Source organism: Balaenoptera physalus, assembly GCF_965194825.1.
Source record: "Balaenoptera physalus genome assembly, chromosome: 3".
Classification (NCBI taxonomy): Eukaryota; Metazoa; Chordata; class Mammalia; order Artiodactyla; family Balaenopteridae; genus Balaenoptera; species Balaenoptera physalus.
Genome location: NC_138890.1, coordinates 62,009,619 through 62,429,042, shown reverse-complemented (window position 1 = coordinate 62,429,042; position 419,424 = coordinate 62,009,619). Strand labels below are relative to the sequence as shown.

At 38.4% G+C, this 419,424-nt stretch overlaps 9 protein-coding genes, 3 long non-coding RNA genes and 2 pseudogenes across 46 annotated transcripts; 8 read left to right on the top strand and 6 right to left on the bottom strand.

The window, feature by feature from the left end:
- The first annotated feature begins 1,991 nt into the window (after positions 1 to 1,991).
- LOC309657353 (neuropeptide Y receptor type 6-like) lies at positions 1,992 to 8,749 on the top strand. Its single transcript, XM_082454674.1, has one exon. The coding sequence runs from the start codon at positions 1,999 to 2,001 to the stop codon at positions 2,764 to 2,766; it is 768 nt and encodes a 255-aa protein (XP_082310800.1). The 5' UTR covers positions 1,992 to 1,998; the 3' UTR covers positions 2,767 to 8,749.
- A 342-nt stretch (positions 8,750 to 9,091) lies between these two features.
- LOC309657356 (mitochondrial fission factor pseudogene) lies at positions 9,092 to 10,144 on the top strand (annotated as a pseudogene). Its single transcript has one exon. The product of its transcript is annotated as a mitochondrial fission factor pseudogene (transcript).
- Positions 10,145 to 18,648: 8,504 nt separating this feature from the next.
- LOC309657342 (sorting nexin-5 pseudogene) lies at positions 18,649 to 66,991 on the top strand (annotated as a pseudogene). Its single transcript, XR_014268310.1, has 4 exons — positions 18,649 to 39,723; positions 61,115 to 61,697; positions 62,377 to 66,404; positions 66,498 to 66,991. The product of XR_014268310.1 is annotated as a sorting nexin-5 pseudogene (transcript).
- On the bottom strand, positions 44,393 to 64,080 carry LOC309657369. Its single transcript, XR_014261774.1, has 2 exons — positions 63,947 to 64,080; positions 44,393 to 46,113 (listed from the first exon to the last, which is right to left on the bottom strand). It is a non-coding gene; the product is annotated as an uncharacterized lncRNA (long non-coding RNA).
- Positions 66,992 to 70,849: 3,858 nt separating the features above from the next.
- Positions 70,850 to 87,291, top strand: MYOT (myotilin). Of its 3 annotated transcripts, none has more exons than XM_082454621.1 (10): positions 70,850 to 70,997; positions 73,722 to 74,282; positions 78,218 to 78,392; positions 79,267 to 79,371; positions 81,712 to 81,758; positions 82,689 to 82,821; positions 83,860 to 84,067; positions 85,652 to 85,817; positions 86,305 to 86,438; positions 86,664 to 87,291. In XM_082454621.1, the coding sequence occupies exons 2-10, from the start codon at positions 73,927 to 73,929 to the stop codon at positions 86,834 to 86,836; spliced, it is 1,497 nt and encodes a 498-aa protein (XP_082310747.1). In that variant the 5' UTR covers positions 70,850 to 70,997; positions 73,722 to 73,926; the 3' UTR covers positions 86,837 to 87,291. The 3 variants fall into 3 exon arrangements, with proteins under 3 accessions (XP_082310747.1, XP_082310746.1, XP_082310748.1); XM_082454620.1 differs by having other exon boundaries at positions 81,709 to 81,758; XM_082454622.1 differs by lacking the exon at positions 86,305 to 86,438 and having other exon boundaries at positions 81,709 to 81,758; positions 86,664 to 86,839.
- A 148-nt stretch (positions 87,292 to 87,439) lies between these two features.
- Positions 87,440 to 127,815, top strand: PKD2L2 (polycystin 2 like 2, transient receptor potential cation channel). Of its 2 annotated transcripts, XM_082454609.1 has the most exons (14): positions 87,440 to 89,722; positions 91,332 to 91,465; positions 92,944 to 93,200; positions 95,523 to 95,744; positions 104,828 to 105,056; positions 106,382 to 106,552; positions 106,857 to 107,038; positions 113,127 to 113,247; positions 114,292 to 114,393; positions 115,858 to 115,922; positions 116,518 to 116,572; positions 123,928 to 124,040; positions 124,474 to 124,581; positions 125,665 to 127,815. In XM_082454609.1, exons 1-13 carry the CDS (start codon positions 89,662 to 89,664, stop codon positions 124,568 to 124,570), a joined length of 1,809 nt encoding a protein of 602 aa, XP_082310735.1. In that variant the 5' UTR covers positions 87,440 to 89,661; the 3' UTR covers positions 124,571 to 124,581; positions 125,665 to 127,815. The 2 variants fall into 2 exon arrangements, with proteins under 2 accessions (XP_082310735.1, XP_082310736.1); XM_082454610.1 differs by lacking the exons at positions 104,828 to 105,056; positions 106,382 to 106,552; positions 106,857 to 107,038.
- On the bottom strand, positions 125,808 to 242,933 carry FAM13B (family with sequence similarity 13 member B). Of its 18 annotated transcripts, none has more exons than XM_082454554.1 (25): positions 242,619 to 242,933; positions 226,882 to 227,048; positions 225,287 to 225,478; positions 224,638 to 224,850; positions 220,027 to 220,204; positions 219,578 to 219,719; positions 214,101 to 214,199; positions 212,118 to 212,278; positions 198,064 to 198,105; positions 197,168 to 197,323; positions 195,276 to 195,408; positions 147,455 to 147,519; positions 145,246 to 145,294; positions 144,638 to 144,785; positions 141,813 to 141,878; positions 140,193 to 140,403; positions 139,428 to 139,557; positions 138,165 to 138,246; positions 136,297 to 136,526; positions 134,014 to 134,097; positions 133,689 to 133,784; positions 131,174 to 131,257; positions 130,917 to 131,080; positions 130,275 to 130,376; positions 125,808 to 128,255 (listed from the first exon to the last, which is right to left on the bottom strand). In XM_082454554.1, exons 3-25 carry the CDS (start codon positions 225,441 to 225,443, stop codon positions 128,132 to 128,134), a joined length of 2,916 nt encoding a protein of 971 aa, XP_082310680.1. In that variant the 5' UTR covers positions 225,444 to 225,478; positions 226,882 to 227,048; positions 242,619 to 242,933; the 3' UTR covers positions 125,808 to 128,131. The 18 variants fall into 18 exon arrangements, with proteins under 18 accessions (XP_082310680.1, XP_082310690.1, XP_082310694.1 ...); XM_082454564.1 differs by having other exon boundaries at positions 214,101 to 214,196; XM_082454568.1 differs by lacking the exon at positions 133,689 to 133,784.
- On the bottom strand, positions 161,162 to 169,902 carry LOC309657370. The gene is made up of 2 exons (XR_014261775.1): positions 168,334 to 169,902; positions 161,162 to 166,900 (listed from the first exon to the last, which is right to left on the bottom strand). It is a non-coding gene; the product is annotated as an uncharacterized lncRNA (long non-coding RNA).
- Positions 180,612 to 189,153, top strand: LOC309657374. Its single transcript, XR_014261778.1, has 2 exons — positions 180,612 to 183,833; positions 188,678 to 189,153. It is a non-coding gene; the product is annotated as an uncharacterized lncRNA (long non-coding RNA).
- A 43,790-nt stretch (positions 242,934 to 286,723) lies between the features above and the next one.
- Positions 286,724 to 299,470, top strand: WNT8A (Wnt family member 8A; the record flags this gene model as incomplete). Its single annotated transcript, XM_082454698.1, has 5 exons — positions 286,724 to 286,891; positions 287,122 to 287,260; positions 288,394 to 288,519; positions 289,385 to 289,527; positions 290,693 to 299,470. The coding sequence occupies 5 exons, from the start codon at positions 286,724 to 286,726 to the stop codon at positions 291,239 to 291,241; spliced, it is 1,125 nt and encodes a 374-aa protein (XP_082310824.1). The 3' UTR covers positions 291,242 to 299,470.
- A 9,304-nt stretch (positions 299,471 to 308,774) lies between these two features.
- On the bottom strand, positions 308,775 to 356,225 carry LOC309657346 (nucleoside diphosphate kinase homolog 5). Of its 5 annotated transcripts, none has more exons than XM_082454657.1 (8): positions 354,496 to 356,225; positions 353,373 to 353,642; positions 352,580 to 352,737; positions 349,717 to 349,806; positions 349,550 to 349,618; positions 348,138 to 348,315; positions 346,755 to 347,569; positions 339,766 to 339,903 (listed from the first exon to the last, which is right to left on the bottom strand). In XM_082454657.1, the coding sequence occupies exons 1-7, from the start codon at positions 354,799 to 354,801 to the stop codon at positions 347,519 to 347,521; spliced, it is 1,122 nt and encodes a 373-aa protein (XP_082310783.1). In that variant the 5' UTR covers positions 354,802 to 356,225; the 3' UTR covers positions 339,766 to 339,903; positions 346,755 to 347,518. The 5 variants fall into 5 exon arrangements, with proteins under 5 accessions (XP_082310786.1, XP_082310787.1, XP_082310783.1 ...); XM_082454658.1 differs by having other exon boundaries at positions 353,373 to 353,610; XM_082454659.1 differs by having other exon boundaries at positions 353,373 to 353,607.
- Positions 356,226 to 356,329: 104 nt separating this feature from the next.
- Positions 356,330 to 376,198, bottom strand: BRD8 (bromodomain containing 8). Of its 9 annotated transcripts, none has more exons than XM_082454572.1 (22): positions 376,073 to 376,197; positions 374,900 to 374,996; positions 370,283 to 370,364; positions 368,911 to 368,960; positions 368,554 to 368,676; positions 368,360 to 368,440; positions 367,875 to 367,939; positions 367,083 to 367,219; positions 366,324 to 366,542; positions 365,790 to 365,934; positions 364,734 to 364,943; positions 364,061 to 364,341; positions 363,256 to 363,708; positions 362,853 to 362,946; positions 362,604 to 362,650; positions 361,617 to 361,831; positions 361,329 to 361,421; positions 361,064 to 361,132; positions 360,514 to 360,691; positions 359,414 to 359,518; positions 358,891 to 358,935; positions 356,330 to 357,267 (listed from the first exon to the last, which is right to left on the bottom strand). In XM_082454572.1, exons 1-22 carry the CDS (start codon positions 376,089 to 376,091, stop codon positions 357,208 to 357,210), a joined length of 2,868 nt encoding a protein of 955 aa, XP_082310698.1. In that variant the 5' UTR covers positions 376,092 to 376,197; the 3' UTR covers positions 356,330 to 357,207. The 9 variants fall into 9 exon arrangements, 8 of the variants coding, with proteins under 8 accessions (XP_082310698.1, XP_082310699.1, XP_082310702.1 ...); XM_082454573.1 differs by having other exon boundaries at positions 370,295 to 370,364; XR_014261769.1 differs by lacking the exon at positions 358,891 to 358,935 and having other exon boundaries at positions 359,303 to 359,518.
- A 69-nt stretch (positions 376,199 to 376,267) lies between these two features.
- KIF20A (kinesin family member 20A) lies at positions 376,268 to 384,826 on the top strand. Its single transcript, XM_082454598.1, has 19 exons — positions 376,268 to 376,644; positions 377,106 to 377,291; positions 378,419 to 378,508; positions 378,611 to 378,730; positions 379,309 to 379,447; positions 379,551 to 379,738; positions 379,825 to 379,954; positions 380,136 to 380,330; positions 380,441 to 380,552; positions 380,658 to 380,726; positions 380,946 to 381,089; positions 381,231 to 381,396; positions 381,505 to 381,669; positions 381,799 to 381,938; positions 382,081 to 382,183; positions 382,502 to 382,700; positions 382,947 to 383,038; positions 383,263 to 383,400; positions 384,026 to 384,826. The coding sequence occupies exons 2-19, from the start codon at positions 377,127 to 377,129 to the stop codon at positions 384,341 to 384,343; spliced, it is 2,673 nt and encodes an 890-aa protein (XP_082310724.1). The 5' UTR covers positions 376,268 to 376,644; positions 377,106 to 377,126; the 3' UTR covers positions 384,344 to 384,826.
- Positions 384,827 to 385,191: 365 nt separating this feature from the next.
- On the bottom strand, positions 385,192 to 408,313 carry CDC23 (cell division cycle 23). The gene is made up of 16 exons (XM_082454611.1): positions 406,501 to 408,313; positions 406,343 to 406,415; positions 403,385 to 403,522; positions 402,387 to 402,429; positions 401,756 to 401,861; positions 401,529 to 401,661; positions 399,783 to 399,960; positions 399,600 to 399,697; positions 399,377 to 399,458; positions 389,002 to 389,155; positions 388,762 to 388,881; positions 388,366 to 388,441; positions 387,973 to 388,034; positions 387,194 to 387,272; positions 386,997 to 387,116; positions 385,192 to 386,198 (listed from the first exon to the last, which is right to left on the bottom strand). The coding sequence occupies exons 1-16, from the start codon at positions 406,659 to 406,661 to the stop codon at positions 386,028 to 386,030; spliced, it is 1,794 nt and encodes a 597-aa protein (XP_082310737.1). The 5' UTR covers positions 406,662 to 408,313; the 3' UTR covers positions 385,192 to 386,027.
- Between the last annotated feature and the right edge of the window lie 11,111 nt (positions 408,314 to 419,424).

Here is a 419,424-nt window from a genome sequence, read left to right as displayed (position 1 = left end):
TGTCTCCTGACAGGAAGTATAGTGCTCATGCTAGCATACCCATATGTATCTGTACATCTGTACACTGCCTATTTCCTTTTCATCCCTTTCCTCCTCCAAGTGAAGCTTGTTTGGTGGCAAGTAAACAATCAAAGTTTTCTATTTCTCATTTATAGTTCTAGTCCACTGACTGTCATAAAAGGCTTAAATCTATCTTGACATTTCCCTTCAGCCAATATCTGTGAACTCTAATTATGTTGAACCCCTGAATCATCCAAGCCCTAAACTGCATCTCAAATACCTCTGTTTACAAATTTTGCTATTTCTACTCATCACCACAGCACATCTGAACCATAGATCAGTTCCTTGTGTCCTTCTTTATCTTTTATCAATGCCATTTATGTTGTTTTCTTCAAATTCCTAAATAATAAACCAAGATAAGGGGTATTTTTTTCCTTTGCTCTCTTTCAACATGTCCTCTTTGGGCCAGAAATGTCACCACCTGGAATGGCAGGGCATTCACCATGTCTGTTGTGCATCCTGGTATGAATAACTCCACTGAATTTGACCACCCTAAGCCATGCTGAGCCATAGGATCAAGGACCCCCTTTCCTCTAGAAGTCAGAAAAAGAAGAGACCCAAAGGAAAAGAAAACTGAGGGAATGCTTTCTAAATAAAGTTAATTCTGAGTAATAGCTCACTAGGCACTAGCTACCTTTGCTTGATCTCTAGAATCTGAGCCATGTACCCAGAAACTGCTTGTGCCAAGTCTGGCTTCAACCCCAGAGAATGGAAGAAAGAAAAAGAGGGGAAGCCATATGCTGTTCCATAGCGGGCATGATCTGGGAGTCTAGCCCCCAGACTTAAGGCTATAGACTAGCTCTGGGGAGTGGAACTGACAAATTTTATTCAGCACACATATACTGAACACATACTATATGCTCTACGTTGGGCGTGAGCAACAAATTCAGTTGCGTGATCTCATTTAGTCCTCACAACAACACAGAAATACATTGTTTATCCCCATTTTACAGCTTTAAAAAACTGAGCCATAAGGGTAATTAACTTATGTCAAAGTCATACAGACACCAAACAGTGATGCTCCAAGTGGAGCCCAACTCCAAACATAGTACTCTGGCCTCCACAGCACACATATACAAAAAAGACAGAAGGTGATAGGGATGGAAAGATACCTTTGAGCTACCTTATGTAGTTAACAGAATGCTGTGGCATTCCCTTTCTCATTATCTCTAAAGATTATACTGTTGGGACAAATAAAGCACCCTGAGATGAAAGGAAGGCAAGGATACAGAGACTCTCTGGATATCTCTCTATGTACTCTCAGGGACATTGTTCCACCTATAGAATTGTCCAGGTTGTTAAGAACTTGCATTAATTTTCTGGGTTCTGTTTAATTTTTTAGGATCTCAAGAGCTTACTCAAGTCATTCATGTATTTCCATCAAGCAGACAAAGAGGAAGACTAAACCCTACCAATCACTCATTGAAAGACTCAGAGCAAAGTTCTTTCCAAGAACTGATGGCCAAAATATCCAGCCATAATACAAGTAAGCTTAGAAAAGCTCTTCTTACAACTCTGACATGATGGAACTTTTCCTAAACCATCCAGCATCTAATAAAACCAGTATAAAGAGCAACAACTCTGCATTTTTCTACTTTGAGTCCTGTAGACCCCATTTCCCTAGCCTTGCTCCTATTACTCATAGTCTATACTGTGATCTTAATCATGGACTTTTTTGGAAACCTCTCTCTCATTATTATCATCTTTAAGAAGCAGAGAGAAGCTCAGAATGTCACCAACATACTGTACACCAATCTCTCCCTCTCTGACATCTTGGTATGTGTCATGTACATCCCTTTTACTATCATCTACACTCTGATGGATCACTGGACATTTGGGGATATCATGTGCAAACGCACCTCCTATGTGCATAGTGTCTCCATATGCACATAGGAGGTGTCTCTATGTCCATACCTCCTATGTGCATAGTGTCTCCATATGCACAGTGTCTCTGTGTCCATATTCTCACTTGTGTTAACTGCTGTTGAAAGATATCAGCTGATTGTGAACCCTCGGGGCTGGAAACGCAGTGTAGCTCACGCCTACTGGGGTATCACATTGATTTGGCTATTTTCCCTTCTGTTGTCTATTCCCTTCTTCCTGTCCTACCACCTCATCCATGAGCCCTTCCAAAACCTCTCTCTTCCCACTGACCTCTACACCCAGCAGGTGGCCTGTGTAGAGAACTGGCCCTCCAAAATGAACTGGCTCCTCTTTACAACCTCCCTGTTTATGCTGCAATATTGTGTCCCTCTGAGCTCCACCCTCATCTGCTACCTGAAGATTGTTATCTGCCTCCGCAGGAGAAATGGGAAAGTAGACAAGAAGAGGGAAAGTGAGAGCTGGGTCAGGGAGAACAAGAGGATCAACACGATGTTGATTTCTACTGCGGTAACCTTTGGGGTCTGCTGGCTTCCCTTGAACATCTTCAAGGTCATCTTTGACTGGTATCATGAGGTCCTGATGAGCTGCCACCATGACCTGGTATTTGTATTTTGCCACTTGATTGCTATGGTTTCTACATGTATACATCCTCTGTTTTATGGCTTTCTCAACAAAAATTTCCAGAAGGACCTGGTGTTGCTTATTCACCACTGCTGGTGCTTTGCACCTCGGGAAAGATATCAAAATATTGCCATCTCCAGTATGCACACAGATGAATCCAAGGGATCATTAAGATTAGCTCATACATCAAGAAGTATATAAAAACTGCTAACACTTAATGCTAAAGCCCTTCTTATGTGAGAGATGGAGAGGTAATGGCTGGGGATAAGGCAAGATGCAGAAGAAGCCAGAACTAAAAAAATTTCTTAAAAAGCAACTTTATGCTAACCAGTTTTGCTTTAGGCCAGACCTATCTGTCTCATATATCCACCCAATACAAACACACACACACACACACACACACACACGTGTGTGTGCACGTGCACACATCACTCTTTTCTCTTAGAAGAAGAATAACTCACACACCTAGCTGCCATCATTTGTGACAAAGAATGACAGTGAGAAAGCAAGAGAGTCAAGGAACACTGATGGCTGGGGAACAAAATTCCCAGATATTGTTATTCAATAGAATATCCACAAGAGTTATTACTAATGACGTGCCCACTGAAAACAATACTATATATATCTCCTTAGTGCTGAAGCAATTCCACTTTCAGATATAGAAATTGTAACTTTCAACCATGTAACTATTCAACTAATTAGCAATGTCAGAAAGACCCCTATTATAATTTACTAATTAGCTAACTGAGTTTGGATTGGAAGTGGAAGGAATGGTTTTAACTTAACATTTAAACTAAGTATTGTAATTATAATTAATTCACATGCCTGAGTCAGATTCTCTAGTTTACGACAACAGTACATTTTCTTCACTAACAATGCTATTAGTGCCACTAGAACTGGTCACAAACTCTTTAGCACTCCAATTATGCTCAAATCACATAAACTAACTTATTAATGGCCAATGTAGATAGAGCTTTCATTACAAAATGACTTTTTATCTCTAATTCTTTATGTATATTAAGTAGGGCTTATTATGACTCTATCATTGGGTCTGATGAACTTCATCAGTAACACTCTTAAAGTTAGCTCCAGATTTTTTAAAACCTCTTGCATATCTTATGACTTAAACATTTAAAAAATATCCCTCATCCCTACAGAGTCACTTAAATAGAGAATCAGCTAGATTGTCTTCAAAAAGGATACTAAGCTACTGTTCAAATTAGCTCAATGACTTTTACTAAATGATGACAGGCTTTATCTCTTCCTCGGATACATCTCCCTATTAAACTGGGGCTGCAGCTTATTTGTATGTTAAAAATGTAACCATATTTTCTTCTTTCTTTTGAATAAAAGGTAATGTTTCTCTAAATACCTGTGATTTTTCAATTGTGTGTGTAGGTTTTTTTCCACATTAATCTCCATATTTTCCCCTCCTGAAAAATCTTTTCTCTCTCTCCCCTTCCCCCCTCTGTCTCTGTTTCTCCCTCCTCTCTCCTTCCCTCCATCTAGCTTTTCCTTCTCTTCAGGATTTCTATTCTCTCTGATATATCATTTTGGGGAAAATGAACAAAAAAAGCACTGCAGGATACCCAACAGAAATAAAACGTAACAGTATCACAGTATTAGCTGCAAATAAAAGCTCTTATCTAAAAACCAACTTCAAATGGTGTCAGTTTAGAATCCTAAAGGTACAGCTGCATCCCCTTAGCCCAGAAAACAGCTCCCCCTAGATACTATTTCTATCTCTTCTGACAGACAGTGGTTAATATATACTATAACTAAGATCCAATGCGATATTTTACTTACTTGGTAAAGATAGAATGATTCTAGTTTCCATTACTAAACAGATTTAGACCAAGCCACTGAAAGCAGGAAAGGGCTTTCATCAAACTCTGATACCATCCTCTCCCCTCACCCAAACACAAACACCTGGGCTCCTCTAACCCTGGCACCCCACCCCGAGCATTCACAAGAGATCTCCAATCTGTTCCTAAATATTATAGTGCTCTTTCTGGCTCCATGATAAGAACTATTTCCTTCTCCAATAAAACTGTTCTGTCTTTTCTTCTGAACTTTTCTTGAGCTTTAATGAAACAAAAATCACGAACGACATAACTATCAATTATAGTCTTTTGCATTGCCATTTGCAGCAACATGGATGGACCTGGAGATTATCATACTAAGTGAAGTAAGTCAGAAAGAGAAAGACAAATATCATATGATATCACTTACATGCAGAATCTTAAAAAAATGATACAAATGAACTTATTTACAAAACAAACACTCACAGGCTTAGAGAACGAATTTATGATTACTGGGGGAAATGGGGGGGGAGGGATAAATTGGGAGTTTGGGATTGACATGTACACACTACTATATTTAAAATAGATAGCCAACAAGGGCCTACTGTATAGCACAGGGAACTTGGCAAAATATTCTGTAATAACCTAAGTGGGAGAAGAATTTGAAAAAGAATGGATACTTGTTTGGGTATAACTGAATCACTTTACTATACACCTGTAACTAATACATCATTGCTAATCAACTATACTAAAATATGGAATAATTTTTTTAATTAAAAAAAATAGTAGTCTTTCTTGGGTTTATTTTTTCCTCAAAAAAGTAGTGAATTAACTGTAGTTTTAATGCATGCTTTTACCTGTAAGGGATTTTCATTCTTTTTTTTCTTTTAACATCTTTATTGGAGTATAATTGCTTTACAATGGTGTGTTAGTTTCTGCTTTATAACAAAGTGAATCAGTTATACATATACATATGTTCCCATATCTCTTCCCTCTTGCATCTCCCTCCCTCCTACACCCTCCCTATCCCACCCCTCTAGATGGGCACAAACCACTGAGCTGATCTCCCTGTGCTATGCGGCTGCTTCCCACTAGCTATCTATTTTACGTTTGGTAGTGTATATATGTCCATGCCACTCTCTCACTTGGTCACAGCTTACCCTTCCCCTTCCCCATATCCTCAAGTCCATTCTCTAGTAGGTCTGTGTCTTTATTCCCGTCTTGCCACTAGGTTCTTCATGACCTTTTTTTTTTTTTTCTTAGATTCCATATATATGTGTTAGCATACGATATTTGTTTTTCTCTTTCTGACTTAGTTCACTCTGTATGACAGACTCTAGGTCCATCCACCTCACTACACATAACTCAATTTCGTTTCTTTTTATGGCTGAGTAATATTCCATTGTATATATGTGCCACATCTTCTTTATCCATTCATCTGTTGATGGACATTTAGGATGCTTCCATGTCCTGGCTATTGTAAATAGAGCTGCAATGAACATTTTGGTACATGACTCTTTTTGAATTATGGTTTTCTCAGAGTATATGCCCAGTAGTGGGATTGCTGGGTCGGATGGTAGTTCTATTTGTAGTTTTTTAAGGAACCTCCATACTGTTCTCCATAGTGGCTGTATCAATTTACATTCCCACCAACAGTGCAAGAGGGTTCCCTTTCCTCCACACCCCCTCCAGCATTTATTGTTTCTAGATTTTTTGATGATGGCCATTCTGACCGGTGTGAGATGATGTCTCATTGTAGTTTTGATTTGCATTTCTCTAATGATTAATGATGTTGAGCATTTTTTCATGTGTTTGTTGGCAATCTGTATATTTTCTTTGGAGAAATGTCTATTTAGGTCTTCTGCCCATTTTTGGATTGGGTTGTTTGTTTTTTTGTTATTGAGCTACATGAGCTGCTTGTAAATTTTGGATATTAATCCTTTGTCAGTTGCTTCGTTTGCAAATATTTTCTCCCATTCTGAGGGTTGTCTTTTGGTCTTGTTTATGGTTTCCTTTGCTGTGCAAAAGCTTTTAAGTTTCATTAGGTCCCATTTGTTGGGATTTTCATTCTGACAGATGGGAGAGCACAGGTCTATAAGTAGCTACTTAGGAAGGTATAATGAGAATATAAACCAAGCGTCGTGCTTACCCAGTGGAGGTAAAATGCATTTTTGAGAGTAAACAAGGAAAGATTTCAGGGAAGTCTACCATACTGTTTCTGCAGCATTTGTGGATGGTGCACACCAATTGGTCTACTACTGAACCACCTGGTGAATGAAATAAGGCCTCATTTTCTCACTTGCCTCTCCCCCAGTTGCCAGGTGGGCCTGTATTCTCCCTGCTAGGGATCTATCTGAGACTGGAACTTGACGATGTTTGCCTGATAGCCATGCAAACACAGTTCCCACTAGCCAGTGCTCCAAATATCTGTTCCTCTGTCTCCTGACCTCAAATCATTTTGGATTGAGAGTAATTTCTCTTATCTTTAAAAGTTTCCAGAAAAGATGACTATTAGTGGGATGTACATGTCTGCCTACTGAACCAGAGCTGAATGAGAAAATGCTAATACATCCTGCAATGAGTTCCCTCAGTTTTCTCTCTGACCATTTCTAAAGATCCCCCAGATAATTTCTAACAGAGAATCAACAACATAAATGATCCAACATAACGAATACCCAAATGTGGTTTAAATACGTATGGTGCATATTTTTCTACAATGGAAATGTAATATTCTGAAAAAGGTGTAAATAACTTGACAGAGCAACAAGCATGAGGCCTCATTTTTGCGTGTGTGTGAGTATTTTCTCCCATTCTGTAGGTTGCCTTTTCATTTTGTTGCTTTTAGTATTTCTTTTTTTAAAAATTGTCATTACTTGAATTGGGAAATTGGAATTGACATATATACACTATTGATACTATGTATAAAACAGATAACTAATGAGAACCTACCTATAGCACAGAGAACTCTACTCAATGCTTTTTTGGTGACCTAAATAGGAAGAAAATCCCATCCCAAAAAAGAGGGGATATATGTATACGTACAGCTGATTCACTTTACTGTACAGTAGAAACCAACACAACATTGTAAAGCAACTATACGCCAATAAAAACTTTAAAAACAAGCAACAATAAAACCCACTTTAGCTTCAAAATAATAAATAAACAGTCACTACTTTATTTGTTTATTTATTTATTTATTTTTAATTTTTTGGCTGCACCACAGGGCACGTGGGATCTCAGTTCCCCGACCAGGGATCAAACCCACGCCCCCTGCTTTGGAAGGCGGAGTCTTAACCACTGGACCGCCAGGGAAGTCCCATATTTTACTTTTTTAATTTAACTTTTATTTTATATTGGAGTATAGTTGATTTACAGAGGCTTCAATTTAAAGAAACTGTTCCTCACACTGTGCTAAGGAGGAAGAGTATATAATTCGTCAGCCCAGTAAAAAAGTCAACCTCTCTTCCTGTAAACTTTGTTTTTTGTAGAATAATAAATCAAGATAAATGTATTAAGTCCTCACTACGTCTTCTTTAGCAGTGTATTAGGTTCAGAATAAGTATGACACAGCTTTAAGAGTTTACAGTCTAGTTGAGGCTTTAAAGAGTTTACAATACACCAGAGGGGTAATTCAATGTCTTGGTTTTGAAGGCTTTCCTTCTGGCTAGGTTGAAAGCTGCCAAAAGGAAAGTTAAGAGTAAATGAAGGCAGAGTTGGTATCAAAGGAGGACTCACTTTTTCTTTATACCCATAAGTGAGAATATACTGGGGAAGAAAAGAGGAAGTATTCTAGAAGAGGGGTCAAGGAGGAGTATTTAACACTGATAAGCCCAGGAATTCCTAAAATCCTCCCTGAAGTCACCTAGGCAATAAACGTGCTCATGCAGTAAACTGGAGAAATGAGATGACGAGTGTTTCCAGGGGGTTAAGGAAGGCAAGGCAGGTCTGTTTCCCCTGTTACTGTGTCCAAATCAAACTCCTTGTCGATGCTGGGATAGTATTTGCCCTGCGGAAGAAGTGAAAGGATGTGTGATGCCAGTGACAGGAACACATCCATCTTCCATCTGGTCACCGACTGTTTCCTGTGATCCTCTGTTTTAGGTAGAGAAATCTGTTCTTCTCAACTAGACTGTGAACTTTCAGAGACGTTAACCTACATCTTTTATTCCTTCTATACCAGCCCCACACTACCCACTCAGAGTATTTAAGATAGGACTAGGCAAGGAAAAGCATTTAATACAGATTTTAAAAGTTATTTCTTAAAATACAAGCTAGGCAGTCATTACCCACAAATTATTGAATGCCTGAATGTTCTCAAACCTATGTTTTATTAATTATCCAATGAGAGTATAAAGACATAAGCCTAATTACACAGATTATAGTAATGTCAATAAACTACCAAAACCAGAGTGCTTTGGGACTCGGCTTAAACGTTTCTCAAAAATCTTCTCTAGGTCTTTCCCCGCCCGCTGCGGGCCTCTCTGGCCGGTGATTTGCCCGGGCGCCTCTGTGCACTCGGCCAACGGCCTCTGACAGCACCCACCCGAGCGCCCCAGGAGCTGGCGAGCGGCGGTCCTCGCCAGGGACTTTCAGCAGGCCCAGGGGGACAAAAGTGGCTCCAAATCCAGCACATGCATATTGAAGCAAGTTAAAGGATTTAATATGAAGCACAGAAACAGATAATGCCAAAAAGCAAGCAGTAGTTGGTACACATTTCTGGAAAAGCAGTTTCCGTGTTGTTTTGTACAACTCCAAAAAAATTCAGATCTGTAGGGGAATTATTGTGTAAAGTAAACTGAACTACAGGGAGGCAGTATTTTAATAGCTATTATAAATGTGTATTTACTGTATTAAAAATGAGTAAAAGAACAAGCAATGACACATCACTAGGAAGAGTGAGTGGGGCAGCATTTCCTTCTCCCAGTGCTGCTGAGATGGCGGAAATTAGTCGAATTCAATATGAAATGGAATACACCGAAGGTATTAGTCAGCGAATGAGGGTCCCGGAAAAATTAAAGGTAGCACCACCAAATGCTGACCTGGAACAAGGATTCCAAGAAGGAGTTTCAAATGCTAGTGTGATTATGCAGGTTCCAGAGAGAATTGTTGTAGCAGGAAATAATGAAGACATTCCATTTTCAAGACCAGCAGATCTTGACCTTATACAGTCAACTCCCTTCAAACCTCTGGCACTAAAAACACCACCTCGTGTACTTACGCTAAGTGAAAGACCACTAGATTTTCTGGATTTAGAAAAACCTCCTCCAACCCCTCAAAATGAAGAAATCCGTGCAGTTGGCAGGCTAAAAAGAGAGCGCTCTATGAGTGAAAATGCTGTTCGCCAAAATGGACAGCTGGTCAGGACTGACTCCATACCTGTGTTGCATGGTGGGTCTGCTGCCGCCACCTCTAACCCTCATCGTGACAACGCCAGGTATGGCATTTCAAATATAGATACAACGATTGAAGGAACCTCAGATGACATGACTGTTGTAGATGCAGCTTCATTAAGACGACAGATAATCAAACTAAATAGACGTCTATAACTTCTGGAAGAGGAGAACAAAGAACGTGCTAAAAGAGAAATGGTCATGTATTCAATTACTGTAGCCTTCTGGCTGCTTAATAGCTGGCTCTGGTTTCGCCGCTAGAGGTAACCTCAACTCTCAAAAATATTGTCTCAACAGCTGGAAATATAAAGAATTTGCAAACTTAAAAAAAAAAAAATCTTCTCTAATCTCCCAGGGCTGTTACGATCCCCCTGCTCTCGTAGTACCCCGTGTATAGATAGATACCATGCATAACGATGAAGGCCTGTTTACATCCACAAGACACGAACTCCTTGAAGGCAGAGACTGGGTCTTATTCACTGCAGTGGTTCCAGCACCAAGCATAGCATCTGGCACAAAGTTGGAGTTCAATCAATATTTGCAAACTGTAGATGTAGAATAAATCTAGCGATAACAAATCTTTGCTTGGAAGTGGTGTGTGGATCTGAATAGTAAGTGGGGCCTGTACTCCCTGAACTCAGTACTTAAAGAAACAGAATGTCAAACTTCTATCTGAAATATAAGAGCCAAGGCTCAGGAAATCTGCATGAGCCAGAGAACAAACAGAAACACCTTGGTTCTAGGGGAACCTCAAGGGTAAGGTGGATTTTTAAGGCTCACATGTTATTTGCAGATACAAGTTGTGCCAGTAAAAGTCAGCTAACTGGGGAGGTCCTGAGAGTGGAAGAAAATGCCCTACTAACTTCCACTTAACGAAGTTGGCAAAGTTCTTCGAGCAAACAGCTTTTAGAAATGAAAGGCCAGTCTTCCAGGGCAACCAGCCTCTAGGAGATTGGGACTCATTATGACTCTACTAGAAGAAAAATCAGACTCTCTATAAAAGGCCAAGGCAGGGCAGAACTTTGTCTTTTTCAGTGAGCCAAATTCTTCTTCTCCACCCAAAAGCAACAGTTACTGTGTTACTGATTTGGAGGCAGTCTTCCTCATCCCAGGATCCCAGAAGATGCCCTCTGCTTTTTTACAGCAGTAGGAGTCCCTGACTTCTAGACACTGTCACCAGACAATTGTATCCTGAGGATTCAAGTTTTACACCTTTCTATTCCCTGCAGTTTCTCAATTCAAAAACAAAGACAAATATTTTAATGTGTACATGGGTGTGCATGTTTATCCCCGGCTGATAGGACTTTTGTGTGACCTATCTTTACTTCTTTCTTCCTTGTTCCATCTTGCCTTCTAACCTCCCTTCCTCTCTCTTTCTTTCCTTTCCTTTTTTTTTAAATAAATTTATTTATTTAGGCTGCGTTGGGTCTTCGTTGCTGTGCGCGGGCTTTCTCTAGTTGTGGCAAGTGGGGGCTACTCTTCATTGCGGTGCGGTGCACGGGCTTCTCACTATGGTGGCTTCTCTTGCTGTGGCTCGTGGGCTCTAGGCACGTGGGCTCAGTAGTTGTGGCGCACGGGCTTAGTTGCTCCACGGCATGTGGGATCTTCCCGGACCAGGGCTGGAACCCGTGTCCCCTGCATTGGCAGGCGGATTCTTAACCACTGTGTCACCAGGGTAAGTCCCCCTCTCTCTTTCTTTTGGCCTATTTGCTTATCTGTATTTTCTAATATTCTACTAGGAACATACATTATTTGTATAATTTTTTCAAATGGGTGAGAAAAGGTAAAAACTTTTTTTTAATTATAAATTTATTTATTTATTTATTTTTGGCTGCATGGGGTCTTCATTGCGCACGCGGGCTTTCTCTAGTTGCAGTGGGCTGGGGCTAATCTTTGTTGCGGTCTGCAGGCTTCTCATTGCGGTGGCTTCTCTTGTTGCAGAGCACGGGCTCTAGGTGCACGGGCTTCAGTAGTTGTGGCACGAGGGCTCAGCAGTTGTGGTTCATGGGCTCTAGAGCACAGGCTCAGTAGTTGTGGTGCACGGGCTTAACTGCTCCACGGCATGTGGGATCTTCCCAGGTCAGGGCTCAAACCCGTGTCCCCTGCATTGGCAAGTGGATTCTTAACCACTGAGCCATCAGGGAAGCCCTGGGTCCCTATTCTTGAGGAATGCACTGTAAGCCAGACAATTACAACATGGTTAAGAGTTTAGAAAGAGGCAGAGTGGGACTATGCCTTTTCATCAGAATCTAATTCCCCAGCTCCCCCAAGAAACTGAGAGGGAGAGAGGGTACATGATCACTGACAAAAAGACTATACAGATTGGAAAATTTGCAAAGCTGTAGCTGAAGCCTGGCATCCCTGACTGGCACTGACCAGCAGCTCTGTCTCCTATACCATTAGGCCCTGCCAGTGTTCAGATGAAAATTTTCCAGGGGAATGGGTGTCTGAATGGTGCCCATGCACCTTACTACCCAGAATAAGCATGCTCTCAGCATATCAAACTGATGAGGAACTTCAGCAGTAGCATCACAGGCTCCTAGAGAGAGACAGGTACAAGCTAATCATGCCTGCCATAGCCATGGAACATTTCATGCAAGTTTTCAGGCAAAGCCCCTCCATACTCATATGTCTTCTAAAAAATACTCTCTCTCTCTCTCTGATTCCAGGGAATTGAGAAAGAAAGTACAAAACCAGGATTTCAGCTGCTTCTGGAAGAGCCAGGAGCTCTCAGAAACAGATGTTAAATCTAATTTTGGAGCCTAATAAAAATGTTGGATATCTAGCTTGTTAGAATGAGTCTGGGATATGGCTCATAAGTCAATGATTCAGTGGAACCTAAACCTACAGTATTGTGTGGAGGGACTTCAATTCCTCCACAGAGCAACTGGTGGGGAACAGCTCACAGATATCAGATGTTCACTCATCCTCCTGAGAGGCCACAAGGAGCAGCTACTTGCTCATTCATTCAGACCTACAATAAAATTGTCTCTGATGTTGGTAGGACATGGACTGTCAAATAATGCCCCTGGAAGCCAGGAGTCCTGGGACTCTTATCCCAGCTCCTCCAAGGACTTATTTTGTAGCCCTGAGCATGTCAGTTAACCCCTCTGTGCCTCAGTTCTGCCATCCATAGAAAGGGACTCCTGCTGCCTTCCTTTCTGGAAGAGATATAGAGATCACATTGGAATATTCACCCCCCTGTTTCAGAAGTTAACTGATGATATTGTTCCCAGGTCAGGAGGGATGGAAAGGAAAGTGGAAATACATTATCAAAGTATAGTGGAGAAAGCTCAAGTTTTGAGCCATCCAGCCCTGGGTTTGAATCCTGACCCAACCACTTACCAGCTGTGAGAAATGAGGCAAGCTTCTTTAACATCTCTGACCCTAGAGTTAAATATAATACATAAGACAGAGAATAATTCCTGTCTTATAGGACTGCTGTGAGGATTCAAGATAATATATGCATGGTGCCTGGCACAAGTAGGGACTGAAAATAGTAGAAATATTAAAATTTCTGACACCTACATAAGCCTGGAGGAGGTCACTCTTCTATAAATTTACCTGAGTCAGAACCAGCCCACAGATCAGAGAGTTGGGTTAAAAATCTATGGAGGAAAAAAAAAAAAATCTATGGAGGAATCTAACTTCCTAAAGATGATAGGAGAACAAAAGCAGACAATTTCACACTGCTGTCAGCATCCTTCCTCAACCCTCATCATATAGAAGGAAACTTTCCACCTTCACTCAGCCATGGCCTTGGTATCACTCTGACAAGAAATCTCTTGTCACCCCATGGGACCTGGCTTCATAACCTGACTACAGAATACTGCAGGGAAGGGAGACACAGGATGTTGCAGGAAGGGCTTGCAATTTTAAACATGTGGTTTGGGAAGGTTTCACTGAGGTGACATTTGAGAAAAGACCTGAAAGAAGTAAGGAAGTAAGACATGCAGACAGCTGAGGGAAGAGAGTCTAGGGAGAGGGTAGAACAAGTTGCAAGGGCCCTAAGGCAGGAGTATGTCTGGTGGATTCAAGGAACAGCAGGAAGACAGAAGCAGAGTGAGCGAGGAGAGAATAATAAGAGGATGGGGTCTGGGAAGGGAGAGCCTTCACATGTGGTCTCTGAAGTGACAGTCCTCCCTTAGGCCTCAGTTCTCTCTTCTAAAAAGTAGGCATAATGGTAATACTCAAGAATAGCATACTTGAAAGGGTAAAGTAAAAAGACAACATAGTAAACAATCTAATGGACTAGGAATCAGAAGACTTGGGTTTTAGGCCTATATCTACTCTAATTGGCTATGTGGGCTTGGGCAAGTCACTTCTCTAAGCCTGTTTTCTTATCTGTAAAATGGAACGATCTTGGTTAACACAGATTTTTCTAATCTGAAAAGTTATATTGTGCATAAAGTATTTTTCAACAAATGGCTGGAACAACTGGATATTCATATGCAAAAAAAAGAACAGTTATTCAATACCTCATTCCATATAAAAAGTCAAATTGATCACAGACCTAAATATAAAACTTAAAGTTATAAAACTTATAGAAGAAAACATAGGGTAAACAATTAAGAACTTGGGTTAGACAAAGATTTCTTAGATACAACACCAAAAACATGTTCCTTTAGAGAACAAATTGATAAGCTAGACTTCATCAAAATTTAAAACTTCTGTTCTTGAAAGGCACTGGTAAGAGAATGAAAAGACAAGCCAAACTGGGAGAAAATATTTGCAAAGCACATATCTGATATAAGACTTTCTGTCCAAAATATATAAAGAACTCTCAAAATTCAATAACAAGAGAACAAACAACCCAATTTTTTTAAATGGGCAAAAAAACTGAAGAGGGCTTCCCTGGTGGTGCAGTGGCTGAGAGTCTGCCTGCCAATGCAGGGGACACGGGTTCGAGCCCTGGTCCGGGAAGATTCCACATGCTGCCGAGCAACGAATTCTGTGCACCACAACTACTGAGCCCGTGCACGACAACTACTGAAGCCCTCATGCCTAGAGCCCATGCTCTGCAACAAGAGAAGCCACCACAATGAGAAGCCTGCACGCCGCATCTAGAGAAAGCCCGTGTGCAGCAACAAAGACCCAACGCAGCCAAAAATTAATTAATTAATTAATTAATTAATTATTTTTAAAAAGATAACTGAAAATAAAATTCAATATCCTTGAGTCTGGGATATTGAAAGCCCAGAACAAGATGATCAGCCACTATGTGTGCTTAAATGATCTTGTATTTTTAAGAAGGAAAGCTAAACTCACCCCTTGATCTTCCCAAGGTGGCCCTTCCATTCCAATTAAAACAGACATTTATTTTGTCCACAACATATGGTCACTACAGTCTCTGGGCCTTTGCCCCATGGTGCTCGTCTTCTGTTCTGAAAAGCAACCAGTTTTTTTTTATAATTAGTTTTTATTGTTTTTTTAAAATTTTTATTGGAGTATAGTTGCTTTACAATGTTGTATTAGTTTCTACTGTACAGCAAAGTGAATCAGCTATATATCCCCTCTTTTTTGGATTTACTTCCCATTTAGGTCACCACAGAGCACTGAGTAGAGTTCCCTGAGCTATACAGTAGGTTCTCATTAGTTATCTATTTTATACATAGTATCAATAGTGTATATATGTCAATCCCAATCTCCCAATTCGTCCCACCGCCCCCTTCCCCCTCTTGGTGTCCATATGTTTGTTCTCTACATCTGTGTCTCTATTTCTGTTTTGCAAATAAGATCATCTATACCATTTTTCTAGATTCCACATATATGCGTTAATATACAATATTTGTTTTTCACTTTCTGACTTACTTCACTCTATATCAGACTCTCTAGGTCCATCCACGTCTCTACAAATGACCCAATTTCATTCCTTTTTATGGCTGAGTAATATTCCACTGTATATATGTACCACATAAAAAGCAACCAGTTTTGATCCATAATTTCCTTCAAGGTCTAGTTCAAGGGTCACCTCCCCTAAAAAGCCTTTTCTCAGCAGACCTGACTCACATTGTGCCTCCCGTCCTCGGGGCCCCTCAGTGCCTGCACACAAAGTCATCTATTCCTGCTGCCCACCCCTTCTCTATTTCTACACATAGTACTCTGCTTCCAGGCTGCCAGCCTGTCCCTAACAAAACTGTGAGCACCTCACCAGCAGATTCAGGCCTTTTCATCTCTTGACTCTCCCTGAGTGTCTAGCATGGGGCCAGATCTACTTGCTAAGTAAAGAAAAGATAACCTAGAGAATTTCTATCAGCTAGAGAAGATTCAACCTTTAGAAATTACCCAAATTTCTCAAATCCTAATATATAACAGAATTGAGATTCCCTTTGTCCTATTAACCTTGCCAGAGCAAGGAAATTAAAAATTGGTATACAAGAAGGAAAAAGAAAATACTTATTATTTACCTTCTCATGAGTTCACATTCAGCATCTGTTTTCTTACAAAGTTCCAAACAGCATCACTGTTTACAATTACTAAGAGCCGCATTCATCAAGTAGATACACAATATTTTACTGATCATTTCTGAGGCTAGATGTTTAGATCGCTTTAAAGTATTATATGATATATGATATGATATTACATTACATTATATAAGAAATGACACTGTGATCAAATGACACTGCGATAAAACTTTGACTGTGTTTTGGATTATTTCCTTAGGATAGATTCCTAAAAGTGGATCTGTCAGGTCAAAAGTTGCGAACATTTTTATTATGCCTGATGTATACTATAAACCCATGACAAATTCTTAAATACCTTTTGGCTCTAGGATATTATAATTCTACTGCTAAGAAATGGAAGCCCCCAATGGTAAACATTTTTTAAGGCAGGCAGAATAGTAAAAGTCAAGAAAGCAAGACTCTGAAATCAGATTGCCTGAGTTCAAATCCCAGTTCTATCACTTGCTATCTACATAGACATAAACAAGTTACTGAATCCTTCTGAGACAATGTACATAAAGAACAGGGTCTGGCATGTAGTAAGGGCTCAATAAATGTTAATCATTATCATTGCTTTTAGATTACCAAAAGAAGATGAATCTATAATTCGAAAAACCAAGAATTATCCTCAAATAATACAGAGGAAATAAACATAAAACAAATGACAAAACAATACTCCTGTACCTAGAACATAAGTAAGCAGGTTCATTTACTGTGAATACTATTTACACTACTGTGGTTATTAATTACATATAAATAAAAATAAGTACCATTTTATTGAGTGCCTATTCTCTTTAAAAAACTTTACATACACTGTCTCATTTAATTTAATCACCACAACAACCCTGTATGGTGGTAGTATTAATAACAATGACAATGATAGCTAATAATTTCCAACTGCTGATTATGTGCCATGCATGGCTGTAGATAATAATTTATTAATCATTATAAAACCTATGAAGTAGGGCTTTTCATTTTACTATTTTCCTCATTTTACAGACAATATAATTGACGTACACAGAGGTTAAAGAACTTGTCCAAGGTTACATAGCTAATAAGGTAGATATTATTCTATCCACTTTATAGTTAAGAAAACTGAGACTTAGGGACTTCCCTGGTGGTACAGTGGCTAAGACTCTGCACTCCCAATGCAGGGGGCCTGGGTTCAATCCCTGGTCAGGGAAATAGATCCCACATGCTGCAACTAAGAGTTTGCATGCTGCAACTAAAGATACTGTATGCCACAACTAAAGATCCCCCATGCCACAACTAAAAGATCCCACATGCCACAATGAAGATCCCACATGCTGCAACTAAAGATCCCATATGCCACAAGGAAGATCCTGCACACGGCAACAAAGATCCCGAGTGCTGCAACTAAGACCCAGCATAGTCAAATAAATATTTTTTAAAAATGAAAAGAAAACAGAGATGGAAAGAAAATTGTCTATAAAGGTAAGTAACTGAGGCAGGCTTTGAACCAGTATCTGTCAGACTCTCAATCCACATTCTTTTATTCTACCACTCTGCCAACTTTATGTGGATTTTCTGTGTACAGAGAATGCCCTATATAGATAACAAATGTTTAAGGCTGGCTTCCCTCATCCTTGCCTTCTTTTTCCACAAGCCATGGGATACTGAGGATGGTCTCATTTTAACATGTACCTCTGAGAAGAATATAATTGGGAAGGCAAGCCCAACATGAAAGCCCATATACTGAAATGTGTCCTTTAAAATGATTCTTTCTTTCTCCCGAGGCATTATGTGTTGTAGTCCTTTGAGAATGCGTACCTGAGAGTTTCTAAGGCTTACCTTTCAGATACTTGGGGATTCCTAAACAGGTGCTTACAGCAACTCTTCTTCAAAAGATTTTTCAAACGGTTGCTACAGAAAGGTCTCATATTTCCCTCTGCCTCAGAAAGTCCTCAAAATTCTCACCACTTGGAGAAACAAAAGCTGCTTCAAGCCTCCCAAAACACCTGGAAAATACTCACATTTATAAAGAGACTGAACCCACAGGAAGAAACTGGGATTGAAGTCCTAACTCTTGAATAAGCTGATTGCTTCATCTTGGACAAACTATTTCCCTTCTCTGTGTCTCAGTTTCCTCTTCTGCAAGATGAGGCATTGGATTAGATGGTTTTCCAGGTCCACTAGAGCTCTGATTCAAGGACGAAAATTAACGTGAGTTTGGAGTCTATAGCAGTGCAATCCCAGGGGGGAACAATTGTATGAAAGTCCAAAGCCCAGATTTGCAACCATTAACAGAAACAGATTTGCAACCATTAACTGAAACCCACCAGGGCTGGTTTAACTTCAACAGGGAAGGAAAGTGCCCTGGGATTCTGATTTAAGAATGCAAGTCGGGCTTTCTTGAGACGCGCCTCGCTGGGAGAGTGTCAGGGGCACCGCGTCCCCGTGGCAGCCTGCAGTCGGCGGCTTCAGCTCGAGGCCCGCGTCGCCATGGCCACAGTTCCCAAGTTGCTGCAGCAGCAGGAGGAGGACCACAGCAAGCTGAGATCTGTATCAGTGGACCTGAATGTTGATCCCTTGCTTCAGATTGACATACCTTATGCACTCAGTGAGAGAGATAAAGTCAAATTTACAGTGCACACCAAGACCACGCTGCCCACGTTTCAGAGCCCAGAGTTTTCTGTTACAAGGCAACATGAAGATTTTGTGTGGCTACATGACACTCTTATTGAAACTACAGACTACGCTGGGCTTATTATTCCGCCCGCACCTGCAAAGCCTGACTTCAATGGCCCTTGAGAGAAGACGCAGAAACTGGGAGAGGGTGAAGGGTTTATGACCAAAGAAGAATTTGCCAAGATGAAGCAAGAGCTGGAAGCTGAGTATCTCGTGGTCTTCAAGAAGACTGTGTCTTCCCATGAAATCTCTCTTCAGCAGCTCTCCTCTTACCCTGTTCTCAGTAAAGATCGCAACTTTCACATTTTCCTGGAATATGATCAAGATCTAAGCATTAGGCGGAAAAATACCAAAGAGATGTTTGGTGGCTTTTTCAAAAGTGTGGTGAAAGCACTGATGAAGTCCTTTTTTCAGGAGTTATGGAGGTAGATGACTTCTCTGAACAAGAGAAGCATTTCCTCAGTAACTATTATGATAGGATCAAGGGTTCCTTTGCAAAGGCTGACAGAATGACCAGCACTCATAAAAATGTAGCAGACGGTTACATCCACACCGCAGCCTGCTTGCATAGCCTGGCTTTAGAAGAGCCCACGGTCATCAAAAAGTACCTACTGAAGGCGGCTGAGCTATCTGAAAAACTTAGGAAAGTAGAGAGTCGAGTCTCCTCAGACGAAGACTTAAAGCTGACAGAGCTCCTCCGATACTACATGCTCAACATAGAGGCTGCTAAGGATCTCTTATACAGACGCACCGAAGCCCTCATCAACTATGAGAATTCAAACAAGGCGCTGGATAAGGCGTGGTTAAAAAGCAAAGACGTCAAGCTGGCTGAGGCACACCAGCAGGAATGCTGCCAGAAATTTGAACAGCTTTCTGAATCTGCAAAAGAAGAGCTAATCAATTTCAAACAAAAGAGAGTGGCAGCATTTAGGAAGAATCTGATTGAAATGTCTGAACTGGAAATAAAGCATGCCAGAACGTCTCCCTCCTGCAGAGTTGCATCGACATGTTCAAGAACAACTGAACAAAGGATGTGAATGTGAAGAAAGCCAGCATCACTTGCACTCAGATCATTACCACGGAAGATTTATTGCCTTTGACTTTAATTTAAAATTATGTGAATAAATATTTTTATTTCTAAAGATTTTAACACTTACCCATGTTGGTTTAAAAATATTTCTACTGCATGCTACTTGGACACAACTAATCTTTATGCATTTAATACCTCAGAGTGGGTAGAACCTAAGTACTGGGTTCTCCTCTAATTTGTCTTTCGTAATTAAGAAAGGGTGCGGGAATCTCATGCCTTCTGGAGCCTGTGTAAGGAGTGGCCTGGCACATGTTGCCTCACTGTTCCATGTACCCATGCCCCTACAAACCGGTTACTTTAAGGTAGGTGCCGATTATAACAGATAAGTCAGCCACTTGTTACAGGTAAGAGACATTACATCTCTTCATTAGGTAATTTTCCCTTTCTTACTCTCCTGGTTCTTTAATCACCTTGAGTTGTTTGTACTATAACAAGAGCAAGAAAAATCTCATATCTTTGTATACATCCTTTTCAGCCCCATTTTTGTAGTAGGGGAGAGAAGCATCTTAAGGGTATAAGAACAAGTAATAAGGCCTAATTTAGAAGGTGGCCAGATCTACATTAAGAAAGATGTGACCCCCTCCCTAATGGGGGGGGGGCCGTATGTGTGTGTTTGGACTTTTTATAAAGTGTACAATAAAATAATAATTCATGCTCTTAAAAAAAAAAAAAAAAAAGCAAGTCCTGGGAATTCCCTGGTGGTCCAGTGGTTAGGACTCTGCGCTTCCACTACAGGAGGCACAGGTTCTATCCCTGGTCACCTGCAAGCCGCATGGCACTGCCAAAAAAAAAAACAGAATGTGAGTCCTTTGAGAAACTATTTAACATGGACTTGAAGGATTTGGTGGAGGAATGTAGGCAGTTGGTAAAGGAATAAATCTTCTTCAACTTTGCAGAAAAGAGCAAAGCAGCATCAAATCCCTTTCATATGTTTTTCCCTGTGCTAAAGACAGGAGCAAAGATAGGCTCCTGCTGCCACCTTGTGGCACATTGGACAGCTTAGAAGGAAGGGTTTACTCAATCTGGGTCCCCCCCAGTCTAAAATACCCTCAAGAAACCACATCTTCTTTCTCCCTTACAATTACACAGAGCTTGATTACTCACAAAACACTTTCAACCCTATGATCTCGTTTCATTCTCCCAGCAGCTATGTTGAGTGGCAGGAAGGAGTTATAATGCCATTTTACCAGACAGACTATGTGATTTACCTACCATCACGGTAACCGGCAGTCAGGACTTGAACACACATCCTGACTCTAAATGAGACAGTTCATTCATTACTATGTAGGAGTGCGGATGAAACAGGTTCAGGTATGCTCTAGGCCTAGGAATTTGAGAGAGGGAAGCTTGGGAAAAGGAAAGCTCAATTTCTTGTGCAGACACAACTGGTCACAGGCTACAGTCAGGCTGCATGTCTATAGAAAAAGACATCCAAATAAGCCTGGATTCCTGCCTTCCTTCCTGGTTTGCACATTCTTGGTTAACATCTCTAGCCACTCCAGCTGGCCTCCCTCCCTCTGCTCCCCAACCCCAGCCTATACATTGGGGCTCAAGACTTATAGCTAAATGCTGAACACCAAACAGATCCCAGGCAAGGGAGCCACAACATCCAGAAATCAGCAAGAACTACTGGGAGCACTGCTGTGTCCCTGGGTTAGAGCTCATAAGATTTGTGGCTCAGCCAAAATCTTCTTATAAGTTTTCATGGGAAGCCCAATTGGCTTGTCTCATAATGATGTCACACTCACTGAAACACAAGGGGCAATGCTGGGGTTACATGATTTACCAACGGGCATATAGGAATGGCCTAAAATTAATCTGAGTGTCCAATTACTCCAAGGCAACCATAACTTCTTTGATATGGAATTACAAAGCCCAGTGCCTAAACCTTCCACCACCATAGGCATTCCTTTTGGTTCATTCATTCAGTCATTCCCTAAGTGAGTAGAGCACATTCACCAAATGAGTAGGACACTGTTATAATCCCTTTGATTGAGATTTTGTTGCCTAGTGGTGAACAGAGGGAAATAAGGAAAGAACATAATTACAAATGCATGTGAGATATATATATTAAGTACTTGGGGGTTAGGAGGGAAAAATAAGATTCCTTCTGGTTTGGGTGTTAGGGGATTGGGGGCAATAAGTGGATAAAGAATGATTTCACAGATACAGAACACAAAACACTTTGCAGTCTGGCCTTTACAAACCTTCTCTGCCTTCTCTCCAGCTACTACTTTGTTCTTACCCTACCATATTCCGAACATAAATTTTCTTCAGTAATTTAAGGATTAAGAGTTTAGGCTTTGGAATCAGATAGATCTTGGTTCTAATCCCAGCTCTGACACATTATACAACCTTGGGCAAGGCTGGAACTTCCCCAAGCCTCAGTTTCCTGATCTGCAAAGTGGAGATTACAGTAATACTCATTTTAAAAGGTTTTTGTAAGAGTCAACTGATATCATGTATGCAAAGCACCTAGCTTTGTGCTAGATGCACAGTAAAAACATAGTAAATAGCAATCAATACTGTTAGCTATCTCTGTGCCTTTGATCTTGTTTTCTTTGCCTGAGATTCTCTTCATATTCTCAGACTGTTTTACCCCTATTTCTCTTTGAGAGCCATCACAAGAGTCTATTTTCTTGAGTGCCCAGGTTCTGCTAGCTGTCCCTCACTGAGTTCAGAACCTTTGTTCATACCTACCTGTGTTTATGTGATATCAACTTGTATTTGTTTATGTCTGTCTTTCACATCTGTGAGGCTCCAGAGGACAGCAACTGAGTCTTATTCATTATGCACTAGCACCTAAGCACAATACATGACTCATGGTACCACTAGAGAAATTACTGTTGAATAAATAAGATAATATTTGAACTGGATCTTAAGTAAGTAGGATTTATTATTTTTAGTATTTATTTATTTATTTGGTTGCACCAGGTCTTAGTTGCAGCAGGCAGGCTCCTTAGTTGCGGCTTGCGGGCTCCTTAGTTGCAGCTTGAGGGCGCCTTAGTTGCAGCACACAGGATCCTTAGTTGTGGCATGCAAACTCTTGGTTGCGGAATGCATGTGGGATCTAGTTCCCTGACCAGGGATTGAACCTGGGCCCCCTGCATTGGCAGCTCAGAGTCTTAACCACTGCGCCACCAGGGAAGTCCCCAATAAGTAGGATTTAAAGCATACTTCCAAATGGCCTTTTAAATGTGAATATTAACCTATTAATGTTGTACACTAAACCACTGGAACCCACTATATTGAATAGCAAGCATTAGCCTTAAGACGGGCTGACAGCATCATCCACCACAGTACAAACAGCAGAAGCAAGAAGAAATAAAATCCTGAAGGCTGTGGAACAAAAACCACAATCACAGAGAGTCAAACAAAATGAAACAGCAAAGGATTGTGTCCCAGATGAAGGAACAAGATAAAACCCCAGAAAAACAACTAATTGAAGTGGAGATAGGCAATCTTCCAGAAAAAGAATTCAGAATGATGATAGTGAAGATGATCCAGGATCTCAGAGAAAGAATGGAGGCAGGTGTCAGGAAGTTGCAAGAAATATTCAACAAAGACCTAGAAGAACTAAAGAACAAACAAACAGAGATGAAGAATACAATAACTGAAATGAAAACTACACTAGAAGGAATCAATAGCAGAGTAACTGAGGCAGAAGAACGGATAAGTGACGTGGAAGACAGAATGGTGGAAATCACTGCCACAGAACAGAATTAAGAAAAAAGAATGAAAAGAAATGAAGACAGCCTAAGAGACCTCTGGGACAACATTAAACACACCAACATTCGCAGTATAGGGGTCCCAGAAGGAGCATAGAGAGAGAAAGGACCTGAGAAAATATTTGAAGAGATAATGGCTGAAAACTTCCCTAAAATGGGAAAGGAAACAGCCACTCAAGTCCAGGAAGTGCAGAGAGTCCCAGGCAGGATAAACCCAAGGAGGAACGCGCCAAGACACACAGTAATCAAACTGACAAAAAATTAAAGACAAAGAAAAAATATTAAAAGCAACAAAGGAAAAATGACAAATAATATACAAGGGAACTCCCATAAGGTTATCAGCTGACTTCTCAGCAGAAACTCTGCAGGCCATAAGGAAGTGGCATGATATATTTAAAGTGATGAAAGGGAAGAACCTAGAACCAAGAATACTCTACCCAGCAAGGCTCTCATTCAGATTTGCTGGAGAAATCAAAAGCTTTACAGACAAGCAAAAGCTAAGAGAATTCAGCACCACCAGACCAGCTTTGCAACAAATGCTAAAGGAACTCCTCTATGTGGCGAAGAGACCAGCAACTTAAAACAATCTTGTACACATATAGACTGCTATATCAAAACCTCATGGGAACAGCAAACCCAAAAACTACAATAGATACACACACAAAAAAGAAAAAGCAAGCCAACCTCAACACTAAAGATGGTCATCAAACCACAAGAGAAGACAACAAAAGAGGAAGAGAAGACAAAGACCTATCAAAACAAACCCCAAACAATTAAGAAAATGGCAATAGGAACATTCACATCAATAATTACCTTAAAAGTAAATGGATTAAATGCTCCAACCAAAAGACACAGACTGTCTGAATGGATACAAAAACAAGACCTGTATATATGCTGCCTACAAGAGACCCAGTTCAGACCTAGGGACACATACAGACTGGAAGTGAGGGGATGGAAGAAGGTATTCCATGCAAATGGAAATCAAAAGAAAGCTGGAGTAGCAATACTCATATCAGACAAAATGGACTTTAAAATAAAGACTGTTATACAAAGAAGGAAACTACATAATGATCAAGGGATCAATCCAAGAAGAAGATATAACAATTGTAAATATCTATGTACCCAATGTAGGAGCACCTCAATATATAAGACAAATACTAACAGCCATAAAGGGAGAAATCAACAGTAACACAATAATAGTGGGGACTTTAACACCTCACTTTCATGAATGGACAGATCATCCAGATAGAAAATCAATAAGGAAACACAGGCCTGAAATGACACATTAAAGCAGATGGACTTAATTGATATTTATAGAGTATGTCATCCAAAAGCAGAAGAATACACATTCTTCTCAAATGCACATGGAATATTCTCCAGGACTGACCACATGCTGGGCCACAAAGTGAACTTCTGTAAATTTAAGAAAATTGAAATCATATTAATAATCTTTTCCAACCACAACACTATAAGATTAGAAATAAACTACAAGAAAAAAATGGTAAAAAACACAAACACATGGAGGCTAAACAATATGCTACTAAACAACCAATGGATCACTTAAGAAATCAAAGAGGGAATCAAAAAATACCTAGAGACAGGGACTTCCCTGGTGGCGCAGTGGATAAGACTCCACGCTCCCCATGCAGAGGGCCTGGGTTTGATCCCTGGTCAGGGAACTAGATCCCACATGCATGCTGCAACTAAGAATTCGCATGCCACAAATAAGGAGCCCACATTCTGCAACTAAGAAGCCAGCGAGCCACAACTAAGGAGCCAGCAAGCCGTAACTAAGGAGCTAGCCTGCCGCAACTAAGACCTGGCGCAAATAAATAAATATTTTTTAAAAAAAACCTAGAGACAAATGAAAATGAAAGCCCAACAATCCAAAACCTATGGGATGCAGCAAAAGCAGTTCTAACAGGAAATTTTATAGCGATACAGTCTTACCTCAGGAAACAAGAAAAATCTCAAACAACCTAACCTTACACCTAAAGCAACTAGAGAAAGAAGAACAAACAAAACCTAAAGTTAGTAGAAGGAAAGAACTCATAAAAATCAGAGCAGAAATAAATGAAATAGAGACAAAGAAAACAAGGGCAAAGATCAATGAAACTAAAAGCTGGTTCTTTGAAAAGATAAACAAAATTGATAAACTTTTAGCCAGACTCATCAAGAAAAAAAGGGAGAAGACTCAAATCAATAAAATTAGAAATGAAAAAGGAGAAGTGACAACTGACACCACAGAAATACAAAGGATCATAAGAGACTACTACAAACAACTATATGCCAATAAAATGGGCAATCTGGAAGAAATGGACAAATTCTTAGAAAGGTACAATCTCCCAAGATTGAACCAGGAAGAAATAGAAAATATGAACAGACCAATCACAAGCACTGAAACCGAAACTGTGATTAAAAATCTTCCAACAAACAAAAGTCCAGGACATGATGGCTTCACAGGCGAATTCTATCAAACATTTACATAAGAGCTAACACCTATCCTTCTGAAACTGTTCCAAAAAATGGCAGAGGAAGGAAAACTTTCAAACTCATTCTATGAGGCCACCATCACCCTAATACCCAAACCAGACAAAGATACCACAAAAAAAAGAAAATTATAGGTAAATATCACTGATGAACATAGACACAAAAATCCTCAACAAAATACTGGCAATCTGAATCCAACAATACATTAAAAGGATCATACACCATGGTCAAGTGGGATTTATCCCAGGAATACAAGGATTTTTCAATATCCGCAAATCAATCAGTGTGATACACCACATCAACAAACTGAAGAATAAAAACCATATGATCATCTCAATAGATGCAGAAAAAGCTTATGACAAAATTCAGCACCCATTTATGATAAAAACTCTCCAGAAAGTGGGCATAGAGGGAACATACCTCAACATAATAAAGGCCATATATGACAGACCTACAGTTAACATCATACTCAACAGTGACAAGCTGAAAGCATTTCCTTTAGAACCAGGAACAAGACAAGGATGTCCACCCTCACCACTTTTATTCAACGTAGTTTTGGAAGTCCTAGCTATGACAATCAGAGAAGAAAAAGAAATAAAAGAAATACAAGTTGGAAAAGAAGAAGTTAAACTGTCACTGTTTGCAGATGACATGATGCTATACATAGAAAATCCTAAAGATGCTACCAGAAAACTACTAGAGCTCACCAATGAATCTGATAAAGTTGCAGGTTACAAAATTAATTCAAAGAAATCTCTTTCATTCCTATACACTAACAATGAAAGGGCAGAAAGAGAAATTAAGGAAACAATCCCGTTCACCACTGCAACAAAAAGAATAAAATACCTAGGAATAAATTTACCTAAGGAGACAAAAGACCTGTACTCTGAAAACTATAAGACACTGATGAAAGAAATCAAAGATGACACAAACAGATGGAGAGATATACCATGTTCTTGGATGGGAAGAATCGGTATTGTGAAAATGACTATAATACCCAAAGCAATCTACAGATTCAATGCAATCCCTATCAAATTACCAATGGCATTTTTCACAGAACTAGAATAAAAAATCTTCAAATTTGTATGGAGACACGAAATAGCCAAAAGCAATCTTGACAAAGAAAAACGGAGCTGGAGGAATCAGATGCCCTGACTTCAGACTATACTGCAAAGCTATATTCATCAAAACAGTATGGTACTGGCATGAAAACAGAAATATAGATCAGTGGAACAGGATAGAAAGCCCAGAAATAAACCCATGAACCTACGGTCAATTAATCTACAACAAAAGAGGCCAGACTATACAATGGTGGAAAGACAGTCTTCAACAAATGGTGCTAGGAAAACTGGACAGCTACGTGTAAAAAAATGAAATTAGAACGTTCTTTAACACCATACACAAAAATAATTAGGATTAAAGACCTAAATGTGAGACCAAACACTATAAAACTCTTAGAGGAAAACACAGGCAGAACACTCTCTGACATGAATTGCAGCAATATTTTTTTCAATCCGTCTCCCAAAATAATGGAAATAAAGAGAAAAATAAACAAATGGAACCTAATTAAACTCAAAAGCTTTTGCACAGTAAAGGAAACCATAAACAAAATAAAAAGACAAGCCACAGATTGGGAGAAAATATTTGCAAATGATGTGACCGACAAGAGATTAGTCTCCAAAATTTACAAACAGCTCATGCAGCTTAACATCAAAACAAACAACCCAATCAAAAAATAAGCAGAAAGGGCTTCCCTGGTGGCACAGTGGTTGAGAATCTGCCTGCCAATGCAGGGGACACGGGTTCGAGCCCTGGTCTGGGGAGATCCCACATGCCACGGAGCAACTGGGCCCGTGAGCCACAATTACTGAGCCTGCGTGTCTGGAGCCTGTGACCTGCAACAAGAGAGGCCGCGACAGTGAAAGGCCCGCGCACCGTGATGAAGAGTGGCCCCCGCTTGCCGCAACTAGAGAAAGCCCTCGTACAGAAACGAAGACCCAACACAGCCAAAAATAAATAAATAAATAAATAAATTTATTAAAAAAAAATAAGCAGAAGACCTAAATAGACATTTCTCCAAAGAAGACATACAGATGGCCAGCAGGCACATGAAAAGATGTTCAACATTGCTAGTTATCAGAGAAATGCAAATCAAAACTACAATGAGATACCACCTCACAATAGTCAAAATGGCCATCATCAAAAAAATCCACAAACAATAAAATGCTGGAGAGGGTGTGGAGAGATGGGAACCCTCCTACACTGTTGGTGGGAGTGTAACTTGGTACAGCCACTATGGAGAACAGTATGAAGGTTCCTTAAAAAACTAAAAATAGAGCTACCATATGATCCTGCAATCCCACTCCTGGGCATATATCCAGAGAAAAACATGGTCCGAAAGGATACATGCACCCCAATGTTCATTGCAGCACTGTTTACAATAGCCAAGACATGGAAGCAACCTAAATGTCCATCGACAGAGGAATGGATTAAGAAGATGTGGTACATACATACAATGGAATATTACTCTGCCATTAAAAAGAATGAAATAATGCCATTTGCAGCAACATCAATGGACCTAGAGATTGTCATACTGAGTGAAGTTAAGTCAGAGAAAGAGAAATATCCCATGATATCACTTATAAGCAGAATCTAAAAAGAAATGATACAAATGAACTTAGTTACAAAACAGAAACAGACTCACAGACTTAGAGAACAAACTTATGGTTACTGGGGGGAAGAGTGGGGAGAAGGGATAGTTAGGGAGTTTGGGATTGACATGTACACACTACTATATTTAAAATGGATAACCAACAAGGACCTACTGTACAGCACAGGCAACTCTGCTCAATATTATGTAACAACTTAAATGGGAAAAGAATTTGAAAAAGAATAGATACATCTATATGTATAACTGAATCACTCAGCTGTACACCTGAAACTATCACAACATTGTTAATCAACTATACTCCAATATAAAATAGGTTAAAAAAGAAAAAAAATTTTAATAAAATAAAATAAAAAGATGGACTGACAGGACAAAAGTGGGTCAAAATTTCATTAGGGAAGGCTGGGATGGCTGCACAGATGAATAGATGGAGTCTGGAGCCCAGGTGGATGCTTAGGAAACAGGTGCAGGCCTTCCTTGGGTAACCAAGGGCACTTTGGGGGTCTTCAGTGGAGGAGGGGAAGGAATCCCTTCAAGAGTGGATAGGAGATTCAACAATAGAAAGAAGAGGAAGACAAAAGACAAGTATCTTTTTCCAGGATGACCCTAAGAGGAAGACAACACATTATGTTATACAGAAGATCACCATATAGTCTAAAAGGCTTAGTCTAAATTATAGCTTTCTGCCTGCTCATCATGAAACCATCACTTTATCTGCAGAGAAGCAGTCTTGTCTTTCATTACAACAGAATCAGAGGTCTCCAGGTCCTCTTAAGGTGCTTGGCAATTTTTCAGCCATCATTTTTTCAAATATTTTTCTGGTGTCCCTGCCCTTCTCTAATTCCAATTATATGTATGTTAGACCACTTGATATTGTCCCACAGTTCACTAATACTCTTTTTTTTTTTTTTCAGGCTTTTTTCTCTGTGCTTTATTTTGGATAGTTTCTATTGTTATGTCTTCAAGTATCTAACCTTTTCTTCTACTGTGTCAAATCTGCTGTTAATCCCATGCATGTACTTTTCATCTCTAGACTTGGGTCTTTTTTTATATCTTCCATTTCCTCTCATTATACTCATATTTTCCTCTACTTCTTGAACAAGTGAAGCATATTCATACTAGCTCTTTTAATATCTTGTCTACTAATTCTATGATCTCTCATTTCAGGATTCTGTTTCTATAAATTAAATTTTATATTTTGATTGTATGATCATGTTTCTTTTGCATGTCCAGTAATTTTTCACTGGATGCCAGACATTATGTCATTTCCCTTCCTTTACAGATCACAGTCCTGTGATGCCTGTTGTCCAATGTCTGAAAACTATTCTCTTCCGTATCCGGTTGGGTTTTTTAGTTGTTTAGAGTGAGAGGGTAAGTTCTCTTCTGGATACTCATCATTGCTGGAAATGGAAGGCCTTGCAAGCTCCAATAAATTAATGTATCTAGGCATTAAGCATCAATGATTCCTAACACAAAAAGAGAGATAACTAGACATTATGTGCATCCTAATGATACAATGTCATCTATAGTTTTGCAAAAAGGTATGTAACAAAACTGAATGTGATCAAGCCTCTAGATCCAACTACCAATTTATAGGAAATATAGAAGACAAAGGAACATCTTAAACTACACAAACTACAGGGATACAATCAACAAAATAAAAATTGCAGGAAGCTCTATAGGACAGTTTTTTCAACAATTTAAATTACAAGAAAATTAAAAAGGTGAGGGAAAGCTGTAGATTAAAAGAGACTTAAAAGATACATCAATCTACTGTAATGTGCAGACCTTATTTGGATCCTGATTCAAGCAAACAAACTGTAAGAAAAAATTATAACACTTCTGAGACAATTGGAAATGTGAACTCAGACTAGATAACTGATGGTGTTAAGGAATTATTATTAATTTTGGTTCACCTAAATTATTAAATATAGATTATGGTATTATGATTATGCTTTTTAAATGACTCATCTTTTAAAGAAACATTCTGGTATATTTACAGATGAAATAATATAATGTTTAGTATTTGCTTCAAATTAATATGGTAGAGGGCAGATGAGTGGAAGTACAGATGAAATAACATTGATCATGAATAGGTAACTGAAGAAGCTGAGTAATATATATGTTTAAAATTTTCTATTACAAAAGAATTACAATTGTTTTAAGGATCATAAAATTGAGACATGAGTTCTAAATCTGGCTCTGATGTCATTCTGCTCTGCACCTATGGACCAACCACTTCTCTCTAGGCTTTAGCTTTCTCTATAAAATATGAAATATAAAGCCCATTCCAATATACTTTCCATTATATCCACTTATGAGCTATGTGACATAGGAAAGTTACTTAATCTTTTTAAGTCTCAGTTTCCTTATCTGTAAAGAGTGATGAAAACAGTAGCTGGTTTTCATGACTACTGTGTGAGTTAAATTGGGTACTGTATGTTAAAGCCCTCATCATAGTGCTTGGCACAAAGTAAGCACTCAATAAATATTATCTATCATTATTATTACCATCTCTTGCTACATTAAGAAATACTACAGATGAAAGGACTCTATAGTTTATTACTCCCTTATCCCTTCCTTCTCCATATCGCCTTTCTTTAGGACAAAGGTAGGAAAATGTGAAACTTCCCCTCTAAAATCTTTGCAACAATGTGCCCACCAGCACAAGCCAGGAGAGAAAGAGCTTGGCTCTCCTCAGAGTCACTGCTCTGGGTCTGGAAAAACAGAGGCGTCACTTTCATCATTTTCAGAATATAGTATGCAGCTGTTCTTCTGGTATGCCACACATCCTGAGGTTGCTCCCAAGGGCTAAAAACAGAGCTCAGGCGATTAGCCCAGGGCAGCCAAGATCATTCTTTTTCAAGGTGGCCCCATTTCAAATATAATGAGCACTTTGTATGTACCCCCTTTTTAACCAAGAGTTGGTCTTCCCCACCAGACTGTGAGCTCCTTGAGGGCAGGACTGTGTCTAGTTTATCTTTATAGCTTATGCTCCTAACATAACACCTGGGACAGAGCAAGTACTCAACAAATATTTGCTGAATGAAGGAATTAACTGTTTATTCTTTTGTTTTATTTAGTGTGGGACAGGAATGGGAAAGAAACATTGATAGGCACACAAAGAACCAATTGTTGGAATAATCTTTCTAACAGTATTTGTCAGGGTGTACAAACTTGTTCACAACTTCTAATTCATTGCTTCTCCCTATTTCCCACTACTTCCCACTATGCATCTTTTATAACTTCCCTCCACTCCCATAAACTACCAAATACACCCTGAATATTCTTCATCCTGAGCCCATTTTCATACTATTCCCTCCATCTGTTAATATTTCTCTCTCTCCATCTCTCTCTCTCACTCTCATCTTAATATATGCATCCTTCAAGACCTGGCTCCAGTATCTCCCCTTCCAAGAAGCCTTTCTAAACCACTACAACTTAAAGGGATGTCTTCTTGATTTCCTATAACACTTTAGATTTAGCTTCAGGCACTCATAATATTACATCATACGCTGTGGTTAGTTGTAAAGGTTTCAAAACTTTTACAAGATTGAGGGAAAGAGTCATCTTTGAATTTCTTAGGCATCCAGCGTAGTGCTTTGTACACACCAGGCATCTGATGAGCATTTAGTGCATTTACTGGCTAAACTTTGCAGAGGAAGTAATATAATCATTCGACCCAATTTAAAGTATAAAACAAGTGAGCCTTTAAAAGTGTGTTTTGTCTATAAGATCTTTTTCCTTAAAAAGTTAACACATTGTTTTGGAAGTTTTGGTACCCTATTATTACCTGTTCTATTAGGCAATATCCTCTACTTTTAGAAACCAAAGGGAAAAGTGTCATAAAGCATATATATTTTTTTAATCAAGTGAATTTAAAAGAAAAATTCATATCATTAAAAAATAATAATTTCACATTTTCTTCAAATCCCAGGATGACAGCCTGGAGTATCAAAAACCCAAGATTGAGAATCATTAGACAACTGTATAAGCTTGGCTAGGCCCTTGGTTTTCCCAACTATCATCCCCAAACTACTTCTCAGCAAAGTTACAGGGCACAAAGGAAAGAAAAGCATTGAGAAACTGTAAAATACTAAATAACCGTAGGCTATTATGCTTCTCAAAGGTAAGGGTTAGGATAGAAACAAATCTCATTTCTTAAGATTAAGGGTGAGCTGAGGCTTCCTTGCTACTTGGATAGCTGCTTTATTATCTCTTCTAGATGATACACTCTACCACTGCCATCATATATTTACCACCTTGTTGCCTTTCCTTTTTGTTTTTCATTCCTAGATTAAAGATTAATATATATAAACCAATTACATTCCCCACCACCCCTATCCTCAGCAAACAACTTCATTGTGGCCTTATCGGTGCTGTTTCTTAAACTTATATTTTATTGCAGGAGCATACTTAGATTATCTAGTCTAACTTTTCCATTTTCCACATGAGGAATCCAAAATCTAGAAAGAGTATATGACTTGTTCAAGTTAGTGTCAAAATCCATAATAGAAACTCATTTTCTTAATTCCCAGTTCTCAAAATTACACCCAACAAATGTCTGGGCACACAGATGGCCATTAATAAATATTTTCTTGAACTGAAATGAATTATTGCTTTCTCTTTGTTTGACAAAACTACCTGGCCACCCTGTAGAATGTGGAAGGAAGAGGTGAAAGTGGTGTTCTGAATACTATGGCTTAAAAGGCAACTTGGTATAGACTGGAGTAGGCTGCCCAAGTTCTGATTTAGGCTCCACCACTGCCCATCTGTATGATCTCGGGAAAATTGCTTTACATTTCTTAGCCTCAGCTTCCTCATTTGCAAAATGAAGGTAATCACAGAAACTACCTCAAAGGGTTGTTTATTCATTCAATGACATTTGTTGAACACCTGCTCTGTAACAGATACTCTGTTAGATGGTGGAGATACAATGCACAAGAAAAAAAAGAATCTACCCTTAGGAGCTAATATTCTACTAGGATTACAGGATATAATGTACATAAAATGCCTAGTAGAGAGCCTGTTACCTAATAAATATTCAACAAATGTTAGTTGTTATTATCGTTATTATTAAAAACTGTACTATGTATCCACGTTTAAAAAGCAAATCAGCAAATAAATCTTACAAAGAGACAGCTCCAAGCAAGACTTTAATGCATGAAACAGCTCACACATTAGTGTTTCACAAGGACAGATATTATCACCATGGAAACATTTCTCTGAGTTCCTTAAGAGTACTTGCTTGACACTGTGGAAGGTTCAGGCATGGTCTGTGAAAACACCTTATAAAGAGCATCACTTAGGGAGTGGAGAAAATCCTAATTTTGTCCAAAAAAGATAACTTTTTCTATAGAATCATTTAATAAACTTAATGTATAAAATCTTAAATTAAGAAACATAAATTAAGGGATAATTATTTGTATTATAGTGGGAGTTATCAAAGATATCTTCTTAATAGCCAGCTTCCCTAGCATATTCAAAACATGATGTTACTGTTCAAAATTCTACATGATTAACAAGAACATGAAAAGACAGGCAACATCTTTGGTCATTAGGGAAATGCAAATCAAAATCACAATGAGATACCACTTCACACCCAGTAGGGTGGCAATACTTTTAAAAATGGAAAATAACAAGGGTCGTTGAGGATGCAGAGAAATTGGAACCCTCATACATTGCTGACGGGAATATATAATAAAAGAGTTGTCTCTGTGGAAAACAATTTGGTGGTTCCTCTCAAAAAGCTAAACAGAGAATTACCATATGATGTTGCAATTTTGCTCCATGATACATACCCAAAAGAATAAAAAACAGGTACTTAAACAAGTAGATGTTCATGCATGTTCACAGTAACACTATTCACAATAGCCAAAAGGTAGAAACAGCCCAGATGTCCATCAACAAACATATGGACAAACTGTGGTACATACATACAATGGAATATTATTCAGCCATAAAAAAGGAATGGATTACAGATATATGCTACAATATGGATAGATATTATGCTAAGTGAAAGAAGTCAGATACAAAAGGTCACATATTGTATGATTACATTTATATGAAACATCCAGAACAGATAAATCCACAGACACAGAATGCAGATGTGTGGATGCCAGGGGTAATGGGGAGGGAAGAGTAGGGAGAAACTGTTTAATAGATAAGGCATTCTACTTGGAGTGATGGAAACGTTTTGAAACTAGATAGAGGTGTGGTTGTACAATACTGTGAATGTACTAAATGCCACTGAATTGTTCATTTTTAATATTTATTTATTTATTTATTTATTTGGTTGGTTGGTTGGTTGCACCAGGTCTTAGTTGCGGCAGGCCGGCTCCTTAGTTGCAGCTCACTGGCTCCTTAGTTGTGGCACACAAGCTCCTTATTTCTGGCATGCGAACTCTTAGTTGCAGTATGCATGTGGGATCTAGTTCCCCAACCAGGGACCGAACCCAGGCCCCCTGCATTGGGAGCATGGAGTCTTAACCACTGTGCCACCAGGGAAGTCCCCTGAATTGTTCATTTTAAAACGGTTAGTTTAATAACAAACATTCTAAAAAAGAAAAAAAAGTTAGTTTTATGTTACATGAAATTCATCTCAGTGAGTTTTTAAGATGTTATCCACGTGGCCTATGAACACAAAAATGTGACCAAAAAAAATATTACAAGTGATGGCTTAGCCATCTCAGAAACCCACGTAAACAGGGCCTATATCTATTCACAGTGAAGGAAGAACAGAGAGCTCTTACTAAAATCCTAGTTCCTTCCTGTTAAAGGATAATTATTTAAGGTAAAATTATGACTGTCATATAAATATAAAACAAACACATGTCAATGTTTTATTTAACTAATTAATTAAAGACAGAATCAGAAGATGTTAAAAACTGGTTCTAGAGGTAGCCAGAAATGCTGAAATTAGTTTGTTAACAGATGCAAAACTAGCCTCTTGGAAGAGGTGGTCAACTGCACTTCCACAAAACAAAATTGGTTTGCTTTTTTATAAACAAGAATAATTTGCATTACCCTCAGTTTTCTACAACTTTATAGAGTTTAAAACAGTTCAAAGACACTGAAAGGTACAGATCACTACAGAATCAGATAACTTGGAAGAACATACTAGTCAATGCCTAGCATTCTAAAGGATTCTCAGTAATTTTTTTTTCAAATTTCACAATTTTTCCTGACATTCTTCTGGCATTCAAGGTAATTCACTACTTTGGCAAATGGCTTCTCTTCTTTGACTTGAGGTCCTTGTCTGTTTTAAGAAAGTTTTTTAAGGAGTAGTTGGCTTGGATGACCTGAAGCTTGCCTTGATCTTTGACAGCCTGGTAAGAACCAACTTCCAGGGGCCAGATGCTCAGTCACAGATCCCTACAGCTAACAGAGCCTTTTAAGCCATCAGCACTCATCATTACATCACATATATTACTTCCCTTCTGATGGGACATGCCATCCCTTGATGAGGGAGACCGTATTTCTAATGAATCATTCCAAAACAATTTGTCTTTTTGCACTGCTACTGGAAATAAGATTATACTGAATTCCCCCAGCTTCTGTCATGACCAAGAAGCATCATTTAATTTTTAAACAACTGACTGAAACTAGAGAGAGAAGTAGTCTGGAGCTATGAAAAAAAACAAAAGAAAGTAGTTGGCCTACATGAGATGCTCAAAAAATACTGGCTGAGTGGAATGGCTTTGGAAATTTTTATACCATGTATGTGGAGTTGTGATCAATTGCACTTAGTTTACTGTACTGTAGTAATGCTGTATTACTTACTTAGGGATTACTTACTCAGTGACACTAAGGACCACACTTAGGATACACTTAGTGTAAATGCAGCATGACATCTCTTTCTTCCTTTTGTTAGCTCTTTCATAGCACTCTCCAGCTGCTCAGTACTGGGCACACAGTAGGTCCTCAATCAAAGCTTGCTGCTAAATCATAATTTACGACAGAGTGGAAGTCTATATTTATCACATAAATTTTCAGCTTACTCATGATAACAAGAAGTTTCTCTATTTATTGCACCTACATTCTTTATATTTTAGGTGTATTGATCAATCCAGCACAATCAAAAGCACATCTACCAACAGCATGTAAAACAGAAGTCTTAAGCTTCAAAGAAAAAATGTGCTGTTCCACATACCTCTCCACAAAGATCTACAACCCTGCATAGATCCTCCACCAAAGTCAATGTTGATATTAATATGACATTTCTGAAATCGTAAAATTATAATCCTGACCCAAGCAACTGTGAGCTATCTCCTGTCTTCTGGATTGAGAGGAAGGGCAGCTTGAATTTCCTTGAAATGCCGATACCAAAATTCTTTACATTCCAGATAAAAATGCTTTGCTCACCATGAGACTTTGTCTTCTGCCCTGCCTTTTATCTCCTAGTTTCCATTTAGATTTGATGTATAACTATTAGTGGTTAACTCATGGTCACATATTTTTTGGTCTTCTGTTGCAAGGATGTGCACTCCCCAAGTGTCATTAATACAAAGTTGGGGCTGCACCAAATACAGTGGAATAGATAGACCCTTCCCCAGTCCTTCCAGTTGATACCCTAGCCTCTTTGCCGACAGCTGTCGTTCCAGTTTATGCCCCTCCTTGCCAGACAGCAGGGATCTACCTCAAACAAACCCAGCCCCGAGGGGCTCTTCCTGTGAGGACAACAGGAGAAGAAAAGCACACAGACAACGTGGAGGCTGTGAGTACCTTTGAAACCAAGGCTGCTGTCTGGGTTTTCTCATATCATAGTGATCCTACAGATGAGGAAAATCAAATATTTCTAATTCCTTGGGCTTAGGACAGGGAATACAATCCAGATGCTTTTAATTTATAGGAAGTCAGTACAGTGACTTCCCACCTCTACTCACAGGACCAAATATATTCACTCACTCACTCACAGTCATCAATATACACTTACCTAATGTCTATTATTAAAGCACTAAGAAAAATGCAAGAGGGGGTTCGAAGATATATTGGAATTCAGCATTTCCTGGCTCCAAACATCTGGAGCTGCTAAAGTCCCTGCACTTCCCAGCACTCCTCTTGGTCAGATGTACTTTCTGAGTGCCAAGGTGCAGGCATAGCATACTAGAGAAAGAGCAGCCCTTTCATTGTTTCAATGTTACCTGGTCCTTGACTCTACATCAGGGAAGCCAGGCAGAATTTGAAGAAAGGCCTGCAAAAATGCTGCTGGTGACTTTAAGACTGGAAATGACAACTTGCTGGGAAAGATGAAGAGAGGCTGTACTGATATAGCCAGAAGGAAAGGAAGAAGGTTGTGTGGAAGAAACAAACAAAAAAGAAAGAGTAATGAAAGGAGGACAGTGAATAGTTGGTCTCTACCAGGGATGCCACCTTTTATAGCTCAGCTCAAAAGGTCCAGAGCCAACACCTACCTGCAAAGGCTCCCTGGAGGCAGCTTAACTAAAATGTCTATAATGTACATTATGCTAAATGCAGGGAAATGGGTAGACACCCAATGACCATTACTGAATACCTATTTCATCTCTCCTTCCAGCCCACAGATTTAGTCAAAAACCTAAGGAAACCCAAGGAATTTGTTTTTGTGTACTCGGTCTGTGGTTGATTTTTTTCTCTCACTTCTCTGCCATATTTTCCAAGTTTTCTAAAATGAAAATGCATTTTTATAGAAACATTTAAATAAATTATTTTATAAAAATAGAACAAACCTCCAGACTTGGAGAGAGGGCCCTGGGTCAGATTGCACATTGCTTAGTGGACCAAGAAATTCCAGAGCTCCCAGGGCTCTTAACACCAATTGTTGTCAACATCTGAATCTGTTGGCTTTTCTAAGTCCAGCAGTTAATAAGAGGATAATAACATCTGCCTTCCTTAAAGACTTGTTCTGAAGGTCACAAGATAAATGTGTGAAAGCGTTTTGTGAGTATCAAGTACTGAATCAGTGTGACACAGTATTATTCCAGTGAAAGGCAACTTTCTATAAAATGAAAAGAGGGTAGGGATTAATACAACGAAGGTAGTGATTTATATGAATTTCCCCTCCATCTGAGTTCAAACGAAATCCACAGAGTAATTCTGACTGGCAAAGGCTCTCTGCTCAGGACATCCAAAGCAACAACAGAAACAGAAATTCAGCAATAAGAATATTTCTTTACTCCATGTCAGGTGACTTGGATGATTGTGAAGTCTTCAAGTCCTAGAAATGAATACCTGAGAGGTCTTACCACTTTTCTACCTCTGGTGGACTCTGACCACTTGGGGGAAACACTGAAACCCAACTGACATGGAAGAGACCTAGCAAAGTTATATTTGAAACTAGAAGAGATAGAGTGATTTCCCCTGAGATTGGCCCTTAGTTTGTTTCCAGTTCTCACCTGCATGTATTTAGCTCTCTCCCACAGGAGCTGGAGGCACTAATTAATTGAGTCTGACAAGAAGCAACATTAAGTACAGGGCTACAGACTTCTACTAACACTAGTCCAGGGCCAAATATGTTTCTCATTCTGGCTCCCATTTTCAGTGTGCATTAGAATAGATGATGTCAACACCAGCCGAGAAGACAAGTTATCTCAATACTCAACCCCTGGCAGGAGAATTTGTGCCCTGATTTATTTTTAGTGCTTTTCTACCTTAGTAATCCAGTCAGCTGAAGAAAAGCTAGCAACCAGACTGTTCTCTGAGCTCACCACCCTTATTTATCCCTTAGCAATTAGCAAGACATTTAGTCACCTGGGGGAGAATCTACTACGAGTTTGGGGTCCCATCGTTTGCAAATTTTTAGAGGCCACAGAGGATTATTATCCTAACCCAAGTGGAAATGTGGGCTTCACTATTTCATTGGTAGCAACTTTTTACTCAAAAGAGAAAGACAAAGAAAGAGAGGTTCCTAACAAAAACAGGTATGTATAGCCTATTGTTTTCATCAGCAGGGTGGAAGATGGGGTGAAAAGCAAGAATTGTGCTTTACCTTTTATGAAATGTTAGAACTTAAACTAGAGCACACATTATTCTCCTTATCTTAAGCTTCAAATTGGACTGTTGCTAGGAGTTCACAACGAATAATAAGTGCCTGTTCACCAAGATGCAGAAAGGGAAGCATCAAAAGATTAATCAATACTTTCCACATTTTTGCATTTGGATTTAACCCCAAATATTTAACTTTATTTCAATCTCATACAGCTTGTGAGGACAGATTTATCCAACACCAGCTGTCCTCATATTTAAAAGCTGCTCCACAAAGATAAAATTAGAATCAAGGGAGGATCATATTCCTCAGCAAGAATTCTGCTCTATGCCTCACTGATGCCCTGAGCGACAAATGACAAACCAAATACCAGCATTATTGTTGTTTTTCTTGGACATTTCCTAAGAAGCTACAGGGTGGTAGAAACAGTATACACTGCACAAAAAAGGCATGAGCCCTAAACTCACAGAATTGTACCCATGGGTATATATAAATTTATTCCCAAGGTTATTTCTCATCAAAGTGGGAGGAAGGCATGTACTGTTTTGACAGAGCAGGGAGTGAAGTCAACTATCACACATACCCCCGCCCCTTTTTTTTTCTGGAGCTTTCCACACCAGGAATTTTCCAAACTTGTATGAGGCTCAAATTAGACTGAAGTCTGGGTAAGATACTACTGTTCATTAAATCAAATAGAAAGACCAAATGTTATCACCTTGATATTAAATATTTGGTGTGACAATATATTGTGTAAAAAAAAAAAAAAGAAAGAAAAAGAATCTCAAGATTCTAAAAGACTGTTAAATATTTTCTTTGAATGAAGTCTAACTGTAAAAGTATAGCTGTAAAAATACATCGTTAATGTTCTATGTGCAGTTTGGAAGATCATATTTCTCAACAGGCATTTTACAAGAGCAGAAAGCAAAAGTGACCAATAAACACACAAAAGATGTACAACCTCATTCCAGATTAAAGAAATGCAAGTCTACAAAACAATGAGATGCCCAATTATGAGGATTACAAGGAAGTGATTCTCAAATAATTATTGAGAATGTACCATTTTAGAAAAGGGCAATGTGGCCATAACTATTAAACTTCAAAATGCATATGCTTTTTTCCGCTGTAATTCCACTGCTATATATATACTTTAAAAAGCATGCAAAGGTGTTATTTATAAAGATGCTCACTTAAGTACTGTTTTTAACAACCCAGATATTTTTCAATAGGGAACTGATTAACTATTATAAACCATATAAAAATTCTATGTAGGAATTTAGAAGAAAAAATTAGATTTTTATGTGCTATTATCAAATGATGACCCAGATATATTAAGTGGAAAGGCAAGGTGTAGAATAATATAAATAGTATGATTACATTTATGAAAAAAGAAAATTAAATTATATACATAGCTATATATATGTATGATTAAATATCAGAAAGAATAGTAAAAATTGTTAAAAATAGAAATTAGAGACTAGAAACGGTCAGCTTTTTTAATTTTTATTTTTTATTGAAGTACAGTTGATTTACAATGTTTCAGGTTTACAGCAAGGTGATTCAGTTTCTTTTTCAGATTCTTTTCCATTATAGGTCAGTATAAGATACTGAATATAGTTCCCTGTGCTATATAGTAGGTCCTTGTTGTTTATCTATTTTATATATAATAGTGTGTATCTGTTAATCCCAAATTCCAAATTTATCCCTCCCCCCACTTTCCCCCTTGATAACCATAAGTTTGTTTCCTATGTCTGTGAGTCTATTTCTGTTTTGTAAATAAATTCATTTGGATCATTATTTTATATTCCACATATAAGTGGTATCACCTGATATTTCTCTTTCTCTATCTGACTTACTTCACTTAGTATGATAATCTGTAGATCCATCCATGTTGCCGAAAACGGCATTATTTCATTCTTTTATAGCTGAGTAATATTTCATTGTGTGTGTGTGTGTGTGTGTGTGTGTGTGTGTGTGTGTGTGTGTGTGTGTGTATATAAAATCTTCTTTATCCATTCCTCTGTTGATAGACATTTAGGTTGCTTCCATGTCTTGGCTATTTTAAGTAGTGCTGCTATGAACACTGGAGTGCATGTATCTGTTCAAATTAGAGTTTTCATCTTTTCCAGATGTATGCCCAGGAGTGGCATTACTGGATCATACGGTAGTTCTATTTGTAGTTTAAGAAACCTCCATACGTTCTCCATAATGGCTGCACCAATTTACATTCCCACCAACAGTGTAGGAGGGTTCCCTTTTCTCCACACCCTCTCCAGAATTTATTATGTGTAGGCTTTTTGATGATGGCCATTCTGACTGGTGTGAGGTGATACCTTATTGTGGTTTTGATTTGCATTTCTCTAATAATTAGCAATGTTGAGCATCTTTTCATGTGCCTTTGGCCATCTGTGTATCTTCTTTGGAGAAATGTCTATTTAGATCTTCTGCCCATTTTTTGATTGGGTTGTTTGTTTTTTATATTGAGCTGTATGAGCTGTTGGTATATTTTGGATTATTAATCCCTTGTCAGTCACATCATTTGCAAATATTTTCTCCCATTCTGTAGGTTGTCTTTTCATTTTGTTATGGTTTCCTTCGCTGTGCCAAGGCTTATAAGTTTGATTAGGTCCCATTTGTTTATTTTTGGTTTTGTTTCCATTACTCTAGGAGATGGATCCAAAAAAAATATTGCTGAGATATATGTCAAAGAGCATCCTGCCTATGTTTTCCTCTAGAAGTTTTATAGTGTCCAGTCTTACATTTAGGTCTTTGATCCATTTTGAGTTTACTTTTGTATATGGTGTTAGAGAATGTTCTAACTTCATTCTTTTACATGTAGCTATCCTGTTTTCCCAGCACCAATTATTGAAGAGACTGTCTTTTCTTCCCTGTATATTCTTGCCTTCTTTGTCGTAGACTAATTGACCATATGTGTGTGGAATTTTTCTGGGCTATCCTGTTCCATTGATCTATGTGTCTGTTTTTGTGCCAGTGCCATACAGTTTTGATTACTGTGGCTTTTTAGTATAGTCTGAAGTCAGGGAGCATGATTCCTCCAGCTCCGTTCTTTCTCAAGATTGTTTCAGCTCTTCGGAGTCTTTTGTGCTTCTACACAAATTTAAAAAATTTTTTGCTCCAGTTCTGTGAAAAATGCCATTGGTAATTTGATAGGGATTGCACTGAATCTATAGACTGCCTTGGGTAGTATGGTCATTTTAACAATATTGATTCTTCCAATCCACAAACACGGTATATCTTTGCATCTGTTTGTATGGTCATCAATTTCTTTCATCAGCGTCTTATAGTTTTCAGAGTGCAGGTCTTCTGCCTCCTTAGGTAGGTTTATTCCTAGATATTTTACCCTTTTTGATGCAATGGTAAATGGGATTGTTTCCTTAATTTCTCTTTCTGATATCTCATTGTTAGAGTACAGAAATGCAACAGATTTCTGTATATTAATTTTGTATTCAGTAACTTCACCAAATTCATTGATGAGTAGTTTTCTGGTGGTGCCTTTAGGATTTTCTATGTATAGTATCATGTCATCTGCAAACAGTGACAGTTTTACTTCTTCCTTTTCAATTTGGATTCCTTTTATTTCCTTTTCTTCTCTGATTGCTGTGGCTAGGACTTCCAAAACTATGTTGAATAAAAGTGTCAAGAGTGGGAATCCTTGTCTTGTTCCTGATCTTAGAGGAAATTCTTTCAGCTTTCTACCACTGAGTATGATGTTAGCTCTGGGTTTGTCATATATGGTCTTTATTATGTTGAGGTAGGCCCTCTATGCCCAGTTTCTGGAGAGTTTCTATCATAAATAGATGTTGAATGTTCTCAAAAGCTTTTTCTGCATCTACTGGGATGATCATATGGTTTTTATTCTTCAGTTTGTTAATGTGCTGTATCCCATTGATTGATTTGCAGATATTGAGAAATCCTGACATCCCTGGGATAAATCCCACTTGATTATCGTGTACAATCCTTTTAATACATTGTTGGAATTGATTTGCTAGTATTTTGTTGAGGATTTTTGCATCTATGTTCATCAGTGATATTGGCCTGTAATTTTCTGTTTTTCTGATATCTTTGCCTGGTTTTGTTATCGGGGTGATGGCGGCCTCACAGAATGAGTTTGGAAGTGTTTCTTCCTCTGCAATTTTTTGGAACAGTGTCAGAAGGATAGGTGTTAACTCTTCTCTAAATGTTTGGTAGAATTCACCTGTAAAGCCATCTGATCCTGGACTTACATTTGTTGGGAATTTTTAAATTACTGATTCAATTCCAGTACTGGTAATTGGCTTGTTCATATATTTTCTATTTCTTCGTGGTTCATTCAGTCTTGGGAGATTGCACCTTTCTAAGAATTTGTCCATTTCTTCTAGATTGTCCATTTTATTGGCATATAGTTGCTCATAGCAGTCTTTTATGTTCCTTTGTATTTCTGTGCTGTCAGTTGTAACTTCTTTTTCATTTCTGATTTTATTCATTTGGGCCCTCTCCCTTTTTTTCCTAATGAGTTTCACTAAAGGTTTATCAGTTGTGTTTATATTTTAAAGAACCAGCTTTTAGTTTCATTGATCTTTTCTATCGTTTTTTTAGTCTCTATTTCATTTCTGCTCTGATTTTTTTTTTTTTTTTTTTTTTTTCCTGTGTTGGGTCTTCATTGCTGCGTGAGGGCTTTCTCTAGTTGCAGTGAGCAGGGGCTACTCTTCGTTGCGGTGCGTGGGCTTCAGTAGTTGTGGCTCGCAGGCTCCAGAGCGCAGGCTCAGTAGTTGTGGCACGTGGGCTTAGTTGCTCCGCAGCATGTGGGATCTTCCCGGACCAGGGCTCGAACCCGTGTCCCCTGCATTGGCAGGTGGATTCTTAACCACTGTGCTGCCAGGGAAGTCCCTCTGATCTTAATGAGTTCTTTCCTTCTAATAACTTTGGGTCTTGTTTGTTCTTCTTTCTCTAGTTGCTTTAGGAGGAAAGGGTCAACTTTTATTTTTCACTTTATACCTTTCGTACTCTGCATTTTTAGAATTTTTGCCCTAAGCATCTACAACTTTTACTTTTTTAAATGTTTTGGCACTCACAGGTTTGTTTCAATTTTCTGGAAGATTCAGTTGCATAGAACATCCCAGGTTCCTAAAAATACATTATGAATCAAAAGAATTAAATTATACTCAGGATAGTTTTAGTGCTGACTGTATTTTACGGTACTCTACTTCTCTAAAATTTGGTAATTCCTATAGCTTGGTAGAACTGGCCAGAATTCCAAGGGATTGGCAGGGATCTCTTGGAATCTGGGCAGAGAAAAGAGATTTATGATCCAAACAACTTCCAGCCCCCAACCCAGGGTCAGTCTTTAAGCAGGTAGCTTCCTTATTGCCAATCTTCTCCTCTCTCTTTTCTGCAATCTTCCTCATCTGGCATTACAGGCCAGGAGCTGAGTCTCTGCTACTTGATACCTAATACGAAACTTCTACCCCATATGTTCTATACATGATGACAAATAAATGGCCCTTAAGTCCTATCAGGTCACTCTATACCCAGTACAGACCTGCAATGATTCCTTAACCCTATCATCTAAAACCTTACCCTGGCATTCAAAGCTCTTGGGGATTTGATCCTAACCAATCTTTCCAACTTTCTGTCTCCTGTTAAATGACTTACTTGTATTTCCTATGCATGCCTCACATTTTAACCAATGTTAAGACACTTTGCCATGCTATTTGTCAAAGTGTGGTCTGTGGACCAACAGCATCAGCTTTATCTGGGAGCTTGTGAGAAAAGCATGATCTCAGGCCCCCACCCAGACCTACTCAATTAGAATCTGCATTTTAACGAGATTTTCAGGTGCTGCATATGCACATTAAATTTTGAGAACCACTGTAAAACTATTAAATGCTTTTCTTTTTTTTATTAGCTTTTTTTAAAATTTTATTTATTTATTTTTGGCTGTGTTGGGTCTTCGTTGCTGTGCGCAGGCTTTTTCTAGTTGTGGCGAGCAGGGGTTACTCTTCCTTGCGGTGCGCAGGCTTCTCATTGTGGTGGCTTTTCTTGTTGCGGAGCACAGGCTCTAGGAGCAGGGGCTTCAGTAGTTGTGGCACGTGGGCTCAGCAGTTGTGGCTCGTGGGCTCTAGAGCGCAGGCTCAGTAGTTGCGGCACACAGGCTTACTTGCTCTGCAGCATGTGGGATCTTCCTGGACCAGGGCTCGAACCCGTGTCCCCTGCATTAGCAGGCAGATTCTTAACCACTGCGCCACCAGGGAAGCCCTTGAGTGCTTTTCTGTGGTGCTTGAGGGACTGTTATCATCATTATTTATTTCCCTGTAGAATATGTAAGCACCTAGAAAGCAAAGGGTTATCCAAATTATGTGCCTAAGATATGCTGTCCAGGCCTCAAAAACAAAGGACTACACTGAGCAGATACTCACTAAATATCTATGGATTAACTAATTTGGTTTCAGATCTGCAGCTAAAAAGGTAACTAGAATCACCATCCTTCACTCTGCTGTCTGACAAACCAGACCCAACATAGACAACATATGCACACAAACACACAAGGACATAAACACACAGGGTCTTTTATGAACAGGATTTTTCACAGGAGAGGAAACTGCAAAAGAAAGGGATGTTAAAGCCTGACATGAATATCTAAATTGTTTTGGGATCAACTAGACAGTCACTGTAAGTCCCCTTTAAACTAAAACTGAGGGGCTAGATTTACTTGATGGACTCCAAGGTCATATGGGGCTCTAAGAGTCCATGATTCTATGATTCCAAGGGACATCACTTTTGTACTGTCCCAGAAGCTACTGTAGGGACCAGGGACAGCCCTGAGATTAAGTCTGACACTGCAAAGCCTGACTTCCTCTCTCAGTCCTCTCTAAACCCCAGCTTCTTTATTACCTCCTCGAAAAGCTCCTGCTCTACGTATGTGTCTACTATCATGACACTTCCATCTCCTGGCACTTCCAACTGCCCTTGCCTCCACGAGCTTGTCACTGTCACACTTCTCTCTCCTACTCTGTATTCAGTTTCTTGGTCTTTCACACAGTTCAACATTGCCAAGGTGACAATGAGCTAATTAAACTGTGCTAAAAGAAGGAAGTTAGGGAAGAAAGATGTCCTGATAAGCTGTCCTAATTACCCTTGCCCCCACCCCTTGTGTATTCTTTGGTAACTTTATTTTTTTTTAATTTATTTTTTATTGAAGTATAGTTGATTACAATGTTGTATTAATTACTGCAGTACAGCAAAGGACTCAGATATACATATATATACCTTCTTTTTCATATTCTTTTCCATAATGGTGAATCGCAGGATATTGAATATAGATCCCTATGCTATACAGTAGGACCTTGTTTATTCATTCTATATATACCAGTTTGTATCAGCTAATCCCAAACTCCAAATCCAACCCTCTCCCACCTCTCTCCGCCTTAGCAACCACCAGTCTATTCTCTATGTCCCTGATTCTGTTTCTGTTTCATAGATAGGTTCATTTGTGTCATATTTTAAATTCCACACATAAGTGATATAATATGGTATTTGTCTTTCTCTTTCTGACTTACTTCACTTAGTGTGATCATCTTTACTTGCATCCATGTTGCTGCAAATGGCATTATTTTGTTCCTTTTTATGGCTGAGTAGTATTCCACTGTATATATGTACCTCATCTTCTTTATCCATTGCATCTGTCGATGGACATTTAGGTTGTTTCCATGTCTTGGCTATTATGAATAGTGCTGCTATGAGGACAGGGGTGCATGTATCTTTTTTAATTATACTTTTGGGCTTCCCTGGTGGCGCAGTGGTTAAGAATCCGCCTGCCAGCGCAAGGGACACGGGTTCAATCCCTGGTCTGGGAAGATCTCACATGCTGTGGAGCAACTAAGCCCGTGCACCACAACTACTGAGCCTGCGCTCTAGAGCCCTCAAGCCACAACTACTGAAGCCCATGTGCCTAGAGCCTGTGCTCTGCAACAAGAGAAGCCACTGCAATGAGAAGCCCGCGCACCACAACAAAGAGTAGCCCCCGTTCGCCGCAACCAGAGAAAAGCCTGCGCACAGCAACAAAGACCCAATGCAGCCAAAAATAAAATAAATAAAAATAAAAATTATAGTTTTGTCTGGATATATGCCCAGGAGTGGGATTGCTGGAGCATATGGTAATTCTATTTTCAGTTTTCTGAGGAACCTCCATACTGTTTTCCACAGTGGCTGCACCAATTTACATTCCAACAGTGTAGGAGGGTTCCCTCTTCTCCACACCCTCTCCAGCATTTATTATTTGTACTTTTTAATGATGGCCATTCTGACCTGCATGAGGTGGTACCTCATTGTAGTTTTGATTTGCATTTCTCTAATAATTAGCAATGTTGAGTATCTTTTCATGTGCCTATTGGCCATCTGTATTTCTTCTTTGGAGAAATGTCTCTTTAAGTCTTCTGCCCATTTTTCGATTGGGTTGCTTGTTTTTTTGTTGTCGAGTTGTATGAGCTGTTAGTATATTTTGGAAATTAAGCCCTGTCAGTCGCACTGTTTGCAAATATTTTTGGTAACTTTCTTGAGAGAACTGAAGTGGGGTATCATTACACCATATTCTGTAGTGAGGGGGGCTGGACCTAGTAAGAATTTACCCTTTGGGACTCAATATTTTTATTTACTGAACACATTTTCAGTTCTGCCTCTCCCAAGCTCTCTGATACGGGTCTTTGGAGCTTTAACCCAAAGCTATTTCATATCCCCAAAATGGGATCAATATAGTCACCACACATCCCTCTCACACTTTGCAAACAGCTTTTTACACACTGTCCAGTTTGATTTAGCTCAACACCACATCTAATTTCTTACACATCTAAGCAATAAACAGAGACCACTGTCAGAATTAAGTTTCTGACCCAGTGTCCTGTATATGAGATTATTAATGGACATCTCTGTTCATATCCTTATAAGGTCCCTCCTAAACCCAAAGCTTTAGAGCTACAGTAAGCAAGACAGTGGGGTATTAGAAGAGGGATAGAAACACAGAACAGAAGACAGAATCAAGAAATAGATCCATACAAGAGTAACTAACTGAATTTTGACAAAGGCTAGGCTTTTCATTGGAATTTAGATCCCCTTTCCTCCTATTTCCTAAGGAGTACACAGGTCAAGAAGTATATTTCTTATAGTAGAGGTTAAAAGCCCTCTGCTCTAGATATGGACTGTGCAGATATTATTCCTGGCTTCACCACTTACCAGCTATGTGTGTTTGGGCAATTTGTATAACCTCTCTAAGCTTATGTTTCCTTATTTGTAAAATGAGAACAATAATATCTCTGTATCTTGGGGGTTTTATGGAAGTGAATGAGATAATGCATACAAAGTGGTTAGTACAGTGCTGGTGATTAACCTCATTTAAGTTTTTAAAATCAAGCTCAGAGAGGATTGTTGTACGTGATCTTTTTTTTTTTTTTTTTAATTTGCGAAGCCTGCTTAATGCTACAGATTCCCCTCTCTAGGACTCTTCTAGTTACACATAGCTCTAGCACATGCCACTGTCCATGTGCTGGGTAACCTGACTCCCAGCTAATGACAGTATGTGGTCTTAGCTGTCCTTGTGCACATAGCATTCCTCTTCACAATAACTCTGTATGTGTGTGAGGAGGACAAACAGAAATGGAACAGCCTCTTTTAAAAATTGAGCATGACCTTATAACATAAAAACTTATGTACTTAAGCCAGTAGCATCAGAAAGGACAAACATCCTCTTTCTATTTTAGGCTAAATATCAAAGGAAATAAAAATTCTAGGGTTAAATATCAGTCTCTTCTGAATTTAGCAGGATGTGAAAGACATTAGAAGGAATCTAATCTCTCCCACCTCTAAGATGACTTGACAACTGGCTTGTCTGCTTCAGAGTGTCACCACTGGAGAAGGTGTCATTTGTGTTAAAATAATGGCTCTTCCTGTTTAAAGACAAAGGCAGGACTGGAATGTCTTCATGGAGAAATCTGTGTCTTTGTCTGAAACAGTCTATCAGAGGATTGGTATAAAACAAGTCAGTACTGATGTGGCCTTGAGGGTGTGATAACTTTGGAGGGCTACGTCTAAAGGAAGAAAACACTATAAAGTGTGTGCAAGAAAGGGTTGCAGGGCTGAAGAGAGTTTGCAAAATACAAACTTTGTCAACTTGCCAAAAGTTGGATTGAAAGTTGCTGACTGTTTCCAAGACAGTAAGACTCTTAATTCTAGGCAATTTTTCTCCTAACATCTCTGACCAGCAGTCACTGGGGGTGCTAGAAAATGAGACCAGAAGTGTTGCAGATTATTCTCCTGGAGTCTAGGTCTCTGCCACCACTGCTCCTTTGCCCCAGAGCTGGTTCGGTTTCAGTATTTTATCCTCAAATAAGAAAAAAAAAATCTTAAGCCCAATCTTTCACTAAACTTGAAAGTTCTCTAACAAAACAAAGTACAAAGTGGTTTGCCATATAATTCAAACCAAACATCTGTTTATCTTAGTATTTGAGGCCTAAGGTCTGAATTTATTGTATAGAAGGACTCTACAAACTGAGTCTTTTAAAACTAGTTCCTGTACTGCCATAAATGAGGGTCCAAGAAATAACAACAAAACAAAGTGGGGAAAGTTTTTCTTTAAAAGAGAGAGAGATTCTTAGAACACTTGCTCTTAGAGCCCTAAGCCTGCATGTAAGAAATCCAATTACCCTGAGGTCACCATGCTGTGAAAAGCCCAAGTCATATGGAAAGGCCCTGGAGGAAGAGACATCACATGGAAAGAGAGAGAGAGAAGCCAAGTAGCACCAACGTGCCGCACTTGTGAGTGAAGAAACCATCTTGGATAATTGCACTCTCTAGGCCCAGCTGCCCCAGTTGAAAACACATGGATCGGAAATGAACTGCCCAGTTAATGCTTCTTGAATTCCTGACCTAAAACATCAAGTAACGGTAGAAAGATCATATGCCCCAAAGAGCCCCTCAGTGAGCAAGAGTTTCAAGATATGTCCCAGTTGTTTCCAAGCCAACTAGGATCTTAGCATCAGGGGGAGGAAGTAGTGACATTCCTAACTCAGGATCAGGCATCATATCCTTTGATGGAGAAGCAGTCTGAGAAAGGCCATGAACAATGTGGACCTTGACAATAGGAAAACAAGTATGGTATAGGTTCAGCCACAGAGATATGCAAATAGAAATCTGTATGCTAGTTAGAGTGTAATAGTTATCCTTTAAAACAGCTTTATATCAAAACACCGTTTAGCTACTGGAGAAACCATGAGAACCAGAACAGTGAGTATTTAACATGGAAAGACATAATTGATAATCTCCTTGGCACTGTATAAAATCAAGAAATTTGACTAAACATTAGGAAGAGGCAAAACATTGAATGTAATTAAGTAAAATTTCTAGTCATCTAGAAAATAGCAACCCACCCTTGACATTACTTTAACTGTGTTGAAAATAAAAAGAAGTGGTTTCTTTTTCTAAAAAGCAAGAGAGAGAGAATCCCTGGCAGTCCAGTGGTTAGGACTCGGCGCTTTCACTGCCATGGCCCAGGTTCAATCCTTGATTGGGGAACTAATATCCTGCAAGCCACATGGCATGGCCAAAATAAATAAGTAAATAAATAAAGATAAATAAAAAATAAAAAGCAATAGAGAGAGAACAAAAGACAGAGAAACGTGATCAAACGTGAAGGCAGTATGGTAAATGATCAAGAGATCTGGAAAAATAAAGACCTACTGTTGCTGGGAAATGGTCTAGATAAACCGGGGAAGAAATGATAAGGTGCATTTTTAGAATTTCCTGTGTACCAAAACGTCCTTAAGAACTTTTCAAAACCATCAGCAAATTATTCAGTCTACCCTCAGAATGGGAGAAAATATTTGCAAAGGAAGCAACGGACAAAGGATTAATCTCCAAAATATACAAGCAGCTCATACAGCTCAATATCAAAAAAAACAAACAACCCAATCCAAAAATGAGCAGAAGACCTAAATAGACATTTCTGCAAAGAAGATACACAGATGGCCAACAAACACATGAAAGGATGCTCAACATCATTAATCATTAGAGAAATGCAAATCAAAACTACAATGAGGTATCACCTCACACCGGTCAGAATGGCCATCATCAAAAAATCTACAAACAATAAATGCTGGAGAGGGTGTGGAGGAAAGGGAACCCTCTTGCACTGTTGGTGGGAATGTAAATTGATACAGCCACTATGGAGAACAGTATGGAGGTTCCTTAAAAAACTAAAAATAGAACTACCATACGACCCAGCAATTCCGCTACTGGGCATATACCCTGAGAAAACCATAATTCAAAAAGAGACATGTACCACAATGTTTATTGAAGCCCTATTTACAATAGCCAGGACATGGAAGCAACCTAAGTGTCCATCGACAGATGATGGATAAAGAAGACGTGGCACGTATAGACAATGGAATATTACTCAGCCATAAAAAGAAATGAAACTGAGTTATTTGTAGTGAAGTGGATGGACCTAGAGTTTGTCATACAGAGTAAAGTAAGTCAGAAGAGAAAAACAAATACCGTATGCTAACACGTATATATGGAATCTAAAAAAAAAAAAAATGGTTCTGATGAACCTAGGGGCAGGACAGAAATAAAGACACCGATGTAGAGAATGGACTTGAGGACACGGGGCTGGGGGAGGGGAAGCTGGGACGAAGTGAAAGAGTAGCACTGACATATATACACTACCAAATGTAAAATAGATAGCTAGTGGGAAGCAGGTGCATAGCACAGGGAGATCAGCTCTGTGCTTTGTGACCACCTAGAGGGGTGGGACAGGGAGGGTGGGAGGGAGATGCAAGAGGGAGGGGATATGGGGATATATCTATATATACAGCTGATTCACCTTATTATAGAGCAGAAACTAATACAACATTGTAAAGCAAGTATACGCCAAAAAAGACGTTAAAAATAAATAAATAAATAAATAAATAAATAAATAAGAGTGATGGAAAACATCAAACATACACACAATTCACAACTCCTTTTCTGACTTAACTCATGTACCTCCATCCTCAACTGTTTTTCCTCTCTCCTTGTGTTCTGTTAGGAATACTATAAAATGAAAAATAAATGTCTTCCACAATATCTGTTGCTTTGTGGACACTTCATATTAATTATCTTTCTGTGACTAAAGGTAACTTACTATGGCATTTATTATCAAATAGGAGATAAATATTTAAAATACATACTAAGTCATAAAATAGGCAAACAAAAAAAAATTGGAAAAGCAAACTCATCCATCAAATCAAATAACTTAAGTAACATTTAAAAAGAATGCACCAGGGACTTCCCTCGTAGCGCAGTGGTTAAGAATCCGCCTGCCAATGCAGGGGACATGGGGTCTATCCCTGGTCCGGGAAGATCCCACATGCCGCGGAGCAACTAAGTCAGTGCGCCACAACTACTGAGCCTGCGCTCTAGAGCCCACGAGCCACAACTACTGAGCCCACGTGCCACAACTACTGAAGCCCATGTGCCTAGAGCCCGTGCTCCACAAGAGAAGCCACCACAATGAGAAGCCCGCGCACCACAACGAAGAGTAGCCCCCGCTCCACGCAACTAGAGAAAGCCCACGCACAGCAACAAAGACCCAATGCAGCCAAAAATAAATAAATAAATTTATAAAAGTAAAAAAATAAAATTAAAAATAAAAAGAATGCACCAAATTTAGCTTATTGTGTGAATTTTCACTAAGTATTCTAAGGTGACATTTTGAAACATCTGAAATACTGTATGTTGCTAACCTGCCTTACCTCGCTCTCTTTCCCCAATTTTTGCCTAATATAGCTACTATCTGAGTCTTCTGTTGTTCACTTTTAAATAGACCTGATGTTCTATTTCTCAGACCACTGAACCTACATTACATCCATGAAGCTGGTATAACTCTGCAGACATCCTATTCAGGCAGTGTTATAAGGGCCTCACCATTGTTCATGATCTCTATGTATCCTGTCATCTTTCCAGGGTAAGACTGCCAAGGTCTTAGACTCTTCATTTGGTGGAGTCTAATTCTGTTCTCTCTTCAAAGAGCTAGGGTTACACTCAGCAAAAGGTTACCATTTACGTGAGACATGAAGCCTGCTAGCGTAACTCATCACCAAAGTAAAATCCCTATCTATTTTTTCTCTCAAGGACATCCCCAGTGCTACCTAAAGTCAAGAAGGAACACTTCAGGACAGGTCACATGTAGGGCCTACACATATTCTGAATCCACATTTTCATTTTGATACTCTAGAGGGTGGTATTATTTCATAGCAGTCAAGCAAAAGGGTTTTTTTTCTTTCTGAAAACCTCCTTTTCTATCCTCTAGAGGGAAATACATGAGAACCAAATGTAATGACTGCAGTGGCTTTAGCAAGAGAAGTCAATATTTAAGAGTGAGCTTTTTAAAGAAATATTCCTTTTCTGGAAGGAAGAGGGATGTTCTCATGTTTGGTTTGGTTTTATCACTAACCCAAATGAGTTCTGAAAGATTTGTTTTCATAAATAAATCACACTTTAAACTGTTTAAGTAATTCCTAAAGCACAGCTCATTTTTCAAACCTCTGCATTCTGGAGTGGCAGTTTAAGCCACAGACCTAAGTGTTGACTGGTTTTGCCTTTAGTGCCAATGTTCATCTTTCTTTCCCTTATGCTCTGATGGAATTTCATCTACTCCCGTTATTATGAAAATCAGAGATTTTAAAGCAGGATCAAATATTTTAAATATTTAAAAAGAAACCGTCTCACTTCTCATTAGATATAACTGAGACTCTAAAGGGTCTTGCCCAAGTCATGTAACTAATTAATGATAGATCTAGAATCAAAATCTAGATTTCCTCAGTCATGAATTAGTACTCTCTCTCCCATACTATCTGGCCTCTCTATATTTTTATCCATTTCTGTATCATCTTCAGACATAGACTATTCAACTCATGCTAACCAGTGGCATATCCCAAAGTAAGATTCAGGACATTTCCTGGTTCTATTAGTTATCACTGTCTCCTTTCATTGGCTGGATGATCATGGACAGAACATGGGAAATCCTGCCTGGTCTGTTCACCCCACTGATTAAATGACAACAAGGGCCCTCTGGTGCCTTGCACATAAAGTTTGATTGTTCATGCTTAGAACAGGAAGCATCTGGAATGTTAGGGGGCCTTACCTTCATAAGAACTGGATTTTCTCTTTTTTTTTCTCATTAGCCTGGGGGCATAGGACAATTTCAAGGTGGACAAAAACCTGAATCTCATCCACCACTGAAACTATTCTGCTGATGTTTTCTAGCTTCTCCTTCAAGATGTGCCAAGGAGCTTAAAGGAAATTCTAGCCTCTTGAACCAACTGACCTTAATATTTATTTAAAACGTATGTTTCTTCCAAGATGTTCCAAATGTTTCATATACACTTTTACTTAATTCTGCTCTTCCCGTAAGGGGAAGAATTTCATTTTTATTTTCCTGCCACAGCCAGAGTTTCCCTGCTGTTTATAGGGTTTCTTTCCGGGGTCTGATACTTAAAAGGTTAGAATCTCTAGAAGCCACAAACATTCTCAACTGATGTCTCAGCCAATATTGCTAACAAATTCATTCATTCAACCAATATTTATTGAGTATCTCCTATGTGCCTGGCACTATTCTAGGCACTAGGGATACAAGAGTAAACAAAACAGACTATGTCTCTGCCCTCAAGGAGCTAATATACAAAGTAAAAAGACTGTTCCATTACCCAGTGAATTCAGAACTGTAAAAATGCTCTATCCTGATAAAAGAAAAAATCACTACAGTTTTAACTACTCAGACTAATATCTGCAGTTTTACATTTATCTGGTAATATAGAGTCAATTTGCTAGAGGCCCATATGGATTGCACTAGAAAACAGGAGATTTTGATTCTAATCCTGACTCTTCTACCAACAGACCGCATGACCTTGAGCAAATACATAACCTCTATGACCCTTAGAGTTTGGTTCTCTGAAGATGTTAGACAAGATGTCCCATGTCTTCTCTTGGTCTGCAATTCTTTTTTGAATTTTTAAAAATATTTTTATTTATTTATTTGGCCACGCCGGGTCTTAGTTGCAGCATGCGGGATCTTCATTGCCATGTGTGGGATCTTCCTTGTGGCATGCGGGATCTTTAGTTGTGGCATGTGGGATCTTTAGTTGCAGCATGCAAACTCTTAGTTGCGGCATGTAGGATCTAGTTCCCTGACCAGGGATCGAACACAGGCCCCCTGCATTGGGAGCACGGAGTCTTAGCCACTGGACCACCAGGGAAGTCCCTGCAATTCTGTGATTGCTTAACTTCACCTAAGATGGCTGGTGTGGTGTGAGGACTTACTTCCAAGGTTAGAAGAGGAGGAATCTTTCTTTTCTTTTTTTTTAATTGATTTTTTTCATTGGAGTATAGTTGATTTACAGTGTTGTATTAGTTTCTGCTGCACAGCAAAGTGAATCAGTTATACATATACATATATCCACTCTTTTTTAGATTCTATTCCCATATAGGTCATTACAGAGTACTGAATAGAGTTCCCTGTGCTGCACAGTAGGTTCTTATTAGTTATCTATTTTATATACAGTAGCATGTATAGGTCAATCCCAATCTCCCAATTTATCCCTCCCCCACCTTTCCCCCTTGGTAACCATAAGTTTGTTTTCAACATCTGTGACTCAATTTCTGTTTTGTAAATAGGTTCATTTGTACCTTTTTCTAGATTCCACATATAAGTGATATCATATGATATCTGTCTTTGTCTGACTTAATTCACTCAGTATGACAATGTCTAGGTCCATTCATGTCACTGCATGAACGAAATAATGGCATTATTTCGTTCTTTTTTATGGCTGAGTAATATTCCATAGTATATGGAATATACCACATCTTCTTTATCCATTTCTCCATCAATGGACATTTAGGTTGATTCCATGTCCTGGCTGTTGTAAATAATGCTGCAATGAACACTGGGGTGCATGTATCCTTTCAAATTATGGTTTTCTCTGGATATATGCCCAGGAGTGGGATTGCTGGATCATATGGTAGCTCTATTTTTAGTTTTTTAAGGAATCTACATACTGTTCTCCATAGCAGCTGTACCAATTTACATTCCGACTAATGGTGTAGGAGGGTTCCCTTTTCTAGAAGAGGAGGAATCTTTCCATATCAACTGTTATTATTTGTGGGATGGGGTTGAGGGAAATGGCACAAACCAACACATACCTCCTAGGACAACTATTCACAGCATCTCCTTATGCAATAATCTATAAAATCAATCAGCTCCACGCCTACTATCTGGACTAGACACTTTGGGGATGGGAAACATACGAAAAGACCCCTGATCTTAAGGAACTTCCAGATGAAAGTATGCAATAGTAAATAATTAAAAACAGAAGTGTATTATAAGGAGTTCCCTGGTGGCCAAGTGGTTAGGATTCCGGGCTTTCACTGCCATGGCCCAGGTTCAATCCCTGGTTGGGGAACTGAGATCCCGCAAGCCACACAGTGCAGCCCCCCCAAAAAAGGTGTATTATAAGCGTTGTAAGTTCACAAGGAAGAAAAATCAAAGACAGCTAGATTAGAAACCTCTGAGGAAAGGTGGAACTTCCCCTGGATCTACCTATAACAATCACCATCACAGTAATAACAGCAGCTAACATTTACTGAGTGACTGATATGTGGCACAAATATGAGTTAAGTGCTTTTGTAGGCTATCTCATTTAATCCTCAAAACAACCCTAGAAATAAACACTATTATTGTGCCTGTTTTACAGATTGGGAAATTGAGGCTTAGAGGGAAACCTAATATACCTAATAAATCGCAAATCCAGGCAATCTGATCCCAGAGCATTCCATGCCATTGAATGGTTATGGAATGCTTTCCCCACATGAGGTAAAGAGAAAAGCACAGTACTGGCACACCAGTTAGTGTTCCATGAATGTTACTTCGTTTTTCTACCCATCCCCCACCACTATTCACCGGCTAACTCCCAACCCCAACTCACACACATACACACTTTGTCTTTTCCAATTTTAACATTCTTCAAAACCGAAGGTCCAAAAAAAAAAAAAAAAAAAAAAAAACCGAAGGTCCACCCTGGGCAGGAAGTTTTCCTATGCTGGTCAAGCTTCTGTCTCCTTTGAAGTCATAGCACTTATTTCCAACAGCCTGTGGGGTGATTACATGATGTCTTGTGATGTCACTGGCACTATTTAATGTCTTATGACTTTAGTGTTTCTGATGTCTTATGGTATTACTAAGATAGTACTTATATTATTATTATCATGCATCTTTTGCATTAGTGAGCTTTTCATATACTTTCATTGTACCAGTTAACTCTAAACTCCCTTGTGTTGCTCCTGGGGTCTTGGCATAGGAGACATCAGGAAGTATTCACTAATTCAAAAGTTTGAGGTGTTTGTGAAGTTTTCATTCATTACAAAGATGATCCAAGTCAAAGAAATACAGCTAACACTTCATGGTTTGATTCTACTCTGTTTAGAGAGTCCATAGTTATAAACTCTTTTTGTGCCCAGTTTTGGACATAAAGGTAATCTGTGCATGTTTGCAATCCCTTTAGCTCACAGAACTAAAGCTATCTTCTTCTGAACTACCAAAGAAAAATTCTATCTGTTCTTTGAAAATTAAAAAACAACCAACTAACCCTTTTTAAAAAAGCAGTTCCAGTTCACAGATTTTTTTTTTTTTTATATGTATTTATTTATTTATTTTGGCTGTTGCCAAGTCTTAGTTGCAGCACACGGGATCTTCGTTGTGGCATGCAGGATCTAGTTCTCCAACCAGGGATCAAACCCGGGCTCCCTGCATTGGGAGCGTGGAGTCTTACCCACTGGACCACCAGGGAAGTCCCCACAGATTTATTTTAATCTTACAAATGTATTATAAAATACTGTATGCTTAGAAAGGAGTAAACATAATATATAGGCAAAATTTAAATAATAATAAAATGTACACTCTGTAGCCATTATCCATCACAGGAAATAAAACATGAAATAGTAAATCTTTTATATCACCAAAATTTTAGTCTAAAGCAAACTAAGTCCAAAATGGTTATAAGGGGACTTCCCTGGCGGTCCAATGGTTAAGACTCCGCACTTCCAATGCAGGGGGCATGGGTTCAATCCCTGGTCAGGGAACTAAGATCCCACATGCTGCGCAGCGCAGCCAATAAATAAATAAATAAATAAATAAATAAATAAATTTTAAAAACAGTTATAAAGCTTCGAGATGATAAAGGGGTTTTTAAAGATTAAAAAAAGACACCAACTATTACGGGATTATACATTGAGATTAGAAGGAGATTAGATAAATCTAGTCCTAATGACAGTATCAAATACAAGACTTTTTAAGTTGGAACTACTTTATTTTCATTGACTACATAGCCTGGATTTTTGGAATAGTTACAACTTCATTCCATTTCCATAAACCAATGGCTTTCTGGAAATTACAGTATTCTGTTATTCAAACTAGTCTACATCTGCCAAGCTACCTCTTCTATCTGGAAATAAAAGTTCTTTGTGGGGTCATGTGATCTAAATGTTGGTTTGGGTAAATAAATCAGCATATATAAAATGAAAAAAAAAAAAAGCATCAGGTTACAGATTTAGGAAATCCTGACTCTAGTCTCTGTTGAATTATTGGCTTTCATGAAGTGAGCACTAGACTTTCAAGTAGCTAATACAGAAGGAAATACAACCAATATTAAGATCCATGGTATCTATGAGGAAAAACGAAACCAGTAGCACAGGAGAAGCCCAATTATTCCTGATTCTAAGAATTGAGATATATTTCTCTATTAAAGCATTAAAGAGATAATATGAACATTGACATCCCTTCCTTACAGTAAGCACAGCAATGTGTTTCAATGGGTTTCTTTTTTTTTAATTGAGTTATAGGTGATGTAGAATATTATATAAGTTATAGGTGTACAATATAGTGACTCACAATTTTTAAAGGTTATACTCCATTTATAGTTATTGTAAAACACTGGGTATATTCCCCATATTGTACAATATATACTTGTAGTTTATTTTATACATAACAGTTTGTATCTCTTAATCCCCTATTCCTATATTGCCTCTCCCCCCTTCCTCTCCTCACTGGTAACCACTAGTTTGTTCTCTATACCTGTGAGTTTGCTTCTTTTTTGTTATATTCACTAGTTTGTCGTAATTTTTAAATTCCACATATAAGTGATATCATACAGTATTTGTCTTTCTCTGACTTATTTCACTTAGCATAATATCCTCCAAGTCCATCCATGTTGTTGCAAATGGCAAAATTTCATTCCTTTTTATGGCTGAGTAGTATTCCATATATATATATATATATATATACACACCATATCTTCATTATCCATTCATCTATTATGGACACTTTGGTTGCTTCCATATCTTGGTAACTATAAATAATGCTGCTGTGAACACTGGGTTGCATGTATCTTTTCGAATTAGTGTTTTTGTTTTTTCCAAATACATATCCAGCAGTGGAATTCCTGGGTCATATGGTAGTTCTATTTTTAGTTTTTTGAGGAATTTCCATACTATTTTCCATAGTGTCTGCACCAATTCACATTCCCACCAACAGGGTATAAAGGTTTCCTTTTCTCCACATCCTCGCCAACATTTGTTGTTTGTGTTCTTTTTGATGATAGCCATTCTGACAGGTGTGAGGTGATATCTCATTGTGGTTTTGATTTGCATTTCCCTGATGATTAGCAATGTTGAGCATCTTTTCATATGCCTGTTGGCCATCTGCGTTTCCTCTTTGGAAAAGTATCTATTCAGATCTTCTGCCCATTTTTTAATCAAGTTGTTTTTTTGATGTTGAGTTGTATGAGCTGTTTATATATTTTGGATATTAACCCCTTATCGGTCATATCATTTGCAAATATTTTCTCCCATTCAGTAGGTTGTCTTTTCGTTTCTTCAACGGCTTCCTGGGCTGTGCAAAAGCTTTTAAGTTTAATTAGGTTCAATGGATTTCTTATAACAAATATGCTGAAGACTTGAAATCAAAATGCAAATTCAGAGACACTAACATATGCCCTCTGAAATGATGTTTTTGGGAAATAACTCAGCACTTCTTTTGGGTGCAAGCATCATAACTCCGTAAAGGTAAACATCTGGAATTTTTACACTGCAAACATTAAAGAAGTTCCATCCTTAGTCAAGAATTCAGATGTTCTGGATTGATCTGCCGTTTGTAATTAATTTGCTGGTCCTAGTGTGAATACAATATACTTGAACTAAATTTCATTAAATTTCCATCAGATTTAGATAGAATTTCATTTTTCTCTTTCTTTTAGGTAAGTACCCAGAGAAGTAAGAAAACATTTTCTCTCTGGGATTATGCTTGGAATATGCAACAGAAATGTCAGAGTAAGTACAAAATGTGAATGTGCATTTGTTGCATATGAATATAGGGAGAATTCTACTTTTAAAAAAATATACCAATTATCAACTTCCCGAAGTGCAAAGTGATTATTTGCTTTATAAGTTATTTCTTCTGCACAGTTTAAGTGTTTAGTGACAGCCCACTGATTACGGGACTAAGACAAAGGAAATTTAAAGCAAAACTACTAGGAGGCATAATCCACTAATACTTGCTCAAAAACAAAAATTACTTGAATTATTATGCAAATCAAAAAAAAAATAAGGCCTAAAGGTAAAAAATGTCAAACATTCAAATGTATTTTCAGTGAGGCACTTCTATCAAAGCCACCTCTAATCTTTCTTTAACTGGATTGTGTTTGGTTTTGTTTCCCCCACAGGATAAAGAAGAAAACCACTAGAGTTTCTCTGACCATCAGTTCCCCTGTTAATGAAACCTCCAATATCAGATCAAGTTATTCTACCTTAGTTCAACCACTGTGTATTGACCCCCAGAGGGTAGGTTCAGTTTTAAAAGCTTTCTGAGGGGTTCTGGTAATGGAGACACAGGCCCAGAGAGGAAGGAATCAATGCAACTTTCTTGAAAAGCACACATAGGGAGAGCCTCCAGCTGCATGACCTCAGAAAGAACAAGAAAGAAATCTATGGGTCTCAGAAATAACTCCACGGTAGTTCTGTGGGTTGGCCATTTGTCTGTGTGCCAGACCATAAGGGACAGTTGGTTTCTAGGAGCTCAGTACCATAATAGAATATTCCAACTATCCAAGGAATGAATTCCCTTTTAATTAAAAAAGGGGGAAATGCTTTTTCAAAAATCTAAAAGATACAACAAGAACAACTGTATGGAGAAAGGAAAAAAATCTAGTCAGTAAAATTTAGAAGTTATTTAAACCTTTAATACACAGTCTCTAAATACTCATTTCTCAAATGTAATCTCCCAGTGTTGTATTTCACCATCTCAGCTAATGGAATGCTGGAGGAGAGAGAAAAAAGGGTGGCATTGGAGCAGACATCCAAACTGACATTTAAATTAGGAGCATCAGCCTTTTCAGAAAGTAAACTTAGGGTGTGGTCGGTAACAGCTAAAAATGATCCAGTTAGTCCATGCCCACCATGCACCTAGGTTTTGGGGCCTTGACAATATGGATGATAGTGTCTCTTCTATTTCTTAAACCAGATGCAGAGTCCCTGCAGCAGCCTGTCGGGATCCACTTGTGTAGTAGCCCCTGTGTTTACCAAGGTAACCTATCCACACTGCATGACGCAGTTTGGATTTTATAGATAAATTGTGGGGATTATCAAAGGTGAACGAAGAATGAAAGAAAACTAGAAAAGGACCTCAGAGATTATAATTATTTTATATATGAGAAAACTGAGTCCCAGAAAGCATGAAATTATTGTTCAGTGTCACAGAGCAACTCATGGTTTATCCTACGCTCTTTAGATATTTGCTCTGTGTCAATCCTCCAGCTCTGGAAGGAAATGCTTAGACTGTCCTTTCCAAGCAGACAATGCTCTGCCTGACCTCAAGATTCATCAGATTATCTTAACTGGCCATAAGATGCCCTTCTGAAGTAGTCAACAAGCAAAGCCATATCTCCTTCCTGCTTGGGTCACAGTCAGAGATCAGGATTGAGAAGCCTCCTCTATCACTCACTGGAAACAGCAGGATTCAATCAGTTAGGTCAAACCAAGCTAAGGTTGATATCTTCTCTGGGCTCTCTGTTCCAAACCTAACAGAACTGGAACTATTGCCATTGCTGGCCCAAGGTATGAGAAGCATGGCAGGGACTTAACCAGATACAGGATGGGAGACACAGAAAACAATGTCATTAAGAGTAAGGAGCACTACTATCAATTCTGGAAGCCCGCTTTCAGCAGATGCCATCAGGCACAAGCGTCTATTATTTCCACAAGTCTCCTGCTGCATTCCTTCCCTGTAATATGCAGCCCTGGGCATCAGGCTCAAGGGCTGGGTTGGTGGTCATTATGTCTTAACTAGGTCTCACCTGACAGAAGGGCCTCTGATCCTCTCTCTCTCTGGTCTGAGGGCCAAGTTATAATCTGAAATGTAATTCTAGATTCTAGAGGACCCTGGAGCTGAGAATAGGAGAGGAGAGAGATTAGGATTTAAATTTAAGGGGTAAATTTACAACAAATGCCACTCGTTCATATGCATTATGAGACTATACTAGCTATTGTTAATAAACACTTCTTATATATCAGTATAACTCTTCATTCTTTAAAGAAAGTTTTCAGATTATTTCTATGAAATGAGCCTCAAAACTTCAAGTAGGCTGAGCATTTTACTAGCCCTATTTCACAAAGAACATGAGTTCTACAAAGGTTAAGAGTCTTCCAAGTTCCTATGATGAGCTTCAACCAGCTAGTGGCAAAGTTGTGATTTTGGCCCAATTCCTCTAAGTCATGATTCAGAATCCTTAACAAATTACAATACTGCCCATGCTGCTTGACCAATAATAAAGATTAAATCTGTGACTTCATAGGTACTCAATAAAATAACACAACAAAGTGAAGACTTTTCAAGTAACTGGTTTTCTGTCTTGAAAAATGGCTCTTGGGGAAGTGAAGAGCCAACTTTCTCATTAAACGCCATGAAACTGAGATAAAAACTTATACCTGACTGTAAAGCACACTATAAACACAAAAGATGCCCAGCAAGCTCTTTATTTTGATTAAGGTACAGTCAGTTGTCAATAATTATGATGAAAAGCATGCACACTTACTGCAATTGGCACCCCAAATCATTGTATATGGTGAAACAGTTTCTTCCATTCTGTGAATTCTGTGTTTATTCTTCAGCATCTTCAAGACATCTCTACAACCAGAGGTCAGTGTGTCGTGTTTGAATGCCGAGTCCAGGCCACAGCCACAGTTCAAGTTCACTGGTACAGAGAGAAAGAGCAGATAGCAGACTCAGATGACTTCCGAATTCTGAGAAAAAGTACAGTGATAAGCTTTTGAATTTACTTTTCATTCTGATTAACTTTGAAATCTAATTCATGTTTTAATGTTTAATAGCTGATTTGTTACAGGCTCAAAGATTGCTACTGCTAACCAATTACTTCAAATCCAAATGATTCCTCAACATAAACAACCAAAAAAGAAAAGAAAACAAAACAACTGTTTTGTTCTGATTAAACAATAGTTTTAATAGCTGTAAAAAGACTAGTTTGTTTTCAGAGATTAACCTTATCTTCCTAAACAGTTCTTGGTATACAAACAAGAAAAAAATGTGAGAATAAACATATTTTTTAAAGAGCAAAACAAATGAAAACTGGTGTATAACTTTCGAAATACTTTATTGTGTAAGTTTCCTACCAAATAATTAATTTAGGGAAAGGTAACAAGTATGATGATCTACCTCATGCTAAACACTGAGTTTATACTTTATAAACAATTTCTCATTTAATCCTCACATCAATATTTTGAGGTATGCGTTATCATCTGCATTTTATAAGCAAGAAAACTGAAATAAGAAATGCTAAACACCTTGCTGAAGGTCACAAAGCTAGTAAATGCTGCAGCCAAGGTTCAAGCCAAGGTATTTCTTGCATCAAGTGAAGAAAATATACTCACTTAAATATTAATTCAAAACAAGTGAACATTTGCACATCACATTTAGGAAGAAACGCCTCTATCACACAACATGGTATTTCCCTTAAAAATAACATTTATTGCATTTTCTGAAACTAAAGTAATACATATTTATTATAATAAATCTAGAAAAATATAAAATGTACAAGAAATTTAAAGTTACATTCTTACCACCCAGAGAAAACTATTAACCTTTTGTGTAGTTTTCTACAGTATTTTTATAATGGAATATTCAACTTTATTTTAATTAGAAAGAGTAAAAGAAAAGGATTTTCTCGGGAGAAAAAGGCCACCTCAGGATTAGTGTTTCAGCAACAGTTCACATTCAGAGAAGAGATATATCTGGTCTTACTTCCTATTAGAAATGAAGAACTAAGGCCCAAAGAAGTAAAGTAATTTTCACAAAGTCACAGAGCAATCTAGTGGTAGAATACGGCTAAAATACAGTTTTTTTTCTAGCACCTTGCCAAGTGTTCATTCCATTATGTACCTTTTCCGAGTTTCTAGAGAATTTACAGCCTGTGACTCAAGATTTCAGTCAACGTTGTATTTGCTTCAAGTTATTTCACACATGGCCCCTTCTCCCAATTAAGTTGTCATCATTTAAATTCTCTCTCTATTGTTTTATCTTTCAGAAGCTTGTTTATCATCCATTCCTGGTAAGCACAATTTTTCAACATCTTGATAATAAATAATTAAACCAAATTTAGCATCAGAAGACTTTGTCTCCTAAGCCACTTTTGCCTTCAGGAGCAGTTTTGAGGCTACCCTATGCCAACTCTTGAACTGATACAACAGAAGAAGCAAGATAACTGGGATTTATCAGTGTATTTATTCGTTTATTCATTCATTCAACATGTATTTACTAGACACAGGCTATGGCCAGGTTCCGTTCTTCACACTGAGGAGTCCCTGCCCTCAAAGGGCACAAATTCTTCCTCTAATTCCATTTGGCATATTATTTGTGCCTCATGAGCAACATAGAGAGGCAGTAAGGAGGTGTCCTGACATCATACATCCAAATTGTTGACTGTCCAAGAAGTATGTGTGGTGCCCATCACACAGTGGCCATCACTGTCTAACTACCATGGCAATAATAATCTTTAGGTCAGTTCAGAAAATCTTTCTATAGGACCTTTATGCTAAGCACTAAAGCTACAGAAATCTAGAATTCAAGAGATAAAGTATAATCCCTGTTTTTAAGAAGCTCATAGTGTAGTAGAGAAAACAGATGTGTCTAAGAAGTAGGTGTTAGGGACCATGCTGGGATTATTTTAGGTTGTATTTTTAAGATTTATCTTCATGAGCCCACTCAAAGACAAAAAAACTAATCAGATGGACTTTTTTAAATCTTAGGAATACAGTATTTATTCCCAGTACCTCTACTCTCCCTGACATCCTCCCACACTGTTTGTTATTTTGAGGGATCCAAATACTCTGGTCAAGTTGACTCTCTCCCCTTTCCAGAGGAAGTGTGCACCTTAATTATCGCAGAAGCATTTCCTGAAGATTCTGGGGAATTCAAGTGCATTGCAGAAAATGAGGCTGGGACTGCAGTCTCCACAGCAAGACTCTTTGTTTCTCCAGGTAACTCCTCAGGATCACCCTGCTCAAATTCAGCCCTGAGCCAAGAGGAAGATTCTGTTTCTATCTGAACTGGTGACTAATTATATTTTTCAGAAGGAAAAGAAGTGGAGAAATCAGAGAGTTCTCCAAAGCCACCCATGAGGAAATTTTCTCCAAAACTGGCCTCCTTTCCCTGGAGCAGTGACAGCTACAAAAAGGGCAAAAATCCAGACAATACTCCAATAAACCTTATGCCAACTATTCCTGAAACAGCCAGTCACAATGAACATGAGATCCAGGTTCCAAAGGAGGATTTCTGTACCATCAATGAAAATTCCTCTGAGCTACAACCACAATGGTAAGGGCAGACAGACCTAACATTCACTCATTCAACAAATGTTCTTGGCTCTGTATATAGAACAGTGAACATGACAAAGCTCCTACCCTCAGTGAACTTGCATTCTGAGATGACTCACTTTACCTGTGTCATTTCTCCCTTGCCCTCCATCATGCATTTCACCAGGGCTGAAATAGTTAAGTCATGTGCTTAGATCCACATTTAAGGGTTTGGTACAGAAACTTATTAAAAAAAAAAAAAACACCAACAATGCTGAAGTGGCAAAAGATTTTCAAGAATGGGATCTTTTCCCGAAACAGAATTCAATGTCCTATCTCAATACAAATTGGTAAAACATTTTGCGATACAGTTTTCTTCACGGTTAGTCTTAGAATACAGACACAATTGTCCTTGCATTTAGAGGACAAATTGTAAATGGAAAGATAATTCAGTAAGTGAATTTGCCAACCAGGCTATGTTTAAAAACAACATAATCCGCCACCATTCCCAGCCCCCAAAGACAAACCTCAAACGAAAATATTGATTTTTAAAAAACCTAAAAATTGATACTTGGAGACTCCAAGTCATTGGAGGGACTTCCCTGGTGGTCTGTTGGCTAAGACTCTGCACTCCCAATGCAGGGGGCCCGGGTTCAATCCCTGGTCAGGGAACTAGATCCCACATGCCACAACTAAGAGTTCGCATGCCTCAACTAAAGATTCCGCATGCCACAACTAAAAGATTCCCGCATGCCGCAAGTAAAAGATCCCGCGTGCCGCAACTAAGACCCAGCACTGCCAAATAAACAAACAAACAAATAAATAAACTTTTTTTTTTAATTACTGGAGACTACCAGACCTGGAACAGTGTGTGAAGTACATAGTAGGAATTCAATAAATAGTAGCTATTACTTCACTGCATTGGTTTTTTATCGAGATCAGTGTTATCTCCAATAACAGCCTATGACTGTGATTTCTCAGTTGGTCTCCTGGAACCCCTTTAGCTTATAGGATCACTAGTCACCTGGGCAGTAGCTACCCCTATAAATAAAGATTCCTCATGGGATCAAGGAAGAATGGGTGTGTAGAAAAATAAGTAAGACTGCAATTTATTGAACAAACATCTATTAAGCACACTGTATGTGTTTTGTCAGTTTCTGTGCCTTGGGAAAACAGCCAATACTCATATCCAAAATTTTTCTCCATGAGTACCTGTGTTTATCAGTGAGCCTTTAGGACTTAAAAAGGCCTTGAATTTGTAATATAATATCTTTCATATGAGACTACCATCTTTTTCATTAATAAAATCATTTGTGGGGACAATTATTGGGCAAAAGTTCCATGAACATTAACAAGTTTTTACTGAATGGCTACCATGAGCTACCTTATCCTAGACAAGATAAATAAGCAATAAAGAATCCCTCCCTCAGAAAAAAAACTTAACCTAGTTGAGGAGATACATTATACCACATAATAGTCCACTGTATGATTTCCTGTTTCATTTGAATCTCTCAGCAACCCTGATTTAGGTTAGTAAAACTGATACTATCTTTGTTTTTTCAGTTAATTATTAAAGCTCAGAGAGTTGAAGCAACTTGTCTAAGGTTACACAGCAAGTATGTAGTAGAGTGGGCACTCACACTCAGGTCTCCAAAATAGATAATAAAAAGGTTAATGTGTCTAGAAAGCTGTAGAAGATCAACCAAATTAATGTTATCATTTTTACTGTTTGACTCCAAACCCAGTGTCCATTATTATTTCTTGCTTGAAAAGAATAAGATTGAGTCAACTGCTACAACGGGACTCCCTTTTGCTATAGGTCTATGCAGAACGTCAGTAATCACAGTGATTAATGCATAACCTGAAAATGAATAAAACATTCTTCATTTTTTAGTCCTTTCATCTTCAATATGACATTTTCCTTCTCAGTTGAGACAGCAGAAATTAGCCTCATCACACACATCTGACCTCTGATTTTAGAAGCGGCTCACAGCACCATTTTTACAATCGCATATGTACTTCACATTTTAAAAAACAACAAGGGATGAATGAGTGACAGTTAAACAGCTACCCTTCCACTGATGATGAGAGAAGAAGGAATTCCCTGGACATGCAGCAAGAAACGTTTCAGTAGGAAAACATGTGAGATAGTAGGGAGTTACCTACATCTTGTGAGGCATTAGAATGATTTACCAGAGGCCCTTACTGATAATTTAGAACAGAAATGGAAAAGGCTGTCTCTGGGGGGCAGGCTGGAATATGGTCCACCCACCTGACATCTTAATATTTCGTTCAGTTTTAGGTTGATTTTTCTCAAATAAGCAACTAAACCATTCAAATAGCCATATTTGTGAGAAAACATAAAACACCACTCAAAAAAGCAAACCAAATATTAAAAAGTAGAAAAACAGATTCATGGTAAATTACTGAATACAGACCCTTAACTTTTGAGAATGGTGTTACAAGGGATCTTACTTCCCTTTCCTAAACTATCTCTTGATCCCCTAATTGTAGCAAGAACCTTAGCCTAGATGTACCATGGAGCTACCGCACTGTAACAAAAGTTGTACCTTACAAAAGCCTAGGGAAAAGAAGAGGCAAAGCTTAAAGGATAAAGAGTAAATAAAACTAAAATTCTTCCTCAACCATGGAACATTTAGAATCTGCCCTAGGCAAAACTGGGGATTTCAGTTTGTCCTGAGCATCTGCCCTACTTGCCTGGTAGGGTATATCTCAATCAAACCCTGTTCTTGGGAACAACTAAATATCAGTCACATACACCACATTTAAAGTGCTCAGAATAGGGCCATACTCAAAGTAAATGCTATATGTATCAGTTATTCTTGTTATTTTTATTGTCACTTGCACTTACATTTTAAGTCTCTCTAATTTAGATTGAAAGGCTTTGTCCCTATTAATGGAATCTGAAATATCAGTGAGCAGATGTGGAGAAATATTTTGGGTGATTCCTGAAATAAGACTTTGTAAGCGAACGCCTACTCAACAAGTCTAGTATGCTTTTTCCACTAAGTAACGGCTGTGTGCCCAGGTGGCAGTTGTCAAACTTTCTCTTAACACCAAAGGAAGGTACACCTACATGGTCAGCTGTGAAGAATTTTAAACAGCTCACATGTGCTCAAACATCTATTTGTTGGATCCTAACATACATGGTAATGATATCAAGACTGGAGTACCCATGAGGGAGGGGAATAAATAGATATGCTTTAAGCAATAATACCCTACCAAAGCTAAAGCCACTAAATAGGGATAATTCCACTTGATTAGCCTGATCCTCATGCCACCTACCCCTCTTCACCACCTCTTGTTGATTTGAAGGTTTCTTCCTCTGTAATTATTTACTTCCCTGCACAAAAATGGAAACTTATATGCTAAGATGGTCTCCTTGATGAAAAGAGAAAGGAAGCTGTGTAACTGCAAGGAGTAAGGGAAATAAAGAGAGCTAACAATACAGAGCCCTAACTGTAAACACTGCTTGTTTGGTAGTTTCTTAAGTGTTTCAAACTCTTTTAGAATGAAAGTATAAAGTCAAGGAGGCATATGCTATACAGACTCAGAGAACTTGCTAAAGAAACCAAATCGCGTTTTTCCACTTCCCCACCTTCCCAGTGACATAACACCATCATCATGCTCTCCTGCCTTTGCCCAGACACACTCCCTCTCTTGAAACAAACTGCTTGAACCCCACTCCATTCCCCCTCCCATTTGGCAAGAGAAAAAAAAAGGCCTTCAGATGAACAACTATCCAATACAAATCAATTTGGAGCCCATCCATCACTGGTCTTATTTCTGGAGAAGTCTTAGCAGTTAGAATGTCAGTCTTAGAATACTATTTCCCTTTTAGTCCTTTCTTCAACAGGGAAGATCAAAGCCCCCACCGCAAAAAAGAAAATAAGTTTTCTTTATACTTTTTCCCATTTCCCAATTCTTTGCTCTTCCCCCTATATGAGCTTGCTAAAGCTACAGTCAAAGTTCACATCTAAAATAAAGAGGCTTGCAAGAGAAGCTCATGTAATCCCACTCCTTAAATATCACTAAGACATCTGAGATATTGTTTAGATTGTGGACTCTTACTTTGACATGCCAGCATAGGTAGATGGACAGGCAAGCACATCAGATGTCACTGTTTGGCAGCTGATAAAAGTCAGTGGTGCTATAATACTAAGCACAGAGCCACTAGATTAGTCTGTGAGGGAAGGGGATGCCTCTTCCTTCCCTTTAGTAGTAGGTTAAACCGAGCAGGCACTCTCTGGAACTCGGGTAAGTCCCTTCTTTATTCCTGCTTCAGTTTTGGGTTTTGTTTTTGTTTTTTGTCCAAATCAGAACAGTATGTAAAAGGTGATCTTCAGATAAAAAGTTCAAAAGCCACAAGATCATAATGGCATTATACAAAGATTTGAAAAGAATGTGACCTGTTCATTCCACTGAAATTGGAAGGCATTACAGAAAGGGTAGAAGGAAAGATAGTTGTGTGTCATTATTTTTAAATCATCATTTTTCTTTGAAAGGTGACACTTGATCTAACTGTAATTGTGGTAATGTCTTACAGCTTCAAAATATCCTGTTTTTTGTGCAAGTCTGTGCTATATTAGAGATGAGGGGGAAAGTCAAGATTTTTCTAAATAGGAGACTTAATAGTACTTTATTCATAAAATCTTTGAAATTTATTTAACATTATTTGGAATAAAATGATACTGTCATATAATAGAGGCATTATAGAATTGAATTGTTGAACAGTAACTACAAACGTGAAGAAAAACCTTTCAGAGTTACCTGTGTGAACATCTGTGTAAAATTTTGTTGAGACATGAATAAAATGAAATATTTGAAAGAACATATTTTTAATTGAATTTTTTTTAAAGAACAGTAATTGTTAACTATGTAGGCTGATACCAAAATGTACAAGATAGTTGACCTTCTAAAAATATATGTAAAGAAAAATAGGGAATTTTCTGGAAAATATCTACTGGCTATTTGTTAAACAGTTTATTCCTTCCTTGGTATTTGAAATTAATCTGAATGATTTGCCTGCCCAAAAAGGAATTTAAAACCAAACACTGGATTCAATTCTGCAATGGAAAAAATAAACCCATAACTATAAAACTGCTTGCCTTGAAATAGAGTCTTTTTTCTTTTTTTTTTTAGAGTATCTAATTAAAGCCTCCTTCTGGATGTTTTTCTCCAATAATTTAAAGGCCTAATATAGTTAATTACTAAAATACACTCTAGTTGAATGTGCTTGTACTCATAAACTCAAAATTAAGAAATGTATGACTTTTTAAGTGCCTTTTTCAATAGAATCTTTCTCTTGGCTGTTTAGTTGCATTTTTTTTCTTTCCTAAAACTGCTAATTTTAATATAACTCTAAACTACATGCACAACCTGAGGATCAAGTTATTTGGTTTAGAAATTTTGCATTAAAAATGATACTTTCTTCAAGATAGGAAACTGAATAATTATAAGACTATGCTTCAATGATGACAAACAATTCGGTTAATTTTATTAGTTAAAAGTTTGATTTATCATTACCTCTGAGTTGGTTTATATTATATGAAACAAACTAAATGTATTTTGAACTAAATTACTTGATATTTTAAATAAAGACAGAATCACTATTACAGCAATTTATGCCGCTAGTTTTTGTGTGTAAAGTCTATATACAGTCCTGCCCAGATTTACCTTACTAATGGAAGAAATCAGAAGCAAATATAATTCTCTCACTTAGCTATACAGTAGAAACTAACACAACATTGTAAAACAACTATGCCCCAATTAAAAAAAAAAAAAGAAGCAAATATAATTCTTTAAGGTTGATTATAGTGACAAATGATTTATCAAAGGAAAAATGGGGAACTACTCTCGGAAGTCAGGAGTGCCAATGCAGGGCTAAGTAAGAAAAATGGCACCCTTCTTTTCTTGGGAAACTATAGGCTAGCTTCACAGTTGCCTTACTTCCCTTCTGTACATCCTGTTTGCCATTTCAAAAGGAAAAATAATATAGGAACTAAAGCAATTTCAAAATTAGTCTAAAATACATATTAAACATGTAAAAATAATTTAAAGTGAAACTAAATAACTAAGAGACCATAGAGACCAATAACTAGATAATACAATCTAAAAATAACAAAAAATTACAAAGGGCTCTGGAATACTGTCAGTAACATATATTATATACACACACAGAGACACACGAATACAGTCACTCCTTAATATCATCTAGTTTGGTACTATGGTCAATTGGGAATCAAAGGGAGAAAAAGAAGCAGTGAATTATAAGGTAAAACAAAATCCACTCAAGGTTGACAATAGTGAAGAACAGATGTTTGCTCTACTTTGTGAAACTGTAAAAGGGTGAAGGAGCAAATACGGACAGTAATGTTCTTTACAAAAGAAGCACATTGCTCCCCTTGATTCACCACATCATTCATCACAGATCACCAGGGCATGAATTAACTGGAGTATCAGAAGAGCTGTTCATCGGTTTTGATGAGCAAGGGGAAGAATTCAGACTGAATAGAAGCTGACATGTTATATATTTACCTGCTAATAATTTTAAATCATTAACTCTCTGTGGTTAATGAAACTGTAGCCTCTGGGCAAAAGCTAAACATGAAACCATAAAATTATCACACTGAGCAACATCACAGGTTTTCTTTTCATAAATAACCACTTGGCAAACTCAAACTCAAACTCTTCCTACATCTTGAAGCCCCTGGGCGTGCTTTAAGAATCACCCAGAGACAAACACTAATGAATTCTTTTTACTTATTCTCAAGGGGAAAGTCACTTGTGCAAAGACAACAGATAAAGGAATGGGAAGTCTAGAAGCCAGGAAAGTTCCACCTTGAGGTGACTTTGAAAGCACATAAGCTTTAAAAAAACAAGCAAAAAAAAAAAAGCACAGAAACTCTTATTAAAGATCTTAAATAAACAGTACTGTTTTTTATGCAAATACTGTAACTGAATCATCTTCTTCTTTTGAAGGAACAATATTCTTCAAGAGAAGGCCACTCCATCAAAGACACGAGCACAGTATTCCCAGGATCTCAACAACGAGGTGCAGACCAAGGTTGCTTCTGATTCACTGCAACCTTCTATAATTCCAGGCTTGCAGCCCCAGATTCGGGACCCCACCCTTCCAGGAGTAAATCATTATAAGTTGCCTTCAACTTCCATAAACCAGCTAAGCATGTTTAACTACGAACGTCCAAAACACTTCATCCAATCCCAAAACCCATGTGGCTCCAGACTGCAACCTCCTGGACCGGAAACCTCCAGCTACTCTAGCCAGACCAAACAGTCTTCTATTACCATCCAGCCCCGCCAGTGCAAAGAGCAAAGATTTTCTGCCTCCTCAACAGTGAGCTCTCACATCACTATGTCCTCCTCTGCTTTCCCTGCTTCTCCTCAGCAGCTTGCTGGCTCCAACCCAGGCCAAAGGGTAACAGCCACTTATAACCAGTCCCCAGCCAGCTTCCTCAGCTCCATATTACCATCACAGCCTGATTACAATAGCAGTAACATCCCTTCCACTGTGGACTCCAAGTAAGTGAATTTTTAAAATATATATAGAGAGAGAGAGAGACAGACAGATAGAACTGTGTATACCGTGAGCTTGTATCTGGGGGAGAAGGGGAGATAGGTTATGTACGTCATCTTCACTATCTAAAAAGTCTATGTGACATCAGAGTCTCATTCCATATTTCTCCTAGAACACCCTGAACCAGGGTACTGGCAATAAGTCATCTGACCCATTCTCCAGTGTCCAGGTTGAGCTGAACCCAAATCACCTATTACATAACACAATTACTTACCTACTATTTTCCATCTTCAAAAAAAATATTTCTAACATACTCAGGAACAGTGGACTATTCCCCCAGCTCTAAGTTAAGTTCCTCATGCTGTAAATTTAATTGCTCTGGTTCTGAGCTTAGCTGAGGTGAACACCTGTCTGCTCTTCTTCAGATAGGATTTCCTCTCACATAAGCAGAAGCTATTAAGTTTCTTCTCAGTCTTAGTCTTTTCTTCCTATCCATTTTCCCCTCTGATCCTGAACAACCACTTGGCTAAAAAGAAAATATGGGATTCAGACACTGAAGTATATGAATTTTCCCTATGATCAGAAGAAAGGACTGAATAGGTAAAGGCTCATGACCTTAAGGTTTCCTCTGGTAATTAAAACCACACTTTGTTCAAAGCCTTATGCAAGCATGTACTATTTCCACAGCCCTAAAACTGTCCTAGGAGAACCTGATATGAAGAAGGACAAAGTGGTTGTGCTTTTTTTAAAACATCAACTGAATACTTTGTGCTTATGCAAACTTTGGGCTATCAGTTTTCCTATTCCTTGGCTGGCTAGAATATCAGAGAATTAATCAGAGGCATCTGAAAAACTGTGTGATGGAATATATTTTGTTGGTTACAGGCTTATCAACAGATTTGCTGAAATGCTTGCTAATTTCTCTCAGTTTTCTCTAGAGGCTAATTTTTCTAGAGATTCCTATTGTTGGTGACAACTCTGGAAACCTAGGTGAACTCACCAGAGCAATTCAACTTGCAAAGAAACCTTTTCAATATTTTTAAAAATAAAAACCAGGAAAGCCAAAAACATTTGTTAGAATCCTATAGATACTAAGTTGAACCATTTGAAATGGCTGTTAAAAATTTTTGACCGACAAAAAAGGCATTCTCATAGGTTTGGCCTAATGATTTTAAAAGATGCCTTCAAGAATTAAGAGCCCGCTCTTTCTCTTCTATCTCAAATTCCCATTATACCCATTATCACATATTGTAGATTTTTCTTACTTACATTTTACCCATATAATCTTTTTCCATCTAGCTTTCAATTATTTCCAAATTTCCTGTAAAAGCATGTTTAAATCTAAAATAACTCTTTCTCACTAAAATATTCTTCTTAGTAAAGGCTTTAATCCTATTCCAAATTCCTGCCCAGAAAAGAAAGCCACCGAATAAATACTAGTGAGCCTCAACCATGTACCTAGCTCTCCGCACAGAACTAAGAGAGGAAGGAAGGAAAAAATAGAGAGGATAAGAAATAAAGCACAGAAGGACCCCAAACCAGAGATCAAAGATCCAGCTTTAGCTGCTCCATTTTCAGCAACCATAGATAACTCTTTTAATCTTCCCACAGCTACATGATACGAGTTCAGTGTCCAGCTGCACAGGTGGAAAGCTCTGGCCCTTTGAACATTTGTGCACAACTCCCTCATTTTTATGATGGGCTGAAGTTTGCCCTGTCTTCTATAATAATCCCTTGGATTCTGACCTAGAGAAGTTTGAAAGCTTTATTTAGCTTTTCATCAGTAGGAAACCCTTAAGCAAATGTTTTATTCAGTTGATCAAACCACAGACTAGAAATTTAGGGGAACTCTTTAATTTTCACTATTCCTTTCAAAAAGCTTGCTGTGTGACATTCCTCAAGTTTTCCTTACCTGCTCAGTGATTCAGTTTTCTGATCTGTAATAAAAGTAAGGATTTATGTGATTAATGATAGGGGGAAAAAAAAAACCTATAAAACACTGTGCAAGTATAATATTAGTTTCTAATTATGAACAGATATCAAGTCCTAACACTTAAACCATCTAAACTGGTAATAATGCAGGTATTCAGTGAATAAAAAGGTGACTGAGGTTACATATATATCAGTGATTCTCAGGCTTGGTTTTGATAGTCCTTCAGGATTTCTCAGATATATTACATCATATTATGACAGTCTGACAAAAGAATTATTTAATGCTAATTCACTTTACCAAACACATATGACTGGGTTTTTTTAGCTGAAAAAAAAAAAATGGGCTATTCTAACTTCATACAGTTGGAGAAATAGTAGATCTATAAAACCAAAGAAATTTTACCACTTTGACCTGGGAATTCAATCTGAAAACAAAACAAAAACATCTCACTATTTATTTAAACACTTGGTTTGGCTATTTGCTTCACTGAACAAATCAGATACAGACAATCCTGAATATCTGAAATACAAGGAGGGAAAATGTATATAATCAACTTTCAATACAAAGCATATTGAATACAATGGAAAATATTCATTCACTGAACTGATAGTGAGTATTACCTCACTATTTTGCAGGCTTTGTGTTAGTGGATACAAATAATACAACGGTGAGTAATAAAACATCTTTTTTTTCTTCAGTGTATTTACAATCTAGAGATTACTAACCAAGTCCCCAAAGCCTGCAAAAATTAAAACTCTGGCTCCACTCAGAGGAAATACATTTCCACTTAGCTTACAAGTTCTTTTAATGATCCTTGAGAATTTTTGAACAGGAACATGTCAGAGAACAGACCAAGGCTGCCTCATCTGGATATGTGGATTTATTATGATAATGGTAAAATATTCATTGAGGGCAGTGGCCAGTTTTCCCACATTAAATAGATATAAGCTAACACCTTCAGAGCCCTAAATAAACTAGGTAAACTCTGAATAAACCCTGTGAAAAGTGTGAGCTACCTAACAGATCTAAAAATATAGGACTCCCTAAATACCACCCCTGTCCTCTATCAGAATCAGCAGGGGAACACCAGGAGGGGGCAAGGACATCTTAGAAGAAAATTTAGGGTTGGAATTTGAAATAAGGATTTAAATCAAACTCTTCAACTGCCAATCAAATTTGCTTTCTTTTCCCCCAAACTCCTTTTTTTCTCAGTTTACATTTCTTTCTCCTTCCTCCTCTAATCATCCCTTTCTCTAAAAATCACTTATGCAATGCTGAAGAAACTGTTATTACTGCACAAGTTGTTATATCGTGCCATACTTGGATTGTCTAGAATATGAAATTAATAGGAAGTAGAAATTAAAATGTAAACTGTAGACTCCATTCAAAGCAAGAGAATATTCACTAAATACCAGTGGTTATGCTGATAAATGTTTAACAATCAGCTCTGGAGGAAAGAGCCATGATTTGTGGTATTTACCGATTTCCCTGGTGTAGATACTCCCACCACCACCAATTTCAAACTTTCAACATGAGATCACAGTGAGCTGGGAAGAGACACTAAAAATCAGTTCTCTTAAGCCCATATGAGTCAGCTCCAGCACATCACTGCTTACTATCCACCCATAAATCAAACTTAGGAAATTCAGTTGGAATATTGGAAGAGCTCTCAAGCTGCCAGTAACTATTCTTACTCTCACTTCTTTAGGGAAGATCTTCAAGGAAGGACATTCTCATGTCTAATCTAAATTGCTCCTCCTGCTACTTAATTTTCATTTGCCAAGATGAAAAGAAACAAAAACAAAAACAAAAAACAGCTAGTAACCATTCTTATAAAATCCTTCTTGACTGTTATTAGGGCAATTGGTGCTTTAATAACACCAGCAGTACTAAATGGTAAATTCAACCTACCTAAAGGTGACTGACAAAATGATGCCAATTCTATTTTACATACCACACCTTACTTTAAAGATCTTCTTTTTAAAAAATCTTTTTTTCTTTTTAAAGCTATCAACAACCCTCAGTTGGCCAACCTGTAAATGCTAAGCCATCCCAAAATGCAAATGCTAAGCCCACACCAAGGACTCCTGACCATGAAATACAAGGATCAAAAGAAGCTCTGATTCAAGATTTGGAGAGAAAGCTAAAATGCAAGGACAACCTTCTTCATAATGGAAACCAAGTGAGCAAGATGTCTATTTTGTATTAAAAAGAAAAAGCCAATAAAACTATAAAATCTAATCTCAATAAGAAAGTTGTTTCTGTCTCACAGATCTATGTCCATATAATCAGCAAGGGAGAGGAGTATCTAAAAACAGGGACTATCTGGATCCTATTCTGTATTTCTCTGCATGAAATCCCCTCTAGGAGTTCAGTAGTAAAAGAATGAAGCAAATGAAAAAAAAAAAAAAAACAATCTGAATGATTCAATTTTGTTTTAAGCATTACCATAAAAAATATGTCTGATGACCAAAAAACTAATGGGAAATGCTGTCAACCTGACTTCTTCATGTACTTTGGTATATAGTATTCATGGAAAAATAGCTATAATTCTTATTATGCACATTGTATTAGTCACTGATCTCTGAAACAGTACTACTATATGCCTTTAATCCAAATACATTTAACATACGAGTTGCACTGCTCTTAACCAGAAGTTAGTAAATCAAATATAGTGCTCACTTAATAAAAGTTATTTCTGAATCTGAGGACATATGGTACTATATTCAAAGACAGAGCCAACATGCAGAACAAGGAGGAAGACAAAGAATTTCCCTTTATTGGGGAGAGAGAGCCTTATTTAAGGGTGATTATGCTTGCCTTTACTAGGAGAAGAAAGAAAACAGAGATGAATATTCCAGATGAGGGAAGTGGCACTAGAACGAAAGGAAAATGCTTTGAATGAAAGAAAATGTTTTTTTAAAAACACAGTATCTATCATTCAAAGGCATAACTATACTTCTTTGGTATAATTCTTGGTGGTTTTAAGGTAAAGCTTTACAAATAACTTTTATTAAATCTCATTACTATCTCCTTTATCATTTATTTCTTTAAAGAGGCTAACATATGAGGAGAAGATGGCTCGCAGATTGCTAGGACCACAGAATGCAGCTGCTGTGTTTCAAGCTCAAAATGACAGTGAGGCACAAGATCCAGCACAGGTAAATTAAAATAATCTTTATCTAACTGGAGCACTTTTCTTTTGTGTGATTTTTAAATGTCTGCTTTTCTAAATGCTTATAAATAGCATTTGAAGCAAAAGTCAATTACTTCCATACTCCATTACGTATAAAAAGTAGAGGCCATGATGGGTTGAATATATACACAAAAATATTTAATTTTACCCCATTTTCTGGTGGTTCTAATATCTGCATATGAAATTTTATAAAGTCAAAGCACCAGAAGACTAATGGTGTCACTTTTCATCTGGACATTTAGGGGTCAGTTAAACCTAGGACTCTCCCTACAATATCTACATGGACAGAAAATTTATGAGTTGTAAATCTTTCACAGGACAAAAGTTAAAACTCTAAACCAAAGTAATTATAACCTTTTCTCATAAGCTGTTTATCATTTCAATGTTTTAAAATAAACTCATGTACTAATGAAACATCCAATTCCTTTTGTCATGTTCCTGTATCTTAAAATGATTCTTATTAAAAACAAATCAAAATAAACAACAAAAACCTTATGAGTAATGGCTCCAGGATTAACAACAGCATCCTTTCCAAGGGATTAACTTTATGCAGAACATAAAGTGAATATCCCACAGGCTTGTTCCTGATCAACTTCATTTTAACAAGTTAACCTCAAAGAGAAGTGTACAGCTGGAGAGGCAAAATGAACTGCTATTGTGCTTTCTATCTTCCTTCTGTAGTTACCTCTCATTCCTTCCTAAAAAGTCCACAAGAAACTGGAAGCCAAACCGAGCATTCAAGAATTCCAACCTTCTACAGTATAGGAAGATGAAAATAAGACTTTTGTTTCTGTTAAATGTGACTAGATCTACTGAAAAGGATAGAGCAGGGTCTCGCACAGCAAGTAACTAGAACCTGAGAACAGAATTTAAATCTCTTTTGGCTACTGAAGAGTTCACACACTCATTTATTCAACTAATTTATATGAAGTACCTGCTGTGTGTTGGGCTCTGGAGTTGGTACAGGAGATTACAGCAAGAATAAGACACAAATATATCTCTATTAGAAGAAATAACCCAAAGTAACATTAGATTGATGATGGTTTATGTTATAAATTCACAGTGTATGATTTCAAGGTCAAGGGTGTATTGTTTTTCTCATTCATTCTTTCAAAACTTTAAAATGAAGGTGAAGGTACCAAGAAAAGAGATAGCAGCAAAACGTATTATGAAATCAGAAAAGAAAAATCTTAACGTTTTTTGGTACACTTCAAACAGTCTACTTAAATAATACAAAATGTCATCAAATTACATATAACTGAAATATCACACCTATGAATATGAATACATACATGTTCAAACCACTACAGGAAAAAGTCAAAAACTTAATTTAGATATTATGAGTTTAAGTGGATTATTCTTATTTTTTACCAAAAAATTCATTGATCTTTTGACATTTGGCTTAGAGAAACTCAAAGCCTAGCCAAAAATTATTACAGAGTTGTAAGAATTTTGTTTTAGAATGACAAAATACATTAAAGTTCATCCCAAAATAAATTATTTGTACTGATCTGCTATGTTGTTTTTCATATATTTGGGTAAGGACTATATCTTCTACTTCTTTGTATCTCTCACTATACCAAGCACAATGAAATATATGGAATATGCACTAAATATTTAATCAGTTAATTCTATTATAAATTCATCAATTCCTGATTTTATCCTCAAATATGAATAATTTTCTGGTGCTCAGATATAAATTCTAAAAGATGGTTGCTTAAATTAAATACACCTTTATTAGGCAGGAAGTAAGTAATGTTGTTTTTCAAAGGCTTTTCATAACTCTACACATAGCTTCCACAGTGTCCATCAGGATTTTGTGCCATGAGCTAAAAAGAAAAGTATTTTCCAGTCTAATATGTGTTTACTGCTGTTGGTGCCACTTATGAGCAGTAGGCATAATACCCTGTATCTACTGCCAACACAAATGACTTCATGACTATTCCTGTTTTACCAAAGGACAATCTGTACTATGTGCTCCCATTTCAAATACACCAGGGGGACTCATCATCCTTTGTCATAAAATCATCATCTAAAAAACAAACCACCATCAATTCAAAGTCTAGTTAATTTTCATAAATCATATCTATTGAATAGTCTCAATTCTGGGGATTTCTTGCTAGAGTATTAGAAGGTTAGTGCACTATATTTTAAACGCTTAACAGCTAAATATATAGAACTATCCATGACAGTACAAATACAGCCACAACAGAAATGTTCCTTTCAACTACGACTACTAAATTCTGCTTCATTTCAAGCTAACAACAGCATGTTAACATTATCACTTTGTTTTAATTTCAAGCAGCACAATTCAGAACATGCACGACTGCAAGTTCCTACATCACAAGTAAGGTAAAAAAAATTTTTTTTAATTTTAAAGAAACATACATTTTGCTACCTAAAATGTTTTCAGCTTAAAAAAAATGTAGTATTTACAAAGCCCTCAAGCTTCTTACATACTTTTTATACAAAGCAATGTGACCAGAGGGGATAGCAGGTTGGAAGGGATAAATTAGGAGTTTGGGATTAACAGATACACATTACTATGTATAAAATAGATAAACAACAAGGACCTACCATATAGCACAGGGAACTATTTTCAATGTCTTGTAATAACCTATAATGGAAAAGAATCTGAAGAATCGATATATATATATGTTATATATATATATATAACTGAATCACTTTACTGTACATCTGAAGCTAACACAACATTGTAAATTAACTATACTGCAATAAAAAAATATGGTTATAAAAAAAGAAAATAATGTTTATACTGCTTTAGAACCAATTGAAAAAAACAATGTGCATTTTCTAATGTCAAAGATGACAATAAAAATTTTTATCTGTTAATTATCACAACTATCTCAGAGGAAATTTTTTTTAATGTTTTGGTGAAATAAGCCAGGACCATGTTTCCATGCTAAACAACTTTTTCATAACAATGGAAACCTGATGCTAATTATACAATCTTTGCATGTGACTAGAATTGTCCATGGGGTACTCTGCATTTTAATAGATCAGTTTCTTCATCAATTCATGGCACTGAAAAAAGAAAGATGTATAATTTGTACCAGATGTTTCTAAATTGCTACCACTTCTAATAGTCATCAAATATGCCACAGCTAAATACAGCTCTGCAGCCTCTCTCCATTGTTACTACACTATCAGATCAAACAGCATAGACTCTAGGGTTTCAAATTTGATGGCTAAACTATATTTGCATGAAAGGAAGAGCAATGACGACTCTTCTGCATAGTGATTATTAAAATATTTTTGTAGAAGTAGATCATCTTCAAGGGGAGATGTGAATGATCAGGATGCAATCCAGGAGAAATTTTACCCGCCTCGTTTCATTCAAGTGCCAGAGAACATGTCAATTGAAGAAGGAAGATTCTGCAGAATGGACTTCAAAGTAAGAGAAAAGTTCAAAAATACTGGAGAAAAATTAACAATGGGATACTAAGTTTTGAAAAATGTCCTCCTCCTCTTCATAGCTTTCTACACAGCTTGACAAGAAGTATGTATAGTGGATAAGAACACAAACTCTGGAGCTAAATTTACCTGGGTTAGAATCCTGGCCCTGCCACTTTACAGCTGTGTAACCTGAGACAAGTCACTTAACAACTCTATGCTTTTGTTTCTTTGGGAATAACAAATGTATCTACCTCATAAAGCTGTTTGAGGATTAACTAAGTAAACAGGTATAAGGTACTCACAATAGTGCCTACCACCTAATACTCTATATAAATGAAGCTTTCATAGCAATAGGATTTCTAAAGTAGAATGCCTCTTTAAGAAATTCAAGTCACCCTGCTCTCTCTTGGCCTAGAAGAATTCCTCAGGTTAAAATAACTTATTAGAAAGGCCTACATTTTTATTATCCTCATTTTGGAGAACTTTTTCTTATAAATGTTTTTTCAGATTCCTTATGAATGAAAGTCAGTGTATGGATTTAATTGTCAAGGCTTATACGAAAAACTTAACAAAATGCCATTTATACACCAGCACTACAGCTCAAGAATACTCAGTTTTGGAAAGGTTATTTGGAAAGGTTATCAGCAAGTCTCATATATATGGGCCTCTGGGACTTCATTCACACTTGCCATTAGCCAGAAAAGCCATATGACTTCCATATTCCTTGTGGAGACCAATATAAAATAACTTAACGTCCTTAATATAGTAATTAAGAGATTTTAACGAGCCTGGGGTTGTTTATGAAACAGCTAGACGTGTTTTGAGATAGTATGAAAATACTGTATTAATTTCAAGGGTTATAGTTTTTACTATTTTGTTCAAAATTATTGAAAGAAAATATCTTTTAAGCTCTTGTTTTGCATTTTCAATCACAAACGCATTCAGATACTGAATTGTTAAAATTCATAAATGGACAAATGGGTCCCAGTGATCTATAATTTAAAATTCTATCATCTCCTTGTGTTTCCATTTCTAGGTTAGTGGACTACCAGCTCCTGATGTGTCATGGTATCTAAATGGACGACCAGTTCAATCAGATGATTTTCACAAAATGATAGTGTCTGAAAAGGGTTTTCATTCACTCATCTTTGAAGTGGTCAGAGCTTCAGATGCAGGGGCTTATACATGTGTTGCCAAGAATAGAGCAGGAGAAGCCACCTTTACTGTGCAGCTGGACGTCCTGGGTAAGCTTTCAAAGAGATCCTACAGAGCTCCTTAAAATTTTGTAGAATCAAAAAAGAAAGTGTTAAAGAAGAAAAACCCCAAGGACTTTATATTTAAGGTTAATGTCTATACTATAAACCCAGTAGAACACCAATTTTTATGTAAAAGCCACAGTGGGCAGGGGTTGGTGTTCTTGAGGGAAACTCAGTGAAACTAGAATGACAGATCTACCACTAAAGCTTTTCTGGAAGAGAAATAAAGGTAAAATATCAGACAGACCAAAGAAGGTAGTATATTCTAGATATATTTCTAGATGTACAGTATTTGTAGATATGATTAAAGGGTCTTAAATGAAAATTTTTAGTCTAATAATTTATCTGGTCTACAGTCTAAAATAATCAATCTGACTCACATTTTCACAGAATTGTTATAATCACACATAGTTTAAAATTGAAGAGTAAATGTCAACTTTTAGCCTTAGACTATGCACTCTTTACCAGGAAACTAGTCTCTAATTATGACAATAAAAACATGCTTACTTGCTTTAGAAAACAAGTATGGTAAAACTCATATCTCAAATTTGTCTTTAGTAGGGCAGTTCTCATAAAACTAATCTCCTGTTTTAAAATATTACAATTCAAGTGCTCTAAATGTATCACATTTGCAATGACTTAAGCCACAATATACTGCATAAGTGATATTTTGCTATAATTCACTGCTTATTATATAAAAACTTGATCAAGTTCAAGGATGGGCAATCCTGAGTTTGTATTCTACCCAGATGAATGAACAATCTTTAAGATTATTCTATGATATAATAAGGGCCCTCAGACTAAGGGAAAAACTAGTGATCTGGGAATTTATACACACACACACACAAAATCCAAGTGATTAAGCTTAGGGCAAATCCTTTCTGTGCCAATAGCTCCAAAAATACTACAATGTTAGAGCTGAAAAAGACTTTGGCAGGCATCCGTCCAATCTCCTCGTTACTCCTTCAGAAAAGTTAGAGTTATAGTATTATAGTATCAGTTCCTGTTTTCCCTCAGGTATTTGAAGAAAACTAAAGACATAATAATTATTGGCATTTGTATATTATTTTATAGTTTACAAAGTGCGTCTTCATTCATTATCGCAATTGATCCTCACAATAATTTTGTGCTTTGGTGGGCACAGCAGTAACTATTTCTTGGGTGTCATTTTACAACAGATAAAATTTAGCCTCAGAGAAACTAAACAAAATTTTCCCCAATGTGGCATGGCTGGTGGGGCAAACAGAATTTGAACCCAAGTTGCTGGTACTCTTTCCACCACTCATGCTGCCTCCCTATAGCTGAGATGATCTCAACTTGACTTAAATTCTTCCAATGAAACATGATTATAAATTCAACACATCATTACATTACTGTTTTAGAACTATAAATAGTATACAATATACAACAGTATTGCATATTATTTTAACTAAAGCTGAAACATAAAGCTTCCAATCCTGTCGTTAGTACTTTTTTAAACTTTTATATCAGCATACAAACTTCATAATACTTTGGTTTGACTTAATATTTCTTATAATATTTCAAATACGTGATTTTTTTATTAATATGTAGCAAAAGAACATAGAAGAGCACCAATGTTCATCTACAAACCACAGAGTAAAAAAGTTTTTGAGGGAGACTCAGTGAAGCTAGAATGCCAAATCTCGGCTATACCGCCACCAAAGCTTTTCTGGAAAAGAAATAATGAAATGGTACAATTCAACACTGATCGAATAAGGTAGGATAAGTATTTCTAGACTTAACTATACTGTACTTGGGTGAATCCAGTTATACTTTGAAATGTATTATAAATGGCATGCATCTGTGACCTCAATTTGTCTAATTTTAAAAACATATAGATGAAATTAACACAATATTGTAAATCAACTATACTTCAACTTTTAAAATATATATATATAGAAATATAATAAGCCTTATTAAGCCAGATTCCACTAATCAGAAATTTAAGGGATAAAGTAGGCTAGGATTTACCTTTTTACTAACAATAGAAGAAGATGGCTCAAGGAAATAGATGATACAAACAAGACTGGGGGGATGTTTAATTCAAAAAAACCCATAGCTATTTGGCAGTGACTAGCTACAGACTCAGAATTTCCAAATGCTTTTTTTCTTCCTATTAGTCTGACTCTGTAGGTCACAGGCATCATAAATAAATTCTCACAGGAAGATTAATTCCTTTACTTTCAATTTTTGTTTCTTTCCAGTTTATATCATGATAACTCTGGAAGAGTTACTTTACTGATAAAAGATGTAAACAAGAAAGACGCTGGGTGGTATACTGTGTCTGCAGTTAATGAAGCTGGAGTGACCACATGTAACACGAGATTAGATGTTACAGGTATCTCACGCTGTTATACAGTGCTATGTCAAGTGCTATAAAGAACTTAACTGGAAAGATTTAATAAGAAACATAAATTCCAGCATAGCATAAATTCTGAAGGATTCTCCCCATACATAATCAGTTTTGATTTTTTTTTCTCCCCCTGTCCGATAATGACTACCTAGTGCAACCCATTTGTTTACAACAAGTTTTCTAAATTAACGTTTATTTGATCCATTTCAGCCCGTCCAAACCAAACTCCTCCAGCTCCTAAGCAGTTACGTGTCCGACCAACTTTCAGCAAATATTTAGCACTTAACGGGAAAGGTTTGGATGTGAAACAAGCTTTTAACCCTGAAGGAGAGTTTCAGCGTCTGGCAGCTCAATCTGGACTCTATGAAAGTGAAGAACTTTAATAACTCTACCAACATTAGAAAACACAACAACTACACTATTAGCAATATATTCAATTAAATTTTTGAAATAAATCCATAGCTGTATTAACAGATTATGGTTTTAATTAGGTAATACAACTAATATATATTTATAATGCGTTTATCCTTTGACTCTTGCACATTCTGTTTACCTCTCTGGTTTGTGAAGCCTACAGAAAATCTGGGTTTGTAATTGTAGATGAAGATCTTAAAAAATGTGGGATTTTAATATTTAAGTCATACACATTTTACAACTACAGGTTATAAATGAATATCAACGTTTTAAACACATTTAATGCGTAATAAGATTTACTGGTACTGCTTTCTAAATACTGTTTTACCCGTTTTCTCTGATAGGAATACTAACATGGTATAGATTATCTGAGTGTTCCTTAGTTTTATGTCAAAAGAGAATAAAATTTCAAATATTTAAAACAGACTGTCTCCTCTTCACAAAAGTCTAGATCTTTAAGATAAAACTGCTGGTTTGTATCTATTAAGCGACACACAGCAAAACCTATGAATAACAAGTTCCAAGAGACCAACAATATTATACTCTAGAACAGCTTGTCTTGGTGAAGCTCACTTACAGCTAATTCCTCCAGAGAGGGAACTAGACTTTTTATGGTTTGCACTTCGAAGGCAACCAGAATAACTTAAACCATGACAGAATCTCTCCTGAAATTGTGATTTTGTTTTAACCAAATAGGTTTCTAATTCTTCAAGATCTTTGAGTCTATTGAGCTCAATGGATTAAGAACAGACTGCAGAGTCATCTACCTAATTCTTATATTTAATGTAAATCTGAATACCTATATTTTGGGCTTTTTTCATCCTACATTTCTAGTTCAGATAACCTACTACTTTAGAAAACAATTTTGCCAGCTTCTGAGGGTCCAAGTACAGGAAAGGGCAAATCCTTGTATTAAACTATGCTTAAGCTAGGCCAGTAGCCCTTTCTTCTTCTCAGGTCTCATCTCCACTGGCTGCTGGCCTTTTGCTAGACCTCTCCTATTCCTTTTATCATTGGTAGTCTTTGACCCTCGCTGCTATGTGGCCTAGTTTTCCTTTTTACCTAACATGAAACAGCATTTATCAACATCACCCTACATCTCTTTCGGAGAAATAACAAAAGTGGCTTTATTTTTTACTTTCAAAACAGCTTGACGGGTTTCTTAGCTGGCTGCCCTGGGGCTTTCCACTGAATTCCTTTTTATTTTCCTTTTTACCAACCTGAGAATCCCCGCCCCCCCCCCCAACCTCTCATATTCTGGCGGGCTTATGGATGCCTTAATTTACAACCAAATTTGGCCTTTTCTATAGCTGGTTTACGAACCTTCTCACTTTTGCAAAGCTGCTGGGTCAGATGTGAGTCTGGGCTCCCAAAGACTACTGTTTTGACCTACGCTATTACATTATCACTGCAGAACTTTTTTTTTTTTTTTTTAATCTATTTCAACGTTCTCTTAAGCCATATTGGGTGGAAAAAGGGGTGGAAGCTATTTCTAGCAATAGCTCTCGATTACTAATAATCAGTGTCTGCAAGCTGCAGCGGCGGAGTGGGGCCTTGGTTACAAATTCGGGCTTTGGCGTCGAGCAAACCTTGCCCCAGCGGGCCTTTGGTAAGTAATTTATTCTCCTCAGTCTCTTCAGGTCTAAAACGAGGACAAAACACATACCTTTCAGGAAGGGGCGGTGTGAAGACTAAACAAGCCAAAAGATGTTAAAGAGTCAAGAATGGGTAGCCCATTATAATTAATTACTACGATTTTTATGATTAACCTCAGGCGTAAAGCCAGGTTTGCCCTAGAAGTCGGTCCTCCGCAGGAGACAAACACCACCATACGCCGGCCCGCCTCACGCAAAGCCTTTTCGTGAAGGCCTCGGTGCGCACGCGCGCTGGCATCTTCCAGCGCCGCTTGCTCCCGTCGTGGAGCCTGTGGGCTCGCGCAGGCGCATGAGCTAGGCGCGCACCGTATGAGTATCGCGCAGGCGCCGCCAGCCTGGCAGGCGAACGGGCATCGTCGTCCAAGTTTGCCATGGCTGAGGCGTCCCGGTGGCATCTAGGTGGTGAGGGGTGCCTCTAGGGAGTGGGTGGGGCAGAGCGGAAAGGGCAATTGCAAATATCCTGCAAGGAAGTCTGTAGCCCCACATGTATTCACGTGAGAGATGACCTCCAGAACGGTTAGCCGTTGCAGCCTCCGCTTGAGAAGCGGAGAGGGACTGTGGACCCATTTCACAGACAGGAAAAGTGAAGCCCTGAGGGAACATCTCGCCCCTTGCCGGAAGCCGGAGCTGGGCACTGCCACTTGCTGTATAGTGGCCTTCTCTAGGCCGGCCTTAGAAGGCCTTTGTTGCTCTAGGGAGTAGTGGCCTTGGCAGAACCCCAGGCTGAGTCCTTTTCCCCCCTCCAGCAGGAGCCAGCCATCCCAAGAAGCAGAGTTGACAGGTGGAGAAAACGATTAGGGACAGAGGAGGGGGTTTTGTTTGTTTTGTATTTTGCTTTTTCAGTTTAAAACAAGACTGGTGAGGAAACATCTGGGTTATAAAATTCATTATATACGGTCATAAAATGATTGCCCACTATCACCATGGGAAAATGTTAGTAATTAGTCCTTCTTCATAAAAGTGAGAGTAAAAACATAACCAGAAGCCATTGGAGCTTTCCTTCACACAGTGTAAACAGCTAAAAGCGCCTGTGTTTTTCCATCCCTATTATTTATATATATTATAAATTAAGGGAAGTTTTTGTTTTATATCTCACAGGAACTCCAAAACATAAGCTGCATTACAGAAAGGAAGTAGAAATGAGAACCACACTTCAGGAGTTCTTACTCTACCTTATTTTTTTAATAAACTTATGTATATGTAAGTACACAGATGTAGATGAAGACACTGTTTGAACTAAGAAATTTTGTGCAGATGAAAAACAAAACATACGGATTTTATAAAACCATAGGCTTTCAGACTACTGAAACCTCTCAAAAAATAGTGACACATTTTAAACATCTTAAATTCATTTAGGTTGACATTATTTCCAATTCTTAAGGGGCACAACTTTAGGTCACAGAAGTAATAAAAAGCTTTCATAGTCAACACTGATTGAATTAATTATTCCTTTCTGTTGGCAGTTCTGTCTTGAATATAATTATTCCCTTGAGTTGCCAATTCTTGATTTCTTTTAGAGCGATACAGATACATTAGCTTTGCTCTAGTTTCATAGGTCAAACTACAAATGAGGCCTAAGAAGTTAGTCTTGATGTCTGCTTTGTTCTTTTCCCTGGCCTGTTGCAGAGTTAATAGTAAAATATGCTAGTTCTGAGTCACAGAAGATATGAATTAATGCAGATCTTTAGGGAGGACCAGGAAAACATCTCAACCTACATTCCTCCTATCTGTGGGTCAATATCATTGACTTAATCAGTATTAAAGAGCATTTTGTCTTTACAGCACCCAACATATAGTAGATGCAAGCTCACTGACTGGACTTATGTTGGTACAGCATACATAGTGGCAATTATATATCGGTTAACTAATTAATTGGTATTGTAGGGGTGAGCTTGAGTCAGATCTGGATTAAAGAGACACCTTTAGCCAATCTTATAAATTAAGATATTTCAGACTGGTTTTTAACTGCTTATTATAGAACATTTGGGGAGTGGAAAAATATTTAAAGATCACTCATAATCCCATTATTCAGGGATTTTTTTTTAAAAATACCTTTTCATAATTAGGAAAAATTGGAAACAAATCTCCAACAGGATTTGTTTAATTTTTGGTATATACAGTGAAATACTATGCAATGTTAAAGAATAGCATAGGCTCATGTGTGCCATGGAATGATGTTGAAGATGTATTATTTCTAAAAATAAAGGCCTTCTAGCAAAAAAAAGACATATTTAGTCTATACCCTGCTCTAAAACCCACCCACCCACCCCTAGGAAGAGTGAGAAAGAATACTAGTTAATGTTCTTTTCAATCTTATCATGTGCCAAAACATAGTTTTAAATGCTCCACATGAATTATCTCACTTACTTCTCATAACAAAACTATGAGGTAGGAGATATTATCCCTATGGTGGGACTCAAACCATTATCTGTTTGATTTCAAAGTTCATAGCCTAAACTACTCACTATATTATGTTGCCTACTCTCAATATTGGAAAAAAAAGCCATCTTGCAGAATAGTAATGTGATCTCAGTTTTATAAAAATAAAGTTATTTTCTCTATAAGTGTGTATGCATTTAGAAAAATCTGAAGAATATATGCCAAACCTAATTCTAGCAGTGGGATTACAGGAAACTTCTTCCTGTTTTGTATATTTCTATTTTAGTTTTTTTATTATTGCTCTTATAATTAGAAAAATAAAATTGAATTTTCAAAACAAAATTGAGAACAAATTACAAGTACATTTTTAATCCTGACAAAAATTGAGCTTTTAAACGTAAATTTTTAAACAAAAAATTCTTCTCCTTAGTGACTTTTGGGATGGTAAACCCACATATGTATTACTTAAACAAAGTTATGTCATCTCTATTTTTGGACACGTCTGTGCATGGTGAAGAAAGAACCAACTTTAAGTCTATTCGCAGCATAACTGACTTTTGGAAGGTAAGATGTCATGTGACTGTGGATGAAGTAGCTTTAGGCATTGCATAAACAAGCCCTTGGCACACATAGTAGGCACTTGATACATATTTATTGAAGGAATGAATAAAAATAAATGTCATTTCTTTAAACTATTAGAATCAATCAACCACTAAGTGTTTATTGAGAACCTGTGTTCTCAGTGTGATAGAGTTCTTATAACTTTAAAAAAGTGATATTTATTTTTTTAACATTATCGTTGCATTTGGGAAATAGGAGATTTCTTATGTGGGAGTTAGGATCCAAAGTCAGTCTAAAATTGTATACAGTGAAAATTACCGTTAAAAATTCCTTAAATTGCCCATAAATTAAAATATATGTGATTTTGGTATACAGGCCTATACTCTTGTGCGTGTGTTTCAGTAAAGTACAGTATATAATAAAGAGTACATTTACAAAATATAATTTTATAGTGTTTTTAATTGCATAAGAGTATCATTCCTTTAGCATTGGAACAGACTTGTTTTTTCTGTTACACTTAGCAAGATGTTCACATTATGAGGAAAGAACAATTAAGGGAACAGCAGTTTCAGGTATCCCATGTCACAAACATTGGGACATACAAGGAAGAGGTAAGGAAGGCTTTCCAGAGGTGATCACAATTCAGCTGAGTTTCAAAGGATGAGTAACAGAAGACCATGCTAGAAAGAAAAAACGATATGTACTATAAGTAATTCATCACGTGGAACTATGTTTGGCATTATAGGCATATAGGAGATGAGGTGGAAAAGACCAAACTATGAATTGAACAGAGGTCTAATCATGAATGCCATGCTAGGAATTTGAAACTTATCAAGGAGACAATGTCATTTCCTGAGAGTGAGAGAAGTGTGAGATAAGGCAGATGATTAGAAGTCATTGGTTTAGGCCAAGTGAAATATGAAAGAATGATAGGAAATTTTCCCTGAGACAAGAAGTGGAGCCCAACTGCTTCTTTTTTACTGTGCTGTCTTGAGGTATGTATGTGGCCAAAGGCAAATAAGACAAAGGCAGGAAAGAAAAAAATGAACCCTAGGCTTAGGATCTCTTAGAAGGAGCACATAGGGACAGAGACAGAAGCAGTCACCACCGCCAGAGTTGGAGGGGAAAGGGGGGGACACAGATAACTTCGAGGTGAAGTCATGAATTGTGGCTATGACCACCAGTCCTGATACTCATGTATTGGGGGAGAGTTTTCAGTATACCCCTCGGAGAAGAAGGGTTATGGAACTAAATGAGTTAATACCTGTAAAGTGCTTAGAGCAGTACATAGTAAGTACTCAGGAAATGTTAACCATTTTCGTTATCATCATCAACATCATCATTTACCATTACCATTATTAATGGTGGCTTGGCTAAAATCACTGATTTTTATATTCTTATGGATAACATTATGAATGTAGATTCTGTTATACACGTGACATGAAATATTTTTCCCATAACATTTATTTTTCTATATGAAGTTTATGGAAGGACCCCTTTTGGAAGGCCTGTACTGGGACTCATGGTACAATAACAAGAATTTGTATGACTTAAAGAACAGCAGTCGCATCTACTATGAGAACATACTTTTAGGAGTCCCCAGAGTCCGTCAACTAAAAGTCCGCAACAACACATGCAAGGTCCATTCAGCCTTTCAGTCCTTGATGAATGAATGTTACGACAAATACACTTCTGAAAATGAAGATCTGTCTGATTTTGGCCTTAAATATGATACTGAGTAAGTAGTATAAAATTACACGTAACTTTTTCTAGCAGTTACCATTGTATCTTCAAACAATTGTGAGAACATATTTATTTTCCAAATAATACCAACAGGGGCCTGGCAGGTAAGGAGACTGTTTCAGTAATAGTATCAAAGGAAGACTCCGAGATGCAGTGTTTAGAAAAGGAAGAGTAAACCTGTTATTTTTTTGTTTACCAAAGGATGTAAAGTGTTTTTTTTCCAACTGTGGTAAATGAAGTGCTAAGTCATATTGGACACAGGGCAAAGTGCCCATTTTTGCTTTTACAAAACTCAATCAGCTTTTCTGGCTCTGGCAAGATGCCCTCAAACACATTCCAAATGCTTCTTGGGATCCCTAGGGAGTGTCTTTGGTGTACTCTGTTGCTTTCTCACTCTGGCTTACTTCAGTGATATCTTCTATTGTTGCCAATGTTGAAAAGGGGCAGTTATGTTTTACAGACACTGCATCTGATGATACCTGCCAAAGATCTTATGGCCATTGTTCTCCAAAGTGGCTGAGGCTAATGCTAGTATAGACTCACGTCTACACTTTATATTGAAAATGTAAAAGCCCAAAGCCACTGTCACTACCTCCCCTTAACACAGAAGCTGCTGGTATCATTGCTTTTAAGGTCATACGAAAATCATAGAGGCAAAAAATATATCTTTTTAAAAATTTGATATTTATCAAAGTGATGAAATATTTACAAAGTCCACCCTTTCCTACTCATAATTCCCACTCCAGAAGCAGCCACTTTTAGTTGTTTCTTCTTGTATATACTTCCTATTTCTGAATAATATGCTTATACTATTACTTGATTCTATAGTTTTATATATCTATTGTCTCTATCATGGAAAGTGTCTGTCATATATCCCTCTTATGCCACTCCCTCCACATACACACTCCCTGTTCCTCTTAGCCTGTAGTTATACTGTAATTTTTGTTAATCATTAGTCAATGTTTATTTTATAAATATGAACAGTGATTACATTTCCTTTCTTGAACAACTACCTCTGTACCCCTAGGATTGATCATTGCTTTGTGGGTTTTGTTGACTTATTTTTTCTTTCTATGACTTTTGGGTGTTCTTGAGGGCAACAAAGTGCTTGTATAATTCTTATAAACCTAATAAATTCATAAGTATGGTGACACATTCTCTTAAATATTATACTATTATAACAGTACTACACACTATTTCCCTTTCAATGAAAAATTACAAGATAAGTCAACTATTAATTAGACATTTAAATTTGATCTCAAGACTAATCTGTTAGGTATTCTAATATTCCAAATTTTCATAACAACTACAAATAATTTAAATACCAAAATTAACATTATGGATTTAGAATTTTAATACGTGTCATTTCCTGACAACCAAAATAAGAATCAATTTGTGCTTGTTTTTCTTTCTAAAATGTAACGTTCATTAATTAAAATCAGTATAAAAAATTGGAAGTAGGAGAGGGTTGGTGTAATAAATGTTCTTGTTTCAGTTTAACAATCATATGGAAAATGCTCAAACATACAACTATGGAATTTTCATTAAAAATGGGTATTTTATCTTAGTGTTGTCACTTTTTTCTTCTCTGCTGAAAACGAACATGGTATTACTAACAGAAAAACAAGTTTAACCAGAGCATCTTTGGATAATTGTTCAGATCTGTTTTAGGAGACTGAATAGGGACTGAAATGAAGAATCAGAGCTTTACTTTTTGATATTGCATAACTAAGTTAAAAGTAGAAAGAATGGAAACAAAATTTAGTTATACAGGTTTTACTTTGTGTACTTTCATTAAAATAAGATACCTATATAACAATATAGACATTGTAACAAAGTTTTTATTTATTGGGCATTTGTAAATGGTATATGATCATTAAAACACAGACTGTGAAGCATCTTTTTCCCCATACTGAGACAGATATTTCTGAATCAAAACCCTGGATATTTTTGTCCTACTCAAAGACTAAAGATCTCATAAGATAACAGAGACAACAGGTTAAAGAAAAAATCCGTCATTATCTTCTAGATTTCAAGTTCCCTGAGGCAACAGATGGATTAAAAAAATTTTTTTTTCTCATAGTATGTAGTCCAGTGTGTTGCCCACAATAAGCACTAAAAAATGAAAACATATTCAATCTTAATCCTTTTAGCTTAATCCTTAACTCACCATCTTGCTTCAAAGTTACTATAATGCTTACGAACTTAGTACTACTTTTTTTTTAACTACTACTTTGAACCAAAGGTTAACTTAAATTCTTAGATACTTCTCAGTCAGGCTTTCTCATCTCTCCATTATTCTTTTTATATCTAACAGATGGAAGTACTCTGCTCCTAGTATCAACTCCCCTTGGCATTGGGGATTTACTGGTGTTTACCAAAATGGTGGATATATTTTCACTTTATCAAAATCAAAATCTGAAACCCTAAACAAGTTCATTAATCTTCGAATGAACAGCTGGATCACAAGAAGCACTAGAGTTGTTTTTATTGATTTTTCAGTATACAATGTTAATGTAAATCTGTTTTGCATCATCAGGTGAGTTACTCAAAACCTCTTATTAATATACTGAATTTAAAAGACACCCAGAGCCCTCATTAGGGTTTCCAGTTTGTGCATGTTTGTACTGAGATTAAATCATAAGCTCCAAAATAAATATAATGTAATTCTTCCAATAATGATAAAGAAGAAAGAGCAACATCATATTCATTGTTTCACTGATTCAGGATATATTCCAGAACATGGAGAATTACATACAATAGGTTAGTTTTATATTGCTTAAGAATATGTAGTCTTATTTATTGTCATTCTGCAGTTGGACATATCTAACATTTAGTCCTAATGATTTCTTCCTTTAAATCAGATCATTCAAATCTGTTGATTTCCTTTCAGAATGAGCTTCTTTATTAAGTTACTCATTTTTGTCTCAAGAATGAACAATTTAAAATTCAAACAATATATAACAGTAGCCAGCATCCTAGAAATGATTACAGCCAATGGTGATTTGCAAAAATGGCCCCAGTTCTTCACATCTTTGCCATGTAAATTTGCAGTGCCCTGTCACCCAGGGCAGGGTGCACTGCCCGAGAACTTGATACTGGGTTCAACCAGGTGACTTTCTTTGGTCAATGGAATGTCAGCAGATATGATACAAGCAGAAGCTTGAAAAGGGTTTGTAAATTAAAACTTGCTCTCTTGCACTTCTGCTATTGCATGAGAAGGACATGCCTGGGCTAACCTGTTGGACCCAAGAAAAAGATGACAGACATCCCCTCTCACAAGGAGGAGGACAGAGAACCAACCAAAGAGAAAAAATTATTTCTGTAGGTCTGATTACCTTAGGTAATCTGCCTAACCTGGACCATGCTATTTGGCTTAGGCCTGGGTTCTAGAATCAAACACTGTCAAAGCAAATAGGATTACTGTGATTGAATCTGCCTGGGGATTGAATTGGCTTCTTCTAAGGGATCTGAGAATGGGTGAATGCCTGATACAATTAGGGTTCTGTTAGAAAGGAGGAATGGGATAATGAACGCTAGACAGGCAAACAATAGTGTCCACTAAGTCTCAGTGAGCCACTTTTTTCTCATGAGTCTTACATTTTTACTCTGGAATATGGAATTGGCATTTACTCTGATAGGGGAATTTTTCCCCCGTGCAACAGTGATGGTGAAACATGATCATGGCCTTTAAAATTTGTAAAAATGAAAACAAATGAATTACCATCAGCAGCCAATGGACATTTTACCTTTTATGTTAAAGTATTTTCTTTCAGGGAATCAGCTTCTTACCAACATTATTCACCCTTTCCGATAGTCCTGGTAGGGATAAAGTGAAGAATACAAATCACTTCTATGTCCTAAATAAGAGTAGAAACAGTGGGGTAATTGGCTTAAAGTCATATGAAGAACTCCTTGTAATACTAGATTAAGTCCATATTTTCTGTCTCTAGGTTTTGTGCTTATTCTATGTTACCTTTAATTTTTTTTCATATTTATTTATTTATTTGGCTCTGCTGGGTCTTAGTTGTGGCATGCAGACTCCTTAGTTGCAGCATGCATGTGGGATCTAGTTCCGCCACCAGGGATCGAACCCAGGCCCCCTGCATTGGGAGCGCAGAGTCTTACCCACTGGACCACCAGCGAAGTCCCATCTATGTTACCTTTTAAAATGTTATTTCTTAGAAACTTCAGCAGATTTTGAAACTTTTAACTGGTAGTATATCTAATCAGTAGTTGTATGGGAGCATACTGCTTACACTAAGACCTTATCCACTTATTTTCCCTTTGTACACATATCTGGCAAACTAAACTGAATACTCATCATTTTTTGCTTTTTGTTTACTAGTCTACACTTCAGATCAAAATACTGGGTTTCTTTCACTTCACTCACTTACCCAACATTGCGCGCATACTATGTGCAAGGTGAAAAAACAAATTCCTGTTTTCTATTTGTTAACTGGTTGTTTTGTTCTTGGTTTTGGTGGTTTTTTGCTTTTTGGGCCGCACCTTATTCCAGTACCAATAAGATTTGCTAATATCTTTAGGTAGGAATAATTACATCATGGCATTGTGATAGAGATGCTGGTTCCTTAAATTACTGTCAATTCTTAATTATCTGCAGTTCTGGAGAACACTAGAAATACAGTGAACCGCCTCAAAATCTTTTTATATTTAGTATTGGAATTAATTTTTATATTTCTATTTGCATATAGATCTTTGTATCCAACATCCAGTGCCTAAAGTTAAACAGAAAACATTTGCTTTAGTAAAATATGTTATCTTGACATTTAGAAGCAAGAAGTATCTCTGATAAGCTAAAGGGGGAGAGTGTATTTCCCTCCTCTGAAATAATAAAAAATTATGTATTTTGGGGGGGAGTCCTGACTAATAACAGTAACTAACTGTATAGCATGTTCTTGAACATCATCTTGTTCTCCTGTAGGGATAAATTAGTATCCCAATTATGAATGAGCAATCAAAACACAGAGTAAAATGAATGTCTAGCTAAAAATCACATCTTTCTTTCTCATTTACATTGGTCTTTGACCACTGGGAATTTTCAGAGTACCAAAAAAAAGTGGAGCATTAAAAAAGAAGTAATGGAGGAAGTGACGTCACGCCAAGGGCACCGGCTCCCAGAGGTGCAGGCAGGAGTTGGGGGGCTAGGGCTCTTTGGCACCTACGTTGAAACTAGTTTTGTGTGTCTGAGGTCTCAGCTGGGAGACTTGAAAACTGGGTCTGTGATCATCTGAAGGCTCATCCACTCACAAGTTGAGTGGTTGATACTGATGGATGCTGAGGAACTCCATGTGATATTTTCACATGGACTAGTTTGCACTTCCGAAGAGCATGGTAGATGGATTTCAAAGGGTGAAGACTAGAAGTAGATTTGCAATATTTTCCTTTGGCAGAACAGAATTCCATTAGAGCAACTTTCACTGTTAGAGAGAGGAGAGAGAGAAAAGCCTCGTTTGTTGACGTCACTTGGTTCATGAAGCCTTCACCTAGAAGTGAAGCTGCTGAACAAACCTTGAGAAGGATCATCTCCTGCTTCAATCTGCTGCTGAATAGGAACTAATCAGAGAGAGAGAGGCAGAAGATGGAGAGGAGGGCGTCCAAGGCTTTCCCGATCACAAATCTCACCTCCACTCCAACTCCCTTTATACTTTTCTTGCAAAAATAATAATAGAAATAAGGAGGTGGTGGTGTTTCCAAAAACAAAAATTGTAACCTTCAACCATCTGGGGAAGGCAAAAATCCCATCCACCGCAACTCTCAGTTCGAAAGTAAAGTTGTACCGCACACAATCAGGATGTTACTTAAGAGTGCTCTTAAAAGATCATATGGTGTGTGGCTGACAGGGTCATGGTGCTCCAGCCAGGTGTCAGGCCTGTGCCTCTGAGGTGGAAGAGCCGAGTTCAGGACACTGGTCCACCAGAGACCTCCTGGCTCCACGTAATCTCAAACGGCGAAAGCCCTCCCAGAGATCTCCATCTCAATGCTAAGACCCAGCTGCACTCAACAACCAGCAAGCTATAGTGCTGGACACCCTATGCCAAACAACTAGCAAGACAGGAACACAACCCCACCCATTAACAAAGAGGCTGCCTAAAATATAATAAGGTCACAGACACCCCAAAACACACCACCAGACACGGTCCTGCCCACTAGAAAGACAAGATCTAGCCTCATCCACCAGAACACAGGCACCAGTCCCCTCCACCAGGAAGCCTACACAACCCACTGAAACAACCTTAACCACTGGGGACAGACACCAAAAACAACGGGAACTACGAACTTGCATCCTGTGAAAAGGAGACCCCAAACACAGTAAGTTAAGCAAAAGGAGAAGACAGAGAAACACACAGCAGATGAAGGAGCAAGGCAAAAACCCACCAGACCTAACAAATGAAGAAGAAATAGGCAGTCTACCTGAAAAAGAATTCAGAGTGATGATAGTAAAGATGACCCAAAATCTTGGAAATAGAATGGAGAACATACAAGAAACGTTTAACAAGGACCTAGAAGAACTAACGAGCAAATAAACAATGATGAACAACACAATAACTGAAATTAAAAATTCTCCAGAAGGAATAAATAGCAGAATGAGGCAGAACGGATAAGTGACCTGGAATATAAAATAGTGGAAATAACTACCGCAGAGCAGAATAAAGAAAAAAGAATGAAAAGAACTGAGGACAGTCTCAAAGACCTCTGGGACAACATTAAATGCACCAACATTCAAATTATAGGGGTCCCAGAAGAAGAAGAGAAAAAGAAAGGAACTGAGAAAATATTTGAAGAGATTATAGTTGAAAACTTCCCTAATATGGGAAAGGAAATAGTCAATCAGGTCCAGGAAGCAGAGAGAGTCCCATACAGGATAAATCCAAGGAGAAACACGCCAAGACACATATTAATCAAACCATCAAAAATTAAATACAAAGAAAAAATATTAAAAGCAGCAAGGGAAAAATAACATACAAGGGAATCCCCATAAGGTTAACAGCTGATCTTTCAGCAGAAACTCTGCAAGCCAGAAGGGAGTGGCAGGACATATTTAAAGTGATGAAAGGGAAAAACCTACAACCAAGATTACTCTACCCAGCAAGGATCTCATTCAGATTCAACAGAGAAATTAAAACCTTTACAGACAAGCAAAAACTAAGAGAATTCAGCATCACCAAACCAGCTTTACAACAAATGCTAAAGGAACTTCTCTAGGCAAGAAACACAAGAGAAGGAAAAGACCTACAATAACAAAACAAAACAATTAAGAAAATGGTAATAGGAACATACATATCAATAACTACCTTAAATGTAAATGGATTAAATGCTCCAACCAAAAGATATAGACTGGCTGAATGGATATAAAAACAAGACCCATATATATGCTGTCTACAAGAGACCCACATCAGACCTAGAGACACATACAGACTGAAAGTGAGGGGATGGAAAAAGATATTCCATGTGAATGGAAATCCAAAGAAAGCTGAAGTAGCAATTCTCATATCAGACAAAATAGACTTTAAAATAAAGACTATTACAAGAGACAAAGAAGGACACTACATAATGATCAAGGGATCAAGCCAAGAAGAAGATATAACAATTGTAAATCTTTATGCACCCAACATAAGAGCACGTCAATACATAACGCAAATGCTAACAGCCATAAAAGGGGAAATTGACAGTAACACAATCATAGTAGGGGACTTTAACACCCCACTTTCACCTATGGACAGACCATCCAAAATGAAAATAAATAAGGAAATACAAGCTTTGAATGATACATTAAACAAGACAGACTTAATTGATATTTATAGGACATTCCATCCAAAAACAACAGGATACACTTTCTTCTCAAGGGATCATGGGACATTCTCCAGGATAGATCATATCTTGGGGCACAAATCAACCCTTGGTAAATTTAAGAAAATTGAAATTGTATCAAGTATCTTTTCCGACCACAATGTTATGAGACTAGATATCAATTACAGGAAAAAATCTGTAAAAAATACAAAAACATGGAAGATAAACAATACACTATTTAATAACCAAGAGATCACTGAAGAAATCAAAGAGGAAATAAAAAAATACCTAGAAACAAATGACAATGAAAACACGACGACCCAAAACCTATGGGATGCAGCAAAAGCAGTTCTAAGAGGGAAGTTTATAGCAATACAATCCTACCTCAAGAAACAAGAAACATCTCAAATAAACAACCTAACCTTACACCTAAAGCAATTAGAGAAAGAAGAACAAAAAAACCCCCAAAGTTAGCAGAGGAAAGAAATCATAAAGATCAGATCAGAAATAAATGAAAAAGAAATGAAGGGAACAATAGCAAAGATCAATAAAACTAAAAGCTGGTTCTTTGAGAAGATAAACAAAATTGATAAACCATTAGCCAGACTCATCAAGAAAAAAAGGGAGAAGACTCAAATCAATACAATTAGAAATGAAATAGGAGAAGTAACAACTGACACTGAAGAAATACAAAGGCTCATGAGAGATTACTACAGCAACTATATGCCAATAAAATGGACAACCTGGAAGAAAAGGACAAATTCTTAGAAAAGCACAACCTCCGAGACTGAACCAGGAAGAAATAGAAAATATACACAGACCAATCACAAGCCCTGAAACTCAGACTGTGATTAAAAATCTTCCAACAAACAAAAGCCCAGGACCAGATGGATTCACAGGCAAATTCTATCAAACACTTAGAGAAGAGCTAACACCTATCTTTCTCACACTCTTCCAAAATACAGCAGAGAGAGGAGCACTCCCAAACTCATTCTACGAGGCCACTATCACCCTAATACCAAAACCAGACAAAGATGTCACAAAGAAAGAAAACTACAGGCCAATATCACTGATGAACATAGATGCAAAAATCCTCAACAAAATAATAGCAAACAGAATCCAACAGCACATTAAAGGATCATACACCATGATCAAGTGTGGTTTATCCCAGGAATGCAAGGATTCTTCAATATATGCAAATCAATGAATGTGATAAACCATATTAACAAATTGAAGGAGAAAAACCATATGATCATCACAATAGATGCAGAAAAAGCTTTCAACAAAATCAACACCCCTTTATGATAAAAACTGTCCAGAAAGTAGGCATAGAGGGAACTTACCTCAACATAATAAAGGCCATATATGACAAACCCACAGCCAACATCATTCTCAATGGTGAAAAACTGAAACCATTTCCTCTAAGATCAGGAACAAGACAAGGTTGTCCACTGTCACCACTATTATTCAACATAGTTTTGGAAGTTTTAGCCATAGCAATCAGAGGAAAAAAAAAGAAATAAAAGGAATCCAAAACAGAAAAGAAGAAATAAAGCTGTCACTGTTTGCAGATGACATGATACTACACATAGAGAATCCTAAAGATGCTACTAGAAAACTACTAGAGCTAATCAACGAATTTCGCAAAGTAGCAGGATACAAAATTAATGCACAGAAATCTCTTGCATTCCTATACACTAATGATGAAAAATCTGAAAGAGAAATTAAGGAAACACTCCCATTTACCATTGCAACAAAAAGAATAAAATACCTAGGAATAAACCTACCTAAGGAGACAAAAGACCTGTATGCAGAAAACTATAAGACACTGATGAAAGAAATTAAAGATGATACAAATAGATGGAGAGATATACCATGTTCTTGGATTGGAAGAATCAACACTCTGAAAATAACTATACTACCCAAAGTAATCTACAGACTCAATGCAATCCCTATCAAACTACCAATGGCATTTTCACAGAACTAGAACAAAAAATTTCACAATTTGTATGGAAACACAAAAGACCCCGAATAGCCAAAGCAATCTTGAGAAAGAAAAACGGAGCTGGAGAAATCAGGTTCCTGGACTTCAGACTATACTACAAAGCTACAGTAATCAAGACAGTATGGTACTGGCACAAAAACAGAAATATAGATCAATGCAACTGGATAGAAAGCCCAGAAATAAACCCACACACATATGGTCACCTTATTTTGATAAAGGAGCAAAGAATATACAATGGAGAAAAGACAGCCTCTTCAATATTGGTGCTGGCAAAACTGGACAACTACATGTAAAAGAATGAAATTAGAACACTCCCTAACACCATACACAAAAATAAACTCAAAATGGATTCGAGACCTAAATGTAAGGCCAGACACTGTAAAACTCTTAGAGGAAAACATAGGCAGAACACTCTATGACATAAATCACAGCATGATCCTTTTTGACCCACCTCTTAGAGAGAAGGAAATAAGAACAAAAATAAATAAATGGGACCTAATGAAACTTAAAACCTTTTGCACAGCAAAGGAAAACATAAAACGAAAAGAGAACCCTCAGAATGGGAGAAAATATTTGCAAATGAAGCAACTGACAAAGGATTAATCTCCAAAATTTACAAGCAGCTCATGCAGCTCGATATCAAAAAAACAAAAACCCAATCCAAAAATGGGCAGAAGACCTAAATAGACATTTCTCCAAAGAAGATACACAGATTGCCAACAAACACATGAAAGGATACTCAACATCACTAATCATTAGAGAAATGCAAATCAAAACTACAATGAGGTATCACCTCATACCAGTCAGAATGGCCATCATCAAAAATCTACAAACAATAAATGCTGGAGAGGGTGTGGGGAAAGGGGAACCCTCTTGCACTGTTGATGGGAATGTAAATTGATACAGCCACTATGGAGAACAGTATGGAAATTCCTTAAAAAACTAAAAATAGAACTACCATATGACCCAGCAATTCCACTACTGGGCATATACCCTGAGAAAACCGTAATTCAAAAAGAGTCATGTACCACAATGTTCATTGCAGCTCTATTTAAAATAGCCAGGACATGGAAGCAACCTAACTGTCCATCGACAGACAAATGGATAAAGAAGATGTGGCACATATATACAATGGAATATTACTCAGCCATAAAAAGAAACGAAATTGAATTATTCAATTCAATTGAGGTAGATGGACCTAGAGTCTGTCATACAGAGTGAAGTAAGTCAGAAAGAGAAAAACAAATACCATATGCTGACACATACATATGGAATCTAAAAAAAAAAACAAAACTTGTTCTGAAGAACCTAGGGGCAGGACAGGAATAAGGACACAGACGTAGAGAATGGACTTGAGGACATGGGGAGGGGGAAGGGTAAGCTGGGACGAAGTGAGAGAGTGGCATGGACATATGTACACTACCAAATGTAAAATAGATAGCTAGTGGGAAGCAGCTGCATCGCACAGGGAGTTCAACCCGGTGCTTTGTGACCACCTAGAGGGGTGGGATAGGGAGGGTGGGAGGGAGACACCAGAGGGAGGGGAATTGGGGATATATGTATATGTATAGCTGATTCACTTTTTTATACAGCAGAAACTAACACAACATTGTAAAGCAATTACACTCCAATAAAGACGTTAAAAAAAAAAAGTAATGAATTGAGCCCATAACCCTGAGAAAACATATTTTGTACAAAATAACTGATTAAAGTACACAACATCACTGACTAGAAATTTCAATCGCGTTAGGTACTGAAATATAAATCCTTGAAATGCAGTGACTTTCACAAACCTCATTTTACAGATTGGTGGCAGAATTCCCTGCAACTGGAGGAATACTTACTTCATGGCAGTTTTACTCTGTGAAGCTCCTTAGATATGTTAGCTACTATGATTATTTTATTGCTTCCTGTGAAGTCACATTTTGTATTTTTCTTATTGTCTTCACAACACAAGAAGTCCAAAAAATAAAAGAATTTAAATCTGCCTACTTCAAAAGTAGTTGGAACTGGCTAGAATTACTACTTTTGGTGGTAAGTGTATATTCACAGATATGGTTGAAGGGAATCACATCTGAACCCACCAATGAGAGAGGTGTAAAAAGCACCTCCCTCATCCGGGACTTATTTTAAAAGCTGTAAGTATCAATCATAAAATGAACTGTCATAGTACATACTAATGTTGTGCCTCCAAAAGGGAGAAATCTTTTTTCTTCTCTCTGATTTGGTCCTTGGCAGGACTAGCATAAACCTAGAGGAATAAGTGATTCCATACGTATTATGATTTAGTGGGCACAGTAGGTCTCCCTACTCCCACTCAAAAAAATGTATTCCTCTCAGGGCCTCGTGTTGAAAATAATGATTCTTTAGGGCAAGGTCCTTTAAAATGTACTCTTGTATGTTGCCTAAATCTGCTTTCCTCTTTACACTGAATTTTTAAAGAATAGGCAAAAGACAAGCCTAGGCAGAATACTGAAGGGGGGATAAGGTTTGAGCAGCCAGAGCGTAGCTTGTAGTCACAGAGGATGCCACCAGGATTGGGGAAATGATCCTTGAAGAAACTCCAAAGACTGCCAGTTCTTATCACTGGAAAATACTGAAATAAACATAGAGGTGTGGGTAGGGCAGAACAAATCGTAAGAGCTTGGTTTTAGGAACAATGAACAAATATTCTGGCTTATACAACCTGATCTTTCACTCTTATTGGCCCTTAGTTATAGCCAATCCAGTATATATATATATTAGTTTCTCAAAACCAAATTGAAAGTTTCTCAGAAAGTGTGCCATCTACCTCTCCGGTAACCACAATAATGCTTAACATAGGGCATAGCATTAAATGTTTAACTGAGTATTTTAGGGAAGAGAAATCAAAGGAAAATTTTCATGACAGAAAACTCTGATATCTAAGATAATCTGTTCTAAAATTCTCTTCTAAAAGAGCTGTTAAAAAGCTCTAAAGGGGTTTATTTTTTTTTGGAGCTGTAAAAAATTTTTTCTTGTAGTGTTACATAGTGAAAAATATTAAACTCTTAGGTATCATGTAGTTATATGGAGCAGAAACTCTTTACAGTCTAGTCAGAATTATATAATCATTTTATTCATTTGTGTTTTATGACTCAAAGAAACAAAAAGTCATATAGATTAGAATAGCCATGCAGTCAGTATTTTGCTACTTTTATGATAATTATGCTACCTTAAACTTCTATAAATTGAGGCTTACTTTCATTTATGTAAAAGCCTGTCTTATCTCTCCCTACCTTTTTGTTGAACTTTTGATGAACTTTTTCATGTGTTTATTCATAGGCTGCAGGAGATTTAGAGGTAATCTCTAATTTAACCCTTCTTATTTTCCCATTTAGTTGTGTTTTGTGGCCGTTTTCTTCAACACATACTGTAATATACAAATTTTTCTCTTGCTTGGACAACTGTTAAAAAGTACTGAAAAATATTCAGACTTCTATTTTCTTGCATACTGGCACATTTATTACAACAATATAATTGCCATAACCATCTTCTTTGCATGGATAAAGGTATTTATATTTTATCAGATATAATAGATAAGATATATTTTATTATATTAGATAATAAAATGGGAACTTAAACTACAAAGTTATGAAAAAACAAAAGGATATTCTTAACTATACAGTAATTTTTTTTATACAGTAATTTTTAAAGTAGTTTGGATTTGTAATGATTGCCAGCGAATCCTCAAACACCCCGACTGTCATGAAGTATCTCTTTTAATTTCAAGCAGATTTCTTCTGAAATTAATTTACTCTAAGTCATTATAATCTTTAATATTCTCCTATTTCAATTAACTTTGTTCTTTTTCAGATATTCAAATTCATAAGCTTTAATAAGACAATGTCTCAGCTGTCATCAACCTTGTCCTGCTGTATCAAAGACATAGTAGGATTTGCCATCATGTTTTTTATAATATTCTTTGCTTACGCTCAGTTAGGATTTCTTGTTTTTGGATCACAAGTTGACGACTTTTCCACTTTTCAAAATTCCATGTAAGCTCTTAGCATAAATGTAATTATATTTTCCAGTTTATAACAAAAAAAATCATGAAAAGGCCTATAAATAGTGACATAAGCTTTCATAAATTAAAAAATGGTTTGATATTTTCACTGATGGCTAAATATCTGTCACACTCAAAGTACAGTTAGGCATTGAAAGATCCAAATGGATGGTGTTATCCACTTTTCAAGTGTTACCAGGTCAAGCTAGAAAAATATTTTTTTACTTTTCAATAGAAGTGAAAATTTTGCCTAAGATAAAAGAAATTGACTCCATGTCTCTGTAGTATTTATTCTCTGGGCAAAAGAAATCTTAAGTGTTTGCTTTAGAGGGCTCTATCTTTATAATCCTTTTATTGATATTGACCTGATTATCCTTTGATGATCTGGAAAAGCTGAATTTTAAAAATAGCTTTATACACATAAAACAATCAACAGATAACTAACTTATAGAACTGATTAGGTAGAATCCCTAGAAAAATATTAATTGTCTTTAAAAGTGAATATTTTAATAAATTTACTTTCATTTTTGAGTAGGTAAAACAAGTTCTGTCTGTGTAAAAAAATTATGATAGTCTAAAATATCAGTTCTCAAGATGTGTTCTGTGCAATCTAGACCAAGACTGTCTGGGGGAAATGGCTTCATTTTGCATCACTCTTGGAAATTCGTAGTGCATGGTGACATATGGCTCTGAGAAAAACTGCAATAACTTTCCCTTTAGTTAAGAATTCCTCAAACTTGTCCATGGCCCTTTTACTCAATTTGGGGTAAATTCTGGTCTGAAAAATTTCTTAGGTTGCCCTCTTTTCATCATCCACATGTAAATATTGTATTATCTAAGTACCAATTGCATGAAATTTAATAATATTTTTCTGAAATAACCCTTTACTAAATTAGTAGTGGAAAGAGGGGACTAGCAACCAAGAGGATATAATTCTACTTTCCAATTCTGCCACTAGCTATTTAACTTTTCTAGACCTTAATTTCTTTATCTGTAAATAAAGGGGCTGGACTAAATCACTCCCAAATGTCCTTTCCAACTTCAAATGACCTATAATTTGAGAAATCTAATTAGCTTATCCAGAGTGAATAATGTTTGCAGTTCCAACAACTTCTTGGTCCTTTCCTAGGATCTTAATTCAAGTGTTAATAATAAAACTAAGTAGTATTGGACATTAAATAGAAATGTAGTAATTTACAGAACCTTGGAAATTTGTCTTACCTTGGATAATGGGAGGAAAGAAAGTATAAGGCACAAAGTAAACAGATAGAAAATTTTGAAATGGATTAATGAGGGGACTTCTGCTTTTGGTAATGATGTGCTAGGTTATTCAAATCAACCTCTTCACAATTTAAAAAGCTGGATGAAATATAGGAAACATTTAAGAACTAACAAAAAAGTGAGTGGCCAAAATCGGAAAGCAAGAACCCAGAAAAGTAAACCCAGCATCCAAAGCTACTTCTGCCCTGAAGGCTTTTTTTTTTAAACTGATAAAGATTTTAAATTGTGTTATAACATAACATAAAATTTACCATCTTAACCATGTCTTTTTTTTTTAACCATTTCTAACTGTAGAGTGAAGTACATTCATATTGTTCAATCATCACCATCATTCATCTCCAGAAATCTTTTTATCTTGCAAAACTGAAACTCTATACTCATTAAACAGGAACTCTCCATTTCCCTCCCTACCCCTGCCCCTGGCAACCGTCATTCTACTTTTTGTCTCTCTGATTTTGATTACTCAAGGTACCTGGTGGAATCATACAGTATTTGTCCTTTTGTGACTGATTTATTCCACTTAGCATAATGTCTTCAAGATTCAACAATGTTGTAGGATATGTCAGAATTTCCTTTTTGAAGCTGAATAATATTCCATTGTATGTATATACCACATTTTGTTTATCCATTAATCTGTTAATGACACTTGGGTTGCTTCCACGTTTTAGCTATTATGAATAATGCTATGAGAACATGGTGTACAAATATCTCTTTGAGATCCTACTTTGAATTCTTTTGGGTATATACCCAGAAGTAGAATTGCTGGATCATATGGTAATTGTATTTTGAATTTTTGAGGAACTGCTATACTGTTTTCCACAATGGCTATTCCATTTTACCTTTCCACTAACGGTGCGTGTTTCAATTTCTCCACGTCCGTGTCAAAAATTGTTATTTTCTGGGTTTTTTTTTTTTTTTTTTTGATAGTAGCCATCCTAATGGATGTTAGGTGATATCTCATTGTGTTTTTGATTTGCATTTCCCTACTGATTAGCAATCTTGAGCATCTTTTCATGTGGTTATGCATATGTTGGTTCACTTGATGGTATCCCACAGGTCCCTTAGGCTCTGTTCACTTTTCTTTAAACTTTTTTCTTTCTGTTCCTCAGACTAAATAATTTCAATTGCCCTATCTTCAAGTTCACTGATTTTTTTTCTTCTGCCTATTCAAATCTACCTTTGAATCTCTCTAATGAATTTTCATTTCAGTTATTGTACTTTGCAGCTCTAGAATTTTTTTGGTTTCTTTTTAGGTTTTCTTTTTATTGATATTTCCATTTTGTTCATACATAGTTTTCTTGACTTACTCCATGTCTTCTTTTAGTTCTTTGAGGATCAGCCTGAGGTGTAAACTTAAGGTCTTCTCAGGTCTTTTCTGAGCCTGTGCCATTCCTTGGGCATTCATGGTGACTGTCTAATTTCCTCCATATATGCAGTTTTTTTTTTTAATGTCCTAGTCTTTTTTTTTTTTTTTTTTTTTTGGCTGTGTTGGTTCTTTGTTGCTGCACGTGGGCTTTCTCTAGTTGCGGTGAGCGGGGGCTACTCTTCCTTGTGGTGCATAGGCTTCTCATTGTGGTGGCTTCTCTTGTTGTGGAGCACAGGCTCTAGGCATGTGGGCTCCAGTAGTTGTGGCTCGCAGGCTCAGTAGTTGTGGCACACGGGCTAAGTTGCTCCACGGCATGTGGGATCTTCCTGAACCAGGGCACAAACCCATGTCCCCTGCATTGGCAGGCGGATTCTTAACCACTATGCCACCAGGGAAGCCCCATGAATGTCCTAGTCTTTAATATCTGGCTCCCAAAGGGGAAAAAGAGAAAAATGAAGAAGGAGGGAAGGGCATTGGGCCTCTCAATCCCAAGGACATTGCTTCAGCCGGAGAGGGAGGGGCTTGCAACAATGCAGGGAGATGCCTGCCTCTGTGATCAGAAGCAGCAACCAGCAATCAGAACACAGACCCTAATGTTTGGACAACACGGTCCTTCTTGTCCACCCTGGCTCCCACAAGCTGTGTGCAAGCTGCTCTAGAAATACATGCAGGGCTACCTGCCATGGGCTGGCGGGTAGGAGATGGGTAGCTGCTGCCAAACTAAAAGTTTAAATTGACCCAAATTGCCCAATCCTTTCCTGGAAGTTGTAAGCCTTCAACAGACTCCAGAGTTTCAAAACAGTTTCATCAGAGAGATTGTGCCACTGTGATTGTTGTCTAGGTGGTGAGACAGATTCCTAGTGCTTCTTACTCCATCTTCCCTAAAACCTCCACCATGAAGGCATTTTTGTTGATCCAGAAGAAATAGTTGAGAAATTGTGTTTCTAGTTACCTCTCAAGGAGGAGACAGAAGACAAACCCAAGGCCTGTGTGTGTGTGCTGGGGAGTGGGGTTGGGGGAGAGGAGGAGTGTCTGATAACCTCTCCACACATAAAGCAGGGATCTGAAGTGCTACAGCCTCAAGTTAAAAGTAAATCCCTCAGAGTGACTTGACTTGAAGTCTGGGTTTAATCACCTAGGTATCCAGGGAACCTCATGTCTTGAATTTGGATTAAGATGGTCCCAGGCTGGAATGCCCATATGCACCTGCAGACACACAGACAAAAATACCTCTCTGGAGAAAGATATTTCATCCTAAGCCCTTCAAGTATAATTTACTGCTCATGGTCAAAGATAACTTGGTACATAAGGAGGAAAAATTCATAAGCAAAAACCAGCAGATACAACAGACAACAGAAACAGACTCAAAGACTTCAAATATTGGAATAATCAATAAATACTTACTATATTTAGAGAAATAAAACACAAGTCAGAAAGTATCTTTAGAGAACAGGATAGTGTAAAAAGTGACATATTTGAAAAAGTATCAAATAGAATTCTAGAACTGAAAATTAAAGCAACTGAGATTAAAAGCTCAGTTGACAGGTTTGATAGCAAATGAGACATAGATGAAGAGAGAATGAGTAAAATGAAAAATAGGTGAGAAAAAATTTAAAAGTGGCATAGAGAGGCAAAATGTTCAGAAAATGACAAAAAGGGTAGAATGAGAAGGCCTAATATATGTTTAACCTGAATTACAGAAGACGACAGACAGTGGAATAGAGGCAATATTTGGAGAAGGCTTAGGAATACCTACCACCCAGTCATGCCTGCAAGTGAGAGACTGGGAAGTCAGATTAACCATAAATGGTACATTATTATGAAACAGTCTATAAGCTATTTTAATTCAACAAGAGAGAACTGTAGAAAGTTAACAGGGGTATCAAGAAGTTAAAAAACAGTGTTTTTATTCAATATAACCTGTATCCTGAAGAGTCATGGTGTTCCTTTTAGCTTGGGGAGGGGGAGGGGAAAGGGATAAACTAAGCACCAATTGGCTTAATTTGCTTAATTAAGAGGAGAAAAGTGACAATTACATTGCATTTGTAAGTCTCCAGTTCCTATGTGATTATGACCACTCAGTAATTGCTTAGGTTTTTGTTATTCACACTATTTACAGAGCAGAGGTATGTGGACACTTTCTGGAAAGGAGAAATGCTGACTTTAACTTATCTTACATAAACACAACTTAAGGATAAAAAAAATTAAGTTAAAAACACTAAAACAGAACCTCATATTCTCCTATGCCAGAGAGGAAAAAAAAATTTTTTTGATTTGCTGAGAAACCTTGGTCTCCTAATTCAGCATTTCTCCTTCTATCTTGTGTAGAAGAGCATTAGAATCCAGTATTAGAAGCTGGATAAATACTGTATGTATGATTTAGTCAGGTCTCAGGTACTGAGGATGAAATTCCAGAAAACTCTGAGTCCTAGGACTCCAAATAGCTAATTTCTTTGAATACATTTTCTTCCTTCATTGTACATAGTCCTATGCTCCCTTCATGTGATTGGCAAAAGCAACAAGGAACAAGAAACATTCCGCCCTTTGACTGACCAATCATGCAAAGTGTCTACATACTATTAAAAACTCCTTCCCAGGTCTCCCCTTAAAATAAAGAACTCATATATATATATCATATATATATATTATATATATATAATTTATAACATATCTATGGTGTGTATGGCAATACCATTGCAAATTAATGATGAGAAAACAAAATAAGACTTCAGGTTATGAAATCCTAATTCTACCTCTGCTACTACTATGCTCATTCAAAGCCTTAATTTCTTAATTTTTCCATCTTTAAAGTTAATAAAATGAAGATTTATAGTATTTTCAATGCTATTTCACTTCAAAGCCAAGCTTTTATACTTATTGGAGAAAATAAAATAAACCTTGGGGATCATATTTGAGGATCACTACCAGCACTTGTTTGAGACTTAGCAAGTGACAAATTGTTGCCATCCTTACTTCAGTAAAAGAGATGCAAAAATTAAGCATACCATTGATATTAGAAATTGTAGGGCTCTTGGGTCTATGTACAAGTTGAAAATCATTTATTGGAAAAGGTCAAAGTATTCTAAGTTTTATAAGGGCACAGGAATGGCTAAGGAGGCCACTGTCAAGACAAGCTGGTAAGCAGGCATCTCAAGGTTCAAATCTTGGAGGTGAACATTGGGTTCACATTGGTTGAATAAATTGAAGCCCATCATTTCCTGAACTATCTGTTCAGCTATTAAGTCTTGCCTTTCTTTAGGGGAATATTCTACATCCAGTTTTATAGAACTCTGTGCTAACAAAACTAAAGCCAGAGAACATATGCCATATGCAGCTAGGTACTTTCCTAGGCACGTTAGTAACCCCCATCTGTTGTCATGTATGTATGAAGAGATATAGTATTTTCTAATGTTTTTCTTTTTTCCCATAAAAGATTTGCACAATTTCGTATTATTCTTGGAGATTTTAATTTTGCTGGTATTCAGCAAGCCAGTCGTATCTTGGGACCCATTTACTTCATCACTTTCATCTTTTTCGTGTTCTTTGTCCTGCTGGTAAGAATGACCATATATGTTCCCCTTTTTTGCTTCCATTTTTCAGAATAAAAAATATAATTACTAATTTAGAAGAAATTATAGTATCACTGCTTAGCTGTCAGAACACTTTACATTTATTAAGAATGGTGTAGATTCCTAGTAATCCAGGGGGTCTAAATGTTTTCAAGCTGTCCAATGGAGAATGTGATCATAAAAGTTACCATCTGGGTGGTTACTGTGTGCCAAGAGTGTACTAAATCTTTTACACATATAACTTGAAAGTTCCAGGTCTCTCCAGCCTGGGACATTTCATACCAGTAGGTATGAATTAGGCCATTCATATTCTGCCCATATTGCGACAGCTTTTGGCCCTTATGGCTGAAAGCTCACACTCTTGTAATTTTTAGGAGTCCCCAGGATGGGTCTCTCACATGTGCTCAGGACAAATCTATTTGGCCTTCCTAATCAGGGAACCTTGCCTTTCTACTCAAGGCACTGCTACTGTCCTCCATGAAAACATTTTTTTGTCACATACAGCAGTTATCCCCTGATGGTGGGCAACAGTCCTCACAGTGACAGATCTGAGCCACCGTGAAAGGTGGAGAGGTGGGCTGGGACTAAGAATACCCTCTCCACAGTTCTGTTTGTGTTATCTGGACATTAATAGTTGTAAGAGCCCTAGTCAAATTGTGCATTTAAACAGCTCTATAGAAATTTAAAGAAAAAAAAGAAACACCCTTATGAACATGTATTATTCTAAGTTTTCTTCTGATATGTAACATTAATAAATTTATATATATATATATTATTAACCAACGTATATGCACTATTTTACATTCTGCTTTTCCCATTTACCATAAACATACTTGCCCTTATCCACACACTACACATTTCCCATTCTACTATATTATATATAGTCTGCATAGCCATATCTCTTATTGAGCACATGAGTTACTTTTAAAATTTAAATCTAATTTTACAAATCCCAGCACTTGTCAAAGTCATTAACAACATTTAAACTAAATTTTTATTGAAATACTTCATTTGAATATTTCTCCCCAGAACATGTTCTTGGCAATAATTAATGATACCTATTCTGAAGTGAAAGCTGACTATTCAATAGGCAGAAGGCCAGATTTTGAACTTGGTAAAATGATTAAAAAGGTATGTCAAATTCTTCTAATCAGAATTCTAAGACCAATCTTGTTCAGTTTATACTCTTGTAGTTTGAATAACACCTAAAACCCAAGTGGTAGTGCAGGGAGGGCATTTGGGGTTTTTTGTTTTGGTCCACGGTTACTTATACTTGTATTATTTCAGTACCAGGAGAAATGTTCTCCGGCTTCAAAAATGTGACCAAAATTATTTCAGAGTTCAATGTATCAAAAAGCTACTGAGCACTAAATGCAAAGCACTGACTCTTCCCTCCAAAAGTTTTCAATTTAGATGCTGGTAAATTCCTATACACAACCTGAACTCAGAACTCCACTTGCCTTACCTTCCTCACTTTCTGTAGTGGCAACACTCTCCTCAGTCACCCCTGGCTCAAAACCCTTGAACTTTTTCTTTGTCCCTTATATGGTCTGTTGCCAAGGCTTGTGTGTAAAGTTCACCTCTGTAGTTTTTGCTCACATTTGTGCAACTCAAGGACACTTTGAATTCTAACTGCCACCACTACATTAGGTACTCAGTACTTTTCACCAGGACTTCTGTATAGTAACATCTTCTTAACTGTTCTAGCCTCCTTCCTGTGCCAGCCCAGTTTTGATCATATCACTTCTCTGCTCAAAATTCTTCAGTTTCCCTGGGCTTGTCAAAATAAGTCCAAATTCTTTATTCAAACATTCAAGGGCCTTCTCTAGTCTCACAGTCTCAACCTATCTTTATTCACTATCATTGAACTAACTATACAAGTTTTACCTTCTATGCCTCCATTTACAGCACTGTATGCCCCAGCTGTTTTGAGCACAGTGCTGTTTACCATGCTTGCTCTCATTGTCTCCTCTGGGCCCCTGCTCATGTCATTCCCTGACTCCCCAGGAATATTCCCTCTGCTCTCTCGCTGACATTCTGTTCTCCCTGTCAGAGCAATCTTCCTTGTCCTCTCAATACCGACCTCACCGTGAACTGTAGCAGAGTCATGTGTGTACCATCTTGCCCATCTCTGTATACCCACAGCTCTAACCATAGCATTTCACACAGAAGAGGTCCTATAAGCTATGGGGTTAGTGGGGCTTAAGAACTCTGTCCAAGAACTTATCTGTAAAAGTAAACTATTAATATGTCCCCCAATGAACTTAACTGTGGGTTTTTTCATCTTTTATCTCTTGATTATGATGTTGGTTATGTGCATTAAAGTGTTAATATCATTAATGCAATAAATGTTAATAATATTTTTTAAAGATTTTTTTTCCAAGTTCAAGTGTGATGCCCTCCAGCTTTTTCACCAGCAGGCAGAAACCATAAGTAGTGACAAGGTGAAAGAAGATGATCATAGTATTTGCCTCTACATTTCTTTAGGGCAGCTGTCCCTAAAGTCAAGCATTCCCTATTTCTTTTACCTTGATCAAAAATTAACAATACAGAATATTATTTTTATGAACTTTTAAACTTTTAAATTATGCTCAGAGTTACCACAATGCTCTCGAAAAACTCAAACTAAAGAAACCTGAAACAGATGAAGACAAGAAAAGGTAAGATGAATTTTCTTCAATTTTTAACTTACCATTTTAAAGCTCTGTATTATGTTAGAAACTTACAGTGAGAGTAAGGTATTGATTGCAAAACAACCACCATTCAATGTGCTGATTCTAAATAAACTGTCAAAACATCCAGTAGCACCTCATAATTTCTGAGAGTGTCATGAAACTCTAAGCTAATTTAAAATTAATATAAGGCATGCCATGCCACTCAGAAAAAGGTTTAACAGAAAGCTGGACAGGATAGTAAAGTCCCTCTGAAAAAGTAGGAAATGATTTTAGTCTACATTAAGTGCATGCTTTTAGCTATCAAAGTAAAAAAAAATTTTAAACAAAATATTTAAGAATGTATTTACATTTATTGCATAATTTTAGTGTCAAAATCTGGCAGTGGAACATAATAGAAACATGTTTTTATAGCTAGAGATATGATATAGAGAACTTATTAATGACCACATTTTCCAAATAATTAGTGTTATCAGAAAGAACAGAAATTAATTCAGATCCTTAATACAGATCTGGTTATATTTTATACTGTCATTTTCCTTTTTACTGTCATATACCTCTGATTTTTATTTTATATTCTCAGTAGGAAAAGCAGAGATTTGGCTGAACAAGCCAGAAGAGAAGGCTTTGATGAAAAAGTAAGATTTTAATCTTCTCGTAAAGAAGTGATAGCTTTATTAGAAAAAGTTCTGATTTAAGAACTGAATGATTTGCTTTTTTCAGAGCAGTAGCTGCCACCTCCAAATTTCTCCCAGAATCTAGATCCTTTCTTATTTAGGACAAATTGTTTGGATTCCAGATGCTCCTTCTCTCTTATTGGTGCTCTTAGCCAGATACCCTCGTCCTACAGCTGTACCTTCACTGTGGGATTAGCACACAGGGTTTAGTGAGTATACTCTACTGAGATGATTATATAATTGTTCTCTTGTAATCATTAATGTGATGAATCACTTTAATGATTTTTCTTATATTTCAAAACTGTAACATATATTCAACAAATGACTAAACATATATGTGTTTAATAAATAATTATGAAGCAAACCTCCACAAACCACTACCACCCAAGTGAAAAAACAGAACATTGTTCTACTTCTGGATGCCTCCCACCCCCCAATATATTGAGAAAGAGGACAGCAGGGTCAAGAGATTGGAATAAGCCAACAAGTATGTATAATGGAGTGAGGTTTCTCATTATCAGACAACGGAATTGCAAAAATGGAAAGGCTGAAGGTTAAAATGAACCTTGTGGTGTTGGATTAGAATTGCAACCGTTTGTGTGTGTGTGCGCGCACGCGCGAATGTATCTTCTAACTCTGTCCACTGAGAAGGCTAGAGTGACATCCTAGTAGCAATGACACAACGAGCGTCCAGATCTTGGTTTCCAATTACCATTCTCCTCTAAAAGGAACCAGGGCTCCTTGGAAATACAGTTAATTCCAGGACTGGAAAGTATAGGTGCTTCATACTGTACTCCATATAGAATGATGCAGATCTGTTAAAAGGACACAGAAGTCAGCTTGAGTGGGGATCCTGCTGGCCAAGTGTGGGATTTTAAGCACTTAAGCACTTATTTAAGCACTTAATGAATATTAGTTTAAACCCACGGAATAAAATAGGATTCCATGAGTCCACACTGATCTAAACATATACATGAATAAAAGTCTGAGGAAGAATAGGACATTTCCATACCTCTCCACGAAATACTTATTAATTACAAAAAGAAAAGGAATAACATTACGGTGAAAAAGTCTGGAAAACAGAACCTTAATCAGTACTGGAACAAGTTGAAATTATATGCCACCTGATAGGACACCAAGAGAACACAGGATCCCTTCTGTAAAATTTCTGCCGAAGATGCATAACGCAACGAACCATCACACAATAAGAAACTGAGGGACATTCTATGAAATACTGGCCTATAGACTTCAGAAGTTTCAAGGTCATGAAAGTCAAGGTAAAACTGAGGAACTACACCAGACTGAGATTAAAAGATGGGTAAATACAATGCATAATCATGGACTGGATCCTTTTACAATAAAGGGCATCACTGGGACACTGGTAAATTTGAATGGGGGACTGAGGATTTAGATGGTAATAATCTATCAATATTAATTTTCTGATTCTGATGATTATACTGTGCTTATAAAGGAGAATGTCCTTGTATGCAGGAAATACACACTGAAGTATTCAGGGACAATAAGGCATTCATGTTGGCAACTTCAAATACTTCAGAGGATAAAAACTATTTGTATTGTTCTTATAACTTTTCTGTAAGTTTGAGATTCTTTTAAAAAAACAAAACTATAATTCAATAAACCATTTCTGAAATAAAAGACAATGTATATTGAAAGACATACTATGTACCTGGGAAAAATTACCTAAAATGAACATGAGACTTATCCAAGCAAAATTTGGATTTACTTACAAGGAAAAGAGAATTAGGTTAGCATAACACCATTCAACACCATAAATCAACAGAACAACACAATATACAATATAGCAAGGAAAGAAAATGTAAGCCAAGGCTTTTTTATATGCAGCAAAGCTGTGTTTCAAGTATAAAGGCTCTAACAGTTTTGAATATGTAAGAACTTGGGGAATACCACTGTATTCCTGAGGATTCTATGTGAGGATCATCTTCAGCCAAACAAGAGATGACTGAGAAATTTTAGAAAAAAGAAGGAAGAGAGAAGGTATAAAGTAGGAAAAGCTGACTGATTATTTCATATGTAATAGCTAAAAAGTTGAAGAATTATCATTTAGAGTTAACAGCCAAAAAGAAGAAACTTTAGCATATTTAAGAGTACAGTAGTAAATTAAAAAGATATTGTTTTATTAATTTTAAAACACATTTTCCACATTTTAATATCTCTGAAATCAAGATGTGCCTTATATTTGACAATGTGCCATATTTTAACTGGTGGCATTTTTTTTCCTAAGTGGTACATAAAATAATGGTGTAATGGTCTTACGACAGACTCCATCTCTCAGATACAACAAAATACAGTAATATGATTAAATATACTTGGGTATTAGAGGGAAAAGAAATGAGGAGGAAGAAATTATAACCTAATTTTTTTGTTGAACTTGTTTGGTTCTTGTTGAGGGAACCAAAACAAGAAAGAGATGACAGAGGATGTATAAAAAGATACATGAATAAAAACAGACCACTAAAACAAAAATACATACATTCCTAAAGGGAAGCAGTACCAAATCAAAAAAGAAAACTGAAAATATGCCACATGGTAAAAGACTGTAAATATACCTTAAAACAATATAACTGTGACCAGATATATCTGACATATCAGTAAAGACAAATAAGCTTAATTTACTTAAAAAGAAAAAGAAAATATTTTCAGATTGAATCATAGAGCAACACCCAATTCTATGATATAGCCTAAAATATATACCTAAAACAAAGTGATTTAGAAAAGTTAAGTATAAAAGCATGAGCCAAGGTATAAAAGGCAAGGAAAAGTTATCAGAGGACACAATATAAGTCAAGGTAGAATTCTAGAAAAAAGTTCTAAATGAGATGAAGGGCACTTTATAAGGCTAAGATCAATTTTAATAGTTATGATTATCTATGCAACAAATAATATGGCATAAACTTCCATAAAGTAAAGACTACTAGACTTATAAAAGGAAAAACATACAAGAATACACTAAAAGTAAAGAACAGATCAAGAAAAATGAAAGGATTAAAAATATATACATAATGAATAAAGTGATCTTACAATTATGTATTAAACTCTGTACTCCCAGAAGACACACCTGTTTTTCAAAACCCCTTCATGAAAATAGATATATTGGGCCATAAAGAAAACCTCAATAAATTGAAAATAAAATTTATCAAAACTGAGCCCAAAAGAGATTTTTAAAAGCTTAAACAAATCCATTCTGTAGAAGAAATAAAGTCATCAAAGAGCTACCTCTGAAATAAATCAGGCCCAGATGGTTTCATATGGAAATTTTACCAGATTTTTAAGGAATAAATAATTTCAAGCTATTTGAGCTGTTCCAGAGCAAAGAGAAAATTGAAAACTTCCAAATTATTTTTATAAAATAATTTTAGAATCACTATATAGTGATGCTAAAACCTAGTAAAGATTGTATCCTCCTCAAAAAAAAAAAAAAACAAAAACAGAAAAAGAAAATATCACTTATAGGGACTTTCCTGGTGGCGCAGTGGCTAAGAATCCGCCTGCCAATGCAAGGGACACGGGTTCAATCCCTGGTCTGGGAAGATCCCACATGCTGCGGAGCAACTAAGCCCGTGCGCCACAACTACTGAAGCCAGCGTGCCTAGAGCATGTGCTCCGCAACAAGAGAAGCCACCGCAATGAGAAGCCCGCGCACCACAACAAAGAGTAGTCCCCGCTCACTGCAACTAGAGAAAGCCCACGCGCAGCAATGAAGACCCAATGCAGCCAAAAATAAATAAATTAATTAATTTTAAAAAACAATCACTTATAAATCTTGAAGCAAAAATCCTAAATAAAATATTAGCAAACAGAATTCAACAGAACACAATACCATGATTCAGACAGGGTTTATTCAAAGAATGGGAAGATGATTCAAAACTGTATAATCAACTAATTACCATAATCCATTCTATTTATATATCAAAAAAAGGAAAATTATTATTTTCCATAGATGCTGGGTATTTGATAAGATTCAACATCCAACTTTGAGGGGGAAAACAAAATAGGAATCAATGCACTCTTCCTTGACATGATAAAAACAAATTTATCTCACCCCAAAGCTAGCACCTTACCTAATAGGGAAACATTGGACATGTCAAGGACAAGACAAGGATGTATTGGAGGGATCAGACAAAAGAGTTAAGCAAGAAAAATACATAAGAAGTACAAAAGTTGAAAAGGAAGAGGTAAAAACTACCTCTGTTTGAGATGTGACTCTCTTTCTCAGGTATACAATGAACTGAAAAATTATGACAAAAAGAGATTAAGTAGTAGGAAAAAATAATTTACATAGTCATGTCATATATGCAAACATCAACCAGCTCATTAAAAATTATAATAGAAGAAACTACAATAGCAACAAAATAGAAAATGCCCAGGGACTAATTTTAAAATGTTTAAAACCAAGATATGGAAAAATTTTAAACATTCCTTAAAGACAAAAATAAACCTGACCAAATGACATACTTATTACGTGTATGAGGACCTAGTCAGGAAAATGGAAACCATACTATATATTTCAAACAGAGAAAATTTATTACAGGGAATTGGTTACACAGGTATTGGAAGACAGAAAAAATAAAAACACTGAAGCAACTCATAAGTAATAACTGTAGGAGGATGCTACCACTCCCAGGGCTAAGGTTACAAAAGGTGGGTTTATTGGAACCTAAGATACTTAAGGGGCCTGAAGCTGTTGCTCAGACCTCTGAGGTCACCCCCATCCCACCCCTGCTGCTCCTGATACTTCTGAGGGAGTATGATGAAGCTGGTTCTGGGTATGACAAAAGAAGCTGGACAACTGAAGCCTGGAGCCAACTACCATTTGCAGAAGCAATGCTGATAGAAAGAAAACAAGAAGAACCTCCCCTCCATCGTCCAGTAAGGCAGAACCTAACAAATCTGGTAGCAAGACAGTCTAGGGAATGAGGTTTGCAAAGCCTGAGATCCAGCATAAAGAGCATAAGAGTTTAGGAGGGCAAATTTTGAGTTGAGAGATATTAGCTAAACGGTCAGCCGAATTCACCCCCTTTGGCTATTTAGTACACATCTATACTTCCATAAAATGACAATAACTATTTCTAGCTTCCATCTAATAAGACAGAACTATCCTCTATGAAAATGGAGGCCCTCTTATTCTCTCCCCAAAAGGGGAGAAGCAAAGTCCCAAGAGTAATTGTATCCATCTCTGGGTGATGTTAAGACCTTTTCTACTCGAATCACAATTCCTTAAGAACTTAATGTTTAAACTACAGAGTTTTAGACATGGAAGTGTTAAGAGGCACCCCTCAGAGAATTCCCTGGGTTCCAAACACAGCCCTCTCTGAACCCATTTTGTAGCAGCACCAATTTCCCCTTGGTAATTGGGATCAGTCGCCTCAATCACTTCTTAGCCTGCTGGTTCGGTAGCCTGAGGAATCCCAAATAGCCAGGTGGCGGTCTCAAACTCTTAAGTCAATTGTTGTGTCCCTTGGTGGAGGCACGCTGTCTATAAGGGTCTGTTTCTTTGGACCTTCTCTGTTACCAACCAGTCATCAGTTAGGAGCCAGTCAGAAAAACAGAAACACACTAGGTAGCTCAAAAAGAGGGGGTTTACTTCACAGAATTCATTTCTGAGGCATGAGAGAACCATTGCTCTCTGTAAGAACCATTGTGGAACAATGAATTAATCCAGAAACAATTATAAGCAGCAGCTACCACCTACAGGGAAGAGGTGGGTTGACTAGAACCTAGGAGCTTGAGCAAATGCCCCCACATAGTTGCTGCTCTATGAGGAAAGGTATTACTTTCCTGTGAATGTCAAGGAAGGCTTCATAGAAAAAGCGATGGTTGAGATGGGTTTTTTGAAGGATGCATCGTTTACCAGGCAGTCTATTCAATGCGTATTACTAATGCATCCACATTTTAATAGACCTGGTCATTTAAAAATATTTGTGGGGCCTACCACTTTTTTAACATCACATTAAAAGTACTGGTAAATATGTCAAAACATAGGTGCTGTAATGTGGCTGAAATAAAACTAGAAAAATTGAAAACCACCCTTTCCTACTTCGGATATGTTGGTTTAAAGACAAACACTTTCTGGGGGCTTCCCTGGTGGCGCAGTGGTTGAGAATCTGCCTGCTAATGCAGGGGACATGGGTTCGAGCCCTGGTCTGGGAAGATCCCACATGCCGCGAAGCAACTAGGCCCGTGAGCCACAGCTACTGAGCCTGCGCGTCTGGAGCCTGTGCTCCGCAACAAGAGAGGCCGCGATAGTGAGAGGCCCGCGCACTGCGATGAAGAGTGGCCCCCACTTGCCGCAACTAGAGAAAGCCCTCGCACAGAAACGAAGACCCAACACAGCCAAAAATAAATTAATTAATTAATGAAAAATTAAAAAAAAAAAAAAAGACAAACACTTTCTGATATATAGCACAGCTCCTCTGGCCAGAACAGCATCCATTTATCAGGTAAACAATGTATGAACTTGGGCATCACCATTCTCTCTGAGGAAGGTAATCAGAACCCTTATACAGGGATCCACTTCGCTACTTAGCTTTACTGTTGGAGCAGGGCAATAGCATACCGATTTATTGAGAAGTCTTTGCATCGTATCTGGGTGCACTGTCTCTTCTTTCACTCTTTTTCTAGGGCTGTTTCTATTTTCCATAACATAACAGAGCATTTTTTCTAAAGTTGGGAAAAAGGTATTTGGACACTAAAAGGAAAATGGGTGGGTAGCGAGCACAAAGCACAGAAAGGACTCTAGGATCAGAGAAGGATACAGCAAGAATCTTCTGGTATGAGGAGCTTATTCTGGGGTATGTGGACAGACTGGAGTACACGGATAGATGCAGTAATTATGAAGAGGAGATTGGGAACTGTTAGGATCTGGCTGAGAAGCAGCTGCGAGGGCAAATAATACCCACAAACGTACTTTGATGTACACTTGCTTCATTATAGAACAGAGGTACAGAAAAGAACATCCCAGTTTTGGCCAAGTGAAGAATGGAGAATATCAGCTGGAGATGCAGAGGGGAAGAGGCAGTGAAAAGGGAATAAGACGATATTCATAATTTAAAAATCCCCTAACTCTGCTAAACAGTTTTAACACCAAGTTCTCTGAGGTGACTCTGCTAATGCACAGACCCCAACATCAGGCAGGGCAAAAAGCCAGTGGGGCTCAAAATCACAGCCCTGGAGAGTCAAGTTTAAGATTCTCAACCCTGTGATGCTTGTGTGCCATGGGCCTGCAACAGAGAAAAATTTAAAGATTGCAGCTTATGCTTTTTCCTCTAACTTTACAGGAGATTCAAAGTGCAGAGCAGATGAAAAAATGGAAAGAGAGGCTTGAGAAAAAGTACTATTCTACAGAAATTCAAGATGACTACCAGCCTGTCACTCAACAAGAATTTCGAGAGTAAGCATTTGTTCTAACCAAGGTACTATGGGATATCGTGATATGGGGACTGGGGACATCCCACAATTTTCCTGAACCCAGAATCTCATTCTGTTGGGAAAATCCCCCCATTTTTTACCCAACTTTAAAATGACACAGAAAGCACAAAACTCCATTTGTTTAAATGTAAGGTGAAAGCAAGACCAACTGCTTTTGTCCTTACATCTCTAATAATAGGAACTGCCATTTATACTTGACACGCGTAGCAGATACTGTGCTCCACACAGCTTTAGAATATTAGATCCGTAACTGGCTATACTAGGCATGTTTTGGGAGCTTAAAATACTATCTTCCCACTCAAAGTATTTCACAATAGGTGCTAATAACCTGCTGTCTCTTTATGTACAAAAATGTTACTGACTCATTCTCTACTTCCTTCTAAATTATCCTCTAGCCTCTTTTTATACGCTGTGGAGCTGGAGAAAGAATTACACTACGTCAGTTTAAAACTAAACCGAGTGATGAGAAAGGTTTCAGCTCTACAATATTGAGGCAAGTGGAGGTGAGAATCTGTGATACAATCATGGAACATTTCTAATGATTTATTCCTGTACTGAATTATGTCCTAAATTTGTCCCCATTTTGGGTACATTTTAAAAGCACAAAACTAGCTACCATCAAACTATCATCAGGATCAATGATAATCATCAAGTGATTTCTAGGAATGGGACCCAATATATAATCCATGTGTATTACAACATGCCTCCACAGTATACACACACAGGTACACATGAAGACTTTTATAATGAGATTTATTATTAAATTCTTGGAATGTGAACGGAAAGTATTAAATAATATTGCTTTTAGTTCTTAGGGCAGGTCTCTAATTAATAGTTCAATAAGTCAGTAAAGAGTTTTCTCAATGTTACACAGAGTATTAGAACTGTTGGTATTCTCATCATGTGCCATGTTCCAACTTCTCTAGCCAAAGGTAAATTAATAAATGCTTAGGATTCTAGAAAACCATTATATAAGACCCCAAGTAAAATAATCTCACCTCCATTCTTCCCAGTTGGAAGTCTCCTGGAAAAAGGCAAAGTGTAGAAGAACAAACTTCCCAACCACCTATAGAAATTTCACTAATATCTTCAAACTAGAAATTCATCTAGACAGTTTCTAAAGTAACACATTTGAAGTTTCCCAAAAGTGCTTCCTTGACTACTTTAAAAGTAAACTATCCTTTAAAACATAAAATAAAAGAGCCAGGTAGGAGTATCAAGGTTATAAGAAGCCAAGTTATGTTTGAAAAGTGTAAATGAGGGTGTTGCAAAAGCCCTGTATGGATGGTTGGGAAGTTTTGGATGGCTGGCATTATGGAAATTGGAAGGAAACTCTTCTAATATAGGTTACATAAGCCCTCCTAGGACAGCCATATGTTATATGTTCTCTTAGCCCAAGTAACATCATTTGACCATAGATTTCCACACTGTGCTCAACAGTCCCTGGACTGTAAAACTCAAATAAAGGAATTGTTAAATATACCCACCTTCCTTAAGCCAAACTCTTCTCTTAGAGACTGTATGTCAAGTTTTCTTAATAAGATAATTCACTGCTGCTGACTATTCTCTCTGCATCTTCTCCCTAGATTTCCAAAGAGAATCAACAACATGGCCTTTCCTTGTCTTACCACTCCCTAGAGCTGTAGACAGTCACGTGGTTTAGTAACCTTGCTGTCTCCCCACATGTTTTCTGGTTGGGGTAATTCAAACAAAGCCTGAGAACATTAAGGCAAGAGAACACCTGAGGGTTTTATTTTTTCTTTTTAAACATCTAGTGAAAAAAACAAAAAACATTTACAATGACTTAGAACATTAAAGTTCTTTTATTACAAAAGTCTATACAATGAAGTGCCAAACACAGCAATGCAATTATACTTGTAGTCATATATATCTATATATTGTTTATATATAGATATACAGTTTTTACTTGTACCAAAGTAAAATTATCACAAACTGCCTAATTCTACCACTTACTACTGAACTATGACACACAATACTGTCACATAGCATAAGTGCTGCCATGCCACTTTTTATCTATTCTACTCACAGCCAAACATTAACAGTGAATAACCAACATCATGAAGCAGCTGTTTATTCTAAAATGAAACCAGTCAGGCCACTGACTTATAAAAATATGGTACTCATATAGATTTAGCATTATAAAGAAGGAATATATTATTTAAAACATTTAAATAGTGCATATGGACATTTTTGCATGTGGTATATAAAATAAAACATTCATATAAAACAATATACAGTGCACATTAAATAAGATGTTTGGATATACTCCTGTTGGAGACTGAAAGAAATTAACTAAATGTACACTGCATGATGAATTCAAATCAAAGTGATAACATCTTTTGGTGTTCTCAATTTCACGTTTCTAGGTGTACATTATGAATAACCTAGCTGTATCAAAAGGAAACCACACGAAAAGGGCTGGATTTAGTGCTTTATTCCCCAATGACACGTTCACTACCAAGGAACATTCCCTCCCCCCAAAAAAGGCATTGCACACACAGGTGAAATGTGAAGTACTAGAAATGCTACTTATTATCAAGCTACTTCATGTGCTATGTAACAGTGCCAGAAGTCTGAGGTTCATGCTTCCCTCACCTTATTAAAGGATGCTGCAAAAGTCCATTTTTGTATGGAACAAATTATGACTATTAGCTAGTTAAGAAAACCATGCATGAGTCACTGCATGCAAAACATGGGCACAAATTGAGATACTCATCAATCCAAAAACGCACCAGGAAAAAAATTAACACTTAGATTAAACCTGATCAGAATATGCTGTTAATGACTATCATATTGTTAGCACAAATAAAGTCACCATTCTGTGAAAATAATTAGCAGAATTATACCAGGAAAGAACCTGAAGAAAAGCCATGCAAAGCCACAGAAAAAAAGATATGCTTAGAGTGTATGACAAGGGGCATACCACAATACACCTGTAACCAGCTGCTTTAAACAGCATGTGATTGAGCAAAAGGTGATCCCTTTAGAGGATGTTTTCTCTATGGATTTTGCTGATTAAACAAGAAAAAAAAATGATGCAACCCCTTGAAGGTATATGTAAAAATGCAGTGGTATATAGCCCTTGTTAAGAATAGATTTACTTCAGGCATAATGATTCTTTTGCCAATTTAAGCCCATTTGATTGAACACACAAATCTGAGCACCATCAGAGTTTCTACATACTGACATGGCTATTTTCTCACATTATCTGGAGGTGGGTAGGGGGAAAAAATGCAGGATCTAATCCAGACAAATCACATCATCACCAACTGATAAACTGTAACTGAGGAAACAAACAGTAACTTAAGTCCCAAAGGCAGCATGTGATATAATTCAGTTCTGTGTGTGACGTGTGGTGTGTTTTCACTATACTAATAAGCAAGGTCACTTTTTGGTCTACCCGCTGTTATCTTCATCCAGGAGCTGTGTGACCACTGAATTGCAAAATTCTGCTAACATACTACCTGTGAGAAAGTGTCACTTTGGGAATTTAACAGAAATATGTTCCACAGTAGGACTTGAAATTTCAGTTGATTTTGGTTTTCTAAGAAAACACAGAACATAGTTGCATATGTGCACATTTATAGGCTTTTCTTTCAAATTTTCAGTCATTCTGTAAGAAAAAGGCAACTGAAGAAGAATTCAATGTGAAGATTTTCCTCTCAATTTTCTTGAGTAACGAAAAACAAAATAATAAAGTTGGTAATAACAAAAAGCTTCTATCTCCAAAGTTCTTAAAGTTGAAAAGATAAAATATTAGTCTTTTACTAACACGATGTATTTGTAGTACAAAACAATGAAGAAAAGTGGATGTTTGCTAAAGGTAGAGGGGACAGTCTGTGGTTAACATGGAACATCGCACTCCCTAGACAGGGTCTACTTACCCTCCCATCATTTCTCTAGTGGCACCACCAGCAAGTACAAAATGAGACTGTGAGTGCCTGACAAAATGAACTTAAGTACCAGCCAAGTACACATGATGATAGCTTCAGGGAATACAACTGATTTTATGATGTTTTCAAGGACCATATTTTATATGGATTTTGAAGAATCTTGTTTGCTGATAAGAACTTCAAGAAGCCTAAGCTTGGCTTTAATTTTCTTGTACTCCCTGTACTCCTCAAGCACTGGAACACGATCCTCTTTCTGGACATTCCTAGGGGAGAAAATAAAACCTAGAGATCACCTGGAAAATAAAGTCCCAGAAGTTGTCGTAATGAGAGACAGAATATTACCCAATACAAGCTCAAATAAAAAACTGCTCTGCAAGAAAAAAAAAGATTATTGGACTAATTCCCTTCATCCCAATGGAATATTCCTAAAACACTTCTAATTTTGACGTATTTCTCTATTGACAGATTAATTGATGATATTAGTATCAATGATGATTGTAGGTAACTACAGATAATCAAATATTTTAATAAGACATGCACTACTAGACTCTGTCAGGTCTGTGAGTGTATACTAAGTGCTAGAGGCTACGCTGAGTCATTTCATACATTCCATACATTACTTAACTCTGGCTTCAGTGAATTAAGATGTAAAAGTAAAACATCTTACTGGTAGCGAAAAAATCATTTTTCTCACTTTATATTACTGACCCAATGCAATTCAGTTTAATAACCAGGTAAAGCATCAAACTATCCTAATTATAAGCAAAGTTTTTTTCCAATAAGACAAAGAATTAGAAGGTACTTGGAAAACGCACTTGAGATTTTTTTAACCATATATGCCAACCTACACAGAAGACTCTCAAACACAGTAGTCCCTCCCCTTATCCGTGGGGACACATTCCAAGACCCCAAACCCTATATATACTATACATACATACCTATGATAAAGTTTAATTTATAAATTAGACACAGTAAAAGATGAACAATAACTAATAATAAAATAGAATAATTATAACAATACACTGTAATAAAAGTTATGTGAATGTGGGCTCTCTCAAAACATCTTATTGTACAAGTTTAAAGCCTTTTCCATACTAACTAAGCACTTTTCATGCACTGTGGCCATAACTTCTGCAGTTTGAGGTATGACAGCAAAACTAGTACGAATTTCTTTTTCCTCCTTCACAATTTCATGGATAGATTTGTTCTTATTATAGATTGGAGCACCTCAGCACATGATTTCTTTCCTAACCTCACTAAGCCAAGAACTTTCCCCTTTTCACCTGAAGTACTCTGTGGCTTCTCTTTGGCATATCTGAATTGCTAGCATCACTACTCTTGCGCTTTGGGGCATTAAGTAAAGTAAGGGTTACTTGAGCACAAGCACTGAGATACTGTGACGACTGATCTGACAAACAAGATGGATACTAACTGACTAAGGGGCAAGATATGCTGGACAAAGGGATGCTTCATGTCCTGGGTAGGCCGGCACGAGATTTCATCACACTACTCAGGACGGTGCACAATTTAAACTTTATGAATTGTTTATTTCTAGAACTTTCCATTTAATATTTCTGGACCACAGTTAACCATGGAGTAATTGAAACTGCAAAGAGAAACTGAATAGGGGGGGCTATTATAGAGTTACTGGCTTGGTAAGACCATGTGGTAACATGGAAAAACTTTTCTGAGGCCTGAGATAAATAATCCTCATTTCTGGCCAGAATCTGAATTAGAATGTATTTTTCTTACTTTTAAAAGAGTCCCCCTGGGTCCACTGTGCATTACCCAGTTAGATAAAGGCACTTGCCATATTGTATTATAGGAGTCACATGACTGCCACACTGATACACACCTTGGAAATATGTGCCCTAGAATGACCCAACATGCAGCCTAAGCAGCAATGGTCTCAGTATAAGAATCCAAACTAGTGAGGATACCACTCATATTTGGGACCCTTTCTAAAAGATCTCGTTTCACAAACACTTCCAAAAGGGTGAGGATACTGAATTAAGGAACATAAAATAACTGCCACTCAACCAAGCATTCTCTAGGACAATCCTGAAATATTTTGTCAGATGTTGTTTACTCCAGCTCTGACTTTTTCTTTCCATTAACAGCAGGGCTGCACAGTATAAAGGAATGATTTTTACTGTTATTTTCAATGCTAAGATCCTTATATGCACAATTTATTTCTATTCTTATATATTTCTTTATTTCAACATATGGGCACTTGTGAGTTTAAGAAGAAAGAAGATTCAATTTTGTGATGTTCAACAAACCTTCCATTTTGTTGATAAAATGCTTCTTCAAATTCCCGTAATGTTTTACGTAGTTTCTTTTTTTCAGCTCTGGCCTTCCAAAGCTGTTCCAGTAATTCGGGCCTAAAATTGAAATGGGAAGAAAACATTTGAAAGGGCACTTTTGATTCATTATGTTCTTAACAGTGTTTCTAACCCTGGCTGCAAAATCAAGCCAGCTGGGGAGCTTTTAGAATATACCAATGTCTTAAGTTTCACCTTGGAGCAACTAAATCAGAATAGCTGCTGGTAGGGCTCTGCATTAAGTACTTAAAACAAAAACAAAAACAAAACAACTTCCCACATGATCCTAAAGTAACGCCAGGGCTAAGACCTAGAACCAAAGGCCACATCAGGTAAAGAAGCTGAAAGAGCACAAACTAACAGACGACTCTCAGCTGGTTCCAGCACTTTGTCATACAGCAAACGTAGGATTTTAGTTTTTTTAATTTTTAAAACACACTAATTTTCAATAAAGAAAATGTGAATCACAACATGTATTTGTAAAGCACACTTTTTAAAATGGGTGTATTTCTTTTCTTTACTCAATTATTTAACACTGAATTTCTTTGCATATAAATTTTATTACATGAATAGGCTAAAATCACAAACCAGGATACATACATAGAAGCTGCTCGAGTACTTGACAATCGGAGATCTAGAGCCAGTTTTTCTTGATTTTCTTCCATATCAGATTCTGAGTTTTCCAATGAAGACTGTGCCTGTACAGCAGTTTTCAAGATATCAGTTAACTCAGAGGACAGACTAACACCATCTTCTTCTTCTTCCTAAAAATATATCCAAACAGAGAATCAAACATGCCATGATTTCAATTTTTCCTTTAGGAAAAAGATCAGAGAATAATTTCTCTTAAGGATTACCTTGATTTCTTCAAAAAAATGTGCAGTTTCTCCTTCTATGATTGGCTGTAACATCTGACCCCTTCGCTTGGTGGATGGAGATCCCTGTAACAATAAACATATAAGTGGGTTACATTTTAAGTATTTAAAATGTTCAATGAAGATTCACTTCACTATTACAGTTAAAATAAAGTTTAACAGATCTTAAACTTTATTTTCAAAATTCTAACCATACGCTTGAAAATTTTTTAGGAATTCCTTACTAAATTTATTTTTGCTTTTTTCTTGTTATGTATCCATAAGAGTGACAAATGATAATTTACATCTAGGTAATTCTAAAAGAGCTCATTCAATAAATGTTTTAAAATTCTAAATAATAATGTGTGACATATTATTTATTTAATTGGGAGCATTTTTCTTTTTAACCAAGCTGTCAACTTTTTTGGTCTGAGGACCCCTTTATACTCCTTTTTAAAAAATAACAGCTTCATTAAGATATAATTCATATACCATAGGGACTTCCCTGGTGGTTCAGTAGCTAAGACTCCGTGCTCCCAATGCAGGGGGCCCGGGTTCGATCTCTGATCAGGGAACTAGATCCCACATGCCGCAACTAAGAGTTTGCATGCTGCAACTAAAGATCCCGCATGCCGCAACTAGAAGATCCCGCATGCCACAACGTAGATCCCGCCCGTGTGCCGCAACTAAGACCCAGCACTGCTAGCTAAATAAATAAATAAATAAATAAATATTTTTAAAAAGATATAATTCATATACCATAAAATTCTTTTAAAGTGTACAATTTAGTGGGTTTTAGTATATGCACAAAGTTGTACAACCATCACCACTATCTGATTCTAGAACATTTCATCACCCCAAAAGGAAACCCTGTACTCATGAGCCCTCTCTCCCCAGCCCATGGCAAACAACAATCTACTTTCTGTCTCAATGGGCTGGTCTATTCTAGATATTTCATATAAATGGAATCATACAATATGTGGCCTTTTGTGTCTGGCTTTTTTCACTTAGCATAAATGTTTTCAAGGTTTATCCATGTTGTAGTGTGTACCAGTACTTCGTCCCTTTGCATGGCTGAATAATATTCCACTGTATGGATATACCTCATTATGTTTATCTATCAGTTGGCCGAACATCTGGACTGTTTTTACACTTTGGCTATTATGAACAATGCTACTCTGAAGACTTGTCTACAAATTTTTGTGCGGACATATGTTTTCAGTTCTCTTGGGTATATACCTAGGAAGAGAACTGCTAGGTCATATGGTAACTCTATGTTTAAACTTTTGAGGAACTGCTAGCACCATCTGTTGGAAAAACGATTCTTTCCTATTGTCTTGGCTTAACTTTTAGATTCCAAATTTCTCTTTATGACAGTCATATTTAGGCGTCCATAAGATCTAGAAATGCTTCCTATAGACTCAGTTTTTAAAAACAAATGTGTGGAATTCTAAGATGGTTTTCATAAATAAATTCAAAGACTATTTATACTATTACGGAATTATGAAAATGTCAGTGACACACAAAAAATACCTTGTAATCAAAAGATAAAATCTGTATTAAACTATCTTATGTGTGAAAAGATTATAAACTATACAGGATTCACTGTTCAAAGAAAACTGATTATATCTAAATACTGTTAAGAGACGGCCAACTAAAAAAACAGCCAGTTAAAAAAGAATGTTTATTTAAGGGCTAAATAAAAGGTGCTCAGAAGGCCACTGTGAACATTCTAATAATGAGTAGCCAGAGAGTCGAAGCCTAAAGGGAACCCTTACTCCAAGAGGCCATCAACATAAAAATGGCCTGCAAGCTTAAGCAAACCATAAGCTCCAGAGAATTAATTCCTAGGAGATGATGCAGAATGGGCACATGCTGTTTTCTATTTGAGCCTGAGAGACATCTAGAGCCATACCATCTAATGGTTAATTTGGGGATAGCACTTAATATGCACATAAGCATTTGAGTTTTCATTTTTTCTCAAAAAAAACGCACATATACATGAATAAGTATTATTTTAATAGACTTTTTTGTTAAAAAAGATGAACTTGAAAAAAATCAGTTTACATTATTGTGCAATTAAGTGAACATCATCATGATGGCCATCACAAAAGTAATGTATTTTCAAAGGCATGAATTTAAATGGAAAGAAATTAGGCAAGGGTCTGAAATACGAGTTTTTAATTCTACAAGTAGGTGACCCTGGGCACATCACTCCTGAGTTTCAGTTTCATCATCTGTGAAATGAGGCTACCATCCTCTCCACCTGTTGTGACTTAACTTCTCAGGACTTAATGACATAATCATAAGTAAAAATGCTTATAAGAGTGCCTGGGAGGTAATAGTAGGCATTTATTATTAATTTCCTATTCTTTTAAAGCAGTAACCTCACCTTACATACACAATTCTTGTTACCTTGGCTGTGTATTTCTCCAATATACCACCATAATAATAATTTTTTTTTAAAGAGTAGGTTTTGGTAAAATGAACTAGATAAATGTTCGCATGTTTTACTTACAAGGACAGGAGTGATGCTAGCTCTTGTCAGCATCTGTTTTACAAGTCTGTATCTATCATAAAGAGGTTTAACAATGTGCCTTTCTTCCCTGGTTACCTGAAGCAAGAAAAATGGAAATCACCTAGTCATCAGAAATCTAAAATTTCTAAAACATTGAGCAATATGACTTTCCCTGCAATTTTTAAAAAGTTATTTTAATTAAGTAGGCAATCTCCCAAATGTAGGAAACAATGCTCTATGAAACAGCTCTGAAGATGTGGGCCACAAAAGTGATTCATGTTCTTTAAGACAGAAAATCAAATCTTTTCAGCAAGAGAGACATTACCGGCCTTCCATGTTGACTTTCATAATAAAGAAGACTTTTCTGGAGAGAAGTTTTCTCTTCTACCAAATGATCTTTTGTCATTTTCTAGAATAAAAAAAACAAAAAACAAAAAAAAACCCTCCCATTAGCAGCATCATTCCCTTCCCCAGCACAATGTAAATAATTTGGTTGAAAGGGCAGCCCATTACCACTCTTGATTAGGTTAATAAGAACACATCTTTTGCTTATGGATTTGCAGGCAACATTTTTCAGTCTCTTGGAGAATCTGGTCTTCTAAAACTAGGTACCAACCGCCTTTGGTGGTTTGATTTATTATATTTTATCTGAATAAGTTATGAATACCAGAGCTTAGTACCTTGGGTAAGTTACTTAGCCTCTTTTTGTTCAACATCCTGATCTGTAAATGGGGATACTTCACCTACCTCGCAGAGCTTTAATGAGGACTAAATGAGTTAATACGTTGTAAAGGCATTTACACAGTGCCTACTCAGCACACAATAAACAAAATAAATGCCTATTTATTTAATTTTGCACATAATCTTTTATTAGCATTATAACTATAATATTGTTGTGTGTGGGCACATACACAAAACACGTGCACACACCAAGCACAGTTCTTAAACCTGGTGTTTCTCCTAAACTGTTAAAATCTAGCAGCAGTATAGTGGAAAGATCCTGAAAAAAGCTCAACAATGTCAATTTGTGACCCTAGACTTCTACTCTATGACTTCAGTTCCCCTTCATCTGGCACTTTCTTTCTACTGATAATAAGATACTCTTCTCCCATCTTTCAGTACTCTAATGGTAGTAGGCAGGAATCCCAAATTTATTTGCCCATAACTACTTCTCCCTTTGTTCCATAGCATGACCTTTTAACACACCAATGAACCAATGTTCCACAGAATACACTTTAACCCAAATAAACTCTCCAATTACTCCTAGGACTAATTAAAACTACCCTGTTTGTCATCAGAATGAAAATTAGAGGTACAAAAAAAAATTCAGTGGATACATACTTCCTATAACAAGCATTTTAGATTATGTACGTTCAGTAGAGGATAGCTAGGTGTAGACTCTGTAAAACATTGTGATTTCAACCTCAAGCTTGAACCTTAAACCTAGGAAAAGGAATCTGAATAAAGCTAATCCAATCAAAATCATTTATAGGAAAGGGGGTGAGGAGGAGAGGAGGCTGGTATAACATAAAAGCAAAACCAAGAAAAATTGGGGGAACTTCTCTGGTGGCACAGTGGTTAAGAACCCGTCTGCCAATGCAGGGGACACGGGTTCGATTCCTGGTCTGGGAAGATCCCACATGCCGCAGAGCAACTAAGCCCATGCACCACAACTACTGAGCCTATGCTCTAGAGCCCGTGAGCCACAACTACTGAGCCCGAGAAGCACAACCACTGAAGCCCAGGCGCCTAAAGTCCATGCTCCGCAACAAGAGAAGCCACCGCAATGAGAACCCTGTGCACTGCCACGAAGAGTAGCCCCCACTCGCCACAACTAGGGAAAGCCTGCACGTAGCAATGAAGACCCAACGCAGCCAAAAATAAATAAAGAATGAAAGAAAAACTGGGGAGGGGAGCAACTAGAATTTCTAATCCAGCTCTGTTTGAAGGGAGAAAGACTCCAATATTTCGATCATGAGGTGTACTCTGTTGTCAAGATAGGAATGCACATCAGGATTCATCACTGCCTAGACAAAAGTTCACCTGAGACCATCTACCTCTGTAGTCTCCCAGCAAATTTCATCTGATAAATGATCTTGGTTGCCAAGTGCTTTGACCAGGACTGCCCTAGGCATAGGCTATACTAAGTAATGGTTCTTCACAAAAATGCATTCAATTAGTCCTCATAACCACACTGTGTTAGTACTTTAATGGACATAATCGCAGTCACATGGCTGTTGAAGGGACTCAGCGGCAGAATGCACATAATATAACCAGTCAGGAACTGGCATAAGCTAAGAGTTTAATACGTACAACTACTAAGATACAAGGCCAAGACTGAAACTCAGGTATATTTCGTGCTCTTAACACACTCATCTTGCTAACTGCCTCCAATATAAGTGAACAGACCACATTCTAGTTTTTTTAGTTTTATTATTTCAACTCAGGCACTTCTGTTGTGCTGATAAAAACATGCTTCTATAACTACAAACCTGGAAAGTAAACTGAGGCCAGCAGACTACCTAGACATCTTTATGCCACTATTGTAATTATTTTATTTCAGGTATTCTAAAGGCTAGTCTGGGCAAAAACCATAGCTCAAGATTACTTTGATATCTTCTGGAAGACACCTCTCAACACGTTTTTCTTTCAGTCTTTTCAGAATAAGTTCAAGTGTTGCTTCCTTAGATGGCTTCTTCTCCTTCTGAATGACCCGGGATTCATCTTCATTCTCTTCATCTTCATGGTCTAGAGAAGAGCCAAAGCTTTTTGGAAGAGTGTTACTACGTGGACGTGTCTGAGGTACAAACTCTCCATCAGAGGTTTTGTGTTTTGCATCTACATTTCAGAACCAAGAGGGTAGATCAGTAATACTGATTTTAGCTAAAATGAAGCTAGGTCAAAAGAGATGCAAGAGATGCAAAAGCAAAGTATACATCTACAACACACAAAGTCACATGAAATACTTAAATTATATATATACACTGAGAGAACTATATGGTTTTTCTTTCAACCAATATTCATAGAAAGCCGACTAAAGTAAGATGCTCTGATGAGCATACAGTAGTAAACAAACAAACATGGTCTCTGTTGTCATGGAGCATGTATTCAGGAAGTAAAAAACAAAAACTAAGTAATCAGATTAATAAACAAAATAATTTCAATGAGTGCTAAGTGCTATAAAGAAGATAAAATAGAATGATGTCACAATGTTAAAGAACTGTGCTTTTTGGAAGAGCAACTCCTTTGGATGGAATTGACAAAGAAGGCCTTTCTGAGATGGTGACATCCTAGTTGAACATGGATTTAAAAGGAGTTAACCTAGCATAGAAGATTTAGGGGAAGAACATTTCTCCCCAGTTGAGGCAACAGCCAGGGCAAGGTCCCTAAACCACGACATATTTAAGGAACAGAAAATGAGGAAAAGTGATAAAATGGGCAAAGGGCAGAGTATAAACGGCCTTGAAAGCCTGGGTAAGGGGTCTGGACTTTATTCTAAGTGGAAAGGGAAGCCCACTGAAGAGCTATGAACAAGATAGTAACACAGTTTTTATAAAAGATAATTTTGGCTGCTATGCAGAGAATGCACTGTAGGACAGTAAGAGTGGAAGCAAATTGGGAAATTAGTTAGGAGGCTAATAATTTAATGACACTCATTAGTAATACATTCAAGGTAGTGATTCTCACTGATGGTTGGAAACTGGTGTTAAACGAGGAAATTTTTGACAGAATTTTAAGGGAAAATTCTAAAGAAGTAGTAGAACTTATTTAACCATAAGAATGTAAATAAACTCAATGACAATAGGGACCCTGTTTCTCTTGTTCACTGCTACAACCTCAGATGTCTTCAAGTACTTGGTATTTACAGACACTAAAATTTCTGTTGAATAAATTCAAATGAATAAACCAAAATGTGATGCTCCAGATTACAAACCCACACTTGGTACAGATAATTTTTTAGGTATTAACAATTATTAAAAAGCATGTTCACTAAACACCCACAAAGGAAATGTACCTTAGCAGGTGTTATACTAGACTGACACCCAGTAACATACGACCTAGTTTTTAATTCGAGACGACTTACAATTTAGTCTTTGTAGTATAAAAGGCTGATGATTATTCTTAGTCTTAGATGAAATACCCACCAAAAATTCTTAATACCTACCCAAACCCAAAACTGCTTAATATTTGAAATATGTTTCATATAAACTTCATAATACAATACCACCTGTGAATATATAATCTAGGGCACCCTTCAAAAGACTATTACTAATAAAAACACATGAAAGACATTTGGAAGAATGTAATATAGTATTGCAACTTTGACCATAACTACTAAAAGAACAAGAGAACTTTTATTTTGCCAGATAGTGTCCAAGATTTAAAATTATCAAAAATTCTAACTATAATTCTCAGATATTATTATAAAGAATATTTTAAAATGCAATTATATTAGAAAAATGGCACATTTTATACCTTTGATTTGCTTTCGCAGTTTGGTGAGCTCTGTCATCCATTTTAATACCTTTGGATTGGCTGCTATATCACTGTAGGAGGGCTGAAAAATTAAGAAAACAGAATCACTGATTCATCAACCCCCTACCTGCGCTAAGTCCCTCTCTGATAATTGCCTTTGCCCAAAGGAGCTGCCTGGCCCAAGGTTACAACCCTTCTTCCAGAGCAGCCTGCATCCATGACTGGTTATGTGGGATTAAAAAGGCCTGGCGCCCTCATCTCAATTCAGGTCAATCCTGAGCAGCCATCCTAGCTTAAGACCCCATGGAATCTCCTCTACTAAACCATGCTGGCCTCACTCCTTACAGCTGCAATTCTCCCTAAACACTCCCTTGGAAATCGCACGCCCTGAAATCTCTGTCTCAGAATGTTTCCCAGATGATCCAACCTAAAACAACTCTACCACTATAAATCTACTCATAGATAGACACTGTTCTTTCATAAAGATAGTATTTTAAGAGATTTGTTAACACCTCAATAAAATTAAGATATGAAATTCTAAAAAAAGAAAGAGAATCATTTAAACCTTTGTGGGTAAGCAATGGTTTTTTGTTTTTTGGTTTTTTTGCCACGCCACACGGCATGCAGGATCTTAGTTCCCCGACCAGGGATTGAACCCATGCCCCCTGCAGTGGAAGCGTGGAGTCTTAACAACTGGACCGCCAGGAAGTCCCAATGGTTATTTTAATTTATGCCCAAATAGTATTTTACAGTTCCCATGGCAGAGGTTTCACTCAATCCTCATTTCATCTTACTTTAAGTAGACAGGGCAAGATATTAAGTAAAGCTCTCTCGGAGGAGGGCCTAGCAACTGGAGAAGCCAGATTTGAATATGGGTCTTCCGACTCCAAGTATAGGACTTTTTCCACTTCACATGTTCTAATTATTAAATATCTCATCCCTCCACCCCCACCTCCCCTGGCTACCTGTGGTTTTTGAGAGAGCACAGCATTAACGTGATTTGTCAATGTAAAGTATTTGCTTTAAGAATTCTACAAGCTGTTTTCCAATAGAAATATAAAAATGCAATGGTGCAATGGCAAGAATACTGGTCTGGAATCAGAAGGCTAAGGATCTATATAATCTCAGATCTACATGATCACTATTTCTCTGGGCATCTTAGATTCGTTCTCTCTCCCAGGAAAGAGATGCACTAATGCTCTCCAAGAAAGTCCTCCAAGTTCCAACAGATCTACCTCACAGTGGACAATGCTACAAACTTACCTTGCTATTTCTTTCCCTTTCAAACTGTTCCTCAAATTGTCTGATTTTTTTCTGAAGTTTCTTGACTAACTGATATGGTGTTCTGTCTTCTCTTTTTTCATCTTTTGAACTAAAAGATGATCTTCGAATCCTGAATTAAAACAAGAGGCAAATACTGTTAGTTAAATTTTTAATTTATCGACACCATCTCTCTTATTATCTTGATAAAACATGATACTATTACCAAGAAGTATATTTTTAAAGTGAAATTAAGTCTCTAACACTAAAGGACAGGTAGTAAAAAGAAACTTAAACTATGTTAGAGACCACAAAATTAGCTAACACGAGTAGCGATGAAAACAATCTGGAATCATTCAAAAGTTGTCTGGGCAAAGGCAGAAGAGAAACAAAGACATCTAGCAACTCAGAGCTCTTTTGGTGTTCAAACTGCAAAGGAAAGGTTCTAACTTTCAGGATCAATTTTAAGTTTTGACAATAAAAACATCTAGTATTGGTGAGCTCCACCTGCGGCCTCCCTTCCAGAGTTCTATATTTCAGTCACAAATGAATAAAAACACCATGGAAAGATGTCTTATTAGAGAGCAAACCCCAAAAATACCTCAATGAACTCAGAATTTAGGGGCACCCGAAATAAAAAATTACAAAAGCATGCTTCATGAAATAGGGGAGAAAGCTCTCAACTGCAGGTCTGGAGGATTAAAATCTCTCAAAGGACCTGGGTATGTGATAGGATTCACCTCCCATAAGAACATAAAAGTCATATACCTAGCAAAAGAAAGTGCTTTAGATGAGGAATCCAATGTTTCTGGATCATGTAGGAAACGCTGGCTTTGCCCAAAATCTAAACTCCGGTGTGATAATACTGGAGGACAGTCCTCTTCCAGAGGATGATGATTCATTCTTCCAGCTTGTGGAGAGAGTTGAGCTTCTCCAGACTCAGAGTCTTCCTGCCAAGACTTAAAAGCAGGAAATGGCTCTGCAAAACAAACACAAAGAATAGTACCATGGGTCTCTTGGTTCCACATGGAAAAAAAGTCACACAATATCAGCTATATGTTCTTTAAACCTTTATCATTATGTAGTGGTTCATATAATAATTATGGGATACTAGGGTCTTCATAAAGCCTACTATAGTTTAAAATTGTCTGAGCTTCATTGTTCAGCTCAGAGTTCTAATTTCACATAAGGAGTTACACTTTAAATTTCTGAACCCAGTCACAAAGCAAGAAGGGACACTGTCAAGCTCTTTAAAATTAAAATGTTATTTTTCAAGTAGGGAAAAGTCTTCATTTAGAAACAGCAAACATTAAACAGTCGTCAGTTAGGAATTTAACTTAGCCAAATGCTGCCAGGTGAATAGATCATCCCTCACTGTAAAATGACTATGTTAGGAACTGGAAGCTATTCCCCATGCTATTCAGAACACTTACCAAATGGAGTTCTTGGACTCCAAAAGAATTCTAACCTTCCCAAACGAAAGCAGCTAACTCACCTGACAGTACCTGGCCTCTAACATTAAACTGTGGTGGTTATTTTCTGCTACAGGATTCCTGTGTATAATACATATTTTAATAATTAAACACCCAAAAGTATGACCAAGACAAAATTTAATAGCACTACTCCCTCTTAAGCACATTTATTTTATTGGAGTTATCCTGTATGTTCTCAAATGAAGCCATGTTAAGACATTTGATGTCTTTGCACAAATAAGGTTTGATTACATACAGAACACATATAGATAAACACACAACCCACAAATATACTCCAAATACAAAATTATGTTCAAGTATCACTGGATTCAGGGTGGGGATCGGGACTTTTCCATCTACATGTTAACTTTATTATAACTACAGCGTAAAACTTTGATACTGTGGCTTTTAATAGCAAAAATTAGTTAAGTATTTCTGGATGCAAAAATGGCTTGACAGTGTCAGAAATCAAGAATGATGTTTTCTTTTTCTTCACACAATACCTACGGATTGCTACTAATTTAGTTTAACTTTATGCATTAGCAATTTAAAGCATTACTGTTTTTCAGGGTAATAAGAACATAATTAATTTAGTTTTTAAAGCCCAGATCAATCTGATAACTAAAAATTGAGTACTAAGCGTGCAATCCCATAATAAACCCAGCAATAAAGTGATTTTCAAAACAACCCTTGTACCTGCTTCCCAGAAAATAAATAACAGGAAATAAACATTTTATGAGAAATCTCCTGTTTTAAGAAAAGTAGGAACTAACAAAAACAATATTTTCTGGGTATCATCTTTAACCCAGAATAGTTTTCCTAATATATGGGGACAGCAGGAGAAGGGCTAATAAGAAGGCAAACAAAGTGAACCATAAAAAGGCAAAAAAGCTAAACTATGGTGAACCATACTTACCCTCCCCATCTCTCTGCAGATGCATTGTTTTGAAATCAATGAGGGGAAAAGTGATAGGGCATGACGCTAATAAAATGGAAAAAATGGCAAAAAATACTAAAGTGAACACACAGCACAGTCAGAACAAACCATACACATAACTAACACAAAGCCAAAGATACCAAAAACATTTCCCTAAAACCAGTTAGGCATTCTGCTCAAAAACTTTATTCAAAGAAATTACTACTAACCAAACTTTAAAAACAAACACAAACATACATTTCTGTTTCAGCAAGCAAGGCAAAAAAAAAAAAAAAAATCAAAGTAGTGCTGTTCTATTAAAACTCAAACATAAAACTGAAGAAATGGAAACTTAATCAGGTACTGTTGAAGCTTTTCAGTATAAACGATTTGACAGAAAAATATTTCCTTTAGTTTGCTCTTTGAAAAGATCCTACCGTATTTCATTCAAGAGTCAGCAGGAAAGAATCTAAAGTAAAGATGTTGTCTACTTCCATTAAAAACCAAGATCTTTGGATGGCTGCTACAAATGCATACTGGTGGCAGACATGTGCTACCTGCTTGCGAACTGCATTCTGCTGACTACCCTTTGAACAATACAAAAAAACAAAACCCACATGCTTAGGAAGAGTGAGGTGGTCCTCCATTTGAAGTCACCCTACTTCTCTATTAAGAGTCATTTCAAATGGGGTATGTCTCTGATTCCAAGGTATGTAGGGTCTAAAGTAATTTGGTCTCTTAAGGAAGACTACTATTTAGAATATCTTGACTCCCAGTTGTAGAAAATCAGTCTCCGTATTATGGGGCACAGTTGGAAAGAACAACATGGTCTGCTAACAGCTACTCTCCCAAGCACATGCAGAGTTCATGACTGAGAAGTTTACTCAGATGTCTACTGCTCTTGGCTCTCTGAAAGTCACTGACCCTTACTCCTGGAAGAGCCAGAAGGAGGTCTACGAGGACTTGTCACAGCTGTCGAGCCAGGTAGCTAACAGGGCAGTTCAGAGACTGAAAATCAGGGATCAGGAGTACATAGTGACCTACTTTCCCTACCACCACAAGTTGTAAAGGATGGATTCTGACAAGGCAACAAAAGAGAGCCTACCATCAGGGTCTCTTTGGGGAAGCCTCCAGAAAGCTGAAGCTGGACAGAGAATGTCCTATCTCCTCAGACAATGGAAAACAAATTGTCTTCTATGCTTAAAACTTAAGATCAGAACCCTCAGGACAAAGACTGTAAGGGGCTATTTATCTGCATCCTCCAAAAAGAAGCAGGATTAAATCCTCTGTCAGAATCCCAGCTTCATCTTTCACAGACTCTTTTCCTACTACAGCTCAAGGGATGCTCTGTTGACCACCACTCCTTTTCAGTGATCATGCCAGGATAAATAACTAAAATGAACATCTGATCTTCACTGCCACCAGAATGCTAACATATCCCTAACTCTGGGGAGCATGTTCATAAATTCCAAACATCCTGAATAACCCAGAACAAAGTAAATGGAAGACAACTTCCTGATTTAGTCTAAGTTAAGACACATAATATGCCATTAGGTATGCCAAACATCTAGACCAAAAAAGGGGGAGGGGGGGCAGGAGGAAAGACAGCAGTAAAGATTGGCACAATGACTTGTTTGGGGCTTTTAGAAAATTGGCTATACCTTAAAAATAAATAAATAAAAATGCTCCAACTGTGATCAGGTACATAGACTTGAGGTGGCAAAAGGAGTCTGTGGTATTGGCATTGCAATTCCTCTTGTTATTGCTACTGTATGTCACCGGCTAACTCGCCAAAGGTGAGATTACCAAGGGATCTTCATCCAAGTGAACAAATATGTAACTTTAAGATTTCTGAGTGGTCTCCTTGTCTATTTACATAGGAAGGTGTATGATTCAGAGGCCTCCTGGATCCAAATTTGCTGCTTACTTCCACTCCCAACCGCAACATTTTATTTGAGAGTTTACAAACACACAGCAAAGTTGAGAGAATTTTAAAGTGGACATCTATATACCAATCGCCTAGATTCTACCATTAACATTTTACTATACTTGCTTTATAACATTCCCATTCCATTAACCGTCTTATTTTCTTCATGGATTTCAAAGTAAACTGTAGATACCTGTATACTTCCCCATAAACACTTCTGCATGCAAATCATTCACTGAAGTTTGGTATTTATTTACAGTTTTTGCTTCTTTTGATTAAAAAAAGCTTACATACAATGAAACACAAGTCTTAAGTATACATCTGCTGAGTTTTGACAAATACATACACCCATGTGGCTTGCCTTTTTAAATTAAAATTAAAATTTCTCTTCTTTGTAAAATTTGTTAGGACCCTGCTCCCATACCTTCATAACCTAACACAGAGATACAGGGATACAGTACAATACGTACTTACAAATAACCTTGAAGATAATTTCTTTTTAAATGTATTCCTGATGATTATAAAGAAAAGGCAGCTATATATAAGCCCTCTGTTTAAAGTGGTGAGATCCCCAAGCCCTAACATACCAGACTTTCAAAAACTGGGAGACAGCACCTGGTTTAACAATTAACAAAATCCTATCCTTGATTTTATTTTTTTCATCAGTTTTAACATCCATCTTCAGAGCTAATGGATAAAATAAGAACTTTTAGTTCAATGAGATAGTTGCCCCATAATTTCGTTAGTGCATTTGAGTAAAAATAGTCACTCACTCTTATATGAATCAAATAAAAATGAATAAGGTTGCTAAGAAAAGGGCAGTAATCTCATTACTGCCTTGGGTAATTTCAGTTACAAATAACATTATCAGGAAAATAATGTGTGTGGGTAAAATTACCTTCCCATTTATCACCGTCAGAAACATCCTTCAGATCTAAATGTGGAATTTGGACACATGCTGCCTCCCCTTGAACACCAACACTTTGACCTCCTGGCACTTCTGATTCAGTGTTGGCATTCAAATCACATATCTTGCTACTAGAATCCTGTATTTTAAAATAAAGAATACATTTCACAACCAAGAAGCTTTTCACACCCAGCTTAAAGACAACCAGCATATATCCTGTGTAGTCTTCATTAGTTTACTGTGCCTACAGTTAACTGTCCCACTCCCACCATTCAAACTATTTTCAAATACACATGTGCAGTTTTATAATACATCTTACTGGAAGACAAAGTTTGGATCCCAAATTGAGAAAACTGTTTTCATAACTAAGTTTCTTGTAACCCAAAGTGGCAAAATAACACAAAAACAAAAACAAAAGCAAACAAAAAAACAAAAGTGGCAAATCAAGTTGCTGCTTAACTGTAAAATATTTGGTAAGAGTATTTACATTTCAATCTCCTTTAAACCTATTAAACCCAAGAGCTAAAGGTCAGATACAATAACTGGTAGATTAAACCTAGTCGAACTTTTAAGAACCATAAGTGAAAAATAATTCTTACCAGAATGAAGTGTGACAATTTATCACTGTCAAATGACAAATATTCTTTCCTAAAAATCAAGTAAAGTTATTAGTCTTTTAAGAATAAATTGGTTACTATCATTGCATATTTCTTACCTAGATTCCTCTCTTCCTCATACAGTTAGCATTTACAGGGTGAGAGAATAAAACAACAACTGGACATATGCCCATTCTTTGGAGCCTTATTATCTGAAAATCACACACTACTGAAAAGATCCACAGAATCAGTTCAGGTTTAGAAAAATTAAGTAACATTTACCACCCCCTTACACAGTCACTCCCCCAAAAGAAAAACACTTTAAAAGGAAAAATATAATCCACAATAAATAAAAACCAAAAGAACTGAATGTATAATGGAAAAGATTTTATAAAAATAAATATTAGTTTTAACCAAATAACTTTATTCTCTCCCACTCTGGGACATTTTTTTCCTTTTTAAAGATTTTTTAAAGGCATAGCTATGTACCTATATTTTAAATCTGATGGTATTCTATTACAATCAAAACAAGGTTACTACTTCTAAACCTCTCCTTCCTAAAAACATAATGGTAACATGTAAAAAGGAAATTTATAAAATCTCAATTCACTTATTCCCCCATAAAAATTAACCCCCATATAGAACAAGTGTTAAAGCAAGCTGTCACAAATAATCTCTACCTATTTGACCAGTCAACACAGTATCTAGTATCACAGTAGGTTATCAATATGCCGACTGCGGGAAAGTTCTCCTCCCCAAAGACACTGTGGCAATTTACAAAGATACTCACTGGTGCTGCTCCTACCCTGCCATAAAAGAGTGTGCATAAAAGAACTGCAAGAAGACAGGTCTTGATCTAAATATGTATTCTTGCTGAGCATGAGAAACAAACTAAATTCCCTGGGAAGCAAAGGCCCTCTTTTGCTTAGAGTGGAAGCAAATGGGGGGGATGAGCTAAATTCTACCCTAACAGACTAAAAGACCTAATCACCTAAATTTGAGAAACATTGAGTGTTAAACATGCAAAATGTAATCCACTTAACCAAGAAAATCTTTGGGTCTAAAAACAAGTTTGCTAACCTATACATAAGTTGAAGGGGAAAGAGCTTTCTTGAAAAAGATTGAGTCCTCACTAAATGGATCCTTATTGTTCTACCAAATCCAGATGTCATCATTCTGGGGATGCCTGTTAATGCTGTTAATCTTTTATCTTCAGCCCATAGCTCCAATATTCCCTGGGCTGGAAGAAGATCATTCCTGCCTCCTGAAAGGAAGCACAAGGAACTGCTGTAAGCAGGAAATCTGTGGACCTTCAGAGTATGGGGACGCTCCAGAGACATGGCTCCAAAGAATTTACGTGCCCTCAGAGAACAGGTTTCCTACCCACAATTAAGAGAGACAATGGCATTAATGCAAGTTTACCCTTGCCAACAGGCTATCACCAAATTAGTAATGCTGTATGGGACTTCTCAGTATTTACAATCTAGTCTCCAACTTCATTACTAATGTGTTTTTAGAATATCAAATCATCATCCTGAAGAAAATTATAACACACTTCTTAGCAATGTCTTAAAGAATCATAAAAAGAGTAACGACACCCAAAACCTACTTTAAAACATTCTAGAAAGCTTCTGTTTAAAGGGACTTTATCTATCGAGTATCTATGGGGACTACATATGGCTGAAATACTCATTGCCTCAGGGATCCCCCTTCCATTACTGCTGGCCAAGGACATAAACAAGCACCAACTGCATAGGACTGTACTGGGACACACGGAGGAGTAGTTAGAAGGGGAACAAAAACATCCCTACATATTTGTTGATGCAACTATGTTACAAACTTTCAGTTAGCTATCCATAGTTCCAAGACTATGAATTAACTCACTGAAATGTATTCAGAATATCAATAAACTCCCAAATTGTTCTACAAATCAGCTGAAAGTTTTAAGTGTCTCCAAGAAGGCTGTGTTCTTCCTTCTGAACGTTTTCCGAGTTATAACTAATGTCTGTCTGAACCTGCATCTACTCTGAATATTTATGGGCATTTAATATGCTTTATACTTACCATCAAAACAAGACATTTGGTTTTCTAGATCATCTAAAATGTATGTTATAATGGATAGCTTCATCTAAAAAATTCACCCCAGAATCTGTAAAGAACTCCAATTCTCAAAATGAATAATTAATTAGCAACAACAAGAGAAAATGCTTACCTCTCAAGACAGCCATCTTCACCATCACCACGGTCACTGCATGGCTCTAACAGTATACCTACAGTCTGACAAAAAGAACACAACACCGTATTAATGGAGTTCCCATCACTTACATATGAGAGGAAGTTTCCGATCTAAATTAGGATATTAGATTACAAGTTAGTCAAATGCCCCTCTTTAACTACTACTTATAACAGTCTATAGATGTTAGCATCTCTTTTTACAGAGAGTAATTTATCTTCCTCAAAACCCGAGTCTTACGTGTGTTTGCATGCGTGTGTATAAAATAAGGACCCTGCATTTCTTGCTACCCCAGTGGGCAATACGTACTGCTACTACTATCACATTCTTTTTCCTTCCTTAGAATTCTCTCCTCTGAAAATGATGGTCTGCTACGTCTCTTTCTCCTCAGCCATGAACATACAGGTTGGTTAACTTCCTAGCAGGTAACAGAGGAGTCATGTAGTTCACCAGATCCCTTTATTACACGTAATTGAAATAACACCTCTGAACCTCAGAAACACAAGAGAAGGCTCCTGCATTTTCCAATGGGCTTAGTGACATCATCCCATGCTTATTCCTCCCTTAAAATGAATACCTACCAAGTCTAATACAAATGCCTTGTGCATTACTTCCAACTATGTAAACTTTTTAGTGTCTTTGATGATCACCTCTGAAATCAACAAAAGCTTTGATCTTCTTAGATTCTTCTTAAGGAACTACCACTTCTGCAGTTCTGTTTAATATGAAAGACAGTCTGTAAAAGGCTATTAAAATACTTCTCTCTTTTCCGACTACTTATCTCTGTGAAGCTAAATTGGCCTCATGCACTAGAAACAAAAGAACCTATAGAACAGACAGAATGCAGAAGCAGGTATGAGAATCCAGCTAACTTCAGTTAAGTCAAACAGACATTAACAAGATTTGTAGATATGTATAACAATGCCATGCCTCAAAATAACTATTTTTAAAAATAGCTGCTTTTGAGCAGAAGCAAGAAGAACTACAATCTTGCAGCCTGTGGAACAAAAACCACATTCACAGAAAGACAGACAAGATGAAAAAGCAGAGGGCTATGTACCAGATGAAGGAACAAGATAAAACCCCAGAAAAACAACTAAATGAAGTGGAAATAGGCAACCTTCCAGAAAAAGAATTCAGAATAATGATAGTGAAGATGATCCAGGACCCTGGAAAAAGAATGGAGGCAAAGATGGAGAAGATGCAAGAAATGTTTAACAAAGACTTAGAAGAATTAAAGAACAAACAAAGACTTAGAAGAATTAAAGAACAAACAAACAGAGATGAACAATACAATAACTGAAATGAAAACTACACTAGAAGGAATCAATAGCAGAATAACTGAGGCAGAAGAACGGATAAGTGACCTGGAAGACAGAATGGTGGAATTCACTGCTGCGGAACAGAATAAAGAAAAAAGAATGAAAAGAAATGAAGACAGCCTAAGAGACCTCTAGGACAACATTAAACATAACAACATTCACATTATAGGGGGTCCCAGAAGGAGAAGAGAGAGAGGAAGGACCCGAGAAAATATTTGAAGAGATTATAGTCGAAAACTTCCCTAACATGGGAAAGGAAATAGCCACCCAAGTCCAAGAACCGCAGAGAGTCCCATACAGGATATACCCAAGAAGAAACACGGCAAGACACATAGTAATGAAATTGGCAAAAATTAAAGACAAAGAAAAATTATTGAAAGCAGCAAGGGAAAAACGACAAATAACATACAAGGGAACTCCCATAAGGTTAACAGCTGATTTCTCAGCAGAAACTCTACAAGCCAGAAGGGAGTGGCATGATATACTTAAAGTGATGAAAGGGAAGAACCTACAACCAAGATTACTCTACCCAGCAAGGATCTCATTCAGATTCGATGGAGAGATCAAAAGCTTTACAGACAAGCAAAAGCTAAGAGAATTCAGCACCACCAAACCAGCTCTACAACAAATGCTAAAGGAACTTCTCTAAGTGGGAAACACAAGAGGAGAAAAGGACCTACTAAAACAAATCCAAAGCAATTAAGAAAATGGTCATAGGAACATACATATCGATAATTACCTTAAATGTGAATGGATTAAATGCTCCAACCAAAAGAAACAGGCTTGCTGAATGGATACAAAAACAAGACCCATATATATGCTGTCTACAAGAGACCCACTTCAGACCTAGGGACACATACAGACTGAAAGTGAAGGGATGGAAAAAGATATTCCATGCAAATGGAAATCAAAAGAAAGCTGGAGTAGCAATACTCATATCAGATAAAGTTGACTTTAAAACAAAGAATGTTACAAGAGACAAGGAAGGACACTATATAATGATCAAGGGATCAATCCAAGAAGAAGATATAACAATTATAAATATATATGCACACAACATAGGAACACCTCAATACATAAGGCAACTGCTAACAGTTATAAAAGAGGAAATCAACAGTAACACAATAATAGTGGGGGACTTTAACACCTCACTTACACCAATGGACAGATCATCCAAAATGAAAATTAATAAGGAAACAGAAGCTTTAAATGACACAATAGACCAGATAGATTTAATTGATATATATAGGACATTCCATCCAAAAACAGCAGATTACACGTTCTTCTCAAGTGCGCACGGAACACTCTCCAGGATAGATCACATCTTGGGTCATAAATCAAGCCTCAGTAAATTTAAGAAAACTGAAATCATATCAAGTATCTTTTCTGACCACAATGCTGTGAGATTAGAAATCAATTACAGGGGAAAAAAAGTAAAACACACAAACACATGGAGGCTAAACAATACATTACTAAATAACCAAGAGATCACTGAAGAAATCAAAGAGGAAATCAAAAAATACCTAGAGACAAATGACAATGCAAACACGATGATCCAAAACCTATGGGATGCAGCAAAAGCAGTTCTAAGAGGGAAGTTTATAGCTATACAAGCCTACCTCAAGAAACAGGAAAAATCTCAAATACACAATCTAACCTTACACCAAAAGGAACTAGAGAAAGAAGAATAAACAAAACCCAAAGTTAGCAGAAGGAAATAAATCATAAAGATCAGTGCAGAAATAAATGAAATAATAGAAACAAAGAAAACAATAGCAAAGATCAATAAAACTAAAAGCCGGTTCTTTGAGAAGATAAATAAAATTTGTAAACCATTAGCCAGACTCATCAAGAAAAAGAGGGAGAGGACTCAAATCAATAAAATTAGAAATGAAAAAGGAGAAGTTACAACAGACACTGCAGAAATACAAAGCATCCTAAGAGACTACTACAAGCAACTCCATGCCAATAGAATGGACAACCTGGAAGAAATGGACAAATTCTTAGATAGGTATAACCTTCCAAGACTGAACCAGGAAGAAATAGAAAATATGAACAGACCAATCACAAGCAATGAAATTGAAACTGTGATTAAAAATCTTCCAACAAACAAAAGTCCAGGACCAGATGCCTTCACAGGTGAATTCTATCAAACATTTAGAGAAGAGCTAACACCCATCCTTCTCAAACTCTTCCAAAAAGTTGCAGAGGAAGGAACACTCACAAACTCACTCTATGAGGCCACCATCACCCTGATACCAAAACCAGACAAAGATACTACATAAAAAGAAAATTACAGACCAATATCACTGATGAATATAGACGCAAAAATCCTCAACAAAATACTAGCAAACGGAATCCAACAACACATTAAAAGGATCATAGACCACGATCAAGTGGGATTTATCTCAAGGATGCAAGGATTCTTCAATATATGCAAATCAATCAGTGTGATACACCATATTAACAAACTGAAGAAGAAAAACCATATGATCATCTCAATAGATGCAGAAAAAGCTTTTGACAAAATTCAACACCCATTTATGATAAAAACTCTCCAGAAACTGGGCATAGAGGGAACCTACCTCAACATAATAAAGGCCATATACAACAAACCCACAGCAAACAACATTCTCTATGGTGAAAAACTGAAAGCATTTCCTCTAAGATCAGGAACGAGACAAGGATGTCCACTCTCACCACTATTATTCAACACAGTTTTGGAACTCCTAGCCACAACAATCAGAGAGGAAAAAGAAATAAAAGGAATACAAATTGGAAAAGAAGAAGTAAAACTGTCACTGTTTACAGATGACATGATACTACACATAGAGAATCCTAAAGATGCTACCAGAAAACTACTAGAGCTAATCAATGAACCTGGGCAAATTGCAGGATACAAAATTAATGCACAGAAATCTCTTGCATCCCTATATACTAATGATGAAAAATCTGAAAGAGAAATTAAGGAAACACTCCCATTTACCACTGCAACAAAAAGAATAAGATACCTAGGAATAAACCTACCTAGGGAGACAAAAGACCTGTATGCAGAAAACTATAAGACACTGATGAAAGAAATTAAAGATGATACCAACAGATGGAGAGATATACCATGTTCTTGGATTGGAAGAATCAATATTGTGAAAATGACTATACTACCCAAAGCAATCTACAGATTCAATGCAATCCCTATCAAATTACCAATGACATTTTTTACAGAACTAGAACAAAAAATCTTAAAATTTGTATGGAGACACAAAAGACCCCGAATAGCCAAAGCTATTGAGGGAAAAAAACAGAGCTGGAGGAATCAGACTCCCTGACTTCAGACTATACTACAAAGCTACAGTAATCAAGACAATATGGTACTGGCACAAAAACAGAAACACAGATCAATGGAACAAGATAGAAAGCCCAGAGATAAACCCACACACCTATGGTCAACTAATCTAGGACAAAGGAGGCAAGGATATACACTGGAGAAAAGACAGTCTCTTCAATAAGTGGTGCTGGGAAAACTGGACAGCTACATGTAAAAGAATGAAATTAGAACACTCCCTAACACCATACACAAAAATAAACTCAAAATGGATTCGAGACCTAAATGTAAGACCGGACACTATAAAACTCTTAGAGGAAAACATAGGAAGAACACTCTTTGACATAAATCACAGCAAGATCTTTTTTGATCCACCTCCTAGAGTAATGGAAATAAAAACAAAAATAAACAAATGGGACCTAATGAAACTTCATAGCTTTTGCACAACAAAGGAAACCATAAACAAGACGAAAAGACAACCCTCAGAATGGGAGAAAATATTTGCAAACGAATCAACGGACAAAGGCTTAATCTCCAAAATATATAAACAGCTCATGCAGCTCAATATTAAAAAAACAAACAACCCAATCCAAAAATGGGCAGAAGACCTAAATAGACATTTCTCCAAAGAAGACATACAGATGGCCAAGAAGCACATGAAAAGATGCTCAACATCACTAATTATTAGAGAAATGCAAATCAAAACTACAATGAGGTATCACCTCACACCAGTTAGAATAGGCATCATCAGAAAATCTACAAACAACAAATGCTGGAGAGGGTGTGGAGAAAAGGGAACCCTCTTGCACTGTTGGTGGGAATGTAAATTGATACGGCTACTATGGAGAACAGTATGGAGGTTCCTTAAAAAACTAAAAATAGAATTACCATATGACCCAGCAATCCCACTACTGGGCATATACCTAGAGAAAACCATAATTCAAAATGACACATGCACTCCAATGTTCACTGCAGCACTACTTACAATAGCCAGGTCATAGAAGCAACCTAAATGCCCATCAACAGATGAATGGATAAAGAAGTGTGGTACATATATACAATGGAATATTACTCAGCCATAAAAAAAAACGAAATTGGGTCATTTGTTGAGACGTGGATGGATCTAGCAACTGTCATACAGAGTGAAGTAAGTCAGAAAGAGCAAAACAAATATTGTATATTAACGCATATATGTGGAACCTAGAAAAATGGTACAGATGAACTGGTTTGCAGGGCAGAAATTGAGACACAGATGTAGAGAACAAACATATGGACAGCAAGGAGGGAACGTGGCGGTTGGGAGGGCGGTGTGTGATGAATTGGGAGATTGGGATTGACATTTACACACTGATGTGTATAAAACTGATGACTAATAAGAACCTGCTGTACAAAAAAATAAAATAAAAATTTAAAAATTGAAAATAAATAAGTAAATAAAGATCCTCAGTTTAAACCAAAAAAAAAAAAATAGCTGCTTTTATTAAGAAGAAAAAAACAACCTTATGTATGTTACCTTGAGTGAGTTTATTGTTATTTTTAAGTAATTTAATAAACATTTTAATTGCTCACTTTTAATTTCTAATATACTAAATATCGATAGATATACCTATGTAAACAAAAGCTTTTTGGGATCCTCAGTAATTTTGAAGAGTATAAAGAGGTCCTGGGACCCAAAGTGTAAGAACCACTGACCTAGAAATCAGACTTCAGCAACCTTTATGCTCTGGAATATAGCTTTACATTCTTAAATATGAAGGTTTTGGGGACCATGAAAAACCATTACAGAGACCCAATATTTAAAATGAGCTTTCTTGTTTTACTCAAAGAACCAAATTCAAGTCCCAGTTCCTCCCTTCTCATGAAAATTAAGAAAATAACAATCACTTACTTGCTTATCTTACAGTTACTATAAGAGAATCAAAAGAAATAACTCATAAGAAAAACTATAAAGCTCTATTACAAAAGCATACTATTACATGACCAACTCTTACTTAACCTATAATTCTTTTTACTATGAAATAATTGAAACAAAGTACAAAGGCTGATATAACTAATACCCACATACCCTCCAGCCAGAGTTAGGCAACATAATTCTTAAATAGTGAAAAGTACTAAACAAAAATCCAGTTAGGGGTAATAAAAGATGCAGTGACAGTAGCAAAAGCTGACAGCCCAGCAGTGGAGAAGGCAGATGAAATTCAGAGTCTGGTGCAGAACTGTGCTCTATATGATACCCCAGGACAAAGAAAAATAAAAGTTATTAGAGTCAGGTTAGAATATGTCCAGACTTCAATTTAACACACAGGGAAATATACAATACTTTGTTTAGAAACTAAAATATACTTCATCACTTAAAGAAATTTCACTTCCTCAGAATTCATTCTAGATAAAACATTCAATTCTTTGTACATAAGTAGAGAAGAGCCTATTTTTTTTCCTAAAATATCAGCGAACAAAATAGCCCATACTTTCTTCCCTCTTTTCTCCACAAACATCAGGGTCCTCACAAAGGACGTCTAAGGCACTCTGGTCTCAATTCAGGTAAGCTAGAGAGCTTTGGTGGTGGTGGTGGCAGTGGTAGTAATAGTGTGAGCAGCATCTACAGCACAATCATATTGCCAATGTCTTAGGGGTTGTCAGGGTTTACTGCCAGGAACTAAAGACTGATGGGCATTTCCAGTAATTCCTTTGGTCTCCACCCATTCCTTAGCCATCCATAATTGATGCTTTCACACAGCTTAGTCTGCATCTTCCCATCTCCACCTAGTTTTGCTCAAGTATGCTAGCTACTTCTTTTAGATAGGCTAAACATCCCCACTTCATTCTCCACATTTCATCTGCTTTTTAGAAACTCTTACTAAAACATTTTCAACCAACAGATGGCAGATTATACCCAGAAAAATAAAACTGCAGTCCGCAACTTGATTTTATTTTTTAGTTCAACAGACATAAAAACACATTGGAGCAAAATTCTGTGTGTTAAGCAGAAAACAATTTTGATTAATAATAGCTTTCCATTTAAATGGGCTGCCAACTCACTATACTTTTGTATCAGTTAGACTATGGAGGCTTAAAAAAAGTTTTCTTAATTGAGGTATAGTTTATACACAATATTATATAAGTTTCAGGTACACCTCATAGTGATTCACAATTTTTAAAGGTTATATAAAAATACATTAAATGTACTTCAATCTAGACCAATTTCTTCCACTGAATTAATGTGGTCAAAACTGATGCGGTCTCCACAACAGAGGAAACATCAACAAAATGAAAAGGCAACCTACAGAATGGGAGAAAATATTTGCAAATCATATATCTGATAAGGAGTTAATATCCAAAATATATAAAGAACTCATAAAACTCAACAGCAAAAAACCCACAAATAATACAATTAAAAAATGGGCAGAGGATCTAAATAGATATCTTCTCAAAGATGACATACAGATGGCCAACAGGTACATGAAAAGGTGCTCAACATCACTAACCATCAGGAAAATGCAAATCAAAACCACAATAAGATACCACCTCACACCTGTTAGAAAGACTATCATCAGAAAGACAAGACATAACAAATGCTGGTGAGGATGTGGAGAAAAAGGAACCCTAGTGTCCTAGAGATGGAAATGTAAATTGCTGGGAATGTAAACTGGTGCAGCCACTATGGAAAATGGTATGGAGGTTCCTCAAAAAAATTAAAAATAGAACTACCATATGATTACCAGCAATTCCACTTCTGGGTATTTATGTGAAGGAAAGGAAAATGCTAACTCAAAAAGATAGGTGCACCCCCATGTTCACTGCAGCATTATTTTACAGTAGCCAAGATATGGAAATGACCTAAGTGTCCCCAAATAGATAAATGGATGAAGAAAAAATGTGTGTGTATACATATACACAATGGAATATTATTCTGCCTTAAAAGAGAATGAAGTCCTGCCATTTGCAACAACATGGATGGACCTTGAAGGCATTATGCTATGAGAAATATGTTAGACAGAGAAAGACAAATACCATATGATCTCACTTATATGTGGAATTTTAAGAAAAAAATCAAATTTATGGATATAGAGAACATACGGATGGTTGCCAGAGGTGGGGGGGGGGTGGGTAAAATGGGTGAAGGTAGTCAAAAGGTACAAACTTTCCAGTTATAAAAATAAATAAGACTTAGAAATATAATATACATCATGGTAACTATAGTTAATAATACTGTATTGTATATTTGAAAGTTGCTGAGAGTAGATCTTAAAAATCTCATCACAAGAAAAAAGAATTTAACTGTGTGGTAATAGCTACTAACTAGACTTGTGATCATTTCACAATATATACATGTATCAAATGTTGTGCACTTGAAACTAATGTAATATTATGTGTCAACTATATCTCAATTTTTTTTAATTTAAAAAAGAAACGTTGTGACTTAAAAAAAAAAAAGCATTATTGAATGGTTGTTGCCTGTCAGAGGTTTTGAGTGTTTAAAAAAAAAAAAAAAAAAAAAGAGTGGAGTCTCATAATAGTACAAGTCAAATTGACAGCCATTTCTTCCTCTTGGTTGTCTGCTAGAGTTTCCCAAATACTTCTGGCCTCCACTTCTGAAAGGAGGTACTTATACTGCAGAAGTTTCTCAGGGTTTGGAAGATATAAATAATTGCAAATTTGGCAGGGTGCCAGCAACAGAGTCCTGCTAATCCTGAAATGGATTGATTTCATGAGAAATTCACTGATAAAACCGTATTCTGATGTGAATTCTAATCAGGCGACTGATTTGCAGACAGTTTCCAACCCCAAAACAGTGCAAATTACTATGCAGCTTGTTGTACCTATTTTAAAAATTTACATAGATTTCGTCATATCAATACAAAAATCCTAGGTATTTTCTACAGAACTCATTAGTACTTTTTAAAAAATACTAATTTGCAAAAGACCTGATATTTTATATCTGATAAAAGACTTACTCAAAATATATAAAGAACTCTTAAAACTCAACAGAAAACAACCGGATCAAAATATGAACAAAAGACCTGAATTCACCAAAGATATTCAGATGGCAAATAAACATATGAAAAGATGCTCAACATTATATGTCATGAGGGAACTGCAAATTAAAACAACGAGATAACACAAGACTCGCCAAAATCCCAAACACTGATAACACCAAACACTGGCAAGGATGTAGAGCAACAGGAGCTCTCATTCACTGCTGATGAATGAAAGGGAAACACATGCAAATTTATGCAAGCATTTAATTTATAATAAAGGTGGCATTTCTTTTTTTTTTCCTTGGCCTCACCACGTGGCTTGTGGGATTTTAGTTCCCGGACCAGGGACTGAACCTGGGCCCTTGGCAGTGAGGGCCCACCAGGGAATTCCCAAAGGTGGCATTTCAAATCAGTGTGGAAAAAGATAGATTATTCAATAAATTCATATATTGAGAAAACTAGGTAAACATCTAGGAAAAAAGTTAAATCCATTCTTCATACCTTACACAACAATAAATTCAAATGTCTTTTCATTTTGCTTGTGGTTTCCTTTGCTGTGCAAAAGTGTGTAAGTTTGATTAGGTCCCATTTGTTTATTTTTGCTTTTATTTCTATTGCCTTGGGAGACTGACCTAAGAAAACACTGGTAAGATTTATGTCAGAAATGTTTTGCCTACGTTCTCTTCTAGGAGTTTTACTGTGTCATGTCTTATATTTAAGTCTTTAAGCCATTTTGAGTTTATTTTTGTGTACGGTGTAAGGGTGTGTTCTAACTTCATCGATTTACAATGTGGCTGTCCAGCTTTCCCCACACCACTTGCTGAAGAGACTGTCTTTTCTCCATTGTATATTCTTGCCTCCTTTGTCAAAGATTAATTGACCATAGATACGTGGGTTTATTTCTGAGCTCTCTCTATTCTGTTCCATTGATCCATATGTCTGTTTCTGTGCCAATACCATGCTGTTTTGATTACTGTAGCTTTGTAGTGCTGTCTGAAGGCTGGGAGGGTTATGCCTCCAGCTTTGTTCTTTTTCCTCAGGATTGCTTTGGCAATTCTGGGTCTTTTATGGTTCCATCAAAATTTTAGGATTATTTGTCCTACTTCTGTGAAAAATGTCATGGGTAACCTGATAGGGATCACATTAAATCTGTAGATTGCTTTGGGTAATATGGCCATTTTGAACAATATTAATTCTTCCATCCCAAGAGCATGGGATATCTTCCATTTCTTTGAATCATCTTCAATTTCCTTTATGTTTTATATTTCTCAACATATAAGTCTTTCACCTCTTTGGTCAGGTTTATTCCTAAGTATTTTATTTATTTTTTGATGTGATTTTAAATGGGATTGTTTTCTTATTTTCCCTTTCTGATGTTTCACTGTTAGTGTAAGGAAATACAACAGATTTCTGTATGTTTAATCTTGCATCCTGCTACGCTGCTGAATTCATTTATCAGTTCTAGTAATTTCTCTGTAGAGTCTTTAAGGCTTTCTATATATAGTATCACGTCATCTGCATATAATGACAATTTTACCTCTTCTCTTCCAATTTGGATACCTTTTATTTCTTTTTCTTGTCTGACTGCTGTGGCTAGGACTTCCAATACTGTGTTGAATAGAAGTGGTGAGAGTGAGCATCCTTGTCTTCTAGATTTTAGCGGGAAGGCTTTCAGCTTTTCAATGTTGAGTATTATATTGGCTGCGGTTTGTCACAAATAGTTTTTTATTATGTTGAGATATGTTCCCTCTACAGCCACTCTGGTAAGAGTCTTCATCATGAAAGGATATTGAATTTTATCAAATACCTTTTCTTCATCTATTGAGATGATCATGTGGTTTTTGTACTGTCTTTTGTTGACATGGTGTATCACATTGATTTGTGTATGCTGAACCATCCCTTTGACCCTGGGATGAATCCAACTTGATTGTGGTATATCATCTTTTTTATTAGAATCTGTGTTATTAGATTTGGTTTGCTAATATTGTGCTGAGAATTTTTGCATCTATATTCATCAAAGATGTTCGCCTGTAATTTTCTTTTCTCATAATGTCTTTGTCTGGTTTCGGTATCAGGGTGATGGTGGCTCCACATTATGACTTTAGGAGTGTTCCCTCCTCTTCAATCTTTTGGAAGACTTTTAGAAGGATCAGTATAAGTTCTTCTTTGTATGTTTGGTAGAATTCACCTGTGGAGCCATCTGGTCTTGGACTTCTGTTTGTGGGGAGGTTTTTTTTGTTTTTGTTTTTTTAACAGATTCTATTTCACTTCTAGTGATCAGCCTGTTCAAATTATCTATTTCTTCCTGAATTGAGTTTTGGTGGGCTGTATGTTTCTAGACTCTTGTCCATTTCTTCTGGGTTGTCCAATTTGTTTGCATATAATTGTTATAGTATTCTCTTACAGTTTTTTGTATTTCTATGGTATGCGTCGCTATTTCTCCTCTTTCATTTCTTATTTTCTTTATTTGGGTCCTCTCCCTTTTCTTCTTGATGAGCCTAGCTAGAGGTTTGTCAATTTTGTTTACCCTTTCAAAGAACCAGCTCTTGGTTTTATAATTTCTTGGTTTTAGTAATTTCTCTGTAGAGTCTTTAAGGCTTTCTATATATAGTATCACGTCATCTGCATATAATGACAATTCTACCTCTTCTCTTCCAATTTGGATACATTTTATTTCTTTTTCTTGTCCAATTGCTGTGGCTAGGACTTCCAATATGTGTTGAATAGAAGTGGTGAGAGTGGGCATCCTGGTCTAGATTTTTTTTCTTTGGTCTTTTTAATCCCTATTTTACTTATTGCCTGTCTTATCTTTATTATTTCCTTCCTTCTGCTGACTTCAGGTTTTGTTTGTTCTTCTTTTTCTAATTCTTTCAAGTGGTAGCTTAGGTTGTTTGAGACTCTTCTTTTTTTGTGTGGGTGGTCTATATCGTTATGAACTTCCATCTAAGAACTGCTTTTGTTGCATCCATTAGATTTTGTATGGTTGTGTTTTCATTGTCATTTGTCTCAAGGTATTTTTAAATTTCCTCTTTGATTTCATTGTTGACCCACTGGTCTTTAGTAGCATGGTTTTAGTCTCCATGTAATCATTTCTTTCTCATTTCTCTTTCTGTGGTTGATTTCTAGTTTCATGCTGTTGTGGTCAGAAAAGATGCTTGAAATAATTTCTATCCTTTTGTTGAGGCTTGTTTTGTGTCCTAGTATGTGGCCAATCCTACAGAACATTCCAAGTGCACTTGAAAAGAATGTGTATTCTGGTTTTTTTGGATGTAATGTCCTGAAAATACAAATTAAGTTTAACTGTTCTATTATCATTTAGGATCTCTATTGCCTTACTGATTTTGTCTGGTAGATCTGTTTACTGATGTGAGTCTCCTACTATTATTGTATTCCTGTCAATTTCTCCCTTTATGTCTGTTAATATTTGTTTTATGTATTTAGGTGCTCCTATATTGGGTGCATATATGTTAATGAGCGTAATATCCTCTTCCTGTATTGATCCTTTTATCATTATATAGTGCCCTTCTTTATCTTTCTTTATGGCCTTTGTTTTAAAGTCTATTTTGGGACTTCCCTGGTGGCGCAGTGGTTAAGAATCCGCCTGCCAATGCAGGGGACACGGGTTCGAGCCCTGGTCCGGGAAGATCCCACATGCCACGGAGCAACTAAGCCCATGGACCACAACTACTGAGCCTGTGCTCCAGAGCCCACGAGCCACACTATTGAGCCCACGTGCCACAACTACTGAAGTCCACGTGCCTAGAGCCCATGCTCCACAACAAGAGAAGCCACCGCGATGAGAAGCCCGCGCACTGCAATGAAGAGTAGCCCCCACTCGCTGCAACTAGAGAAAGCCAGCGTGCAGCAATGAAGACCCAACGCAACCAAAACTAAATTTAAAAAAAAATAAAATAAAGTCTATTTTGTCTGATATGAGTATTGATACCCCTGCTTTCTTGTCATTTCCATTTGCATGAAATATCTTTTTCCAGCCCTTAAATTTCAATCTACGTGCATCCTTTGCCCTAAAGTGGGTCTCTTACAGGCAGCATCTTGCAGACTCTTGTTTTCTTCTCCAATCTGCCACTCTATGTCTTTTGATTGGAGCATTTAGTCCATTGACATTTAAGGTAATTGTTGATAGACATGTATTTATTACATTTTAAACCTTGTTTTCCAGTTAACTTTGTATTTCTTCTTTGTTCCTTTTTCTTTTTGTTTTTCCTTTTGTGGTTTGATGGTTTTCTTTTGTACTATGCTTGTGTTCTCTTTTTTGGTTTTTGTGAATCTATTTTATGTTTTTGATTTGTGGTTACCCTGTTTTTCAAGTATGTTAACCCATTACTATATCTACTTGCTTTAGACTAGTAGTCATATAGGCTCAAACACATTCTAAAAAAAACCCCTACATTTTCTTACTCTCCCTCCTCACATTTTATGATTTTGATGTCCTCTTTTACATCTTCATGTTTATCCTATTGTTGTTCATTGTAGTTATTATCACTTTCAGAAGAAAAAAAATTTTTTTTTAATCTGTGTGCTGGCTTATTTAAGTGATTTACGATCCAATGGTAATTTCTCTTTCCTACAGATTCTTACTTCTTTTCTATTTAGAGAAGACCTTTTAATATTTCTTTTAGGATAGGTTTATTATTGCTGTATTCTTCTAGTTTTTCTTGTCTGAGAAATTCTTTACCTCTCCTTCTATTCTAAATGATAATCTTGCTGGGTAGAGTATCTGAGGTTGCAGGTTTTCCCTTTCAGGAGTTTGAATATATCTTGCCACACCCTTCTGGCCTGCAACGTTTGTAGAGAAATCAGCTGATAGACTTATGGGCATTCCCTTGTCATTAACTCTTTGTTTTTCTCTTGCTGCCTTTAAAATCCTCTCTTTAACTTTTGCCATTTTAATTACAATATGTCTTGGTGTAGTTCTGTTTGGGTTCATCTTGTTTGGGACCCTATGTGCTTCCTGTACCTAGATATAAGTTTCCTTCTTTAGGTTTGGGAAGTTTTCAGCCATAATTTCTTCAAATACATTTTCAACCCCCTTTTTTCTTTCTTCTCCTTCTGGGATCCCTATTATGCATAGATTGGGAGGCTTTATATTATCCCATAGGTCTCATATATTACTTTCATTTTTTTTCATCTTTCTGTCTGCTGTTTTGGTTGGGTGATTTCCATTATTCTATCTTCCAGATCACTTACTTGTTCTTCTGCATTATCCAGTTTGCTATTGATTGCCTTTAGCTCAGCTTTTGTCTTGGCAATTGAGCTTTCTAATTTTAATTGGCTCCTCTTTATAGTTTCTAGTTCCTTTTCATGGTAATTTGTATTTATATCAATAGACTTTAATTCTTTCAGTAATTTTCATTACCTCTTTTTTGAACTCAGGATCTGGTAGACTGGAGATGTCTGTTTCATTGTTCTTTCAGGGGAATTCTCTTGATCTTTTAATTGGGAGAGCTTCCTCTGCTTCTTCATTTTACTATTTTACTAATATTTCTCTGACTCTATGAGTTTAGGAGAAACAGTTATCTACTGTGGTCTTGAAGGGCTGTCCTTATGCGGGAGTGTCCCTGTGTAGCCTCTGTGAGTCTAATATTTTTGGTGCAAGGGCTGTTTTTAGTATGGATGCCTGCCACGTCTTTCTTCAGTGTGTGTTGGCCATTTTCCCCTTGGTAGGAGGTGTGATTTTTGTTGTGGTGACCAGAGCCTGCACTGGATGTTGAGTGGGGCCTCCTCTTTGTTCTATGGTTGTCAAAGCCCTGTTGGGGGCAGGATCTGCTCCCCAGTTGTTGGAGTAGATGCCCCCAGATCCACTTCTGGACTGCGGTGTGAGGTAGGCAGGAGTGGAACACTCCCACTGGGAGAGGAGCTGCTGAGTATTCCTCCACAGGAGCTGTCCACCAGGGAGTGTACTCTGTGGTGTTGCCTGTCACCCGTTGTGCAGGCTCACAAAGTACAGTTTTTTTCGCACTGCCCTCGGCCCTGCCTCAACCGTGGGAATTCAGGCAATCCGCCTGGGTGTCCCCTAGGCACTGTGCTCACAAAGCCACTAGTGCACATCTGTTGGCACAGAATCACTGAGGTCAGGCACCAGGACGGCCACAGTCACACACCTGGACCTGCCCTGGGAACTACTGAGTCAGCCCAGACACCAGCTCCACCTCTGCATGTGTGTGTCTGCAGCAATCCACTCGGATGTCGTGCAGGCACTGAGTTTACAAAGCTGCCTGCCATGTGTACATTTGTGATCACACAGCCACTGGGACACTGAGACACTCAGATTTCAGCCCTGCTTTCCAAGTCGTGCAGCCCCTGGGGATTGGCTCAGATTTCAGCCCTGACTCCAAGTGTGAGCAACCCGCCCACACTTGCATGCTCCCAGAACTCACAGAGGTGGCGCCAAGTCTGCTGTAAGCACACCAAGAATAAAGCTTCTAAGGTGGGCCCTGCCCCACCTTTCATGAGCGTTAATGACAGGGCTTCAATGGCAGATGCGGACTCCTTCCTGTGCACACCCCCAGTTGCGCCTTGGACCACTCTCCAGTCCCTTCAGGCTGTCTCCGAGTAGCCAACCCCTGGTCTGTCCTCTGAAGCCCGAGTTTCACCACCCAGCCTCTGTGCACACCAGCAGATGAAAGTCTTGGGCTAGGGACTGCAGAGTGATGGCCAAGACCTTCTGTGCAGGTCTCTCTCTGTTCTGCCCACCGCAAACTGGGTGCTGCACTCTCCTCCGAGCCTCTGAAGCTCCCCTTCTGACCCAGCTTATCTCCCAGAAGGTGAAGGGGCTTCCCAGGGTGAGGGAACCTTTCCTCTTTCACAGCTCCCTCCCAGCGGCGCATGTCCCATCCTGATTCCTTTTTTTTTTCTTTTTTCATCCTACCAGATTACATGGTGATCCTTCTTATAATTTTGGTTTTATGAGATCTTCTGCCACTGTTCAGCAGGTATTCTGTGAGAATTGTCCCACATGTAGATTTATTTTTGATGTATTTGTGGGAGAAGGTGAGCTCCATGTCCTTCTATTCCGCCATCTTGATCTGCCTGCCCACAGTGCTTAAGATAGTATTCCAACCTTTAGCCATGATCCATATCTATTAACGTTTCCAGAATTATCTTCCACAACATACCCTCTCCACAATACCACTAACACTATGACTAGCACTATTTCACTAACATTCAACATTTCTCTGTAATTTTCACTCATACTGTTCCTTTAGTCTCTTCCGCAAATACCTAACAAAAGCCAACTCACTGCAAGGTCACATTCAAAAATCCCCCTCCCTCCCAGAAGCCTTCCATAATTTCCCTGGCCAGACGTTCTTTCCTCTCTTCTGCAAAACTGTAGCACTTCATTTCTACCTCTAACAACACAGTTATATTCTATATTATAAATTGTGTGCATTTACAACCTAGATTATCACGTCAATGAAAATTTAAATCTGGTATTTTTCTGTTTATTCATCCAAGTAAACAGATATTACATGTTGCATTAAGTAAATATATGCTCAAGTGAAGTGACCTATACCAACAATAAGAAGAAAATCAGTCTGTATCTTAGTTTTCTCTTCTGGACAAGAAGCTATCATCCATAAAGGTTTCCTAAAATCCATTAAATAAAAAAATTAATTCCAGACCACAACAGACTTAAACTAGAAATCAATAACAAAAAGGTAACAGGAAAATCCAAAAATATGTGGAGATTAAACAACACATTTCTATATAACATTTGGGTAAAAGAATAAATCTCAAGAGAAATTTTAAAATATTTTGAACTAAATGAAAATGAAAACACAACTAATCAAAATTTGTAGGATGCAGCAAAGCAATGTCTAGGGAGATGTATAGCACTGAATGCATATATTAGAAAAAAAGATCTAAATCAATAATCTCAGGAAACAAAAAAGAAGAGCAAATTAAATTCAAAGTATAAAGATGAAAAGAAACAATAAAAATTATAGTAGAAATAAATAAAATTGAAAACAGGAAACCAATAAAGAAAAATCAACAAAAACGAAAGCTGATTCTTTGAAAAAATTAATAAAATCAATAAGCCTCTAGTCAAGCTAACTAAGAAAAAATAAGAGAGGATACAAATTAACTCACACAAGAAAAAACAGACAACCTGAATAGGGCCAGATTATTAAATAACTTGAATCAATAATTAATAACTTTCCAAAACAGAAAGCACTAGGTGCAGAGGGGTTCACTGGTGAATTCTACCTAACATTTAAGGAAGAAATTATACCAATTCCACACAATCTCTTTCAGAGGATAGAAGCAGAGGGAATACTTCCTAACTCATTCTTCAAGGCCTGTATTACCCTAATACAGGTATATCTCCTCTTTTATTGTGCTTTGCAGATATTGAGTTTCTTTACAAACTGAAGGTCTGTGACAACCCTGCAGTGAGCAAGTCTATCTGTACCATTTCTACAACAGCATTTGTTTACTTCAAGTCTGTGTCACATTTTGGTAATTCTTGCAATATTTCCAATTTTTTCATTATTATTATATTTATTATGGGGATCTATAATCAGTGATATGTGATGTTACTATTGTGATTGTTTTGGGGCACCACAAATGCGCACACCCATAGAAGACACCAAACTTAATTGATAAATGTTGTATGTACTGACTGCTTCACTGAGAGGCCATTCCCATCTCTCTCCCTCTCCTCAGGCTTCCTGATTCCCTGAGATACAACAATATTGAAATAAGGCCAATAATAACCCTACAATGGCCTTTAAGCATTCAAGTAAAAGGAAGGGTTGCATCTGTGTCACTTTATATCAAAAGCTAGAAATGACTAATAAGCTTAGTGAGGAAGACATGTTGAAAGCTAAGACAGGCCAAAAGCAAGGTCTCTTGCAAAAAACAGTTAGCCAAGTTCTGAAAGCAGAGGAAAAGTTCTTGAAGGAAATGAAAAGTGCTACTCCACAACAAATAAATAAGAAAGCGAAAAACCCGTATTGCTGATATAGAGAACGTTTCAGTCATCCGGACAGAAGATAAAACCAGCCACAAGATTCCCTTAAACCAAAGCCTAACCCAGATAAGGCCCTAACTCTCTCGAATTCTATGAAAGCTGAGAGAGGTAAGAAAGCTACAGAAGAAAAGTTTGAAGCTAGCAGAGCTTGGTTCATGAGGTTTAAGGAAAGAAGCTATCCCCATAATATAAAAGTGCAAGTTGAAGCAGAAAGTGCTGATGTAGAAGCTGCAGTTTTCTAGAATATCCAGCTAAAAAAATTCATGAAGGTGGCTACACTAAACAACAGATTTTCAAGGCAGACATAACAGCCTTATATTAGAAGAAGATGTAATCTAGGACTTTCATAGCTAGAGAGGAGAAGTCAATGCCTGGCTTCAAAGCTTCAAAAAACAGGCTGAGTCTCTAGTTAGGGGCTACTGCCACTGATGACTTTAAGGTGAAGCCAGTGCTCATTTACCATTCCGAAAATCCTAGGTTCCTTAAGAATTATGCTAAATCTATTCTCTCTGTGCTCTATAAATGGAACAACAAAGCCAGGATGACGGCATATCTCTTTACAACATAGTTTATTGAATACTTTAAGCCCACTTGAGACTTACTGCTCAGAAAAACAAGCTGCTTTCAAAATATTACTGCTCAATTACAATGTGCTTGGTCACCTAAGAGCTCCGATGGAGATATACAACAAGATTAATGTTGTTTTCATGCCTGTTAACACAAGTTCCATTCTGCAGCCCATGGATCAAGGAGTGATTTCGACTTTCCATTATTTTAGAAATACGTTTCATAATGGTACTGATGAACCTAGTGGTAGGGGAGGAATAAAGATGCAGACGTTGAGAACAGACTTGAGGACACGGGAGGGAAGGGGAGGCTGAGACACAGTGAGAGAGTACAACTGACATATATACACTACCAAATGTAAAATGGATGGATGGTGGGAAGTTGCTGCATAGCACAGGGAGATCAGCTCCGTGCACTGTGATGACCTAGAGGGGTGGGATGGGGAGGGTGGGAGGGAGGCTCAAGAGGGAGGGGATATGGGGATATGTGTGTGCATATAGCTAATTTACTCTGTTGTACAGCAGAAACTAACACAACACTGTGAAGCAATATACTCCAATAAAGATGTATTAAAAAAAAAAGAAATACATTTCATAAGGCTATAGCTGTCACTGACAGTGATTCCTGTGATGGATCTGGACAAAATAAATTGAAAATCTTCTGGAAAGAAATCACCTTTCTAGATGTCATCAAAGGGCATTCAGGGACTTCCCTGGTGGCGCACTGGTTAAGAATCCGCCTGCCAATGCAGGTGACACAGGTTCGAGCCCCGGTCTGGGAAGATCCCACATGCCGTGGAGCAACTTAGCCCATGAACCACAACTACTGGGCCTGTGCTCTAGAGCCCGCAAGCCACAACTACTGAGCCCACAAGCCACAACTACTGAAGTCCACGTGCCTAGAGCACATGCATCACAACAAAAGAAGCCACCACAAGGAGAAGGCTGTGCCCCGCAACGAAGAACAGCCCCCACTCGCCACAACTAGAGAAAGCCCACGCACAGTAACGAAGACCCAACACAGTCAAAACATAAATTTATTAAAACATTTTTTAAAACGTGGAGCCTGAAGATGTGACTGAATTGCTGCAATCTCAAAATAAAACTTTCACAAATGAGGAGCTGCTTCTTATGGATGAGCAAAGAAAGTTGTTTCTTGAGATGGAATCTACTCCTGGTGAAGGTGCTGTGAAGATCATTGAAATGACAAGTAAGGATGCAGAATATTACATAAACTTAGTTGACAAAGCGCTGGCAGGGTTTGAGAAGACTGATTCCAACTTTGAAAGACTGACTCCAACTTTGAAAGAAGCTCTACAGTGGGTTAAATGCTATCAAACAGAACTGCATGCTACAGGAAGGAAGAGTAAATTGATGCGGCAAACTTCATTTCTGTGTTATTTTAAGAAATTGCCACAGCCACTTCAACCTTCAGCAATCACCATCCTGATCAGTTAGCAGTCATTAACAGGCAAGACCCTCCATCAGCAAAAATATTACAACAACTCACTGAACGCTCTGATGATCAGCATTTCCTAGCAATAAAGTATTTCTTAATTAAGGTATGTACATTGTTTTTTAAGACATAATGCTACTGCACACTTAATAGACTATACTATAGTGTAAACATAAATTTTATATGCACTGGGAATCAAAAAATTTTGCATGACTCACTTTATTGTGATACTCGCTTTATTGTGGTGATCTGAAACTGAACCTGCAATATCTCCAAGGTATGCCTGTACTAAAACCTAAGAAAAACATTATAAGAAAAGAAAACAACAAACTAGTATCTCTCATTAACATAGATGCAGAGTAGGAAGACACAGAGTTCCTGTCGCCTCACAACTAGGGCACCTACCCGGTCTGGTGGGGGACCTCCAACACCCAAAGGGATGGGAAGAATCCCAGCACGACCGGGTAGGACATGGGGGAAAGGAAAGGGAGAGGAAAAATGAAGGCGGGATGGGACTGGCACCCCTGAGGGGCAGCTGGGGCAAGGGAGGGGTTCCCACGATCAGAGGGACACACCAACGGTACATGGATCAGTGGGGATGGGGAGAGACCTTTGGGGGATCGGTGGATCACAGGGGAACAAGGCTAGTGTCTACCCTGCCCACCTGGGCCCCAGCAACCCTGCTGGGGTCCTGGGCCTGAGCCTCTGCCCTCTGCGGCCCCCTCCGTCCACAAAGAGCCTAAGCCGACCACTCCCACCCCCACCCAGGGCCTTTTCTGGCTTTTTGGCCATTGTGGTTGTGTTTTGCCTTATTGTTGTTTCATTTATATTTTTATTTTTTTGAATACATTTTTTATTTTTCTAATTTTATTTTATTTTTTATTCTTTGTTATTGTTCTGTTCTTTTTTTTTCCCCCCCCCCGTCGGCGCCTCAAAGCTTGCAGGATCTTGGCTCCCAGGTCAGGTGTCAGGCCTCAGCTCCAGTGGTGGGAGCACCAAGTCCAAACTGTTGGATGAACAGAGAACCTCAGACCCCAGGGAATACTAATCTGTGTGAGATGTCCTGGAGGTCCTCATCTTGGCACCGAGACCAACTCTAACCAACTGCCTGCAAACTCCAGGACTGGACGCCTCAGGCCAAACAACCGGTAAGATGGGAACAGAGACCCACCCACCAAAAAAAATGAAACGACAAACAAGTATGCTACAGACGAAGGTGCAAGGTAAAAACCTTCAAGACCAAATAAATAAAGAAGAAACAGGCAACCTACCTGAAAAAGAATTCAGAGTAATGATAGTAAATATGATCCAAAATCTCGGGAATACAATAGAGAGATGGACCGAGAAAACACAAGAAATGTTTAACAAGGATCTATAAGAACTAAACAACAAACAAACAGTGATGAACAACACAATAACTAAAATGAAAAATACACTAGAAGGAATCAATAGCAGAATAACTGAAGCAGAAGAATGCATAAGTGAGCTGGAACACAGAATGGTGGAAATAACTGCTGAGGAGCAGAATAAAGAAAAAAGAATGAAAAGAAATGAAGACAGTCTCAGAGACCTCTGGACAACATTAAATGCACCAACATTCAAATTATAGGGGTCCCAGAAGGAGAAGAGAAAGAGAAAGGGTCTGAGAAAATATGTGAAGAGATTATAGTCGAAAACTTCCCTAACATGGGAAAGGAAATAGCCACGCAATTCCAGGAAGTGAAGACAGTCCCATACAGGATAAACCCAAGGAAACAAACACCAAGACACCATATTAATCAAACTAACAAAAATAAATTCAAATAAAAATTATTAAAAGCAGCAAGGGAAAAGTATCAAATAACATACAAGGGAATCCCCATAAGGTTATCAGCTGATTTTTCAGCAGAAACTATGCAGGCCAGAAGGGAGTGGCAGGATATATTTAAAGTGATGAAAGGGAAAAATCTACAACCAAGATTACTCTACCCAGCAAGGATGTCATTCAGATTCGATAGAGAAATCAAAAGCTTTACAGACAAGCAAAAGCTAAGAGAATTCAGCACCACCAAACCAGCTCTACAGCAAATGCTAAAGGAACTTCTCTAAGTGGGAAACACAAGAGAAGAAAAGGACCTAGAAAAACAAACCCAAAACAATTAAGAAAATGGTGATAGGAACATACATATCGATAATTACCTTAAATGTGAATGGATTAAATGCTCCAACCAAAAGACACAGACTGGCTGAATGGATACAAAAACAAGACCCATATATATGCTGCCTACAAGAGACCCATTTCAGACCTAGGGACACATACAAACTAAAAGTGAGGGGATGGAAAAAGATATAACATGTAGATGGAAAACAAAACAAAGCTGGGTAGCAATACTCATATCAGATAAAACATACTTTAAAATACAGACTGTTACAAGAGACAAGGAAGGACACTACATTATGATAAGGGATCAATCCAAGAAAAAGATATAACAATTGTAAATATTTATGCACCCAACATAGGAGCACCTCAATACATAAGGCAAATGCTCACAGCCATAAAAGGGGAAATCGACAGTAACACAATAATAGTGGGAGACTTTAACACCCCGCTTACACCAAGGGACAGACCATCCAGACAGAAAATAAATAGGAAAAACAAGCTTTAAATGAAACAATAGATAAAATACACTTAATTGATACTTACAGGACATTCCACCCGAAAGTGTCAGAATACACTTTCTTCTCAAGTGCACATGGAACATTCTCCAGGATAGATCATATCTTGGGTCATAAGTCAAGCCTCGGAAAATTTAACAAAACTGAATTCCTATCAAACATTTTTTCTGACCACACTATGAGATTAGAAATGAATTACTGGGGGGACACGTTCAAGATGGTGGAGGAGTAAGACGTGGAGATCACCTTCCTCCCCACACATTCATCAGAAATACATCTACATGTGGAACAACTCCTACAGAACACGTACTGAATGCTGGCAGAAGACCTCAGACTTCCCAAAAGGGTCTTCGTGCTCCGGCCGGGTGTCAGGCCTGTGCCTCCGAGGTAGGAGAGCCGAGTTCAGGACACTGGTCCACCACACACCTCCCGGCTCCACATAATATCAAACAGTGGAAGCTCTCCCAGAGATCTGCATCTCAACGCTAAGACACAGCTCCACTCAACGACCAGCAAGCTACAGTCCTGGATATCCTATGCCAAACAACTAGCAAGACAGGAAAACAACCCCACCCATTAGCAGACAGGCTGCCTAAAATCATAATAAGGTCACAGACACCCCAAACAAACCATCAGACACAGTCCTGCTCACCAGAAAGACAAAATCCAGCCTCATCCACCAGAACACAGGTACCAGTCCCCTCCACCAGGAAGCCTACACAACCCACTGAATCAACCTTAGCCACTGGGGACAGACACCAAAAACAACGGGAACTACGAACTTGCAGCCTGCGAAAAGGAGACTCCAAACACAGTAAGTTAAGCAAAATGAGAAGACAGAGAAACACAGCAGATGAAGGAGCAAGGTAAAAACCCACCAGACCAAACAAATGAAGAGGAAATAGCAGTCTACCTGAAAAAGAATTCAGAGTAATGATACTAAAGATGATACAAAATCTTGGAAATAGAATGGAGAAAATACAAGAAATGTTTAACAAGAACCTAGAAGAACTAAAGAGCAAACAAACAATGATAAACAACACAATAAATGAAATTAAAAATTCTCTAGAAGGAATCAATAGCAGAATAACTGGGGCAGAAGAACGGATAAGTGACCTGGAAGATAAAATAGTGGAGATAACTATCGCAGAGCAGAATAAAGAAAAAAGAATGAAAACAATTGAGGACAATCTCAGAGACCTCTGGGACAACATTACATGCACCAACAATCAAATTATAGGGGTCCAAGAAGAAGAAGAGAAAAAAAAGGGACTGAGAAAATATTTGAAGAGATTATAGTTGAAAACTTCCCTAATATGGGAAAGGAAATAGTCAATCAAGTCCAGGAAGCCCAGAGAGACCCAAACAGGATACATCCAAGGAGAAATACACCAGACACATACTAATCAAACTATCAAAAATTAAATACAAAGAAAAAATATTAAAAGCAGCAAGGGAAAAGCAACAAATAACATACAAGGGAATCCCCATAAGGTTAACAGCTGATCTTTCAGCAGAAACTCTGCAAGCCAGAAGGGAGTGGCAGAACATATTTAAAGTGATGAAAGGGAGAAACCTACAACCAAGATTACTCTACCCAGCAAGGATCTCATTCAGATTCGATGGAGAAATTAAAACCTTTACAGACAAGCAAAAGCTAAGAGAATTCAGCACCACCAAACCAGCTCTACAACAAATGCTAAAGGAACTTCTCTAAGCAGGAGACACAAGAGAAGGAAAAGACCTACAATAACAAACCCAAAACAATTAAGAAAATGGTAATAGGAACATACGTATCGATAACTACCTTAAATGTAAATGGATTAAATGCTCCAACCAAAAGATAAAGGCTGGTTGAATGGATACAAAAACAAGACCCATATATATGCTGTCTACCAGAGACCCACTTCAGACCTAGAGGCACATACAGACTGAAAGTGAGGGGATGGAAAAAGATATTCCATACAAATGGAAATCAAAAGAAAGCTGGAGTAGCAATTCTCATATCAGACAAAATAGACTTTACCATAAAGACTATTACAACAGACAAAGAAGGACTCTACATAATGATCAAGGGATCAATCCAAGAAGAAGATATAACAATTGTAAATCTTTATGCACCCAACAAAGGAGCACCTCAATACTCTTATTCCTAATCTGATACTTTCCTTAAGTGCTCATTTTGTTAAAATATACTGCTATATAGTGTTCTGGGCCTTAGACCTCAAGTGGTGATGAATGTATAGTAGTTCCATGGTTGTAAAATGGAAATAAGCTAATAAGAAGGTTGGGCTCTAGACTAATTTCCCCTCCCCTGCCTTGGCCAAAGTATACTCTAAAGATTAAAGGTGGTCTTAAAAGGGAAAACTTTTGAGGCAGCCCTCCATGTGATTCTAATAGTCTGCAGGAATTTAAACTTATAAGCCTGCTGTGCTGTGCTTTAACTAGCTCTGTTCACATGTGAATTGAAGCTTTCATTAAAAGACCCAAGTAAAATTGGATAAGTAAACTTCATTAAAGGTTTCCTGCTATCAATTTTAGGAAGACAAATCTTTTCTTCCTAAAGAAAGGCGAATACTTGGCCTTTGTAGACAGGAAATATTCCAGAGGCTGAAACACCCCATGCCCATCCTGGGAAGCTGCATGGAAGGTCCTGGCTTTTAAGTTCCCCTTTGTTTTCAGTGTTCACATGAGGTAAGCCTTTTTGTTTTAGACCTTGGATCTATGAGATACAATTAGAGTGTCTGAGCAGGAAGGCTAATGCTACACACAGTGGGTGATAGATCTGAAATGACTGACTATTCCATCTTAAGAGCAGTATTAGGTCTGTAACATCTTTGGGAAGTTGTTTTTCTATACCAGAACTTGGGGTCTTAAAAGTTCTAGTGAAGTTGAGCAATGTTAGGACTGGGAAAGTTTCAGGGTACAGTGGCAAAAAAAAAAAAAAATGCTAACAGCCATAAAAAGGGAAATTAACAGTAACACAATCATATTAGGGGACTTTAACACCCCACTTTCACCAATGGACTGATCATCCAAAATGAAAATAAATAAGGAAACACAAGCTTTAAATGATACATTAAACAAGATAGACTTAATTAATATTTATAGGACAATCCATCCAAAAACAACAGAATACACTTTCATCTCAAGTGCTCATGAAACATTCTCCAGGATAGATCATATCTTGGGGCACAAATCAAGCCTTGGTAAATTTAAGAAAACTGAAATCATATCAAGTATCTTTTCTTACCACAACGCTATGAGACTAGATATCAATTACAGGAAAAAATATGTAAACAATACAAACACATGGAGACTAAACAATACACTACTAAATAACCAAGAGATCACTGAAGAAATCAAAGAGGAAATCAGAAATTCTAGAAACAAATGGGAAAAAAAACAACCCAAAACCTATGGGATACAGCAAAAGCAGTTCTAAGAGGGAAGTTTATAGCAATACAACCCTACCTCAAGAAACAAGAAACACCTCAAATAAACAACCTAACCTTACACCTAAAGCAATTAGAGAAAGAAGAACAAAAAAACCCCAAAGTTAGAAGAAGGAAAGAAATCATAAACATCAGATCAGAAATAAATGAAAAAGAAATGAAGGAAACAATAGCAAAGCTCAATAAAACTAAAACCTGGTTCCCTGAGAAGACAAACAAAATTGATAAACCATTAGCCAGACTCATAAAGAAAGGGAGAAGACTCAAATCAATAGAATTAGGAAAGAAAATGGAGAAGTAACAATTGACACTGAAGAAATACAAAGGATCATGAGAGATTACTACAAGCAAGCCTATGCCAATAAGATGGACAAGCTGGAAGAAAGGGACAAATTCTTAGAAAAGCACAACCTTCAGAGACTGAACCAGTAAGAAACAGAAAATACAAACAGACCAATCACAAGCACTGAAATTGAGACTGTGATTAAAAATCTTCCAACGAACAAAAGCCCAGGACCAGATGGATTCACAGCTGAATTCTATCAAACATTTAGAGCAGAGCTAACACTTATCCCGCTCAAACTCTTCCAAAATATAGCAGAGGAAGGAACACTCCCAAACTCATTCTATGAGGCCACCATCACCCTGATACCAAAACCAGACAAAGATGTCACAAAGAAAGAAAACTACAGGCCAATATCACTAATGAACATAGATGCAAAAATCCTCAACAAAATACTAGCAAACAGAATCCAACAGCACATTAAAAGATCATACACCATGATCAAGTGGGATTTACCCCAGAAATGCAAGGATTCTTCAATATATGCAAATCAACCAATGTGATACACCATATTAACAAACTGAAGGAGAAAAACCATATGATCATCTCAATAGATGCAGAAACAGCTTTCAACAACAGCAACACCAATTTATAATAAAAACCCTCCAGAAAGTAGGCATAGAGGGAACTTACCTCAGCATAATAAAGGCCATATATGACAAACACACAGCCAACATCATTCTCAATGGTGAAAAACTGAAACCATTTCCTCTAAGATCAGGAAGAAGACAATGTTGTCCACTCTCACCACTATTATTCAACATAGTTTTGGAAGTTTTAGCCATAGCAATCAGAGAAGAAAAAGAAATAAAAGGAATCCAAATCAGAAAAGAAGAAGTAAAGCTATCACTGATTGCAGATGACATGATACTATACATAGAGAATCCTAAAGATGCCACCAGAAAACTACTACAGCTAATCAATGAATTTGATCAAGTTGCAGGACACAAAATTAATGCACAGAAATCTCTTGCATCCCTATACAGTAATGATGAACAATCTGAAAGAGAAATTAAGGAAACACTCCCATTTACCACTGCAACAAAAAGAATAAAATACCTAGGAATAAACCTACCTAGGGAGACAAAAGACCTGTATGCAGAAAACTATAAGACACTGATGAAAAAAATTAAACATAATACAAACAGATGGAGAGATATACCATGTTCTTGGATTGGAAGAATCAATATTGTGAAAATGACGATACTACCCAAAACAATCTACAGATTCAATGCAATCCCTATCAAATTACCAATGGCATTTTTTACAGAACTAGAACAAAAAATCTTAAAATTTGTATGGAAACACAAAAGACCCCAAATAGCCAAAGCAGTCATGAGGGAATAAAACGGAGCTGGAGGAATCATACTCCCTGACTTCAGACTATACTATAAAGCTACAGTAATCAAGACAGTATGGTACTGGCACAAAAACAGAAATATAGATCAATGGAACAGGATAGAAAGCCCAGAGATAAACCCACGCACATATGGTCACCTTATTTTTGACAAAGGAGGCAAGAATATACAGTGGAGAAAAGACAGCCTCTTCAGTAAGTGGTGCTGGGAAAACTGGACAGCTACATGTAAAAGAATGAAATTAGAACACTCCCTAACACCATACACAAAAATAAACTCAAAATGGATTAAAGACCTAAATGTAAGACAGAACACTATGAAACTCCTAGAGGAAAACATAGGAAAAAACACTCTTGGACATAAATCACAGGAAGATCCTTTTTGACCCTCCTCCTAGAGTAATGAAAATAAAAATAAACAAGTGGGACCTAATTAAACTTAAAAGTTTTCCACAGCAAAGGAAACCATAAACAAGACGAAAAGACAACCCTCAGAATGGGAGAAAATATTTGCAAATGAAACAACGGACAAAGGATTAAACTCCAAAATATACGAAGAGCTCATGCAGCTCAATATCAAAAAATCAAACAACCCAATCAAAAAATGGGCAGAAGACCTAAATAGACATTTCTCCAAAGAAGACATACAGATGGCCAAGAGGCACATGAAAAAATGCTCTACACCACTAATTATTAGAGAACTGTAAATCAAAACTACAATGAGGTATCACCTCACACCAGTCAGAATGGTCATCATCAAAAAATCTACAAACAATAAATGCTGGAGATCGTGTGCAGAAGAGGGAACGCTCTTCTAGTGTTGGTGGGAATGTAAATACAGCCACTATGGAGAACAGCACAGAGGTTCCTTAAAAAACTAAAAATAGAACTACCATATGACCCAGCAATCCCACTACTGGGCATATATCCTGAGAAAACCATAATTCAAAAGGACACATGCACCCAAATGTTCACTGCAGCACTATTTACAATAGCCAGGACATGGAAGCAACCTAAATGTCCATCGACAGATGAATGGATAAAGAAGATGTGGTACACATATACAATGGAATATTACTCAGCCATAAAAAGGAACGAAACTGGGTCATTTGTAGAGATGTGGATGAACCTAGAGTCTCTCATACAGAGTGAATTAAGTTAGAAAGAGAAAAACAAATATCGTATATTAACACATATACGTGCAATCTAGAAAAATGGTACAGATGAACCTATTGCAGGGTAGGAATAGAGATGCAGACGTAGAGAACGGACTTGCGGTGTGGACACGGGGAGGGAATTGGGAGATTAGGATTGACATATATACACTACCATGTGTAAAATAGATAGCTAGTGGGAACCTGCTGTATAGCTCAGTGCTCTGTGATGATCTACATGGGGGGATGGGGGTGGGGGGGTGGGAGGGAGGTCCATAGGGAAGGAATATATGTATACATATAGCTGACTCACTTCATTGTACAGCAGAAACTAACACAACATTGTAAAGCAACTATACTCCAATAAAAAGAAAAAATATATAGATGCAAAAATCCTCAACAAAATATTAGCTAATCAAGCACCTAAACACCTACTAAAAGAACTATACACAACAACCAAGTAGGATCTACCCCAGGTATGTAAGGCTGGTTCAGCATTTGAAAATCATATAATGTAAGCTATCATCAACAGGCTGAAAAAGAAAAATCACATGATAGTATCAAGAAATGCAGAAAAAGCATGTGAGAGTCAGCTCTACCCACCACCAGAGCTTCCCATCAAGCCTCTTAGATAGCCTCAACCACCAGAGGGCAGACAGCAGAAGGAAGAAAAACTACAATCCTGCAGCCTGTGGAACAAAAACCACATTCACAGAAAGACAGACAAGATGAAAACACAGAGGGCTATATACCAGATGAAGGAAAAAGATAAAACCCCAGAAAAACAACTAAATGAAGTGGAGCTAGGCAATCTTCCAGAAAAAGAATTCAGAATAATGATAGTGAAGATGATCCAGGACCTCAGAATAAGAATGGAGGCAAAGACCGAGAAGATGCACGAAATGTTTAACAAAGACCTAGAAGAATTAAACAACAAACAAACGCAGATGACCAATACAATAATTGAAATGAAAACTACACTAGAAGAAATCAATAGCAGAATAACTGAGGCAGAAGAACGGATAAGTGACCTGCAAGACAGAATGGTGGAATTCACTACTGCGGAACAGACTAAAGAAAAAAGAATGAAAAGAAATGAAGACAGCCTAAGAGACCTCTGGGACAACATTAAACGCAACAACATTCGCATGATAGGGGTCCCAGAAGGAGAAGAGAGAGAGGAAGGACCTGAGAAAATATTTGAAGAGAGTAGTCGAAAACTTCTGTAACATGGGAAAGGAAATAGCCACCCAAGTCCAGGAAGCACAGAGAGTCCCATAAAGGATAAACCCAAGGAGAAACACGCCGAGACATGTAGTAATCAAATTGGCAAAAAATAAAAACAAAGAAAAATTACTGAAAGCAGCAAGGGAAAAACGACAAATAACATACAAGGGAACTCCCAGAAGGTTAACAGCTGATTTCTCAGCAGAAACTCTACAAGCCAGAAGGGAGTGGCATGATAAAGTGATGAAAGGGAGGGAAGAACCTACAACCAAGATTACTCTACCTAGCAAGGATCTCATTTAGATTCGATGGAGAAATCCAAAGCTTTACAGACAAGCAAAAGCTAAGAGAATTCAGCACCACCAAACCAGCTCTACAACAAATGCTAAAGGAACTTCTCTAAGTGGGAAACACAAGAGAAGAAAAGGACCTACAAAAAAAAACCCAAAACAATTAAGAAAATGGTCATAGGAACATACATATCGATAATTACCTTAAACGTGAATGGTTTAAATGCTCCAACCAAAAGACACAGGCTTGCTGAATGGATACAAAAACAAGACCCATATATATGCTGTCTACAAGAGACCCACTTCAGACCTAGGGACACATACAGACTGAAAGTGAAGGGATGGAAAAAGATATTCCATGCAAATGGAAATCAAAAGAAAGCTGAAGTAGCAATACTCATATCAGATAAAGTTGACTTTAAAACAAAGAATGTTACAAGAGACAAGGAAGGACACTACATAATGATCAAGGGATCAATCTAAGAAGAAGATATAACAATTATAAATATATATGCACCCAATATAGGAGCACCTCAATACATAAGGCAACTGCTAACAGCTATAAAAGAGGAAATCGACAGTAGCACAATAATAGTGGGGGACTTTAACACCTCACTTACACCAATGTACAGATCATCCAAAATGAAAATAAATAAGGAAACAGAAGCTTTAAATGACACAATAGACCAGATAGATTTAATTGATATTTATAGGACATTCCATCCAAAAACAGATTACACTTTCTTCTCAAGTGCGCAGGGAACATTCTCCAGGATAGATCACATCTTGGGTCACAAATCAAGCCTCAGTAAATTTATCAAAATTGAAAACATATCAAGCATCTTTTCTGACCACAACACTATGAGATTAGAAATCAATTACAGGGAAAAAAACGTAAAAAACACAAACACATGGAGGCTAAACAATACATTACTAAATAACCAAGAGATCACTGAAGAAATCAAAGAGGAAATCCAAAAATACCTAGAGACAGATGACAATGAAAACACGACGATCCAAAACCTATGGGATGCAGCAAAAGCAATTCTAAGAGGGAGGGAACTTTATAGCTATACAAGCCTACATCAAGGAACAAGAAAAATCTCAAGTAAACAATCTAACCTTACACCTAAAGAAACTAGAGAAAGAAGAACAAACAAAACCCAAAGTTAGCAGAAGGAAAGAAATCATAAAGATCAGTGCAGAACAGAAGCAAGAAAAACTACAATCCTGCAGCCTGTGGACCAAAAACCACAGTTACAGAAAGATAGACAAGATGAAAAGGCAGAGGGCTATGTACCAGATGAAGGAACAAGAAAAAACGCCAGAAAAACAACTAAATGAAGTGGAGATAGGCAACCTTCCAGAGAAAGAATTCAGAATAATGATAGTGAAGATGATCCAGGACCTCGGAATAAGAATGGAGGCAAAGATTGAGAAGATGCAAGAAATGATTAACAAAGACCTAGAAGAATTAAAGAACAAACAAACAGAGATGACCAATACAATAACTGAAATGAAAACTACACTAGAAGGAATCAATAGCAGAATAACTGAGGCAGAAGAACGGATAAGTGACCTGGAAGACAGAATGGTGGAATTCACTGCTGCGGAACAGACTAAAGAAAAAAGAATGAAAAGAAATGAAGACAGCCTAAGAGACCTCTGGGACAACATTAAACGCAACAACATTCGCATTATAGGGGTCCCAGAAGGAGAAGAGAGAGAGAAAGGAGCAGAGAAAATATTTGAAGAGATTATAGTCGAAAACTTCCCTAACATGGGAAAGGAAATAGCCACCCAAGTCCAGGAAGCGCAGAGAGTCCCATACAGAATAAACCCAAGGAGAAACACGCCGAGACACATAGTAATCAAAGTGGCAAAAATTAAAGACAAAGAAAAATTATTGAAAGCAGCAAGGGAAAAACGACAAATAACATACAAGGGAACTCCCATAAGGTTAACAGCTGATTTCTCAGCAGAAACTCTGCAAGCCAGAAGGGAGTGGCATGATATACTTAATGTGATGAAAGGGAAGAACCTACAACCAAGATTACTCTACCCGGCAAGGATCACATTTAGATTTGATGGAGAAATCAAAAGCTTTACAGACAAGCAAAAGCTAAGAGAATTCAGCACCACCAAACCAGCTCTACAACAAATGCTAAAGGAACTTCTCTAAGTGGGAAACACAAGAGAAGAAAAGGACCTACAAAAACAAACCCAAAACAATTGAGAAAATGGTCATAGGAACATACATATCGATAATTACCTTAAACGTGAATGGATTAAATGCCCCAACCAAAAGACATAGACTGGCTGAATGGATACAAAAACAAGATCCATATATATGCTGTCTACAAGAGACCCACTTTAGACCTAGGGACACATACAGACTGAAAGTGAGGGGATGGAAAAAGATATTCCATGCAAATGGAAATCAAAAGAAAGCTGGAGTAGCAATACTCATATCAGATAAAATAGACTTTAAAATAAAGAATGTTACAAGAGACAAGGAAGGACACTACATAATGATCCAGGGATCAATCCAAGAAGAAGATATAACAATTATAAATATATATGCACCCAACATAGGAGCACCTCAATACATAAGGCAACTGCTAACAGCTATAAAAGAGGAAATCGACAGTAACACAATAATAGTGGGGGACTTTAACACTTCACTTACACCAATGGACAGATCATCCAAAATGAAAATAAATAAGGAAACAGAAGCTTTAAATGACACAATAGACCACATAGATTTAATTGATATATATAGGACATTCCATCCAAAAACAGCAGATTACACGTTCTTCTCAAGTGCGCACGGAACATTCTCCAGGATAGATCACATCTTGGGTCACAAATCAAGCCTCAGTAAATTTGAGAAAACTGAAATCATACCAAGCATCTTTTCTGACCACAACGCTATGAGATTAGAAATGAATTACAGGGAAAAAAACGTAAAAAAGACAAACACATGGAGGCTAAACAATACGTTACTAAATAACCAAGAGATCACTGAAGAAATCAAAGAGGAAATAAAAAAATACCTAGAGACAAATGACAATGAAAACACGACGACCCGAAACCTATGGGATGCAGCAAAAGCGGTTCTAAGAGGGAAGTTTATAGCTATACAAGCCTACCTAAAGAAACAAGAAAAATCTCAAGTAAACAATCTAACCTTACACCTAAAGAAACTAGAGAAAGAAGAACAAACAAAACCCAAAGTTAGCAGAAGGAAAGAAATCATAAAGATCAGAGCAGAAATAAATGAAATAGAAACAAAGAAAACAATAGCAAAGATCAATAAAACTAAAAGTTGGTTCTTTGAGAAGATAAACAAAATTGATAAGCCATTAGCCAGACTCATCAAGAAAAAGAGGGAGAGGACTCAAATCAATAAAATCAGAAATGAAAAAGGAGAAGTTACAACAGACACCACAGAAATACAAAACATCCTAAGAGACTACTATAAGCAACTTTATGCCAATAAAATGGACAACCTGGAAGAAATGGACAAATTCTTAGAAAGGTATAACCTTCCAAGACTGAATCAGGAAGAAACAGAAAATATGAACTGACCAATCACAAGTAATGAAATTGAAACTGTGATTAAAAATCTTCCAACAAACAAAAGTCCAGGACCAGATGGCTTCACAGGTGAATTCTATCAAACATTTAGAGAAGAGCTAACACCCATCCTTCTCAAACTCTTCCAAAAAATTGCAGAGGAAGGAACACTCCCAAACTCATTCTATGAGGCCACCATCACCCTGATACCAAAACCAGACAAAGACACCACAAAAAAAGAAAATTACAGACCAATATCACTGATGAATATAGATGCAGAAATCCTCAACAAAATACTAGGAAACAGAATCCAACAACACATTAAAAGGATCATACACCACGATCAAGTGGGATTTATCCCAGGGATGCAAGGATTCTTCAATATACGCAAATCAATCAATGTGATACACCATATTAACAAATTGAAGAATAAAAACCATATGATCATCTCAATAGATGCAGAAAAAGCTTCTGACAAAATTCAACACCCATTTATGATAAAAACTCTCCAGAAAGTGGGCATAGAGGGAACCTACCTCAACATAATAAAGGCCATATATGACAAACCCACAGCAAACATCATTCTCAATGGTGAAAAACTGAAAGCATTTCCTCTAAGATCAGGAACGAGACAAGGATGTCCACTCTCACCACTATTATTCAACATAGTTCTGGAAGTCCTAGCCACGGCAATCAGAGAAGAAAAAGAAATAAAAGGAATACAAATTGGAAAAGAGGAAGTAAAACTGTCACTGTTTGCGGATGACATGATACTATACATAGAGAATCCTAAAACTGCCACCAGAAAACTGCTAGAGCTAATTAATGAATATGGTAAAGTTGCAGGATACAAAATTAATGCACAGAAATCTCTTGCATTCCTATACACTAATGATGAAAAATCTGAAAGAGAAATTATGGAAACACTCCCATTTACCATTGCAACAAAAAGAATAAAATACCTAGGAATAAACCTACCTAGGGAGACAAAAGACCTGTATGCAGAAAACTATAAGACAGTGATGAAAGAAATTAAAGATGATACCAACAGATGGAGAGATATACCATGTTCTTGGATTGGAAGAATCAACATTGTGAAAATGAGTATACTACCCAAAGCAATCTACAGATTCAATGCAATCCCTATCAAATTACCAATGGCATTTTTTACGGAGCTAGAACAAATCATCTTAAAATTTGTATGGAGACACAAAAGACCCCGAATAGCCAAAGCAGTCTTGAGGCAAAAAAATGGAGCTGGAGGAATCAGACTCCCTGACTTCAGACTATACTACAAAGCTACAGTAATCAAGACAATATGGTACTGGCACAAAAACAGAAACATAGATCAATGGAACAAGATAGAAAGCCCAGAGATTAACCCACGCACCTATGGTCAACTAATCTATGACAAAGGAGGCAAAGATATACAATGGAGAAAAGACAGTCTCTTCAATAAGTGGTGCTGGGAAAACTGGACAGCTACATGTAAAAGAATGAAATTAGAATACTCCCTAACACCATACACAAAAATAAACTCAAAATGGATTCGAGACCTAAATATAAGACTGGACACTATAAAACTCTTAGAGGAAAACATAGGAAGAACACTCTTTGACATAAATCACAGCAAGATCTTTTTTGATCCACCTCCTAGAGTAATGGAAATAAAAACAAAAATAAACAAGTGGGACCTAATGAAACTTCAAAGCTTTTGCACAGCAAAGGAAACCATAAACAAGACGAAAAGACAACCCTCAGAATGGGAGAAAATATTTGCAAATGAATCAACGGACAAAGGATTAATCTCCAAAATATATAAACAGCTCATTCAGCTCAATATCAAAGAAACAAACACCCCAATCCAAAAATGGGCAGAAGACCTAAATAGACATTTCTCCAAAGAAGACATACAGACGGCCACGAGGCACATGAAAAGATGCTCAACATCACTAATTATTAGAGAAATGCAAATCAAAACTACAATGAGGTATCACCTCACTCCTGTTAGAATGGGCATCATCAGAAAATCTACAAACAACAAATGCTGGAGAGGGTGTGGAGAAAAGGGAACCCTCTTGCACTGTTGGTGGGAATGTAAATTGATACAGCCACTATGGAGAACAATATGGAGGTTCCTTAAAAAACTAAAAATAGAATTACCATATGACCCAGCAATCCCACTACTGGGCATATACCCAGAGAAAACCGTAATTCAAAAAGACACATGCACCCGAATGTTCATTGCAGCACTATTTACAATAGCCAGGTCATGGAAGCAACCTAAATGCCCATCGACAGACGAATGGATAAAGAAGATGTGGTACATATATACAATGGAATATTACTCAGCCATAAAAAGGAACGAAATTGAGTCATTTGTTGAGACGTGGATGGATCTAGAGACTGTCATACAGAGTGAAGTAAGTCAGAAAGAGAAAAACAAATATCGTATATTAATGCATGTATGTGGAACCTAGAAAAATGGTACAGATGAGCCAGTTTGCAGGGCAGAAGTTGAGACACAGATGTAGAGAATGGACATATGGATACCAAGGGGGGAAAACTGCGGTGAGGTGGGGATGGTGGTGTGCTGAATTGGGCGATTGGGATTGACATGTATACACTGATGTGTGTAAAATTGATGCCTAATAAGATCCTGCAGTATAAAAAAGCAAACAAAACAGCTAATACTAAACTTTCATTGGGTTATTTGTATGGAAATATGTTAATATAAATGTTTCACATATTACATGAAATTTCTAAAAATCTTTTATTTGTATTTGTATGGAAATATGTATGGAAATATGTTAATATAAATGTTTCAGACATTACATGAAATTTCTAAAAATCTTATATGTTCTGGTATAATGTTATAAGTAATAATCCTAGTTATTACTTTAAAATGTATATCTCAGAAATAACTAATTTTCTTGTCAACTGCATTATTATGAACTTTCATCAAATCTTTTACCGTGGTCATTTTTAAGTCTTTTGTCATTTACAGACAGTTCTGGGTGTACTCTGATGATTTTGCAAATATGTTCCTATAAAAGGGTTTCATCTTCAAGAAATTCATGGAAAAGACTCTGACAAGTACAGGTTTCTGGTAACTGACTGTACTGCTGAACTGAATGAATAAGCATTTTCAGAACTCTGATGAAAAACTGATGAACTCATAAAAGTGCTAACAAAAGATCAAGATAAAAAAAAAACAATTAATTACATGGGACTGAGTGAACTGATGAGGATGAGTATAATTTTTGTGACTTTCTGTCTGAATTTAAAAAAAAAAAATCCCACAAGGACTCAGAGGCAAAGAATATACAAATCAATTTTCACTGCAAAGTAAAGGAGCTGTTACAGTGGAGGATTACTGGACTGAATGTCAGTATTATGACATAGTATGAGTGTGTTTCATGTTTGGTAATTGCAATCATTCTTGCTTTTGTTGTAGTCATCCATGTACAATGCTTGGTGTCAGTCTATTTATCTCTTGTAAAAATAAAATACAGTGTGTGTGTGTGAAAAAAAAAAAAAAAAAGATCTGTATGAAGAGTCAGAAGTGTTTCAGACTGTATTCAGCTAAAATTCTTTTGAATAAAAATGCTTCAGAAAAAAAAAAAAAAAAAAAAAGATCAGTGCAGAAATAAATGAAATAGAAACAAAGAAAACAATAGCAAAGATCAATAAAACTAAAAGCTGGTTCTTTGAGAAGATAAACAAAATTGATAAGCCATTAACCAGACTCATCAAGAAAAAGAGGGAGAGGACTCAAATCAATAAAATTAGAAATGAAAAAGGAGAAATTACAACACCGCAGAAATACAAAGCATCCTAAGAGACTACTACAAGAAATTCTATGTCAATAAAATGGACAACTTGGAAGAAATGGACAAATCCTTAGAAAGGTATAACCTTCCAAGACTGAACCAGGAAGAAATAGAAAATATGAACAGACCAATCACAAGCAATGAAATTGAAACTGTGATTAAAAATCTTCCAACAAACAGAAGTCCAAGACCAGATGGCTTCACGGGTGAATTCTATCAAACATTTGCAGAAGAGCTAACACTCATCCTTCTCAAACTCTTCCAAAAAATTGCAGAGGAAGGAACACTCCCAAACTCATTCTATGAGGCCACCATCACCCTGATACCAAAACCCGACAAAGATACTACAAAAAAAGAAAATTACAGACCAATATCACTGATGAATATAGATGCAAAATCCTCAACAAAATACTAGCAAACAGAATCCAACAACACATTAAAAGGATCATAGACCACGATCAAGTGGGATTTATCTCAAGGATGCAAGGATTCTTCAATATACGCAAATCAATCAGTGTGATACACCATATTAACAAATTGAAGAATAAAAACCATATGATCATCTCAATAGATGCAGAAAAAGCTTCTGACAAAATTCAACACCCATTTATGATAAAAACTCTCCAGAAACTGGGCATAGAGGGAACCTACCTCAACATAATAAAGGCCATATACGACAAACACACAGCCAACATCATTCTCAATGGTGAAAAACTGAAACCATTTCCTCTAAGATCAGGAACGAGACAAGGATGTCCACTCTCACCACTATTATTCAACATAGTTTTGGAACTCCTAGCCACGACAATCAGAGAGGAAAAAGAAATAAAAGGAATACAAATTGGAAAAGAAGAATTAAAACTGTCACTGTTTGCAGATGACATGATACTATACATAGAGAATCCTAAAGATGCCACCAGAAAACTACTAGAGCTAATCAATGAATTTGGTAAAGTTGCAGGATACAAAATTAATGCACAGAAAACTCTTGCATCCCTATACACTAATGATGAAAAATCTGAAAGAGAAATTATGGGAACACTCCCATTTACCATTGCAACAAAAAGAATAAAATACCTAGGAATAAACCTACCTAGGGAGACAAAAGACCTGTATGCAGAAAACTATAAGACACTGATGAAAGAAATTAAAGATGATACCAACAGATGGAGAGATATACCATGTTCTTGGATTGGAAGAATCAATATTGTGAAAATGACTATACTACCCAAAGCAATCTACAGATTCAATGCAATCTCTATCAAATTACCAATGGCATTTTTTATGGAACTAGAACAAATCATCTTAAAATTTGTATGGAGACACAAAAGACCCTGAATAGCCAAAGCAGTCTTGAGGGAAAAAAACGGAGCTGGAGGAATCAGACTCCCTGACTTCAGACTATACTACAAAGGTACAGTAATCAAGACAATATGGTACTGGCACAAAAAAAGAAACATAGACCAATGGAACAGGATAGAAAGCCCAGAGAGAAACTCACACACCTATGGTCAACTAATCTAGGACAAAGGAGGCAAAGATATATAATGGAGAAAAGAAAGTCTCTTCAATAAGTGGTGCTGGTAAAACTGGACAGCTACATGTAAAAGAATGAAATTAGAACACTCCTTAACACCATACACAAAAATAAACTCAAAATGGATTCAAGACCTAAATGTAAGACTGGACACTATAAAACTCTTAGAGGAAAACATAGGAAGAACACTCTTTGACATAAATCACAGCAAGATCTTTTTTGATCCACCTCCTAGTAATGGAAATGAAAACAAAAATAAACAAATGGAACCTAATGAAACTTCATAGCTTTTGCACAACAAAGGAAACCATAAACAAGACGAAAAGACAACCCTCAGAATGGGAGAAAATATTTACAAACGAATCAAGGGACAAAGGATTAATCTCCTAAATATATAAACAGCTCATTCAGCTCAATATTAAAGAAACAAACAACCCAATCCAAAAATGGGCAGAAGACCTAAATAGACATTTCTCCAAAAAAGACAGACAGATGGCCAAGAAGCACAAGAAAAGCTGCTCAACATCACTAATTATTAGAGAATGAAAATCAAAACTACAATGAGGTATCACGTCACACCAGTTAGAATGGGCATCATCAGAAAATCTACAAACAACAAATGCTGGAGAGGGTGTGGAGAAAAGGGAACCCTCTTGCACTGTTGGTGGGAATGTAAACTGATACAGCCACTATGGAGAACAATATGGAGGTTCCATAAAAAACTAAAAATAGAATTACCATATGATCCAGCAATCCCACTACTGGGCATATACCCAGAGAAAACTGTAATTCAAAAAGACACATGCACCCCAATGTTCATTGCAGCACTATTTACAATAGCCAGGTCATGGAAGCATCCTAAATGCCCATCGACAGACGAATGGATAGAGAAGTTGTGGTACATATATACAATGGAATATTACTCAGCCATAAAAAGGAACGAAATTGAGTCATTTGTTGAGACGTGGATGGATCCAGAGACTGTCATACGGAGTGAAGTAAGTCAGAAAGAGAAAAACAAATATCGTATATTAATGCATGTATGTGGAACCTAGAAAAATGGTACGGATGAACTGGTTTGCAGGGCAGAAGTTGAGACACAGATGTAGAGAACAAACGTATGGACACCAAGGGGGGAAAACCGCAGTGGGGTGGGGATGGTGATGTGCTGAATTGGGCGACTGGGATTGACATGTATACACTGATGTGTATAAAATTGATGACTGATAAGAACCTGCAGTACAAACAAACAGAAACACTAATACTAAAAAAAAAAAAAAAAAAAAGGAATGAAATACTGACACACACTACAGCATGGCTGAACTTTGAAAGCATGGTCTCACTGAAAGAAGCCAGACATGACAGGCCACATATTGAATGATTCCATTTCTATGAAATGACCCAAAGAGGTAAATCCATGGAGACAGAAAGCAGAGCGGTGGTGACCAGGGACTGGGGTGACAGGATGAGGAATGACTGCTTATTGGGGGGGTGGGATTATCTCTTGTGTTGATGAAAATGTTCTAAAATTGGTTCTGGTGTTGGTTGCACAAGTCTGTGAATATACTATAAACCACTGAATTGTGTACTTTAAAAAAAGAAAGGAAAAGCATGTGACAAAATCTAACACTCACTCATGATAAAAACTCTTAGTAAACTAGGAATAGAGGGGACTTTTTCAACTTGATAATGACTGTCTACAAAAAACCTACACCTAACATCATACTTATTTATAGAGTTTATAGAGTTTATAGAGTGAGAAACTCTATAAACTTTCCAAATGAGTTCAGGTACAAGGCAAGGATGTCCCCTCTCACCACTCCCTTTCAACACTGTATTAGAAGTCCTTGCTAATACAGTAAGGCAAGAGAAGGGAAAAAAGGTTAGCAGATTGGGAAGGCGGACATAAAACTATCTTTGTTCACATATGACATGATTGTCTATGTAATGTAGAAAATCTGAAAGAATTAACAAAAACAATCTCCTGGAACTAATAAGTGATTATTAGGTTGCAGGATACAAGGTTAATAAACAAAAGTCAATTGCTTTTCTATACACCAACTGCATTCTGAAATTAAAACACAATACCATTTACATTAGCACCCAAAAAAGTGAAATATTTGGGTATAACACTTATATGAGGGGGACTTCCCTGGTGATACAGTGGTTAAGAATCCATCTGCCAATGCAGGGGACACAGGTTCGAGCCCTGGTCCAGGAAGATCTCACATGTCGCAGAGCAACTAAGCCCATGAGCCGCAACCACTGAGCCTGCGCTCCAGAGCCTGTGAGCCACAACTACTGAGCCCGTGCACCACAACTACTGAAGCCCACGCACCCTAGAGCCTGCGCACTGCAACTACTGAGCCCACACGCCACAACTACTGAAGCCTGAGCACTCTAGGGCCCACGTGCCACAACTACTGAGCCTGCGTTCTGCAACTACTGAAGCCCATGCACCTACAGCCTGTGCTCTGCAACAAGAGAAGCCACCGCACTGAGCAGCCCGCGCACCGCAACAAAGAGTAGCCCTTGCTCGCTGCAACTAGAGAACACCCGCACGCAGCAATGAAGACCCAAAGCAGCCAAAAAAATTTTTCATTAATTAATTAATTTTTTTTTAAAAGATCTATATGAGGAAAACTACAGAACTCTGAGGCACTAAATCAAAGAAGAACTAAATAAATACAGAAATATCCCATTTTCATGGATTGAACACTCAATATTGTCGAAATGTCAGTTCCTCCCAATTTAATGTACAGATTCAATGCAATCCCAATCAAAATCCCAGCAAGTTGTTTATGGATATTAACAAACTGCTTCTAATCTTTATGGGGGGAGGTAAAAGACCTAGAACAACCAACACAATACTGAAGGAGAAGAACAAAGTTGGAGGACTGATACTACCTGACTTCAAGACTTATTATAAAGGAACAGTAGTCAAGACAGTGTGGTACTGATGAAAGAATAGACAAAGAGATCAATGGAACAGAATAGAGAGCCCAGAAATAGACCCCCATAAGTATAGCCAACTGATCTTTGACCAAAAAGCAAAGGCAATATAATGGAGCAACGACAGTCTCTTCAACAAACGGAATTGGAGCAAATGGACACCCACATGCAGAAAAATGGATCTAGGCAGAGATCTTACACCCTTCACAAAAATTAATTCAAAATGGATCATAGACCTAAATGTAAAACACAAACTATAAAACTCCTAGAATATAACACAGAAGAAAACCTAGGTGACCTTGGGAATGGTGATGCCTTTTTAGATACACCTCCAAAAACACAATCCATAAAACAAGTAACTGATAAGCTGGACTTCAAGCTGGACTTCATTAAAATTAAAATCTTCTGCTCTGCAAAATTTGATATCAAGAGAATTAGAAGACAAGCCACAGACTGGAAGAAAATACTTGCAAAAGACACACCTGATAAAGGACTGTTATACAAAAAAAGCAAAGGACTCTTAAAACTCAATAATAAGAAACAACCCTTGAGACACAGATGTAGAGAACAAACATATGGACACCAAGGGGGGAAAGCAGCGGGGGGTGGGGGGATGAATTGAGAGATTGGGATTGACATATATACACTAATATGTATAAAACGGATGACTAATAAGAACTTGCTGTATAAAAAAATAAGTAAAATAAAATTCAAAAATTAAAAAAAAAAAAAAGAAAAGAAACAACCCAATTGAAAACTGGGCCAAAGACCTTAAAATACTTCTCACCAGGGAATTCCCTGGCAGTCCAGAGGTTAGGACTTGGCACTTCCACTGCAGGGGCTGGGGTTCGATCCCTGGTTGGGGAACTAAGATTTCACAAGCGGTGTGGCACAGCCAAAAGAAAGAAAGAACTAAAACTCAATAACAAGAATACAAAACCCAATTAAAAAAAAAAAAAAAAAGACTTCTCACCAAAGAAGATATACTTCTTTATATAAGAGATGGCAAAGAAGCATATGAAAAGATGCCCCCACATCATATGTCATCAGGGAAATGCAAATTAAAGCACTGAGATACAACTACATACCTATCAGAATGGCCAAAATCTGGAACCAAATGCTGGTGAGGTTAGAGAGCATTAGGTATGCTAATACAATGCTGGTATGAATGCAAATTGGTAAAGCCATTTCAGAAGACAGTTGGCAGTTTCTTATAAAATTCATACTGTATGATCCATCAATTACACTCCTTGGTATTTACCAAAAGTAGTTAAAAACTTAAGTCTACACAAAAACCTGCACACAGATGTTTATACCAGCATTATTCATAATTGCCAAAACTTGGAAGCAACCAAGACGTCCTTCAGTAGGTAAATGGAGAAATAAACTGTGGTACATACAGACAATGGAATACTGTTCAGCACTAAAAAGAAATGAGCTATCAAGCCACAAAAAACACACAGAGGAACCTTAAATGCACATAACTAAGTAAAAGAAGCCAATCTGAAGCTACATACTATGTGATTCCAACTATATGACATTCTGGAAAAGGCAAAACTATAAAGACAATAGAAAGATCAGTGGTTGCTGGTGGGATGGGGTATGAACAGGCAGAGCACAGTTTAAAAAACTCGGTATATTATATATTTTTCCAAACCCATGAAATAGACAGCACCAAGAATGAACCCTAAGGTAAACTAGACTTTGAGTGATTATGGTATGTCAGTGTAAGTTCACTCTTGGTAAGAAATGTACCATTCTGGTGAGTGATGTTGATAATGGGGGAGGCTATGCATATGTGGGGGCAGGGAACATATGGGAAATCTCTGTACCTCCCTCTCAATTTTGTTTGTAAACCTAAAACACCTCTAAAAATAGTCTCTTAAAAAAGAAAAAGAATTCCTGCTTTCTTAAAGTAACTAATACACCAACTTCATTCAGCAAATCTACTGAGTTGCCTACTATCTGCCAGGTGACATTTATTTGTTTGGTCATATAGTCCACAAATACTTAATGAATACATACTATGTGTTCTAGATAATGGGGATGTAATAATAAACAAAACAGATGAAAATCTCAGCCCTCATGAAGTTCACAGTCTAATGATGGGAAACAAACTAATAATAGATATGTGCAATGGTGACAGAACTATTAAGGGGTAAGGCGAGCAGACAGTGAAGAAGGACAGAAAGTTCAGAGACTGGATGGGGGTAGGTCAGTGAGAGGGCCTGCTAATACATACAGAGTAATGAGATTTGGCCTGAGAAGGTAAAATTGAGGAAAAATCTGCAGGATCAGATGAGGAAACAAGCCCTAGGGATATCTGGGCAAACAGCAATCCAGACAGCACCTTAAGACTGAACAGTCTCAATCATAACTGTCCATCAGTCCGTGTTTCCCTACTGCCTATTGCTATATTTTTATACCTAGATGGCACTGGAAGGTTCTGAGATGAGAACTGACATTATGTAATTTTCATTTTAAAAGGATCACTCTGGCTGCTGCTCAGAACAGACCATAGGGCGGAAAAGATAAGATCAGTTAGGAGGCTGTATTAATCTAAGTGAAATGAATGGACCTGTGTGGTGGCAACGGAAACATTAAAAATGGTCAGACTCTATATAAACTTCAAAGGTACAATCAGTAGGTCTTTGTAACGGACTAGATGTGCAGTAAGAAAGAAATCAAGGACGACTCAAGGCTTTTGGCCTATGCATGTGGAAGGAGAAACTGCCGTTTACTGAGATTTTAAAGACAAAAGGAAGAACACGTGTCAACAAGATTACAAGTACAGTTTGGTGCGTGTTAAGGTGCTTATAAAATGTTTATATGATGTTTATTAAGATATTAAGATGTTTGTAAGATATTCAATGTTGAGTACAACAGCTGGGTATAGGAATCTATAAAGTTCAAGAGAGAGATCTGGACTAGAGACAGAAACCTGGGAGCCTTTAGCATAGTTGTGATCACATAGTATGTAGCCTTTTCAGATTGGCTTCTTTTACTTAGTAATGCGCATTTAAGGTTCCTCCATGTTTTTTTGTGGCTTGATAGCTCATTTCCTTTTAGTGCTGAACAGTATTCCATTGTCTGTATGGTATTTAAAACCATTAGACTAAATGAGATTACCAAGGGAGTGAATGAAAATTAGTGACCTGAGAATTGGGCCCTGGGCCATACTAAATTTGAGAACATGAAAAGCAATCAGCAAAGGGATAGAGCAGCCAGTCAAGAAGAAAAAAAAAATCCAGAGGAGTGTGATATCCTGAAAGCCAAGTGAAGAAAATGTACCCAGGTAGTAGGCATAATTAATTGAATCAAATTGTGCTCTTAGGTCAAGTAAAATGTGCAAAAGACATAATTAGTGATTTGCAAGAACAGTTACAGAGGAATGTTAAGGGTAAAGGTTGCATGGAGTGGATTCGAGATAGAATGTAAGGAGAGAAATTAAACAGACACAGACAATTCATTCAAGTAATTTTATTATAAAGGAAAGCAGAAAAATGGTGGTGTAGCTAGAGTGGGAAGAAGGGTCAAGAGAGGGTTTTTTCCTAAACATGGGAAAAGTAACAGCCAAAATATTTTACACTGATGGGAATGATCCAGTAGACAGGCAGAAACCGATAAACCAGGAAAGAGCAAAGAGACAACAACAGAAGCAATAACCAAGAATAGATGAAAAGAGATTAATCGAATACACCAGTGGAAGTAAGAATATTAATACACAAGTAATATACAAGTCCAGTAAAAGTAACAGCAGCAGCTTAACTTTTCTAAAATGTTTTCCAGTTTATAAAATAACTTTATACTTTTACTTCTTTGGATATTTATAACAATCCTGTAACAGAGGTATGACCTCCCACTTATATAAAGAAAAGCAAAGAACAACTCAGAGAAGTTAGGTAACTTGGTCAAAGTCACACTGCTATTAAGAGGCAAAGCCAGAACACAAATCTCTATAAATTCCTTATTACAGGTATGTTAGCTTATGATTTAGAATGAAAACATGCTGAAGAAAATTTCCTCATTCATTAAGTATATTATCTTAAAAAGTGTTAACAAGGGACTTCCCTGGTGGTCCAATGGCTAAGACTCCGTGCTCCCAATGCAAGGGGCCCGAGTTCGATCCCTGGTCAGGGAACTAGATCCCACATGCCGCAACTAAGAGTTCACATGCCGTAACTAAAGATCCCGCATGCCGCAATGAAATCCCGTGTGCCACAAGTAAGACCTGGCACAGCCAAATAAATAAATATTTTTTAAAAATAAAAAAATAAGAATAAAAAGTGTTAACAAAACTAAACTTTGAAACATGTCTTAGAAAAATGTTGCTTTGTACATTTATTGAAATTATTTTAAAAACAACGTTACTACTAAAAATTGTGACAGTGAAAATTTACTTTTTAAATGATGTTCATGGGTTTTCCATAATTATGAAAAGATCTTATGTTCTTCAGGAAAATATCTGGGACATACAGGGCTTTTAAAAAGAACAAAATTCAACCATAATACCACCAACCACCTTAGCTGACATTGTAATTTGTTTCCTTCCAGAAAAGTATTTTAAAATAAGGTGTTTTATATTTACTTCTCTACTCAATGATGGTTCCTGACCTCTACTGAGAGTATGTATGTTCCTGGGACTTATAATCAAGACAAACATGTGTAACAGCAAAGATACTGAACTATGGCTTCTGGTATCAAAGGAACACATGAAGCAATCACAATTGTAATCTAGTACACCTAACACAGAGATCTTTAGTCTTAGCATTTCTTACCTGGTTATTTTCTTCATCCTCAAATACAAAATCTTGCTGCATAACTTCATTGTCTAAATTAGTGCTAGCCACAGGTTCTGAACAGTCTCTGTTACATTCGCTGGCATTAATAATACCATCAGCAATATCAACCCTAGTAATGAAGATTAAAAAGTCAGATCAGGCCACATGTTGAATACGTAATGCCTTTAAAATAAATAAATAAAAGTAATAATCTGCAAATTCTCCTTGTCAAAGAAAATTTGTCTTTTTCATAAAGAGCCACAGTTTCTTTATCTTGCCAAGTTAGATTATTAAGTGTACAAAGTTTATTTTTGTCTCTCCATGGGATGTTGTGAGGAACCTACCTGGTTTGCTATCCACTTTGAATATTTTCAAAAGCAAATGAATGGTTTTAAAAATAATTTACGTGCCAAAATAATGATTTCCCTTATAAATGCATACTCTAAATCATAATAATGACCTGTTTACTGATTAAAATACAAGTCTAGCACTAGGTACCAGAGTGTCCAACACCTTATCAAGTACAACAGGAATAGCTTCCTACTGCATATTTTTTCATCTTATATAATTTAGAATATGCACAACACTGCAGGGTTTTGTTTACAAAGATGATACCACTATCAATGAGAATGTGAGTTATTTCCATAATACTGCCTGAGCATGCGCATAGGTTTTCAGCATCTCTAGCTAACCTAAGGGCAAACTCCAAGAAATCTGCTTATATTATATCCTTTGAAACATTTTCCTACTATTTCCAACTTTTAGATACTGCTTCTTACCTTCATATTCAACTCAAATACTCCCTACAGATCCATGTGTATAGTTCAAATCATGCCTTCAAAGCACATAAATCAGGGCCATCATATCGAGCTGCACAGGCTGGTGATGCCATCCATGCAGACTACAATGGCACACCTGCAGTTGTACAATACGGTATTCCATAAATATATTCCAAGCATTGGTTTTTATATCCATTAATTTTTCAGTTTCATTTCATATTTGATAGCTAGTCTAGTATACTTGACACATTTGGCCTTTTAAAAATCTAATTCTTAACAACAAAAACAGAATTCTACCCAGTCATCAATTTTTTTTGCCTTCCTATGAATTCTCCAAATTTGGGTACATCTTTCTTAAGATCATGATCGATGTTGCTCTGTAGACCTGTCCCCAAAACAAAAACTGATCAATGTAAACTATGAAATCATTGCACTGGGGTCTCAGAGAAAGGAACCTATATATCCTAAAGTTCAGGGCTGAGGTAATAGGAAAGGAGATGAAGCTTTTGTCATTTAGAGGTAACAAGTCAGCTGAAAAGTGGAGTAACATCACACATCACACAGTACATAGAGTACTTCTAACTTACACAAATTCAATTATTAACAGTTAACCTAAAACAACAGCATGTAGGAAGCGCAAAGGCTGGAGGCAGGTGATAAGTTAAATAGCAAAGGATGATTCCATCTACCATTTCACTCAATGACCATGTGCACTAGGAGTGATGTCAATCTGCTGTCCCTGTACCTATCTGTCTAGATAACTGCATGCCATGGTGTGACCATCTGGAGAACAGAATATAGTTCTACTTTTTTTAAAGTTATTTTTCATATAACATGAATCCTAAAAGTAAGCTTGCTACTTCATCTGGTGTTCACAGGCTGTGTTGGACTTAATGCCTACTACCTTAATGGAAGTCTTATGAGATTTTCAATGTTAAGAAGTATACACAATTTATATGCAAGTATATACAAAGTCACTTTTCACACTGACTTTCAGAAATGCTCAAGTAAGATGACACCCCATCATTTAAGAAAAGATACAGTTTTTTAAAAGAAAAAACAATTTTATAGCTCAATAAATAACAGTAAAATGTTTTAAAAGTTTCTTACTGGTTATTAGATCCTTCCCCATCACAATTAACACTTCCTGCTTCATTATTACACACCAGACTTTGTTGTTGTAAATTCTTAAGATCATGATCTATGCTGCTCTGCAGATCAAAAAGGTGCTGTTCCACAGCTGCTCTAATTGTTCTTTCTAAAATGCTATAAAACAGAACACATTTTAGTGAGAAGCAGTCACCCTAACTAGTTATTTGGTCAAATAAACACAAACTTTAAAATGTACAACCAGTTAAAAAAAAAATTTATAATGGTATTTAAATGAACAGGCTAGAGGGGAAAAAGAAATAGGAAAACATAATATTGGCTTAAATTTTAAAATGAAATTTGCCCAAATAAGATATACAAATCAATCATAATGTCACTATTACTACTGAGGCATGAATGATCACTTGTCCCAGTAATTCACTCCTCACCTTAATACATATAAAGCCATTTAAAAAGACTTTTCAGGGAATTTCCTGGCAGTCCAGTGGTTAGGACTCCGCGCTTCCACTGCAAGGAGCACGGGTTCGATCCCTGGTCGGGGAACTAGGATCCCGCATGCTGTGTGCCACGGCATGCATGCATGCATGCATACATACATACATAAATAAAGCAGCCATTAAAAAAAAAAACTTCATAAAAAAGCTCTTTTGATATTTTCAATCATTTCAGAAGATCAAAAAAAATCATCTGAAAAAAAGTTCATCTTTATTTTGTATGTGAGTGTAATTCATTCCTTCTTCATTTGTTCTGACCTAAGTACATAAAATACTGGTTTCACTGCCTTATGTACAATCCTTCCTCTAAAGTAAGTACAATAAATACATGATTTTAATTTCTACAGTTTAGTAATATTTTTTAAAAAATTTTAAATTGTCTTCTGTAAGTATACTACTTACTCCGCAGAGGCTGGTAAGATGCCGATAGGAGATATATGGGCACTGTAATCAAAGAAAGAAATCAGCTATAAAATTTTCAATACTAAATGACTATAAAATGTGGTGAAAACTGCCACATTTACACTACCCTTGATACACCCAGGAGAACATGCACTAAGTTTATTATTCTAATTTTCTAAAGAAATTATTTTTCACATAAGAAGACCCTTAAAATACATACTCTGTGGTGTGTGTGATATGTGTGTGTGTGTGTGTGTGTGTGTGTGTGTGTGTGTGTGTGTGTGTGTGTGTGTGTAGTGCAGGGGAGGGGGGCCGCAACTACTTCATCTGGCGCTTACCTGGAAGGAACACTGACCTATTCCAAGCCTGAAGGGAAAAAAACTGACTACTGGGCCAAACAAAAGTACCCATCTAGGACAGTATGGAGGCCTCAATGTTGGCCCTGTACTCCTTGCCAGAAGTAATAGCACATGCTCCTACTCAGAGGATATTCTCAAGCTACAAAAATAAGAGGTAAAATAGAAACTAAAGTTCAGGCCATATCATTCACTGCGCTGGTAACAGACTTTCCCTAGCAAATTTTGTACCACAATATCTACTGATACTTATAAAAACAGACAATAGACTCATTTTTACCACAATTATCGAAAGTACAACTTAAAACCCACAATGAGATATGGATACTACTAAAATGTTTAAAATTAAAGTGTTGGTGAGGATGTGAAGCAAATAGCACATTCACATAATGCTGGTGGGAATGTAAAATGTTCCAACCACTTTGGAAGCCAGTTTGGTAGTTTTCTTATAAAACCTACCAAGTGACCCAGCAATTGTCCTCCTGAGTAGTTACACAAGAGAAATGAAAGTTTAAGTCCATAGGAAGACTTCCACAAGCATAGCAGCTTTATTCATAATAGCCAAAAACGGCAATCAACCCCAACAGGTGAATGGATAAACAAAGTGTGGAATATCCTTATGGATATCCTATGGAATATACTTAGCATTTTTCTATAAAATTCTTGAACAACTGATACATACAATAACATGAATCTCAAAAACCATTACACAAGCAAAAGAAGCCAGACACAGAGTACCTATTCTATGAGATTCCATTTATAAGAAATTCTAAACAGGCAAAAATTCATCTATATAGTGACAGAATGCAGATCAGTAATTGCCCGGGGCCAGAAACTGCGGGGGTCAGGGGGAGAATTACTGTAAAGAAGCACATGAAGTGATGGAAACAGTCTCTATCTTGACTGCCATGGTTGTTAACAGATATATATGTATATGTGTTCATCATTCATAAAATGAATACATTTTATTGTGTGAAAAATACATCTCAGTAAAGTTGATTTTCAAAGGAAAAAAATCAGTAAGAGAAAAAAACTAATCTACAATAATCGAAGTCAGATAGTGGCTACTTTGGGGGAACAGAGAGATTGGTAGCATTTGAGAAGGGACAGGAGCAGGGACCCAGGTGGTGGTTATACAAGTTGAATTCATTTTTTGATAATTCAGTGGCCTTACGACTTGTGAACTTTTCTGTATGCAAATGATTCTTCAATAAGAAGAATCATTTTTAAAAAGTAAATTTAGTTTTATGAAGATCCTCTGTAAAATGTGCCAACACATACTCTAACCAACATGAGGAAGAATGTCTATCAGGTTAATAGTCTCAGGATTCTCTGTAGGAAACCAAATGAACACCATTTACCATTCATCCAACAATCTTCAACAGGTCTCCCTTAAGCAAACACATCAGTAGCAAATTGCACCACTGCTTTATCAGACAACAGTAAGCCATCCTGGTTTGGCACACATAACCTCTCTAGCTTTAAAAAAAAATTTTTTTAACTGCCAATATTATACTAGTTTTCATGAATGAGTTATTCTTAGCTAAATGCTTTCATGATGATACCCTCAAGGAAAGTACTTAAAAATTTTTTCATATTTAAATGAAATCATTTTCATTTCTGAAATCAGGAAAAGCTGGGGAGAAAAATCACATATATGTGCACAAAAAAACAGTGTAGCCATCAGTCTATTTCTAGCAGTTTCAGATGAGCTGAGAATTAAATATTTACTGACTTTTGCAGAAAAATACAAAATACAAAAAATGATAAATGAGGCTTTCCCCAAAGGGTGTTTAAATGTCAACTAGGATATTAGATCTTTTTCTGATATTTTGCTACAATGATTTGTTGATTATATTTTTAATTTTGGTTATAGGTTGCTATTTCATTATAAAAGTTAAATCTGGTATATTTTCCTTAGTAACTTAGCAGTCGCTAAGTTTAGATAATTTGTTACCTATTTAGAAACATTCATTTTACTTTTAATACCATTATCCACTGACAATAGTATGTTGAATGGTGTGAAAAAAATATATACATCTAACATCATTCTTGTCACCATTTAATTTGTGATTTCTGGTGAGCTTTTACTGTATCTTACAACAAATTCTCAAAAAGTTCCAATTCTCAACTACATATTCCATCAGTCTGTTACTAAAGCCTTCTATCATGTTTTAACTTTTCATAGGGTTTACATCACCTCTCTGTTCTTTTTCAAATTTGCCATTGTTAGCCATCTACTCATTCTCCCAGAGGGATTTTCTCACCCTTTTTTATTAGATTATCAATAAAACGCTAGTGGATACATGGACACAAGACACTTTACAAAGAATCAAATAAACAAAAGAAAAATAATCACTCAACATCACTAATCATCAGGGAAATGCAAATCAAAACCATGAGAAACCTCATACCTGTCAGAATGGCCATTATCAAAAAGAATACAAATAACAAATGTTGGTGAGGATGTGGAGAAATGGGAAACCTTGTACACTGTTGGTGGGAATGTAAATTGGTGCAGCCACTATGAAAAACAGTATGGATGTTTCCAAATACACTCAAAATAGAACTACCATACGACCAGCAATTCCACTCCTGGGTATATATCCAAAAAAAACAAAAACACTAATTCAAAATGATACATTAACTCCAGTGTTCACAACAGCATTATTTACAATTGCCAAGATATGGAAGCAACCTAAGGGTCCATGAACAGATGAATGGATAAACAAGATGTGGTGTATGTGTTTATACACACACACACACACACACACACACACACACACACACACACACACACAATGGAATACTACTCAGCCATAAAAAATAACAAAATTTTCCATTTGCAACAGCACAGATGGACTTGAAGTGCATTATGCTAAGTGAAATAAGTCATACAGAGAAAGACAAATACTGTTATGATATCACATATGTGGAATCTAAAAAAATAACACAAGTGAACTTATTTACGAAACAGAAACAGACTCACAGACACAGAAAACAAACTTATGGTTATGAAAGGGGAAAAGGGGAGAAGGGGAGAGATAAATTAGGGCCACCTATATCAGACTCTCCTGAAGTAACAGTGTTATTTTATTGGAGATTCTGACCCTACTCTAGACCTCAAATACCATAAAACCAAAGTAAATAAGATAGTATGGTACTGGCACAAGAATAGACATACAAAACAGAAACAGACCCATGATTGATTTAGAACAAAGATGCTACTATGGAAAGCAGGGAAAGAACAGTCTTTTCAAAAATGAGTACTGCAACAATTTGGTATCCATACTGAAAAAGGTAACTTGGCAACCTCTGTCACACACTGCAGACAAAAATCAATTCCAGGTAGATTACAGACCTAAACAAGGAAGGTGAAATGATACAAGTTTCAGAAGATAATACAGGGGTGTGTATTTAGGAAAAGATATCTTAAACAGGACACAAAAAGCATTAATCACAAAGGGAAAAGAATGATAAGCTTGATTAAAATTGGGAATTATTCATCAGAAGACAATACAAGAAGGAAAAGGCATAACACACAATGAGGAAAATACATTTACAACATATATTTTTAAAGGGCTCCTAAAAAAGGGCTTTGTTTTCAATAAGAAAAAGATAACCCAATAAAAAATAGGAAACAGACTTGAACAGGCATCTCACAAAAGAAGAAATTGGCCAACACACATGAAAAAGGGATGGACCTTATTAAAACGACAATGAAGTACTCTAGAATGTGAAGCAATGGGAATGCTCACACACTGTTAGAATGAGAACTGGAGAAAGCACTATGGAAAACAATTTAGCAATAGTTACTTAAGTTGAAAGACAGTAAATTTGCATGCATGTGTGCACCAGAAGATATGTACAACAATGTACACAGCAATGTTACTCACAATAGTCAAAAATAAAAATAATCCAATTTTCCAGCAACAGTAAATTGGATCATTGTGGTGCAATCATATAATAGAATACTTTACAGCAGTGAAATGAACAAACCACAGTGACATGTGACCACATGGATAAAATTCTCATACCATGTTTAGTGAAAGAAGCTGGATCAAAAAATACATATAGCAAGTTTAATTTTCATAAAGCTCAGAAATATATAAGAAAGTGATTGGCATAAAAGTCAGCATAGTTGTTACCTTTAGTGGAGAGGGAGGAGATCAGGACTGTGAGAGCTACCAGGGTGCTTTCAGTGCTTATTTCTAGATCTGGGATATTTGGATATTTGCTTTTTACTAACCTGTTTTGATATACATTTGTTTTATGCTAGTTTCTGTATGTATGATTTCTTTCCCAGTTTAAAAAAAAAAACAAACTTTAAGAAAGCAGATTCCTCGGTCCCTCCCTAAACCTCTGAGGTAGGACCCAAGAGTTTACATTTTAAAAAAAAAAAAACAAACTTTAAGAAAGCAGATTCCTCGGTCCCTCCCTAAACCTCTGAGGTAGGACCCAAGAGTTTACATTTTTAATAAGCACCAGTGATGATTCTTATCCATACTAATAAACTTAAGAAACACTGGCTGAGATCTATATCTAGCCTTCCAGAAGATTAAACTTTAATAATATTTTCCAGGGACTTCCCTGGTGGTCCAGTGGTAAACAATCTGCCTTCCAATGCAGGGGACGCGGGTGCTATCCCTGGTCAGGAAACTAAGATCCCACATGCCACAGGACAACTAAGCCCGCGCGTCACAACTACTGAGCTCAAGCGCCTCAATGAGAGAGCCCGCGTGCCGCAAACTACAGAGTCCACACTCTCTGGAGCCCCCATGCCACAACTAGAGAGAAGCCTGAGTGCTGCAACAAAGAGACCATGTGCCGCAATGAAAGATCCTGCATGCCTCAACGAAGATCCCGTGTGCCGCAACTAAGACCCGACACAGCCAAAAACATAAAGAAAATAAATAGATAAGATAAATAACTATTAAAAAAAAATAATAATAATATTTTCCAGTTATCCAAAGGAGCCAAACAGAACAAAAGTTCTAATGGTCTTAAATTCGATGGGTAGAGACTTCCCTGGTGGTCCAGTGGGTAAGACTCCGCACTCCCAATGCAGGGGGCCTGGGTTCAAATCCTGGTGGGGGAACTAGATGCCACATGCCGCAACGAAGATCCTATGTGCTGTAACTAAGAGCCGGCGCAGCCAAAATAAATAAACAAATATAAAAAAAAAAATTCGATGGGTAGGCAGAGGATTTGATCTTTCAGTTTCCTATCCCTTTTAAGTGCTATGGGAATTAAATTTAAAATATATAAAAGTAGTCATCAGCAAGCTAGATTATTAGTATGAAAGTAAAGATTCTTTGGCCCTAAAGAATAGGCTAGGACAATCAAATAACCAGCTGCTTTCAATAAGGACCTTCTCCCTACCCCGAAAAGCTATAGTAAACAAATCAAATAAATAGATTTTGTACTTTATGAGTCACACTGAGGCTACAAAGTTGACTGTAAAACTGTTCTCTGAATTTCTGAAGGAAAAAGGACTGATTCAGTTTTCAGATTTCAAGGAATTTAATTATTCTTTATTTTCAGACTTTTGCCAAGTTCTGTGGGGAATAAAGCACTTATGTACAAACCAAGGCTAACATACACCTACGGCTATAAAAAAGATTTATCAATATAGTTATGCATCTGCAGAAGCAAAATAACATAAGTATCATAAGAATGTGAGTTCTGATTAATAAAGACACACAAAAAATAAATGCTGACAAATTCAAGATCAAATTACTTAGGTACTATAGACAGATGCCATAAAGACCACTTAAAAATCCTGTTTTCATTAAACCACCAGACGAAAAGGGCAAACGATAAATCACAAGGGTCACACGTATTTTAGGCTTCAATCAAGTATAACGTTAAAGACTGTAGTCATTCTGACCTTCTTCTCCCTTCTGCTGTTAACTCTATTTTTAAATCTGTCTAGAATCACATAATCTTCTTGAGAACACAAAATCAATCTTGCAGCCATTTATTCCAATTACTATTTTTTTGTAATTCAAATACAATTATCATAGGGAACTACTATTATTTTAATTTCCCAATTGCAAATATTTAATATTACAAATAATACTTCAATAAAAGTACTGTAGCTCTGCTTCAATTAAATCTGATAAGGATCACTTTACCTGTATAACAGAGCCTTGCAAGCCATTCTAGGCACTGTGGAATCTCCTAACAAAAACATAAGGTAAAATGACTTCAAATATCATAAAGGATGGTGACAGGCTTATAAAAACTGCTGAGCAATCAGAACTGCAGTCTAAACGGAAGCAGGCTGCAACATGAGGTCACTACTGACAAGGAGGGACCCAATCAACAGTCCACAAATCTTTTCCCAAGTACTAAATAAGCAACTTGGTGGGAGATAGGGAAAGGGGGACAAAATTTTGAATCTGGCTGGAACGCCTATAAAAATATTTAAGCCTAACCCAGTGTAAAGCAAAAAAAAAAGTCTGTTTTCATTAATCACACTATATCAAGAGTTATAAATTATGACAAATATGACATTGCTGAAACAGCTGCACAATAGGTAGAGAACTATTGTTCACTCATCATCCATTTTCAGAAAAGCATTAATGGTTAATTTTTCAAATCTAAAATTAGGATAATTTCCAGATAATTCATGCCAGAGCCCCACTAAAACGACCATTTAAAAAACTGTGGTTTCGGGCTTCCCTGGTGGCGCAGTGGTTAGGAATCTGCCTGCCAATGCAGGGGACACGGGTTCGAGACCTGGTCTGGGAAGATCCCACATGCCGCGGAGCAACTAGGCCCGTGAGCCACAATTGCTGAGCCTGCACGTCTGGAGCCTGTGCTCCACAACAAGAGAGGCCGCGATAGTGAGAGGCCCACGCACTGCGATGAAGAGTGGCCCCCACTTGCCGCCAACTAGAGAAAGCCCTCGCACAGAAACGAAGACCCAACACAGCCATAAATAAATAAATAAATAAAATTAAAAAAACAAAACAAAACTGTGGTTTCGAAAAATAAATATATAAAACAGGGACTTCTCTGGCAGTCCAGGGGTTAAGACTCAGCACTTCCAAGGCAGGGGCGGGGGTGCAGGTTTGATCCCTGGTCGGGGAACTAAGATCCCACATGCCGTGCAACACGGACAAAAAAACAAACAAACAAACAAAAAACAACCCCAAACCACATATCCCCTTCCAGTCAAAAGCAAAACGTATTTCTTCACTTTCCCCATCAACTTGGGAATACCCTATACCTATGATAAGAGTAAACTGGAAAGATGCCTCACTATTAGAAAGTTAGTCAATAAGTTATAACAACCACAAGTCTTTAAAATGTCAAATGCGTAATTTTCAGGGCAATAGGAAGGAGGAAGAGAACCTGTCAATATCTATTATGCTCTGATACTTCAAAAAATGTTTTACTTTAATAAAATCATCTTATGACCCAAAGCATAAATTCTACTTTTTCCCACCCAACATTTCTGATACTCCCACCAAAGCACATTTCCCTCCTCTTTGCACCTTTTTTTAAAAAATAAATTAATTAATTAATTTTTGTTTGTGTTGGGTCTTCGTTTCTGTGCAAGGGCTTTCTCCAGTTGCGGCGAGTGGGGGCCACCCTTCATCGTGGCGCATGGGCCTCTCACTGTCGCGGCCTCTCCCGTTGCAGAGCACAGGCTCCAGATGCGCAGGCTCAGTAGTTGTTTGTGGCTCACCGGCCCAGTTGCTCCACGGCATGTGGGATCCTCCCAGACCAGGGCTCGAACCCGTGTCCCCTGCATTGGCAGGCAGATTCCTAACCACTGCGCCACCAGGGAAGCCCCTTTTTGCACTTTTAAGTGGAATCTAGCTAGCGAAAATGTGGTGAATTGATTGTCAACTGAAATATTCTGCAAACTGCTTATTTAACAGATTAAAGGAAAAAGTTACTACTACATTTCTCTCGCCCCTATAGTCAGCTGAAGGCATACTTCTTCAACAATAAGGTATCCAGAGAACGAAGTGCAAACCAATTCACCTCAACTCAGAGCTCTTTCTTAATCACTACACCTTCTTTCCTGCATCACACCTAAAATCAAACCATCATAGGCTAATGAACTCACCAAAATGAAGCCCTAGCATCAACAGTACATAAAAGATAGTATCAAATTCTTCATTCTTTCTAAATTCCAAGTTTTAGCAAGGCATTAAATTAAAAGCACAACTTTAAATGAACTTAATAATAATGTCAATTAACTGGTTTTTTATTTGTAGTTCTGGAAGCAATATAAATTAAAAATTAACTAACCTCAAGCCAAAATAAACCTTTCCAATACAGCCTAGGAAAAAGACGGTGAAAAGCACAGGGAAAATAAAGAACTCTTTAAGAACTCTCCAATCTCTCTTTAAATTTTTAAAAGGTAAAGATTCCCCTAACATTTGTGTATGTAAATAAAGCCAAATACTAGATAAACATGTGAATATAAAGCAATAATTTTTCATCTACAGATACAAGGCACTTTAGAAGCAAGCTTGAGATTTCCATGAACTTCATGGATAAGACTGAGCCTCAGAAGCAACCAAAACTTCTGCTTTTTATGCACCCTAGGCTACCCACACTCTAAATTCCACCATTTTTTCCACTCAACTCAGGTCAAATCTTAACAAAATATGGCTAATGGCAAACAATGTATAGAAATAACAGATGCATAAATAAGTCAATCAATACAACTCATACATGAATATTTAAACCACTGGTTCTCAAAGGGTGTTCCATGAAACAAAAGACCAAAACTGTTTTCATAACATTTGCCTTTTTCACTGTGCTGATATTTGATGATACAAAATCAATGGTAGAAAAAGATTCCTTGGGGTCTTAACATAAGTCCAGGCAAGTAGTATCAAACTATACCATGGCCATTGCATTCTTCATCACTACCCAGTTGTGATCTTTTTTAAAAAGGAGCCAGTCCTTGATGAAGAAGTAATACATATTATTAATTTTATCTCAGCCCTTGAGTACACTTCTTTTTAATATCTGGTGTGACAAATAGGAAGTACACACAAAGCAACTCTGCTGCACAGCTTAGTACAATGCTTGTCTTGTTTGAGTTGAGAAATGAACTTTTACCATGGAATACCCATTTTTACTTGAAAGACTGACTGACAGACTATGGCTATTCCAACTTGAATATCCGGCAGAAATTTTCTCAAAAATGAGCAAGACTAACAGTACTGATAAAATTTGGGTTTTCAAGCAAAAATTAGAATTCTGGAAAACCTGTATCCTCTACCATAAGCTCAACAGCATCCCAATACTTAAAGATATTTTGACACAATCAATAATGATATTAAAGAATATACATTTTGATATTATATAACAGAATATATCACTATTTGGAAGCTCTGAATAACTCAGTAAGGCAGTATTTTCCAAATAACCAATATACCATATCACAAAATTAAGCATGATAAAAGATTCTCTCAAAGTACAAAACAGACTGATGGATCAGAGTACGAAAAATTCAGATATGCTTTCAGGTTCCACATTACAAATAACCTTTAAGAAACTACCACTTACCAAGTTTTGGTGTATTGTCAAAGAAGAATATCCACAATTATCTGAAAAGGCTATAAAAATTCTCTACCTTTTTCCAACTACATACTTGTGTAATGCTAGAATGTCTTCACATTACTTCAACCAAAATAACATATGGCAACACATTAAATGCAAAAGAAAATGTGAGAATCTAGCTACCATCTTGTAAGCCAGGCATTAAAGAGATTTGTACAAATGTAAAACAATACCACTAAAATATTTCTCACTAAAAGTTTCTGAGAGATTCTGGAAAAGTTACTTTTGATTAAAAAATTTTACATTAACATGTAATGAATTCATTACTACTTTAAAAAAATTTCTCAGTTTTGGTTCCTAATAGAGTAAACACCAATAGCTATAACCCACAGTAACAAAGTTCTTTGCAGTCCTCAAATTAAACCAAAAAGTTCGAGAATCGATGAATTAAAACTAATAAAGGAGGAGAAATCTACCAACAAAAAAACCTGTTAGATCATAAATAGCTATATTTCAGCTACAAATACTAAGCGTCTTCCAAAGTACAACTCAACAAAGAACACTCCCAGCAGTTTAAATATGCTGTTTTAATTTATAATATGGTAAATAACCAGAGGTATAAAATCAATGTAACAAAAGTCTTCGGAGTCCTCAATAATTTGTAAGAGTATAACATTTGAGACCAAAATGTTTGAGAACCGCTAAACTGTCACTTAATGTTTATTTCCCTTAGGTTTCTAATATATCTTCCCACAGAAATACAAAGTAGGCTACCTAATATTTCCAGAAAATGTTTGCGAGCAACCTGAGAGAAAAACTCAAAGAGACAAAACGTTAAGTTAGCAAAAGGTCAATCTCTAGCTTCATGTAATACAGTATCCACTAATTCCCTAAAATGAATTTATTAAGCGTTCCCTATTTTCTAGACCCTGTGCATTCTAGGATATTTCTCCCCTACCTTTCTTTCATCAAAGGTGGATATCAAAGAATGTATTTTTTACCTTTATGCAACCAATCAGCCAAAAATAAAATAAAATGTTAATGTATAAATATTAACTGAAATTTACAGATATCAACACTAAATCTAGAAGACCACTGTGACAGACACATCTATTTTTGTTGCCTCACATCCCTATCCCTTTCTTTTGGTATTAGCCCCATTTTTCTACGGCAAACTAGCTCCTCCCTCCATCCAATACTTTTGGTACATGCATAAATTACAATGACCCAGGGACTTCCCTGGTGGTGCAGTGGTTAAGAATCTGCCTGCAAATGCAGGGAATATGCGTTCAAGCCCTGGTCCAGGAAGATCCCACATGCCGCGGAGCAACTAAGTCCCTGTGCCACCAAAAAAAAAAAAAAAAAAAAAATTACAATGACCCAGCTCTACCCTGGCCAGGGATGGGCACATGATCCAATTTAGGCCAGACCTTCTCCCCTGCTATCCCACAGGAATCTGTTCTTGAGCAGAATGACAGATGAAAAGAAGTAATTGGAAATCTCACAGCAACAGCCACATGCTGAAGAGATTCTTCCATGACCCTCTGTTACTAAATTCTCCAAAGCTGCCATGTTCTTCTCTCTGCTTTTCCTTTCAACTCTGGGACCTATCCAGCATTCTTCTAATAAATTACCTTTTTTCTTTCCATTAACCAAGATCTGTTTCTACAACTTGCAATTAAAGAATCCTGATTACCACCAATCTCTAATGATTCCATCTAAAAATGACTGGGCAGAAACGAAAAATAAATAAATAAAAAATTAATTAAAAATGACTGTGTTTGGGACTCCCTTGGTGGCACAGTGGTTGAGAATCTGCCTGCCAATGCAGGGGACACAGGTTCGAGCTCTGGTCTGAGAAGATCCCACATGCCGCGGAGCAACTAAGCCCGTGCACCACAACTACTGAGCCTGCACTCTAGAGCCCGTGAGCCACAACTACTGAGCCCGTGTGCCACAACTACTGAAGCTTGCACGCCTAGAGCCTGAGCTCTGCAACAAGAGAAGCCACCACAACAAAGAATAGCCCCCACTAGCCCAACTAGAGAAAGCCGTGTGCAGCAATGAAGACCCAAAAACAAAGACCCAGTGCAGCCAAAAATAAATTAAAAAATTAAAAAAAAAAAAAATGACTGTGTTGGAGGGAAGAAGGATCCTCTACAAAGCTAGACAGATGATCAAAAAGAAGAAACTATTGGCATCATGCATTTGAAACAATATTTAACCTTGCTGGTAATTAAATATATAAAAAGATTTAATGAATTTGCTCTCTAAATCAGCACTATCCAAAAGAAATTTTTACAATGATAGAATTGCTCTATATCTGCATTGTCCAATATGGTAACCACTAATCATATATGGCTATACTGAGCACTTGAAATGTGGCTAGTACAACTGTGGAAGTGATTTTTTTTTAAAATAAATTTATTTATTTATTTTTGGCTGCACTGGGTCTTTGTTGCTGCATGGGCTTTCTCTAGCTGCAGTGAGCGGGGGCTACTCTTCGTTGTGGTGCGCAGGCTTCTCACTGCGGTGGCTTCTCTTGTTGCTGAGCATGGGCTCTAGGCGCACAGGCTTCAGGAGTTGTGGCTTGCTGGCTCTAGAGCGCAAGCTCAGTAGTTGTGGCGCACGGGCTTAGTTGCTCCATGGCATGTGGGATCTTCCCTGACCAGGGATTGAACCAGTGTCCCCTGCACTGGCAGGAGGATTCTTAACCACTGAGCCACCAGTGAAGTCCCTGGAAGTGATTTTTAAATTTTATTTAATTTTAATTGTTTTAAGTTTAAATTTAAATAGCCACATGTAGCTAGCTAATGGTTACCTTATTGGAGGGCATTACTCTAAATTAACAAAATAAAGAACCCCAATTTAAATCTATTGTTTTCAGGTGCTCAAGAAAATATTGCTAATGGTAATGCAAAATGGCCAAGTCTTTTAAGTAGTCTGGAAATACTTATCAAAAGCCACTGAAAAATTTACTCTTTGAGCCTAATAAATTTATCCAAATAAGTCAAAAGAAGGAAAAAAGGACCCAAGAACAAAGGTTGTATAGTAGTATAGCAATGACAAGGTAGATGGAATAACTCAAAGTTCAGAAAAAAGAATGACAGTAAATATATAATTAAGATACAGTTAAATAATTTAACATATAGCTTATAAATATTGCAATATATAACTAAAATATAGTAAAGAATGTCATGTAAACATAGAAAAGCACAAACAACAAGCTAAATCGGGGCAAAAGAGTGAATAAACTTGTTAATATACCATAACTATAATCACATCTGAAGAAACTATACATAATATAAAAATCTAGAGGCCCATAGAGAAATGTAATAGCTATGTTTAGAAGTATACATTTTAAACTACTTTATAATTTTTCTAAATGACACTGAATAGTTCTTCCCTTAAATTACTACTTATTTTTAAATGACATTTTGCTGTCTGACTCTTAAATTATTTCCTCTGCTTTTTTAACCACCGTTCTATTGAACACAAATTTAATGAAAAATATCTAGTGGCCTAAACAAATAACTGTCCCCCTAATTAGAAAACCATGGAGCTTTACAGAAAAGGACAGAATTTAGCAAACCTAGAGCCACCTACAGGGAGTTCTTAAATTCTCAAATGCTTCCTAAACAGTGTGTCCAATAGTCCCAGCTATGTGCTAGGATAGTGCCTCCAGCTTACCACATTTACCAAGTTTACCCAATATGCCCTATAAATATCACTTTATACATGGAAAGGATTGGAAAGCACTATCTTAAAGGATCACAGAGTCCTCTCCTTACAGCCTAGTTCAATCTAGTTCTAGACTAGGACCTGTAAATATAGTCAACTCAACCACTGTATCTTTCTCTAGCAATTCTACTTCCAAAGGTTCTGAAATTTTACCCAACCCAACTAATACACTAATAATACAAAAACAAATAAACTTTAAGAGGAAATATACATATGAGGTTATATTTTTAAAGAAAGGTATAAATGCTAATAACTGAAAACTCCTTAACGAGGTTGCTTCTTTAAAATTTTCTTATTGTTCTTTTTCATATACAAACTAATCTTTCATATACCATTACAATCTGTGTGATTTAGTGCTTGACTGAACTTACATCTAGAATGAAATGCTCAAAACTAAAGTCCTTTCAACTGAAATACTACCTTGTTGATGCTGTAACACTATTTGGTTCCAGGATGTTTTCAGTCATCCTTAACTGTACCACCTCTGGCATGTCATCTGATTTTTCTGCACCCTCTTCTGGAAGTTCTTCTATATGTTCCAGCTTTTCATCTTCCTCTTCTTCCTCAGAAAGTTCATTAACCTATATAGATAGAATTAAATGAGAATTAAAATTTAATGAAACTGTTAACTGACATACTATTCTAAGAAAGACATACTATTCTAAGAAAAATTTAAATACAACTCATTTTTCACTTCATTTCCTAGGACCAATTTCTCTTACAAAGTAAACAGCTGCCAACTTCTCCATATTAGAGTAAAATATCAAACCAAACATAACATTTTAAAGCAGGAAGTAATGATTACATTACTGTATCACTAGGAATATGAATAAGACTGCAAACTATGAAAAAGCCTGCATGCTGTAGTTAATTAACATTAAGAAAGCTTCATTTTCTAACCAATCAGATTTGTAAACCTATCAGTTACAACAAAGACTTCAATTGATCTCTCCAATTTCCAAGTGCACTGAACAAGTGATTTTAATATAGAATAAGTGTGAAAAAAGAAGGGCACAGAAATTTTGCCTTACGGTCTTTAACTATGCATTAGAAAATGACAGCTAACTTCTAAATGATTCAACTGAATTCTTCATGAAGAGAATGGACCTTACAACAAGAAAGAACTCACTGTTTTGACCATTAAGCACAACTCAAGGTTATAACTCTCTTTCTGGCAGGGGCTATAAAACATTTTCTTTTATCAAACTGGCTACATAAGTAAACAATCACTCTAATAAAAAGACACAAATATCTGAGAACGAAAACCAATAAAATATTTTCAAATGAGAAACATTTGTTAAGCTATCCCATAGAAGAAACTAGCCATAAATGGTCTTAACATTTTTTATAAATTAACGCTAGTCATTAAAAACATTAAGCAGTAAACATGTACTTTTGTCCATCCTAGCCAAACGTGCTGGCAATACCTAGAATAAATTTACTGCTACATGTAACAGTGGTGTTTTTCCTGACACACAGGCAAATACAGTTGCTAGAGGACTCTCAGAAATGAAAACTTCAACCAGAAGAAAGGTAATTACACTGATACTCCACCAATTCCTAATCAACGAGTACTGAAAATCATTAGCCTAAGTGGTTATTTACTGAGAGGTAAGATTTATACACAAAGGTGAAAATTTCAAATGATAGGTCAGTTTTTAAACTGGATCAAATGGAAAATTATTCTCTTTCTCTATGTATTTAATAAATTAGTGAAAATCAAGAATGTATTTAATCAATAGCTACCTGGTAATCCAAGCCAAGAAAAAAAAAACTGGCAAGAAAATATCATTTTCAGGTTTGGGTGCAAGAGTAGAATATTGAAAAAAAAAAAAAAATTAAGACGGCTATTTAAACTGAGAATAGAGGAATATTTATTCGGTACACAAAAATTTCGTAAAGAAGTACTGCAATTTTAACATGTTACATTACACATTTTAAAATCAGTTTATGCCTACAGTCAATAGCTCTTAGTAACTACAAAAGCCTTATACTCAATTATACTGAATATATTATATTCGATTCAATAAGCTTTATGTAAATTAATTGACATTCCCTAGTATCTTCACCAGAAACCATCAACTAAGATATGACGTGAACAAAGTCTATGGCCTATGGATTTTTCTTCCCACCCCCACCCCCCATCCCCCCAGGCCTTCCAGTTTAACTTCCTGCAGTAAGAATTGACTAAATTGGTTTGGGTAAGAGTAAAAATTATAAACTTATATAAAAATGCTCTCCCTCTCACCCCACACTTATCTTCAAAAATTCTTCTTGATCTTTTTCTTGTCAACTTGACTTTCTGCTTATCAACACTCTACTCTGCTCATAAATTATTCTGAACCTGCCCTACATATGCAGCTGCCTCAACTCCACTTATGGAAAACCCTCAGCCATACTTACATCTCTTCTTTCTTTGACTGTTGTAATTCCCTTCTCTAGGGCCTCGTGAAATGCCTGCTCTCCAGACTCCAGCTTGTGGAGAACGCTGCTACCTGCCTTCTCAAATGTATAAAGAAACATAATTATCACCTACATCTTCAAACCACTCTACTGGATTCGCAATCATTCAAGGATGCCATACAAACAACCTATTCTCTAACTCTGGGTCATTTCTCAAACACTCCCTATTCAACATCTCCAGTCATCTCTCAAACTATTAAGAAAAAAAAAACCTACTACCTTGAAAAGGATCTAACAGCCAAATACTTGCATTAATGGGATGAAACTCTAAAAGTAGAGAGTGCTAAATAAACTTTGCTTCCTTCAAGTATCAAAATCAGGGGAAAAATCAAAGCACTGCCATGACAGACCAGGTCTGCCTACCTTTTTAAATACGTGGATAACAAATTAGCAGCATTTAAGTTATACCAACTTTAAAATACAACCACATTGTGCTGAGTTTGAGATTTTACTTTCACTCAATACCTGATCAATTCAGCTTCACAAGTCAAATTTTGACTTGTGAAGTTATGAAATCTGTTTTAACTTGTGAAGTTATGAAGTTACAAAATCTGCTTTAAAAAAATACTTTCAGAAGTCTGTTCTTCTATTACCTGCAACCCAGTTATAATTCAAAAAAGTAATAAAAATAGATAAGAAAATAGATACTGGCAATTAGCAACATGAGCCAAGGTAATTAATATACATCACTGTCTCTCAGGACTCACTGCACTACCATGTTTATTGAGAATATTCTGTTCAATATGCTAACATCCTCTTTTCTATTCACAGACAAATCTGCAGAATTCAACATTATTTCCTGGTGTTAATTAACCATCATTCTATTTAATGTAAAGCACAATATATTTTAAGTCAGTTTTTGTAGTGCTTAAAAAATACAGAAATATAAATGCAATATATGTGAGATATGAATATATTTCAGTTTACATAAGGAAGCTGCAGGATAATACAAATATCAGAGAATTACACCACAATGTAAAACAAAATCAAGATATACCCTACAGACTAGAGGAGTCAAGATATAAACATTAGATCAAATTGGCATCATCAGTTTCTTGCAAGTCAAATCATCTTGGAAAAGTAGAAAATGAATAACACAAACGTATGTATATTATTTCACTTTCAGCAGCCATTAATTTTATTTAAAAAAATAAACTGCTGAACTAAAATATAAAGGAAAGAAAGGTGGCACACAGAGTTCCCCAAAGATGGGATTTCTTATGGGTATGAAAAAGCATTAAAGGTTTAAGGCATATATATCTACTTGTCCTCTTCTTGTCATTTTCTTTTAAGCAAAAATACTTTTGAACAGCTGTGTCAGTTCTTTATTTTAACCAAGTTTTTTAAGTCAGGTACTGTATATGATAGTTGGAAACCTTCAAAAAATATGCCAGAAGTTCCATGGATCACTGATTCAGGTTACAAATTCTACTCACTTGATTTACCTCACACACACACACACACACACACACACACACACACATTTGATTTCATCCTCAGTTCATAAACTATAAGTTACAATTTGGCATCTTTTACTGTTTTCTTAAAAGTTTCTGATACTTGAGATAGAGGAGAGGAAGGAAGGTAAGGAGGGAAGAAGAAAAAGAGGGAAGGAAAGTCAGCAAAGATAAAAATGCTTACATGAAGAAAACATAAAAAACTTAAGGAACTGACCTATAGTCAATTAATCTATGACAGGGACTTCCCTGGTGGTCCAGTGGTAAAGAATTCACCGTCCACTGCAGGGGACACAGGTTCGATCCCTGGTCAGGGAACTAAGATCCCACATGCCGCACGTGAACTAAGGCCGCACACCACAACTACTGAGCTCACACGCCTCAACTAGAGAGCCTGAGCACGCAAACTACAGAGCCCATACGCCCTGGAGCCTATGCGCCACAACTACAGAGCCCACGTGCCCTGGAACCCATGTGTCACAACTAGAGAGAGAAAACCCGCACACCACAACTAGAGAGAAGCCCACACGCCCTAACGAAAGATCCCACGTGCCACAAAGATCCCCTGTGCCACAACCAAGACCCGACACAGACAAAAAAAAAAAAAAAAAAAAAATCTATGACAAAGGAGGCAAGGCTATACAATGGAGAAAAGACAGTCTCTTTAATAAGTGGTGCTGAGAAAACTGGACAGCTACATGTAAAAGAATGACATTAGAACATTCTCTAACACCACACACAAAAATAAACTCAAAATGGATTAAAGACCTAAATGTTAAGACCAGTACTATAAAACTCTTAGAGGAAAACACAGGCAGAACACTCTCTGACACAAATCGCAGCAGTATCTTTTTGGCTTCATCTCCTAGAATAATGGAAATAAAACAAAAATAAATAAATGGGACCTAATTAAACTTAAACTTACCATAAACAAAACAAAAAGACAACCTTCAGAATGGGAGAAAATATTTACAACCAATGCAACCGACACAGGATTAATTTCCAAAATATAGAAACAGCTCATGCAGTGCAATATCCAAAAAAAAAAAGAACCAATGGGCAGAAGATCTAAATAGTCATTTCTCCAAAAAATACATACAGATGGCCAACAGGCACATGAAAAAATGCTCAACATCGTTAATTATTAGAGAAATGCAAATCAAAACCACAATGAGGTATTACTTCACTCCAGTCAGAATGGCCATCATCAAAAAGTCTACAAGAAATAAATGCTGGAGAGGGTGAGGAGAAAAAGGAACCCTCCTACAATGTTGGTGGGAATGTAAATTGGTACAGCCACTATGGAGAACAGTATGGAGGTTCCTTAAAAACTAAAAATAGAGTTACCATATGATCCAGCAGTCCCACTCTTGGGCATGTATCTGGAAAAGATGAAAATTCTAATTCGAAAAGATACATGCACCCCAATGTTCATAGCAGCACTATTTACAATAGCCAAAACATGGAAGCAATCTAAATGTCCATTGACAGATGAATGGATAAAGATGTGATAAACACACACACACACACACACACACACACACACACACACACACACACACACACACACACACACAGAGGAATATTACTCAGCCATAAAAAAGAACGAAATAATGCCATTTGCAGCAACATGGATGGACTTAGAGAGTATCATAAGTGAAGTAAGCCAGAGAAAAACAAATATCATGTGATATTGCTTCTATGTAGAATCTTAAAAAAAAAGATACAATGAACGTATTTACAAAACAGATATAGACGCACAGACATAGAAAACAAACTTATGGTTACCAATGGGGGGGGAGGGGCAATAAATTAGGAGTTTGGGATTAACATGTACACACTACTATACATAAAATAGATAACCAACAAGGACCTACTGTATAGCACAGGCAACTATCCTCAATATTTTGTAATGACCTATATGGGAAAAGAATCTGAAAAAGAATAGCTACATAAATATATGTATAACTGAATCACTATGCTGTACATCTGAAACTAACACAATATTGTAAATCAACTATACTTCAATAAAAAACAAAACCAACCAACCAACCTAAGGAAGGTATAACCCCCAAATATTAAAAAGACTTATCTATAAAAGTTCACAACAGTATAGAAACCCTTTTAAATAAAAGTTGGGCTACACAGGAAATAAAACTCCTAATTCATATAATCTGAGCCAACACCTATGAGAATGAATGAAAATCTGTATGATAAACTTTCAAGAGATGCTACTTTATAGTTTAAGAACAAATGAAGGGATGTAATCCACTGTCCATCAATAAACAGCATAACCATATAATTAATCATCTAAACCTGGATACATCTGAGTGAAAAGAGGAGCAACTAATAATTACATTAGAAAGCAAATATAAACTAGGACTACTCTGAGAAAACCGGGATATACTATCACCTTTTCAAGTGGATACAGGTACTATGAATCAAATAAATTATATGTTACATCCATACAATAGGGAACTACACAGATGTTTAAAAAAACGAATATATTCTCTACATGCCAATAAAACATCACCAAGATACACTGTTAACTGATTTAAAAAAATAAGGTGCAGAATAGTGTATATGGTATGCTACTTTCCTGTTAAAAAATACTTAGAGGAAATATTTACTTATATTTGCATAAAGAAATTCTGGAAAACACATAAAAAAACAATGAGAGGAAGAGGGTGGGCATGGGTAAGAATAGGACATTTTACTGTGTATTTTACCTTGTTTATTTTTAACCAGGTGAATTATTAGTCATTAAAAAGAGGTAGCAGCCTCACCCCACACTCAAAATACATCATAGGCTTTAATATAAAAGTTTGCTTGACAAATCATTTCACTTAAGCACAAAAGAAAAACCTCCAGATCTATATCACAAATTCTAAACCTGAGAAGTCTGAATTAATGTGGCTTTACAGTCACTTACAATTAGTCAGAATCAATATTATCATTTCTTATAAAGAAGAAATTAGGGGCTTCCCTGTTGGAGCAGTGGTTAAGAATCCGCCTGCCGATGCAGGGCACACAGGTTCGAGCCCTGGTCCGGGAAGATCCCACATGCTGCAGAGCAACTAAGCCCGTGCGCCACAACTACTGAGCCTGCACTCTAGAGCCCACGAGCCACAACTACTAAGCCTGCGTGCCACAACTACTGAAGCCCGCATGCCTAGAGCCCATGCTCTGCAACAAGAGAAGCCACCACAATGAGAAGCCCGCGCACCGCAAAGAAGAGTAGCCCCCGCTCGCACAACTAGAGAAAGCCCGCGCGCAGCAACAAAGTCCCAACGCAGCCAAAAATTAATTAATTAATTAATTGTAAAAAAGAAGAAACTAACTAGGATCCTTCTGCAGTCTCAACCATCAAGGCATAGCAGTAACAACAAAATATAATGTTTGAGAAATGGGTTTTAAATTCGAGAGTCACAAGATTTAAAACATTATCTGTAATCTAAACTTACTCTTTTGATGCTTCCCATTAATGACAATGTTTGCACTGCTATACTGACTTGGTACTTCAATCAAGAAAAACATTTTTAAGTTTCTGTCAACTTTGTATTCAATCTTTCTCTCTACCTTCTAATTCTCAACCTTTGCCTGCATTCCTCTACGCAAGCAGTTTCTTTGCAAAAACAAAAGCACGCTATTCTTACAAAATAAACAATGCTTAATTTAACAGAAGAAAAACACAAAAACGTCCACAAAAGCTCTACCATACACTCTGGTTTCAATTACTTTTCCATATCCAAATTGAGGACAAGAAGTTGTTCAGAAAAAAGATTACATTCATATACTACATGGATGTATCACCTATGATTACATATAATAATCAAAAAAATTACTTCCAGTTTAGTACTTAAAAATTCCACCTAAGTTTGGGCCAAGCCCTTAAGAGCAAATTCTTTAAAAAGCAACAACAACAAAAACTCCCTCCAAGTATATTTTAAATATTCTCACCTGTTCAGTAATTGAACTCAAATCATTAGATGAAAAATCTTCCTCTTCATTCTCAAAAAAATCATAGTAATTTTCCAGAAGTCCAGCCATTATCCTGCTCACTATTTCTTGTTCTTTCAGATCTTCCACATCTGTGTAAATACTAAGAATAAAAGTCCAAACTGAATTGAGAGTTCTTAAATCAATCACAGGTAAAGTCTGAAGACAAGCAATGAGTCACTTTATAGACCTGAGCGATTTATGCCATCATTCTGTGCCTCAGTTTTCCCATCTGTAAAGCCTACCTAACTTGTACCCTGTTCACAGAAATGCTGGAAGGATTAATCAGATCTACTATAAAAAATAATGGTTCATCAAGCAACCTATGACCCTTGGGAGACAGTACAATGATTCTATTTCACAAATATATATATTTTTTTAATCAAACAAAAATTTGTGAAAAAACTTACTGGAAGACATCTGGACCAAAGACAGCAGCCAAAGAGTTTGCAGACCAAATTTCTTCATGATGTGATGCTACATTGGCTAAAAATCTACACAGAAACTTTAACAAACTGTAATTAACAGGTGGAAGCTGTTGCAAGAGGAACCTCAACTTTCTTCCAAATTCATCTTCGTTATTATAATCTATAAAACATAATGACGGGTTTCTTTAATGAAGTAAAAGCAAAGCTCAGATATTTTGCCAGGTTCACACTGCTACACCCATATAACCCTTTTACTATAACAATTACAAAACCACTTCCTCTACTAGAGGCCAAATGCCTCAGGGCTTTGCATTTCACTTATTAACTGGAAGAATTTGAGAAGGTACACAACCTCTCAACTGTTGGAGGATGTTTTCCTCATCTATTACTCACTGGCCCCAATTCTCTATTTTTTTAAATTCTCATCATACTGTCTCTTGCATGACTGTACCTGTGTTTCCAAATTAGTGCCAACTCTAAGAAGTCAAAATGCACTGGCCAATATCAGTCAACACCAACCACTAACAAGCAAAGATGAGAAGCAATTTAAACAGCTAATAGTATTAGAATGAAAGAAAAAACAAGGAAGGAACAGAATAAGAGACAGACTTTCTTCTTTTAACATTCTGAAAAGAACAATTAATTTCAGCAATATCAACAGAACTAAATAAGTACGAATTCCACTTCTAAGTTGTTTTTCTCCTCTAAGTTGATGTTGTTTTCTGTTTACCAAATGAATTTTCAACTACCAGAAGCTAGGCCCTGTGTTTAGGTCAATGAGTTTTCATTAACAGAAATTAGGCCTGTATCAACTCCCTGACTGGTGAGGGCCCCACTTAGGAGAAGTAATTTCTCAGAGTTACCCTCAAAATAAAGTAATTTATTGCTCCAACAGAGAAAGTTAACCCAATTATATTTCATTCTTTATTTTCTCGAGGTTCTTAAAATTAATTTCAAAATTAATTCTTGAGGGAAAAAAATTCTTGGTAAAAGGTTATGATCATAATATTGGCCATCTCTGCAAAATAACACAACTCTAAGATGTTTACAGAAAAGGCTATAGTCACATGAGTTTTACTTAAAATTTAAAATGCAACCAATAAGAATTCTTCAATATTTCATAATATTACCAACTGCCCAGGTACTTTGACTTTATAATTGGTTGGAACAGTCCTTGAATTAATGTTTTTTAGATTACCGTGACTACAACTGGTGGAAATTTTTAACAACCTAAATTTAGCAGAAAAGGATTATTTAAGAAAAATCACGTGTATCAACTCAAAAAATATATGCAATTAGTATTATCAAAATGATGACTACATCAACAATGACAAATTCTACATAACATCCTCTCTAGCTACATAGCACTTATCATCTAACATACCCTTGTATTTATTTTGCTTATCATCTATTTTTCCTCTAACTCTCCTTATGCCCTTTTAGAATTTTTAGCTCTATGATGGCAGAGATTTTTAGCCGGTTTTGTTCACTTCTGCATTCCCAGAATTTAGAACAGTGCCTGGCACACAGCAGGGGTTCTATAAGTTAGTTGAAGAAGCTGAATAAATACACAATAACTGAAAAAGATGCTGCCTTGATGAGGTGGTAAGATCGTGGGCTATACTGGTTTTACTTGAAATACTGTTCATGCTGCTTTACTTTTGTTAGTGAACACTTCTAGTATTCAAAAATATTTATACCTACCAGCCTCCTTCTAAAATATTTATACCTACCAGTCTTCAAATAAGGCAGAGGAGCATTTCCGTGTGTGTGTTTGTATTAAAAACACACCCGCTTAAATTTTTTTTCCTTTTGGGCCTACTTCCTAGTTCGATCATAACCAGGAAAAATATATGTAGGTATCAAAGAAGATTCCCCTAAGAATTCTTTCAAGCATTTTAACAGTTTCTGTAAATTTTACAACAAATTCACAGAACTGTGAACTGTGTTTTCTACCAAAACATAATGTATAAGTAAATGGACAAACTATCATGGGCTAAACCAATGGTTGGTAATATCTGACAATGAACCGAATGGCTGTCATAACTTGGGGGAAAGGGGTACTAGTGCTATCTAGTGGACAGAGGCCAGGGATTCTACTAAATATCTTAAAATTCAAGGATAGCCCCTATACTAAAGAATTATCCAGCCCCAAATATCAGGAGTTCCAAGGTTGTGAAATCCTGGTCTAAATAAAAGATCAAACCACACCAGAAATGCCACTTTGCAATGTCCTGCTACCACAGAAAATGAAAACCACTTTTTAAAGAACACTAACTCAAATGCAACTACATGCTGCCTCTATGATCTTAAAAGCATTAATCTCATGTATTTGTGAACGTCAATTAAAATATTAACATTATAGTTGCCTACAATAAATGGAGAGGGGAACTTTTCCAGAGACCTAGACACCTTCCCAAAAGAATTATTGAAGGATGAGGACATAGATTTTACCACAACAGAAATGCAAATATCACCTCAAGTACTGCCACACCTATCTGCACAGCTATTAAAGAAAAGGGTGTATACATGGGTGTGTGTGCATGCATACATACCCATGCTAATGGTTATATAAGTGGGGAATGGAGGAGAATGGTGGGTTTCTTATAACAAATGGGCCACAAGCATTTTTGCATGCCTAAATTCCTTCACACGTGAATGCTGACATAAGAATAATTAATTAGTAAGATATATATTGCAATTCCATAAATAACACAGTGCATGATGCTGTCATACTTTTAAATGAATACCAATCAAAATGACAATCTTACTGACAAAATAGCTTCTGATTGGTAGCATCAATGAGAGGCAGTAACTTTATCATCATTAAATCTTATTCCACTTATTCATTTATAAATTTTCAATCAAAACTGAAAGATTATCTGATTCTTGGAACTTTAAAAGACTTGTCTACAATTCGCTAACACAGGGAAAATGGAACCCTAACACTATAAAAACAAAATGAATGGCTCTAGAGACACAAAAAGGGCTCAAAAAACTCTAACACATCAGTTTCACTATATATTTAATGAATGCAAAGTGCTTATTAGGTGACTGAATATAAACATTTGAAAAAATTCCTACTCCTAAGAAAAGAAATTTGAAATGGATTCAGAAATTCAGAACAAAAAAATATAGTATTTGTTGAGAGAAAAAAAGAAAGAAAGGTGACATTATTGATGACACTTCATTTTGAAACCTGTTCTTTGATCCAGGTGGCACAATAAAAGAACAAAACTGAATCAGGCTAACCATTCCTGAATAGAGCAAGTACAAAGTGAGCCTTATTATCTAGCTGTACAGAGGAAAACATACATAAGAGGATCATAAAATATCTTTGTATTGACCTTTACACACAAATAAGAGGCATCCACTAATACAGGCTCGTGTTTAAATGTAAGAAAAAGATGGATAAATACTCTCAAAAGGAAATCCTCCTTCTCTGCCCATACACTGCTTAAGGATACACACAAACATACAAAAAGTGCAGCTCTGACAGTGATAGGGATTAAGGAAGTAGTTATAATTTTTTTAACATCACTGAATTTCTGTAGAAGCCCCAATTCAAAAAATTAAAGAGATTCCATAACACAAAAGCCAGAAAAAATAATTTAAAAATCCAAGAAATGTATTATACAGTTGACCCTTGAACACAGAGGTTAGGGATGCCGACCTTACACACCACTGAAAATTTGTGTATAACATTACAGCAGGCCCTCCATATCCCTCCACACAGTTCTGCATGTGTGGATTCAACGAATTGCAGATCATGTAGTACTGTAGTACAAATTTATTGAAAAAATATGTATGTAAGTTCAAACCCATGTTTTTCAAAAGTCAACTGTATTATATGCCAACTTCATAAATTCTCCTATATAACGAAGCATGTCACTCCATTATGTACACATGAATACCAGTGAATACCATCTGGCTCAAGGAAAAGAAGCATCTCCTCACTTCTTGGTTCTTTTACCTTTCTGCATACCTCTACCTTTATTTTTCTTGTCCATCCCAGCTAAGCCCTATTTTTAGTCACCACCAAAAAACTAACCCAACAGAAACAAACCAATTTTTTTCTTTATTTGGCTTGTAGTCTGACGTCCAATTTGATATTTTATTTCCTTCAGGCAGGTGTCCAAGAAAAGCTTTAGGTATATTCCAAACTTAGAATCAAAGCTGTCTTCTGGTTTTTGCTAGGATGTTCTATCAAACCAAGGATAAACATAGTAACATCACCACTAACCAACACCACTGACTATTATGGGTCATTCTGCCACACATATATTTTTTCTTCTTCCTCTTCCCTCCTACTCTTTGTTCTTGTCTCCTGCCTTTCCTCCTTCTCCTTATCACTATGTATCTTAGGCTTACTAAGACCAATCATAAAAAGTAAATAGCACTACAGGAATCTAAGAGGTTGCAATTCCCTTAACTAGATAATATAGCCCCAAAGGGCATATGTCCCCAAATGGGAACTTAAGAAATTAATCTCAGAATTACTATAATTACTGCTTATATGTCAAGATTTCTAAAAGGTAAAGACTTTGAAATTAAATGTTAAGCGACTGACTGATAAGATTCAAATTATGTTACCTTGAGAAAGCTGCATCAAGTGAATATGCAAACTGCCAGGGATAACAGGTTCAGGAAGTTCTTGAAGGAAAAACCTAAGAAGACTAATAGCCGAGGGAACATCTGCTTCCTTAACCAAATCCACCTCTTCTCCACTGTCGTATCTCTGCCGAAGCCACTCCACTGTCTCAGCATTTCCATTGACTTGAAAAAGTCCTTGTTGCTCCAGACCTCCTACATTAGTTCAAGGCAAAAATTAAATAAGCTTCAACTTCAACTACCATATATATTCATTCTCCAATCAACTTAATATACTCATACTTTGGGAAAGCCGTTCTTGGCTCCCCTGATTGGGCTAACCACCTCCAAACTACACATCTAGAAACGTATACTATCTCTGTCCTGAGGGATATTCTATTTTATCCCACCCCCTTATATCCATTAAAAATATTACTATCACCCCTCCCACTAAAATATGCTCTAAACTGGGCATTTCTGAGTATATGATTTTTAAGTAATAAAGACACACTGAAATGTTAAAAAGAATTTCCATTGTTTTTCCTCACTATATTTTGGACATTGAATACCGAAAAAAAAAATCCAAGGTCAAAAATGGATAAGTTGTGTTTATTAAAACAAAGGCTAGCCCTCAAAGTAAGGAAATGTATACCATGTTCCTCAATATAGTCCACTACGTGGCGGACTATGAACGGAACCTCATTGTCTGGATGTCCTCCCTGCTGCAGCTCATCAAGTGGAATTCCAAATATTTTGTTAGCAAGAACGGAGTTGCAGTTATTCAAGGAAGGGGAGGAGCTCTTCCTCATATCTTTTTTGCAGCCAGAAATCAAAGCTGTCTTTTCTGCCAAATAAAAGAAAAAAAAAAAAAAAAAAGACTATAATGATTAACAGGTGGCAATATGACTAAATACATTAAAGAAAAAGGCTTTACACCTGAATGTGTTCTCGTCTATTAAATATGTTCCAGTTACCAGGCCCATAGTGTGTTCTACAAATAAAGCTCAATACAATCATCTAAGCATTTTCTCTACCATGTGAAGTTAGTTCTGAATGTTCCCTTTAGTGTTTGTATATTTACCAAACAATGGCAAAACTGATCATTAAACTTCGCAGAGGACGTTAGTATCTCAAAGACAAAGTAAGGGGCAAATTCTGCTCCAACAGGACCTTACTGACCAAGTTTATTAACCACACAAGTAAAAAGCCAAACCTAATCATTTCTGGACTCTGCTCTATGAAGGTCATCTAACCACTCAATTCATAAGCACCCAAAGAGGAGAGAATCATTTTTTAAAAAATGATGGGCTAATAAGGACAAGATTAACCAGTTCTTATTTCTACATGACAGAGCAGCCATAATATGTTTTTATAAACAAAGGAAATTTTTCAGTTCTAGTCATCAACCTTCAATGAAAATGTTCTTTTATCAATCCTGCTGTTTCATAATTATTCAAAAGAAAAACTTCCATAGCCCGGCTAGTTCAGAAGAAATAAATAATTTGTCTTTGCAGGAATTGTGATCAATAAAGAAGCAGTGGGAGAAAACAATGTTTCCAATTTATGAAGCATCAAAGAACAAATACAGTAATCTCAAAAAAAATTCATTTTCTAAAATAATCATTTATGGGAATTCCCTGGAGATTCAGTGGTTAGGACTCCACGCTTCCACTGCAGGGGGCACAGGTTCTATCCTTGGTCGGGGAACTAAGATCCCACAAGCTGTGCGGCATGGCCAAAAAAAATTTTTTAATAAATAAATAAAAATAAAATAAAATAATCATTTATTATTTTATGTGGAGAAAGGAGTATTTTTAAAGGAAAGGAAAACTTTTTTCAAAAGTTGATAATGAACAAAATGGGCTTTTTTCATCACCTCAGAGAAACAATTCCTTTCATACTACAAGAGAAAGATAATAGAGCAGAAAAAAAAAAAAAAGCTCAATATTCTAAAGTTTATACAAATAAGGTCCATATGTATAACAGGTGTACCCACTGGATCAAGAGACATCGTGACTGGAAAACAAATCCATCTAACTTACAGAAACAGTAGAAATTAACTTAGGGGCAGCAAAATGCCATAAATTTAAATAGTTTTAGACAAGCAAAATCCATTCTTTAACACAACTGATGCCAGCTAATAACTACAAAACCTTAAGTTAATAATCCAATAGCAGCAATAGTAGATAAACTCCAAAATCTCTGTGGATATATAAGTATGGGATAGTTACCATTGTGGAAACTTACCTTTGAGTACTTAAACACCTAAGTTTAAAAAATGGTTTCTGCACCAGCTACCCTCAATGAGCAAGCATTCTTTTGTCATTTATGGCTGTTTGAGATTATGGCAGAAGATCAGCCTGTAGTTCCTCATTGAAGAAACACAGAACTCGATCAGTACTTCAGCAGTTAATCTAGAAGAAAAAAACAGTTCTTTTAATTTCCCACAACATCTTTAACTGTGAGAAGAGACTAGAATAAGCAGTGAGGTCCATTGAGGAAGGTCCCTATAATGAAAAGCATTCTTCTGCCTCAAAGATCTGTCTGTGACCTAGTTACAGGCAAAACCTTGCACAAGCTTTCAAATTATGATGGCTAACCCGGGTATGAATCTTTCTGCTAAAGATAAACAAATAAAGGAACCGCACAGGACAATCTCTGACAGTACACATCTTCAGGGACTACACCGTTCTAATAATCCATTTTTCCTCAATGGACCCTTCATTTGTACACACACACACATCCCACCCAGTTCTATTCCATCCTCATATACTCAGAACTAAACATGGAAGCATTTTTAGGTCAAAGAGAGGAAGACATGAGTTTAAGCTTCGAACTACACTTATATACATTACTCTTTTCTTTGTATACAACAAATATTTTGTTAACAAGAACATAGTTGTCTGAGCTTTCTAATTTGGAGAGGCAATAGCACATGTTGGAAAAGAACTAGAAAGGCACATATTCAAGTATCAACTCCATCATTCTGTAGATGTGATCCTGAACAGCTTCCATGTCTCTAAGCCTAGGTTTCCTTATATAAAATAACACCTAAACACATGTTACATTTCACTGAGAAAATACATGCATGCATTAGAAAGAAAATCAGTTTCCTTCTCTTCTTTACATAATGTTAAAAGACCAGCAAAACAGGCCGAGGAGAGACAGGAGAGAGGCGAAAACCTGTTCGGCAGTATGTTTAATATTTGGTCTCATCTTCTGTAAATTCTAATAATCTATTTAAAATCTAACAAGCTCAGTAAACTGCAAGATTCTTCTCAAGAGGCTTCAGGTAAGCAGAAGAGTATTATCATTCAGTGTGGTTTTCAAAAATGTCTTAATAGTTACATATACCTCCAGGAAGAACATTAAAAACCGAGGGGAAGGAAAACCACATTCTCACAACACATCTTTAGTAGATGATTACTTCCAAAACATCCTGAAATGCCTACTAAAACATGTAGTCTATTCATGTGAAAAACAACTTCAAAGTTTATATAAGATCCTTTAGGGAGGTTAACTTCAGGGATAAGACGTTTAATGAACTTACATTAAAAGTCAGGTTGATACCCTCATGACATAAAGGAAAGGGGATCTGCTTGATGTACAATAAATGAAGACTCATTAGAAGACTTTGTCAAAGGCAAGTTCTAGGGACTTCCCTGGTGGCCCAGTAGCTAAGACTCCGCGCTCTCAATGCAGGGGGCCTGGGTTCGATCCTTGGTCAGGGAACTAAATCCCACATGCCGCAACTAAAGATCCCGCATGCCTTCAATGAAGATCCCACGTGCTGCAACTAAGACCCCGCGCAGCCAAATAAATAAATATATTTTTTTAAATGGCAAGTTCTATATCACGAAAATGGCTATTCAGGTTTAGTGTACTTGTTTAGTGAAACCAGGAACCAGTTATCTCATCCTGTGTTCTCTACTACTCCCAACCTCTAAGCAAACAATCTGAAAAGCACATCTTTCCTAAGGCAATGCTGGGTAGGAATCCATGAGTTCATCAGTACAAATTCATCCTTACTATTGGAAAAACAAAGGGCATCATCATGATGATGAAAACAGCAGCAGAGAACATTAAATGAGCAATTACTGATACTATGTGCCAGGTATTTCTATGCACTATACACGTATTGATACAGTATTATGACTTATTTTAATGAGACACTGCATAGAGGCTCAACAATTTAACCACAATCCACCCAGCTAATACGGGTCAGAGGCAGAATCTGAATCCAGGGAGTGTAACTCCTAGTCCTTGCTCTTTATTACTATACTATACTATCACTCCGTGTAAATTCTGACGATTTAAAGTACCACAGACTCTCACATTTTATCTCTCAAACTAAACACAGAGTCATATATATTTTAGGAGGTCATTCATTCATAGCCTGCTAAAAGGTACTTTTGTTTTATTTTGTTTGTTTTGTTGTTGTTGTTGTTGTTATTTTGCTAAAAGGCACTTTTAAAGCATGCCTATGTTCCGAGCCCTAGCAGCCAACGACTATTCACTTCAGACCTCTATCCAGAGAACACTGCTGAAGGCATTCAGACTAGAGTGGCCCAAAATAACATTCCTGCAAAATGCAAAGTTGTTTCTGACATGATTTAGTACTGCTTCCTGTCCCTTTTCAGAGCTTAAATCATGTAAATATTTCCTTTATATGTGTACTAGGTTGAAGTGTCTCCCCAAAACTCATGTCCACCTGGAACATCAAAATGTGACCTTATTTGAAAACAGGATCTTTGCAAATGTAATTAGTTAAGGATATCAAGATGAAATCACCTTGATTTAGGGGAGTCCTTAATCCAATCACTAGTGTGCCTATAAGAAGGAGACAGGACACACAGAGACACACAGAGGGGAAGAAGGCCACGTGAAGACAAAGGCGGAAATTGAGTTATGCTGTCAAAAGACAAGAAATGCCAGGAGCCACCAAAAGATGGAAGAGGCAAGGAAGAATTCTCCCTTCAGAGGGAGCATGGCCCTGCCCACACCTTGAGTTTAGACTCCTGGCCCCCTGATCTGTGAGAGAAATTTTTCTACTATTCTAGAGTCACCCCATTTTTAGTAATTTATCACGGAAGCCCTAGAAAACTAATGCAACATCTAAACTACAATATCCCATTTTTGAAGAAAAGAAAAATGGAAAAGAAAATAGCAGCAGGTCAGGTACCACAGAAAAATATGCCAAAGAGATCTGATGAAATGTCTGAACAGATAGTCAATAAAATGCAAACAAAGCAGTTAATTAAAGGCTTGACACAAGAGAATACAATGTGCAGACTTTCAAAATAACCAAGGATTTCTGAAAGCATAATTTTATTATAAATCAAAACAGCAAAATCATTTTAAATACAAGTAACAGTTGCCTAGCATGGTGGTACTGACAACAAATAAGAAACCATTTTGAATTTTATATCACATACTTTACCATGAGACAAGAGTGATAAAAAATAATGCAATTAAATACCAATTATCAATAAGCTGACTAATGGGTACATTCAGGAAAGTGTACCTTCATATACTAGCTATCAACCTGAGTTCTGCGAAGGCTCAAAATACTTCTACACTCTATTCATATACATATGGTTACATACACATATATATCAGGGGTCCCCAACCCTGGTTAGGAACCGGGCCACACAGCAGGAGGTGAGTGGCAGTCGAGCGAGCGAAGCTTCATCTGCCGCTCCCCACTGCTCCCCATTACTCACATTACCTCCTGAACCATCCCCACCCCCGCACCATGGAAAAACTGTCTTCCACGAAACTGGTCCCTGGTGCCAAAAAGGTTGGGGACTGCTGATATACATGACAGCAACAAACACACCTTTCTTAACAGCAAAGAATCTTTAAGTCTTAAGTATCAGGACTTCCTGGTGGTGCAGTGGTTAAGAATCTGCCTGCCAATGCAGGGGACACGGGTTTGAGTCCTAATTCCAGAAGATCCCACGTGCCGCGGAGCAACTAAGCCCGTGCGCCACAACTACTGAGCCTGCACTCTAGAGCCTGTGAGCCACAACTACTGAGCCCACGCACCACAACTACTGAAGCCCTTGCACTCTAGGGCCCGTGCTCCACAACAAGAGAAGCCACAGCAGTGAGAAGCCCGCGCACCGCAACGAAGAGTAGCCCCCACTCACTGCAACTAGAGAAAGCCCACATGCAGCAACGAAGACCCAATGCAGCCAAAAACAAATAAATAAAATAAATTTTAAAATGTGTTTAAAAAGAAAAGTCTTAAGTATCTAATAAAATTAGTAGTGACAGTTTTTTTTAAAGGATATAACACCAACATCAATACCACGGATAACAGCAGATAGCATTAACTGAGCTATTACTGAGCCAGGAACTACCTTAAGGGCTTCAAATATATTAATTCATTTAATCCTTACAACAATCCTATGGAAGTACATATTTTCATTATATTCATTTCACTGATGAGAAAATTAAAAAGCACTGAGAACTTTTGGGGGTGATGGAAATGTTCTATGTCATGATTGTGGTAGTGGTGGTTACATGCTTAATACATTTGTCAGAACTTATTAAACTAAACATTTTAAATTGGTGAATGTGATTGTATATAAATTACACTTCAATAAAGCAGAAAAAATTAAAAAGAGAAAACTCACATGAATTAAGGCATAGCATCATTTTAATATATTAACTATTGAATATTAAACTTTTATTATAAAATATGACATTTTAAAATATGCTTTTCCATCCACAAAAGGAAAATAAAATATTTCTCTTTTTTTTAAATGTATTTGTTGTGGTTTTTTAAACTAATTATTTATTTATTTATAGTTGCAGTACACGGGATTTATTTGCCGCACACGGGATCTTTTGGTTGCAGCACGCAGGATCTTTAGTTGCAGCACGTGGGATCTAGTTCCCTGACCCGGGATCAAACCCGGGCCCCCTGCATTGGAAGGCGGAGTCTTAGCCACTGGACCACCAGGGAAGTCCCCAAAAATATAATATTTTTTTAACCACATTTCAAGAACCAATCCTGTTTGGCCCTTCTATGCTATCTAGCACATCCAGAAATTACTACAATTTCTATAGAGCATAACTAAAAAAAAAAAAAAAAGGGATAAAACGCTGAAGACTTTATAAATTTTAACACTAGTTGAAAGTCTTTTCAGAGCAAATAATTTTACAAAACAGTATAATGGTAATAAGAGTAGATCTGCAATATACTAATAAACTTTCATCATTTTACAAATAAAACAACCTGTGGTTAAGAGGGGTATCTGCAAAAATAAATTATCACTTTCACGTAAAAATGTTCTACCTTCAAACTGAATAGAAAGGAAAAAGAAAAGTCACTTTTGCCCAAAATGCTTTTGACAAAATAGGGATACAATTCACACAGAAAAGTTTAAAAGAGCTACCTCAATCATCTTCAATAATTGCTAAAACAGGACTTCCCTGGTAGTCCAGTGGCTAAGACGCCACACTCCCAATGCTGGGGCCTGGGTTCGATCCCTGGTCAGGGAACTAGATCCCACATGCTGCAACTAAGAGTTCACATGCCACAACTAAGAGTTCACATGCCGCAACTAAGACCCAGCACAGCCAAAAAAATAAATACTTTTTAAAAAATTGCTAAAACAAAACAAAACCTAAAAAAGTGCTATCACTAGTACAAAAAGAGGGAAAAGCCAAGAGGGAGCTGAGTCTCAATAAAGATGGTAAACTTTGGGAACAGAGATAATGTACCCCTGCTCCATACATTCATCTTTTCATTAGTAAGCTCTAAGCAATTTATCAAACAAAGGAAAAGGCACTTCTTTCATTCTGACTGAACAAGGATGGTACTACAAAATTTGCCAGTATGCTAAATCTGTGGTTCCCTCCTGGCCTGAGAAACTGACAAGGCATCAATCTGTCTGAATCCTTAACAGTACCAAGCAAACAGAAAAGTTAAACATCTCAACAGCATATAAACTTATCTGTCAAATGTCTATAGATGCTACTCTGATCAGGAAAATACCAAGTCATTTAAATCTACTATTAAATTCATTTGAAAAAGAATAGTTACATGTATATGTGTAAGTGAATCACTTTGCTGTACACCTGAAACTGACTCAAGTGTTAATCAACTATACTCCAACATAAAATTAAAAGTTAAAAAATAAATAAATTCATATTGACTTTGCCCTTAAGTAATTTATCAAAGTATATCTAACTAAAGGAGAATTCAGGACTAGAAAGTTTGCTTGCTTGTTTGCTTATTTATGTATGTATGTATGTATGTATGTATTTATGGCTGCATTGGTATTTATGTATGTATGTATGTATTTATGGCTGCGTTGGTATGTATGTATGTATATATGTGTGTATGTATTTATGGCTGCGTTTGGTCTTCATTGCTGCACACGGGCCCTCTCTAGTTGCAGCGAGTGGGGGCCACTCTTCGTTGCAGTGCGCAGGCTTCTCCTTGTGGTGGTTTCTCTTGTTGTGGAGCACAGGCTGTAGGGTACGCGGGCTTCAGTAGTTGTGGCGTGTGGGCTCAGCAGTTGTGGCTCGCGGGCTCTAGAGCGCAGGCACAGTTAGTTGTGGCACACGGGCTTAGTTGCTCCGCGGCATGTGGGATCTTCCCAGAGCAGGGCTCGAACCCATGTCCCCTGCATTGGCAGGTGGATTCTTAACCACTGCGCCACCAGGGAGGTCCCAGGACTAGAAAGTTTTTAAAGAGAGCTCTAATACTCAAAAGGTGAGGAATTTCTTTGCCTTAAAAAACAAAAAAAGATTATAAAGTATTTATCGGAACAATTATTACCCCTGTGCCTGAGGATTTATTCACCTGTGTGCACTTTAACATACTTGTTGAGGGAACAATCCTCCTCCATGGTGATTCCACAAAACTACAATGAGCAATGAATCAAGTGTATTTTGTATAACTACACTCCCCAAATCATGGTACTAGATACAGCACATATATTTTACAGATTGCAACTCACTAAACAAAACATTTCACCTTGAGACAGCTCACTTATCCCTCTTTTATGCAAAGTATTCAAGCAAGGGTTTCATGGCCACAGTCAATTATTTTATAAACCCCCATGATTTCAAGCTTTCAAAGCAAAACAAAAGTAATAAAGCCAAAGGGAGATAAAATCCCCTGTAACTAAGTCCCTTCATCTATTCTCCTCACTGATATCCTCATCAAATCTAACCTGAATTCCCCTGCACAAAATTCCTCAACTGTTTTCCAATGCCTGGAGCCCTGGGCTCTAAATTTTTTGAACAGGAAAAAGATTATGCGCATACCTCTCATACATGTATGTGTATTTCTAAAGTAGAATAATGAATACCTTAGTATATTATGCACATAATAAACATACAGAAAAATAACATTTAAACAATTCCCTGGCAGTCCAGTGATTAGGGCTCCACTGCAAGGGGCACGGGTTGGGTCCCTGGTTGGAGAACTAAGATCCCACATGCCTCATGGCGTGGCAAAAGAAAAAAAAAATTGAACATTAAAAATAAATAGAAACAGGGCTTCCCTGGTGGCACAATGGTTAAGAATCTGCCTGCCAATGCAGGGGACACAGGTTCGAGCCCTGGTCCGGGAAGATCCCACATGCTGCGGAGCAACTAAGCCCGTGCACCACAACTACTGAGCCTCTGCTCTAGAGCCCGTAAGCCACAACTACTGAAGCCCGCACGCCTAGAGCCCGTGCTCCGCAACAACAGAAGCCACTGCAATGAGAAGCCTGCGCACCGCAACGAAGAGTAGCCCCCACTCGCCGGAACTAGAGAAAGCCCGCGCGCAGCAACAAAGACCCAACTCAGCCAAAAATAAATAAATAAATAAAATAAAAAATAAGTAGAAACATAAATTTTACTCCTCCACCTACACACACATTTTAATAGGTCATCCTGCCCATTCAAAGTGCCAGCACCTCACTTTTGAGACCAGTGACCTATAGCACTGGTTTCCTAATTTCATCTGGGGATGGGGAAAGTTTTGTTCAATATACAGCCACAGCCCCAATCTAGCATCCATGAGAGCCTGGCCTGGGCTCTCTGTATGTTTAATAAGCTCTTTGGGTGATTATAATACATACAAAGTTTTAAGAACCTCTGACGTACACAGTAAACTGCAAATTCTATTACGTGGTGTACAAGTACTTCACCTACCAGTAAAATCTTCTTTCCTGTCACTCTTACACCTCACTCTACTCTCCAAGAATACTTAACTACTTGAAATTCACAATCCACATCTCCCAAGCTGTGCACATTGTTTTCTGTCTTGGAGCCCTAACTCAACACCATGACCAATTCCATCTCGTTCACCAAACTTCCATCCACCATCAAGTCTCAACTCCAGCTTCCTCTGTCAAACCTTCCCTGACTTCCTGAAGCAGACAGTTCTCCTTCCTTTTGCTCCTAAGGTATCTCTTACCTTTTTAGCAAACATCCCATAGAATCTAAAAATATGTCTATCTCTTTTTCAAAAGAGAGGATCCTTGTAGGTAGGAACCCTGTCATTTCATCTTTGTATCACCTCTGTATCATCTTTGTATTGCCTCAATCCTTAACACATAATTTAATGTTTAAAATATATGTTGAGGGACTTCCCTGGTGGCACAGTGGTTAAGACACTGTGCTCCCAATGCAGGGGGCCTGGGTTAGATCCCACATGCATGCCGCAACTAAGGAGCCCACCTGTCGCAACTAAGACCTGGTGCAACAAAATTAATAAATTAATTAAATATATGTTGAATAAAGACATAAATAAGAAGCAAATAATACTGACTATTCAAATTTAAGAAGATTAACAAGAGGAGAACACCTCCTTAAGTGATTAAAAACTAAATAAATACACTTCTATATATACATGGTACATATATACACTACCAAATGTAAAAGAGCTAGCTAATGGGAAGCAGCCGCATAGCACAGGGAGATCAGCTCAGTGCTTTGTGACCACCTAGAGGGGTGGGATAGGGAGAGTGGGAGGGAGATGCAAGAGGGAGGGGATATGGGGATATATGTATATGTATAGCGGATTCACTTTGTTATACAGCAGAAACTAACACAACATTGTAAAGCAATTATATTCCAATAGAGATGTTTTAAAAAAACAAAAAACATCAAAAGTGGCTGCCATATCTACTCCCAGCAATAACCAAAAATAATCAAATCAAGACAGGAAATCACTTTATAACAACTTTATTTATTTATTTATTTTTGGCTGCATTGGGTCTTCATTGCTGCACGCATGCTTTCTCTGGTTGCTTGAAGCTGGGGCTACTCTTCATTGCGGTGCGCGGGCTTCTCACTGCAGTGGCTTCTCTTGTTGCGGATCACAGTCTCTAGGCACGCGGGCTTCAGTAGTTGCAGCACGTGGGCTCAGTAGTTGTGGTTCATGGGGTCTACAGCGTAGGCTCATTAGTTGTGGCGCACGGGCTTAGTTGCTCTGCGGCATGTGGGATCTTCCCGGACCAGGGCTCGAACCCATGTCCCCTGCATTAGCAGGCGGCGGATTCTTAACCACTGCGCCACCAGGGAAGCCCCTATAACAACTTTAAATGGAGTATAATCTATAAAAATATTGAAACACTATGTTGTACATCTGAAATGTATAATAATAATAATACTGTAAATAATATTAAAAACTAATCATATTGTAAATCAACTATAATTTTTAAAAAATTATGGAAAGGAACTATGATTTATGGAATATCTATAAGCACTTCACAAGTTATTTCTCATACCTAGAAGAATGCTATGAGGCAGGCACTATTCCCCTTTTACATGTACTGTGAGCCTCATGTCACTGAGCTAAACTTCAAAATTTCTAAATGGTGATGCTAGAATGTGCTGCTGGATCTAACTGCAAATCTTTCTAATGACAGTAATTTAAGTCTTAAGAAACCAGAACAATAAAATGAGCAGTATTACAAAGGCAAAAAGACTTCCTCTCACATTTACTTGTAAATCAGCCACAATTCTGATTCAAAAAGCCAAGGGAACCATAAGGTACCTGAAGTTAGTCTCCAAGGTAGATAAACTTCCCCAAAGGATGAAGGATGACCTTCTGAGATATTTATCGGTGAGATCTAGAGTTTTTGAAGGTTCACATATCAGTGCATGAAAAACAGGTAAGAGTGGTAGAGAGATGTTTAATCTTACTCATGAAAGTATGAGAAAAGGTGACACTTTAAATGCTGTCTCCTGATGAAAGGGTAAGCCTGTAATGTGCTGGAGCAAGCTGGCTCCCAACAGGTTCCTTTACCCCACATTCACTCTAAGGTCACTGGTCACTACTTTAGCATGATCTTCTATTAAGTCAAAGTGAGTTATGTGTTAAATTAGCTCTTTCCACTAAGTACCAACACAATGACTGGCCCCCCACAAAAAAACAGCTCTACAATTTAGAGGGCGACACAAAATACCTGAGAAAGCATATGTACGTAAAGACAGCACATATTCCAGTCAATTATATGCATGCATATAATCTCAATTTTGACAAATGTTCACTCTTCAAGACTCCTCTATTCTGGTAACTTTTCACCTTTCATGTTTCTCCACTGAAAACAAGCTCACCTAGGGCCCACTAATGAGTACAGTCTTAAGAAGACTAGCATATCATTTCTTATTGTTCTTTAATACAAAACTACAATACACTTTTTTTCTTTTTTTTTTCCTTTTTTTACCATTGGAGGTAATTCCACAACTTGTTCTAGCCAAATGGGTCCCTTGAGAGAACAACATTCTCTTTTTGCACTGACTTGTGCAAAAACTGCTCTGGGGGGGAAAAAAAAGGAACCTGGGATATGAACAAAAAAGCACTGACTATACTTATTTTTTGTATCTGTCTTTCCCACTTGATTATAAACTTTGAGAGCAAAAATTATGATTTCATCTTTATTTCCTGGGTTGTGAACACTACACAACAGCAGAACTCCAGTATCTGAAATGATGCTATCATTTCTGATATACTTTCTAGTTCACTATCCAACTGAATCCTCACAACCATCCCCTGTGAGATAAGCATGGCAGATTATCACTTTTTCTCAGAAAAGAAAAAAAAAAATCTCAGAGAGCTGAAGAAACTGGTTTAAAGTCACTTAACTAGTGAGTAGGTCACTAAACTAGTGAGCAGAAGTCTGCTGCCCTTTAGGCTGATGCTCTTTCAGGCAACAATGACTACAACCAAAACTGAAAATATTGTTTGAAATTTCACTGAAATGTATGAAACGATACTTCGTAAAGGTGATTCATAAAACACTTAAATATTCTGTACTTGCTAGTCAAAAATCATTATTCAAACACTAGAATACTCCTTAACAGAAAAAATATATACCTTTTGAAATCATTAGTTTCAAAAGTGATTCTATAATGAACCACAATATGGTCTGCTTTTGCTATAAAAATTCTCTCATCTTGGGCTTCCCTGGTGGTGCACTGGTTGAGAATCTGCCTGCCAATGCAGGGGACACGGGTTCGAGCCCTGGTCTGGGAAGATCCCACATGCCGCGGAGCAGCTGGGTCCGTGAGCCACAATTATTGAGCCTGCGCGTCTGGAGCCTGTGCTCCACAACAAGAGAGGCCGCGATAGTTATAGGCCCGCGTACCGCGATGAAGAGTGGCCCCCGCTTGCCACAACTAGAGAAAGCCCTCGCACAGAAACGAAGACCCAACACAGCCATAAATAAATAAATTAATTAATTAAAAAAAAAATTCCCCCATCTTATCTGATCCTAAATTTGAGCTCCTTCACCTTTCCAAATTTTTAATCCACTATGACTGGTGTCCAAAAAGGACCTCCCCCCACCCTTCCCCCCAAATATTAAGCACCTACTATGTCAATCAACAAGTGTTTTTCAGTTTTATTTTTACTTTTACTTTTCAATTACATGGAACAGCAGCTTGATACATAAAAGCAAAAATACATATTTTAAGAATAAGTAAACAACTCAAGTTTTTCTATTTTTCTATTCCAGAAAAGGGCAATAATAGAAACCAGACATCTCTCTGAAAACTGTTTAAAACCAAAAATATAAGAATTATTACACATCATATACAAAAGAAAAGGAAAATATACACTAAAGCTAGGTAAAAACCTGTCTGAAAAGATTTAGGGTATTTCCTTCTCTAGTAGAAATCCAATAAATTTCATTAAATTATCTTGTCAAGCCACTGCATCTTCCTCAACCTAAGACTTTTATACGTGCTGGTTCATTTGCCTCAAACACTCTCCCCCTCACTTCCTCCTACTCATCTTCCGCTCTTACTCAAGTCCCATTCATGGAGGGGCCTTCTCCAACCCATCCAACCTAATGATATCCCCTGTCAATTTTTCTTAGGACATGTTATTCCTTGGCTCCAAAACATTCATCACAAGTTTTATTATATAGTCCTTTCTGTGTTTGTTTAAAGTTTCTTTCTCCCAACAGAGTATAAGTTCCTTAAAGTCCACTGGTGGGATTTTTTTTTTAAAGCAGCTTTATTAAGGTATAATTTACATATCATAAAATTCACTCTTTTCAAGTGTATAATTTAATGTCTAGTAAATTTACAGTTATGCAACCATCACCAAGTAACTGCTTGGGTTTTGCTCCTTCATGTATCTCTAACATTTATAAGGAGAAAAATAAATATCCAGTGAATGAATAAATCAATCTGATAATGAGTTACTCTTAATGCCATTACTATTAATATCTCATGTGAGTACGAGTTGGTGCATTAAACCTGCCTTTATTACATTCCATTCCAAAAATCCTTCATTATTTCCATGTCCAATCAAATTGGCTCTTCTATAAGGCCCCAAAGTGAACCTCCTCACATATTGGCCTTCTGTGCCACTTGGGGAACACTGATTCAGGTCAAGTTCATGTGTATATACTACACTTCCTTTTTCTCCATCCAGTAATCCCCTCCTCTGCTCCTAGCCATGTTAACAAAATACTTTATAAACAAAGGAAAGTTCAGGAGCATTAATCTTACTCATTGGTGAGGACAGAATCTTCATTTAATGCATGCACCTTTGTAATGCTGAGGTTATGGAAATAAGTTCTCAGTATTGATATATACCTAATTGAGAACTTAATATAGTGTGACTTACTAAATAATTGGAAACCTTTTTCAGATGTAAAATCTCTTTGTTGTTTATCCATGTGTAAAACAGAAATTTTCAATTTCTATTTATTTATTTTATTTATTTATTTTAATTTTTTTTTAGTCGCACTGCGGGGCATGCGGGTAGTTCCCGACCAGGGATCGAACCCATACCCCCTGTGGTGGAAGTGCAGAGTCCTAACCACTGAACCGCCAGGGAATTTACCCCAATTTCTATGTTTTAAATTTCAGTATTGCATTCATTTTAAGAACCATTAAGGTTTTCAGATAAAAGATTTAATGCACGTACAAAATAACTTTTTAAAGTAACTTTTTTTTTAAAGTAATTCAACAACAAACAAACAAAAACCAATTTAAAAAATGAGCAAAGGGCTTAAACAGACATTTCTCCAAAGATACACAAATGAAAGATGTGCAGCATCACTCTTAGGGACATGCAAATCAAAACCACAATGAGATACCTGTTCACCCCCATTAGGATGCCTATTATCAAACAAACCAAAAAAACAAACCAACAAACAAAGGGAAGTAACAATTGTTGGGGAGATGTAGAGAAGCTGGAACCCCTGTGCATTGCTAATGGTGCAGCAGACCTGGAAAACAGTTTAGATGTTCCTCGAAAAGTTAAGCACAGAATTACCAGCAATTCCACTCCTAGGTATATACCCAAAAGAATCGAAAGCAAGGACTCAAACAGATACCTGTACACCAAAGTTCATAGAAGCATTATTCACAAAAGCCAAAATGTGGAAACATCCAAATGTCCATCAAGAGATGAACGGATAAACTAAATGTTGTATATACACACAATGGAATATATTATTCAATCTTAAAAAGGAAGGAAATTCTGATACACGCTACAATATGAATGAACCCTGAAAATGAACTAAATGAAATATGCCAAACACAAAAGGACAAATGCTATATGATTCCACCTATATGAGGTACCTAGAATAGGCAAATTATAGAGACAGAAAGTAGAATAGAGGTTACCACGAGCTAGGAGGAAGAGGGAATGGGGAATTGCTGTCTAAGAGTTTCTGTTTGGGATGATGAAAAAGTTCTGGAAATGGACAGTGGCAATGGTTGCACAACACTGTGAATGTCCTTAATGCCACTGAATTGTACACTTAAAAATGGTTAAATGGTAAATTTTACGTTATGTATATTTATCACAATTTTTTTCAAAGTATAGCTACAATTTATCCTATTATGTTTCCCAATACTAAAGTCAGGGTACAACAAAGGGGAGCCATGCACAGACTGAGCTTATTCAGAAATGATAATAAAAGTAGCTGTCATTTTATTGATGAGGAAAAACTGACACGTCACAATATATCCATTTCAGTCATTTTCTCTGTCCTAAAACAATGGCATTCTAATAAAAACACACTTCATACTAATACAAGATATAAAAAAAGGGAAAATTGCATGCAGGGGGGGAGGAGATATGTAGCAACTCTGTACTTTCTGATTAATTTTTTTGTGAACCTAAAACTTCTCTAAATATTGCCTATTAATTTTTGAAATAAATATAAATTTTAAAGATAGAGAAAATAACAGAATTCTATACACTCATATTAATAAATAAAACACTACATATACAGTTAAAAACACACACACAATGTAACATTTACTTCACCTAAGGAAGAATTTTATGACACTGATAAGCCTTTCTACATCTTTCCAAGCATTTAAGATGCGTTCCAGATCCCTAACTGGTAACACAATTAAACTGTTAAAAATACTGCCCAAATTTTAAAAGCAGCAGAGATTAAGAAAGTAAGAAGGAGCTCCCGATAGATATACAAATAATAACCAGTTTATTCAATTCCATTCAGCTAGTACGCACTTACTAAATGCACAGTACCTGAGAGACACCCAGGCCAACACGTATTGCATGCAAGGTTACAAAAAGGAAAGTTGAAGACACAGCCTCACATTAACCCAGAAAGTCAATAATTCAAAACCATCCTTTAATGCCCACTTTTAAAAGTAAGTGCATCTCAGCTATTTAATGTTCATAATCTGCATTACTGTGGTTCCGGTTGCCATTTTTAGATTATCATCAACTTGAAAATAAGGTAAGTGCCCAATCTTAGGTACTTTTTTCATTGATTAGACGGCATAATGGGGAGCCGAACGAAATGCCTTTCTAAAAGTCAGTTTGATTTTTAATTGATTTTTAATTGAAGTTTACCAACTTCCCACTGGGCAAGTGTGCCAACTGATTCAATTTACTAATACCTTATCTCGGAAGCCAGGCGCCTCATCTGAAACAGCGCTGTACCCTCTCTAGCCTGGCCTATGCAGAATGCATTCTAGACAAGTCCCCAGTGCACCAACAGCCCAATTTTGGCTATATTCTCTGAACGATCTAAGGAAGTCAGCAACCACTCATCTCACGTGATCTTAAAAAGGGGCGCAGTTGAGCCCGGATTAAACCACACTTTTTTTTTTCTGCATTAACTTCACTGCCCAGCTTTAAGGAAAAGGGCAGGGAGGCGGCGCAGGTCCGGTGTGCAGGGAAGGCTAGCAAACAAGGGTGGGGAGCTGTGCCTTCTACTTTGGGGGAGCTAGGTGAGAAGGCACACCCGCTCACGCGCACTGCAGCGGCTGAAAAATCGAAGACTGCCACACCCCCTGGCTGCCAGGGGCACATCTTCACCTTCTCTTGCTCTAGGAGAAAGGGGGCCCTCTCTACGGAATGCCGCACCTGCAACGGCACTGCCCGGGATCCCCCGCACCCCGAGGTGAAAAGCCCTTGAACCCGGTGCGGGTGGGACACGGAGCTGGGGGGAGGCAGAAGGGGGAGGGCCGCGGCTACTGGGACCAGCGCATGCGCAGATACGGGTACCCGCCCGTTCACCTACCGTTGGAACCTCGACGCCCAGTTCCCCGGCCGCGGCCGCTTCTCCAGAACCCGCGGCAACTGAAAGAGGGCGAGAACTGAGGCCCCAAGTGGCTCCGCGGCCAGCGAGCTTCTTCTTGTGGCCGCCACTGGTGGAAGGCTGAACCGACGACTGTGGCGCAGGGCCAGCCCGTTAGGCGACCCCCGGATGCCCCCGGCGGTGGCGGCGGCAGAGACACGGAGGATGGGGCGGGAGCGGAGACGGAGGCTGTAGCTGAGGCGCTGAGCCTCCCTAACGGCGAGCGAGAGGAGAGCGGAGGGCGGAGGGCGGAGGGCGGAGGGCTGGCAGGGGCTGGGCCGGACATGACGTACGTGGGAGGGGCGGAGGGGCGGGGAGGGGCGGAGGGGCGGGGAGGGGCGGGGCGGGCCCGCGGGCGGGGGCGGGGCTCCCCAAAGCCCCGCGGCTGCAGCCTTCGAGTCCGTGGGCTTTAGAACCGCCGGGCTTTTCCCACCCCAAATTTGGTCCCCTGAGTTACGGTGTGAGAAGCAGGGCGCGGGCCTGAGGGAGGTGTCTGGGGGTCCTCAGTCTGGGGAGGTTGGAAAGAAGACAGAGGAAAGTGGGGAGAGGACGTAGGTGTCATGAAGGGCAAATCCGGCAGCCCGAGGTCACTCCTGGTCTCTGCGGAGGGAGCATGCCCACCTGCAGGAAGCCAGAAAAACCCGGGTGCCGTTATCTAGGTGAGGAGCGCGGAGACCTTTAACAGAAACCTCCGGGCAGACTGAAGCGGTGAGTCACGTTCCCATTCTCAGCGACGGAGGTTAGATGGGGGACCCTGTCCGCCCCCCACCCTTCCTCTTCACCTAAGGACAAGACCTAGACTCCAGAGAGAACCAGACTTCCTCTGGTGCCGAAAGCATCTGGGAAAATGAAAGTCAACAGGCTATATGCTTACAGAGAGCTTCCTATACAAAACCAGAATTTCAGAGGCAGAGCTGAAAGGCAGAAAGAATGAGGAGCTCTCTGAGCCTGGGGTGTCTATACTTGCTTGCATAGCCACCCAGACCGACCGTGCAGCTCCCACGCGTTCACAAAGGTATGAATATTCATACAATCTCGTTTGTTGCTTTAGTTTGTTAAGGGCTTTGAGATCTCCCATTGAGTAAAACGCAGTGTTCTGCCTTTAGACTCCTTGATGGAGGGTATAGATCCCCACTTGCACAAAGAACTCTGGGTGTCTGTAAAAATATAAACTACCACAGTTCAGTTGTCCCCTACATGCCTGAGCTGGAAGTCAGAAACCTGGAAAATGTAAGACAAGAACCCTCATAGAACTTGGAACAAAATTTACCCCCCCCCAAAAAAAAAGAAAGAAAGAAAGAAAAGAAAAGAAAGTCACCCTATGAGATGATCTGTAAATGTGTTACAGAGATCAAGGTGGCTCCCAGATTTCATCAGAGAGAGTAAAATACATCATCTGTAACCTAAGTGTCACATGCCTAGTTGATGCTGTCATAAGAGACGGGTGGGGTCCATTAAGAGTCTAGAACCAGCAGAATCTGAATAAGAATGTACTGTGGGCTCTCATTCTGTCTAGGAGAGAGGCTACTGATTCTAATGACCGGGACCAATACCCATCCATTATCAGAACAGTTTAAAAAAACTTAGTTCAGATTCAGTCCCTCACTCAACAAATACTTATTGAATGCTTACCATGTTCTAGTCTCTTAGGATATATCAGCAAATAAGATCCCTGTCAGTGAGTTTATATCCTAATAAACTTAAATTCTAGGTATCATTTAAGAACATACAAAGACCCATGCTCTGATTCCACACTTATCAGGTAGTCTTCCCATCACTCAAGGGCTCTCAGTTAAATCAACACACACAGTAAGAAGCAATTGTCCAAAGCACATGACTGGTACTAGTTATACAAGCAATACAGTTTTTCTCAGTAAATTCACATCATGGTTCATAAATCAGCTTCTGTTCATTGGGTTGAATTATAAAGTTGTTTTACCCAAATTACATTCTCAGAGCCTGATTAAGCCTGAATAAAGTGAAATGTAAGTGTCCGAATCTGCCAAACTGAGGACCAGACGGACTCTGGTTTCAAAGCAGCCCAATCAAGATGCAACCTATGCATTCAGCCTTGCACCTCTCTTTAAACGTCTTAAATGGAAGCTTTACCTGTGATTCCATGCTTGAAGAACAGGGCAACATGTCGCTTCTAAAGCTTAATCATAGCGAGTAAAAATATCATGAGAGGAAATAATTAGAGTAAAAACCCTTCTGAACCTGCCCTGCCTATGCAACACAGGCTCTTGTTGACATAACTGACAGTAATAGTTACATTACTCTGAGTATGAAACCCAAGACTGTAAGCTCCCAGACGACAGAGACTCCCTTGCATTTATGTGCCCTACTCCCAAAGTATGGGCTCTCAACAAATGAATTGATTCAAATACCATTTTCCCCTGTAAAACTCAACAACATATCCTTGGAAGATATCTTTTCCAGATCCTGCTTTATAATATGTAACCAGTATGTTCAACATACAGGATTCAGGGGTATAATTTTAAAAAACAAAACAAAAAACCTTTATTTTTTAATTTCCTCATCGCTTTAAACCTGTGCAGTGGAGCCAATGTGTCATATACCTGACTCAGACAGATTCCATGAATTCTGTGGTCCCTATTAGGAATAGAAAGTCCTATGGTTATTGAGTCAGAAAGAGTGAAACTTCCCTCTTCACCAGCTTGGGACAGCTGGCTAACTGCTTGCCCTGGAGAGGCATCATGCCTGGTCTTTCTTGTTCTCTCCCAGCTTACCAACCAGAACCAAAGGGGTGGAGAGAGAGGAAAAGAAAGGGGAGCAGGAAAGTTTGTAACTTTTACTTCCATGTGATGGTTTCATACTCGGCCTGGTAGATGTTTAAAGCTGCCTTTTTTTCTGATGGATGCTTTTAAGATTTTCAGAAACCACCACCATCCCCATTCTTTGGTGGTTTCTCACCCATAGTAACCTTGGTTGGTCTGAGCAAAAGCATTTTATTCTGGCAGTTTTTTTACTCTTTCAGTCCCTAAGAATCTGGTGGTCCACCTCCAACTTCTTATCTCTTGAAACCTGTTTTTCTCAGTAAGGACCTGTCAGATGGAATCTAAGGTAGCTCTCACAGTGGCCCATTTGTAAGTGGCTCTGGGACCACCCCACATTGTGCAAGGTTATGCACTCCATACCCTAGGGAGTGCCTGCCATTCACATCACCCTTGTGGATTTATGTATTTATTTTGACAGTATTCCAGCAGGTGGCAGTAAAGTGTTTTGTCCAAACTAAATTAGTGAGATTATTTTCCAACAGATGGAAGTGAAGTGTCTGGACGAGGGACAGCTTTTTTTCTGATGGTGCTGTTTAGGCTAGCGGCAGCTCTGTATTATCCACACCTGGTCCACGCGAAGCTCTCATCCACTTCTTGCCCAAAGAAACTTGGGAATATAGGCCAATCCCAGTGCAGCTTCAGCATTCCTCTGCTCTGCTGCCAGAACAGCTGCCAGCCTGTCTTGTCCTCTATATTTTTCAGGCAGGAGACAGACGCAAGTCCTCTGTGCCCCTTTAACTGCAAGAGACACATCCCAAGTACAAGTACTCTGAGTAGTTCCACTGAAGGTCCCTCTCACTCGGCTTGAGGTAAGAGGCAGCCAAGTGTCTGTGGTAAGAATCACAGCATACCAGCAACAATCTCCAAAGAAATACTCCTCAGTAATTCTCACCTGACCTTTTATAACTTGTGAGTTTTCAGAGTTAGTTATCTACCTGATTTTGTCTAAATCCTCTCATTTCTAGGGATAGTCCATTTCAGAACTCACTTTAGTTAGAGGTGTTTTTTTTGGAGGGGGTGGAGGGAGTTGTTTTTTTCTGTAATATCTTGGTGCTTTGGTTAAAACAATAGTTCTCAACTGGGGATAATTTTTATGGCCAAGTCTGAAGACATTTTTGGTTGTCAAAACTCAGGAGGTACTATTGGCATCCAGCGGGTAGGGGTCAAGGATGCTGCTAAACATCCTGCAATGTACAGGGCAGCCCTCCCCACAACAAAGAATTATCTGGCTGATAACGTAACTTCAGATTTAATATCTTGTAACAAATAGAATTTCTACGTTTGGGAGTCACTAAGAGAATACTTTAAAATTACATCACTTTTTCTTCATTCTTCCTACAAATGCTTTACCAGTAGACGTAGAGGTCACAATTTAATATATAACTAGTGTTAGAAACAGCATTTCAGATAGCTGTTTGGCCAGGATGAGAAGTGACTGGTATATTTCTAAGACTTCTGGAGGTGAGGCCTGCCAGGAAAATTATTACTTGAGTTGAGATTTTTTAGTTATTTCTTTGCAAGATGACTTTCATAGCCCAGGGAAACAAACATTTTACCCAGTTTGAGCAGAGGCTTTATGCTTCTCAGAAGTCAAGTCCTAGGTCAAATCACTATAAAAGAAATATCTTTGCTACAACCCCATACCATGTCCTAGATACTAGGAAAGACTTCAGCATGTGTGCCTCCCTAGGGTCACCAGTGTCACTGGGATGAGACTTGAAGTCAGGCAGTAGCTGTCTCTGTAGTCACTTTACAACAGATACCCTTATTATTCAAAGAGAATGCAAACGGACTTCTTTCCTGCCCACCACGCCCCCCAACCCTACCTAGATTAGTCTGATTGAATTCAGCTGTTTAAGATGCAGTAGACTGTTGAGCCCATCTCTTGTGCCATCAATAAGGAAACTTTCATTATTTAGCTGTCCTCCTCACCCTTACTGATCTTATCTCTGACCAAGGCTATTTAAGTACTAGCATGTAGATTAATTTTTGTTCAGTCAAGGCTGCTATTATCTTTTTTAGTACAATGTTCATAAGAAACTGGAGCCACAGTAGCCAGCAAGAGCCAAAAAGACATATCCCATCACCTCCCCCACACCCCATCAACACTATTACTTAGAAAGGAAAATAGACACAACAAACATTCAATACTTATGAATGTTGGGCTTGGAATAAGAACACTGAACTTGTAATAAGAAAACCTACATATGAGTTCTAGCCCTGTCACTTACTAGCTATGTGACTCTGGTCAAGGTACTTAAGCTAAATGTACCTTAGAGTCCCCATTGGAGAAATAGGAAAAATAACACTGAAATGAATTGGCATGCATAAAGTGTTTTATAAGCTGTATACTATAATTTTTTTACTCCTCTCTTCCATACTGCTTTCAGAGACCTAAAGAAGTATCTGGAAATGTTTTGCTGCCATATCTGGGTTTTTATTGCTAGGGATGAGGCCCTATGTGGAAATTTTTCTTGGCAGAAGTTGCTAAATACTTGTCTATTTATTTTTAAGTGAAAACTAAGAACCACCAAAACCCCCCAAACTCTTGATACTGTTTTTAACATCTTTTGTACCTTGGGAATTACAATAAATACAAGCATACCTCCTCCCTAATTAGAAACATATTTACAGTGCCCACTAATAGAATTAGACATAAATGTAGATAAGGATGAGAAGATACTTGCAGTTTTGTGTGTGGGAAAAACTGCTGCACAGGGAGATGAGGTTGTAACTACCCTGACTCCTGCAGAGCAGTAAAATGCTATCAAATTCAATCAAACTTGGCCAATTCATTTTTTTGTTCTTGAAGTACTCACCACTACTGGCAAAAAAGAAAAGACTAAACCCCTCAAATTTAAATCTGATAAAGAAACACTCACCATTGGAGAGTGGTATTGCTGGGTCTTCTGAGGAATGCAGTGGAAATCTGTCTGTGTCACTTTCCCCAGGACCATTGTGCCAGTGTGCAAGAATGCTTGTTCTTCATAAACAAAAAAAATATTACTAGCTGCAAAGAGAAGAAACTGTTCCAGGGTGTACGAATCCCACGCCAACCTCCAAAATAATGGCAAATACTGTTCTGATCTTAGCAACCCAGGGTAACCTTTGTGCATTTATTTATTCACCACATATTTCCTGAGCAACTATTAAGGACCAGGGGATGTAACCATGATCTCTGCCCTAAAAAAGCTTCATCTTACGTATCTCTGGAATAGAATGTTTTCGGAATGGAACCAAAGTTAACATGATGTTGACTTCAACTTCTGTATTCACTCACACAGCCACTGGTGCCATCCAGCTTGGGGAGCTGGAACAATTGACAGTAATCTCATCTTTGCCAAGTCCACATTTTTGGCCTGACAACTCAGAATTCAGTGTATGACAATGGTATAAGCCAATGAGATCATCAGCTATAAGACTAAGCTGTTTTGGTTTCTTAATTAAATTTTTATAGTTAAATAAATATTTTTTCCACAGTGGGAACTTTTATTGTTTTTTTTTTTTAAAAAAGAATTAATATCCCTTTCTCCTCTTCCCTCTCCCTATATCCATGTAAAGGAAACAGAAAAGACCATGGCCTTTACAATACCATGGGCCTTCTGCTGCCCCTTTAGCCAGAAATTCAGGTAGGAAGGTCTTCTCATTCTGCATACCCTACCTCTTCCTTAGAGGCTTTATGCTTTTGAGCCTTCATACCATTTGACCAGCCATGTTCCTCAAAGTCCTTTCATGAGGACCACACCTTCTGTGGCAAACTGACAGCACAAATATTTGCAGATTGTAATCAAACTGCAACCACATTTTGCCAAACATTTACACCTGACTACTCTTTTCCACTAAAGACAAGGGTATAATGATTTGTAGAAGCATTTAGTGTTTTCCCAATCCCCAAGCTCATCAGCAGAGAGGCTCTGAAGCATGAAGCCTCATACCCTTATTTTAGCCTTTCATAGTGAGAGAGAAACTAAACTGTGTACACAGGGGAGAAGTGTTATAGTTATTATGCATGTGTCTTATTATCCCTATTAGAGTGTGGCACTGTCTGTATGCTAAATAAGTGTCTTACCAAAAACAACTATTGTAAAAACACTTGTTGAAAAAAGAAATGGCCCTTGGTTTAACCAAATTTGTTATTTTTTTTTTTTAATTTTTTAATTTTATTTATTTATTTTATTTTTGGCTGTGTTAGGTCTTCGTTTTCTGTGCGAGGGCTTTCTCTAGTTGCGGCAAGTGGGGGCCACTCCTCATCCTGGTGCACGGGCCTCTCACTGTCGCGGCCTCTCTTGTTGTGGAGCACAGGCTCCAGACGCGCAGGCTCAGTAGCTATGGCTCACGGGCCCAGCTGCTCCGCGGCATGTGGGATCTTCCCAGACCAGGGCCCGAACCCGTGTCCCCTGCATTGGCAGGCAGATTCTCAACCACTGCGCCACTAGGGAAGCCCCCAAATTTGTTATTTTTAATAAAGTTTTGTTATTTGTTTCTTCTTATTTGCTTTATATGCATTGTTTCCCTCCATTTGGAATACTTTGATACTTCTTACTCACTGATACACTTAAGTACCTTAATTGAGCACCTAGTATGTGCAAAGTACTATGCTAAGTTCTGGAGACACAGCAGTATACACGTTGGACATGATTCTTGCCTTGTGGTGAACACAATGTAATTATGCCCATTGCATGGCAAACTCCCATTTATTGTTTAATAAGCCTGAGTTCAGTTTAAGTGTCCTAAGTGCCACCTTACCTAGGCAGCCTCTGTGACCTCATCTGGACTGAATAAGATATCCCCATTCTCTGGGCCCCTGTCATCTTGCCCATATATCACACTGGCAATCTCCCCTAAACTAAGACCTCCCCAAAACTGAAGGGCTACATCCTCAATAGTAGATTAAGGAAAAAACCTGACCTACAGAGGGAAAGGGTAAGGATACCTGACTGTCTCCACATTAACTGTGGATGGAATAGAAAAAAAAAAGAAAACAACTCCCCTCTGAGAATTCCTAAACAAGTTTGCAAACATATTGTGGGGGGCTAGAATTTCACACTACCTGTGTGACCCAGAAAACCTTGAGCTGAAAACCATAAAGGTGATCACTTTAGTGCCCCAGGCACCTTGTGTAAGCAAAAGTAAATCTTCTCTAAAAATCCTACAGGTAAGGTTCCTATAGAAATATGATCTCATATTACAATATCACTAAAAACACAAGGAAATAATGAACTTCAGAATAATACCTGCAACGACTACAAGTATTCTAGTTATCAAATATCATATATAAAGAAAGTGTATTTGTGATATTGTGACATAAGAAGAAATATATATTTGGTCTTTGTCCACAGTTTCTGGCACAGAGCTTCTAAAACCCTTGTAATTTCCTAAGTGGTAGGGATTAGAGAATTGTATTATGTTATTCATAACAAGTCCCTTTCCATCATCCCTGAGTTTATGCTAATTAGGTGATTTATGGTGGGGCCCCTATAGCCTCAGGAAGGGGCTGATGCCAGAAAGACCAAAGGATTAGAGGGTTACAATTTTCAACCCTACACCTGACCTCTTGTGAAGGGAAGGGAGTTGGAAATTAAGCTCTGTAAAAACTCTGAACAACAAGATTTGATGAACTTCTGGATTGGTGAATGCATCAATGAGCTGGGACAGTGGTACACCCCAGACTCCTCAGGGACAAAATCTCTTAAGTTCAGGACACTTCTGGATCCCACCCTAGGTACCTCATTTGGCTGTTCATTTGCATCCTTTATAATATCCTTTATAATAAACCAGTAATAGAAAATAAAGTGTTTCCCTGGGTTATGTGAGCCATTATAGAAAATTATCAAACTTAAGAAGAGGGTCATGGGAACCCCTGATTTGTACCCAATTAAGACAAAAGTGGGGGTAACTTGAGGACCCACTACTTGTGATTGGTATCTTAAGGGAGGGGAGCAGTCTTGTGGGACTGAGCCTTTAACCTATGGAGTCTGTGTTAACTCCAGGTAGTGTTAGAATTGACTAAAATTGTAGGACACCCAGTTGATGTCTGCAGAGAATTAAAGAATTGTTTTGTGTGGAAAACCCACACATTTGGTGTCAAAAGTGTTATGAGTATAGAAACAGTTTTTCCATTAGAATGTTTAATATTTTTAAAGGAATTAGAGGAAATAAAGATAATGAAGAAATAAGAAGCTATCAAAATTGATCAGGCAGATTTGAAAAAGAGCCAGATGAACCTACAGAAATTTTAAAAATATGATAATTGAGATTAGAAACCCAAAGGACAAGTTAACCATCAGATTTGACAGCTGAAGGGAGAATTCGTGTTCTGAAAGATCACCTGAAGAATCTGCAAGATATAACACAGAGAGACAAAGAAATGGAAAATATAAGAGGTTGAGGTGCATGAAGGATAGGGTAAGATTCAACAAATATCTAATTAAAATTCAAGAAGGAGATAATAGAATGGAGGAAGGCAGTATTCAAAGAAATAATGGCTGAACATTTTCCAGAATTGATGATAAATATTCTAAATTCTGGAAGATCAAAAATTTCTATGCCAAAAAATTTAAATGAAATCCACACTTAGTCACCTCATAGTGAAAGTTCATGACATCAGAGAAAGAGGGGATCTTAAAATTAGGCAGAAGAAAAGACAAATTAATCTTCAAAGAAATGACAATTCAGCTGACAGCTGATTTTTCAACAGCAACAGAAGTCAGAAGATATTGGAACAAACACATGAAAGAATGCTCAACATCATTAATCATTAGAGAAATGCAAATCAAAACTACAATGAGATATCATCTCACGCCGGTCAGAATGGCCATCATCAAAAAATCTAGAAACAATAAATGCTGGAGAGGGTGTGGAGAAAAGGGAACACTCTTGCACTGTTGGTGGGAATGTAAATTGATACAGCCACTATGGAGAACAGTATGGAGGTTCCTTAAAAAACTACAAATAGAACTACCATCCGACCCAGCAATCCCACTACTGGGCATATACCCTAAGAAAACCATAATTCAAAAAGAGTCATGTACCAAAATGTTCATTGCAGCTCTATTTACAATAGCCAGGACATGGAAGCAACCTAAGTGTCCATCATCAGATGAATGGATAAAGAAGATGTGGCACATATATATAATGGAATATTACTCAGCCATAAAAAGAAATGAAATGGAGGTATTTGTAGTGAGGTGGATGGAGTTAGAGTCTGTCATACAGAGTGAAGTAAGTCAGAAAGAGAAAAACAAATACAGTATGCTAACACATTTATATGGAATCTAAGGAGAAAAAAAAAAAAGGTCATGAAGAACCTAGTGGCAAGATGGGAATAAAGACACAGACCTACTAGAGAATGGACTTGAGGATATGGGGAGTGGGAGGGGTAAGATGTGACAGGGTGAGAGAGTGGCATGGACATATATACACTACCAAATGTAAAATAGATAGCTAGTGGGAAGCAGCCGCATAGCACAGGGAGATCAGCTCGGTGCTTTGTGACCACCTAGAGGGGTGGGATAGGGAGGGTGGGAGGGAGGGAGACGCAAGAGGGAAGAGATATGGGAACATATGTATATGTATAACTGATTCACTTTGTTATAAAGTAGAAACTAACACACCATTGTAAAGCAATTATACTCCAATAAAGATGTTGAAAAAAAAAAAAAAGACATTGGAATGTATCTTCAAAATGTTAAGAGAAAATTGCCATCAACTCCAAATCCAGTGAAACATTTTAAGGATAAGAGCAAAACAAAAGCATTTTCAGATAAACAATATAAGAACTGAAAAAATTAGATAAAATTCAGATTTAAAAAAAGAATTTACTACCAATAGATGTTCATTAAAGGACATGCCAAAGGATGTACATATGGAAAAATGAAAGTCATCCCAGAAGGAAGCTCCAAAATGCAAGAAGTAATGGTGACCAAAGAAAACTGTAAACATTCTGTAAATCTAAACAAACACTAACTGTGCAAAATAATAGCAATATGGGACTTCCCTGGTGGCACAGTGGTTAAGAATCCACCTGCCAATGCAGGGGACATGGGTTCGATCCCTGGTCCGGGAAGATCCCACGAGCAACTAAGCCCATGCGCCACAACTACTGAGCCTACGCTCTAGAGCTCGTGCGCCACAACTACTGAAGCCTGCATGCCACAACTACTGAAGCCTGCGCGCCTAGAGCCTGTGCTCCGCAACAAGAGAAGCCACCACAATGAGAAGCCCACACACCGCAACAAAGAGTAGCCCCCGCTTGCCGCAACTAGAGAAAGCCCACACGCAGCAACAAAAACCCAATGCAGCAAAAAATAATAATAATAATAACAAAATAATAGCAATAATGTCAGCAAATAGCAAATAGCAAAAATTCAAATATTACTGAATAATTGTACATATACTGGAAGAGGATGAAAGGAGTTAAAGTATTATAAGGCTTTGTGTTGTTTAGAGGAGGCTAAATGTATTAAATTTATAATTTGTTGTATTAGATATGCATGTCAAAATTTCTATGTAATCACTAAAATAAATAAAACAGTATGTATAACTTCCAGTTGATTACAGGGGATAAAATGAAATGGAGGGAACTTAACTCAAAAAAGGATAAGAAGTTTTAAAAGCAGGACAAATAGTAAAAAACTAGCAGAAACAAATCCAAATATTTGAGTGATTACAATTAATGTAACTATATTAACTTCTCAAAAGGCAAAAAATGTCAAACTAAATTTTTTAAATGGAGTTAAATGCTGTTTACTGCAAACATAATTAAAACATAAGAACACAGAAAAGTTAAACTTTTTTAAAAAGATTAAAAGTATATATATTTTATATATATACATACATATAATATATACACACACACATATATATAATATATATATTCAGACTAGTTTAATATACATGTACTCTAAGCTTCATCAATGTCACACATACCCAATAAAATATGTGCACATAGGCATTGAAAGACATACTTAGAAATGTGCATATATGCTTTTTTCATCATGGCAAAAAAATGGAAACTCAAGTAGCTGTCAATGATAGAATAATGAATGACAGATTCTGGTGTATTTATACCATATGATACTATACAACAATGAAAATGAACAAACTATAGCTACGAGCAACAACATGATGAATTCCACAAAAATAATTTAAATGAAAGGAGCCAGACACAAATACAGACTGTATGATTTCATTTAAAAAAATTTCAAAAGCAGGGAAACTAAACTATGGTTTTAGAATTCAGGATTTTGTTTAAGGAGGGAAACTTTTTGGGGGAAGGAAGGAGTCAGTAATTGGGAGAGGAGTTATGAGGAAATATTCTATGTCTTAACTTAGGAGGTGATTATATGGGTATATTCACTTAGGGACAATTTATCTAGCTGTCTTATGATTTGTATGCTTCTCTATATGTACTTTATACTTGCAAAAAAATCTTAAGTAAAAATTAGCTCCCTACATTTTTTAAAATTAAAGCTAAATATAACAGTGTTTTTCCGAAAAGAAAAAAACTAAATCATCATGTTTAGGGATACATATTGAGGTGGAAACGCTATTTATTTAAAAAAGGCCAAAAAGTGATTAACATGGAGGTCATGGTAGTGGTTCCTTTGGGAGGGAGGAGCAAGAATGGGTTATCTGGGTTGTAAACAATGTTCTATTTCTTGATTTGAGTGGTAGTTGCATGGGTGTTTGTACTAAATTATTATTGAGCTCTGTATATCTTAGTTTTGGGCATTTTTCTGTATGAATATTTCACAATAAAAATACTTTAAAACAAGCTTCAGGAAAAGTAATTATAGGAGAATGTATTCATGATTCTTTTTTTTTTTTTTTTAAAACCGTGCCCCCCACCCTTCCAGAGGGTGAGAAGTTTTTTGTTTTTTGTTTTTTTTTTTAATTTTTATTTATTTATTTACAGCTGTGTTGGGTCTTCGTTTCTGTGCGAGGGCTTTCTCTAGTTGCGGCAAGTGGGGGCCACTCTTCATCGCGGTGCACGGGCCTCTCATTATCACGGCCTCTCTTGTTGCGGAGCACAGGCTCCAGACGCGCAGGCTCAGTAATTGTGACTCACGGGCCTAGTTGCTCCGCGGCATGTGGGATCTTCCCAGACCAGGGCTCGAACCCGCGTCCCCTGCATTGGCAGGCAGACTCTCAACCACTGCGCCACCAGGGAAGCCCTGTATTCATGATTCTTAAAACAAATTCTGTTACCATAGAGAAAGGAGTAATAAATTCAACTACATTATATTTGACACCATAAAAAGAGTGAAAACACTAGCCAAGAACTGGAAAAGTTAATTACAAAGAATTCAACCCAAAAAGGAGTATTATCCATGTTATATAAAGAACTCCCAGAAATCAAATAAAAAATTTTAAATGCAGACAATCCAATATAAAATTGCACCAAAAGAAACCTTTTTTATAGGTTCTGCACATACGAGGAAATTCAAATGGCCAATAAATATATGAATAATATTCAACCATATTAGTAACCAGGGGAAAGCAAACTAAAATGAAATACAACTGTACATCCACCACAATATACCCATCAGAATGGCTGAAATTAATAAGTCTGACAATACCAAGTGTTAGCAAGGATGTGGAGCAATAGATTCTGTCATTCACTAACAGCAGGAAAACAATTTAGCATTATCCACTAAAGTTGAAGACCAAAAAACTCTGACTAAGCCTTTCTACTCCTGAGTATATACCCTGGATAATTATGTGCATGTAGTACCAGAATACATATGCAAGAATGTTCACAGCTACAGTGATTGTGATAGCCCCAAAATGGAAACAACACAAAATTCCAGCCACAGAAGAATGGACCATGCAATGAAATACATACAGCAATGAAAAAATGAGTGAACTAGACTTAAACCTACAGATAACAACATGGCTGAATTTTATAATACACAAGGTAAATAAATACAAAAGACACATAAAGTATGGCTCTTTTATATGGTTTAAAATGAGACAAAACTCAACTATATTGTTTGGAGGTACATACTTTGGTGGTAAAGCTATAAAGAAAAGGCAAGCAACTTATTACCATAAAAGTGGTTTATCTCTAAGAGGAGAGGAAATGGTAAGTGATAGACAAGGACCACGAGGGGAACTTTGGGGAAGGGGTGCTGTCTATGTCCTATTTCTTGAACTGGGCACTGGTTACACAGATGTTTGCTTTAGAATTCTTTTCACACTGTACATTTATGTTTTCTGCTCTTTTTTTTTTTTTAAACGTGTTCATTTTACAACTTAAAAAGTTGGAAACAACAGGGAGCTTAACTGGTAGTATCTGAATTACCTTACTTGCTCCTCAAGTTCAACTTGAAGGTATTGATAAATGCCCAGAGTTTAACATCCAGAGAATATATTTAATGTTACTTTGTGTCCAAACGCTGTCACTAGATCAAACTAAGAGTATTTATTTTTTTCACTTGTTCAGAAAACGACTCAAATATGGAGTGAGGTATTTGTAAAAAAGAACCAAAAGAGTAAAAGTGTTTTAGATGGTGGGCAGGACAAGCATGTGACAAAGGAGTGCACAAAGGTAGTTGTAGGAGGCAGAAAAACAATGTCTCAAAGGTGTCCACACTCTACTCCCTGGACCCTGTGAATATGTTAGGTTACACGGCAAAGAAGAATAAAGGGTGCTAATCAACTGACCCAGAGACGTGGAGGTTATCCTGGATTATCTGGGTGGGCCCAGTGTAATCACAGGGTCTTTATAAATGGAAGAGGAAGGCAGAAGAGACAGGTTGGAATGATTAGAGGTGGGACTGACTCAACCCGCCATTGCTGGCTTTGAGGAGGGAAGGGGCCCTCGAGCCAAGAATGTGGGCAGCTTCTAGAAGCTGAGAAACGCAAGGAAAATAATTCTCCTCTAGAGGCCCCTAGGTTTTCCCCTAGAGCCATGATTTTAACCCAGCGAGACCCAAGTCAGACTTCTGACCTACAGAACTGTAAGATAGTGGTTGGTTGTTTTTGTTTTTGTTTTTATAAGAAAACTTTTTATTTCAGAATAATTTTAGATTTACACAAAAAGTTGCAAAGACTGAACAGAGAGTTCCCAGATCCCCTTATGCTAGTAATTAATGCCCTTTTAAAATATATATATACTTTAAAGCAGTTTTAGGTTCACAGCAAAACTGAGTGGAAGGTGCAGAGGCATCCCATATACCCCCTGCCCCCACATATGAATTGTGTCGTTTTAAGCTACTAAGTTTGTGGCAATTTGTTAGAGCAATACTCAGAAATGAATACAATGGCGAATGGCATTTTTAGGAGAAAAAGAAGAGAGGTAGACAATTTAGGGATACATACACATATGGTAAAATGCTAAAGAAAAATAAGAGAACAATTAATCCAAAATTCAGTGTAATTGTTCCTTCTAGTAGAGGGTACGGAACACATAGGTGGAATGCCCCCCAGGAACAGGGCTGCAGAAGACTGTAAGTGGCCTCTTTGGGAAAGAGAAAAAGGATCATTCTCTGTGGGCCAACAGCCTAGCAGCAGCCAAGAACCTTTGTACCCAAGGGAAAGGCCCCCCATCCTCCAGGAGGAAATCTACCCCACCTTGGCAAAGACCTTTGTGCAGTGCTCAGTTTGTACCACAGTGCTGGCAGCCCCACCATGGACCTTCCAAAGTTTTATAATATTCTACTTCTCAATCTGGGTGAAGGGTACATGGGATTTGCTTTTCATAATTACTCTTCAAATTGTTTTTATATTTATATATTTTTTATACACTCTCTTTTATATAGATGTTGTTTGCAGTTTTTTAAATGTTAAAATATTTAGCCATGTAATGAAATGTAGTACAATCGCACCCTATGCAGACCTTTGCCAGTACTTTGGTGCCATTCCTCCTCTGTGTACAATCTAAAATCAGGGAGTTCTGAAGGATATTAGAGTGATGCTTTTCTTAACCCCGAGTACCTCTTTTCAGAGTTGGGGCAAGTTACTGATGAGCAGGAAAACAGGATTCCCTTTCTTTCAGCTCCTATCCCTATCTTAAATAAGAGGTTTTATCTGTTTTCTCACCCAGGTATTTCACACAGTGGTAGGAACTAAATGTGCAACCACAGAGAAATTGGTGGGCACCCGTAATCCAAGAAAGCTCCCTAAGACCTGAAGAGAAATTTCATTATTCGGGATCTGGCATGTCTGATAAAATCTGACATGCTGACCTGTGAGGAAGCAGAGAGACAGGTGAACTTGGAAGGTTCTCTGCCAGCCCAGGAGTCTTGGATTCTGAGGTGCTGTAACTATGAGATTGCCTTGACTCTTCCAAAGAGTCCAAGACCTTTCTTTGTTTCTTTTCTTTCTTTCTTTCTTTCTTTTTTTTTTTTTTTTAAACAGAGCACTTTGGGTAGGACAGAAGATTCCTGAAACACCTCTCCTCACTCCCATGCAGTCCTGCTGTCTTCAGAAGGGGTCACTTGGGTTCAATGGTCCAACAATCCAAACCCCAAACCATAAAGAGGAAGTTTTGCTTCTTAAATACAAGCTCTGCCCACCCTTCCAGATCTAAGAAGTACTTGGCTCTACCCAACTATAAACTTGGAACTAAACAAGTACTCACCATGGGGCTGAGGGATGGTCTAACTCACACCACCACCATTTTTTTTAATTGTTTTTTCAAATAAAAAATAATAGTCGTTGGGAAAATTCAAAACATTTATAAGAATAAAGAATAAAAAGTAAAAATTTCTCTTTATCCCCTAATCTTACAACGTTCCCTAAAAGTAATCTTATGAAGTATATCCTCCCAGACCTCTTTTTATACATTTATAAAATACACACACTCAGTTATCTTTCTTAACATAAATAGGATCATACTATAATATTCTATATTGTTACAGTTCTCTCTATTAAAAACAATAGTTCAATAAATGTTTGTATACTCATGTGTTTATTTATATATAACAGATACCTAGAAACAAAATTGCTGAGTTAAAGAGCAATGCATTTAAAATTTGATAGATATTACCAAAACTACCTCAGAAGAGGCTTTATGAACAGTATAGGAGAATGCCTATTGGTTTAAACTTTCACCAACAATGGATATTATGTATATTTTTATTTTTGTCAATTTGATGAGCAAAAACAGTGGTACAAGTGAGGCTGAGTATACGCTTCCTGGCCAGTTATATTTCTTAGTGAGTGAATTACCTATCCATTTCCCTTGCCTATTTTTCTGCTTGCAGCTTCCTCATTTTGATCATAAGAGTAGCCACAATATATTGAGCACTTGGCTATGTGCCAGCCACTGCACTCGGTGCTTTAAAATAGTTTTTTTTCTTGAAACAACCCATTTTACAGGTGAGAAATATAAAAAACATGGAGAGGAAATTCAAACCCTGGTCTTTTTTACTGGTCTCTTCTACTCTAAAGGCTGCACTTTCTCCACTATATCACTATACCAAAAAGCCTCATTTTACCGAAACAGAAACCCCAAAGGGAAGAAACCCACCCAAACACTCACAGTCTCGCAGCTAGGATGCCCACCACAATCCGGACCACTGGTGGGCTTTTTTCTGGTCTTCCCAGAAAACTAAGTTGAAAACTGCCAAAAGGCTGTTCAAGCAAACATATCAAACTCCGTGGCCTGTTATCTGTGTCCTTCAAGATAAAGAACCCACAGAACAAGGGTCGAAGATAAATAAAATAGAAACACCACGAAACATGGAGACTTTAGTCCCATTCCAACCATATCACAGTCAAAGCAGAGAGCTGATGACCCTACAAGTCAGTCCTGGTATGGTTTTCAGTCACCTCCCATGCCAAAATGTTTCTTAAAACTCTGAAGCTGGACGAACTATTGATCACAAGCATGAGTAGCAGATAGTTTGAGGTTCTGCTCTTTATAAAACCAAGATGTTTATTTTATAATCCTTTTATCAAATAACCCAGAATGAAAAGTGTTCCTAAGACTTTCGCCCTTTTTTTCCTCAGATGTGATTAACGTAATGAGAACTACTATAGGAAATATGATTTTCTGATATTATTTTTCATACTGATCATAAACTTCTCAAGAAAAGGAGGATGGGATAAATTAAGTCTAAGAAATTTCCAGAATCCCTTCCTTCAAAATCATTAACTAGGGGCTTCCCTGGTGGCGCAGTGGTTGAGAATCTGCCTGCCAATGCAGGGGACACGGATTCGAGCCCTGGTCTGGGAAGATCCCACATGCTGTGGAGCAACTAGGCCCGTGAGCCACAACTACTGAGCCTGCGCCTCTGGAGCCTGTGCTCCGCAACAAGAGAGGCAGCGACAGTGAGAGGCCCACGCATCGCGATGAAGAGTGGCCCCCGCTTGCCACAACTAGAGAAAGCCCTCGCACAGAAACGAAGACCCAACACAGCCAAAAATAAATAATAAATAAATAATAAATAAATAATAAATAAAACAAACAAAAAAAACAGTACAAATAATTTGTTAAAAAAAATCATTAACTAAATGTCTATCTAATGAATTGATAACAGTTTGAAACTGGGTACATGGAGATGCATTAAACCATTCTTTCTACCTTTGTGTAACTAAAATTTTCCAATAGTAAAAAATTAAAAAAAAAAAAAGGCCTATGTGTCAGACACTGGGCTGGGTACTGAAGGTTTAGCAATGAGTAGAACATAGTTCCTACTCTTCTGAGGAGCAGTAATCCCTTCCGTTACCATGTTAACATGTTACAAAGCACTTTCACATGTATTAGCTGATTTATCCTGTAAACATACTATAGTTACAAATTCAACCTGGAAGCCTCCTACTTTTTATACTTCCTTTTCTTCCTGGTCTTCGTTCTCTGCGATAAGAGGGCCAGATCTCTAACAGGTTGGATAGTGGTTGGGGGTGGGAGAGGTCAGTGAGATAAGGAAAAGACCTTTATTTATCCCGTGGTTAAGGACCTGGGTGGAGTTAGTTTCAGGATGCTTCAGACAATATTATCAGAATCTTAAATGCCATCTCCACCCTTTTAAATACTTAGGGTGAGCCTTTCACTCACAAAATCCTTCCTTGAATTCAGGTTGATACTCCTATTTGAAGACTGTTAAAATGGGTCACAGAAAAAGAGCTACTCTCCCAGGATTAGATAACAAAATGGAGTAAAATTTCATTCCCTTTGACTCCAAGAATCTCATTCCGTGAAGCTCAACCACGAAGGGCAGAGGACTGATGCTTACAACTAAATTATGTTTAAAATCAGATTGATTACCTGCTCCACAGAGCTCCCCAAGTAATGCATTTACCTTTGGAATGCTGTCACCCTCAGCTCTCAGAGTCCACAGAATGTGTTCCAGTTCAATTCTCTTTTAGAAGCTTCTCCCCACTAATTTTCCTCCATGTGGTTGTAGGGTCCTATACATGTGTACAAATGTCTCCTTCTTTAACCAGTTAGCCCTGAAAAACTTCAGAGAGTTCAGCCATACTGGGTATACCCTCTTGCTTTTTTGTTGTCTAATTCTTAAGTGTATGAAAAGGAGCATGAATTTATGCACAAAGACTAGCCTGGTTGTCAGAGACAAACACTCACCTATTATCCCTACTGCACCCACAATTACTTCATCCTCTAGCCTCAGTTTCCCTATTTGCACACAGCCTAGAGTCAGATGCTTCTTCCCTCCTTCCCAGGAAGTTTAAACAAATTTTGATACAAAAGCAGAGCCAAGGGCTCTCCAAGTTCTTTCAGAGACACAGGTAGACAATTGTTTGCTTGTAAAAAGATCTACACCAGCTACTATAATGCAGACAACACAATTTCCCAGAACGGAAGTAGACAGAGTAAAAGGCAACAGAAAGAGGTGAGATGGCTGTAAAGAAGCCCCAGTTCCCCTAATCTCATCCCTCCAGCTTTGTGCGGGAGCTATAGAGGCAATCAGCCTTACTCACGGACAGCACTACTGCTCCCAGGCCAAAGAGCATTAAGAAGTGAAGCACTGCTGGGCCCCATAGTCGGTGCGTGACAAGCATTATGGGATATATACGTCCCAGGACTGGCTGGCTTTTCTCTCAGCTCCTCAGAGTCTAGCATCATCCTCATCTCACTCATGTTCTCATTGCTGAGAAAGGGCCAGACTAGAAGACACCCCTGCAGCCCCAGGTAGAAGAGCTGGCTCAAGCTGCAGGATATCTAATTGCTTGAGAAGGGGAACCTGAGATTTTCCCCAGTGGCTCTAAGCATTTCTGTAAGCAACGTCTGTTTTCAGCAACTCCCTGCACCAGCCAAGCTACAGAAAGATTTAGTGGAGCCGAGTGAATGGCCAGAGAGAAAAGCTGGCATTATCCCTAAAGCAAGCCCACTTCACTTCTCAGCCTCTGGGAGAACACCAAGTAAGGAGAAGAGCAACCAACCAATCAAGTGTGGGATGAAAGCATTACCTCATCAGGGTGAGCTCCCATTAGCTGAAACTACTCCGGATAAAGCTTTCATGGGAGTAAATGAACCCTTGTCAGGAACTCACACCCCACCCAGGGACCATTTTCCTCCCCTATTGCTTCTTATTTTTAAATTAAGAAAAGGGGTGGATGGGGAACAACAGACCGTTCCCTAACATTTTTCATAAGCATACATGGTCGTGAGAAGGTTTAGATCTTCTCTCCCCAAAAATTATTATTCAGTGCCTTTTGGACAAAAAAAGGGGGCCACCTGCAACAGATTGGTGAGGGAAGTTGGAGAAGAGGAGGCAAAAAGAGTGAATTATCAGTCGTGTTCTGAACCTGCAGTGGAACTATCAGAGGGACAAAGAAACAAAAAGAATAATAAAAATCAAAACACATTGGAGCAGATGGCAAGACACTGACTTGTTTTGCAACTTAAAGTTATCCTCATAGCTACAGCTTCTGTTTTTAATGAAAACTGCCAAAAGTTATCCTGTTTTTTTTAAAGCAAATAAATATAAGCAGCAAATTTCTAGTTTGTGACTTAAATACAGTAATGAATAAAGCTCTCAGTAAACCTGTCTTCCTGCTATCAAAACCCCATATTTGACAGAACCAAGAACAAAAGTTTGTTTTATGTATGCTTCAGAAACTGTTTGCATTTAGTGATTAAAGGGAAAGGAAGGCACATCTCCTAAGATAGACTTGTTTCTATCACACAGAAGTTAGCTGTCTAGGGGGCTTCCCTGGTGGCTCAGTGGTTAAGAATCCTCCGGCCAATGCAGGGGACACGGGTTCGAGCCCTGGTCCGGGAAGATCCCACATGCCACGGAGCAACTAAGCCCGTGTGCCACAACTACTGACCCTGTGCTCTAGAGCCTGCGAGCCACAACTACTGAAGCCTGTGCACCTACAGCCCGTGCTCCACCACAAGACAAGCCACCGCAATGAGAAGCCCATGCACCACAACAAAGACCCAATGCAGCCAAAAATAAATAAATAAAATAAATAAAATTTTTTTTAATTTTTGAAAAAAAAAAGAAGTTAGCTGTCACCTAAGAACTGATTTGCAAAAAAAAGGCATGAAAACAAGTCTAATTTCAAATTTAGAGAGTTGACTATTTGAGAAGGGAGTTCTGTTCCCATATTAGAGGCAGAGGCTATTTGGGAACATAATTATATCTTTTATTCTAAATTGATTTAAACTTAAAATTGACAGAATATAGGGAGCAGATTTGTTGTGGTTTGTTGTTGCTTTCCAAAGGGCTTTAAAACAGCTATTTTTTAGTGAAGTAGTCTAAACCAATGACTAGTTTACTATTGCTACAATGTAATTCACACTCAAGATTCCTTCTGCTTTGTAGCCAGGTCTACTTTGAGCCCAGCCCAGACTGCAATCATCAGGTTCCAAGCATGTTGGAATCTGTGGCAGTCTTCAAACTGGAATTCTACAGCAGCAATTTAACCATGTTTAAAGACCAAAATTCTCTGGAGAGAATGGATTCTGACTTGGGGATATCCTTGGGGATAAATTATGCAGGGTATAGGCCATGAGGAGGGCCCAAAAGAACACTGAAAAAATGATTATTCACTTTGGTAGTCATGTCCCAGGTGCTTTGTAAAACCTTTTATCTTTGACACCTTCACTCATTCAGCTGACCTTTATTCAGTGCCTCCTACGTGCTGTTATTATAAAGATGTGTCAGGCTCCTCTTGATTCAAGTTTGGCTCCCACCACTACCAGAAATAAACTTTAAAAGATAGCTCAGTGTTCCCTTATGCAAGGTTCCTCAATAATTTTTACCATCTACTGAGCACCTACTGTGTGCCAAATACTTTTCCACATGTCAGAGGTCCCCAAACTTTCTCTTTTCTCAGAGCCCACCGTGTCTCAGCAAGTTTTCCACCATTCCCTTAGGCCAAAAGAAATACCTAACAGCTCCATTCATTAAATAATTTGATCGAAACAAGAAGCATTTTTATACTAAGGACCTAGTAGTTGTTTGAAAAAAAATGATACATGTAAATTGAAAGGAAACTATTATTTCTATTTTATTCTTAAATAACCACAATTACTTATTAATGAGATGTGTGCACCTATTTCGCACTGCTCAACTTCTTAATCACATTGGACACCACCACCCTTACTTAGTGTTCCATGTTGATTTTTACATGGTACTTGCTTTTTATCACACTGAAAACCCAGCTTTGTGAAGATACAAACATAAGGCATGACAGAAGGTAGCACAATCTAATTTTGAAACTCTTAACTACCTCTGGTACCCAATGTACATCACTGTGTTTCCCTCAAATTTTTGAAATATCCAACTGTGGTAACCATGTGAGTTCACTGCAGAGCCTTAGGGTGCCTCAACACACAGTTTGGGAACCATGGACATACGCCATTTCATTTTATCTTCACAACATTTCTGCATTGCAGGTAGTACAATTTTTAGATGTGGGAGTTGAGGCTGAGGACAGTTAAATAATTTACAAAGTTCACATAACTAGTAGGTGGTAGCACTGGGATCTAGGTCTGCCTGACTCAAAACCCACATGCTCTTCCTGTTAGCCATGCTGCCTTTCTCCTCTCTCACTACCTTTGCAGGGTATTAGAGTCATAGACTATCAGAGCTGGAAGGATCTCAGGGATGACCTAGTCCCAGAACTCTAGTTTTACAGATGACCAAGACACACACTGCTTAAAGGCAGAGCTGGAGCCCAGGCCCCCAGACTCCTGGTCTAGAGTTCTTTCCACTGCATCAGGCTGATACCCTAATAGATGAGTGTAAGAGGAGGGAAAAAGTGTCCCCAAGACATATCTGCCCCATAAGAGGTTTCCATGTTGGGGTTCACGTTTGGTCAGAGGCAAAGGATGTGCCCCCCAAAGATTAGAGGCTGCTGTCGGGAAAGCAGAAGGTAACTCTTCCCAAACTACTGCCCACTTGACAGCTATAGAAGAAGCAGGGGAAATAGAAAATATCTTAATTTTCTCTCTGCTAGTGATATGTTTTCAGAACAGGAAGCTCTGGATTCAATTTTTTTGTCAGTGCAAACATAAAACTATTTCCTGGCCAAATATTAATCCTCCCCCCTTTCGCATGCTCTTCTGGAATATATCTCACACCCTTCTTCTCTAGAAACCAAAAACTGAAAGTACTTGTTCAGAAGTGGATGGCAGGGTCAGAATGATGATGATGATGATGATATTCAACTAACACTCACTGGACTTGTACTATGTGCTCCAGGCCAGGCACTGTGTTGAGAGCTTTACACTTATTATTTCTTTTCTTATAATATTTTTAAATAATTTATTTTAAAATATAATATATACATAGAAAATGGCATAGGGCTTCCCCGGTGGTGCAGTGGTTAAGAATCCACCTGCCAATGCAGGGGACACAGGTTCGAGCCCTGGTCCAGGAAGATCCCACATGCCACGGAGCAACTAAGCCCATGCGCCACAACTACTGAGCCTGCGCTCTAGAGCCCGCGAGCCACAACGACTGAAGCCCGTGCGCCTAGAGCCCGTGCTCTGCAACAAGAGAAGCCACCGCAATGAGAAGCCCGCGCACCGCAACAAAGAGTAGCCCCCGTTCGCCGCAACTGGAGAAAGCCTGCGCATAGCAACAAAGACCCAATGCAGCCAAAAATAAATAAATAAAACAAATTAATTTATTAAAAAAAAAAGAAAATGGCATAAAGCATATATATAAAGTATATATGTATATGTGTCTGTAGTTATACCAATAATTATAAAGCTGGGCTTCCCTGGTGGCACAGTGGTTGAGAATCTGCCTGCCAATGCAGGGGACACGGGTTCGAGCCCTGGTCTGGGAAGATCCCACATGCCGCAGAGCGGCTAGGCCCGTGAGCCACAATTACTGAGCCTGCGTGTCTGGAGCCTGTGCTCCGCAACAAGAGAGGCCGCGATAGTGAGAGGCCCGTGCACTACGATGAGGAGTGGCCCCCGCTTGCCGCAACTAGAGAAAGCCCTCGCACAGAAACGAAGACACAAAACAGCCAAAAATAAATACATAAATAAATAAATTTTAAAAAATAATAATAATAATTATAAAGCAAATACTCATGTAACCATCACCCAGATCAAAAAATAAAACATTGTCACCTCGGAAGCTCCTCCCCCAGTCACAGCCCTCACTTTCCGTTTTAGAGGTGAACTATATCTTGACTTTTATAATCATCATTTCTTCATTTTTCTTTACAAATTTACCAACTGTTGACAGAGCCATAAATAAAATGTGGTTTTGACCATTAACAGCTTCCCTCCAGGGCCCTGCCTCCCACTCCAGGCTCCCCTGTTGTCTCTAGGCTGCGGCTCAGCATTTCTACTTAGACTGCCCTGCACATCTTCTTGGAAGATCCTCTACTTCCTGAATCCCTTATTCAATTCCTCCTTAAGGAACAGTGCATGGGAAGTCAAAAGCAAAACCGCATGTCTGAAATGTCTTTATTGTATCCTCAAATTTGATAGATAGGTTGGCTCAGAATTGAATTCTAGTTTAGAAATTGATTTCTATGAAATGTTTGAAGGCATTTCTCCACTGCCTTTTCTAATGGTGCTTTTGAGACTTCTGATGTCATTCTTATCCCTGTCCCTTTGTGGATGCCCTGTGTTTCCCATCTGGAAGCTTTCAGGATCTTTTCTTTATGCCTGGTTCTGGAGTTTGGGAGTGATGGATGCTGTGCAGTACCAACCAGATGCCCCTTCAGGAATGCAGTTACTCCCCCAACTCCTGGGAATGCTGCCATGACCCTCGGCTGGCAGCCCTCTTTGGAGAATGCCTTGGCTGAAGAAAACTTCCAGGACCAGCCTGTATAGAATAACTGACAACACGGTCAGGGGAGGGGTGAAGGCCCAGCTTCCTCACCTCAGCTGGCAACAATTCTGCACACCCATCCCAGCTCTAGAGCTCCCCATGAGAGGTCAGCTGAGGTCTTCACTGGGCCTGCACCACTGCCCAACTTCTTCCCCTGCCCTTTCCTTCCCTTTCCTTCCACATGTGTTGAGCCCAAGAGCACTCTCCTAAGTGTCCTGCCTGCTACCCTTCATCAGAGAGTTTCTTCCCAGAGAACCCAACTGGCAACTACAACATGCCTTGCTGTGGGTCTTGTCTGCATTCACCATGTTGAACAAATCCGTAGGCCCCATATTCTTGGTAACATTTACCTCCGCTATGAGTATGTTGGCATACCCATTTTAGAGATGCACAAACTCAGCCTATGGAAGTGAAATAATTTGCAGAACAAGGTCACAGGTAGTAACAGGTAGTACAATAGGTAGGTTAGTAGCAGAAATGGGATTTGAAACCAGGTTTGTCTTAATGCAAAACCAGTGCAGTGTTCATTTCTGGAGTGGCTGTGGGAGTTTTGGCTACACACACTGAGTCCCAAGCTTGTTGAAGAGGAAAGAGGAGCAGGCAGAAGCCGGGAACACAGCATGAACATAGTTACCTTTATTTTTCAGGGCAAGCCACTTTGTTCCCATGGGAGAAAGCCAATTCTGCCTGCTGCAATGGACATTGTGCCTTCAGCTACCATGGCATCCATTCAGATGAAAGCTGAGTGTCTCTACGTAAGCAGCTCTGATAAATGTTGGGACAGGAGCACATGTAAAAAAGAAAAAATGAAGTGGTGAAACAGAGGTTCTGTCTAGTGTGTTTCTCTTATGACAAATATTTGGTATTTAATTTTATTGCCAGCAAAGCTCATGTGACATTGGGACGATTCCTTCTCTCTGGGTCTCAATTTTCCTTTGTATAAATTAAAGGTTTACAAGAGATAAATCCCATGGACTTTAAAAACCTCATGAATAAACCACAAATTGAATACCTATTACCAAGATATATACCTTCATTCAACAAATATTTATTGAATGCTTGTTACGAGCCAGGCACAGCTCTAGGCATACATAGAACACGTGGTTCTAGGGATATATAAGTGAACAAAACAAATGAAAATCCCTGGACTGAAGGATCTTACATTGTAATGGGACACTTACTTAGTGCTTACCTTGTGCCAAGCAGAGGTCTGAGCACTCGTAGACATATTAACTCATTTAATCCTCATGACAGCATTTTGAGGTAGGTACTATTAACATCATTCCCATTTTACAGCTGAAGACAGAGGTGTAGAAACATCAAGTTGTACTTGTTACAAATCTGCGATGTGAAGCCAGGCATTCTGGCTTCAGGGGCTAGGCTCTTATATTATGCCACCACTGACTCTGGAAAAGTCCAATGGAACTACTTTCAAACTTATTGGTTTTGAAATTCTTGCCAAAACATGATGACCTTGTAAAGCTAACATAAAAGGCCACTTTCAGAACAGTATGTACTTAGAAGATTTACAAAAGAAACATTTTCTATTTTATGTTAATAGAAATTCAAAGACAAATCATCTTTCAGTAGCCAAGTGAAATTCTAAATAGAAATGATAACCACATTTCATTCCAGCATGATTGTATAGACTATAACTTAAATGAATATAGTGCCAGCTGGGAGCTTTAAGAAATTTATTTTTCTTACTAAGTTTCTTATTTTTGGTTTACATATTCCTTGAAACAATCTGACAACTAGAATAATCACCTACACTTTATTTTGTAGGTGACAACTAATAATTATAATACAGATATTCCTCAACTTATAATGGGGTTACATCCCAATAAGTTGAAAATATTGTAAGTCAAAAATGCATTTAATACACCGAGCCTACCTAACATCACAGCTTAGCCTAGCCTACCCTAAACATGCTCAGGACACAACATTAGCCTACAGTTGGGCAAAATCATCTAACACAAAGCCTATATCATGAAGTGTTGAATATCTCATGTAATGTATTGACTACTGTACTGAAAGTGAACAGAATGTTTGTATGGGTATAGAATGGTTGTAAGTTGTTTAGCCTTGTGACCACGTGGCTGACTCGGGGCTGTGGCTCGCTGCCGCTGCCCAGCATCATGAGACGCGTTATCACTAGCCCTGGAAAAGACCAAAACTCAAAATTCAAAGTACAGTTTCTACTGAATGCATATCGTTTTCACACCATCGTAAAATCGAAAAATCTTAAGTTGAACCAGTCAGGGATGTACATTGTACGCTGATACTAACTTATGTCACTGACAGAAGGATCTTTAAGAAAGAAGAGTCTGTATAGGAACTTGCTGGTCCCTGAGCCTTCAGATGCACTCTCTGTGGTGAGACTGGTTCTGCCCAAGCTCAGGGCAAGTTCCAAGAGAAAGTCTGGATGTCAGGGCAGCCTGGGCAAATTTCCAGATTGCTCCATCAGGGTTGGAGGGGCTCTTTGATATCGTCTTGTCAAGGTACCTTACTTTACCATTTCAGGAGGAAACTGAGGCTCAGAGGGGTATGGAATTAATGGCAGATACAAAGCTAGAGCCCAGGTGTCCTGATGGGATGATCAACTGTCCCAAATCTCCCCAAAACGTGGGACTTCCAGTGTTAAAATAGGGCAACTGGAGGGAGAAACAGAATGAATTGGTCACTCTGACTCTTAGTTCTGGCTATCCACTGCTTTTAAAAACATTTTCAGGATGCTGCATCATTCCCTGCTGGTCCCAAGCTTGGGAAGAACCTTTGTCTGTTTCCTTTGACTTCCCTTTTGAGTTTCATACAGAATTTTTAAGACTGTATCCTCCTGCCTATTGCCCATTTCTCTTCATCCCCTCTCTCTTGTTTTCTCTGGGAAAGTGGAGTTTGCAGGGCAAGCAGGGTGATAGTCATTTAGGAACTAAGAAGGAATGATTTCATCTCTAGAAATCCAAGAACACCTGAAAGGTCCAAATGATATCCAGAGAGTGAAGCAGTGTCCCTCACAACCCATGGAAGGTGAGAGCTGGCCTCTGTGTAGGTAGACAGCTCCTGAAAAGGTGGGATTTCACAGCCAGGGATGGCTCTGACTGCCCTCTCTCCACCAAATAAATACCTCTTCTTCCTAATGACTCAAGCCAGTAATTCCATCATCAGAGTTTCATCCCTGTAGCTTAAGCCAAACAAAGGCTTATTAAATGAATTCCCCTTGCAAAGGTTAATAAATCAGTGATCAATCTCTCCAAATGAACAACTTCCTCAGAAACTCTGACCACTTTTCTGCTTTCTAATGCACTCATCCTGGTCTGTGTGTATACAGTTCAGGCTCACATGCTCATGAAGTTGTGGAAGACCCAGCTCTCCAACAGTCTGCATTTCCTCTGCATACACTCCCTTCTATGTCCCCCACAGGCTGGGGATGTCTCTCCATCCAGCTCCCATTATAGGGCCACATGAGTGCAGTGGCCCATAGGATAAAGTCTAAGCTCCTCTGCTTACTTGTGAAGACCTGTCTGATTTGCTAAAAAGGTATGCTCTAGAGGGCAGGGCCTTGGTAAGTAGTTTTATGGCTATATTCCCAGCACCTAATCTGGTGCCTGGTACACAGAAGGGCTCAAAAAATACTTATGTTGATCAACTAACTGATTCAACTCTTTCTACATGCATTTATCACCCCAGACTTCCTGGCTAGAACCCTTCACTCACAAACTTCAACTCCCCCCGAACTTGCACATACACTCAGTGGTCAGAATTGCCTGTTGCACCTTGGTTCTTGTACTGTTTACTCTGGAAGCCCCCTGTCTTCATCTCCATCCACCTAGTCTATCCATCTTTCAAGTCCTATTTCTGCCAGGAGCCTTCCTGAGTACTACACCCCATCATGATTCCTCCCGTGCCACACAGCTACTACACTCATCATTCAACTGGCATTCCACCCCTCAACTTAAATTGTCCTGGGATTCCACACTGCCCTGGTACAGCAACCTTACTCTCTTCATCCCCTTGCTTCCTTTGCTGGTGTCGCTTTGCTGAGAATCTCTTTGGCCCTCTACTCTTTTCTCTCAGTTCCCTCTCTCTGATGCCTCATACAATCTCACAGCTTCAACTATTTCCTCTCCACAGTAGAATCCCAAATCTAGACCTTCAAAATTCTGTCCTCTCTCCCCAGCTCGTGAGTCAAATTTCCAACTACCAGTGAAACATTGGTAGTTGGAAATGGGCTCTGCTGCCATCACCTTTCTCACCAAATGAAGCCCTGACTTCCCAGGTGTTACTATCACCCTTCTCCCCAGTCACACAGGGTGGAAAATGCAGACATTAGGGATGAGGGAGAAAGGTAAGTACTATCAACAACAATAACAAAATTAATCAATAGGCAATCTTAGAGAGAAATGGAGGGACTTCCCTGGTGGTCCAGTGATTAAGACTCCACACTCCCAACGCAGGGGACCTGGGTTCAATCCCTGGTCGGGGAACTAGATCCTGCATGCTGCAACTAAGAGCCCACATGCCGCAACTAAAGGTCCCACATGCCGCAACTAAAGATCCCACATGCCGCAACTAAAGATCCGCATGCTACAATGAATATCCTGCATGCCGCAGTTAAGACCCAGCACAGTCAAATAAATAAATAAATAATTTTTTAAAGAATGGAAAATTTTATTTGAGCCAAACTGAGGATTATAACCCGGGAGAGAGTCTCTCAGAGAGTTATGAGGATGGTTCCAAAGAATAAGGGGGGAGGTCAGTATACATGCGACAGGCAAAAGTTACCTGTAATCAAGCACACATCTCTTGTAATTTCAACCAAGGTTTGGGAGGCATTTCATGACCAATTTGTCCCACGGCACTAGGGGTGCTAGGCAAGGATTCCCAGGATTCTCAGGTCAGGCAAGGATTTCATTGACAGTCCACTCAATGTGCTATTACTGGACTAGACCCTGTTAACAGTAACCAAAAGCCTCTGGACTGCCTATCTCACTAGTTTGTTATGGTCCAGGAAATGGTTCCCTTTTGTTGCTTCTTCACATATCTAGATTTACACTATCACATTCATTGATCTTATAGAACTATATATTTATAGTGGTCAATTGTTTGTAGTCACCTAATCATCATTAATTTTATCTGAGGCTCAGTCACACATTTGGTAATGCAAGAAACAATAATCTTATAAAATAGGCAGAATACAAGTAATATAGCTAGTACCATTAATAAGGTCATAAGTAAGTATTTCAGCTAAGAACTTCCTTTAGGTGTGGCCCAGTATCTATCCCGGTCATCTGACCAGTCTGTCCTGCACCAATTGCTATCTTTAAGGGAAATGATATATTGGCATTGTACATAAAGTTCACTAAAGCTGTCTGCACATACAAGGCAAGTGGTAGGTCATCGTGACCCCTTCCAGAATTGAGAAAGGAATGTTACCTTCTAAGTAATTACATGGCTGGCAGCAGGAGAAAAATTGATCTTTACAGTTGAGTCAGTTGAGTAGGCATTTCTGTCATTGGGGAGGTCTGGTTAACTCATAAGGCAGATGTACAACGCACACTGGAGGGGAAGCAGGAGGCCCAAAGGAGCAGGAAAAAATTTTATGTTTAAATTTTTCTTGTCTTGCCTTAAAATGCGAATTTTATTTCATCAATACAAAGACATAGTCAATTCTTCTTGAGAAGATCTCTCAATCTTTCTCCCCACCCACCCCCAATTCACTGTCCACACAACAACCAGAGTAATCTTTTTAAAAAGTGAGTCAGATTCCCCTCACTCCCATACATACACTTAAAGTCTTGCAGTGACTTCCCATTGCACCTAAAATAAAGGGTCCAGGTTATCTGGCTCCTGCTGCTCCCTTCACCCCTCAGCTTTCTCTCTCCTGGACTCCATCAAGATCTCAGAGCACGTGCCATTGGGGGTCCTCTGCTGCTAGGGGCCCTTCTCCCTCTACTCTCTGCATGGCTGACTTCTTCTCTTTAAAAACCTGCTGCAGGACTTCCCTGGTGGTCCAGTGGTTAAGACTCCACACTTCCACTGCAGGTGGTGCAGGCAGGAAGTTCCACATGCCTCACGGTGCAGCCAAAATAAATAAATAAATAAAAATCTGCTTCACTTTTAACCCAACCCCTAAGTACTTTGAGAAATATCAGAGGACTACTTATTGTCTCCCAAATACAAGGTTACACTTGAGTTTGTGTCTGGAGTGACCTGTGTCCTCCTCTCTACCCACTTCCTGTTTGTCCTTCAAAGCTCTGCCAATATCACCTCCTCTTTGAGGCCGAGCCCAGTGAAATCACTCCTGCCCCACAGAACTTAGGGTCAGAGCCATCATTCAGTACTTATCAGATCCTCTCCTTACTTCAATATTGTCAATTTTTTTAAATGTTTATGCATATTGTTTTATTTTCCAGATATAAAGTTTCTTCTGAGAGCAAGGACCATTCTTTATATCCTGAATTGCAGCAAGCTCACTAGACCAATTTACATTTGTACAACCCTTTAAAATACCTTTTATTTTATTTATTTATTTTAATAAATTTATTTATTTATTTATTTTTGGCTGTGTTAGGTCTTCGTTGCTGGGCGCGGGCTTCTCATTGCAGTGGCTTCTCTTGTTGTGGAGCACGGGCTCTAGGCACACGGGCTTCAGTAGTTGTGGTGCATGGGCTTAGTAGTTGTGGTGCACGGGCTCTAGAGCACAGGCTTGGTAGTTGTGGCGCACAGGTTTAGCTGGTCCGCGGGACGTGGGATCTTCCCGAACCAGGGCTGGAACCCATGTCCCCTGCATTGGCAGGTGGATTCGTAACCACTGTGCCACCAGGGAAGTCCCTAAAATACCATTTATAAAGCTAATGAATATATTTTTTAAATTGTAATAATTTTTAATGATAATTCACATTTGAAAATCAAAACAATATAAAAAGATTTGAAAAGTCTTCCTTACATCTTGTTCACATCTACCCATATCCTACCTATCTCATCTTTGAGTCTACAGGAAACAACTCTTATTAGTTTCTTATGTATTATTCCTGTTTCTTTATGATAATGTGGAAAAATATTAATATATATCCTTCTTACTCTCTGTACTAATACAAAAGAGACACATTCTTCACATGGCTATGTACCTCACTTTTTTCACTTAGCAGTGTATCCTGGAAATCTCTCCAAAACAGTACATAGAGAGGAGATATTACTATTCTAGGGCTACAGAGTATACCACTGTGTGGATAGTTTATTTTATTCATTCCCTGTTACTGATTTGTTTCTATGTTTTGCTATTATAAGTAATACTCCAATGAATAATCTTGTACATGTATCATTTAATACTTGTGAAGTTGTGTCTGCAGATAGATTCCCAGAAGCAGAATTCTGGATCAAAGGGTAAATGCATCTATAATTTTTGCCAATATCTTCAGAGTCCTTTCTCAAGGGTTACGGCATTTTGCATTCCCTTCAGCAACGCAAATGGGTCTTACTATTTCTCCACAGCCATGCTAACATAGAATGTTATCAAACTCTTGGAGTTTTGCTAGTCTGACTGGTGAACAACGGTGTAGTTTCTACCTGCATTCCTCTTATTGTGACTGAGCTTGAGCATCTTTTCATATTTTGAAGGGCCATGTTTGTTTCTTGGCCTATGAATGGTCTATCCATGTTCTTGGTCAATTTCTCTATTGAGTTATGATCTTTTCTCAGTTTCTAGGCTTACTGTATATTAGGTAGATTAACCTTTCTCTGTAATATTAATTGTTAATCTTTTCCCCCAATTTTTCATTTGTCTTTTAATTTTATTTATGGCATAATCAATTATTCTTGAGGAATAAGTAAATTACCAAAACTGAAGAAGTAGAAAACCTTTATAAGATCAATTACCATAGAAGAAACTACAAGACTTTTCAAATCTCTATTTTATTTTTTTTAATATTTATTTATTTATTTACTTGGCTGCATCGGGTCTTAGTTGTGTCATGCGGGATCTTTGCTGTGGCATGTGGGATCTTTTGTTGCAGTGTGCCAGCTTCTCTCTAGTTGTGGTGTGTGGGCTCTAGAGTGCATGGGCTCAGTAGTTGTGGCGTGTGGGCTCTAGAGTGCGTGGGCTCAGTAGTTGTGGCGTGCGGGCTCTCTAGTTGTGGTGCACGGGCTCTAGAGTGTGCAGGCTCAGTAGTTGTGGTGCATGGGCTTAGCTGCCCCGTGGCATGCGGGATCTTAGTTCCCTGACCAGGGATCGAACCCGCATCCCCTGTATTGGAAGGCAGATTCTTAAGCACTGGACCACGAGGGAAGCCCTCAAATCTCTATTTTAAAGAGGGTACCATGTTCAGAGAGTTTTACTGGTGAGTTCTATCAAACTTTCATAGAACAAATAATCACTATATTATTATTAACTGTGGTTGAAAAAAAACATAATATCAAGGAAATGAGAAGACAAGTCACAAACTGGAAGAAATATTTGCAAAAGACAAACCCGATAAATGACTGTTATCCAAAATATACAAAGAACTCTTAAACTCAACAATGAGAAAACAAAAACCCAATTAAAAAATGGGCCAAAGACCTTAACAGACACCTCATTAAAGAAGATATACAGATGGCAAATAAACACATGAAAACATGCTCCACATCAATATGCTAACAGAGAATTGCAAATTAAAACAACAGTGAGGGGACTTCCTTGGTGGTCCAGTGGTTAGAATGGACCTTCTAATAAGAATCTGCCTTCCAATGCAGGAGATGTGGGTTCGATCCCTGGTTGGGGAACTAAGATCCCACATGCCACTGGGCAACTAAGCCTGCGTGCTCTACAGCCCACACGTCACAACTAGAGAGACCTGTGTGCCACAACTACTGAGCCCACATGCTCTGGAGCCCACGCACCACAACTAGAGAGAATAGCCTGCACGCCGCAATGAAAGATCCCGCATGCCTCACTGAATATCCCACATGCCACAACTAAGACCCAATGCAGCCAAATAAATAAATAAATATTTTTTAAAAAAATGAATAAAACAACAGTGAGGTACCACTACACATCTGTTAGAAGGGCCAAAATCCAAAACACTGACAACACCAAATACTGTCAAGGATATGGAGCAACAGGAACTCTCATTCACTCCTGGAGGAGATGCAAAATGGTACAGCCACTTTAGAAGACAGTTTGGCTGTTTCTTACAAAACAAGCTGAAGACCTATGTCCTCACAAAAACCTGGACTGCTTTATTCATAATTGCCAAAACTTGGAAGCAACCAAGATGTTCTTCAGCAGGTGAATGGATAAATTGTGGTATGTCCAGACAATGAAATATTATTCAGTGCTAAAAAGAAATGAGCTATCAAGCCATGAAAAGACATGGAGGAATATTACTAAGTGAAAGAAGCCAATCTGAAAAGGCCACATGCTGTATGATTCTAACTACATGACATTCTGGAAAAGGCAAAACTATGGAGACAGTAAAAAGATCAGTGGTTGCCAGCGTTGGGTAGGAGGGTCAGGAAGGAAGAAGGAATGAAGAGGCAGAGCACAGAAGATTTTTAGGGCAGTGAAAATATTCTGTATGATACCATAATGATGGATACATGTCATTATACATTTGTCCAAATGCATAGAATGTACATCAAGAGTGAACCCTAATGTAAACTATGGACTCTGAGTGATTATGATGGGTCAGTGTAGGTAGAAATGTACCATCCTGGTGAGTAATGCTGATAACAGGGGAGGTTACACATGTATGGGGACAGGGGATATATGGGAAATCTCTGTACCTCCTTCTCAATTTTGCTGTAAACTTAAAACTGCTCTAAGAAAATTAAGTCTTTAAAAGCTATTACATATATATATATACACACACACACACATATGTACACACAAATATACACTCACAGAAATCAGATCAGGGGTTGCCAGGAGCTGCGATGGGGGAGGGGTTGATTATAAAAGAGCACAAAAGAACTTGGGGTAATGAAAATGTTCTGTGTGTTGACTGTGGTGGTTACTACATAACTGTATATATTTGTCAAAATTTTTATATACTTAAAAAGGATAAAGTTTACTGTATGTAAGTTATGCCTTACTAAATTTGACCTTTAAACATTTCTAAGAATGTATATCTTTTAAAATTCATTGAACGGGGACTTCCCTGGTAGCGCAGCGGTTAAGAATCCGCCTGCCAATGCAGGAGACACGGGTTCGAGCCCTGGTCCGGGAAGATCCCACATGCCGCGGAGCAACTAAGCCCGTGTGCCACAACTACTGAGCCTGTGCTCTAGAGCCCATGAGCCACAACTACTGAGCCCACGTGCCACAACTACGGAAGCCCGCACGCCTAGAGCCTGTGCTCCACAACAAGAGAAGCCACTGCAATGAGAAGCCAGCGCACTGAAACAGAGTAGCCCCCACTCAATGCAACTAGAGAAAGTCCGCGCACAGCAACGAAGACCCAGTGCAGCCAAAAAATAAATAAATTAATTAATTAATTTAAAAAAAAAATTCATTGAACAAATATTTACTGCATGTCAACTACGTGCCTGGTACTATTGTAGGCCCTGGGGATACAACAGTGACTAAAATAGACAAAATTCTGTTTTCATGGTGTTTATATTCTGTTGGGAGAAACAGACAATAAACAAGATTAATATGTAAAATATCTAGCATGTTAGTGTTGGTAAGATTTGCTATCAGAGTAGATATGGGGTGTGAGGAAGAGGAGCCTAGAATTGCCCTTAACAATTGAAAGACAGAGTTGCCATTTATTGAGATGGGAAGACTGGTTAGAGGATCAGATTGAGAGTGAAGAGGGAGAGACTGGGAAGCTCTGTTTTGGACATGTCACATTTGAAATGCCTGCTAGATAGCTAATTAGGCCTTCCTGGAGGATGTCCAGCAGACAGTTGGATATACAAGTTTGGAGCATAGGTGAGGTCTGACTAAAGATATAATTTTGGAGTCTGGCAGGACATGCAGCAATCTCCCTCTCATTTTAGGAGGGCCATCCTAAGAATAGGGTTGGCTCTTAAACGCACAAGAGGACAATTTAAGAAAAAAAAAAAAGATATAATTTTGGGACGGTCACCATATGGGAGTAAATACAGATAAAAAATAGAAGATGTCTGAGGAATGAGCCTCAGTGCTCTCCAATATTAACAGGTCAGAGAAATGAAGAAGAACCAGCAGACTGAGACAGAGTGGCCAGAGGTAAAAGGGAAACCAATCATCTCTGGAGTCCTGGAAGCTGAAAGAAGTGAAAGTTACAAGATGGAGAGTGAATGATCTACAACAACTCTGGATTTGGCAATGTGGAGATCACTGGTAATCTAAAGTAGTTTCAGTGGAACAGTGAGTGTGAAAGAAAAAGTTAAGAGAAGTTTGTAAACATTTAGAAACAAGCACTGTTCACTATAATGTTAAAACTAAAATGTTAAATCTGCTCTTCCATTTTTTAATAGTTCTAAGTACTTAATGGTCCTTTCATTATCTGTCCTGATTTTTCCTTGGTTCTATTTCCTGGGTTGGGCAGGGAGAGATGAAGTCAGCTGCTGGAAGATAGCCCCTGCTAAGCACTGGCAGAAATTGATCTTACTCAGACCATCCCAGTTGCATTTCACTTCCCCAATTTTATTTTTAAGAAATCTGACATAAAACAACAAGCATGTGTATTCTAGTTAAACATTGCAGGTTGAATACATGCATTTATTGTCCCTTCCTCACAAAATAGTAAAGGGATTTTTTTAAGCACAACTCCAAAGTCAAAGAGGAGCCAAAAGTAGAGGGAAAACAAAATTCGGAAAGGTGGAAAGCAGCTGAGTTTACAAGTCTTGAGAAACCAGGAAAAAAAGTCTTGAGAAACTTTTTTTTATTGCAATCATGAAACAAGAACAAAGAATATGAGAAAACTCTTATTTTCTCCTAGAAAATAAAACAACGAAAAAAATTTTTTACTATGGAAAACAGGAAAGAAGAGATAAAATGAGAGTATCAGTCCAGGAGGCTCAATAACTCCGCCTCCCCAAACACACACACAAAAAATAATTGTAGAAAAAGAAAACATAGAAAATGAAAGAAATTATCAAAGAAATAATATAAGAAAGTTTACCAGTCCAAAAAGACATGTTTACAGATTGAAAGAGTTCATGAGTACTAAACACGAGAAATGAAAAAGTTCTACACAAATGCCACATCATTGCAAAATTTCAGTGTACTGGGGATAAAGAAAAGTTTCTAAAAGCTTCTAAGGAGGGTGGGGAGAAGAAGAACAGGTAACCTACAAAAGACTAGCATTCAATTCAGCATAAGATTTCTCAACAGCAACCCTGGAAACTAGAAGACATTGGAACACTTACCTCAACATTCTTTAGGAAAATTATTTCCAATCTACAATTCTATACCCTACCAAAATAGTAATTTAAAAATTTTAAATATCAATCAAGTGAGAGTAGAATAAAACTTTTCAGATATGTGAGGTCTCAAAAAATTTGCTTCCTATGCACCCTTTCTCAGGAAGCTACTGAAATGTTATCTACCAAAATGAGGGAGTAAACAGAGATAAAAAGACATAAGATTTAAGAAACAGGATGTGCAACAAAGTGGAGAAGCAAAGTGAACCCTCATCCTGATGGTGAAAGAACACACTAGGATGACAGCTATGCATATGCAGAGAAGTAACTAGGCCAGATTGGAGCAAGTCTGAGAGTTAAATAAGAGGTCTTTTGGGTAAGGGCAGAATTTACATAGAAAACTAAGCAAACAACAACAAAAACAGATAATTATTAATTCCAGGGAAAACAAAAAGACATGTAGGGAAAGAAAAGTAAGCCTGATTTATTACATGACTCTCCTCTAAATAGTATACATGATCATAATGTAAACATTCAATATTGACCTAAGTAAATTTAACTATACGAGGAGATGGAAAGAGGAGAAAGATGAATTTGTATTTGGTAAGTGGGAAAAGAAAAGAGAGGTCAATCCTCATCATCCATGGTGGGAAGTCAACAAATAATACCTAAAATTGAAAAAAAAACAATAAATAGGACACGAATAGGTTTTTTAGAAACATGGAGATAACACTAATAGCATCAGATAAAAGAATTGAAAGTTGTTGCTTCTTGAGAGGACGGTGCAGGTATAGTTGAGGCTGCTGCTTTTCTTAACAAACCTTATAGACTACTTACTCATATTAACATGCTTAATTTTTTATTTAATATAAAAATAAAGAGAAAACAAGTTAGATTAATATGTAGTATCACAGAAAGGGGTCCATGATATAAAAGTTTAAAAACCAAATTGAGGAATAACAACACAATTCTATTTTTTAAATTATGTATGTATTTACAAACATTTGTACATGCAAAGAATCCACACTAAGCTGTTCATAACGGTTACTCACAGGGAGTGGGATGGGGGAGACTCTCATTTTTATTTTTATTTTTTTAAGACTCTCATTTTTTACTTTACATATTTCCATTTTGTTTACTTTTTTGGTAACAAGTATTAATCATTTACATATTTTTTAAGGTGTATTTGTTCATGTGTGTATATCAAATATAATGTTGTTTGCTTGATAACTTTTTCAATTATGCTTTATGTCCACAAGCACACTGCAAGTTTTTTAAGGACCAATGTCATCTTAGAAGCTTTACTGTATATGCATCGCAGTGCCAACCACTGGGCTGGCTACCCATTGGGCAGGTGCTCAATAAAGGCTGAAAGTGCAATACTGAATCCCACATCAGAGCAACAAAGAGCATGTTGTACCATTCATCGCCACCAGATGGCAGGTCTCTATCAGAAGTCCTTGTCTATGGAGATTTACTCATTATCCTTACTCCCCCTCCAACCTTTCCAGAGTACTTTATCTCACTGTATTGTTATAAATTATTTAAGCTTTTCTCTGTCAGACCAGACTAAGAGCTCCTCCAGGATAAAAACAAGTAATGATAATTCATCTTAGACCCATAAGTGTTGAATACTAGCCTGAACTAAGTAGGTAAATATTTTTAGAATAAATAAATGGATAGATGGATGCATATTTCTCTGAAAACTAATAAAATTCCACAATCATCTCCATACTTTCTTCAACAACAATCAATCGAGAAACATTAACTTGGAACTTCTGTGTCCTATCTAATGTCCAGAGATGGGAGTTTTGAACAGTGAGAGAATAAAAAATATAATAAAGGGGTTCTAGCCAACCGAAATCTCTCCTTGGATGAGCCCCTCCAACTCCAAACCTTTCTAGGCTAATGATGATGCAGTTCCTGCCACCTGGGCACCTCAGTTTGATGGGAGAATATGCTGCTATCCTTGGAGAGATTCCTGTGTGGTTGGGATTGACAAGGCCAAGCCCTAAGGAGCTTCCCAACTGATGAAGGAAATATACCTTCAAGCAAGAAACAGCTAGTCATGGCTTGCAGATTTATCCCCTCTAATGTACCCCAGCCCTCACAGGCCCATGTGTTCCAGCAACTGCTCCCATTTTCCACACAGGAAGGCCTATTTTCTTCCCCACACTTGGAACGCTAGATCTCAAAGGGAAAATTGAAGTATTCTCCTCTTCCTTCCCTGGGTATATTGTTGAGGAAATTTGCAAATCATTGAGGCTAAATTGGGGGGTCAAAGGGAGGGTCAGGAGCTCAAACAGCTGTGGCATTTGGACTGGGAGTCACCAGGGGGTGGGAAGAGACAAGCTTCCAGGGAGGAGGGGTGGAGACCAGAGATTAAAAATTCCTGAGCTCTGCTCAGTGTCACTGCTCAGAAGAATATGCATAGAGGCTCATTCTCTCTACCCCCCATCTCCACCCCTTATCTAATTAGCAGAGGAGTGTTAAAAGTCAGAAATCCTATCTCTTCCTCTTCTGGCATTCTCCAGCCATCTTCACCCTCTCTCCACCCTCTCACTCAACTCCCACACCCCCCAACTTGCTTCATAGTCTAAGCAGCCCCTCTAGTCTCAGAGCCCTGGAAAAGGAGCCTGGAAAAGAAATGTGGAGGAACCAGGGATCTGGGGAGTTTAGTGAGAATGCACATCTGGAAGAAGCATTAGCTTAGGATGCACACCATCATCACCGCAGGGTGACCAACCATCCTGGTTTGCCCAAGACTGTTCTGGATTAAGCACTGAAAGTCCCATACCACGGGAAACACCTCAGTCCTGGGCAAACCAGGCTCTCTTGGCCCCAACTCACTCTGTAACCCTGAGTAAATCCTCTCTCTCTGGGCCTCAGTTATATCCTTGTAAAAATGGGAGCCTCTAGCTCACTCTATGCCTCTATAAATGGCCTCTAGATTTCCTGAAGCTGGGCACAGCAAGGGTGACTCTGGCTTACTGCTCACTGATTACTGCCCCCAGTGTTCCCCTAAGACTCCTGGTATCTCAACATCCTGGAACATGAGGTGGAAGGGGCCTTCAGGATTATCCTGTCCTACTCCTCTCTAGCTCTATGAATACCATTCCAGTGGAATACGGTGCATTTATTCATTGCATTCCACTTACCACTCGATGCCCTACATTATAGTTAGATACAGACCTTATCTCCTTTTTACTAGGTACTAAGCTCCTTGAGGGCAGGTAGCAAGACTTTGGCTCAGGAAAGGTTAAAGTCTTGCACATAACTGGAACAAACAAATATTTGGTGTTAAATTCTACAGAGAAATCTTTTGCACTTTACCTCCCAGTGGCCTAGAGGGAGGATACAGGGATCCAGAGGTGTGGTGGGAGGCAGCTTGTCCAGTCTCAGAGAACCTATTGTGAAATTTTTAGGAATTTTGCAAACTGGTTGTTAAACACAGCTGTTATTAAAATTAAATTATATAAACTTACAATTAAACTTATAAATAAATTAATTATATTAAAAACAAAGGGGAAAATAAAAAGGAACTCCCTGGCCGTGCAGTGGTTAGGACTCAGTACTCTCACTGACGGGGCCTGGGGTTCGATCCTTGGTCAGGGAACTAAAATCCCATAAGCTGCATGATGCAGCCAAACAAAAACAAAGATAAGTAGTCAAAATTTATCACTTCCTAATTATTTTACTAGATTTTACTATTATCTATACCCTTAAGGTTACTTACATCTATTATACCTACGATAAAAATACTGTATAATGATGTGCCACTATTTATCTCTTCCCAAGTCCACATTGGTAGTTTGAAATCAGCCATGGTGGAAGTATTTACACCATGCGAATCAGCAAACACTACCAATCATGTCTCCTGTCACACTGAAACTTGTTGTTGAATATCTACCAGCACATCACTAGCTCAGATATACTACTATTCTGTCTGTCTGGTCAGAGGCCCACTCTACCTCCACTATTATCTTCTACTCTGGTCTTCAGTTCCTGATTTCCATTCCCAGAAGAGAGAAACCAACAGTTGAAAGAGTTGAATTGTCACTTAAAAACTAATGAGATAATAGAGCTGAGGTTAAGGAAATGGATGCACAAGTTGTCTGTAGATGATGTGTAGACTTAAGTGTGGAGTACTTATCTCTGGCTCTTCTCTCCCTCCAGGAGACCCTCTACCACAATGAATGACTATGATCAGTCCAGCACAGCGGTCTTATGTAGACAGAGTCCCAAAGGACTCTGAAGAAGCCATTGGTTGCCCTCCAGGTATCCATCTTACAGGCTTATCCAGATGGCCAACTGAAGGATTTAAAGATACATAAGATTCCCATGCTGACAGCTGGAGAAGACAAGACTTTCCCATCTCTGGCCTACAATCACCTCTGGGGTTAATAAATTTTGTAAATCATAAAATTAGGATTATAGCATGTAAGAGAGCTGGTAGAATCCTTATAGGTTATTCAACACTCAACATCTTCCCAACTCTCTCATTTTTCAAATGAAGTAATTGAGCCCACATGACAGTAAATAGCTTGCCCAGCGTCACATAATAAATTAGTGGCCAACATCCAAGACTCCTTATACCTGGAGCAGAGGCCTTTCTTTAACATCCTAAATTCCTTTTAGAGAAATTATATGATCTTTAGAGAATGTGAGCAGAAGCAAGCACAAAGTTTACACACAAAAAGCTCACCACCTTCCCCTCTCCTTCCTAGAAAATTAAAGAATATTTTTATAGAGTACCAACTAAATGCCAAGTGCTATGGGGAGCACAGAAGAATAAGACCCAGTCACTCATACACAGGAAGTGAATGTGGGATCACTCCTAAAACTCTTTCAAGGGGTGTGGGAGATTCCTCGGGTCTAATGTGACCCCTGTTCTGACCACACAGTCAGTGGCATGGAAATCAACCCTGCTGTCTTAAGAAGTGAAAGTTAAACAATAGATTCTTTTTTTTTTTTTTAAGTATCATTCAGTTACAATATTAAATCAGTTTCAGGTGTAAATATTAGATTCTTGATTGGGAAAAGTAGGAAACAGAGAAAAGGCCACTGAGGCAAAACTCAGTGCGCTTTTCCCAAGTAACTCAGTGTGGGACACCTCTCTTCCCCAAGGAGAGAAACCCACAAGCAAGGAAAGGAAGAGAGCTTGCTGGGCCGAGAGCCAGAGCTTTAGTCCATTAAGGACATTTTGCATTTGAGACATTCATACCCATCCTCCTAGAAAAATGAAACACAAAAAAAGACACAGAATAGGAGCCCAAATTTCTTATTAGATTTCAACATATCTAAAATCACTCTGTCAAACTGCTATAAAAATTTCTAAACATTTTCATTTCTGTACTTATCGTCTCACATAAAGATAATAGTTTGCAGGCTGACACTAAGCCCAGCCCACACTTTGAGTTCACTGCTCTAAAAAGGCCTGGGGACTCCTTGGCCCCTGGAACTCCTTTGGTGGGGGGATTTCTGAGCTCCCTTTCTCATCCAAATCCAGTTCAGGGTGCTGTGAAGTGATCTGGATTGTGGTCACAGAGTAATGAGTTAGGACTGTAACTTCCTGTTTGTACTTTCCTCTGCATCTCTTTAGCCTGCCTTCCCCAGCCTTAGAAAAGAGTTTCACCAACCAAGGAAGATCTCCACCCCTTCATTGCAGTCCCCAACCCTACCTAATATTGCCTCGGGTTCTTCCTAGGGGCCACAAGTTCTTTTATTCATTCATCCCTTCACTCATTTGTTCATTCATCCAGGCATCTTCTTCAGCACTAAGAATACAAAGTGAATCTTAAAGACAGATTCCTGCCTAAGGAGCTTATGTCCTAGCAACAAAGTGCTATCAGAAAGAAAGGCATCAGTCTTCTTAAATATAGCCCTGGGTAGCCCAAAGGTTGATTCTCACATATACAAGCAGTTAACAAACTAGAGCTCTAACAAATATAAAATGGTAGACCTACTAGGAATGAAGGAAATTTACCAGAACTTACTTTGGTAGAATATGGTAGAAGGGACTGTTGAGAGGTGGCCTCTGAAGTGTGTCTGCTCCAGGGTCCCACGTGACTTTACAGTCACCAAGGGAGGAGGTAGGAATGGTGCACTTTCTTACTTGGATAAAATGAGTAGGAGAGGGCCCCAAGTAGAGTTCCTCTATAATTATTAACACCTTGAGGAGGAAGGCAGGGTAAGGAGTGGGGTCTCATTAACGGGTGAGGACACCGTAACTTTGAGGGATAGATGACCTATCTTTAGAATTAGCAGAGTTAGGAAGCTTGCTTGCTCTGGGCTACAAGATTCTGAAAAATGAGCCCTCAAGCAGGAAGAGACAAAAGTCTGACTTATAGAGGGTAGAAACCTCCTGGGTAGGGAAAGGCTTCAGCCCATCTGTCAGCCTGGGAGGGAAGAAGGGCTGGCAGGGCGGGGCAGGGCGGGGCTTCCCTTGGAGGCTTTGGGCTGAGTCCCTCCTCCCTGGTCCCCCATTGGGTCAGTGGCTCCTACAGCCCTGCCAGTGAGGGACAAATGAGAAGAGCTGTTGATTTTTCCCCCTTGGCCATTCAGCATTTCCCTACATAAATACTGAGAAAGATCCTGCCCTCTCCTCACTTCTCTGGACTTGGCCCTGGGCTAGACTCGGTCCCCTGGGGGTGGGAAGGGCCATGGGGGACTTGTTTATGTTCAGGGTGGCTGTGGGCATATGCTATGCAACCTTCAGTGCCTCTGCCTGGTAAGTCCTTCTCTCTCCCTCCCCCCCACTCCCCCTCCTCACCAAGGAAGCTCCTACTACCTCATCCCCATTCACCATTGCCTCACTTTTTCTCTTTTTGGTAGGTCAGTGAACAATTTCCTGATAACAGGTCCCAAGGTAGGATGATCTCCTGCTCCTGTTTTTACCCATCCAGGTTCCTAAGGGAACTCTTTTGGGGAAGGAAAAGAGGGGAGGGGAGATAGTGCCAGAAGTCACCCACCCAGAGGAACCTATGATTGATTATTCCCTAATGGAGAGCTAACCCATTTGAGTCTTGCCTGCACCCTCCGACCGAGACGACCGGACTAGAGCCAGGGTTGAAGCTCACATCCTTTTCCCTCTGCCAGGCCTATCTGACCTACACCACCAGTGTGGCCCTGGGTGCCCAGAGTGGCATTGAGGAGTGTAAGTTCCAATTTGCTTGGGAACGCTGGAACTGCCCTGAAAATGCTCTCCAGCTTTCCACTCACAACAGGCTGAGAAGTGGTAAGTTTGTGCACCTGTACAAGGGGGTATATGTCCATGAAGTTGGGCTTGAAGTATATATGTATGTGTAACGTGTATGTGTACAGTGAAATGAAAAAGTTATCAGTGATCTGCCACTTCCTTGTTGTGTGACCTTAAGTGAGTTACTTCTCCCTCTCTCAACCTCAGTGTTGTCATTTGGGTCAATAAGGTCAGCTGTTTAGCTCACCAGGAGTGTTGTGAGGGTTGAATGAGGTGAATACAAAGGTATCTCTATAGAAATGTAATTACTCTATTTTTTAATGCATGCCTGTATTTGTGTTTGTACACACTTATCTTGTACTGCTTTGCATGAAACAAAAATGGGGAAAGGGCTCTGTGTTTACAGCCCCTGAGGGAGTTTCAACTGTCATAAAATCCCAACAACAGAGAAACTGAGAGATCACACATTGAGCTATGCTTCAGGGTGAGTGTGTGTGTGTGTGTGTGTGTGTGTGCAGTTGTTTGTAACGATGTATAGTACTTCGCATAAAAGTTGTTTATGTAGAAACTATTAATGAAGAGTTGCCTGAGAAAAGCTGGGGGGAAGGGAGTAAAGAAGATTGGGAAAAAAGTATCTTCCTGTGGGGTATACAAATAGGATGAGAAGTAAAATGGGACAATGTTTATAAAGAGTTAGGAAGATACAAGCTCAGTAAGTGGTAGGTATTATCATGATGATTATTACATGGCTCCAACTCCGTGTCAGAGAGAAGAAAATACCCTTCTCTCTTTCATAAGCTAGCCTCATAGCTCTGAGTCCTCACTGCCTAAGGACAAGAAGCAATGGCTAATGAACAGAGGCCTAGGCTGGATATCAGGGGGATAGTGTCCTGGTCTCAACACCATAACTGGTGAGGAGAGTGGCCTTGGTCTCATCACTTTATCTCTGGGTTTTACTTTCCTCATCTGTAGCATGGGGATGCTCACTCCTGCCTGGATGAAGTAAGGATGCTGGAAAGGCATGCACTGTTCTCTCAAGTAGAAGAGCATTCTCTTAATAAACCCAAAGAGGGAGGGGGACAGGAGAGAGAAATGAAATGGCATTGCTTTTCCAAAACCTCTGCTTTGGGTCATCAGGGTCCTAGTTTCCAGCCCCCTCTTTCTTTCCAAAGCCACCAGGGAGACTTCCTTCATTCATGCTATCAGCTCTGCTGGAGTCATGTACACCATCACCAAGAACTGTAGCATGGGCGACTTTGAAAACTGTGGCTGTGATGAGTCAAAAAATGGAAAAACAGGTAAGTTGTGCTCTCTGATGGGGGTGGGAAGAGGTGAGGGGTATAGAGCTGAGCGTAGGCTAAACTCTTCCAGGGAAAGGCTGAGGGACACAGCTTCTTCAAACCCCTAGACTCTAGCAGCAGCTTCATTGGTGGGAGCTCCTAGATCTAGACCCTCCTAAGAACTGAGCTGGATCCATGATTCCAGGATCAGCAAGTAGCACCAAGCTGTAAAGCCAACAAGGCATCTAGGAAGGAGGAGGCCAAAGAGAGTTTACAACTAACCCTTGTATTTCAGGCTTAGAATGACTTGTCCATAATCCAGAGCTACCCAATTATCTGCAGACAGCCTAAGAGACTTAGATTTGTCACTAATGAGGGAGGAGGTGGCTCTAACAAGACTACTGTAGCATAATGGTACAGAATTCTAGAATGTTTGAACTGCAGTGAACATTTGAGATCCTCTAGGCCAGCCACAGCATGGCTACATTTACTTTGGGTATAGAGTTGAACTGTCTAGATTTGGGGAGTCCCTGAAGGGAGGGCAGTTGGCTTTGGGAATAGGACTCCCCCCCACCCCCACCCAAAATACCTCCATTTCCCTGTTTCACCTTTTTCTTTTTCCTTTTTTTTTGGCCACCCTGCGTGGCTTGCAGGATCTTAGTTCCCTGACCAGGGATTGAACCCCGGCCTTGGCAGTGAGAGTGCGGAGTCCTAACCACTGGACTACTAGGGAATTCTCTCCCTGTCTCACCTTTAGATATAGCTTTACACACTTCTAGGACTCTTGGGGATGGTTTGTCTATGTCAGCTAAAATGACCTTGACTCCTCTCCAGGGACTTAGCAGGAAGCTATACGCAGAACTTATTCTTTCCTTATGTGTAGGAGGCCATGGCTGGATCTGGGGAGGCTGCAGCGACAATGTAGAGTTTGGGGAAAGAATCTCCAAACTCTTCGTGGACAGCCTGGAGAAGGGGAAGGATGCCAGAGCCCTGATGAATCTTCATAACAACAGGGCAGGCAGGCTGGTACGTATAAGAGTTGACCAATGAGCCAACAGGCTCAGTATTTACAAAAGCCTCACATCCATACAGACCTTCACAACTTACCAAGAGCTGTCTCATACATGTTTCATCCTCACACCACCCAGCAGGACTGGGACAGCTACCCCCATTCTCTGGATGACAAAGCCAGTTAAGGCAGAGGCGTGGCTTGGCCAAGGCAATACAACTAATAAGTATCAGAACCAGGCAATGAACACAGATCTTCTAGCCTAGTCCTTTTATCACTAAACCTTATATGCTAACTCCTTCTACAGGCAGGTTTCTGAGAACACAGAACAATACAGAACAAAGGCCTTGCTTCCATGACTTAAAATTTTAACCATTTCAACTGCATTTCTAGGAAATTAACAGGGGTTTATCATACAACCTATGTCCTAATGTCTTTCTGGGCTTGGAGGGGTTGGGACTGATCTAAGCTTCTCTGGAAGGTCTATTCTCCCCCAAGACTTCTGGTGGGGTAGCAATCCTTGGAGTGTTCTGAACTGAAATCTGGAGTCTAGTTGTATTGAGAGCTAAGAGCATAGAAATTTCCCTTTGAACCTATACCTAGATGTCCTGGTTGCCCATGGCAAAGAGAAGAGGTTTTCAAGGCAATTACAACCATGGGTAATCACCTTGGGGGTAGGGGTTCAGACTCCAGAGCTTCCTTCCCTCTGGGAGAGGGCCCAAAAGACAAATCCAAATACCCATAAATACTCTAGCCCCCAGCTTCAACACAATAACAGTGCCAATGATCATGTTTTTCATTTTTAATTTACAAGGTACTTTCTTGATCATTCTTATTCTTATGGGCAGAAAGAGAAACAAGCTCACAAGTGATGAAGTTGGGCCTTCAGCCTAGGTTTCCTGACTTCAGTAACCTTCTCAACACTTGCCTCACTTCTTCCATAAGAATCACTCAGGGGAACGTTAAAATCACCAATACCATGGCCTTTAAACCTCTGAACTTCCTAATTGAGGAGATATGAGGTAGGGCCCAGATCTTCTTACGGGCCTCCCTCGTAATTCTAATGTACTCTAAAGTTAAGAAGCACAACTCTAAAATATTCCATTAATTGCTAGCCTTTGGTCTTCTCTATCCAGAGCCAATCTCCTTTTGTCCTCCCTCCCTCTTTCTCTCTCTGTGAAGGCAGTGAGAGCCACCATGAAAAGGACTTGCAAATGTCATGGCATCTCGGGGAGCTGTAGTATCCAGACATGCTGGCTGCAGCTGGCTAACTTCCGGGAGATGGGCAACTACCTAAAGGCCAAGTATGACCGGGCACTGAAAATTGAGATGGATAAGCGGCGGCTAAGGGCTGGGAACAGTGCCGAGGGCCACTGGGCACCCACTGAGGCCTTCCTTCCTAGTGCAGAAGCTGAGCTGATCTTTTTAGAGGAATCGCCTGATTACTGTACCCGCAATTCCAGCTTGGGCATCTATGGCACAGAGGGTCGGGAGTGTCTGCAGAACAGCCACAATACATCCAGGTGGGAGCAATGCAGCTGCGGGCGCTTGTGTACAGAGTGTGGCCTGCAGGTGGAAGAGAAGAGAACTGAGGCTATAAGCAGCTGTAACTGCAAATTCCAGTGGTGCTGCACGGTCAAGTGTGACCAGTGTAGGCATGTGGTGAGCAAGTACTACTGCACGCGCTCCCCAGGCAGTGCTTGGTCCCAGGGCAAGGGCAGCACACGATAGCACCCCACAGGAACTTACTTGCTCAGTTGCATGACAATGGAGGGGGGACACAGCTTTTCTCTGGGAGAGAAAAGAAAAGCAATTGGAAAGTCACAGGGTTGATCTGTAGTCCTCTTGATATCTGCTGTACATGGGAAAATGGAGGCCTAAGATTATACAGCATGTTCTTGACAGAGCTAAAATGGGAATCTGGGCCTCCTAACTTGGGTAGACCCCATTTCATCTTTCCTACAAGTTACTTCCTGGTCTTTCTGCCTGTAATTTTGCAGCTTGCTAAAGGGGGAGTTTTGGTTTGGGGTCCATATCCAAAAAGACCTTCAAAGTACTTGCCCCTGGAGTTTCAGACCATGTCCAACCCAGCTGTGTGGCTGAGAATCAGAGAATGGAAGCCAAAAATGAGAGTTCTGTCCAGACTCCTGAAGGAGCAACCTTCCCCTACTCTGGCAAGCTCCAGAAAGACCAACTACAAGTTCATACAGATAAGTGGGGCAGAGGCTACATACCTGCCTAGAGGGAGGTATTTAAGGTGTTGGGTTTTTTACCTCAATATGCACTTTTGAAAAGTTCACCCCACCCAACCCTGGGGAAACCATTACCCAATATAACCTGATGACTTTTCCAGCTCAGAAACTATCTCTGGAGCCATGGAGAAGGGATGGTCACAGTAAGTGGACAGATGACTACAACTTACCTGTTCAAGGCCCCCCAAGAGGGATTTTCCCCCAAAGAGCTGTAGAACAACTCTCTTTTGTTATTTTCCCAGATTGGGAACTCATCTTCATTCTGCAATAAATGCTTCTAGAATATATATTTAATTGAGACCTTTTATTTCTCTCCTTGGAAACCTTAGGATCAGAAAGGGAATGAGAAACCCTGCTTCTATATCCCAATTATACACAAGGCTAAAGGAGAAACTGGAAATATCCAACCCCCTTGATATCAGTGTTTGACAGATAATAAAATTGAGACCCAAGAACTGGCCTATAGGAAAAGAATCCAGATTTCTGGATTTGGAAAGTATTATTTTAATGCAACCTAAGCAACTTGAGGAACAAGCAAGCCCTTCGAACTTGAATCATATTCAAAGTGTGTTTGCTCTCTTAACTTGGACTTCCTGGGGTGTCTGTACACCAAGGACCTGGGCCCCAAGGCAAGAGACTAGGAAAGTTGTGGATTCTACCTTCCTCATTTACACTTCTACATCTTCCACTGGTAAGCTTTGGGGGAGGAGTAGTTTCCCATAAAGAGAGCCCTAGGGGCTCAACCACTGGTCTCCTAAATCTGAGCATCTTGGCCTTTGGAGTCTCCCCTCTCTGCAAAGGTCAAGCACCCTGCAGGGGGGACGTATTTCAAATATGTTGAATAAACAAGTAAAATGACTGGTCACCAAGAGTGGGGAAACATTCTTAGCTTAATGTTTTAAATTAAAAAACAATTTAAATGTTCAACATCAGGGCAAACTAGTTAAGTCATGGCTATACAATGGAATATTAGCCATTAAAATAATATTCTGAAAAATATTTAGTAACATGAAAAACATGCATGATATAATTAAGTGAATAAAGTTAATTACAAAACAGCATGTTCAGGATGAACCCAATTTTGTTTTAAAAACAGGAAAATATTAGCTATCATGTAATACCAAAATAGAGTGCTTTGTTTTCCTTTTTGTTTTTCTGTATTTTTATATTTGTCTACAATAAACAAATATTTTTGTCATCAAAAAAGTTAATAGTAAGTTATTTTTTTAATGACAGCAGGGAATAATCAATCCATTTTTTTGTTTGTTTGAGTGAAAAGGAAGATGAAATGTTCATTAAGGAAGTTGGCATCTCAGGAGAAACCATAAGCAGGTGCCTTGAAAGTCTACCCTGGTCTCTATTACTTCTGTGCATTTAAAACTACCACAGATGCCAGACGCCAGAGATAAGGAGAAATCCATAAAAATGTAGCCTGTGTCAAGGAAACGGAAGATTTCCTCTACCTCCCTCCTTCTAAGGAAGGTTAAAAAAAACACACTGCAGTTAGCAACGAAGAAGTGTGTATGTGTGTGCACGTGTGTGTGTGTGTGTGTGTGTGTATGTGATGGTGGTGGTGGCAGTGGTAGAAGGGAGAATGGAAGAGATACCATCTAAGCACAAAAATTGTGGTGAAGCAATAGGCAACCAAAAGAAAAGATTATTTCCCTGGGGCTCAGACAAAAAAATAAAAAACAAAATTATCTAGCTTGATGTTAAACCCTCAAAACCCTCAATAAACATAGACAATAAACATAGATGCCAAATTACTCATGAAACCTGAGTTGTGACACTGCCAAGGAACTGAACAAACTATAGACTTTTCTCTTTATTCGTAACTGAATCTCCATCCAAAGACCCCAGGTATCTGATGCTTTGACACTTTCTCCAGGACCTTGTTGACATTCCCAAATAATCTTATGGGGGATTTTCAGAAACAAAATCATCCCTGATGCCTGGTACAAACTGTCATTCATGGAGAACATGCCTTGTGTTTTCTACGGGTTTGTATCTGAGGTTTTCACTAATGAAACTGAGAACAATTGGGAATTCCATGAAAAGTTTGCCTACTTCCCCAAAAGGCTCATAGTCCCACTCCTCCCAAGCCTCTTCCAACCTCATTCATTTTACCCTCATGGCAATCAATCACATCAACCAATCTTCCCACATGGACCCTGGGCCAGAAACTAAAGGAATTTGGATTTCTCTGCATCCATCACCTTCCTGTCAAGGACTCATTCCAAGGCATTACAGTGGCATTCAGATTCATTAGTTACAACCCTACACTCCTTCCCTTTTGGCTCATCCTTAACAAGCTGGCTATCATTAAGGTGACAGAACAGTAAAACCCCGTGTTCGATATGTCCAGGGCCCAAGACAGGCAGGTTGGCAGCCACAATCTGATAGTAGATCTTGAAAAGCTGCTGAAAAAGGAATCGACTCAATGAGAGAAACCTGTCCATGAGCCTAGTCCCACATTTCAGTAAATCCAGGCACTGATTCACATTGTCTGGAGAACAGAAGCCTGTATTTTCTCAGTCTATGCTTGCCAGGCCCCTACCAAACTTTTTCTCCTCCTCCTCCTCCTCCTCCACCTCCTCTTCCTTCTCCTTCTTCTTCCTGTCTGATCTTTGCCATGGGCAGAATTAAGAAAACCCTAAGGCCTATTCCCAGAGTTTCCCATGGTCCCCTGCCAGTCTCCTCAGGGCTTGCTGGTGGGTGATCACAAGGGTGGAAAGGAAGTAACTGAGCACCTACTAAGTGTCAGATGCTTAATATATACTATCTCCTTCAATCCTCAGAACAATCCAGTTAAAGAGTTACAATTATTCCCCACTTACTACTGAGGAAACTGTGGCTCAGAGAAGTTAAGCACCCAACCTAAAATTAAACACATGGAGGTAGATTTGAATTCAGACCTACTACCACGTAAATCTGTACTCTTCCTTTATACCACTTACACTCTGGGACCCCAGGGATCTCTTGCAACATTCTCCAGCTGTCATGACAGCTTTGTAGAATGACTCCATTTATATGCAGTGAAAGGTGTCCTTTTCCTCCCTCTTCTACAAGTAGAAGAGTCACATTTCTCAGCCCTTCTCCAGAAAGAAGAAACCTAACTTTTGACTTGCAAAGGCCTTCCTTAGAATGATAAAGCAGATAGCCTGGCTCCTGCTGACTTGGGAGGGCAGAATCCTGGTTCTCCAGGGGGTACTCAAAGAAAAAGGCTAACCATTGTGGTCTACATTAGAGGTCAAAGTTTCAAAGGAATGTCAAAAGAGGGGTGTTTATTTTAGAGGCTAGAGGAAAAAAAATACAGGATCCTGAGAAAGACAAATTTCTAGCCCCAGATCACAAACTACTCATAGCATTGATCACAAAAGACAGTGACCAAGGGTCCAGATAAAGAGGTTTGGGGTGTGGGGGGATGAAACAAAAAGAAAGACCAGAGCAAAGACTTCCAGAAGAAGTTAAAGACCTTCGGGTAGGACTAGTGCCCTATACCATTTTAATTCGGTTGCATTCCCTACCACAGGAGGTAAGCTAGGTTTAAAGGAGGAAAGTTCCCCCGCACCCAGTATCACCAAGTGAGATAGCTGAACGTTAGACTCCAGGGCCCTGAACACTCTCCATGGCTGGTGTCCTGCCCACCCTGCCAGGCTGCCCTTTTTATCAGGAAATGAATGTATGATGACCAATGAAAGCGCTGAAGAAATTAGGCCCAGGCTCTGGGAAGCCTCAGACTGCACTTGGTCAGTGAGGGAGGAGGGAGGCTGTGGGTAAGAGAAGTGGAATATGGGTAGGGGGTGGGTGGGATGTGGGTAAGGGAAAGGTGGTGCGCATTCCTCTCAGATTCTCAGATACCTGCCTAGACCTATGATAGGACTAGGGGATCCTGAAATGGTCCCTTGCCACTTCTTCATCAGGAGCTTCTTGCAATCTATAAGAGATCACTTGATTCAGCTACCTGCTTCTTAACAGGAGAGCTCCTAATCTAAGGTCTAAGGAAGAGGAGCACATTTTACACTGTGTTGAAAGACCATCAGAGAGGGAGGGAGAAGCTAGTACTTCCCTACCTGGGATAAAGTGCCTATTAGGACATTTGCTGCATGCCTAACCTGAATCAGCACTGCTATATTTTATTTATTTATTTATTTATTTACTTAAACTTACTTACTTACTTATTTATTGCATCTTTATTGGAATATAATTGCTTTACAATGGTGTGTTAGTTTCTGCTGTACAACCAAGTGAATCAGCTATATGTATGCATATATCCCCATATTCCCTCCCTCTTGAGCCTCCCTCCCACCCTCCCTAACCCACCCCTCTAGGTCGCCACAAAGCACCGAGCTGATCTCCCTGTGCTATGCGGCTGCTTCCCACTAGCCATCCATTTTACGTTTGGTAGTGTGTATATGTCAGTGCTACTCTCTCACTTCGTCCCAGCTTTCCCTTCCCCACCCCACCCCCGTGTCCTCAAGTCCGTTCTCTATGTCTGCATCTTTATTTGTGTCCTGACACTAGGTTCATCAGTACCGTTTTTTTAGATTCCATATATAGGCATTAGCATACGGTATTTGTTTTTCTCTTTCTGACTTACTTCACTCTGTATGACAGACTCTAGGTCCATCCACCTCATTACAAATAACTCAATTTCGTTCCTTTTTATGGCTGAGTAAGCACTGCTATATTTTAAATCTACGAAGTCTTCTAGGACCTCTCATTATAGATTGAGGCCTTCAAAACACTCCTTTTCTCCAAGCCGAATAACCCTAATTACTTCAGTTTTTCACTAATTCTCTCTCACACACTTTTTCTTAGACCGTCTTCAAATGCACACCAGCTTTGGGTTTCTGTGAGGGTGTGAGCCAGAAACCCTTCTCAAACTTCAATTGTCATCACCTCTTTGCTCTCAAGTATCTGAAGAATCTGCCTATTCTTGACTGTTACAGAGCTTTGATTGCCCCATCAGGCCCCACTTGAATTTCTCCATGGCCCAAGTTCATTTCTAACCCCTCCATTTCAGCCAAGTGGCCTTGATTCCCAGCTGCATCAGCTGGAACCTCAATCATCAGGGTCCTCCTGTGCTAGAGGCTTGCAGGCAGTGCAGGGGCAAGAACATGAAACTGACAGGACACACTTCCTTCTCTGCTCTCACCCATGAAGCATTTAGCTACTTTAAAATTCCAGTTTTATTTCTGTGCTGATGATTCCCAAATCCCCACTTCTGTGCAAGGTCTAGGCACCACAGCTCTAATATTCCACGGGTTGTTTCAATTTGAGTGACAGAATTGATTTTCTCTATGATTCCTCTGCTTCCATCAGTAATCTAATGAAACTTTGAGTGACTAAGGCTTACTAATGAGTCACCCCTCACTTGTCTCTCTGCTCAACTCTTCATATTGTACCTGAATTTTGCACTAACTCAGTAACTGATATTTTGCCCCTCAACTCTCCACCTAACACAATGCTACCATACTTATGTTACTAGTACACTACATTCAATTCATCATTACCTGATTAAAAACAAAAAACAAAAAACCTGCAATGTCCTAGAGAATACAATTCCAGTTCTTTGGCCTGACATTTCAAGTCTCCTAAACTTGACACCATCTTATTGTAAACATTAAAAATGTTTTTCTATGAATATAATCTCATAAAAATCCAAAAATTTAGAACAGACCAAAAAGTGAATAATACCTTCACTCCCTTCTTCCCCCAGCTCACTGCCTTCCCCAGAGGTAACTATTCCTATTTTGCTTTTCCAATTTTATCCCTTGCTTCCTCAGTTCCAGCTAGACCAGGTTATGACAATTCTCTGTATATGCCATTCCCATGCAATTTCTGTATCCCAGTTGAGACCATCTCCCTCCCTGAGGTATCTTTGCCTCCTCAACTTCAAATACTCCCTCCTTAATGTCTATCTGCTCTTTGAAATGACCTGCCATTTATTTGAAAGAATCTAAATTTCACTGCCTATGATATCTAGGCATTATGTATTTCTCTATGCCTCAACAATAGAGCTGACAAGTCTCCTCCTTGGAGGTAGGGCCATGTTACCCACCTTGGTGCCTCTGCAAGCCTCTCACGACACTCTGCATTTGGTGGGTGATTACTGCTCTCCAGACATTAGCCAGTCTTGCCCAAAGGTGGTGTTAAGTGTACAGGTCATGGAATTTCAGAGATGGAAGAGACCTTAGAATTCATCTCCTACAAACCTCTCACTTTACAGAAGAGGAAAGACATTTGCCCAAGGTCATTTGCCTAGTTAAAGGTCAAGTTGAGGATAGACCTCAGGTCTCCTAATTCCACGTTCAAGCAACTGCTAGGACCTCTGCTCTTGGGGGTGGTGGGAGTGGCCCAAAATACTCTCAGGACCAATCAGCTAGGCAGTAACTCAGACAGGTAACTGATGGGGGAGGGCTTGTATATGGTATGTGATATTAAAAAATTTTTAAGTTTAAAGAGAACACTTGAGGTTCCCAAACATACCATTACCACTTGAGCCCAAAGCAAAGGAAAAAGTCAGCCCATTCATTCCCCCTGCTGCACTACACTTCATGGCATGTACCCCTTTTCCCCTTCCTCCGTATTCCCTTAAATTGGCTTCACCTGAATAAAAATGTTGAAGGGCACAAAATCAGAGTCATCTTGGATGCTGATATCTCTAGAAATCCAGTGCTCTTCCTATTGCTTCATGGTTTATGTCTGCTGTCCCAAGTATAATTGTAATTGTGCCTCCTCTCACTCCAAAAAGTGTACTGTTTGATGGCAATCATATAGTCCTCCTATTTATAACCCACTTCATCCATTCAATAAACATTTCTTGACCACATACTCTGTTATAGGCATAGCACTAATGCGAGAGATGAAGTTCATGACACTGACAAGGTCTCTGCCCCCATGGAACTAGCATTTTCATGGAGGACACATACAATGAACAAGTTAAAAAACAGATTATTACAGATTGAGATAAGTGTCATGATGGAAATAGTAGGGTTCTTATAATAAGGTGGCAACGTCTTAAGAAAAAGTGGTCAGAGAAGGTTCTCTGTGAAGTTGACATTTAAAGTTATACCCAAAGGAACTAGTTATAAGAGCTTCAAGAAAATATATTTCAGAGAGAAGCATTAACAAGCAATAAGGCCCAAAGCAGAAAAGAGCTTGGAAAATTCCAGGAACTGATAAAAGTTTGATATGACTGGAGAATGCTTTGCATGTGGTGGCATGAGATGAACTTAGAGAAGTAAGCAGGGGTCAGACCATTGAAGACCCAGTCGGTCACAGTAAAAATGTCTGAATTTTGTTCCAGAGAAATGGAAAACCATTAAAAGATTTTAAGCTAGGGGATGACAGGATCCTATTTACCTTGTAAGAAAACTGGCTGTTATCTGGTGGTAGTCGGGCGCGGAAGCCTGAAGACAAGGAGGCAGTTGTATTAAGACAGGCAAGAGCTGATAGTGGCTTGGACTAAGGTAGGGATAAAGTGAACAGAGGGAAGAAGGAAGATGGGCAGTACGTATAAAAGAGGTAGAACCCATAAAATTTGCTGATGCATTGGATGTGATGGGTGAGAGAAGGGGAAGGATCTAGGGTGACTTCCAGTTTCCTAACTTTAGTAACTGAGTGGCAGGTGGTGCTGTTTACGGACATAGGCAAAATGAGAGGACCAGGTTAGGGCTAATGGGAAGATGGGGATCAAGAGTTCCATTTCAAGCACATTAACTTTGAAATTTTTCTGGGACATTCAAGTGGAAATATCAAGCAGGCAATTGGCTATTAAGTCTGGGAAAGATACTAAATAAACTAGAGAAGAAATGTGAGATGGAGATGCAAATTTAAGAGTCGCCAATACAGAGAGAGTTTCTGAAGCCATGGGAGTAAATGAGATTTCCTAAAAGGAGTAGGAAGTGAAGGGAAGAGGGCACAGGTCCAAAGAAGCACCACACCTCTCCCATTGACATCCACAAGTGCCTATTGAATAACCTGAGCAACTGAGCTTCTTTTTGATTTTAGGAACAGATGGGTACAGATTTGCCAGCAGGTAGGGAAATATAAGAGCTAATCTTTGTGGGGGGCCTCCATCAATCTATTCAATCAGTAAATGTCTTCTATGGGTCATGATGGATTGTGCTAGGTGCCTGTCTGGGAGGTAAACATGAAGGGACACGTTCCCTCCCCATCAAGAAGGAAAGCACACCTGTGCCCATAAAAACGTGGTGTGATAAATATTCTAATAAAAGTGTGTACAGGGGCAGTAGGAACATAGGGATGAAAGCAACCAATCTCTGCCTGGCCCAAAACTGAGGCAAACTCCTCCAAGTAGTGAGAGGAGCTGAACATTAAAAGGGTGCTCTGAAGCCAGAAAGGCTTCCTTGCACCCTGTTTGTTTCTGTTTTGCTTTAAAACAAATCTCGTACTTCCTAGAATCAAGGTAAAATCATGACAGGTTGGTAGGGGTAAAAAAGGAGGCTTTGGCTCTCTGTCCTTTGACGACAGAGACTAGCCCTTTCCAATGAGCCTTAAGGTGTGGGATGGGGGTAGGGGTTAGAGGAAAAAGTGGAAGAAGAGAGTGGTTTATGGCTGTTCACAAAAAAAAAAAAAAAAAAAGCAATAAAATACTTTGCCCTGAGCTGCATAAGGGTCATAATTGGTATGATAAGCTATCATTTAACATGAGGAGGAAATTGAAGTTTCATTTCCTTGCTTTTGTGGCACCCCTTGAATTGGGTTGATGACACCATTCAGTCAGTCAGCATGAGGCCTGCCTTACCAATTTTGTTTTGCAAAACAAAGCCAGTCACGGTCAAACTCAGTTGGTCAATTCCATAGATTAACATGAGAGACCCCTGGAAAGCAAAACAGCTGGGTTAGCTCTGGCTGGGAGACGACGGGTTAATCCTAGGCCAGCTAGGCAGGGAGCTTTCATAAGATCTTTCAGGCCCCTGGCACCCTCCCACTCCTCACCCCTCCAAGAGCTTCCCACACTCACCAGTGTCCTGGGGTTGACTCTAAATAATCTCCAGAGTTTGAAGGACAGGGCTGAGCTGAGAGTATGGATGCATTTCCCCATTGTGCCATATGTTGATTGTCATCTTCTCATCTTGATTTTTTAGACGCAGACCGGGTAGTATGGTGTGACAGAAAAAAAACAGGCAGGAATCTATATGAGCACAAACTGGGAAGAATGAAATTTTCTTTAAAACCTGACAATAATACAAAATTTCTCTCAAATTCTGGGCTCCAATAGGTGTACCTACTCACTCCACAACCTAAAGAAAACAGCAAGGACGAAAATTTTGTTAAAGTTCTACTGAACAGCCAGACAGTTTTGTTGTCTCTATAGCTAAGACATTAGAAAAGAATCGTTGATCCTCTTAGAGAATGATTCCCATTCTGATTCCTCTCCATGTCCAGAAAGTTGCTGAAAAATCGAGGCCACTTTAGAATAGATCACAATCTGGAGACTTTCAAAGTTCCCATTTAGCTGAAATAATTCCATTTTTCTCTCTTTCTGAAGTCTGATGTTTCTGGTGAAAAAACAATTCTGCCAGTAACACATAAGGACTATCAAAAAGCCAAGAAAATCTGCACATGCAATGAAGTTGCCTGAATAATAATGGGGTTCATGTTCCAAAAGGAGATTAAGGTAATGTTTAATTTTAGTTCCCTGAAGGTTGTCTTACATTTTTCCAAAAGGATTTATTCCTGCAATCTTCTGTGACAATCAACACAATTTAATTTTGAGGTAATCAAGAGAGGTAATTTAGTATTGTGGGAAAAGTGCTGCTGATTTTGCCACAGATTTTACTGTAAAGCCATGCAAATCACTTTCTGTGCTTCAAAATCTTTACTATAAAAAAGAAGGGAACTTGATTAGATTACATTAGATATTCACAAAATTTTTTTCAAATTCTAAAATTCTATTCTGAGCCTCTAAATTTTTCTATCCTGACAGTTCTGGCCTTTATAAGATGTCCCATGCCAATTGCCATCCAGAATAAATTAGAGCCCCTTCTGGTTTCAAGAAACATATAGCCTGTAAAATAGCAATAGTCAGATGTTCTTCATGTACACAGAGTCTTATGATTAGATTTTACTAATTTGAATTTAGTGCAGAAGGAAGCTTCTTTGTACGTTATATTTTACAAGGATTTACTATTAAATTACCACCACAAGTAAGATGGCAGGTGGAGGTTTTTAACTGCTTATGGCAATAATATTTTCAAGTGCTTCTTCTCAAGGGGTTCCTGGCATAATGAACAGCACTCTGGGTATGAGCCAAGAACATGGATCATCAGCCATTAGCTTTATGTGTGACCTTGGGCATGTCTCTTAGCTACCCTGAGCCTTGTTTGCTTCAGTTATAAATAAAGGGGTTGGATTAGGTGGTTTAAAATTAATTAGCGGGCTTCCCTGGTGGCACAGTGGTTAAGAATCCGCCTGCCAATGCAGAGGACATGGGTTCGAGCCCTGGTCCAGGAAGATCCCACATGCCGCAGAGCAACTAAACCCATGCGCCCCAACTACTGAGCCTGCACTCTAGAGCCTGTGAGCCACAACTACCGAGCCCTCGTGCCACAACAACTGAAGCCTGCGTGCCTAGAGCCCATGCTCTGCAACAAGAGAATCCACTGCTATGAGAAGCCCATGCACTGCAATGAAGAGTAGCCCCTGCTCACCGCACTAGAGAAAGTACACGCAGCAATGAAGACCCAACGCAGCCATAAATAAATAAATAAATAAACAGATAAATAAGTAAAGTTCCCTTTAAATAAATAAATAAATACATAAATAAATAAATAAAATTAGCAAAGCTTTTTCTTTTTTTTTTTAAAGTTGATGTGCAAGAGCATGTAGTGGTTAAGTGTAAATAAAGGTATCAGTGCCTTTAGTAATACGGAGAATGAAAAGGGGTTTCGAAGCACTTTCTGGGTGAAGAAGGAAGAAAACCTATGAGTGTCAGCTACAAAAAGCAATACCATAAATGGAGTAAAGCCCCAAGTCCCACTTCATTAATTTATACACAATAAATCCATTAAACGAATGAACTTGGTTTGTACACAACACTCAGTTGGCCCTATGAGAAAAACAAGAAGTTTCCCATGTCTATGAAGAACCACCATTAAGTAATGGAAAGGCTTTAGAGCCAAATATAATTAAGTTCAAAACCCCAGCTCTAATAATTCCCAGATATGGCCTCTACATCAAATTGCTTTAACTTCAAGATTGTTGTGAGGATTAAGATAACATAAGTGAAAGTGCTTAGCACAGTGCTTGGCACATAATAGGTAACAACAGATAGTAATCCTTCCATTAATGATGCAAAGAGAGTCCATATATAAGTTTAAAGAAAAAGACCTGAGGTAAAAAATAATAGCTAACTTTAACTGAGTGCTTATTCTGTGTCACAAGGCACTGTTAGGTACTTTTACACATTTAATCCTTAAAACAACCCTGTAAGGTAGGTACTATCAGTATCCCCAGTAGAGAGATGAGGAAACAGACTCAGGGAGGTTAAGCAAATTTTCCCACAGTCACAGAGCTAGGAAGTCATGGAGTTATGATAGAAAACTGCTTTGCTGTTTCCAAAGGCCAAATGCTAAACCATTTCACCATATGTCCAGTACATTATGTCAAAGGAGTATATTATGAAGTGCCAGATAAGTCAGCAATTAAGCTGTATTAGAGCAAAACTATATGAAATTGTCTCCTAGCCTAGGAATTACACAAGCATAAAAGAATAGGAGAATCTTCAGTGTTTGTGAGGTAGGATGGCAGAGTAAAGGAAAGAATGGCTTTAGCAAATGAACAGAATTAGGAATGAGCAAGGCGAGCAAACCGACCACTCTAGCTAGAACAGTGTCCATAAGGCAGGTTCTGGGGATATATGTTTGGAAAGATAAGCATTGACCAGTCTGTGGGAGCCCTGAATGCCAGATTAACAACTATAAAATATTTTTCCAGCATATTATGTATATACAAGATAATAAGTATTTGTTGATTGTCACAAAGTAGTGAACATTAATTTCAAACAGCTACCCATGGAAGTAGGAAACCTGTTTTCTATACGGACAATGTCTATTCAACTTGGGTTCCCCTGACCAACTTGAATAGGAAGAAAACATGTTGGCACACTCTTTTTAACTCTTTCACTCTGTGATGTGCTTCATAATCTCAAAATCTTTTTAAAAATCATATTGCAATATAACTGACATATCAAAATCTTTATAGCAGCTTATGGTCAAGAATACTAAACTCACTGATAAAGATAAAGGGAAACGATCAAGATGAGGACAGGAAAAAAGATGAGGAGACTTTTAAAATAATAGAGCTCTAAAAAGGAAGAAGAGTATTCTAAGAAGATACCAGGGCATGCAATCCAGTGAAAAGTTCAGCTCAGATGGCATAGGAGATCCCAGGGTCAGGCCTCAGACCTAGGTAACTACTGAAGAGCTGAGGACAGGTTGAGGGCACCCAGACCTACAGGAAGCTAGACAAAGTGTCTGGCTTCCTAAATACAAGAGTGTGTTCAGGTTGGACGTACAATATTAGCAACAGAAAGAGGAATATAACAATGTGATTTCACTAATGTGCCTAACAATATTACATTTTGACTTAATTTAGTATATTGTGTTTCTTACCACAAAGATTACAATGGTTTCAAATAATCCATTTTCTCAAACCATCCCTGAGAGGCATGAAGAAACTCATAATGGTTTGCTACTTAACGTGTTGAACTTGTATCTCTGAAAGGTGCAAACAAGTTAGACTAGAACTTGGGGGTCCTAGTAGATATTTTATTTTAATTGAACTTTGAAAGACTGAAGCTTTAAAATCTAAAAATTTTCATCTGGGATGTTTAGTCTGTAGCTAGCAATCAGATGGTTAGAAGTTTGGCATGACTAATTCTTCACAGTCCATTTGCTAAATGACACATTATAAAAGCAAGCACCACTGAAAAGGATGTGCTTGTTTCCAAAGCTTCAACCTCATTGTAGACTGACTGTTTTATGTGGGTCCGTGGCTAACCATTTTATGGTGCAAGAGGCTCTAACCACATATATATGTTAAAGACGCCTTGAAATGTTCTCACATTGGCAAGGACTAGGAACACTAGATAAAGACCAGAGAGGCTGTTATTCTGGCCCCAACATAAAGGCCACCCAGAAGGATCAGGATTTTATAATCCTGATTAAAATAAGATTTACTAACCCCTGAGATGCTTATTCTTAAAAAATAGCTTTACCCTCTCTATCCCAAAATTAGAAAACTTGGGCTGAAAAGTAACTAGATCTTAGTAGAACAGTTGAGAATGCTTACTAAGTAAGTTCAGTAGGGCTGCTTCAAAACTAAAAAGTTGAGCACTGAGAGATCCAAACAATGATGACAGAAAGTTTAAAGAAGGATCCAGAAATTGTAGTTTAGGTTGACACATCGTTGGTAGCTGTGTCTTTAAAGGACTTTGTCTATTTCATCTAATTTGTCAAATTTATAGGCATAAAGTTGTTCCTAGTATTCCCTTATTGTCCTTTTACTACTTGTAAGGTCTGTAGTGATTTGACAATATTGGGCTAAGTAGAATTGTTTGAGAAAGAAAAAAAAGGGAGGGAAATTCGAGATTGCTTTATGTGAAGCCATAACTTTTCCAAGGAGCATTCTATCGCCATCTCAGCCAAGAAATGCAGATGAGGCAAGTGGGGGAAAAAAAGGATTTTTTTTTTATGGTTCTAGTGATGGGCTGTTGGTTGGATTAGCTGCCCATTTGTCTGCAAGCTGCTTTCTCCTCCCATTCTGAGCTCCCTGCCATCACAGTGCAGCTGCTGGCCAGGAAGCCTGAGGAAGGGGCTCCCTCTGGAGCTGATGGCAGTGGCACTTTGGAAAGTGCTGGCAGGGGGTGGGCTATAAAAAACAATTTGGTCTGGGAACAAAAGGCATCAATCACAGCAGTGTCATCAACCCTTGATTTGGATGAGGGGAGAGAACTTTCTGGGTCATCCTGGAAGCAGGAAAGGAACAGACATCATATTTAGTCATCTCCCCTTTCCAATGGACTAAAGCATGTAGTTAATTTAATAGGAAAACTATGCTGGACTGCTCCACAAAGATTTTTTTCTTTAGTCATGTCCTTCAGTGAGGTGGGAGAAAGCTATCTCCCTTACAGTATTTATCTGAAATTGCCAAAAATCATTGGACTCCACCTTTAGAAGTGAACTTCTCTACTAAAGGCTCTCATAAGCCAGGGAGTTTCTGAGATTTAGTTAACTTCTGTAAAATAAATGAAAGGTGCAAAGTTAGTATAGTGAATGTTATTAGTAAGGGGACTGACAAAAATAAAGGACCCAAGATAAGCACCTAAAGTCAAAGAAGTAGCAAACAAAGAAGAATTGAGCCATCTCTGAATGAAAATTCAAAGCTTAATCTAAATAGTTCTTATATAGAGTTAACAACAAGAGAGAAGTGGCAGTATTTCTGAGATGGAAAAGTACTTCTCGAAAGTATCTGTGACACTTTCAAATCAAGCTAATCTGTGGCACCCTTAAGCCAGGGCAGATAAACTATTGCCCTGGGTTCTCCAAATGGGGGGAGGGGGAGCTTCTACATGCCATCCCAGATCTAAACTTCTAAAGAAGTAAAGAAAAATCTAATCTTCTTCTGTTTAGTCCCAAGTCATAAGAGAGCTGCATGCTTGCTTCCTTTTTTCTATGATCTCTTTGAGTCCTAGAGAAAGAAACTAAATGAAGTGGTATATCTTGATTAACCAGAATACCACACTATTATTCAGTGCAAGAGAAATGCATTAAATCACCACTACTTAACAATAACAAATGTGTACACAGGACTTTGATACCACCTGACAGGTTATGTCAGAAGGCAGTCTTCTCATTTTCTTATTCATTCTATGCTGTACTTTCCAGTTCTGGCCCATGAAATAATGACCTCAAATGTGTCCCAAGTTTAAAAATCCTATGGCTAACTACATTGTTTTCCATCTGCATGTATTTTTATCTATTTTTTCTCCAAAATGTATCTCAAATTAGTCTGTTTTCTCTATTTTTTTCTTCCACTTAAAAAAAAAAGACCAAAAACAAATGGCAGGTCTGGCGACTGAAGCTGACTTCCAGTACAGAATTTTTCTGCCATACACAATGCTGCCTCTTTTTTGCACAAGAGGAGGCTCTTGTGGTGGAAATGACCTCCTGAAGCTGGAATCTCATTGTAAAAACTATTTGCTTTTTCCCATATGCTCTTGACCATTGCTCAAAATATAGCCATCCACTATTTATCTTTGTTTTTAAGATTTTAGTTTGTCTTCCCAACACAATGTTAAAGGTGTTTTGAAATACAGGGGGCACACCAGTCCCAGGAGGAATATGTCCAAAAATTCATATAAACACCATGACTGAGAACTTGTAAAACATCTTGGCTCTAGATAGCTTAAAGATAGTCTATTAATAAGGAAGTGTTGCTTTTAATGTTGACAACCATTAAGACATTTGTCTTTTTAAACCCTTAAAAAAATGACAAAAGCAGTAATATGAACACTGTAGAAAAATTAAAATACAACTAAGCAAAAATAAGAAAAAAAAATCAGTGTATTCCCACCATCCAGAGATTATATAATAACATTTGAGTGGGCGCCCTTCTACATCTTATTCCACACATATACACACATATGTATTTCTTTATCAAAGTAAGATCTCACTGGGCTTCCCTGGTGGCACAGTGGTTAAGAATCCACCTGCCAATGCAGGGGACACAGGTTCAAGCCCTGGTCCAGGAAGATCCCACATGCCGCGGAGCAACTAAGCCTGTGCGCCACAACTACTGAGCCTGCACTCTAGAGCCCGTGAGCCACAACTACTGAGCCCATGAGCCACAACTGAAGACTGCGCACCTAGAGCCTGTGCTCCACAACAAGAGAAGCCATGGCAAGGAGAAGCCCGCGCACCGCAGCAAAGAGTAGCCCCCGCTCGCCACAACTAGAGAAAGCCCGCACACAGGAATGAAGACCCAGTGTAGCCAAAAATAAAATAAATTTATTTTTAAAAAAGTAAGATTTCACTGTACATATTGCTTCGTAACATGTCTTTTCAGTTAACAATCTTTACCTTCCAAGACAACACATTTTCATTGTATCTAATACTCATTCTAGATTCAAATCTTCCCAGTTACCTCAAAAATGTCCTTTGCAGCTTGTCTGCATAAATGAGGGTTCAATCTAGAAACTAGTGTTGATTCTGATTATGTATCTCACATCTCTGTTAATCTAAAAGAGTCCCTTTTCTCATAACACCAATTTGTTGGAAGACCAAGGCAGCTGTCCTACAGAACATCCATCTTGTAAATTTTTGCTTCTTTATGGTATCATTCAGATGGCCACATTATTTCCTACAACTGTAAGCAGGAAGGTGGGCCTAAAGGCTTGATAATTTTAAGGTACACATGTTTGGCTAAAACACATCATAGATGATTAGTATAAATCATTTTTATATCAAATCAAGAGCTATATAGTATCTGAATGTTTCCCTATCAACAACGTGGAAAACTGATCACCAGCTTTTGATAATAACATACAGATCTTTTTTCCCCAACTTCATTTGTGAATAGTTTTAAAGCACAGAAAAGTTGAAAGAATAGTACACTAGAGTGCCCACCACCTAGACTGAACAATTGTTAATATTTTGCTAACTTTGCTTTATCTTTACATGTATAAAAATATTTCTTGCTGAACTGTTTGAAAATAAGTTGCAAACATCAAAAAATTTACCCCTAAGAATTTCAGAATGCATCACCTAAACATGATATTCTCCTTTTATGGCCATATCATTTTGACCCTTTGAAATTTAGCAATTATTCCCTAATATCACCTAATATTTAGTCCATATCTAAATCTCCTTAATTGTCCCCCAAAGGTCTTCTGTAGATGTTTTTTTAGTCAAGAGCTACTCATTGCTTTTGGTTAAGGTGTTTCTTTGGTCTTCCCCATTTCTATTTTTTGTTTTATAATGAATGACATTGCCTTTCTGAAGAGATGAGGCCAGTTTAATTATTTACTCTTAATAAAAGTCTTTTACAACTTGGATCTTTTTTTAAGTAAATTAAAATTTCTTTAATAACTGAGAATTTTTCATTTTTTGAAAACTAAAACTTCATCACAAAAACATAATTGAGAAATATTAACCTAAAGACTTTGGTAGAGGGACCAATCATTCCATTTTGTGAAGGATTAAGGGGTCTCACAGGACGCAGGACTTTCAGTGATACAACCAGAAATGAGTTGTCATGCTACTGTCTGGTCACCCTTGTAGGGCACTTATTAATGTTGAGGAAATAGATATATATGACTGGTTAAAACTATAATTGAGTTCTAACCATTTTCATTTTACTAAATATAGGTAGTCGCCCTTTCTGAAAGCTCACTTGATGCCACTTTGTTCTTACAAAAGACCTGCATTCGTATCTGTTTTCACTAACCAAAAGAAATCTGAAGAGGATTTTTGCTTTTATGGTAAAAGGCAAAAAGGGAAAACAGAACTATTTGTTTTGCAATGAGCCAATTCAGAGGCAGCGTGCACACTGAGCAACAAGAGTAGCACCACCAATGTCGTTCCTAGGGAACTACACTCAGCATCTCAGCATCAAGCCGTGATAGCTTTGAACTGTCAGTGAGCATCTGGGCTTTATCCCAATTTATTCTGTGCATCTGCTAGCAACTTGCGAACTAAGGTAACTGATTCTTCACATTACACCCTTTCAGCTTATGAAAGGTTTCATAGGAACGCTCTACTATTGGATAGTGGAAAAAACCCATAATTATTTATATACTTACACTTTTTAAACTCAGCTGTCCGAACTATGCATTAATTATGCATGTAGATATAGAATATAGGCTAGGGAAAATATAACGAAAATTCCACATCTTACTTCTCGAAATTAAAAAATAATAAGCAATATCTTACATCAGCCTTCTATTACGTAATGCTTACATCATTGTTAAAATCATATCCTAAATCGACAGCCATTGTAACACAATGAGCTCCACAGAGACAGCACCAGGGCAAGTGAGAGCCAGATGGGCACTGGATGACTGTGACTCACGGAGGAAAAATAACTAAATATGGGAAAGGATATCCTAAGAGACCAAGAAGCACCATCATATGCATTCTTTGGGCAAACTTGCCAGAAGGAGCACAAGAAGTACCCAGTCACCTTCTCAGAGTTTTCCAAATGTCCTCAGAGAGATGGAGGACCATGTCTTGCACTGTAAAGCTGTGCAAAACTTGTTTTTAAACTGTATAGTGTCTTCTGTGTATAGTTAACATACTACCAAATGTGTCTTCAGCTACCCCTGTCCTGGTGGTATTTTCAATAGCTACTAACCTTGCCTAGTACATTATGGGGGTTGTAAATTGGCAGAGAAATTCAAAGTAGGTTCTTGTTGGTGCACAGCAAAAATCAGTTATATATAGAAATGGTATCTTATTATCTTCAGTTGTCTCTGATGCATCCTATATGAATTGTTGTTCTCTTAACTGAATACCACTTTGTAACTGTAAAAATAAAAAGTTGCAGTTGTTTTGTTGACATTCTAAATGCTTCTAATACAATTTTCTTATTAGAAAAAAAAAATACCCTAAACCAGTATTTTATTTTAGATAATGTTATCTGCTGCACGAAATAGTTATTCTTTTAAAATTTATTTTTAAGAAATAATTTAGGGGCTTCCCTGGTGGTGCAGTGGTTAAGAATCCGCCTGCCAATGCAGGGAACACGGGTTCAAACCCTAGTCCGGGAAGATCCCACATGCCGCGGAGCAACTAAGCCCGTGTGCCACAACAACTGAGCCCGCGCTCTAGAGCCCGCGAGCCACAACTACTGAGCCCGTGTGCCTAGAGCCCATGCTCCACAACAAGAGAAGCACCTCAATGAGAAGCCTGCGCACCGCAACGAAGAGTAGCCCCCGCTCCCCGCAACGAGAGAAAAGCCCACGTGCAGCAACGAAGATCCAATGCAGCCAAATATAAAATTTTAAAAAAATTTTTTTTAAAAAGAAATAATTTATTTCACATGTAGTTACTTAAACCCTTAGGAGTTACTTCTTTCTTAAGTAGAAGCATGCCTTTTACAGTGAGATAGCTCGTGATTTGTTCTTTGAGGGCTTTATTTTAATAAGGTTCTTCTGCAATTGGATGATGACAAAGTTTGGGTTTGTTGGGATTATTTTTCAGCAACCAATCAGCCAGCCAAATCTATGGAAAAAGGAAAAAAAAAAACCCTTACGTTAATTAACGTTTACATATTTCTTCAATATATACTATTTCCATTTAAAACAGTTTCCAAAATCACTTTAAGAATAATAAGAAAATGACCATTAAAAATTGAAACAGGGGGCTTCCCTGGTGGCGCAGTGGGTAAGAATCCACCTGCTAATGCAGGGGACACGGGTTTGAGCCCTGGTCCGGGAAGATCCCACATGCTGCGGAGCAACTACGCCTGTGCACCACAACTACTGAGCCTGCGCTCTAGAGCCCGTGAGCCACAACTACTGAGCCTGTGTGTGACACAACTACTGAAGCCCACGTGCCTAGAGCCTGTGCTCTGCAACAAGAGAAGCCACCGCAATGAGAAGCCCGCCCACCACAAGGAAGAGTAGACCCCACTCGCCACAACTAGAGAAAGCCCACGCACAACAACAAAGAGCCAATGCAGCCAAAAATAAATAAATAAATAAAATAAATTAAAAAAATAAAATTAAAACAATAAGTTTTACATTAGGCAATATTGTCAAGTATAGATCCAAATTGGAAAGGAAGGTAAAATTATGTCCATTCACAGATGACATGACCCTATTATATATAGGCAGATCTCCATCGGTTTATTGCACTTTGCAGATATTGCATTTTTTTTTTGTACAAGTTGAAGATTTTTGATCACTCTGCATTGAGCAAGATTATTGGCACCATTTTTCCAACAGTATTTGCTCACTTTGTGTCTCCATGTCATATTTTGCTAATTCTCACAATATTTCAAACATTTCCATTATTATTATATTTGTTATGGTGGTCTATGATCAGGAATCTCTAATGTTACTATTGCAAAATAATTATGACTCGCTGAAGGTTCAGATGATGGTTAGCATTTTTTAGCAATAAAGTATTGTTGCACACTTAATTGACTACAGAATAGTGTAACCATAACTTTTATACCCATTGGGAAACCAAAAAATTTGTATGACTTGCTTTACTGAAATACTTGCTTAATTGTGGTGGTCTGGAACCTAACCCACAACATCTCCATGGTATGCCTGTATTTAAAAATCCCAAAGAATCTAAGAAAACTACTAGTGCTAATAAATTAATATGGCAAAGTTGTAGGTTACAAGATCAATACACAAAAATCAGTTGTGTTTCCATATATCAGCAATGAATGATTCAAAAAGGAAATTAGGAAATCACTTTCATTTATAATGGATTTGAAAAAAATATCTAGGAATAAATTTAACCAACTTGTGTCCTGAAAATTATAAAACATTGCCAAAAGAAATTAAAAAACCTAAATAAATGGAAAGACATCCCATGTCCATGGATAGATTTAATAACGTTAAGATGCTAAGATGTCAATATTACTCAAAGTGATCTATAGATTCAACACAATCCCCATCAAATTTCCAAAAGTTGTTTTTGCAGAAAAGGAAAAGACAATCCTCAAATTCATATGGAATTTCAAGGAGCTCCAAATAGCCAAAACAATCATGAAAATAAAAAATCAAGTTGGAGAATTTGTTCTTCCCAATTTCAAAATCTTCTGTAAAGCTACAGTAATCAAAACAGTGTGGCATATAGCTATACCTATAGATCAATGGAATAGAATTGAGAGCCAGAAATAAACCCATATATATATGGCCAACTGATTTTTGACAATGGTACCAAGTCCATTCAGTGGAGAAGATATAGTTTCTTCAACAGACGGTACTAAGAAACTGGATTTTCACATGCAAAAGAATGAAGTTGGACCCCTATCTCACACCATACACAAAAATTAATTCAACGTTAATCAACAACCTAAATATAAGAGCTAAACCCATTAAAATCTTAGAGGAAAATATAGGAATAAATCTTCACGACCTTGAATTTGGCAGTGGATTTAGATATGACACCAAAAGCAAAGGAATAAAAGAAAAAAGAGATAAATTAGACTTTTGTCAAATATTCAAAAATTCCATGTGTCAAAGGACATCATTAAGAAAGTGAAAGGACAACCTATAGAAGGGGTGCATATATTTGCAAATCATATAAGGGTTTAAAATCTACAACATATAAGAACTCCTACAACTCAACAACAAAAAACAATTAAAAATAGGAAAGAACAAGAACGTGAATAGACATTTCTCTGAAGAAAATATACAAACAGCCAGTAAACACATGAAAAGAGGGTCAACATTATTTGTCATTAGGGAAATGTAAACCAAAACCACAATGATAGGCTATTTCATGTCTAATAGGACAGTTACAATTATTTAAAAACAAAAAACAAAAAAAACAGAAAAGAACAAGCATTGGCCAGGACATGGAGAAACTGGAACACTCATACATTGCTAGTGGGAATGTAAAATGTTGCAGATGCTGTGAAAAACATTTTAGTGGTTACTCAAAAAGCCAAACTTAGAATTACCATATGACCCAGAAAATCCACTCTTAGGTATATACCCCAAAGAAATTAAAACAGGTACTCAAACAGATACTTATACACCAGTGTTCACTGTAACATTATATACAATAGCTAGAAGGGAGAAACAACCCAAGTATCCATCAACAGATGAATGGATAAACAAAATATGATATATACATATATAATCAAATATTATTTAACTATAAAAGGGATGAAATTCTGATACATGCTACTACATGAATGAACTTTGAAAGCATTATGCCAAGTGACATAAGCCAGACACACACAAAAACAAATATTATATAATTCCACTTATATGAAATATCTAGAATAGGCAAATTTATGGAGACAGAAAATAGACTACAGGTTACTAAAGGCTGGGGGAAGGAAGTAATGGGGAGTTATTGCTTAATGGTTACAGAGTTTCTGTTTAGGGTGATGAAAAAATTTTGGAAATAGATAGTGATGGTGACTCCACAACATTGTGATTATAATTAATGCCATTGAACTGTACACTTGAAAATGGTTGGGCTTCCCTGGTGGTGCAGTGGCTAAGAACCTGCCTGTCAATGCAGGGACACGGGTTTGAGCCCTGGTCCAGGAAGATCCCACATGCCGCAGAGCAACTAAGCCCGTGTGCCACAACTACTGAGCCTGCACTCTAGGGCCTGTCAGCCACAACTACTGCGGCCTGCGTGCCCAGAGCCCGTGCTCCACAACAAGAGAAGCCACCACCATGAGAAGCCCGCGCACTGCAACAAAGAGCAGCCCCCGCTCAACGCAACTAAAGAAAGCCCACGTGCAGCAACAAAGACCCAATGCAGCCAAAAATAAATAAATAAATACATAAATAAACAAAGAAAGAAAATGCTTAAAATGGCAAAGTTTATCTTATTTATATTTATCACCAAAAAACTTGTGAAGTATATACAGAAGTACTGAAAATGACGTTAAAAGCAATTGTTTATTGTGGTACTGTTAGAACATACAGATCCATGTAACAGAATACATGCCCATGTATAGAATTTAATGTGTGATAAATGAGGCTTCAAAAATCAATGTACAAGGACAACTGGTCAGAAAAAAATCAATTTAGATCTTCATCTTGTAATTTATACAAAAGTAAATTCCAGATGCATAGGAAAGTTAAATATAAAAAAACTAGAAGAATACAATAGTGAATATTTAGCAAAACTTTCAATGGGATAGAACTTCCTAAACTTAAATGGTAAAGTAAAACTCACAATAAGAAAAAAATCAAGGTTTGACTTATTAAATATTATTTAAAAGGCAAAATTAAAATTTAAACAAAAAGGGAAAAAATTTTGCAGCAAGTATGACAAAGGTTGATGTAACTAATATATAAAGAATTCTTACACCTATCCTTCTCAAACTCTTCCAAAAAACTGAAGAGGAAAAAATGCTTCCAATCTCATTCTATGAGGCCAGCATCACGCTGACACCAAAACCAGACAAAAACACCACCAAAAAAAGAAAATTACAGGTCAGTATCACTGATGAACGTAGTGGCAAAAATCCTCAATAAAACGTAGAAAGCTGAATTCAACAATACATTAAAAGAATCATACACCATGATTAAGTGGGATTTATTCCAGGGATGCAAGGATGGTTCAATACCTGCAAATCAATCAACATAATACACCACATTAACAGACTGAAGAATAAAAATCATACAAACATCTCAATAGATGAAGAAAAAGCTTTTGACAAAATTCAACATCCATTTACAATAAAAATTCTCAGCAAAGTGAGTATAGAGGGAACATACCTCAACATAATAAAGGCAATACATGACAAGCCCACAGCTAACATCATAACAGAATTCCCACTTTTGCCACTTTTATTCAGCATAGTATTAAAAGTCCTAGCCACAACAACCAGACAATAAAATAAAATAAAATAAAATAAAATAAGGTAATCCAAATAGGAAAGGAAGAAGTAAAACTGTCAGTGTTTGAAGATGACATGATACTCTACAGAGAAAATCCTAAAGATACCACCAAAAAAAAAAATATTAAAACTAATAAATGAACTCAGTGAATTTGCACAATACAAATTTAATACAGAAATCTGTTGTGTTCTATACACTACCAACAAAAAGAGAAATTAAGAAATCAATCACACTTACAACTGCATCAAAAAAAAAAAAACAAACCTAAGAATAGATCTAACTAAGGAGTAAAACACCTGTACTCAGAAAACTATAATACACTGATGAAAGAAACTGAAGACACAAATGGAAAGATATGTCATGCTCATGGATTAGAAGAATTATTATTGTTAAAATGACCATACTACCAAAGACAAAATTCAATGCAATCCCTATCAAAATACCCATGGCATTTTTCACAGAACTAGAACAAATAATTCCAAAACTTGTATGGAAACACAAAAGACCTTGAATACTCAAAACAATAGTGAGAAAGAAGAACAAAGCAGGAGGTATCACATGCCCTGATTTCAAACTATACTACAAAGCTAGAATAATCAAAACAGTATGGTACTGGGGGCTTCCCTGGCAGTCCAGTGGTTAAGACTCCATGCTTCCACTGCCGGGGGCACGGGTTTGATCCCACATGCCATGTGGCATGGTCAAAAAAGATAAAATAAAATAAAATAATAAAACGTATGGTATTGGCACAAAAACAGATACATAGATCAATGGAAAAAACAGAGAGCCCAGAAATGAACCCACACTTATATGGTCAATCAACCTACACCAAAGGAGACAGGAAATACAATGGGGAAAAGACAGTCTCTTCAATAAATGGTTTTGGGAAAACTGAACAGCTACATGCAAAAGAATCAAACTGGACTACTCTCTCACACCATATACAAAAATAAACTAAAAATGGAATAAAGACTTAAACGCAGACAGGAAACCGTAAAATTCCTAGAAGAAAACACAGGCATTATGCACTTTGAAATCAGTCTTAGCAAAATATTTTTTAAAAATTTTATTGAACTATAGTTGATTCACAATGTTGTATTATTAGCAATATATTTTTGAATATATCTCCTCAGTCAAGGGAAACAAAAGCAAAAAAACCCAAATGGGACGACATAAAACTAAAAAGCTTCTGCACAGCGAAGGAAACTATCAACAAACTGAAAAGGCAGCCTACTGAATGGGAGAAGGTATTTGCAAACAATATACCTGATAAGAGGTTAATATTCAACATATATAGACGACTCATACAACTCAAAATCAAAAAAACAAAAACTGAATTTAAAAATGGGCAGAGAAACTGAATAGACATTTTTCCGAGGAAGACAAACAGATGGCCAACAGACACATGCAAAGATGCTCAACATCACTAATCATCAAGGAAATGCAAATCAAAACCACAAGGAGATATTACCTCACATCAATTAGAATGGCTATCATCAAAAGGAACACATAACAAATGTTGGCAAGGATGTGGAGAAAAGGGAACCCTGGTGCACTGTTGGTGGGAATGTAAATAATTGATACAGCCACTATAGAAAGCAATATGGAGGTTCCTCAAAAAATTAAAATCAGAACTACCATATGATCTAGAAATTCCGCTTCTGGGTATTTTTCTGAAGAAAACAAAAACACTAATTGGAAAAGATATATGCACCCCTATGTTCACTGCAGTATTATTTACAATAGTCAAGATAGGGAAGCAACCTAAGTCAACAGATGAACAGATTAAAAAGATGTGATAGAGGGCAGACAGCAGAAGCAAGAAGAACTACAATCCTTCAGCCTGTGGAACAAAAACCACATTCACAGAAATATACACAAGATGAAAAGGCAGAGGGCTATGTACCACATGAAGGAACAAGATAAAACCCCCAAAAAACAACTAAATGAAGTGGAGATAGGCAACTTTCCAGAAAAAGAATTCAGAATAATGATAGTGAAGATGATCCAGGACCTCAGAAAAAGAATGGAGGCAAATATCAAGAAGATGCAAGAAATGTTTAACAAAGACCTAGAAGAATTAAAGTACAAACAAACGGAGATGAACAATACAATAACTGAAATGAAAACTTCACTAGAAGGAATCAATAGGAGAATAACTGAGGCAGAAGAACGGATAAGTGACCTGGAAGGCAGAATGGTGGAATTCACTGCTGCGCAACAGAAGAAAGAAGAAAGAATGAAAAGAAATGAAGACAGCCTAAGAGACCTCTGGGACAACATTAAACGCAACAACATTCGCATTATAGGGGTCACAGAAGGAGAAGAGAGAGAGAAAGGTCCCGAGAAAGTATTTGAAGACATTATAGTCGAAAACTTCCCTAACACGGGAAATAGCCACCCAAGTCTAGGAACTGCAGAGAGTCCCATACAGGATAAACCCAAGGAGAAACACACTGAGACACACAGCAATCAAATTGGCAAAAATTAAAGACAATGAAAAAGTATTGAAAGCAGCAAGGGAAAAACGACAAATAACATACAAGGGAACTCCCATAAGGTTAACAGCTGATTTCTCAGCAGAAACCCTACAAGCCAGAAGGGAGTGGCATGATATACTTAAAGTGATGAAAGGAAAGAACCTACAACCAAGATTACTCTACCCAGCAAGGATCTCATTGAGATTCGATGGAGAAATCAAAAGCTTTACAGACAAGCAAAAGCTAAGAGAATTCAGCATCACCAAACCAGCTCTACAGCAAACGCTAAAGGAACTTCTCTAAGTGGGAAACACAAGAGAAGGAAAGGACCTACAAAAACAAACCCAAAACAATTAAGAAAATGGTAATAGGAACATACATATCGATAATTACCTTAAACGTGAATGGATTAAATGCTCCAACCAAAAGACACAGGCTTGCTGAATGGATACAAAAACAAGACCCATATATATGCTGTCTACAAGAGACCCACTTCAGACCTAGGGACACATACAGACTGAAAGTGAGGGGATGGAAAGAGATATTCCACGCAAATGGAAATCAAAAGAAAGCTGGAGTAGCAATACTCATATCAGATAAATAGACTTTAAAATAAAGAATGTTACAAGAGACAAGGAAGGACACTATATAATGATCAAGGGATCAATCCAAGAAGAAGATATAACAATTATAAATATATATGCACCCAACATAGGAGCACCTCAATACGTAAGGCAACTGCTAACAGCTATAAAAGAGGAAATCGACAGTAACACAATAATAGTGGGGGACTTTAACGCCTCACTGACACCAATGGACAGATCATCCAAACAGAAAATTAATAAGGAAACACAAGCTTTAAATGACACAATAAACCAGACAGATTTAATTGATATTTATAGGACATTCCATCCAAAAACAGATTACAATTTCTTCTCAAGTGCACACGGAACATTCTCCAGGATAGATCACATCTTGGGTCACAAATCAAGCCTCAGCAAATTTAAGAAAACTGAAATCATATCAAGCATCTTTTCTGACCACAACGCTATCATAATTAGAAATCAATTACAGGAAAAAAAATGTAAAACACACAAACACATGGAGACTAAACAATACGTTACTAAATAACCAAGAGTTCACTGAAGAAATCAAAGAGGAAATCAAAAAATACCTAGAGACAAATGATAATGAAAACACGATGATCCAAAACCTATGGGATGCAGCAAAAGCAGTTCTAAGAGGGAAGTTTATAGCTATACAAGCCTACCTCAAGAAACAAGAAACATCAAACATCTCAAATAAACAATCTAACCTTACACCTAAAGGAACTAGAGAAAGAAGAATAAACAAAACCCAAAGTTAGCAGAAGGAAAGAAATCATAAAGAAAGATCAGAGCAGAAATAAATGAAATAGAAACAAAGAAAACAATAGCAAAGATCAATAAAACTAAAAGCTGGTTCTTTGAGAAGATAAACAAAATTGATAAACCATTAGCCAGACTCATCAAGAAAAAGAGGGAGAGGACTCAAATCATTAAAATTAGAAATGAAAAAGCAGAAGTTACAACAGACACCACAGAAATACAAAGCATCCTAAGAGACTACTACAAGCAACTCTATGTCAATAAAATGGACAACCTGGAAGAAATGGACAAATTCTTAGAAAGGTATAACCTTCCAAGACTGAACCAGGAAGAAACAGAAAATATGAACAGACCAATCACAAGTAATGAAGTTGAAACTGTGATTAAAAACCTTCCAACAAACAAAAGTCCAGGACCAGATGCCTTCACGGGTGAATTCTATCAAACATTTAGAGAAGAGCTAACACCCATCCTTCTCAAACTCTTCCAAAAAATTGCAGAGGAAGGAACACTCCCAAACTCATTCTATGAGGCCACCATCACCCTGATACCAAAACCAAAGATACTACAAAAAAAGAAAATTACAGACCAATATCACTGATGAATATAGATGCAAAAATCCTCAACAAAATACTAGCAAACGGAATCCAACAACACGTTAAAAGGATCATACACCACGATCAAGTGGGATTTATCCCAGGGATGCAAGGATTCTTCAATATACGCAAATCATTCAGTGTGATACACCATATTAACAAACTGAAGAAGAAATACCATATGATCATCTCAATAGATGCAGAAAAAGCTTTTGACAAAATTCAACACCCATTTATGATAAAAACTCTCCAGAAAGTGGGCATAGAGGGAACCTACCTCAACATAATAAAGGCCATATACGACAAACCCACAGCAAACATCATTCCCAATGCTGAAAAAATGAAAGCATTTCCTCTAAGATCAGGAACCAGACAAGGATGTCCACTCTCACCACTGTTATTCAACATACCTTTGGAAGTCCTAGCCATGGCAATCAGAGAAGAAAAAGAAATAAAAGGAAAACAAATTGGAAAAGAAGAAGTAAAACTGTCACTTTTTGCAGATGATATGATACTATACATAGAGAATCCTAAGGATGCCACCAGAAAACTACTAGAGCTAATCAATGAATTTGGTAAAGTTGCAGGGTACAAAATTAATGCACAGAAATCTCTTGCATTCCTGTATAGTAATGATGAAAAATCTGAAAGAGAAATTAAGGAAACACTCCCATTTACCATTGCAACAAAAAGAATAAAATACCTAGGAATAAACCTACCTAGGGAGACAAAAGACCTGTATGCAGAAAACTATAAGACACTGATGAAAGAAATTAAAGATGATACCAACAGATGGAGAGATATACCATGTTCTTGGATTGGAAGAATCAATATTGTGAAAATGACGATACTACCCAAAGCAATCTACAGATTCAATGCAATCTCTATCAAATTACCAATGGCATTTTTCACAGAACTATAACAAAAAATCTTAAAATTTGTATGGAGACACAAAAGACCCTGAATAGCCAAAGCGGTCTTGAGGGAAAAAAGCGGTGCTGGAGGAATCAGACTCCCTGACTTCAGACTATACTACAAAGCTACAGTAATCAAGACAATATGGTACTGACACAAAAACAGAAATATAGATCAATGGAACAGGATAGAAAGCCCAGAGACAAACCCACGCACTTATGGTCAACTAATCTATGACAAAGGAGGCAAGGATATACAATGGAGAAAAGACAGTCTCTTCAATAAGTGGTGCTGGGAAAAGTGGACAGCTACATGTAAAAGAATGAAATTAGAACACTCCCTAACACCATACACAAAAATAAACTCAAAATGGATTAGAGACCTAAATGTAAGACCGGACACTATAAAACTCTTAGAGGAAAACATAGGAAGAACACTCTTTGACATAAATCACAGCAAGACCTTTTCTGATCCACCTCCTAGAGTAATGGAAATAAAAACAAAAATAAACAAATGGGACCTAATGAAACTTCAAAGCTTTTGCACAGCAAAGGAAACCATAAACAAGACGAACAAGGAAAGGTTTTGCACAGCAAAGGAAACCATAAACAAGACGAAAGACAACCCTCAGAATAGGAGAAAATACTTGCAAACGAATCAATGGAAAATACTTGCAAATGAATCAATGGAATCAATCAATCTCCAAAATATATAAACAGCTCATTCAGCTCAATATTAAAAAAAACAAACAACCCAATCCAAAAATGGGCAGAAGACCTAAATAGACATTTCTCCAAAGAAGACATACAGATGGCTAAGAGGCACATGAAAAGCTGCTCAACATCACTAATTATTAGAGAAATGCAAATCAAAACTACAATGAGGTATCACCTCACACCAGTTAGAATGGGCATCATCAGAAAATCTAGAAACAAGAAATGCTGGAGAGGGTGTGGAGAAAAGGGAACCCTCTTGCACTGTTGGTGGGAATGTAAATTGATACAGCCACTATGGAGAACAGTATGGAGGTTCCTTAAAAAACTAAAAATAGAATTACCATATGACTCAGCAATCCCACTACTGGGCATATACCCAGAGAAAACCGTAATTCAAAAAGACACATGCACCCCAATGTTCACTGCAGCACTATTTACAATAGCCGGGTCATGGAAGCAACCTAAATGCCCATTCACAGATGAATGGATAAGGAAGAAGTGGTACATACATACAATGGAATATTACTCAGCCATAAAAAGAACAAAATTGGGTCATTTGTTGAGACGTGGATGGATCTAGCAACTGTCATACAGAGTGAAGTAAGTCAGAAAGAGAAAAACAAATATCGTATATTAACGCATATATGTGGAACCTAGAAAAATGGTACAGATGAACTGGTTTGCAGGGCAGAAACTGAGACACAGATGTAGAGAACAAACGTATGGATACCAAGGGGGGAAAGTGGCAGGGGGTGGTGGTGGGGGTGTGCTGAATTGGGCGATTGGGATTGACATGTATACACTGATGTGTATAAAACTTCTGACTAATAAGAACCTGTCGTATAAGAAAACAAATAAAATTCAAAAATTAAAAAAAAATGATGTGATACATGTACACACACACACACACACACACGCACAGAAATGGAATATTAATCAACCGTAAAAAAAGAAAATTTGCCATTTGCAACAAGATGGATCAACCTAGAAGGTATTATACTAGTGAAATAAATCAGAGAAAGACAAATACCATATGATTTCACTTATGTGTGGAATCTAAAAACCAAAACAAATGAATAAACATAACAAAACAGAAACAGAGTCACAGAGAGAACAAAGAGGTGATTGCCAGAGAGAAGGGGGTTGGGGATAAGTGAAAGAGGAGAGGGATATTAAGAGATATAAACTTCCAGTTACAAAATAAATGTCACAGCGATGAAATGTACAGCACGGGGAATATAGTCAACAACATTTCAATAACTTTGTATGGTGACAGGTGGTAACTAGACTTAATCATAGTGATCATTCTGTAATGTACAGAAATATCAAATCACTATGTCATGCACCTGGAACTAACATAGTGCTGTAGATTAATTATAATTCAGTAATAAAAAAGGAATTCATACAAAACTCCAACAGATAAGTGGACAAAAGATAAACAGATAATTCACAAAGGAGGATATACAACTAAACAGAGGGGAAAATGTTTAACCTCACCATTGTGTGAGGTTAAAACAATTGAATGGAAGTTAAAACAATTGAATTACCATCTTTAATCTATTTTTCCTCTTATCAAATCAGTCCCACTCCCACTCGTGTTTTTAACTTATATCTAATACTTATGTGGATGAGGTGAAATGGAAATTATACATCGGTGATCACACTGTAACTTGGGATGGCCCTTTAAGAAAGCAATGTGAGAGTATGTATTGTGACTGAAAATATTCACATTGGACATAATAATGCAAAACAAAATTAAGAAAATTCTGAAAAAAAAGAGTAATTGAAAGGTTTAGAACTATCTGATTTTGAAATATATTACAAACCTATAATACTTAAAACAGTGTGATACTTACAAATGAACAGATGAAATTAACAAACCAAAAAAAAAAAAAAAGAAACCCACTAAATGCATGTAAGAACTTAGTATATATTAAGAGTAGATTTTTAAATCGATGAAGAAAATACATACCGTTCAATAAATGGTTTTCATCAATTGAGTAACCAAGTGGAAATAAAATAAAACGTGGCTCTCTACCTCACTCCCTACAGCAAAAAAATATTCCAGATGATCAAAGACATATACGTGGGGGGAGAAAAAGGAAATATTAAAAAGTACTAGAAGGCAGAATGAGAGAATGTTACTTATAATCTTAAAACAGAAAACCTTCTTCAAATATAACAGAAACCTGGAAGGCATAAAAGAGCTCAACAAATATAGTACAAAAAATTAAAATATATCATGGAAATAGTGATAAACTGAGAAAATCTACTAACGAACAAAATATGTTGGTTAAAATGTTTAATTTCTTAAACATAGAGGGTACCAATACAGTTAGAAAAAGACCTAGACAACCAAGCGCTGGCAAACGGACAAAGGCCTGGGGTAGGAAGTTCACAGAAAAGGAAATGCAAATGGCTTTAAGTAGCATATACTAAAAGATACTCAAACTCACTCATAACAAAAGAAATACAAATTAAGTTACAAGATAACCATTTTTCACCTGTGAGATTGGTAAAAAAAAAAAACCCCACAAAACTTGAAAAAACATCAGGTACTCTCATTCACTTTTTTTTAATTAATTAATTATTTATTTTTGGCTGCATTGGGTCTTTGTTGCTGCGCGCGGTCTTCTCATTGTGGTGGCTTCTCTTGTTGCGGAGCCTAGGCTCTAGGCACGCGGGCTTCAGTAGTTGTAGCTCACAGGCTCTAGAGTGCAGGCTCATTAGTTGTGGCACCCGGGCCTAGTTGCTCCATGGCATGTGGGATCTTCCTGGACCAGGGCTCGAACCTGTGTCCCCTGCATTGGCAGGCCAATTCTCAACCACTGTGCCACCAGGGAAGCACTCTCATTCATTTTTTTTTTTAATTGGACTGTTAGTTAGTTAGTTAGTTAGTTAGTTAGTTATGGTTGCGTTGGGTCTTCATTGCTGTGCGCAGGCTTTCTCTAGTTGTGGTGAGCGGGAGCTACTCTTTGTTGCGGTGCGCAGGTTTCTCATTGCGGTGGCTTCTCTTGCTGCGAAGCATGGGCTCTAGGCGTGCAGGCTTCAGTAACTGTGGCACATGGGCTCCGTAGTTGTGGCTCGTGGGCTGTAGAGTGCAGGCTCAGTAGTTGTGGCTCTCGGGCTTAGTTGCTCCACAGCATGTGGGATCTTCCTGGACCAGGACTCGAACCTGTGTCCCCTGCATTGGCAGGTGGATTGTTAACCACTGCGCCACCAGGGAAGTCCCCTCTCATTCATTTTTGATCAGAGTATAAAATGGTACAACCACTACAAAAGGTAATTTGGCAATATTTATCCAAATTAAAAATGCACATATCAAAAACATCAAAATAACACTTTTTGACTTAGTATTTTCATTTGTAGGAATTTATTCTACAAATAAATGGTATGCTGACGAATGAAGATATTCACTGTAGCAGTTTATAATAACAAAAGAGTGGAAACAACCTGAACAACCATCCATATGTGACTAATTAATAAATTGTAGGGAATTCCCTGGCAGTCCAGTGGTTAGGACTCCGCCCTTCCACTGAAGGGGGCATGGGTTCAATCCCTGGTCAGGGAACTAAGATCCCACAAGCCACGTGGCCAAAAAATAATTTAAAAATTTGTAGAAAATCCATAAAACAGAATGCCATAAGCTGTTCTTTTAAAATGGGGCAATTTTGTTTATGGTGCTATTTAATAATTTATAATACATATTAAGTATATAAGGTAAAAAGCGTCAAATAGTGTGTTTAGTAGCTAGCATTTGTATCTATATGTGTTTTTAAGTACATATAAATAATAAGTATTTTATTTTATGCTTATATATGTATAGAGTTTCTCTGAAAGGATATACTAGAAACTGGTAACAATAATCAACTCCAAGGAACAACTGGGTAGCTGAGGACGAGGAATGGAAACGAGAGTTACTTTTCACTATATATCCTTTTGGAACTTTTAAATTTTATACCATATTCTAACATTGCTTATTCAAAAAATTAAACAGCTTAAAAAATAAGTAAGTTCTTTAAGGGATAAAAAGTTTTTAAAAATTTCATGTTTTGAATTATAATTTGACTTTTTGATCTCTTTCCAAATGAAATAATCTCAATGTGTGAAAAGCGTTATACTCAGAGATGTTTATTGTTACAGTATTTATAATAGCAAACAACTCAAACAGCAAAAGAATGGTAAAGGTAACAAAAGAAACATCATGGGGCTTCCCTGGTGGCGCAGTGGTTGAGAGTCTGCCTGCCAATGCAGGGGACACGGGTTCGAACCCTGGTCTGGGAAGATCCCACATGCCGCGGAGCAACTGGGCCCGTGAGCTATAACTACTGAGCCTGTGCATCTGGAGCCTGTGCTCCGCAACAAGAGAGGCCGCGACAGTGAGAGGCCCGTGTACCGCGATGAAGAGTGGCCCCCACTCACCACATCTAGAGAAAGCCCTCGCACAGAAACGAAGACCCAACACAGCCAAAAAAAAAAAAAAAAACCTCCTTACTAATATCCATGCTTGCCCTGCTCAAAGCCATTAAAAAAAAGAAAGAAACATCATGTAACTATTAAAATAATCTCTATAAAATATATACTTAAACATAGCAATATTTATGGGATATGTGTTTATATGTAGTGATATAAAAAAATAAAACCTGGGCAAAGAAAAACAAAAAAACAGGACTAGTTTTTTTGAAACTAAACAGGATTAGTTTCATTGGAGATACAGGCTTTAAAAACCAAACCAAACCAAAACAAAACAAAACCAGTAATAGCAGCAGCTAATGTTTGAGCACTTACGCACCAAGCACTTTAAGAATTTTACATGCACTAATACATTTAATCCTAACAATATCCCTACTAGGTAGGCAGGTGCCAATACACCTATATCTTATTGATGAGAATAAAGAGACTGAGAGAGAGGTTAGGTGTCTGGAGTCAGAGCTGAATCCAAGCAAGATGATTTGGGAGACCATGTTTAGGAAATGGAACCAGGAGTATCTTTTTCTTCTCTTCTTTACATTTTTCAGTAGTTTCAAGTTTCTTACTAAATGAAAATATACTATTTTCACAATGAAAAAAACATATTAAAGAGATAACCTGTCAATCTTTTTCTTTTTGGTAAAAGTGGTAATGTTAGTGGGAAAGATTAAATCTTTTGTCTTCCAAAGGGGATTCCCTTTGAGAATGCTAACAAAGCCTAGAGATATTATTTTGGTACGGCTGGTATTAAAATCACCTTCCTTGATTATCTCAGATGGGTGGGAGTATCTATAAAGAAGGACCCCGGCTGACACTTGGCCCTGTACAATCATCCTAGGTCCTCATACTCAACCGTTCTTCCCCCTGAATGAGCAATGTTGAGGCCTCTAGGTATGTGAATAAATATGTTTTCTATTAAAAACATTTGGATAGCATGAGAAACAAAAATGTTGAACACAATTCAAGTAAATAATTTTATCATTTGATTATATATATTATATACAAAAACAATGCTCAGCAATGAAAGGATGCAATGATTGAAAATGTACTTAGGAAGAATTTTTTTTTAAGAGTTAAAACACAGCAAGAAAGTAAGTACAATTGACCCTTGAGCAACATAGGTTTGAACTGCGGGGGGTACACTTACACGCAGATTTTTTTCAATAGTAAATACTACAGTACTACACAATCCATGACTGGCTGAACCCAGGATGCAGAATCACAGATACAGAGGAAATGAGGATACGAGGGTCTACTATAAGTTATGTGCCAGATTTTTGACTGCACAAAGGGTCAGTACCCCTAACCCCCACTCTCAAGGGTCAACTATAATCAAAAGTTATACAAAATGAAGTATCTAAAATGTATATAAAAAGTTTTTAAAATGACTCTCAATATGTTTCAAAGAATATAATATTTTAACTATGAAAACTATAGACAATATTCTTTAGTATGAATAAAAAAATTTCTTACAAAAGGATCTGCTGGTTTTTGCTTACAAAGCTCTGTAAGTCCTTTAAGCAGAGTTGGCGTTACATACAAATTTAAATAGTCCTTAGCAGCTTGTCCAACTGGAATGGGCTCAACAATCACTGCAAATACAAATGATTAAAGATAATATAAATGAAGAAATATTATACAATCATTAAAAAGGACACCTTCAAATAAATTGTAATGGCATAAGAAATACTTAAGAGTTATTTTTTTAAAAAAGGAAACAGAACGATATACATAGTATAATAGTTTGTTCAAAAACACACAAGCACACACATACAGAAAATAATAAGACTCATAAGACTGGCAAAAAAAAACATCAAAATGTTGATAGTGCTCATAAGATTCTGATTATGTTTTCAACAATCTCCTTTTCTGCATTTACATTTCCATGTTTTTTACAGTAAACACATAATGGACAATGTTATGAAAAAGAAAAATATGAAGAATGTGTATAATCTAGGAGATTAATTCATCACAAAAATTAACTCCTGTCAACATGGTAGGCACTTTGCAAAGTGTTACAGATACAACAGTGAATAATACATGCTTCTTGCTCTCTTACCGACTACTGAATATACACATAAAACCTATTTCTATAATAGTATGAATGACTATTCCTGCTCTTATTTTTCAGGTTTTAAAATAAATAAAGTAAGATTTAGGGAAATTTTAGTGTTTTCAGCTTTGTTTGAACACTATGTAGGTGAACCAGACTTGCAGTACAACAAAAAATATATTTCTACCAGAAAGAAATGTGTAAGTCTTCATAGGTCGTTTGAGGTTGATCTCCATCAATGTGGTTTTTATTTGGGTAATAAATTTATTTATTTATTTTTGGCTGAGCTGGGTTTTCATTGCTGCGCACAGGCCTTTTCCAGTTGTGGCAAGTGGGACTACTCTTCGTTGAGGTGCACAGGCTTCTCACTGTGGTGGCCTCTCTTGTTGCAGGCCATGGGCTCTAGGCGTGCGGGCTTCAGTAGTTGTCGCTCGCAGGCTCTAGAGCGCAGGCTCAGTAGTTGTGGCTCACAGGCTTAGTTGCTCCATGGCATGTGGGATCTTCCCAGACCAGGGCTTGAACCCATGTCCCCTGCATTGGCAGGCAGATTCTTAACCACTGTGCCACAAAGGAAGTCCCAATGTGCTACTTTTGATAAAGATAAGAAAGCAAAGCTACTAGTCTCATGTGTTCAGATCTAAATCCTCATTGGCCCAAGGCAAAGGAAGGTGGGAGGATAATTTCTGTATGACTGTATGTATACGTGTATAGGCTCAGTCTCAGTGAGACAAAGACTAACAATGGGAGTCATTTGCCAGGATGCCATGAAGAGCTGGGAGAAGTCTCACAGGTATTGGGTAACAGGTTCCCTTCCTATTAGTCTCATGATAGTACCCTTTATTACACTGATTACTGTAATAATTTTGTTTTATTTTGATTATATAAATATTTGTCATCTGTCTCTTCTACTCTGTAAGACCATGTTAAGACCATGTTTATCATGTTCACTGGCCCCAGGTCCTTTTATAGTATTTTAAAAATGAAAATCTGAAAAAAATAAAAATAAAAATAAATTAAATTAAAAAATAAAAATGAAAATCTGATTAAGTCACTTCCATCCTTAAAATGCTTCACTGATTCCTTCTTTTTCTCAGTTTTTTTTTTATACAGCAGGTTCTTATTAGGTATCCATTTTATACATAGTAGTGTATACATGTCAATCCCAATCGCCCAATTCATCACACCACCTCCCCCGCCACTTTCCCCCCTTGGTGTCCATACATTTGTTCTCTACATCTGTGTCTCAACTTCTGCCCTGCAAACCAGTTCATCTGTACCATTTTTCTAGGTTCCACATATATGCATTAATATATGATATTTGTTTTTCTCTTTCTAACTTACTTCACTCTGTATGACAGTTGCTAGATCCATCCACGTCTCAACAAATGACTCAAATTCGTTCCTTTTTATGGCTGAGTAATATTCCATTGTATATATGTACCACTTCTTCCTTATCCATTCATCTGTGAATGGGCATTTAGGTTGCTTCCATGACCTAGCTATTGTAAATAGTGCTGCAGTGAACATTGGGGTGCACGTGTCTTTTTGAATTACAGTTTTCTCTGGGTATATGCCCAGTAGTGGGATTGCTGAGTCATATGGTAATTCTATTTTTAGTTTTTTAAGGAACCTCCATACTCTTCTCCATAGTGGCTGTATCAATTTACATTCCCACCAACAGTGCAAGAGGGTTCCCTTTTCTCCACACCCTCTCCAGCATTTCTTGTTTCTAGATTTTCTGATGATGCCCATTCTAACTGGTGTGAGGTGATACCTCATTGTAGTTTTGATTTGCATTTCTCTAATAACTAGTGATGTTGAGCAGCTCTTCATGTGCTTCTTGGCCATCTGTATGTCTTCTTTGGAGAAATGTCTATTTAGGTCTTCTGCCCATTTTTGGATTGGGTTGTTTTTTTAATATTGAGCTGCATGAGCTATTTATGTATTTTGGAGATTAATCCTTTGTCCATTGATTCGTTTGCAAATATTTTCTCCCATTCTGAGGGTTGTCTTTTCATCTTGTTTGTAGTTTCCTTTGTTGTGCAAAAGCTTTGAAGTTTCATTAGGTCCCATTTGTTTATTTTTCGTTTTATTTCCATTACTCTAGGAGGTGGATCAAAAAAGATCTTGCTGTGATTTATGTCAAAGAGTGTTCTTCCTATGTTTTCCTCTAAGAGTTTTATAGTGTCCAGTCTTACATTTAGGCCTCTAATCCATTTTGAGTTTATTTTTGTGTATGGTGTTAGGGAGTGTTCTAATTTCATTCTTTTACATGTAGCTGTCCACTTTTCCCAGCACCACTTATTGAAGAGACTGTCTTTTCTCCATTGTATATCCTTGCCTCCTTTGTCATAGATTAGTTGACCATAGGTGTGTGGGTTTATCTCTGGGCTTTCTATCCTGTTCCATTGATCTATGTTTCTGTTTTTGTGCCAGTACCATATTGCCTTTATTACTGTAGCTTTGTAGTATAGTCTGAAGTCAAGGAGTCTGATTCCTCCAGCTCCACTTTTATCCCTCAAGACAGCTTTGGCTATTCGGGGTCTTTTGTGTCTCCACATAAATTTTAAGATTTTTTGTTCTAGTTCTATAAAAAATGCCATTGGTAATTTGATAGGGATTGCATTGAATCTGCAGATTGCTTTGGGTAGTATAGTCATTTTCACAATATTGATTCTTCCAATCCAAGAACATGGTATATCTCACCATCTGTTGGTATCATCTTTAACTTCTTTCATCAGTGTCTTATAGTTTTCTGCATACAGGTCTATTGTCTCCCTAGGTAGGTTTATTCCTAGGTATTTTATCCTCTTTGTTGCAATGGTAAATGGGAGTGCTTCCTTAATTTCTTTTTCAGATTTTTTAACATTAGTGTATAGGACTGCAAGAGACTTCTGTGCATTAATTTTGTATCCTACAACTTTACCTAATTCATTGATCAGCTCTAGTAGTTTTCTGGTGTCATCTCTAGGATTCTCTTTGTATAGTATCATGTCATCTGTTTTACTTCTTCTTTTCCAATTTGTATTTCTTTTATTTCTTTTTCTTCTCTGAGAGCTGTGGCTAGGACTTCCAAAACTATGTTGAATAATAGTGGTGACAGTGGACATCCTTGTCTTCTTCCTGATCTTACAGGAAATGCTTTCAGGTTTTCAGCATTGAGAATGATGTTTGCTGTGGGTTTCTCGTATATGGCCTTTATTATGTTGAGGTGGGTTCCCTCTATGCCCACTTTCTGGAGAGTTTTTATCATAAATGGGTGTTGAATTTTGTCAAAAGCTTTTTCTGCATCTATTGAGATGATCATATGGTATTTCTTCTTCAATTTGTTAATATGGTCTATCACATTGATTTGCGTATATTGAAGAATCCTTGCATCCCTGAGATAAATCCCACTTGATCATGGTGTATGATCCTTTTAATGAGTTGTTGGATTCTGTTTGCTAGTATTTTGTTGAGGATTTTTGCATCTATATTCATCAGTGATATTGGTCTGTAATTTTCTTTTTTTGTAGTATCTTTGTCTGGTTTTGGTATCAGGGTGATGGTGGCCTCATAGAATGAGTTTGGGAGTGTTCCTTCCTCTGCAATTTTTTGGAAGAGTTTGAGAAGGATGGGTGTTAGCTCTTCTCTAAATGTTTGATAGAATTCACCTGTGAAGCCATCTGGTCCTGGACTTTTGTTTGTTGGAAGGTTTTTAATCACAGTTTCAACTTCATTACTTGTGATTGGTCTGTTCATATTTTCTGTTTCTTCCTGGTTCAGTCTTGGAAGGTTATACCTTTCTAAGAATTTGTCCATTTCTTCCAGGTTGTCCATTTTATTGACATAGAGTTGCTTGTAGTAGTCTCTTAGGATGCTTTGTATTTCTGTGGTGTCTGTTTTAACTTCTCCTTTTTCATTTCTAATTTTAATGATTTGAGTCCTCTCCCTCTTTTTCTTGATGAGTCTGGCTAATGGTTTATCAATTTTGTTTATCTTCTCAAAGAACCAGCTTTTAGTTTTATTGATCTTTGCTATTGTTTTGTTTCTATTTCATTTATTTCTGCTCTGATCTTTCTTTATGATTTCTTTCCTTCTGCTAACTTTGGGTTTTGTTTATTCTTCTTTCTCTAGTTCCTTTAGGTGTAAGGTTAGATTGTTTATTTGAGATGTTTGATGTTTCTTGTTTCTTGAGGTAGGCTTGTATAGCTATAAACTTCCCTCTTAGAACTGCTTTTGCTGCATCCCATAGGTTTTGGATCATCGTGTTTTCATTATCATTTGTCTCTAGGTATTTTTTGATTTCCTCTTTGATTTCTTCAGTGAACTCTTGGTTATTTAGTAACGTATTGTTTAGTCTCCATGTGTTTGTGTTTTTTACGTTTTTTTCCTGTAATTGATTTCTAATTATGATAGCGTTGTGGTCAGAAAAGATGCTTGATATGATTTCAGTTTTCTTAAATTTGCTGAGGCTTGATTTGTGACCCAAGATGTGATCTATCCTGGAGAATGTTCCGTGTGCACTTGAGAAGAAATTGTAATCTGCTGTTTTTGGATGGAATGTCCTATAAATATCAATTAAATCTATCTGGTCTAGTGTGTCATTTAAAGCTTGTGTTTCCTTATTAATTTTCTGTTTGGATGATCTGTCCATTGGTGTCAGTGAAGCATTAAAGTCCCCCACTATTATTGTGTTACTGTCGATTTCCTCTTTTATAGCTGTTAGCAGTTGCCTTACGTATTGAGGTGCTCCTATGTTGGGTGCATATATAATTGTTATATCTTCTTCTTGGATTGATCCCTTGATCATTATATAGTGTCCTTCCTTGTCTCTTGTAACATTCTTTATTTTAAAGTCTATTTATCTGATATGAGTATTGCTACTCCAGCTTTCTTTTGATTTCCATTTGCGTGGAATATCTCTTTCCATCCCCTCACTTTCAGTCTGTATGTGTCCCTAGGTCTGAAGTGGGTCTCTTGTAGACAGCATATATATGGGTCTTGTTTTTGTATCCATTCAGCAAGCCTGTGTCTTTTGGTTGGAGCATTTAATCCATTCACGTTTAAGGTAATTATCGATATGTATGTTCCTATTACCATTTTCTTAATTGTTTTGGGTTTGTTTTTGTAGGTCCTTTCCTTCTCTTGTGTTTCCCACTTAGAGAAGTTCCTTTAGCATTTGTTGTAGAGCTGGTTTGGTGATGCTGAATTCTCTTAGCTTTTGCTTGTCTGTAAAGCTTTTGATTTCTCCATCGAATCTCAATGAGATCCTTGCTGGGTAGAGTAATCTTGGTTGTAGGTTCTTTCCTTTCATCACTTTATCATGCCACTCCCTTCTGGCTTGTAGGGTTTCTGCTGAGGAATCAGCTGTTAACCTTATGGGAGTTCCCTTGTATGTTATTTGTCATTTTTCCTTGCTGTTTTCAATAATTTTTCATTGTCTTTAATTTTTGCCAATTTGATTACTACATGTCTCGGCGTGTTTCTCCTTGGGTTTACCGTGTATGGGACTCTCTGTGGTTCCTAGACTTGGATGGCTATTTCCCGTGTTAGGGAAGTTTTCGACTATAATGTCTTCAAATATTTTCTCAGGACCTTTCTCTCTCTCTTCTCCTTCTGTGACCCCTATAATGCGAATGTTGTTGCGTTTAATGTTGTCCCAGAGGTCTTTTAGGCTGTCTTCATTTCTTTTCATTCTTTCTTCTTTCTTCTGTTGCGCAGCAGTGAATTCCACCATTCTGCCTTCCAGGTCACTTATCCGTTCTTCTGCCTCAGTTATTCTCCTATTGATTCCTTCTAGTGAAGTTTTCATTTCAGTTATTGTATTGTTCATCTCCGTTTGTTTGTACTTTAATTCTTCTAGGTCTTTGTTAAACATTTCTTGCATCTTCTCGATATTTGCCTCCATTCTTTTTCTGAGGTCCTGGATCATCTTCACTATCATTATTCTGAATTCTTTTTCTGGAAGATTGCCTATCTCCACTTCATTTAGTTGCTTTTCTGGGGTGTTATCTTGTTTCTTCATCTGGTACATAGCCCTCTGCCTTTTCATCTTGTCTTTCTGTGAATGTGGTTTTTGTTCCACAGGCTGCAGGATTGTAGTTCTTCTTGCTTCTTGCCTCATTGATTCCTTACTGCACTTATATTCAAGACAGAATTCCACATATTGGCCCACAGACTACACTATGTGACCTCTATTTACCTCTTCAACCTCATCTTAGTGTGTCTTCCTCCACATCTTTCAGTTTATATATGTGCCATGTGCCATATTCTTTCCTAGTCATCACTTGAGCACTTGCTGTTCTTCTGCTAGAATGTTCTTCCCTTTCTCTGGTTAACCACTATTTATCCCTTGGATCTCAACTAAAACGTCACTCCTCTGTCGGGCCTGTCTTGTTACCAGTCTCTCATGATACCCTCTAATTGCTGTATAGTACCTACCACACAAGAACTATGCAACTGTTAGATAATAACTATGCAATTATATAGGTAATTATTGTTTAATGGCTATCTTTTGAACACTAAACAATAAAGTCCATGGGAGCAGAAACCTCATCTATTTTTTATAATTTTATTTTTTTAAGTTTTATTGAGGTATAATTCCCTTATCATGAAATTCTCCCACTGAAGTATACAACTGATTTAATAAACTTATAATTGTGTGATCCTCACTGCAATCCAGTTTTAGAAAACTTCCATCATCCCAAAAACGTTTCCTTGTATTCATTTGCAATTCCCCACTACCACTCCCACCCCCAGCCCTTGGCAACCACTAAGCTTCTTTCTGTTTCTAAAAACATCTTTTGTGGACATTTCCGATAAATGGATCATATAATATATGGTCTTTTGTGCCTGGATTCTTCTACTTTGCATAATGTTTTGAAGTTCATCCATGTTGTATCATGTATCAGGAGTCTGTTCCTTTTAATTGCTGAGTAGTATCCCACTGTATGGCTGTACGGTTATACTAAATGCTGTTTATCCATTGGTGAACAGTTGGATTGTTTCCAGTTTGGGGCTGTACTAAATAATGCTACCATGAATATTCACATATGTTTTTTAAGTAGAGTTATGTTTTCATTTCTCTTGTGTGGGTAGATGCTGCCAGGAGTGGAACTGCTAGTGGAGTTACATGTTACATGGATGTTTTAACATTTTAAGAAATCACCAAACTGTTTTCCAAAGTGGCTGTACCATTTTACAATAACGTATGGAGAATGCCAGTATCTCTATACCCTTGCCATTGATTATAGCCATTCTAGTGGGTATGCAGGTGGTATCTCATTGTTTCAATTTGCATTTCCCCAATGATTAATTATGTTGAGCACTTTTTCATGTGCTTATTAGCCATTCATCTTCTTTTGTGAAATGCCTATTCAATTCTTTTGCCCAGTTTTTAGTTCAGTTGTTTGTCTTAGTATTGAATTGTAAAAGTTCTTTATATATTCTGGATACAAGTGCTTTACCGGATATATGATTTGCAAATACTTTCTCCCAGACTGTCGTTATCTTTTCATACTTTTTTTTTCAAAATAAATTTATTTATTTATTTTTGGCTGCATTGGGTCTTCGTTGCCGCGCGCGGGCTTTCTTTAGTTGTGGCGAGCAGGGGGCTACTCTTCGCTGTGGTGCGCGGGCTTCTCATTGCAGTGGCTTCTCTTGTTGCGGAGCACGGGCTCTAGGCGTGTGGGCTTCAGTAGTTGCAGCATGTGGGCTCAGTACTTGTGGCTCACGGGCTATAGAGTGCAGGCTCAGTAGTTGTGGTGCATGGGATTAGTTGCTCCATGGCACATGGGATCTTCCTGGACCAGGGATAGAACCCATGTCCCCTGCATTGGCAGGTGGATTCTTAACCACTGTGCCACCAGGGAAGTCCCCTTTTCATACTCTTAATGATGGCTTTTGAAGAAGAAAATCTTTGAATTTTGATGTAGTCCAATTTATCAATATTTTCCTTTATAGATCATACTTGTGATGTCATATGTAAGAGCTCTTTGTCCAACTCAAGGTAATGAAGATTTTCTATATTTTCTTCTAGATGTTTTTAGCTCTTATGTTTAGGTCGATGATCCATGTTGTGTTAAATTTTGTGTGTGGTGTGAACCAAGGGTCTGAGTTGTTTTGTTTGTTTTTGCATGTGGATATCCAGTTGTCTCTGCACCATCTGTTGAAGAGACCACCCTCTCCCCGTCAAATTGTCTAGGTACTTTTATCGAAAATCAATTGTACATAAATGTAGAATCTAATTCTAGATTCTCTATTCTGCTTCACTGATCTTTTTTTTTTTTTTTTTTTTTTAATGGCTGTGTTGGGTCTTCGTTTCTGTGCAAGGGCTTTCTCTAGTTGTGGCAAGTGGGGGCCACTCTTCATTGCGGTGCGCAGGCCTCTATCGCGGCCTCTCTTGTTGCGGGGCACCGGCTCCAGACGTGCAGGCTGAGTAATTGTGGCTCACGGGCCCAGCTGTTCCGTGGCATGTGGGATCCTCCCAGACCAGGGCCCGAACCCATGTCCCCTGCATTAGCAGGCAGATTCTCAACCACTGCACCACCAGGGAAGCCCTGCTTCACTGATCTTTATGTCTACCCTTATGTCAGGACCATACTGCCTTAATTATTGTGGTTTCATAACAGAGTTTGAAATCAGGTTAGTGGAAGTCCTCCAACTTTGTTCTTTGTTTTCAGAATTGTTTTAGCTCTTCTAGATCCTTTGCAATTCCATATAAATTTTAGAATCAGCTTGTCAATTTCTACATAAAAGCATTCATAGACTTTGATAGGGATTGTATTAAATTTATCAATCAATTTGGAGAGAACTGCCATCTTGACAATATTGACTCTTCCAGTAACAAGGGATGTCTGTTTATTTAGATATTCTTGAATTTCTCTCAGCAACATTTTGTGCTTTTCAGTGCACAAGAATTTCACTTCTTTTGTTAAATTTATTATTAAATATCTTATTTTTGATGCTACTGTGAATAAAACTGTTTCCTTAACTTCATTTTTGGATTGTTTGTTTCTCTGTTTTTGCTGACCATTTATTATTTGTCTCTGACCACTTATTATTTGGAAGTTGGAGGACTTCCACTAACCTGATTTCAAAACCTATTATGAAACCACAATAATTAAGACTGTATGGTACTGACATAAGGATAGACAATAAAGATCAACGAAGCAGAACTGAGAATCTAGAAGTAGATCCTTACATATATGGCCAACTGATTTTCGACAATAGGGCTGGATGAATTAATGGGAAACTAAAAAGTGTTTTCATGTTTCTTACATAGATAAACTTTCAATATACTTTTAAAAGCTTTTTCATGGCATAATTTATATACTGCATTGTATATTTATTTTTATAGACTTTTAAAATATAGTGTTCTTGAAAAGAGCAGAGACATCTTATTCATCTTTGTATTTCTGGCACGCAGTAGTTAACTCAATAAATTTGTTGAATGAATGGAATATAGCAAAGCTTTGAATCAGCCATCCCTATTAAAAGGGAAGGGAAGAGCACTAGCTTTTTCAAGGATTAGGAATATGTTTTAGAATATCTTTGTAACTTGCTTTAGTGACTCTTCATCATATAGGGTTTTGCATATAGTTCCTGACTGACTGCTAAGCAATAGGGAGCTCATGTCATAAACTCTGAGAACTTTCTCTCAAGAACTTCACATTCTCATAGCAAGAGATCTGCAAGGTAGTAGGTAATTAATCATTTATATTTATCCTACAACTGCTGCTTCTCAAATGTCTAACTGTATCTAGAGGATTAATTAATGGGTAAAATCAAAGGCAATCTAAAATAACAGTTTAGGGATATAACCTTATGAGTAAGAAGTGCTTCCAAAAATATCTTCTACTTAAGATAAATCAGCTTTTAACTCTATTTTAGTTAAAAGCTAAGGAGGAAAAGTCTAATTCACTAGTAGGACTAAATCTAAAGATCTACCACATTAAAAAAACATCTCATATTTAAGATGTGCTCCAAAATAATATGGAAGCAGGAAAAGTAGGAGCAGGGGTTATAGATGAAATAAGACTGAACTAAATCAACTATACTTCAATTAGAAAAAAAAAAAGACTGACCAAAATTGTTGAAGCTGGGTGATGGGTTCATTAGGGGTTTATTATACTATGCTATCTACTTTTGTGTAAATATTCCACAATAAACAGTTCCAATGAAAAAGATATCTTAATGGGATGGATATGACAGAAATTTCTGTCACAGAAATAAAGTATGTAGTAGGCAAATCCTTTTGTGTACAGATATCTTTAAAACAGTTTTTGTTCAAAAATCCGAACTTTTAAATCTCCAAGACAATTTTCAGTTTTCTTTGAATAAATCTTCAGCAGAAAATACTGAGGAACAGGTCTAAATTACTTAGAGAAAAAAAAAATGCCAAAAAAAATTCAAAATTGCCCAATGCTTTGACTTTTCTTTATAATAAAAATCACCAAAATTCCTTTCTGCTCTAAAAATATTATTGAAAATAAACTAAAAACTTCAGTGCTGCTCCTTATTATACCCACTTACACAAGGTTTATAACTTTCATAACAGGTTGGAAACAAAAAAAGGGCCTCAGAACTATTAATTTCATAAAACCATGAGTGTTTGTTAGACAAACAGTAAACTGTTAGAGAAAATGGCAAATCAGTCATAATTTCCAAAGAAGATTCTTTTTTCAAGTGTAACAAATTTGACTGATGCATTTAGGGATAACTAAAAGGAATTACAACACAGAAGAAGAAAAACCCAAGAGAAAAGAAAGAAAAAAAAGTAAACTCTTCTCAAAAGATTCCCTAGAGGTCACAATTTAGTTCTGAGAAAAATGTTTTCTACTCTTGGCTTCAAGTTAAGTAACTACAACTTGAAAATATGACAGAATATACTGGAGAAAATCCCTGTTATCTTCCTTCCCAGCTATATCTCCAAAATAAAAGAGAAAGCAAACAATAAGTAGATACAATTGACTAATTACTCATCTGTAACTCACCTGCAGGAAACATGAATCGCATTTCTCTTTCTGCTGCAGCAAAATCATTACTTCCATGAAGTGCATTCCTTAGCTCATCTGTGCCATAAATTGCCCTTAGACTAAAAGCAAGTTAGAGATGATGACCATCCAATCTGACATACTTTCTTTACTTTTTACATATGCATTCTATTTAGGAATTTTACAGAAGCATCACCACTTCTCACATATGGAGGTTTTAATCTATTTTGAATTTAAGCATAAATCTATCTACATGAGGGTCAAGTATATTTAAATCTGCGGGAGGGAGACACTGGAAAAATAAGAGTTATCTGGGTGAAAAAGAGGTGTTGTTTTGTGACAACTGAAAAAGCAATGCATTTTCAAAGTGCAAGAACTCAATGCCCTCTGGTTTCCAGACATTAATGATAATGCTGAAAATCTGAGTTTCTGGTCCTGTGTTACCAATATTCTATAAAATACCATACCAATTTTCCCATGAAAAATCCTACACCAGTGGCAGTTTAATTCAAGGATGAGAGAAAAATAAGGCTAGTGGTTATATTTATGGTTATAAATCAAAATTCTCTGAGACCTTTTGTGGTATTTGATACTAAAATACACATTTAAGTAGTTAAAACACAAAATGGACCTCCCCTACCCAGCCCTCCACCACCACCAAAAAAAATCAGGTTATTTAGGAAAACTTTCAAATTAAAGGAAATTCCTATTACAATGAAATCAGATTTTTTTTTTTCATTTTCATAGTTGGATTCCATTTCTCCCCTAGGAAAGTTACCTGTCTGGATGTGTCTCCTTAGCTACTAAGCTATTACTTGGTCCCAAGAGTTCGTTCCAGTAAGAGATGGCTTTATGTCTAGCTAATATCATGGCAACAAGTGGTCCAGAACTCATGTAAGCTGTTAAATTGGGGAAAAACATTTTCCCATACTGTTCCACATAAAAGTTACTACAGTGCTCAGGGCTGAGATGCAGTTTTCTTCTCTAAAAGAGAAACAAAATCAACAAAAGCATTATTGACAGTTCAATAATACCTCATTAAGTCATTAATAACTTGAAATTAGTACCAATCTGACCACAAATTTGAGATTTATTTTTGTATTATGAACAAAGGTCAAGATAAGAAAGTTAAATGTAGGCTGTAAATAAGAATTATTTAACCTACTTAAGAAAAACTATTCCTGTTGGGCAGCCTCTTTCAACATATGGTATGTTAATGACAAATTCATCATACCTCCTTCTTAAAGTAAAAACACACCAATCATCAATATTCTGTTAATACATACTTTGTATAAAGTAACAAAATTGGACTTTAGAATATTCCAAATTCATCTTTCCCTATTTGTGATATTTTCGTATTCATTGTGAAATTTTCCTACATATTTTAGGGAGCTGGTCTCATTATGGTATTTAGAAATAGTACGCAGTATAATGATGCAGTAAACAAGTTTTTCACTTGAACATGAAAGTTGTATATTCTTTATTCTGGTTCTGCCATAAATATGTTGATTCACTATGATCTTAAGAATAGTTAGTTAGCATTAACTTTGTTAATTTGAAAGAATATGAAATGTTTGTGACAAATGTTAATTTTGTTCACAAATGAGAAACTATATGAATGAATTATTAAATTTTAAAAACCATAGAAGCTGAGTCAGTCATTCTTCCAATTAGAAAGCATCACATTTTCCCTAAGAGCAACTATTTGAGTACATCTTATTTATTTATTTTTGGCTGCATTGGGTCTTCGTTGCTGCGTGTGGGCTTTTCTCTAGTTGTGGCAAGAAGGGGCTACTCTTCGTCGCCACGCACAGGCTTCTCACTGTGGTGGCTTCTCTTGTTGAGGAGCACAGGCTCTAGGCACATGGGCTTCAGGAGTTGTGGCATGTGGGCTCAGTAGTTGTGGCTCGCGGGCTATAGAGCGCAGGCTCAGTAGTTGTGGCGCACGGGCTTAGTTGCTCCATGGCATATGGGATCTTCCCGGACCAGGGCTCGAACCCGTGTCCCCTGCATTGGCAGGTGGATTCTTAACCACTGCGCCACCAGGGAGGTCCCTTGAGTACATTTTTTAAAAAATCACTCCATTACTACTGTTTACCAATCCATTAAAGGTAGATCATGAGGGAAAGGGCTCAAAATATAATAGAGGGATTCAAAGTAGACATCAAGGAAAACTTCTCACTGGAGTAAGGATGATGAGACATGGAGATAAATTACTAGGTGAAGGCTAAAAATCTCCAAGATTAAGGCAGATATCCATCTTTCTAAAATGGGTTAGAGGGCTTCCCTGGTGGCACAGTGGTTAAGAATCTGCCTGCCGATGCAGGAGACATGGGTTTGAGCCCTGGTCTGGGAAGATCCCACATGCCGCAGAGCAACTAAGCCTGTGTGCCACAACTACTGAGCCTGCGCTCTACAGCCCAGGAGCCACAGCTACTGAGCCTGTGCTCTAGAGTCCATGAGCCACAACTACTGAGCCTGTGTGCCACAACTACTGAAGCCCACACACCTAGAGCCCATGCTCCGCAACAAGAGAAGCCACCGCAATAAGAAGCCCGCGTACTGCAACAAAGAGTAGCCCCTGCTCGTTGCAACTAAAGAATAGCCCAAGCGCAGCAATGAAGACCCAATGCAGCCAAAAATAAATAAATAAATATATTTAACTAAATAAGTAAATAAAATAAAATGGGTTAGATTTTCCTGAGAGTACAGTGTGAATTTTACCAAGTGACCTACCTCTTAAAGTCCCTTCCAAAACTATCATGTGTCTTCAAGTTTCAGAAACTTGATAAAATTGCTTGGTTTGTAGAGAGGGATCTAAACTGCCCAGAGCAAGAATCTTGTAGAGATGCTTACTAGGTAGGTCAGCAATGCTATAAACAGGCTCTTCTGGACAAACATAACATTCTCACTAGTCAAGGATCAGTTACAGTACTGTAAAAAAAAAAGGTGCTGACATCTATTCTCATATTAAAATTCATATAGTCAAGAAATAGAAGAAATTTGAGAAGTTATAACAGTACCTGATTTAGTATAATCCTTGATTCTATTATTTAAAATTAAGATATGCCAGTATTTGTGATTCTTATGCATATTGATTTGAGTGCTTTTTTTGCTGCATTGTTAAGCCCTTATCGGCCATATACCCCTTAACAAGCAAGGGAAGCTATATTCTGCAGGTATGCTAGCTAATGCAGCGTAATTTTAAAAATTAAGGGCTCATCTTAAACTAAAGTTGACACTGAATCAGTGATTCCATCAGTTGCTTTAAAATTAGATCAGATAAACCTTTTTTGGAATTTAGATTAGTATTTTCACAAAGAGGGAATTCCCTGGCAGTCCAGTGGTTAGGAGTCTGTGCTTTCACTGCCAAGGGCATGGGTTCAATCCCTGGTAGGGGAACTAAGATCCCGCAGCCATGGCCAAAAAATAAATAAATAGAAATAAACAACAACAAAAAATATTTTCACAAAGAGGAGTCATTAGTTTGTAACACAGGAAAGACTGCCACCTACTGAAAGAATACATCATATTTTAGGAGGTTTTTCCTAGATGGAACAAGAAAGCCTCAAGTTCAATGAACTCCCACCTATAATAGAGCCTACTTTTAAAGCATACAATACAAAAGACAAATGATTCCATTGACATGAGACACCTGGAATAGCAAAGTCATAGAGACAGAAAGTCTCTCAGAAAGAATAGTGGTTACCAGGGGTAGGGAGAGGGCTAAACAGGGAGTTAGTGTTTAATGGGTACAGAGTTTCAGTCTGAGATGATGAAAAAGTTCTACAGATGGATAGTGGTGATGGCTGCACAACAGTGTGAAGGTACTTAATGCCCCTGAAATGTACTCTTAAAAATGGTTAAAAGGTAAATTTTATGTTGTGTATATTTTATCACAATTAAAACAAAAAAGAAGCATACAATATAGCAAGGCGTTCTTTGGTTTGAAACTTCTTGCTGACTAGGGCAAGTGTTAAATATTAGCATTTACACTAAGTTTTTTTTTTTAACACTAAGTTTTAATTTATAGTTATCATTAACTCCTTAATTATTAAGTTTTTCACTAATTCTTTTCAAAATATGGCCTGAAAAGACAAATTAGAAACTTTATATTACCTGTATACTTTGTTTTTTTTCTCAAATTAATGAGTAATATACTTACAGGGCTAAAAAATTCAAAGCAATATAAAAAGGCTTATATGAAAAATCTTATTCCCATCCCTGTCCTAACCCAGCCTGTTCTTCCTCACCCTCAACATGCAACCATTTTTTAATGGTTATTTATCTAGTTTCATTTTGCAAATACCGGCAAACATTAATATATATTACTTTTTCTCTTTCTATCATAGAAAGTAGCTACACATTGTTCTGCATCTTGCTTTTTTCCATAACAGGACACAGAGAGGTTTATAATTAGTTGCATAGTATTCAATTTGGTGGATCGCCAGGGTCAATTTAACCAATCTTCTAATGCTGGGTTGTTTTCAATCTTTCGCTTGTAAATAAATAATGCTGCAAAAAATAACCTAGATATAGGTCACTTCATATTAATACATGGGTTATAGGAGAGATTCCCAGAAGAGTACTGCTGGGTTTAATGGTATATGCATCTGTAATACTGATAGATAATTGCCAGGTCCCCTTCCATAGGGGTTATGTCATTTACTTTTATATTCTTGCCAGATGGTATCTCAGTGTCATTTTAATTTGCTTTTTTCCTGCTTAGAGATTGAGCATCTTTTCCTATGTTTCAGAAGCATTTGTTTTTCTTTTTCTGTGACCATCCACATGTACTGCCCATTTTCAACTGAATTTTTATCCTGTTCTAGGAGCTTTTTATATACTAGGGAGATTAGCCTTTGTGATATGAATTACAAATCTTCTTCCCCAGTTTGTCATTTGTGTTTTGACTTTGCTTATTATGTTTATTTGGCCATGTGAAAGTTTTTTACATTTATACTTTTATCAATCTTTTCCTTTACGGTACCTAGACTTTTTTTTAGACTTTTTTTAAAATTATTTTTTTTAAATAAATTTATTTATTTATTTATTTATGTCTGTGTTGGGTCTTCGTTGCTGCACACGGGCTTTCTCTAGTTGCGGCGAGCGGGGGCTACACTTTGTTGCAGTGCATGGGTTTCTCATTGCGGTGGCTTCTCTTGTTGTGGGGCACAGGCTCTAAGCACACGGGCTTCAGTAGTTGCGGCGCGTGGGCTCAGTAGTTGGGGCTCGCGGGCTCTAGAGCGCAGGCTCAGTAGTTGTGTCGCACGGGTTTAGTGGCTCCACGGCACGTGGGATCTTCCCAGACCAGGGCTCAAACCCATGTCCGCTGCATTGGCAGGTGGATTCTTAACCACTGTGCCACCAGGGAAGCCCGAGTTTTCTCCTTTTTTTATTTTTAAAAAGATTCAATAGGCAATATGACACTGTATATTTATTAGAGAATAAAAAACTGAAATTTCAAATAAGGATGGTAGAGAAAAAAGGAAGATTAAAAATATTCCATTCTAAAGATGCAGACATAGAGAATGGACTTGAGGACATGGGGAGGGGAAAGGGTAAGCTGGGACGAAGTGAGAGAGTGGCATGGACATATATACACTACCAAATGTAAAATAGATAGTGGGAAGCAGCCGCATAGCACAGGGAGATCAGCTCGGTGCTTTGTGACCACCTAGAGGGGTGGGATACGGAGGATGGGAGGAAGATGCAAGAGGGAGGAGATATGGGGATATATGTATATGTATAGCTGATTCACTTTGTTATAAAGCAGAAACTAACACACCATTGTAAAGCAATTATACTCCAATAAAGATGTTTAAAAAAATTCCATTCTATTTGATTTTTTTTAATTTGATAATGTTTAACAACACTCTATATTCATTTTCAAAACTACCAACTGCAGAACAAGTATAAGGCTTAAAACATTAAACGTTCGTAAATAACTGAAAAAAAGAAATAAAACCAACCGAAAAAAACACCCAACAGGGCTCCCCTGGTGGCGCAGTGGTTGAGAATCTGCCTGCTAATGCAGGGGACACGGGTTCGAGCCCTGGTCTGGAAAGATCCCACATGCCGCAGAGCAACTAGGCCCATGAGCCACAACTACTGAGCCTGCGCGTCTGGAGCCTGTGCTCCGCAACGAGAGGCCACGATAGTGAGAGGCCCGTGCACCACAATGAAGAGTGGCCCCCACTTGCCACAACTAGAGAAAACCCTCGCACAGAAACTAAGACCCAACACAGCCAAAAATAAAGAAATAAATAAGTTAATTAAAAATAAAAAAAAACACCCAACAGTCAAGAGAAGACCAAGTAAATAGACTGTGGCTCATCTGTACAGAAGAATATTACACAGAAGTTAGGAAGAATGAGATAGATTCAGATGTAATGATCTGGAATGCTATCTGAGGGACTTTGTAAAGGGGGTCAAGGGAAGGGGACTGTCCTACTTTATGGGGGAAAAATGTTTGTAAATGCATAAAAAAAAATCCTGGAAGAACAGGAAAGTGTTAAGTGGTTGCCTCTCTCTGGAGTTTAGGACTTGAGCTGGGAGAGGAGAGATGGAAGAAAAAGAAATTTTACTTCTCATTTTATATCCTTTTGAAATGTGAAAAAACTTTTGTAATATTATCACATATAACTCTTACACTTACAAGAATAAACCTAAATTTCATGCTAAATACTAAGGATCTAAATGGGCTGACACATTTACATAAACAGTTTTAAAAGGTAAAATCAAAGGTAATCTTGGACTTTCCTGGTGGCACAGTGGTTAAGAATCCGCCTGCCAAGGCAGGGTTCAAGGGTTCGAGCCCTGGTCGGGGAAGATCCCACATGCCGCGGAGCAACTGGGCCCGTGCGCCACAACTACTGAGCCTGTGCTCTAGAGCCCATAAGCCACAACTACTGAAGCTTGCGCACCCAGAGCCCGTGCTCCGCAGCAAGAGGAGCCACCGCAATGAGAAGCCCACGCACCGCGACGATGAGTAGTCCCTGCTCACTGCAACTAGAGAAAGCCCGTGTGCAGCACCGAAGACCCAACGCAGCCAAAAATAAAAATAATAAATTAATTAATTAAAAAAAAATAAGGTAATCTAAAATAACAGTTTAGGGATATAACCCTATGCCTAAGAGTTTCCAAATATATCTTCTACTTAAGATAAGTGAATTTTAAATTCTATTTTAGTTAAAAGCTAAGGAGGAAAAGCCTAATTCACTAGAGAGAAAAAAAACATGATCATCCGGCCCAGAAGTTACCTGAACAATGGTGAATCCAGATCTGAGAATAATATCTTGTATCTCCTCCTCTTTGTCAACAATATCTGGTTTGATAATGGCCAGAGTCTTTTCTACATAGATCTGAGGGGGGGGCATTGATAGCTCCATTCTGGCTTTTCAGGGTACAATTTAAGAGATTCTTGACTGGTATCAACTGCAATAACAGGCATTCCCCCCACCCCAAATTTAATGTAATTGTGACTAAACAGCATTAACAGGTGCTTGATTTTATTAATTTATAAAGCTGGAAACTGTCATACCTTTTTCAACAAGCAGCGTCTCAATAATAAGATTTCTACTCTGCGTCTAAGTCCTGCCATGGGTTTTCCTAAGCACTTTCACAGAGGTGGAGAGACCAAGCAGCAAGCCGAAAGCCTAGGACCCCGGGGGCCCAGGAGGAGACTAGGTCTGCAACCCTCCGCGCCGCTCAGCGGCCCGCCCCACCCCCCCGGGAAGCTTAGCGTCAGGCCCGGTTGGAAAGCAGAATCCCTGACCCCCTGTGGGCTGAACCCCCAGATTCCTTCTGAATCCGACCCTCATCTGGACACTCACCTCAGCCCGGGCTCCTTGAGAGTCACCACATGTTGTTGCTAGGAGACCGGAAACCCAGCTTAGAGACGGTGGCTGCAGAGGCCCAATTCCAGCAGAGCGCTTCGCAGCCTTTGGCTAGCTCCTCAAGAAAGGGAACCAGCCACAGGCATTTTTATTCCCCTTGCAGATCTTAAAAGCAAAAGACGTTTTCTAACATTTTCCTCATAATTTATCTTACTTCATCCTCCTAGCCATTCGAAGGACACTTCAATTATCTCCACTTTATAAATGATGAGACAAATCATACACACTTTCCCTCGTCCTACCCCAGCCCCTTCCAGACAGTGTATGTAAGAAAACCCATGTCAAATACCTTCCTTATTTCACCAAATAATGCTATCCCCTCTATTCCCAGCTTCTGTAAACATTAAAAGGCAATCTTCGACTTGTGAAATAACATTTATTTAAAGAGCAGTAAAAGAGGTTTAATCTATTTACCTCTAAATTAAGCCTATGGAACAAAGACATGGGCAACATATATGGCATAACCCCAAATCTCAGCTTTCCGTGTTTTCTTTATATTATGTCCACGGGCACCTTTAATTCTTTGGTTGTAAGTTAAGGCATTATTCTTATTGGAAAAGACAACAGAGAAGTGGTAAACAAGTACTGGGATCTTCTCTAGGTCGGAGTCTCAATGAAAGATCCAAATTCCAGAAAAGTTCAGGGTAGCAGCTCCAAGTTAGCAAAACAGGTTTCCCATCTTCCATGGGGTTGGTTAGTTCTTATTCCAGACTATTTAAGTCTCTTCTTTCGTCTAACCAAATACTCAGCACCTACAGGGTCAAGGCAGACAGCAAGCTATGAATCTTTATGGAGGTTTGAAAGCAGTTTTATTTCTTTCTCCGCAGAGATTCGACTACACTTTTTTTCTTTAAAGTAAGAAGCTGCCCAGAAAAGAAACCCTCAAATGTCTTCTTCTGGCTACCATATCTTATCTCTATAGATGGGACAATGTGAACATATATTAATACCAACAGGTACAGCAACCAAAAAATGGACAGTGACTCCAGCCTCTGGTTTGCATGTTTAGCCCTCTGACTTGAGGCTCTGGAAGCAGATGCGCCCATTACTTATCTATCCCCAGGTCTCTTAAGAGCTCTTCACTGCTGCCTGCCTTCCTAGACTATTTTACTTCACTATCTATTAAAGCTGGTCCCACAGAGGCTCAGAGTTTTCCAAACCAGCAGGTACAATGTCAGTCCTTCAGGTCCTTGAATCACCTCTGAACATAAACTCTGGGAACACAAGGTCACTTCAACATCACCCTTATTCTCACAGACTTTCTAAAATCAGATTCCAGAAACTACATTCTTTTTTCCTGAAGCTCTCTACCTACAGTACCTGAATCTGCTCCAAGACTTCTCGTTGCATCTCCACAGCCATATGGTACACCTGATGATCAGAGTCATTGTACATCACAGCATTCTGGAACATCAGCATCAGGTCCCTCTGGAACTGAGCCATGGTGTGAATCCGTCCCTTAGACAGATTCCTTTTCAGGCTAGTTAAGTCCATGGGTCTACAGGTGGCCAAGAGAAACCAGAGGAAATCAAACCTTCATGTGGAACATGTGGTGACCTATCATGCTCTCCTGAAGAACTAACCAGCTCTTAATGAAAACAGTAGTAAAGATAACAATCCCCATCAGATAATAAAATAGCAATAGCAGCTAACATACAACTGCTTACAATAAGCCAAGTGCTATGCTAGGTACTTTCTATATGAACTCACTTGATCCTCTCAATAAACCTATATGGTAGGTACCATTATCACAATTGGCAATGAGGAAACTGAGATCAAAGAAGTTAGGTACTTGCCCAAAGTCACACAGCTTAGTTTCCAATTCAGAAACAGCCTGACTCCAGAGCCCACAGGCCCAGCCATTTCACTTTACAATTGGAAGTATCAAAGTTATAAAGAGCTCCAATGATCAGTTTGTCACAGGGTAGTTACTGACCGATTGTTTACAATGTGTAGTCATATACTAGGTATTTAATCAACTGTTTTTACTGTATAATCAAAAGCTCAGAGTTTTTTTTTCTTCTTTCATGGAGATGAAAAGAGAATCAAGTGAATATTAAGGTAAATATTATATAATGCGACACAGAGAGTGGGTATATAAGAGAAGGCACAGCAGCGTAGAAACAGGACTGAACTGGGAGGTAAGACTCTGGGGTTTAGTTCTAGCTCTGCTATTCACTGTTGATCACAGACAAGTCATGACCACCTCTGAGTCTTAGTTTCCTCATCTACAGAATTAAGGAGTCTGTATCCAAAGGTTCTTTTCTGATCTTTTATATACTACTAACACACACTGGTTTATGACAGCATTTTAGATGAACTATGCTATAAAAATCCAAAATACTGCAATCAATCAGTGTTTATAACATCCATTTGGATTACCATCTTTGCCTTAGCATACCTATAACTGCCTGAATGAATACAGTGTTCCTTTTAAAGTTTTGCTCTGAAATCACAGTGTCAAAAACTACCAAAGGCTAATGTAAGATTATAATAAATGGATCATATTACTTAAAAGTCAATACTAATAAAAAACTCTTCATCCTTTTGTTCCCTATATTCTCAAATGAGGACTGAGCTTACCATAACTTTATAAACTTGTTCAGCTGTAAAATATATCTTGAGCTTAAGTAATGTAAATGAAATAAAGAAATAATCTAACAGATGTGAAATAAAGTATGAAAAGACAGAAATAAAAGCAACCAACCTTTCTTGACCCCTTTTCCACTGACCTTTTCACCACATCCTTGTATCCTGGGGCCTGCCTTTCTGACACAGGCTTCAGAAACGGACTGCTGAACCTGTTAAGGGACAAACCCAGAGAGGATGAAGAAACCCTGGAAAGTCACCCTAAATGAGAAGAGTGGCTGTGAATACCAAGAGTGGCTTGGAGTCCTACCTGTGACTGGCTATCATCTTCCAGACTGGCAGGAGAGTCTTCTTAAATAGCAAGTGATCCTGAACAGGGTCACTATGGCCTAGATCAGAACTACAGGATAAAGCAGAGCAGAAAAGAAACAGTAACTTCACAAATGGTATTCTGTTCCCCCTAGATGCTTGATAAGGTTTCCTCAACACATAGTGCTCCTAGTTAACATCTGAAGGAAATAATACCACAGGAATGAAAACATGCTTTCATAAAGGACCCCAGACTCTATAAATATTCTCTTACTGATCAGTATTATCAAATGAAGTGGTTACATTCTTGTAAAGTGTACTAAAAATAGGCAACTGCCTTTGCCTTTTGGAATCTTGCTAATTTGCCCTTTAGCACCTATGACTCTAAAGAACTGGTCTATAAAAGTAGTCTTTGTTCACTGATGTCTCCCAAGTTCCCGGTACATACTAGGTGCTCAAATAAGTATTTGATAAATGAATCTGGTCCTGTTTTTTATGCAGAAATATGCCACATTAAGAAGTATCTCTCCCATACTTCCAGAGGAAAAAATACTTGGTTTCATATCCCAAGGAATTCTCTTACACTTCATCTGAATGCTATACAATTTAAATATTTTTCCTTTTCACTGTCCTCGTATAGTAATCTTTAAAATACCAAGAAAAATCCATTTCTCCTCATGGTCCTTCCTTCTCTGGGCTAAACTGCCTAATTTATTTAGTTTTTCTTTAGAGATGCAACTGCTCAATGTTTTATTTCATTTTATAATTTTCCCAGTTGGCAAGTTTTCCATTTACCCCAAAGTTAAACATGTTACACTTCACACTTTATTCACGGCATTATTCTCTCTACATAGGCTCTCTTCACACCTAAGGTTTCACACCCTCGTTTTGCTTTATGTACCACATTGTGTGCATCCATTTGAGCACAACTCATACCATATCATTCTCCAATTTGAACAGCTCCACATAACTATTCATTTTCATGATGCACTATCTCACCTGTATCTAAATTACATACCACAAAAATCAATTTTTCCTTAAGCCCAGAACCCTACAAGAACAAGGGACTTAAAGCCCAAAGCAAACCTCTTCCTTTGTCTCTGATCAGTCAGAATAAACAATAGGTCCTTGGTACTGATGCAATTTTGTTCATATAGCCACAAAACAGATATTTATTGTTTCCATTACGTGAAAGGTACTACAATAGGTTTTGTAACTTCATAATCAATCACCTTTGCAATATTTTAAGAAACAATCCCTTGCTTACCTTTATTTCCATCTATTTGGAAATGCATGCCAAGCAACTACAAGTAACAGTGTGGGAGTGGAAAGGATATGCAGACTTAGACTGGTACTCCAAAGGTTCCACTTTACTCCTGAGAGTCAGTACAGACTAAGGAAGAAGCCAGAAAAGAGGGGCCTAGGGAATGTCTATCTTTCAAAGTAGTTTTAAGGTTCCCTAATGATAGCACAAGAACTCAAATGCCTATCTCCCCTTAAGCTATCTAGCCAAGCAGACTCAATTACTAATATCTACTGCTTTCTAATAAAGATTTCATGTTTAAGCTAAATTCTAAGATAAGAGTGTGGTGTTTGCGTTTCAAGATGCTGAAATGTCATGAGATAAAACATCCCAGATTATTAGAGATTTCCCGTTTTGGGGATAGTCATCATATGCCATCTGCTCATACTCACAAACAGAGTTATAGAAAAGCAAAGGAAGCAATTCTTCAACAAGCTAGGTTTTTAGCTGTATTCTATTTGTGTAACAAAAATTTGAAATCTGCTATTTACAAAAATATATATGCATGGTTCAGTTGTATACCTTAAACAAAAGAAGGCTATTTACAAAAATATATATGCATGGTTCAGTTATATATCTTAAACAAAAGAAGGCTAAAATAATTATTGGTTTGCCTTCCCACAGATAATGTGGGTGGATCTGGGATATAGCAAAGAAAAAAAAAACAGTTCACACTATCTTCTCTCAATACTTAGACACAAGACTAGGCCCAGAAGATGAACTATTTGTTACATAACAAAAATAACTTTGTTTTTCTGATTTAAAAAGAAATTCACTTTACTGAAAAAAATTAAGATTCTAAAATGTGCCCTCTGGCTCCATAGTTACTTATGTTAAAAACAATTATATAGGGGCTTCCCTGGTGGCGCAGTGGTTGAGAGTCTGCCTGCCAATGCAGGGGACACGGGTTTGAACCCTGGTCTGGGAAGATCCCACATGCCGCGGAGCGACTAGGCCTGTGAGCCACAACTACTGAGCCTGCGCGTCTGGAGCTTGTGCTCCGCAACAAGAGAGGCCACGATAGTGAGAGGCCCGCGCACCACGATGAAGAGTGGCCCCCGCTTGCCGCAACTAGAGAAAGCCCTCGCACAGAAACGAAGACCCGACACAGCCAAAAATTAAAAATTAAAAAAAAAAAAAAAAATTATATAAACAATTTCCCAAGATGTGTGAAAAAGGAACAAGGGTGATAATAACTTAAAAATAATTTTTAATTTCAAGTTAATAGGAGATGTTTTAGTATTTTTAAAAGTATAGTTTGTATAATATTAGACTTGAGTGACAATCTGACTCAGCAACATTTCCTGAATAAATATAGAGAGGATTACTTATGAAAGAGATTCTTAATGTTGATAAAAGTCTTGTTTTATAAGATGAAAGCATATAGACTTCTATTTATACAGTAAAATTATATTTAATTCTATTTCTAGTGTTTTCGAGCTCTAATTCTCTACTTTTCAATTTACAAAAGTAATCAATGTCCGCGGCAACAAATTCAAATAGGCGTAAACAGAAGTAAAAGTATTAATCCTAACAACATGGGATAAAAGTCTATACTTACAGCTTTGAGGAGGTAGCATGGCTGAAAAGGATATCCACCAGAGGAGTCTCCTGGATGCTGAAGCTTTCATCACACTCACCTGAAGAACGCTGGTCTTCCATCTCTGACACATACCCTTCACTCTGGTCCTCCTCTTTGGATTCTTGCTGAACCTCCCCCTGGGAATGCCAGGAATCAAAGGAATGTTTAGAAAGAGATTTACTACCTTCAAGGTAATTTTTCCTGCATGGGGTAAATGAAGGCTGACCTTAAGGTAAGAATAGGCCAGTTATATAAAGTTATAGAATAAGTTGGAGAAAGGTGACTTAACGAGACCTAAGACAAAGAATTCTTAGAGAACTCTGTATCCCAAGAAAAAATGAAAAAAGCAATATACTCTATTCTAGATAGATGCTGTTTTCTTTTAAAACTGTCATTATTACTTGTGGCCCTGGAGCTGACTAGTCTAGCTGGCCAGATAATATTAATGATAATGGTATTCTAAATTTTACTGATTGCTTACTATGAGCCAGGGACTATGAGCCAGGGACTATGCTAAGTGCTGCACGTGAATTATCTCATTTAAAACTCACAGTACACCTATAAGGTAGAGCACTATTATTCCATTTCAGCAAAGAAAACTGAGGTTCTAAAATGTTCACTAACCTGCCTAAGCCTACACAGCTGATGCTAAAACCAGGATTTAGACCCAGGTAACTGAACTCTCTGGAGTTAGCCTATGTGCTCTAACCATACTGCTCTGCCTCTTTGTGCAGAGGACTGATCAGACAGCTGGTTTAAGTTATTCACTTACCTCTTCACTCTCTGTGGGTTGTTCCTGAAGTGCCCAAATATCTGAGGGAGGTGGAGCCACCTCTGGCCTTCCATTTTCTCCCAGTAATGACTTCTCAGCTACCAAGGGGTCTACCTTGGCTGAAAGCTCTTCAGGCTCTTTGCAGGGCTCCCCCTCTCCTTCAGTAGCTTCAATTCCCCTCGCCTCTTGTTGTCTGGTGCCAGATGAAGGGCAGCAGCCTTCACCTGATTCTTTGCTGCTAATGCACAATGGCTCCATTAAATAAGCTACCTGCAATCATAGTTTACTGTTACATGTATAAGAACACCAGTGGAAATCATCATCTACATATCAATAATGCCACATCATTACACTGCCACTGTGACTAAGTTTGAGATGGTAAGGGTTAATTGATTCATTCAGTCATTTTAAATTTATCAAATATCTTATATACACAGGTACTGGGCTAATTGGTAGGGACCTAACAGTAAACAAGATAGACATGATTCTTGCCTCAAGGAGCTTATGTTCTAATTTTTCATCTCAAGTGTCAACTCGAATCAACTGGTAACGACTGTCTAAAAAACTGCTGAAAACTTTGTCTGCCACAAACAATGCAGATAGAATTGGCAATGTGTGAACAATTGGCAAGACCAGATTCTTGCTGGTCTTGACCTAGATTCTACTGAATGTGTAGAATTGCCACATAAATATAAACTCTGTCCAATTCTCTTTATTTCTGGTCCTCAGCCCTTCACTTGGGAAATATGAACACTGCAAAATATTGCCTGGAAGTCTTAACATTATAAGCTTCAAGGGGAGTTTGGGCAAGTGTCACCTCCCATGACTCTGAAAGAATGAATTGCAAGGATACTCCTAAAGATAGGCCTATATACAGAAATCCCACTTCCTATGATCAGGCTCCTAACGACTGGGATCTTAGAACATTCAGTCAAAAAGTACATATTTGGCACATGTTTTGTATCAGTACCAAGTGCTGGAGACAGAAATGAACTCAGTTCCTGCCAATGTGGACCTTATATTTTAGTAAACAATAATGAGAGTGGTAGATGTATGTATGGGTAAACATTCTCTTAGGAAGTTGAGATTCTTCCCACCTTTGGAAATAATGGCTCCCCATTACCTCAGAGAGAAAGTGGAGGAGGTTCTGGCAACTGACATGCTCCGCCTCTTCCTGAGATTCCTCACTGCCTCCGTCCCCCACAAGCAGCTCACGAGGTTCTCTCCCTGGGCTGCTTTCCTCTAGTTCCTCAGCCCCTGGCTCCTCAGTTTCCCTCCAGCTGCCCATATCAAGATCCAAACTGGAGTCCCATGAGCTGAAGAGTGACCTGCAATCGTTGCTCAACTCAGAGTCATTGGGATAGTCTTGTTCAGAATCCAACCAAACCCATTCATGCCCCATCTGTAAATACACAGAAAAAAAATGCATTAAATTCACTCAAATCAATATTCCTAAGGCATTTCCATCTCCCAATTTTGGCAGAAAGATAAGGGGTCAGAAATTTTTTTCGACTCAACATTAGGAAGAGTAAAAACTAGCTGAAGGGGGACATCAGGAGAAAAAGTGATCCGTCATTGGGAATAAAGAAAAAGCCCTATGTCAAATAGTGTAATAGAATTATCACCCAATAATTATTTGTTGTTAGATTTCCCTATACTCTAAAAGAGAAAAAACTGGAGCATTGCTAGCTGAAATGAATTCCTCTATCCCAAACCACCCTTAAACTCAACTGCAAGGCAACAATTTTGATGGACAAGGGATATTTTCCTCAGCATATAGACACTTTGAACCTATCAACCATTAAATCCTCAATGCATACTAAGATACCTGTGGCATCCTTCTGGTCATATCCAGCTCTCACTTCTCAGAAAGAGAACTGCAAATCAAGTTTTAAAAATATCTTTCCTTGCTTTCAGTACACTGCACTCCTGGTTTTCTTATCCCTTTGTCCTCTCCCTTTTACAACTTTAATACATCCATCTTCTATGTTCTTGTTTGGGCCTCTGCTTCCTTAACACATCCTTAAAAAAATGCAGCTACTTTGAGGTTTCAACTTCGATCTTTATTAAGGTGGCTTCCAAATCTCTCAACCTCTACTTTTTATATGCATCCTGGTCTCATTTCTCCATGTACCCAAAGGTCAACTCCCTTTAGGTGCCCTACCATCTCCTTTAACTCAACGCTTATAAAACTAAAACCACTTTTCTTTCTGAACATCTCCCAAAAATTTGCTCTCCCGAAATTCCTTATGCCTATCATCAACACTGTTTTCTTAGTCCTGTTTTGACTCTTTCTTCTCTTATATTCAGTAAACAAGTCCACTTCCCAATTTTCTTCCACAATAATTTTTCTCAATGCCCATCCTTTATATCTGAATAAATATGATAGTCTCCTGGTCAGTTTCTCTATTCTTCATCCAACCTGCTCTGAATAGAGTCTCCCTATTCAATGCTTTACAATAGCTACCACCTCAAATTTCTCAATGTCACTCAAAGCCCTCCATAAATCAAGCTCTATTTTGTCCCCTTAGCCTGGTACCTGTAATTCACTATTCCTTAATATGATTTCTCATTACATTAGTCTCCTTATTTCCCCCACCTCAGATGCCTATACCTTAATTTAGCTTGCTAAGCTTATAAATCACGTTCTCTACCAACCCAAAATCTATGTCCTTTAATGGACCTCTTCCTCCACAAACTTCTCCAACTTTTAGGGCTCCGTTGCTTATATCACATGCATGTTTGCAGACTGCTTTGGGAATATACTGTAATTGTATTTAATTTTCTAACTCCTGGATTGATTGAACTATCACTCACAAAGACGGTATCTTCTACTTCCTTAGGATCCTAGCAAGCTTTCTAGTTTTACTTAAGCCAAAAAGATCCATGACTTCCAATCACAAAGTTCTATATCTTTCTCAAGAAGGCTCAAAATACTAGACAATACCCTATTAATCTCCATCTCTTTTTAATAAAAAGCTCACTAGTTCACTTCACTGATTTAGTTTTTATTTAGTAACAGAAGTTGGAATAAACTCAGGTGATAAACTTGATAACTGAGTTTAGCCTTCCAATAGTAATATTAAGAATTCTAAAATACACAAGAACCCTACACATAGAAATAGAAAGGAATAATAATATACTATTCAAGAAATACCATGTGCAAAGACAGTATAAGTAGAACAAATGCCAAGGATAAAGATGCTACCTATATCCATGCTTTAATCTTCTTTAAGCAATGCCATGAACAGAGAACTCTGAAAACCTTAAGTTTTACCAAACATTAAAGAAAGGCTGAATAAGGCAGTACTTACGGCACAATGCAGTACTTTTAAACATTATAAACTCAATCTTGGTTACTTACCTTCTCTGACCTGTAGTAGAACAGTTCATATTATAAGACCACTTTCCCCCCAACAATCTCATTCCCACAAATGACAGAAGTTTCCATATAGAAGAAATCACAAGTTTCACACACACATTCACACACTCAAAGAACACACCAAAGGCTAGTTTTCTTTTCTTTCAGAGTTTATTGTGTACACATACACTTCACAGGTTTTTTTTTTTTTTTTTTTAAGTCTGTACACTTCACAAGACAGTACAAACTAGCTACAATCTGCTAGCAACACATCAGGACATTAACACATCCCATGATTTTTGCCCTAAAACAGGCAATTGTGCTACTCCAACTCTCTGAGAGAGATTTTTCCAGCTCATGTCATGTGGCCCAGACACCTCCTCTTCTGTAACTTCCACTTCTGGAACTTCCACAAGCCCAAGCTCTATCTTTACTTCTATTTCATGTTCAGCTCAGTGCAGATACTCTGAGGCTTCACTTTTTCATCTTCATATCTGCTTCAATGGCACAGCGGCGCCCCCTGGTTCCCCCATCCTAGATGACAGGCAGACAAAGAAACGGAGCATGAGTGAGTTAGCTATGAGGTAAGAGAAAAGGTGCAACAAGAATGCTGGGGATTTGGTTTTTTGGGGGAAGAGGGGGGAGAATCAGCAGAAAAATCCAGGAAATGAGGGGCATTTATCTGTCTTCCCACAGAGTGGGCTAAAAAGCACCTGGTAGTAGTGTGTGAGAGGAAATGTAGGACAGAGTACCTTGCTTCTGCCCACCATAGAGGTCACTGGAGTTCACCTGGGGTCCCACAGAATGACTATGAGTCATCCCACCCAGGCCCCAAATCATGTGCAAAGGAACAGGAAGAGTAAAAGATGGGTGGGAGAGTCAGAAAGGGCAGTGGATAGTGAGATTCTTGGCTAACATACCTGTCCAGCTGTTGATCCCTATAAGAAAGGCCTTTCCTGCAGACTGACCCTGGCACTAGTTCCCTAGCACCTCCTGAGTTGTTTTCCATGAGATCAGGACAATCAGAAGGCTTCTTTCCATCTGCTGCTCTCTCCCTGCAGCCCAGCTCCTTCCTCTTGTGCAATACTTTGCTGTCTTCAATAGATAAAAGATTCTATTAACCAGCCTTGCAACAACCAGCCAATTGCTTGGGGATCCAGAGTCACTGTTGCAGGCCAGTAGGAAAGAACGGAGATTACAGTGTTCTGTCTGTGGTACGGACTAAGGCCTGTAGGTAAGGTGAGCTAGTGAACAGTTTTGCTGGGCCAGGCCATTTTTACATTTCTAACATGCAAGGACTCTAAAATTCTTAGAGCTCATGAACACAAGTTGCCTTTGAGGCAACAGTAAGTATAAAAATACCACCCTTGTATTTGTATAACACTTCCTTTTTTTTTCAAGCCATTTTATCCTCACAACATCCCTGTGAGGTACGCTGGACAGGCACCTCATTATATTACCTCCATCACACAATGAGGAAAACAAAGCTCCAAGAGATAATCCAGAGTTTTAAGATCATGTGGTTTTCTAGGCTGATATCCTTCCATTACATCATGACTTAGAGCCTCATAATGAACAACAAAGAGTCAGAGTATTGTTCAAATCACAGAGGAAAAGAATAGAAGTCTTTAGGCTAGCTTTACTAAGCTTATCTCTAATTCCACCAGCCACTACTGTATGTAGTGGTCACTGTTACTGAGATCTTTAAATTTTACTGAATGTTTGTGTATCAGTCATCACTCTTGCAACTTAATATTAGGGGAAAAGAAAAAACCCATGTACTGAGTATCTGTAGGTATGAGGAACACTTTTTAAAAGCCAGCTAGCAGTTGCTGCTCTGAGCAATCTTCTGTTTGTAAGAAAAGAACTGTCAAAAGGTGCACTCAAGAAATGAGGAGCAGGTGCATCCTAGATCCTTACCAATAATCCCTCATTTCAGCTCAGTGAAGTCATAAATAGTCCCTACCCAGCCCACACACACACACATGCAGAAAGACAGGAGTGCAGAAGATAGAGTTTCTTATTCGATGACTTGAATAAACAGAAGTTTAAGACATTGCCACAGTCTGCATGTTCGATTTCCCTCTGCCACCCACCCCCAGCAAGAGCTGAGAATCTCTGTGGCAACACCACCCCTTGCAGCCATTCAATACTTACAAAGAGAGAGAGAAGGAAGGCAGGAGAGCCCATGGGGACACTGTCCTGTTAGAGGACAAACAAACACTGATCAGGTTCCACGGAAACTCTCAGCTGCAAGCACCCCAAACCTCAGGACAGAGACACAAGCACCACACACACAAAGACAAAAATTTTAAAACTCAAGAATAAGAGGAAAGAGATCCAAAAGCAATCTGGCCATTATGCCTCTGGAATAGGAACTGATGGTCCCCAAATGCTGCAAGCTAAGTCGTTTCTCCCACCTTGTGAGCACTCTCCGAGAGGAGATAATAATTCATGCACTCAGCTCACAATTTCTCCCATGTGACTGGGTCTTCCAGTCACAGCAGGTTTCTTCAGTGTTTGGATGGGAGCAAACAACTACCATTTAAAAATCTTTATGTCTGTATACCATTGGAATGTAGAAGCCTGGAAGTACCAAGTAGTAACATAAGGTTCCTTGGATGCTTCAAACTTCTATCACTGGAACACTGGCACACAGGCTCTTCCTTGGTCTCCTCACCTTCTCTGAAGAATCCTGTTTGCGGGTAGAATCTCTCCCTCGAAGACTTTTAGCACTGATCCCAGACTCAGATGTCTGCATAATCAACTGTGTGGCCAGGAATTGCTGTAGGGAGAAGAAACAGAGTTGGCCCTAGAGACCTGATCCATCAAGGAAAAATGAAGACACCTTAGGCTTTGTAAATAGGAGTATAGTACTGTTCTGCAAACAGCATTCAAATACGTCTTGAATGATTAGGAGTTTTAGCACATTAGGTTTTAATTCTAGTTGTGCATGCTAAGGAATCAGAAAATGCCAAATAGCTCTAATTTTTTGTTGTTGTTATAATATAGCATCAAAATCTCTATGCTCTTACTCTACAGCACAGGGAATTATACTCAGTATCTTGTAATAGCCTATAATGGAAAAGAATCTGAAAAGAATATACATAAAAAATTGGGTTGGCCAAAAAGTTCATTTGGATTTTCTTCTGTAAAATGTTATCTGAAAAACCTGAACAAACTTTTTAGCCAACCCAATAGATATAAAACTGAATCACTTTGCTGCCCACTTGAGACCAACACAACACTGTAAATTAACTATATTTCAATTTTTAAAAAAACCCTAAAAAACAAACCTCTGTGCTCTAAGAATGAGAATGAGAGAGAATAAAACTAGATGAACCAAAGCAATTTAAGTAATCAGTAAGCAATTTAAGTAGTTTGGCAGACTCTGCAGAGATAGACAACATCCCTCCAAGTTCAATATCCCAAAGGGTGCCTGGTAATGTAACTACAGGATAGAAGTAGGTTCCCTGCAATGAAAAGGATCATCTACCATGTACATAATTCACATCACTTAAAAATATACATTCATCATTTTACAAAAATTTTATTAAAAAACTTCAGGAAACAAGATATTTTCCCAAGAAAGGCAGAATATTCTCTCAAAACTCTTTTACCAAACCAACATGAGAAAACCAACATGAATCCAGCAAGAACAAAATTGTATCTTCCTGTGTCCCTGATGGCTATTCCATGCGAAAACCACAACACCCCTTCCTAACATCAATACAAATCCTTCTCTTGAGTATTTTAAAATTCTCAGGATCCTCAAAGTACCTGGATCTGCTCCAAGACATCTCGCTGCATTTCTACTGCCATGTGATAGACATCGTGGTCTGAGCTATTATACATCACAGCATTCTGGAACATCAGCATAATGTCACGCTGAAATTCAGCTGTGCTGCGGATCAGTCCATTTTCAATGTTTTTCTTAATAGTTGACAAATCCATAGGCCTAAAAAACAGAGCAGGGGGAAATGGGAGCATAGAGGGGAAAAGGACTCCACTGGATCTCCGAATATATTATTACCGTATGCATTTCCTTATACCTTTAGTCCCAGCTGCCAGGACTCAAACACCAAGCCCTAAAACAAGTACTTAACCCCAAAACCAAATTCAGCCTGTATAATAAGTACTGAGAAAGGTAATAAAGGGGGTTAATTCTTTTAGACTCAGTGATCCAGTCAGTGAAATAATTAGTTTAGCACTTGGTCATACTTACATCAAAAACACCTGCTTTAAACTTTCTGTCTAAAGCAAAAGTCCACTAAGACTGGACAACTTACAATTCAGGCCTAGTCAGCATGCTGAATGGATCATGGCTTACCTCTGTACAATGCTGTGGTAGCCAGGTGCTATGTCATCTGTAACAGGCTGCAGGAAGACATTGGCATACCTGTCCAAAAAGAATGTGGTGCAATTACTGACTTATCCTCCAAGAAGCACAGGTGAAGGAACTTGATCTAAGCGGCTGAAGGTTGTAAGAGCCAATGCCATCAGTCCTGTATAAGCGTACTCAGACTTTTTTCTAATTACCAACAATGAGGAGGAGCAGGAGAAAATGTTCCTACTACTTGGTAAAGCCCACTCACCTATGATTAGCTGCAGCTCTCCATACAAGCATGATGGCTTTCTTCCAGATTTTCTGTGCCTGAATAGCTTCCTGATCCTCACTACAGACAGAGCTGAAATAAAAGAAATATGAGAGTCCCACTTGGCATAAGTCCAAAAAAAAAAAAAAAAAGAGTCCTAATTATTTTTGTCAGATGTTTGTTCCAGGCCAAGAAACAGAAGATGAAAAAGTAAGACTAAAGAAAAGATCCTCTCCTACTTCTCACCTTCACTGCCTTGACCTCAAAGAAAGAATCGCAGATACTCACAACTGTGAAGAAGCAGGGCTGCTGGGGATGGAGTCTGCCAGTGTGTGGGACTGCAGCGTAGCATTGTGTATGCTAAAGCCATCGTCACTCTCACTCACAGGGGGCTCATTATCCATTTCTGACAAATAGCCTTCTCCTTGATCTTCTTCCTTAGGCTCCTCTAGGCTGGCCGCTTCACTGACTCCATCTTCCTCCTCATCCTCACCTGGGGCATCCTTAGACATAGTGTGCTCCAGTCAACAAATGGAAAGGAGAGCAAAGCTATCCAGCAAAGCATCATTAAACATGATCTGTCTTTTGGGTTAGATCAGTTCTAGAAAATAACCTCACACTGTTTCCTGACTGAGCCCTCTATCACTTATACTACCATCTACTTACAGATACTGACTGATCAAGTAACTTAGAACCTGGACAAAGAATAAGACCCAGGATCTTTTTAAAAGGAAGAAAAAAAAAGCTACTTACTTAAGACTAAGCTAAGAGGCGTTCCTTCTTTCCCCTTGCTCTTGAGAGGAACTCTGACCCTGGGTACAAAGTTATCAAAAATAGTTTTTATTGTGTGTCTCATCTGATGGAGCAAGCTCACATCGCATTAAGTCTGTTTGTTACTACTGCTTTAGTAATTCTAATAAGAAAACTTTGGATGACTTTCTCTGAATAGTATAATTAATAATCTGATTTCTATACGCTCTCCCTGGCTGATATCCCTACTCACTCCAAATCTCTCTGGATGTATCAAAGCTTCTTTGTGCATTATATGCAAAGAAAGGTCTGTGTGATATTCACAAACTCTTTCAAATAGGAAGCACCTGTTGCCACAGTACTCCCACTATGCCTAACTGTCCACTGCAGCTTTTCCCCATGCAACTCCTTAACCAGTCTCATCTCAGAGAATAATGATGCGAGTTTACTGAAATTCATTAAAAAGGTAGTGCTATAGGGAAATCTAGTCACACAGCAAGAGGAATAAAGAAAAATCTGAAATACCTTTATCTGGCTTCCAAAAATAGTCCCTGATTCTTCTTTCAATGAGTCTGCAGAGGAGAGAAAGACTACCTGAAGATTTTTCCACCTTAGCCTTCCCCTTCCTATGGACAATAGTCCCCTGCAGCTCTCCTTTCCATGCTGACCTATTCTACCTCCTCTACTTGCCCACAACCCACAAAGCCCTCAGAAGCCAAAGCAAATGATTTAAAGTTAGTTATAGAGTACATATTTCCTGGCTTTATTATTTACCTGACATTTCAAACTTGTGCTGAGTCTCTGACTCTAAAGGATCTTCAATGGGATTTGAGCCATGTGATGGAGACAACATGCTTTCAGGGGACGCCTGAAGACCAAAAAGAACAAATACCTTAAGTCCTGGTAAATCACTACAGCTTATACATTATTCTTCAATGATAATGAGACTATACAAGAAATTCTAAGTCCTCCTACCCATGTAATATGATTCTAATGATCACCTTAATAGAACAGGGTAAGTATATATAGCACTGATCATACCTATGAGCTTTGGACACATCAACATGTCAGAACTCAGGCATGCAACAGGAACACCAAAGGCCTAAAATGTCACTTCTTACCTAAGATATAACCCTCCACCCCCCGCCCCATCCCCCAAGCCCCCGATCTTAAATACCTCTGTCTTCACTGTTGTAATTGGAGTTTCATCGCCTCTCCTACTGGAAGCATCTGCTTCAGTAATTTCTCCAGTTGCAGTACTTCTGGGTTCCTCATTTAAGTCCTGACTCCTGAGTTCTGGTGGCTCCATACTCATGGCTGGAACAACTCCAGATACTATTTCAGCCCCTGAAATGCCTTGCTCTGGTTCTGCAGGTTCCATTTTGATCTCAACACTGGGTTCCCTGATGTCCACCAGTTCATGGATTCCTTTGCTTTCTGTTTCTTCAAAGTCCAGCCTCTCCTGCTTGACTGTCATCTCTGGTGCAGGGAGAGGTACTGGCTTGTCCCGTTCCTGCTGGATAGGATGCTCCCAGGGGCCAGGCAGGGATTGGGGATCATCATTCTCTTCACAGAATGACAGTGCTGCTTCCACTGCTGCCACATCCAGCACTTCAGGATGATCATCTACCTGTCCCATAATACATACACTGTTGAAGTCACAAAAAGAAGCCCAAGCCCCTCAATTCATTAGCACCAAACGAGATGGCCTGAATCTGCAGCTTCTCTCTCCATCTTCTCCATGTAGCAGAAGCAAGCAATGGACAGGTACCTGTCTGGTGCAAACCAGTAACATAGGAAAGGCTGGGTAGATGACTAGTATGTCAGCATCAAAGGGCTCTGGGACTACAGAGATGGAGATGGGAAGAAGCAGGAGAGTTGTTTGTTTATGTAATTCTTACTACAAGAAGCAAGGAGAGGCTAAGGAGAGAAGCCTATGTAGGACCCATGAGACATTCTTTGGGGCTTTGCTGAATAGTTACCTTGTCCTCAATGATGGCAATGATGTCCCCAACAGTCTCAAAGTCCAGCTCTTCACCTGTGTAAGACACAGCAATATCCATCTTCTCAGCCAGATCTAAATCTTCCTTCCCATCAATGCTAGGAGCCTTTGATCCTCCAGGGGCCTCTGCTACCCCTGACCGGAAACACTCTTCTTTGATAGAATTGATGATCATGGAGATTTCACTGCTATCCATGGAGACAGTCACAGTATGTGGATCCCCCACAGCCTCCATGGGAACACAGGTGTCAGGCTGACTCACTGAATAACAGGAAAAGAAAACCATCTTAGAAGCTTATTTGGTACCAAATGCCCACCTGGAGATCACACCAAAGCTGTGGACAGATGTCAAGCACCCATACACTTAAGCTCAGTAAAAGTTATCTTACATCAGTCTATGTTTTCTTCTCCTCAGTTTTATCTAGAAAGGTGAAAACACATTCTCAAGCCCATTCATATATGTACACTTAGCCCTTTTGCCCCAACACATAAATGCCCACCCACTTCTTCTCACATCCTTGTTTTTGTAAGAATAAAGATGGCACATGTCCACAGAGAACAGAAGCTGATGCTCTTGGTCACCTTTCTCTAACTGAAGCTCAAAATGAAATTTTGGATCTAGTTGCTGCTCAGGGCGTGGGTCAAGGACGCACCTGGAGCTACACTCTCAGGAGTGGAGACAGCCGGAGCAGAGGATGGTGCTGGCAGCGCAGGCATCATGACAATGGTAGCCTGGGACACAGACTCTACAGGGGGTGGCACAATTTTAACTGGAGGTTCACTGGCAACAGTAGTGAAGGAAGCAAGAGGTGTGGTGAACTGTGTAGGACCAGCTTCTAAAAGCCGGGAAAGAGTGGGAGCACCTAACAGACAAAGAGGTACACAAACGAGGTAAGAAGAAAGCACATGAGCAAGAAGCAAACAATAGCCACTTTAAGACTCAACCAAGAAAATTTTTAGTCTCAAAGGATGAAAGTAACTCCTGTGTGGAATAAGCTCATTATCTATATCCTTATTTTTTCAAACCTTACTTAAGATCTTCTGCCAAGTTAGGAATGACTCAAAGCACTAGAATACACAACTCACATGAAAAATGAGTGGTAATTTTTAAAAAAAAGGTATGAATAAATCTGTCCCTTCTACTGAAGTTAAGCATGCTATAAACCACCCAAATTTAACACCACTCAAATACCAAAATCGAATGTTTGGCATTTTTTAAAACTCTTTTTTCTTTACATTTTCTACCTCATTTAATTCTCACTACATCCTTGTGAAGTATATATATTGCAATTAATAAAAGAAGAAACTGAGGCTCAAGAATTAAGTTACCTATCCAAGGTCACAAAACCAGTGTGTGGCAGGCCTGAGACTCTTTAAGTCTAGTGTTCTAGTTCCAAATCTTGTCTGCCTATGCTATAGTCTCAGGTATCCCTAGCACCCTTCTGTGATTTTTGCACCTTCACCATTAACTTCACTATTCCTCTCAATCAGTATCTATGCTGTGGTCATCCAGGACAATCAGTATTTTGAAGATGAAATGGATTTACAATTTTGAGCACCATGTGGTTTAACAGGTAAAGTAGCTCCAAGGTTGGGCTTTAAATCTAGGATTCACAGTTGCTTAATAACAAAGCCTAGAAACCAAGGGCAGTCAATGCCATGTTCAACATCTCTAAAATAAAGTCGACAACGGAAAAGTAGTGACTTACCTGAGGCAGCTGGGGAGGCTGCAACAGTGTTGGGTGTTTGCTGCATCTCCCCACCATGTATCATGGGAAGGACCCCGCCTACCTCCAGAAGGACACCTGTACTGTTCAGGTGGCCAGAAGCCACAGCCATTTCACTCTCATTGACCTACCAGGGAAGAACAGAGGTGAAGGCTACACTCAAGCTTTCCTTTATTACCACTTCCCAAAAAAGCTCCAGCAGTTGGCCAAACTTCATGAAACTAAAAGTTAATATCCAAAGAAAATGATTTCAGACCCAAGGGAAACTCTGATTTTCAAAACTTATTGACAAGAGTTCTCTGGAGAAGAGAACCAAAATAATCATGTTTCAGATATACCTCAGGACCCAAGGATACTATCAACTATTTTGTTTTGTTTTGTTTTTAAATTAACATTTAACTAGGAGAGCTCTTCCTCTTTTGAACTTTTTTTCCATGTTATATTTTAGGTCCCAGGCACTCCCTTCCAAATTACTTAATCACCACAGCTCTCAAACACCCACAGAAGTCTCCATACCAGTCTGGGGCTAGTAGGCAGGAGGCTGCCCTTCTTCAAGAGCTCTGACAGCAGAGGGGAGGGGGGTGGAGTTGCTTTCTGTCCAAGCATCTTTTTCTGGGGTGAATCATCTGTTACTGGGGTCATGGGGGCTTCTAAGGGTGCAGAGCCTGGAGGAAGGGTGTCAGGAATTCCAGGAAACGAGGTGACTGGGGTACTCGGCAAAGTCCCAGGGGTTACCTAAGAGACAACAGAGAACCTTTATCTGACTTCTCAAACTCAGGAAGGTTCCCTACTAATCTGGATGGGTTAGTGTGTCTACCTATTACTTTATTAGTCCTGAGTGGAACTGCCCAGAAACCCTCTACCCGTCTTGCTCTCAACTACACCTTTCTTCCCCACAATTTTTTCTCTTCTACTCACTCAAACCCAAAGCGACTCAACCATTCCACCCAACTTGCCTTTTATAAACTCCTTACCCACTACTAATATTATATTTACATAGAATCACCCTATATTTCAGCAGGAATTTCGTAAGACCAGTACACTTACAAGTAATTCCTTAAGTTAGCCTTTTACTTATCTCTAAAAATGTCAAAAGCCTCAATGTTTTTAGGTCCATTCTTATCTTAGAGCACAGAACATGGTAAATTATGTCTTTAGCATTCAGACCAAGAGAGGAAATTGCCTCTAAGCCAAAAGTGGTTTCCTCATCACTCAGCTCTCTGCTGGCTTACTGCCCCTTTGCTGATCAATTCCTGTGGATGGAAATATACTCACCCCAGAGGTGGCCTCTTCCATAGTGGTTGCAGTCAAGTCGGCAAGTGGATAATCACCTCCTGGGGAGGCAGAATCTATAGGAGAGCGAACCATCACAGTAGGTAACCTCCGAGGGGGTGTTTTTACTGCTTGACGGGCTAGAACATACAAAAGAACAATCTCTGTCTTCAAGATTAAATAAACAAAGCTAGACTCTGCTATTATATAATAAAGGACAAATAGGGATGTTACATTACTAAGGCAGCATTAAGAATCTGGATTAGAAAGCTTTCTTTACAAGTTTTTAGCCTAATTTTTCCTATGAGCAATTCTCACCCTAAGCAAACTTGTGTACCCTAAAGGTCCTTGGAGTAGGAAAGTAGTTTAAACATCCCTCAATATCCTCTTCAACAACTTAAGATTCTGCTTTCAACAAGAGGGAAAGACCTCAATGGCTCAAAGCATGTATTCCTAGAATTACAAATGCTTAAGTTCCTCCCCTTATCCAATGACTAAGTTATTCTCAATCTTTTTACAGGCTTTGACTTCTAAAACCTTGTTTATGTTCAATATGTTATTATCAGGCTTCTGTGTCTTAAAAGAACACAAGGTCTAGTGAGATCTCAGCAGAGCTCACTTTCTAAGAGTTTCTTCCTGGACATAAAGAGACGTTTTTATTCTGGTAAAAGAGAAGATGACAGAGAAAAGCGTGCAATTGGAATTAGTAGATTCTGTGTTAACAGTCTTCAACTGTCATCGTCATGCAGCAGTGTATAGTCAAATTGTTAAACAGAGTCACTAGGTTCACCTTACCCTGATAAGCTGCATCCGTAGCCTTCCTCTTTACTTCAGCTTCCTCTTCCTCCAATTTCTTTTTCCTAAAGAGGAAAATAAGGGTTAGATCCTAGCCGGCTGTAGCTTCTTCACAGTGCCCTCACAAGGAAATTTTTTTGCCAGGCTAGCACTTTCTAGAGGAAAAATCTAAAAAATAAATCTTTATCAGCAAAATAGGGAGTTTTCAGTATACTGCCTAACTACCAGTTCTTTACCCAGGCAAACTAGAGCCACTTTTAAGTTAGAACTAAGTTATGTTTTCACACTGAAATATTCTATCACATTACCTTCTAGGACTCACTACCCCCTCCCAGCCACCAGGCCACTCTGCAGCTTTCCCTTTCCAGAATCTCTCAAGTCTAAAGGGGTGGCAGATGTAGGAAATAAGCCAGATTACTTAAGAAGTAAAGAGGGTAAAAAGAGAAAAAGGAGTACAGATGGAAGAACAGTATAATATAACCCACATCGCAATGTCATTGCAAAGCTCATCCAGTCTGCTGTCCATGTGCCCAGCTTGAATTAGTTCTGCATCTCTTTTCAGCCGTCTGTAGGATGAGAGGTAGGTAGACTGGGTTTTTTAATCTATTTAAAAAATTCTGACTAGTATAAGCCAGCCCGATTTGTCTCTCCCAACCATTTTGCATTCTCTGATAAGTACCTATATTTTTCCTGGGTTTCCTTTATCACTTTCTTTAGTTCCTCAACTCGCTCAGCAGTCAGTTTCCGAACAATGACATCTTCAACAGTTTCTACCACTTCTCCCTTTTCACCCCGTTTCCGTCTATGCAAAAATTTAAAAAACAAACAAAAACAAAAAAAAGACCAGACACACACTTGAATAAGAGAACATTTTTTCCTACTCCCACTTGCTTTCTTTGAGCCTTCTCCACCATCTAACCAGAGATAATTTCTAACTTTTATCACACCATGATATAAACAGATAAAAAAACTAGACTTCCACAGTAAATATTCTCTACTAAAGAGATCTGGCTCAAGTGCCTGGCTTTGTACTCACTTTGGGGTCTCAGTGGTCTCTAGGAGCTCTGAGTACTGGGAAGCACAATGCTATGGAAAAAAGTGAAAATATGATGAGCAAGCCTGAAAAGGAATGACCTTTCAAAGTTCAACATATTAGACTAAGGTTTACACAGGGGAGCTATATTTAAGGTAGGAGTAGCTTCTAGGAGGACAAATTACTTTGCAATCAAATTAGTTCAAAATAATCAATACCATAACACAGAAGAGGAAGTCTTCTGGCCTGGAGTTTGTCCATTTGAGGAAAGACAAGCTAAGAGCCAATATTTATATTTAATATCTACTGAGTAGTTACCATATGCAAGGCACTGTGCCAAATGCTTTCTAGGTATTACCTCAACTCAATATTTTCAACAATCCTGAATCAACTTTTATCCCTAGTTTACAAATCAGAAAACTGAGGCTCATGGTTCAAAGTTTTCAAGTAGAGTCATATTAAGCCCAGATCCATCTAATGTACAAGACTGGCCTTTTAACTGTTATGCTACACTGACAAGGATAGTTTGTAATAGTGTGGGCATACATGGATGGATTGGCAAATATTGAGAAAAAGGAAAAGTATTTTCAAACTATTCTTCATGGTACAAAAGCCTTGTGATTAAAAGGGCAGGACCTGGTCACACTGGTCAGAATGGCCATCATTAAAAAGTCTACAAATAATAAATGTTGGAGAGGGTGTGGAAAAAAAAGAGAACCCTCTAACACTGTTGGTGGGAATGTAAATTGGTGCAGCCACTGTAGAAAACAGCACAGAGATTCCTCAAAAAACAAAAAATAAAACTACCATATGATCCAACAATCCCACTCCGGAGCATATACCCAGACAAAACTATAATTTGAAAAGATACATGCAATCCTATGTTCATAGCAGCACTATTTACAATAACCAAGCTAAGACATGGAAACAACCTAAATATCCATCGACAAGTGAATGGATAAAGATGATATTCACAGACATAGAGAACAGACTTGTGATTACCAAGGGGAAGGGGGTGTGGGGGAGGAAAGGATGGGGAGTTTGGGATTAGCAGATGCAAACTATTATATACAGGATGGATAAACAACAAGGTGCTTTTGTATAGCACAGGGAACAATATTCAATATCCTGTGATAAACCATAATGGAAAAGAATATGAAAAAGAATATATGTATGTATAACTGAATCACTTTGCTGGTCAGAAATTAACACAATATTGTAAGTCAACTATACTTCAATAAAATTTAAAAAAGAAATAAACATAAGAACAAATAAATAAGCAAGATACTTAAAGACCAAAAAAAAAAAAAAAAAAGGCAGGACCTGGAAGGGAACCCACTTCACATCTCAAAAAGTGCTCTAAAAGAACGCTTACTTGGGAACTTACTTTTTGAGAGAACCAGTCTGGAGGGCGGCCAGGTTCTGCAAAGGGCTTGATTGCTCTGCTAACTGATACCCTACAAAATTAGAAAAGCCTTATCACATACCAAATTGAAAAAAAAAGAGAAGGTATACTGAGAGTTCAAGGTTTAGAGTACAAACTTTGGAGTAAAAAATTGTCACTGGGAAATATTCTGGAATATGTGACTATGGAAAATGACACAGCTACTGAAAAGTCATTTTAGAGGGAAAGCGTCATTGCTAAACAGTTTTCCTACATGATGTATTTCCTGAGTGAAGTGAAGCTACTAGGACCTAGTAAAGTATCATTTGTTCATTTGGGAAAATATTTTTATGTTGATCTTGGTTCTTTCAGAAAACATCTGTCATTTGGGAAGCAATCTGTAAAATATTCCAGCCCCCCAAAAGTTATCTTCTGATCTATTAATACAGCTCTTAGGAATATAAGAAAATAACAAAAGAAGCAAGCACCAGGAAGCACGCACCATGTAGACTTGACCAGACTGATGAACAGTTAGGTTTTTCCTAAATGCCTGCAAGAGGATGTTTAACTTATGGCACTTCACCTCTAGAAAATATTAAACAACCCATAAAAATAACTATGAAATATAATATATATGGTGATACGGAATGTATTTATAACATAATATTAACTGAAAAAAGGTGACACAATTTTCTGCTATGATGCACTCATATGACTTTTTAAAAAGTTACAGGAATAAAGACAAAGGAAGAAACAGGCAAAAATGAAAATAGACTGAAATGGCTTGATGCAAGAGTGTGAAGGGGCTTCAACTGTGTCTATTTCTTTAAAAAGATCTGAAGGAAACATGACAAAATATTAAGATTTCTTAAATCCAGGTACCAGATACATGGGCACTCTGTATTATTCTCCCTACTTTTCTATGTGGCTGAAGTATTTCACAACTTCAAAAACAAAGTTTTGAATTTTCTATTGGGATAATGGTTTCAGAGTTCTTTTCTTTTATAAAAAATTTACTTTAACATTGTTATGTGGATAGCTATCAGTAAAAACTAAAGTTTGATCCATAATTTACACCTTTCTTTATACCAAGAAAAGCCCCCAAATCAATCAAAGATTTATATATTTAAAAAAATGTAACCATAAAAGTACTAGAAGAAATCAAAGGAGAATTATTTTATAACCTCAGACTAGGCAAGAACTTTCTAATTATGTCACAAAATCTGAGAAAATTATTAATAAACTACATTTTAAAACTCTTCATGTAAAAATATTACATTAAGCAAAGCCAAATAGCAAAGTGGTTTAAAAAAATGCTCCTCAAAATAGACAAATGGCTAATCTCCCTAATATATAAGGAGCCACCCCCACCCCCCCACCCCCAGTCAAAGAGAAAGACTAATAGTCAAATAGAAAAACAGGAAAAAGCAGTTTACAGAAAAGGAAATACAAGTGGCTCTTCAACACAAGAAGATATTTAACTTCACTCATCATAGGATAGACGCAAATGAAAGATATGAGAACTATTTCAAAGTTTGATCTTATACTGTCAAAGATCAAAAATACATAACACCACATTCTACGAACCAGGCCATAGAAAAACAGGTACTATGACATATTGCCAATGGGAGTATAAATTGAAACAAATCTCTGAGTAGGGCAATTTGAAATACTTACCAAATTTTATAAACGTATATATTCTTTGACTCAATAATTCTACTTTCAGTTTATCTTAGATACAATTCATACATAACCATGCAAGGCTATATTTATATTAGCAAATGTCCATCAACAGAGTTCTAGTTAAATAAATTATGGTACTGCATAAAACAATATCATGCAGCTGTTTAAAAAAATGAGCTAGATCTTCATATAAAGATATACAAGGATCTATAAGATACAGTACTAAGTTAAAGAAAAAAAAAGCAGCAGTGACAAGGTAAAGAACACTGTGCATAGTAAATAACCAGTTGTGTTTAAAAAAGAGGGGGGAAAAGAAAATATTTATTTGTTCATGTATACAAATTTAATGGCAGAGAAACACACAAGAAACTACTAACCCTGGGAGATACGATACAGTGATGGGAGGAAAACACTGTGTACCATTTTTTTTTTTTTAATTTTTATTTACTTCTTCATTTATTTTTGGCTGCTTTGGGCCTTCATTGCTGTGCGCGGGCTTTCTCTAGCTGCGGCGAGTGGGGGCTACTCTTCGTTGCACTGCGCAGGCTTCTCACTGCGGTGGCTTCTCTTGTTGCGGAGCACGGGCTCTAGGTGCACGGTCTTCGGTAGTTGTGGCACACGGTCTCAGTAGTTGTGGCTCACGGGCTCTAGAGCGCAGGCTCAGTAGTTGTGGTGCACAGGCTTAGTTGCTCCGCGCCATGTGGGATCTTCCTGGACCAGGGCTCGAACCCGTGTCCCCTGCATTGGCAGGCGGATTCTTAACCACTGAGCCACCAGGGAAGTCTCAACCATTTTGAATTTTGAACCTTATGACTTAAGTACCTCCTCAAAATATAAATACAATTTAAAATTTTAAAGTTTTACTTAAGTATTCTTCTACTATTTTTTTAATAAAAAATGTAAGAAAATATACAGATTAGATTCTATTTCAATTCAGTTTACTTGGTATTTTGTTTAAAAATGAGTTCAGTTTATATTTGAGTTATATTTAAGTTCAATCTGAGATTTACCAAATTAGTGTGCTTCGTTTTGTCACAGGATTTACCAGCTCGAGAACAGCTGCTACCTGGAAGATCCTGGTTTCATCTTTGAAAAATACATAAAATTGTATAAGTGCTAAGTGTGACCAGCAATGGTGCTTTGGTAAACGCATCTGAATGGTTAAAGTAGTAGAGATATACCATACAAATGCAAATTTGTATATTAAGTAATCTGAACACTTAAGACAATTAAAAGGTGTTCTTAGATCCTGAGGGAAAAAAGAGGGGGTAAAAAAAGGACTAATGTTAAAAATGAAAGCTTATGTCCTGGTAGCAAAAAAGACTGGAAACCACACAGAGTCCTATTTTCTGGTACTTAAAAGAAATACTGAGTGCTAAGACAATTCAATAGGGAAAGAATAATCTTTTCAACAAATACTGAGTCCTGGGACAGTTGCATACCTACATGCAAAAGAGACTCCTGCTTTACAACCTACACAAAAATTAACTCAAAATGGATCAAAGACCTAAATGTGGAGAGTCGAAAGCTGTTAGAAGAAAATATAGACGTAAACAGTTTCTTAGCTATGACACCAAAAGCACAAGCAACAGAAGAAAAAATAAACTCGTATCAAAACTAAAAACTTTTGTGCTGTAGACAATACCAACAGATATCAACAATACCAAAGAAAGGCAACACACAAAACAGGAGAAATATCTGCAAATCATCTATCTAACAAGGGATTTGTGTCCAGAATATATAAAGAATTCTTAAAACTCAATAATAAAATGAAAAATAATCCAAGGGATCTGAGCAGACATTTTTACAAAAAAGACATACAAATGGCCAATAAGAACATGAAAACATGCTCAACAACACTACTGGTCATCAGGGAAATGCAAATCAAAACCACAATGAGATACCATTTCATACTCACTAGTACAGCTATAACAAAAAAAGACAACAATAAATGTTGTCAAGCATGCAGAAAAATTGGGGCCCTCATTTATTGCTGGTGGGAATGTAAAACAGTGGGGCCACTTTCTAGTTTGGCAGTTCCTCAAAAAGTTAAATAGAGAATTACAATATGATCTAGCGATTCCACTCTTTCAAGACAACTGGAAACATGTCTGCACAAAATCTTGTACACAAATGTTCATAGCAGCATTAATTATAATAGTCAGAAAAATGGAAACAACCCAAATGTTCATCAACTGGCAAATGGTAAACAAAATGTGGCATACCCACACAAGGGACTATTTAATCAAAACAAGGAATAAAGGGGACTTCTCTGGTGGTCCAGTGGCTAAGAATCTGCCTTCCAATGCAGGGGACAAGGGTTTGATCCCTGGTCAGGGAACTAAGATCCCATGTGCTGTGGGACAACTAAGCCCGCGCGCCACAACGAAAGATCCCACATGCTGCAACTAAGACCTAATGCAGCCAAATAATATTAAAAAAAAACAAAAACAAGGAATAAAGTACTGATACATACTCCAACATGAATGAACCTTGAAAGCACTATGCTAAGTGAAAGAAGCCAGTCACAGACAATCACAAACTATATGATTCCATCTACATGAAATGTCCAAAATAAGTTATCTATAGGGACACAAAGTAGATGAGTGGTTGGTGGGGAAGGGGTAGGGGAGATGTTAGAGAGGTAAAGAAGAGATTGTAGAATAACTGCTAAGGGATAAGAGGCTTCTTTCAGGGGTATTTAAAATGTTCTAAAATTAGACTCTAATGATGGTCTTACAATTCCAAATATACTAAATTCTGTGAATATACTGGGTTAATTTTATGGTATGTGAACTATATCTCAATAAAGCTGTTAAAAAACAAATGCTGCTTAAAGGTTAACTATTGGAATCCACCGGTATAAAAAAAAAAATACCCGACAGTTTCTAATACCCAAGAAAGCAGACATCCTAGATACCTTACCAATTTTGATCTCCACTCCTCATAACGGAAGACGCTAAACACAGCTTCTCTCGGATGGACCATGGCTCTGTAGGGCCAGTACTCAGCAGCTTATGTTCTGAAAGGAGAGAAGACTTGGAGACAACCACTGAGACACTAATTCTAAGCCCCAAAGGGAGGACTAAAAGCCTAACACAAAACATCCCAACCTGTAAGGACAAAGTGAGCCACTATCACCGAATCTTGATTTTCACCTCTCTAGTAAACACCACCACTAGGGTGATGCCTATTCATTGCATGAGAACTGCACTGAGTATATGGCAAAACATTTTTTCTTCAAATGCCATGGTTACTCTATGTTTTTTTTTTTTTTTAAAAGAGTCATTAATTTAGAGCAGTTCTCCCCAAAGACCCAGTTTTAAGAATGCTTTATTCCAGGTACTTCCCTGGCGGTCCAGTGGTTAAGACTCCGCACTTCCACTGCAGGAGACACGGGCTGGATCCCTGATAGGGGCAACCAAGACCCTGCGTGCCCGGCGGCGTAGCCAAACTAGAATGCTTTATTCCAATTTGGACGCAAGGGCTATTTCCCAGGATTCCGAGGGCTAACCCCCCCCCCCGCCCCCGCACTGCCCCACCTCCTTCTTAGCATAAACTTGTTTACTTCTCTCAGGAACACCCACTCCCCTTTAGCTGTTGGACCTAAAAGACCTTTTCAATCCGTGAAACGGGGAAATGGCTGAGATGCACGAAATGCAATTTTCCCCCAGTGGCAGAAAAAGCTCACAGTTAAGATACCCCATTTCTCTTTGAGTACGGGCCTCACAAACGTTCGTCAGAAAACGACTCTTTGAGACGCCGGCCATTCCATATAGCTGTTGTGTGGACAACATGTCTGTCCACACGCCCGAGCCTCTGAGGCACCTTTTTTCCTCTCACTCCGCGAAGCTCCCAAACATACAAGGACTCCCTGAGGTGCTTCTCTCAGAACTCCGCGGCCTTACTGAAACACAAGACTCTACGCTTCTAGGCCCCCAACCGTTGGCCTTCACAACGCCGGTCGAGCGCAGGTCTCTGACGGCCCTGGGCCCTCAGGCAAATCACTGCTCCTACTCTCTAAGAGTGTGACAGAAATCTGTTGCCTGGCCTTGGCTCTACAAACACCTTCCACACAAGAGCAGCACAATTACTTACTGCCCGTTCCTGTCGCCATCTTGGCCCCGAAGTCTCCAACCCCCGAAGGAAGACCCGTCTGGTAGGGCTAAAGCCCGCGGGATTCTGGGAAATCGAGTTCCGGTGTTTGTTCGCGGTGCGTCATGGAAAATGTAGTCCCCCACCCAACCCCGCCCCAACCCCAGGATGAACAAGCGCCCTAAACTAGGTCTCCTGTGAGAGGATGGCGACTGAAGCCTAAGGATTGCCTTTAGGCTTCTTAGAAAAGAAATGCCTAGGGTTCAAGAAAAACTGATAAACCGGATTTCCAGTGGGCCCAACTCCAAACTCCGACAGTTGGTAACCCGTCCCGCATTAGAGCAGAGAGGTCAAGCCGTAGCAGTTTCCCGGTCTCGCCCGCCCCCTTGCGCCGATTGGTAGGTGCAGATTTCGCTATCTGATTGGCCGAACGAAAGCAGCGCGTAATTTAAAACATTGTATCAGTAACAAAGGTGCACCTCGTGGGCGGAGTTGTGCTCTCAGGCTAGGAAAGTCCAGGTTCGGCCGCGGAGTGAGAGTGAGCCGGTACCGCAGGAGAAGTGTGGCGTCTTCGGGTGAGTGTGCGGCTGTGCTCGAGCCCAGCTGGGGTACTTGCTTTTGCCCTGGCGATTCGGCTTTCAGAAAGCGGAACTGCCGCCATCCCTTTTTTTCTTAATACCACTGTCCTCACTGTGGGCCTGGGGGGCGAGGTTGGAGCAGGAGCCTAGGGCTACTGACACCGCCTCCACGACACCGTTGAGCGAGGCACCCTACTTGGAGCGTGACCTTATGCTTTCGGAGCCGGATATCTGTTCATTCCTGTTCGCGGTACGAAATGCTGCCTCAGATTGGATTAAATGATTAACTCTTTTTCTCATTCCTTTCCCCTTTGCTGGTAGTTTAAGGGGAAAAGGAGTAAGAATTCAGGCAGCGAGACTAGATTGTCCTGGGGCCAGGGAATTGTTTCTTACCCAGAATTTGCAGCCCCTTTTATCCCTTAAGGTTCTCCTCTCTACCCACTCTTGTCTCTTTTTAGACCTAAACTGCCCCTGCTGAAATGTCGCAAGGGATCCTTTCTCCACCAACCGGCTTGCTGTCGGATGAGGAGGTCGTAGTCTCCCCCATGTTTGAGTCCACAGCTGCAGATTTGGGATCTGTGGTACGCAAGGACCTGCTGTCGGACTGCTCTGTCATCTCCACCTCCCTGGAAGACAAGCAGCAGGTAAAGGAGTTGAAGAGTGGCTTGGGGACAGAAAGTGATATCCTCAGCCTACTAGTTGTCCATACAGAGTAGCATGAGGTAAAAAATCCAGCAATCCTAGGGTTTGAGAGATCAACTCAAAATTAAGAGCATGACAAGTAAAAAATGTACAGTTGTATGTCCATAAGAAAACTATTAATTGCATTGCATTAATGAAACATCCTCAAATGCATACTCTGTTAATCCTATGAGGGAAGGCAATTGTTGTGTCTCCTTCACCATGAGTCCCAGACATTTTAAATAATTTGCACAAGGTCATATTGCCATTAAGTAGGTGGAATGTACATTCAGGTTTTAATATCGACCACAGCTTCCATTTAAGGAGGTTTCTCAGCTGCAGCATTATTGATGTTTGGGGCCAGATAATTCTTTGTTATAGGGGGCCGTCCTGTGCGTTGTAAGACGTTAAGCAGCATTCCTGGCCTCTACCCACTAGATGTCAGTAGCTGCTTACCATTTGTGACAACCAGGAAACCTGTCCTGACATTACTAAATGTCCCTTGAAAGGGAAATGGCCATGGTTGAGAACAACTCTACTCAGAAGTCTCCCCTTTTGTAGAAGTTTCATGAGAGCAGGAGCCTTGTTAATGTTCTTCACTGTGGACTACCAGAGCTCTTAGAATTTCTGGGCCAGAGTAGACAGATCCCTAAATATCTGTTGAATGAACGTGGTGGGTGCTATTATTAACCCCACTCTACACATGAGGAAACTGAGGTGAAAAGAATTTAAAGAACTTGTTCAAGATCTCATAGTTATTAAATGATGAAATTGGGACTCAAATTCAGGTATGTCTGCCTCCAACGTGCTTAACTACTGTCTTTTGCTATATCACACACTGATTTTCATACCAGTCAACTAGTTCTGACTCAGATAATCAGTGGTGAAGAGACAAGTGAAGGGTGATTAAGTACTGAAAAACTCCATGTGGGTTGGAATGATTATAGAACCAGAGTAATGGCACAGAGTCATTTGAGGTGGAATAGAGGTAGTGTTAGAATGATTCCCAGGAAATATGCTATATTTGCCCATCTGCTCAGAAGTAACTGTTGAGATTAATCTGTGATATTGGCCTGAACTTCTGCCACAGGTTCCATCTGAAGATAGTACAGAGAAGGTGAAAGTATACCTGAGGGTCAGGCCCTTGTTATCTTCAGAGTTAGAACGACAGGAGGATCAGGTAAGTTTCTGAGGAGGGAGGATTCAAGGTGGAATGATACAGTACAGTAGAGGTTCCCAGGAATGTTTGCTTCTGTGACAACTGTGTTTTCCCCCTTCTCAGGGTTGTGTCCGTATTGAGAATATAGAGACCCTTGCCCTACAGGCACCCAAGGACTCTTTTGCCCAGAAGAGCAATGAGCGAGGAATTGGACAGGCCACCCACAGATTCACCTTTTCCCAGGTATGGAGTTACTGACATGTGAACAAGGGACCAACACCTAGGGGCAACTTTATTCCCTCTTTAGAAGGAAAGCTTTTTACTTGACTGTGACTCCTTATATATGCATGTCTACAATCTGGGGGACCCTTGTTATGTGCTAGCCAGTGTGTCAAGTACTTTATGTGCATTAATTCCCAACAACTCTATTGTTATTATTATCATCATTGTCCCTAATTTCCTGGTAAGGATACTGTGGCTCGGTGAGTATAATGTTGCTGAAGCCATGTAGCTAGTCATTGGTGGAGTTAGGACTTGAGTCTAGATCCATCTATCTCTCAAGCCCATGCTTGTGACCATTATGTTGTTCCATTTTGTGTGCAGCATTGGACTTAGTGGATAGCATTCCATAAGTATTTGTTGATTTGGATGAAAAATGGACTGGCAGAGAGTATTTAGGCAGCAGCTGGCAGCAATGCAGGAAGAAGTTGCTTGAGTAGTCTCCAGAGCCAACCACCCAGGAAGGGATGTATCTGCTGGCTCTGCACAGAGAAAAGTGGGAGACGAAGGATGGGCCTCTGAGAAATTGGGTGTGTCTCTAGATCTTTGGGCCAGAAGTGGGCCAGGAATCTTTCTTCAACCTGACCGTGAAGGAGATGGTCAAGGATGTACTTAAAGGACAGAACTGGCTCATCTATACATATGGAGTCACCAACTCAGGGAAAACCCACACAATTCAAGGTGAGTAATAGGCCTCACAGAACTGCTGACTGTCTTTGCCTTTTGATGCTCTGAGTTGGGGAACAGCACTTACTACAGCTGTCCACCTTTCACATGCCTCCAGGTACCATCAAGGATGGTGGGATCCTGCCCCGGTCCCTGGCTCTGATTTTCAATAGTCTCCAAGGCCAACTTTATCCAACACCTGATCTGAAGCCTGTGCTCTCCAATGAGGTAATGTGGCTAGACAGCAAGCAGATCCGGCAGGAGGAATTGAAGAAACTGGCCCTGCTAAATGGAGGCCTCCAAGAGGTAAAGTGTTGGTGCTCACAGAGGCAGGGATGGGGGACAAAATCTCCAGAAAGTTTTGTGCTTATCTTATCCCTGGACCCCTCCAGGAGGAGCTGTCCACCTCCTTGAAGAAGAATGTCTACATTGAAAGTCGGATGGGTACCAGCACCAGCTTTGACAGTGGCATTGCTGGGCTCTCCTCCACCAGTCAGTTTACCAGCAGTAGCCAGCTGGATGGTATGTACCGTGACTGGGCTCTGTGCCAAGTAAGAGTAGGAACGTATTCTCTACTCCCAAAACCTTCCAGGGGTACAGACCAGAGGTTGCAACCTGAGCTCCACCTTCTGAGGCCCCTGCAGGCCAAAGGGGAGATGGACTACTCTTGAGTTGATGCTTTGTACATTGGCTTCTTCCCCAGAAATGAGTCACCAATGGGCACAGCCAGACACTGCCCCAGTAAGTGTCCCTGCAGATATTCGCTTCTCCATCTGGATCTCCTTCTTTGAGATCTACAATGAACTGCTTTATGACCTGTTAGAACCACATAGCCAGCAGCGCAAGAGGCAGACACTGCGGCTGTGTGAGGATCAGAATGGCAATCCCTACGTGAAAGGTATGGGAAAGCAGGGAGGCTGGCATGAACCCTGGAGGGGACCTTGGGAGAGACTAGGAAGAGTTAGGTGCTCCCCTCTTATGTATGCCCTTCTTTCCTTGGCCTCTCAGATCTCAATTGGATTCATGTTCAGGATGCTGAGGAGGCCTGGAAACTCCTGAAAGTGGGTCGTAAAAACCAGAGCTTTGCCAGCACCCACCTGAACCAGAACTCCAGCCGCAGGTTAGTGGGTTATGAGTCAGCCTTTCACTGTGTTCCAGGAAACATTAGTCCTCCACCTGGTCATAGAAGATATGCAGTGACTTTTCTCTCTTTCTTAACTTCCAGTCATAGCATCTTCTCAGTCCGGATCCTGCACCTTCAGGGGGAAGGGGATATAATCCCCAAGATTAGCGAGTAAGTTTTTCCATTTAGAAATTTGGGTTCTTGGCCATAAATGGTAATTGGGGGAGGGGACGAGAGCGGTCCTCTGGGGAATTACTTCCGTTAGATGCATGCTCTCCTTCCTTGGGTACAGAGATTCTTCATGGGTCCTCCCCTCCCTAAAACTATAAAAAGGGCTAGAAAGCTCATAACATGTGGGGTCCTTATGTCAGATCCTGTCCATCATTCAAGGTTATCACTCTGTGATCTGGCTGGCTCGGAGCGCTGCAAAGATCAAAAGAGTGGTGAGCGCCTGAAGGAAGCAGGAAACATTAACACTTCTCTGCACACCTTGGGCCGCTGTATTACTGCCCTGCGTCAAAACCAGCAGAACCGGTAAGCTTTTCACTGCAAGCCAGGATGGCCTGGAGCTCTGCAGTTTGCTAAGAGACTTCCTGGTCATCACTGGGGCTAGTGCTAGGATACCCCCAAGGGCTGGAGTTCTGCTCACAGCTCTATTCTCTGATTCCCTGCCAGGTCAAAGCAGAACCTGGTTCCCTTCCGTGACAGCAAGTTGACTCGAGTGTTCCAAGGCTTCTTCACAGGCCGAGGCCGCTCCTGCATGATTGTCAATGTGAATCCCTGTGCATCTACCTATGATGAGACCCTTCATGTGGCCAAGTTCTCAGCCATTACTAGCCAGGTGAGAAGCTATAGGTGTGATGACTGCTCACTTTGGGCTGGTACCTGTACTTAAGGAAGCTACTAGGGACTAGTAATGGATTCAGTTAAGATTTTTCCCCCTCACTAGCTTGTGCATGCTCCACCTGTGCAACTGGGATTCCCATCGCTACATTCATTCATCAAGGAACACAGTCTGCGGGCATCTCCCAGCTTAGAGACTGGAGCTAAAACAGACCCAGGCCTTGATGATGATATTGAAAATGAAGTTGACATCTCCACGTATGGCAAGGAGGTGAGAATGCAAGAAAGCTTTGGTGCAGCAGCTTGATGGCTATACATGTTCCATGCTACCTTCCAGGTGGGCCTGTGCCTTTTTAGGGCATAGGCTTCTAGTGACCTCTGACCTGTGTTTCCCTCCTAGGAGCTTCTACAGGTGGTGGGAGCCATGAAAGCACTGCTTTTGAAAGAACGGCAGGAAAAGTTGAGGCTGGAGATGCAGCTCCGTGATGAAATTTGCAATGAGATGGTGGAGCAGATGCAACAACGGGAACAGTGGTGCAGGTACCAGCTGAGTAACCCCTCTTGTTCTGTCACCTAGACCTGAGGGTGGGAAGCAGAAACTAGGATGGAGTAGTGCCTCAAGATCTGCTCTCCAAGCTCACTCCTCAGCATCTTCACTCACTTCTCTCTTCTCCTCTGACAGTGAACATTTGGACACCCAAAAGGAACTACTAGAGGAAATGTATGAAGAGAAACTAACGATCCTCAAGGAATCACTGACAAGTTTTTACCAAGAAGAACTTCAGGTGAGTTGCCCTGAACCAGTCCCAACTAGCTGCTCAGATTCCCATCGCTAGCTTGCCTGAGATAAACAGATTATATAAACTCTCATAGGGGTAGGAATATGTAATTCACCTTTCTCTAGTCTCCTTAGTGCTTTGTACATGTCAGTCCATGTTTGATTAATTGATTAAGAGTTTGATTGGCCAGGAAATGGTGTAAGTGCTAACAAACAGGATTTTGAGGCCCATGTACCAGGGAAGTTTTTGTTCACTGTTCAGTCATCTATTCCTGTAGGATTCGTCTGACTCTGAATGGAATTGTGCTCTCTGCTTCCTTCTTAGGAGCGGGATGAGAAGATTGAAGAGCTAGAAGCTCTCTTGAAGGAAGCCAGACAGCAGCCAGTGGCCCATCAACAATCAGGGTCTGAACTGTCCCTACGGCGGTCACAAAGGTTGGCAGCTTCTGCCTCCACCCAGCAGCTCCAGGAGATTAAAGCTAAACTGGAACAATGCAAAGCAGAGCTAAACTCCACCACTGAAGGTGAGGAAGGAGACAGGGCAGGAAGCATAACAGTTTCAGGGAAGAGCTGTTCTTTAAATTTGGGCCTTCTGGTGCCAGCTCCAACATAATTTCCTCAACTCCAAGCTACATCCCCCTGACCTTTCATCCTAGGATGCACATGGCATCACTTGTTATGTTTGCTGCAAGCTACTGTTAATTCAGTTAAAGAGATAAGTCCAAGGCTAGAAAGCCTACACATTTAAGGTTATTGTTTCCTTCTCTCAGAGCTGCAGAAATATCAGAAAATGTTAGAACCACCACCCTCAGCCAAGCCCTTCATCGTTGATGTGGACAAGAAGTTAGAGGAGGGCCAGAAGGTAATTACCTTTCTCTCTTACCAAAGCTCTCATCTAAGGCAATTTCCAGCAGTATATCCCTGGTTCATATGAGGACAAGATGTTTTCTCTGCAGTCCTAGAGAATGGCTACTTCATTCAAATGACTAGCCTTTCTAGTTTTACTTCTCTTCAAATGGTTCTCCGACTCCTCCAGATCACTGGTTGATCTTGGCCACAATTTGGTTCTTACTCCTCCTTTTTCAGAATATAAGGCTGCTGCGGACAGAGCTTCAGAAACTTGGTGAGTCTCTCCAGTCAGCAGAAAGAGCCTGTTGCCATAGCACTGGAGCAGGAAAACTTCGCCAAGCCTTGGCCACATGTGATGACATCTTAATCAAACAGGTTAGGGAAGCCTATATACCACTTTCTCCCATCAGCCCACTTCAGAGTATACATGAGAAACAGAAAGGTAAAGATTTTTAGGCTAATCTTATAGTGAGGGGAGTTTCTCTTCCTTGCAAAATAACCATTCACTAAGTACAAGGCATTATGTTAAGTTATTTGTAGGTTTTTTCTGTTATAACAACCCTAGAGAGGTAGATACTATCATATTTCATTCAAGATGCTTAGATTATAAGAAACAATTAATTGTAAGACAAAACACTAACAATTAAGCTATGACACTGTCATCAGTAAATGCATCCTGATTCCAGATTCAAATGTAAAAAAAAAAAAAACCATCCTAGGCTAATTTGATACCTAGGAACTGAGGCTCTTGGAGGTTAAGTAAAATTATTCAAGCTCATACCACCTGATGTGTTAGAAAAGGTCCTTCTATTCAGTGCTATTTGTTTGGGTCTTAAAGAAAATACCCTCCTATTCAGTTAAAAGCTCTGACCATAAAGAGTTAATCTTTGTAAAAAGCAGTTTTAGTAACTAGTAGTGGATCGTGTGTATTACCTTGCCCTCCTGTTTCTCTAATAGATTAGACAGAAATGTTTTCTATAACTTTGTTGATCTTCCTTAGGATCAGACCCTGGCTGAGCTGCAGAATAACATGATGCTAGTAAAACTGGACCTTCGGAAGAAGGCAGCATGCATCGCGGAGCAGTATCATACTGTGCTGAAACTCCAAGGCCAGGCTTCTACCAAAAAGCGCCTCGGTGCCAACCAGGAAAACCAGCAACCAAACCAACAGCCCCCAGGGAAGAAACCATTTCTTCGTAACTTACTTCCCCGAACACCCACCTGCCAAAGCTCAACAGACTGCAGCCCTTATGCCCGGATCCTGCGCTCACGGTGCTCCCCTTTACTCAAATCTGGGCCTTTTGGCAAAAAATACTAAAGTTGTGAGAAGGAGAGAGCATTGCCCTGAGGTGGGTCAGCTGCTCAGCTTAAGAAATAGGTCTCTTTAAAGCTTTACTATATATATACCTGGAACTCTATCCAGAATGCAATATTCAGACACTAGTTTTTCTCCCTTTTGTAATATAATCACCTATGTAATCTTACACTTTTTTACTTATATGGTTTCTATGCACACGAAAGTTATATTAAAATAAAGATATTGTTCACATTTTAAATTTGAATTCTAAATTTAGCATAATCATTGAAGTAAATTATAAAAGGGGCAGAAAAATTGAAAATCAAATATCATTCAGGCCCCTGGGAACTTTGCACAGGAATGGCAGTGCAGAGCAGCAACTGGTGCACAGGTAACCCAAGAAAGCTTGGTAAGAAATTAATTCAAGGGACATTAGATATTTTAAACCTTCCTTAATATAAAATGAAGTGTCACCAATAAAGATGTTAAAAAAAACAAAAAACAGTTTAACTAAATGATTAAAAGGTTAATAAAAAAGTTATTCATAAAAAAATAAAATAAAATAAAATGAAGTGTCATACATTAGGAGATGAATGGGTAACAAACTTGCTTTGGAACAAAAATAAAGGAAGGCTGGGCCCTGAGCTCAGAATAACCCATAGCATCTACTGTACAAATTCATTACAGCAGGCATTATAGTCATAGCATATTGCCTCCTACTGAATACACAAGCACAGGCCTGAAACTCTCCCAAGAGCATAGCAAGAATGATTACTTTTACCTTGTCTAATAGAAGAAGGCTAGAAAAAAAACATTCTTTTGGAGATGGGGGGGGGGATGTGGGGGGGAGAGACAATTATGGCAAAATATTTATTAAAACAGACCGACTCTAAGAGTTTATTCTTATCTGTACAGTCACAGAAGTTATCACACCCAAATGTCCATGAAACTCTCTGTAACCCTGCCTCCTTGCTCTGCTTTAGTAGGGGTATAGCTAACTCTATAGACATCTTTTCCCCTTAGTAGGGGCCATCAGCAGTTCCACGCTCAGTGAGAGTCCTTTTGCCCCTTCTTTTGTTCAACTCTAGTAAGTTACTTCCAATTTGAAAGCTTCTAGGAGACGCCTCAAAACCATGTTTTGGCAGAATGTCTCCCCAGTGAGAACAAAAGTATACCTTCACCCCATTTAAGCCTGATCTCTGATATCAGTATAGTCATGCTCAGCAAATCAAAGAATGATGAGTCATGTCTATCCAGTGCCCTGACCTTCCTAGGGTATCCAGTGCCCTACTATCAGCAGAGGGTAGAGTGGCAAGCTTTTCTCCCTTCTTTCTTCCTTGCCTCTCTAAAGAAATCTCCCACTCCCAGCAGCATTTAAACTTTGTCCCTGTAGCCTTGCCTGTGCTAAAGTGCTGTTAAAGGGATGTTTTTGGGGGGCAAAAAGGTCTGGGAAAAAGGCCAAGATCTATAGCCACTCTGAACAAAAGGGAGATAGAAGTGCTTCAAACTGGCAAAGACAGTATCTGTTCCTGCCAGGATTCTTCTGTCAGTCTACTCTGCAGGTGATTCTATAAACTGTCCCCAAGGACCTGTTTCCATGTGTACAAAAAGAACTAAGGTCCTTGGAAGAATAGACGTGGCTGTTCTTTACATGGAGGTAAGGCTTAATATGGGTCTGGCAATGTGCTGGCTTGAAAGTGGCCAACTATGGTGTAACTGAAGACAGGTTGAGTGGAGAAACTCTGCGTGTGGGAGTGTTGTTAGCAGACAGTGAAGCAGGGAGGAAAAAGGGAGCAGGCATCTCGGTGGAGGGAGTCTCGCCTTGGTTCCGAAGCTGTAGGATTTGCCGGAGCAAGGCCTTACCTTCTTCCCGGGTCTGAAACAAAGTCAGGCAAATGTGTCAGAATATGTCCAAGGCTTTTCTCAAAAAGTTTCTAAAATACTGACATACAAAGTTCCACAGAACAAGGTAGCCTTTCCACTCACCGTGTTTTCTTTTGTTTTTTAAATCTTTATTGGAGTATAATTGCTTCACAATACTGTGTTAGTTTCTATTGTACACCAAAGTGAATCAGCCATATGCATACATATGTCCCCATGTCCCCTCCCTCTTGAGCCACGGCAATCAAAGAAAAAGAAATAAAAGGAATACAAATTGGAAGAGAAGAAGTAAAACTGTCACTGTTTGCAGATGACGTGATACTATACATAGAAAATCCTAAAGATGCCTCCAGAAAACTACTAGAACTAATCAATTAATTTGGTAAGGTTGCAGGATACAAAATTAATGCACAGAAATCTCTGGCATTCCAATACACCAACAATGAAAAATCAGAAAGAGAAATTAAGGAAACAATCCCATTTGCCATCGCAACGAAAAGAATAAGATACCTAGGAATAAACCTGCCTAAGGAGGCGAAAGACTTGTACTCAGAAAACTATTAAACACTGATGAAAGAAATCAAAGATGACTTAAACAGATGGAGAAATAGACCATGTTCTTGGATTGGAAGAATCAATATTGTGAAAATGACTACACTACCCAAAGCAATCTACAGATTGGATGCAAACCACTCACCCTCTTAACCACCTTCCACTTTCCACCCCCAGATCATAGTAAAGTCATGTGCTCGAACCTAAAATCCAAACCTTTTACTAAAGAACTGATACTCACATCATTGAATGCACAGCACTTTTGGGCACAAGCTGAAGCTTCATCCCACAGCTTGCACTTAAAATAATACTGGGCCAGATAGCGGAAAGCAGTGCTCTCCTCCAAGTGTTCCACTATTTCCTAGATAAGGAAATCAGGAATGACTGAGGTGACAAGAATAAGATCAGCAACCCAATTCTCATGCTCATGACACATACCCCACACGAATAGATATCTTGGATATATTTGATGTAACATTGGGCTGCCTGTTCTGACTCAGTCAACTGTTCATGAAGCCTACAAAAGAAATTGGTCTTTAAGTATAAATCATATCTCAAAGCAAGCTAGTGATAAAAAGTAAAAGCACACAATTAAGATAAAAAAATGATAATACATAGACAAGTACAAATTTTGACATAAATGACACAGTGGGACCCAGAATAGTATTAGTGCCCAGAGGTGGTGGTTACTTCATCAAAGCTTAGAATCATTACTCTGCTACTGGTGATGGAGGGAAAGTTAGTAAACACTTAAGCTGGATAACATACCATTGCAAAAATTCCCTGGTAATACCCTGAGTGAGATTAAAAAAGATACCAAGCAATTCAGATTTTCTGTAAGAATCCAGAAAAGAACTGGCAGGAATGAAATTGCATTTAAGAACCTCTTTCCTTATCATTTCTGAGTTATTCCTTATTTTCCTGGGCCTTATCAGGAGGAGATTAGTACCTAAAGTAGTTTTCCTAGACTGCTCTGACATAAAAATCTCATTTCTTTCAATTCATTCTTGAATTTTCCAAATAGGAAAACAATTCCTCTTCAAAGAGAAGTAGCATTCTCTTGAGTCATGATGGCTAAATTTCCAGATCAGTAATCATACACTGTGCTACATCCCCTCATTCATGTAGATGATGGATGGGAAGCTCTAGAATGTGCAGGACCCACCTCACCAGAGAAGCCAACAGAAATATCACTAGCGTGTCACTCTTTCACTCACTTTGCCAGTTTCACCAGAGCCATCTTTTCCACATCTCCCACAGCATAAGCTCTCCAATAGCACTGTCAAAAAAATAAATAAACTGGTCACTTCAACCACTGACCCATGTGCCATGACTAATCACATAGAGACTCAGGTCCTGCAAGCCTCCCAGAATTTCAGACTTGGAGAATACAAAGCATTTTTACTAGATTTGATAGGTCCAGGCTACATACTAACATTCCCACTAATGATGTCAGCCCCACTTTGCTTTATACACCCTATGTGCCTATAAATATTCAGACTTCCCTATGTAGATAGATCCACATGAAGGAAAATTAAGCACAGATAGCTCAACCCCTCATCCAAACAGCAGATTTCCACACAAATTCTCCAGGACCCAATTTCAGATACCTTTTTGGCTTCCACTAGTTGATTGAGTTTCTCATAACATTCTCCTAAAGCGACCAGCATACGAGAATCATTGGGCCTGAGAGGGAAGAGAAATAGGAAATCCAAGCAAAAACTGAAGTCCTCCCTTGAGGAACCACCACCACTATTTCAAAGCTATGAAGGGAATGGGCTTTAATCCAATACTTCATGTAATTATATTATTTTGTGTTCACAATTATACTATTAACACATTAGTAGAATACACTACATAAAAATGACCAAACAACATATGGCATGTTTAAACTTAGGTCTCTAAGAGTCAAAACCATTCACTGTGATTCTTCAATAGCTATCAAAAGAGAAAGAAAAGTGTCAGCCCTTCCCACAACAAACACATCATCAAGTGGCCCGACTTACCGAAGCTGGTGGGCCCGTCTATAATAATAAAGGCAATAAAATGGCATCTTAAGGATTTCATAGGTCTGCCCAAGGCCATACCAGGCTCTGTAGTCCCGCTTATTGACCTCAATAGCATGCCTAAGAAATGGAAGAGAGACTGGTAAGAGAGCAGAATCAAAGTTAGCGACTTGCAGGCTCAGTAGAGACTCCTAAAATCACAACAATCTGCTCCATCTCCCCCTCCAACTAAATGCTCACCTATAAGCCTGAATAGCAGCAGATGTGTTCTTCATTTCCATGTACTCATGTCCCATCAGCGTCCAGGCACCAAGATACCGAGGATTCAATTTCAGTGCTCTCTGGAAATACAAGGCTGCTTTCTCATGCTGAGAACGCAAACTATAATAATTGCCTAATTGAAAAACAAACAAACAGAATATATAAATAACTAGAAAGGCAAAAATAAGTCACTAAAATAGGCAGCATTCCACAGAGTAGGCATGAACCATAACCCATTCCCCCAAAGTCCTTGCAGAAAAGCCAAATTCTACATATGGGCAATATCATCATTCCCTTGGAAAATATTTTTTATCTATCACAAATTTTGTTTTTTAAAAAAAAAAGGTTTCCTAACACCACAAAGGTTTTCTTCATTTTATTTCCTCTCGATATAGCATTTATACACATATTTCCTTAATAAAGGGTAGGAAATTCCTAGAGTATGCTTTAGATTGGTGGTTTTCCAACCACCTTCCTAGGTTTCTAAGGAGGTACCTAAAGGATTAAAAAGGTAGCACTCTGAACTCCCCTCTTCCACAAGAATGAATGAAGTTCTATTATCATTGGTCTTAAAAAGAAAAGACGGGACTAAAGACACAGACCTACTAGAGAATGGACTTGAGGATATGGGGAGGGGGAAGGGTAAGCTGTGACAAAGTGAGAGAGTGGCATGGACATATATACACTACCAAATGTAAAATAGATAGCTAGTGGGAAGCAACCGCATAGCCCAGGGAGATCAGCTCGGTGCTTTGTGACCACCTAGAGGGGTGGGATAGGGAGGGTGGGAGGGAGGGAGATGCAAGAGGGAAGAGATATGGGAACATATGTATATGTATAACTGATTCACTTTGTTATAAAGCAGAAACTAACACACCATTGTAAAGCAATTATACTCCAATAAAGATGTTAAAAATAAATAAATAAAAAAAATAAAAGGGGGCTTCCCTGGTGGCACAGTGGTTGGGAGTCCGCCTGCCACACAGGGGACATGGGTTCGAACCCTGGTCCGGGAAGATCCCACATGCCACGGAGCAACTAGGCCCGTGCGCCACAACTACTGAAGCCCACGCACCTAGAGCTCGTGTTGTGCAACAAGAGAAGCCACCGCAATGAGAAGCCTGCGCACCGCAACGAAGAGTGGCCCCCGCTCGCCGCAACTAGAGAAAGCCCACGCGCAGCAACGAAGACCCAATGGAGCCAAAAATAAATAAATAAATAAATAAATAAATAATTTATATATATAAAAAAAAAGATTATTAAAAAATAAAGGCATTCTTTATCCAATTAAGGAAAATCTAATAAAAAAAAAGAATATATGAAAGATTTTAAGATTCTATAAAAAATTTTATTTGAAGAAAGGGAATAAAGGCCATCTTTCTTATACTAACTAGTAAATGGATAAACGAAATGTAGTATATATCCAGACAACGAAATACTTCTCAGCAGTAAAAAGAGAAGAACTACTGACATATGCTGCAACATGGACAAACCTCGAAAAAGAGTTCAGTGAAAAAAGCCAGACAATAAGACTAAATATTCCAAGATTTCACTTATATGAAATTCCTAGAAAAGGCAAAACTATACAGATAGAAGGCAGATCTGCTGGGGATTGGGAGTAGGACTGACTGCAAATAGACCCAAGGGAACTTTTTGGGATGACGGAGTGTTCTAAACTGGATTATGATTATGGTTACACAACTGTATAAATTAGCAAAAACTCAGTGAACTGTAAACTTAAAATAAGCAAATTTTATGGTATGTAAATTATCCCTCAATAAAGCTATTTTTAATACATACCAATAAAATGGACAACCTAGAAGAAATGGACATATTCCTAGAAATGTATAATCTCCCAAGATTAAATCAGGAATAAGTAGAAAATATGAACAGACCAATTACCAGTAATTAAATTGAATCAGTAATAAAACAACTCCCAACAAAAAAAGTCCAGAACCAGATGGCTTCACAGGTGAATTTTACCAAACATTTAGAAAAGAGCTAACACTTGTCTTTTCCAAATTATTCCAAAAAATTGCAGAGGAAGAAATGTTTCCAAACTCATTCTACAAAGCCAGCATCACCCTGATACCAAAACCAAAGACACCACAAAAAAAGAAAATTACAGGCCAATATCACTAATGAACATAGATGAAAAAATCCTCAATAAAGTATTAGCAAACTGAATCCAACAATACATTAAAAGGATCATACATCATGATCAAGTGGGATTTATCCCAGGGATGCAAGGATGGTTCAATATCTGCAAATCAATCAATGCGATACACCACACTAACAAAATGAAGAATAAAAATTACATGATCATCTCGATACAGAAAAAGCTTTTGACAAAATTCAACATGGATTTATGATAAAAACTCTCCACAAAGTAGGTATAGAGGGAACATCAACATAATAAAGGCCATATATGATAAGCCCACAGCTAACATCATACTCAATGGTGAAAGGCTAAAAACTTTTCCTCTAAGATCAGGAAAAAAATCAAGGATGCCCACTTTTGCCACTTTTTTCAATGTAGTACTGGAAGTCTTAGCCACAGCAATCAGATAAGAAAAAGAAATAAAAGGAATCCAAATTAGAAAGGAAGAAGTAAAACTGCCACTGTTTACAGATGACATGATTCTATACACAGAAAATCCTAAAGATGTCACCAAAAAATTACTAGAGCTCACCAATGAATTCAGTAAAGTTGCACAATACAAAATTAATACAGAAATCTGTTGCATTTCTATACACTAATGACAAACTATCAGAAAGAGAAATTAATGAAACAATCCCATTTACAATCACATCCAAAAAAATAAAATACCTAGGAGTAAATCTAATTAAGGAGTTCAAAGACTTGTACTCAGAAAACTATAATACACTGATGAAAGAAACTGAAGACACAAACAGAAAGATATGCCTTGTTTATGGATTTGAACAATTAATACTGTTAAAATGACCATACTACCCAAGACAATCTACAGATTCAATGCAATCCCTAACAAAATACCAACGGTGGGACTTCCCTGGTGGTCCAGTGGTGAAGACTCTGTGCTCCCAATGCAGGGGGCCTGGATTTAATTCCTGGTCAGGGAACGAGATCCCGCATGCCGCAACTAAAGATCCCACATGCCACAACTAAAGATACTGCATGCCACAACAAAGATGCCACACGCGGCAATGAATATTCCATGTGCTGCAACTAAGACCCAGAGCAGCCAAATAAATAAATAAATATAAAAAAAAAATACCAATGGCATTTTTCACAGAACCAAAACAAATAATCCCAAAATTTGTATGGAAACACAAAAGACCTTGAACAGCCAAAACAATCTTGAGAAAGAAGAACAAAACTGGAAGCATCACATTCCCTGACTTCAGACTATACTACTAAGCTACAGTGATCAAAACGGTATGGTACTGGTCCAGAAACTCACTCACGCACTTATGGTCAATTAATCATGACCAAGGAGGCAAGAATATACAATGGGGAAAAGACAGTCTCCAATAAGTGATGCTGGGAAAACTGGACAGCTACATGTAAAAGAATGAAATTAGAACATTTTCTCATACCATATAAAAAAATAAACTCAAAATGGATTAAAGATCTAAATGTAAGACCAGAAACCATTAAAACTCCTAGAAGAAAACAGAGGCAAAACACTCTTTGACAGGAATCACAGCAATATTTTTTTGGATCCATCACCTAAGGCAAAGGAAACAAAAGCAAAAATAAACAAATGGGACCTAATTAGACTTAAAAGCTTTTGCACAGCAAACAAAACCATCAACAAAACGAAAAGACAGGGACTTCCCTGGTGGCACAGTGGTTAAGAATCCGCCTGCCAATGCAGGGGACATGGGTTTGATCCTACATGCCGTGGAGCAACTAAACCCATGCACCACAACTACTGAGCCCGCGCTCTAGAGCCCACAGCCACAACTACTGAAGCCTGCGTGCCTAGAGCCCGTGCTCCACAACAGGAGAAGCCACCACAATGAGAAGCCTGTGAACCGCAACGAAGAGTGGCCCCTGCTTGTCACAACTAGAGAAAGCCTGTGCACAGCAACAAAAACCCAATGCAGCCAAAAATAAATAAATTAATTAAAACAAAACAAAACAAAACAAAAAGACAACTTACTGAATGGGAAAAAATATTTGCAAATGATATCCAAAATACATAAACAGTTCATACAACTTAACATCAAAAAAACAAACAACCCAGTCAAGAAATGGTCAGAAGACCTGATAAGACATTTTTCCAAAGACGTATACATGGCCAATAGGCACATGAAAAGGTGCTCAATATCATTAATCATCAGAAAAGCAAATCATGGGGCTTCCCTGGTGGCGCAGGGGTTAAGAATATGCCTGCCGATGCAGGGGACACGGGTTCGAGCCCTGGTCCAGGAAGATCCCACATGCCGTGGAGCAACTAAGCCCATGTGCCACAACTATTGACCCCGTGCTCTAGAGCCCATGAGCCACAACTACTGAGCCCATGCGCCACAACTACTGAAGCCCGCACGCCTAGAGCCCGTGCTCCGCAACAAGAGAAGTCACCGCAATGAGAAGCCCGCACACCACAACGAAGAGTAGCCCCCACTCACTGCAACTAAAAGAAAGCCCACGTGCAGCAACAAGGACCCTACGCAGCCAAAAATAAATAAATAATTTTTTTTTAAAAAAAAGAAAAGCAAATCAAAACCACAATGAGATATCACCTCACAACTGTCAGAATGGCTATCATCAAAGAGACCACAAATAACAAATGTTAGTGAAGATGTGGAGAGAAGGGAACATTTGTACACTGTTGGTAGGAATGTTAATTGGTGCAGCCACTAGGGAGAACAGTATGGAGAGTCCTCAAAAAACTGAAAATAGAACTACGATATGATCTAGCAATTCCACTTCTGGGTATATATCCAAAGAAAACAAAAACACAAATTTGAAAAGATACATGCACCCCAATGTTCACAGCAGTATTATTTACAATAGCCAAGATATGGAAGCAACCTAAGTGTCCATCAACAGAGGAATGGATAAAGAAGATGTGGTATACATACATAATGGACTACTACTCAGCCATTAAAAAGAATGAAATTTTGCCATTTGCAACAACATGGATGGATCTGGAAGGTATTATGCTTAGTGAAATGTCAGTTTGAGAAAGACAAACTATCTATTATCACTTATACATGGAATCTAAAAAATAAAACAAACGAATGAATATAACAAAACAGAAACAGACTCACAGATAAAGAGAACAAACTAGTGGTTACCTATGGGGAGAGGGAAGTGGGGAGGGCAAGATAGGCGTAGGGGATTAAGAGGTACAAACTACTACATGTAAAATAAATAAGCTACAAGGAAATATTGTACAGCACAGGGAATATAGCCAATATTTTATAGAACTTTAAACGGAGTATAATCTATAAAAAACTTGAATCACTATGTTGCACACCTGAAACTAATATTGTAAATCAACTATACCTCAATTTTTAAAAAAAGAAGAGGGCTTCCCTGGTGGCACAGTGGTTAAGAATCCGCCTGCCAATGCAGGGGACATGGGTTCGAGCCCTGGTCCGGGAAGATCCCACATGTCGTGGAGCAACTAAGCCCGTGAGCCACAACTACTGAGCCCGCGCGCCTAGAGCCCGTGCTCCGCAACGAGAAGCCCGCGCACCGCAACAGAGAAGCCCCCGCTCGCCACAACTAGAGAAAACCTGCACGCAGCAGCGAAGACCCAATGCAGCCAAAAATTAAATAAATGAATTTAAAAAAAATAAAAAATAAATAAAAAATAAAAAAAGAAGAAAAAACAATTCGAGATATACCAAGACTTTGAGGGATTTTTCATGAGATATTGTTGAGTGAGAAAAGTAAAATACAGAGAAATGTGTGTAATATGATCCTATTTTTGTAAGCAAACAGCCCATTAAACCCTGCATATGTGTATGTGTACTTTTCATGTGGTATGGGACATGCTAACACAAGTATTTTAAAGGAGGAAAGGTGCAGTGAGGGAAAAAAACCCTGCACTTTAAAAAAATCTCCTTTATGTATAAATTGCATGTGCATAAACTAGATAAAAAGATGGATTTAAATGTATATATACTAATTTACAGAGATAATGATATACTGTCAAACGGAAAAAGCAAATTGCAGAGAAATTATACGATTCCACTTTGGTAAAAAACAAGTAATAAGATTTCTATATATGTGTTTGTCTTTGCTTTTAATTTGTCTAGATTCAGCTGTCAGTTTGATTCAGGAGAAATTATTTATAACAATTGTCTGTATCACTTAAGATCATTCAAGTTCACATTCACCTGGGAAAAAAGCAAGATGGAGGGCTTTATGTCCTATAAAAGGATACCTTTGCTTCTGCCACTGACTCGGACCCACAGACAGAGGAATAAACAAACTCTAGACAGATTGTCCAAAGGTTAACTTCTGTAATAGAATAGGAGAAGTGAAGTAGTGGTAGCAAGGGTATAAGCTTTAGCTGCTAAAGTTGTCAGGATGACAAAGGAGATGTTAAAGAAGTCAGAACAGGCAAGTTCTGGACAAAGATTAAGTAGATGAGATTTTCTGACCAGTTGGAACAGCTGAAATGTACTGAATGATTACAATGTGCCGGGCAACTTACATTGTTATAAGTGCTTTGTATATGTTAATTTACTTACTCCTCACAACGAATACATGGGAGAAGGTTCTACTGTTATTATCCCTTTATGGATGAGGAAAATATAGCACATAGAAGTTAAATCCAATGTCACACAGCTAGTTAGTAGCAAAACCAAGATTTAAACTTGTGCAGTTTTGTTCCAGAGTCCAAATCTTAACCATGCTATACTGTAATATATACCTATATAAATACACATACATATATGTATTTGTGTGTGTGTGTGTAAAGCTGCCTCTCAGAGACTGGGACTCCAGAAAAGATGCAGAAGGAAGCATTCAATTCACATCAAGACGTAACTGCAGAAGCAAGGACTAAACAAGTAGGAGATTCTTGCCATCACTCTATTCTTAAGTTGTTTCATTCTCTTTCAGATCCTCAGTTTCTTCTCTTCTCTCTCCACCCTTTCTCCTTTGTGAAAGCTGAAATATATTTTTTGTCATATCTAATGTTCCTTTTTCTTGATTTTTAAGATAGGTGGGCTGAATTCAACAAACATTTATTGACCGTATGTCAGGAACTTTGCTAGGCATTACAGATACACTGAAGAAAAAACAGTTCATTAAGAAGTTTACCAATCAAACGATTATTTAAAAAACCAGATGGGAATTCCCTGGCAGTCCAGTGGTTAGGACTCCGCACTCTCACTGCCGAGGGCCCGGGTTCAAACCCTGTTCCGGGAACTAAGATCCCGCAAGCCACGAGGCATGGCCAAAAAATAAATAAATACATAAAATAAAAAACCAGAAACTCCTAAAGCATTACTCTTCATATGTACGTATCATTTGATTTTAACTGGCTTTAAGTTAGTAGGCTAAAAAAAGAACAGTTCATTATCTCCCCTACCTCTGTTTCCTTTCTTCAGGTGAAGGACAGTGTTATCAATCTGGTTACCCATTCACCAATTCCTGTATGTTCTACTTCCTAAATATCTTCTAAATCTAATCGCCTCTCTTCATTCCTCCTGCCGATACCTCAGCTTGGGCTCTCATCATCTCTAGACTGGATTATTGCAAAAGCCTCCTTGTTGGTCTTGCTCTTTTTCTAATCCTCCCAGCACACTGTCTCCAGTTATCATGTGACAATGAAAATCTAAAAACATTTATCATTCTCTGGTTTAAAATCCTTCAGAAGACTTCTCCTGCCTTAAGAATAAAATCCAAACTTCTGGTAAGGCACAAAAGGCTCTTCAAGATCTGGCCCCGTTCATACAGTCCCTCCTCCTACACCATGCTTACCAGGACACTAAACTATTTCAGGATCACTGTCTGTTTCACACTTCAATGCCTCTGCACTGCAATACCCTTCCCAAGTCAATCCATCTCCTCCTTTAGTGAACTCTTTCACTCCTGCCCATCCTTCAGGTATCACCTTCTCAAGAAGCCTTCCCTAGTCAGACTGGATTAGCTACCTTTCCTATGTACTCTCTTAGCATCCTATGTTTACTTCAATCATAACCCTCAACCCACTATATTATAGTTGTTTCTCACTGGTCTTCCTCAGTAGGTAATGGGGTAGGTACTGCAACACAAACCACCGTATCTGGCACTCAGAAGATGTTCAAAAGATGTTTTCTGAATAAACTGGAGTTCCATCCTCACTTTAACGGACTTTATACTTCATTCACAATGCTCTGATATTGAAAAGATCATTTGTTCCTCTTACCTATGTTCCCATAGGATTTTTCTTTTTTTAATATTTATTTCCCATACTAGACTACAACTTCCTAAAGGGCTGGAAATATTTATTGAACGACTGAATTGAAATTCTATCAGTTTATTAACAACATCCTAACATATAAATGTATGTTCTCAATGCAGTGTCACCAAAGACCCAGGAACAGGGCCTTTCATCTCCAGGAAACTTAGGCTTTCAATCACAACCAACCAAGCTTACTTTTATCCAAGAGTGGCCATTCATCTATTTATGTCAACTGATTATCAGGCCACAGTAGTGTGGCCAAGTACATAGGGCCATGGTTCTCAACCAAGGATGATTCTGACCCCAAGAGGTTATTTGGCTTTATCTGCACAACTGGGGGAAGGAGGTTACTGACATCTAGTGGGTAGAGCTGGGTATACTTCTAACACCCTGCAATGTACAGGACAGACCCCCACAAAAGAAATTATCAGCCAAAAATGTCAACAGAGCCAAGAGTGAGACACCCTGATACAGAAAAAGATACACTCTCATCTCTTTTCATAGGATTGGAAATTCTTACAAACATTTTAGTAATATTATTAAGTTTAAAATACACACGCTTTGGGACCTCCCTGGTGGTCCAGTGGTAAAGAATCTGACTTCCAATGCAGGGGACGCGGGTTCGATCCCTGGTCAGGGAACTAAGATCCCACATGACATGGGGCAACTAAGCCGCGCGCCACAACTACTGAGCCTGTGTGCCGCAAACTAGAGTCCACGCGCTCTGGAGCCCGCGCGCCACAACTAGAGAGAAGCCCGCGTGCCACAACAAAGAGCCCACGCCGCAACAGAAGATCCTGCATGCCTCAACAAAGACCCTGCGTGTCGCAACTAAGACCCGACACAGCCTAAAAATAAATAAATAAAATAATAATTTAAAAATACAGGGACTTCCCTGGTGGCGCAGTGGTTAAGAATCCACCTGCCAACGCAGGCGACATGGGTTCGAGCCCTGGTCCAGGAAGATCCCACATCCGCGGAGCAACTAAGCCTGTGCGCCACAACTACTGAGCCTGCGCTCTAGAGCCCGCGTGCCACAACTATTGAAGCCCACGTGCCTAGAGCCCGTGCTCTGCAACAAGAGAAGCTACCACAATGAGAAGCCTGTGCACCACAACGAAGAGTAGCCCCCGCTCACCACAACTAGAGAAAGCCCGCGTGCAGCAACGAAGACCCAACGCAGCCAAAAATAAAATAGATAAAATAAATAAATATATATATTTTTTAAAAACACATATATATATGAAAAATACACACATTTTTGATCCAGCCTTTCACTGCAAGGAACTAATTATACAGAAACAGTTGCATAAACATGCAAAAATAAATATATACATACAAAGATGTTTCCTGAAGCAATTTTTATGTTAACAAACACTAGCCACAACTTATACAATAGAAAATGATTAAATAAAAATAATGGCACATCTATATAATAAAATACTAAATAGCCATCAAAAATAATATAATACAACTCTACATGTACTAGCATGAAAAGATGGAAAAGATATATTGTTAGGTTAAAAAAAAGGACATTACAAAGCAGGTGTATAATGATACAGTTTTTGCAAGCAAACCATACACATACACATACACCATTTTTAGTACTCACACACACATACACCATTTATAGTACTCACACAGAAAAATATTCTGGAGTCATATCCACCAATCTTGGGGGTGGGATTACAGTGATCCTTCACATTATATTGTATATAATTTTGTTACCTTTGACACTTATTTTTTTTGGCTGTGCTGTGAGGCATGCAGGAATGCAGGATCCCAGTTCCCCGACCAGGCATCGAACCCGTGCCCCCTGCAGTGGATGCGCGGAGTTCTAACCACTGGACCGCCAGGGAATTCCCTTTTTTTCTTTTGACACTTTTATATTATTGTTATTTTTACATTTGGATTACTTACAATAAAGATAAAAAAAGGAAAAAAGTGGTGACTCTTACCAATTACACAGCATGTTTCTACACGATATTTATCAATCTCACAGAGGTTGTGAGCCAGATAACTCAACTCAGATTTCATGCTCTGAAAGAAAAGAAAGACGATCTAAGCAAGAAAAAGGAACCCCTGCATAATTTTTCTCGTAGCTAATGTTACTAGGTGACAATCCAACCCAGGAGATAAAAGCACAAAAGAGCTTAAGTCCAAGCAAAGGAAGGAGCTCACCCTGACATAAAGAAGGTTGGAGAATGTGTCCATATTTTCAATCCTGTAAGGGTCTTGTTTCCTTAGCTCATTAAAAATAGAGAGGGCTTTGTCGATATCTGCAGAAAGAAGACAGAGAGTTCAGAAAACAACACAGCACTACCTTCAGGGTTTGATGGTATTTCGTTGTCCTTATTCACTCACCTCTGATATTGTGATAGGCAACTGCAATTTGGGAAACAATATATGAGCTCTTAGAGAAGCCCACATCAATGAGATTCTGATACTTTTGCAAGGCCTCCTCTATCAACTGCAACTCTGTGTATATATGAGCCAGAAAAAACTCTTTCATCCAGGTGTCTGGCAAAGACAGGAACTTCAGCTGGCAGCAGGAGAGAGAGGAACACACTTAATATACTTTGACCTCTCTCCCAAATGAACATCAAGGAACTATCTTTATTGTCTAAAAGAATTTATCACCAAAATTTTATTAGAGTACCTAATAATGAACACAGGGCAGTTCAATTAAGTGAATAGGACTTACAAGCACAATAGGGAGGAATAGGGAGGAATGGTCTAGCTGGGGACAGCTTCAAAGAAACGATAGGATTTGAGGCGAGCCTTGGAGGATGGGTAGAAACTGAATAGAAAAAGGGAGAGGAAGAGAAAAAAGACAACATTCTAGGTAAGGACAACAAAAATAGAGGAAAAACAATCATGATGAGTGTGGAGGCACTCCACATAGAATGAGGCAACTAGCTCAGTTTGAGGGGAGGCTATGTGTTGGGAAGTAGTGGAAAAATAAGACTGAACTGATAGGGTGGGTCCTATGCTGCAACAGGAAATGGGACGCAACAGGAAACCACTGCAATTTTTGACAGGAGAATGACATGATGACATGGGTGCTTTAAGAATAAGTTTGGAAACAGTATGTCAGATGGCTTGGAATTGGGAGTATAAAAATGGGAAAGCTAGATAGAAAGTATTTATTACTTTTAAGTAATCCAAATTTGAGATGATAACCAAGACAGCAAAGGAAACCAAGAGAAAGAGATGCAGACAAGAAGGTAACCATGGCAATGTCTCGCGACTGACTAGATAAAGGGAAATAAGAGAAAGGGAAGAGACAAAATATGACTCTGAGGCATCAAGACTGGGTGCGTCCTGAGAAACAGAGATACAACTGAGAGTCCATCAAGTTGGGAGGAAGAAAGAGAATTTGGCAGGCAAGATGAGAAATTTGGTTTTGCACATTCTGAGTTCAGAGATAAAACAAACTTTCAATAAAAGTCTAGTAGGCAGTTAGAGATAGGTAAATACAAGTAAGCCAAGATTAAGATTTCAGACATAAATGTAGTAGCATGTATCACTATTGGGGAAAATCAACCAGCCCTTGGTCCTCCAGAGCCAACAAAAGGAAATGTGTTGTTGCTTCTATTAACTATTGAAGAACAGCAAAATAAACTTTGTAGACAATGTTCTCTAACAATGACTAATAAAACAATGCAGTTTATAAAGCAATTTCATATACATTATTTCCTTAATTAACAAATCTCTAAATCTCAACAGAGACCTATGACAGCTCAGAAGAAACATTAAAAACGTTTTTAATTCAATTCTTGATATCAGAGAAATTGTTCCTATAGCATCTTTGGAATTAGGAGAGAAACTATAATAACATTTAGTCTATAAAACAAGTTACAGTAAAACTTGAATATGAAAACATATTCTAAGTCAACTGAATGCAAATGCAACAGCAACTACCAAACAAGATCTAGACATTAGTCTTTCAAATAAAGACCTAAATCCCAACAGTGAAAGAGACTAGAGAAGGAGCAAAGAGGTAGCTATAATGAAAGGATTAGCAAAACTTTCTCCCCCTACCCCATTATTAAAGAATTACATAAGACTTGAAGCAGAAGATTTTTCACATAGCTCATCTCAATTTACCATCTCCTTGTCTGTAATCAAGTTACAGAGTTCTAGCCAGGCTCCCCAATGCAAAGGCAAAACATGAGTAGCCTCCACAAACACATCAATGGCCTCTTTCACCAAGTCCAGCTTTCGAAGCACCACACCATACCTAGGAAAGAAGGGAACGATCACAGAAGTTAATAACATCTCCCCTCTACTCAGAAGAATATCTCACATAAGTTCCAAATTACTATAACACTTACAGATAAAGGCCAAATCCATCAAGTTCCCGAGCCTGGTGTTTTTTGCTGAGCTCCACTCTCAATTCTCTAAGAGCCTCATTTTTCACTTGACCTTTCTCCAGGGGGCCTAGGAAAGAAACAGAGTTTCTTATCTAAGGGTAGACTGCTGTTTTTCATTTCATAGACCTAGATATTCCCTTTGGCATCAACCAAAGTTACACCTGGAACTTCCAGCAAACACTCACAAGCGGCCAATGACATCTTACACAGTCCATTTACTTTATTATAGAAACTGCAACTGATAACTGGTCTGCAGTCATATTTTGTTAGGCCCACACAGGTTTTTAAAAATCTGAATTAATTATCAATGTTTAAAAATCAGAAGCCTCAACTAAAAATCTAAATTTCCAGGTTCAGGTTGCAGGGAACAGGGAAGGGCCAGCGGAAGAAAGCCCCTGACAACACCAGGCCCACATTCCCACCGGGCAACCCTCAGAGGAAGCTGGCTGACAACCCGCCAGTTGTGCTCTCCAATTTGCAGACTCCTCCTCAGTCCACTTCCCACGTTTATATTACCTGCCTGGCTCCTACAGGCATTATAGAGTTTGCAACCTCTGCTTTAGTCCAAAAGGTAAGAGAAAGAAATTCATACCTAGGCTATCAACTGTTTCATCATCCTTCTTCTTTTCTCCAGACTGTAAGAGAAAATCAATAAATAGGTCTTTTTTCCACTTATTCTGAAACCTGTAGCAGCCTGATTCGACCTAAAGGGTACAAGTCCAACCAAAATGACATCTACTATTGGTCACTAATTTTAAACAACTATTCGGGGGCTCCCACTGGCCAAATCTGGAATCATCTGAGTACCAAAATGATAAAGTGAAATAATGAATTATAAACAATTAAAAATACAGGCATTCTTGAGTCCATACTGATACTAGATAAATACATAAATAAGTGGAGAAGGGGAAGACAGGCTCTTGCTTAGAGTAGAATTTACTACTCAAGAGAGTGCTGGAGTAGAAAAATCATCATTTTGCAACATTATAATAAAGAATACTTCAGGCAAAAATTAACAATGAATTTCTTGACTAATGGTTATTTAGGTTTTTAATTTTTTTGGCTATTACAAAAAACCCTTCAATGAACAGTCCTGTACATATATATATCCTTGTGCACATATTGAAGTATTTCTATTGGACAAGTTAAGTTTCTTAAAGAAGAATTGTTTGGGCATAGTATTTCAAATTGGCATAATCTGCCCGGAGCAGTGGCCCACACATGTCGGGGCCTGGGTTTCATCTCCCCATACCAAGGAGTGGGTGGTGGGCTGAGGCCCCAGTGGTTCTGGGCGCCAAATCTCACCCACAGGCACGCCAACCAAACCAGCGCCAAACTACTTTTACTCCTGAAACAGAGGGTCTACTGCCCCATACCTTTGTCAATAATGAATATTACCAATATTTTTATATTTTCTTTCATACCATTATTTTTTTACTTTACTTATGATGTCTTCTTTATTATTGCTAAGTATTTATAAAGTACATTCACCAAGTAGACTTTTGCTAAACTATTTGAAGATTAAACTTTTGCTACTGGGATTCTAAATATGGATGCTGCAGCAGAATGACATCTTAAAATGGCCCTCACCAGATATCTAGAATACATGTACAGGAAATAGGCTTTCTTGCTATTGCAGCCATGCAGGAAATGTGCTGCCCGATCATACTCTTTAACGTCAAAGTAGGCCTTGGCCAGGGTGTAAGCATCCATATCCTGGGCATCCTCCTAAAAAAGAGACAAGTTTATGTAAGTGGTTAGGAACAGGATAACAAAAGTTCAAATCCAAGAATATTCGTTAATTTCAAGATGTAAGAAAAAATAATTATTTTCCTCCTCCCAAAAACCTAATACTTATTTATTAGTTTATGAAGTAAGGTCACAGAACATTTTTTCAAAATAAAAGCTTGGGGAAAAATATTAAAATTAAAAAAACTAAACCAATGCACTCAGAAACTTTTATTGTTTCTGCAAATGTTGTGGGAAATTGCATACGCTTTAGTGTTAGGGACTTGGATTTAAATTCTGACTCCTTGATTTCCTGGTTTCAAGACATTAGTAGGGAACTTACTTAGCTTCTCTGAGTATTCACTTCTTCATCTGTAAAATGGAGCCAGTAATACGGATTTGATATGAGGAAAAAGTGAAAAAGTCATGAAAAATGTCTAGCATTAATATCTGACATTCCTTTCCTTCGGCAGACTTTTAAATTTCCACATAAATGCAACATGCTGTGGAATTATTTATATTTTTTGTACTTCAAGAAAGTTTTGACATGTTAGTATTGTAAAAACCAAAAAAAACAGCTATAATTCTTTATGTAAAAAAAAAAAAATGAAATGATGCACATTTGAGGTAAAAACATACAATCCCCCCAAATTCTAAGGATAAGTTTATTAAAACTTTAGTAATTTCATTCTCCTCATCCTTCATGCCCAAATATTACCAGCACAAAACTGGAACCAAAATTACTTTCAATATTTTCTTCATTGGATGAACATGTCCTAAATATGGCCATTCAGCTTAGGATTCTGGTGGCCCTTTTCACGTACACTCACCATTTACTTATTTCTTCTCCTGCCTCTCTCACCTGCATTGTATCTTTTGGATTAAGGAACATTCATTGTTTTTAAGTGCGTGTGTGTGTGTGTGTGTGTGTGTGTGTGTATGTGTGTAAGTGTGTGATTGGTGGGGGTGGTAATCAAGAAATGGCATCTTCAGGAAAAATAAAATGAATTATGATAAAGATATTTCAGATGACACAGACTATGTAAACATATATACTATAGATCATACATAAAATGTATTCCTATCTCATTTAATTCTCTCAATATCCCCACAAAGTAAATACTATTATCCACAGATGGGGAAACTGTGGCTCAGGAGGTTAATTAAGTTGCCAAAAGTCACTAGTATGGCTGAGATTTGAACCCAGAGCTGTCTGGATCCAAAATCAGTTTCGTGCTGTTGTATTGGGTTGGCCAAAAAGTTCATTTGGTTTTTTCCATTAGACGGCTCTAGTAGTGCTTAGTCGTCTTTAACTTCATTTGAAACAATTTTGTTAGAGTGTATTGTGACAGCTGTCATATCAAGGTTAATTTTTTAAAAAACTTATCAAAACTGGTGAACTTTTGTGTAGCCATTTTAATACTGAAGATGGAAGGAAAAAAGCAACATTTTCCGCATATTATGCTTTATTATTTCAAGAAAGGTTGAAACGCAAAAAAAGATTTGTGCAGTGTATGGAGACAGTGCTGTGACTGATCGAACGTGTCAAAAGTGGTTTGTGAAGTTTCGTGCAGGAGGTTTCTCACTGGATGAGGCTGCATGGTTGGGTAGACCAGTTGAAGTTGACAGTGATCAAATTGAGACATTAATTGAGAACAAGCAACGTTATACCATGCAGGAGATAGGTGACATACTCAAAATATCCAAATCAAGAGTTGAAAATCATTTGCACCAGCTTGGTTATGTGAATTGCTTTGATGTTTGGGTTACACGTAAGTTAAGCGGAAAAAAACCTTCTTGACCGTTTTTCCTCATGTGTTTTCTCTCTTAAACGCAATGAAAACGTTCCCTTTTTAAAACAATTGTGACGGGCGATGAAAAGTGGATAGATACTGTACAATAATGTGGAACGGAAGAGATCGTGAAGCAAGCGAAATGAACCACCATCAACCACACCAAAGGCCGGTTTTCATCCAAAGAAGGTGATGTTGTGTATATGGTGCGATTGGAAAGGCGTCCTCTATTATGAGCTCCTTCCGGAAAACCAAACAATTAATTCCAACGAGTACTGCTCCCAGTTAGACCAAATGAAAGCAGCACTTGACGAAAAGCCTCCAGAATTAGTCAACAGAATACGCATAATCTCCCATCAGGATAACGCACGACTGCATGTTTCTTTGATGACCAGGCAAAAACTGTTACAGCTTGGCTGGGAAGTTCTGATTCAACTGCTGTATTCACCAGACATTGCACCTTTGGATTTCCATTTATTTAGGTCTTTACAAAATTCTCTTAATGGAAAAAATTTCAATTCCCTGGAAGACTGCAAAAGGCACCTGGAACAGTTCTTCGCTCAAAAAAGATAAAAAGTTTTGGTAAGATGGAATTATGAAGTTGCCTGAAAAATGTGAGAAGGTAGTGGAACAGTGAATACGTTGTTCAATAAAGTTCTTGGTGAAAATGCAAAATGTGTGATTTGTACTTTTATTTTAAAACCGAAGGAACTTTTTGGCCAACCGAATAAAAACCTTTGACGCTTCTCCTCGTTATGAATACTGTCTAGGTTGAGCTAGAAAACCTAAAAGGCTGAAATCTTAAGCAAGGATTGTTTACTAATCTCTCCAGCTTAAGTAAGAGCACCACTAAGTCTTTCAAAGCTTAGCAAAAACATACAGATAAAATCGCTTAAAACACCCAGCTCTTTGAATGCTTGAATTTCCTCTACAAATATTCCTGCTAAGCAGTATGCTCCCTTCCGGTGACAGGGCACTCAGTATCTCTTCTGATGATGGGGAGCACTCACTGTGAAGACGTGCTTACCTCTGTAATAGGCGGCGGAGGCTGCAGCTCGGACAGAGGCAACGCCGGGAGGGAGAAGGCCAACTCCGCAGACCTGGAACACCCACACAAACTGAATCAGCTCAAGACCCCCAAGGCCGAGGATCCAAGCCCGGTCCCCTCGGACTCCGACATCTTACCATTTGCTACTGTGCAGTAGGCCCCGCTCCCGGGTAAGGCCGGCGATAAGTAGCAGCTGCTTTTTAATTTCCCGCAAATTTGAGAAATCGCCGCTCGATGACAGGGCGGAGACCACAGCAGCCGACACTGCCACCGGGACTACAGAGGAGCTGGCAGCCATTTTCCTGTCTTGGCCACCCCAGCCAATCACCAGCGAAAATACTGGCTGCCCCTCCGCTCCAAAAAAGTCTGTCTGTTATTGGCACGCTCTTGCTCCAGAAAAACCAATCAGAAATCTTCCTTCTCGGAACATCAGTAAGAGGCGGGGAGGGAAGAGGCAATTACTTCTCCGATTGGCGAAGAACTAGTGGGGCGCGAAAGTTAGAACAAGAAAGAGGGGGGATAGCCACGACTTCTGGGCGGGGCAGAGAGGAATGAGTGATTGGGAAGGTGGCTTGGGAAGCTAGGGTTGGGAATAGGGGCAAGAGAGTGCAGAATGATGTGATTGGACGAAAGATAAGAGTGTAGTTCGTGGGCAGATTCTGTGCCGCTGGATGACATAGTGGTGTATGTGTCTAGCAAGGATGTCTGGTATCCTCTAGATTTTTTCTTAAAGAAGTAAGTTGTATGGCCACAGGTGGAGAATTCTTCCTCTTTACCCACCTTTTTCTTACCCCGGGGGAGGGGGGAGGGTAACTAACATTTATTGAGGGCTTACCTTGTGACAGTTCTGTACTTTTACATACATAATCTGGTTTAACCATTAAAACAGCTCTATGATATTGTATCATCCCAGTTTTACAGATGAAGAAAACGAAAGCTCAGAGAGTTTGCATCACTCTTCCAAGGAGAGTGTTTAGATTATAACCCAGCTCTGACTCCAAAACCCAGAGTTCTTAAACACTACATGAACATTTTCAACCTTGTTTTGTTTTTAACCCTTTCATAGTAATACATGGTTTTACCAACTCCCTTGGGAATGTTTTGAACCCATTCTTTGGGTGTTATATAGAAGTGATTTTAAGTAAATCATGTTGTTTAGATTAACATGTATTATTAAAGATTTCTAAAGTCAACTTTATCGCAACATACTATACAGTGCATGAAGGCAAAATTCTACTTTTTTCTTGTTTCATAAGTGTTGCACACTTTGTATTTGTTTTAAATTTATAATTTAAGAAAAAATGATTTGTTAGCAAATACAAAAATTACAGTATATCATACACCTACTCATGTGTATCTATGTACATATATTTGTATATATATACTGAATATAAACTGAATAAATACTGACACATAGAATGAAATGTAACTGTTTATGGCATTATAGATAGATAGATACTGCTTTTATGACTTGTTTAGAATTCTTATATTTGCCCTTTAAAATGTTATTGTTTATTTTTATAATTGTCTATAATTTTATGTTTTGTTTTTAAATAACAAGAAAATAGAGATGATTTCAATATGCTTTTGGCAAGCACTTATTTACAAACAATACATTTTTAGTGTAGCCAGTCTTTTGTCCCAATGAATGAAAAGATAAATTGGATATAATTGTCACACAATTTTTTTTTTAATAAATAAATTTATTTATTTATTTATTTTTGGCTATATTGGGTCTTTGTTGCTGCACGCAGGATTTTCTCTAATTGCGTCGAGCCGGGGCTACTCTTCGTTGCAGTGCGCGGGCTTCTCATTGTGGTGGCTTCTCTTGTTGCAGAGCACAGGCTCTAGGTGCATGGGCTTCAGTAGTTGTGCGACATGGGCTCAGTAGTTGTGGCTCTCGGGCTCTAGAGCGCAGGCTCAGTAGTTGTGGCGCTCGGGCTTAATTGCTCCACAGCATGTGAGATCTTCCCAGACCAGGGATTAAACCCGTGTCCCCTGCCTTGGCAGGCAGATTCTGAACCACTGAGCCACCAGGGAAGCTCATTGTGGGTAAATTTTTAAAGTATATATGACTTAAAATAAAACACTACAACAGTCAAATCCACCACGGAGGCTTCCAGTGTTCAGCTGAGTAATACAGCTGACCCTTGAACAACATGGGTTAGAACTGCGCAGATCCACTTATATGCAGATTTTTTCAATAAATACATATACGTGGGCTTCCCTGGTCTGGGAAGATCACACATGCCGTGGAGCAACTAAGCCCGTGCGCCACAACTACTGAGCCTGCACTCTAGAGCCCGTGAGCCACAACTACTGAGCCCATGTGCCACAACTACTGAAGCCCGTGCGCCTAGAGCCCGTGCTCCGCAACAAGAGAAGCCAGCGCAGTGTGAAGCCCGCGCACCGCAACGAAAAGTAGCCCCTGCTCTCTGCAACTAGAGAAAGCCCGCGCGCAGCAATGAAGACCCAACGCAGCCAAAAAAAAAAGAAGTTATACTCAGATTTTTGACTGGGGGGCGGGGGCGGGCACTCCTAAATCCCATGTTGTTCAGATGTCCACTGTAAACTGTTTCATGTTCCTCTGATCACCAAGAGCCACCTCACATTCATTCTTTCATTCACTCAAGACCCAAACTGTTTCCTTTTATCAGGAGAAAATATTTTAATAATTATCTTATTTGTTAAATGTTTAAAAAATGAAAGCCATAATCACCACCTTTAATGATGTGGACCGCCCCCCCCCAACACCTTTGTGAACTCCTGATCTCTACTTCCTTGCCTTTCCAGCACCACCAATCTCAGCCCAGTTCAAAGGTGTTTTATTTCCAAGCTGACATCAGTCCTCCTTTTACATTTCTTCTCTCTCCAGGGGTACAATGGTGGTAATAATGAGTTTTTTACTTGGAGGCAGTTGAGTGGAGAGCTGTAGAATATGGGCCCTAAGCCATATTACCTAGGTTCAAGCCCTAACTCCACCATTACCAGTATTCCCAAGATCTTGAGAATAGCATTTATTCTATGTCCTTTAGGTCATTCAATGATAAAATGAGGATCATAACAATAATTCCTGCTATTCAGTTGGGGTAAGAACTGAATGAGATAATCCATGTAATATATTTAGAGCAATTGTTAACACAATGAGCACTGGATACATGTAAGATATTCTTGAACACTTACTCTCTGCTGGGATCTTTACATATCAGATCGCTAATTTGCATGACAACCCTGCAAAGCAGGTATCATTATCCCTATTTTACAGGTATGATACATTTATATCAGATACAGTACATAAGTATGCTTATACATAACATACAGTATATAAGAACAGTTTAAAGAATAATACTAAGGGACTTCCCTGGCGGTCCAGTGGGTAAGACTCTGTGCTCCCAATGCAGAGACCCGAGTTCAATCCCTGGTCAGGGAACTAGATCCCACATGCATGCCACAACTGAGAGTTTGCATGCCCCAACTAAAAGATCCAGCATGCTGCAGTGAAGACCCAGTGCAGCCAAAAAAGAAAGGGAGGGAAGGAAGGAAGGAAGGAAGGAAGGAAGGAAGGAAGGAAGGAAGGAAGGAAGGAAGGAAGGGAGGGAGGGAGGGAGGGAGGGAGGGAGGAAGAAAGGGAGGGAGGGAGGGAGGGAGGGAGGAAATTAAAAGAGCACCCATGACCCACTACTTCGATTAAGAATAGAACATTACCAGTTCCTAAGCAACCTAAATGTCCATCGACAGAGGAATGGATAAAGAGGATGTGGTACATATATACAATGGAATAAATTAGTCATAAAAAAGAACAAAATAATGCCATTTGCAGCAACATGGATGGACCTAGAGATTGTCATACTGAGTGAAGTAAGTCAGACACAGAAAGACAAATATCATATGATAGCGCTTATACGTGGAATCTAAAAAAAGGGTACAAAAATGAACTGACTTACAAAACAGAAGTAGAGTCACAAATGTAGAAAACAAACTTATGGTCACCAGGGGATATGGGGGGAAGGGATAAGTTGGGAGATTGGGATTGACATATACACACTACTATATATAAAACAGATAGCTACTAATAAGAACCTGCTGTATAGCACAGGGAACTCTACTCAATACTCTGTAATGGCCTATATAGGAAAAGAATCTAAAAAAGTGGATATAAGTATATGTATAACTGATTCACTTTGCTGTACACCTAAAACTAACACAACATTGTAAATCAACTATATGCCAATAAAAAATTTTTTTAAAAGAACATTACCAGTTCTTTATTTTTATTTATTTATAAAAAAATTTTTTTTTAAACCAGAACACTTAATGCATGACTAACCATTGAAACCCATAAGATGAACTGTATGCTGCAACAGCTGCCCGCTTGGGTTTAGGTGTTGCTCCTTCACAGAATCCATGCCTGAATCCACAGCATACAATTTTTAGGTGCCTCATTCACTGGTCAAGGTGATATTTTGTCTTTTAGCCTTGGCACTCCATTATTCTTTCTCTTCCTCTTGGCCAGGTAGCCACATTTGCCACAGGTTGACTTCTGAAGGTGGGAGGCGGCACAATGTGTGCACCTTAATGTGACGCTTTCCCAGTGATGACATCCCCTTCCTCACCTCTTCTGTGGCCAAGACCAAAGAGATTACCAGTTCTTTAGAAGCCCCTCCAGTGACACTTTCTTTCCTCCTCCCCTCCTTTCCCTTTGCTCTTTCTCTTTTCCTTTCCTCCCTCTGTACATTCTTTCTTCCATTCTCCTCCTTTTAAAGAATTCCCTTTTTTTTTCCTTCCGCGCTCCGCTATTTCACAGCTATGAAACCTAGAGCAACATACTTAATTCTTATGGACTTCAGTATCCTTATCTATAAAATGGGAATAATAAGAACAATACCTACCTTACAGGCTCGTGGTAAAATTTAATGAGATAGTGTTTGTGTGAGGGTTAAATGAGATAATCTATGTGAAACCTCAGCACAGACCTTGGCATATGGTTGGAAGTCAATAAACAGTTGTTTATATTTTTATTATTATTTTAAAATCATTTCTTCTCTGATGGAAGAATTCTGTGGTATAATGGAAATAGGCCTTTGGAGTCATAGAGACCTGGGTTCAAATTGTGGTTCCATTATATACCAGCAGTGGCTTAATGCAAGTCACTAAACCTCTCCATCTATAAAATGGGGGTGATGATACTAATGGTCAGTAATCGACCACACAGGGTTGTTGTGAGGATCAGAAGAAATGACACATAAAGTACCCAGTAATCAGTTAAAACCTTTCCCTTCCTCTCTCCTTTTCTTCCTCTTTCTTTGATAGAGTAAATTTTCTTCCCAACAGGGGTATTAAAAGCAGCTGTGTGCTTGTGCAGTTTCTCCTAAACTCTGGATTCAGTTTGGCAAGTGTTTAACAAGCACCCACTAGGTGGCTACAAACACCTTCCTGGCTGGTGTGCTGTTATGCCTAGGACACTAACCCCCTTTGAGAAAATGAAGTTCTAGGATCATCTCCATTCCTGGGTCTGGACCCCTGGGATAATTTTTTAAATAATTTCTAAAAAAGAAGAAAGAATAAGAAGTTGCTGAATACAACTCTAGGCCCTAACCCCAAGCTTGTCACACACGACAGCTTCAGTAACAACTTTATCCAGTCATGTGCTGTCCCAACTAACATTCTCCAGCTGCCCTAGGGGTCTGTAATACAGTGAAGGTTGACACACCTGAGTCCTTTCCCAGAAAAAACTCCATTGTCTTCTCCTGCTGTGATCCCAGCTCTGGCCAACAGATAGAGCCATTTCCTCCCTCCCTTCTCTTCAAACTGCCTAAGCAGAAAAGCTGTTGCTCAAAAGCTGTGTGGTCCAGGAATGGGAGAACTGTGGCCATCACCAGACACCAGAGCTAAAGAAGGGTGAGGGCTGACTACTACAAGGAAGAATCTATTACATCTAAACTGGTGAGGACAGAAAGAACAGTCAGTTCCCATCAGGGTTTCAGCCCTACGGATATCTGGGGCCGTTTAGATTTTTGTTGGGGCTGGGAGAGGGCTGTCCTGTGCATTTTAAGATGTTTAACATCCCTAGCTGCTAGCCTCTAGATGCCAGTAGCATTCCCCTCCCCAACCAAAAATGCCTGTGACAACCAAAAATGTCTCAGACATTGCCAAACGTCCCCTGTGGGGCAGAATCACTCCTAGTTGAGAACCACTGGTTTGCAGCCACTAATAGTGTTGGGGCAATGTTCTATATAGAATAGACTCCTGGGGACCTTCAAGGGATGTACTCTGAGGGCCACCTGCCCTGAAAGCCCAGTTTCCAATGCTTGGGAGTTGAGGGAAGGCCCTTAAAATGAGGAAACTAGCCCTCACCTGTTGAGTAAGAAAAGCTAAGAGGGTCACAAAGAGAAGGGAAGAGAGCAAATGTGGAGTTGAAACCCTCATGGTTAGGATTAGACTGTGAGGTGTGGTTTATTTTTTGTTTTTAATTAATTAATTAATTAATTATTTATTTTTGGCTGCATTGGGTCTTCGTTGCTGCACGCGGGCTTTCTCTAGTTGCGGCGAGCAGGGGCTACTCTTCGTTGTGGTGCGCAGGTTTCTCCTTGCGGTGGCTTCTCTTGGTGCAGAGCACGGGCTCTAAGCGCGTGGGCTTCAGTAGTTGTGGCACGTGGGCTCAGTAGTTGTGGCACACGGGCTTAGTTGCTCCATGGCGTGTGGAATCTTCCCGGACCAGGGCTTGAACCCATGTCCCCTGCATTGGCAGGCGGATTCTTAATCTCTGCACCACCAGGGAAGTCCCTATTTTTTTTAAATATTTATTTTATTTATTTATTTGGCTGCGCCAGGTCTTAGTTGTGGCAGGCAAACTCCTAGCTGTAGCATGCACGTGGGATCCATTTCCCTGACCAGGGATCGAAACCGGGCCTCCTGCATTGGGAGCGTGGAGTCCCAACCACTGCGCCACCAGGGAAGTACCCAGGTGTGGTTTATTTTAATCTCTAAAGATAAAGAAACTGAGGCTCAGCGATCAAGCAATTTGCCTAAGGTCAAACACCTAGGAAGTGATAGAACTAGATTTCAAACCCAGGACTATCTCCAAAGCCTTATGCTGCAACTCTGGGACTCCTGGAGCCTTATTTATTCATTCATTCATCCATCTGTTCATTTAACAACTACTTAGTTTCCACTATGTGCCAAGCTCTGGGAATAGAGTGATGAACAAGATAGTCAGTCCCTACATTCATGGACCCTGTTGTCTAGTGGGAGATAAAAATGACAAAGAAACAATCATACAAGGAATTAGTCAACAACAGTTATAAGAGCAGCGAAGGAAACACTTAGGTAACTAGACCTGTGCTAGACTATGGCCAAAGATGGCTGTAAGTCCTTCTATCCCTGGATACATGCCCTTTTGCAAGGTGACTTTTCATCAAGAAGTGAGTCTATTTCTCTGCCGCTGAATTTGTGCTGGCCCTATGACTTTCTTTAACCTATTGGTAAAACAAATGCAGTAGAAGTGACATTATATGACTTCTGGGGACCTTCAAGGGATGTACTCTGAGGGCCACCTGCCCTGAAAGCCCAGTTTCCAATGCTTGAGAGTTGGAGGAAGGCATCAAGGGACCTTACAGCTTCTACTCTCACCCTCTTGCTGCCCTGAAGCCACCATGTAAGGAAGCCCCAGGTTAGCCTCCTAGCTGTCTCAGGCACTCTAGCTGGCCCAGCTGTTTCCACCATTTTGGCTGAGGCTCCTTACAATGAGCAAGGCTACCTAGGAACAGCTAGCAGCCAGTCAACCCAACAACTGACAGCAGCTGCAGAGGTCACCCAGGCAAGACTGAGTCCAGTCAAACTGCAGAATCAGGAGCAAATGGTTAAGGGCAGTTTGTTATCCAAAGACAGAAATCCAGTTGAAGGCCCTAACCTGGTCTGGAGGTGGGGAGTGGGTCAGGGCAGGCTTCCTTGAAGACATAGGTTCAAGCTGAGACCTGGAGAATAAGTGGGAGTCAGCCTGGTAGAGAATGGGGGAAGAGTATCCAGGCAGCAGAGACCACCATTTGAAGGCCTTGAGCTAAAAATGGAACTGTGCTTGTCTGAGGTCCTACGCAGGGAATGGCAGCACAAGATGGTCTAAAGAGAGAGGCAAGCCCAGCATTGCAGGCAATGACCAGTAAGTGAAGTGCTTTACTAACCACCCACCACCCATCTCCATCTCCATCCTGGACCGACTTTTTATCACATTCTGAATACATCCATGGGCTGTGTCAAGCATGTAAATTTCATCCACTGTGTATGTCAAAGAATTAAAAAGTTGAAAATACAGATGCACATTAACCTGCCTCCCAGAAGCTTGCAAAAGGTTGAGTCACAGTCTTCTGGGGATGAATGATATGAAGATGACAAGGCAGCCTGAGCACATGGTAAAAAATGTATTTTTAATAGCTGCGATGACCATCTAAGCTATTATGGCCCCATCTTCACTGATCTCAGCTCATACTTAAATGGAAATTTACTTGAAAAGCCCTTTCTTTGCATAATGGGAAGGCAGGCTTGTCCAATTCCATTTCCCCAAGGTAATAGCTCCAGGATGTAATGGGAGGCCTCGCTACCAGCCCTGCTCATTGGGGGCTCAGAGCCTGGGTACCCCCCCTTCTCAGTGTTCTTTATCCCTATTACTCAATAAGGTCCCCCTAAGGATGCCTCACCTCCAAGGTCAATGCTGAGAACTGTTAGGAGGAGGGAGAATTGACTGGGCTGATATCACTGTGTTGCTCATTCTCTTTGCGATGGGGAAGATGATACAGTGGGAGCTCCTTCTGTAGGGGCAAAGAGCTAAGCCTGATCACAGCAGGCTTCCCATCAGGCAGGCTTCCCTCAGGACAACCACGGGACCCCACACACAGGCTGTTCATTGGTTCCAACCAGCTGAGGGAGGAGGGCAGGAGGGGGGTGGCTCTGTCCTCATCCAACCTAGCAACTCCTGCTTTCTCTCCTATCCCAAGAGGGTCCCACTGCGAAGCACTACCGAAGAGGGGGTCATTCACATTTTTTTCACTACAAAAGTGAATATTTACTTAGGATAATAAAAGAAATCATACAAAATTACACATTAAAAAAAAATGACAGGGATTTCCTTGGCGATCCAGTGGTTTAAGACTCCACGCTGCCATTGCAGGGGGCGCTGGTTCGATCCCAGATTGGGGAACTAAGATCCGAATGCCACGTGGTGAGGTCAAAAAAAAAAAACCTGACAAATCCCATAAGCATTACAAAATCCGAGGGGGGAAAACATGTTTTTATCAATTAACTTCCTGACATACCTCCATAATACATTTTTTCCTACATTTTAGCCTGCAATTTTTTTTTTTTTTTAATTTGAACCCTTTCACTTTACCAACCCTGACTTACAAGAGCTTCCTTTTGTTTTTCTTGTTCTTGTTTTTTTTTGTTAAGGTATAAGATACATACAATAAAATGTGAAAAGTACCCATTTTCACATGTGAAAAGTAATTTGATCTTAAGTGTACAATTCAAGGTTTTTTTTTTTTTTACATATGCACACACTCATAAAACCACCACCCAGATCAAGGTAAAGAACATTTCTGACAGGTGTTTACTCTTAATCCAGTTCTATTACCAATACCTTTTTTTTTTTTAATTGACTGAGGTTCAGGTATTAGGCTATGAGCTTTATGAAACATGATATCATTTGATCCTCACAACAAACTACCCCTATCATCTCCATTTTACAGATGAAGAAACTGAGGCTTCAAGAATTTAAATGCCTTGCGAAAGGTCAGCCACAGAAGCAGGTGCCAATGTGGCACTCAAACCCAGATCTGCCAGACTCCAAGGCTCATGTGCCTAACCACTGCTATAGCAGGGGGCATCTACTGGCATCATTTCAAAGTAACCTACTGCCTCCCCCATTTTTGTTTTATTTTACTTATGTTCCCCAGGAACCTCTGGGCTTCCCTTTAAAACTTGGATGGAATAATCTCCACTTTCAGCATACCCCCTCCTGTGAGCTCAATGCCTGGCTCCTGCCCCCTGAGGAAGACATCAGAGGACCCTCTACCAGCCCACTGTTTCTGGCGGCACAGTGGCCACTCCACTGAGCTTGCAGGCCCTCCCTGAAAAAACAGCTCCGTTCTCACACTTCCCCAGCGTCCATGACTGTAGAAAGCACAGCTCAGACCCGAGAATGCTCTTTATCTGGAGTTGGAATGGAAAAGTCACTCAGTCTTTGGACAAGTCCTGCTTCAGCCACTTCTTAGTCAAGTAACCATGAGCAAGTTGTTTTATCTCATAGAATGAGTTTCCTCAACTTGAATAGGAGGGTACTAAGAGAAGCTCGCTCATAAAGTTGTTCTGAGAATGAGATGAGATCATGCCATGCAGACAGTCGTTACACAAAGATTGTTGCATTTCCAACAGGCACGGTGTCCGGTGTCCCTTCACACTTGCCAGATTACCTGCTGGGTCCAGGTCAGGAAAGGATCAATCACAATAAAACTACAGAGTGGTGGCAAATAAAAACAAGAAGTAAGGGAGAAGAAGGGAGCCAGGAAGATGAAAGATCTGGGCAGAGAGAGGGTGAAGTACAAGCTGGGAGTCCTGAGCTGGCACCTCAGACTCAGGAAGGAGCCCTTGCTGGGGCAGCCTGGCACTGAGCATTTAGGCCTTCCCTGTCTTTGGATAGCCTCCCAGACAGCTCACAGCTTGCACCTGCCTACTCCAAGGCCCACCTGGTTGTTGGAGGCTAATGAAATCCCCCTTTCTCCCTTCCTTCCTGCTTTGCCCTCCAAGCTGAGGCTGGTCCCAAGCTGACCCAAGTCCGGTAAACACATCTCCACGGTGTTGACCTCATGCTGAGGAGGCATCTGGCTCAGTCCCAGCTCTTTCTGCCAGGGGACACACAAAGACATGCATCCCATCCTCTAATACCTTCCCCCCGCACCACCCCCCCCCCGCAACACTCGCAACCTGGGCAAGAGAAATGCATCTTCTCTGCTGCTTCTCTAATTTGAGAAGGTAGACAAGAAGGCTAAACCCACTCCCACCTACACTGTCTGAAGAAGACTCATGAGTGCCCATTCGTTGAGCAGCACTAGGGGCCAGGGGATGGGGGTACGCACTTGCCCTAGTGCACTTGCCTTTAGTAAGTGCTAACTGCTATGCCTAAATTTCTCTAACCCGTACAACCCTGGGAGGGAAGTGTTATTTCCTCCTTTTTACCCATGAGGAAACAGGGTCTGAGAAGTTAACAGTGTGGCACAAGGTCAGTGGGTGGCCAAGCCAGAATCCAAACTCAGGTTTATCTCTAAAACCTAGTTGTTTTAACTCATACATTTCGATCTAAATTAACTTTTTGTAGTAAATGCTAATGTTCCCAGCTCAGAGTTGAAAAAACTAAGTCTCATAGAAATTTAGCAACTCACCTGCAATCACACAATTATTCCTTTGCCCCATAACTCTGCAATTACATGATGATACCTTTGCCCCATTAACTCTCCTTTGCTAATCTCCTGCATCCCTGTTGACTGCCCTCGTGGAGCCTGTCATTTCTTGCCTTAGGTTGGAGATGACTGGGTGAGCATCCTTCCTCCCAGTCTGCCACCCAAGGTGCCTAGTGAGTGCCTAGCTGTTGGCTTCCATGCTTAGTCAGTCCTTGCTACTTGAAATTGATCCCAAATGGCTGCCAGAGCCTCTCCTCAGCCTCTGCCTCTGAGGGTCCCTTGGGCCCAAAGAAGTGTGATGACCTCAGATTGGGCCAAAGGCAATAACAAGGAGCTGCCGGCATCAAGCCTGGGGTAGCAGACAGAAGGCCCCAGAGCAAGTCTGATTTAATCCTGTAATGGAATGTGACTCAGATAAGGCTTTTATCAACCCTTCCTAGGCTGTGGGGAAAAAAGGACCATCCCAGAGTCATGGAGAGATGCTTTCCACTGTCCTAGGGCTGCCCAAGGGTCCCTGAAGGCCTGGCCCTACTGGAAGGACCAGGGGAAAGCAGAGGTATCAAGGGGCACTTGGAGGAATTTGTCTCAAATTTTCAGGACTGAGGGAACAGGAGGGAGAGGAGGAGACTTGGGAATTCAAATGTTCAGGCAGAGAGGATATTAAACCCTAACACTTAAAATAATAACAACCGCTATAATTTATTAGGCATTGTACTAGGCTTTTAAATGCTTATGCAGTAGGTACCATTATCATCCTTATTATAGAAGAGAAAATCAGACTCAGGAAGGTAAGTCACACAGTTGCTAAAATGGGAGAGCTGGGACTTCCACCTAAATCTGCCTGATTCCAATGCCCTCCGGCCTCACCATGACGCAGATGGACGGTACACAATCACTCTTACTCACACACTTCTTCACCCCTGGAACCTTTGTTTGTCAGCACCTCATGCACTTCTCCTCTTCCTGGAAGAATTCCAGGAAGCTCTATGTAACCACAAGCTGCAGCCTCCCCAACACCATAAAGGGGAGAAAATACAGGATAAAGCTAGGTGAGCTGACCAATCAGGAGAAGAAAGGCTACACAGCCCCCACCTCTGAACCCCCAGGGGCAGCCATACCAAAGGCAAAGTGGTATCTGGCCTTCTGCCAACTGCTTTCTCTGTCCCTCGCCCCCTCCCCCAGCCCTAAGCTCCCTACGCTCACTTCTCATTTTTTTTCCTAGATCAACTTTACTTTCCAAGCCCCTACTCCACTCATCTTGTTCATTCAGGAACACTTCTAAGTACTCATTGTTAGCAATAGACTAGGGATTCACCTCCCTTGCCAGAGAGAAACACATACAATGCAATATTAATAGCAATAATAGCTAACACTTACTGAGCACTTACTATATGCCCGTCACTTTTGTTTCAATTTGAGCTTGAAAATGCAGGCAGGACAAGCAGTAGCTTTTATGTCAATTACAAGGAGACTAAGTCAGACAAGGGGAGGGATCTAATGTTCCAGAAGCTTTCTCTGCATGGAGGCCCAGTACCCTCAGGAGACAGAGGAGCGTGGTAACAAAGATCATGGACTCTGGGCTCAGGCCACCTCGGGTCTGAGGTCAGCTCCATTACT

What these genes read in the sequence shown, in the direction of transcription:
- LOC309657353 (XM_082454674.1), top strand. Translation starts at nt 1,999, where the DNA reads ATGCACAGTGTCTCTGTGTCCATATTCTCACTTGTGTTAACTGCTGTT.
- MYOT (XM_082454620.1), top strand. Translation starts at nt 73,927, where the DNA reads ATGTTTAACTACGAACGTCCAAAACACTTCATCCAATCCCAAAACCCA. An exon ending in TTCTTCATAATGGAAACCAA is followed by an intron (nt 78,393 to 79,266) that starts GTGAGCAAGATG and finishes ATTTCTTTAAAG; the next exon opens with AGGCTAACATATGAGGAGAA. An exon ending in GTTCCTACATCACAAGTAAG is followed by an intron (nt 81,759 to 82,688) that starts GTAAAAAAAATT and finishes ATATTTTTGTAG; the next exon opens with AAGTAGATCATCTTCAAGGG.
- PKD2L2 (XM_082454609.1), top strand. Translation starts at nt 89,662, where the DNA reads ATGAGAACCACACTTCAGGAGTTCTTACTCTACCTTATTTTTTTAATA. An exon ending in TCGTGTTCTTTGTCCTGCTG is followed by an intron (nt 113,248 to 114,291) that starts GTAAGAATGACC and finishes ATTTCTCCCCAG; the next exon opens with AACATGTTCTTGGCAATAAT. An exon ending in ACAGATGAAGACAAGAAAAG is followed by an intron (nt 115,923 to 116,517) that starts GTAAGATGAATT and finishes TTATATTCTCAG; the next exon opens with TAGGAAAAGCAGAGATTTGG.
- FAM13B (XM_082454554.1), bottom strand. Translation starts at nt 225,443, where the DNA reads ATGAGGAAGAGCTCCTCCCCTTCCTTGAATAACTGCAACTCCGTTCTT. An exon ending in TTTGGTCCAGATGTCTTCCA is followed by an intron (nt 219,720 to 220,026) that starts GTAAGTTTTTTC and finishes TTTTATTCTTAG; the next exon opens with TATTTACACAGATGTGGAAG. An exon ending in GGGGAAGGATCTAATAACCA is followed by an intron (nt 195,409 to 197,167) that starts GTAAGAAACTTT and finishes CTTCATTACTAG; the next exon opens with GGTTGATATTGCTGATGGTA.
- LOC309657346 (XM_082454657.1), bottom strand. Translation starts at nt 354,801, where the DNA reads ATGCATTTTTTTTCTGTGTATTTACAGATGGGGCATGAATGGGTTTGG. An exon ending in AACCCACAGAGAGTGAAGAG is followed by an intron (nt 352,738 to 353,372) that starts GTAAGTGAATAA and finishes TGGCATTCCCAG; the next exon opens with GGGGAGGTTCAGCAAGAATC. An exon ending in AAGATGATAGCCAGTCACAG is followed by an intron (nt 349,619 to 349,716) that starts GTAGGACTCCAA and finishes GTCCCTTAACAG; the next exon opens with GTTCAGCAGTCCGTTTCTGA.
- BRD8 (XM_082454572.1), bottom strand. An exon ending in GAAACCCAGGAAAAATATAG is followed by an intron (nt 368,441 to 368,553) that starts GTACTTATCAGA and finishes CTCATCCTACAG; the next exon opens with ACGGCTGAAAAGAGATGCAG. An exon ending in TTGCCATCATTGAGGACAAG is followed by an intron (nt 363,709 to 364,060) that starts GTAACTATTCAG and finishes ATTATGGGACAG; the next exon opens with GTAGATGATCATCCTGAAGT.
- KIF20A (XM_082454598.1), top strand. Translation starts at nt 377,127, where the DNA reads ATGTCGCAAGGGATCCTTTCTCCACCAACCGGCTTGCTGTCGGATGAG. An exon ending in TAGAACGACAGGAGGATCAG is followed by an intron (nt 378,509 to 378,610) that starts GTAAGTTTCTGA and finishes CCCCCTTCTCAG; the next exon opens with GGTTGTGTCCGTATTGAGAA. An exon ending in CGTCAAAACCAGCAGAACCG is followed by an intron (nt 381,090 to 381,230) that starts GTAAGCTTTTCA and finishes ATTCCCTGCCAG; the next exon opens with GTCAAAGCAGAACCTGGTTC.
- CDC23 (XM_082454611.1), bottom strand. Translation starts at nt 406,661, where the DNA reads ATGGCTGCCAGCTCCTCTGTAGTCCCGGTGGCAGTGTCGGCTGCTGTG. An exon ending in ACATGTATTCTAGATATCTG is followed by an intron (nt 402,430 to 403,384) that starts GTGAGGGCCATT and finishes TTTCTCTTACAG; the next exon opens with TCTGGAGAAAAGAAGAAGGA. An exon ending in GCTCTGGTGAAACTGGCAAA is followed by an intron (nt 387,273 to 387,972) that starts GTGAGTGAAAGA and finishes TTTCTTTTGTAG; the next exon opens with GCTTCATGAACAGTTGACTG.